This window comes from Callithrix jacchus, chromosome 1 (assembly GCF_049354715.1).
Source record: "Callithrix jacchus isolate 240 chromosome 1, calJac240_pri, whole genome shotgun sequence".
In the NCBI taxonomy this organism is placed as follows: Eukaryota; Metazoa; Chordata; class Mammalia; order Primates; family Cebidae; genus Callithrix; species Callithrix jacchus.
In genome coordinates this window covers 190,704,260-191,280,975 of record NC_133502.1, presented here as the reverse complement: position 1 = coordinate 191,280,975, position 576,716 = coordinate 190,704,260, and the positions used below count along the sequence as shown (strand labels likewise).

Sequence of the window (576,716 nt, the reverse complement as noted above, 5' to 3'; positions counted from 1 at the left end):
TTAACTTCTCAGGGCCTCAGTTTCCTCAACTGTAAAAAATTGTGAATAATATTGATAAATATACATCTTAGTGTTGTGAAGATTGAATGCATACACATACAGTGCCTCATTTATAATAAGCATTGGCTATTCAAGTCTCACTCAGATACCACCTCCTCAGTGAGATCTTTTTTGGCCATTTAATCTAAATTAGCCATCTGACCCCCAGGCACATAATGCTTATAGTTATCTGAAAACTTTTTATTGTATATTTATTATGTCTCTTACTATAATTTAGGCCCATGAAAGCAGGGATATTTTCTGTCTGTTGTACCCCTAGTGCCTATAACAGTACCTGATCACTATGCATTTGTTAAGTGAATTAATGAAAGTCAGGTCTACCCGAGAAGGTCTTTTTATTTTTTGGGGTTGGGGGATGGAGTCTTACCCAGGCTGGAGTGCAGTGGCGCCATCTTGGCTCACTGCAACCTCTGCCTCCTGGGCTCAAGTGATCTTCCCACCTCAGCCTCCCAAGTAACTGAAAGTTTTGGTGCACGCCACCACGCCCGGTTAAATTTTGTATTTTTAGTAGAGACGGTGTTTCGCTATGTTGGCCAGGCTGGTCTCAAACTCCTGACCTCAAGTGATTTGCCTGCCTTGGCCTCCCAAAGTGCTGGGATTACAGGCATGAGCCACTACACTTGGCCTATCCCAGGAGCTCTTCTTGAGTTGCATAATACTGAAAGGCAATTTATATTATTTAGTTAAGGGAAGATGTTCACATGTGTACCTAACACACATAATAGGGGCTTGTTGGGAATGATATAGACAAGTAGTCAATAAAAAGGGGTTGAGCCATGGTATAAAATACATATTTTACTTTTTTTTCTTTTTTTAAATTTCTTTTTCTTCTGGCTGGTGAGTTTATGTCCCTTTACATAAGCCCTTAAGCTTACTTGCGTCTTTAAATTTGAGGACAGCTGATTGCCCCTCAGCATTGTAAAGTTACAGCTTTGGCCGGGCAAGCTGGCTCATGCCTGCCGGTAATCCTAGCACTGTGGGAGGCCGAGGCGGGTGACTTGCCTGAGCTCAGGAGTTCGAGACCAGCCTGGTTTTAGTAGAGACTTTAAAACCCTGTTTCTACTAAAATACAAAAACTTAGCTAGGTGTGGCAGTGTGGACGTGTCTGTAGTCCCAGCTACTCGGGAGGCTGAGGTGGAGAATTGCTTGAACCCGGGAGGCAGAGGTTGCAGTGAGCCAAGATCATGCTACTGCACTCCAACCTGGGTGACACAGTGAGACTCTGTCTCCAAAATAATAATAATAATAACAATAATAAAATTAAGTTACAGCTTTATTGAGCTTCTTCTAAAATAGTGTAAGTAGAAAGTGCTGATATGTAATTAGATAGTCAGCGGTATTTGACAATTTTAGGAGTCAGAGGGATGGTCCGAGATCCAGAGTAGGTGATCTGAGTCTAGGAATTTCTGAATTATTAACTGAGTCAGGTTTGATAGCAATATTATTATTTCCTTATATATGTAACTGCCTCTTTCTCAAACTCTCCCTCCTTTTTTTCTGTCATTCTCTTATTCTTGTAATCTTTGTCGTTTCTCATTCTGTCTTCATTCCCATGTTTGCCTTTTTGTGTACCTAATGGGAACCCAAATGACATTTCCATTATTATTCTTTCACATGTCCCTGGACCCAACATGCAAAATCAAGTTTACTATCTCCACAGATAAAATTTGTCCTCTTTCCCCTATTTCTATTAGCAGAATACTGTTGTAATGACCGCCCTGATTTAAAACCTTCAATAATTTTTGACATCTTGTCTCTTCTCCATCCCCAACAAAGAGGAACACATTCTGTCTCATATAAATCCTGTCTTCATTCATTCAACATTAATTCAACAAAGATTTGGGTTCCTGTCTGTGCCACATACATTGTGTGGCAGTTCTCTTCTTTCTATTTTCACTACCCCAATTCAGGATGTCAACGCATTACACTTTTCCTAATGAAGTAGCTTAGTGGCCGGGTGCTGTGGCTAACACCTATAATCCCAGCACTTTGGGAGGCCAAGGCGTGTGGATCACCTGAGGTCAGGAGTTCAAGAACAGCCTGACCAACATGGAGAAACCTTGTCTTTATTAAAAAATGCAAAATTAGCCAGCTGTGGTGGCACATGCCTGTGACCCCAGCTATTCGGAAGGCTGAGGAGGTGGTTGCAGTGAGCAGAGATCACGCCACTGCACTACAGCCTGGGCAACAAGAGTGAGACTCTGTTTCAAAAAAAAAAGAAAGAAAGAAAGAAAAAAAAGAAATAGCTTTGTAACCTCTGCCCCGCCCCACCTCGTATTTTTTTTTTTCCAATCTTGAGCCATGTGATTGGCCATACTGGATTGCCCTTTTAGAACATACTTCATATTTTCTCACGGCTATGACTTTGTTCATACAGTTATGTCTCCTGGAAGAATATAAGCTCCCTAAGGGCAAGTACTTCCATTCACTGTAATCCTCAATACCCAGACAGCACCTGGCATGTAGTGGGTACTCAATATTTGTTGACCAGGTTGGTCTTGAACTCCTGGGCTCAAGGTATCCTCTCTGCTTGGTTCCCAAAGTGCTGGGATTACAGGTGTGAGCTACCATGCCTGGCCCTCTCTGGAAGCTTTTTCTGATCTTCTGTGTATTTATACCTGTGACAGAACCCTCTTTTTTTTTTTTTTTGGGTCTATATCTGTGCTGACTTTGTATATATTATGTGTTTACTGTGAGGTTAATATACATAGTAAATTAACAAATATTTATTGAATTCTTTTTTTATTTCAAGTATCGTATCTAGGTACTAGAGGCAAAAACCACTAGAATGAAGTTCCTTTCCTCAGTGAATGGGAGATGATAATTGTAAAAGTAAGCACAGATAAAAACAATCTTGTAATGTATGGAAGCCTAGCCCATTGGAAGGGGATGGATGAGGGGATGGATGACAGAGAGAAGGCAGTAGGATGGAGAAGAGGAGGCAATTCTAGGCAGTCACAGTAAAGAGCTGCATAACGGTACCTGTGATTAGAGTGTGCATAAAGGGGAGTGGTGAGAAATGGTGCAAATAGTGAAGGGCCCTGTACTGTTGTAATTGAAGAGGTGGTGTTATATTGTTACTGTTATCCTTTTTGTTGGGGGAAGAGGAAATATTTGGATGACTGATTTGGATGACTGATTCCCTGTAGAACTACCAAGAGGAGCTGAAGTGACCAAAGGCCAAATAATTTATGGACTGGCCATAAATTATTTTTCACCATTGGCTGTTACCAAAGGATATGTATCACCATTGGCTACCTAATTCGTTGAGAATTCTGTAGATACCTAGAATTCTACCCTGCATCTTACTACTTTGAGACGGCCACCTAAGATTCTTGTTTTTTAGTTTTTTCTATCATTCACCCCATCTATCTACCTCCCTCCCTGCCTCCCTCCTTCCCTTCCCTCCCCTCCTTCCCTTCCCTCCCCTCCCCTCCCCTCCCCTCCCCTCCCCTCCCCTTCCCTTCCCTTCCCTTCCCTTCCCTTCCCTTCCCTTCCCTTCCCTTCCCTTCCCTTCCCTTCCCTTCCCTTCCCTTCCCTTCCCTTCCCTTCCCTTCCCTTCCCTCCCCTCCCCTCCCCTCCCCTCCCCTCCCCTCCCCTCCCCTCCCCTCCCCTCCCCTCCCCTCCCCTCCCCCTTCCCTTCCCTCCCCCTTCCCTTCCCTTCCCTCCCCCTTCCCTTCCCTCCCCCTTCCCTTCCCTCCCCCTCCCCCCCTCCCCCCTCCCCCCTCTCCCTCCCTCCCTCCCTCCCTCCCTCCCTTCCTTCCTTCCTTCCTTCCTTCCTTCCTTCCTTCCTTCCTTCCTTCCTTCCTTCCTTCCTTCCTTCGTCTCTCTTTCAGACAGGGGCTGGCTCATGCACTGCAACACTGCCTGCAGTGCAGTGATGAGATCTCAGCTCACTGCAGCCTCTGCCTTGTGGGCTCAAGCAGTCCTCCTGCCTCAGCCTCCTGAGTAGGTGGGACTACAGGTATGTGCCACCATGCCCAGCTAATTTTTGTTTGTTTGTTTTTTAAGAGACTTGGTTTAGCCATGTTTCCGAGGCTGGTCTCAAATTTCTGGGGTCAAGCAGTCAGTCTGTCTTGGCCTCCCAAAGTGCTGGAATTACTGGTGCAAGCCACCATATGCCCAGACCACCTTCATGTTTCTAAGTATGCTTCTAAGAATACTTAGAAGTTTCTAGATTGAACAATTTTAGATCTTATCTACTGACTACCTATTATAGTAGGAGAAAATTTAGTTGTCTCATAGCTACTTCTGTTCTGCCATCTTCCCAATGAGGTTATGTTATAATTTTGGGTTAAATCTGTGTTCATTATTGATATTATTATAAATGTGTAAATATTCACCATTTAGTCAAATACTTATTTTTAGGGACAAAGTCTCACTATGTTGCCCAGGCTGGATTTGAACTCCAGGACTCAAGCAACCCTCCTGCCTCAGACTCTTGAGTAGCTTGGACTATAGATATGTACCAAACGTACTCAGCTGTATTGTGATTTAATTACTTTTCCTTTTCTTTTGTAATGTTTTCTTTTTCTGGAGGTGATGATTGCCTGTAATAAATTTTTTGCTTACTTTTCTTTTTCTGTTTTTTTTTTTTTTTGTGTGTTTGTTGTTTTGTTTTTTTGAGACAGAGTCTTGTTCTGTCACCCAAGCTGGAGTTCAGTGGCACAGTCTTGGCCCACTGCAACCTCTGCCTCCTGAATTCAAGCGATTCTCCTGCCTCAGTCTCCTGAGTAGCTGGGACTAAAGGCATGCTCCACCGTGCCTGGCTAATTTTTTTTGTATTTTGTATTATTATTTTTTTTTTTCTCGAGATGGGAGTTTTGCTCTCATTGCCCAGGCTGGAGTACAATGGCACAATCTTGGTTCACCGCAGTGTCTGCCTCCTGGGTTCAGTTGATTCTTCTGCCTCAGCCTCCTGAGTAGCTGGAATTATAGGCATGCACCACCATGCCTGGCTATTTATTTTTTATTTTTATTTTTTTTGTGTGTGTTTTTAGTAGAGATGGGGTTTCACCATATTGGTCATGCTGGTCTTGAACTCCTGACCTCAAATGATTGGCCATCCTCAACCTCCTAAAGTTCTGGGATTACAGGCATGAGCCATCATGCCTGGCCTTAAATTTCTTCATAAGTATGACTAATTCTTCCCATTTCCTTTTACAGTCTCAAAGTGAATTTTCTACATGATTAAGCCTAGTAGATAATTGATACAATTTTTTTCCTCCTTGAGATTTTCCTAGTTTCTTGTCCTTCGGCTCTAATCTGGACTCCTGGCTTTCTTAGACTGCTGTTGAGTTGTTGCTCTGATAATGTCTTCACCTTCATCCTGGGAATCGTGTTTCTTTCTCTCCTGTGTTGGAGCTGTTACCTGGATCCCACTTCTTTTTATTTGTTTGTTCCCTAAGTTGTGGTGAAACATATCATGGATTTAGTTCCTGGAAGGTTATTTGGTAGGTAAAATTTTTTATTACTTGGAATGCCCTCCTACTTGACTGATAGTTGTTAAGCTGTGTAAGCAATTCTAGTTTGAAAATACTTTTTTTCTCAGAATTTGAAGGCAGTACTCCACTGTCATTTAGTTTCCACTGTTGCTGTTGAGAAGTCTGATGCCATTTATTTTATATCACAATTTTGTGGGTGAGGATTTTGGATGTGGCTTAGCTTAGGGATTCTTCTGCTCCCTATGGTGTTAACCTGTCCCTACAGTGTTAAGTGGCATCTCTTTGTGGCATTCAGCAGGTAACTAGGCTTATCTGGGGTGTCCAGGATGGCTTTGCTCACATGCCTGGCACCTTGTTGGGGATGTCTAGAAAACTGGACTCAGCTGGATCCCACTGCCTTTTTGTATAGGCCTCAGACCTCTTTTAAAGATCGATCCATCAGGGTATTTGGATTTCTTACATGGGGCACAGGGATCAAAGAGACCAAGGTAGAAGCTGCCAGTCCTCTTAAAGTCTAGATCCTGAACTGGCATGCCATCACTTTCACTGTTCTCGATTTGTCAAGGCAGAGGCCAGCTCAGATTCAAGGTGAAGGGAAATAAACCCCACCCATCAATGGGAGGGAAGTGTCAGATAATTTGCAGCATCTTTAATCTGTCACATTATTCTTCCAATTGCTTTCCATTGTTTTGTTAAGTTTTTCTGATTCTTGTACTCCTCCTTTTTAGATGATTTCCAAGATGAAGAGGTAATAGGAAGGCCTGTTATTTGCCGTCTCTAAAGCCTGGTAGTTTTTAAGGTATCTGAAGATAATGGGGGTGGTAAAGACAGATGTGAGGACAGTTAATTAGCCAAGACTTGATGTTTCCCTTATCTTCTTTACAGTAACTTTTTTTTTTTTTTTGGAGACAGTTTCACTCTATCACTTGGGCTGTAGTGCAGTGATACAGTCTTGGCTCACTGCATCCTCTACCTACCAGGTTCAAGGAATTCTCCAGCCTCATCCTCCCAAGTAACTGGGACTGCAGGCATACCTGGCTGTTTTCCTCATCTTCTACTGTAGGACATAGGGCAGTACCTAGGATGTATATAGTAAGCTCTCAGGAAACCCTTGTTCAGTTGATTTGAATTCCTTTATACCAGATTTTAACACACGCGCGTGCACACACACACAGATACCCATACCTGCCCACACCCACCTTACCCTTACCCATACATACCTGCTTAGACAGTAAGAGTTTTCGAGATTTACTATATTTAAAATATATAAAGGAGAATTAAAGTAAAAATACGTCCAGCTAAAAGAAAGTTGATTAGTTAATTAAAAACAATTTTTATACCAATCGTTTAAAAACATTTTTCAGAAGAACCATACCATTTGGTTGCATAGAACCACTTTTCTGTAATGGGTCATAATAAAGAACTGTGCTAGTGCTTATGTTTTAGAGTTGTCAGCTGTCTACGCTCTTCCATTTTTCTAACACATTTCATGCTGCTGCTTCTAGGTACATATGTTGTTCTGTACAGGCAGAAGGCATAAAGCCCCAAAGTGAGTAGGGCGGAGAAAAGATGAGGTGTAATTAGGCCAGCAAAAGAGGGAAACAGATGGGTTGTGGGAGATGACCCTGCCCCCATGTTGTTTTTGTTCTGGCTGCTACTGATCATGTGTGAATCAGCAGCCCAGAAACTGGAGTTAGTGATCTTTTGATAAAAAAGAAAGTTTGATCTTAGACTCAGTAGGGTTATAAATTGCAACTCTAAAAAGTGATGCAAGTTTTACAGTAAATAAAATTAGAGTATTCAGGAATTGGTAAAGGGGACTTAACTATGATGGCCATACCTCAACATTTTTGGTCTCGTTTCTAGAATATCATAGTTTACAAGATTTTATCTTGTGGGCTCTTTCAAAATAAATAGAGAGTGGTGTTTTTGTTAGAGAAATAAATCTTTCCAAAGTGTATTTTTTATGCCAAATTAGTCTTTCTTTTGTCAGTGCTTACATTTGACTTCTGGTCTATTTCCTGATGTCAAGGTTAAGGAAACCTTGCTGTGTTTTACTAAATCTTCCCATCGTTCTATGGAAGAATCTTATTTTTTAAAAAACATTATGAGCATGTTATCAAACATAGATACATGGAGAGATAATAGCATAATGAATTTCTAAGTAATTAATATTATCAACATCCTGCCCCTCTTGTTTTATGTATTCTTCCTCCCACCCCCTACCTCATGACCTTGATGGAAGGATTTTATTGTTATAGTATAGTTTAATATTGGTGTTTTAAAGAATATATCCTGAAACTTTTGAAATCCCTAAATTAACAAACAACACCAACACTATATAATTTACACAATAAAAATATTTGGTAAAGTGTGTGAGTTTGTATGCATACATGTTTATATATGTGTGTGTGTGTGTGTGTGTGTGTGTGTAAATTTTAAGTAATCTCTTTAAGCCCTTAATCTGTAAATATGTAACTTAATTAAAAAACTGTTAAATTCTGAAGCAGTTTTTCAAATTGCTTATTTCTTTTATTCTGGGCAGTGGTAGGCATAATCATGGTTCAGTTCTATAATTTGATATTCCTATTTTCTTTCTTTTCTTTTTGCATCATAATATAGTATCAAAGTGTCCTTTCTTTTCTCTTTTCTTTTCTTTTTTCTTTTTCTCTTTCTTTCTTGACAGAGTCTTATACTGTTGTTCCGGCTGGAGTGCGGTGGCTCAATCTTGGCTCACTGCAATTTCTGCCTCCCAGTTTGAAGTGATTATCCTGCCTCAGCCTCCTGAGTAGCTGGGATTACAGGTGTCCACCACCACACCTGGCTAATGTTTTGTGTTTTTAGTAGAGACGCGGTTTCACTATGTTGACCAGGCTGGTCTTGAACTCCTGACCTTGTGATTCACCCACCTCGGCCTCCCAAAGTGCTGGGATTACAGGCGTGAGCCACCACCGTGCCCAACCCAGTCCTTTCTTTAAACTGTTGAAAATGTATGTGTTGTTGGGCAGAGTGGCTCAGCGTTGTAATCCTAGCGTTTTGAGAGGCCAACGTAGGGCAATTGCTTGATGCCAGGAGTTTGAGACCAGCCTGGGCAACATAGTGAGATCCCATCTCTACAAAAAGGTGAAAAATAGTCAGATGTGATGGCACACGTCTATAGTTTTAGCTACTTGGGAGAATCACTTGAGCCCAGGAATTTAAGGCTGCAGTGAGCTATGATCATTCCATTGCACTCTAGCTTGAATGGCTGAGTAACTCCCTGTCTTTAAAAAAAAAAACAAAGTATGTGTTCTAAGAAACATCTTTCCCACCCTCCCCCACCCCGCCCCAAGATGGGTCTCACTCTGTTGCCCAGGCTGGAGTGGAGTGGCACAGTCACAGCTCACTGCAGCCTCAACCTCCCTAGGGTCGAGGTGATCCTCTTACCTTAGCCTCCCGAGTAGCTGAGACTGCAGGCACATGCTACCATGCCCCACTAATTTTTATATGTTTTGTAGAGACAGGGTTTGGCTATGTTGCCCAGGATGGTCTTGAGTTTCTAGGCTCTAGCTATCTGCCCACCTTAGCCTCCCAAACGGCTGGGATTACAGGTGTGAACCATCGCACCTGGCTGAAACATTATTATTATTATTTCTTTTATTGCATTTTAGGTTTTGGGGTACATATGAAGAACATGCAAGATAGTTGCATAGGTACACACATGGCAGTGTGATTTGCTGGCTTCCTCCCCTGCACCTATATCTGGCATTTCTCCCTGTGCTATTTCTCCCCAACTCCCCACCCCTTGCTGTCCCTCCCCTGTTCCCCCCAACAGACCCCAGTGTGTAGTGCTTCCCTCCCTGTGTCCATGTGTTCTCATTGTTTACCACCCGCCTATGAGTGAGAACATGTGGTATTTCATTTTCTGTTCTTGTGTCAGTTTGCTGAGAATGACGTTCTCCATCCAGGTTCATCCATGTCCCTACAAAGGACACCAACTTGTCGTTTTTGACTGCTGCATAATATTTCACGGTGTGTATGTGCCACATTTTCCCTGTCCAATCTATCATCGATGGGCATTTGGGTTGATTCCAGGTCTTTGCTATTGTAAACAGTGCTGCAATGAACATTTGTGTGCATCTGTCCTTACAGTAGAATGATTTATAATCCTTTGGATATATACCCAGTAATGAGATTGCTGGGTCAAATGGAATTTCTATTTCTAGGTCCTTGAGGAATCCCCACACTGTCTTCCTCAATGGTTGAACTGATTTACACTCCCACCAGCAGTATTTCACCACATCCTCTCCAGCATCTGTTGTCTCCAGATTTTTTAATGATCGCCATTCTAATTGGCATGAGGTAGTATCTCAATGTAGTTTTGATTTGCATTTCTCTAATGACCAATGATGATGAGCATTTTTTCCTATGTTTGTTGGCCTCATGTATGTCTTCTTTTGTAAAGTGTCTGTTCATATCCTTTGCCCACTTTTTAATGGGCTTGTTTGTTTTTTTCTTGTAAATCTGTTTGAGTTCTTTGTAAATTCTGGATATCAGCCCTTTGTCAGATGGGTAAACTGCAAAAATTTTTTCCCATTCTGTTGGTTGCCGATTCACTCTAATGACTGTTTCTTTTGCCGTGCAGAAGCTGTGGAGTTTGATTAGGTCCCATTTGTCTATTTTGGCTTTTGTTGCCAATGCTTTTGGTGTTTTGGTCATGAAGTCCTTGCCTACTCCTATGTCTTGAATGGTTTTGCCTAGATTTTCTTCTAGGGTTTTTATGGTGTTAGGGCTTATGTTTAAGTCTTTAATCCATCTGGAGTTAATTTTAGTGTAAGGTGTCAGGAAGGGGTCCAGTTTCTGCTTTCTGCACATAGCTAGCCAGTTTTCCCAACACCATTTATTAAACAGGGAATCCTTTCCCCATTGCTTGTTTTTGTCAGGTTTATCAAAGATTGTATGGTTGTAGATATGTTGTGTTGCCTCCGATGCCTCTGTTCTGTTCCATTGGTCTATATCTCTGTTTTGGTACCAGTACTATGCTGTTTTGATTACTGTAGCCTTGTAGTATAATTTGAAGTCCGGTAGTGTGATGCCTCCTGCTGTGTTCTTTTTACTTAGAATTGACTTGGCTATACAGGCTCTCTTTTGGTTCCATATGAAGTTTAAGGTAGTTTTTTCCAGTTCTGTGAAGAAGGTCATTGGTAGCTTGATGGGGATAGCATTGAATCTGTAAATTACTTTGGGCAGTATGGCCATTTTCACGATATTGATTCTTCCTAACCATGAACATGGAATGTTTCTCCATCTGTTTGTGTCCTCTCTTATTTTGTTGAGCAGTGGTTTGTAGTTCTACTTGAAGAGGTCCTTTATATTCCTTGTTAGTTGTATTCCTAGGTATTTTATTCTCTTTGTAGCAGTTGTGAATGGCAATTCGTTCTTGATTTGGCTCTCTTTAAGTCTGTTATTGGTGTATAGGAATGCTTGAACATTATTTTTTTAAAAACTTTCTCCACCAGATGCAGTGGCTCATGCCTATATAGCACTTTGGGAGGCCATGGCGGGTGGATCACCTGAGGTCAGGAGTTTGAGACCAACCTGGCCAACATGGTGAAACTCCGTGTCTACTGAAAACACAAAAATTAGGTGTGGTGGTACATGCCTGCAATCGCAGCTACTCTGGAGGCTGAGACATGAGAATCACTTGAACCTGGGAGGTGGAGGTTGCAGTGAGCCAAAATCGCACCACAGCACTCCAGCCTGGGTGATGGAGCAAGACTGCATCTCAAAAAAAAAACAAAACTTTATCTTCTCTTCATGCCTGGCGTTGGACTTACACTTAGATTGACTTTCTTTTGGGGGCCATTTTTTATGAAGTTTCTTTAAATCATTTTCTAGAAATAACTGTTTGTGTTCACTAAGTGCATACCAGATGCTTCATGAGCATCACCAGCTCATGAAGTTTAACTTCATGCTTCGTTAGAAAAATATTGATACCATGTGATGGATCGTTATTATCTGTTGGGAACAGTAATACATGTAAATGTTAAGTCTCTGAATCCCAGCAATAATTATTATCTGATTCAAAATAATAGGAAGAAGTTTGTTCTGAATTAGTGAAAAGTAAATTAAATAATTTACTTCATTTTAAAGAATATATGGCTTTGGCAAAGCTCAGGGGCTCATTCTTGTAATCCCAGCACTTTGGGAGATTTAGGTAGGAGGATCACTTGAGGCCAGGAGTTTGAGATCAGCCTGGGCAACATAACAAAACCTCCTGTCTCCTCGACCTCCCCCCCCCGCCCCCCCACACAAAAAAAGTAGGGGTTGGTGGTATGCCTGTATTCCTAGCTACTTGTGGGGCTGATGTGGGAAGATCACTTGAGCCCAGGAATTCAAGTGAGCTATGATCATGCCACTGCACCCTAGCCTGGGCAACAGAGTGAGACCCTGTCTCTCCACCCCTCCACTCCCCACTCACCCCTCCCCCGGCCAAAAAAAAGGCTGGATACAGAGAGCTCATGCCTGTAAATCTAGCACTTTGGAAGACCAAGGCAGGTGGATCACTTGAGACCGGGAGTTCAAGACCGGCCTAGGGCAACAGGACAAAACCCCAAGGTATGAACTCTTAACTATCCATAACGATTTAACAGCTGTTTATTGAAAACCTGTTATTCTATGTGAAATTATTCTTTCTAAGGCTGAAGTTTGAATACCATTTTTTTCCTATTTTCTTTTAGAATAAGGAGGTTAGTTCTCAAGGGGTCCTTGAATGTCATAAAATTGAAGTCTTTTTTTAGTCTGAAAGACTGCTTGCTGTTAAAAGAAGCAAACCTGCTCTTTCAGAGTCAATGACAGAGAATACAGAGCCAGATAGATTAATCCTGTATAACAGTTGTTTTTACTCAGTGTACACAGAGATGTGGTTTAAAACCATAAAAAATCATAGATGAGATGGAAAAGAATTATTTGAAGTTTAGATTCTGAATTTTCTTTTCTTTTTTTTTTTTTTTTTTTTTTTTGAGATGGAGTTTCGCTGTTGTTACCCAGACTGGAGTGCAATGGCACGATCTCGGCTCACTGCAACCTCCGCCTCCTGGGTTCACACAATTCTCCTGCCTCAGCCTCCTGAGTAGCTGGAACTACAGGCGCGCACCACCATGCCCGGCTAATTTTTGTATTTTTAGTAGAGACGGGGTTTCACCTTGTTGACCAGGATGGTCTCTATCTCTTGACCTCGTGATCCACCTGCCTCGGCCTCCCAAAGTGCTGGGATTATAGGCGTGAGCCACTGCGCCCAGCCCCTAGATTCTGAATTTTCTTAGTAGACATTTGTTGTTTTGTAATTTCTAAAATTGTTCAAACCCCAAAAGAAACCCTTTCCCATTGTTTACCCATAGTACCCCTGAGAATGTTGAGTTCCAAATATTTTTGTTGAACTCATCTCCCTTAAGTCTTCTTCCAGTCTTTTTTGGAGTAGAGAGTCCTTAATATCCTTTTTCTTCAGAATATCATATCCCTCATTATAATTCCTCTTATCTAGATCTTTTCCAATCCAGTTTATATTCTATGAGATGTATCAACCAGAACTACAGTCACGTTTGGGCACACTATTGGTTTACTTGAAGGTAGATTATAATAGTCTTTCTAGTTTTTAGTGCCTTTCTTCACGGCTGTTAATATTTTGTTGGTTTCTTCAGCTAAAGCAAATTAAAGTCCTCAGCAATGTTTGCAAGGAATGCCCAGGGAATCTCACTTTATAGATCAGAAACTATAGTCTTTTCATTATAAAAACCATGTAAGTATTTTAGAGAAAATTCGGAACCTTAAAGAAAAATTTTTCATTTTCCAATCAAACAGAACCCCTCTTTTGTGTCTTGGTATACTTCTTAAAATACTTCTTCTTTGTGTAATATTTTAATATATGAGTATGCAGTTTTATATCTTTTCTTAAATGTGGCTTTACAATAAGCATTTCCCACATTAGAAATGCTTTATAAAAATTATTCTTATTAACCGCATAGGATTCAGTAGGGGTGTGTGTGTGTATTTTTTTAAATTTATGAAGTTTAATTGGTTCATGGTTTTGCAAGGCTGTACAAGGATGATGCCATCAAGGGAGCTTTTACTCACGGTGGAAGGTGAAGCAGGTGCAGGCATGTCACAGGGCAAGAGCAGGAGCAAGAGGAAGAAGGGTGGCAGTGCCACACACTTTTAAACAACTAGATTTTGCAAGAACTCACTCACTATCACAAGGACAGCACCAATCCATGAGGGATCTGCCCCCATGACCCAAATATCTCCCATCAGACCCTACCGCCAACACTGGGGACTGCATTTCAATATGAGATTTGGGTGGGACAAATATCAGAATCATATCATTCTGCCTCTAGTACCCCAAGTCTCATGTCCTCCTTACATTTCAAAATACAATTATTTCTTCTCAGTAGTTCCCCAAAGTCTTAACTCATTGCAGCATTAACTCAGAAGTCCAAAGTCTTATCTGGAGATAAGTTCCTTCCACCTATGAGCCTGTAAAATCAAAGACAAGTTACTTACTTCAAAGATAAAATGGGGATACAGGCATTGAGTAAACATTTCCATTCCAAAAGGGAGAAATTGGCCAAAAGAAAGGGGCTACAGGCCCCATGCAAGTCTGAAACCCAGCAGGGCAGTCATTAAATCTTAAAGCTCCAAAAGGACTCCATGTCCCACATTCTGGGTACACTGATATAAAGTGGGGGTTCCCAAAGTCTTGGGCAGCTCTGCCTCTGTGGTTTTTCCACACTGAGGTTGCATGCTGCAGGTGGCTCTACCATTTGGGGGTCTGGAAAGCAGTGGCTGCTAGCTTACTTTACAAAAAGCTTTTAAGAATAATGGTAGTGTATCAGTGATGTAATTTATAATATTAGTATCAGTATATACTCCAGTAGCATAGTTTCTTTATGTATATTAATCCGTTCTCAGGCTGCTGTAAAGAACTGCCAGAGATTGGGTAGTTTTTAAAGGAGAGAGGTTTAATTGACTCACATTTCCGCAGGGTTTGGGAGACCTCAGGAAATTTACAGTCATGGTAGAAGGGGAAGCGAAAACATCCTTCTTCACAAGGCAGCAGGAAGAAGTGCCAAGCAAAAGGGGAAAACACTTTATAAAACCATTAGATCTTGTGATAACTCACTCACTATCATGAGAACAGCATGGAGGTAATCACCCCCATGATTTACTTATCTCCCACCAGGTCCCTCCCACAATACATGAGGATTATGGGAACTACAGTTCAAGGTGAGATTTGGGTGGGGACACAGTCAAACCATATAATTCTGGCCTTGGCCCCTCCCAAATCACAGATCTTCACATTTCAAAACACATCATGTATTTCCAGGAGTCCCCCAAAGTCTTAGCTCATTCCATATTAACCCAGAAGTCCAAGTCCAAAGTCTCATCTGAGACGAGACAAGTCTCTTCCACCTATGAGCCTGTAAAATCAAAAGCAAGTTAGTTGCTTCCTGGATACAGTGGGGGTACAGGCATTCGGTATATTTGCACCCATTCTGAAGGGGAGAAATTGGCCAAAACAAAGGGGCTACATGCCCCACACCAGTCCACAATCCAGCGGGAAAGTCAAATCTTAAAGCTCTGAAATGATCTTCTTTGACTCCATGTCTCACATCCAGGTCATGCTGATGTAAGAGGTGGGTTTGTATGGCCTTGGGCAGCTCTGCCCCTGTGGCTTTGCAGAGTACAGCTTTACTCCTGGCTGCTTTCATGGGCTGATGTTGAGTGTCTACAACTTTTCCTGGTATTGGTGGACATACCATTCTGGGGTCTGGAGGATGGTGACCTCACAGCTCTGCTAGGCAGTGCCCCAGTGAGGACTCTGTGTGGGGACTCTGTCCCCACATTTCCCTTCCGTACTGCCCTAGCAGAAGTTCTCCATGGGGGCTGCACCTCTGCAGCAAACTTCCTGGACAACCAAGTGTTTCCGTACAACCTCTGAAATCTAGGTGGAGGTTCCCAAACCTCAGTTCTAGACTTCTGTGCACCCGCAGGCTCAACACCCCATGGAAGCTGCTGAGGCTTTGGGCTTACACCCCCTGAAGCCACAGCCTGAGCTGTACCTTGACTCCTTTTAGTCGTGGCTGCAGCTCAAGCAGCTGGGACTCAGGGGCACCATGTTCTCAGGTTGCACAGAGCAGGAGGGCCCTGGGCCCAGCCTATGAAACCATTTTTCCCACCTAGGCTTTTGAGCTGCTGGTGTGAAGGTCTCTGACATGTCTTGGAGACATTTTCCCCACCCATTGTCTTGGTGATTAACATTCAGCTCCCTCTTACTTACGCAAATTTCTGCAGCTGGCTTGAATTTCTTCCCAGAAAATGGGTTTTTCTTTTCTATTGCCTTGTCATGCTGTAAATTTTCTAAATTTTTATGCTCTCCTTCCTCTTGAATGCCTCACTGCTTAGAAATATCCTCTGCCAGATACCCTAAATCATTTCACTCAAGTTCAAAGTTCCAAAGATCTTTAGAGCAGGGGCAAAATGTCACCAGTTTCTTTGCTAAAGGATGATAAGAATCACCTTTATTTCAGTTCCCAACAAGTTGCTTATCTCCATCTGAGACCATCTCATACTGTACTTCATTGTCTATATCACTGTCAGCATTTTGGTCAAAGCCATTCAACAAGTCTCTAGGAAGTTTCAGACTTTTTCACGTTTTCCTGTCTTCTTCTGAGCCCTCCAAACTGTTCCAAACACTGCCTGTTACCCAGTTTCAAAGTTGCTTCCACGTTTTCAGGTATCCCTACAGCAGCATCCCACTCTGTCAGTATCAGTTTACCATATTAGTCTGTTCTCACATTGCTGTAAAGAACTGCCTGAGACTGGGTAGTTTATAAAGGAAAGAGGTTTAACTGACTCACAGTTCCACAGGGCTGGGGAGGCCTTAGGAAACTTACAATCATGGTGGAAGGGGAAGCAACATGTCCTTCTTCACGTGGTGTCAGGAAGGAGAAGTGCTGAGCAAAAGGAGAAAAGCCCCTTATAAAACCATCAGATCTTGTGAGAACTCATGAGAATAGCAAAGAGGTAGCTACCCCTATGATTCAGTTACCGCCCACCGAGTCCCTCCCATGACCTGTGGGAATTATGGGAACTATAATTCAAGATGAGATTTGGATGGGGACACTGCCAAACCATATTGTCATGGTCCCATCTAAACTTTTCATTTATTCTTCCATTTCCAGGTAGCCATCACGAAAGCCAAAGTGGATTTCTCCAGTGTGGTGTGCCTGCCCCCTTCCGTCATTGCTGTGAATGGGCTGGACGGAGGAGGGGCCGGCGAAAATGATGATGAACCAGTGCTTGTTTCCCTATCTGCGGCACCCAGTCCCCAGAGTGAAGCTGTTGCCAATGAACTGCAGGAGCTCTCCTTGCAGCCCGAGCTGACCCTAGGCCTCCACCCTGGCAGGAATCCCAATTTGCCTCCACTTAGTGAGCGGAAGAATGGTGAGTAGATACAGAATTATTCCTTTCCCTAATTTGAACCAGGATCTTCATGTTTATGTTATAGATCCTTAGTTTCAGGTTCCTTGAAAGTTTCTTATAATCTTAATATTTCTCATAAAATAGAGAGATAGCTGTAAGTTAATGTGATCATTGTAAATATAACATTTCCTGCCTGGATTATTATAATTTCTTTCTAATTTCTCTGCTTTCCTCATCCCATTTCTTCCATAAATTTATTAATTCAGCATATATATTCACTAATAGCAGTGTATTATAAACTATTAAATGGTAAACAAACCTCTGTCATTAGGAAACATACTCTATCATATAGCCTTGTCAGAGTAATCTTTTAAACTTCCTAGCTTAAAACTTTGCGGTGATTGCCTTGTGGGATGAAACAAAAGGAAAATAAATTTCTTACCGGGTGCAGTGACTCATGCCTGTAATCCCAGCACTTTGGGAGGCCAAGGTGCACAGATCACCTGAGATCAGGAGTTTGAGACCAGCCTGGTTAACATGGTGAAACCCTGTCTCTGCTAAAAATACAAAAATTAACCGGGTGTGTTGGCACATGCCTGTAGTCCCAGCTACTAGCGGGGGCTGAGGTGGGAGGATTGCTTGAACCCAGGAGACAGAGGTTACGGTGAGCCGAGATTGTGCCACTGCACTATAGTCTGGGTAACAGAACGAGACTCTCTCAAATAAATAAGTAAATAAATGAATAAATTTCTTGGCATGTTTTATAAGGCTTTGCAGAATCTAGTCTTTTTCTCTTTGTTTTAACATCTTCTGTTATTTCCCTATTTCTAGTATTTTTTCCAGCCCATTAAACTGTGTTAAGTACTGTTTAAAAACCACGTACTTATACCTCAAACTTTTTTTAATTCAAAAAATTATAATTTGTTATAAAATACTTAAGATTGGAAAAAAGGTATAAAGAACAGTATGGAAAATACTTGTGTGTTCAAGTACCACCCAACTTACGTACTTTGCATAAATCTTCATTACCCCTGAAGGTAACTACTGACTTGAATTTGGTATTTCATTGCCAAATATGTCTGTATTCTTTTCCCATGTGAATATATTCTTAAGCAATATATAATGTTGTTTCTCATGTTTTAGACCCATATATAAATGAGAGAAAAATATATTATGTGTTCTTCAGGAACTTGTGTTTATTGATCGGTATTGATTTTCCCTCTAAGTTAAAGATATTCTCTATTTTCGTCTAATTCAAGCTGTTATTACTGAATGGTTCTACTTTTTCCTACTGATCTTTAATGCCTGCTGTAATCTATGTGTGCCTGAGTTAGTTTCTAGGCTCTCTATTCTTTGGTCTTTCTGTCCATCTCTGTGTTAGTCCTATCTTCTTTTAGTTATTGCCTAATAATTAGTCTTTCTGTCTGTTAGGACACGTCTCTCTCTCCTTACCTTGTTTTTCAAAGTTGTCTTGGCTATTACCATTTTAATTTTTCATTATTTTAGAATTGGCTTATCAAGTTGTGCAAAAAAAAAAAAAAAAAAACCCAAAACGGAAAAACCCTTTGGGATTTTTACCTCCAACATTTTATCATGAAAAATTTTAAACATAAAATAGAAAAAAAAGACAGAAGTAGGAAGAATTTTACAATGAATACCTGCACACTCATCTCTTAGATTCTACCATTAACATTTTATAAAACTTGCTTTATAACATGGATATCCAACTATCCATCTATCAATCTAATTTTTAAATTTAAATTTAATTTTTTTTTGCAACAGAGTCTCACTCTGTTGCCCAGGCTGGAATGCAGTGGTGTGATCTTGGCTCACTGCAGCGCCCATCTCCTGGGTTCAAATGATTTTCCTGCCTTAGCCACCCGAGTAGCAGGGATTACAGGCATGTGCCATCATTAATGGCTAATTTTTGTATTTTTAGTGACAAGGTTTTACCATGTTGCCCAGGCTGGTCTGTGGCCTTTGTTTGGGATACCCTTTCTCTCCCTCACTCTTCTTGAAGTCTTTCCTAACATATTTAGTGTTAGATGCCCCTCTTTTGGTTTTCCCAGTTGCCCTTGCTTTTTTTTTGAGACGATGTCTCCTTCAGTCGCCCAGGCTGGAGTTCAGTGGCGTGATCTTGGCTCTTGACAACCTCTGCCTCCCAGGTTCAAGTGATTCTTGTGCCTCAGCCTCCTGAATAGCTGGAATTACAGACATGTGCCACCATGCCCGGATGATTTTTGTTTTTTTAGTAGAGACAGATTTCACCATGTTGGCCAGGCTGGTCTGAAACTTCTGACCTTAGGTGATCCCATCTCCCCACCCTAACCCCTGCCTCAGCTTCCCACAGAGCTGGGATTACAGGCGTGAGCCACTGTGCCCCAGTTGCCCTTTATGAACCTATTTTATCACCCTGTATTGTAATTGGAATTCTTCGAGCAGCAATGCGTGAGCCTTTGAAAACGGAAATCAGACACTGCTTCACTACTCTCAAAACTCTTCAATGCCTTTCTGTGAGGCTTATGATGAAATCATAGTACTTATGATGTGGCCTTCATATTCTCTCTGATATTATTTCTCTTTTTTTTTGGTGGGGAGAGGAGACAGTCTTGCCCTGTCACCCAGGCTGGAATGCAGTGGTGTGATTTCAGCTCACTACAACTTCTGCCTCTCAGGTTCAAGTGATTCTTGTTACTCATCCACCGAGTAGCTGGGATTATAGGCATATACCACCATGCCCAGATTTTAAAAATTATTTTGAGTAGAGACGAGGTTTCACCATATTGGCCAGGCTGGTCTTGAACTCCTAACCTCAAGTTATTTGCCTGCCTTGTCCTACAAGTGCTGAGATTACAGATGTGAGCCACTATACCCGGATACCCGGCCTCTCTCTAATGTAGTTTCTTACCCTTGTCCCCTAGCTCCCAGGCACACTGACTTCTTGCTATTTTTTGAACACATCAGACATGTTCCTGTCCCAGGGCCTTGTACTTGCTGTGCCTTTGTTGCAGTTCTTGTGCAAATGTCATTTCCTCAGTAAGGCCTTCCTGTCTTCTCTAAAGTAGCACTTCCTGTTACTCTCTATCCTGATTTTTCTTCAAAGCACTTACTATCTTTGTGTGTGTGTGTGCGTGTGTGTGTGTGTGTGTGTGTGTGTGTGTGTTTTGTCTATTTTTTCCCTCTTAAATAGTATATTTCCTGAGGGCAGAAACTTTATTTTATTCCCGGCATATACCCAGTGAATGGTTTACTTGTTTGTTCTACTACAGGTAAGAACTCTGTTTTCTTAGTAGAGTAGAAGGCAGCTGTTGCTGTTGGGCCCAAGGTATTTGTGCATCTTCAGCCTTTTTCTCTGAAGTTTTTCCACGTAGCATTTAAACTAACTGAAATCTTTCCCAACAACTCTAACCTTTCCTTAGTCTTTAAGCTCCTGAAAGAATAGTTTACAGTTATTCTCTCTACTTTCTCATATTCCAGAAACTGCTTTATGGCTTCTGTCACCACCTGTCTTCAGAAACTGCCATTGCCAAATTTGTGTTCTTTTTGTTGTAGATCAAATAAGCCCTCTGTAGTCTTTATGCTACTTGACCTCTTTGCATCATTTGACATAGTTGTCAACTTGAAACTCTTCCTCCAGGGATATCTGTGACTTACCCTTTCCTGGCTTTTTAAACTCTACATTTCCAACCACTCGCTTTGCCATTCCGACCTTTTGCTATCTTTCTCTACCTACCTCTTAAATTTTGTTACTCTCCAGCATTCAGCTCTGGAAGAAAGAGGCTGGTACGAAGATTGTTATATTTTACAGGAGATTTTTTGCATGGTCATATGTTGGGAGGTAATGATAGGGGCCGAAATGGAAAATATTTGAGAAGATTGTGAAATTGGAAAGTGTGGAGTTCTAGAACAGAATAAATTCTAGTGTCAGAGGAGGTACTTTTTCAAGTGGATTCCCATTTATTGAATGGGTATACCATGTGTTGAGAGAGTGGAGTGAGAAATGTACTTCTTTGATCTGTTTCACATAGAAGCGTGTATTATATAGAAATTCAGTGGTGGCCTGGTGCGGCGGCTCACGCCTGTAATCCCAGCACTTTGGGAGGCCAAGGTGGGCAGATCATTTGAGGTCAGGAGTTCAGGATCAGCCTGGCCAACATGGTGAAACCTCTTTTCTACTAAAAATACAAAAAATTAACTGGGTGTGATGGTAGGTGCCTGTAATTCCAGTTACTTAGGAGGCTGAGAAAGGAGAATCACTTGAACTGGGGAGGCGGAGGTTGCAGTGAGCCAAGATCACACCATTGCACTCCAGCCTGGATGACAAGAGGGAGACTCTGTTTCAAAAAAGAAAAAAAAAATCAGTAGGTTAGCAGAGGTCTCTATGGGGCACTAGGCAATCAAGGTCCTGACACCTTCATTACCTAAACAGAGGAACTTGGAGCCTTAAAGAGGGGAGGTGCCTTTGGTTAACCCAAACTTTACTGGCCATTGTGAAATGTTGATAAAAACTTTTAAGGTATATTTTAGCCTGGAAACATCTGTCTAATGAACTAAGTCCTTAGGCTTCAGCTCAGGGAGTTCTGGCATCCATTCAATCAGTATATCATAATGGAAAGTGATTTCTTTTACCAGTTATTATAATTATTATTATTTGAGACAACGTCTTGCTGTGTTGCCTAGGCTGGAATACAGTGCTCACTGCAGCCTCGATCTCTTGGGCTAAAATGATCCCCCCGCCTCAGCCTCCTGAGTAGTTGGGACTACAGGAGTGTGCCACCATGCCTGGATCTTTTTTTTATATTTTGTATAGACAGTCTTGCTGTATTGCCGATGCTGGCCCTGGCCTGTATTTCCTTTTTTGTGAAGTGGCAAGTAAGTCTTTTGCCTATTCTTTCTATTGTACTTGTTTTTTTCTTGAATAAGAGTTCTTTAAATATTCGGAATAGTAATTTGTTGTTGCTTAAATGTATTGCAGACATCTTCTCCCACTTTGTGATTTGCCTTTTTCTTTCTCTTTATCCTGTCTTTTGATTAAGAATCTCTAAATTTAGCTGGCTATAGTATCTCCTGCCTGTAATCCCAATGCTTTGGGAGGTCAAGGCTGGAGGAAGGCTTGAGGCCAGGAGTTCAAGACCAGTCTGGGCAACATAGCAAGACCCCATTGCCTAAAAAAATGAGCTGGGCATGGTGGTACATGCCTATAGTTCCACCTATTCGGGAGACTAAGGCAGAAGGATTGCTTGAGCCCAGGAGTTCAAGGTTAGGAGCTGTAATCACTCCATTGTATTGTAGCCTGGGAGACAGAGCAAAACCCTATCTCAAAACAAACAAAACACAAAAGGAATTTCTAAATTTAACATATTTTTATGGTTTGTGAGTTTTGTGTCTTACGTTTCTGGAAATAATTTTTCATATGGGAATAAGCTAAGACAATTTTTCCCAAGTGGATTCCCATTTATTGAAAATATTCTTCTTTCCCCACTAATCAACAGAGCTACCTCTTTTGTATATCAGGGACTTATGTATGTGGGTATGTTTGTGAGCTCGTTATTTGGTTTCATTGGGCTATTTGTGTATGCCTGCCCTCACAGTTTTAATTATGATAACTGTAATAAGCCCTGTTGTATGGGAGAAGTAAGTCTTCCCACCTTGTTCTTTTTCAAGAGTTTCATTCTTGTCTATTCTTGGTCTTTGCATTTCCATCTAAATTTTAAAATCACTGTGGGATTTTGATTGGAATTGCATTATATCTATGAACTAATTTAGGAAGAACTGACCTTTTTAGAGTATTACACTGTAAATATGTATTTTTTTCACTTAAATCTTTTGTAAGGTCTCTCAATGGGTTTTTAAAATTTTTCTCTGATGATCTTACATGTCTTTTGTTAGATTTATTTTTAGATGGTTCATATATTTTATTGCTATTATAAATGTTACCTTTTACAAAAATTTTATTTTCTAACTGTTGTTGCTGATCTCAGATATTGTTGTGAGAGATACGAAGATGGAGTTCTATGTGTGTCTGTAATCTCAGGTGCTGGATAGGATTGGAAGAGCTATGTAAAGAAAAGTAAGCAGGAGAATGGGAGTGAAAAGGGACTTAGTAGTTCCTCTTTCACAGTGCGTTTTCTCCTCCTTTATGAAAGATTTAAGAAGTACCCATTTGTTTTTCACATGTGCAGCCTGTGGAATAAAGGGCAGATCATGTATTTTTTTCAGTAAGGGTACGAACTGTATCCTTTCATGCATTGCAAAAGAGGTTCTAATTAATTGCTGGGAGAAGTGAAAATTTTGAGTGGGCAGTTTCTGATCCAAATTACAATATTTCTTGGGGAAAGGAAAGAGGTTTGTTAATTACATTTCTCAGAAAGCCTGGTTTTCAAGGATTTTCTAGATTAGGTCCCCCAGTTGAAAATTCTCCAATCTTAGGCATGTCAGTTGATTAAATGATTCTGTTTATAATATGGCTTAGAGAATTTCATAACCTACTTCATTACAGTACTTAGAGATAATCAGTTTCTCATTCTTACTTATTCATCACACGTTATGCTAGGCCCCTGGAGAATAGATACCAGATAGAATTCCTGCTCCAGCATCAAAACAAAACAAAAACAAAAACCCAACTTCTAATGGATCCCATTTCCCAGAGAAAATCTCTGTTAGCATATGGTTTATATCTCTCTAGTATTCTTGCAAATGCATGTTTTCTAAATAACCGAGCTAATACTACAGACCCAATTCTGTGTCCTGTTTTTTTTCATGTTACTGAAATAACATTTAATGAAGTACATAACATTCTGTTCTTTGCCATCATTTATTTACTTTCTCCTTAAAAAAGGAGACATTTGAATTGGAATCATTTTCTGTTTTTCACCCTTACATTAATATTTGGATAAATACTCCTTTTTTTTTTTTTAGATGGAGTCTCCTGTTGCCAGGCTGGAGTGCAGTGGCGCTATCTTGGCTCACTGAAACCTCTGCCTCCTGGGTTCAAGTGAACCTCTGCCTCAGCCTCCCAAGTAGCTGGGACTACAGGCACCCGCCACTGCACCTGGCTAATTTTCGTATTTTTAGTAGAAACGGGATTTCACTATGTTGGCAAGGACGGTCTCGATTTCCTGACTTCGTGATCCACCTGCGTTGGCCTCCCAAAGTGCTGGGATTATAAGCATGAGCCACTGCATCTGACCAGATAAATATCTTTTAAAACATTTTTTGCATTTCAGATTTTTCCTTAGAAGCGGAAATACTGACTTAAAGAATTTGACCATTTTAATGTTGGAAAAATTATTCTGTGATTATTAAGATCTTATCACTTAGCACACAGTGCTAGGTGTTGGAGAGAGAGTAATGAACAAGGCAGATAAAGTCCTCATTATCATGAAACTTCTGTAGTTCTGTGAAAGAAAAAGACTCGACAAAGAGCTAGACAAGCTAATTTGTAGTTACAAACTTTGGTAATTGCCTTTTTTTTTTTTTTTGAGATGGAGTCTTGTTCTGTCACCCAGGTTGGAGTGCAATGGCGTGATCTTGGCTCACTGCAACCTCTGCTACCCGGGTTCAGGCGATTCTCTTGCCTCAGCCTCCCGAGTAGCTGGAATTATAGGTGCCCACCACTGTGCCTGGCTAATTTTTGTATTTTTAAAGAGACAGAGTTTCGCCATGTTGGCCAGGCTGGGTTTGAACTCTTGACCTTAGGTGATCCGCCTGCCTCGATCTCCCAGAGTGCTGGGATTACAGGCGTGAGCCACAGTGCCCAGCCAGTAATTGCTTTTTTTGAAAAACAAAAACATAAGATGTTAGAATAACAGAGAACTAATAGTGAGGGTTCTAATGTAGGTGAAGGTATTGGTCAGGAAAGGCTTCTTTGAGGAAGAGATGTTTAAGCAGAGATCCAAAGCATAAGTAGTGGTTTGACAAACGAAAGAAGTAATAGTATGTATTTAGATGGGAGGAGAAGAAGAAATCAGGAGGAGGGACAGACAGAGGTTATTGGGGAAAATTGGCACAAAGGAAACTAGAAGAGTACCAGTGGAGGGAGTTTGGGAGGAAGTGATGTAAAATGAGTACTTCAGTATTTCAGACATAAAGGATGAATGAGTTATGAGTTGGCTGTTCATATTTATGGTTGTTGTATCCCTGAACATATACTGTACTTTGGAAAGTGAGCTGAGGCTGGGAGCTGTGGTTCATACCTGTAATTCTAGCACCTTGGGAGGCTGAGGTAGGAGGATCACTTGAGGCCAGGAGTTTGAGACCACCCTGGGTAACATAGTGAGACCCCCTGCTCTACAAAAAATTTAAAAATGGTCCTGACGGGAGACTGAGGTGGGAGGATTGCTTGAACCTGGGAGGTCAAGACTACATAGATGCATGATCGTGCCACTGCACTGCAGCCTGGGCAACAGAGCAAGACCCTGTCTCAAAATAAATAAATAAAAATGTTTAAAAAGTGAGTTTAAAATATAGCCATCATCTAGGCTGGGCGCGGTGGCTCACACCTGTAATCCCAGTGCTTTGGGAGGCTGAGGTGGGTGGATCACGAGGTCAGGAGTTGGAGACCAGCATAGCCAACACAGTGTAACCCCATCTCTACTGAAAACACAAAAAATTAGCTGGGCATGGTGGCAAGCGCCTGTGATCCCACCTACTTGGGGTGCTGAGATAGGAGAATGGCTTGAAACCAGGAGGCGAAGGTTGCAGTGAACTGAGATGGCACCACTGCACTCCAGCCTGGGCAACAGAGTGAGACTCTTGTCTCAAAAAAAAAATAAAATTGTTAATAACTGCTAAAACTGTTAAACAATTTAAAACTAGGCTGGGTGTGGTAACTCATGCCTTGATTCCCAACACATTGGGAGGGCGAGGCTGGTGGCTCACTTGTGGCCAGGAGTTCAAGACCAGCCTGGGCCAACATGGCAAAATTCCATCTCAACTAAAAATGTGTGTGTGTGTGTGTGTGTGTGTGTGTGTGTATGTAAATTAGCTGGGTGTGGTGGTGGGCGCCTGTATTCCCAGCTACTTGGGAGGCTAAGGCATGAGAATCATTTGAACCCAGGAGGTGGAGGTTGCAGTGAGCTGAGATCTCGCCACTGCACTCCAGCCTGAATGGTAGAGTGAGACTTTGTCTCAAAAAAAAAGCTATATTAGTATCCTGCAGTATGGTGTCCCTTTAGAGTGAATTAATACAGACTGTAGATGATATCAAATTTGTGTTAATTAGCTAGTTATGATTCAAAGCAAAGCTTTTGTTCTATTGGAAATTAAGATAATCATCTCTCATTCCCTTGGTGCTGTTAACTTGAAGTCATCTTCATTTGTGTAGAGCCCTTGTTAAAAGTTTACTTTAGTTCTTTTTCTATGAAGTTTTACTAATTTGCACAGAAAAAGAGTAGAACTGAAGCTTTCATAGGGGTTCAGGCTTTTAGAATTATGAAATTTATTTTAAAGTCTGTCTTCACAATGAATGTTGCTGTGCTAATAGTTTTGAGAGTAAATGCAAAATCTTAGCAATAGGGAACAATTACATTGCTTCTTGTTTTTATTTTTATTTTTAAAGATTTTTGTTAAAATTATTATTATTTTTTAGCTCTTTTTACCTCAAAGTGCCAGTGAGATAATGGGTGTGGAATTGCTAAGAAAAAGTGAAATCAACTGAGATGTTACGTTTTATTGTTACTCCTATTGCATGACTCTCAGCATCTACTGTGGTGCTGGAGTATTGACAACTGTGGCATTACACGTACTCTTCTACAACAAATAGAGTTTTGGCAGGTGGGAGACAGCCCTTTGCCCTTCCTACCATCTTCTGTGCAGGAATCTTGAAATATATATTTATTTTCCTATAAATACCAAACTCTGAGAACTTGTTTCATTTGCAAACCCTCATTACTAGAAAGACAAAGTAAATTTAACAAAGGTCAGGTGTGGTGGCTCAAGCCTGTAATCCCAACACTTTGGGTAGTTGAGGCAGGCAGATGGCTTGAGCTTAGGAGTTCGAGACCAGCCTGGGCAACATGGTGAAACCCCATCTTTACTAAAAATACAAGAGTTAGCCAGGGTGTGGTGGCATGTGCCTGAAGTCCCAGCTCTTTGGGAGGCTGAGGTGGGAGGATTGCTTGAGCCTGGGAGGTTGAGGCTTCAGTGAGCCGAGATCATGCCATTGTACTCAGCCTGGCTGACAAAGTGAGACCCTGTCTCAAAAGAATAGGAAGAAGAAGAAAAAACTCACACAGCAAATTATAGAGCCCGCATAAGGACCAAGGAATGACTCAACCTTCTCAACCTTTTAGGGATGCTTTTCCCTTAGTTGCTAACCTTTGACCAGACTGTCTTGTAGTCTCAAAGTTGGAATTTACCCGGTTTTCATAAGTCATTTTGAGAATTTGGTTGCCAGAAGGGGCCAGTGAGATGCTTTTGCCTTCCCAAAGCTGCATTTAGCCCACACTGGCTGCTACACGTTGCCTGTTGAGTCATTCCCACAGTTCTATATAGAGCTTTTCTGGCTTTTCTTTTAAACATGATGTTCTTGGAGTGAGAAAGGAAGGAAGTTTTTCTCTCTTGTGCAGTGTCTCCTTCACCCCAAATCTGCATTCCTTCTCTTTTCTAATAATAAAATATTGCCTTCAATCATTCTGAGAGTATGTTCTCTATTAAGGTCTGCTAGTGTTTGTTTATCGTTTGTTTGCTATGTAAGCATTAAGGTATTCGCTGGGCTGTTTTGCAGCAACGAGTTTTCACATACAGGCTGATAGTTAACCAGAAAAATTGAGGTATTCTAGATAAACATACCAAACATGGATTCTTAGTTTCCAGCTTTTTAAAAAGTCAATCAGATATTCTGAAAGTAATCTTAATATCATTATTATTAATATCAGTTAATTAAAGGTACTGTGGGGAATAGTGTGGCTCATGCCTGTAATCCCAGCACTTTGGGAGGCTAAGGTGAGCGGATCGTTTGAGCCTCAGAGTTTGAGACCAGCTACTCGGGAGGCTGAGGTAGGAGGAGCGCTTGAGACCCTGGAGGTTGAGGTTGCAGTAAGTCATGTTTGCACCACTGCACCAGCCTGGGCGACAGAGTGAGACCCTGTCTCAAACATACAAAAGAAAGTAAATAAAATCAATTAACATCAGTATGCTGTCTATTCACAGACTGTATATCTAATATAGGCACAAGTAAGAGGCTCTTTTAGGGGACTGACAGATCTGAAAGACAGATTACAGCTCCAGAATGTATTCAGATGACTTTTTGAAACAGATATTTTAATTGGAGTGGGGGTGGAGAAATAGTTTCTGTAGTTAAATATTCAACTTTCTTAGCCTGTTATCTATAAATACCACAGATAAAAAAGCCGTTGGAATGTTTTTTCAGAAAATTTATGTGGCTTACATTTTGTATATCTGTTTATATGTGTTTAATCCTCTTCCCCACCTCTCATCAATGGGTCAGTAATTGGACTGCTTCTTTCATGAGCTTGAGTTGTTTGGATGGTGTTTAATGTGTTGCACTAAACTGCATTAACAGCAGTCTCTTATAGTAGGATTTTGAACAAAATCTCATCTTCTCTTCTTATAAAGAGAGGAAAAAGGCAGTTGATCTGTTTTCTGAAAGTCTCTTTATATATGTCTCTCCCCTCCCCCAGAAACGAATAGCAAGGGGAGGTGCTCACTCACTGTTCTAACCACACTTAGTATGTCTTAACTGGAGAGCTTTTTGGTTTCCTGTCGGCAGTAATTCAATTCTGTGTCATCTTGACTTGCCTAAAGGGTGGATAAATTGGTAACTGCACTGAGAAGGGGAGTGAGTTCTCACAGTCTGGTTTGAGCATAAGGCATCAGATTGAATTTGTGAAAGCTTTCCGTAGCTTCTCAATACAGCTTTTTTCCTGTGACTTTGACTATTCTTCATTATATTTGTGGACTTTTGTTTCTGGAAAGAATCCGTCATGACTCTACTAGAGCCTGAGATGTTAATGATGGCAGTACAGTCAGGTAATTCCCATAAAGCCTAATTTCCTAATTTGCAGGTAATTTCCTACAAACCTTATTTGCCATAGGCTTCTTTTTAAAAAGTTGGTCACATTTCTACTAGGAGTGGATGGAAATGGGGAGGAAGAAATGTACTGCATTTTCAGTTTTTTATTAATTTTTCTCTCATTGCAAATTGTTGTTATTCTGACAGCTTTGAATTAGATGCTTACTGGTCTTAAGACTATTCAGCTGAGAAGACCTATTTGAGAAACAAACTATTTGTCTTCTTTAATCAAGTGTTTTATTATTGTCTGTGGCACTGTTTTTAATGAAGGACAGTTAAATTGCTTTGCTATTTTATGCATTGTTATCCTTAATCACTAGTCTACACTCTATGTTTTTATAAAAGCATCTTTAATTTTTTTTTCTTAGCTGTTCTTTCTCATTTGTGGTATAACCTTTCTGTATCATCTTTTGGTTCTGTGGAAATGCTTTTAATAACACAGAGGATTAGGACTAAATTTTGGAGATGGTTAAGTTTGAGCAAAGAGTGAGTCAACAGAATGCAGGATTTTTGAAATTTTATCTCAAAAACAATTTTCCAGTTCAAAGTTTTTTAATTTAAAAATATAGTTAATTTTTAATGGTTTCTTTTACTTTTAGTGTTTTAAGGCTTGGAAGTCAGATATCTAAAAATAGGGAATGTTCTTTTGCTATTTTTAGATCTCTACTAAAATGTAATCTGTAGTGTTTTCTTGTTTCAGAGCATATCTTAAAAGATTCAGACAAGTGGCATTTGGGGACCTCTTCCCCATCTGCTGGCTTTCACTCAAAGGCGAATAAGACTCCTTGGTTCTGGCAGATACTGTCTCTAGCAGAATTGGTCTCTGTTCTCCTTGGAGAGTGCTTAGGTAGTGTGTTGAAAGACATAGATATACATCAGTTGAAGACAGGATCAGATGCTATCTGGTTAATATACCTTATGAACAGGGAAGAGGCAAAGAAGACAGATGCCACTACCATTTTGTTCTTTCTGGTTTTACTAATATGACCATAATGAGTCATTTGTCATGCATATAGGCTATGTGTTTCAGGTTGCCTTTCCTTTTCCTCCCACAGATCTATTGAGCTTTGTGTTCTAAACAAGATAGTGTGCTTATCTGAATGTTTCCCATCTGTCTTTGATGAAAAAGCTCTCAGTTAAACTAACTTGAATTTATTTTACCACATCTCTGCTATGTGTGGGCAAGTGCCTATTTTATCTTGAGGAGTAGATTTTAGCATTTGAACTCTCTCCCTTTTTAAAATCACCTTGTTACTTATAGATCATCTCAGTCCAGTAACTTTTCTTTATAAAGGTTAAAAGATTGTTTGCTTTCTTCTCAGGTAGTCTCAGTGTTCTTAGCCTTAAAAGGGAAAGGGACATACTTAATATTTTCTTGTCTTGCCTACTAAGAGTTGTTTTTCCTTCGGCATGTGTTGACAGGGCTAGCCACCCATCTGTTGGACTAGCTACTTCATAAAACTTTCAAAGGATAATAGTATGCGAAATGAAATTGACAAGAGTGTTGAATGCAGGTAGAATGAAGGGTCTGCCAAAAATAGCATGTGTGTGAACTTCTTTCTTTTGTTTATGTTCCTAAAAGTCGAGAGACTCTGGGTGTAGAAATGAGTAATAGCAAACTGATACCTCCAGAACCTGTCTTTCCTAAATGATCAAAAACATTAACAATGTTGATTTTATAAAACTGATGTTTTGTTCTGAAGTGCTGTAGCCATTAGCTGGATTGTAATAGTAACATGACAGGCATATAGTAAAATATTGTCTTTATTTATGATAGGAAATGAAAAAGCATCTGTTACAAAACCTCAGTGAACTAAAAGCCATACTCTGAAAAGTCGAGACTTTTGGACTTTATCAACAGATAAACACGTGAGCCATAGATTTTCTGGGAATAGAATATTTTAACCCATATGAATATATGCTTTATAGGTGAGACTGCTATTTAATGAGAGTTTTAAAGTAAATGTTGTTGACAGAATTCAGGAAGGAAAGTTTTACCCTAAATAAAACTTTTGGATACTGAATATGATAGCGAAGTTCCAGGGTACATTATATATTTATGAAGAGTTTTCACTTGAATATTTGGAGCTTGGGGGTTTTGGTGAGACCTGTTCATGTATGTTATATACAAACTTTCAGTCTGGGCACGGTGACTCACACCTGTAATCCCAACACTTGGGGAGGCTGAGGCAGGAGGATCGCTTGAGCCCCAGAGTTCAAGACCCAGCTGTACAAAAATTTTTTTTAAAAATTAGCTAGGCATGGTTGGTGCCCACCAGTAGTCAGAGCTACTTGGGAGGCTGAGGTGGGAGAATCGATTGAGCCCAGGAGGTGGAGGCTGCAACAAGCTGTGATTATGCCACTCTACTCCAACCTGTGTGACAGAGCAAGATTCTGTCTCAAAAAATAAAACTTTTATCCTCCTCACTGCTGGTGTTTTCTTACTGGTCCTTTGGAACCAGTCAGATGTGGCTTCTGGTATTGGCACATGGTAGACAGTGAGTAATTTTGAATGAATGAGAAGATGAAGGCATACTTTCCTTAGTAAAACAAGCATAAGCTTTTACATCAAGATTTTATCGAAGTATTTTGAGATTTGTTCTTACATTAATAAATAAATCCTCTACCCACTATCCTGTATTTTAGCCAATCCTTGCCCAAAGCAGATGTTGTTGAAAAATAGCTTTCAAAATTGAAATTCTTCTGCATCTCAGAATGTTCAGTATGCCATGTCTGCCTGTGTTGTTTATTGCTGAATGTAAGTGTTCTAGTCAAACCATAGTTAGAGGTTTCCTCATTACTGCGGAAACATATCTTGATCATTTTGATTAGAAAATGAATTATCTAAGATGGACATTTCAGGGCCAGGCTCGGTGGCTCACGCCTGTAATCCCAGCACTTTAGGAAGAGGCAGTTAGATCATTTGAGGTCAGGAGTTCAAGACCAGCCTGGCCAACATGGTGAAACCCTGTCTCTACTAAAAATAGAAAAATTAGCCAGGTATGGTGGTGGGCACCTGTAGTCCCAGCACACACCTGTAGTCTCTGGGAGGCTGTGTGCCACTGCACTCCAGCCTGGACGACAGAGTGAGACCCTGCCTCAAAAAAAAAAAGAAAACAAAAATAACCAACAACAGCAACAAAAAATAAGATGGACATTATGGGATTTCTGAAGCTAAGTCTTAGGGAATATTGGGGCATGGTATTGACTCTGGTGTGTTCTAGAATGGAGGAATATGGCTTGGCTCATGACAGCTAATATGTAAGGTTTTGACTAGGCAGGCCCTGAGCTGTATCCAGCCAGTGCAGTCCTCTTAGTTATAACGTTACAACAGCGGGACAGAGTTCACTTGTAGAGAAAAGGATTGAGACAGTTCCTTAGGTGTGCTTTGGTCCCATGACCTAAACCTGATCTTAATGAGGCATAGTTAGGGCGTCACGTTTTTTTTTTTTTTTAACCCTTGCTGTCTTATGTATGTATGTATGCACACCCATACCCACACATTTGTTCATGCAAATGTCACTGGGTGTCACTGGAAGGATCACAGAAACTGGTAACAGTGACTGCCTCAGTAAAGGGGAATAGAGGACTGGAGGGTTGGGTTGCAAGAGAGTTTTTGTTGTTCTTATGAGAGTACTCTCTAAATGCAAAAGAATATATAAAATATCATAAGATTTGATTAATGCACACCTACTATCCAGCCTAAGAAATATAATACAACCTATTCACTGAAGTCTTCTAAGTGTTTGCTTTGATTTATCCCTCAGAAAATGCTTTTGTTTTAACTGTATGTTTTAAAGTCTTTTTGGTTTTATACCACATACATCTTATCTATTTGAAAATATTTATTAATTATTTTTAAAAATATTTCTTCAGCACTTTGGGAGGCTGAAGCGGGTGAATCATTTTATGTTAGGAGTTCAAGACCAGCCTTGCCAACATGGTGAAACCCCATTTCTACTAAAAATAAAAAAGTTAGCCAGGCACGGTGGTGGGTGTCTGTAGTTCCAGCTACTTGGGAGGCTGAGGCAGGGGAATCTCTTGAACCCTGGAGGTGGAGGTTGCAGTGAGCCAAGACTATACCACTGCACTCCAGCCTGACGATAGAGTGAGACTCCGTCTCAAAAAAATAAAAATAAAAAATTTCTCTAGTCCATTTAGTCTCTCCTTCCTTGATATCTGTATACTTAAAATTCCTGCATATGTCTTTAACTTCGAGTTCCCTAATCATTACAGTTTGTCTCTGCACTGTTTTAGAATTGTATGGGTCAGGAGGGGAGTGGCAATTAGTAAAAATGAGGTTGAAAGGAAGCATCATAGGGCAGATTGTGGACAAATAAGTTTTGCCCTTTTTGATAGTATGTTAAGTCTTTAAGGAAGTGCCCCATTTGGGTTCACAGCACTCAGAGGTCTATAGAACTGATGAAAAACTTGAGATTGGACCAGCAATCCCTACTTTTTAGATCTTGTAATGTTCTAAATCTTTTGGCAAGGGCTACAATGGAAGAGGAAGAATTGTCTTGGAATACATTAACACAAACAATAGCCGATGAGCTTTTTAAAAAATTGCAAAAAAAAAAAATCTGATAATGTTTTAAGAAAGTTTATGAATTTGTGTTGGGGCACATTCAAAGCCATCCTGGGCCGCAGGATGGACAAGCTTGCTCTAAATATTAATGTGACCTTTAAAAAAAACATACTTTTTTTTTTATATTTAAGGGATTTTAAAGTTTGAGGGAAACCTTAGGTAGGGGAAGCCTTAGGTAGAAAATCCTTGCCCTCCACTTTAAGATGAGGAAATTGGCCCATTTCAAAGAAACCATTCACGGCCTCTAATATATGAGATTGTTTATAATTTTTCCCAAAGATCTTGGTTTTCCTTGGGTTTTTCCATTGCAGGATTCTATCACTACTCAGACTGACTCACATCTTAGGAGATAGAGATAAAAACCAGGGCCTGTCTTCTGCCTGCTAGGAAGTGGAGTCAGAAGGCAACAGGCCTCATAATTCCCCAGTGGATCTCCATCTTATCTTACTCTGTTTTCTCTGGCCATGGTGATCTCATACTTTAATGATGATCTCAGAAGACAGGTAGGTAGACAGACAGCTGTTGTCAACAGTATTCTGGCTTACATCTTACTGCCCCTTCTCTGACTCGTTAATTTATCTGAAGTCCCCTTAGAGTTAGGATGCAGATCAAAGAAATCTGAATTCATCTGTCAGTCTGCATCTTTTTTTTTCTGCCTTTTTATTTCTTTTTAGATGAGGCAAGCTGTCAAGACCAAGAACTAACAGTTTTAGCTTTATTAAAACAGTGCCAAATTAAATAAAGATGAGACTCATGAAATCTTTTATTTTTTGGAACTTTACTTTTATGGTTACCAGTGAATGCATCATTCTTAAAAAGACTTTCTTGGCCTGGTGCGGTGGTGGATGCCTATAATCCTAGCACTTTGGGAGGCTGAGGCGGGTGGATCACAAGGTCAAGAGATCGAGACCATCCTTGCCAACATGGTGAAACCCCATCTCTACTAAAAATACAAAAATTAGCTGGATGTGCTGGCACATGCCTGTAGTCTCAGCTATTCCGAAGGCTGAGGCAGGAGAATTGCTTGAACCCGGGAGGCAGAGGTTGCAGTGAGCTGAGAGGTGCACCACTGCACTCCAGCCTGGTGACTCCCTCTAAAAAAAAAGAAGTGTTTTTTTATAATGACAAGGAAAATAATGCTAAAAAACCACTCTGCCATCAGTGACCAAAAATAAAAACAAAAAAAAAAACAGCTTTTTTGTCTTGTACTCCTCAAGCTAAAGGGCAGTATCAGGCTGAGTTCATGGCGTCAGAGTTCTGTAGCATTAGTCTCATGGCAAAGTCGCATAAATGGATGATGGTGGCAGTAGGTTGAGTATAGAGGGCCTAGAAAAGCAGAATATATAACAGGTACATAGTGCAAACAAACTCAGTAGTGAAATTTTTATAGTTTGTCATAGTTTAAAAGTATTTTAGAGAGAGAGAGAGAGAGAGAGAGAGAGAGAGAGTGTGTGTGTGTGTGTGTGTGTGTGTGTGTGTGTATACATATGTATATACTTCTGAGACAAGGTCTTGCTCTGTCACCCAGGCTAGAGTGTAGTAGTGTGATCATGGCTCACTGCAGACTCAACTTTTCTGGCTCAAGCAGTCCTCCCTTCTCAGCCTCCTGTGTAGCTGGATCACCGGCGTGCACCATTACACCCCAATATTTTTTTTTCTCTTCTCTACCCCCTCCCCACAAGTTTTTTATTTTCTGTGGAAATGAGGTCTTATTGTGTTGCCCAAGCTGGTGTCATACTCGTAAACTCCAGCAGTCCTCCCACCTTTGCCTCCCAAAGCGTTGGGATTACAGGCATGAGCCAGTGCTCATAAGCCACTAGGCCTTTTGTATATTGTTTGATCTTCACAACAACTTTTTGCAGTGTCTGTATCTTTACAATTTACAGAGGAAACTGAGGCTCAAAAGTTTAAGGACACCCAGTAAAAGATGGAACAGGTGTTTAAATTCAGGTTTTTTAGTTTAAACACTATTTCATGATCCATTTAAAATTAGGCCATATCCCTCCTCACTCAGAACCTGCCAGTGATTCTTATTCACAGAAAAAGCCCCAGTCCTTATACTGCTCTGCAAGGTCCCACATGATCTGCTTCATCTGATTTCATCTCCTCCTCTTCTCTCCCTTGCTTGTTTTACTTCAACCATTTTTTGCTGTCCTTGAGCACCTTAGCTCCCATATCAGGGCTTTTGAACTTGGTAGTCCTTCTATTTAGAGCACTTTTCCCTGAGTAGGAAAAAGTTTCCTCATGGCTTGCTCCTTTATCACCTTGAGATCTTTGTTCAAATGTTACTTTTGGGCCTGTTATGGTGACTCACACCTATAATCCCAGTGCTTTGGGAGGCCAAGTGGGGAGGATCACTTGAAGCCAGGAGTTCAAGGCTCACTGCAACCTCCGCCTCCCAGGTTCAAGCAATTCTCCTGCCTCAGCCTCCTGAGTAGCTGGGACTACAGGTGCATGCCACCACGCCCAGCTAATTTTGTATTTGTTAGTAGAGAGGGAGTTTCACCATGTTGGCCAGGATGATTTTGATCTCTTGACCTTGTGATCCTTGGCCTCCCAAGGTGCTGGGATTGTAGGCGTGAGCCACCATGCCCAGCCACAAAAATGTTTTTAAAATAATTTTTTAAATGTCGAATAATGTTTACCACTTATCTATATAATTATAGAAAAATGACTTTGAGGCTATGCACTAGAATTTGATTAACTGTCTCTGAGTAGTGAGATTTCATAAGGAACATTATATTTTTTCCATCCTTTGGGTTTTCCTCTATCTTTCTGATTCCCTATGATGAGTATACATTTCTTTTGTATTCCAATAAAGCTTATATTGGCTGGGCATGGTGACTCACCCCTGTAATTCCAGCACTTTGGGAGGCCGAGGCAGGCAGTTCACTTGAGGTCAGGTGTTCAAGACCAGCCTGGCCAACATGGCGAAACCCTGTCTCTACTAAAGATGTAAAAAATTAGCCAGGTGTGGTGGCTCATGCTTGTAATCCCAGCTATTTGGGAGGCTGAGATAGGAAAATCGCTTGAACCTAGGCGGCAGAGGTTGCAGTGAGCCGAAATGGCAACATTGCACTCCAGCCTTGGTGAGAAGGGCAAACTCTATCTCAAAACACATGTGCATGCGTGCAGGCGCGCGCGCGCACACACACACACACAACTTTTATTATAATGAAACTTTTATTAAATTGTGTGTTTGTACATACACAGGTAGGTACAGTTAAAAGAGGGAGAAAATAGGTGGAAGCATAATGATTAGGAGATAGAACTGTCGATTTGGGACCTCTGCAGTCAAAGGGCTCCACTGACCGAATAATGCATGATAAGGAGGCACTCTATCCCATTAAACTGTTCCCTCTGACCAAGCGAGTTTGTATAAATCTCTTTTACATATTCCCTTTGTTTTCATTTTATAAGATTTATTGAAATTTATCTTTGCAATGTTTGTGTTAGGCCATGTTCTTGGCAGAGCTGTAGCTCCTTCCTGTGTATACTCATTTACTCTCAATGTGCTGAACCTCTCAGAAGTTTTCTATCAAAAAAACAACACACTAAATTTTTTGTTTGTTTTTGTTGGGTGAGAATAATCTGATTTCTCTTAGGCATAAAATGTTGGTGTTGGTATAAAATGTTTTAACTTTTTTCGTGTGTAGATTTTTTTTTTTTTTTTCTTTCGAGCTGGTGTCTCACTCTGCTGCCCAGGCTGAAGTGCAGTGGCACAATCACAGCTCACTACAGCCTTGACCTCAGGTGATCCTCCCACCACAGATTCCTGAGTAGCTGGAACTACAAGTGCGTACCACTAGGCCCAGCTAAAATTTTTGTTGGCTTTTTTTTTGTAGAGACAGGGTTTCACTATGCTGCCCAGCCTGTTTTAATTATTTGAAAGCACATTTCTATAATTTGTTTGTTGACTGTAGGGTGTGAAATTGTTTTTAACAATTCATGTACACTGTATCCTTCTGATTTTTTATTTTTCTATTTTTCCTTGCAAATAGGATCTTCAGGAATTAAAACATTAAACTTGATCTTCTGAACTGTTATCTTAGTATATTCTCTTGGGAATCAGTAAGATTATATTTTTCAAATCAGTGATATAATTCCAATTTATTTAGTTATGTAAGGTACCGAAAACTTAGGCAACAATATTAATTAGAGTTACCCAAACGGATACTATGTCCATATTCTTCTAACACCTTGCTACTCAAAGTATATTCCAAGGTAAGGCAGCCTTTATATTACTGGAAGCCTATTAGTAATGCAGGATCTCAGACTCCACCTCAGACCTGCAGAATCACAATCTGTGTTTTAAAAAAATTTTAGCCAGGTGTGGTGGCTCACGCCTGTAATCCCAGCACTTTGGGTGGCCAAGGCAGGCGGATCACCACGTCAAGAGATCGAGACCATCCTGGCCAACATGGTGAAACCCCATCTCTCCTAAAATACAAAAATTAGCTAGGCATGGTGGCGTGTCGTCCCAGCTACTCAGGAGGCTGAGGCAGGAGAATAGCTTGAACCTGGGAGGTGGAGGTTGCAGTGAGCTGAGATCACACCACTGCATTCCGGCCTGGCACCTGGCGGCAGAGCAAGACTCTGTCTCAAAAAAAAAAATCACCAGGCAGGTGTACTGACTCATGCCTGTAATCTCAACACTTTTGGAGGCCAAGGTGGGCAGACTGCTTGATGTCAGAAGTTCAAGACCAGCCTGGGCAACATGGTGAAATTAGCCAGGCTTGGTGATGCACACCTGTAATCCCAGCTACTTGGGGGGCCAAAGTGGGAGGATCACTTGAGCGTGGGAGGTCAAGGCTGCAGTGAACCGTGTTTGCACCACTGTATTCCAGCCTGGACCACAAAGTGAGACCCTTTAAAAATAAAAGATTATCACATGCATATTAAAGATGAGAAGTTCAGTTCCAAAATATATTTTATTTTTATTTCCCGTGATGCTACTAGATGTGTTGGATTTATATGATGTCTAATTAGTGTGGAAGAATAGGGTAAAACAGGAAACAACAAAGAAAACCTGCTCCTAATATAGTGCTCTTTGTTAGATAAATGTTCACAATTTGACAACTTTTTTTTTTTTTCATTTTTCTTGATTTTTCTAAGAAAGAACAAATAGGCCTATTTTTGGCATTGTAGAATGTTTAAGTGGATAGGGATCTTAGACATGACCTGATAACAAACCTTGGCTTTACAGGTGAACAAACGGGGCTAAGAACGTTAAGTGACTTACCCAAGATCATATAGTGTGGACTTCCCGTGACCTGATTTTCAAACTACTGATCTCTGGAACTCCTATGCTACCCCTCTGTGTTGCTCAAGGCCATTGTTAGTCTGTTCTATTGAAGTTGGTTGAAACCATTCTGAAAACCGGTGGCTCATGTCTGTAATCCCAGCACTTTGAGAGGGTGAGGAGGGGATCACTTGAGGTCAGGAGTTGGCGTCCAGCCTGGCCAACATGGTGAAACCCCGTCTGTACTAAAAATAAAAATATTAGCCCAGCATGGTGGTGTGTACCTGTGATTCTAGCTACTCGGGAGGCTGAGGCAGGAGAATTGCTTGAATCCGGGAGACAGAGGTTACAGTGAACTGAGACCATGCCACTGCACTCCAGCCTGGGTGACAGAGTGAGACCCTGCCTCAAAACAAAACTATTCTGAATGAAAACAACCATCCTGCACAGTTATGAGTGAGAGTAAATCCAACACATCTCACAGCATCTTGGGAAAAAGGCTCACTCTCTTGTTTCCCTTCATTGTGAAGTGGTACAGTAACTTCAGAGAAAGACAGTTTCCGTTGAACTCCTCCTGTTAGTTGGTTCTCCTCCTGGAATTTGAACCCTCCTGCAGACTGATGGAGTTTGCTGCTCAGTCCTGCACCCTCTGACCTGAGGGGAAGGTGTGGGGTTTTCTTTTCTACAGAAATGGCAGGATTGTGTCTTGGTAGTGGTTTTGAGTGTTTAGAGGTAGAGTTATTTTAATTATTTTCTAGCTCTGGTTTAAATAAAAAGTTAACAAACCAGGAAAGAACTGGCTATAAAAACTTAACAAACCAGGAAAGAACTGACTATCTGTATGTTAAAAAAAATTAAAAGAGAAGGGGAAATAGAGAGAACATGGACTTTTACCTTGTACCTTACATAAAAATTCATTTGAGGCTGGGAATCCCAGCCCTTTGTGAGGTCAAGGTGGGTGAATCACTTGCAGTCAGGAGTTGGAGAACAGCCTGGCCAACATGGTAAAACCCCATCACTACTATAAATACAAAAATAGGCCGGGCATCATGGTGGGTGCTCATAGTCCCAGGTACTTGGGAGGCTGAAGCAGGAGAATTGCTTGAACCCAGGAGGTAGAGATTGCAGTGAGCCAAGATTGCACCACTGCACTCAGCCATAGCCTGGGTGACAGAGTCAAACTCCGTCTCAAATAAGGGGCAAACTTTTGAGAAATACAGTACCCTGAATGACTCTGGAGAATAATTCTGAATGAAAAAAGCAAATCTTAAAATATTACATATTGTATGATTCTGTTTATGTAACATTCTTGAAATGATGAAATTTAAGATACGAAGCACAAATTGATTATTCATATTGTCAGGGCCTGTTAATGGCGTGGGGCTAGAAGTGGATGTGTCCATAAAACATCAGCATGAGGGATCCTTAGGGTGATGGAAATGTGTATGTTGACTATCAGTGCCAGTATTTTGGTTGTAATATTGTAATGTAGTTTTGTAAGATGTTACCATTGGAGGAAACTAAGTAAAGGATACATGAGCTCTTTGTATTATTTCTTATAGCTACATGTGAATCTATAATTATCTCAAAATGAAAAGTTTAAAAACTGCAGACAATTTGGCAGCTTTTCAAAAAGTTAAACATAGATCCTGTGACCTAGCAATTCCACTTCTAGATATATACCCTAGAAAATTGAAAACATTTGTCCTTGTAAAAATGCACACATAAATATTCATAGCAGCATATTCAAAATAGCTAAAAAGTGGAAACAACCCAAATGTCCTTCAGTTGATGAATAAACAAAATATGGTATAGCTATACAATAGAATATTATTCACTCATAAAAAGAAATAACTGTTGATATATGTTATAAAATGAATGAACCTTGGCTGTGAGCAGTGGCTCAGGCCTGTAATCCCAGCACTTAGGGAGGCCTAGGCAGGTGGATGGCTTGAGCCCAGTAATTTGACACCAGCCTGGGCAACATGGTGAAACCCTATGTCTACTAAAAACACAAAATTATCCAGGCATGGTGGGGTATGCCTGTACTACTCGAGAGGCTGAGGCATAACAATCGCTTGAACCCGGGAGATGGAGCTTGCAGTGAACAGAGATCAAGCCGCTGTACTCTAGCCTGGGTGACAGAATGAGACTCAGTCCTAAAAAGAATAAATGAATGAACCTTAAAAACATTTCCCAAGGGCCGGGCATATGGTGGCTCATGACTGTAATTCCAGCACTTTGGGAGGCCCAGGTGGGTGGATCACCTGAGGTTGGGAGTTCGAGACCATCCTGACCAACATGGAGAAATCCCATCTCTACTAAAAATACAAAATTAGCCGGGTGTGGTCACTCATGCCTGTAATCCCAGCTGCTCGGGAGGCTGAGGCCGGAGAATTACTTGAACCTGGGAGACCGAGGTTGTGGTGAGCCAGGATCATGCCACTGCACTCCATTGTGGACAACAAGAGTGAAACTCTGTCTCAAAAAAAAAAAAATTTCCAAGTGAAAGAAGATAGAGACAGAAAGCCATACATTGTATGATTCCATTTAAGTGAAATGTCCAGAATAAGAAATGGAGAGTGACTACTGATGGATACAGGGTTTATTTGGGGGGCAATGAAAATGCTCTGGAATTAGATAGTGGTGATAAACTATGGAATTATGCACTTTGAATGATTGAATTTTATAGTATGTGAATTGTATCTCAATTTTTTAAATTGAAGAAAAAACTCAGGTTTCTCTGGAGTAATAGCAGATCAGTGATTGTGTGGGGCTGGAAGTGAAAGGAGAAATTGAGTACAGAGGGGCGCAAGAATACTCTAGGGATGAAAATATATCTCTTGATTGTCATAGTTAAACAGGCATATGCAACTGTCAGAATGCATTGAATTGTGTACACTGGGTGAAGTTTATTGTGTCTGAATTGAAGTTCAATAATGTTAGTTTTTAAAACTTATAAAATTATCTCTAGTTGTTGTAAGCTTAAAATGACCTTTAGGTTAAAATTCTCTTATCTCTTATTATAAGGTCAACGACTATTATAAAATTTACCTTATGGACTCTGACGTTGATGTGTGGGGTTATTTTCCCTCACCACCAACCAATTCTCCAACCATCTGGACACCAACTGGGTGTCCTACAGTTTAACCCAGTTTTGACATTAATTCCTTGGAGTTAGTGCAAACCCCATGGGTTAAGGGCTCAGGCTCACAAGACTTCTCCCAACTTCAGAAGCTGTTAGTTACTATCTCCACTTTTCTGTCCTGTTTCCAAAGTGAAACTAGATTGATCACTTTGACTCAGGCTCTTCTCTTAGGCCTTTGTACCAGCCTGTTACTGTACTTTTCAGAACCCATGAGTGGATGTGATTATTCTAAAGTTTTTTTTGAGTTAATGGAACATTCTGTTGCTTTTTTGCTTTTGTGTACAACAGAAAAATGTCTCAAATTGGGTATAACAGATCAGGGTGATTGCCTTTCACCTCCACTTTGGAGTGCTTTGAGCTAGTTTGGGCACAAGGAAGTTGGAGTTAAAATGACTCCTGAAGGAAGTAAGCAAGCATGAGAAGAGTGGGCAGCATTGCTAGGTATTAAAGAAAACCAAGTGTATGAGCTTCTTTTCTACCTACATCACCTTTGTCTCTCAGCCCTGGTCTCTTGCCAAGAAGTGAGCTATCTAAATAAAATATTACACAAAACCTTCCAAGGTTTCAGAAAAATTCTAGAGGATAATCTCTAAGTGAGAAGGACCATCTTGATAGGTTGCCCTGAGTTTTATCCCCCAGGTTTCCTTCTACCCCCATGTACCCATTCTCACTCATTTCTCGGGTCCCACCAAGTCTAAATTCAGGTAGTTTTCCATTTAAAGTTCTGCCCCACATGTGGACACATTTTTTTTTTTTTATTGTTTCCCTTAAGCATAGACTAGACTAACTTTATTAAAAAGAGACCAAGCAGGAGCATCTCTTGAGACCGAAAGGTGGAGGTTGCAGTGAGCTGAGATCCTGCCACTGTACTCCGGCTTGGGCCACCAAGTGAGTGACCTTGCTTAAAAAACAAAAACAAAACCACCACCACCACCACCAAAAGCCTCCAAAACAAAAATCACAAAGACATAAAAGAGGTATATTTCTGGAATATGGAATTCTAAGTGGATTTTGTAAGAATGCCAGCAAAAATAAATATATTTAAAATAATAGCTAACCCTTAGAGTTTACAGTGCATGAGGAGGAAAAATAGACACTTTTTTGTTTTGTTTTTTTGTTGTGTTGTTTTGAGACAGAGTTTTGCTCTTGTTGCCCAGGATGGAGTGTAATGGCGTGATCTTGGCTCACCACCACCTCTACCTCCCGGATTCAAGCGATTCTCCTGCCTCAGCCTCCTGAGTAGCTGGGATTACAGACATTCACCCCCACGCCTGGCTAATTTTGTATTTTTAGTATTGACAGGGTTTCTCCATGTTGGTCAGGCTGGTCTTGAACTCCCGACCTCAGGTGATCTGCCTGCCTCGGCCTCCCAAAGTGTTGGGATTACAGGCGTGAGCCACTGTACCCGGCCAGCGTTTTTTTTTTTTTTTTACTCTACTTCTCCTTTCAACATTCCACCGCTGATGATATCAGATGTGTGGCGTTTTTTTTTCTCACCAACAACCAGTTCTTTAATCATCTGGACACCAACTGGGTGTTCTACAATTTAACTCAGTTTTGACATTAATTCCCTGGTGTTCGTGCAGACCCCACAGGTTAAGGGCTCAGGCTCATAAGACTTCCCCCAACTTCAGATGCCAATCCATAGTGGCAGGTCCTCAGGTTATTCACAGTTTCTGTCTGGCTTGGCTACAAATCAGAGGTTTCCACAACCCCCTCCTCTAGAATTTGCTAGAATGACTTGCAGAACTTTAAAAAGCCCTTTACTTAAATTTATCAATTGATTTTAAAGGATATAAGGAACAGACAAATGGGAGAGAAGCATAGGGTGAGCTGTGAGGGGGGTTGTGTGGAGCTCCCATGCCTTCTCTGGATATACCATCCTCCCAACACTGCCTGGGTCTATCAGTCTGGAAGCTCTCTGAACCCTGTACTTTTCGGTCTCTATGGAGTCTTCATTATGTAGGCATGATTAATGACATCATTGGCCATTGGTGAGTAGGTCAATCTCAAGCCCCTCTTGCCTCCCCAGAAGTCAGAGTACAGTAGGGCTGCAGTTTTAATCCTCTGATCACATGATTGTTTTCCCTGGCAATCAGCCCTCACCTTAAGGGCTTTCCAAAGTCAGCTTATTAACATAAATTCAGGTATGGTTGAAAGGGACCTGTTACTAATAACGAAAGAGGCTCCTTTCACCTTTATTATTATCATTAGGAAATTTCAAGGTCCAATTTTAGGACCTCAGTGCCAGACCAAACACATATTTATTATAAATCACAACATTGCAGTGTGCCAGACGGTATACCAAGCTCCTTATGTATATTAACTCTTACTCTTTGCAACAACTATGTGAGGTGGATAATCTTACCCCATTTTACAGATAAGGAAATTGAGGGACAAAGTGGATCTGAAACCTGTTCAATGCTATACACTTAGTAAGTGGTACAGCTAGGATTGTACCCAGCTGGCTTGGCTTAAGAATCTCTGCTGATTATACCACTATACTATATTCCTTTCATGTGAACTTTAAGCCCTTTTTCAGACCCTGTATGTTAGCTCTTGATAGGCTCTTCTAACTCATCTAGGTTCCTTTGCTCCATTCTCCCAGTACTTAGCTTACTTGACTTTTTCGTCCTCCTTCCCTTCCTGTTTTGTCTTTCCCTGTGAGAACACTACAACGTAAATGTAACAAGCAAACAAAAAAATCCTCCAACTTTTTCTTCTCTTAGAATATGTATTTTAAGGGGGCGGGCATAGTGGCTCATACCTGTAATCCCAGCACTTTGGGATGCCAAGGCAAGAGGATTGCTTGAGGAGCAATAGGAGCTCAAGACCAGCCTGGGCAACTTAGTGAGACCCCCATCTCCATAAATAATCAAAAAAATTAGCCAGGTGTGGTAGTGTACACCCTATAGTCACATCTACTCGGAAGGCTGAGGCAGGAGAATTGCTTGAGACCAGGAAGTCGAGGCTGCAGTGAGCTGTGATTGTGCCACTGCACTCCAGCCTGGGTGACAGAGTGAGAGCCTGTCGCCAAAAAAAAAAATCCTGTTGTTTTAGACCTTGTTTCTGCATAGGAATGGCCTTATTTTTTAAAAATTAAGTTTGATATTTAAAAAAAAAAACTTATAAGACGAGCCCTTACTTTTGCAGAGAAGCTTCCTTGTTTTTAACTGTGACTCTTGTACCTGTTCACAAGGATTAGAAGGGATGCTATTTGGAATTACGTGTAGTAGTATTTCTGACACCTGTGTCCAAAACCAGTGTCATGTGTTTGAAACTAAGCAAAACTTCTAGCGTGTCTTGCCATAAACATACATTAGACATTTTTTCCGTTGTAGCTAATAGTTTCTGTGGGTTGGAATTAAAATTAAACCTGTATATCTTTAGAGCAGGAACATTTGCTGTGTGAAGGTCCTTGTTGGCTCTGGTAAGAAAAAAAAGTTCCCTTGCTTATTCCCTTCCTTCTCTTTTGAGAAGGCTTTCTGAAACTGAAAAAAAAATTTTTTTTAATTAATTTATTTTTTCAGATGGAGTCTTGCTCTGTCACCCAGGCTGAAGTGCAGTGGTGTGATCTTGGCTCACAGTGGCCTCCACCTCCCAGGTTCAGGCAATTCTCTGCCTTAACATTCTGAGTAGCTGGGATTACAGGTGCCAGCCATCATGCTCAGGTAATTTCTGTATTTTTACTAGAGACTGGGTTTCACCATTTTGGCCACGCTGGTCTCAAACTCCTGACCTCAAATGATCCACTCACCTCGGCCTCCCAAAGTGTTGGGATTATAGGCATGAGCCACCGTGCCCAGCCCAGAAACTTCTTTTTGTTTGTTTGGTTTTTTTCCTTTTTTTCTTTTTTCTTTCTTTCTTTTTTTTTGGTTTGTTTTTTGTACCAGAAACTTCTTAACAGTTAAGTTTTATATCGGCTAAGTCAGTCCTTGAGATGTTTGCAAAAATCTTCCCTTGCTTTATCCTTAAGATCCTCTTGCATGTAGGCTTTTGGTCAACTGACTTCAATGTTACTAAACATATGTTTAATCCCAACTAAGGTAGGTAGTTTGGATGTTTCTAGACAAGTGTGAGTTTGAGGAAATAGTATTATATATTGTGTATGTGCAGAATTTGTCACGTGTTAGATGTTGCATGAAAGGTGTTTGAGAATCTACCAAAAATGTAGTCGCCATCTGCACAGGGATTATATTCTGGTTTAGGTAGTTCGGAATAAGAGGTTAAATGATACGTAGTCCTGCAGTCAATATTTGTTCTCATGTAGTGGTAGGCGAGTTTTCTGATATGCATGGCTCTGTTTTCTCTGTTCTGCCTACCTGTTGAACTTTACCTGCTGCTGTTTTCTCTTTGCTTTCTAGGTTCCATTCACTCTCTTGGCTTTCTAGGTTCTTCCACCTCCTGGGTTCAAACGATTCTCGCGCTCCAGCCACCTGGTAGCTGGGATTACTGGCGCATGCCACCACATCCAGCTAATTTTTCTATGTTTAATAGAGATAGGGTTTTGCCGTGTTGCCAGGCTGGTCTGCAACTCCTGGCCTCAAGAGATCTGCTTGACTCAGCCTCCCAAAGTGCTGGGATTACAGGCATGACGCACCACACCCAGCCTCATATGTGATTATTTTATGAGATTTTTGGGGGTTGTTTAATGTGTATTTCTCTTACTAGACTGAAAATGCTACAAAGGCAGGTATCTTATTATGGTTTTAGCATTTTATATCCAGGATCTTATTGGGGGCTTAATACATAGTAAATGCTAAATAAGTGTATGTTAATGAATGAAAGAAATGAATATAAAATATTGAAGAGATTGAGAAGAAAGCCATTTCATTCTGTGTCTAGGTCTTTCAACCTGGTTATTTCTCCAAAGAAATGTTTCCCTGAAGAGCAAGCACAAACCATTCCTTTATAAGAGGTAGGAGGGGCTGGGCGTGGTGGCTCATGTCTATAATCCCAGCACTTTGGGAAGCTGAGGCAGGTGGATCACTTGAGGGTCAGGAGTTTGAGACCAGTCTGGCCAACATGGTGAAACCCCATCTCCACTAAAAAAAAAAAAACAACAAATTATCTGGGTATGGTGGCTCGCGCCTATAATCCCAGCTCCTTTGGAGGCTGAGACAGAGAATTGCTTGAACTTGGGTGGTGGAGCTTGCAGTGCGCCGAGTTCACGCCATTGCACTCCAGCCTGGGCAACAGAGTGAGACTCTAGCTCAATTTAAAAAAAATGTACAATGAAAACTGTAAACATTGATGCCTGGTGACAACCCATATTAGGGAAAATAAAAAGAAATAAAACAACATTGATGTAAGAAATTGAAGAGGACACACACACAAAAAGCAAAGATATTCTATGTTCATCGATTGGAAGAATCAATATTTTAACATTGTGAAAATGTTCGTCTACCCAAAGCAATCTATAGATTCAATGCAATCCCCATCAAAATACCAATGACATTCTTCACAGAAATAGAAAAAAAATCCTAAAATTTATATGGAATCACAAAACACCCTGAAAAGCCAAAACTGTCTTAAGCAAAAAGAACAAAACTAGAGGAATCAGATTACCTGACCTAAAATTATACTGCAGAGATGTAGAAACCAAAAAGGCACGGCACTGGCATAAAAACACACACACACAGACCAGTGAAACAGAATAGAGAACACAGAAATAAATCCATACATATACAGTAAACTCATTTTTGACAAAAGTGTCAAGGACATACATTGGGGAAAGAACAGTCTCTTCAATAAATGGTGATGGGAAAACTGGATATCCATATGCAGAGGAATGAAACCAGATTCCTATCTCTTGCCATATGCAAAAATCAAATCAAAATGAATTAAACACTTAAATCTAAGACTTCAAACTATGAAACTACCAAAAGAAAATTTTGGGGAAACTTTCCAGGACATTGGACAGGGCAAAGATTTATTGAGTAACACCCTACAGGCATAGGCAACCAAAGCAAAAATGGACAAATGGGATCACATAGAATTAAAAAGCTTCAGCAAAACAAAGACAGCATCAACAAAGTGAGCAGACAACCCACAAAATAGGAGAAAATATTTGCAAACTACCTGTCTGACAAGGGGTTAGTAACCAGAATACATAAGGAGTTCAAATACCTCTGTGGGAAAAAAATCTAATGTGATTAAAAGGTGGGCAAAGATCTAAATAAATATTTCTCAAAAGAAGATGTACAAATGGCAGTCAAGTATAGAAAAGGTGCTCAACATCATTGATCATTAGAAAAATGCAAATCACAACTACAGTAAGATATCTTACTCCAGCTAAAGTGGCTTGTATCCAAAAGACAGGCAATAACAAATGCTGGTGAGGATGTGGAGAGAAGGGAACTCTTGTACACTGTTGGTGGGAATGTAATTTAGTACAACCACTATGGAGAACTGTTTGGAGGTTCCTCAAGAAGCTAAAAATAGATCTACTGTATGATCCAGCAGTTCCACTGCTAGGTATATACCCCCAAAAGAGAAAATTTGTTTATCAAAGAGATATCTGCACTGACACATTTATTGCAGCACCTATTTACAGTAACCTAGATTTGGAAGCAACCTAAGTGTCCATCAACAGCTGAATGGATAAAGAAAATGTGGTATATGGATGCATGGAATGTTATTCAGCCCCAAAATGAATGAGATCTCATCATTTGCAACAACATGGATAGAACTGGAGGTCATTATGTTAAGGGAAATAAACCAGGCACAGAAAGACAAATATGGCATGTTCTTACTTATTTGTGGGAGCTGAAAATTAAAACAATTGAACTCATGGAGAGTAAAAGGATGGTTGCCAGAGGCTGGGAAGTTTAATGAAAGGTAGGGGAAGTGGGAATGTGTTTAATGGGTACCAAAAATGTTAAAAAAGAATGAGACCTAGTATTTGTTAGCACAACAGGGTGACTATAGCAAAAAAAAAAAAAAAAAAAATTAACTGTACATTTTTAAAATGACTAAAAGTTAAAAATAAAATTTAAAAATGTAGGTAGGACTTTTTTTTTTTGTCATCTCTGGCTTTCCCCACCCCACCATTCATTTTGAGAAACATGATTCTCAATTCTTTGGAAATTGTAGAGATATATAAACCACAGAGTTTTCATATCCATATTCCTGAATGGATACACTTCTACCCAAAGTTGATCAGAAGTTGTCTCTTTTTAACTTCTATTTTTTATTTTTATTTTTTTTTATAGAGATGGAATCTCACTCTGTTGCCCAGGCTGGAGTGCAGTGGCATGATCTCAGCTCACTGCCAACCCTTACCACCTGCATTCAAGTGATTCTCTTGCCTCAGTCTCCTGAGTAGCAGGGACTACAAGTGTGCACCCCCACGTCCAGCTAATTTTTTTGTATTTTTAGTAGAAACGGGGTTTCGCCATGTTGGCCAGGCTGTTCTCAATCTCCTGACCTCAGGTGATCCACCTGCCTTGGCCTCCCAATGGGGCTGGACTTAGAGGCATGAGCCACCATGCCTGGCCTCTTTAATTTAAAACAATTACCTTAACTAGAGACAGGATTTTGTTATGTTGCCCAGGCTGGTCTCAAACTCCTGGCTTAAGCAATTCTCCTGCCTACGCCTCCCGAAAATGCTAGGATTACAAGTGTGAGCCATCATGCCCAGCCCAAAGTTTTCTCTTATTAAGGAGCTAGCACATATTTAAAAGTACTATATATTTTGGCTTACTGATTAGGGATTTGACTTTTTTATTAATGCACTTAATTTTGTTCAGGCTTTGGAGATCATTGCAGCGTATTTAAGTCAAAGGACTCAACTTAAAAAAAAAAATGGCAAGCATTTATTTTCTTTTTTTAATTAATTTATTTTGTTTGAGACAGAATCTTTGCTCTTATTGCCCAGGCTGGAGAGCAATGGTACAATCTCGGTTTGCTGCAACCTCTGCCTCCCGGGTTCAAGTGATTTTCCTGCCTCAGCCTCCCTAATAGCTGGGATTACAGGCACACACCACTATGCCAGCTAATTTTTGTATTTTTAGTAGAGAAGGGGTTTTGCCATGTTGGCCAGGGTGGTCTCAAACTCCTGACCTCAGGAGTTTCACCTGCCTTGGCCTCCTAAAGTCCTGGGATTATAGGCGCAAGCCACCAGGCCTGGCTTGCAAGCATTGTTTTTGAAGTTTAACAGTCCAAACTCAAATCAAGAGTGTTAATATTTTAATATTTCTGCTCCTTGTTCATTAATTCTTACCTCCTGCATCTCAGAATACTGCTAAGGTTTCTAAGATTGACAATTTTTGTGAGAGATTTGGTACTTCTGAAAACTTTTGGCTTAGAGTACTCAGTTTCAAAAGTTGTTTTTTGTTTTGTTTTGTTTTTTTGAGATGGAATCTCGCTCTGTCACCCAGGCTGGAGTGCCGTGGCGCTATCTCAGCTCACTGCAACCTTTACCTTCCGGGTTCAAGAGTTCTCTTGCCTCAGCCTCCCGAGTAGCTGGAACTACACGCGTCTGCCACCACATCTGGCTAATTTTTGTATTTTTAGGAGAGACAAAGTTCCACCGTGTTGGCCAGGATGGTCTCCATCTTTTGACCTCATGAACCACCTCACCCAGCTCAAAATTTATTTTCATAAGCTCATCAGATGGCTTTAAACTTGGTGTGCTGGTAGTGGGATTAAAGTGCAGACTTTACTCCTTGGAAAACTTCCCTTTCTTCTAATTATTTTATTACTTTAAGCTTTCTAAATTGTCTCCATTACTTAGAAATTTCTTCTCATAGCAAAATAGTTATATAAAATTTTAGAAAATTTATAGTTTAACAAACACTCTTAACTAATGATAAAGATGGATCAGTTAAAGTTTACAAATTACTTTTAAGGCACACATTGCTAAGTGGTGGAGTTATGGGTATGAATTCCTTTTAGCCCTGTAGCTAAATATCAAGAGACTACATGTTCAGCCGTAAAACATTAGCCTCTGCCAACATTACATCAGCTCCACAAAACCTCACTGGCTAATTATCCCTTGGGACTAGGACATGGATTTGGCAGCTTGTGAAAGCTGCTTTTTCCAATTTCTCCCTTCCTGGCTGTGACATATCCCAAAGGAATGAAGTTGAGAAATCATCTTTTGAAAGCTTTCAACCTCTCATTCCCACAGTGGTTCTCATGGTTAGGGATAGAAGATCCCTTCTTCCACTTGAGGAATCCCTTCAGCTTATGATGCATTCTTTAAGCAGTAACGAAGGTACACTGAGTGAGCCGTGGAAGGTGATGGCAAAGATCCTCATCTTCTTTATGTTACCAAAATTGTAGAAGCTGGAAGACGGGCACTGGAACCCATGTGTGGTTTTCATCTGTGTCCATTGACATTAGCTGTTAGAATTAGTATTGTCATTTAAGATATCCTTTAATGAGTGAGCACTTGTAAAACAACTTTTTTGAGGACACCCTTGGCTAGCAAAAAGAACTGTATGATCTTAATCTCTTTTACCCTCAGCTTACTTATCCTAAAATAAAGATATGATTCTTGCCTTATTTTCCTCACAAGGGATTATAAGGATGGAAGGAGATAACACATATGAATTTAATTTCACTGGTGGCCTCTAGCCACCCTATACATATAATGGGCCAGTTCTAGGCTTCATCTTACCTGTTCGGTGTTTTCTTCTCATTCTATACTACTCAGAGTTCTTCACATAATCTTGGTTAACCTAAGCATACAATAAATTTATTAGAAAAGTATTAGTGCACAGCCTTAAAAGGAAGGCTGGATAACACAGTTTAGAAAATGAGCAGAAATTGAGTGAGGCAAGACTTGGTGAAGACCGTATAATGGGACCAGTCAGCTGAGGACTCTGTCTCTAGCACTGCTCACTGGACCTTCTCTGCCACTGCTGCTGGCCTGGTCTTCCATGAACATCTGCTGCTGTTGGCACTGCCACCAGTAGGCACTTGCCACAGTGCCATGAATAATTTGTTTATATTTTCCACATTTGTTTTATTCTTTCAATATTTGAAGATCTACATAGGAGGATCTTATTGACTTGGGTTATATATTTGTGAACTAGATGCCAGGGAACAGAGAGAGGGAATTTCTGTTAACTGTCAGTTCCTCTAATGGGAAAAGGTGACTGCGTTCCCCCATCTTAGAATTTCCTCCAAATAGGAAAGTATTCAAATGTGATGTGTGTATTTATATCTATATCCCTGACCTATTTCCTGAGTTCTAGATTCAATTAATTCACTAATTTCTTCCTGCATGCATTTAAACTGATACCACCATTCCCGGTGACTATCCCCAAGCCTGCATTCCCTAATTTATAGTGCCAGTTGCCCTGGCCAGGAAAATTAGGAGTCAGTTTCGATTCTTCCTTTCTGGTTGTACTCGTCACATCTATTTGACTTCTTAGTTCTCTAGATTTTACTTCTACCTTGACCTCTTATATTTTGTCTCTCCGCTCTATATCATATTCTCAGGATTTTTCCTTGTGGTTTCAGGGGCCTTGTTATTGGGCTCCCTGGCTATAGTTCAACTTTCCTCTGATCTGTTCATTCAGCTGCTAGGATACTTTTGCTGACTACCAATTCTAATCCTTTTCTTCTCCCGCTCACAATTCCTCCATTTCTTGTGAGGTAAAACTTAAACTATTTTATTTGTCTGGTCTCTGACTAAGTGGTTATCTCATATCACTTCCAAACTCACAGTCTCCAGCAGTACTGACCAGTTTTTGGTTCCCGGAACACTTTGTGCTTTTAACTCTCTGTTCCTTTGCATATTACTGTTCCTCTTTCTGCTTGCCAGCCTTCTCATCCTTCAGGTCTCAGTTTAAGGGTTACCTCTTCTGAGACTTGTGCTATCTTGGATTCCCGCAGAAACTGAGGTGCGCCTTCTGCTGTGCTCTCCCTAGGTTCACTGGGAGACCAGAAAGCGATTGTTTGCTGCATTTTCATTCCTAGCAGGTCTCATTGTCAGAAGAATGCCCCATGCAAGCAGGGGTGGTATCTAATTTCTGTATTCCCAGTTCCTAACACATAGCAGGTACATAATACTTTTTATTTAATGATTCAATGAAAGCACTTTGAGAATTAAAGCACCGTACACATGGCATATTCATCACCGGCATTTTCTTGTAAGCATTTAGGCCCTTTTTAACTCTAAAATTCTGTATATATTAATCAGTTTCTGGGGAGCAGTTTGGGTTTTATTTCATTCAATTATTTATCTGCTAATGACCAGAGGTCCAAGAACCCTACCTACCCCTCACAGGAGTTTGCCTTCTTTGTGATCAGCCTTATATATTCTTATACTAAGAAGTTGATTAAATGTACTTGCCTTTAGTTTCCCCAACCTCTCACTTAATATACATTTTAATCCTGAATCGTGATTTGCTTCATGTGTGAACCATTCCTTACCCCCAACCACTAATTCAGTCACTTTGCTTTAGTTGTCCTAGTTATCGTAAATTATACAGTGACTGGAGCCTTACACTGTACTGGTATTCTAGAGATTATGTAGAGAATCTAGAGAAATATCTTGTCAGTTTGACTGGATTGCTAGTTCTACAGTTCTTTTTCTCATCCCACAGTTCTCATTTGGGTTCTGTACTCCCACTGGGGGCCTTGGCAGAGCAAACAGTATATAGTTTAACTTCACTTTTCTTTTTTTTAAGTACTAGGCTGCTGTTTCTTGATTTACTGCACTGGGAGGAATACGTTTTGATTTTTTTCTTTTTCTTGTTCCTCCCTCAGAGGGAGCCTGCGTCATTGAGAAATGTTTAACCTCATGGCCTCAGACTGAGGCTGGAAATTTGCCTAAGGGAACTTGAAGCTGGCAGTATTTTTACTCAAATTCCTCCTCATGAGGAGGGGGATTTCAGCAGGACCTGCCCAAACAAGAAGATTTTGGGAAATTTTTAGTAGCAAAGCTGTTGCCATCAGATTACTGAAAAAGTTTTCTGGAGATAAGCTTTCTCCACTAGGAGAAAGCAGTAACTTCTATCAGGTAAACAAAAATTCAGACCCCGAAACTTAGCTTTTCAGTTGTGTGGTATGTTGTTACAAGAAAACTTTGACCAGCTCGATGAGAAAGAGAAGCTTCCGAGAAAGTTTAGAAACTCACTTAGGGAAAATAGCCTTAGGCTGAGGCAAATCTCTGTCGGCTATGGGGAGAATTTGGCTTTTTATCAACCCTGGATTATCCTAAGAGTAGGTCACAACAGGGTTATTTTTGGCAGATCTTTCTTTCAAGCACTTAATGATATTGGCATTATTTTCTATTTACAAAAGTACTTTGTTGACACAAACAACATATTTGCCCAGTAAGAGTTAGAATGGATGATCTTTTGTGCCCAAACACTGATTTCCCTAATACAGGAAGGTGTGAACCAGAAAATGTTTAGAATGTGACTACCTCTGCTTATTTTAATCTTTGTGTCACAGATGAGGAAAACTTGTATAGTTATTTGCCAATATGAAATGACAAACTGAGCAGGCACTGGACTCTGACAAAGGAAGAATTGTATAAACAATTTGTGACAGCTTTGTGACTTCCTAGAAAATTGGAAACAATTGCTCAGTACTAAATACAAGTACAAGCATTGCTGCCTACTCTGAAAGATAGTTGGACTTGTCTACCATCTTTTCTTTCTGTGTAGTGTATTTTCTACTGTTAGCTGGATGTTTGAGGGTTGAGCTATTGATACCAGCACCTTGTTAAAAGCTACTATGAACATGAAGAGAAACGTGGTAATCTTAAAAACCAAGATCTTTATTTATTTTTGGTAGAGACAAGGTCTCCCTATGTTGCCCAGACTGGTCTCAAACTCCTGAGCTCAAGTTATCCTCCAGCTTTGGTCTCCAGAAGTGTTGGGATTACAGGTGTGAGCCACCAAGCCCATCCGGAAGCCAAACTCATACTTTGCAGAAAAGTGTCCTTAAACCACAGTTAATATTATAAGAACATATTACTAATGTTCTTCCACCTTAAAGAAACTTCCAGTTGAGAGACAGCCTCAGTTGTGAGGCCAGAGATTCCAATATGAACTGAATATATTATATCCATAGAAAGTGGTAATGAGTGTAAATAAATCTTTTTTTTTTTTTATTTTTAAACACAGAATCTTAATTCGTTGCCCAGGCTGGGATGCATTGGCGTGATCTCAGCTCACTGCAACCTCTGCTTCTCAAGTTCAAGCAATTCTCCTGCCTCAGCCTCCTGAGTAGTTGAGATTACAGGCGTGCACGACCACACCTTGCTAGTTTTTTTGGTACTTTCAGTAGAAATGGGAGATGGGATTTCACCATGTTGGTCAGGCTGGTCTTGAACTCCTGATCTCAAATGATCCACCCGCCTCAGCCTCCCAGAGTGCTGATTACAGGCATGAGCCACTGTGCCCAGTGTGTAAATAAATCTTACTGGGAATAGACAAACCCATTTTTTTCACATCCTATCAGCATCTGTGATTTATTTTAATTTTTTGTTACTTAATCAAATTGGGGACGAATCAGATTGTCTTTAGTTGCTATTAGGATAAACTTATTTTGCCTAGAAGCCACTATGCTAATCTTAATAATAGCACCTGTGCCCAGGTACTGTTCTACATGCTTTATATATAAATCAACTCTTTTTTTTTTTTTTCCCGATACAGAATCTTTCTCTGTCATCCAATCTGGAGTGCAGTGGCTCAATATTGGCTCATTACAACCTCTGCCTCCCAGGTTCAAGTGATTCTCTTGCTTCAGCCTCCTGAGTAGCTGGCATTATAGGCACCTGCCATTATGCCCCCCCCCTTTTTTTTTTTTTTTTGAGACAGTCTCACTCTGTTGCCCAGGCTGGAGTGCAGTGGTGCAATCTCAGCTCACTGCAACCTCCCTCCACCTCCCAGGATCAAGCAATGCTCCTGCCTCAGCCTCCTGAGTAGCTGAGGTTACAAGCGTGTACACCATGTCCAGCTAATTTTTGTATTTTTAGTAGAGATGGTTTTTCACCATGTTGACCAGGCTGGTCTTGAACTCTTGACCTCATGATCCACCTGTCTCAGCCTCCCAAAGTGCTGGGATTATAGGGGTGAGCCACTGTGCCGAGCCTAAATCAACTCTTTTAATCCTTGAAATAACCCAGTGGTTCTTGACAGACTCGAGTGATCCACCCACCACAGCCTCCCTAGTAGCTAGGACTACAGGCACCCTTCTAATTTTTTTTTTTTAGACAGAGTCTCACTCTTTTGCCCAGACTGGAGTGCAGTGGTGCAATCTCGGCTCACTGCAACCTCCACCTCCCAGGTGCAACAAATTCTCCCTCCTCAGGGTCCTGAGTAGCTGGGATTACAGGTGCCCACCACTGTGCCCAGCTAATGTTTTTGTATTTTTAGTGGAGAGAGGGTTTTATCACGTTGGCCAGGCTGGTCAGTCTTGAACTCCTGACTTCGTTATCCGCCCTCCTCAGCCTCCCAAAGTGCTGGGATTTTGCTATGTTGCCCACCCGGGCAGTCTTGAGCTTCTGGGCTCAAGTGCACCCAGCTGGGAAGTTTGTTTTTCTTTCTTTGTCTTGCCTTTCTTTCTTGTCTGTCTTTCTCTGTCCCTCCCTCCCTTTTTTCTCTCTCTCTTTCCTTTCCTCCCACCCTTCCTTTTCTTTCTTCTTGAGATAGGGTCTCACTCTGTCACCCAGGCTGGAGTGCAGTGGTGCAGTCACTGCTCACTGCAGCCTCTAACTCTCAGACTCAAATAATTATCCCACCTCAGCCTCTGGAGTAGCCGGGACTACAGATGCATGCCACCATGCCTGGCTAATTTTTTGTAGAGATGGGTTTTTCCTTGTTGTCCAGGTTGGTCTTGAATTCCTGTGCTTAAGTGATCCATTTGCATTGGTCTCCCAAAGTGCTGGTTTTACAGGTTATGAACCACCATGCCTGGCCAAAAGATATGTTTCTAAGATTGTAATATGCGTCTCTTGGGCACACAGTAGCTTTCCACAAGGTGCCAATGGAGACCATAATGAATCCTAGTCAGAACTCACCAGCCATAATAAGCAGAATCAGCATTAATTATATATGGTCATTGAAAAAACAATGGTGTATTCAGCAATACTTCATTGATATATTTTATAGAGTACTTTTTGTATGTGTCACATATGCTTGCTGATAGCTAGTACATTGGGTTAGGTGTTTGCTAATAGTATTTATGCTACTGTATTTTAAAACTGCTTAAACGATGAAAATGGTGATAAATGGGGGAGTCATTAATTTTAGAGACATGTTATGTAGAAAAACAGTAGATGACAAATGCAGCATTTAGAATGAGCTAGTTGAATAAAGTCATGTTTCATCTCCCCCCATTTAGAAAACTGTTGTTGTTGTTGTTATTATTATTTTCTGAGACTGAGTCTTGCTCTGTCACCCAGGCTGGGGAGTGCAGTGGCATGATCTCGACTCACTGCAACTTCTGCCTCCAAGGTGCAAGCAATTCTCCTGCCCCAGGCTCCCAAGTAGCTGGGATTACAGGTGCCCACCGCCATGAAACAGCTAATTTTTTTTATTTTTTATTTTTAGTGGAGACAGGGTTTTACCATGTTGGCCAGGCTGGTCTTGAACTCTGGTCTTGAACTCCTGACCTCGTCATCTGTTCACCTCAGCCTCCCAAAGTGCTGTGATTACAGGCATGAGCCACTGTGCCCAGCTGAGAATTGTTATTATTTTTATATTTGCTTAAGATTCCTAACAAGTAGGTAGGAATAAACCCCTGAACATCCAAACTCGTTGGCACTGAAGAAGCCACATCTCCTTCAAATGCTAGTGAGACGTAGATTGTAAGATACTGGGGACAAATACTGCAGTTTCTTAATAGTGAAGAGTTGGGGGTGTTCAGTTCCTATTAATGTGTGAATATTGCATAAAACTGAGTTCTGTTGGGAAGTATAAATGTGCATCTGTGCAAAATCTTATTTTCTAGACTCCTTGGCAAATTACCTTACTGCAGAGATCATTTTTGTGGGGCAGTTCACTACAGTGGGAAGCAGATCATGTTCAAGAAGGGATTATATTTTATGTACTATATTTTATCAAAGAATTGGTGTCATAATGCAGTTTAATGTGATAACATAATCTATGTTGTATCGACTTTTTCTTTATAATTGTCTTTGTTCATTTTGTGCTGTTGCAACAGAATACCTGAGTCTGGGTTATTGATTACAAACAAATTTATTTATCATAGTTCTGGAGGCTGAGAAGTCCTGAGATCAAGGAGCCAGTAGGTTTGGTTGTCTTGTGAGGACTGCATCCTCTGCAAGGAAGGAAGAACACTGTGTCCTCATATGGCATAAGTCAGAAGGGCAAGCCACCCAAAAGCTGTGTGAAGCCTCTTTAGTAAGGGCTTTCAATCCCATTCATGAGGGAGGTTCTTCCATGGCCTAATCATCTTTTAAAGGCCTCACCTCCTAATACTATCACATTGACCACACCTGAATTTTGGAGGTGACACATTCAAACCATGGAATTACTTGTTAAATTGAACAGTAAGAATGGCTACCATGTATTGACTACCTCTCTTGTATTGGGCATGTTAAGTACTTACCTCATTTTAGTCCAATAGCAGTCCTTAGAAATGAGTAAAATTTTACTTTGTGAGAAAGTGGAACCTAGCTGATAAATGCTGAAGTTAGAGTTTAAACCTTTGACCTCAAAACACCTGACCATTAAACCATGTAGTCTCTTGATTAGATACAGTATGAGAGAGGATGATTAAGACTCATAGATAATTTTGAAACTCCATTTTGACGTAAATGTTGAGATCCCCACAGTCTAGATGTTATCATTACCAGGGGCTAATTTTGAGTTTGAGATCTTTCCAGTTCCCTTTGTCTGAAAGCTGGTAAGTTACTAAGAGTTCAATAATTTGTGAGCATCTGTTGAAAGACATTGGACTAGATGCTGTGGGTATCTGACAATAGTTATCGAGTGTCCATTGGATAGAGCTCTGTTTTATTTCACGACAAAAGAAGTAAGAAACAAGAAGTAAGAAACAACGTTTTCCCCAAAGAGCATAGAGTTAGGTTGGGGATGGAGAGAGTCATTATGCTACAGAATAAGAGGAAACTTTATGCTGAAGGTACAACAGGTAAAGGGATCTGGTTTTTGAGGTTAAACAGAGAAGCTTTCTTAGAATAGGTAAGTTTTAAGCCACGTTTGTAAGATGAAGGACATAAAGAGGTGGCAGGACTGAGTTTCCTAAAAGATACTGTATCCAGAGAATCCATTCTAATTTGGAATGTTTCATAATTTAAAAAAGAGCGGCATGGCCTTTTCACACATCTTAACTTGAGATTCATTCTAAGTTGAGGATTCTGTTTGATCAAACCCTTTTTAGTGCTCTCACTTACATAAGTAATTGCTTTCCTCTTTGTTTCCTTGTCATTTCGATTGTGTACATTTGTGTGTGGGAAGTTTAGGACTGGTCTCAGGAAATAATTTTCAGTTTCTTGTCATAAAAATATTAGAAGTAATGTTAAATTGGCCAGGCGCGGTGGCTCACACCTGTAATCCCAGCACTTTGGGAGGCCGAGGCGGGTGGATCACGAGGTCAAGAGATCGAGACCATCCTGGTCAACATGGTGAAACCCCGTCTCTACTAAAGATACAAAAAATTAGCTGGGCATGGTGGCGCGTGCCTGTAATCCCAGCTACTCAGGAGGCTGAGGCAGGAGAATTGCCTGAACCCAGGAGGTGGAGGTTGCAGTGAGCCGAGATCGTGCCATTGCACTCCAGCCTGGGTAACAAGAGCGAAACTCCGCCTCAAAAAAAAAAAAAAAGAAGTAATGTTAAATTGTTTCTCACCATTCACCTGGTTTTTTATTAATCAGAAAAGATACTGTTTCCTAACAGAAAGGCTGATATGATGTACTGACATGTTTGGAACCAGCCATGGCCTAATTTCTGATCAGATACAGCATTTATCTTGAGATTATTAGCTTAGTACAGCTGAAAAGCTGTGAAGCAATTTAAGTGGTTTGAATTTTTATATCTAATTTTCAATTATAAAATATTTGTGTTCTTAAAATAACTTATGCAGGGGCTCATCATTCAGCTTTGAACTTTCTTAACTTTACCATTTACATTTAAACCTGTGAAATTAATAATTTTTAAAATAAATTTAACTGAATCTTTTGAATGATCCTACAAAGTTTTAGGTAGTTTATTATTTTTTAAGTATCCTCTGGCTTTTTTTTTTTTTTTTTTTAACTTGAGACAAAGTGTTGCTCTTGCCCAGACTGGAGTGCAGTGGTGTGACCTCAGCTCACTGCAACCTCTGCCCTCCCTGGTTCAAGGAATTCTCCTGCCTCAGTCTCCCAAGTAGCTGGGATTACAGGCTTGCACCACCATGCCTGGCTCATTTTTCTATTTTTAGTAGAGACAAGGTTTCGCCTTGTTGGCCAGGCTGGTCTCCCAACTGCTGAGCTCAAGTGATCCACCCACCTTAGCCTCCCAAAGTGCTGGGATTACAGGCGTGAGCCACTGCATGCGGCCAGTATCCTGGGAAATACTGATACCTTCTTTGCAGTACAGTCTTGATAAAGACTGTTATTCATCAATGATGTCAAGCTAAGTGTATGTGATAAAGGACACTCCCCTCTAAAAAAAATTATGGGCTGGACATGGTGGCTAACACTTATAATCCCAACACTTTGAGAGGCTGAGGCGGGCATATCACTTGAGGCCAGGAACTCATACCATCCTGGCCAAGTTGGTGAAACCTTCGTCTTTACTAAAAGATGAAAATACAAAAATAAGTTGGGCGCAGTGGCACATGCTTGTAATTGTGCCTGGCCCCCAGACTGCATTTCTGATTTTGTTGACGGTTCCGGATGTCAGGAAATTAAATGGCTGGTGACATCTAAACCACTAAAAAGGCGTAAATGGTGGTACATTATGGGGCAATCACACAGTTGTGGTGAAGCACAAATGAACAGATTTCTAGCCTTGTTAGCTCAGTTCTCCTGCACCTAAAGTGAAGAACCTGCCTTGGTGGTTTCTTTAGACTCTTCTTGCTGATGCACAGTACAGCCTGGAGGCCTTTAAGCACAATAGAGCAGAGCAGGGAGGCAAAGATTATTCAGAAGTTTCACTAGCTGCTGGTTTGCATGGATGAGGGTGTGTGGGTGTGTTGGGGAAACGGAGGATGGGAAAAGTGGAGAAAGGTAACCAGTAGGTGTCCTCTGTGACACTAGGAAGGGAAAAAGATCCTAGGGTTTCCAGGAATCATGACAGTTAATCTACAGAGGACTGTCTTCTTAAAGGAGATTGTAAACCACCAATAAAAGAAAGCAATATTAAAAGTATGTTATTCTTTCTCTTTGTAGGCGTAGACTTCTACTTTAATGGAGCATAAAAAAAGATCATAGACTACTTGAAAATCTTGTCCAGGTTTCCTCTGCTTCTTAAATTCTTGTGTTTGGGCTGAAGTGTCACACCTGGTTTTAATACAAAGGGAAATTTATGGGGAAAGTGTAAGTAAAATCACTTTGGCCCTTAAGGTGTCAGGTAACAGAGAAGACATTTTCTTTTTGTGTTTTATGTATGCCTTCAAAATCTTTAAATGACCAGTGTTGCTTTCAGAGTTATTTGTAAGAAATAAACATTTTAAGAGACAGTTAAAACATTTTTGAGGATGTCATTATAGGGAGGCAGCAGTTTTAAAATTTGGTTTAAAAAATTTTTTTTTTCACAGATAAAACAAGAAGGTATTAAAAATTTTTTAAATTTTCTTTTGGCTTGAGAAATGTGTTAATTTCTGTGCTTATTTTCTGTTGGGAGGCATGATTACTCAAAGGCACAGCCAGTTAGGAAACTCTCTTTTCATCTTGGTTTTTCTGTTTCAGAAAGTTCTGCTCATAGTCTATGGTCAGTCCGCAGTGTGCTCTGCCGCCTCTGCTCCTCAGTTTTGTGTTCAGACTACTTATCAGTGCTCTGTGTTGCCTCTGTTCTTTCAGTGACTCAGTATTAGTCAGAGAATCAGAACAAGGAATCCTGGGAGAGATTGTGACGGGTTCCCTATTTTGGGTGATGGATTTTATTTAATTTACTAGGTCATGTAATGTAGGCAAGATGTTAACTGTTTGAGAAATCCTAAAGAAATGTAAGTTCCAAACATGACATCTTTACAAGAAAAACGGTTGTGAATCTACTAAAATGTGAATTTAGAAATGTGAAACAGATCCTTTTAATACCTTTTGTTCCCTTTTTTCCTACCTTGTATTTTTGTCTATGTTGTGGGACATCATAGGCTGTCCTAAAAGTGGAAAATTAAAACTTAATAATAAAAGAGTTGATTGGCTGAACATTCTGTATACCTGCCACACTGATTATTGATTGATTAAATTCACCCTAAAACCATATGAATTTGGTAATATTATCTTCATTTTCAGGTACAGAAATGAAAGCTCAGAGAGGCTAAGTAATTTATCCCAAACCAGACTGGCAGTAGGTGGTAAGAGCCAAAATTTGAACAAAGGTCTGTCTGATTTCAAGTGCAAATTCCCAGCTGCTATATCATCCTGCCTGTGGTCTGCTCCTGAGAGGTGGAGATCTGCACAGGTCGTAGGCTGACAAAAAGACATCTGATTGTCTTGGTTGCTTTGGTGGTTCATTTGTTTACTGCCCTGTATCTCTCTGCTCCCTCAGCACCTACCATATGTATGACACATACTCAATAAATATTTATTGAATGAGGCTGGAGATAGTGGCTCATGCTTATAATCCTAGGACTTTGGGAGGCTGAGGTAAGTGGATCTCTTGAGCCCAGGAGTTCAAGACCAGCCTGGGCAACATGGTGAAACCTCATCTCTACAAAAAAAATACAAAAATCAGCTGGGCATAGTAGCTTGTACCTTAGTCCCAGCTACTTGGGAGGGTGAGATGAGAGGATCATCCAAGTCCAGGAGACCAGGACTGCAGTGAGCTGTGATCGTGCCACTGCACTCTATCCTGAGCTACCGAGTAAGACCCTGCCTTTAAAAAAAATTATAAATATACATATATATATGGTGTGTATAATTAACTGTGGAAAGTAGAAGTGTGCTGACATTTTGTTTGTAAACATTTTCTAAGTATATGCTATATTTGTAAATTTAGTAAAGTGCATTCTTTTTTTGAGACAGGTCTTAGTCTGTCACCCAGGTGCTGGAGTGCAGTGGCACTATCTCAGCTCACTGCAGCCTTCACCTCTCAGGCTCAAGCAATCTTCTCACCTCAGCCTCCCAAGTAGCTGAGACTACGGGCATGCACCACCACACCTGTCTGATTTTTAAAAATATTTTATTTGTGGAGACTGAGTTTTGCCGTATTGCCCAGGCTGGTCTCCTTCTGAGCTCAAGCAGTCTGCCAGTCTTGGCCTCCCAAAGTGCTGGGATTACAGGTGTGAGCTACCAGGCAAAGTACATCTTAAACTAATATTTATCACATTTATATATGGCATATGTAGCCTTTTAGATAAGAATAAATAGATACTGCCCCATATAATTTCTGAAGATTACTTCCCTCTTCCTCTCCAGCCTCTCTCCTGCTGACTTTGTCTCTCTAGGTTTCCACACTGCTGTCAAAATGACCTTTCTCTATTTCTCTTTCTCTCTATTCTCCGTTCCTCAAGTAATTGTTATTTTCATAACTTTTGCTTTTGTGCATTCCTCTCCCTTTGGTTGGAATGCCCTTCCCATCTTTTTGGTTTGACTTTAAAAAAATGATTTTGGATTTCAGTTCAAGTGTCGTCTCTCCTCCTAGAGGCCTTCTCTTACTCTCCAGCCCCAGCAAGTTCCCCTCTTCTGTGTCCTCATCAGAGTGTTTATCCTGCTGAGGGATTGTATAAGTGGACACAAGGCTGTCTCCGTTTATTGAACAGCCTGTATTGTCAACTCCATTTGGGCAGGGACTTAAGGTGTTTCATCGTTTTGTGTCCACAATGCCTGGTATGTACTAAGCAGACAGTAAGTATTGATGAAAAATGAAACAAAACAAAGCATGTACCTTTGCCAAATCCCACCATAAATCTTAGAGAACACCTGTTTCATTTTAGAGATAGAGGACACCTGTTTTAGAGATGGAGGACACCCAGCCTACTCCAGCCACTCCTTTGCAGAGATTAGCAATATTGCTGGAAACTGGGACTCCTGACTCAGCCTAGTGCCCTTTCTTGAGGAAAAAAAATTTTTGGCTCGTTGTAATAGTAGTTATTTAATGTAGAAGATACAGATAAACAAAAGGAAGAAAGAGAAAATAAAATTGTTGTATTCCAACCACCCAGATGGTGACACTCTCCTGTGCATATATAGAAACATCTATATGTTTGGGTTACAAAATTGTGTGATGACAAGAAGCTCAAATTTACCTAGTGCTCATAGAATGGGCAGTGTTTTAAGTCCTTTATTTAAAATTCATTTATTATAAATCCGAGGTGAAACTGTTATTTTCATTTGACAGATGAGGAAATGGAGGCATAGAGATGTTAAGTATCTCAAGGTAAGTGGTAGAGCCAAAATTTGAACCCAGGCATTCTAGCTCTAGAGCCTTATTATTATTATTATTATTATTATTATTATTATTATTTTCTGAGGTAGAATCTCACTCTGTGGCCCAGGCTGAAGTGCAGTGGCTCAGTCTTGGCTCACTGCAACTTCCGCCTCCCAGGTTCAAGTGAATCTCCTACCTCAGCCTCTGAGTAGCTGGGATTATAGGTATTCACTACCACACCTGGCTAATTTTTGAATTTTTAGTAGAGACGGGGTTTCTCCATGTTGGCCAGGCTGGTCTTGAACTGGCTTCATGTGATCTGCCCACCTTGGCTTCCTGAAATGTTGGCATTACAGGTGTGAGCCATTGAGCCTGGCTTAGAGCCTGTACTTTTTTTCTTTTTTGAGTTACAGTTTCACTCTGTCATCAAGGCTGGCATGCTTCGAAGCATGATCTCCTCTCACTGCAGCCTCCACCTCCCGGGTTCAGGTGATTCTCTTGCCTCAGCCTCCCAGTTGCTATGACTCCAGGTGTGCACCATCATGCCTGGCTAATTTTTTTTTTTTTTAATTTTTAGTAGAGACAGGGTGCTTGTTAAAGCATTTATTTAATTTTTATTTTTGGTAGAGTTGGGGTCTCACTGTGTTGCTCAGGCTGGTCTTGAACTTGGCTCAAACAGTCCTCTCACCTCAGCCTCCTAAAGTGCTGGGATTACAGGCATCAGCTACTGTGCTTTGCCAAGCCTGTACTCTTAACCATGCATAATGTCTTGCAACTTGCTTTTTTTTTTTTTTTTTTAAGTTGAGATCAGTTTATATGCAATCATAGTCACTCTTTTTTAGGGGTACAGTTCAGTGGGTTTTGCTAAAAAGTAAACCACCACCTTTTATGAAGATGTATAGAATATTTTCATCACCCCCAAAAATTCCATCATGCCTCTTTGTAGAGTCTCCTTCCCTGTTTCCCAACCCCTGGGAATCACTGATCTGATTTCTGCCTGTTGTTTTGCCTTGAAGCCTTATGGCTTCTTTTAGCAAATAATGCTTTTGAGGTGAATCAGTGTTGTTTCCTGTAACAGTACTTTATTGGGTTTTTTAAATTGCTGAAGAAGTATTCTGCTATATGGGTGTACCATAATTTTTTTTTTAATGAGACAGAATCTGGCTCTGTTACCCAGGCTGGAGTGTAGTGGCGTGATCTTGGCTCACTGTGGCTTTCGCCCCTGGGTTTGAGTGTTGCTCCTACCTTAGTCTCCTGAGTAGCTAAGATTACAGGTGCAAACTACTATGCCTGGCTCATTTTTTAAGGTGTTTGTAAAGAAGAGGTCTTACTATTTTGCCTTGGTTGGTCTTGATCTCCTGGGCTCAAGTGATCTTCCTGACTTGGCCTCCCAAAGTTTTGGGATTACAGGCATTGAGAAATATGTTAATTTCTGTGCTTATAATGTGTCCCACATTTGGCCTGTATATAATTTTTTATTCCAGTCACAAGTTGAAGAACACTTTGGGAATTACAAAAAAAGCTACTATGAATATTCATGTGTAGTTTTTTAAACTTAGTTGTTTCAATGACATGTTAATTACAATTAATATAATAACTCCCTTTATTACTAAAGTCGCATGAACTAAAAGGCATTCGAGTTTATTTTTATTTTAGAAAAAATAGAAAAGTGCTTACTTTTCTCAAAGCCAGTAGATAAGAGCTCTTTAATATAACTGATAGTGAAATATCACACACACACGACACATACAAACCATATAGGTAGAAGAGACACACAGAAATCTAAGATCTTTCATTTGCCAGTTTTCAAACAGTTTCTTTCTCCCACTTTTAGACTGTCAATTTAGATTACCAGCTTCATTCCCCTGGAGAGTTGTTAGCTAGGCAACTCGAAATTCACATTTCCAAAGACATGTTTCTTAGGTGAAACAAAGTAGACAGTTTACATCAGTCACAGAACTAAGACCTAAACATGATTATCTGAAGACAGTGTACAGCTCTTAATGTGGATGTGTGTGTTTTCACTTCTCTTAGGTAAATTCTCAAGAATAGGATTACTGGGTTTTATGGTAAGTGTAAATTTAACTTTGTAACAAACTCCTGGCCAGGCATGGTGGCTCATGCCTGTAATCTCAGCACTTTGGATGGCTGAGGCAGTTGGATCACAAGGTCCGGAGTTTGAGACCAGCCTGGCCAACATGGTGAAACCCCGTCTCTACTAAAAATACAAAAAAAATAGCTGGCATGGTGTGGGTGCCTGTAATCTCAGCTACTGAGAAGGCTGAGGTAGAAGAATCACTTGAACCCGGGAGGCAGAGGTTGAAGTGGGCAGAGATTGTGCCACTGCAATCCAGCATGGGCGGCAGTGCAAGACTTCGTCTCAAAAAAGGAAAAAAGAATCCCCCAAACTGTTTTTCTACGCAGCATTATTGTTTTCCATACCCCTCAGTAATGTCTGGGAATTCCAGTTGCTCCTCATCCTTGACAGCAGATCATTTATTGGTAGTATTTGTATTCTGACAGTAGCTAAATTATGATCTCCACATGCTCTTGTTGGAAAAGGTGTTGCTTAAATTAAGGATTTCTCATGTAAATTTTCTCTTTTTCATTTTCCTTTTTCTTTCCTTTCCACTTTATAAATTTTATTGAGCAGTTTGCAGTGCATTAGATGGACGAGCATGAGTGATTCTACTCTCAAAGTGCCCCAGTTGTCCCTGTGAGTAGGGGTCATGGCAGATGATGGTGACACTTTTGATTCTTATAGTTTAGTTTCCTAGTGCATAGAGGTTTTCATTTTCGTGTCTCTACACATGGCCTCGCTGAGCTTTCAAGTGTGAGGAACTTTGTAGGGAGAAGAATGTGGTGGCACATCTGGCCCCAGCTGTGCTTTCATCCTTAATATCTTCCTCCTGCTATTTAGGTGGAAATGCCAGTGAGTGTCATGGTAGCCTTTGTTTTCATAGTCAGCTGGGTAGATTTTTCAGTTGTCTGTTAGTGTATCTGTCCTGATTTTCTTCCTAATGATTTGAATGATGGGATCGTGACATACAGGGATAAAAATCAAATGGTGGGGTCAACTGAGGTCAACAACATAAGGGTTTGAATCCCAAATTTTGGTGGGCTGCCACTATTGTGCCAATATATTATCTCTGACACTAGCCAGCATCTTAAGATCCTATATTGTCTTTCTAAAGGAAAGGTCAAATATGTATTGAACTGTATCTTCTTTTAAATATTTTGTCAGTAAAGTGTTTACAAATTGCTAAGAAGCATCTATCCATTTGTTTTTTCATTCATTGAGTACACTTGCCAGTTTACTACTACATTTATGGTTCCCACACCAGTGCTGTGATAGGACTTTTTTCAAAGTAAATCCTTCCTGAGTTTTTCCTTTGGTACCTCCCCCCTCTGCTTTTTGATATATTTTATCTTATAAACATTTTAAAAACAAATGTGCCAAGTAAAACAGTGTTGTGTTACAGCTCCTTGTTCTACTTTGGGTGCAGGCTTTGCACAAGAAGGGAGGGAGGGCAAGAGAGAGAAGAGGGAACCTAGTCATGTGATACTACTTGTCTGGCAAAAGCCTTTTGGTTTTGAGCAGAGAAACCAACTGTTTACTATTTTGGGTGAATGAGGTTGCTTGGTTGCTATGAGCATTTTCTCTGAGGGAACCCTCTCCTCTTCCAGCTCTACACAAAATCATCTCAGTCGTGCTTTTTGGCATTTGGGTAGAAGAGGGAGGTGTCTGTGTCTAGGCCCAGTGCTGACAGAAAGAAATGTTTTGCCAGTGGAGTTACTGATTCTGACCTTCTGCTGTCACTGCTTTTAATGCCCAGCTCCCTAAGTAAACTTGGGATCTAGCTGTTCTTGCAGCCCTTTGCACTGCAGAATGAAGTTCCCACTTTAACTTAAAGAGCAGGGCTCATCAGATCTTCGGCAAATAATAAATGGCCTCTTTAAGGAGAGAGGGAAGGAAGACTGGTTTATTGCAGCATTGGCCTTTGGAGACTCACATCTCCTCCAGCATGCTGGAGGAGAACACCAAGATTTATCAGCCCACCTGCAGGATTCTGCCACTCTCATGGATTGTCTTGAAGCCGAAAAACGACAGCTATTACTCAGCACTGTGCCTGACCCATTATCAAAGTTTGCGGGAAGGTTTGAATATTTATCCCTTTGGGATATGCATGCTTTTGTTTCCTCTCAAACTTACCCGGTATCCCAGTCCTATTTCTCTGTAGCCATCCACGTTTTGAATTTGGATAGTTTATTCTCCTATGATTTATATTAAAAGTTTGTTGAGCACCGAACAAATAGATACCTGAACATAGTACTGTAGGATGCATTTCATGACCTGATGGAACACTGATTAGGATGTTTCACTTTCTTACTCCTTTTTGCCCCGTGCAGAGCTCATATAGCCAAGCCTAGATTGTGGAATAAGGGAAGAAAAAATTTTTCTTTAATAAGGTGGAATTTTTCTTCTTTATGTAGGTCAGATTCAACGTTTTATCAATAAAATGTGCTCTGGCTTTAGGTACAACACAAATAAATAGGGAGCTATTGATGATCATCTCAGTTGCTTCTGTCTGTTAAATACTTGAAAGTAGGTAGATAACCCTCTGAGGTCTATAACACTAAGACATCATAATTTAAAATAAAATAACACTTGGAAGGCTTTTTACTTGTATTGCATCTTAGTTTTGCTTTGAGTGAACAATTCAAAGTGGTCTTATCAATATTAAAAGAGGATGCCTTTGTGAACAGCCTTCTTTCATAGTTTTGTTTTTGTTTTAAAACAGGGTTTCACTCCTGACACCCAGGCAGGAGTGCAGTGGTGTGATCTTGGCTCTCTGCAACCTCCGCCTCCTGGACTCAAGCGATTCTCCGGCCTCAGTCTCCTCGGTTGCTGGGACTACAGGCGCACACCACTACACCTGGCTAATTTTTATATTTTTTGTAGAGACAAGGTTTCGCCATGTTGGCCATGCTGGTCTCGAGCTCCTGACTTTAAGTGATCCTCCCGCCTCAGCCTCCCAAAATGCCGGGATTACAGGCGTGAGCCACCATGCCCGGCCTCTTTCATAGTCTTAAACTACTGGAAAAATAACCTTTGGGAGTAGAATGGACACATTTAAGTTCTTCAGGAAAGTTCACTTTTAAATTTGAGGAAAATTATTTCAGAAGAGCTCTAGGTTACGGAAAAAAATAATAGGAGCTCTATCCAAATTCTGTCAAATATAAATAAAAGAGAATTGTCAATATTTTCTTCTTCTGTCTTGGAAACTCTAATTACTATCAGGATTTATATACAGTCTGTAATAATTACATAAATGCCACTTTTCTAAAATTGTAGACATTTCTTTTGAATTTTCCAGATTTCTTTGGGACTTATATTAACTTTAACAGGATGATTTGAGCAATGAATGGACACATTGAAGAGAAGATGGAGTGATTATCAGTGCCCAGTTTGCAGAGAGAATAGTTTCAAGAAGTAGTTGAGAGGCAGTTGGTTTTTCTTTTAATATTATGGCAACATTAAAGGGAAGATTATTTGAGAGGCAGAGGGATAGTATGGCTTAGGACTTGGGCTGCTACCTTTGACTTTGTAATCCAGAAGATTGTAATGTTGTAAATTTTCAGTCTGATCATTAAAAATGTCTGTGTTACATGCAAAAAAAAAAAAACCCTATAGGCGATAGAGATTCAGACTTCCGTTAAGTAGGATGATAGGATCACAATGGTAATTTTAGGTAACTACCCTGAGCAATTAACTGTACACTTTTCTGTTTTTTGTTTTTGTTTTGTTTTTTTTTTTTTGAGACAGAGTCTTGCTCTGTCACCCAGGCTGGAGTGCAGTGGTGTGATCTCTGCCCACTGCAACCTCTGCCTCCTGGGTTCAAGTGATCCTCTCGAGTAGCTGGGATTACAGGTGCCCACCACCATGCCTGGCTAATTTGTGTGTGTGTGTGTGTGTGTGCGTGTTTTAAACACTTTATGTATGTTTAATCCATTAATTATAAAAAAAATTGTAAAGGATGCAGATTAACAGCCAGATGGAAGAGATGCATAGGGCAAGGTATGGGGGAAGGGCACAGAGCTTCCATGCCTTCTCTGGGTACACCAACCTCTAGGACCCTTTACATGTTCAATAATCCAAAAGCCCTCCAAATTCATTAGTTTAGTTTAATACCAGCTATTTGGAAGGCTGAGGCAGGAGAATCGCTTGAACTTGGGAGGTGGAGGTAGCAGTGAGTCAAGATCGTACCACTGCACTTCAGCTTGGGCAACAAAGCGAGACTCTGCTTTGTTTGCTCTGGTCTTCAGGTCTCCTCACTGCTGGGGGATCCAGGTACAGCTCTGTTCAATCTCTATAGTGATTCATTCAAAATCTGGACCTTCAAATGTATCCAAAACAGAAGAATAGGAGAAGAAGCTCCCAATTCCTTTAATCACGAGACCCTAGGGATTAGAGGTATGGAAACTACCTTAGCCCAAGTGCAGGCCCCCACAAGTCTGGTGGGCAGACGAGAAAGGGCCCAGATGGAGGCTGAGTCCCAGTTCCCTCCATGGCGATGGCCAGTTTCTCAGTCACGGGTGCTGAAGACGAGGACTCTACACCGCTGACCCCCCAGCATCCCCTGTGCAGGGGGCGGTTGGCCGGACAGCCCAAGACCTCGGAATTATGATTCCCACTGTGAACCTAGACGCCATCTAATTTTTGTATTTTTAGTAGAGACGGGGGTTTCACCATGTTGGCCAGGCTGGTCTCAAACTCCTGACCTCAAGTGATCCACCTGCCTTGGCTTCCCACAGTGCTGAGATTACAGGAGTGAGCTACCATGCCCTGCTGCTTTGCTGATTTTATAGTGTGCTTAGAACCTAGCAATTAGAATTCTGTATGTTGACTGAATCTTGAAAGGACTCAAATTACAGGCTGGGTGCAGTGGCTCATGCCTGTAATACCAACACTTTGGGAGGTTGAGTCTGGGAGGGTCACTTTAGCCTAGGGTTTTAAGACCAGTCTGGGCTTCAAAGTGAGACCCTGTCTCTTAAAAAAAAAAAAAAAATCAAAAAATTAGCTGGGCATGGTGGTGCACACCTGTGGTCCCAGCTACATAGGAGGCTGAGGCTGGAAGATGGCTTGAACTCAGGAGGTGGAAGCTGGAGTGAACCATGTTCATAGCAGAGTACTCTAGCCTGAACCACAGAGTGAGACTCTGTCTTTAAAAAAAAAAAAAAAAATTCAAATTACATCTTCTATAATAAACACACTTTTAAAAAAATCACTGTCATTTTGTAAACTGTACAAGAGAAACAGATTTCACGTCAAATGGCAAAAGTATGATGGATATCTGATGTCCTGCTTTTGGGCTGAAGCAGGTGTTCAAGGGACAAAGATAGTTCTTCCTTGTAATACCCAAAGATACCCAGTGAAAATGATTCTTCTTAGTCTTGTGTTTTATTATTATACATTCTTAATAATATTTTCTTTTTTTAGCTTTATTTTCCTTATTAATAGACTTTGCCATAGATCACACTGCATGATTTTCTTTTGAGGACTAAACTGTCATGAAACATTGGTGTTTTGTGGTTTTATACAACCTCTGATACAATATGAATGATGTTAGCTATAAAAGATTTATAAAAGATCTAACATCATTCAGTTTTGATACTGATATGACCCAGTATGTTAGCCACAAGTCAAATGTACGTATTGAGATTTGAAATATGGCTAAATACAACCTCTGACACAATGTGAATGCTGTTAGATCTTTTGTGGATCTAACATCATTCAGTATTGGTAGTGATATAACCCAGTATGTTAGCCACAAGCCAAATGTACCTATTGAGATTTGAAATGTGGCTCAAGTGGTGAGGAGCTGAATTATTTTTATTTTTTTATTTTTTTTGAAACGGAGTTTTGCTCTTGTTGCCCAGGCTGGAGTGCAGTGGCATGATCTTGGCTCACTGCAGCCTCTGTCTCCCGGGTTTAAGCAGTTCTCCTGTTCCAGCCTTCCAAGTAGCTGGGATTATAGATGCCCATCACCATGCCCAGCTAGTTTTTTGCATTTTTAGTAGAAACGGAGTTTCACCACGTTGGCCAGGCTGGTCTCGAACTCCTGACCTCAGGTGATCCGCTCCCCTCTGCCTTCCAAAGTGCTGTGATTACAGCCATGAGCCACTGCACCTGGCTGCATTTTTAATTTAATTAAAAAAAAAAAAAAAAAAAAAAAGATGGGGTCTCACCATGTTGTTGAGGCTGGGGACTCAAACTCCTGGGCTCAATTCTGACTCAGCCTCCCAAGTAGCTGGAACATGTGCTGCTAATTTTATTTGATTTTAATTAAATTTAAATGGCATATGTGGCTACTGGCTGGCATATCTGATAGCACAGTTCTAGACCCTTCACAGACTGACCCTAGCTAATCTTCCATTACACTCTTTCACAAACTTAATGCTCCAAGTTAATTGGAGAGCTGTGTTCATAACCTTATAGATTTCCTACCTCCAAGTCTTAGCTCATGTTGTTCGTCTCTAGTTTATGAAGTCCTTCAAAGTGCTTATATGTTCTTGCCCTGTGAAGCTTACCTAATCCTTTTTGTACTCTAGTAATTTATTATCCACAAACTCTTAAAGCACTTATAACACTATCTCTGATTATAGTGATTTGTTTTACATTTCTTATATTTTCTGTTACATTTGTAGATTCCTTGAGGGGCTTATGTGGTTTTGATGATTGTATGTGTGTGATAGGTTTAACTTTTTCTCTCTTCTTTTTTTTCCACGGTGCCTAGCAAAGCATTTTTATACATGGTAGGTGGTTCCTGTGCATTAGGTGAGTCAATCCGCTGAGACTGCTGGTTGTTACTGTGCCTCCTGGCACTAGAGGGCAGTACCATGTCCATAAGCAAAATGAGGTGTTTATCCCAAAGTGACAGATAAGTTTTCAGCACTCTGTCCTAATTCAGTTTTTTCAGTCTCATATTAACAATTCTAGCCTTCAGAAGGAACTCACATCTCTTGTCAGTGATATTAATAAATAACCTTTTTATATAAATATCTTGATTAGATTCATTGTATGTTGGACCAGTAGATGGTGAGATTCTTTCTGAGAAGGAACTTGGTACATCTGAGAAACACCAGTCAAGGCATTAGGTGTCAGAGATTAATTCCTTAAGGGCAGAAGCCTTTCTGTGGTAGGAGCCAACATCCCAGTAGTGATCTGGTAGTCAAGAACCTGAAGTTCTTGGTTTGATCTTGCCAAGGGTGAACTTGGCTAAGTTGCTCTGAGCTTGGCAAACTAGCGCCTCTCACTGTGTAGTAGTGGGTATAATGCCTGCAGTTCTCGCTCTTAGGGTCAAATGAGATATGTATGAAAGTAGCTTTGTAAAGTATTATATAACTGTATAGTGGTTTTCCCTTCTCAGTTCCTATGTCATACATAGTACCAAGGGATGCACAAAATAAGTGATTACTTAAAAATATTTATGGCATTAATTTTTAAATTTTAGGAAGGGATGAATGGTGGTAAAGCCTACACTCACCAAGGCTCCATACACTGAGAAGTGATTATAGTCACAATAGTGGTTAACATATATCCTGTCCTTAGATGTTATTTAGCCTCACAGTGAACTGTGTGATAAACACACAGACACACACACACACACACACACACACACACACACACACACACACGTTTACTCTCTTTTGTTAGTCTCTTGTCTAGTAAATTTGTTTTTATACCCGCTATCCTTCTTTTTTGTTTGTTTTTGTTTCTTGAGACAGGGTCTCACTTTGTCACCCAGGCTGGATTGGAGTGGTGCAATCTTGGCTCACTGCAGCCTTGACCTCCTGGGCTCAAGTGATCCTCACCACTCAGTCATCCTAATAGCTGGGGCCACATGCACATACACTATGCCCAGCTAATTTTTTGTGTTTTTTGTAGAGATGTGTTTTTGCCATGTTACCCAGGCTGGTCCTGAACTCCTGAGCTCAAGTGATTTGCCAGCCTCAGCATCCCAAAATGCTAGGATTATAGGCGTGAGCCACACTGCACCTGGCTCCCTCTGCTGTTTTTAATACAAACTTAGTGTTAAGAATGAGCCAACCGTTGTAAGGTTTTTGGACTTCCTATAGAAAACCAGATTCAAATCCAGTTATTTAGACAAAAATGGTGTAGTGTGGAAATACACATGAGCATATTTTCCTGCTAGATTTGTGGTTAGAAAAGAATCAAGTTTTCCTCCTAGAGTGGAAGGAAGGAAAAAAAAAACAATAAAAGAAGCAAGCTATTCAAGAAGGTAGTATAGTGGTAGCTTTTAGTTGAGACCAGTCACCAGCCTGAAACTTTCTTTAGTAAATCATTGAATTTATCAAATAAAATGTTCAACCAAACTTGATGCAATCTCATAGTTACAAAACATTCTTGCCAAAGAAAGTTGCAGTCTTAATATCTGTAATCGAATCATTTCCTGTTCAGGCTCGAAGGTGGGGAACTATCTGAAACTGCAGTCCTGTAAGATTAGTTATAAAGAAAATGTCTTGGTGGGAGAAGCCTTGATGATAATATTGAATAGACAACCTAACAAGTGTGGGGGAAAAAGAAGGTACCCCAGATCCTGGGACTAACCAGATTTAGAGGCATAAGTCAGGATGTGCAAGCCCACTCCCTTGGGGTGATCTGAATAAAGCTACTCTAGGGCATTCAGGTATTTGCTGAACACACTCCGGCAGTGGGCCAGACAGATGGCTCATTCCTGCACCAACCTTCGCAGGCCTGCCAGGTTGAAAAGCTACCACTGGGGAGGCATGGCTGTGCTCTGGCAAGAACAAGAACCTGCATTTCATGAAGCATTTGGTCCTTCCCAGTTGAGGGGATGCTTTGGGCCTGGGTTAATCTCTGAGTCCACTTAGGGCTTGGCATGTATTCTCACAGCCCTTGCTCCTGCTCCATCTTGGAGTTGCTTTTACCATCATTGCAGCCCCAGAACTTACCTCCTCTGAGTGATTATTCCAGACACATAGTTAGCCTTTGAGATTCCACAGTTCTCTTTTCTACTGTTCCCCACCTTGTCTTCATTCAGACCCACATTTTTAGGTTTGACTAAACCTTCCATCTAGGAATAATAGGTAGGAGGCTCAGCAAATTAGGCCGCATTCATGTGTCCTGTCATTTGCTTCTCTGAATCTCCTTGGCTGTGGTAAAGGAAATTTAGGTATGATACACTCCTTAGGCTTCACTGCCCTGCTCCCCTTTCCTGTTGCCCTTTTGATTTTTTTTAAATCTGATACTCAGGCTCTCCTCCCCCTTACACACACCATTGGAGTCTCCTAAGCTATTTCTGTCGTTTAATGATCCCCAGCTGTTGCTGCAGTTCTGGCTGTTTTCATGCCAGGGAGAAGCATCAAAGAGCCAGAGGAAAAGGGGTCTTGTTTGTTGTCTGTCACATTGTGTTAAACAAATCGAATTCATTTTTCTGAAACCACCAGTGAGACTTCTTGGGACGGATATTAATACTGGGATGATTTGAAAATCAGGAGGAAAAGTACATGCTAGTATCAGGGACATTTTTAAGATAAGCATTCTGCTGATTGGTGTGGCACTCTGCATCACTCAGAATTATGCGAGAAAATTGTGGTATGGAAGAATTATTTGATCACTTTGCTTTCTACTTTTATATTTTGAGCTGGAATGTCCTCTCATGTGTTGAAGGATTATCTAATTTTAAAAGGAGGATTCTGTGATAGGAAATATATGGAAATTATTTCTGAAGTATCCAGAAAAGGCATTAATTTTAGTTCTGCTTTAACTTAATGCAGGTTTGTTTCGTAAAATTTTGTGCAAAACCTGCAGTAATGAAATGTTCCACTTGCAAATTCAACCACACAGACTTCAGGAAATACAGAGTTGCAGTACTTATAACAACACGAACTCTCTTAAAGTTACACATACCTTTGCCTTTGAAAAGTCTTTACTAAACCTGGGGGATGCAGAGTGGGAAAATCCTATAGCAGTTAAGTATTTGATGAGAATTTTAACCCATTCCAATGAGTTTAGCTAATTTGTAGCTTTTCATCTCAGGCACTACATGAAGTTTGATTTTTTTTTTTGGGGGGGGGGAGGAAGGCAGGAAGGAAGGGAAGAAGGACGGTAGGGAGGAAGGAAGGGATGAAGGAAGGAAGGAAGCGAGGAAGCGGGGAGGGAGGGAGGGAAGGGAAGAAAGGAAATCAAGCAATGAAAGAGACATGATCTAGAGGTTTACAAGTTGATTTCTTTTTCTTTGAGAGAAGGAAAGAAAAAAAAATAATAAGTAAAGAAGAGGAAGAAAGAGGAAGAGAAAGAGGGAGAGTAAATGGAAATATTGCTTTATTTTGAAAAAAAAATTGGGTATTAATAATGGCCAATCAATGTTTCATTTAAACTAATGGGTAGGTATGATGTGGTATTGACAAGAATGTATATTTTGTGTATTTGAAGTGGAGAGCTCTATAAATATTTATTAAGTTTACTTGTTCTGGATCTGAGTTCGAGTCCTTGATATCCTTATTAATTTTCTGTCTCATTGAATCTAAGTCTCCTATCTGGGTGTTAGGATCGTTAGCTCTTGTTGTTGCATTGATCCTTTTACCACTATATCTTCGTTGCTTTAAAATCTATTTTATCCGATACAAGAATTGCAACTCCTGTTTTTTATTTATTTATTATTTATTTTTGCTCTCCATTTGGTTGGTAAATCTTTCTCCATCCCTTTGTTTTGAGTCTTTGTGTATCCTTGCATGTGAAACAGGTCTGGATGTATCATGCCGTTGGGTTTTGGCTGTGTCTTTTGATTGGGAATTCAGTCAATTTAAATTTAGGGTTACTGCCATTTGATGTTGACTGGCTGTTTTATCCATTTGTTGGTGTAAATTCTTCTTTATGTTGGTGCTCTTTACTTTTTGGTGTATTTTTAGAAAGGCTAATACTGGTTGTTTCTTTCTGTGTGTAATGCTTCTTTCAGAAGCTCTTGTAAAGCAGGCCTGGTGGTAATAAAATCTCTGAGTTCTTGCTTGTTCATAAAAGATTTTATTTTTCCTTCAGTTGTGAAGCTTAGTTTGGCTGGATATGAAATTCTGGGCTGAAGGTTCTGTTCTTTGAGGATGTTGAATATTGGCCCCCACTCTCTTCTGGCCTATAGAGTTTCTGCCGAGAGATCTGCTGTAAGTCTGATAGGCTTGCCTTTGTGGGTTATCTGACCTTTCTCTCTGGCTGACCTTAGTATCCTCTCCTTCGTTTCAACCCTGGTGAATCTAACGATTATGTGCCTTGGGGTTGTTCTTCTTGAAGAATATCTTTGTGGTGTTCTCTGTATTACCTGGGGTTGAATGTTGACCTGCTTTGCTAGTTTAGGAAAATTTTCTTGAATAATATCCTGAAGGGTATTTTCCAGCTTGGATTCATTCTCTCCGTCGCATTCAGGTACACCTATCAGACGTAAATTTGGTCTTTTCACATAGTCCCACATTTCTTGGAGACTTTGCTCATTCCTTTTTATCCTTTTTTCTCTAATCTTTTCTTCACGTTTTATTTCAAGTTGGACTTTGACCTCTGATATCCCTTCTTCTGCTTGAACAATTCGAGTGTTTAAACCTGTGCATACTTCTCGGAGTTCCTGTATTGTATTCTTCAGTTCCATTAATTCACTCATACTCCTCTCTAAGTTGTCTATTCTCAATAGGATTTCATCAAACCTTTTTTCAAAGTTCCTAGTTTCTTTACGTTGGGCTACAACATGTTCTTTTAACTCACAGAAGTTTCTTATTATCCATTCCTTGAAGAGTGATTCTGTCATTGGGATGCGCTCGTTCTCCATCAAGCCTTGTTCCATTGTTGATGTGGAACTGTGATCATCTTTAGAGGGAGAGGCGTTCTGACTTTGAGTATTCTCAGCTTTTTTACGCTGGTTTCTTCCCGTCATTGTAAATTTATCCTCCTGTCGTCTTTGAAGTTACCAACTTCCAATTAGGTCTCTTGAGTGGACGTCCAGGTTGTTAGTTCCCAGGGTCAGAGCAGCGGCGTTAAAACTGATGGTGCTTTTCTGCCCAGGATTCTCCTGTCTGGCTTCCTTCTTGTTTCCGTAGTAGGCACTCTGCCTTCCCGGGGCTCCAAACCTCGGTCAGAAGGGGAACCCGTCCCATTTACTCTGCGCGGAGCTGCCACGCCGAGGTGCCGGCGGAACCGCTGCGCCGACCATGAGAGTCGCGCTGGCGACTCGTGTGTTTCCACCACTGGGGGATCTTCTGCTCCGTGAGCGACCAGACTTTGTCTGAAAGTGTGGCGTCCTCTAGTTCTCCGCGCCTTCCCTGAGAGCTGCAATCCCGGGATGTTAGTGATTGGCCATCTTCGAAGTTTGATTTTTGTGGATTTCATTCTTCCACAGAGAAGACAAATTTTGCTTCAGCCTTTACCAAATTTTATTTTTAAATCTGTATTTTTGAGTCAAATAGCTACAATTTTATATCATTTAGGACTTAAGGGTGAGAAGTTGTTTTTTTTTCTTTACCCATAGAAAACTTAATACATAAACATTGGAATAAGCTTCAGATTGTTTATCTGTCTGTCTTTCTATCTAATTATCTATCTATATGTAACCCATACAGTCTAATTTCTAATCATCTCTCTATTCCCTAATCCTTCCCATAGAAAAGGGCCAGGTGCAGTGGCTTATGGTCAATCCCAGCAAAGCCTATGATCCCAACATTTTGGGTGGCCAAGGTGAGTGGATCACTTGAGTCCAGATTTGAGACCAGCCTGGGCATTGTGGTGAAACGCCATCTCTATATAAACAAAAACCCTAAAAAAGCAAAAAATGGCCAAGCATGCTAGTGCCCACCTGTAGTCCCAGTTACTCAGGAAGCTGAGGGTGGGAGGACAAATTGAGGCCAGGAGATCAAGGCTGCAGTGAGCCATGATTACACCACTGCACTCCATCCTGGCAACAAAATGAGACCCTATCTCAAAAAAAAAAAAAAATTACTTTAGGCCTGTCATAGTAGCTCATACCTGTAATCCCAGCACTTTGGGATTAAGTACTTCTCCCAGCAGGAGGATTGCTTGAGACCAGGAATTTGAAACTAACCTGGGCAATATAGTGAGCCCCATCTCTACAAAGACATTTTATTTTATTTTATTTTATTTTTTTTTTGAGATGGAGTTTCGTCGCTCTTGTTACCCAGGCTGGAGTGCAATGGCACGATCTTGGCTCACCACAACCTCCGCCTCCTGAGTTCAAACAATTCTCCTGCCTCAGCCTCCCGAGTAGCTGGGACTACAGGCACGCGCCACCATGCCCAGCTAATTTTTTTTTGTTTGTATTTTTAGTAGAGATGGGGTTTCACCATGTTGACCAGGATGGTCTCGATCTCTTGACCTCGTGATCCACCCGCCTCAGCCTCCCAAAGTGCTGGGATTACAGGCGTGAGCCACCGCGCCTGGCCTACAAAGACATTTTAAAAAAATTAGACAGACATGATGGCAAGTGCCTGTAGTACTAGCTATTTGGGAGGCTGAGGTGGAAGAATCCCTTGAGCCCAGAAGTCTGAGATTACAGTGAGCTATGGTCCTGCTACTACTCCAGCCTCGGCAAGAGAGTGAGATCTTGTCTGTGTGTTTTAGTTTGTTTTTATGAGACAGGCTCACCCTTGTTTAGGCTGGGGTGCAGTGGTACAGTGATGGCTCACTGTAGTCTGGGTCAGCAGGCACACATAACCAGATGTTATCTCCCTGTGTTGCCCAGGTTGGTCTCCAACTCCTGGTCTCAGGCAATCCTCCCACCTTGACCCCCCCATAAGTGCTGGGATTGTAGGAACAACCCACTGTGCCTGGCCTGATTTAATTTTAAGGAAAACATTTTTCTGTCTCTTTCGGTTTGCTCTAGAATGACTACCCTATTCAAAGTTTTGAATCTGTTCAACAAAATTTGATGCAGAATGTCAGCATCAGCAATGCCAGCAGGGATTAGTAAATGAGATTCAAGGCTGCCCACATTTTCTCAGTGAATGGGCAGAAGTAGTGCAATAAGGAAAATGCTGTTCTTGGTGCCTTCAACTTTGGAAGGGAGTGTTCAGATGGCCCTGCCTAAAAGTGCTAAAGGAAGCACATTCCCAATTTATCTCCACCCCTTTCAGGAATCTGGTGCAAGTGGATGCCATGCCCAGATTTTACATGATGGAGTTGGTTGTGCATTGCTTTATTTGTTTTATTTATTTTTATTATTATTTTTTTTTGAGACAGAGTGGCTGGAGTGCAATGGCGTGATTTCAATTCACCGCAACCTCCGCCTCCCGTGTTGAAGCAATTCTCCTGCCTCAGGCCTCCCGAGTAGCTGGGATTACAGGTATCCGCCACCATGCCCGGCTAATTTTTTTTGTCTTTTTAGTAGAGACGGGGTTTCACCATGTTGGCCAGGTTGGTCTTGAACTCCTGACCTCAGGTGATCCACCTGCCTCGGCCTCCCAAAATGCTGGGATTACAGGCATGACCCACTGCGCCTGGCGGATGTACATTGCTTTGTAGATCCTCAGGAAAGACACTGATGACATTGAAGTAATTGGCATCTGTCTGCCACAATTAGAGAAGGAGGTCACATCAAAGGGGAGATGAGCAACTACCCAAAATGAAATGGTGAGCCCCAGGTTTTTGAGGATGTGGGGAAGAATTTTTACTTATTTATAGTTATTTATAGTTACACATTAGATTCCTCATTTCTTATATTAGTTTTCCTTTCAAGGCAAGCCTTTTCTCAGTGCCTTTGAACTTGGAATTTCTGATGTCTGGAACACTCTCCAGATCACTTTTATGGTTTGTCATATTATTTGTGTTTTTGTCCAAGAGTCATCTGTGCCTTCGAAAGGGCCTTATCTGTGTACCCTATCTAAAATTACCACCACCCCATCTTGTTCTACTATATTTTTCTTCACATAATGTACTACCTGAAATTATAATGCGTACAACTTATTTATTATGTTTTTTACTAGAGCGTATGTTCTGTGAAGGCAGGGACCTCATCTGTTCGTGTTATCACACCTATAAATATTGACCTTATTTGTCCATGTTGTTTTTATCACCTTTAAATATCACCTATACATATTGGTTCAATAAATGAATGAATGAACCAACTGACAATCTTCCTAGTGCCAGAAAAGAACCTGTGGCAGAATGCAGGAAGGAAGTTGTACCAGGAAGCAAATGCTTTTTGCTTTTGTGGAATGAATGTTCCCAGATTGAGAGCCAGGTAGGAAGTAATTCTGTGACATCCTCTTACATCCTTTTAGACTTCTTCCTGTCTCTCTCTGGGAAGAGCTCCTTTATATGACTTTGATTTAATTGTTGTTGTTATTGTTTGAGACAGGGTCTCTTGCCCAGGGTAGACTGCAGTGGCATAATCATGGCTCATTGCAGCCTTGATCTCCCCGCTTAGCTTCCTGAGCAGCTAGGACTACAGGCAAAAGCCACTATTCCCAGCTAACTTTTTTTAAAAAAATTATCTTTTATAGAGACAGGGGTTTCCCTATGTTGCCCAGAGAAGTCTCGAACTCCTGGACATGATCCTCCTGCTTTGGCCTCCCAAAGTGCTGGGATTACAGGTGTGAATCATCATGCCTGGCCTGAATAACGTTTAGATGTGACCACCATTATCCTGAAAAAAATCTTGGTTCCTTTTGGAATTAGAATATAAGCAGTCTTTTCTCCAGAGGACTCCAGAGTTCTACTATGTGATATAACCTACATGTTCTGTACTATTCACTGAAATCACCTGGATTTTCCCTTAGTTAGGGGTGTAGATTTTCTTTTTATTCATATCATACTGATAACACTATCAATATTTAAACAGAGGGATGGGGTGCAGTGGCTCATTATGACAGTAATCCCAGGAATTTTGGAGGCTGACGCAGGAGGATAACTTGAGGCCAGGACTTCAAGGCCAGCCTGGGCAACAGTGGAGGACCCCATCTCGACAAAACATAAAATAAATAAATAAACATACAGAGAACTGGTGTGTTTTGTGAGAGAATAGAGGTAGTTAAAGATGCAGGCTGTACATTCAGACAGAGCTATGTTCCAATTTCTGCTCTGCCTTTTACTTTATGATCTTAAGCAAGTTGCTTAATCTCTCTAAACCTCAATTTCCTCATCTACAAAATAGTGTAACAGTTACATTGTCCTCATAGCTTTGTTGTGAGAATTATTATAAATAAGATGATGTATGCATATTTTCACCATTTTGTGTTACTACACAATATAGAGACCTTTCACTTGCATATTTTAATACCTTAAGTTAGATTCTCATAAGCTTATTCCTTGAAAGTTACCTGTTTAGATGTATAAGTTGCCCAGGTTTACCAGCCCAGGAACATATTTCATCCAGAGCTTTCATCCCTGACAGTATTCAGATTAAATAGAGGATACCTATTACATTTTGGTATTATAGGTTGAGAATATGTCCTTATCAGAAATATTTGGGACTATAAGTGCTTCGAGTTTTGGATTTCTTTCAGATTTTGGGATATCTGCATTATATATTTGCTGGTGAACATCCCAAATCTGAAAATCTAGCATGTTCCATTGAGCATTTCATTTGAACATCATGTTGATTTACGGGAATCATTTATAGGAATTGGCAGTTTCTTTCTGTCCAAGAGAAGAGGTGGCAGCATTTCAGTTTGAAAAACCAGACCTTTGCTGTGTTTCATAATTGATTCATCAGTTTTTCTAAAGGAAGAGGCAAATCCATGTTTTTTAAAAAATATTTTCCTCTCTCTCTCTCTCTCTGTCTCTCTCTCCCTCCCTGCCTCTGTCCCTCCCTCTCTCTCCCTCTCTCTCTCTCTCTCCCCCTCTTTCCCTCCCTCCCTCACTCCCACCCTCCTGAATCCCCAGCAACAGAGTATCGGGCATACAGTAGGCCCTCATATTTCTTGAATGAATACTTAAGGAAAGAGATCCTGTCACTGCACTCCATCCAGCTAGGTAACAGAGCAAGACTCAGTCTCAAAAAAAAAAAAAAAAAAAAAAACCTTCCCAGATGATTTTATTGTGAAGTGTAAGGGTTGAAAATCACTGGAATTAGAGAAGGATACAGAATATTTGGGTTAAGTCCTGGCTTCATTTCCTAGTATTTTGTTGAGAATTTTTGTGTCTATATTAATAAGGTATATTCATCTGTAGTTTTGTTTGGATGTCTTTGGCCTTGGAATCAGAATACCACCAGCTTCATAAAATGAGGTGGGGAAGTGTTTTCTCCTCTGTTTCCTGGACAAGTTTGTGAATGATTGGTATTAATTCCCTTTACTTTTTAATTTACTTTTTTGACACAGGGTCTTGCTCTGGCACCCAGGCTGGAGTGCAGTGGTGAGGTCTCAGCTCACTATAGCCTCAACCTCCCAGGTTCAAGCAATATTCCCGCCTCAGCCTCCTGAGTAGTTGAGACAACAGGCACTTGCCACCACGCCTGGCTCATTTTTTTATTTTCTTGTAGAGACAGTTTCACCAGGTTGCCCAGGCTTCTCTTGAACTCCAGAGCTCAATCAGTTCACCTATCTGGGCCTCCCAAAGTGCTGGGATTACAAGGATGAGCCACCATGTCCAGCCAGTATTAATTCCTGTTTGGAGAACTATATCAGCGAAGAATTCTGGACCTGGGCTTTTCTTTGTGGGAAGATTACTGTTTCAGTCTCTTTACTTGTTATACATCTATTCAGATGTTCTATTTCTTTCTTGAGTCAGTTTCAGTAATTTATGTCTTCTTAGGAATCTGCCCACTGCATTTCTTTTTTTTGTTTCTTTTTTTTTTTTTTTTTTTGCGACGGAGTCTTGGTCTGGCACTCATGCTGGAGTGCAGTGGCACGGTCTTGGCTCACTGCAAACCTCTGCCTCCCAGGTTCAAGCGATTCTCCTGCCTCAGCCTCCCAGGTAGTTGGGATTACAGGCGCGTGCCACCACATCCAGCTAAGTCTTGTATTTTTTAACAGACAGGGTTTTGCCATGTTGGCCAGGCTGGTCTTGAAATCCTGACCTCAGGTGATCCACCTGCCTCGGCCTCCCAAACTGCTGGGATCACAGGCATGAGCCACTGTGCCTCTCTTCCTTTTGCATTTCTGATTTTTGTTTGTATTTTCTTTTTTTTTTTTTTTGGCAGTCTAGGTAAAGATTTATCAATTTTTTGTTGTTTTTTTCAAACAACAGACTTCTGTGACTATTGATTTTCTCTATTGTTTTTCTGTTTTCTTTTCTTTTCTTTTTTTTGGAGACAGAGTCTCGCTTTGTCACCCAGGCTGGAGTGCAGTGGTGCAATCTCAGCTCACTGCAACCTCTGCCTCCCAAGTTCGAGCGATTCTCCTCTCTCAGACCCCCAAGCAGCTAGGACTACAGGTATGTGCCATCATGTCAGGCTAATTTTTGTAATTTTGGTAGAGATGGGATTTAACCATATTGGCCATGCTGGTCTTGAACTCCTGACCTTGTGATTCACCCACCTCAGCCTCCCAAAGTGCTGGGATTACAGGTGTGAGCCATCTCGCCCAGCCATGGTTTTGTTTTGTATATCATTGCTTACCACTTTAATTTCCTTTCTTCTTACTATGGGTTTAGTTTGCTCTTTTTCTGGTTTCTCTCTCTCTCTTTTTTTTTTAATTAGTTGAATTTCATATTCATCTAGTTTCTTAAGATAAAGGCTTACAACATGTATTTTAGATCTTTCTTCTTTTCCATCGTAGGCTGTGAATTTTCTAATATAAACTTAGAAATTTCCCTCTAAGCAATGTTTTAGTTATATTCCAGAAATTTTGATAAATTATTTAGTTCAAAGTACTTTCTTAATTTCTTTCATTTTCTTTTGACCCATTGGCTGTTTAAGGGTATGCTCTTTAATTTCTGCATACTTATGAATTTCCCGCATTTTCTTCTGCTGTTTTCTTTCTTTCTTTCTATATTCTTTTTTTTTTTTTTGAGACAAAGTCATGCTGTGTCACCCAGGCTAGACTGAAATGGCACAGTCTCGGTTCATTGCAACCTCCACCTCCTGGGTTTGAGTGATTCTCCTGCCTAACCTCCCAAATAGCTGGAATTATAGGCACCTGTCACCATGTTCAGCTAATTTGTGTATTTTTATTGGAGATATGGTTTCACCATGTTGGTCAGGCTGGTCTTGAACTCCTGACCTCAGGTGATCCACCTGCCTCAGCCTCCCAAAGTGCTGGTATTACAGTCATGAGCCACCACACCCAGCCATATATTCTTTATATACATAATATTTATAGAGATTAGGGGTCTTGCTGTCTTGCCCAGGTTGGTCTCTGACTCCTGGCCTCAAGTAGTTTTCCTGCTTCACCTTCCCAGAGTGCTGGGCTTATAGGTGTGAACCACCATGCCTGGCCTATTGTTGATTTGTAATTTAATTCCACTGTAGTCAGAGAATGATTTTAATCCTTTTATTTTATTTTATTTATTTATTTTTGAGACGGAGTTTTGCTCTTGTTACCCAGGCTGGAGTGCAATGGCATGATCTCGGCTCACCGCAACCTCCGTCTCCTGGGTTCAGGCAATTCTCCTGTCTCAGCCTCCTGAGTAGCTGGGATTACAGGCACACGCGACCATGCCCAGCTAATTTTTTGTATTTTTAGTAGAGACGGGATTTCACTATGTTGACCAGGATGGTCTCAATCTCTTGACCTCGTGATCCACCCGCCTCGGCCTCCCAAAGTGCTGGGATTACAGGCTTGAGCCACCGCGCCTGGCCCCGATTCTAATCCTTTTAAATGTACTGAAACTTGTTTTACTGCCTGGTGTATGTTCTGACCCTATGGAATATTCCATGAATGCTTGAAAAGAAGGTATATTCTGCCATTATTGGGTGGAGTGTTCTATATGTTTGTTAATTCTATTTGGTTGATGGTGTAGTTCACCTATATATATGTATTAGTCTGTTTTGGGTTGCTGCAAAGGAGTACTTGAGGTTGGTTAATTCATAAAGAAGTGTATTTGGCTCAAGGTTTTGCAGGGTGTACAAGCATGGCACCAACATCTGCTCAGCTTCTGAGAGGCCCCAGGAATCTTTTACTCATGACAGAAGGCAAAGCGGGAGTAGAGTGTCACATGGTGAGAGAGGGAGCAAGAGAGATGCCATGTTTTAAACAACCAGCATGCTGTGAACTAAAAGAGTTAGAACTCATTACTTGCAGGGACAGCACCAAGCCACTCGCAGGGGATCTGCTCCCATGAACAAAACACCTCCCACTAGGCCCTGCCTCCAGCATCGGGGATCATAGTTCAGAATGAGGTTTAGAGGGGGCACACATTTGAACTGTATCAATATCCTTACTAATTTCTGCCTAGTTGTTCTGTCCGTTGTTGAGAGTGAGATAGATTGTGATTTTTAGAGGAGATAAACTCAAATATTCCTTATTCAAAATTAGTTAAATAAGCACCATGCAGTTTATTAAAATAAAATATAAAAATGCTCTAGTATTGGCCGGGCACGGTGGCTCACCCCTGTAATCCCAGCACTTTGGGAGGCCGAGGTGGGCAGATCATGAGGTCAAGAGGTCGAGACCATCCTGGTCAACGTGGTGAAACCCCGTCTCTATTAAAAATACAAAAAAAAAAAAAAATTAGCTGGGCATGGTGGCGCGTGCCTGTAATCCCAGCTACTCAGGAGGCTGAGGCAGGAGAATTGCCTGAACCCAGGAGGCAGAGGTTGCAGTGAGCCAAGATCGCGCCATTGCACTCCAGCCTGGGTAACAAGAGCGAAACTCTGTCTCAAAAAAAAAAAAAAAATTAGCTGGGCATGGTGGCACACGCCTGTAGTACCAGCTACTCAGGAGGCTGAGGCAGGAGAATTGCTTGAACCCAGGAGGCGAAGATTGCAGTGAGCTGAGATCACACCACTGCACTCCAGCCTGGCGCCTGGCGACAGAGCAAGACTCTGTCTCAAAAATGAAGAAAGAAAAAAAGAAAAAAGAAATGCTCTAGTATTAGTTACACCTTTGGAATGCCAGAAATAACATCTATTAATTTACTTTCTAGTATATTGGAGCTGTTTTAATATTTTTAGTGGGAAGGTCACTGTTAATTCTCATGAAAACTGATGCTTTCAAACTTGGCTCCAACCAGACCAGCCTTTCAGTTGATTGTTTCTGGGTAGCAATTTCCTCCTCCGAAGTATGACAGCCTCCAGAGCTGGAAGCCAAATATCTGAGTGGGGGAAGATAAAAGATTTTGAGGAGGCTTGTCTGCTTTTTGGTCTCCTCAAGCATATAAACCTCATTAATTTTTGAATGCAGCACTCTTTTGGCTGACATATTATTTCTAGTCCAGGAGCATTTTCCTTACTCATCAACAAGTTTGTTTTGGAGCCTTTTCTAACAAATATTCTGCAAAGCGGTGGCCAAGTTTATTGTCCTTTGACTAGAAGTTTCATTAGAAAAGACTTGTCAGTACTTTTCGGTTAGGGCCCAGTTAGTCAAATGTCTCTACAGTCTGAGAATCTTCCTTGAGAGGACTTAACTGAGCAAAGGATGATGTGGAGGAGAGGGGTCTTGTTTTTTTGCTGTCCTGTTCTTCCTGTACTAACCCCCCTTCCTATTCTTTTCTACTTCCTCATTATTTATACTTTATCTTCTGCTTGTAGAATCCTTGGTGGAATTAATAAATGTATGAAGTAGGAGCAGCTACGAAGCTGCATGTTTCCTTTCTGGTGAAATCCAGGACTAATGACCAGTGGAAGAGCTGAGCTTGAGAACCTCACTTCTTAATCCTTTTTGTTGACCCAACTGTTTGATATTTTTGTTTCTGGGGTATTACCCCTTGAATCCTATCAACATGCTTCCAAGATCTTACAGGGCAGAGATATATTAAGGTCACTCCTTGGCTTTCCCTCCACCCCCAGAGTAGCTGGTTATTCACATAGCAGTTGATGCCTTTATTTGAGGCAGGTAAAAAACTTGATTATTTCCATGGAGAATGGAGAACCTAGGGTTTTTCACTTTATGGTTGGATTTCTTTTCTTTTTATTCCATTCTTTTCTGGCAGGCAACTCAGTTGATTCACCATCCATCAGCTCTAAAGACATCTGTTCATCTATATACAGGTTGCTCACACAGACCCATTTAGAAACAAGAATGTTAAATTTGTAGCAATCAGTAACAGTAAAGGTTTAAAGACTCATGCTTGTATATAAATAAGAGTTTTTGTTTAGTTTGTATTGACTTGGGGAATGATGAGCAAATCTAAATAGTGATACACAATGACATAGAGGGATGTTAAAATTCCTACTTTCCTGAATTTCCATAGGCTTGTACTGTCTGTGAAAATTATCATTTGTTTCAGATATTTCATGGTGAGAGTAGATGTGCATTAAATTTATGGCCTCTGAAATTTATTCCTGATTTGGGCAACTTTGGCAGTGAACACAGAACATATGGCTCTGTGGTATTTACTGAAAGTGGGTTATTAAATAATTGCTTCTAAAATGAATAATCCTAAGGTCTGGAAATGTAAAGTCATTTTATTTAGAATGCTTAGAATTAAGAGGATTAAGATAGACCAAGGAAGCAGAAACTTCACATAAACAGCTATTTCTTTGTAGTTGAAAGTCTTAGAGGACGGATCATTGTAAATCTACACAGATAAACATAAAGCAGATAAATTATAAAATGTATAGGTTGACTGCCATAATTCTGAGTTTACTGCTTCATTCTTTTTTCCCCTCCTTATAAACCTTGAGGGTTATGCAGTACATAAAACAACACATACCTGGCCAGGCTCAGTGGCTCACACCTGTAATCCCAGCACTTTGGGAGGCCGAGACGGGTGGATCACAAAGTCAAGAGATCGAGACCATCCTGGTCAACATGGTGAAACCCCATCTCTACTAAAAATACAAAAATTAGCTGGGCATGGTGGTGCACGCCTGTAATCCCAGCTACTCGGGAGGCTGAGGCAGGAGAATTGCTTGAACCCAGGAAGTGGAGGTTGCAGTGAGCCAAGATTGCGCCATTGCACTCCAGCAACTGGATAAAAAGAGGGAAACTCTGTCTCGGGGGTGGGGGGAAAAACCCCACATACCTAAATCAAGCTATTGCAGTACCCAAGATAATACTGATACAAGGTAATTTTGTTACTTGAGTGGGAAACTTTGTCAGATGTCAGATAACCACTGAGTTCAAAGTTAACTCCTGGGAGGGACAAGATGGAATTTTCAGGTAACTGAACTTTAATTTCATTTAGTTTTAGAGATGGAAAAGGTTTATTAGATAAGCCTTTCTCTGTGTTCTAGAGCTGTATATGTATATGTATATGTATATGTATATGTATATGTATATGTATATGTATATGTATAAATATATACATGCATAATATACACATATACATGTGTGTGTATATATAGGTGTATGTGTGTATATAAGCTGAATATGCCTTTACTGTATTCTCCATAAAACACTTGAATCAGAAATTTACTAAATAATATGTTAGCTTTTATAGATTTAAATTTTTGCATTCATGATCAAGAAGGTTTTCAATCAAGAAGTTTATATAATATCCCTATGGCCCTATCTGTATATGGTTTACTTAAGAGGGCTAGTGGTTAATATTTCAAAATTATTCTTGGATAATAACCATTGCTTATGTTAGTTATTGTTTCTTTGAAGTATTCAGACCTATTGAATTGCATCGTTCCCTTATTCTCTGAAATAAAATTAATTTGTTACATTTAATCATTTTCTAATAGCTCAGTTTACACTGGGCTTTAGAAACACTCTAAAAGATGACAAATATTTCCCCTTTTATCCCTCTTAGATTTTAGCCTGCTTGGCTCTCCTTTTTCTTTGTGACACAGAGGCATATTGCAGATGATCAGGTGCCTACCCTTCAGAGTCACAGAAATGCGGGTATGAATCCTAGTTCTAGCACCTTTGAGCTGTGTGACAGAAAGCAAACTTTTTTTTTTTTGGGGATGGAATCTCACCGTCACCCAGGCTAGAGTGCAGTGGTGTGATCTCGGCTCACTGCAACCTCCACCTCCTGGGTTCAAGTGATTATCCTGCCTCAGCCTCCTGAGTAGCTGGGATTACAGGCGTGCACCACCACGCCCAGCTAATTTTTGTATTTTTAATAGAGACAGGGTTTAACCAGGTTGGTCAGGCTGGTCTCAAACTCCTGACCTGGTGATCAACCCACCTCAGCCTCCCAAAGTGCTGGGATTACAGGCATGAGCCACCGTGCTAGGCCAGAAGGCAAACTGTTTTTATATATATATATTTATTTATTTGAGACAGAGTTTTGCTCTTGTTACCCAGGCTGGAGTGCAATGACGTGATCTCAGTTCACCACAACCTCCGCCTCCTGGGTTCAGGCAGTTCTCCTGCCTCAGCCTCCTGAGTAGCTGGGACTACAGGCACGCACCACCATGCCCAGCTAAGTTTTTGTATTTTTAGTAGAGATGGGGTTTCACCATGTTGACCAGGATGGTTTCGATCTCTCGACCTCGTAATCCACCTGCCTCCCAAAGTGCTGGAATTACAGGCATGAGCGACCGCGCCCGGCCCAGAAGGCAAACTTTTAAAGGTCTGATTCTTAGTTTTCTCATCTGTAAAATGGGGATAACTGTAGCATCCTCACAGGGCTTTTTGTTTTAAGGATTAAATAAAAGCATGACAGTCACTTAACACAGGGTCTGACACATAGTAGCACACTCATTATTTGTATTTTATTAATGCAGTTGTTGCTGACCTATGGTTACAATTTTTTCTGAAATCAACTTCCTAGAGTAAATTTGTTTTACTGAAGTTGATTACCTGAATTCCTTTGACCCTGGTCTGAACCATCCATTTTAGTTAGCCCTTTTGTCTGTTTCACCAGAGAATGAACCCAGGTGATCACCCTACACTTCTGTTATCTCAGCAGAGCAGGGTTTCGGAAGATCCTAGAGAGGCAAAGTAAGGAGCCCACCTTCTGGAATCAGAATGCTTGCCTCCAAATCCTGTTGTACTTCTTATTAGCAGGATAACCTTAGGTGTATTATTCCTGCTGAGCCTCATTTTTCTTTTCTGTAAAATGGGATTAGTAATACCTATCTTGGCCGGGCACAGTGGCTCACACCTGTAATCTCAGCACTTTGGGAGGCTGAGGCAGGCAGGTCACTTGAACCCAGGAGTATGAAACCAGCTTGGGTAACATGGTGAAAACCCATATATACAAAAAATAATAATAATAAATACAGAAATTAGTGGTGGCATGCATCTATAGTTCCAGCTACTCCAGAGGCTGAGGTGGGAGGATCACTTGAGCCGGAGATGTCAAGGTTTCAGTCAACAGATTGCACCACTGCACTCCAGCCTGGGTGACATAGTGAGACCTTGTCTTGAAACAACAGAACACCAAAACCTGTCTTCATATGGCTGTTACAAAGATTAAATAAGTTAAAATATAAAATAATGTAAAACAGTGTCTGGCACAGAGTGCATGTTTTGTAAATGTCAGCTATTAGTGTAGCTCCTCCTTTTTTTATTTATTTAGTTCTCCAAGGCTTTGTTTTTAACAATGTTAATTTGTAAAATAATAAAAGCCTCTTGGTTCAATGTCTCAGACTGTTTGTAACATCCTTTTGAATCCAGTTCAGCTCAAGAAACAATTGATGAATGCCTACTATGTATTAAGTGCTATGGTGGACATATATATATAAGGCATATTCTCTTCTCTCTAGGAATTTATAAACTGCTAGGAGAGGTAAGATATGTTCAAAGGCTACTATTACACAAGGCAAAATATTATTATAATTTTTCACAACACATAAAAGGTAGTTCACAGGAGGCCTAGAGTAATTGAATGCTGTGGAGTCAGGAAGTTCAGATGAAGAGGGTAGGCATTTCCAGGTGAAGTGAATAAAAGAGGTAGGAAAAAATTTATGGTACTTAAGAGTAACTGGCCAGCCTTGATTAAGATGACTTACAATGGGAGAGAGACAGTACAGGTAAGGAGACAGCCAGGGAGCTACCACTGCAGAATGGGAAAACATGATGAGGTAAAACTGATGGAGAAGAGTGTGAGTGTGAGGAGGTAGAGTTGAAGTTGGCTCAGCCATTTAAAAATTACTGGGAAAGAGAGTGATATAATTGAAGTAAGAAGGATGGGAAGTAAAGATTAGGTTTTTGGGAGGAAAACAAGTTTGGCTTTGGATCTACTGAATTTGAGGTGTAGTGAGGAACATGGTTATGGTTCTGCCATTCTTGGAAGCCTCCCTAAAAACTTCTCTGTGGATGGAAAAGGCAGATATGAAGATGATTTCCAGTAGATTCTGGTTCCTCTTAGATGTGACTTAGAGGGCCCCTGCACTGTTTTTTTCCTTTGGAGACGGAGTCTCACTCTGTTGCCCAGGCTAATTGGAGTACAGTGATGAGATCTCGGCTCACTGCAACCTCCATGTCCCAGGTTGAAGCGATTCTCCTGCCTCAGCCTGCTGAATAGCTGGGATTACAGGCACGCACCACCATGCCGAGCTAGTTTTTGTATTTTAAGTAAAGATAGGGTTTCACCCTGTTGGTCAGCCTGGTCTCGAACTGCTGACCTTGCTATGTGCCCTTCTCGGCCTCCCAAAGTGCTGGAATTACAGGCGTGAGCCACTGCGCCCAGCCAAATACTTAGTTATGTAAGGAGACTTTCTCTGGCTCCTGGTATCCTCCCAGTCCTCCTCCTTTGAACATCTTTTCATTCAGTCTCTGAATGACAGCTGTGCCATCATCATTCTGCATAGTTTGTAGTTTTAATACTGTTTAGGTTTAACTGATTTGTGTGTGTGTGTGTGTGTGTGTGTGTGTGTGTGTGAGAGAGAGAGAGAGAGGTAATTGATTTTTAACTTAAAAAAAAAAATCCCTATTAAGTTGTTTCATTAAGCAGTATTGCCAGAATGAAAATAAGAGAAAACACCCATCAGTCTCCCCTAGCCCGGATGTGCTTTGCGTCATCTAGCTTGATTGTTTCACCTCAACAGAAAAGGCTCTAAGTGAACAGAAAGAAGAAAAACAGACATATTAATGATAAAATATTTTCTAGGCTAGAAAAAGGCATCGCTTGGTGAAATTGCTATAGTTTTTAGATATGAAAGGAAAGAGTTTACAAATAGTACTTCCTGATCTATGTGAGTAGTTCTTTCACTATACTTATGGTGGTAAACGTTTGTTAAGAAAGCATAGAGCATCTGCAAAACTTTCTGCTGGGTGATGATCCTTGTTATATTTTGAGTTTGGAATTCATGTTTTTTAATTTTAGGAGGAGGACTCAGTGTTTTGGAGGTTTTGATCAAAAGGCAAGACTCTAGTGCTTTGTGGATTGTTATCGCCCTGCAAGACCCTTCGCAACTTCCTCTCACCGCCCACAGCAGAATACGGAAACTCTGCTGTATCAGGCCACTTCTGCAATTACAGACAGTTGCACTTCAAGGGGCTCCTTCTTTCACACTACATCCTTCTGTTTTTAGACTTTGCATTTGAAAATGTGTCTTTTGAAATGGAATAACCAACTGACCCTTCATCTCTCCTCTCTCTCTGCTGCCCTGCAGTGCTGCAGTTGAAGCTCCAGCAGCGCCGGACCCGGGAAGAGCTGGTGAGCCAAGGGATCATGCCGCGTAAGTGCCTCTCTCTCTCTCAGCATTTGGTAGAGTTGCTTTTAGGACATGGTCATATGTGCCAACTATGCCATAGGAAGCATCTAAAATAAAACAAGTATAATGGGTTTTATGTTCCACTCTTTTCTTTCTCATGACTTTCCAAGTTTGGAGGCTTAGTCACTAAGGAGTTAAGATAACTAATTGTTTAAGTTCAGTGAAACAAACTGGGTTTAAAGGGTCAAACCTGGTTTAAATGAGGTGTAAATGGTGCCGTTGAATTTTCCTTAACTTTGGAATTGCACCTTTAAAAGAATTTTCACTCTATTAAACTTCCCTTTACAGGAGGGGCAGATGTTGAGCCTGGGGTATTGTGAGGAAGAACTACTTCTTGCATATGCTTTGCCTTCATGTTCTGGTTCTTAGGAAGAGAAACCTCTTTTCTGGTATTTTTGAATCAACCACAGTTTTATGTAGAATGAGATCCTCAGATACTCTAAGGCTGGCCTGGGTGTGAGCATAACTGAGTAGAGTCGATTATGGCTCTGTCACAACACTGGGCTCAGTGGGTGCAGAAGTGCATCCCTTAGGAAAAATGAAACCAATCCTTGGAATCTATTAGAAGTAAGGAAATTTGCTTTTAATACCAACAGCATTATAAACAGAGTGGAAACTGGAGCTAGCGAGGTTTTGATCCTTCTGATATTTCTTTTTTAAATCAGCAGAGAACATAGGCTCTCCCTCTTTTCTATTTGTATGTTATCACTACTTGGATACAGCATAAGTAAAAAAAAAAAAAAAGTCATACAACTTCTGGCTTCATAGTGGGAGAACTGATGTTTTTCATTTTAACTTATTATCTGCTGACTGACTGATCCTGTATTTTCCTAGCTCTTATTCATTCATTCAAAATGTGAGAACCTAATATGTGCTAGTTGATACAGCAAGATAAATCGGGTTCATGCTCTCAGGTGATTTATATTTAGAAAGGCAAGACTGGTAATAAAGAGACAAATTTCAGAGCATGAACTTTCAGAGCAGGAATTGCCATGAAGTGCAACATGGTAAGTACTATCAAGTAAATTCACTGATTGGTGTGTTAATAAGTAATAGGAATAAGATGGGGTCACTTTGAATAAGATGTTCAAGAAAGGCCTCACTGAAGAGGAAAGATTTGAGCTGAGATCTAAAGGATCAGATGTAGCTGGCCATTCAGAAAGCAGGAAGAGGGCTCAGAAGAAAAAGCAAGTGTTTGGGTCTGGTGCAGGCAAGAGGTTGGTGTGTTTGGATATCATCAAGGAAGCCATTGTGGCTGGGGTATGGTGGAGAGGGAGAAGGTGGCACGTGTGAAGATGGGTAAGGTGGGCAGGGCCAGAGCCAGGGTCTTATCACCCACACAGAGGAGGTGGATTTGACTTCTCATTTTAATTTTTAAGAGGTGAAATCTTGCTTTGTTTCCCAGGCTGGACTCGACCTCCTGTTCTCAAGCAATCCTTCTGCCTCAGGCTCCTTAGTGGCAGGGACTACAGGTGTACATCACCATGCTCAGCTGGATTTGGTTTTAAGTGCAATGGGAAGTCATCGAAGGCTTTTAAGCAAGTCAGGATGAACCTACCACAATAATGGTAGGGTCCTTTTTTTTTTTTTTTTTTTTTTTTTGAAACAGAGTTTCGATGTTGTTACCCAGACCTGAGTGCAATGGCGCGATCTCGGCTCACCGCAACCTCCACCTTCTGAGTTCAAGCAATTCTCCTGCCTCAGCCTCCCGAGTAGCTGGGACTACAGGCGTGCACAACCATGCCCAGCTAATTTTTGAATTTTTAGTAGAGACGGGGTTTCACCTTGTTGACCAGAATGGTCTCAATCTCTTAACCTCGTGATCCACCCACCTTGGCCTCCCAAGGGTCCATTTTTAAGAGTTAGAACCTTATAACAAGTATAAAGAGTCTGGGGTCTATTTCTTTAAAAAAAAAAAAAAAAATTTTTTTTTTTTTTTTGAGACAAGTTCTTTCTCTGTCATCCAGGCTGAAGTGCAGTGACATCATCATGGCTCACTGCAGTTTCCACCTTTCTGGCTTTCAAGCAGATTTTCCCACCTCAGCCTCCCAAGTAGTCCTGGGACTACAGGTGCCTTTCCTGTAGGAATAGAAATGACCTGCTTTTATAAGAATATTGCATTTTCTAATATATGAAGATCCACCTTCAGCCATGGACATAGTCTTGTTATTAGTGTTCCTAGTGAAGAATTTGTAGGTAACAAATTCTTAGATTATGAGAGAAAATGTTAGTTTCAGGTGTGAATTTCCTCCTCATCTGTGTACCTGTTGGTACATGGATAGGGTCTTGTGTTCCCAAAATTAAGGCTTTTTTTTTTTTAAACTAGACCACCCACCTAGTGAGTAACCCTCCCTCATCACTACCCTGTATCCCCCAACTCCTGTTGTAATCTTCAACATCCTCTGCCACCTTGACACTCAGTCATCCTCCTGTCTCCCACTAACCCCACTCCCTACCCTCCACACCATATCTTTGTTTTTTTTTGATACGGAGTCTTACTCTGTCGACAGGCTGGAGTGCAGTGGCACAATGTTGGCTCACTGCAACCTCTGCCTGGGTTCAAGCGATTCTTCTGCCTCAGCCTCCCGAGTAGCTGGGACCACAGGCGCATGCCACCATGCCGGGCTAATTTTTGTATTTTTAGTAGAGACAGGGTTTCACCATGGCCAGGATGGTCTCGATCTCTTGACCTCGTGATCCCCCCGCCTCGGCCTCCCAAAGTGCTGGGATTACAGGCGTGAGCCACCGCGCCTGGCCCACACCATATCTTTTAAAGAAAATATGAACACTGCTAGGAGCACATTGCAAATGGTCAGCAAGTTGTCATTGATATTTGGAGATCTGAAAAAAGTCACATCTTGTTTGATGTGCTTACCTCCATTCCCGTTTTCTTGGCCTGAGGTGTTTCTTTTTCCTTTTTTTTGAGATGGGAGTCTTACTCTGTAGCCCAGGCTGGAGTGCAATGGTGGGATCTCGGCTGACTGCAGCCTCCGCCTCCCAGGTTCAAACAGTTCTCTCCCCAGCCTCCTGAGAAGCTGATATTACAGGCATGCACCACTATGCCCAGCTATTTTTTTTTTTTTTGGTAGAGATGGGGTTTCACCATGTTGGCCATGCTGGTCTTGAACTCCTGACCTCAAGTGATCTGCCCGCCTTGGCCTCCGAAAGTGCTGGGATTATAGGCATGAGCTACCATGCCTGGCTAGCCAGAGGGGTTTCTGAAAAGAGCTCTCAGATTTAAGTTTGTTGTACAACTCAGGAGGTAGGTATGGCCCTCAAGTTGAGGGAAGGGGCAAGGAATCATAGCTATATTTTGTCTCATCATTTCTGGTTGATACCTAATATAAAATTTTTCTCCTTTCAATATTTCTACCTCTGGAAAGGAAAAAAACCCATCTACGTCATCTTCCAGAACACTTGCACATAGTTATCATGTAGAACTGGCTGGCTGTCCTGACGTTGTCGTATCTGTAGGACACAGTGTGCTTCAGTGGCTCCCTTCCTTTCAAGGTTGTTCATGTTTCTCTATGTCATTCAATGTTGGGGTGTGACCTTTCCATAAAGTTTAAGGGATTAAAGAATCCCTCAGTTCCTATATACCTCTCTCTACTGCTTGATATGCTCTGTTCATAGCATCTCAACTGTGAGATATAGAAGTTGGTTTCTGATGTGCTGTTAAACAGAATCATTTCCCAGGATTCTTTATTAGTCTCATTATGTAAACATGTTTCAAACTTAACATCACTTAAACTCTACCAAATACAGAGTGCCAGATAGCAGAGGCTTATATAGTCTAGGCCCTAAATTTTCACTAATGATGTCTAAAGTTCCACATATCTTGAGGAAGAGGAAGGATGGCAGAGATAGGGAGCTGGTCTTGAAATCCAAAGATTAAGACCAGGAATGCCACCATATCCAGGATGAAGACTCACAGAAGAAATTGGTCACATTTGGCACACTTTATTCTCAAAGCTTCCCATACAGCCTTTCTCTGTGACATTTAAAGGTGTATAGGGTCATAAGGTTAAAGCGAAAATTAAGAAAACCGTTCAGGCATGAGAGCTGTTACAGAGGATAACCTTTCAAAGGAAAACGTGGAAGTTCTGACCTAGACAAATCAGAAAAAAGTCTCCTGTAATCTTTCTGGATGTGAGAAGCAGCTTGTCAGTCTTTTATAATTGAGAATCCTTGAGAAATAGCATAGAGTAGCATGTTTCTAATCCTACAGTTAACCCTCAATTTATTATTTTCCCATGTGCAAATAGTAGAAAAACCTCGGCAAACATGTGAGGAAATAATAATTTTTGTACTATAGATCCTCCGCCCTGTCTTCTTGACCGAGCTTGTTTTTTCATTTTTAATGGTGTTTCTGTGCACCCACAGCAGAGTTAAAATTTCTTCTTAAAAGTGCCAGGATTGATTACTATGATCTCTCCCTGTCTGAAGCTGCATTTCTTCCCCTTTTTTTGGAGATGAATTCTCGCTCGCTCTCCCAGGCCGGAGTGCAGCAGCGGCATCTCAGCTCACAGCAACCTCCACCTCCTGGGTAGCTCAGATTACAGGCACCTGCCACCACACCCAGCTCATTTTTGTATTAGTGGAGACGTGGTTTCACCATGTTGGCCAGACTGGTCTTGAACTCCTGACCTTGGGTTATCCACCCACCTTAGCCTCCCAAAGTGCTGGGATTATAGACATGAGCCACTATGCCTGGCCCTGCATTTCTTCTTAATAATGTTTTTGTACTTGTAACTTGGGAATCGTTACATTATATGCAGCCTAAGTTTCAACATTCTTTTTCTTGAGTACATTTGAATCAAATCCATTTTGGTAAAGCTCTTTTAAAACTAATTCTTTTTAAAAAAATGGATTAGCTTGTGATTTATTAATGAGATATTCAGGATTTAGTAATGAGTGGACAGAATCTAGGACCTTAAGCTAGCCCAGTTTGTGCAGAGATGATAAAAGAAATCAAAGAATACAGAGACTACAACTTATTTTACGGTAGGCTGAGCCGATACGGTAACAGTAATGGTGATAGTAAAGATAAAATGAGCCAAAAGAAAACCATATATCTTTTTATTTTTTAAATTTATTTGTTGGCTGGGTGCAGTGGCTCACGCCTGTAATCCCAGCACTTTGGGAGGCCGAGGTGGGTGGATCACACGGTCAAGAGATCGAGACCATCCTGGTCAACATGGTGAAACTCCGTCTCTACTAAAAATACAAAAAATTAGCTGGGCATGGTGGCACGTGCCTGTAATCCCAGCTACTCAGGAGGCTGAGGCAGGAGAATTGCCTGAACCCAGGAGGTGGAGGTTGCGGTGAGCCGAGATCACACCATTGCACTCCAGCCTGGGTAACGAGCGAAACTCCGTCTCAAAAAAAAAAAAAATTTTTATTTATTTATATTTTGAGACAGGATCTGGTTCTGTCACCCAGGCTGGAGTGCAGTGGTGAGAGCTCAGCTCTGTAACTTCCGCCTCCTGGGCTCAAACCATCCTTCCAACTCAGCCTTCTGAATAGCCGAGACTACGGATGCATGCTGCCACATCCAGCTAGTTTTTGTATTATTAGTAGAAATGGGGTTTTGCCATGTTTCCCGGACTGGTCTCAAACTCCCGGACTCAAGACGATCTGCCTGCTTTGGTCTCCCAAAGTGCTGAGATTACAGGCATGAGCCACTGCACCTAGCCTAAATTTAATTTTATTTATTGAACAAACCCTGAACCAGAATAGGTGCAAAGAGGTTCCCCTGAATCTTTTAAAATAAGTTTTATTTTTTGCAGAAGTTTCAGTTCCCCAGAAAAATTGAGAAGATACAGATTTTTAATATACCCCTCTGCTAAAAAATTATAAGTAATGTTTAGTTTTTGTAACCCCTGGAAAGATCTTCCTAAATCTTCATTGTTTCTTGTTATAGTACAGGAAAGGGTTATGATTTAACATTGTCACTATCAAGCCATCTTTATTAAATACTTGGATGGGTTGGGCATGGTGGCTTACACCTGTAATCCCAGCACTTTGGGACGCCAAGGCAGGCAGATCACTTTGAGCCCGGGAGTTCGAGGCCAGCCTGGGTAACATGGCAAAACCCTGTCTCTATTGAAAATACACACACCCAAAAAATTAGCCGGACGTGGTGTTGCATTTCTGTAGTCCCAGCTACTCGGGAGGCTGAGGCAGGGGGAATCACTTGAACCTCGGAGGTAGAGGTTATGGTAAGCCGAGATTGTGCTACTGCTCTCCAGTCTGGGCGACAGAGTGAGGTTCCATCTCAGAAATACATACATACATACATACATACATACTGGGATGCCATGGGATTTTTTTCTCCAAGTTATGAATTCAGAAGATCTGGCATCTAGACCAGCCCTGTCCAATAGTATGTTGAATGAAGATAGAACTATTTCTGTATCACTAACCGCTAGCCACATGTACTGTTGAACACATTAGAGTTGAAAACTGAATTTTTAATTTTATTTAATTTTAATTTAGATTTAAATAGGCCCATGTGGCTATTCTAAAATAGTCAAATTTGGCTAGTTGCTTTTGTATTAGAAAGTGGAGTTTTAGGCCAGGCACAGTGACTTAGGTCTGCAGTCTTAGCACTTGGGAACGCCAAGGGAGGAAGATCTCTTGAGCCCAGGAATTTGGGACCAGCTGGGGAAAGAAAATGAGACCCCCATCTGTACAAAAAATAAAAAAACATTAGCCAAGCGTGGTATGACATACCTGTGGTCCTAGCAAGGAGGCTGAGACAGGAGGATCACTTGAGCCTCAACCTCCAGAAGGTTGAGGTTGCAGTGAGCTGTGTTCATGCCATTGCACTCCAGCCTGGATGACAGAGTAAGACCCTGCGTAATTGTAGTGGAATCCCTAGTTTAAGTTGCATTTGATAAACACCGTAGTGAAACATATTTTCCAGGAGTGAGACTGACCTGATCCCTAGAGTTGAAGCTGGGAGAAAATTGTGTTAGGTATGTGGCTTCAGGAGTCTTCCATTGTATCCCTGGAGAAGACCAACAAGGCACATCACTCCCAGGCATTTTATGTCGCATTTGTGTCAGGGTCCTCCTCTCTCTTGTGCTCTTGTAGGATGTGTTTCTGCCTCAGTGATCATTGACTAGCATAGAACCTCCTTCTTGGCCAGTTGCTAACATGTCCTAAAATAATACTCTGCAGTGAGTGGTATGTTCATGTTCTGCGTGTATTCATTGTTCAGTGTGAAGAAGAATCCAACCATGAGCTATATTGAATAGGCTATAGAAAGCAGTCTTCTCTTTTTTTTTGGACAGAGGCTTGCTCTGTTGCCCAGGCTGGAGTGCAGTGAGGTGATCTCGGCTCACCGTAACCTTCGCCTCCTGACTTCAAAAGATTCTCCTGCTTCGGCCTCCAAGTTGCAGGGATTACAGGCACCTGCCACCACACATGCCTAATTTTTGTATTTTTTAATAGAGATAAAGTGTCACCATGTTGACCAGGCTGGTCTCAAACTCCTGACCTCAGGTGATCTGCCTGCCTTGGCCTTCCAAAGTGCTGGGATTACAGTCGTGAGCCACTGTGCCTGGCTAAAAGTAGACTTCTTGATATGGGTTCTTGTTACAGATTAATATCTTAAAAAGTACAGCAGGTGTTATGTTTCATTAGTAGTTGGTTATTGAAGAATCTGAGATATCCAAGGCTAACTTCTTATCAAGAATAAAAGAGGGTTATAAAGTCACTTATAGATAGTACTCACTGTTTTACCGAACAATACGCATCTTTTTATTTTATTTGATTGAGACAGAGTCGTTCCATCACCAGGAGCCAGGCTGGAGTGCAGTGGCACAATCTTGGCTCCCTGCAACCTCTGCCTCCCGGGTTCAAGCAATTCTCCTGCCTCCGCCTCCTGAGTAGCTGGGACTACAGGCGCACACCACCACGCCCAGCTAATTTTTGTATTTTTAGTAGAGACAGGGTTTCACCATCTTGGCCAGGATGGTCTCAATCTCTTGACCTCATGATCCTCCCACCTCGGCCTCCCAAAGTGCGAGGATTACAGGCATGAGCCACCATGCCTGGCCACAATACACATCTTAAAGAATCACATGCCCAAGGGGAGACCTGATAAATAACTGATGATGGTGGTGATTTAAAAGTCTTCAGCCAAGTAGGATGTTACTTGCAGGAGGGCATAGGTGATTTAGAGCTTGTATTCTAAACTGATCACTTAGGCATACTGATTACGGGGACTTCAGAAAGAGGCAATAGCTTCTTTAAAAAATTGGTTTGCACTTTACCAAGGAGTATACTGGAGTGAAAATAGACTGATCCAGAGCCTTACACTGGGCTATGGTGTGAAAGCCACATATAAACATGGCTGGCACATATGTCAAAGAGAAGCCTAGAAGGTCAGAATCAAAATATTTAACCAATAGTACATTAACCTTTTGGAATTCACTGTGTCTGTTGAGACTTGTGCTGAATTAGATTGTGTGCTCACCTTTCCCAGTCTTGAGCCTCTTTCACCATCATTGGGTCAAGAGGAGGAGACACTGGAACAGCTTCCATTGTTGGGAAGGAAAAGATTTAGCATCCTGAGTCGTCACTTCTTACATTCATTCTTGGTAGTTGGTTTTCCTGCTGGCTTGGGTGGGGGTGATAGCTGGTGCCAAAACAGGGGTGGTGGCAAGTGTGCATACCAAAACAGGATGTGTATGAAGAACCTTTTATGACTGTTAGTTTGGATCCTTGCTTGTGCCAGAATATGCAGTCCCTTCTCCACACCCCACCACCCAGATTCTTTCTTTGATTCGCATGAACTTAGTTTTGGTGTTCATTGTCATGGTCAGTCTCTGGAACTGTTGACAGAACTCTGGTTGATGGTCTTTGTTAAAGGATTTTTATAGGCATTTTAGTGTGTCAGCTAAAAACAGAAAGACAAAAAATGGAAATCAAGCCCAGTCCAGTTAGCTCTCACCATTTGACTCCATATTCCTGCTGCTTTCAGAATGGTGATAAAGAATAAAAAAGTTGTATCAGTAACAGCCCTTAAGCTTAACATAGCCCCTAGCAGGTGGCAAAGCACTTTTACTTTAATGCTAATAATTACCCAGTGCAGCAGTTAGTGTCATTGCCATTTTGCAGGTGAGACTACTTAGCCTCAGAGGGATCATGGGACTTGCTGTAGGTTACACGGCCACTGAAAAATAGGCAGACCCAATCCAGGTTTTCTCGCTACACACTCTGTGCTAATTCCTGAAAATCACAGTTTATAATGGTTCTTGTCCAGATGGGAATTTTTGATGATAGGCTGCTATGCTTTCGCCCAAATTTCAACTTTTAAAAATCTTTGAAAATTGAAGAGGCCAGGTGTGATAGCTCATGTTTGTAATCCCGGCACTTTGGGAGGTTGAGGTGGGTGTATCACTTGAGGTCAGGCGTTTGAGATGAGCCTGGCCAGCATGGGGAAACCCTGTCTGTACTAAAAAATAAAAATAAAAAAATTAGCCAGCTGTGGTGGCAGGTGCCTTTAATCCCAGCTACTTGGAAGGCCAAGGTAGGAGAACTGTTTGAACCTGGGAGATCGAGGCTGCAGTGAGCCAAGATTGTACCACTGCACTCCAGCCTGGGGGACGGAGTGACACGCTATCTCAAAAACAAACAAATAAATAAATAAATAAATAATACAACTATTTTTTAAAAAGAAAATTGAAAACAGCATCAGAGCAGGACCCATAGTCAGTGAGATCAGGTAGTGGAAGTGAGAGAGTAACCCTGTCATTTGTAAGTCCTTCAGTATAAGTGCTTTCAGGTTGCTGTTTATGTCTGCTAGTTGTGAAATTTGAAGGCCATGGGCGTCTTTCTACATTTGCATAATAACCCTTGGGTATGTCAGAGGTTCTTGATTTATTTTGTGCCATGTATTCTTCATAGTCTTCCACATCCTCTCACAGTTGTCTAAGCAAGCACCTAAAAGTCACACAGTTTCAGGGAGCTATAGCTGCTCTAAAGTGGGTACCGTGTACCCCAGATTAAGAGATTCTGATCTACCTGGATATGGAATCCTAAGAAAAATTCTATCTAGTGCTAGTGTCAACCCTTACACACCAGTGACATGGCCAACCTCTTCTGTCACTCAGTGTGTGAGGGACTCTCTCCATTCCCTGCATTACCAGTGAACCTCTGTGCTCCTCACCTTTTGGATGCTAAGACCAAGGACTATATTTCTGTAGCTGCCTTCCATTGGGTGATTACCACGCCCGGGTAAAAACGTCAGAGGGTGGAATCCATTCCATCTGAACTAGGCCCTAGCTAGGGTGTGAGGAAAATGGCAAAAAGCCCAGATTCTCTGATTCCCAGAAAAATAATGCATTGCAGTGATCCTGAAAGGAGTCCAGGAAATTCAAACTCTTTACCCACACAGCCAACAGATTTGACATTTTGAATCAAGCTATTGGAAATATTCATTAAGTCCTTCTTTACCAAGTGTACTTTTAATCAGCACCTGGTGTTAGAGAATAAGCAAATAAAATTCTTACTTTCTCACCTCTTCCTGGCCTTTGTTAAATTAGGGAAGCAGTGTTTTTCAAATTTAGTGGCTCTAGCATTACCCAGAGAACTTACTAAAGATTTTAACTCTTGCCAGGTGCAGTGGCTCACGCCTGTAATCCTAGCACTGTAGGAGGCTGAGGCGGGCAGATTACCTGAGGTCTAGAGTTTGAGATAAGCCTGGCCAACATGGAGAAACCCGATCACCACTAAAAATTGGCTGGGGCCGGGTGTGTGTGTGCGGTGGATCACACGAGGTCAAGAGATCAAGATGATCCTGGTCAACATGGTGAAACCCCATCTCTACTAAAGATACAAAAATTAGCCAGGCATGATGGTGCACGCCTGTAATCCCACTGCTAGGGAGGCTGAGGCAGGAGAATCACTTGAACCCAGGAGGCAGAGGTTGCAACAAGCTGAGATCATGCCAATGTACTCCAGCCTGGGCAGCAGAACAAGGCTCTGTTTCAAAATAAAAAAAAAGCTCTCTTACCACCATCTTGGCTCCTCTGGAGGCCTGCTGGGAACAGGACTTTTAAAAGGAACTGTCTGGAAGGCTGTGGTCCAAGGCTATTTTTGCTGGCTATAAGCAGGGTCTCCAGAACCAAAGGGAGCACACAGCTCTTCTTAAAATTGAAGGTGTTTATGCCTGAGATGAAACAGAATTCTATTTGGGCGAGAGATGTGCCGTATACAAAGCAAAGAATAACACAGTGACTCCAGGCAGCAAACCAAACAAAACTAGAGTGATCTGGGGAAAGGTAACTCGGGCCCACGGAAACAGTGACATGGTTTGTGCCAAATTCCGAAGCAACCTTCTTGCTAAGTCTGTTGGACACAGAATCTGAGTGATGCTGTACCCCTCAAGGATTTAAACTAATGAAAAGTCAATAAAGAAATTTGGATTTGTGCTCTTGTTTGAAAAAAAAAAAAAGAGGCGCATGCCTGTAATCATAGCTACTCAGGAGGCTGAGTCAGGAGAATCACTTGAATCCGGGAGGCAGAGGTTGCGGTGGGCCGAGATCGTGCCATTGCACGCCAGCCTGGGCAACAAGAGCAAAACTTTGTGTCAAAAAGAAAAAACAATAACTCTTAAGGCCTAGGGATTTGCATGTCAAGAGATTCTTGCACACCACAGACATTTTCGTGCAAATTGTTCTTGAACTACACTTGGAGAAACACTGGGCCATGGATTGCTGATCCCCTTTTTATTTTGAGTATGGTATAGAATATTTTTACTTTCTTCTTTCCAAGAGTTCTGAAGTAGAGGATTGACCTGTCCACATGATTCAATAGTTAATGGCAAATTTCTAAGATGAGGCTACTGCATATAAGATGACTGGGTACAGAAAAATTCTGAGCGTTCATCTCCAGTGCTGTTTGGAAAAGCCTGGCTCGCCTGCTTCTCTTATAGCTTTATTCCATATCGCAGGTCAGTTTTGGCAAGTCAATTAACTGCCTAAAGTTGCACGACAAACTCTAATGCTCGGGCCAAAGGATGTGGCAAAAGACTCAGTTAACTTTGGATGGAGTTTGATTATACAGATACTCCCATTTCTGCTGCGCTGAAGGGAAAAGGAATAGGATAATTTGTGCCCCTTTGACACATTTTCTGAGGTTAAATCTGAAGCCTTCCCTGCTATCCCATTGCCAGTATTAGAGGAAATGACAAGGCAGCATTTATTTCCAAAGGAATAGCTAGGAAAAGATGGCCAAATGTAAAAAACTAGATTAAAATCACTGTTGTTTGTTATTTGTTTGGTAACCCGTCCACATTTTGTTTCATCTTTGTTTTTGTTTTTTGTTTTTTTTTTTTGGAGATGGAGTTTCACTCTTGTTACCCAGGCTAGAGTGCAATGGCGCGATCTCAGCTCACCGCAACCTCCGCCTCCTGGGTTCAGGCAATTCTCCTGCCCCAGCCTCCTGAGTAGCTGGGATTAGGCACGCACCACCATGCCCAGCTAATTTTTTATATTTTTAGTAGAGACGGGGTTTCACCATGTTGACCAGGATGGTCTTGATCTCTTGACCTCATGATCCACCTGCCTCGGCCTCCCAAAGTGCTGGGATTACAGGCTGGAGCCACCATGCCCGGCCTCTCATCTTTGTTTGTTTGTTTTTTGAGACAGGTTTAGCTCTGTTGCCCTGGCTAGAATGCGGTGGTGTGATCTTGGCTCACAGCAGCCTTTGCTTTCTGGGCTCAAGTGATCCTCCCACCTCAGCGTCCTGAGTAGCTGGGATCACAGGGATGTCCCACCACACCCAGCTAATATATATATATATATTTTTTTTTTTTTTTTTTTGAGACAGTGTCTTACTCTGTTGCCCAGGCTGAAGTGCAGTGGTATGATCTTGGCTTGTTGCAACCTCCTGGGTCCAAGTGATTCTCCTGCCTCAGCCTTCCTAGCAGCTGGGATTACAGGCGTGAGCCACCGCACTCACCCAGCCCCAGCTAATTTTTTTGTAGAGATGGGCGTCTTGCTATATTGCCTAAGCTGGTCTTGAACTCCTGTGCTCAAGCAGTATTTCCTCCTTGGCCTCCCAAAGTATTGGGTTTATAGCCCAGTAGGGCAGCTCACGCCTATAATCCCAGCACTTTGGGAAGCTGAGTCTGATAGACCATTTGAGACCAGCCTAACCCAGATAGAGAAACCCTGTCTCTACTAAAAATACAAAATTAGCCAGGCGTGGTGACCGATGCATGTAATCCCAGCTACTCCGGAGGTTGAGGCAGGTGAATGGCCAGGAGGCAGATGTTGTGGTGAGCTGAGATTGCGCCATTGCACTCCAGCCTTGGCGACAAGAATGAAACTCTGTCTCCAAAAAAAGAAGGAAAAAAAAAGTATTGGGTTTACAACCACACTGCACCTGGCATATCACGCACTTTGCTGGGGAGAATAGATACTTGATCATGAAAATGTCTTTTCTATACTCCTTTCCCCTCTGCCGCCTCTTGCTGAAATATATGCAAATAAAGATTTGGAATCAGAAGAACCAGAGTCTAGTCTTCAGTCTGTAGTTGATTAGGATGTGATCTCAGGCAAGTCATTTCCCAACTGCAAAATGTGGAAAATAGTAAGTACTAAGAAGCACAAGTGAGGTAGTTTCTAACACATCATGGAGTTTATCGGAGGAAAAACAAGGAGATCATTTTCAGCAAATCTGTTTATTTATGTTACCCTCAGAAGCCTTTTTGTCAGCGTCGAGGTTCACAGGCACCATTCTACTTTATTTCTTCTCCTTAAAGTTCAGAGCTTTAGAGGATCCTGTGTGGCTTTGTCTCACTGTGTTTCCACCCACTCTTCTCCTTGTTTCCTGCCACCCCAGCCTCCCTGATGCCACACAGGCAGGATCCCACCGAGAGCTTTTGCATTTGCTGTTCTCTGCTTGGAGGGCTCTCCGCCAGAGGAGTACAGAGTGCACTCCCTCTTTTTACATCTCTGCTCAAATGTTACCTTTTTTTTTTTTTTTAATTCTTGGAGACAAAGTCTCACCTTGTTACTTAGGCTGAAGTGGAGTGGCTCAATCTTAGCTCATCACAGCCTCAACTTCCCAGTGTCAAGCAATCCTCCCACCTCAGCCCCGCAAATAGCTTGGACTACAGGTGCGTGCCACCATGCCTGTCTAATTTTTGTATTTTTCAAAGAGACAGTTTCACCATATTGCCCAGTCTGGTCTTGAACTCCTGAGATCAAGTGATCTGCCTGCTTGGCCTCCCAAAGTGCTAGGATTACAGGCATGAGCTGCCATGCCCAGCCAAATGTCACCTCAGAGTCTTTCCCTGACCCCTCCATAAAAAATGACCTCACCCCATCACTCTCTGTCAGTCATACCCTGCTTTATAGTTCTTCATAGCATACACCACCTCCTACTGTGTATTTGTTTTATGCACATGTTTCTTCAGTTGAGTGTTAAGCTCCACGAAAACGTGAATAACCCAACACTGAAACAGGGGTCCAACATATGTAGGCTCGCAGATATTTATTGGAAGAGTGATTGAGTAAGGAATCATTAGCACATCTGTAAATAACCTCTTAGGGGACACATACCTCTGACTCCACTTTCTTACTTCTTATTCACTCCTTAATCTGTTGCAGTAAGTATCTACTTCCTCCATCCCACTGGCATACTTCTGACACCACTGGCCATGTCGTAAGCATAAGTGATCCTCTGGAAACTTTATAAGTCTTATTTTGCCTGACTTTTCCACTTTTAGCATCTCTCTGTCTTTCTGTTTACAGGCTTTTTCTTGAAGCTTACTCTGGGTAATAGCTGTGCCTCATCTCTTCCCTGCCTCTGTGACCCTCCTCAGATTCCTGTGCCGGGCTCTCCTCCATGCCTATCCTTGAGGTCTGGGGTTCTGAAAGACTGAGCACAGTCTCTCCCCCACTGCCCTAAACTTATTCCCCTTATCACCTGTCTGAGAGTGTTAATGTCACAACCATTCATCCAGTCACTCCATTTTGTTTTTTTAAGTGGCCTCTTGATCATTACTAGAGTGATCATAAAAATGCAGTCCTTGATATTTTACAATTTTATTTGAAGAATTAGTTTTGTAAAAATGATTTCAGACAGGGATCATCAATAGATGGTGATACCATTATGTACTTGTGGGGAAACAGGATTTTCACATGGCTTCAAAATGATACCACATAGATTATGTATTAATTACAAAGACAGAAATATCTGCTGTCACCTTTCAAGCTTTTAGCACCATCAGTGGTTATACAGCCTGATAACATGTGCCTCTTGATGTTAAGAAGTATATATAAACCTATGTATTCTTGCCAAAATGTTTAACCTAAATCTAATCATGAGGAAGCAAATTTAGAATATAGAACATTGTGTAAGACGAGCAGCTTAGATACTTAAAACAAGTCAGTATTTTGAAAATGAAAATGGCAGGGATACTGTTCTAGATTATGACTAAATTGACAGCAACCAAATGCTGTGCATGATTATTAATTAAATCTTGCATTAGGGGAAAAATCTAAACAGTTTTTAGACATTTGGGGGGGATTGAGGAAATTCAAATATGGACGTTGGTTATTGCATTGTTAATTTTGTCAGGTGTGATAAAAGTATCTTAGTTATGACTGGGCGCGGTGGCTTACTCCTGTAATCCCAGCACTTTGGGAGGCCGAGGCGGGCAGATCACCTGAGGTTGGGAGTTCAAGACTCAGTCTGACCAACATAGAGAAACCTCATCTTTACTAAAAATACAAAATTAGCCCGGCATGGTGGCATGCCTGTAATCCCAGCTACTAGGGAGGCTGAGGCAGGAGAATCGCTTGAACTCAGGAGGCGGAGGTTACAATGAGCAGAGATCGTGCCATTGCACTCTAGCCTGGGCAACAAGAGTGAAACTCTGTCTCAAAAAAAAAAAGTATCTTAATTATGTAAGAGAAATCCTTATGTTAAGGAAATGCACACTGAAGAATTTAAGGGTAAAATGTCATAACTGATATCTGCAACTTTGAAGTGATTCCATAAATGAAAAGAAATAAATACGGTGTATGAGAAAGAGAAAGAGAACAAATATGGTTCAAAGATAACTGGTCAGTCTAGGTCAGAGTTATAAAGGTATTCATTATTTGTTCTTTCAGTGTTTCTGTAGGTTTGAAAAATGCAAAATTAAAAGGTGGGAAGGGAGTTGTGAGAGCGTGTATTTTAGGGGTAATGAATATATGGCAGTTACCAGGTGTATTCCTGCTCATTTTATTTTATGTATTTGAGACAGGCTCTTTCTCTGTTGCCTAGGCAGGAATGCCGTGGTGTGATCACAGCTCACTATAGCCAGGACCTCCCTGACTCAGACAATTCTCCTACCTTAGCCTCCCAAATAGCTAGGATTACAGGTGTCTGCCACCATGCCTGGCTAATTTTTTAAATATTTTTTGTAGAGTGGTTGTCACCCCATTGCCCAGGCTGTTGCCATCCTCCTGGCTTCAAGTGATCCACCTGCCTTGGCTTTCCAGAGTGCTGGGGTTACAGGTGTGAGCCACTGCTCTGGGCCTTCATCTTTTTTTAAACATGAAACATCAAGTCAGAAACAACTCCCCCACCCCCATCCATGCAGTTCTGATTATATCTTTTCCTTGTCATGTATCCCTCCCCTGACTAATGTGGTGGCTACACTTCTATCTCAGGATACAATCCTTAATGGCACTTGAAAAATACTGTGCCACTTCCTTCTGGGCTCCATGGTTTTCTGATGAGAAATACACTTGTCATTCAAATGGTTTTTCTCTGGCTGCTTTTAAGTTTCTTTTAGTTTTCAAAAGCTTAATTATGGCGTATGTTACTATAAATTTTTTTCCAGTTTATCTTATTTGGGATTTAACTTGGCTTGTTGAATCTGTAGACTTATGTATCTTGCCAAATTTGGAAAGTTTTCAGCAGTTATTTAAGAACTATTTCAGCCCCGCCCTCTTTTTCTCCTCTTTCAGCACTTCTGTGACACAACGTTAGATTTTTTTGTTAAACTCTTATGGGTTCCTGAGGCTCTTTTCTTTTATTTCCCTTCCCCAGTCTCTTTTCTTTCTGTATTCTAGTTCACTCAGTCATTATCCACTTTATTCTTCTTTATATTGTTTAGTTCTTTTTTTCTTTTTTATTGTCCTCAGTTGTTGTTCATATATTTTTCAGTTGTAAAATTTCATTTTTTGTTCTATATATCTTAGTTTCTTTACAGGGATTTCTAATTTGTATTTAATTATGAGACAGGGTCTCTGTTGCCCAGGCTGGAGTACAGTAGCCTGAGCTCGACCTTTTGGGCTGAAGTGATCCTTCCACTCTGAGTAGCTGAGACTACAGGCACATGCCACCACACCCGGCTAATTTCTTAATTTTTTGTAGAGATGGGATTTAACCATGTTGCCCAGGCTGGTCTCAAACTCCTGGACTCAAGTGTTCTGCCTGCTTCAACCTCCCAAAGTGCTCGGATTATAGGCATAAGCCACTGTGCTTGGTCTGCTGAGATTTTTTTATTTCTTTGCTGAGGTTTTCTGTATTTTCACTTGTTTCAAGAATATTCATAATTTTTTTTTTTCTGAGGCAGAGTCTCACTCTGTAACTCAGGCTGGAGTACAGTGGCATGATCTCGGCTCAATGCAACCTCCACCTCCTGGGTTCAAGTGATTCTCTTTCTTCAACCTCCCAAGTAGCTGAGATTACAAGCGCCTGCCACCACACCTAATTTTTGAATTTTTTGTAGAAATGGGGTTTTACCATGTTGTCCAGACTGGTCTTGAACTCCTGGCGTCAAGTGATTCACCTGCCTTGGCCTCCCAAAGTGCTGGGATTACAGCTGTGAGCTACTATGGTCAGCCTCAAGAATATTCATAATTATTCATTGAAGCATTTTTAAAAATTATGGCTGCTTTACAGTCTTTGTCAGATAATTCTATCATCTGTCATCTTGGTATTAGCATCTCTTGATTTTCTCTTTTTTAGTGTGAGCTATTCCCGGTTCTTAGTGTACTGAGTGATTTTTAAATTTAAACCGGGACATTTTGTAGTATGTTATGATTCTCTGCATTTTCTTTCCTGTTTCAGCTGACCTTTTTGACACTGGTTCAGTAGGGAAGGTGGGGATGGTGCCATCTCGTTATGACCAGGTGGAGGTAGAAGTTTAGGTTCTCCATTTGGCAGCCATTGACATTTGAGTTGGTGGTAGGAGAGGGGCTTCTCATTGAGGATGAGAGTTCCAGCTCCCATTATAGTCTTCACCATGGTGTGCATGCCCTCATTACCACTGGGCAGTGGTGAAAGTTATGGCTCTCCACCAGCCCTCCTCTGACATCATCCAGCTGGGCGGCAGAGGCCTTATCAATGCTAGGTGGGGAGGGGTGTTTGTTACTGGCTGGTAGGAATGAAAGTAGCTTCCTACTTGACCCTTTCTGCCACCACCCCAGCAAGGGGTGGTGTATCTCATTACACCCTTGCAAGGATGGAAGTCTAGATTCCTAACTTGGCCTTAGGGAAAGGTGGGAATGAGACCACCATTTTTTTCTGTGGTATTTGGAGTAGAACGAGTATCTGAAAGTTTCCTGTCATGCTGGGCTGTCCTTTCCTAATCCTTTGGCTAGAGAGGATATGTTTTGTTGGGGCTTTTTTTTTTTTGGCTGTACTCATTGGCATTTTGGGGTTGCCATCATCTTCAACTTTAAGCCTTTAATGAAGCAGAAAAAAGAAAGTGGTGGGAAACTTACCATCATGTCTTTTTTTGGGGTCCCAAGATCCCTAGCCAGTTTTCTCCACCTTTTACAATCTACTTTTGATTGCTTTATATAGAATGTTAAGAGTTTTAACTACTTAGTGGCAGAAATACAGAAAAATACATCTACCCCATCTTCCCTGAAGCAGAAGTCCCTACAGTAGTACATTAAAGTTTCGTGGGATTTTTTCTATTTTCTTTTTTTTGAGATGGAGTCTTGCTCTGCCGCCCAGGCTAGAGTATAGTGGCGTGATCTTGGCTCACTGCAACTTCCACCTTCTGGATTCAAGCCATTCTCCTGCCTCAGCCTTCCAAGTAGCTGGGATTACAGTTGTGCACCACCACATATGGCTTATTTTTGTGCTTTTAGTGAAGGCAGTGTTTGCCATGTTGGCCATGCTGGTTTCAAACTCCTGACCTCAAGTGATCCCCCCCTCCCAATTGGCCTCCCAAAGTGCTGGGATTACAGGTGTGAGCCATCGTGCCCAGCCTATTAAAGTTCTTAATGGGGGCCCGGCACAGTGGCTCAAGCCTGTAACTTTGGTAGGCCGAGGCGGGTGGATCACGAGGTCAAGAGATCGAGACCATCCTGATCAACATGGTGAAACCCCGTCTCTACTAAAAATACAAAAAATTAGCTGGGCATGGTGGCGCATGCCTGTAATCCCAGCTACTCAGGAGGCTGAAGCAGGAGAATTCCCCGAACCCAGGAGGCAGAGGTTGCGGTGAGCCAAGATTGTGCCATTGCACTCCAGCCTGGGTAACAAGAGCGAAACTCCATCTCAAGGGAAAAAAAAAAAAAAGTTGTTAATGGACTGGGCTTAGCCTATTCTTCCAGCCACAGCATCCTCACATGAACTCCTTGGTTCAACCATATAAAACTGCTTGTAGTTCTTTAAATTTGCTTTGTTCTTTTATACCTTCATGTTTGTGCTCTGGCTCTTCCTCAGCCTCAGTTATCTCCCCACTCTTCCTTGTCTGTGTTTGGTGTTCCTATTCAATTCATTTACACACTCTTCACTCAGGTCAAATTTTGCCTTTTTTGTTTTTTATAGCACCTTAAATTACCACTACTATTTTACTTCCATCTTAGGTTGTAACTGTCTCTTTCCCCCACTAGACCATGAACTCTCTTTGAGGGCTGGGACCCCATCTGTATATTCTTATCCTCAGTGACTACTTAAGGGTTGTGCTTACTTAAGGGTTGCTTATTGGATACATGGAAGGTTGGGTGGATGGGTGGGTAGGCGGATGGAGGGAGGGAGGGATGGATGGATGGATATATTTCTAGTTTCCTACCTGGTTCGTTAAATGGGTTCATTCCCATATACACATGTAGCCCCCATGGATGTTCTGTGTATATGCTCCCTGCATCCACAGTGGAAAAAGAAACCCCACTGGCTTGCATGAAAGAAGGGCTACTTGGACTGTGGCACTCCAGTGACCTCTGTTAAGTGTAATTTATGTTCATAGCCTTTGAGTTCCTCTGGATACAGAATTGTTGGTGAGCTTCTGGCATATGATCTTATCAGAAATGGGAACCATTGTTTTTATTACGATAACACCTAATAAAGCAACATTCAGACCTAGGCACTCAGTATATATTCCTTCATGATAGTGATGAGGAAATGAGGTTTGATAATGAATTGCTGTTACTCCTTGCTCAGATGCATTTCTAGAACTGCTTGTGAATACTAGAAGACTCATTTACCTACTTATTTAAATAAATCTGGAGCTGGGGAGGGAAAAGTATTGGCTTGATAACCTAAATTACTGCAGTAGGTTGGTTTTTAAGAGTCTTCAGCCGGGCGCGGTGGCTCAAGCCTGTAATCCCAGCACTTTGGGAGGCCGAGGCGGGTGGATCACGAGGTCAAGAGATCGAGACCATCCTGGTCAACATGGTGAAACCCCGTCTCTACTAAAAATACAAAAAATTAGCTGGGCATGGTGGCACGTGCCTGTAATCCCAGCTACTCAGGAGGCTGAGGCAGAATTGGCTGAACCCAGGAGGCAGAGCTTGAGGTGAGCTGAGATCGCGCCATTGCACTCCAGCCTGGGTAACAAGAGCGAAACTCTGTCTCAAAAAAAAAAGTCTTCATGCTTACTCTTTGATGCCAGATTAAATCAAGACCATTCTGGCCGTGGGGCTCCTGTACTGTCATCACACATCTTTGTCATGCACTGAGCTCCCCCTTTGCTGTATATTGGTTGCCTGTGTGCGTGCGTGCGTGTGTGTGTGTGTGTGTGTGTGTGTGTGTGTGTTTCCCCCCCCCACCGCCCCCCCCCCCCCCAGACGGAGTCTTGCTCTGTCACCCAGGCTGGAGTGCAGTGGCACCATCTCGGTTCACTGCAACCTCTGCCTCCCAGGTTTAAACAATTTCCCTGCCCCAGCCTTCGTAGTAGATGGGATTACAAGCGTGCACCGCCATGCCCAGCTAATTTTTGTATTTTTAGTAGACATGGGGTCACCATGTTGGCCAGGCAGGTCTCTAACTCCTGACTTCATGATCCACCTGCCTCGACCTCTGAAAGTGCTGGGATTATAGGTGTGAGCCACTGCGCCTGGCCTGGATGCCAGTATATATTGTAAAATAAAGTGGAAACAGTTTTTCTCTTTTTATTTCATTAATTCACAAATGACTCATTTAATTTAGGCAGTAAACATGTTAGAGGAGCAGGAAAATGGGTGTTGGAAAGAGGGAACTGAATATTAATTAGTAGTTGTAACCAGCCAACCAGTTCACATCTAGAACTAAAACTGTTATTAAGAATGCCACACCTCTTGGCCACTTCTGTTCATTTTATTTCTCTCGGGAGGCTGGTTATTTTTCCATTCAGGAGGTACTCCATACTTCCCTTTGTTCACGTGAAGCCACACAAGAGCTCCAATGGAACCAGCTCTCAGGGCAGCAGGAAAGGATTGATAAATGCCCTCTGATACTGAATATGTATATTCTTATAAACACCCATGGCTCTTGTCTCTGCACTGGTCTTTGAGGGCTTCTCTTTCTAGAAACTGCGTTCTAGGAGTGTCTGGAAAAATGCAGTTTTGAGTAAGATGCTGGCTTCTCCTGGCAAAGCCATTAAGGTAGCAGGGAGAAGGGAGACAGAGTCCAAGATGAATGCAGCCTTCGTAGTTGGACGCACATTTATGGGTTAACTTTAAGTCCTTTTTTTCTACAACTGGCAGAGGCCTAAACTTGGAAACCTATTTTCTGCTTCCTCATGTCTTACCTCTTTGGCATGGAGCTTGAGGTGATTCTGACTCCCCATTGTCATTTGCTCCTTTATCAAGAAAGTCGAGGGCTTACTTATATCACTGTTACATCTCCTTCGCTAGGCTATCCTCCACACGGTGGCTTTTAACAAAGCTGGTTGGACACACAGAGGAGTTGCCCTTTCCACCTTAAACTCCAGTGCACCAAGAGCACTTGCTGTTGCTACTTCAGTCTCTTCCCCAGATGAACTGAGAAACACCTGACACAAACCTGAAGCAGGGCCATTGCTCCCTCCTCTCACCTGGCAGAAGTGGCTGTTGAAATTTCTGAATCTGCTATCGGAGAGAAGAATTAAAAATGGGGAAAGAGGAGCACAGACTAAACTGGTGTACTCAGGGACTGAGAGAAACCGACACACTTGTCAGAAGGTTTAGACAGGGAAGAAAGGGAAGGCAGAACTAGGCTTGGGTTGGGGACCACCACTCAATGAATGAAGGATCTGGCAGGTTATTGCATCTCAGCCAGTGTCAGCTTCATCACACATAAATCACAGTCCCTGCCTCATGGACTGTGAAGAGGATCCAGTGAGATTGTAATGTTGCTACCATAAAATGAAAACAGTCTTTTGGGATTGATCGTTAACTATCTTGATTTTTTATTTTTTTTTCAAGACAGAGTCTCAGTCTGTCACCCAGGTTGGAGTGCAGTGGCACGATCTCGGCTAACTATAACCTCTGCCTCCCAGTTTCAAACAATTCTCATGCCTCAGCCTCCCCATTAGCTGGGATTACAGGTGCCCACCACCGTGCCCAGCTAATTTTTGTATTTTTAGTAGAGACAGGGTTTTGTCATATTGGCCAGGTTGATCCTGAACTCCTGACCTCAGGTGATCCGCCTGCCTCAGCCTCCCAAAGTGCTGGGATTGCAGGTTTGAGCCACTGTGGTTATATCTTCCAATTCAGGACCCTTAAAAGATTAGGTTATAATCTTATCCCTGCTATTTGCTTGCCTTTCCTTTTTGGACCTGTCCATATCTATAAAATGGAATATTACCTACCACATAGAATTAGGAATATTAAATTAGCAAACAGGTTTAAAATACCTAGAACAGTGCTCACCATATAAGTAAGCACCCAATAGATATTAATCCGTTTCTTGCTATTACATGAAAGTGTCCTTAATGGGACCAGATAGCAATTCATTCACAGTAGTCCTCCCTTATTCCCGAGGAACACATGCCAAGACCCCTCAGTGGATACCTGAAAAATCCTATATATATTGTGTTTTTTTCCTATATGTATGACCTATTACAAAATTTTATTTATAAATCTGACATAGTAAGAAATTAAAACAGAGCAATTTTAACAATACACTGTAATAAAAGTTTTGTGAATATGGGCCCACTCAAAATAGTGTAGCATTTTTATACTTTGGTTGGACTGGAATATCTGAAACCATGGAAAGCAAAACTGTAGATGAGGGGACTGCTGTGTTCTGTAGCCATGTCACCTATCACCCGTCCTGCACTAGTGGTTCACCACCTTGTACATGAAGATGATGTCCTCAAGAAGTTCTTATGAGTTGAGTTGTTTTCCTACAAGTTGGGTTTGTACCTTACCCATTGGGGATAGCCAGCCAGTGTGGGTTGTTGGGGCAGCAAGTTAGCCAGGATTTCAGGCAGAGAATCTGTGGCTGTGTTTTAGAAACTAGCTGGCCTGTGAGTGAATCAAGCCAGTGATTCAACGGAATTACAGTGTTTGGTGACAACACCACCTGAATATATTGGCACATGTACCATTTGGTTCAGGGCAGTCTCGCTGGTATTTCTTTCTTAAGAGTTCTGAGAGGTGGGTAGATTCTCAGTCTGAAAGAAAATTAGACCCTGAAAGCAGTCACAACCCACGTCACCCAGCAGTAATTGGTAGCAGGCAGTACTGGAATGCACAACCCTTGACTGTCTATCCAGAACTTTTGTGAAGTTTTGAACCCAGTTGAGAACCAGAATTCTGGCAGTTCAGATGAAAGTTTAGAGCTCTGCTGCAGAATCCTCCTGTTACTAGTCACTTTGTGTCTGCTTCTTACAGAATATTCATTGAGTGAATAATTACTGTGTGCCTGGTATTCTAGGTACTTAGAGATACCATAACTGAAGAAATAGACAAAACCCTTGCTGTGCTCTGATGGGGGTGGGGGAGCATACTGTAAATGTAAGAGACTGAGAGTAAACAAACAAGAAAAATATATCATATTTCTTTTTTCTTTCTTTCTTTTTTTTTTTGAGATGGAGTCTCACTCTGTCGTTTAGGCTGGAATGCAGTGGTGCAATCTCAGCTCCCAGTTTCAAGTGATTCTCCTGCCTCAGCCTACTGAGTTGCTGGGATTACAGGTGCCTGCCACCATGCCCGGCTAATTTTTGTATTTTTAGTAGAAGTGGGGTTTCACCATGTTGTCCAGGCTGGTCTCGAACTCCTGACCTCATTATCCACCCACCTTGGCCTCCCAAAGTGCTGTGATTACAGGCATGGGCTACCATGCCCAGCCAAATATGTAGTATTTGTATTAAGAATGTCAAGACAGTGATGAGTGTTGTAGAAAAACAATGAGGCAGGAAAGGAAGCTGGGTGGGATGGGGTGGGGTGGGGTGGACAGTGTTTGTTTTCTCTTGATTCTTTGTACTTACTGTCTCATGCATATGCTAAGCTTTCCAAGAGCTGAGGTTTGAAGGTTGCTTTCCAACACCCAGGTTCCTGCAGAGCAGGGCCTTTGGAGTTGAGGCAGCTTTACACAGTAGAAGCAGGTGCAGGGGGTGTATGTTCATCCACTGAAATGCCCACGACCTGACCATATAAGAAGTAGGGAGGCCTGGATAGTGCCCAGGTGGGTTGAGGAGGTAACTTGTGCTGGTTTTTCTTTGATGTTATTTGTTAAATCTAGAGCTCCCCCTTCTGTTAGAAGGTGGGATCTCAGTAGTGCTTTTAAGACTGGTTTCTTTTTTATCCTTAGATTCACAGAATTTTTAAAAAAACAAATACTGCTGGACCTTTGAAGCTTTCTGCTGGGACTGCTATTGCTGAGGCCCAGCCCCCCGCTGGGGGGAGGGAGGAGGAAGAAGCACAAAGGCCCAGGCAGGATAGGGTCCTATCTATGCTCTAGTGCTACTTTTAGCAGCTCCTTAACCCTGCACTCCTGCCACAGCCAGCAGCCTCACAAAAGTTATCTCTGCTCACAGTTTCACAGCTCTTGGGAAATTGTAAGGGCAGCAGAAGTGAAACTGACCACAGTCTTATAAATTTCTCTCTTATTGCCACTGTTCCCTACTTGAAGTGAGTCAGGCCTTTTCCTCAGCCTCAAAGTGTCTTAAGTTGTTATTTGTCCTAACAGCCAAATTTTTGACAAAAGGAGTCAGACCCTCCATTCATGGTGTAGCCTTTCTGGAGGCCCTTGGTTTGGTCTTGCCACCTGAGCATTGTTTGCAGAAGTCAAGACTTGTGGTCTTTGTGTGGTATCCCCAGAATAGAGCTGAGCCCTACTTGTCAGCTGTCGGTTGTGTGTGTTCCTTCACGTACAATTGCTGTGGAGCTCTTTTAGTCCTTAGAGATGAAATTCAAGTTAATTTTAGCAGCACTGTAAATATCAGGTGCAGTGTAAAAGGAAATAGCACCGAGTGGACATACATGTATCCTTTTGGTTTTAACTGTCCCATTGAAAGAGTTTGGCCACTTTATGATTCCTCATGAGGTTGAAAAAGTAAGGTTGACCTGGCATGCATCTCTGCCCCTTCCTGTGTGCTGGTCTCCTGAGAATAACGTGAGGCCTTCAGGCATCCTTGGAGGCCTGGCTGATGGGGGCTTTGTGGCTGAAGGTCCAGCCATGGGTTAGGGTATTTGTTACAGTTGCATACCATGAGTGTACTTTATACAGCCTGAGCTTAGGCAGTGATAGTTCCCATTAGGAATCATATATTGGTTTCTACCAAAACTGTTTGAATGGGGTAGCTAAACCATAAAGATACGTGCTTACCCAGGTGTCATGGCCTTCACTTCAGCGATATTTATAGTACGTCTACTAACAGTAACTATGCCTTCTCCACTCAATATTGTAGCACTAGATGTGATGCTTTGCTTGCAGGTAATTCTTTACTGTTCTCTCAACAGCTTTGAAAAGTCCAGCTGCATTTCATGAGCAGAGAAGGAGCTTGGAGCGGGCCAGGGTAAGGTACCTTTTTTTCCCCTCATAACCCCCAGAGAGCATTTTTCAGAGCTCATTGCATTGCTGGTTATATTTCTATTTAGAGCTTTTCATAGAACTGTGAGGCCAGAGCCTACTAGACTCTAGGACCAGCCTTAGCCTCATAGTTCTAAATGGAAAGCTCTGCTTCTCCTACTTCATCCCTTCCCCCATCCACCTCCCATGGTGATTATATGGAATATGATTGAGATGAGGTTTCTCCTTAGTACATTTAAGGATATGGAGTGATCACCCAGTTTTCCTTCCCTGAACGTTGGAGTGATTTGGAGACCACTAGTATTTCCCCATTTTTAATTCCACTTAACATTTCGTAGATGTTGGGACACAAACATTAGCCAATGGAAAAGCTTTCCAGGTTTACACTGCCCACACCTCACAAGGTGGGCATTCCAAGGGGCAGGAAACCTCCCTGGTCTCCATCTGCCCAGAATAGGTGGTGTCCACTTGACCGTTGCAGAAAGCAGAAACTGGCCGACACTCCAAGCACAAGTTTTCTGCTGCAGCACCTTACTTGCATCCCCATCCCGACTCTCAGTTTCAGTTCCCTGGGGCGCCTGGGGAATATTCCGCTGCCCAATGTGGGTAGAGATGGGGAAGTTGCCACAACTTACTTCCCCCTCCCACTCCCTTTACTTTTTCCTTTCACATAAAATCATGGGAAGATAATCTCCCTAAGTAGATCATAGACTGCAGCTCCTTAAAGACCCACAGCTATTTCATTTTACTTTATTTTTTGAGACGGAGTCTTGCTCTGTCACCCAGGTTGGAGTGCAATGGCGTGATCTCAGCTAACTGCAGCCTCCACCTCCCAGGTTCAAGCGATTCTCCTACCTCAGCCTCCCAAGTAGCTGGGACAGTAGGCATGCACCACCACCCCGGCTGATTTTTTGTATTTTTAGTAGAGACAGGGTTTTGCCATGTTGGCCAGGCTGGCCTCGAACTCTTGGCCTCAAGAGATCCACCTGCCTTGGCCTCCCAAAGTGCTGGGATTATAGGTATGAGCCACTGTGCCCAGCCTCACAGCTATTCTAGAGTCTAAGAAATATTTACCTCTAAGACTTTTTTTTTAAAACTTTCATTTCTTTCCCCCTTGAAAATCATGATTAGGCAGGGTGCAGTGGCTCATGCCTGTAATCCCAGTACTTTGGGAGGCTGAGGCGGGTGGATCACCTGAGGTTAGGAGTTCAATACCAGCCTGGCCAATATGGTGAAACCCCGTCTCTACTAAGAATACAAAAAAAAAAAATTAGGTGGACATGGTGGTGGACACCTGTAATCTCAGCTACTTGGGAGACTGAGACAGGAGAGGGACTTGAGCCTGGGAGGTGGAGGTTGCAATGAGCCAAGATTGTGCCACTGCACTCCAGCCTGGGCGACTGAGCAGGATTCTGTCTCAAGAAAAAAAAAAACAAAACAACAAAAATCATGATTAATTCTTAAGTGGGAAGAATGAGGTCATGGGTACTGGGAGCGAAAGCAGTAACAAGCAGCAGTGGTTTAGTTTGCTGAGAGCAGTGGAGAGTAGTGTGGAGCAGGAATGAATGGCATTGCCAGTGCCCCTATTCGGACAGAAGACTGGGCATCATTTCCTTGACTGCTTCTCAAATAGGCAGGGATGGATAGAGCTGATTAGAAGCGTCTGTTTTATTCAGCACCTTTATGTGAGAGATTGGATCTGTTTCTTGTTTATCCTCACATCAACTTTTACGAATTAGGTGGTATTATCCTCATTTTATAGACGCAGCTGGACTCATTTGTCCAGCCAGTAAGTGGCAAAACTGGGGCTCAAACTTTTGTCTGTGGATCCCGGATTTTTTTTTAAGCAAAATGATTTTATATTTCCTAACACATGGTAACCGTAACATTCAATTTGCTTACCATGCACATTTATTCACAAATGACTTTCATGTTACAATAACCGCTTCCATATTTATGCATGTACTAAAAATTATCTTAGTTGAGATATGAAAAATGAATATATTGGATTGGTTATAATAGAATTTGCTTCATTCTGAAAGCTTAAAGCTTTGAAAAGCTGCTACTTTTGCGTGTCATACTTTCAGATGAATAAGATTTCTCATATTCAAGAGAAATTTCATTTCTTTTTCTGGTGTTGGAACTGACTACCCACATCTGTGCGTGCTGAGTAGGCAGCTCCACGTGGTGGGAAAGCATCCACCATGGCTTTGGCTATGTCAGGATCACACCTGAGGGGTTCTCAGATGCTATTGTATTTGCACAACTGAATGCTTTGCTTTGCTTTTTTTGTAGTTTTAGAGATGGGATCTTGTTATGTTTCCCAGGCTGACTTCCAACTCCTGGGCTCAAGCAATCCTTCTGCCTTGACCTCTTGCAGCTGGATTGTATAGGCATGCACCACTGTACCTGGCCAAACTGATTTTTTTTTCCCTCAGTTTTCTTAGACACAAATATGTTTCAGTGGTCATGAATGCCTCTAATGATACCAGTTGCAAAATCCATATATTTAAATTCTTCACCAAAAGTTCTCTGGTTTTCCATCGGAGACCTTGTACCTTCTGAATCAGTCCAGAGTAGCTTCTAGGTATCAAGTTTCAACCATTTGACATCATTAATATGTTTAGTATTTGTTATAAAGGATTCAGCTCAGGAACAGCCAGGTGGAAGAGATGCATAGGTGTGTGGGAAGAGGCAAGGAGCTTCTGTGCCTGCTCCAGGTGGGTGTGCCACCCTCCTAGCATCTCCATGTGTTTCCCAAACCAGAATGCAGTGGTACTGTATTCTCCCTCAGTAGTTCAGAGCTTCAGATGGCTTGGAGAATATGCCTCCCACTGTTGTCCATGAAGACTTGTGGCACCTGCCACCTGCTCTGCCACTCTCTGCTGCAGCTGAGGCAGTACTTCTGCTCACTGCACATGGGGTAATAGACCCAGAGCCTACAGCCACTTTAAACCATCTCCTGGAGAGCTCAGCCAGCCCTGGGCTAGCATAGAGCTTCCCAGCCAGATCTCCAAGGCAGCAGATGGCTACGGTGAGGACAAGTCTTTTTTTTTTTTTTTCCCCAGTCTTGACCTTTACTATATATAATATTCTCTGAGACTTCATTTCCTAGTGTTCTCTGGCCTGTGCTGGTCTTGATCCACGAACGTTCTGTGGTTTGAAAATGTTGATGCAGAGGTTAAGAGCATAGATTCTAGAGTCAGATCTGGGATAACATATATATTATAATTAGCCTCATTCGGTGGGTGGCTCTGTGATTGTTGAGGGACTGGTTTAGTTTCTACAGAGTCTCATAAATGCAGAAATTAGGGCACTGGACTTTGAGGAACTAGAGCTTTAATACCATGTATCAAAATTAGTATTCCGTTTGGCAGACGTTCAAAATGAATGGAAGATGCTCTTGAAACCATGCAATGTTACATTTATTTTTATTTTTATTTTTTTGTGATGGAGTTTGGTTCTTGTTGCCTAGACTAGAGTGCGATGGTGCAATCTCAGCTCACTGTAACCTCCGCATCTTGGGTTCAAGTGATTCTCCTGCCTCAGCCTCTAGAGTAGCTGGGATTACAGGCACCTGCCACCATGCTCAGCTAATTTTTGTATTTTTAGTAGAGATGGAGTTTTACCACATTGGCCAGGCTGATCTTGAACTCCTGACCTCGGGTGTTCACCCACCTTGGCCTCCCAAAGTTCTGGGATTACAGGCGTGAGCCACCACACCCAGCCTAGTGTTACATTTTTTGAAACACAATATGAAATCATATTCAGTATGATTACAGCTCTGCAAAGTTAAGCGTGTTTTCTGCATGGAAGAATAACTAGGAACATATATCCCAGAATACTAACACTGACTGGTTAAAGTTTTTTTTATTGTTATTTTTCTTTTTGGTTTTCTAAATTTTCTTTGATGGACATATATTATTACTTTTATGGTAGTAAGAGTAATAGTTTTTGGGGTTTTTGTTTGTTTGAAGATGGAGTGTCACTCTGTCACCCAGGCTGGAATATAATGATACAGTCTTTGCTCACCGCACCTCCACCTCCCAGGTTCAAGCGATTCTCCTGCCTCTACCTTCTGAGTAGCTGAGACTTCAGGCGCGTGCCACCACACCCTGCTAATTTTTTGTATTTTTGGTAGAGACAAGGTTTCACCATGTGAGCCAGGATGGTCTTGATCTCCTGACGTCATGATCCACCCGCCTTGCCCTCTCAAAGTGCTGGGATTACAGGCATGAGCCACCGAGCCCGGCGCATAGTTTTTTAATAGCTATGTTGTCAGTCCCACCTCAGAGAGACAAATGGTCTTGAAGGTGGTGCCTTGGGCAGGTGCACTTGGATTTTGATGTGCTCTCTCTGGGCCTCTTGCCTCTGCAGTCACCAAGTTAGGTTGTGGGGACTGCAGGGGTACTCATCAGCCGCCACAGCCCAGGCTGCTCTTGTGGTCCTGTCCTTGCCCTAAGCCTGTGACCTAGATTTGAGAGTTTTTTGCTGTGTTTTTTCTGTAGACAGAGGACTATCTCAAACGGAAAATTCGTTCCCGGCCGGAGAGATCGGAGCTGGTCAGGATGCACATTTTGGAAGGTGTGGAGATTGGAATTGCCTTTTCATCTAAACCCAGTTCTCACTGTGTGTTCTGACCACTGCACCACCCACTTCCTTCCTCCCTCTTTCTTCTCCCATTTCTGTTGGCAGTGGGTAAGCCAGAGCCTTAACACAGTACAGAAGCTATGCCATGGTAGCCACCACTGGTCCAAGGGAATCTTGAGAAGCACAGTCACATGATCTTGGTTTGGCTTGGCCTGTTCTCCAGGGTCTCACTGTCCCTTGGTGTGAGATCGCTTCTCTCTGCCGGTATCTGTTCTGTTTTGAGACAGAGTCTCACTCTGTCATTGCGATGATAGGCGCAAGCCACCATGCCTGACCTAAAATCTGTTTTTAAAATACACTTACTTACTTTTTTGTATTCATTCAGTCAGTCATTTACTTGGCATTCACTTGAGTGTGTGTGATATACCATGCTCCAGCTAAGATCATTCTAAATGTACCCACCTGGCCCCAGCTGGACACGTCTTTCCACATTTGTAATGAAGGAAAGTTTTTGGCTCCTGGAATCAGCATAAATATATTTACTTATTTGTCTAGTTTTTTTGTTTTTTGAAACGGAGTCTTGATCTGTTGCCCAGGCTGGAGTGCAGTGGCACGATCTTGGCTCACTGCAGCCTCTGCCTCCCAGGTTCAAGCAATTCTCCTGTCTCAGCTTCTCAGTAGCTGGGACTACAGGCACACGCCACCAAGCCTGGCTACTTTTTGCATTTTTAGTAGAGATGGGGTTTTACCATATTGATCAAGCTGGTCTTAAACTCCTGATCTCTGGTGATCCACCTACCTTGGCCTCCCACAGTGCTAGGATTATAAGCATGAGCCACCATGCCCAGCCGTTTGTCTAGTTTTAATCTGTTTTTAGACTGGAAGAAAACTTTTCTAGTCTGAATCCCACATTTTGCAGATGAAGGCACTGAAACCTAGAGTAGACTGGTGAATTGCCCCAGAACACAGCAAGTTTAAGGGAGAGTGGAGACCATTCTGTCATTTGGTGCTTCTTCATTCTATAGCTCCACCTCAGAACGTCTTCTGGGTGGAGCTTCTTGCCTAAGCCTGGTTATAATCATGTGTGACTGTGCACTGCCTGGTCACAGTGTGAACCCCTTCTCTTTGTAAAACTTCAAGCCAGGCCACTCTTCTCTGCTTGGGATATGCTTTCTATTCTCACAGTCTCTACTCTTGCCCAGGGGGAAGGAGAGCTGCTCTGGAGTTCCCAGGGCAGAACCACGTCCACTCATAGATTTTCCTGCACCCCTTTCTCTCCCACGGGCAGAGACCTCGGCTGAGCCGTCCCTCCAGGCCAAGCAGCTAAAGCTGAAGAGAGCCAGACTAGCTGATGACCTCAACGAGAAGATTGCACAGAGGCCTGGCCCCATGGAGCTGGTAGAGAAGAACATCCTTCCTGTGGAGTCCAGCCTGAAAGAAGCCATCATTGGTGAGGAGGACCCAGCCACCCTGTGTGAGAGGCAGCCAAGATGCAGAAGGGGAGGGAGTGCCAGGCTGAAGCAGAATTGGGCTGAGGCTCTTGGCTTCTTAATATTTGACTCCCTGCTTAGCCTTGGGAGAACCAAGGCGTAGAGTTTTAGAGCCTCATACAAGCTTGGAATAGTGCCCATTGCATTAGAAAACAGGGACATACAACAATCAATAAGTAAATAACAGAGAGGCCTTGCTCTGTTCACTTTCTGTCTCTGTCAACTCAGGGGCTGCTTACTTTTTCATAGAGTAGATAGATGTCAGGATCAGTGTGTGTGAACATGTGGAGATGCCAGGAATTAGAAATCTATGCCATACTGCTTATTTTTATTAGTGAAATCTCTTCTTGGAGACGGGCCCTTTCCATATTTCACTCAACAGATATCGATGGACCCAAGCAGTGTGCTAGGTGCTAAGACCACAGCCCCACAGGGCAGACCAAGTTCTCTGTCCTTATGGAGTTCACTCCTAGGAGCAGATAACAGGCAGGTAAATAGACAAGACAGAGAAGCTGTGTTGGAGGGAGCACAGGGTACTCAGGAAATACAGAGTAGAGTCACCCAGCCTGGTGGCATCGGGAGGGTGCAGCTGTCAGAGGAGGTTACAGCCAAGCCTGGGGCTGAAGGCTGAGCAGGAATTCATGAAAGCATGTGGGGAGGGGTTGGGACAAGGGAGGAGAGGACAGTGCTGCAGGCTGGGGAACAACCCTAGCACCTGATAAGAAGGCCCTGGAAGGGAGTGTCAAGGTGAGAGGTGGAGGCCCGGTCCTTGGTGATTTGGTAGTCTGAGGCGTGAGGATGACTTGACCCCAGGAGTTTAAGACCAGTCTGGGCAATATTGGGAGATGCATCTCTACAAAAAAATCAAAAAATTAGCTGGGTGTAGTGGCACACACCTGTAGTCCCAGCTGCTCAGGAGGCTGAGGTGGGAAGATCGCTTGAGTCCAACAGTTCAAGGCCATAGTGAGCTATGATTGTGCCACTGCACTCTAGCTTGGGCAACAGAGTAAGACACTTTCTCAAAAAAAAAAAAAAAAAAGAGGTTGGGAGCAGTGAGTGCAGGGCCTCTTGGCATACTCGTGGGTTTAAACTTGATTCCTTTAGTGTAAAGGGGAAATGCCTCTGTTCTCTCTGTTCACGCTCAGTAGAGCGTACTTCTGGTGTTGGTATTCTGGCATGGTGTTTCCCCGCATACCAAGCAGCTCTCCTTTGGACACCAGCTCGGTGTCCTCCAATTCATTTCAGATGCCATTTACCTGGAGATAGCATCAGATTCCACAGGTTGAGATCTCAGTCACAAGACTTAGCCCCACTTCCCATGCTGATCCCAAGCCCCAGGTTATTTTACATTTGCTTTTAACCAACTAGCTATAAATTGGGGTTCCCATACCCTCAATTGCTTGATAATTTGCTAGGATGGCTCATAGAACTCGGGGAAACACTTCACTTACATTTGCTGATTTAATATAAAGGATGCAGAGGAACAGCCAGAGGGAGGGACCGGTAGCAGTGTAGCAGCATGCCATGGGGAGCAGTGGCACTGGAACCTCCCTGTCCACCCCGAGCCTCCACTCTTCCAGTAGCTAGAGAAACTCATCAAATCCTGTTATCCAAGAGTTCTTAAAGAGCTTGATCTCAAAGCCCCACCGTACATGTCCCATATACCCACCCCCACTTTCCTGGAGGTTGGTGAGTTGGTGGATGGTGCTGAAATTTACAGTCCTCTAATCCTCTAATCACTTGGTCTTTCTAGTGACTGGCCCAATCCTTAGTCTCTCCCAGATCATCGCATTAGCATTAGCTCAGGTGTTGTGGAAAGGGGCTTGTTACACATAATAGAAGACAGTCGTGACCTTAAGGAAATTCCAAGGGTTTTAGCTGCTCTGTGATGAGAATTGGGGACAAAAAACAAATATATTTATTATCCTACACGTAGATTTTTGGTGATAGTTGGTACAGACATGTCTCCTTCACTGCAGTGGGCCCAAGATCTGATCCCTGACAAGACAGCACATGCCTGCCCCACCTGAGGCAGCTGTGCCTTCAGAGAAAGAGGCTCAGGGTTTCCTCTAACAATGAGTTTTAGTTTTGACCAGAGGGGAAGCACTGCACCAGATCCCCAAGACATGCTGAGTTAGGCCTTGGGCCCTGATTAGAGGTGCCTGGCAGTTTTGAGGGCATCCTCTGCATTGCAGCCATCCTCCTGGAGGCTGGCACACCCTGGGCCCTGAGGAGCCCTCTTCCCATGTTGGCACAGTAGCCCTTAGAATTTACAGATTGTCCCTGGCATCCATCCTGCCTCATCTCCATGCTTTCCTCTGTGTGTTTCTCAGCAGCCCCAGTTATAGGCCAGTGTATGGGCTAAGCCAGTTCCTGGATTCTGCAGCCAGCCACAGTCTGATAAATGTGTGCCGAGAGTCAGCAGCGTGCCAGGCCCTGTGTCAAGTCCTGATGTCACAGGGATGAATAAAATATGACTTGTGCCCTCAAAGAATTCACATGGGTCTGATGTAAGAAGACTGATGTATAAACAACTCATTTCTGAATCTGGTTCCCAGTGAGATGCCAGTGCTGCATAGTAGGAATGGCATGGCCCTGTGATACTGTCTCAGAGTCACCTGCCTTGTGGAATTGCTTGCAGGATCACACATACTGATAGATATAAAGGGCCCAGCATGGTCCTTGGCGCCTAGAGAGACTCACACAATGGTTGTTGTTGTCAGCAATAACACCCATTGCAGACCAGCTGGCAACTGCTCTAATGTACAGTGTGTAACAATGGATATGTGTGTGTCAGTGCAGTGGTGCTCAGCAGAGGGACTTCTCTCAGGGATGGGGGCAGGTGTTGGTGGCCACACACAATGTAGCATTTTTGGGGACAGTCTGGAGGCTGGATCAGAGTTTGCCGAGTGGAAAAGGTGCAGAGGGACATCCCAGTCAAGGAATAGCATGGGCAGTGGCCTAGAGGCCTGGCCGAACACAACTTGTTTGTTTGAGGAGTTTTGCAATGGGGTGATTGTTGGGGACTTTAAAGAGCACGGAACATTTGCCAGCAAAAACCAGATTTTATGGTTGAGTAGGACGTAAGGAGGTGGTGATGGCAAATGTTCATTTGCCCAGTAGTTCTGTGGAGAAGGAAAACAGAGGCAGGTGCTGGGTTAAGGAGGGGCTTTCAGGCCAGGTGCAATGGAGTAGGTTTTTGGGCTGAGAGGAAAGAGTCAGGGAGAAGGGAGGATGGGCAGCTTCAGAGGAAGAGGAGGAGGAAATAGAACCCCACTAAGGTGAGGTTTGGCTCAGATAGGAGGAGGCAAAGCTGGGAAGGAAGTTTGACTCAGATGAAAGGGAAGGAAGTGGGCAGTGGGAGTAGGGGGAGTGAACCGTCCTGAGGCCTGAGAAAAGGGGTGACGGGGGTTGGGGTCTTTCCCACACATGTAAGCTCCCACCCCACCCTTCCTCCAGGCCCCTCAGTTATCTTAAAGGTTCACTTTAAGCCCTCCCCTCCAGGAAGTCTTCCCTGAGTCTCTCCTCAGTGTGCCCTTAGCTTCTGTGTTTTCTCTGTAGCAGAGCGTTCACTGAGCTCCAAGGGAGCTGGACTATAACCACCTGGAGGGCAGGGACCCCATGTTTCTACCAGCATGTGACTGTGAGTGAAGAGAGAGTCTGTAGTGACCCTGGCCTGTACCAGCCCTAGGTCTTCCACAGTACGACCAGCAGCTTCCTTGGATTGGACTAATCTGGTGGAAGCTATAGTTCCTCCACCCTGGCTCGCCATTGCCAATAGTGGCCACCATGGGGCTGCTATCCCAAAGCAGGTGCCCTGGCTGGGAGTAGGAAATTGTAGGGAAATCTAGCTGTATGTCTGGCATGAGGTACACATGGTCAGCAAGCCTTGTTCTGTGTTGTGTAGTTGCCTTTGCTGGGACAGATAAGGGGAGAGAGGAGCAGACACCGCCACAGTTGCCAGTAGGAAAGATGCTCAGATGTGTCCTTCCCAGGTCCCGAGGGAGGAGAGAGCCTCAGGTCCTGGCCCTGGCCCTGGCCCTAGAGGGGAAGAGCTGCTAGGAGAGTTACTGTGTGGACAAACCCAGCCTCAGCTGTTGTGCCTTGTTCCTCTTATCTGGTGTCTTCCCACACAGCACACTTCCCCAGGCTTGGGTGGCAGCTCACCTCTGCCTTCACCACTGCCTCAGTGCTTTCTGCATGGACAGATCAGCTCAGAACCTGCCACCCCCACCTCTTCCCATGGCAGTGCTTAGCTGGTGGCTGTGACAGTCCTGAAATAACCTCCTTGCCTCTGTTCCCATCTTTCCTGCCCACTGGGACCCCGTGGAACAGCAGCTCTGTGCTGCGCCTTCTTCCCCTGCCTCTGCTTCCCACTTGGCCTCAGGAGGACATGCACTCACAGCCATCCAGAGCTTGGCTGTGAGTCAGGCCAGGGCAGTTACAGCCAGCATTATGTTTTCTTCTGGTGACCCTGCTGCCCAGGCTTTGGGTCTCTGGGAGCCACTGGCCTCTAGAGGAGGTTCCTACACCTCCTCTATTTCACCTGTGCAGGCAGGCATACCCTTTCTGGGATACTCTCCATTCAAAGCCCAGAGCCAGGCTCCTTAGTCTGTTCCTGACCTCTGGGAAATTCAGCTACACTCACAGGGCTGTTGTCTAAGCTCTTTGGGTCCCTCATTCAGAGCCCTCACTGTACCATCTGTAAGCATCATGGGGGAAGAAGGTAGTTTTATGCAGCATGGGATAAAGATACATTGTACCTTTAGCAACAGGGAGATGGTTGAGGTGGAAAGGTAGCCCGGGTTTCCCAGGGAGGAGCAAGGGAGGGAGGGAAAATTTGGCTTTGAAGACTAAACACAGTATAGAGTTACAAGCAAGAGGCTACAGGAGGCATTTGCTCAGCCCACAGGTCACTCTGATGGCCTAGGAGGCCTTTCTGTCCTCTCTTGCAGGGTCATGATGATGACCAGAGCTTTTTCAGACCAGGAAAGCAGGTTGGCTGCTAGTCTCCCTTGGCTTTCCTGCTTCACAGGGCATGTGGGCTCTGGGCCAGACACTCTGCCTGTGGCTGGTGAGCAAGGCCTGTCCCTGCTCACCTGTGCACTGGGCTGGAGGTGGAGTCTCATGGCAGCTTTGGGTTTCAGTGGGCCAGGTGAACTATCCCAAAGTAGCAGACAGCTCTTCCTTCGATGAGGACAGCAGCGATGCCTTATCCCCCGAGCAGCCTGCCAGTCATGAGTCCCAGGGCTCTGTGCCGTCACCCCTGGAGGCCCGAGTCAGCGAACCACTGCCCAGTGCCACCTCTGCATCCCCCACCCAGGTGAGTGTTGCTTCCAGATCCTTCCCCAGCTCCACAGTGCTGGGGCTGCCCTGAGTAAGGTCTCTCTTCTGGGCCGGGGGTGCCTCCTGCTCTGCACAGGGAAGCCAGGGTGTGGGGAAGGGGGCGCTACCCTAGTGGCTCAGATGCTGGCTGCTTGAGCTCCTGCTTGTGGGAGATGTGGGCAATGGCTCGTCTCCAGCAGCCAGAGGTCAGGTGGAGGACAACATTGGCCACAGCTGCCTTGCAGTGGGATTGCAAACCTCACGGGCCCATTCTGTGTTCATTTCTTCAGAGCAGCCTGCTTTTCTTGAGTATATTCAGTTCTGTGAACTTTTTACTGCCTTCTCTCTGGGGTTGCTCTTCCCTGGTCTCTGCCCACCATTTCCCCTCTGATAGTGATGGCAACTGAGGACCCTGTGCAGGTTTGGGCAGGCTAGGCACACCCTACCTGGAGGTGGCCATGTCCTCACTTCCCTTTTTCTGTCTCAGGTTGTGTCTCAACTTCCGATGGGCCCAGATTCCGGAGAAATGCTTTTCCTGGCAGAGCAACCTCCTCTGCCTCCCCCGCCTCTGCTGCCTCCCAGCCTCACCAATGGAACCACTCTCCCCACCGCCAAGCCCACCCCCACACTCATTAAGGTACATTTCTGCCACTAATCAGTACCCTCCCCTTCCCTGTGCTCTTCGGAGTCCTGCTGTGACTTCATTTCCAGCTGTGGGGATAACTGCAAGGGGTGTGGTTCATGTCTAGGCTCTCCCAGTGGTCAGAGAGTTTCTTCCCGTTCTCCTTGCTATCCATCATGACACTGGCTATTGCGATCATAGCCACATATTGGTGGCTATCGGCTGGCATTCCAGGTACTCATTCCTGCTCTCATCCATGAAATCATACCCATACATTCTGTCTTGTTCATTCAACAACTCCGTGAGGCAGTAATAGAGCTATGTACTACAAGTGAGGGGCTGAGAGGTGAAGCAATGTGCCCGGAGTCATGTGGGAGGGGCCTGACCGGAAATGCCTGCAGGAGGCAGGAGTTATACTGCCATTGGTGTGGGGGACCCTGTGCTGGGCACTGCTGCCTCACTTACACAGAGGTGTCTGCTGTTAAATTCAGCTGCACCAAGAGCTGATGCCAGATCTTCCCTGCTCCACAGAGCCACCTGGCCACCAGGATCTCAGTGACCCCAGCCCCACACCTCTGCCTGGCCCATGCCTCCCTGACCTGCTCCACCTGCACCCTTTCTGCTCTGTCCATCCTTATTCTCTAGGTTTTCTTCTCACATAAACCCTGTGCCTGGCTTGGCAGCCCCTGGCCATCTGAGCCTCAGGAGAGGCCGACAGTCTGCAGCCCGGGCTGTCTGACGGTTGTGCTTTGGCCTTAGTGGGCCCCACTAGCTCTGGGGCTGCCTGCCTGTCCTGTGGCGCTGCCTGACTCTGTCCCATGGTGACAACCCCAGTCCCGCCTCTGCACATGACTTGTCATCTCTGCTGCCTCCTTCCTTCATGTCAGAAGGTCACTGTGGCTTCCTGAACGTCACTGTCTCCTCCCTCAGTCCTGGGGAGCAGTGAGTGGTGTCTCCCGCAGCTCAGTTAGCGCCTGTCCTGCACCTGTATTCTCTTCCTTACTGTCCGCATGTGTTCCTGCTTTTCCCCCAGAGTTCCTGCCTCCGGTGTGCTTCTTGTCACACTCCTGTCGCCTTCCTTCGCCCATGACATTTGGAAGAAAAGTCTGTATTTTGTCTACACATCTCTTTAGTCACCCCACCAGTGGCCTGAAACATTATCTTTAAGAGCCTCAATCCAAATCCACCCCCACCCCCACCTGCTGTGCTCCTGGCCCAGTTATTGGGGTTCCCTCTCCTTGGTTGTTGTGCTTTCCCTGCCTCCCTTCCTCTTCCCTTTAAGTGGGGGTGCTCCCTAGGCTCTGCCTTTGGCCTCCTCTCTTCCTTTTCTTGCACTTCTGCCTGCTCCCCAGCCTGTGCTCAGAGGCCCCTCTGCAGGCTCTGTTCCCTACTTCTGGGGCATTGCTGGCCCCACAGCCCCAGCAGCCCTGCCCTTTCTCCACCCTTTCCACCCTCCCAGCAAAGCCAGAACCTCTCCTATGGTCACTCCTCACCTGCCGCCTATTCACTTTGTCTGTTCTACTAGTGGGTCACCTGCCCAACTTTCTTTTTGGTCCTCATTGCCAGGATGTCTAGAAGCCACCTGTTCCTACATCCAGCCTTGTACATTTCTGCCTGCTGTTCTCTGCTCAGAACTTCTCAGCTATCCACAATCTCTCTCCAGCACTCCCTGGCCAACTCACCTTGTCCAACTGTGCCCTTCCTTGCTCCAAGAACAGGTCTCCCACACACCTACTGGCCATTCTTGGTCAGTTTGGGTCTTCTGACTCTCCTGGCCCAGCAGCTGTGCCAGCTGGAGGTCTTTGGGGCATAAATAGAAGGTTTTGGAGTCCTGGGTTAGAACAAGAGCAAGATCACATTGTGACTTTGGACAAGTAACTTCTCTGATCCTGTTCACCATTTTCAAGTAGACCCAACAGATCCTACCTGGCAAGATTTCCCCCAGCCCCAAAAGCAGCAAGAGAAGAGCAGGCAGCATTCTTGAGAGGCTGGTGTGACTCAGTCTTTGTGAAGTGCCTGGTCTGGTGCAGTCCGAGTGCCATCCACCAACTGGGTTTTACCTCTTTGTGTATCCTCTGCTTGTGGTCATGGTGATGTCTGTGCTTGAACATCTGGTTGATTTACCCTCCAAGCTAGAAGCTCTTTTAAGTCAGGAGCCAGGCACAGCTTCTCTCCTCTCAGTTCAGCCCCTTTCCTGGCACCTTTCTGGGCATGTTTCTGTTTTTGGAGGCATATATGGTCCCACAGGGAAGAGTGGAAATGGGCAAAGTGTGGATGGATGGGAGTGTCTTCTTGGAAGCCACATAGGCATGGGGAGAGCTGCCAGCCTCACCCTGAGAAACCTGAGGCGGCCCCTGATGGCACCCTGTCTCCTGTGCCCTCAGCAAAGCCAACCCAAGTCTGCTAGTGAGAAGTCACAGCGCAGCAAGAAGGCCAAGGAGCTGAAGCCAAAGGTGAAGAAGCTCAAGTACCACCAGTACATCCCCCCAGACCAGAAGCAGGACAGGGGAGCACCCCCCATGGACTCTTCCTACGCCAAGATCCTGCAGCAGCAGCAGCTCTTCCTCCAGCTGCAGATCCTCAACCAGCAGCAGCAGCAGCAGCACAACTACCAGGCCATCCTGCCTGCCCCACCAAAGTAGGCACCCGCTGGTCACTGTCTGCCCCCATCCCCAAGCCACCCTGAGCCAGGCAGGTACCGGGTCTGGTGGGGATGAACCCCACGTCTATAAGGACCCTCTGGTCTGGATGCTACAGAGTGGTCTGCAGGCAGGACCACCCATCTGTACCCAATGCTGCAGCCCAGGCTTGGGCTGCCACCTGCAGAGGCCAAGGTGATGCTGGATGAGTGCTCATTTCTGCTCTTTCTTCTCAGGTCAGCAGGGGAGGCACTGGGAAGCAGTGGGCCTCCCCCAGTGCGCAGCCTCTCCACTGCCAACGGCAGCTCCAGCTCAGGCACCTCTGGGCCCTGTGGGCTGGCACGTCAGAACAGCACCTCGCTGACTGGCAAGCCGGGAGCCCTGCCAGCCAACCTGGATGACATGAAGGTACATGGCTGCCTCACTCACACTGGAAAACTTGAGCCACTGCTGGTCTGGCCCTTCCCAACAGGGGCTGTCTGGGTGCTGGGTTTTAGGCAGGGAAAGCAGCCAGCCCAGGACCCACCATCAGAGAAGGTGTTTTACCTCTTTGTGTAAAGAGCAGGGCTCCAGGCTCTGGTCTCCACCAGACAGGGGCACCTTGGACACAGCTCCGAGGCTGCCTGGTGGTGGTCCTGATGACACCAGATTCCTCGTGGTGGTTCCTGTTGTTGGCAGCACAGCCAGCATCTTTCCAGGCCGTTGTGTGTCTCTTAGCTTCCTCAACTTGTGTGGTACATACAGTATGAGAAGTGGGGATTGGTGCCCCTTTGAGGATGGTTAGGCTGAGGCACCAATGAGAGGAAGATCTTGTCCACAGTCGCAGACCTGGTCAGTGTAGACAGGGCTGTCCCACAGCAACCCCGCCAACATTTTCCCCTTTGCTGGTTAATGCAGAGCTTACTCAGCCATTCAGGTGTAGTATCTGCCTGGGAGGAGAGTGACCCATGATCAGGGTCACAGACGTAGCTTCGTCCTAGGGCCTTGGAGAGGAGTGGGTCACACCCAGTGCCCTGCCTGTTTTCTCTGCCCCATCAGAGGATGGATTGGACCAAGCTTCCTTGAGCACTTGTCCTCTGAACAACTCTACTTTCATCAGCTGTTTTCTCTTCTGCAAAATTTAGTCTGTTCTATTCAGTATTTGTTGAGCCCAGGCACCATGCTGGGGGCTGGGGACAGCTGTGGGCACTACATGCCAGCCCCCGATGCCTGCATAGGTGGGGAGCATTTTAACCAGGCCCCTGCTAAGAGTGAGAGCAATGAAAGGGAGGACGCTATTGGCTCGGGTGGGGACATCGCACCCTCCAGGCTATTGGAGGATTAGGGTGGTTGATGCATCTGAAGTGGTCCATGGGACCCGGACTGCCCTTCTGCCTGGACCCCATGCCCTCTGTCCAGCTGCCCCGGCCTCCCTGACTCTGGACTCCTTTGTAGGTGGCAGAGCTAAAGCAGGAGCTGAAGTTGCGATCGCTGCCCGTTTCAGGCACGAAAACTGAGCTGATTGAGCGCCTTCGAGCTTACCAAGACCAAATCAGCCCTGTACCAGGAGCCCCCAAGGCCCCTGCCACCACCTCCATCTTGCCCAAGGCTGGTGAGGTGGTGGTAGCCTTCCCGGCAGCCCGGCTGAGCACGGGACCAGCCCTGGTGGCAGCAGGCCTGGCCCCAACTGAGGTGGTGGTGGCCACTGTGAGCAGCAATGGAGTGGTGAAATTTGGTAGCACGGGTTCCACACCCCCCGTTTCTCCCACCCCCTCGGAACGCTCACTGCTCAGCACAGGCGATGAGAACTCCACCCCGGGGGACACCTTTGGCGAGATGGTGACGTCACCCCTGACGCAGCTGACCCTGCAGGCCTCACCACTGCAGATCCTCGTGAAGGAGGAGGGTCCCCGGGCTGCATCCTGTTGCTTGAGCCCTGGGGGGCGGGCAGAGCTGGAGGGGCGAGACAAGGACCAGATGCTACAGGAGAAGGACAAGCAGATTGAGGAGCTGACACGCATGCTCCGGCAGAAGCAAAGGCTGGTGGAGCGGCTCAGGCTGCAGCTGGAGCAGGAGAAGCGAGCCCAGCAGCCTGCCCTAACCCCTGCCCCCACCCCCACCCCTACCCCAGCCCCTGCCTCTCTCGGCACCCCAGTGAAGCAGGAGAATAGCTTCTCCAGCTGCCAGCTGAGCCAACAGCCCCTGGGCCTAGCTCAGCCATTCAGCCCCAGCCTGGCTGCCCCAACCACCAACCACATAGACCCCTGTGCTGTGGCCCCAGGACCCCTGTCCGTGGTGGTGAAGCAGGAAGCCGTGCAGCCTGAGCCCGAGCAGGTCCCTGCCCCCCAGCTGCTTCTGGGCCCTCAGGGCCCCAGCCTCATCAAGGGAGTTGCACCTCCCACCCTCATCACTGACTCCACAGGGACCCACCTTGTTCTCACCGTGACCAATAAGAATGCAGACAGCCCTGGCCTGTCCAGTGGGATCCCCCAGCAGGTACCTGGGTATGGGAGGAACTGGGCAGGGGCCAGAGGAGGGTGGGAAGAGCCTCTCACTGCAGCCCTCTTGGGCCAGGCGCCCTCTCGTGCTGGACATTTTGTGTTTGCTTTATTTAATCTTCCTTTCGACCCTCTGAAATGAGGGGTTGTCATCCCCATCTCACGGCGTGGTGGGGAGGGGGGGCACTGAGACTTAGGGAAGTTAAGGAACCTGCCTCAGATCCCCTCACCATCAGGCAGAGCCACTGTGGGGAACTCCCCACCTCTCTGGCAGTTGAGACTAGAACATTTCTATACCTCAGCAGCAGGACTCCTGAGCAGCCCACACCCAGGCTGGTCCTGCCCTAGCGCTGCTCTGTGGGGAGTGGCCACTCCCAAGGTCAGAGGTGGCTTGCCCTGGGGAGAGGCTGTGGGGCCCTCTGTCTGGCCAGGATCCAGCTCAGGGTCCTCCCTTCAGGCCAGCTGTCACCACCAAGGCCTTGGCAGTGGAAAGCTCCCCTAGCAGACCCTCTCCCAGCCCAGGCCACAGGTAGGGCTGCCTTGAGGCTTTATGTAGCCTCATGGTCCTGCAGAACCTGGGGTTAGAGGAGACAGTGACAGGAACAGGTACCTCGGGAGAAGAGACAGGTCCCTGAGCAGCCCCAAGCAGAGAAAGAAGCAGAAATCTCAGGGGCTAACTGGCCCAGAGACTTCTCCCAAACCTCAAGGAGCCAGGCATCCCTGCAAGGTTGAGGGCCCCTCAGACTGTATTCCTTTTTCCCCAGTGTCTTTTAACAAAAGCTCCCTAAAAGCCAGTGCCTCCCATCTGCCCTCCTGGAGTGTGAGAGGCCCTGTCCCTGCCCACCACCCCCTACAAGGCAGGTCTGCACCCTGAGCCCTCTGGCCACTAGTCCTCTCCCTGCTCTCCTGTCCAGCCCTCATCCCAGCCTGACTCTCCAGCGCTTGCCCCCTCCGCCCAGATGGACCTGGAGCACCCACTGCAGCCCCTCTTTGGGACCCCCACTTCTCTGCTAAAGAAGGAACCACCTGGCTATGAGGAAGCCATGAGCCAGCAGCCCAAGCAGCAGGTAAGAGAGGTAGGCTGGGCCTGGCCCGTGTGGGCAGCTGCCCTAGGCTGCTGGGCTGAGGCTCCTACAGCCCCACCTGAAGGAACAGGGGCCAGGCAAAGTCTGGCTTCAGGGTCAGAGAGGCCTTGGGGAGTGAGCCATTAGGGGACAGGCGGCAGGAGTCTGGGCATGCCCGTGGGTGCTATGGATTTGGCTGTCCATTCTGGGGCAGGGGGAGGGCCTCATTCCTAGGCCAGGCTGGGAGCTCCCATTCAAGATTTTTATCTTTTTTTTTCCCTTGGTCCCACAGGAAAATGGTTCTTCAAGCCAGCAGATGGATGACCTGTTTGACATTCTCATTCAGAGCGGAGGTAACCCCGGGCCCCTGCTGCCTCCCTGACAGCCTCCTTTCTTCATAGGTGTCTCTAGCCCTGGGTTGGTTGGGTTTTATCGAATGCTTCATGCGTGACCAGTCTTGGGCAGGCACTGTGGATGCGGCAGTGGCTACAAGCCCTCCTGTCTCCAAGGCCTGGGTGAAAGGACCAGGGAAAGTGCTGTTCTTCAGCTGGGAGCACTGCCCCAGGGCCCTCGCCTGCCCGTGAACGGAAGAGACATTTGCCCTTGTGGGGCTGACAGTGCAGCCCCAGGAGGAGGACAACAAATATATGAAATGAGCAGATCATATGGAAGATCCAAAAGGAGCCTTAGGAGAAATGGAGGGGAGGGAAAGAGGTCTGGGAAGCCTGGCGGGGAAGGTCCAGGATGCCTCCTGCAAGCAGGGGCAGCTCTGTGCATCTGTGTGGCCTCGGGATCGCCTGTTGAGTTGGAGTTGAGTTGAGGGAAGAGGAAGAAGGACTTTGTGGCCAGATCACGAGGGCCTCCTGGGCACCAGGACAGGGTGGCTTTGGCTGGACTGTGGGAAGCCATCGCACAGCCTTGAGCAGAGTGGCCTGGTCTGATGGAGGACCCAGGAACCTTCCAGCTGCTGTAGCCCTGGGTTGGGGGCCGCTGGAGAGCAGGGCTGTAGCCCAGCAGGCAGCAGTGGTGGGCGGAGGAGTGGCTGGAGTCAGCCCCATTTGGAAAGAGCCAGGTTGGTGTCCTTATGGATGAGATGAGGGGAGAGGGAAGGACCAGCCAAGGATGACCCCAAGGGCTGTGGCCTGAAGGGCCAGGGTGAAGCAGCCATTGGCAGAGTGAGTGGCACATGTGAGACCACATTGGACCACATTGTGCAGCCTGATGGGATATGTCATGAGCCCGAGTGGAGGGTTCACGGGGACAGTTGACATCAAGTGGCATTTGTGAGAGAGGTCAGGGCCGGAAGTAGGAGTTGGAGTGTAGTCGCAGTTAGATTGGCATTCGGAGCCAGGAGGCAGTCCAGAGCATGAAGTGGGGGAGCAGAGGTTGGGGCTGAGCCCAGCCTTGGGCGTTGGGAGGACAAGCAGTGGCAGGGCACGGTGTCCTGGAAGCCAGCTACAGCCAGGGGACCTGAGGGTTGAAGCCTGGTCACGGAAGCAGGCATCATGGGTACAACAGGAAGTTGTGAGAGGTCTGAGAGCAGGGTTGGGGTGGCCATGGAGAGCTCTCTGGGAGGTTCCCCTGCAGAGGGGAGGAAGGAGGTAGGGCAGGTGCTGGCAGGAGACGGTGCACATCTGTGTGAGGGGACCCAGCTGTAGTGGGACATCCCAGAGGACCTGGAGATGGCCCTCGGGAGGAGCTCGGGGACCTTACTGGCGGCAGAAGGCAAGAAGGTTGGGCACGTGGTACTGATGCTGGGCACCAAGCGTGGACTTCTCTCCTAGTGCCAGTGGCTCCAGGAGGAGGAGCGACTGAGGGGTGCAGGCAAAGCAGGAGCTCAGCCTGGAACCGCAGCTCTACCAGGGTAGACTTGATGTTGTATGAATTTTATTTCAATGTCAGACAAGCTCAGTCACTGGTGTTCCTGTGAGGTCAGCAATTCTAAAGCCATAGGGAGAATTTCCGGGTCCTGGGGGCACTAGTGCAGGTGGTACTGCTGTGAGGACACTGGGCTGGGCACTCAGGAGAGAGGCTTCGGGAGGTTGCAAGAGAATGAGGCGGCTACCCCAGAGAAGAGATTGTTCAAGAAGGAAAAGGGAAGAGGCCTTGAACTCTAGCTTTTAAGCAATGGCAGAGAAAGGGAGATGGTGGGTGTGGGTGCTGCCTGCCCCTAAAGAGACACTGAGAAGTGGACCAAGAGGTGGCAGTGATGCCAGAAGCAGGTGTTTGAGGAGAGAGGTCTGGGCAGGTGGGGCAGCTGGGCAAGCAGTGACCTCCTTGCCTGTTGAGAGCAGCCACAGGACAGAGAATGCATTCTGCTGGGACAGGAGGGGCCAGAACCTACAGGGTTGGGAAGCAGGCCTGGTTTCTGCATAATTCTTTTTTTAGTTGTGGTGAAATTACAAAATTTGCCATTCTAACCATTTTGTAAGTGTCCATTCACAGTGTTGTGCAGCTATCACCCCGATCCACTCTAGAATTTCTACCTCACCCCATAGGGAAACTATTCAGACAGTAACTTCCCACTCCACTCTAGCCCCTGGCATTCCCCATCCCACTTTCTACAAACTTGCCTGTTGCAGGGACCTCACAGAAGTGGAATTACAGTTTACCCTGTGTCTGGCTTACTTCACTCAGTTAATGTCCTCAAGGTCCATCTGTGGTGCAGCATGTCAGAGCTTCACTTTGTTTTAAAGGCTGAGTCATATGTGTGGTGTGGATAGACCACTTTTTCTTTATCCATTCATCTGTGGCTGGACACCTGGGTTGTTCCCACCCTCTAAGTGTTGTGAATGGCGCTGCTGTGAATGTGGGTGTGCAGGTGTCTGAGTCCCTGCTTTTAGTTCTTCTGGGCATAAACCTAGGGCTGAATTGCTGGGTCGTTTGGTAATTTCTATGTTTAACTTTTTGAAATCTCTGAACTGTTTCCACTGCAGCTGTAACATTTTTTACATTCAGACCAGCAAGGCACAAGGGTTCCACCTCCTTACTAGCACTTCTTATTTTCAATTTTTTGATACAAGTCACCCTAATGGGCATGAAGTGATATCTTACAGTTCACATTTCTGTCATTAGTGATGTGGGGCATCTTTTCATGTACTGCCTAACCATTTGCTTATTTTCTATTGGAGAATGGCTGAGTCCTTTGAACATTTTTTTTACTTTTTAAAAATTTGGCAAAATACACCTAAAATTTACCTTTTTTTTTTTGCCGGGGGGTGGGTAAAGATGGTTACCCAGGCTGGTCTCAAACTCCTGGCTTGAAGTCAGTATGCCTGTCCCGGCCTCCCAAAGTGCTGGCATGACAGGTGTGAGCCACTGCGCCCTGCCCATTGTAACCATTTTGTTGTTTTGAGCCACAGTTTTGCTCTGTCCCCCAGGCTGGAGTGCAGTGGCGTGATCTCGGCTCACTGTAACCTCTGCCTCCCTGGGTCAAGCGATTCTCCTGCCTCAGCCTCCCAAGTAGCTGGGATGTCAGGCACGCCACTACACCTGGCTAAGACAGGGTTTCACCATGTTGGCCAGGCTGGTCTTGAATTCCTGACCTCGTGATCCACCCACCTTGGTTTCCCAAAGTGCTGGGATTACAGGCGTGACCACCACACCCAGCCAAGTTACTTGTCCTTTGTGACAGGTTATTTCACTAAGTATAGTGTTCTCAATTCCTTCATCCATTGATGGACGTGGGTTTCTTCCACATTGTTACCACTGTGAACAATGCTGTTGTCAGCACCTGTGTACAAATATCCGAGACGCTGCTTTCAATTCTTTTGGGTATATGTGCAGCAGTGGAATTGCTAGATCTTATGGTAATCCTATTAAGTTTTTGAGGAACCTCAAAATACTGCTTTTCATAGCAGCTGTGCCATTTTGCATTTCTGTCACAGGGTACAAGGGCTCCAGTTTCTCCATATCCTCACCGACACGCTCTTAAAAATTTAATTTTGCCGGGCACAGTGGCTCACGCCTCTAATCCCAGCCCTTTGGGAGGCTGAGGCGGGCAGATCATGAGGTCAAGAGATCGAGACCATCCTTGCTAACATGGTGAAACCCCCGTCTCTACTAAAATACATAAATTAGCTGGGCGTGATGGCATGCGCCTGTAGTCCCAGTTACTCTGGAGGCTGAGGCAGGAGAATTGCTTGAACCTGGGAGGCGGAGGTTGCAGTGAGCCTAGATCATGCCACTGCACTCCAGCCTGGCTCCTGGTGACAGAGGGAGACACACACACACACACAAATTTATGGTAGCTGCTCCAATGGGTTTGAGGTGTATCTCACTATTCTCCCTCATGACAAGCGATACTGAGCTCTTTGAACCGTTTGTTTTTTTGTTGTTGAGTTTTAGAAGTTCTCTGTGTATTCTGGATATCACTTCTTTAAAAGCTTTATAGTCTTGGCTCTTAAAGTCTTTGATCTGTTTTATTTTTATAAATGATGTGAAGTTGGGGTCCACCTTCATTCTTTTGCACGTAGATATACAGGCTTGATTTCTGATATCCATTTACTGTGTCTTGATTGGCAGAAATTTCAGCAGATTTCAAGGAGCCACCATCCCTGCCAGGGAAGGAGAAGCCATCCCCAACCACAGTTTGTGGGTCCCCGCTGGCAGCACAACCATCACCCTCTGCTGAGCTCCCCCAGGCTGCCCCACCCCCACCGGCCTCACCCTCTCTCCCTGGGCGTCTGGAGGACTTCTTGGAGAGCAGCACAGGGCTGCCCCTGCTGACCGGTGGGCATGAGGGGCCAGAGCCCCTTTCCCTCATTGATGACCTCCATAGCCAGATGCTGAGCAGCTCTGCCATCCTGGACCACCCCCCGTCACCCATGGACACCTCAGAATTGCACTTTGCCCCTGAGCCCAGCAGCAGCATGGGCCTGGACCTGGCTGATGGCCACCTGGACAGCATGGACTGGCTGGAGCTGTCGTCAGGTGGTCCCGTACTGAGCCTGGCCCCCCTCAGCACCACTGCCCCCAGCCTCTTCTCCACAGACTTCCTCGATGGCCATGATTTACAGCTGCACTGGGATTCCTGCTTGTAGCTCTCTGGCTTGAGACTGGGGGTGGGGACGGGGCTGGGGAGTCAGGGTACTCCAGTGCGTGGCTCTCCTGCGTGATTGGGCCTCTCCACGTGGTTGTGAGTCTTGACAATCACAGCCCCTGCTTTTTCCCTTCCCTGGGAGACTGGAACAGAGAAGCCCCTACTCCTGGTTCAGGCCTACCTAGGGCAGAGGAAAGCAGCTGTCAAGAAGCAGCCCTGGCTCTCACGCTGGGGTTTTGGATGCCTGGTCAGGGCCAGGGCCATTTCAGCTTGACCTCCTTTTTTGAGGTCAGGGGGCACTTACTGGCTACAATTTGGCTAAGGTAGGTAAAGCCCAGCCAGGATGCTTCTCTTCTGGCCCAGGGCTGAGACAGGTCAAGGGGTGAATCTTCTTCCTTTCTCTCCCTGCTTCGCTCTGAAGGGAGAAATTAGCCTGGGCCGATACCCCCTCCCCCCCGCATTCCGGGTGTCTGCCAACCCCAGGGCTCCCAGCCATTTTAGTGTCTTGGTGTAGTGTAACCATTTAGTGGTTGGTGGCAAAAGTTTTCTGTACAGGTGTATATACCTCTATATTATATATCGACATACATATAGACATATATTTTTGGGGGGAAGGAGATGGATGCAACTCCCTCCCATCCTCCTTTCACAGAAGGGCCTGGAAGGCCATAGCTCCTGGGGGCCGGATGCAGGGTTACCTTTCAGCTGTGTGCCAGTCTGGTGCCCAGCCTGGCACGCAACTACCCAAGCCTACCCATCACGTGTGATTGACATGTAGACACCCTGCCACAGTCTGTGCCCCACCTGCCCTGTTTCCTGGCTCCTTATCAGTGCCACAAGGGCAGAGGTGCTTCCTGGCCTTCCTGCCAGGAGCTCTCCACCCACTCACATTCCGTCCCCACCACCTCACTGCAGCCAACGTGGCCCTGGGACGGGGGCTTTGGGCCCGGCTTCACCCTGCTGTGGGGCTGAGAGGTGGCCTTGAGGTTGTGGCTACCTCCTGTCCTGGGGCCACTGGCTTCGCATTCTGGCCTGACTCATAGGGGAGTAGGGATGGAGCCACCAAAACCAGTGCTGGAACAAACAAACACGGGGAAGGTGTGTGAACTTTTTAAAATAAAAACAAAAACACAGGCCTGACAGTCCAACTTATTCAATCCATGGAAGGGGTGGGTGGCACAGCTGGGTCCTGGCCTGTTGTGTCCCAGCATCAGAGGGGCCAGGCAGTGCCAAACCTTGGACATGAATCCAGCCCTGGCTGCACAGAAGACAGGAGGTACTTTCTCAAAGACAGTTTATTTGTAAACCAAGGAGTCCAGGAGCCTATTAGCCACCCCCACCCCCTTCCCTCTTCCTGAGCAAAGATGTGGCTCCCCACCTCCTCAAAGGTTTTTGGTACAAACTGTGGTTTGGGCCCAGAGCATCCCTAAGGACCCTGGTGGGGCAGAGCACCCTCTGCTCCCACCACCTGGGATGTGCTGGGAAAACTGGAGTGGGGCAGCCTGAAATCCCGGGGTCCTAGGCAGGGCTCTGGAGCAGCTCTTCCCCAGACCCTGCAGCCTGGGGGGCCTGGGCCACCTCAAACCCAGTCCTGGAGCAGGCCCGAGGCTGGCCAGGGTGGGAGGAAGGGGTCACCCATCCACATCCCAGCTGAAGAGGTGGTGCTTCACCAGCATGTCCCGGACGCCCTCCTTCAGGGGCTGCTGTGCCTGCAAACAGGGCAGCCCCTCACCTCACAGGCCTTGGGCATGGCCGGGGCCAGGGTAGTTTCTAATCACTGGCACCAGCACTCTGGGTCCCCACCTTGGCCACCCCAGGACCTGTTTGGGCAGCTCCATCAGTGCAGGCCCTACGAGGCCCACACCACCCACCTCTCTCTTCGCAGGGAGCTCCCAGTCCTGGGAGAGGCTGAAGGCAAAGCAGCAGAGGACTCTAGAGGTGAGGAGTGGGGCGGTGAGGCTCTTGTCACCCCAGCCAGCCCTTCCTACCCCACCTCTATCCCCAACGCCAGGCCTGGCCCAGAAGCCCAGCAAGGTCCTCACCGGAGCTCACACTTGATCTGGACCCAGCCCGGGCTACGCAGGAAGGACCAGGGCTGGTACCACTTCTCCACGGTGGGCAGGCTGGAGCAAAGCACCTCCAGCCACAGGTGCAGCACCTGCTCACTAGGGACACGGCCAGGAGTGGGGAGCAGGGGCAGCTCCAGGCCCTTCTGGCTATAGCCATGGTAGGGGCCTCTGACCTGTCCCCTCAGCAGCTCCCAGACCACCCTCTTCAGGGAAGGACCTGGGCCCCCTACTCCAGGGCTCTCCAACCCCTTTTCCACACTCACTTGAGCCCCACACAGATCAGTGAGCGGAGCTTCACGTCCATTTGTGCATGCACTGCATCGTGGGTCACATTCACAGACTGCACAGCCTGGGGACAGCACAGGCAGCTGTCACTCAAACCAACCCCAGAGAGGTCTCTAGAGTCTGGCAGAGGAGGCTCCCCTTACCCGGTAGAGCAGCTCCTCCGGGGTCAGGACCTTGCCATCTTCATCCAACCTGAGGGGGCACCAAAGCTCCTGGGGTGCTGGGGCTGGGTCAGGCTCCACCCTCCCACCACAGGCGACCCTGCCAGGAGAACCCAGGCCGGTTTACCTGAAGGTCTTACAGAGAACCAGGCGGGAATATACAGAGGCGAAGTCTCTCTCCACCTCCCGGCCTGCAGCCTGTGAGGACAACACACGGTGTGAGTGCAGGGACAGGAAGATGCTGGTTCAAATCCTTTGGGGCCAACTAGGTATCTCACCACCCTGCCAGCTCTTCCCATCCTCTTGGTGGGGCTCAGGGGCAGGAAGAGCCTAAAATGGGTGCTAGGGGGCACAGCAGGGGTGGTGCAGGGTTGGAGACATGGGCCAAGCCACTGACTTACCTCCTCGATAAACAGCCAGGGGTGGCAGGCACCCCCAAGCAGAGATGGCTTCTTCAATCCATGTTCAAACAGGGCCTTAAGGGCCGGGCAAAGGGTCCCTCGCACGAGGTCTGTGACTCCCTCAGTCACTGAGTCGTCCCCCGCGATGGAGTACTGATAGGAGTGATGGGTCTGAGAAAGCCATGCCTGATGCCTGCAGCCAGGCACTTTCCCGTCCTGTCTGCCATGCTATAAGCCGGGACACAGGCCCTGACTAGGAGGGTACCAGCCGTGCCCAGCCTTCCCTTACCTCTTTGCTGCGCTCATCCAGGACTTCCACAAACTTGGCTGGAAACCAGCCTGCGGGAAAAACAAGCCCTGTGAGGGGCAGCCACCTCACGATGGCTCAGGACAGAACAGACACAGCCCACAGGCCAGGGCAGCAGGAAGCCAGCCCAGCTGCCTCTGGGACCTCAAGCCAGGCAGGGGTATGGAAGAGAAAGGCTACCCCAAGTCTTTAAGTCTTCTGTGCCCACCCCTTCCTCCCTCTCCCAGCTCAAGAGCAGACCAAGGCCCCCACCTCGCAGGCCATTCAGCTCCCCTACCCAGCAGTGCTCGTCCTTCTGAGACACGATCTGCACAGGAGGAAAAACAGCAGGAACCAAAGCTGGGTGCCAGGGGCCAGCACCTCCTGCACTCTCGATACGACTCCTCAGCTACTGGGCCAGGCCAAGACCCCCCACGTGTTCATAAGAGAAGCTCTTGGCAGGGTAGGGAGGTAGGGAGGGGCTTGGTGGAGGGAGGCTGGGGAAGCAGCCCTAGCCTGAGGACCTGGCAGTCCCTCGCCCCCACGCACTGTGATGATGTCATTCTTTCGGAAGCCCAGCTCATCATCATCATGCCGCTCAAAGTCCAGCAGGGCCTTCGCTCGGCGCCGGTGGCTGCGTGAACACGCCACGTAGTTCTCATGGTCCCGCTGGTGGCTCTCCATGCTGTAGTCTGGGGTCAGCTCCTGCCATGGTGAACACAGGCCCACCAAGCGGGAGAAGCCTCAGCACCACCAAGGGGGTTGGAGGAGTTAGGACTGCGTTTGGTACCGGCCCAGGGTACTGGTGACTCACCACGTTGCAATTTTTGGGGTCTGTGCACTGGAAGTGATGGGCCACACGCAGGATGGCTTCCCGGAGATCGGCCACCAGTTCCGTCTGCTTGATGTTCTTGGCCTTGAGCGCCTCCAGGTCATCCTCCCCTAGGAGGCCCAGACAGCAACGGTGACCATGGCCCACCCCAGGTGTGTGAGGACAGATGCCTGCATGCTCACACTGCTGGCACCCGCAGGGCTCTCACCGAAGAGCAGGGCAGTGATGGTGGACTTTCTCCGCTGGGTCCTGCGGCGAACAACCTGCACCACGGGGAGCAAGTCAGTGCGGCCCTGGCCCCTGGGAGGAAGAGAACCCACCACCCTCCGCTTATGCTCGCTCATCTGAAATGGGCTGAGGCCAGCTCCGACAGTTGAGAAAGGAATGCCCTCCTCCCAAACCATGCCAGGGGCAGAGCCCGAGACACGTAAAGCCCAAGGAGGGCTGGGTCACCCCACAGCTGTGCTCTGACTGGGCCCCCGGTACCAGGCTGGGGGGGGCAAAGCAGGAAGGGCTGGTCCATTTCCTGCAGCCCTCATACTCTGAGCTTCCTCAAGGTGACCCCTCCTCCCCACATGCCGTGGGCCAGGTGGGACTCCCCATCCTGGGCCACCTGAGAGAGGTTGGTGAGGGCACCAGCCCCCAGCAGCTGGCCCTGGTCTGCAATGAGATAGGCCAGGTGCTTGCGGCGCTGAGTCTCCACGGCCACATCAGTGAGGGAGCCAGCCAGCCGCATGGCCACCCCCAGAAGCAGCTCCACATCCTCCATCTGCGACGGGATATCCGAGAGTGTGTTGAAGATGGAAGCCGAGTTCTCTGACTGTATCAGCTCTTCCTCCTGGGCCATGCCAGAGCGGGATGGGGGAGGAGGTTGTCACTGCAGGGACCTGGCACTAAGCTAACTTCAACCCCCATCTTCAGGGACGGGGGGGAGGGGGGCTGGTCTTGCCTGACCTAGGGAGGTCTCTCCCTCCCTCCCCCACCGTGGGCTCCTACTCTTCAGCCTGAAGTGGGGCTCTGGGGACAGTGGGGTTCTGGAGCACCTTGAGGTGCAGCATGCCCAGCGTGAGCTGGAACAGCACCCGGGAGCCCTCGTAGAAAAACAGGTCCCAGATTCGCAGTAGCAGCTTGATATCCACCACACTGGCGAAGGCCGTGAGGAACCAGTGCAGCGTGATCAGGGACAGCTCTGTAAACACAGGTGCCGAAGCCCCAGGGAGGAGGTGGAGGAAACTGCCTCCCTGCTCAAGAGGAAGGCAAGGGCAGGGAACACCAGAGAACAAAAGAGCACCAAACACCATGGGAGTGTTGGGGGGGTGCTGTGTCCCATCTCCAAGCTGCAGCATGGGAGCCGGTGGCTCAGGAGCCCCTTACCGATGTCATGCTCTTGGAGCAGCTTATCCAGACGAGGCAGGTACTGGACGATGAGGTGGCGCAGGACCCGCTGGTCAGTCTGGACACCTAGCAGGGTCGTGCTGAAGTAGGAGGCGGGGAGCAGGTCCTCAACGATGGCGCACATCATCCAGAAGGCATCCTCCTCCTCCAGGAACAGCAGGAGGCAGGCGGCTACCTGGCCAGGGCACAGGGACAAGGGCCCTCTACCCAGGTCTTTGTACAGAGTAGAAAAGGCACCCCCACCCTAGGGAGAACAATTAGCAGAAACCTTTTGGGGTCACACAGGCCTTCCTCGGCCTGCATCAGTTTCATGTTCCTTGTTGGGGGGGCCCTCTGCTTAAATAATGTGCAGCTCCCCTGATCTCCTTGGACTCCCCTGTCCCCCTTCCTGCCGCCCTTTCCGGGGTTGTGCTCACCATGCCCGTGCCCTGGCAGTAGCCAATCTCTGGGTAGAGCCAGGCTAGGGCCCGGAGCACCCTGCGCAGACGGGGCACCCCGATGCTGCCCATGCTGGCGAAGCAGGCGTTGCTAGGCATGGTGCGGAGCAGGTCCTTCTCGATCTGTCAGGCAGCCACCGGCACCCACAACAAGACCTTGTGACACCCTGGGAGGGAGGCAGACCCCAGGCAGGCTTCTCCCCCAGGAATGGGAGTTCCTTGTGCTCCTGGACAAGGTCAGACTCCTCCCTTCAGGGTCAGCTCCCAACTAATGAGGAGCCGGGACATCAAATCCACCTGGGAGCTTCATGCCAGACCGACTGACTGAACATGGGGCCTGAAGCCTGGAGTCTATATATTTAGAGTCCCCATCTGTTCCTAAAATGGACCTGGGCTTGGGAACCCCATCTCTAAGCCCTTTCATGGCACTGATGGCCTGTGGGACAATTCTATGGCCTAGAGAGGACCCAGGAGGGAACAAGTGTCCTCCAGGCACTGTGGGTGAAAGGGTAGTCTCCCCCAGAAACAAGGGCACACTCCCAGAAGCCAAGGCAGACCCCCTCCCTCCTGTGAGAGATGGCCTGCAGCTCTTCCTGCACAGCACCACCAGCCTCACCTGCTTGGCAGCAATGGTCTCATCATTGGAGCTGTTCTTCACAATCTCTCGATAGGACAGCTCAGAGTTCTTCTTCTTCTGCAGGGCTCCAGAGAGCCGCATCCATAGCTGAGGGAAGGGAGCCGAAAGGGCACTCAGTCTTTCTCGTGACACCTGATCACGGGGCCAAGACCCTCTCAACCCCCTATGGCCACCTTACCTGTGGCCTCATGCCATGTGGGATGCCAGCCAGCACCAGGGAGCGGAGCTTCTCAGAGCGGGGTAGGGAGACTGCAATCTTGTCCCAGGTGAGATCCCCCACATCGTGGTTATGGGTAAACTCCAGGTGAGCCTGCCACCGCAGCCTCTGCGGAGCATCTTCCATCAGAGGGGAGCTCGCCAGCAGACTGGAGCCAGGCTCACCACCTTCTGCCAGGAGAGAGCCACGGAATGTGGCAGTGAGCAGAGGAGGAAGGAAGCAGCATGCTCCATTGCTGTTCTCCAAGCAGCCAAGCCCGTCTTCAAGAGGGTCTGAGCTTCACAGCTCTAGGCCAGATAGCTCCCCCTAGATCCAGATTCCCACAGCTAATGGCTTTTTGACATGCACCTTACAACGAGCAAAACTCTTCACTTTCTCCTCAAAGCCACTCCTACCATAGTCCTACCCGGATCCAGAAATGACACATTCTCCTGCTGCTCAGCCTAAATCCTGGAGTCACCTCTGGCTCCTCCCTCACCCAGACCCCCCACTCAGTCCATCAGCAGACACACAGGATTCCTTTACATCTCACCACCCCTGACCACAGCCCTTGTCCTTCATCTGGATCGCTGCAGTAGCCCTTACCTCCCAAAGGCCGTTCTTCCCACAGCCACAGTGACCCTTCCAAAATGCAAGTCAGATCATGTCATTCTGATTGCTCCCTCCACTCCAATGAAACAGTCCTCCTTGCTTTTCCTCAAAAAAGGTCACTACAGGGCCTTTGCACCTCTCATTCCACTTTCCCAGCTGTGCCCACTCCCTGGCTTCCTGCTGGGCTCTCTTCCAGTAGCATCTCCAAGAAGCCCTCTGTGGCTTCCTTATACATGACTGACTACCCCTCTTCCCTGTCCCTGGAAGTATTTTCTTTCTTTCTTTCTTTCTTTCTCTCTTTCTTTCTCTCTTTCTCTCTCTCTCTCTCTCTCTCTCTCTCTCTCTCTCTCTCTTTCTCTCTCTCTCTCTCTCTCTCTCTCTCTCTCTCTCTCTCTCTCTCTCTCTCTCTCTCTCTCTCTCTCTCTCTCTCTCTCTCTCTCTCTCTCTCTCTCTCTCTCTTTCTCTCTTTCTCTCTTTCTCTCTTTCTTTCTTTCTTGAGACAGAGTCTTGCTCTTGTTGCCTGGGCTGGAGTACAATGGTGTGATCTTGGCTCACTGCAACCTCCGCCTCCCGTGTTCAAGAGATTCTTCTGCCTCAGCCTCCCAAGTGGCTTGGATTACAGGTGTGCACCACCACGCCCAGCTAATTTTTGTATTTTTAGAAGAGATGGGGTTTTTTACCATGTTGGCTAGGCTGATCTCAAAACTCCTGACCTTGTGATCTTTCCACCCTGGCCTCCCAAAGTGCTAGGATTACAGGAGTAAGCCACTGCGCCTGGCATCCCGGGAAGTATTTTCACTGCTTTTCTCGCCCCAGCACATACTACATGCTGGTTTGCTGCCTGCCTCCCTCACTAGAATCAGAACTCCATGCAGTCGAGACCACCTTCAGTTTTGTTCAAGGTTGTGGGGATGCAGCTATGGAGAGTGCACCACCCACAGTTGGGTTCATGAGCTATTTGTTGAATGAATGAGGACAAGCTCTCCTGTGGCAACCCAGCAATCCCCATGTGAGCTCCACAGGCAGCCTTGTCCTTATTCACCTGAAAGCCAGTCCGTCAACCCAGCTTTCAAAGATACCAAATTTGATGACTTTACAGTAAAATGCACAAATGTTAGGTGTACATTTTGTTGTATAAACAAATGTCTAAACATTTTCCCCATCAAGCAATCTCAGTTCCATGTATAACAGTGACCCCAGTGACCCAGCCAAACAGACATTTCCATCACACAGCAAGCTCCCTGTGTCTCAACCCAAACCTTTCACCTGCAATATCTGCCTAGGAATCAGAACAAGAAAAACTTTTGTTGGAACTGGAAACATGAGTGACCCGAAGGTGATTAGCTGAGGTCAATTAAAATGTCCCAGCCACAGTTCTGGCCTGGCAGGTGGCCTTCCCAATAGACCACTCAAGACCAAAAGGTCCACTTACAGTAGAAAACAGAAGTGGGCTAGAGACTCAGTTATAGAAAAGTGGTTATCCAATTACTGTAAGTTCATTGTAACAGGATAGTATGCAGCCATTAAAATATGCTTTTCTTTTTTGAGACAGTCATGCTCTGTTGCCCAGGCTGGAGTGCAGTGGCGCAATCTCGGCTCACTGCCTCCTGGGTTCAACTGATTCTCTTGCCTCAGCCTTCTGAGTAGCTGGGATTACAGGCATCTGCCACCATACCTGATTAATTTTTGTATTTTTAGTAGAGACAGGGTTTCACCATGTTGGCCAGGATGGTCTTGAACTATTGACCTCAAGTGATCCACCCACCTCGGCCTCCCAAAGTGCTGGGATTACAGGCATGAGCCACTGCATCCCGCCTGAATTTTTCAACTTCTCTGCAATGAACACTATTGCTTTTATTATCAGGTAAAGATCAGTAAAATTTATCTCAAAAAAGACAGAGGTCTCCCAGACTTATAACAGTATGACCCTCAAATATACTCTTTCCTTAAATCTGGAACAGTGACACATCAGAGCTTAGCCATCATGTGCCGTGTAATTCCACTCACGGGAGTGGCGTCCTCCCCAAAGAACATCAGCAAGATGCCATGGAAGGGCTCCATTTTACCTTCCTTGTCCACCCGGAAACCAAACTCATCATAGTAGAACTCTGGTTGCTCTGCTGACTCTTCCTTCTAGAATAAGGATGAGGAATGGGTCAGTTTGTTCCCCTTGCTGGGGCCCTCAGGTCTGAAAGATGCCACCCACAGAGTTGCCTGCTAAAATCCCACCCAGCCTTCAAGCTCAGATCAAAGGCTACAGAATCCTTCTCGGATTACCACTCAACCTCAACTTTCTACAATTTTCCTTGTTCTTCTCAGAGGTGGGTGCCCTTTATAACACAGCATGGGAGTGCAGCAAGCTGGTGCCTGGCTAACTGCTATACCTGCATGTACTTGGCCAAGATCTCCTGGGGCCATATGCTCGGAGTCAGGGCTGAGAAAGGGCCACAGGCAGAAGGTGTATGGCTTCCTAAAACCAAACAGGACCAGGAGAACAATCAAGAAAATGCAGAGGCAGCCTGGAGTACATTTTCTCCACCTCTCTTGTCTGGATGGTGTTTGATGGAAAACAAAACAAGCCAACTTCCATCCCTCTGGCTCCTCTGTGAGAGCTTCACACCCCCTTTTCAAGTCCAGCCCCTGCTTCTACCTGACATTGTGCTGAGGGCTAGCAACTCTTCTGCAGCTCCAGTCTTTGAAGTCTCCTATCCTGCTATCTTAGAGTTGGAAGGCTCCTCAGGCTTCATCTGGTCCAGAATCATCTGTCCTGTTAGGAGAGCAAAGAGGAAAGTTTTTTTTTTTTTTTTTTTTTAAGATGGAGTCTTGCTCTGTCGCCCAGGCTGCAGTGCAGTGGCGTGATCTCAGCTCACAGCAACCTCCACCTCCCAGGTTCAGGAGATTTTTCTGCCTCAGCCTTCCAAGTAGCTGGGAATATAAGTATACACCACCATGCCTGGTTAATGTTTGTATTTTTAGTAGAGATGTAGTTTCATCATATCAGCCAGGCTGGTCTTGAACTCCTGACCTCATGATCCACCCACTGCAGCCTCCCAAAGTGCTGGGATTACAGGTGTAAGCCCCGGTGCCCGGCCTGAGGAAAGTCATTCTAAAGCAGCTTCTCTCCTGCAAAGAGGAGTCCTTTCCACCCACACTCTGATTTTGCTATCCTGGAGGCAGTGGGAACTGAAGCCCTAACCATTGTTTAGCAACGGAAGGGAAAAGTCACACTTTTCCCAATTTTTTTTTTTTTTTTATTATTACTATTTTTTGAGTCAGGGTCTCTCTCTGTCACCCAGGCAAGAGTGCAGTGGTTCAATCTTGGCTCACTGCAGCCTCCACCTTCGGGGTTCAAATGATCCTTCCACCTTAACCTCCCAAGTAGATGGGACTACAAGCACATGCCACCATGCCTGGCTAATTTTTATATTTTTTTGTAGAGACAGGTTTTCGCCACGTTGCCCAAGTCTCGAACTCCTGGGTTCAAGCAATCTGCCTGCCTTGCCCTCCCAAAGTGCTGGGATTACAGGCTGTACCAGGCCTTTGCCCATTTGTCCATTTGTAAATCAGGCTTTTTTTTTTTTTTTTTAAGAGACAGGTTCTCATTCTGTCACTCAGGCTGGAATGCAGTACCAAAATCAGCTCACCGTGTTCTTGAACTCCCGGGCTCAAGTGATCCTCTTGCCTCAGCCCCAGAAGCAGCTGGGATTAAAGGTGTGAGCCACCATACCCAGCAGCTATTTGTCTTCTTACTGTTAACTTTTTTTTCTTTTTAAATACAGGGTTTCATCCGGGCTGGAGTACAGGGGTACAATCACAGCTTACCGCAGCCTCGACCTCCTAGGCTCACGGGATCCTCCCACCTCAGCCTCCCGAGTATCTGGGAATGTAGGTACACGCCACCATGCCTGGCTAATTTTTGTATGTCTTCTAGAGATAAGAGTTTTACCATGTAGCCCAGGCTTGTCTCAAACTCCCAAGCTCAACAAATCCGCCTGCTTCGCCCTCCCAAAGTGCTGGGATTACAAGCATGAGCCACTGTGCCTAGCCAAGCCTTTTACTTCTTCTTTTTTTTTTGCCAATCAGTTTGAGCCTATGAGGTTGCTTGGGTTAGCCTTGAACTGATGACCTCGCCTTCGCGAGCGCCATGACCTCCGGCGGGAGCCACTTTGGACCCCGGAAGCCTTTTACTTCTAACCACGCAATGAAAGGCTCTCCGTGAAAGGAAACGGAGGTAACAATGAGATGTGGTTGAAAGACTTCAAGACAAGTTGTATCCGTTTTTGAAATTATATTTACCTAAACCTGGCAGTGAAGAAAAATTTACTTTTGCCATTTTTCAGACCATGAGAGTTCAGAAATGACAGCTGTTATCCTGGTCCATAGCAGCCCCTATTCTCCATGCTATCTGCCATGCGGTTCTGGTATTGAGAATTCCAGATAAATCGGGAAGAATTAGGTAAGTGAGAAAGCAGCAAAAAAGAGGAAAATCAAACCACCACTTCAAGGGAGCTGTGAAAAAATCTCAGTTCTCTTTAAAGACATACAAGTGTGAGGACAAAAGTAGCTCCCATGGGCATCTCAGCTTCTGCTCCTGCCTCAGAGACACGCTGACTAAGCCAAGTTTAGGATAAAGGCCAAAGCAGAACATTCCTGACCATTAAAGAGGCTCTGGTACCCAAGTGGGAGAGGTGCTCCCTCCTGCTTCCAGACACGCCCGCTGAGAACCAGGTGGCAGAATCTGCTTCCCCACAGGTCAGCCATCCTAGTTGGTTTGTTCTGTGTGAAGAGAACGGAACTTTAATGTCTTCTTTCAGTGTAAAATGTAGGTGATACAGGGGTTTGACTCAGAATTATAAGTTGGATAAAAGATTACATATTTTTAAATTAAAGAGACTGAGTCAGGAGTTTTAAAAAACAGGTTGTGTCATCATTCAATCCTTGCAACTCAGTCGGAAGTACATCATCTTTATTCTTTACACAAGAGAAAATAAGCCTAGAAGAGACTAACAGTTTCCAAATGAACTCCCAAAACTGTGCCCTGCCACACCATGCAACCCCACCCTGGGAAATGACGGACACATGGCCACCAGCTAGATGGCCCTGGGAATGGAACCCAGTGTAATATTACGCGTCCTGCAGGCTTGGAGCCCTGAGATGGCATATGGCTGTGGCAGAACAACCACATGTCAGCCTTAGGAGGGAGTGAGGTTAGCACTCATCCTCTGCACCATGATTAACAGTAAAGACATCTCAGCTGGGCGTGGTGACTCACATCTGTAATCCCAGCACTTTGGGAGGCCAAGGCAGGCGGATCACGAATGTCAAGAGATGGAGACCATCCTGACCAACATGGTGAAACCCCGTCTTTACTAAAAAAAAAGTACAAAAATTAGCTGGGTGTGGTGGTGTGCGCCTGTAATCCCAGCTACTCAGGAAGCTGAGACAGGAGAATCGCTTGAACCCAGGAGGCGGAGGTTGCAGTGAGCCAAGATCGCACCACTGCACTCCAGCTTGGATGACAGAGCGAGATTCCATCTCAAAAACAAAAAGACATCTCGAAGGCTGGGCACGGTCACTCATGCCTGTAATCCCAGCACTTTAGGAGGCCAAGGCTGGCAGATCATTTGAGGCCAGGAGTCTGAGACCAGCCTTGCCAAGATGGTGAAACCCTGTCTCTGCTAAAAATACAAAAAAATTAGTCGGGCATGGTGGTGTGCACCTGTAATCCCAGCTACTCGGGAGGCTGAGACACAAGAATTGTTTGAACCCAGGAGGTTGAGGTTGCAGTGAACCAAGATTGCGTCCAGTGTGGGCGACAGAGCGAGACGCTGTCTCAAAAAAAAAAAAAAGTAAAGACCTCTCCAGTCCAATCCTAGCTCTGCTACTCCCCGACTTGCTATAACGTTGAGCAAGTTTACCTCACTTCTTTATCAGTTTTCTTTTCCATAGAATGTAATAATAATACCTATGCCTTACTGTGGTTATGAGGATTACGTGAGATGATGCAAATAAGGCCTTTCACACACTCCCTGACACACATGAATACTAAGTATCAGGCAATTAGTAGTACTAAAAATTTCTAGAAAGTTATTGTCAATACCTGGGCCCTCTCCATTAAGGTATACTAAAAACTACTATGCTGAACCATATGAAATTGCTGATATTCATCATTCATGTTCAACATAACATGTCCCAGCTGAGATCATGAGAAAGACTCATCACCATCAGCCCCAGATGCAGGAGTTTGGTTGGTTGGTCTGAAAGGGCAGAGTAAAAGTGTGGAGAACCCACAGGCTGCTGTAGGAGAGAAATGAGCTACATCTGGCTGTGGAGGCCTGAAAAGGCTGGGAAGACCCATTCAGGAGTCACTCCCCTTTCCGGATCTTGGCTCTTCTCCCACTCATTCATTCAGCTCATGGGGCTGAGCACCACTAAGAGCCAGGCAGCTTCTAAGGGCTGGGATGCAACAGTGGGGGGAAAAGTCCCTACCCTTACATTAGAGAATCAGATGATAAACACAGAAATAGATCCTGATAACTCTACAGTGCCGTGAGAAAGCAAAGTCAGGTGTGGAGAGTATCAGAAGAGAGAGGATTTACATCAAGTGGTCAGGAGAATCTCTTCAAGAAAAAGGGTTAGCGACATGTGAGCAAAGACCAAAAGGAAGTGAGGGCTCCTGGCTACCTAAGGGAAGGGCGATCCAGGGAGCAGCAGCACCAAGCTGGGAGCACACTGGGCCACTAAAACAGCAGCAAGGCAGCGGGCTGGGGGAGTGATGAGGAAAGAGTGGGAGGAGATGCAGCAGGGGGCTGCGAGACCTCACAGTGTGGCTGAGATGCTAGGCTTCATTCTCACTGAGCTGAGAAAGCAGGGGAGGGCTTTGAGCTCACTCTGGCTGCCTTGTAGAGGAGGTGGTGAACATAGAGGAAGCTGTTGGATTAGTCAGGGTGAAAGGTATGTTAACTTGGCTATGGTGGGAATGCTGAAAAATGGTCAGATTCTGGATATATTTTATCTTACTTATTTTTTTAGAGACAAGGTCTCTCTATGTTGCCCAGGTTGGTCTTGAACTCCTAAGTGATCCTCCTGCATTTGCCTCCCAAAGTGCTGTGATTACAGCTGTGAACCACACCAGCCAGATTCCAGATCTACTTTAAACAGTCTGCAAGATTTAGCTCTATTTTCTTTTTTTTTTTGAGACGGAGTTTCCCTCTTGTTACCCAGGCTGGAGTGCAATGGCGCAATCTCAGCTCACCGCAACCTCCGCCTCCTGGGTTCAGGCAATTCTCCTGCCTCAGCCTCCTGAGTAGCTGGGATTACAGGCACACGCCACTGTGCCCAGCTAATTTTTTGTATTTTTAGTAGAGACGGGGTTTCACCATATTGACCAGGATGGTCTCGATCTCTTGACCTCGTGATCCACCCGCCTCGGCCTCCCAAAGTGCTGGGATTACAGGTGTGAGCCACCGCGCCCGGCGGTTTAGCTCTTTAATGCTACACACACATATCCATGTATATAAGTATATAAAAACACACCACTTCTCGCACTGGCTACAGAGCCCAACCGGATGTGAATTGTTAAGCTGGGTGGGCAGGTTTTTCCTGCCTCTGGTCGCTATGGAAACCTTCCTGAAAGCAGCCATCTGGGAGTTGGCAGACCCAGAGAGTTAGCCACGTCAGGGTGGCTGTCCTGTTGTCATAGGAATATTGAGAGGCAGAGACTTTTGAAAAACAGGATTCATTTAGGCACCTTTGCAGAGCTCTAGAAAGAATGTTTCAAAATTAAATGTACATACTATTTGCTAATCCTACAATTTCCTGTAAGGCAAGTTTTGTTTAAAAAGCCGAGGTGGGTGAATCACGAGGTCAAGAGATCGAGACCATCCTGGTCAACATGGTGAAACCCCGTCTCTACTAAAAATACAAAAAATTAGCTGGGCATGGTGGCGCGTGCCTGTAATCCCAGCTACTCGGGAGGCTGAGGCAGGAGAATTGCCTGAACCCAGGAGGCAGAGGTTTCGGTGAGCCAAGATCGTGCCATTGCACTCCAGCCTGGGTAACAAGAGCGAAACTCTGTCTCAAAAAAAAAAAACAAAAAAACAAACAAACAAAAAAATAAATAAAAAGCACAGAAGGCCAGGTAACACTATGAATCCCTGTTTTCCCACATCTGTGGGGAGGAACAGAAAAGGTTCTGTCCATTTCCTGTGGTCTCTTCATGTAGATCAGAGGGATCTGGCCCCCCTGTTCACTCTTGTCCTACTATCATGTCTTGTCTCCTGTTTTCTTAACAACACAGCGTGGTTGCTACTATGACACAGATGGTTTTCTACAGACATTTACCAGGGAACACGAAAGCTGTAAGCAGTAGAAGCAAAAATACTTCTAAGAGGCCTCTGAGATGCTGAAGACTGCATTTCCTCTGTGAGGAGGGAAGACGAGACTGGAAGCTATGGAGAAAAACTCGCCTAGGTAGAGAAGCACAAAGCTGGCAAAGTCCAAGAAAGGCTGCAGTAAAAACAGATGAATATGCCTACTATTTTTTTTCGAACTTGAAAGTGTTTGTAGAAAGTGGTTTATTTAGAGAGAGAGAAACAGGATAAGGAGTGAGAAACAGCTAACTCTCACACTGTGTGAGAGAAAGAAGATGGAATCCAGGAGAGGAAAGCAAGCTTCCACACTCAGTGGAAGGGAATAGAGAGAGATGGAGTTTAGGAGTGGAAGACAGGCTTCCATGAAGGGAGTGTTCATGGAAGGGGACCCAAACATGGAGTCCCAATTTTTAGTAGAGACGGGTTTTACCATGTTGGCCAGGCTGGCCTCAAACTTTTGACCTGGTGTATCTACCTGCCTGAGCCTCCCAAAGTGCTAAGATTACAGGCGTGAGCCACCACCCCCGGCCAAATTTTAAAAGAGTAACTTTTATGGTATATGAATTACATCTCAATTTTAAAAATAATTACGGGTTTTAGTAAAACATTAAAGTAAGAATGTATCTTCCTTGAATTTTTTTCTGAGGATCAGCAATGAAGCTGAGTACTGACAACAGTGTATTAACTTCTCTCCATCGTGCCTTTCTCTGCCTCTGCAGAGCTGCTACTACTCACCACCTAAAATACCTACCTCTGCAGAGATTTAATGCCTATACAAAACCAAGGAAAGAAAAAAAAAGTGTAAACAATCAGAAATAGCTTATCCGAAACTGTGAAAAAGGATCTCCTTCTCCCTCATTTGTAACTAACAATTTACTAATATAGCACTGCATGAATTTGACATCTTAGCAACCTGTGAAATCAGGAATTTCCTAAACTGCTTAAAAAAAAAAAAAGCCTGTAACTTTTCAAGTTACTATAACAAGCCCCTCCCCACCACCCCCACCCCCAGCCCCAACGCAATAGTCTAAGTAATTACTGGAATAATCACTGGGAAGAAAAACAATACTTTGAAGCTCAGGTTTCCAAGCCAGTGGTTTTGTTTGATTGTTTTTAAGGCTAAATAAAATCCCCAGCTGTCTCTCTTCACATAGGGCTGCAGTTGCTTCCTATGATAACGAAGTATTAATAAAATATTTTTCCAAAAGCAAAAGCCACTAAAAGCAGTTTAAAGGAAAAGATACTTCCAAACAAGGATACCAGAAAATTGCAGCAATTCGCAAAACAGGCTCTAAGCGGGGGAAATGGTATTTACAAATCTATTTACAGATATGCCTCCGTGTCTCCTGAGTTTTTGCCACAGCCCAGGTATTTGTTTCCCAGGCCTGGCCTGAGCTGGGTTTCGGTGAGACTGGCTGTCAGAACCCAAGGCTCAGAAGCACTTCTGGACACTTTGCACCACTGCTCACAGGACCATTCTTTTTCATGGAGAGAGAATACAGTAAGATGCAAACACAAATGATAAACTTAAGTCCTAGCAGGATAAATTTCAGGGCAAAGGAAATCTCTGGGTTATAAACACAGTCAATAGGCTAATCATGGGAAAGGAAGCTCTGGACTCTTCTTTGAGTCTTGTAATTACACAAACACAACTTTTTGTGGTATGTTTTGAGAAGGGTTTCACTCTGTTGCCCAGGCTGGAGTGCAGTGGCATGATCAGAGCTCATTGCAGCCTTGAACTCCCAGGCTTAAGCAATCCTCCCATCTCAGTCTCCTGAGTAGCTGGGACAACAGGTGTTCACCACCACACCAGGCTGCAGTGTAGTTTTTTTTTTAATTTTTTTGTAGAGATGAGGTCTCGTTATGTTGCCCAGGCTGGTATCAAATGCCTGTAATCCCAGCACTTTGGGAGGACCTGGCTCAAAGTGTTCCCAAAGTGCTGGGATTATAGGCATGAGCCAACACACCCAGCTGATCAGTGGTTCTCAAACTATAGAGTGTTTCAGAATCACCTGGAGGGCTTTCTAAAATTCAGACAGCTGAGGGTGCCAGCCCCCGAATTTCTGACTCCACAGGTCTGAGTAGGACCTGAGACCCTGCCTTTCCCAGGTGATGTGGATGCTTTTGGTCCAGGGAACACACTTTGCGAACCACTGACCTGAATTCCTCCTTGACCATTATTATTATTATTTTTTAAGATGCTCTGTCGCCTAGTCTGGGGTGCAGTGGCGTGATCCCGGCTCACTGCAACCTCCGCCTAACAGGTTCAAACAATTCTCCTGCCTCAGCCTCTCAAGTAGCTAGGATTACAAGCATATACCACCATGCCTGGCTAATTTTTGTATTTTTAGTAGAGATGGGGGTTTCACCATGTTGGTCAGAACTCCTGACCTCAAATGATCCACCCACCTAAGCCTCCCAAAGTGCTGGGATTACAGGCCTGAGCCACCACAGCCGGCCAACCAATATTCTTCAAATTGGAGCTCAGATGTGGCTTCCTCTAACAAGCGTTCCTTTCCAATTTCCATATCCCCTACCTCCTTCCCTGACAGAATTCATCATTGTACATGCTGCTGTTTACTTCATGTGATACTGTAATTTACATACATGTGTATCCGTCCTATGTCCAGTACCTAGCCCAGTGCCTGACATATGGCAGAGACCGTTTGACAAATGGAAGCACACCAAACTCCTAGAAGATCCCCATGTACAAAACGTTCTTTTTCTCGGCCTTTGCTCTCCACTGCTCCCCTGCTCATAATGCACACCACTTTACCTGACTTACACTTCAAGGCACAGCTCAAGCATTGCCTCCTTGAAGCAACCTTCATTGATACTCCCCCTGCCTTTAATTAATGTTAGGTGCCCCTATTCCTCTGGGCCCCCAACCAACCTGTCTACACATATCTTACTAATAGCTACCATCAATACATGCTAAGTGCCAGGGACTCTAATAAGCAGAAGTGAATTAAAACCTTTAGAGGCTCTTTGGCCCAGCAATTCCCGCTTCTAGAAATTTATCCTACATGCCAGCAAAATGACCCACATACAATGTAACTGCCTATAGCACTGGTTGTGAAAACAAAATATTCGATGGCAAAATATTAGGAAACCTCAATACCCGCTGATACATGACTGTTTAGAGTATATCTATATAATAGAATAGTGTGCAGCCGCCAACTGATAGGAGCTAAGGAAAACAGTGAGAAGACTGAAAATACTTGTTAAAAAGGGGAGAAATTTTCATATAAAATAAAGCTGGATGGCAGGGAGACTTTTACTTCATACTCTCTCTGTACCTTTTGCATTTTGAACTGTGTTAATCTGTTACCTATGCAAACAAAGATGAAAACAATTTTAGAGCAAGAGAGATTAGGGTGCCCCCCATTTAATTCAACATAAAAGTGAAATGAATATGAGGAAGTTCTATAAAGTTTAGATGTTTTTTCCTAGATGTCTTACTCTGTATCTATGAAATGGCCAATAATGAGTTCTTTCTATTTTCTCTTCATTTCATGTACCTGCTTTATTAGTGTCCTCAGCATGTGCTGGGTCTAGCTAAGGAGTCAATCCAGCACAGCTGAAGTTCATTAAATCCAGTGACTAAACTGCAGTTCTTACCATATCTGACCACTCAGTAGCATCTAGCTCTGTATCCACTTCCTCCTTAAAACACAGACTCTCCGGGTTGGGTGCGGTGGCTCATGCCTGTAATCCCAGCACTTTGGGAGGCCAATGTGAGTGAATCACAAGGTCAAATCGAGACCATCCTGGCCAACATGGTGAAACCTCGTCTCTACTAAAAATAAAAAAAATTAGCTGGGTGTGGTGGCATGGGCCTATCAGCTACTCAGGAGGCTGAGGCAGGAGAATCGCTTGAAGTCAGGAGGCGGAGGTTGCGGTGAGCCGAAATCGCGCCATTGCACTCCAGCCTGGTGACAGAGCGAAACTCCATCTCAAAACAACAAGTCTCTCTGGGTGTCTATGTGTCATGATCCTTTGGTTTTCTTCCTCGCTTTTTGACTCCTTCTTAGACTCCTTTTCCTCCTCCTATGCCCGTTCTTAAGATGCCTTAATGTTCTGCCTTTGACTCTCCTTTAGCTCTGCATTCTCCTGGAGCTTCTGGTTGACTCTCACAACTTCAATTAACATCAACCAGCAGATAATTGATTTCTAGCTCCAAGATGCATTTCTCTCTGAGCCTCAGACCAGCACATCCAGCTGGTGGGCAGCTCCTCCATATTCTTCAAATTTGCCACCATCTTTCCTCATGAACCTGGTCCTCCTTCAGTGGTCCCATTGCCATTATGACCTACCTACCCACTTTCTCCAGGCAGGACTTGGACATCATGTTTAATGGATTCTTCATCTTTCCATCTTCACCCTTCAACCATTTGCTCTTTATGTTTTTGAAGCCCCCCTTTTCTCTTATAGCTTGTTGCTACTTTTGAGTTGGGGCTGTTATCATTTTTCACCATGATGATGATTACACATCTCTCAACTGAATCTCTGCCTCCACTCTCGGCCCCTCACCTCCATCTACTCTTTACCCTGCAGCTACAGAAATTTTTTTTTTTTTTTTTTTTGAAACGGAGTTTCCCTCTTGTTACCCAGGCTGGAGTGCAATGGCACAATCTCGGCTCACCACAACCTCCACCTCCTGGGTTCAGGCAATTCTCCTGCCTCAGCCTCCTGAGTAGCTGGGATTACAGGCACGCACCACCATGCCCAGCTAATTTTTTGTATTTTTAGTAGAGACAGGGTTTCACCATGTTGAGCAGGATGGTCTTGATCTCTTGACCTCGTGATCCACCCGCCTTGGCCTCCCAAAGAGCTGGGATTACAGACTTGAGCCACCGCGCCGGGCCCAGAAATTCTTTTAAAATGCAACAGATCATTTCCTCCCCTTGCTTTTAGGAAAAATTCCAAATTTGTTAACTTGGTTTGTAAGACCCTGCATGACCTAGCAGTCCCTGCTACTCCCTGCAGCCTCATCTGTGTACACCTGCCTCGCTTGCATCCAACGCACTTTATGCTTTGGCAGCATTATCTTGGAACCCCCCTGAGTTCTCTCAGAGAATACCGCTAAATACAGCAATTACTCGGAAGTATGTAAAGACAGCCCTGAAACTTGGACCCCACCAAACTCCATGATGAAACAGCTAGTGGCACTGAAATTCTAGAACTGGCTCCCCCTCCGGCTACCCTAGTAATTTTTGTTGATCATTTATATACCCTCATGTCAAGGATGTCTGAGGTGAACATCCATAGTGTTACACAAATTTCTCAGTTGCCTCTCCCAAAACTGGCATCAGCAGAAGAGCAAAATAACTCTGAGAATCACACTGTACCTTGTACTCCTGCTCCTACAAGGTTTACAGCTGGGGCTGCTTACCCTTCCCTGAGTCAATATTTTCTTTGTGACAGAGATAGTGTGTTCCTTTAGGCAAGACTTAGGTGTGACTGTGTAAGGGAGAGCACAGACTGGAAACGTGGGTCAGGGAAACAGGAGCCTCACCCTAGAATTCAGCACACAAAGTATGCATGTCCCCTCCCTGCATAGGGGTACCAGTTACACTCAGCTGCCCTACGCAGACTTGCTCACACTCATAACCATGCCCAGCTCCTCTAGTTGAAGTCATCAATCATCCACGGTAATCTGATGACTTACCTGAGTCCCTCCCTGAATCATTCCTCTAATATTTATGGCCTAGCAGTTTCTAGAAAGGATAAGGAAAGCAAAAGCAAGGTAACTGCATAAACCTTCTGTCATTTCCACTACCACGGGTGGGGGATAACCAACCCCTCAGAAGTTGAAGTAAAATAAATACCAGTTAGCTAACTGCAACTCAGCATTTGGATAGTTCTGAAAAATAGCACACATGAGTTTTTGAGGAATATAAAGCTCCTTCAGGGCTGACCGGCAAAGAAGGTCACTGAGAAACTTATATTGAAAGTTTTATATTAACATATGAGCTTAGGGCACTTAAGAGGAGATCATAAACATAGTTAACAAAGTTGCTATTTTTCATATAATTAAACTACAGAGGTCAAGAAACTATCTCATCTTTATGTCATTTATTTGAATTACCATCCATATAATTACTGGAAATGTTTCATTTGCAGGTATGAGCATACCTGCATAGTAACCCTAAAAAATGGTAATTGTATTATACTAGAGTGTATATGGTATTAAAGACTACATATAGGCCGGGCGCGGTGGCTCAAGCCTGTAATCCCAGCACTTTGGGAGGCCGAGGCGGGTGGATCACGAGGTCAAGAGATCGAGACCATCCTGGTCAACATGGTGAAAACCCATCTCTACTGAAAATACAAAAAATTAGCTGGGCATGGTGGCGCATGCCTGTAATCCCACCTACTCTGAAGCAGGAGAATTGCCTGAACCCAGGAGGCGGAGGTTGCGGTGAGCCGAGATCGTGCCATTGCACTCCAGCCTGGGTAACAAGAACAAAAACTCCGTCTCAAAAAAAAAAAAAAAGAGTACAGATACCATTAGATACAGAGTATATGTACTATTATACTCTGTGGCAGTGAGATGGCGGTATTAGAAGGAAGGTACCTATAAAAGAAGGAAAAATAGTATGTATTAAGCATTCAACACACTGCTAAGCACACTCACAGGCATTATCCCCATTTTACACCTGAGAAAACCAGGGATCAAAGAGCGTAAGCATCTTGCCCATATCAAACAGAAGGACTGACTCCTAAGCAGTCTCACTATACCATACCGACTAGCACAACTCTAGTTATCAACTCTGCAGGGAAATTTCCAGAAAAGATCCTGAAGCTATCTGTGCATGTACAGGAACAAAATATCCTGACTTGGGATGAGAAAGCTAGTGGGAGCCAGCCAGATTTAAGACACAAAACAACTGTATTTAAAAAAAAAAAAAATTCTTGTGAAAATCCAAAATTAAACAGAGAAATTAGGAGAAAATTCTCATAAGAGCAAACGAACTTCTCTAACAGATCTGCACCTGCATTTAGAGACCATCAACTTCTTTAGTACTGGGGTGCAGGACAAAGGGACCCACACAGAGGCATGAATTATAGTTGGAAGGATCCTTTGGGTTCATGTCTCATATTTTTTGAAAAAAGAAACTAGGGGCCAGGCACAGTGGCTCACATATGTAATCCCAACACTTTGGGAGGCTGAGACAGGAGGATTGCTTTAGGCCAGGAGTTCAAGACCAGCCTGGACAACATGGCAAAACCCCTTCTCTACTAAAAATGAAAAATAAAATAAAATAAAAATTAGTCCGGCATGGTGGTGTGAGCTTGTAATCCCAGCTACCTGGGATGCTGAGGTGGGACAATTACCTGGGCCCAGGAGGTCAAGGCTACAGTGGGCTGAGATTGCACCACTGCACTCCAGCCTGAGCAACCTGAGTGAGACCCAGTCTTGAAAAAAAAAAAAAAAAAGAGAAGTTCCTCTTATTGCTTTTTCTGCTCATGTTCCTTCTGGACAAAGGGAACAAGACACATGCTATTTATCTTCACTGTTGCTCACCAACCTTCATTCATCTCTGACTTTATGTCATATTTCCTTCAGTGATACTTTCAAATCGTTTTCATAATTATTTGATACCCAACTACTCCTGCGGCTACTCCCCTTCCAGCTGAGGGACTGTACTCCAGCTTTAACGAAGCTCAGATTATGAGACTTAAGCTTCCTCAACTTCTTTATTCTCCATGTTGAAACTTGCTTTTCACCTGTTTTCTCTTTCTGCCCTCCTCAGAAGACAAAGCGGTCTTTTTCCTCCCTAGATTAACTTCTCCACCCACAAGAACCTTTCAACACATTTCCTTTATACCCTTTCCTTTTGTGTATCTTCAGCCTTTTCTTCACTGGCTCCATGTCCAGGGAAAATACTCAGATCTCCTGTACCCTGAATTAAGTGAAACAAACAACTATCCCTGTACCCATTCAAGCATTTACCTTTGTAGCTCTCATTCCTCTGCCTCCCTGCCATGCTTGTATCGATGTTTCAGCAATCCACTCACTCCTTAAGTTTTTCAACCTAGCTTCTGTCACCACCTAAACTGCTAAGGTCTCCAGTGACTTCCTAGTTATATTTGGAATCCTGTTCCTGTGGCCACATTTCCTGATATTCCCTGAATCATCGGACTCTGCTGACTTACTATGGTTTCTTGAACCGTTCTATGACTGAGACTCTGAGGGCACAGACCATGTTGGTTTTTCTTTTGTATTTAACTGCTTCTTTACTGCCTCTTCTTTCTTCAGACACCCCAAAAAGACACTCCCCACATCAGTCTTCTTTTAATCCTTTCCTAATGGATTCCAACTGGGGAGTCCCTTCCTATTCTGAATGTGGATTTAGCTATTACTGTCATAAACCACAAATCTCTATCCTAGTCATGATGACACACAGATTATTTCCAACTTAATGTTGGATAGCTTCATTTGACTATATACCACAACACATTAAAATATGTATTTCTTTTTAATTTTTAAAAATTTTTTTGTTTATTTATTGAAAATGGGGTCTCCCTGTGTTATCCAGGCTGGATTGTGACTCACTGCAGCTTTGACTTCCCAGGCTCAAGTGATCATCTCTCCTCAGCCTCCTGAGTAGCTGGAACTACGGGCGCATGCCATCATGCCTGGCTAATTTTTGTATTTTTATTTTTAGAGACAAGGTTCCACTATCTTGATGGGACCAGGATGGTCTTGAACTCCTGGTCTCAAGCGATCCTCCCACTTTGGCCTCCCAAAGTTCTGGGATTACAGGCATGAGCCACTGCGCCTGGCCTTGGCTCCTGCTTTTACTCCCACATTGAATCAGTTGCAAGTCTATTGATTTTACCTCTAAAATGCCTCTAGCATCTCCATCTCCACTGCCTTAATCCAGACCCTCCCTGCCACTTTTCTGGGCCACTGTCAAAATCTCCTAAAGGTTTCTGTTCCTCAGATTATCATTCCGTTTATGTTAAAGACTAGGTTAATATCTCCTGAAGCACAGCTCTGATTCCATAGACCCCAATCTACTTTCTGAGTCAGCTTATTTTCCTTTCATGTACCCTAAGTTTCAGCCAACTGGGCCACTCACTACTGTCTCGACATGCCTGTGTGCCTTTATTTATACTGTGTCCTCTGCTAAGAAAAGGCCAGCTTCCATTTCCAAATATCCAGATTCCATCCCTCTTTCGGTGCTTGCCTCTGAAACACCACTTCTGTGAAGCTTTCCTTAGTACTTCCTCTCAACATTTACTAGTTCCTACTGACTTTTTTTTTCTTTTTGATCTTTTTTTCTATTGTGACTTCTGTCTCATTTTACTAGTTGTGGATGTCTTATCTATAAACTGAAAGCTCTTCAAGGGCTGAATCCTCATTAGCACCTAGTAGAGTACTTAGGGATTTAATTAATGTTTGCTGAAGTAGTAATCACCCATTTCATGAGATATTTAATTATTTGTTTTATGTGGTACCTAATAAATATACCTTCCATAGTATTTCAGGACTTTGTGACAAAATCTCCATTCACCTTTATACAGCGCTACAGTTGGAACAAGACAGCCTGGGCCTGACAACTTGCTCTGCCACTTAGCTGTGTGGCCAATTAATCTTCCATAACCTCAGTTTCCCTGTCAGTAAAATTAGGATAATAGGTACCTGCAGAGTAAGTGAAAAGTTCTTAAAACCCCTAGCATATGCTTGGCACGGACACCCTATTTTCCAGAGATGGGCCAACACAATATAACGTATCTCACATGCTCTTCTTAAAATGTGACAATGACACTTTTCCCACCAACTGGTGGGGTCTGTGTCCCATCCACTTCCCGTGAACGCAGGCAAACCTCTGTGACTCCCTCAACCAAGAGAATACAGTGATATTGTGTAGCTTCCGAGGTCATGTCATAAAAATATCACACATTTTCACCTTGTTCCCTTGGGAGGTTAGCTCTTAGAACACACCCACCATGCTGTGACACAGGTAAGATAACATGGAGAGGACATATATTGGTGTTCCGGCCAACAATCTCAGGTGGCACCCACAACAATCTCAGGTGGCTGTCAGATGGTTGACAGCCACCATCAACCCCAAGACATGTAAGGAAACTTTAGAGACAACTCCAGCCCCATCAAGCTGCAACTGCTTGAGAAACCCAAGGAAAAACTGTCTAGCTGACCCCAACCAACCCCCAAGCAAGAGATAATAAAATGATTATTGTCACTTTAAGCTGCTAAATTCTAGAGTGATCAGTATATAGCAATAGCTAAATGAAAGAAATGGTGCTCAATATTTGTAGTTGTTAATATAATGCCACTTTAAATTTCAGTCAGTCTCGTCTCAAGGCTTACTTTTCCGGAATGATGAGTCCTAAACTTACCCTGACCTCACATGGCAGGCACCACTCATATTCTTTCATTTAACATCGTGAGTGCTGGGCCGGGTGCAGTGGCTCAAGCCTGTAATCCCAGCACTTTGGGAGGCCGAGGCAGGTGGATCACGAGGTCGAGATCGAGACCATCCTGGTCAACATGGTGAAACCCCATCTCTACTAAAAATACAAAAAATTAGCTGGGCATGGTGGCGCATGCCTGTAATCCCAGCTACTCAGGAGGCTGAGGCAGGAGAATTGCCTGAACCCAGGAGGTGGAGCTTGCGGTGAGCCGACATCACGCCATTGCACTCCAGCCTGCATAATGAGCGAAACTCCGTCTCAAAAAAAAAAAAAAAAAAACCATCATGAGTGCTTACTCTGTGTCAGGATCTAGGCTAGATCCATGCAAGACAGGACAATGAACAAAAAAAAAATCCTGTTTTTGTGGAGCTTTTATTCTAGTCTAATAGACAAATATATCTACAATATAAAATAAGAATTATTATTTTTTTGAGACAGGGTCTGGCTCTGTCTGCCAGGCTGGAGTGCAGTAACCTTGGCTCACTGCAACCTCAACCTCCTAGCCTCAAAGCGTCCTCCCACCTCGCCCTCCCGAGTAACTGGGACTAAGGCACATATCACCATGCCCGGACAATTTTTGTATATATTTTTGGTAAAGACAGGGTTTTGCCATGTTGCCCAGGCCAGTCTTGAACTCTTAGCCTCAAGCAATCCTCCCACTGTGGCTTCCCAAAGTGCTGGGATTACTAGTGTGAGACACTATGCCTGGCTCTGAGAATTATTAACTTATAACAAATTGCACAATAATTTACATACATGTTGGGTAGTAATAAAGGGCTCTCATGCTTATTTATCATTTGTTCTTTTCCAGAAACTAAAGGACTCCAGTTATTTAACTTCTAGATTTACCTTTTAAATTTAGAGTAATAATATAATACTCCAGTTTGTATTTCCAGTTCCTAAATGCAGTGTCTTGTATTGTTAAAATGCCTTGTAGCTGGGCATGGAGGCTCATACCTTATTATCCCAGCACTTTGGAAGGAGTTCGAGACCAGCCTGGGCAATATAGTGAGACTTCATCTCTACAAAATATTTTATTAAATTAGCTGAGTGTGTGTGGTAGCACACACATGTAGTCTCAGCTACTTGGGAGGCTCAGGTGGGAGGACCATCACCTGAGCCCTGGAGGTGGAGGCTGCAATGAGCCAAGATCATACCATTTCACTCCAACCTGGGCAACAGAGCAAGACCCTGTCTCAAAAAAGAAGAAGGAGGAGAAAAAAAAAAGCTTGTGCCTTTCTTCTGATGGCGTATATAGACTAGTAAATAGTAAACTCTTTCTATAACCTTTCCTGATTACTTGGTTCTTCCCAATATGGATGACTATCATGCTAAAACATTGCTTACATTATGTGAATCAATGGGGGGAAATGAAATTTGCAAAAATAGAAGCTACAGCAATTTGTATTTTTATTATTTTTGAGCAAGGTTTTGCTCTGTTGTCCAGGTTGTAGTGAAGTGGTGTGATCACAGCTCACTGCAAGCTCGACCTCCCAGCCTCAAGCAGTCCTCCCACCTCAGCTTCCTGAGAAGTTAGGACTGCAGGCACACATGACCACATCCTGCTAATTTTTTGTTATTTATGTAGACAGGGTCTCAGTATGTTGCCCAGGCTGGTCTCAAACTCCTGGGCTCAAGCAATCATCCTACCTTGGCCTCCCAAAATGCTTTAATTACAGGTGTGAGCCCAGCCTATTGTTATGACAAAAGTTACAGGCTGGGCAAGGTGACTCACTCTGGTAATCCCAGCACTTTGGGAGGCTGAGGCAGGTGGATCACGAGGTCAGGAGTTCATGACCACACTGATCAAGATGGTGAAATCCCATTTCTACTAAAAATACAAAAATTAGCCGGGCATGGTTGCAGGTGTCCGTAATCCCAGATACTTGGGAGGCTAAAGCAGGAGAATCACTTGAACCTGGGCAGCAGAGGTGCAGTGAGCCGAGATCATGCCACTGCAGTCCAGCCAGGGTGACAGAGTGAGACTCCATCTCAAAAAAAAAAAAAAAGTTGGTCAGGCATGGTGGCTCACACCTGTAATCCAAGCACTTTGGAGGCCAAGGCGGGCGGATCACCTGAGGTCGGGCGTTCAAGACCAGCCTGACCAACACGGGGAAACCCCGTCTTTAAAAAAAAAAAAGAATAAAAATAAAATAAAAAAGTTATAGGCTGGGTTTGGTGGCTCACGCCTGTAATCTAAGCACTTTGGAGGCCAAGGCGGGCGGATCACCTGAGGTCGGGAGTTCAAGACCAGCCTGACCAACATGGTGAAACCCCGTCTTTAAAAAAAAGAATAAAAAAAAAGTTATAGGCTGGGTTTGGTGGCTCACACCTGTAATCCCAGCACTTTGGGAGGCAGAGGCAGGCAGATCACTTGAGGTAAGGAGTTTGAGACCAGCCTGGCAAACATGGTGAAAGCCCATCTCTATTAAAAATATAAGAATTAGCCAAGTGTGGTGGCACGTGCCTGTAATCCCAGCTGTTATGAAGGCAGGAAAACTGTTTGAACCTGGAAGGCAGAGGTTACAGTAAGCTGAGATCGTACAACTACACTCCAGCTTGTGAGACCCTTTCTCAAAAAAAAAAAAAATTATAGCAACTCATGGTTTAAAAAAAAAAAGGTGCTGGATTGTTTATCTGTTTATCTCTGTTAAACTTGGTTCCCCGTAAGTCCTGCTCAGTTCAGGCCCTTGCACTGTCTGCTGCAGATATGCATATCCCTTACTGAGTTATTAAGTAAATCTCTCTCATATGTCAGATGACTAATAAGAGAGACCAGGCCAGACACAATGGCACAAACCTATAATCCCAGCACTTTGGGAGGCCGAGGCTCATGGATCACTTGAGCCCAGGAGTTCGAGACCAGCCTGGGTAACATGACAAAACTCCATCTCTACAAAAAATACAAAAATTAGGCCGGGCGCCGTGGCTCACACCTGTAATCCCAATACTTTAGGAGGCCAAGGCAGGCAGATCACGAGGTCAGGAATTTGAGACCAGCCTGGCCAATGTGGTGAAACCCTTTCTCTACTAAAAATACAAAAATTAGCCAGGTGTGGTGGCATGCACCTATAGTCCCAGCTACTCAGGAGGCTAAGGCAGAAGAATCACTTGAACCCGGAAGCGGAGGTTGTGGTCAGCTGAGATTGTGCCACTGAATTCCAGCTTGGACAACAGAGCGAGACTCCGTCTCAAAAATAAAATACAAAAATTAGCTGGGCATGGTGGTTCATGTCTGTAGTCCCAGATACTCGGAACGCTGAGGTTCCGAGAATTGCTTAGGCCTGGAAGGTGGAGGTTGCAGGGAGTGGAAATCGTGCTGCTGCACTCTAGCCTGGGTGACAAAGTGAGACCCTGCCTTAATAATAATAACAGAGACCACAAATATTATCGAAGTTCAAAGAGATAAAGAGATAACTACAGGTTAATATGGAAAAGGCTTCATGAAAAAGAGAGATTTACTTAATAACTCAGTAAGGGATATGCGTATCTATAGCAGGCAATGCAAGGGCCTGAACTGAGCAAGATTTAGGGGGACCACAGTTTAACAGAGATAAACAATCTCTGTTATCTCAGTCAGTCACCCTCCACTCCACATCTTTCATTCATTAGCTGTGTTACATAGGGACCTCTGATCCTTATGAAGGGGAGGATCTCAGACTTCTGGTCTTGAAATGTTGTGATCCAAAGAGAAGAAGAAAAGAGAAAGTCACCAGTGAGTAAGGGAAGCAATAGAGAAAAGGTACAAAGTGGACAGCACGAGCTGGATATTCTCCTAGACCACAAAGCAGACCCAATGGTGACTCTGTGTTGAGGAAATACTCATTCAATCAACATGTTTATTGAGTGCCTATTATGTACCAGGCACTGTTTTAAGTGCTGGGAACACAGTATTCAAAATAGAAATCCCGTCTTTCAAAGCCCCAGCATCCTAGAGGAGAAAGAAGTGACTTAAAAAATTAATAACAAACTGTGTTGTATGTCAGATGATGAACAGTGCTATAGAGTAAAATGAGGCAGGAAGAGCCACAGGCACTTTCAGGAAGCTGCTATTCTAAATTAGGTGGTCAGGGAAGGCTCAGTAAGAATGTGAAATCCGAGCAGAGCAAACACCTGAAGAAGGTGAGGAGCTGATGGAAGCAGAAGTCGAAAGCAAAGAGCGGCATGTAGGTGGGGAAGCAGGCGTATAAGAGACTAGGTCGGAAAAGTGAGGAAAAGGAGGTAAATCTTCTAGAGAGAACTCCAGGTCTTAGAGTCTGCAGATTTAGATTTCAATTAGAGAATCATTATCTTAACATTGGAGAGAACTTTACAGTTCATTCAGTACAAAAGTCCATTAGATTATTATTATTATTATTATTATTGGGTTTTGTTTTGTTTTTTGAGATAGTCTCACTCTGTCGCCCAGGCTGGAGTGCAGTGTGTGATCTCAGCTCACTGCAACCTCCGCCTCTCACGTTCCTCTCCTGCCTCAGCTTTCTGAGTAGCTGGGATTATAGGCATGTGCCACCACACCAGGCTAATTTTTTGTATTTCTGGTAGGGACAGGGTCTTTCTTTTTTTTTTTTTAAAGACGGGGTTTCACCATGTTGGTCAGGCTGGTCTTGAACTCCCGACCTCAGGTGATCCGCCCACCTTGGCCTCCAAAGTGCTTGGATTACAGGCGTGAGCCACTATGCCCGGCCGAGACAGGGTCTTGCCATGTTGGCCAGGTTGGTCTCAAACTCCCAGCCTCAAGTGATCTGCCTCCCTTGGCCTCCCAAAATTCTAGAATGACAGGTATCAGCCACTGCGCCCGGCCATATTATTATTTTTAATACACACAGGGTCTTGCTCTGTCACCCAGACTGGAATGAGTGGCACCATCACAGCTCACTATAACCTCAAACTGCTGGGCTCAATCCTCCCATCCCAGTCTCCCAAGCAGCTAGGACTTGGGAGGTGGTACAGGACCACCTAGGACTAGCTAGGTGGTGCAGCTAGGCACACACCATCATGTTTGGCTAATTTTCTTATTTTTTTTGTAGAGGATATTGGTCTCGCTATGTTGCCCAGGGTAGTTTTGAACTCTTAGACTCAAGCGATCATCCTGCCTCAGCCTCCCAAAGCAGAATTACACACATGAGCCACCACATCCAGTCCCCATTAGATTACTAAGCCCATATTACTCCTCCCAGGTGACCATCTTGTCTCGGCCTGAACAATCTGGTGGATGTATCTATCTCCATGTACCAAGACAATCTGTCCATCCATGGATAGCCCTGCCTTAGGCTTTAACTTGGGCAGAAATATGTTTGCTAATAATATCTACTCTGGTCTTTTTAGGGGTACTTTGTATGTGATGTATTTCAGACATTTGAAGATACCCAGGTCTCTAAGATTCCTCTCCTCTTCAGGTTAAAGTTAGCTGATTATTTTAACTTTTTTTTTTTTTTTTTTTTTTTGAGACAGAGTCTTGCTCTGTCACCTAGCCTGGAGTACAGTAGCACTGTCACAACTCACTACAGCCTTGAACTCTCAAGATCAAATGGTCCTCCCACCTCAGCCTCCCAAGTAGCTGGGACTACGGGCACATGCCACCATGCCCAGCTATTAATAATTTTTAAATTTTTTTTGCAGAGATAGGTTTCCACTATGTTGCCCAGGCTGGTCTCAAACTCCTTAGCCCAATGGATCCGCCTGCCCTGGCCTCGCAGAGTGCTGAGATTACAGGCATGAGCTACCACGCCAGGCCTATTTTAAGTGACATGGTCTCATGCCTATAACAGTAAGGGAGTCTCAGCTGCAAGCCACCAAAACTGACTTGGACAACTTAAGTTATGAAAGACAGGAATGTATTGAAAGGGTATGTAGTAGGGCATAGAAATAAGGATAAACTGGCCAGGCGCGGTGGCTCAAGCCTGTAATCCCAGCACTTTGGGAGGCCGAGGCAGGTGGATCACGAGGCCAAGAGATCGAGACCATCCAGGTCAACATTGTGAAACCCTGTCTCTACTAAAAATACAAAAAAGTAGCTGGGCATGGTGGTGCGTGCCTGTAATCCCAGCTACTCAGAAGGCTGAGGCAGGAGAATTGCCTGAACCCAGGAGGCGGAGGTTGCAGTGAGCCGAGATCGCGCCATTGCACTCCAGTCTGGGTAACAAGAGCGAAACTCCGTCTCAAAAAAAAAAAAAAAAAAGAAAAGAAAAAAAGAAATGAGGATAAGCTGAAGAATCAGATGGTAGAAAACAGCAGCTCTAGTATCCAGATATTAGGAATTAGCTGTGGTTGTGATGAAGGAGCTGCAACTGTTTATTGAATTTTATTGTTATTGTATCATTCAACCAAAGCTTCCAATTAAAGGAGGAAAGCATCTATTTGCCTAACATCTGTTGGCCTGACCTGAGCCATGTGTGCCTACCACCTAGTTGGTCAGAGATGAACTGTTCTCCAAAGCAAAGCTGAGCTGTTATTCCCAGAAGAACCTGGACTGGATGCTGGACAAGCCAAAATAACCTACGTCTACTAAATTATCTCAAAATATGATGCTTCAAATTCCACATAATCAAGATATGGAGGAGCAAAACCAGGGTACTTTCTCTACACATGCTGTATGCCTGGGAAAGTGACCACATTTGTGCCTGTTTCCTGTCAGACAGTCATGGTCACAAACATATTTGGTAGTTCCTATGATAATCAAAGAAAATGTGTGCAAAATGCTTTATAAACTCGAAGCTAACTGCAGTACTTAATACAGTAAATGCTTGTCACAGCCATTTTATATAGATTATATTTAATCTTCAAAACTACTCTATTTATTGATATGCTAAAAAAAACAAAAAAATATGAAGGTGGAGATTATGAGCAAAAACTCTAGAGTCAGACTAAGTTCAAATCCTGACTCTACCCTGCCTTATGCAACCTTCAGCAAGTTACTGTTTCTGTGACTGGTGCCTCACCTGTATATGGACATAATACTAACCATCCATAGGGCTGATGTGAGGACTGTGAGTTAACACAGGTAAAATTCTTAGAACTGTGAGGGGTATATATAGCAAATGCATAATACGTATTAGCTATTACTATGAGTAGCACTAATTATTCCATTTTTGCAGGTGAGAGAAATGAGGCATCAGACAGATAACTTATAAGTTCTCAAAGTTTAAAGTGGTAAAGCCAGGCCGGGTGCAGTGGCATGTGCCTGTAATCGCAGCAGCTCATGAGAGCAAGGCAGGGGGATCTCTCAAGTCCAGCAGTTGGAGGTGTCAGTGAGCTATGATCATGCCGATGCACTCCAACCTGGGCAACACGGCAAGACCCTGTCAATCAAGCAAGCAGTACAGCCAGAAGTTGAACTTCATTGTTGGTGCTCCTGACTACCATACTGTTTTCAAAAGTTAAAAAAAAAAAGTGGTATTTGGACTTTAACCCTATCCCCAAGTAACACAATTAAGGATATTTACAAATGAACTCAAACACAGGAGAGGAAAAAAGGAAATGATCTGGTTTTTTTTTTTTTTTTTTTTTTTTAGTTTTCTGAGACAGGGTCTCCCTTTATCACCCAGGGTGGGATGTGTGGTGTGATCATGGCTCACTACAGCCTCAATATCCTGAGCTCAAGTGATCCTCTTGCCTCAGCCTCCAGAGTAGCTGGGACCACAAGTACATGCCACCACATGTGGTTAATTTTTATTAATTTTTTTGTAGAGGCAGGGTCTCACCATGTTGCCCAGGCTGGTCTTGACCTTCTGGGCTCCAGTAAGAAGCCTTCCACCCCAGCCTCCCAAAGCTCTAGGATTACAGGCATAAGCCACCATGCCCAGCTTGTTTCATGTCTTTAGAATGTTAGCTTGCAGGATAACTAGATATCTAGAGAAGGCTGGGAAAAGTCACATCATTATGTTGTAGTGGAAAACAAAATTATCTTTGTCTTAATTTGAAATTATACCTTTCGAAGAATAAGATTTTTAAAAACTGAATTGATGCTGTCAATCTCATTTCTTTCTCTTTTTGAGATCGAGATCGCTCTTGTCACCCAGGCTGGAGTGCAATGGCACAGTCACGGCTCACAGCAACCTCTGCCTCACAGACGGGTTCAAGCGATTCTCCTGCCTCAGCTTCCTGCTGCAGCCTCCTGAGTAGCTGGAATTACAGGTGCCTGCCACCATACCTGGCTAATTTTTTTATTTTTAGCAGAGACAGGATTTTACCATGTTGCTCAGGCTAGTCTCAAACTCCTGACCTTAGGTGATCCACCCACCTTGGCCTCCCAAAGTGCTGGGATTACAGGCATCAGCCACCACTCTTGGCCTGTCAATGTCATTTCTGATGTCAATCTCACTTCTGACTTGATGGAAAACAAATACAAAACATGTATCACACTTAGAAAAGCAGAAATATGTTTATAACTGCAGAAGAGGCATATGTTAGAAGAGAGAGTTAACAGTTCACTGAACCTACTGAAAATAGGTGAATGTATCTCTCCTCATTTATAAATGGTGAGCATACATTAGTAAGCCTAAATTTTAAAAAGGGGAGGTGATTATGTATGTAGCATTCAAACAACGGTGCTGTCCAAATCAGTTCATAAGCCACACTGAAAACTTTCTCAATGAGAAAGACTTGAACACAGTTGTTGATAAGGTAGTACAGCCTATTATTTCAGTCATATGCTACTAGTGATAGTACTAGTACCATGTTTTTGAGACACAGTCTTATTCTCTTCCTCAGGCTAGAGTAGGTGGAAACATGGCTCACTGCAGCTTCAACCTCCTGAGCCCAAGCAATCCTCCTGCCTCAGCCTTCCGAGTAGCTGGGACCACAGGCACACATCACCATGACTGGTCATTTTACTTTTTGGTAGAGATAGGGTCTTGCCATGTTACCCAGGCTGGTCTTGAACTCCTGGGCTCAAATGATCCTCCCTCCTTGGCCTCCCAAAGTCCTGGGATTACAGACGTGAGCCACATGCTGGGCCTCATTCAACAGATACTTACTGCTCACCTACCACTGTTCTGGGAGATGGGGGTGAGGTGGTGAACAACACAAAGCCCTGCTTTTTTTTTTTGAGACGGAGTTTCGCTCTTGTTACCCAGGCTGAAGTGCAATGGTGCGATCTCAGCTCACCGCAACCTCCGCCTCCTGGGTTCAGGCAATTCTCCTGCCTCAGCCTCCTGAGTAGCTGGGACTATAGGCGCGCACCACCATGCCCAGCTAATTTTTGTATTTTTAGTAGAGATGGTGTTTCACCTTGTTGACCAGAATGGTCTCGATCTCTTGACCTCGTGATCCACCCACCTTGGTCTCCCAAAGTGCTGGGATTACAGGCGTGAGCCACTGCGCCCAGCCACAAAGCCCTACTTTCATAGAGCTTACACTGCAGGGAAGCATTACAAAGAAGAAACCGCGGCTCAGTCACCGGGTCTGTCAGACTCTAAAGCCTATACCGTATCTTTGAACCATGTCATCTCTCAGTGGATAGAGCTTTGCCCTAAAAGTATATGCCTGAACATGCACTCTTGACACTACAGTCCAGAACAATTTAAGCTTTCTCTGTGTTGTCAGTCTAGTGACATCTTCTCAAGCGTTCCTCCCCCAACTCTCTAACTATAAAAACTGCCCTATCAGCAGTTTATACTGACATGTATAAACTACCCTCTCTCTCTCATTAATCCCTAAACCACCTGAGGGCAAGAACTGTGTCTTAGCCATCTTTGTAAGTCTGGAAGATGATATACACAGTAGATATTCAGTAAATCGTTGAGAGGAATTCATGAGTAGTTTCAACAGAGTTGAGGATAGAAGCCAGTGAGTAAATGGAGGAGAAGCATGTAGAGTCTGCTTCTTAAGGATAAGTCTAGAAAGGAAAAGTAGGATAAATGTAGTAATTTGAAGGAAAATTATGATCACAGGGAAGTTTCATATTTTTTTTTATGAATGAGAAAGACTTGAACACAGGTGTTGACTAGGTAGTACAGCAGAGTCAGAGCAGAATTTAGAGTCTGTTAGACTCTATTCAAGAAACGGTTTCAATGATTATCACTATAGGTAGGAGCCTGGACATTGGTGTTCTGACCCCTCCTACGTATCTTGCGCTCTAGTCTAGATTCTCTAAATCTGCGTGTGTGATGGCAAAGAAACAGGATCTTTTTTCCTTTTGTAACACCCATTGTGCTATTCCCATTTCCTTTTGAGTCTGGATGAGCTTATGAATGGCTGCTGTGGAAAATTACTGACGTCACCAGCTTAATAAAGACTATCTGGAGGAGAGTAAGCAGATGAAACAGATGTTAAATTATCAAATGTACAAGATTTTGGGTTTCTGCCAAAACCTTCATTGAGAACTAAGAAGAGAAAAACTGAAAACACACAGAACTTTTTTTTAAGCTTCTGAACCAGCAAGGCATTCTCACATTCACTCCAGGCACAGAAACATGGCAGTAAAATGAAAGAGATGATTATCTCCTCAGTTCCCGTCTCAATATCTCACCCTAATGTGGGGTTCATTTCTGTGATGTTCTACCCCAGTTCACTTTTCTATTAACCTGACACTTCCCAGATTCAGGACGTATGCATTTTTATATTGAAACAATTATTTGTCCACAGTCTTCTGATGTTCTGGTCATGAGTTATGTTCAACTATTACCCATGATCAACACCTCACCCTCTCCCCTCCCTCCCAGGCCACACACCTCCACACTTAAAAAGGGACAGGGAGAAGAACTAAAACTCAGGCCAATGTGATAATTAGGGATGAAAACGCCACATTCACTTAGAATTAACAAAAGCCAAGAATTAACAAAAGCCAGGAAAGATATCGATCTACAGAATTACAAATTAATCGGGCCGGACACGGTGGCTCAGGCCTGTAATCCCAGCACTTTGGGAGGCCGAGGCAGGTGGATCACCTGTAGTCAGGTGTTGAGACCAATCTGGCCAACATAGCAAAAACCCATCTCTACTAAAAATACAAAAATTAGCTGGGTATGGTGGCAGGCGCCTGTAATTCCAGCTACTGGGGAGGCTGAGGCGGGAGAATCACTTGAACCCGGGAGGCAAAGGTTGCAGTGAGCTGAGGCGAGATCAGGGCATTACACTCCAGCCTAGGTGACAAGAGCGAAACTGTCAATAAATAAATAAATACAAATTAATCACCAAGAACAGAAATAGTGTAAAGCAAATATGTAATTCAACTGTTTGGAGTGCAGAGAGAATTGGAACTAAAAGAGATGAGCAGAAAAAGTGGGAAATTTATGCGCCTACAAACCTAATCACAAACCTTTCAGTGTGGAATATTCCAAGACATCTCCATGCCACCACAAAACACACAGAAAGGAGCCATCAACCCGCCACAAACGTACAGCGCGAGACTGGAAGATACCCTAGTCACCCAGTCACTGAAAACAACCTTTCAAACATCTTTTTCTCTCCAAATAAAAAAGAGCCTAGATCAGTAAACTAAGTATGAGGATAATTTCCAAAATTCCAGTCCTATGCACACCGGGTGATTCAGGCTAACGCATGCCTCAGTTTCCCCGGTGCTAAGATGCAGACACACCGCTGTTCCGAGTCTCAGCCTGATTGGAGCTCGGGTTCTGCACCTGGATCTGAATCCTCAAGGGAAAGCCGCAAGTTAACCTGAGGAGGAGTCAGCAGCTGTCCCGGTGCCCGAGCCAGCCGGACTTTTTCTAACCCCCCCCCCGCATCAGGCGCAGTTTCAAGAAAACCGCTCCCGACTGCCAGCGCGGTGGATTCCGGCTCACGCCCCGGACCCCTGAGATGGCCTCAGCCGTCTAGGGGCAGCCGGCCCGGGGGACGCAGCCGACCTCCACGACCCGCAGCGCCCCCGGGCCCCCATTCCACCCGCGGCGCAAGCGAGGTCGGCCCGCCGGCTCTCCGGCCCGAAGCGGTGCTTCTCTCTCGCGGGCGCCTTCGGCCGGTGAATCCCTCGGTCGGACAGTCAGACCACAGCTGCCCCGCAGCCCCCGCCTAAGGGGAACTGTCCCCGCCGACTCCCGCCCTGCACTCACCTGCCCCGCGGGCCACCTCAGCGCCAATCCGGGTTGGGTTAGCAGCTTCCAGGCTCACACCGTCAGGGCTCAACGGCGCCTACGCGCACGCGCAGCGCGGCGGGGCACGGGCGACCGCGAGGCACGCTGGGGGCTGTAGTTGTTCCCGCCCACTTGGCGGGACGCGGCCAGGAGCTCTGCGCCCCATTCCCAAGGCTGGCAGGCATAGCGGTTTTCCTCTCGTCTGCACCGCAGCCTGAGCAGCTTAGGACAGTAGGGTGTGGACCAGCAGTCAAGGTGGGAGATAGACGCTGCAAATCACTTGCTCATTTTCTAATATTTTTTACCTAGGCCAGGCACGGGGACTGATGCCTGTAATCCCAACACTTTGAGAGGCCTAGGCGGGCGGATCGCTTGAGCCCGGGAGTTTGAGACCCATCTGTACTAAATATACAAGAATTAACTGGGCATGGTGGTGCGCAGCTATTCGAGAGGCTGAGGTGGGAGAATTGTCTGAGCCTAGGAGGTAGAAGTTGCAGTCGGCCCAGATTGCGACACTGCACTTAAGCCTGGGCCAGACAGGAGGCGGAGGTTGCGGTGAGCCCAGATCGCGCCATTGCACTCCAGCCTATGTAACAAGAGCAAAACTCCGTCTCAAAAAAAAAAAGCCTTGGCCAGAGTGAGAACTCCCTCTTAAAAAAAAAAAAAAAGAGAGAGAGAGAGACCAAGACACAAAACTATTTACAAAGCTGTTTATTTAAATAAAAATTGTTAAAAACTTGAACTCATTATCCATTCTCTGGTTCAAGAGAAGCTGAGGTGGCCTCGGCCGTCTAGGGGCAGTCGGCCCGGGGGATTCAGCAGACGCAGAAGCAGAGTTCACTTGAACCAGAGAATGAAGATTGAGGTCAAGGCGTACTCTCCTCTGTGGCAGGCGAACCTAACAGCAGCATTCTCAAGTCAGTTTGCTCCCTCACTGACCACACGGAATGGAAAGGTTGGGAGTCCTCCTGCGCTCAGGAAGGAAAACGAATTTTTTTTTTTGAGACTGAGTCTCTCGCTCTGTCACCCAGGCTGGAGTATAGTGGCGCGATCTCGGCTCACTGCAACCTCTGCCTCCTGGGTTCAAGCTATTCTCCTGCCTCAGCCTCCCTAGTAGCTGGGACTACAGGCACGTGCCACCATGCCCAGCGGGAAAACAAAATTTTCTGAGTACCTTCTGTGTCAGATCCTATGCTGTGCAATTCCTGTCTCAAGTCTAACGTCTCACCCTCACGTCCACTCAGGGTTCATATTTCACCATTCAAGGCTCCTAACCCTTGTGCTTCCACTAAAGCTATGTTTACAAATATCAGGCTCTCCTCTCCTGGGTTTTTTTGTTTTTGTTTTTTAGGGAGTCTAGCTCTGTCACCCAGGCTGGAGTGCAATGGCATGATGTGGGCTCACTGCAACCTCTGCCTCTCTGGTTCAAGCAATTCTCCTGCCTCAGCCTCCTGAGTAGCTGGGATTACAGGCACCCGCCACCACACCCAGCTAATTTTGGTATTTTTAGTAGAGATGGGGTTTCACTGTGTTGGCCAAGCTGGTCTTAACTCCTGACCTCATGATCTGCTCACCTCGGCCTCCAAAAGTGCTGGGATTACAAATGTGAGCCACTGCGCCTGGCCCTCTCCTGGTTCTTCAATGAAACTGGGCATCAGCCAGGGAGAGGGCACTAAGTGCCCGGGTGTCTGACTGCAGCTGAACAGACATTTCAACAGTTGTCCCATGTTCTGCCCAGAATCTGCCATCTGGGTAGTTCTGATGCTAGAGTTTGCATGAATTTAAACCAATCTTAAAGAAAATACAACAGCATGAGTTAACATAGTGTGACCCTGTCTCTACAAAAAAGACCAAAAAATTAGCCAGGTGTGGTTGTGTGTGCCATAGTCCCAGCTACTCAAGAGGCTGAGGTGAGAGGATTGCTTGAGCTCAGGAAATCCAGGGTGCAGTGACCTGTGATCACACCACTGCACTCCAGCCTGGGCAACAGAGCAAGATCCTGTCACTCATATATACAAAAAATAAGTTTTCCAGTGAACATGTAGACCACCCAATACAACTAATTAAAATGCTACCTAGGAAAATCACATTACAAAGTTGTATACAAGTGTATAAATACAAAAACAAAGGAGAAAGGAAAAGGAAAGACAGAGATACACCAATGAATCCACCCATCTAAATAGTCCAGGAAGAAACCAGGCCAAACTGCCAATCACTAGAGATCATGTGACTAACAGAACTGTTAGAACAAGACTGTTAACTTATTTCCTTATTCTCTATGAGGAAATGTATTAACTAAAATCCATGGTATCCTATATCCCCAGCATGTCTGGTATGTAAGATAAATTCTCAGATTACAGATAAACTGATAGTAGCTGCTGTCTCTAAGTTGCCCATACCAGAGAAGGAAGCAGAGTATCTGGTCAGAGTCCAATGGCTTAATTTCCTTGTTCTTTTCAAGATTTTTAAGAGAGATGAATAGAGTAACTTGTTCTGGAAGCTGAACAAATGGCTCTATGCTACCCCTGCTTGCTTGCTATATTAGCCTATATTCAGAATTTGGCTTTCAGAATTGCCTTCTATGGTTTTTCCCAATAGGTTGAGCTCTTCTCTTCTGGCTTTTTAAAGTGACAAAGTCTCACTGTCACCCAGCCTGGACTGAGCCCCCAAGGGGCTCAAGTGGCCCTAGTGCCTCAGCTTCCCAAGTAGCTGGGACTGCAGGTGCGCATCATTGCAACTTGCTTTTCTAGCTACTTTTAGATAAAATTGGAACCGATTCGGCCTCCCCTCCCTCACAACATTCCTAACAACTAGGCCATCTTCCAGCTTCTGCCTGACCTGGGAGATTTGAGGGTAGGTCGCTAAACTCAGTGGTTCCAATGTCTGGGCTCAGACCAGTCTCAGAGCCTTAATAACAGGTATTGATTTTGGTGTGTCTCTTGGGGCAACACAGTCAAGTCACTCTTCCTCACACGGCAATGTTTGAAGTGCCGACAGGTTTTCTCCTGTAGAGGATAAAAGGCCCTAGCAATCCTCCACCACCTCTTTGGAGGTTGCCTTCCAGTTCATCTCTGTTCCTCAGACTGGTTATCCAAAATTGAACCTAATACCAAGAGTGGGGAGCCGTAAGCCTCTGGTGGCTTTTGGGCACTGGACAACGTTGACACGTCCTAAAACAGTCTTCTCTCAGTTCTGATGCATACTGAGTTTAAGGTGAACTTATTTACATTTATCTTTATTAACTTTTTCCTCTTAGTTTAGGACACATCATTTCAGCCTACTTAGGTTAGAGATGAAAACTTATTTTGCCAAATAAATGTACTTGTTAATTCTCCCAGGTTTTTTTTTTTTTTTTTTGAGACGGAGTTTCGCTCTTGTTACCCAGGCTGGAGTGCAATGGCAGGATCTCGGCTCACCGCAACCTCCGCCTCCTGGGTTCAGGCAATTCTCCTGCCTCAGCCTTCTGAGTAGCTGGGACTACAGGCACGCGCCACCATGCCCAGTTAATTTTTCTTATATATTTAGTAGAGACGGGGTTTCACCATGTTGACCTGGATGGTGTTGATCTCTTGACCTTGTGATCTACCGGCCTCGGCCTCCCAAAGTGCTGGGATTACAGACTTGAGCCACCGCGCCCGCCCTATTCTCCCAGTTTTGTGGCATCTGCAAATCTGATAAAGCTTTCATCTTCATCTAAGCTGAAAAATACACAGGATGAGAATGGGCTAACACTAGTGCTCTCCTTGCAGGTAGGTAATTAACTCAATCTTTGGCTACAGTTGCTTCAGTCAGCTCTAAATCCATGCAACAAGGAAGTCAGGTGCCGTGGCTCATGCCTGTAATCCAAGCACTTTGGGGGTCTGAGGTGGGCGGATCACTTGAGGAATTCAAGACCAGCCTGGCCAATATGGCAAAACCCCATCCCTATTAAAAATACAAAAATTAAGCCGGGCGCAGTGGCTCACGCCTATAATCCCAGCACTTTGGGAGGCTGAGGCAGGTGGATCACAAGGTCAACAGATCAAGACCATCCTGGTCAACAAGGTGAAATCCCGTCTCTACTAAAAATACAAAAATTAGCTGGGCATGGTGGCACGCACCTGTAGTCCCAGCTACTCAGGAGGCTGAGGCAGGAGAATTGCTTGAACCCAGGAGGCGGAGGTTGCGGTGAACCGAGATCGTGCCATTGCACTCCAGTCTGGGTAACAACAGCGAAACTCAATCTCAAAAAAAAAAAAAAAAAAAATTAGCCAGGCGTGCTGGCAGGTGCCTGTCATCCCAGCTACTTGGGAGGCAGAGGCTGCCAGACTGTGCTACGGCAGTCTAGACTGGATGACAGCAAGACTCAACAGCAAAGTCCGCGCAACAAGGAATAGACTGTCAGGTGCCCTGATGAAATCAATAGACTCAATTAGCATTTCCCTGATACCTAAGCCTCATCAAAAGATGAAATGAGGCTGGGCTCAACTTTAGCTGAGTAACCCTTATGAATCATCAGGTTTTTTTTTTTTTTTTTGAGACGGAGTTTTGCTCTTGTTACCCAGGCTGGAGTGCAATGGCGCGATCTCGGCTCACCGCAACCTCCGCCTCCTGGGTTCAAGCAATTCTCCTGCCTCAGCCTCCTGAGTAGCTGGGATTATAGGCACGCGCCACCATGCCCAGCTAATTTTTTGTATTTTTAGTAGAGACAGGGTTTCACCATGTTGACCAGGATCTCTTGACCTTGTGATCCACCTGCCTTGGCCTCCCAAAGTGCTGGGATTACAGGCTTGAGCTACCACGCCCGGCCTCAGGGTTTGGTTTTTGTTGTTGTTTTTATTTTTTAAAGTATTTCTTATAGTTCCAAACTTCATTACTTATTCTAGCCAAAAATAATGTAAATACAAGGTTGACTCAATCACCGAATCCAGGTTATTTTGCTAGACCTAGATAAAATTCACTTGTAGAAGACAGGACCAGAAATTTCATGCTACTTTACAAGCAAATGAACATATGAAAAGGACTAAACAAGGCAGTTGGAAAATATGCCTTGAAAGAACAGAGATCAAATATGAACCACATTTATTATGCAAGTTTGTGTTGTTGTAAACAACAGAGTAAAGTTCAATGCACGTTGTTTCTGCATTGTTGAGAAATGTGAGACCTTGAGAAATGGGAAGGCACCATGGGAAGAAGAAAATGCTGTATTAATTTAAGGTAACAATTCTCGAGGTAAAATAAGGCATTACAGTAACAATTTTCATGCCTCAGGAATTAACAATGATTTTTCGCTTAATTCTCTTCCAACTCTACAGACATAATTCTGCTTTCACCCTCATCACACTTTCATATGGTTTTAACAGGGGATACACCTCCTCTTCTAAGAATCTCTGCACCTGCCAGAGGAAAGCAATTACAAAAGAAAACGTTAAGATATTAACGGATAATACCTTTCCACTGTCAGGTGATACCACTGAAACCTAATTTGATAAAGCTTTTACTCCACCACTGAGCTTGTTTTCCTCAACTGCCTATCAGGAATTTCTGCCTAGACACATGTGATTCAACCCACCGTGCCCACGTGCCCACCAACCTCTCCCACAAACTAGCCCCGCCTGTGTTCCCTCAGGTGGTTTCACCATTTCCATCCAATCTAAAAATCATCATGGCTTCTTTCCTCCTGCTTCCCAGCCCTCTTCAAGTAGCCACCAGGAGTTCATCCTCCTCTCCCTCCCCGGTCTGCATCTCTCACCACCACGTTCACACAAAGCTTTCACCATCGGCACCATCTACTGCTCAGCCCCTTACAGTAGCCTCCTTCTCAGTCTCCTACCTCCAGTTTTAAGCCTTTCAGCCCTCGGTGCTTGCACGTACTGCCTGGTACTACAATGACCTATTTACAAGTCTTCACCACTAAGTTTTGACTTTTCTGAAGATGAGGATTATCTGTTCATCTTTATTTTTTTGACACAGGATCTCACTTTGTCACCCAGGCCAGAGGGCAGGGGTATGAACACAGCTCACTGCATCCTTGACATCCTAGGCTCAAGCTATCCTCCCGCCTCAGCCCCGAGTAGCTGAGACTACAAGTGCATGCCACCAAGCCTGGATAATTTTTGTATCTTGTGTAGAGACAAGGTTTCACTGTGTTGCTCAGGATGGTCTTGAACTCCTGAGCTCAAGCAACCTCCTGCCTCAGCCTCCCAAAGTGCTGCGATTACTGGTGTAAGCCTGGCCTATCCATTTTTAAATCCCTAGAATTAAATACAATACCTGAGCATCTGGTATACACTCAGGCATTTCAATCTTTACAACACTGGGGTATCCACCTGACAATAAAATCTAATTCTTTGTCCATTACACCACATTCTCAAAACCAAAAGAGAATACAAAGAAATACTTAAGGCAGCTCAAAACACATCTTGGTCAGGTGGGATGCCTCACGCCTGTAACCCCAGCACCACTGCACTCCAGCCTGGGTGACAAAGACCCTGTCTCAAAAAAACAAAACAAAACAAAAAAAACAAGAAACAAAACCGAAATCTCTAAATTTGAGCCAACAACCTGCTCTGATTTCCTTCTAACTAGCTCCAATCCCACCTACCTCCTATAAATTAAAAACATCAAAGAGAGTAGCCAGCAGAAAACGAGGGCTTCTAGGGATGACTCCTCAGATGCATTCTGATGTTTGCTTACCTGCTGGGAGGCACGGCCAGTGAAAGAAGAAGGATCCAGTAAACGATCCAACTGGGAGTGAATGGGACTAAAATAGGCATCAGCCTGGATACGCTCTATGAGGTCATTGTCACCCCCTTCCTGCTTAACCACAGCAGCTGCCTGCTGAGAAAGCACTCTGATTTTCTCATGGCAATCCTGGGAAAACAGTGAAATATTGTCAGTTCTCCACTAACACGGCGTTTGAACACTCTTTAAAAAACTCATCAGATAGGTCACCTCTATGCTCTCTGCACAGCTCTTCTTCACAAAACCCCTCTAGACTGAGGTGGTTCCCCTGTCTGTCTCCAATAGGGCCTTCACTACTGTGACTACATTTTAGGACAAGCCTGAAGTGGATGCCCTTGCTCTGGCCCTCTTCTGTAAACCCTCATCATCGTTTGCTCTTGTTTCCTGTTCACTTGCTATGGAATGTCAGACCTTATTCCTTCACTAGGCATGGACTTTTCCTACAAGTGATTAAGTGATTCTTTTTTTTTTTGAGACAGAATCTACCTCTGTCATCCAGTCTGGAGTGCAGTGGTGTGATCTCGGCTCACTGCAACCTCCGCCTCCTGGGTTCAAGCAATTCTTGCCTCAGCCTCTCAGGTAGCTGGGACTACAGGCGTGTGCCACCACACCCGGCTAATTTTTTGTATTTTCGGTGGAGACAGGGTTTCACCGTGTTAGCCAGGATGGTCTCAATCTTCTGACCTCGTGATCCGCCCGCCTCAGCCTTCCAAAGTTCTGGGATTACAAGCGTGAGCCACCGCGCCCGGTGATTCCCTTTAACAAACTGAGTTCACCACAATCATCCTCCATAGATGGCAGAATATGACCACTGCTCTGTACCATTACTGTGACTGAGGTAATGACATAAACACCTTCCTTTATCTGCTCTCCTTCATGGAGGAGAAAGCAGGACCAAACATGCACACTTAACTTATCCAGGACCATGAGGGGTTACAAACCTGGCGGCTACCTCCAGCTTTGACCATGGCCATGATGATATTCTCTGTGGCCATGAAAGGCAGCTCTTGCCGAATGCGCCGTTCAATTACCTATAGGAAAAGATAAAGTGAATGGCCAAGAAAGGTGCCTCAAGGCTAAAGTCATAAACACAGCAGGACATCAAACAAAACGCACAGCACAGACACTACCACGTTATGGAGAGAGGAATGGGTTGTTTCATTCTATATGATGTTTTTTCAGTTTTCTTATGAACTCAGACTTTTGATTTTTTAAAAAGGGAATATTAATTTAAAAAGTTGTCACATACGAAGAATTCTTAAAACCCCTATTTGTTACATTTCAGTGCCCAGCCTCAAGAGCTAAGTATAGGAGACAAATGAACCCATGTGCCTCAGGTACTTAAACACAGGCAAATGGAGCCATCTACTCTGCCTAGTCACGCCAGTCGATGATTCATGCTGCTAGATAGTTTAAGGCAATTTAAAATACTTTTTTCCTTTTCTATAACTGTGTCTATGAATCCCACAGAGCTAGTTTCCTAGAGCCTGTGAACTGAAGGATGAGCTTGGCTGGGAAAAAGGCCTACAGGATCTGCATACAGCTCCCTCGACATACCCCAGAGCACCCTCCCTCCCACATTCCAACCCCTCTCTTACTTTACTTTTTAATTGAGGCGTCTTACTTTGGGGTACACCACCAATCCTTCAGACACATTCTGCAGCGTATTCAGTACAGCATCCGCAGTAAGAAATGCCTCAGCCAAACAGATCCGTCTAGAAAACCAACAGCCGTTCAGTATCTCTTTAGACAAATAATTTCAGTGAAATGCAGTGTGTGTCCCAAGAAGTTGCCCTACTGACTACTCTTTGGGTAATTTCCTTCAATCTCATGACAACCCCAATGGCCTCATGACTCTCAACTCTATCACCTCCAGGACAGACCACTTGCCCAAGTGCCAGAACTTATACCTACTGAGACGTCCACCTGGTTGACCCATAGGTACCTGAATCCCCAAACTGAACTCAGCCACTTTCTCACTCCTCCTACTCACCATCACGAACCTGCCCTTCCTCCCTTGTAGGTCCTGCATCAATAAATGGCAGGAGCACCCCAGTCACCAAGTCACTTGGGTCAACCACCAGGGCTAGCCAGTCTGCCTTCACCTCTGGATGTGCGTCCTTTCTCTCCGTTTACATGGCCACTGCATCAGTGTGGCCCTGGACTTTCAAAGCAGCCCCTAACTTGTCCCGACATCATCCATGTCTCCTGACAGCCAGCTCTCCAACTGGTGCTAGAGTGTTTCAGCAGGCAAATCAGCAGGCCTACAGGGTCACACCTTGCTAAAAAGTATTCAATGACTAACTTCCGAATGAATTCGCATGACTTATTTCCAGAGGTAAATCCTGGATTATTCAGAGATCCCAGAAAGCTAGGTTTAACTATACATCCACATCCACTCAGAAAACCCCAGGACAATGCAAGTAGATGAGAGTAATGTCAATCTGCTTTAAATGAGCATATTCATAAACAAAAAACCATGCGCATGTTGACACCTCATCAGTAGTTACAAATTATTTCTGACTCATCTCATAGGTAATCAAGATGTCACTGTGCCTAAATACCACAACTGACATCTATCTGCCTTCAGAAAAGGCACAGAACTGGCTACTATCTGTGACCATGTCCTGCACCACCCCCTGGCACATGTTGACTTCATTCCCCAAGGCTACTCAAGTAGTAGTAACTCCCTCAAGTGTGTTTTCTCCTGCTTTGTGCCTTTATAATGCTCCTGATCTTGTCTTTTCTCTTTCCTTTTTTTTTTCTGAGATGGGCAAGGCACTGCATGCCCAGGCTGGACTGCAGTGGTGCAATCTTGGCTCACTGCAACCTCCACCTTCCAGGTTCAAGCCATTCTTCTGCCTCAGCCTCCCGAGTAGCTGGGATTACATGCATCCACCACCACACCCAACTAATTTTTTTTTTGTATTTTTAGTAGAGACAGGGTTTCACCATGTTGGCCAGACTGGTCTCGAACCCCTGACCTTGTGATCCATCCGCCTTGCCTCTGAAAGTGCTGGGATTACAGGCGTGAGCCATTGTGCCTGGCCCCGATCTTATCTTTAAAAGATGCATCTATTTCTTAATTCTTAAGGCATCCCCTCTACTGTGAAGCTTTCTGATTCCTCAAACACTACTCCTTCCTCTTTGCTCCCACAGTACCCAGTACACACTTCAATTCTAACACACATTACACTATCCTTTTTATGTTTTGCCTCCCTCCTAGACTCTGGGCTCCTTGGGGATAAGGAGATTGTAGAGATGCTCAAATATGTCCTTTTACTTCTAGGTCCATCCTTCAGACCTCCTCCTTGGTGTATGTGATGTCCCCATGTCACTGACCGGTTGGCACTATCATCCAGTGTGCGTTCAAACCACTGGACAGATGCTGTTTGTAGCGGGTCCATGACAAGGGTCATCAGGTGGCGGGCAAGACTGCAGCAACGTTCTGAACGCATGGGATTCCGCTTATACGGCATCGCACTTGAGCCTGCCCATGTGAAAAAAGACAAGATGCAAAGGCAGAGAGACTTCAGAGGACAGCAAGTAGGCAACTATGCTGCTGAATGAGCTCTCAGCCCCTATCCACAGCCCTCCAGAAGCTCTGTGCACTCACAGGTCTCTACACAGCACTCACCAATCTGCTGTTTTTCAAAAGGTTCCTCCATCTCCTTGAGGTTTGCCAGGAGGCGTATGTCAGTGCAAATCTGGGGGAGGCAGGGGAACAAGCATCATCTCACACTGTCAGTGTGCAGGAAAGTCTGGGAGCAATGACTAGGCTGACGAAGGAGATGAGTTCCTAGGTTTGTTGTGGCTGAGCTGAAGACCAGCGTGTCAAGAGCTCCTAGAGAATATCTTACTCATACTCCTCTCTGTTCCTGAAGGGCTGGATTGACAAATTCGAGGAGCATGAAAATGCTTTTGTGAAACACTGCTTAAGGCATCATGGAAAGACAATCACACGATTAATTTAGGCTGGGCGTGGTGGCTCAAGCCTGTAATCCCAGCCCTTTGGGAAGATGAGGTGGGTGGATCACCTAAGGTCAGGAGTTTGAGACCAGCCAAACCAATGTGGTAAAACCCCACCTCTACCAAAATTACAAACATAGCCAGGCATGGTGGTGCATGCCTGTAATCCCAGCTACTTGGGAGGCTGAGGCAAGAGAGTCGCTTGAACCCGGGAGGCGGATGTTACAGTGAGCCAAGATCACGCCACTACACTCCAGCCTGGGCGACAAGAGCAAAACTCCATCTCAAAAAAAAAAAAAGAAAAAAAAGATTAATCCGACACTGTAACAAGATGGATGGAGGTTTCTGCAGTGTTTGGGATAACTTTAAATACCAAAACTAGTCTTCCCCTTAAGGTTTTCATTTATAGACCACAAATTACTAAAACTAATGTATGATATCACTTGAGAGACGGTTAAGTAAAAGTCTGAGGCTGATTCAGTCTGTCTGTGGTGCCCAGAGCTCCTGTCCCCGCCCCACAAGCTGCCACCACTCACCTTGTGCACTGATGCCCCCAAGCTAGCCAGCACAGACAGTACTTCAATATCCACTTTTCGTGTATATGTCTGCCCTGTGATGATGAAAGCTCTAGAAATAAATAGAAGAGAGACTTATGTTAAAATATTTTAAAGCCATTGCAGTGGTGCATGACTGTTGTCCCAGCTACTTAGGAAACTAAGGGAGGAGGACTGCTTAAACTCAGGAGGTTGAGTCCAGCCTAAGCATCACTGGGAAGACTCTTGTAAAATAATAAGAATAATTCAAAATGTGACTTTGTCAAATAAGGAAAAACACATCCTAAAGAGAAGCTTGGTCTTATTGGTATGCTAAGTTATACTGAGTTAGTAGACCTGACTGGTAACTTGCTCCTGGAATAAACTATTCTTCCACACTTTTCACTACTATTCAGGACTGGCCTGACTCCAGAAGGATACATGGTGCAATGTGCCCATGTCCAGCCAAAGCTCAATACAAATGCCTGGGAGATAGAGCCATTGGGGAACCTGGCAGACCTCAATGGAAATGGTCAGATTTAGCCTACCCTATTGGAGACCCTAAGTAAAGAAACAAAAACGGCAACGACGTGGATAAAGGTATTCTAAAGAAATCAGAAGTAAATTGTTTTCTTTTTTCCTACCAGATTATATGAAAAAAGATTGTAGGCCAGGCATGGTGGCTCATGCCTAAATCCTAGCACTTTGGGAGGCTGAGGCAGGTAGATCGCTTAATCTCAGGAATTTGAGACCAGTCTGGGCAACATGGTGAAACAGTATCTCTAAAAAAACAATATGAAAATCAGCCAGGCATGCCTGTAGGCATAGCTACTTAGGGGGCTTAGGCGGAAGCACTGCTTAAAACTGGGAGACGGAGGCAGCAATGAGTCAAGATCACACCACTGCACTCTAGCCTGGATGATGAGTAAGACCCGATCTCAAAAACATTAATCAAATCAAATCAAATCCAGAAAATATGTCAAGATGACGATTAGGAAAAAGAAAAAAAAGAATCCAGATAATAAGAAAATAAAAACCAGGCTAGAGACCAAAAAAAAAGGCAGGGGGCAGGGTAGAAGAACAAAGAAAGAAAAAGCCAAAAATTTTAAGGTCAAATCTAGAGATATACTGAACACAGATTTTTTTTTCAGACGGAGTTTTACTCGTTACCCAGGCTGGAGTGCAATGGCACAATCTCGACTCACTGCAACCTCCGCCTCCTGGGTTCAGGCAATTCTCCTGCCTCAGCCTCCTGAGTAGCTGGGATTACAGGCACACGCCACCGTGCCCAGCTAATTTTTTGTATTTTTAGTAGAGACGGGGTTTCACCATGTTGACCAGGATGGTCTCGATCTCTTGACCTCGTGATCCACTAGCTCAGCCTCCCAAAGTGCAGGGATTACAGGCGTGAGCCACCGCGCCTGGCCTGAACACAGGACTTTTATCAACTTAACAGGGAGGTCAACACGTTCCCACTTACCTACCTCTTAAATCCTGCCTTTTCTGTCACCATCTTGTCAAGCTGCTCTACCTTGGAAAGAAAAGACATATCCCTATAATAATCCAGGTGTCCAGTATGAGAATGTCTCAACCTGTCATCCTACCAGGTCTTATGTCCCCAGCCCCCACAATCTCTTTCCAGTCCAAAGATCCCACCCATCCCACAATCAATCTCTCCTATCATCCTCAAAGGCAGCCTTGTCTCTTAGGCTCCTCCACTGAGTTTCTGTGTCCTGCAGTCACTTTCAGAATACCTTATGGTCATCTCCCTCGAAGAGCTGCAGGAAACTGGCCTGAGTGCCAGTGGTGCCCTTTACTCCCCGGAAGCGCAGGTCATCTCGGACACGCTTGACGTTCTGGAGATCCATGCAAAGATCCTGAATCCAAAGACAGCAACGTTTCCCAACTGTGGTCAGCTGTGCAGGCCTGAAAACCCAAACAGAACACACAGAAGTCTCAGACCAAGACCTCACATCATCAAGGTTTCATTGCTTCTTTTAATAACCACCACTGCTCCTTGGAAGGAGAACAATTAAAGGAAGAGACTGAGTAACTAGTAAAGACAAAACAGGAGCTAAATTTTTTTTTTTTTTTTTTTTTTGAGATGCAGTTTCGCTGTTGTTACCCAGACTAGAATGCAATGGCACAATCTTGGTTCACCACAACTTCTGTGTCCTGGGTTCAAGCAATTCTCCTGCCTCAGCCTCCCGAGTAGCTGGAACTACAGGCGTGCAGCACCACCAGGCCCAGCTAATTTTTGTATTTTTTTTTAGTAGAGACGGGGTTTCACCATGTTGACCAGGATGGTCTCGATCTCTTGACCTCGTGATCCACCTGTCTCGGCCTCCCAAAGTGCTGGGATTATAGGCGTGAGCCACCACGCCCAGCCAAGCTAAAATGTTTAACTAAATAATAGTTACGGACATTCAATGTCATTTATAAATATTCAAGGAGTATGAAACTAAAGGGCTATTAGCATAGTTTTTTCTTCATCAAGAGGCAATTTGTAGACTGGGTCTTGCTCTGTTGCCCAAGCTGGAATACAGAGGCATGAACACAGAGCTGACTGCAGCCTCAACATCCTGGGCTCAAGTGATCCTCCTGCCTCAGCCTCCCATGTAGCTGGGACCACAGGCACACACCATCATGCCTGACTAATTTTTAAATTTTTTGTAGTGATGGGGTCTCACTTCATTGCTCTGGCTGGTCTCAAACTCTATGTCTCAATCCACCCACCTCAGCCTCCCAGAGTGCTGGGATTATAGGCATGAGTTACCGTGATGCATGGCAAGAAGCAATTTATTATAAGGGCAGGGACAATGTCCCTTTTGTCCATGGCTATATTCACAGACATCGGTAAGAAATACATTAGGTACTCATGTGATATTTGCCAAGTATCTGATGTGCTCTTGCTATTGGAAATACAACCAGGAGTAACACAGACGAAGTCCTTGTCCAATGGCACTTGCTTACATTGAAACAAGTAAAGAAGAAAACAAAACAAGATTAGGCCAAGTGCAGTGGCTCGCACCTGTAATCCCAGCATTTTGGGAGGCTGAGGAGCATGGATCACTTGAGGTCAGGAGTTCAAGACCAGCTTTGCCAACATGGTGAAACCCTGCCTCTACTAAAAATACAGAAAATTAGCTGAATGTGGTGGGGGGCGGGGGTGCCTCTAATTCCATCTACTTAGGAGGCTGAAGTAGGAGAACCACTTGAACCTGAGAGGCAGAGGTTGCAGTGAGTCGAGATTGTGCCATTGCACTCTAGCCTGGGTGACAGAGCCAGACTCCTGTCTCAAAAAAACAAATAAAGAAACAAGATTAATTATTAATAATTTAAGTGCTAAAAGAATAAAAGAAGGATGAAGATAACGGTGACGGCTGCTCTAGACTGGCAGTAGAGGAAAGCCTTTGTGAGGAATCAAGATCCAGTGAGGAGGAGTCATGCTATGGACAATAACCCTACAACATACACAGGCAGAGGACTCACAAACATAGCAGCTAAGCCTAAATCAAGCCACTGAAGGTCTGTTTCTGAACAAAAAACATAATTAGGAGGCTGGGTGCAGTGGCTCATGCCTGTAATCCCAATACTTTGGAAGGCCGCCAGGAGATCAGCCTGCCCAACATAGTGAAACCCTGTCTCTGAAATTGGCTGAGCATGGTGGTGCACACCTATAATCACAACTACTTGGGAGGCTAAGGTGGGAGAATCGCTTGAACCCAGGAAGTGGAGGGTGCCGTGAGCCAAGATCACACCACTGCACTCCAACCTAGGCAACAGAATAAGACTCTGTCTCAAAACAGAACAAAACAAACAAACAAAATACATACTATGAATAACTTGCACTAATGTCCAATTTCTTTCTTTTTTGAAACAGGGTCTCACTCTGTCACCCCAGGCTAATCACAGCTCATTGTAGCCTCAGTCTCCTGGGCTCAAGCCGTCCTCCCGCCTCAGTCTCCTGAGTAGTTGGAACTCCAAGCAGAAGCCACCACACCCGGCTAATATATTTTTTTTAAGAGCCATGGTCTCCCTGTGTTGCCCAGGCTGGTCTCAAACTCCACGCCTCAAGCTATCCTCCTGCCTTGGCCGCCCAAAGTGCTGAGGTTACAGGTATAAGCCACTATGCCCAGCCTAGTTTTTCTTTTCTCTCTCTTTTTTTTTTAAGACGGAGTTTCGCTCTTGTTACCCAGGCTGGAGTGCAATGGCGTGATCTCGGCTCACTGCAACCTCCGCCTCCTGGGTTCAGGCAATTCTCCTGCCTCAGCCTCCTGAGTAGCTGGGATTACAGGCTTGAGCCACTGTGCCCAGCCCTTTATTTATTTATTTATTTTGTCACCAGGCTGGGGTGCAGCATTGCTGTCTTGGCTCACTCCAGCCTCCGCCTCCTGGGTTCAAGAGATTCTCCTGCCTCAGCCTCCTGGGTAGCTGGGAGTAAAGGCACCAGCTACCACACCCAGCTAATTTTTGTATTTTCAGTAGAGACAGTGTTTCACCATGTTGACCAGGATGGTCTCAATCTCTGACTTCGTGATCCACCCACCTCGGCCTCCCAAAGTGCTGGGATTACAGGCGTGAGCCACTGCATCCGGCCATTTGTTTTTTGTTGTTGTTGGTTTTTTTGAGACAGAGTTTCACTCTTGTTGCCCAGGTTGGAGTGCAATGGCATGATCCCAGCTTACTACAACCTCTACCTCCCAGGTTCAAGCAATTCTCCTGCCCAGCCTCCCAAGTAGCTGGGATTACAGGCATGCGCCACCACGCCCAGTCAATTTTGTATTTTTGGTAGATACACGGTTTCTCCATGTTTGTCAGGCTGGTCTCAAACTCCTGACCTCAGGTGATCCACCCACCTTGGCCTCCCAAAGTGCAAGGATTACAGGCATGAGCCATTGTGCCCAGCGGCCCATTTGTTTTAACTGCATGAACTGATACACTGAGTGGAGGATGCCTGCACACCAACACCATTTTCTGAGTTCCTAATGACTACGATCCTTGGCAGCCAATCTCCTCCATTATGCTATCTCCAGAGGAATATTAGAGTGCTTCTGTATTTGCTGAGCACTCTCCCACAGAGGCAGGAGAGGAAGAGTAGCTGCAACACAGAGGAAGGTAGGTGTGGAGGGAAGCCACGTGTACCAAGCACCAAGCACTGACTCATGTGAACAAGTGTTTCAGGCTCCTGCTACTAGTAAGTTTGGTCCCTGCCTTTAAGAAAGATTAAGCTGGGCTGGGCACGGTGGCTCACGCCTATAATCCCAGCACTTTGGGAGGCCGAGGCAGGTGGATCACGAGGTCAAGACCATCCTGGTCAACAAGGTGAAACCCCATCTCTATTAAAAATACAAAAAATTAGCTGGGCATGGTGGTGTGCGCCTGTAGTTCCAGCTACTCAGCAGGCTGAGGCAGAAGAATTGCTTGAACCCAGGAGGCGGAGGTTGCGGTGAGCCGAGATCGTGCCATTGCACTCCAGTCTGGGTAACACCAGCAAAACTCCGTCTCAAAAAAAAAAAAGAAAAAAGAAAGATTAAGCTCAACAGGCTTTCATAAATTATCGTATCTTTGTTGCCACAGCAATACACCATCAAAACAGCAATACACCATCAAAACAGAAGGCAGATGCTGATAGACCATTACTCAAAACCTGTCACTAGCATTCCAAAATTACACCATTTTGGCCTTTTAAAAGGGCCGAAATTTTGTGATTCAGTAATCACAAAAATACTTGCATATTTTAAAAGTCAAAAATACAAAAAGTATGTCTGGGGTCAGTGGCTCACGCCTATAATCTCAGCATTCTGGTAGGCAGGGGTGGGCAGATCACTTGAGGTCAGAAGTTCGAGACTAGCCTGGCCAACATGGCGAAACCCCATCTCGCCAAACAATACAAAAATTAGCTGGGTGTGGTGGCAGGTGCCTGAAGGCCCAGCTACTAGTAAGGCTGAGGCAGGAGAATCATTTGAACCCAGGAAGCAGAGGCTGTAGTGACGGTGAGCCAAAATCATACCACTGCACTCCAGCCTGGGCAACAGAGCAAGATTCTCTCTCCAAAAGCAAAACAAAACTCAAAAAGAAGAAATTTAACTTTCCTATTATCTCATAAACCAAAGTAATCAACACTTATATCATGGCATACTTTAAACCAATTTTTGTGCAATTTATAAGCTGTCTTTTTTTTTTTTTTTGAGACGGAGTTTCGCTCTTGTTACCCAGGCTGGAGTCCAATGGCGTGATCTCGGCTCACCGCAACCTCCGCCTCCTGGGTTCAGGCAATTCTCCTGCTTCAGCCTCCTGAATAGCTGGGTTACAGGCACGCGCCACAGTGCCCAGCTAATTTTTTGTATTTTTAGTAGAGACGGGGTTTCACCATGCTGACCAGTATGGTCTCAATCTCTTGACCTCGTGATCCACCCGCCTCGGCCTCCCAAAGTGCTGGGATTACAGGCGTGAGCCACTGCGCCCGGCCGTCTTTTTTTTTTTTTAACCCTAACATTAACCTAAGTACATCTGCATGTTAGGGCTTACAAGCATCATTTAAATGGTTGCACATTATTCCAACCTATGAATACTATGCCTTACTTATTCTCTTACTGTTGAACATTTAGATTTTTCTCCTTCTTTCTTTTTTTTTTTTTTTGAGATGGAGACTTGCTCTGTTGCCTAGGCTGGAGTGCAGTGGTGCGATCTCGGCTAACTGAAACCTCTGCCTCCCAGGTTCAAATGATTCTCCTGTCCCAGTGAGGATTATAGACACATGCTACCACACCCAGCTAATTTTTGTATTTTTAGCAGAGATGAAGTTTCACCATGTTGGCCAGGCTGGTGTTGAACTCCTAACCTCAAGTGATCTGCCCTCCTTGACCTCCCAAAGTGCTGGGTTTACAGGCATGGGCCACCACGCCCGGCCCATTGAGATTGTTTTTTTTTGAGATGGAGTTTTGCTTTTGTTGCCCAGGCTGGAGTACAATGGCGTGATCTCAGCTCACCACAACCTCCGCCTCCTGGGTTCAAGCAATTCTCCTGCGTCAGCCTCCTGAGTAGCTGGGATTACAGGCACGCGCCACCACGCCCAGCTAATTTTTTGTATTTTTAGTAGAGACGGGGTTTCACCATGTTGACCAGGATGGTCTCAATCTGTTGACCTCGTGACCCACCCGCCTTGGCCTCCCAAAGTGCTGAGATTACAGGCATGAGCCACTGCGCCTGGCCGAGATTGTTTTTAATGCTTGCAATCATAAAGAATATTTTTCAAGGCTTTTGATATGTATTTCCCCATGTTTCCCAAATGAACTGTTAGATTTACTCTCTCACCAGTATGTTTTAAGGTGGATATCAGGCTCATTCCTTATAAGCATCCCAATTACTTATACTTAAATCAGTTTTCAGATTCTTCGCCTCAAGGTTATTGTGGAAAAGAGAAAACTCAAGAAGTAGCTGAAAGCCATATGCACATAAACAAGAAGTAATCTTGTCACTTACTGGAAATGTGTGAAACCTAACGTGGGTAGATTGGCTCGTTCCTTAGCAAAGTCGGCAAGCCGAGAGATCACTCTGGCAAGCTACAAGAAAGATCATGTGACAGAAAGAGGGTGAATTCAGGTTGTGTTCATTACATAATTAGAAACAACACTTTTAGATAATTTTGTATAAAATTAGACCACTCATGAAAGGCAGCAGCCATGTCTTTTCATCTTTGTATCCTAAAGTGCCTGGAAGAGTTCATAGCAACCAAAATTTGAAAACCAACTTGACTACCTAAAATGTCGTGAACTATTTTAAGACCAGTGCAGGAAAACAACAAAATCATAATCGTGACCCACATATTCCAGCAACATCCCTTTGGTTGCACTCTCTTCATTTAAAAGGCTATGCTATAAAAACCATTCACTTGGCCAGGCGCAGTGGCTCAAGCCTGTAATCCCAGCACTTTGGGAGGCCAAGGCGGGCGGATCACGAGGTCAGGAGTTCAAGACCAGCCTGACCAACATGGTGAAACTCTGTCTCTACTAAAAATGCAAAAATTAGCTAGGCATGGTGCTGCCCACCTCTAATTCCAGCTATTAGGGAGGCCGAGGCAGGAGAATTGCTTGAACACAGGAGGCAGAGGTGGCAGTGAGCCAAGAGCGTGCCATTGCACTCCAGCCTGGGCGACAGAGTGTGACTCCAGCTCAAAAAAAAAAAAAAAAATCATTCAGAGTCTTTTAAAGAAGAGACAGCTGGGCGCAGTGGCTCACACCTATAATCCCAACACTTTGGGAGGTCAAGACGGGTGGATCCCTTGCGCTCAGGAGTTTTGAGACCAGTCTGGGCAACACGAAAAAAAACCCATTTCTACAAAAAATTAGCCAGGTGAGGTGGCATGCACCTGTACCCCCAGCTACTTGGGAGACTGAGACAGGAGAACTATCTGTGATGGGGAAGGGGATACTGCAATGAGCTGTGATAAAGCCACTTGACAGAATGAGACCCTGTCTCAAGAAGAAAGGAGGAGGAAGAAAAGAAGGAGAAGGAGGAGGAGGAGGAGGAGAGAGAGGGAGGAGGAAGAGGAGGAAAGGGAGGAGGAGAAGGAGGAAGAGGAGGAGAAGGAGGAAGAGGAGGAGGAGGAGGAGAAAGAGGAGGAGGAGGAGAAAGAGGAGGAGGAGGAGGAGAAAGGGGGGAGGAGGAGGAAAAGGAGGAGGAGGAGGAGGAAAAGGAGAAGGAGGGGGAGGGGGAGGAAAAGGAGAAGGAGGGGGAGGAGGAGAAGGAGGGGGAGGAGGAGAAAGAGGAGAAAGAGGAAGAGGAAAAGGAGGAGGAGGAAGAGGAGGAGAAAAAGGAAGAGGAAAAGCAGGAGGAGAAGGAGAAACAATTAGTCCTACAGATTAAACATGGGGTTTTCATTCACCTGAAAAGATGACAATCTATGTAGATTTACCCTCTATGGATTTAGTTGTAACTGGTGCCTACCTCCTATCATAGGGAATCTAGGGTTGGTAGGAAACATCTGCAGCTCCTTACCTTTGGCAAAAGCAGGTCAAGGGCATTTCTAAGAATAATCAAGTCCTACAAAAGAAAATGCAATGATCTTATATGAAGCAGCTTTGCTCAAACAGTAGTATTATGAAACAGTTTTTTGGCCAAAAGGCTGAGTTGCTCAGCTACCAGCCTGTATCACCATTACCAACCCACCAAGCATGTCAGAAAACACTAACACAAGTTGTTCTTTCCTGGTTACTGTTTGAGAAGCACCCCGGCTTAACAGTACTACTGGGATCTAGAAGGAACAAAACCTTTATACTTATAAAGCCCAAGGTACATGGTATCTAAGATGACTGAAGGCTAGGCATGGCAGCGCATGCCTGTATTTCCAGGACTCTGGGATGCTGAAGCAGGTGGATTGCCTGGGGCCAGGAGTTCAAGATCAGTCTATGCAACACAGCAAGACTGTCTCTCCAATATTAAAAAACAAAAATTTTAATTCAAAAAGATAAAAATAAATACAATGACTGGAAACTGTGCAGGTCAACAAGGTTTATATTTTCCTAGAGATGTGTGTTTGAGTTTCTGAGAAGCTTCCATAAGGCACATTCCATTACTTTCCTCCCCTGGTTTTTCTTGCCTACAGTTGTTAACAAGTAAAGGAATGAGCCAGAATCTCAAGGTTTAGGAAACATAAAACTGCTATGGAGGAAGGTGATCTTGAGATATGCATATTTCAGGTACCTTCAACACATGCCTATATGAAACGGTAACTGTTGAGCCCATCCACAGTGGGTACTTTTTTAAAGGATTTTCTGAGTAAGAAGACTATTATCCCATTATCTGACTCACCAATCACACAAAAAGATACCTTTCGTTTAAGACTAAAGAAAGTATTTGGGGCAACTTAAAAATTACTGGCTTATTCTCAAATTGGACGTTTATCTGGAAATCTAACTTCAACCCCCATGGGTATACTCTGATTAAGAGCACAAGCTGCTCTGGGCAAAAGAAAAAAAAAAGAGCACAAGCTAGGCTAGGCGCGGTGGCTCACATCTGTAATCCCAGGACTTCTGGAAGGCTGAGGCAGGAGGATGGTTTGAATCCAGGAGGTCAAGACCATTCTGGGCAACATGGTGAGACATTGTCTCCGTAAAATATTTTAAAAGTTAGCTAGGTGCAGTGGCACATGCATGTGGTCCCAGCTACTCAGAAGCCTGAGGTGGGAGAATCACTTGAGCCCAGAAGGTCAAGGCTACAATGAGCCACGTTTGTGTCACTGCACTCCAGCTTGGGCAACAGAGCGAGACCCTGCCTCAAAAAAACAGTATTTTAGCCAGCCATGGTGGCTAATGCCTGTAATCTCAGGACTCTGAGAGGCTGGGGCAGGAGGACCATTTGAACCCAGGAGTTCAAGACCATTCTTGGCAACGTGGTGAGACACTGCCTCTATAAAATATTTTTTAAATTAGGCTGGTGCTCTGGCACATGCCTGGTCCCAGCAACTCAGGAGCCTGAGGTGGGAGAATCGCTTGAGCCCAGAAGGTTGAGGCTGCAGTAAGCCATGTTTGTGTCACTGCACTTCAGCCTAGGTGACAGAAGTGAAACCCGGTTTCAAAATATTTTTTTTGAGACGGGGTCTTTGAAGGACTTCAAAATCCTTCAAAGGTCTTCAAAGGACTTGATAAGTCCTTTGAAGTCTGAGTGCGACGGCTCACACCTGTAAACCCAGCACTACGAAAGGCCAAGGTGGGTGGATCATCTGAGGTTAGGAGTTTGAGACCAGCCTGACCAACTCGGCAAAACCCCTCTCTACTAAAAATACAAAAATTAGCTGGGCGTGCTGGCAGGCACCTGTAATCCCAGCTACCAGGGAGACTGAGGCACAAGAATCGCTTGAACCTGGGAGGCAGAGGTTGCAGTGAGCTGAAATGGCACCACTCAACTCCAGCCTGGGTGACAGAGTGAGACTCTGTGTCCCCCCCTCCAAAAAAAAAGTTCTTTGAAAATTACCTTAGCCATTAAAATGCTAAGGCCTCGGCTTATGCCAGCCAACCAATGCATAAGCAGGATCTCTAGGTCTTATTTTATAGAGGTCACTTGGTGCTTACAGCTTTAATTGGAAGGACACTAAAAGCCAAAAAAGTTTCTCAGAGTTTTCAACCAAGATACCCCTAAAAATAAAGATCTATAGTGTTACTTCCTAAACTGGACAACCTCAAATAAAATTGACAAATGCATTCTAGAGATTAAGTCCCAAGTAGAAACAACACGGGCTCCTACTGTATTGTCTCCAACGAAGCAGGAGGTGGCACCGAGGTGAATAATGCCTGCGGCTTGTGGGCAGCAGTGGCCAAACGTGTGCACATGAGCCATCACATCATGTCGTAACCGTTTCTCTTCCTCAGCTGCCATCTTGAAGTCGATGTTGTCCAGGTTGGATTTCATCTCCTGGATTTGTTCATCTGTGATAGGCAAACCCAATGTCTGCAGAATAGGCAAAATAAAATCAAATAGGCTTAGTGTCACAGTTATTTGAAATGAAGTGACACCAAGAAAAAATCTGATTCATGTTAGTAGCAATATCCTATCCCCCAATCCGTAAGTTAAAATTTGAGGCAACCACATTAAAAGTACACTGTCCAGTGGCAGTGGGAGAGACTTTCTCAATGAATCATGGTAAAGTATACTCTAAGAAAGCTCTGCCAGGTGCGGTGGCTCCCACCTGTAATCCCAGCACTTTGGAAGGACAAGGAAGGTGGATCGTGAGGTCAGAAGAGCTAGACTATCCTGGTTAACAGTGAAATCCTGTCTCTACTAAAAATACATAAAAAATTAGCTGGGTGTGGTGGCACACGCCTGTAATTCCAGCTACTCAGGAGGCTGAGGCAGGAGAATCCCTTGAAGCTGAGAGGCAGAGGTTGCAGTGAACTGAGATGGCGCCATTGCACTCCAGCCTGGGCAACAGAATGAGACTCTGTCTCAAAAAAAAAAAAAAAGAAAGCTCCAATAAATAACAACATAATCTTGCTCTTGACTGTTCCTTCTGCCCCGAGACCTCTGCTTGGTTCACTCCCCCACACATTCTGGTCTCTGGAAACAAATGTCACCTTCTCAGAGGGGTCCTCCCTGACTTCAGTGTAAAACACCCTTCTGTGTCACTCTCTATCCCTTTAGTCTGATTTTATTTACAGCCCTTATCACCACCTGACATTTTAACATATTTGTCAACCTGTCATTTCTCTCTAGAATGAATACTTCTTGAGGAGCTTTGTTTATTGCTTAATCCTTAGTGCCTGAAACGATGGTGGCCATTTTACTTAGAGAAACCAAATTTAAGAATTCCGAGGGCTGGGCGTGGTAGCTTACGCCTGTAATCCCAGCACTGTGGGAAGCCAAAGAGGGTGGCTCACAAGGTCAGAAGTTCGAGATCAGCCTGGTCAACACTGTGAAACCCCATCTCTACTAAAAATACAAAAATTAGCTGGGCATGGTGGCATGTGCCTGTAATCCCAGCTACTTGGGAGGCTGAGGCAAGAGAATAACTTGAACCCGGGAGGTGGAGGTTGAGGTGAGCCAAGATCATGCCACTTGCATTCCAGCCTGGTGACAGAGCGAGACTGTGTCTCGACAAAATGAAAAAGAAAAAAGAATAAAGAAAAAGAATAAGAATTCTGTAAGTAGTCTGCCAGGAAATTTTGTACAGGAAATGAGTATAACTGAAAGCAATTCCAGGAGATACTGATAAGTGAATAAACACATTGATGTCTTACATTCATCCATCACTGGACAAATTAGGCTGCAAAAAATAGCTGGCAGCCCACAGGCAGCTCAGAACTTAGATCCAAGGGCCAAATATAAACTGGTGAAACTGATTTAAACCTCACCTGAAATTTGCAAAGTGTAACTCCAAAGAAGGATCTTGCATCTTAGATCTTTTTTATCCTACAGAGGAGCTACTAGCCAGATATGGCTATTTAAATTTAAATTGATTAATTAAAGTAAAAAAGTACTGGAAAATATTTAAAAGTAAAAAGTCAGGCCAGGCACAGTGGCTCACATCTTTGGGAGGCCAAGGCAGGTGGATTGCTTGAGTCCAGAAGTTCAAGACCACGCTGGAAAACATAGTGAGACCCCCCACCCATCTCTACAAAAAGATACAAAATTTTGCAGGGTGTGGTGGTGTGCACCTGTAGTTCCAGCTTGGTAAGCTGAGGTGGGAGGACAGCTTGAGTCCAGGAGGCAGAGGTTGTACAATGAGCCAAGATTGTGCCACTGAACTCCAGCCTGGGCAACCAGAGCCAAACCCAGTCTCAAAACGAAATAAAAATAAATAAATGTAAAAAGTCAATTTCTCAGTCATGCCAGCTGCGTTTTAAGTACTCAGCAGCCACATGTGGCAGAACTCCCTGAAACCTTTACAGTCACAGGAGACATGACACCTTGGGGCTCCTTCCAAAGCAAAGCAGCAGGGGGCAGCATGGCCATACTGCTTCCTCCCCCCAAGCAATTTACCTTTTCAAAATTCATACATTCCTTACTACTAATTTTCTGCGTTCCTCCTACTCTTTTTTATTTTCATTTTTGGAGACGAAGTCTTGCTCTGTCACCCAGGCTAGAGTGCAGTGTGCGACCTCAGCTTACTGCAACCTCCGCCTCCCCCGTTCAAGCAATTCTCCTGCCTCAGTCTCCCAAGTAGCTGGGGCTACAAGCACCTGCCATCACGCCAACTAATTTTTTTGTATTTTAGTAGAGACGGGGTTTCACTGTGCTGCCCAGGCTGGTCTTGAACTCCTGAGATCAGGCAATCCACTCACCTTGGCCTCCCAAAGTGCTAGGATTACAGGTGTGAGCCACCGTGCCCAGCCTAATCTCTTAGTCTCCAAGTTTTTTCTTAGCTACTAAGTTACTATGCAATTTACGGTAATTTTGATACCCTAATAGGTAATCCAAACCCAAGATTATATGCATTTCAGGCAAACAGAGGAAAGAACACATACTCAGACTCTACATTCTAATTCCAGCTTGAAACCATTTACTAGCTTTGGCAACCCTGGTAAAGCCCTGAGTACCACTACCTCTCATGTAGAGAATGTAGTATCAAATGAAATAGACAAGAGCACACACTATTACATCACAAACCACAACACATGATTAACGTCTACTACTATCGCTATCTAAGAGTTTCTTAATGCCTCCATTCTTTCATCTGTAAAATAGAGTAAAAGTATTTAATACCTGCTCTTTAGGATTGTTTGGAGGATTAATGAGCAACCATGTGAAAGGTTTAAGACAGTATCTGGGTTTACCTGGGCGCGGTGGCTCAAGCCTGTAATCCCAGCACTTTGGGAGGCCCAGGCGGGTGGATCACGAGGTCAAGAGTATGGAGACCATCCTGGTCAACATGGTGAAACCCTGTCTCTACTAAAAATACAAAAAAGTGGCTGGGCATGGTGGCACGTGCCTGTAATCCCAGCTACTCAGGAGGTTGAGGCAGGAGAATTGCCTGAACCCAGGAGGCGGAGGTTGTGGTGAGCAGAGATTGCGTCATTGCACTCCAGCCTGGATAACACGAGCGAAACTCTGTCTCAAAAAAAAAAAAAAAAGAAAAGAAAAAAAGACAGTTACTGGGTCTCAGAAGGCTCTATATGAATGTCTGCTGTTATTGTAGGGTATCGTTTAATATTTTCGAGGGCAGTGATAACGGGAGAGCAGGGAATCTAGAATGAAAGTTGACTCAGAGTTTCCTGTTTGGAGAGTTCCATGGTACAGGTCCTAGGCACGAACTCGAATTGTTTGTGTTTACTGCGCCGTTTGAGACGGCATTGCCAACTTGCTCGTTGTGGCACTTTCCACTGAAACTTGAGGAGAAACATTATACCTTTCTGGATAACCTTCAGTTTGCTTCAACTCTTCTGGAGCTATTTCTGAAACCGGTTAAGGAGTTCTATATGCAGCCCTTAGAAAAGAAACTATAAACCCCGTTTAATAAACCCCTACCCAGGCCGGGCGCAGTGGCTCACGCCTGTAATCCCAGCACTTTGGGAGGCCAAGGCGGGTGGATCACGAGGTCAAGAGATCGAGACCATCCTGGTCAACATGGTGAAACCCCGTCTCTACTAAAAATACAAAAAAATTAGCTGGGCATGGTGGCACATGCCTGTAGTCCCAGCTACTCAGGAGGCTGAGACAGGAGAATTGCCTGAACCCAGGAGGCGGAGGTTGCGGTGAGCCGAGATCGCGCCATTGCACGCCAGCCTGGGTAACAAGAGCAAAACTCCGTCTCAAAAAATAAAATAAAATAAAATAAAATAAACCCCTACCCGAAGTCTCCTCCTCAGAGGCAAAGCGCAGGCCAGTGAGGTGGAAACAGTGGCCTAGAAAACACGCATTCCAGTCCTGTCACTCGCTACACAGGCATTGTGAAGAACAAGGGGCTACGCACTCAGCTCAATCTCTGGACTGCACAGGTTCAAATCCCAGTTCCGCTCTTAATAGCTCGAATGGGCTAGGGCAAACAACAAGCTGTCCCGGCTTGGCGTTCTCCCCTGCAATGTGGGAAAAACACCATCAAGCCTGCAAGATATTCGTGAATTAAACGAGAAAAGATGTGTGAAATCATCAGACCAACGGCATAAAACAATCGCTCGGTGTCTGTGCTTGGCAGCCTACTTCTGCGGGAATGGCCAAGGTGAATTCCCTGACAGGCTGCATTTCTCCCAGCCTCCTCCGCGTCTCGAACTCTCCCAGACTAAGAACACGTGAAGCAACAGGTGGCGGCTCCCGGGCCTCCTGCCCTTGCCTTCCTGGGGCCGCAGCTCCTCAGGACAGGGAAGACCCAGCCAAAAATAGCTGGACCGCAGCTCCGGGGTGGCTAAGCCCTGCCCGGGACAGATCCCGGCACGTGCTGGGGCGGGCCTGTCCCTCCCGTCCCAGCCCCTCAGCCCGGGGCCCGTTACCTGCTCGGCCTCCGCCAGCCACAGCCACAGCTGCCGCCATGTCCGGAATTTATACCTGTCGCTAAACACGAAGCACATCTCCGGGCTAGCATAGCGGGAGGCAAGAGGTGAGCGGTAGGCGTCAGGCAAACCACGATCGCCACCAGCCGCCATCCCCACCCCGCGACCCCGGCAGGGTGAAGAAGACTGGGAAGAGCGGAAGCGGAAACTGGAGGCCGGGGCGGGGCGGGACTTCCTCACGCGGTCCCTCTCCCTGGGTTCCGGGCGCCCTGGGTGCTGCAGGCTGCGAAGACGCTTGGCTGCTTCTGTCTGAGAGTTGACGTGGTTCACTTCTTAGATTAGAAACATGATTGGTGCTTCCTACGTTACTTAGCCCCGCTGCACTTTAGTTTTTCCATCGGAAAAGAGGTACAGTAAGACCTGCCCTGGCCGGGCGCGGTGGCTCACGCCTGTAATCCCAGCACTGTGAGGGAGCTCAGACGGGAGGATCGCTTAAGGCCAGTAGATCGAGACCAGCCTGGGCAACACAGGGAGACCCTCCCGTCTCTAAAAGACAAAAAGCAAAAAAAGGCCTGCCTTTCGGGTTATGCGGATTCAGTGTGAGAGCAGTGTCTGGCACGCTTGGAAGGCCGTATGTGTGCTTGCTGCTGTTACTCTTATTACCGTCGCCCCTCCCACACCTCGCCACGCACGGAGCTCGGCTCTAAGGAAAAATGAAGATGCCCACGGGAAATCGGCATTTACTGCGCCCCCAAGTGAGCTCCTTGCGCCGAACTGCGGAACAGCGGACTTGCAACGCGTACAGATGGGGGAACTCAGAGACATAGACGATGAGGGCCACTTAGCCAGTAAACTGAGCCAAGCTTAACACCAGATCTACCCCGCTTCGGAATCTGCCACTCACACACCATGTGCAGGTCACACCAAGGATTGGAGAAGGCATTTCCCCGACCCCCATCCTGCCCGGAACACCTCTTTCCTCACTACCTCCTACTTAACGACCCAGTCTGGAAAATGATCCTTGATGGTCCCATTCTCTCCTCTTTTTGGCCAATAATAATGAAAACCATAATGTGTATGAAAGCCTTACTAGGTATTAGGCACTGTCCTCAGTGCTGTATTTACAGGTGATCTTATTAACCCTTGTAACAATCCTGAGTAGTTCAATCAACGCTCGTGCTCAGTAAACGCTAACCATTATCATGGTCCCCATTTTACAGATGACAAAGCAAAGCCATGTGCAGGGCTCAGTGGCTCACACCTGTAATCCCAGCATTTAGGAAGGCTGAGGTTGGAGGATCACTTTAGGCCAGTTGGGGACCCGTGTGGGTAACATATCCAGACGCTGACTCTACAAAAACATTTAAAAATTAGCTGGGTGTGGTGGCAGGTGCCTGTAGTCCCAACTATTCAGGAGGCTGAGGAAGCAGGATTGCTTGAGCCTGGGAGGTCAAGGCTACAGTGAGCTACCACTGGACTCCAGTGTGGGTGACACAGTGAGACCGTTTCTCAAAATAAGTAAGTAAGTAAATAAATAAATAGAGATGCTCAAACTGCCTGTGCTTTTTTTTTTTTTTTTTTTTTTTTTGGTATGTTGTTTTGAGATGGAATCTCACTCCGTCACCCAGGCTAGGCCCACGAGCTGGGCTCACTGCAATCTCCACCTCCCAGGTTCCAGCGATTCTCCTGCCTCAGCCTTCTGAGTAGCTAAGATTACAGGTGCACGCCACCACATCCAGCTAATTTTTGTATTTTTAGTAGAGACAGGGTTTCACCATGTTGGCCAGGCTGATCTCGAACTCCTGATCTCGTGATCCACCTGCCTTGGCCTCCCAAAGTGCTGGGATTACAGGCATGAGCCATGCCTGGCTTTTTTTTTTTTTTTTTTTTTTTTTAAAAAAAACAGAGTCTTGCTATGTTGCTCAGGCTGGAGTGCCAATGGGCTGATCACACAGGAAGGGGTACACACAGGTGTCTCAGTTGGGCACAGTGACACATGCCTGTAATCCCAGCACTTTGGAGGCTTAGCTGGGCAGATCGCTTGAGTCCAGGAGTTGGAGACCCGCTTGAGCAACAGGATGAAACACTGTCTCTACAAAAAATACAAAAATTAGCTGGGAGCGGTGGTGTGCGTCTGTAGTTCCAGCTACTTGGGGGGCTGAGGTGGGAGAATCACTTGAGCCCAGGATGTTGAGGCTGCAGTAAGCCATGATCATGCGACTACAGCTTAGGCAGGCAGCAGAGTGAGACCCTGTCTCAAAACTAAAACAGAGCCGGGTGTCTGCATCCTCTCCATCTGCACTTAACCCATAGCTCTCTGCCTTTTATGCGAGGAATCTAAAGACACTCAAGCCAGGTGCGGCGGCTCAGGCCTATAATCCCAGCATTTGGAAGGTCAAGCCGGGGAAGATTGCTTAAGCCCAGTACTAAGCTGCTTTGAAATTACCTGTTTCTGAGTGCCTTAGTAAAATGAGACTTGTGGGGGAATTCCAATTTTAACTCCCAGTTTATTTGCAGAGAGTTGACTTCCTTTTTCCAATAACCATAATATTTCTAGAATATTAAAAGTACATGATTAAGGGCCAGGTGTGGTGGCTCACACCTGTAATCCCAACACTTTGGGAGGCTGAGGCAGGTGGATCACTTGAGGTCCGGAGTTCCAGACCGGTCTGGCCAACATGGTGAAACCCTGTCTCTGCTCAAAATACAAAAATTAGCCAGGTGTGGTGGCAGGTGCCTATACTCCCAGCTACTCAGGAAGCTGAGACAGGAGAATCACTTGAACCCAGGAGGTAGAGGTTGCACACCACACTCCAGCCTAGACAACAGAGTGTGACTCCATCTCAAACAAAAAACAAGTACATGATTCGATCTCAAGGCTTCAAGATCTTTGAGAGTAACTTATTTTCCAGTCACCTTCCCATCCCTTCGTTCATTTATTCACAGATTCACTCAAAAACCTGTGGAGCACCCATGATAGTGTTCTCCCTCCCCACCTCTGGGCTTTCTTAGATGCCGAGTGACCTCCCGGCTTCTCTTTCAAAACTCTTACTGGAATTCAGTGTTGCTTGCCTTGCTCATTGATGGCAAACTCGATGGGGGCAGAGATAATGTCTGTGTTCCTGGCACTGAGCCCCAGATCTGGCATAGCATAGGTGCTCGGTAAATGTTTGCTGGATCAATAAATGCTGCCCCAAAGGAGCCCAGCCCAGTAAGAGAAATAATGCCCACAATAGCCAAGTTAGATTCCGACACTGTACTTCCTCTTCCACACCTCCTTAGTGTCCCATTCCCTGGCCTGTTCATGTCTCCACCTGAACTCCAGAGTTAGCTGTCAGAATTGACTACAGTGCCAATTTCAGAATATTCAGGCCATCAGAGAAGCCTATCAGTCACTTGGGGTCATCACCGAAGTCTTCTTCCACATCCTTTCTTGAACTGCAGAGGAGTGGTTTTGGGGGTGAGGGCAGTCAACAGTCTGGAAAGATGAATTTGCTCCATGAAACGCCCCACTCTTTGTTTGCAAAGTGCTTCCCAGCCTGTCATTGCTGTGCTTGCTTTTCTCATTTTCCACCCATGTCCCTTGTAAAAGGTGAAAGATTTATCCAATCTGAGGAGAAACCAGAGCATGCAAACCCATGCCCATTGTAAACTCAATTATCTCCTCAGTCTTCTAGCCCTCTGTTCTCCCTCTGCTTCACCTTGCTGTTACTTTTCCTCCTCAAAACAAGTTTCTACCCAAGTCTTCTTCCTCATTCATTCAGGAAAAGATCTTGCTCAATAATTTTGTCTTGTATCTTTAATCACTCCAGTTCTGTCTCCTCCTCTGATTTTTTTATTTTTCAAGACCTTATCTCAGGTTGTTTTTGCAATTTTTTTAGAAACAGGCTGGATGTAATGGCTCACGCCTGTAATCCCAGTCCTTTGGGAGGCCTAGGCGGGTGGATCATGAGGCCAGGCATTCAAGACCAACCTGGCCAACATGGTAAAATCCATCTCTACTAATACAAAAAATTAGCCAAGGGTGGTGACAGGAGCTTGTAATCCCAGCTATTCGGGAGGCTGAGGCAGGAGAATCGCTGGAATCTGGGAGGTAGAGGTTGCAGTGAGCCAAGATTGCACCACTGCACTCCAGCCCAGGCGACAGTGCAAGGCTTGGTTTCAAAGAAAAAAGAAAAGAAAAAGAAACAGGGTCTCATTCTGTCACCCAGGCTAGAACACAGTGGCATGATCATAGTTCGGTGCTGCCTTGAACTCCAGTGCACAAGCGATCCTCCCACTTCAGCTTCCCCAGTAGCTAGAACTACAGGCTCATGCCAACGCCTTTGCCTACTTTATTTATTAACATAGAGGCAGGGTCTTGCTATGTTGCCCAGTTGGTGTCAAAGTTCTGGCCACAAGTGATCCTCCCACCTCGGCCTCCTGAGTAGATGGGATTACAGACATGAGTTACTGCACTCATTTTTTTTTTTTAATGAGTAGGTCCCTTTCACTATAGAAACATCTTCACTTGCCCTGGTGACTCCTTAACATGGAGTCCTCATTTTCTGCCTGCCTCTTCATCAATGGTTCCTGGCACTACCACTTATTAGCTGTGTTACTTGTGGAAGTTACTTATCTTTCAGCACACAAGTCTTCTCAACTGTAAAATGCGACTGATAATCCCAGGTGGAATGTAAGGTGCAATGAAGAGACGCTGGCTCCTTAGCTCACTGTCTGGGACTCCTGTGCTCAAGAAATCATTTCTCTCCCCACTTTATTCTTTAGCACTGAGGTGCAACTTCTGCTCTCTCCCTTGTTCCAAATCACATGATTATTAATCACCAATAACCTCTAACAGACAAATCAAAATGGCTTTATTCCATAATACGTATTTGTTTGTCTCATTAAAGGTGTGGGGGAGCATGCAGGGAATGGAATAGACAAGAACAGTACTGGGAGCAGGACTGCCCTATGTACATCTTTATGTCATTTTGACTTTTGAACCAAATAGTTCTTTTTTTCTTTTTCCTATACTCATTCGTCCCTCCTGGCTGATTGAAGTATTTAGTATTTTTGACAATTTCTCTCCTGTCTGCTTTGAAAACTAAACTGTACTGATTTCCCCCCCACCCGACTGTTCTTAATGGACATTTTTGTTTTTGAGACAGGATTTTGCTGTGTTACTCAGGCTGGAATGCAGCGGCATGGCATGATCATGGCTCACAGTAGCCTCAACCTCCCGGGCTCAAGCAATCCTCAGCAGCCTCCCAGGTACCTGGGACGATAGCCATGAACCACTATGCCCAGCTATTTTTTTTGGGGGGGGGGGGTGAGCAGAGACAGGGTCTTGCTGTGTTGCCCAGGCTGGTGTTGAACTCCTGAGCTGAAGTGATCAGCTCACCTTGGCCTCCCAAAGTGATAGGATTACAGGTGTGAGCCAACACGCCCAGCCCCTTAGTTACCTTTTGCTGACCCATCTCCCCTCACTCCTGGAAAAGAGTGGTAGAGGTTTCTTCAAGATTTAATCCATTTGGGAGGCTGAGGTGGGTGGATCAGTTGAGGTCAAGAGTTTGAAAACAGCCTGGTCAACATGGTAAAACCCTGTCCCTACTAAAAAAAGGAGAAGAAGAAAAAATTAGCAGGCAGGGTGGCAGGCGCCAGTAATCTCAGCTACTCAGGAGCTGAGGCAGGAGAATCACCTGAACCTGGGAGGTGGAGGCTGCTGTGAGCCGGATCGCACCACTGCACTCCAGCCTGGGTGACAGAGTGAGACTCCATCTCAAAAAAAAAAAAAAAAAAAAAAAAAGTTGATTCACTTTTCCTCTTCTTGGACACCCCTTGCACATCTGCAGGATTTACCTTCTGAGTCCACAGGCTCTCCAAAGTTTTCTTTTCTTTTTCTTTAGTAGAGACAGGGTTTCACCATGTTGGCCAGGCTAGTCGCAATCTCCAGGCTTCATCAAATTTATACTTTGAAGTGTATCCTCCCTGCTATTACATATAGAATGTATTGGAGGCAGGGGTCCTGGAGTGAACATCAAGTGAGAAACCAGCCAGGCTAATGCAGTGAACTAGATAAAACCTAATGGTGTAGGTAATCTAGCTTGGACAACGGAAGTGGCCAAAGAAAGTCGGAAAAGAGGGCCAGTCGCGATGGCTCATGCCTGTAATCCAGCATTTTGGGATGCCCAGGCAGGTGGATCATGAGGTCTGGAGTAAAGACCAGCCTGGCCAAGATAGCGAAATCCCGTCTCTACTAAAAATATAAAAATAGCTGGGTGTGGTGTCGGGCGCCTGTAATCTCAGCTACTCAGGAGGCTGAAGTGGGAGAATCACTTGAACCTGGGCAGCAGAGATTGCAGTGAGTGGAGATTGTGTCACTGTACTCCAGACTGGGTGACAGAGTGAGACTGTCTCAAAAAAAAGGGGGGGGGCAGGCACGGTGGCTCACGCCTGTAATCCCAGCACTTTGGGAGGCCAAGTGGGCAGACCACAAGAGATTGAGACCATCCTGGCCAACATGGTGAAACCCTGTCTCTACTAAAATACAGAATTAGCTGGGCATGGTGGTGCGTGCCTGTAATCCCAGCTACTAGGGAGGCTGAGGCAGGAGAATCACTTGAACCAGGGAGGAGGTTGCCGTGAGCTGAGATCACACCACTGCACTCCAGCCTGGCAACAGAGCTAGACTCAGTCTCAAAAAAAAAAAAAGGAAAGGAGGAAAAGAGATGAAGAAGTACGATCAACCCAGCTTGGTGAAGGATTAGTTAAGGAAGGAAAGGCAGCAGAAGAGTCCAAGAATCCTGCTAGGTTTTTAGGCTTTATTGCTGGCTGGGTGGTGATGTCAGTTACCACAGGGTTGGAGGTGGGGCATGCAGGAAGGTCAAATTCTGTTTGGATTTATTGAGTTTGTAGTATCATTAAGATAGCTAAGTTATGGCCGAACGCTCTGTCTCACACCTGTAATCCCAGCACTTCGTGAGGCTGAGGTGGGCAGATCATGAGGTCAAGAGATTGAGACCATCCTGGCCAACACCCCATCTCTACTAAAAATACAAAAATTAGGTTGAGGCAGGAGAATCGCTTGAACTTGGGAGGCGGAATGGCAGTGAGCCAAGATTGCGCCACTGCACTCCAGCCTGGCAACAGAGCAAGACTGCATCTCAAAAAAAAAAAAAAAAAGACAGCTAAGTACTTGGAAATATAGGTCTGGAGCTCAATGGTAAGGGTTGGATATGAATTTAGGAGTCATTTACTCAGTTAACAGACTTCATGAGGATGAAAAGAAAATGAGAACAGGCCGGCGCAGTGGCTCAAGCCTGTCATCCCAGCACTTTGGGAGGCCGAGCCGGGTGGATCACGAGGTCAAGAGATCGAGACCATCCTGGTCAACATGGTGAAACCCCGTCTCTACTAAAAATACAAAAAAATTAGCTGGGCATGGTGGCGCGTGCCTGTAATCCCAGCTACTCGGGAGTCTGAGGCAGGAGAATTGCCTGAACCCAGGAAGCGGAGGTTGCGGTGAGCCGAGATTGCGCCATTGTACTCCAACCTGGGTAACAAGAGCGAAACTCCGTCTCAAAAAAAAAAAAAAATGAGAACAAGAGGAAATGACTTTAGGAGTCATTCACATATAGATGGTTAATTAAAGCCACAGAGGCTTTAGGCCCTAGAGCAGGTGTACACTACAGAATTCTGCCCTTTTTGGTGCTTACATTTCAGTGAGGGAGATGGAAAATGAAGAAATAAGACAATTTTACGGAGTGGTTAAATTTTATGATGAAAATATAGCAAGACAAGCATAGAGAGAAACAGGATGGGTTTGGGAGTTGTGACAGCTGTTTTTGGATAGGATAATCGGGTAAGGCCTCACATTTGGTCAGAGACTAGGCAAAGATGCAGGGGAAAGAGCATGCCAGGCACAGGAAATAAGTGTTAACAGCCTCGAGCGGGGCATGAGCTTGGTGTAACTAAGAAAAAGGAATGGCCTGGCAATGGTGGCTCATGACTGTTGTAATCTAGCAGTTAGTGGGAGGCCAAAATAGGAGGATCGCTGGAGGCCAGGAGTTTGAGACCAGCCTGGGCAAAACTGCAAGACCCTGTCTCTAAAAAAAACTTTTTTTTAATTAGCTGGTCATGGTGGTGCACACCTGCAGTCCCAGCTACTGGGGAAGCTGGGACAGGAGGATCACTTGAGCCCAGGACTTGGGGGCTGCTATGAGCTATGACTGTGCTACTGCACTCCAGCCTGGACCACAGAGTGAGACCCTAATATAAACAAAGGAGGGCCTGGGTTTGAGCACTGATGCAACATTTCCTGGCCAGGTAAGAAAATGAAAGTGTGAGAGATACAGGAGACAGAGGAACACATCAGAACACAGAAGGAAGTCTAGGATTTGTGGTCTCAATAGGAAAATATTCATGACCACTAAACTTAGAGAGGTTGTTAGTGACCTTCAAGAAGGCTTTTAGTGAAATGATAGGAGCAGAAACCAGATTGGAAGACTATAAGGGGAAGTGAGAACATTTCTGGAGAGTAAAAATGTTGGCAAGGCAGCGGTTGGAATGTGAGCTTCATCATGGGATGGACATGAGCATGTGAAGGGCATGAAGACCCCAGTGAACACATGGAGAGAGAATGGGTCATGGGGTAAAAGCTATGAGAGGGCAGGAAAGGAAGGATCCTGAGCACCAGAGAAGGAACCAGAGTAAGAAGGGAGACAGATCTCTCTCATAGTTTGGAAGCAGCAATTTGAGGGCATTTTCCTGTATCTCTGATTTTCTTTTTCTACTAGTAGGCAAAGTCCTCAGTTGAGTAAGAAAGGGGGTTAAGATTTGAAATCAGAAAAGCTCTTAAATATTTGGGAAAGGTAGCGGCACATGACAGCTCACTTTTGTAATCCCAGCACTTTGGGAGGCTGAGGCAGGAGGATAAGGCCAGCACGGACAACACAGTGAGACCTCATCTATACAAAAAATTAGGCACTGTGGTGGCACACGCGTGTAATCCTAGCTACTCCAGGGGCTGAGGCGGGGGCTCACTTGAACTCAGAAGGCTGAGAGTACAGTGAGCTATGATCGCACCACTACACTCTAGCCTGGGCAACACTGTGAGACCTTGCCTCTAAAATAATAATTCAGAAAGAAGTGGTGGAGTTGATCAGAGGAACACAGGAAGCCTGCTGGGCAGTGTCACGGTCTCACTGGGGGGTAGGTTTGCATGAGTCCCTGTAGTGACTTTTTTCCCAGCAACGCTCAGCTGCTTCTGGGTGCTGTGGGAAAACAGAAAATAAGTTCTTCCAAACTGGGAATGTGGTCAGATAGGTAAGAAAACAGAGCAGCAAGGTAAAGTATGGGTGTTGGCAACCACGTGACTGATATTACAGGCTACAGAATCTAAACTGGATCCAGAGGTTGATGATTGATGATGTCAAAACATAGCCAGAGGAGTGGGAGCCAGTTGGGACAGGTGGTCATGGACCAGGGTGCTGAAATTAGTGACTGTGCAGGGGAGCAATTTTGGGTGGGCTGGAGGAAGGAGTTGAGAAGCCCAGGTTATATAGGTGGATTTTCCATGTGGACACTGAAGTCACCCAAGATGATGGCAGGACACATCTGCGGTGAGGAAAACTAGGTCAGATGCTAACATCTTCACCACCACCTTTAATTCTACTTAACCATTTATAAAGTTTTTAAAATAATTCAAATTTAGGCCGGGTGCAGTGGCTCACGCTTATAATCCCAGCACTTTGGGAGGCCGAGACAGGTGGATCATGAGGTCAAGAGACCGAGACCATCCTGGTCAACAAGGTGAAACCCTGTCTCTACTAAAAATACAAAAATTAGCTGGGCATGATGGTGCACGCCTGTAGTCCCAGCTACTCGGGAGGCTGAGGCAGGAGAATTGCTTGAACCCAGAGGCAGAGGTTGTGGTGAGCCGAGATCGTGCCATGTCCCCAGCCTGGGTAACAACAGCAAAACTCCGTCTCAACAAAAAAAAAAATTAAAACAAACAAACAAATAATTCAAATTTAAAACAAAGCTTTTGAAAACAAAGATCTTTATAATCTCTGCAGTATCTCTATTCCTCAGTAAGAGCACCTACCTGTGACAGGTAGGCCCTCCGTGTTTCTGAACATCTGCTGCCTCTTTTCTCCCTGTTGTTCAAGGTTTACTTCTTTTGTGATCAAAGAATGGGATGGCATATGGCCTACCACTTTATACAACAGGACTTTTTAAAGACATTTTCTCAGAAATCCAGGTATTTTTCAGCAGAGTCATTTGGGCATAATTTTTTTGTTTCTTTGAAATGGAGTCTCACTCTGTAGCCCAGGCTGAAGTCCAATGGTGCGATCTCGGCTCACTGCAACCTCCGCCTCCTGGGTTGAAACGATTCTCCTGCTTCAGCCTCCTGAGTAGCTGGGGTTGCAGGCGTGCACCACTGCACCCAGCAAATTTTTGTATTTTTAGTAGAGATGAAGTTTTTCACCATGTTGGCTTGGCTGGTCTTGAACTCCTGACCTCCAGTGATCTGCCCACCTTGGCATCCTAAAATACTGGAATTACAGGCATGAGCACTGTGCCCGGCCTTGGTATAACTTTTGAATCCAATCTGGTTTCCTAGTTTGGTTTCACCTTTGACAATGAGTTTCAGTTAACAGAATGCATATACATCACATGCTTGGGAATAGTGCTCAGCTTATAATAAGAAACCTCTATTGGCTAATTATTCTGAGTCAGTTGGGAGCAGTGGCTCATGCCTGTAATCCCAGCACTTTGGGAGGCTGAGGCAGGCAGATCACCTGAGATCAAGAGTTTGAAACCAGCTTGGCCAACATGGTGAAATTCTCTACTAAAAACGCAAAAACTAGCCAGATATGGTGGCATGTGCCTGTAGTTCCAGCTACTCAGGAGGCTGAGGCAAGAAAATTGCTTGAACCCGGGAGACAGACGTTGTAGTGAGCCAAGACTGCACCACTGCACTCTAGTCTGGGTGAGAGAGTGAGACTCTCTCTCAAAAAAAAAAAAAAATAATAATAATAATTCTGAGCCTCAGCTTCCTAATGATCTTTCTCACAGCATTGTGAGAATAAAATCAGATACAAAAGTACCTGGAAATGAGCAAATATTAGTTCCTGTCCATTCTTCCTCTTTGCCATTCTAGAGTTGCTTCACAATCGCTTATCTAACAGTCTCTGTTTGAACAGCTAACCACAAATAAATCAGAGCTGGGGAAAACCTAGCCCAATGGTTATGGTTATCATGCTCCTCCACAGTGTTGCGGCACCCGAAGCAGGGCAGAGGGGCACTCCGTGTGGCATTTGCTGGACAAAGCTAATCCGTGGGTTATCATCCCTGGGCACTGCAGCAGTGGGGTGCAGCAGAACTCTAGGCAGCTGTCTTCTCTCTTCTCCTGCTCTCATTCCAAATGCAAATTAGGATTAAACAAGACAACAGCCAAAGGTAGAAGGAGAACATCAGCTTCTTTTAAAGAATTTGAAGGTGCACTGTGGCAGAACCACGTTCAGCACTGGGGCAGGTGGCGAGCAGCACAAACCAACCTGAGAACCCTAACAACAAAACATGACAAGACAGACACATTTGCGGCCCAAATTCAAATGTTGAATTTCTGACAGCGTTTACATGTGGAGCAGGGAGAGAAGAATTGGAAAACAATATATAAACAGTCAACAAATGAGCAAATTAAACTGGCAGAACAAAACAGGAAACCACAATAGTAAATGCTTAGCAGCCAAACACATTTATTAGTCTTTTTTCTTTTTTTTTTTTCCAGGAACCCAAAAATATTTTGTAGTTATAATGTAAGCAACTGAGTTGCACATAATACAATCATATCTTTCCAAAATAAAATAAAATAAAAAAACTAAACAAAAACGAAAATAAGCTGTTTAAAAGCCCAAAAAAACCCTTCAGAAAACTCTTATATATGCATTACATCATCTCTCAGTTTTAATGAAATGACGACGACTTAATTCCTTATTACTCAACCTGTCACAATCCAATAAAACACCACCCTTTAGTTTTTTTTTGTTTTTGATAATTTTTTTTTTTTTGAAATCCAGCATGAGAAATACAGTACCTGCTATGGCAAAAAATACACATAAAATGCAACTTTTCAGCTTATTTGTACATTAGTAGAGTTTAACATTTTATTGTTTGTTTAAGTGAACCAGTGATTTTAAGTACCACTATACTAAAAAGGAAAATAAAATATAGAAAAGGGGGGCCCAGCCTGCCATGCAAGTGCACCTCTAAAGTGCCTAGTTTCTGTGTCCATGTAAAACCAGTAATATGAGGAACAATTTCAATGTATGGGAGTTCGATTCAACCTCTATGTTAAAAAAAAAAAAAAGGACAATGCCACATTCTCCCTTTTCTCCCCCCATGCATCCTTAAATCCCATCATCTACCTTCTCGATTGCCCATCAGAGAAAAGAAAGCCACCAAAATAATATCGTAAAAGCGATTTCAAGTATAAGAAAAAAACAAAACACTTATAGGTAACTTGCAGAGAGCATCAATATGTGCAGCTGATTAGTCATTTTTACAGGTTTTGTTTCTGCGGACAGTGTTTCAGATGAGAGGATTTTTGCTGTACCTTCCTGTTACCTGTTTGTGTGCAAAGTTGGAAAGCTGCCTTTTAAAAAAATCCAGCCTCTTTTTGATGCCCTTTTCTGCACCTTCTGTCTAAAGGGGGCAAAGAGAGACATGAAGGGAGGAGGGGAGGAGGAAGGGAACCACAAATCACAAATAATTAAAATGGTACTTCTCTACCTGTCCTCCTCTGCTACGCCCCTCAGGTCCTCTTGCGTCTCTGTGAAGTGACTCCCAATATTCACTGTTTCCTGATTTGGTAGGATGTATTTTACTATGTAAACATAGCCCCCTAGGATTATGGAACCCAAAGCAGCATTTATATCTCCATCTAAATGGAGACAGATAAAATAGTCCAGAAACTTCTCCTCAGGTTGCTTTTGTTGTCTGTTTTTTGGTTACGCAAAACAGGGATGAGGTGGGAGGGGCGTGGGCACAGAATGTGAAGTTATAAGCACATAGTGGAGAGTTAGGAGTGGGCACAGTTGAGCTGTTTTATCTGCTTTTTATTTTTTTCCTCCCAGAAGGATTTTTTTTTTTTTTTAAAACCTGTTAAAAATGTTCCTGCACCTTAAGTCACACTGAGATTAAGGCCAAGGGTGCAGAATCTTGTGCACGTGTCTCAGCACATTCATGGTGCATGCACCATTTTTGATGTCTTCTGTGAGATCACTGCATACACTTTGGTCACTGGTGTGTGCAAACGGTGGTGGTGGGGGGAGTGTCCCAGGAAAGAAGTGCAGAGATCAGCAAAGCCCTTTAGGAGCATTGTATAAGAGATGTAAGGGCAGGCAGAACCCATGAGGGATCAGAGGGAGACTGATAGAAAAAGGGCCTCCAGATAAACAAAATAAATAAAAGTCCAAGGTCGGCAGTGCCCAAATCAGAAGGAGGCGGATAATATGCATGCACTTATAATCAAGCTTCTTCCTTCAAAGGAAGTCGTCAGTCACTATACAAGGTCAGTGAGATCCAACTGAAAAGGGCTTCTTGACTAGTAAAGGGTTTATCTTAAAGATGGGGGCGAAGGGGGTGTCTGCAAAGAAGCAGTTCAAAATGATCCATTCCAACCCTGCCTCACAGATGCCCAGATCTAGGCAAGCACTAGCTGACAGATCCACACGAGCAGCATTTGTTAAAAGCATTTCCCTCCACTTAACGTCAGCTTTGAGCCTCACGGAGGGGGAAGCGCTGAGGATGCACATGGCTTTCAAGGTGGTTTGCACATCTCCTTACACAAGTTTCCTCCTAAGTAAGAAATCAGTACATTTCCAGATCATCACAAAGTGACAAGGCTATGGATTCTAAAGCACAAACCAAAATTCCAGGGACTAAATCCCTCTGTGAACTACAAAATGATACTGAGTTACTCAAGGGATGTTTATGTGTGTGTCTGAACCAAGAAAGGTTAAGACCTCCAGGTCTTGTGTGGAGAACATTCTGGAGTCTCTGGAGGGGATGGATCTTCTGGAAGAGAGAAATGACACTCCTTGCCCTGGCACTAGATTGCTGGAAGAGATGGCAGCTATTTAAGACAGGGTTTTTTTTTTAACTTTATTTTTTTGAGTCGAAGTCTCGCTCTGTCACCCATGCTGGAGTGCAGTGGTGTGATCTCAGCTCACCGCAGCCTCCGTCTCCCAGGTTCAAGCAATTTTCCTGCCTCAGCCTCCAGAGCAGCTGGGACCACAGGCACACGCCACTGTGTCTGGCTAATTTTTGTATTTTTAGTAGAGACGGCGTTTTACCATGTTGGTCAGGCTGGTCTTGAATTCCTGACCTCAGGTGATCCACCCGCCTTGGCCTCGACAGGGTTTAGATACTGGTCTGCTGTCACTATGTGGGAGGCAATCGAGAGAACACCCTCTACCACAAGTGCAAACCCACTCCCCCGACCAGCTTTGCTCTTTCTTCTTCAACATGAAAGAGAAAGATCTGAAACTTCTGATGGCTTAAAAACAAAATAACAACAACAACAACAAAAAGAAAACGTATTTTACGGTTACTTTCACAGCAAAGAAAAAGTTTTTTAAAGTTATCCTGCTATTTACATGTTCATATTTTAAAAAGGATAATCCGCTGATGTCAGAAGGGAGAGAGGAGTTAAGGGTTTACATTGCAGGGGGAAATGTACCTCGAGGTATTATTTTGTGTGAGACAGTTGAAAAGTCAGGATTTTATTTTATTTTTTTGTCTTTTGTTTAAAGGCAATCTAACAGATTGGAACCCTGATAAGATCATGCCTGGGCAGCCACGCACAGGCACGAGGAGACTGTGATCAAGTCTGTTACTCGTTACAGTACTGTGAACGTCAACAACAAGAACTGCTGCATGGAAAACACTGAATATAGGCAGAACAATCTCTCACTTACGATACTGTGTTGCAAATAATGCCTAGACCAGAGCAATGCAGGTGCCTTATTTATCACAGGCAAGGTCAACAAAGGAATTGTTAGGATGAAGAAGAGACTGCATGCAGGCCTCCCCTGTCGAACACTCACAGCTCACTGGCTTCATACAGCCTGCCAGATGCAAGGGAAGCAGAGAGAGCGATGGTGGGTAGGGAAGAGGAAACTTTCTTGCCTGCCAAGCAACAGCCCTCTTCTCCACAGAGCAGGGCAGTTTCTTGTAACTAATAAAAATGATTACAACGGAAGAAAGAAATATTTAAAAAAAGAGAGAGGAGGAGGAGTTTTTCAAAATTGACCTAAAGATGAACTTTCAGGTCAGCACAAGTGAGGCTTGGTTTCCTGAGTGCGAAGGGTTCTGAGTTCAGGACAGAATGAGTACTTTTTCCAGAGAACACTGGAGCCTGTGGACTTCCACTGCTGCCCTGGATTAACACTGCACGGCTAGGATCAAGAATCCTGAGCCACAATGGTGGACAGGAACTGCAGGTCCCCTGGAATTTAACCTGGCCATCAGACCTGCCCGCAACACTGGCAAGAGGACTCGGAGGTCTCTCTCTACCTCGCTGTGCTGACCTTACCACATAGTCTCTTGCTCCCCTTCCCCTCCAGGACACGGGGACACCATGGACACAGAAACTGGAGAACAGGATACAAAGCCACTCCCTTCCCCTTTCTGCCCTCTCCTCCCCCCCACTTTTGAAGAATGCATAGTTACAAATTCACCTTACAACATAAAGAAGCGACGATGACCGCATGTGGGACTTGTTTTTTTTTTTTTGAAAACAGAAAATCCAACCTCTTCTTAAATTCAGTATCAAAATTCACATTTGCATAATAATACAATTCAAGGCCATGAGAGAGGAATTAGAGCAAAGCACAGAAGCAGCATCTCTCCTCCCTGTGTCTTCCTGAATGAAGCTGAAGGAATCGAGTGGGAGGGACTGGTCTTCCTCTTTGGGGGAGTTCTGAGGAATCATGGAAATGGCCCTTAGCATTTGCTTGGTATTTCTTTAGAAGATAGGAGTCGGGAGAAGAGGTGATATTGTTTAAAACATAAAAACAAATGAAGAAACACTGCAGACTTCTGCGTTAAACTATCATAGCTCTGAAGAAATAAAACATGATTGCAGATTTTTCTCATTTCTCAAGTGCTTCAATCTTAACTCTTCAAAACCCTTTTCCTTGTGTGTTATACCCTGTTTGCATCAACAGCAACATGACATGACATGACGCCCATATGGGAACAGAATGGCCGCCTCAGGATACAGACTCAAAGGGTAAAAGTGTGCTGCCCGCTCTGCACACGGCAGAAGCTGGAAAATGCCTCATGAATGTGTCACAAGTATCACCATATTCCAATTCTCCAGTGCTTACAGAAAAACAAATAATAAAACAGCCACAGCCACATGAGCACAAACATACACACAGAGAAAACTAGGGAATGCAGATGTTGTATAAACCTGCGCTCTTGGACTAACATGGGTCTGCAGCACCTGTGTACCGTCCCCTAACTGTCTCCTCCCCCCAGTCCCAGAATCTCTTCCACACAATGTACACTGTGTTATATTGATGCTAATGAAATCTCAACAGCTGCCCCTGGGACTTTCCAGGAGAAACTGTGACTTCCCTAAAGACTTAAGCTGACCATCTTTACGTTTGTATCCAATGGATAGCCTCTTCTGAAAACAGTCAGTCTCTGTACTCACAAAGGCACATTCAGAAATACTATACTTAAGTAATTCCTTAGACAAAACTAAAAAAGGGGGGTGGATGGTGTTTTAAACACATGTGTTCTATCTTATCCCCAAATTTCTGGCAAGAGGTGTCACACTAAAATGCATCACTTGGTGAGAGATTATACTACCTTTAAAAGGTAGGTCACTTCTGAAAGGGTTCCAAAGGTTTTTATTTTGTTTTGCATAAATACCCACCTTTTCCACTTTTGGCGAACACACATAGGATATACTGTCCTCCTCTCTGTAAAGCTCTGCTGTGGGGCTAGTCCTGGCAGTAAGGCCGCTCCACCTCGCCTCTAGTCAACTTTTACACCCACCCCTCTGGGAGCTGTGCACACCTTTCAGTAGCCAAAGGAGAAGGAATGCCAGATTCTGGAGGGCAGGAGGGAAAGAAAAGCACTTCCTTTCACAGCTCTGCTACAACAGCATCATAAGCCACCTCGACAACTTTCTTTTGCTGCTCACTGTGAGCGGTAAAGAGAAATTTCCCTTTCTGAAAACAACAACAACTACAAAAAAAACCCATCCCAACTTATACACATATATATATTTTAATCATTCTTGCCTTTGAAACTTACTGATATTGGCTAGACATGGGTCAAGTACAATTGGGAATTTATTTCCAAAGCAATGATTTATAGTTTGAAAACGAAGCTGAGGCCCCAAGTGCTTTAAATGGACACTATTTCTTTTTTTATTTAACACAGAATTCTCTTTACCTGTTTATCTGGTCATTCCCCTCCCATGAACAAAACAAGCATTGGTCACAGTGAAGAACTGGTGACTGAGCTTTGCAAAGACCCCTTGGCCAAGGTACTATCTATCCTGGCCATGTACAGTTTCTCGTTAAAAACAAATTCAGGTATATAGCTAATTAAAGAGGGAACGATTTAAATTGTGTGAGGCAAACACTGGCAGATTCTGCAACTTTCGTTACTTTTTTGGGTGGTGGCAGGAGGTTGCTACAAGAGACTGACAGCTTAAAAAGTACTCATGTTAGGGGTATGCCACAATCACTAGGAATCTGGTCCCAGTGGCCACATGCATGAGGGCAGTGTGGGTGCTGAGCTGCTGGAGGAGTAGCTCTCCACTCCCTGCCCAGTGTTCCCCCTTTACCACCCCATAGATGCCCCTTTCTTCAGAGGCATGGGGTAGGGAGGGATGGTGAGCAGGTGAGGGAGGGTCGATGTTGAATTTTATTAAGTTATTACTATGTTCGCAGATTCTTGGAGCTGTATTATTTCAAGTCTAAAGAATGTAATATTACCACCCTCTTTGTCAAATTTAAGATCAAGAAAAAAAAAACCAGTATCATTGACACGTAGGGACCATTTCTGAAAATACACACACCCTTGGCCCTGGCCATAGACCATATCACAGGGTGTGCACCAACTCTGGAAATCTAGATAATATTCTGTTTTCTTACAGAATGACGATGTCCTCAACAGCATTATGTATATTTATGTGCTTCTTGACTCCCTGGCAGGACTCCCTGTAGTTGCAGACAAAGAAGGGGTAGGATGTGGTGTGCGGAAGGGGTTGTGGGTCCCTATTTTCTCAATGACCATGAGGTCTGAAGACTAACAATTCATTGTGTACACAGAGGCTAGAATATTTTCATCTGCATTATCACATGGCCGTAGTTGTACACACACAGGAGGAAAAACACAACTAAAGAACAAGGATTTTTTTTTTTGCAGTAACACTAAGAGGTGTAGTTAATGCATACACATGAAGTGTGATAAAACTTGGCAAAAACACTGGAGAGAAAAATTTGATTTTTTTTAACCAGCTAAAAACTTATCTAACTTCTGAAGACCTTATAGATACTTAAAAACAAAACCAAAAATCTCAAATCTAAAACAATTACCTATAAAGCTTTAAATGTTGAATTTTAACTCTGAAGATGGGGAAAAAAGGGATCTTTTCTATGTAAAGACTCAATTGTTCCCTAATCTTACAGATGGCTATTACAGCCAAGTTCGCTGAATACATCCTGTTTACTCTGCAGGGAAAAACAGGCTTGGCATAAGCATTTTGCTCAGCATGCAGACATTTTCTTTGTTTTAGAGACGAGGCAAGATGGCAGAATATAAAACATGAAATTAAAAAGTACACAGCATTTGAGGTCAAATGGAATCTGGCTGTTTACCCTACAAAAATCACAACCCCCTCCAAAATAAGTAGTAAAAATGAGCGAATATTTGCAAAAAGTTAACAGCTCATGAACTTTAAGTTTCTGCGAGATATATGTATTAATAAAGGTGCTTCCAAATGCTCAGGCAGGAGTTTTATCTTCTCCTTTCTTTTTCCTCTTGTGTATCTTAAATGCCATAATCAACCCACAGAAGTTTGGAAGAACCAATTGCTAACTTATGCTACATTCATGTCAGAGGGGTGGGAAAATTCTTAGAACAGGAGCCATACTACTAGAAAATCAAATTGCTATAAATAAAACTAACTGGCAATAGATGGATAATGGTTTATTGCGGGGACACTGATTAAGTAATTTGGTTTGGAACCTTAATTTGCAACATTGCTTAGTTAACTCCTGTGAATGTTGCAAATGAAACATGTCCAGGGATAGGGACTGAGGGACCAGAGATGTTCCATGAGCCATCCATTTCTTCACACTGTCTCAGAGAGCTGAACTTTTTTCAACCCCTAAAGTTAGGTCGCGGCACTGGATCTAACTGACAGTAGGGGTCCTCTATCTGATGTGAGACACCCCTTTCACTATCAGTGCTTCTTTTCTTTTGGTTACTCATGTGATAGGTAGAAAGGAAGTTTATGATGTTCAAGGGTTGTACCCATCTCTAGCCACTAGTCATCAAGTGTTTTAAAAAGAACTAGTGAAAAAAACAAAAAAAAGAGAAAGCTCAAATTAACATAATCAAAATGTTTTAAAAATAAATCTGTGTAATGAGAGGTGACCAGCAAGCCTGTATCTATGCCAGAGTGTGGTGGAAGAGAAGGCACTCTCACTGAATTTTCTAAGTGTACTGAAGTCACCTAACCTCTTAGTAGACATGGCTCTTGCCAAAGAATACCAGGGAAAGAGCTTCTCTCTCTCATGATATCCTCACCATATCCTGTTCTTAGGTCACTGCCAACCAACAAAGCAAAGCTCCCAGCAAGCTGACAAAAAGAAGGGGGAGGTCTGGGGGGAAAGGGGAGGAGGCAAAGGACAAGAGCAGAACAACAGGAACCCCTTTCTATTGGCCCAACATGAAGAGACTTTCCAAATCACTGCGGTTGTCACAATTACACACCCGGAGAAGTCAATGCACGGTAATGGAGGGCGCACGACACAAGGAAGGAACTTGGCATTCTACATTATTGAGACATAAAAGCCTATTTAGCTTACTTGACATTTGTTTGTTTATTTTAAATTTAGCCCACTGCCTTTGGGGCCTGTCCAGAACCACTCCAATTTCCTTTCCTTACATTTGTGGAGTGACTGGACCACACGAACACATGCATGCGTCCCCCGCTGCTCAGGGTGTCTGGGTGTATGTACGAAGGCACTAAAGCGGTTTTAGAGAAATTGCAGGCAGCAACCCCACCCACTCCCTTTACCTGTCGAGCTGGAGTTTCTTTCCCACTGGGAAGCTTAATGTTTAAAAGAAGCTGTGGTCATGCTTGGGAATTCTGACCCCTGGCCCCAGGAGGGAATACAAAAGAATTCAACATCACCAAAAACTGAAAGGAAACACTCCACATCTCCGGCTAAGGGATGGGGATAATTAAGCAGCAGATCTTCAAAACAGCAATTAAAACGAGCACAACAGTAGCTGGGAGCTAAAAAAGTAAAATCGCTTGTTCCTTATTAGATTCTTCTATATTTTCTCCTCCTCCCATAACAAACGGAGGTAAGACAGACATTCTTCATTAATAGAATAGTCCATAGATAATTTTCCTCTAGTAATGCCTATATTTAAAATTTGTTCCAAAAATTATTAACCTATATTTCCTAACTCTTTACATAGATTCTCAGCAATCCAACTGTACTATTTTACAGATTAGAGTTACTTTTTTATTTTTAAGCTGTTTTTTCTTCCTTCCTTCCTTTCATTCTTTAGTTGCTGGGGTTGTGGGGACAGGGAGAAGGGTTCCTTTAAAAAAATAAAAATTACTAGTGGGTATTTCAGTTCAGTCTTAAATGGAAAGGAACAAAGTGATGGCATTCTCATCTATGTACACCAAACACTCTCCCATTAACTACACACAATTTCAAACGAATCCATGATTGAGCTCTTAAAAAGCTTAATCCTTCTCCCATATTTTTAAGATAATGAATTAACCTGTTGCTGCTAAATTGATAATTTTTAAAAAATATTTCTTTCTATGTGTTTTAAAATGTGTGACTCCCCAGTATGACAATAATGTTTGGAGACTTTTCTTTTTACATTTTTTTTAAGTAAAAATCGTTTAAACTTTGTGAAGTTTCAGGAACTTGTAAAAGTTTATTGACAGGAAAGAAACAGCCATCTATCTAGGATAAGATACGGTTAAATAAACCATCTTCAAAAAACTGGCTTCCTACCCTAGAATTCCTGAGAATGCTTGCAAATTTTAAAGCAGGAAAATAAATGTTAAAAACAGAAACAAAAAACACTGTTAAATGCTCCCAGAGTTAGTCTTCATCTAAAATATATATTTATATGTATATATATATGTGTATATATATATATATACGCACTTTTTGGTCTTTTTTTTTTTTAAAGTTTTTAGTTTTTTCCCTTTAAGCTTATGATGGAAGAACATTTTAGCTTCTCATGTTTATTTTTACATATTTCAAATCCCTCATTATGTCTTGTAAACAAGAGGGGCTCTAGCACCCGGCTTTCACCGTAGTATCGTAAGGAACTCAACTAACCCATAGTGCAGGTCAAGGAACCAACAGGCAGGAGGAGAGGAGGGCAGGGCAGGACACAGCAGTGAACCAAGGGCGGCAGTGGACAGGGTCACCACTGGCTCTCGGGAGCCTGGGGACATGCTCCTGGCCCAGGGACACTATGATTTAGCCTTCTCTAGGTGTCTGACTACAAGCTGCTCTTCACCTGGTAGTCACTGCAGGACAGCACTATGCTCCACACAGAGAGCAGTCAGTGGGGGCTGCTGGAAGATCTTTTGTATGGGGAACAGTGGTGGAAGGGGCACGGTGGTGATTCAAATTGGAAAGCAGGAAGAGGGCATGCTCAAGGCACCCAGTGGGGCCGAGTCAACGCTGCAGATGCCAAGTGTGACCACCTACCCACAGAGGGCTCATGTAGGCTCATACACGTGAACGCTCACTTGAGTCATGCCTGTCAATCTCTTTTGAGGCTAGGTTTATAATTAACAGGGTAACCCAGAAGGGCTACAGAATTTCCCATTCTTTGTCTCACAAAACCACTGAAATGCAAATAACTTGTTTTAGGCTTTTCCTATACACACCCACTCACCCACCTACACACAGACACAAGCTAAGTCAAATACATTAGGCATTGTTATATCCTTCACTGAAGATGCTAAAGAAAGAAAAACTCCCTTGTCCTCAATAGCAGCAAGTTACAGAGGACAGTGGAGGTCTGCTCCCACCAAGGATTGGAATGGGCAGGTATTTGCTGGTACAAAATGTCGGCACTTTATGTTAAACAGTATAATGCAGACTGGGATGTCCACACAAGTGCTAGCAAATCGCCGGCATACATCCCCCAACCCCATCTGCTTTGTACCCCGCTTCGGGTCTGCTGTAATTCTCTTCACAATAAGCAGTTTGATACATTTTGATTCCAACATAAGTACATACATGTTGGTGGTAACTATGGATTCAACGCTGCCCCCTGTTCAGCCCAGAGTACTACTACATTGATGCTTAAAAAAAACACAAAAAACAGTTTTTAAATACCAAAATAAAAAAAGCAAAATTACAAGAGGGCCGGGGGGAAAGAGGTCAAAACCAAAAAAAAAGGTGCAATACTTAAAAGTCTTTGCTAAGTTATACCTGCCTAAGCAAAATCACATACACAGGAAATACACAACACAGAGAAACGAAAGGAAACGCTTGAAGTACACACTGGTTTAAGAACATTCGTTAAGTAAACGTTTCTGTCAGTGATGGCCTGGTGCTGTAACGCGCCGCGGCCTGGCACAGGTAACGCTCGGCGAGAGAGGAGCAGAGGGAGTAGCTGCAGATGCTTTCAGGAGGCTGCTCACCACTTATTCTTTTCTGTTTTCATAAAATGAAAAAGAGAAGCAACCAACAGAAATACTTAACTCAACTTCACTTAGTTTTTTGATGAATTTCTCAAACCTCTTCATAAGGAAAGAGGGAACATGGTTTTTCTGCTTTTGAGACATCGTATAACCAAAAACTATCTTCTGTTCCCATTCAAACTAACGAAAAGGCCTGCATGAAACTTAACAAATACTCAGATGTGCCTGGTGGCCATTCACTTTAAAAAAAACAGAAATAAACACACAGCTGCTCCACGAGGTACCACCTCCCGCTCTAGTTTTTTTGGACTTGGCAGTGCTCCACTCTACTGCTAGGTCAAAAGAACAGCCAGAGAAACCCCGCATTCAGGCTAAGTTGCAAATGGAAAGGAGCACCCTGCTTTCATCATTAAAAAGCGCTCTGTTCATCTTAGTGCAGCCCAATGGAGTTGTTTTAGGAGCAGTGGCTCTCTGGGCCTGTGTGTTCTCATAGTTAAAAAAAAAAAAGAAAGAAAAAGCAGATGGCCGGCCAGCCAGCCTGTGGACTGTCAGCGATGCAGCTTTCTGAGAAGTCAGGGTAGGGCGGTGGGAGAAGGGAGAAACACAGGCACACACACAGAGACAGAGAAGGATGCACGCGAATGCACATGAACACACGTGCACACACACCAGAACGAGCATGCCTGGGCAGTTACATGTGCCAGAACACACTGGTATTTATCAACCAGCCAATCACAAATTTTTTCCTTTTTTTTTTTTTTTTTTTTTTAGGTTTTTTGTGTTTTTGTTTTTAAAGTGAGGCTCCGTCAAGTCTTCCCTCCCCCCTCCCCCAACAATTCTTTTGAATTTCCCTCCCTCCCAAAACATGGTAGACCTAAGGACGGAAACACACCCAGTGCAAACAAAGTTAAAAAGCTATTTTTTTTTCAGTATATATGTTTCTTAGCAACAACTTCCATATAACATGAAAAAAGTGAAAAACTAGAAACTAATTTTTTTAATTTTTTTGTGTTTAAATTTAAATGGTATGTGTACTTGCTTCACATTGTCTTTCTAGGTTGGCGTTCATGATTCAAGTATTTCAAGAGTGATATGTTCTCTTTTTGGATTCATATTCCAAACGAAAAAACTGAAGTTATAAGGGAGGCAACTATGTGCTCAGACAGTCTGTCAATGACCCACCTTTTTTTCTCTCCGTTTTCTTTTTTCCTTTTAAAAATGTATTTATTGCAAGTTGAAAAAAAAAACGAAAAGGTCAAGTTAGTGCTGCTGCTGTTCCAAAAAAGGTCACGAGGTCAGAGTTGAAAGTTCTAAGTTCAGATTGAATCCGACCCTCCTCCCAGAAGGTCACCAGGTAGTAAAGGAGCAGGGCTGCCCATCCTATGGGGATCTTCCACCGTTGGGACTCCCCATAAGCTAGAAGAATAGTTTGGGGGCCCCCACAATGAAGCGCCAGCAAGATCGGCCCCGCTGCTGCCACCAGCGCTGCTGCTCCACTGCCCGAGCCCAGTGGACCCACCGAAAAGATTCAGAGCAGGTCCCACGGGATCCGACTGGTTCTGGCCAGTCTCCAGCGACTGCCACCCTGCGGCTGGCGCACTCGGGGTTGCTGCAGGTGTAGGGGGCTGAGCTTGTGCCAGAAAACGGCTGACTTCATCATCAGTGGCAAACTCAGCAAGGATGGTAGTGTTTCCCAACACACACCTGGAAGAAGGGAGGGAAAGAGAGCTATGGATCTGAGGAAAATCCTAAAGCACACGGAGGGAGTGCTCAGTCCTTGCCATTCAATGTGCGGTCCTTTGATTAGATACTGCCATATCCATAATGCTTTTTAGAATGCAGAGTTTGGGCTCCACCCAAGGCCTCTGGGTCCAGAACCCTGTATTCCAACCAGACTGCCAGGTAATTGAGAAGCAACAAGGCATCACCAAAGCTCAGGATAACCAAGGACTACTAGGGTATACCATATTCAGATATTTCTTGGTGTATGGGATTTATATAATCTAGACAACTTATCTATCCAGAAAAACATGTGTGTCTGTGGAGGGGTCAAGAGGGATGAACTGGAAGAGCACTCTGATACTGTAATGGTAGATACCTGCCATCATACATTTGTCTAAAACCATACACCGTACAAGGGCAAAGGTGAACTCTAATGTAAACTGCAGACTTTAGGTAGGAATAATGTGTTCAGCAATCGTGACAAGCACACCACTTTGGTGGAGGATGCTGACAGTGGTTGAGGCTATTCATGTGCGGCAGCAGGAGACATATGAGAAATCTTTGTATCTTCTTCTCCGTTTTGCTGCAGATCCTAAAACTGCTCAAAAACAAAATAAAGCCTTACATAAAAAGGAAAGAAAAATAGTCTCTTTTTCCCCCCATGTGAATTGTGAGGCGAAACTCATATCCAAAGCATCAAAGCAACCTGGCTTTGGCCCCAGGAAGTGCTGCTCTTTCTTGGGTGCTCCTCGTTGCCTGAGCCTCCCCATTCCTGGCTTGCAGTGAATCCGGCTTTCTGTCAGGGCATCTGCAGCCAAGTGCAGCCAGCTCTTCTCTGTCCACCAGTTTGACAGTGGCAGGGAAGGGGATGGCCAAGATCTGATCTAGTCCCACCTAATTTAAGCAAAGACCCTGCTACCCACCAAGACCGCAATATTTCATCATCTACAAAGAGGCTAGAGTAAGCAGCTAGATTCTATTATGAAAAACAATGGCGCTGATGTGAGCTTTGTTTTATGTTATGTAGAATTTACTCACTACTTCACAAATTATTTACATTTGGAATTCTGATGACTGGCCTCTGATATACACAGGACAATCCAAGCTTCGGTAGAAAGATCTGGCACCTGAGCACTCGAGACCTGCAGAGGCACGTGTGAGGTGCCATTCTCTATGTCTGTGCTTGTGCATCTTTAGTTCAGCAGCTGCCAGAATCCTCACGGGTGCATCTTCATGCATGTTTGTCTATGTGGGTGCAGGATGGAATACTCACATGTGCAGTGCAGTTTGGGCTTTGGCTGCCTCCTGTTTGGTGCTGTATCGGATCAGGGCAGTGCCCTGGGTTAGATTCAGATGGAATGTCAGCAGTGGGCCATGCTGCATGCAGATCGTTCTCAAGGTTGACCCATCAATCTAAGAAATAATGACATTCATGAGATAAGGACTGGAGGAGGGGTGAGAAAGGTAAATTTTAAGATATTCAAAGCACTGGCTGAGACCTAGTGTGCCCATTTTGCAAACAGTTTGCATAAATGCAGCTTAAAACTAAAGCATATTATTCAGCCTGTGGTCTGTTTCCTGTAGGACATAAACAGGTGGGAGTGTGTTAATTGTGGAGCCAAAAAAGGGCAGAAATGAGATGGCATCCACATAAGAATATCTGTCAACACTCGTAGCATCACTGCTCATCTTGAACATCTGATCATTTAAAATGCTGATGGCTGACCTAGTTCATTCACAGCCTATCCAACACTGTCTTACCCCTACTTTGCCCATCTCAAGGTGAGACTATTTCTGCCTACTTCTCTGACTAAGTCCTCTGCGGACATCAGGCATTTGGATCGAAGGCTGTACTCCTCACCCTAGTTAGACTTTCACCACTTAAGATCTTCAGTGATTAGGGACAATTTCCCTACCCTGCGAAGTTGAATGAATAAACTTATTCACTCTATTTGATTAATTTATTTTGCATTAAGATCTTAAATAGCTATTTAACATCAGTTCATCATTTCAGTTCATTTCTTTGGAAGATAAACAGATTACTATTGGATTGCTTAAAAAGCTGTGCTACTGGTGGCAGTGGCAGACACCCTGCAGGATGGAAACTGGCAGTTTCTTGGTCTTACTGACTCTTCTGTCACCCAGGCCGGAGAGGTGACTTGCTCTAATAACCTTTTAAGCTATGATAGAGATTAGTCTGCTCTTAGGAAGATTTGATTTTTAAAATTAATTCTAACACAAACACAGCCACCTCCATATTCATTTTATATGAATATATGTGTATACTTAACATTTTTCTTTTTTTTTTGAGACCAAGTTTTGTTGTTGTTATCCAGACTGGAGTGCAATGGCACGATCTCGGCTCACTGCAACCTCCCCCTCCTGGGTTCAAGCAATTCTCCTGCCTCAGCCTCCCGAGTAGCTGGGACTACAGGTGCGCACCACCATGCCCAGCTAATTTTTGTATTTTTAGTAGAGACGGGGTTTCACCTTGTTGACCAGGATGGTCTCGATCTCTTGACCTTGTGATCCACCCGCCTCGGCCTCCCAAAGTGCTGGGATTACAGGCGTGAGCCACTGTGCCCGGCCCCTTTTTTTCTTTTCTTTTTTTTTTTTTTGAGACAGAGTCTCGCTTTGCCACCCAGGCTGGAGGGCAGTGGCATGATCTCAGCTCACTGCAGCCTCTATCTCCCGGGTTGAAGCGTTTCTCCTGCCTTAGTCTCCTGAGTAGCTGGAACTACAGGTGCCCGCCACCATACCCAGATAATTTTTGTATTTTTAGTAGAGATGGGGTTTTACCATGTTGGCCAGGTTGGTCTGTAACTCCTGACCTCAGGTGATCCACCTGCCTCGGCCTCCCAAAAGTGCTGGGGTTACAGGCATGAGCCACCAAATCCAGTTGGCACTTTTATAAGAAAGAACAAGTGAACAGCTGAATAGCTTTCCCAGGCTCCTTTCAAAACAGTGTATCCCTTATTGCTTCTCTCATTCTAATCATACCATAATCACCACATTGTGCGACAACTCGTAGGAAACAAAAGGCATACATAGTTTTAAGGATGATCATATAAAATTCTTTATACTTCGGTATTAGCTAAAGAAATAACTTGGAACTTTGAGCTGAGTTGATGAGATACAGAGATTAAGTGGTAAGCCACATCCTCCCACATGTTAACTGTGTGTAGGAAACTGTTTATCTCAATGTACACCTTGAAATAGGAGTCCTGTGATTTACTCCCTATGAATGGGCAAATGTATTTAAGACATGTATCTTCCTACAGAGAATCATAATATGTGTTAGCATATTAAAAGGTCTAAGAAGTCTCAAAGTGAAGAAATCTGCTTAATTTTGTTTAAGCAAGTATACATGTCAAACGTATTAGACCAGAGACTGAATATCTCATGGAACACTCTGGAAAATGTTGGCTTAATAAAATGTGCATGAATGAATTAAATGCCAGACAATGCATTTTACGTGTCAAAAACAGGACGCATGACTGACTCCTTTTAACAAGGTGTTGTGAGGGTGTTGTAAAGGTTTCGATGGGCCCATTTAACCTCATTCAAGTACTGAACACAATGCTTCTGCAAATACCTCAGTTATCTAGCAAAAAGGGTGAAAGTCAGGGTGGCTTGGTGCAAATTAAGCCCCTTTGCTGGAAAACCACCCGGAAGGTATGGTCTGATGAGGGAAAATTATAGTAACGCCAACTACACGTGAAGAGGTTGATAGACGGAGAAGTTAAACATGCCCATGTAGCATTTATTAGCTATGAAGTCGAATGATCTCTTCCACTGGACAGATGGATGGTTAATTATTTACAAAGCGCAAAAACAGTGAATATGTTTTAAGAGGGAGAAAATACTGAGGTTTTCTAACTAAATGATGCATGAGATTATTATTAAGAAACATAAAGAACTTAGTTGAGAAGGAAAGACACTTTTAGGGATGGGGAAGCATAGGTTCAGGTCTTGCTGGAGAATTAACACAGAACAGGTAGCTTCTGGGTGTCCTTAAAACACTCCCTTCTCCACTAGGTTCTGGATTCCAACATGCACATCTGTATAGCAAATCGTGTCTACTATATAGAAATCACCAGAAAATACTGCCCTACTGTTTTTTCTCTTTCTCTGCCCCATAAGATCAGCAGGAACCCACTCTAGTGGGTTTCACCTAGTTTTATAAACTAGTTTTCAGTTTTATAAACTGTATGTGTCATCATTATCTTGAAGGCAGGCATGAAGCCTCGTGGCCAGCATCCACCCCTCTCCAGAAGTAGGCTCTGAAGTTTGGGTAGGGAGGGGACAGCCGCCGCCTACAGTAAAGACCTTACAGTGATCGGGAAACAAGTTTTCACATAACCTCCCACATCTCTGTATTTCCCTCTCTCTGTTTCGAGACAGGGTCTCGCACTGTTGCCCAACCTGGAGTGCAGTGCAATGCAATCACAGCTCACTGCAGCCTCCTTTGACCTTTTGGGCTCAAGTGATCCTCCTACCTCAGCCTGCTGAGTAGCTGGGACTACAAGTGTGTGCCACCAGGCCTGGCTAATTTTTCATTTTTTGTAGAAGCAGGGTCTCATTATATTGGACTGATTTTAGACACCTGGCTTTAAGCAATCCTCTCGCCTTGGCCTCCCAAAGTGCTGGGATTACAGGTGTGAAACATCACCCCTGGTCTTTTCCTCTCTCTTAATATAATCAAGTCCTATCTAGAAAACCACAAGAAAGCATAATTACCTGTGGAGTGAGATTGTGAAGAACCAGCCAGTAACTAGGACGAACTGAACCACCATCACTCCAGGTAGAGGCTATGAGCAACCAGAAAAATGGTTAGGAAGAGAGATTAAAAAAAATTCAAGAAAGCCATGAGGGAAAAACATTTTCATGTAGCCCACATTTCTTCTCTGCTGTTATAAATTGTCTCTCTTTTCCTCTGGACTCTGATCCCTTTTCTCTTCTACTGGTCCCTGACTCCTATGCACTATTATGCCTCATTTGCAAGACAGTATTTTCCTCCCAGTGTTCTCACTCTGCCATTTTTACTCACTCATTTCACTCCATCTGTCCCTTGGGAATTCTTGGGTCCCTTTGTCTTATACTGACTACGACTTTCACTCAAGAGATAGCTTCTTCTCTATCAGTAGAAAAACCAGACAACCATGACTTCCTCTCTTGGGAAGACCTCTCAGTGTCTTCACCATCTGTGTTAACATAAGCCCCTTGCGGATGGACAATGGTGCTCCTTTAGGCAGATCCTCCTCACCCGAGGCGAGCCGCGAGTCCTGTGTCCCCCACCCCCTGACTGATCGGGGTGCTGTGCTGCTCCAGGGAGATGATGGTTTGGGGTTGGTCAGACCAGGAGGTGGGCGGGGCAGCGGTGTAGTGTTCCTGGAGGAAATATGGTTTTTCCACATCTTGTTGGAGAGATGAGTGGGGTTGTGTCCTATGGGATCCGGGGACCATGTTGATTTGTAATCAGGGAACTTTGCTGTAAGAAGAGAACATTAAGGAAGGAAAAAGGTTAGATGCTTCACTTCTGTTGACAAATACACATGAGTTTTAACTACATTCACATAAATACATACACATTCATATTCTAAGGAGTAACAGTACACATTTTAAGCATAGCAATACAAAATAACTCTGTTCTTTGAGCATAATGAACAGAAAATTTTCAGTGACTACTACTCTGAATTGATAGAATTATCATATGAATTAAAGATTTAATAAGATAGCTAATTCTCTACTGCTTTCTTAGCTAAAAATGACTGGAAAAGGAGGATGCATTCAAGGAGAAAGTCTTCCTAAAGACACCAGATTCTGGGTAACAGTGAGATGTGAATCCTAGCAGAACTAAAGTATTCTATAAATACTCATTGACTGAATGGAAAGTAATTAGAAAATTACACTTGTGCCTTGATCCACCATATTAGATATTGATGTTCAAACAGATTCTTTAAAAATAATCAAGAAATATTCACTAAGGGCTTACTATGCATATAGCATTAAATCAGTGCTGTGAGTAATATAAATAATTATCCCCAAGAACCTCAAGCTCAGATGGGAAGGCAGAACAGATGAGCAACAGAACTGGTGACCCCAACATCATCACATATGTTCAATACGCAGAGGCGATCAAGAATGCTGGGCTTGCAGCAAAGGCTTTACAAGGACAGCTCTTGAAGGAGTTACATAAATGGATGGGCATAAAGAAACAGGAAAGCATAAGCCAAGGTTCAACATAAATTCTCTCTATATGGAATATGATCCCCCTCAATTTTGGTTGAACAGTTCACAGAGGCAGAGAGGTAAAGGAGGTTATAAAGGTAGGCTGGGGACTCCTTAAGATACTATCAGTTTTTTGCAACTGATTCAGCATGGAGTGTTTAAACTACTGAGATAGCAAACAGAATGGAACAGAGGAATGGATATATGAAATATGATTGCAGAATAAGCCACTAAAGAGAAGTCATCACTGCCTGGGTCCAGGAATTGAGGGAGAGAGGAAAAAGGAAGAAAATACTGAGAGTACCTAAATAATGCATGAGATCATTATTAAGAAACATAGGCCAGGCACGGTGGCTCACACTGCTCTCGAGGCTAAGGCAGGCGGATCACTTGACTTCAGGAGTTCAAGACCAGCCTGGCCAAAATGGTAAAACCCCATCTCTACTAAAAATATAAAAATTAGCCATGTGTGGTGGTGGGCACCTGTAATCCCAGCTACTCAGGAGGCTGAGGCAGAAGAATCACTTGAACCTGGGAGGTGGAGGTTGCAGTGAGCCAAGATTGCTCCATTGCACTCCAGCCTGGGCAACAACAGCAAAACTCCTTCTCAAAAATAAAATAAAATAAAAGAAAGAAAGAAAAAAACATAAAGGCCGGGCATGGTCACTCATGCCTGTAATCCCAGCACTTTGGGAGGCTGAGGAGGGCGGATCACCTGAGGTCAGGAGTTCAAGACCAGTCTGGCCAACATGGTGAAACCCTATCTCTGAAAAAAAAAAAAAAAAAAAAAAAAAAAGAATGAACAAACAAACGAACGAACGAATGAACTTAGTTGAGAAAGAAAGATACTTTTGGGGGTGGGGACTATAGGTTCAGTTTTAGACAAGTGGGAGGTGATTCTTGGGCCATTTCTCAGGTGAATTTCCAATTGTTGGAAAAAGATACATAATTCAATCTGTGATGTGGGCATTTACAGGAGTAAAAGAGTTGGGTAACCAGACTAAGTTTTTTATATGTAAAAGAAATCCTACAAAAGTAAAATGTATTCAAAACATGGGATATTGAGATGTTTTCTTTACTTGCTAGGAACCGAGGCAAGTTATATCAGCTCTTAGAACCTCACTCAGTTTCTTTATCCACAAAATAGGGGTAATATGGCCGGGTGCGGTGGCTCATGCCTGTAATCTCAGCACTTTGGGAGGCCGAGGCGGGTGGATCACGAGGTCAAGAGATCGAGACCATCCTGGTTAACAGGGTGAAACCCCGTCTACTAAAAATACAAAAAACTAGCTGGGCACGGTGGTGCGTGCCTGTAATCCCAGCAACTCAGGAGGCTGAGGTGGGAGAATTGCCTGAACCCAGGAGGCGGAGGTTGCAGTCAGCTGAGATCGCGCCATTGCACTCCAGCCTGGGTAACAAGAGTAAAACTCTGTCTCAAAAAAAAAAAAATAGGGGTAACAACAGGACTTACTCATAGCCTTTGGTGAAGGTAAAATAAAAATTTGTGTGGAAGGTTTAGCATGATGTCTGGCCTGCGGGATCATTCAGTGAGTGGTAGATTACGGCTGCGCTACTGATATGACACCAAGGGGGTTAGAAAAATAAGACAGTCAGCAGCCCACCAGTCTGTAGCACCTTTATAGGTGGCTAAAGGTCTTTATTTGCTTATGTGCTGGGTAAAGCACATAATGCTTTAACAGCCTAAGGTCCAACTTTTGCTGAAGCTGGCAATACTGAAGGTGCCAATACTAATATGTCTACCTATCAGAAAGGCACTGTGCTGAGTGAGTGACTTCAATCCCTTTTTTTTGAGACGGAGTTTCACTCTTGTTACCCAGGCTGGAGTGCAATGGCGCGATCTCGGCTCACCGCAACCTCCGCCTCCTGGGTTCAGGCAATTCTCCTGCCTCAGCCTCCTGAGTAGCTGGGATTACAGGCACGCGCCACCATGCCCAGCTAATTTTTTATTTTTAGTAGAGACGGGGTTTCACCATGTTGACCAGGATGGTCTCAATCTCTAGACCTCGTGATCCACCCGCCTCGGCCTCCCAAAGTGCTGGGATTACAGGCGTGAGCCACCGCGCCCGGCTTCAATCCCTTTATTATATCCACTAACTTTTCCATTTTCTATTGTCTTTCAAAAAACATGAACCTACCAAATGATGGTAAAATTAATCAAGGTCCTCTTTCTATTTTTTCCCCTTTGGCCATCTGCCCCTAGCCTTTGTCTTTAAGTGGGAGGATTTTTAGAGAAAAGCCAACGATAATTGGCTACTTTAGGAATAACTGGTTCTTCTCATGACCCACGATTTCTTGGCAGCCTTGTTAAAAGAGAAGCATGTGTGTCATTAGGACATGACTCCAGCCCTCTAAATATGCCAGCTCCCTGCAGTTATATCACTATTGGCTTCATCCCAAAGTTGTATCTGCCTCATCCTCCCTGAGAGTAGAAGTTCCTCAAAGACATAGAAAATATAAAAGGTGTGCTTCCCTCGATCTGACCTATGCTACTGAACTGTCACAGTATACCTTAGGAAATACATGCCAATTTCCTTTATAAAAGGGAACCTGACAAAAAAGTGCTAACCAAAGGGACACAAAAAATTTACGCTCATACCTGAAGTGCTATGAACGTTGGTAAAGGAATTGTCAGAGGCACTGTAGGGCCAGGCACCAGGTGAAGGCAGCGAGGTGTTGAGGGAAGAATTAGACCCTTGGGTAACAAAGAAGAAGAAAATACTGAAGATAAATGTTGGTATAACCAGTAAAACCTTGAGAGTATTTTATTTAAACTTCAACAGGCTAGAGGACAAAATATGTCTGACAAATAAAGGTGAAAAGCAATATTCTGACTTTTTTTTGGTTAAACTTTTAGGTACCAGCAAGTACAAATGAAGTCACAGACTGACAACTAGGAAAATGCTGGGTGTTGAATATACAAGAGATGCTTTGCTCAATTACCTGTGGTGTTATCCCGCAGCAGTTGGTGGTCAGTATCTACAATGGGAGATGTGGCTGTACCCCCCAGCACACTTCCTGGGGTGACATAGGGGTCAGACTCAGGGTCAATGTTTTGGATACCTTTCCATGGCACTCCTGGTTGGAATTCTGAGACAAGGAAAACAAATATTAGAGCAGGAAGGTTGTTAAAAAAATGATACAGTATTTTCTTAATATAAGAAATGGGTCTGTGAGTCTGGGCACGATGGCTCATTTCTGTAATCGCAGCACTTCAGGAGGCCAAGGTGGGAGGATCACAAGGTCAGGAGTTTGAGACCAGCCTGGCCAATATGGTGAAACTCTGTCTCTACTAAAAGATACAAAAAGTAGCTGGGCATGGTGGGACATGCCTGGAGTCCCAGCTACTCAGGAGTTTGAGGCAGAAGAATCACTTGAACCTGGGAGGTAGAAGTTGCAGTGAGCCGAGATCATGCCACTGCATTCCAGCCTGGGTGACAGAGCAAGACTCCAACTCAAAAAAAAAGAAAAAAGAAAAGAAATGGGTCTGCAAAAAATATAAATATTGAATTTATATACTGATTTTCATCACAAAATTAAGGAAAAAAAAAATCAGCATGAACATATACTCCTGCCAACAGCACATTTGTGTTATTAACTGTCTGTGGGGTGAACTTGAAGCCACAGCTCATGCCTGGCCCTGGTAACCTGATCCTCCTGCTCCCAGGAGACTTCAGGCCTGAAGGCAGGAAAAGCAGGAGTAAGAACTCTGGTGTTCCTAAGAATTATCCAAGCATCTAGGCCAAGAACCGGGTGAAAATATGGACTAGAGATCAGTGTCCTTTCTCATTTTCCTTACCAGATGTTGGCCAAAATGCAGAAAGTGTAATACAAATGCAAGATGGAACGTCCAGGGATAATTTAGGTTAGCAAAAGAAAGCCTGGAATATACACAAAAGCTCAGAATTTTTTTATTGGTCAATTTAAATCATTTAAAAATTTTAAAGCTATGTGACAGAATAAACTTTCATTTTCCCAATTGTTAGGAGAAAGAGCAACGTGTACCATATATGAATGATTTACATTATACAATTTTACTCTAATAAAATGAAACTATACATATTTGTGTCACAAATATGTATGCACAGAAAGAGGTCTAAGAGGACATATATTTATGGAATTACTGATTTTAATTTTTGCTTTATTAAATGTTCCAATTTTTCTATCATGAGAATAGATTACTATGTCCAATAAAAGAGAGGGAGAGAGAAAAAAATTAACAAATAATTTCACTGCAATCACTACTGCATTCTTAGAACCTAACTGATAATAAATACTTGCCTAAGAACTAACAAATCAATTCAACAGATGCTTCAAAAGAACCCATGTTACAAGGCATCCTATGCATGGGACAAATGCCAAGGCCCAGCTACAATGTCACTTATCTCCAGATTCCCCATCTAACGAAAATCTTCTATCTTCCCATAGCACATGCCTTGCTTCTAAGAGATAATTTTTTTTTTTGAGACGATGTCTTGCTCTGTCACCCAGGCTGGAATGCAGTGGTACAATCTCGACTCACTGCAACCTCTACCTCCCAGGTTCAAGTGCTTCTCCTGCCTTAGCCTCCTAAGTAGCTGGGACTACAAGTGCGTGCCACCATGCCCAGCTAATTTTTGTATTTTTAGTAGAGACGGGGTTTCACCATGTTGACCAGATGGCCTCGATCTATTGACCTCGTGATCCACCCGACTCGGCCTCCCAAAGTGCTGGGATTACAGGCGTGAGCCACGGCACCTGGCCTAACAATTATTAAATGAAAAAATGAAAGCAAGTGCCTTAGTAACATGAGTCACAAAAGCAATGTATTCTGAAACTGAAACTGATAATTACAAAACAAATGCTATCCTAGAAAAGCATTTCCTGGACAATACCTGGAGGCCAACTGGCATTGCTGGATTTACTTCCGATTTTATTTGTTGGTGGAGATTTGGCAGGTAACCAGCTATCACCAGCAGGACCCGTATGGCCACCCAGTGTGTCACCAGGGATGATATCAAACTGGTTGTACGGTGACCCTCCCCGGGTCTTACCAGGGGCCACTATAGCGCCTGAGAAAAGAGAGGAAATTAATTCATCCAGAATAACTCCTATGAATGGAACTTGTCTATTTTTTATTCATTGGAACTCAGTCTTCTGAAGCTGATGGAGTACATACAAACAGCACTGGAGTAAGAGGTTGCATTAGAGACTCAGCTCATAATTACTAAGCAGCAAGACCATGAAGAGGTCGTTTCACCTCTCTGAGCCTCTCAGTTCCTTATTTAGGCACACAGAATTGTTCTCATGCTTGAATGTTCCTTTCAGTTTTAAAATTCCATGGTCTTATGAAATTAATGAAATGTTCACAAACTAGCAATCTTATCATTATCCCTAGTTTCTATGCTAATGACCCGAGTGAGAAATGGGGAAAATTCTAACAATCTGTAGCACATAAGAAGGTTTAACTAAATTTCTACTGATGCCACCCACCCAGGTTCTTAAGGGCTGGCTGATCAGGCTTAGATTAGCTGGAAGCAGCAGTATAAACAGAGAGTCCATTGGAGAGAAAAGCATCTGCAATTGCTTTAAATTCCAAGGCAATGAGATGGAATTCCCGCCTAGGGTCTTTGCCAGCATAAGACCAGCAATGAACTCTGCAGCTCTGGGATCCATGGCCTCACACATAAAGAACAGCAAATCCTTTGTAACTGCTTTCCTGAGAGCATTTCAGTGGTTTTGCCAGTGCCCCCAACACGCATTTTATATGCTACAGGGCAGGAAAATAATTAAAAGCTTAAAATTGCCTTGAACTAACAAAACATGCATTTTAAATAAAATGTTAGGCGTCAGTGAGATACCAGTCTATGTATTTCTCAAATGAATTTTACATACTGTATCGGGTCACTTGACCTATTCTTAGAATGCTGCTTGTGAAGGGATAAAATTATTTCCAGGGTGATGCAGCCTAATAGGATTATTACCAAAACTATCTCCATGTGTAGCTAAGAGGACATTTGCTTTTCTGGAGCTTCTGACAAATCTGGCTCAGAGGCACATTATGGTGAAGCAGTGGAAAATGAACAGTTCAATTACATTGGGGATTGCTAAGGAAATGTGAAAACATGATCTATAAGCTCTAAAAAGGCAAGTAGAGATTTTGTCTTCGAGATATCCTCTCACGTGCCATTTCCTACTTATTATCATACACCTTTCATGTCTTTGAGGACAAGCGGACCAGGTGAATCATCAGCCTAAGGAAGCACTGAAAGTGCCCAAAGCTATAGCTGACAGTGGGCTTGGATTATTTCATCCACAAACAGATTTTACAATGTCAATAAATCATTTTTGTCTTCATGTCATGAAACCAAATGATAATATGCTGAGGGATGGCAGGCAGGGAACTTCATGTGGCTATTTCACCAGCCTCCTGGATGGGCTTATTAAAGAGTGGTTTATAAAGGAAACCTGAAAGTCTTCAGACTGAATGACTTGGCTGGGGCTGAGGCCTGCCAGAACGCTGCAGCAGGAACAGCCAGACATCTCTTTATACTTGGTTCTCATGGATACAGTTAAGTCCAAGTGAATTACTGTCAAGTGAAACAAACACTGAAACAAAGGCTGAAGGAAGGTTCTGAGACATTTTATCTGTTTTACAGGGAAACAGAGAAGCCCTTACAGAGAATAATCAAGAGGAAAAGCCGACCCACATCACAACCAAAGCCTGCAATGCCCTTAAATGCTGTCTTGCAGACACTCTAATTCACACAGAATAAGAAAGCTTTGTGAAAAGTTCAAATCTCATGTATTATGATCTATCAGTCATCCTTTGAAGATTAAAAGGCAGGACACTTTTTTTTAAAGCTGATGAACTTAATTTGGTTCAAATAACCAACAAGATCAGTATTTGTTATGATCCCTTGCTCTGTAAAACAAAGCAAAACAAACTCAACTCAACAAGCTGACTCTGCTCCCTCAGCCAACTTATTAGGGTTTCACCTTGGTGGGTGCCCAAGTTCACTGCTACCACCCTCAATCGTGGTAGCTGAAAAATTCTGCTCTCCTTAATTAGAACTAGCACTTTGTATTTCTTATGATTTAACATACATATGACTCTGTCCTTCCTCCATAGGCGATCACAGGATTCAGGAAGAAAACAATACCAAGAGACTCATTAAGAAAAAAAGCTAAAGTTCTGTACTTCAAAACAGTATTATAGGACGTTTCATCAAGACCTGCTGAGGGTTGGGGCTCTAGCTCTCAGTGCTTCTCTTACCATTTTTGTGCATATTGGCTTCCTGTGTGGCTACAGAGGGCAGCCCCTCCATCATGGAGGTCCACTGTTTAAAGCGAGACTCAGTTCCAGTCTCCTTCCCACCAACCATGCCATAGTCCATGCCGCCAGAGCTGAAGCCTAAAAAGGAGAAGACCACATTTTATAAGTCTCTAGCATCAGTAACAAGAGTTCTGAAGCAGGCCCCACGAATGCCTTCAGGTGTCATTCAAAGACGAATTCACCAAGTTTCTCCATTCAGAAACAGGTATTTTTGATTCCAAGTTTAGATCTTGGCTCTTGCTTCCTAAAAAAGTGATGTCTCTCTGTGAAGGTATTAAGACGTGTATGACTGCCATGGATTAGCTCCGTCTCAGTACATTCCTGCACGCCCTTTTTCTTTTTCATTCAGCTGATGTATGTCCCAAGCAGGATGCTGGGGCTAGCCACTCTCCAACTGAGATAGGGAAGACTACATCCAACCAGTGTAGCCCAACAGCAGTGACAGAGCTGTCATTAGGGAATCTTGGGGAAAGAGAGGCTTTGCAGAAGGGACATGTGAGCTAGGGCCTAAGGTAGGTATTTGGGGAAGTCAAGGAAACCAGTTACATATAGGGAATGGTGAGAGATTCAAATGACTCCAATGTTTAGCTAACTCTGGGATGAAGGGAGGTGGAGAGTGGTCGGGGTGTGGAGAAATGAAGAGTCATGTCATGTAAGGTCTTTATATATTAGACCAAGGAATAGGAATTTTTTTTTTCTCTAAGACAAGAGATAATAGACATTTTAAGCATGTGAGAGGATAACTAATAATGTATTTTAGGAAGAGAATTGGCAACCTTGTGATGAGTGGAGGTCAGGGCAGAATCTGAAAGATAAATTTGAAAGTAGTCTTTAAGCAATAGGGAAGACCCCAAAGCTTGAATAGGTGAGTAGTTAAGAGTTCTCAGTTCACTTTGCCATGAGCCCCAGGTAAGCTTCAGGGGAAGAGTCTTGGGTAACCTTCTCCCACTACACTGAGCTGGAGAGCTGGAAGCCACACAGCTGGATAATGGAGTATAAAAGGATCCATCATCCATTTGGGTCAGAATATATGCGACACTTGCTCATACAAACTCTCAAAAAAAGTAAAATAAAGGACTAAAACAGATGAAACAGGGAGGGGAAAAACAATAAATGACCACAGAAAAATGAGAATGAGCCACAGGAAGTGCAGAGCAGCAGCATTAACACAGGCACCCCAGGGAGGTGAGCAAGGCTCCCACCACGGCAGAGCCAACCTACCCTGCCCCAAGACGTGTAACTCCAGCCAGGCCAGACTCCAAAATGTACCCACGGCGGGTCCTTAGTTTCCATCTATCCAAATCCCACTGAGGGCCCAGGTTGTGTTTTTCTTCCCCTGTGCTTATTTTGGTCGTCTGGGATAGTTTTATAAACGCATAATAAATCATGTAAAAAATCTAACACCTTCCTGACCCATGTTAAAAATGTTGCTATTTATAAAAAGAACAGAGTTCTTTCATACTTTGTAACTGAATTTACTAGTTCAAAATGCTTGGTGGGTGGGGGTGGGGAGCAGAAATCTTTAGAATGAGATGAAAATATTTCAAATGAAATTATTATTATTTTTTGGAGATGGAGTCTCACTCTGTTACCAGGCTGGAGTGCAGTGGTGTGATCTCGGCTCATTGCAACCTTGGCCTCCTGGGTTCAAGCAATTCTCCTGCCTCAGTCTCCCAAGTAGCTGAGACTACACGCACATGCTGCCACACCTAGCTAAGTTTTTGTATTTTTAGTAGAGTCAGGGTTTCACCATATTGTCCAGGATGGTCTCGAATTCCTGAGCTCAGGCAATCCACCCGCCTCAGCCTCTCAAAGGCTGGGATTACAGGTGTAAGCCACTGCGCCTGGTCTTATTTTTTAAAGAAGAGTTTGGGGCATTTTTTTCTTTCTTTCATCCCAGGTAGCAGAAACAGATTGGAGGGCACGGAAGTTGTAAGGAACAAAGGTTTTCTCTGACATAAGCCTTAATGACCTGAACAGGTTGCTCCTTGAGTAAATTACACTTCTGCCTTTGAGAAAACCAGGCCAAGGTGCTTGGATTCCAGGCCACCTGAAAGCTCAGTTCTAATCACTGAGAAAGAGCTTTTGGAAATAACCTAGGATCTGGCAAAGATTAAAAAGAATGCTAACATTAATAAGAAGAGGAGGAACCATTCCTTACACATTAATTTTCTTTGAAGTTATTCTAAAATTTTCTGTAAAACCCATAGTAAATTAAATTTCTTTAATTTTAGCTACTTAAGAGTTTTTTTCTGGTGACAAATGAAATGCAGAAAATTAAAGAGTTATAGGAAAAGGGCAAAAAGGCCAGGTGCAATGGCTAACCAGCACTTTGGGAGTCCAAGGCGGGCAGATCACGAGGTCAAGAGATCGAGATCATCCTGGCCAACATGGTGAAACCCCATCTCTACTAACAATAGAAAAATTAGCTGGGTGTGGTGGTACGCACCTGTAATCCCAGCTACTAGGGAGGCTGAGGCAGGAGAATTGCTTGAACCTGGGAGGCGGAGGTTGCAATGAGTCGAGATCTTACCACTGCACTCCAGCCTGGGTGACAGAGCAAGATTTGTCTCAACAAAGAGAAAAAGGGGAAAAAAAGAAAAAAAAAGAAAAAAAAAAAAGAGAAAAAGAAAGAAGAGGAAAGAAGGAAAGGAAAAAAAATGAAACAAAGAAAAAGAGAGAAAGAAAAAGTAAGCAAGCAAGGAAAGAGCTCAGCAGCTCCATGAATCTTTGGGAAAGTGGGCACCTGATTCATTAGAGACTTGGGGATCAAATGCCACCACAGTAGGCCAGTCCCAGCACTGGTTCACAAGGTCTGGTCAGGAAAAATTATTCAAGGGGTCAGAGAACAAATAGGTGAGGAAATTGTCTTGAAAGGTTCAAACTATAAGCCTGAAAGTATGAGAAGAAAAATCAGGTGAAGACGTATATAATTTTCTTTGATGTCACGTGGTAACTGGCATGACACTAAGATATGGCATGTGTCGGACGGATTTTGATGGAAGGAATTTTGGGGCACTGTGCTCTAGTGGCTGCATTAACAAAGAATAGACGGTGCTTTGCTAGTGACCTTTAGTTATTTACAAACTATCGTACCTCTAAACCCTAGAAAATACTGACTTCATTGTACTTTCTATGATAGTAAAACTAAATTTCCTCAGTACAACCAAGTGGTTTCCCTGAAATTTCCAGTTCACAAACAGTGATTTAGCTCAAATTAAGCCATCTGGTTCAGTTCAATGAATATTTATGGACAGTCTAATCTCTGCCAGGCCCTGTTAGGAGATGAGGTACAAACAAAGATAAGACATGCCCCTTGCTTATCACCTGCTTTTATCATTCTTGCAAGGACAACCCTTCGCCAGAATTACCTTCTCTCATCTCCACACACCCTAATTCATGGTCTATGCACGAAAAACATTTGGTTCCATTCTTACATCCTTGAGGAAACACTCTTAAATTAACTTGTCCTTACACTGATCTTGCCTTCACTCTCTTTGTTTACAGTTCTGTTTTCTCCTCCTCTTTTTCCTATATATTAAAAAACAAACTACTGTTTTTATAACTATACTAATTATTTTTTAAAAATCACCCATAATTGGCCATCCTAACACAACTGCTCTAAATCCATGTCCACCCATACACCTGGTATTGATACAATCATAATTGCAGCATGGATACAATTACTCCTCTTCTGTCATTTTTTACAATCTCCAATAGTTACACAGCTTTAATTTTCACAGGGTATACCACACAGATAAATATTATAAATTTTGATAAATTTTAAACATCAAAAGTGAAATTTTATTAGAAATGCATTTTCTAAGAAGATGAATTACTTTGTTTCTAAATGAGTTCAGATATCCATGGTAACCAAGACTCCTTATTAACTAGAATGAGAGAGAGTTTTCTCTACTGTCTTACTTTCAATTTTTTTGTTGACATAAAGCACTAAGAAATCTTACTCATATAAATAAGCAGATGGGAACAGAAGGAGTCTTGTTATAACATGAATTACTTCTCTGAATTTCTTTTAAAGTATACGTTCTTTGCCCTAGCCCAGTAACACAGATACTAAAATATAATTTTTAGATAGGTCATTATCACCTAACAATTTAATTCAATGAGGTATCTTTTCTTTTTTTGAGACAGGGAGTCTTGCTGTGTCACCCAGGCTGGAGTGCAATTGTGAGGTCTCGGCTCACTGCAAACTCTGCCTCCCAGAGTCAAGTGATTCTCCTTTCCTTATCCTTCCAAGTAGCTGGGATTACAGGTGCCCACCACTATGCCCAGCTAATTTTTGTATTTTTAGTAGTAACAGGGTTTACCATGTTGGCCAGGCTAGTCTTCAACTCCTGACCTCATGATCTGCCCGTCTTGGCCTCCGAAAGTGCCGGGATTGCAGGCATGAGCCGCTGTGCCTGGCCTCAATCAGGTATATTTTCTTTCTTTTTTTTTTTTTTTTTTCCTGAAAAGGAGTCTCCCTCTGTCATCCAAGTTGGAGTGCAATGGCATTATCTCAGCTCACTGCAACCTCTGCCTCCCAGGATAAAGTGATTCTCTTGCCTCAGTCTCCCAAATAGCTGGGACTATAGGCAGGCGCCAGCTCAGCTTGCTAATTTTCGTATTTTTAGTAGAGATGGGTTTCTCCGAGGTGGTCAGGCTGGTCTTGAATTCCTGACCTCAGGTGATCCACCCGCCTTGGCATCCCGAAGTGCTGGGATTACCTGGTATGAGCCATGGCACCCAGCCTTAATTAGGTATATTTTCAATCCGCTAAAGGCAGAGAATTAGAAACCATCTATTTTACAAAAGAATCATTAAGGATTACTTAAACAGTCATTAGTCATTTAACTTCTTAATTTTGAGATAATGTAACAAAGGTTTTATCAAGACATATTAAGAAACTTTCGGGCTGGGGGCCGTGGCTCATGCCTATAATCCCAGCACTTTGGGAGGCCGAGGTGGGTGGACCATGAGGTCAAGAGATCGAGACCATCCTGGTCAACAAGGTGAAACCCCATCTCTACTAAAAATACAAAAATTAGCTGGGCATGGTGGTGCGCGACCGTAGTCTCAGCTACTCGGGAGGCTGAGGCAGGAGAATTGCTTGAACCCAGGAGGCAGAGGTTGCAGTGAGCCGAGATCTTGCCATTGTACTCCAGTCTGGGTAACAACAGCGAAACTTCGTCTCAAAAAAAAAAAAAAAAAAAGGAGGTATCCTTTTTAGTTCAACATACTTAGCATGAGGAAAACTGAAATACTGTTCATTTTATTACATCTTTGGCATTTAATTTTTTAGAAAAAATACTTTAATTTCAATATATGCTTTAAATATATTTTCATCAAGTAACTTATTCAAAACAGTCAAACTGAACTTTCGGTCCTAAAATGTATTTTTTTTTTAATTAAAAAAATAATAATAATAGTGGCTGAGGCTGGTGAGTTTTTTTTTCTTTTTGAGACAGAGTTTCGCTCGTTACCCAGGCTGGAGTGCAGTGGCACGATCTCGGCTCACCACAACCTCCATCTCCTGGGTTCAAGCAATTCTCCTGCCTCAGCCTCCCGAGTAGCTGGGACTACAGGCGCGCACCACCATGCCCAGCTAATTTTTGTATTTTCAGTAGAGACGGGCTTTCACTGTGTTGACCAGGATGGTCTCTATCTCTTGACCTCGTGATCCACCGCACCCAGCTGTATTTTTTTTTTTAATTTTATTTTTTCATCTCAGTTGACCTGTGTGAAGGAGACCTAAAATGTATTCTTTAATTCAAATAAATGTGATAATGCTAAATAAGGAAAAAAATATACATTTTTTTGAGACGGAGTCTTGCTCTGTCACCAGGCTGGAGTTCAGTGGCATGATCTCAGCTCACTGCAACCTCTGCCTCCTGGGTTCAAGCTATTCTCCTGCCTCAGCCACCCAGAACTGAGAATACGGGTGCACACCACCATGGACGTTTAGGAGAGACAGGGTTTCACAATATCAGCCAGGCTGGTCTTGAACTCCTGACCTCGTGATCTGCCTGCCTCAGCCTCCCAAAGTGCTGGGATTATAGGCAGGAGCCACAGCAACCGGACTATGATTTTAGTTTCTTAACAACTAACTGAGGAAATGATGTAGATGTTTTTCCCTGGGCTTTATCTGATCCATTCTGAAAATGTGTATTAAAAAAAGAAAATCAGTGTCACTAATAGATACTGTTCAAGCTGTTAGAGTACAAAGAATTGAAAAGAACTGTGTGCATTTAAATATGTGAAAGGCTGCTTCTGACTTTTAGAAACTCTTTGCACTGACTAGACTCTACCTTCAGAACTATGTACTCTTTGATAAAGAGGGATGAAAGAGGTAAGTCATCCTGCTTTATTGTCACGTTGTGTCTGAATTCAGGATAGCTCAACACATGCCAAGACATCCAGCCAACTTGATTAAGAAGGAAATCTGGCTGGGCAAGGTGGCTCACATCTGTAATCCCAGCAGTTTGGGAGGCTGAGGGGGGCGGATCATGAGGTCAGGAGTTTGAGAGCAGCCTGACCAACATGCTAAAACTTTGGCTTTACTAAAAATACAAAAATTAGCCAGGTGTGGTGGCGCATGCCTCAGCTACTCAGCAGGCTGAGGCAGGAGATTTGCTTGAACCAAGGAGGCAGAGGTTGCAGTGAGCCAAGATCGTGCCACTGCACTCCAGTCTGGACAACAAAACAAGACTGTCTCAAAAAAATAAAATAAATAAAATAAGGCCGGGTGTGGTGGCTCAAGCCTGTAATCCCAGCACTTTGGGAGGCCGAGGCGGGTGGATCACAAGGTCAAGAGATCGAGACCATCCTGGTCAAAATGGTGAAACCCCATCTCTACTAAAGATACAAAAAATTAGCTGGGCATGGTGGAGCGTGCCTGTAATCCCAGCTACTCAGGAAGCTGAGGCAGGAGAATTGCCTGAACCCAGGAGGCGGAGGTTGTGGTGAGCCGAGATTGCGCCATTGCACTCCAGCCTGGGTAACAAGAGCGAAACTCTGTCTCAAACAAACAAAAAATTAATAAAGAAATAAAATAAATCAAAAGGCCTGGGTGCCATGGCTCACGCCTGTAATCCCAGCACTTTGGGAGCCCAAGGCAGGTGAATCACGAGGTCAAGAGATTGAGATCATCCTGGCCAACATGGTGAAACCCCGTCTCTACTAAAAATACAAAAATTAGTTGGGTGTGGTGGCACACGCCTATAGTCCCAGCTTCTCAGGAGGCTGAGACAGGAGAATCACTTGAACCCAGAAGGCAGAGGTTGCAGTGAGCTGAGGTCTCGCCACTGCACTCCAGCCTGGGCAACAGAGTGAGCCTCCATCTCAAAAAAAGGAAATCTGGCATAGGACACCTTTGTTAGTAATCAACGGAGGCTCCCCGATGCTTGGTACCCTGGTGTTCTGCAGCCCAGATGAGCACACAGTAAAAAGACGTGGGATGACAGGAGAGCTGCCCTTCTTCTATGTCAAGTACAAGAAAGGTTATTTCAAATTTAAGTCAATTCGCAGGCAGATCACCTTTAAGAAAACAGGCCGGGTGTGGTGGCTTACGTCTATAATCCTAGCACTTTGGGAGGCCAAGGCAGGCAGATCACCTGAGGTCAGGAGTTCGAGACCAGCCTCGCCTACATGGCAAAACCCCACCTCTACTAAAAATACAAAAATTAGCTGGGCATGGTGGTGCATGCCTGTAATCCCAGCTACTCAGGAGCCGGATGTGGGAGAACTGCTTGAACTCGGGAGGTGGAGGTTGCAGTGAGCTGAGATCAAGCATTGCATTCCAGCCAAGGCAACAGAAAAGACTCCATCTCAGAAAAAAAAAAAAAAACTGTTGGTGGAAGCTGAGGATCTACAAAGTAAATCCATTAAAATATCAAGCTCAAGAACACCTTGAAGTTTTGGCTCAACCTGTGTACGTGCAGTAGGAGAATCACAGAGTTGGCACAGTCAGCCGGTGCCATTTGTCCAGGGTCACACTGTCAGCTAGAACCAGCAATTTCATGTCTTCCCAACTCTTGTTTTTTTGTTTTGTTTTGAGACAGGCTAGACAGAGTACAGTGACACAATCTAGGCTCACTGCAACCTCCACCTACTGGGTTCCAGTGATTCTCCTCTCTCAGCCTCCCCAGGAGCTGGGATTACAGGCACGTGCTACCATGCCTGGCTGATTTTTGTATTCTTAGTAGAGATGAGGTTTCACCAAGTTAGTCAGGCTAGTCTCAAACCCCTGACCTTGTGATCGGCCTGCCTTGGCCTCCCAAAGTGCTGGGGTTACAGACTTGAGCCAGCGTGCCCAGCTCAACTCTTGTTCTTTGAGTGTGCATAGAATAGTCTATTTTCTACCAGATAAATTCTGAAGAATTTATCTTCTTTATCAAGATAAATTCTAAATGTTGTCAGTTTGAGGTGAAACTGTGGTGGTGTGTGGTATCTTTCCCATTTTAAAACTTTATTTTGAAATCACTGTTTCCTCCCTGATTAGATTCTGCTTGTAGCATGTTTTCCAGTTCTGAAAGAACTAGGATTTGCCTGCCAAAAAATTCTTGAAGAATGTTAAAGGCATAATCTTACTTGTTCTAATTCTATTTAAGTCAAATGAAATACTAATATCAGAGGAATTTTTATCAATCTGCATTACAATTTTAGTTCCTCATTTTTTTTCAGTAGAAGGCAACTTTATTTGAGTAGAGTAAAACACTTCAAACTAGTACATATTTTAACAGATCATAACCTCAGCCATGTGTGCCACTCATACAGCATGCACAAACATTTAAAGAGGCTTTTAAAAATTCCTGGTTGTAGGAGAGCAGTTTGCCATTCATACACGTGTATTAAAAGACTGCTCTGGAGCCAAAGAAATTAGAGGCCTGTCTCTGCTGTTTAGTAATCATGTGGTGAGCTTTGGAAACCCACTGAAACTCGAGAAGCCTCAGATGTCTCCTCTGTACACCAGGGGTAAGAATATTTACCTACCTTGTACGGCCTCCATAAAAACGGAGGGTAATGCAGGCGCAGCTCCTACCACAGGCCTAGACAGGCAGATTGCTAAGAAGGTAATTTTCTCTACTAACAACTTACCAGAACCATATCCAGGTATTGGCCCTTTGGTTTGAAGGTCTGGGAGCCCCACATTCAATGCGTTGGGTACCATGTTGTCCAGATGCGGCTTGGGCCCGACAGGATGAGAGGGTGAGTGCTTCATGCCTGGCTGCCTCTGCTGCTGCTGCTGCTGCTGCTGCTGCAGTGCACTCACCATTCGAGCCAGCTGGTGGCCAAGAGAGACGGACACGTGATAAGCACGGACCAGAATTTCCCAGGAGGAGACTGCGCCCGGTTCCTCTTTGTCATCAGAGGCTAAGCCGGGACATACTCCTCAAAGACAGCACTGGAGGGACCCTGCCCACCCATGTACCTGCTGCTCTTGCTGTTGGCGTACAGCTTGAGAAATCTTTCTCTGGTTCTGTAACAACTGCTGCTGTTGCTGCTGTTGCAAGAGAAGCTGACATGCCTATGAAACAAGGGGCAAAGACAGAGAACCAAAGTTTCCTGAGACTGATTTACTGAGAACACCTGGAGGGTCTGTGCACTGAAGTACAGGTCACACAGTCAAAAGCATCCAAGAGCGAAGTAACACCAAATTCCTGGTCTCTTGGTTACGTTTTCCTCCAGTTGAGCTGACAACCCTTAAGCACACTCCATAGCTGGCATAAAAGTGTAGACTAGCACCCTTTGAACACAGAAGGAGGCAAAGATGCAGGAAGCAAATCAAAGCTAAAGAAAGAAAAAAAGAATGACCCTTTTAACTACAGGAAGAAAATCTGCTACTTACCAACTGAAACTGGGGAATTTGTGGAAGCTGGCTCAGCATGGCGATTTGTTGAGGAGATAACTGGGGCCCCACATTGAAAAGACCTGGACTCAGGCCACTGCTGGGAAACTGCTTGAGCATTGAGGCAGAAACCTAGCCGAAAAAATTAAAAAGAAAGAAAGAAAAGGAATCTTTAGAATTTATCAAAATAAAACTTTTTTTCTGTGAAAAGAATCTTGATGAATCTAAAGCAAGCGCTGTCAAACTTTTTTGTGAAAAATATGTAACAGGAAAAATACACTGAAGTGTTAACAATGATTATCCTGGAGGAGTGCAATGACAAGAGTTGTTTTAAAATTTTCTTCTCAGACTTTCCAGTTTTCTACAATAAAAAGTATAAATTGGATATTCAGGAAAACATTTTCAAGGAAAAAAAAATTGATGACAATATGGCTTTTATCCAATTGAGAAATTATTACTGGAAGTGTGCCATAAAACAAAACATACTAAATTGCATAAAGCTAATAAATAATACTACGTGAAAGTATTTCTGTGATACAAATAAGACAAATATACTAACTTGTAAATAGGAGACTTAAGTTTCAACTCATGGCTTCTCACAGCAAACACCCACAGAGTGCCAGTGTAAAAAGAGAGCCAGCATAAAAGAGCCTGGAAGGGCCAGGTGAGATGGCTCACACCTGTAATTCCAGCGTTTTGGGAGGCTGAGGTGGGTGGACCACAAGGTCAGGAGATTGAGACTGACCTGGCCAACATGGTGAAAACCTGTCTTTACTAAAAATACAAAATTAGCTGGGCATGGTAGCGCATGCCTGTAATCCCAGCTACTCGGGAGGCTGAGCCAGGAGAATCGCTTAAACCTGGGAGGGTAGGTTGCAGTGAGCCGAGATCGCGCCATTACTCTCCAGCTTGGGCAAGAAGAGCGAAACTCCATCTCAGAAAAAAAAAAAAGACTTTTGTTCTAGAGGAAGACTGCCTGAGATTTTAATCCCAGCTCTGCCCGCCTCTCCATTTTTTTTTTTTTTATAGACTGGGTCTCACTCTGTCACCCAGTCTGGAATGTGGTGGTGTGATCACGGCTCACGGCAGCCTTGACTGCCCGGCTGGTCTCAAACTCACGGGCTCAAGCCATCATCTCAAATTGCTGGGATTACACGTACGAGCCACCACTCCCAGCCCAGCTCTGCCATTTCTAAGCTGACTCAGAGCAAGTTACTTATTCAGCCTTTCTGACCCTTACTTTCCTGATCTCCAACTGGAATGATGACAATATTAACTTTAGTCATTATTAGATTTTATGAATTAATCCACATCAAATGCTTAAGAGATGTTTTCCATAAATGTTCACATTGTTCCACAGGCTGGTTCTTCAAATGTCTTCAGATGATGAATACATTTCCCTTGCGTCTCATCTTTAGGCTCAATATGATCAGTTCTTTCACTTGTATCTCCTTCCATTTCTCAGTGAAGAGCCAAGAACAGAAAGGCATTTTCTAGAGCAGTCTAACACCAAGCAAACCTGGCCATACCTAACCATTCTGTTAAAAGTCATGCTTTCACTAACAATGCCTAAGATGTCACTTTCTCTGGTGATCACAGCTGTCGATTCACAAACTAAGCTTAATGTCAGTTAAAATCTATGATATTTAAAAATATGCTTTTGTTCCCTTAAGTAATATTTAACCTATGTAGTGGGGTTTTAAGTTTTTATTAATTTATTTTTTATTTGAGCTTCATATCTTACACATATCTTTATAAGCATTGCATATAGTAGATGCTCCATAAATATCTATTAAATGAATGAACCTCTATCATATTTAACTTAAGACACTCCACCGAGTTCTTGTTGATCCTATGCTACCTATTTCCAGTTTGCGTTCCCCAGTCCCATCACGGATGGGAATGCTGAACTTGACAGAGCTGAGGATAATCTAGTCATATGCTACTAAAGCTTCCTTCCAATATGAAATGATCAGCTTGGGAATTGTCAATCATTTACTAATCCACCCAACTGCTTTCATGTTTAGCCAATATATTTCCATCTCGTCCAAAACAGACAGCTTGTCAAACGGCCTGTTAGAGATACAACAACTATATCATTCTTCTATGCCAGTATTTTTACCAGTCAATGAAAGGAGTGAATGAAAACTTGTTAGCAAACTATGATAATTAATTACTGTCATGTACTTTTGATAATCTAGATTATCAAAAGCAATCTTACTGATAATCTAGATTCTTTCCTGGAATTAGGACCAAGTTCATCAGTCTTTTAGCTACTTTTTCCTTATTTATCCTTTCAGAAATCATTTTAAAAATTTCCCCAGGCTGGGCATGGTGGCAAGTGCCTGTAATTCCAGCCACTCAGAAAGCTGAGGCACAAGAATCACCTGAACCCAGGTGGTGGAGGTTACAGCAAGCAGAGATCGTGCCACTGCACTCCAGCCTGGAAGCCACAGTGAAACACCATTAAAAAAAAAAAAAATTCCCCTTTCTTCTTGCTTGCTTATAGCTTCTTTCCCATTTCTGATCTGAGGCTCCACACAGAGGACATCCACGTTTATTTTAACACAGCACTCAAGGCCTCTTTCCCCTTCTTGGAAGCAAGCCTGGAGAGAGGACTGCCCCATTCCAGTGACTCCTGGTTAAGGCTAGAATTCAATATTAGGAAGTGCACATGTTCTCCAGTATCTGCTTTATTGGTAGTAAATGGGATATGGTGACCCCAATATGTTTTCCTCTTTTGCCTTAAACATTCAGAATGCAGGCAGGAAAGATGCGTGTCATTATTAAACTCCCCTTGAATACTCCCATAATTTCTCAAAAACTGTGGACAGGGCTCTGCAATTCTTTTCACGAATTCTTTCTCTGCTCTAGGATCTGTCTTAGCCCTTTGGTTTGAACATCCTTCTTCTTAACAGAAAAGACAAAAGGTAAAACAAAAATTTTACCTCCACTCTGTAATCCCTGGGCATTATACAACTAGTCCAAGGCAATGATTCCTTTCTAGTCACCAAACTGCACCAAATCAAACTCTAAAGGTTCTTTTAATCTACCTACTTTTTGTAAGTCTCAGCTTACTCTGTGTTTTATTCATCCTTGCTTTTATACCCTTACTATCCATTTTCTGAAAATGTCCCATTATAAACTAAGTTTATCAGAAAGCTTCCCCATCCCCATTGGATCTTCTCATTTTATCATTCTTTGGCAGCATGGTCAGAATGAAATTCCTCAGTTTCCTAATACTTTTGAGCCACCATCTCTGCTACATTGTCAAGAATACATGCCTATCTTTTCTTTTTTTTTGGGAAATGAAGTCTTGCTCTGTTGCCCAGACTGGAGTGCAGTGGCGTAGTCTTGGCTGACTCTAACCCCCACCACCTGGGCTCAAGTGATTCTCCTGCTTCAGCCTCCTGAGTAACTGGTATTACAGGTGCCTGCCACCTCCCCGGCTAATTTTTTTTTTGTATTTTTAGTAGAGATGGGGTTTGACTATGTTGGTCAGGCTGGTCTTGAACTCCTGACTGGTGATCTGCTGACCTCCGCCTCCCAAAGTGTCGGATTACAGGCGTGAACCACCACACCTGGCCTATCTTTTCTTTGACACTCTTGTAGTCTATAAACATTTGACCAAGTTCAGGTTTCCTGTATTTGGCTTACCAATATCTGTCACTTTCACTCTACCCATCAATTCTATCATTTTGGAAAGTACTCTAATTTCAAGTAATAGTTCCCCCAGCTGCTTCCTCTCTATCCTCTAAGAGATGCTGAGCATTACCAACGAATTTAAAAATCTGTTTAACTTTCTACTTTAACAGACGTACTCAAGGCAGACGTGAACACCAAGTAAGCACACCACTACAGGGCATGCTGCCTCTCCACCAGTTTTAGGGCAAGCATAAGGAACACATCCTCAACCATTTCCCCCAAATAACAACTCCTCTTCATCCTCTGCTTTGAATTCACACAAAATGTCACCAGTGTGACTGAACTTCCTATCTCTGATATAATAATTTTGAACTCACTATAAATTGAGTCTGGGGGCAAGGAGGGTGAGTACAATACATGCTGTGCTATCAAAACCATGTTCCAACAGGAATCTTACCCTATTACGCCTCAATGACCCATAAAATCCTATGTACCATCTTCGGTGTGATTCCTAAATTCATTTGAGTTAGCAACTGTATTTGGCTACATAGTGTTCTCCATAAATTCATGCCCACTGGGAACCTCAGAATGTGGTCTCATTGGGAATAGGGTCTTTGCAGGTGCACTCAAGTTTAAGACAAAGTCACATTGCATTAGGGTGGGCCCTAGTCCATTCACTGGTGTCCTCATATGAAGACAGAGAAGAAAATGCCATGTGAAGATACAGACACACAGGGGAGAACACTGGATGATGACAGAAGCAGACTGTGGTGACTTCAGACTGAAACCCTCCAGAACTGAGCTACAGTTGTTTTACTTATTTATTTATTTTATTTTTTAAGACAGGGTCTTACTCTGTTGTCTAGACTGGAGTGCAGTGGCGCAATCACAGCTCACTGCAGTCTTGACTTCCTGGGTTTAGGTGATTTTCCCACCTCAGCCTCCTGAATAACTGGAACTACAGGCATGCACCACCATGCCTGGCTTGTGTGTGTGTGTGTGTGTGTGTGTGTGTGTGTGTGTGTTTTGTAGAGATGGGGTTTTACCACAGGCATGCACTACCATGCGTGCGCATGTTTGTGTGTATTTTGTAGAGCTCGGGTTTTGCCATTTTGCCCAGGCTTGTCTCAAACTCCTGGGCTCCAGTGCCTGTCTCAGCCTCCCAAAGTGCTGGGAGTACAACTGTGAGCCACTGTGCCCAGCTTTTTTTTTTTCCTTCAGGTAGAGCAGACACTTTGGTCATAAAGAGACTTGCAGCACGCAAGTCTCTCACATAAAGTTAACTGCATTCTCCCAAAAATTCCACTTTTGAAATCATTCTGATATGCATCTTTCCATGACTCAATATATATTCACTGAGCTCAAATTCATGCCCTTCACAGCTATTGATGCTCAGGCTCCAGCAGTGAACAGAGCAGGCCCAGACCCTGCTGCTGTGAAGCTTATTATACTCCTAGGGGCAGAGCAGACAAGGATCAAGTGTGGGAGAGACAGTAACAGGACAAGAGCCCATTATTTTCCCCGCTTCAACTTTAGACATTCCTACTACTCAAAATTAGCTAAGGAAACCACCAAAGTAGGCTGGATACGGTGGCTCACGCCTATAATCCCAGCACTTTGGGAGGCTGAGGTGGGCGGATCACTAGGTCAGGAGTTTGAGAGCGGCCTGACCAACGTGGCAAAACCTCATCTCTTTTTTCTTTTTTAGACGAAGTTTTGCTCTTGTTACAGAGGCTGGAGTGCAATGGCAGGGTCTCGGCTCACCGCAACCTCCGCCTCCTGGGTTCAGGCAATTCTCCTGCCTCAGCCTCCTGAGTAGCTGGGATTACAGGCATGCGCCACTGTGCCCAGCTAATTTTTTGTATTTTTAGTAGAGGCGGGGTTTCATCATGTTGACCAGGATGGTCTCGATCTCTTGACCGCGTGATCCACCCACCTCGGCCTCCCAAAATGCTGGGATTACAGGTGTGAACCACCGTGCCTGGCCCAAAACCCTGTCTCTTAATTTAAAAGTAAAAAATTAGCCAGGCGTGGTGTTGCGCACCTGTAATCCCAGCTACTCAGGAGGCTGAGACAGGAGAAATGCTTGAACCCGGGAGGCGGAGTTGCAGTGAGCCTAGATTGTGCCACTGCACTCCAGCCTGGGCAACGGAGTGAGACTGCCTCTCAAAAAAAAAAAAAACAAAAAAGAAAGAAACCACCAAAATAAAACCTGCCCATGACCCAGCAGTACCATTGAGAAACTCACCCTGGGAGACAAACATAAGAATATTATAGCAGGCTAGGTGCAGTGGCTCAAGCCTGTAACCCCAGCATTCTGGGAGGCCAAGGCAGGCAGATCACGTGAGGCCAGGAGTTCAAGACCAGCCTGGCCAACGTGGTGAAACCCTGTCTCCACTAAAAATATGAAAATTAGCCAGGCATGGTGGCAGGCGCCTGTAGTCCCAGCTACTCTGAGGCTGAGGCAGGAGAACTGCTTGAACCTGGGAGTGAGGGTGGGGGGCAGAGGTTGCAGTGAGCCGAGATTACGCCACTACATTCCAGCCTGGGCAACAGAGTGAGACTCTGTCTCAAAAAAAAAAAAAATTACAGCAAAAATCTAGAAGCAACCCAAATGTCTACGAACAGTAGAACTGGTAGTAGAATAGGTAAATAAATTATGGTATAGTCATATAATGGAATACCATATGAACCATAACTACCAAAATCCACATGGGAATATATTTGAAATAATACATGTAATTTGTAATAAAACAACAAAAGGAGGCTCTATTCTATATGGTTTCATTAAAGTGCAAAAAAGACACAATGAAAACAACATATTGTTTAAAGACAGAGAGACACATACAGAAAGAATATAAAGAAAAGCACAGGAAAGTGATCTTATATTCAGAAGCCACTAGCTTGTATATTCCATAAACTGACAATTTTAGAGACAATAAAAGTTTAATTTTTGAGAAATTTCTATCCCAGCCTTGCTCCATTTCTTTCTTTGCAAATGTACTGTCCCTCTCCAAAGAATACAGAAGGACCAGGGAGAAAGCACCACTAGGCTCCAGGCAAAGGGCTGTTGACACGTGGGCTGCAGAGGAATCACGGTGGTGCAGGTCTGCATATTCTCCATTGCAAGGTGTTAATTATTCTGGCTTCAAAGCCCTTCAATCTCCAGCTGGGCTGGAGAAGGTGAAGCTCTTGTTGCAATCAATCTGGCATGTAACAAAGCATTGCAGGTGCAACATGACAGCAATTTAAAGTCAGGACAAAGCTTGCTGGAATACGTTATTTTCTCAATACTGTATTTGAGTAACTAGAGGAAAAAGGCATGGCAGAAACCCAAGGCCTAGGACATTTGTAAAAAAGCTTAGAGATAAGTTTCAGTGTCTTCTCTCTCTCTCTTTTTTTCTTTTGAGATGGAGTCTCACTCTGTTGCCTAGGCTGGAGTGCAGTGGCGCCATCTAGGCTCACTGCAACCTTCACCACCCAGGCTCAAGCAATTCTCCTGCCTCAGCCTCTGGAGTAGCTGGGACTACAGGCATGTGTCACCATGCCTGGCTAATTTTTGTATTTCTAGTAGTGACAGTGTTTCACCATGTTGGCCAGGCTGATACCGAACTCCTGACCTCAGGTGATCCACCTGCCTTGGCCTCCCAAAGTGCTGGGATTACAGGCGTGAGCCTCAGTGCCTTCTTTCTATGTTTACATTAACTGTTGATTGTCCCTATACTGTGGTCAAAATGAATATAAAAGCTGACATTTAATCAAAACCCTTTAAAATATTCATGTGCTTTGACCCAGAAATTTCATTCTGGGCAACTAAATTTAGAAAAAATGTGGGCAAAGATTTATGTATAAGGATTTCTCTGCAGCACTATTTTCTTTTAACAGGGAAAGATTAGAAACAATACTCAACAATGGGGGAGGGAATCATAAGTAAATCAAGGTAAATCTACCTGATGAAACATCATTATGATCACCATGAATGCTACATAGCAACAGGAGAAAGTTCAAGGACACAATGTCGACATCACTTTATAGTGACCCTGAGTGCAATAATGTGAGAAGCATGCCTGTATATGAACAGTGTCTGAATAGGGGATTATGTAAAAGTAATTTCTATCATTCTATCTGAGCTGGAGGTTTTTTAAAGAATCTGTTTATCCACTATCCAAACTTTGTGTGGTTATCTTTTTTTTTTTTTTTGGTCTTCGAGACAGGATATCACTATTGCCCAGGCTGGAGTGCAGTGATGTGATCATGGCTCACTGCAGCCTCAACCTTCTGGGCTCGGGTCATCCTCTCACCTCAGCCTCCCAAGTAGCTGGGACTACAGCCACATGCCACCACATCCAGCTAACTTTTAGTATTTTTGTTATAAATACTAAACAGTTTTTGCCGTGTTGCCCAGGCTGGTCTTGAACTCTGGGGCTCACACAATCTACCCACCTTGGTCTCCCAAAGTGCTGGGATTATAGAAGTAAACTGCCATACCTGGCCTTTTCTTTGAGTTACCTAACTGCTTAATTTTATAAAAATATAGAAGAAATGTCAAGAAAAGATGGAATAATCCATTATTTAACATTCTGTTCCCAGTATACATTACATAAATAAAACAAAATTAAAAATGGAGGGAACACAAGTACTTTTCTTTTTCGGGTGGAGCAGAAACTTTGGTCATAAAGTGATCTGCAGCACCCAAGCCTTTTACAGAAAGTTCACTACACTTTCAAACAATTCCACTTTTGAAATCATCCTGATATACATCCTCACATGACCTGGTATATATTCACTGAGCTCAAAATACATGCCCTGCACAGCTATTGATGCTCAGGCTCCAGCTGTGAACAAAGCAGGCCCAGACCCTGCCGCTGTGAAGCTTATTACACTCCTAGGGACAGGCTAGAGAGGGAGAAAGACAAGGAGCAAGCGTGGCAGGGCAGGCAGCACAGTGTAAGCAGCTGCCCTGAGAAAGCTTCTAGGGAAGGTGGCAGTGAAGCAGAGAGCTGAAGGAACTAAGATCGAGGCAGGCTGCCATCTGGGAAAAGAGCATTCTAAGAGTATGCTTGGTGTGTTGGGGCCAGTTGGCTGGGGCAGTATGCAGGCATGAGAGAGCGGCCTGTACTTGTGGGGAGGTGGGAATCACCAAGAACCTCAAAGCCTACAGTTCAAGACTTTGTCTCTGCTTTGCTTTCTCAGTGAGAGAACCAGCCACAAGGGGATTCCCGGTAAATCAGTAACACAATCTGCCTTTTGTTTTAGAACAGCGCTGGGCAGAACTTCCTGCAACACTGAATGTTCAAAATCTGTGCTGTCTACGCAGTGACTACGAACAAGATGTGGCTACTTAAATTAATTAAAATAAAATGTAAAATTCAGTTCTTGCAGCGCAGTAGCCACATCTCAGGGACTGATGTGGCTTTCACATTAGACAGTGCAGTGTCAGAGAATCAGTCTGACTCAGACTTCAGACAGGCAAGTGTTGAATGAAGCAGGGTGGGGAAAAGGCAGGAAGTCACTGCAATAACCTGGACAGAATCGGTGGTGGCTTGGCCAGGGCCTGTGCTGTGGGAGGTGGTGAAAAAGAGTCCGATTTTGAATAGCGGTTTGAAGGGAGGTTTTACTGATGGAATGAACGTGGTCAGTGAGAGGAGTCACGACTAGCTTTAAGGTCTTTGGCCTGAACTCCTATAGAATGAGAGTGCCATTTACTGGGAGTGTGGGGATGTTTTTGAGGGCAGTGTGGGGTGAGATCAGAAGCTGTGTTTTGAACATGTTAACCTGTAAGGCACCCTAGGAGAGATGTCCAGTAGTCTGTGGAGTTGAGGGAAAAAGATGTGGGTGGACGACATAATTTTGGAATTTAGTGCTTAAAGGCATTTCACTGGGTAAGATCACATGGCAGTGACTACAGATGGTGAGGAGAGGTTCAAAGATTAAGATCTGGGGCATTCTCCTGATTAAGTACTGGAAACGTGAGGAGGAGCTTGTAAAGGAGATGGAGAAGGAGAGGCAGATGAAGAACCAGTGTAGTATGTGTCCAAAAGCCAAATGCATGAAGTGTTTCAGAAAGGAGGGAAACTGTCATATGCTGCTGATACACGGAGTAAGAAGAGACTGGAGAACAGTTCATCGTATTATGCAACAAAAATATCAGAGGTGACTTCCACGAAAGGGTTAATTTTCACTGTCACCGCCTTACCTGGACTCTGTACTGGCTTTGCAGCTGCTCTCCTTTGCTCTAGTACTCCTGTCATTCAGACAGGTCTTCTATATTACTGCCAGTGTTTCTTTCTTTCTTTCTTTTTTGAGACAGGGTCTTGCTCTGTTGCCTAGGCTAGAGTGCAGTGGCTTGATCATGGTTCACTGCAGCCTTGCCTCCCAGACTCAGTCTATCCTCCCACCTCAGCCTTCTGAGTAGCTGGGACTTATGGTGCACACCACCATGCCTGAATAAATAAAAAAAATTTTTATAGGCCAGGTACAGTGGCTCATGCCTGTAATCCCAGCACTTTGGGAGGCTGAGGCAGACAGATCACTTAGGTCAGGAGTTCCAGACCATGCTGGCCAACATGGTGAAACTCCATCTCTACTAAAAATACATAAATCAGCTGGGTGTGGTGGTGTGCACCTTTAATCCCAGCTACTCGGGAGACTGAGGCACGAGAATTGCTTGAACCTGGGGAGGTGGAGGTTGCAGTGAGCTGAGATCGTGCCATTGCATTCCAGCCTGGAAGACACAGCAAGACTCTGCCTCGGAAAAAAAAAAAAAAATTAAACAAAATTTTGTAGAGATGGGGTCTTACTATTTGGTTCAGGCTAATCTCAAACTCCTGGGTTCAAGGGATCTGCATGTCTCAGCCTCCCAAAGGGCTATTGCAGGCATGAGCCACTCAGCTGAAAAATCTTTAACAGTATATTGTCTACAGCAGTGGCCAAACTTTAAGTGCACATAAAGATCACATGCAGGAGACTAAGCCCCAACGCTACCTGTCACAGGAGACTGGAGGAGACCTGGAGACTGTGTCTTTAAGTAGCAGCCCAAATAATGGTTGTAAACCATGTTGACAAGGATTGGCCTCTAGGGCAAAGTCCCAAATCCTAAACAAAACAAGCACCTTTTCCAAATTTGGTCCCAAACTTCTTGCTAGTTCCTTTCTTTTCTATTCTAAGACAGTGTATGTTTCAAAAAGCTCTAACTAATTATTCAAATCAGTTGCCTTTCCTCAAAATGCTATGTTCTTTTAGGTATTATTGCCCCTTGCACATGAGGCTCCTGCTGCTTAGAAGGCACTTTTAATCTGGTGTGCTCAGAAAATTCTGATTCATTCTTCAAGACTCAAACGTCACTGGTAGTGTGAAGGCTCAGCAGATTCCCCAAACTCTGTCAAACATTTCTATACATTTCTCACACTATCTGCTGGCTATTCTGCTATCACCTCCTCCCCACCTCAACCCACCCCCTGCCACCAACTCCAAGAGGCTGCAGAGAGAGAGAGATGGCATTTTCTCCATCTGTGCATGATGAAGACATTATCTGATATGCAACAGACATTTGATATCCATGGATGACTGTCAGCCTGATACCCAGCAATACTGTAAAGTGTGTGTATGCTCCAAAGCTTCAGAAGACACTGCCATTGTAGAGTGCTGGGGAAGTCAGAAATGGCTCTGTCGAAAGGACATACCACTACCTGAGGCTTGAAGGATGACTGGAACTTAAAAAGACAGAAAGAGGAGGAAGAAAGGTGCCAAGGGGACACAGTCCCAGACTCCCAGGCAAGACCTTGGCGAGGCAGTTGGTGGCAGTGATGGGGAGGTAAGGGAAGGGTATGGATGAACCTGACCTCCCCCACTAAGAAAGACATAGAATCAGAATATTAAAACTAGAATCTGAAATCTATAGATTATCATTTTAAATAAATAGTTTAAGCCCTGGTCTTAAAGGGCATTTCAAAAAAACAAAAGAGGCTGGGCCTGATGGTTCATGCCTGTCATCCCAGTGCTTTGGGAGGCTGAGGTAGGAGGACTGCTGGAGCCCAGGAGATTGAGGCCAGCCTGGGCAACAGAGCAAGACTCCACTTCTACTAAAAAACATTTAAAACTAGCTGAGATTGGTGGTGTGCATCTGTAGTCCCAGATACTTGGAGGCTGAGGTGGGAGAACTGCTTGACCCCAAGAGTTCGAGGTTGCCACAAGCTATGAATCACACCACCATACTCCAGCCTGGGTGATAGAGTATCTCCAAAAAATAAAAATACAAAAACAAGTAACAGAAACTGAACCTTTACAACCTGCTAGTTGGATCTAATCAGCATTCCCAACTTCTTCTTTTTTTTTTTTGAGACGGAGTTTCGCTCTTGTTACCCAGGCTGGAGTGCAATGGCGCGATCTCGGCTCACTGCAACCTCTGCCTCCTGGATTCAGGCAATTCTCCTGCCTCAGCCTCCTGAGTAGCTGGGATTACAGGCACGTGCCACCATGGCCAGCTAATTTTTTGTATTTTTAGTAGAGACAGGGTTTCACCATGTTGACCAGGATGGTCTCGATCTGTTGACCTTGTGATCCACCCACCTCGGCCTCCCAAAGTGCTGGGATTACAGGCTTGAGCCACCGCGCCCGGCCTCCCATCTTCTTTTACAAGTTGAAACAGACCCAGAGCTTTGTTTATTAAAATAACAGTCTAAGAAGGGACTAGGGCCATATAGCAAATCCTCACATGAGCTTACCAGCTATTACTCTAACCTCATGCCTGCTTTCTCACAAAGAGGAACGGGGAAAGTGTGTGGTAGACTAACACAAATCTCTCCCCTTTACCCCCAAAAGCAAAGACCATCTCTTTGCACATCTCCTACTACGGGACAGACCTAACTGGTTCCCATGGTACCCAGTGGACTCTATTTCACACAGAGCTGCTCTATGAATAAGAGTTTAGTCCAGGAGTCTCTGCTACTTCATTAGTTCTGGAACTCCCCCTAGAGCACCTACTTGCAATGCTGGCATATAGCTCCTCAAAATTTTTCAGAATAATGCAGAATCTGGCAATTCTCGATTTTTTTTGAAATGGAGTCTTGCTCAAACAACCAAAGGGAAGTAAAAGGAAGAAAAAAAAGTAAGTAAAAAATTTTTAAAAAGAAATGGAGTCTTGCTCTATAACCTAGGCTGGAGTGCAGTGCATCTTGGCTCACTGCAACCTCTGCCTCCCAGGTACATGATTCTACTGCTTCAGTCTTCCGAGTAGCTGGAATTACAGGCGTGGCCACCACGCCCAGCTCATTTTTGTTTTGTTCTTTATACCTGGCTAATTTTTGTTTTTTTGGCAGAAACGGGGTTTCATCATGTTGGCTATGCTGGTCTCGAACTCGTGGCCTCAAGTGATCTGCCTGCCTTGGCCTCCCAAAGTGTCAAGATTACAGGTATAAGCCACTGTGCCAGGCCAAATTCTCTTGTTTATCTGTGGGTGAATCCTTGAGGGCAACCAGCCTCTGAATGTTGACACATCAGAACTTATAGTTTTAATTATATTCAATTACAAAATAATTAATATAGTTAGAAAAATAGATCTAAAAGGAACAGACTCGTAAGTTTTTCACACAAAAATATCTACTTTGTTGGTATGCATGATACAATAAAAATGAGATTTGACATTTTCTTCTCAAAGTCTTGATCTTTGGCAGCTAGATATTTCATATTTTACTCTACTTGATCTTAGCCAAAAGGTCAAGAAAAGATGGCTTTTTCATATTTTATGCTAGTAATTATTATTCTTTTTACATCCACAAAAATCAGTTAACAACCAATAACTACCTGAAATGGTTTTTAATTCTGAATCACAGAAACATAAAATTGCTTACCTGGGGGGAAATAAACTGGGGAGGCACTTGCGCCCGGAGACTGGGAGAAGAATTTAGTGGCTGCACTGGTGTGTGCAGACCCCTCGATTGTGCTGTGCTGTTTCCAAACAAACCATGACTACCGCCCTGTAAACAGAAGAGTAGCAGTAAGGCTTTCTGTTAACCTAAGAAAATGCAAGTAAGAAACAGTTCTGGTCTTTTAGATCCCTCAGAAGAATCACAGGCTGTGTTCCACAGAATAACAGAATTTCATAACTGAGAAGTTCCTTATCTTAGAAGGCTTAGGGCAATTACTCAAATTGAATCATGGGCACCTGTAAGGTTTGACGAACTCTATGAACGGAAAGGCTTCAATTTAGTCAAATATTAGGAAGAGTCCTACATTCTTTTTTCTGAATGAAAGATATAGACAACATAGCATTTATTTCAAGTACTTGTCTTTGCAACTGTGTTTCCCAAATTTATTCTCAAGCTTTATAATCTGAGCTCCGTCTTGAAAGGCACCTGAGTAAAAATGCAGGCTTATGAATAGTTAACAGTTGTATTTATAAAACACTGTGATATGATTTCTCTGCCGTCCAAGAGTGAGCCTAGCACCCTTCCTTGTCCTGGATCTGCTCAATCCCTTCTTTGCTAGATGAGGAAATGTGACTCAATCACACATTGAGAGAAAAAAGAAAGGGAGAAAGTAAAAATCATTACAGGGACACCAAAATAAACATTACTCACCTGTAACTTCTCATTCAAACCCATGAATGTCAGTCTAGTTAAAAAATTAGCTGAACTCCCTCATTTCTGGAGACCCAACTCACTGGAGCACTTCTATACTATTCCAATGAAATAACTAAGAGATTTAGGTTATATGGTGGCCCTTCCTTTCTGACTCGTTTCTAGCTGAGAAAAGTCCTTCAGCAAAGAAACTGTATTTGATAACACAACACTGCGCTCTCTCTGCCTGAGGTTCTTTCTGATACCATCTTCACTTGACCTCTTCCAGGTCTAGCCTGGAGGTCATCCTCGTCAAGGAAGTCTTCCCCAAAACCATCTTCCTGATTTCACATTCAGATTAATTGAGCCCACCTCTCCAATTTCAAAATACTTTAAAACTCTTTGAGGGCACTCATCATCAAATCACATTACGGTTATTTTCCATTCTGTCTTTCCACTGTCAGCTTTAATCTTTTCCTCTTCGTATTCCCAGAATTCAATAAAGCCCTGGTGTGTAGGATGAATATATCATTTGTAAATATCCATGACCCACCAATTCCACACACTGGAAAATGTCCCACTGAACATCTTCAGCAAAGATAGCTGCATCACTATACTGAGTACGTATACCCTGAATCAAAATCACCACCATTAGCAAATCTCTGGAATCACAGGGATTAAGGTAATTTTAAAGAATTTTGTTATGGCATCATAAAGTCCTAGAACACAAAAAATACTGTGATGGCTTAATGATTAAAAAATAGATTAAGGGACTGCTACAGGGAAATTAGTGAAGTTAAAAGCTTTGAAAATAAAAATGATTCTAAACATAAAGTCGAAATGGCAATTAAAATGTTTATCTCGTAAATCAAATATCTGCCATGAATTTTACGTCTCCCAAAGGGTTGTTTAAACATGAGTAGGCCTTTAATTCTAGAAACTTTAACATCTCTACTGCTCCTGTCTTACCAATCAGACTGCCACTCGAAAGTGAAATGGCTCAGCCCTAACTTTCCTCAGACCGTGGTAGTCAGTAGCTTGGCTACCCTGATCATCTCTAAGAAAACATTTATTTTACCAAGGATATTGTGCTAAGATCTTTCTCACTTGATCATCAAAGTCACGACTTAGTTATTAGATGTCAACTATTCACGACTGGTCCTTGGATGGTCGGGTTACTGGTAGCTAACCCCTGCCAGAATCCATTTTTGGGGAAATACAAAATTGCTTCCTGGGGGTCATTTTAAATTCCAACCTCTCCTTTGATAAGAAGTATTGAAAAGAGTTTGCTTTTTAAGCTTCTGTAAAATCAATTCTTACTTTCCTCTTCCCAGCAGACAATTTTCACCCTCCTCTACCATAGGTTTTAGGTTTTTCATGATCAAGTGACCTCAACGCCACACAAAGCACTATGATATGTATCTGGAATGTGTAACAAAACAGCTAAGTCCACAATAGTCAATCATAAAATGCCTTGTCTGTATCTTAATATGGAACCTGGGCATCACAAGCTGCTCATTTTCTTGGCTCCAATAAAGCTATTTTTGCAGTGATGTACTCAGGGGCAATTATACAGATTTGGTCTTTAAAAATATTTAGAAATTACGAAAATGGTAATCAAAAACTTATATAGGCCAGGTACAGTGATTCATACCTGTAATCCTAGCATTTTGGGAGGCTGAGGCTAGGAGTTCAAGATTCAACCTGGGAAACATAAGGAAGACCCTGTCTCTAAAGAACAAATGGGAAAATAAGGCACTTGTATATGTTGTAATATCGGTTTATGTGGCTACTGCTGAAGCTTTACTGTTGTATGGGAGGCTTTTACACTTATCTGAGTCCAGTGATATTTGCTTCAACTATACTGTTTAACTCAGAAAAGCAATACAAATTCAAAACAAAATTATCAAGCTCACCAAAATCCTCTGTGATTTGGAAAGTTGAAATCTTAAGGTTTTTTTTTTTTTGAGATGGAACCTTGCTCTCTCACCCAGGCTGGAGTGGTCACAGAAGTATGGCTACCATTGCTGGGGTTATTGTTGCAAAGGAATTGTGACTCCAAAGTCCTGGTTCTCTCCACAAAAACTACAACAGAGCCACTGTGGGAAGGCACAGGGCCCTGCTGTGAGCCCTCAGGCCTGGAAAGGTAAGTGGCATGATCTCAGCTTACTGCAACTTCCTGCCTCCTGGGTTCAACCAATTCTCCTGTCTCAGCCTCCTGAGTAGTTGAGACTACAGGCACCTGCCACCATGCCCAGCTAATTTTTGTATTTTTAGTAGAGACAGGGTTTCACCGTATTGGTCAGGTTGGTCTCGAACTCCTGATTCTCAGGTGATCCGCCTGCCTCGGCCTCCCAAAGTGCTGGGATTACAGGCATGAACTACTATGCCTGGCCAAATAATCTTAAATTTTATTCATATGAAGTATATTAAAATAATTCTGTAGCCAGGCGCGGTGGCTCACGCCTGTAATCCCAGCACTTTGGGAGGCCAAGGCGGGTGGATCACGAGGTCAAGAGATTGAGACCATCCTGGTCAACATGGTGAAACCCCGTCTCTACTAAAAATACAAAAAATTAGCTGGCCATGGTGGCGCGTGCCTGTAATCCCAGCTACTCAGGAGGCTGAGGCAGGAGAATTGCCTGAACCCAGGAGGCGGAGGTTGCGGTGAGCCGAGATGGCGCCATTGCACTCCAGCCTGGGTAACATAAGCGAAACTCCGTCTCAAAAAAAAAAAAAAAGAAAAAAAAAATTCTGTATTAAAATAGTCTTTAAAAACCATGTCCATATTTAGATATCTGCACAAACTGTGTTAACAATGGAGTTTGTAGCAATCCACAGATAAAAAAAATGAAGAATGACCTTTGATTAGAGCCTAATGCTTGGCTAGTTTGGCTGGTTTTACTATACTAGTTTACGTACTAACAGCATTTGATAATCATGTGATCTAACCACATTTATAATCACCACTGTGAGTGTTATGCCTGTTTCATGTTTCTATACCTCAATTCAAAATAAAAGAACTCCCAAAACATCAATATAATCATTTCTTTCCTGTTTATATAAACAATATATATCCATGCCTTCTGTGGAAGCAGTAAGGAAAATGATGAAATATAAAGGAAGAAAATAAAAAATCAGCTGTAACTCCTAATCCAGAAATAATCAACCGAACACATGGATATAGTGTAATCCATTTTTTAAAATGTGCTCAGGCAACAATTAGAAAGCATATAAGAGACCTATGTGCAACGTGACTGGTGTCAGAGGTATTGCTTCACATCATCATGTAATGTGTACGTGGAAGTCACTATAAGAAGACAGAACATCATCAAGTATGCATCATGTGGATACAACTAATGATTACAAGTTGTATAATTAACGTCCTCCCACAACGTCCTGAAGTGAAGGTCACATCACAGAAGCATGGCTACCACTGCTGGGGTTATTGTTGCAAAGGAACTGTGACTCCAAATTCCTAGTTTTTTCCACAAAAACTAAAATGGAGCCACTGTGGGAAGGCAGACAGGGCCCTGCTGTGCGCCCTCAGGCCTGGGAAGATGAGGAGGCTTGATCATCCCAGCTCTGCCTGTCTGTTTCTACTGCACAGCCCCTTGCTGGAGGGTTGCCAGATCCAACCCCGGGTGCAATGAAACACTGCCGTGTCTGAGCAATACCCATTCTTTCCAAAGCTTCACCGTCTACTATTTAAAGTTACCCTTCTCTGGGTAATTATTATATTTTAAACTTAAAGACACTAGATTTCAAGATGCTGTAACCCACAAATACTTAATCATACTAGTTTTGCTATTTTTAAATTAGCAGGTCGATTAAATTGAAAAGATCTCTAAAGTATTATTTATCTAATCTAACGTTTAAAATGGCAAATGCATTGAGTTAGACTGTCTAAGGTACTTACGTAGCCTCTTTAACATCTTCCTTAGTTATTAGTTTACTTATTAAATATGAACTTATGATCAAAAATGAGAAGACAAAAAAAACAGGTTTAAAATAAAATCTATGTTGAGAAACATGAAGAGAGATGGGTTCTATGGGCTGAAAGATCTAGAACCTACACTTAATATCATTCTGTGCATTCAGTAATCAACAAATTTCCCAAGACAGACAAATGATGCAATAAACTGCAGACCAGGACCAAGGCGAGGCCACAGCCAAGCAGTTATAAATTTGAGAGGCCTCCTTACTTGTCTAGCAGCGAAGTTTTGGGGGTTGAGCCCTGTGCCGATTGCTCCAAGGCTGACGTTGGGTAGTGTGGAACCAGAGGGAGACAGCTTGTAGCTGGGAGAAGGGGAGAAGGGAGAGCAGGGAGCCTCATCCCCAAGGCACCCATCTTGATTGGAGAAAGGCAAAGTCAGCTGAAAAGTAGTAGGAGTTAGCCAATCACAACGAGTGTTGGTTAGTGAAGCAACAGAATGCAAGAAGGGAAAAGAGAGAAATACTAGCAATAAACAAAGTTAGAGTGTATTAGCAATAACCGAGGATGGAATTTGGATCTGATTATAATCTTTACACTTGGCCCAACAGACACCATCTGTCATCTTCTTTGATATAGATTTTTGTTTTCTTCTAAGTTAGTAACGTTCTATCCATTGCATTAAGATAAAAATTGCCAAACATTTTATTTTTATGCATCTAATATTGATTACTCTAGCGATGTGGCTGTTGCAACAGAAGCCAGGGCAATCTTGTGACTATGTTGCTGTCTGGACGAGCATTGACAGTGTCAAAGCGTGCCAGATTTAAAAATTTTGGTTTTAACTGCTTTCTGAAGACCAGGAAAACAGCGAATTGGTATTCTGAATCAAGATATTCTTCCCACCATTAGAAATATTAAACATCAAGACCAACAGGTAGAAACTACTTGGTTAAATTAGGTAGCTGAGAATTTGAAAAGTATACCATTATAACTAAACACAGATCACTAGGGAACTGGGGAAAGGTAACAACAGAGTTCTCTCAAAACTAGAAGGCAAGGCCTTAGGAGACACGGAATATTTGCACAAAATCCCGAAATTTATTTTGTAGCTATAGAGCAGCAGAAAAAAAGAATTCAGAGTAAGTTTATCTCTAAAATTTCCACACTTCATGAAATTTCTCAAAACTCAGATTTTCTTCCTAAGACAGGCTAAAGACAGATGGTTCTTGCTCTTGCCTAATCACCTGTTGACGTCGGTGGTTTTCAGGTCACCACTTTATTTTTGAGGCAGAATTTTGCTCGTTATCCAGGCTGGAGTGCAATGGCGCAATCTCGGCTCACTGCAACCTCCGCCTCCCGGGTTCAGGCAATTCTCTTGTCTCAGCCTCCTGAGTAGCTGGGATTACAGGCACGCGCCACCATGCCCAGCTAATTTTTTTGTATTTTTAGTAGAGATGGGGTTTCACCATGTTGACCAGGATGGTCTCGATCTCTTGACCTCATGATCCACCGGTCTCAGCCTCCCAAAGTGCTGGGATTACAGGCTTGAGCCACCGCGCCCGGCCTTCAGGTCACCACTTTAATGCAGGTGATGTCTGTGTTTTGATCTCTAGTTCAGTAAATTCTATGCTTCCTCCAGAATCAGTTTTCAAAAGACAAATGAGAACCAAAGCGGTTCTCATGAATTATTATCTTAAACAAAGGATTCAACTCACCTTCTCAAAATAAGGCCCACTATCTGTGGTTCCCATGTCTTTGGAATTAGGTGGACGGAACCCAGATCGATCCTTCCTCATGATATCGTTAAAATCCCCGAGATTCATCGCTCGCTTGTCCACATCAAACTTTTTATCTGAAAGGCTTCCTGAAAAGTAGCACAAACAGAGTGAAAATTTCCAGAATCAATGTTTCCCCCATGAACCAAGAGGGACCTGCCCCACTATCTTCATGGGGGTGCCAGGTATGAGCTATGAACATTTCTATTTCTGGGGATAAGACCAGATAAACTCTCACTGGTCCAAGTTACTGGTGTTTATCCCTGGAACACGCATGGGTCCTTTTAATTTATTTTTAATAAAAAATAAAACAAGACATGTATGTGTTATAGCTTGTTTTCTATTGAAGACTGAAAGAGTCTTAGGGCTAACCTGGAAAAAAATCTGGCTAAGAAAACATTTAGACTGGTTATTGATGTGTTTGATGAACACATCTTGCTCATAAATTCACATGTCCTCAGGGAGAGATGTCTGTTTTTGCAATTTTAGCATCAGCTACATAAATGGTCTGTGTGAAACATAGTTATTAGGAATAAAAAGGTCAAGGAGGCACAGTGGTGCCTAAAATTAGAACTTAAGAGTTGAACACAGAAGATGTGTCCACATTACCTACACGGTGCAATTTCCCAGGTGCCATGACTATACCACTTTTCTTTCACAGCTCTACAAATCCGCTGTTGTTTGCTGATATAACCAGTGGCTCCCGAGGAAACTTTATGTTTTCATTATTCTCGTATTTAGAAATATCATAGATCAAAGACTACCTACTGCCTTTATTACCCATAATCATTTTCATTTCTTCTTAGTTTCTTTTTAAGTTCCTCAGAGTGATCAAGAACATTACTACAAAAATCCCACAGACTAATGGCTAACACTGCATCCACTCCAGCTGCAATGTGAGAGTTTGTCAATAATACACATTTGGGTTCAGACAGGACTGGCAACTTGAGGGCCATATCTGGCACATTATTTTTTGGTCCCATAGAGCATTTTAAGAGATCTGAGTTAGTTCTAGTATTTAAAAATCAGGCTGGATGTAGTGGTTCACACCTGTACTCCCAGCACTTTGGGAGGCCAAGGCAGGCAGATCACTTGAGGTCAGGAGTTCAAGACCAGTTTGGCCAATATGGTGAAACCCCGTCTCTACTAAAAATACAAAAATTAGCTGGGCATGGTGGTGCCTGCCTGTGATCCCAGCTACCTGGGAGAATCACTTGAACCTGGGAGGTGGAGGTTGGAGTGAGCTGAGATCACGCCACTGCACTCCAGCCTGGGCGACAAAGTGAGACTCAGTCTCAAAGAACAAATAAATGTAAAAATAACAATCAGAATGCCAGGACACATCCGAATTTCTGGCCTCTCCTGAAAGACTTGTCATAGCTCAGCTGGATTCTTCCAGAGCAGCAACTGCCAGGAGCCATGCAAGGCTGATTCTTCCAGGTGGACTATCCACAGTTAACTTGTGGCCACCTCATCCCAGGTTCTTATACCTTGCACACATCACTCACTTTCATTCTTTCTTGACTTTTGCAGTCATCTGAGTTTTCAGTCCCTACTTAGTGTCTGGCACAGTACCTTACAAAGAGTAAGAGCTCAATAAATGTCTACTGAACTGCACCCATCCCAACTCAAACTGGACAGCAGATGCCAACAGGACATCATAACACTGATATACTTCATTCCTTTCAGCGGAGTGATACACACCTACAGACAAATCCATTTTGCTGCTTGGATTATCTTCAGTCTGACTCTGAAAAATCAAGAACAGATGAGAGAGAATTAAGGATGTACGTCTTTGAATCAGAGAAGCGGCATTATTCACCTGAGAGCCACATCTTACTACTGGCACTACAGAAGTTCCTCTGAAAGAAACTTAACAGTAATGAAGACATTAACATTTTTAATATGCTAGCTTGATTGCTGCTTGGGCCTATATTCTCACAATTCAGCTTTAATATGCAATTAGTCTCAATGCATTTACAAAGAAAGCCATAGATAAACAGGTGCCTGAAGAAATAAACCCCCTGTCCTTAAGTTCTAGTCAGCCCAGGATCAAATTCCCTGAGTGGCAGTCAAATGATGACAACTTCTTGTGACTTGTCAAGTCATCAAATCTTCAACTGTGCAGCCAAGTAAAGTTATTTGTCTTTTGGCAACCAGGGACAGGGTGTCCTCACATCATTCCCCAGAGATAAAGAAATCAGAAATTCTACAAGAATTCTCTATGTAATTAGTCCCAGTATAGTTTTTCTAGTTATTTGGTTATTGTTGCCTTTTAAAAAATTGTAATATGAAAACTAATACAGTAATATGGTCAGAAACAATTGTATACATTTTAAGTGCCTGACTCTTCTCTATCCTCCTAAGGAAAAGGGCACAATCACTACAAATTTAAAAGCTGTAACTTTTAAATGTTGGAGTATGTCATTAAGAATAAAATCTGGCCGGCGCAGTGGCTCAAGCCTCTAATTGGGCCTATATTAGGCTAGCACTTTGGGAGGCCGAGGTGGGTGGATCACGAGGTCAAGAGATTGAGATCATTCTGGTCAACATGATGAAACCCCATCTCTGCTAAAAATACAAAAAATTAGCTGGGCATGGTGGTGCATGCTTGTAATCCCAGCTACTCAGGAGACTGAGGCAGGAGAATTGCCTGAACCCAGGAGGTGGAGGTTGCAGTGAGCCGAGATCGCGCCATGGCACTCCAGCCTGGGTAACAAGAGCGAAACTGTCTTAAAAAAAAAAAAAAAAAAAAAAAAAGAATAAAATCACAGAAAAGAAATACTGCTTAATTCAAAAGATCAAAAACATTGCTTAACTAGTTTTTAAATCTGTAATTTTGTACTTACTATATGTAGCAGTGGTCTTAAAATCTGCATTAAACCTAAAAGTTGGGATACATTATACATTTGAAAAAAATAACTTACCAGCAATCCCATATTTGAAAACTGTTTGGCAAGAGGATTCATCCATGAATCACTGTTTCCTCCTTTAAGTGAGCACTACAGAAATGAAACACATAACCTCAGAACCAAATAATTTATTTCAACCTTCTGAGTTTTATTAACACAGACTGAAAATGCAGACTAGAATTTACCTTTTTAAATCCTATTTCTCTTTAACTAAAATTATTTTGATATTCTGTTAAATAAGTCCTAGTTATATCTATGTTTGCATTTTTATAAAATTCATCTCGCTGAAATATAATTGGAAAAACACATGGTCAGCTGGTACTTTTACTTTTTAAACAGAAAGAAGTCTGATGTGATTTTCTGAAATCTAAGTTTTGCACATGACTACTTTCACTTTTATTAGGCTGCTCTCCTTATAACCCAAACTGGTTTATGTTAGGAGAAAGGAGTTTGATGTCAGTGCATGCCATCTGGAAAGGAGCCTATTTAAACTGGACATTATGAGGAACTCATGGTGCTTCATCTGCTTGTTTCACAGCATGAAGGACATTGGTCTTGGTGGTAAAGAGACCCAGTGAGAAACCATCACCAATCTCCTGGACACAGTAGGGCAGAGGTAGGTTTTAATTTTTTAACGGGACAAACTAGTTTCTTCCCTGAACAAGGCACTGACCATGAGCTCCACTTTTACTTCTGTGAGGGAGGCAGTTGGAACTATGAGGAAGATTTGGTGGGGTGGGGCTTTGTGCACCTGTGTATTTCACATGTAAAAATTATCTATGTTATGATGATAGCTATCAAATCAATTTTATTATCCTTGAAAGTGATGAAGTACTTTAGTACAGTTTTTTTTTTTTTTTGAGATGAAATCTCACTCTGTCACCCAGGCTGTGCAATCTTGGCTCACTGCAACCTCTGCCTCCCGGGTTCAAGCAATTCTTCTACCTCAGCCTCCCGAGTAACTGGGACTGCAGGTGCATGCCACCATGCCCAGCTAATTTTTGTCTTTTTAGTAGAGATGGGGTTTCACTATATTGGACAGACTGGCCTCGAACTCCTGACCTTGTGATCTGCCTGCCTCGGCTTCCCAAAGTGCTGGGATTACAGGTGTGAGCCACTGTGCTGGCCTTTGTTTTGAGACTGAGTTTTGCTCTTGTTGCCCAGGCTGGAGTGCAATGGTATGATCTCGGCTCACTGCAACCTCCGCCTCCTGGGTTTAAGCAATTCTCCTGCCTCAGCCTCCCCAGTAGCTGGGATAACAGGGGTCCACCACCACGCCTGGCTAATTTTTCTATTTTTACTAGCGACGAGGTTTTGCCATGTTGGCCAGGCTGGTCTCGAACTCTTGACCTCAGATAATCTACAGGCCTCGGCCTCCCAAAGTCCTGGGATTACAGGCATGAGCCACTGTGCCTAGCTAGTACAGGTTTTGAGGTCAAAAAAGCCCTCACTAGAGTGAGGGGGGAATGGGAAGTTACTGTTTAATAGGTACAGAGTTTCAGTTTTTTAAGATGGAAAGAGTTCTGTGGATTGACGGTGGTAAATGGCAGCCTAAGTATGTTTATATACTTCACGCCACTGAACTGTACATTTAAAAATGTACACTATGAGGCCAGGTGCGGTGGCTTACGTCTGTAATCCCAGCACTTAAGAGGGCAGATCACCTGAGTTCGGTAGTTCAAGACCAGCCTGACCAAAATGGAGAAACTCCACCTCCACTAAAAATACAAAATTAGCCAGGTGTGGTGGTGCATTCCTGTAATCCCAGCTACTCGGGAGGCTGAGGCAGGAGAATCGCTTGAACCCAGGAGGTGGAGGTTGTGGTGAGCTGATCATTCCATTGCACTCCAGCCTGGGCAGCAAGAGCTAAACTGTCTCAAAAAAAAAAAAAAAAGAAAAGAAAAGAAAAGAAAGTACGCTACAGTAAATTGCATGTTATATGTATTTTATCACAATTAAAACAAACAAAAACAAAAAAAAACCACCTTCAATATGAGAAGTCAGAATCACTGATACTGGGGCTGAAAGATTCAATTCCCAGTTAACTTAATTAAATCTTGGTTGTCACTGGAGTGGGGTATTTATTAGTTGCTTTCAATCAGTTAATTTAGTCTCATTGTTAATTTGTAAATAATCAAAAGAAAGCCAAAATCACACTAGACAACCTAAGAGTGCAAAGAATGCTGAAAAGTTTGCTGAATAAATCTTTCTGTTGACTAAAGAAATAAAAGCTTTAATAGAAGAAAAACTATAAGTGACTGCTTAAGGAAAACGTCTCTAAATAGAAACAAACTATATTCTTATGCTATAAAAGAAAGAGTCGCCTATAAAATTTAAGGGCAAAGGGGATGAAGGCCCAATCCTCAGACATGGGAAGGCCTCTAAGACAGCATCTGGCATTTGAAACACGGGAGAATATTAGCTGTGAAACATTTCATAGGGTGCCAAGGCTCTCATGTTGAAATAAAGTAATGGATGCCCACTTCTTATTTCCACTATATTATTTGTCGAATGAAAATCTGGAATTGAAAAAAGAGAGTCTCTGCCAAGACACTAGTTCAGGTTCAAAGACTACTGTTCTAGATTAAAAACTAAAGTCTTCATCAAACTGAGCAAACTGAAGGAGAAAGTGAGTTGCTATGAGACACAGAAGGTGGAGAGTTTAGCACTCCACCTGGTATAGAATGTAGATAGCTGCTATATAGCACACGAGCACACACTGGTACTTCATTTGTTGGGAGAAGGGTTCTGGGCCTTGGAATTTCCCAAATCAGATAAAATCAAGACATGCTGATCGCCATGGGAGAAGCCAGCATTATCTTCCTTTGGATTCCCTCCTACGTACCTACAGGGATTTACTGGAAGGACTTCTTTGGCTTTAGATTGCAAAAGCATTCATAGAGTATACCTTGAGAGCCTACAACAGATTATTAAAATGTGGAAACCAAAAATGAAAAATATCTCATATCTTTGAAAATTTCATTTTACCCACAGCAACAGTTTTGTAGTTCAAGGTCATGGGAAAGGAAAATGAAGGGTAAAAGGGAAGTTGTTATTTGTTTGCAAGAAAATATTTTTCCCCTTACTTAGGACGCTCAAGGACCCCAGCTGCCTCATACCTTTCATTTAAAAATCCTGTTTCGGCTAGGCGTAGTGGCTCATGCCTGTAATCCCAGAACTTTGGGAGGCTGAGGCAGCAGGATTGAACCCAGGAGTTTGAGATCACCCTGGGCAACATGATAAAACCCTGTCTCTATTTAAAAAATACAAAAATTAGCCAGGTGTGGTCATAGTTCTGGCTACTGGGGAGGCTGAGGTAGGAGGATTACTTGAGCCCAGGAGGTCGACGCTGCCATGAGTTGTGATTGTGCCACTGCAGTCTAGCCTGAGTGACACACTGAGAACTTGTCTCAAAATGAAAACAAACGAGAACAAAACCTCAGTTCTGCCTTCCCAGAGCGAATGAGCAAGCGTGAACATTTCTAAGGCAGGCTACCTTCATTTGTTTCTTTCCTCCTTGTCCCCAGCTTGCCGAGTTGTGGGAGGAAGCACTGCCCTGAGAGCCAGCGGTGTTCCAGACTCCTCCATCTTCCTCCTCTTCCCAGCTGGGATGGCGAGTTCCTGCGACTGGCCCGTCACTCTCCCCCCAGCCATCTTGCATAGATTTGGAATCTTAAAGGAAAGAATAAATTAACTCTTTGCAACAGCTATATAAAACGATCATCAGAATAATAATTCCTTGCAGATACAGCATTTTAGTGTCTTTGTAATTTTATCTAGTCCATCCACATGGCAAGGCAAATACTATTACTCATTTTTTAGAGGTCAGAAAACCAAAACCCATAAAGCCTCAATGATACACAGAAAGCTAACAAACCATAGAATCAAGGCCTCCTAACATCCGGATCAATGCTTTTTCCCTTGCACCAAGCGGGCAGGAATTTCAAAACTGAAAATAACTTATCACAACATTCCGGTCAAGAAATTTCACATCTCAATTAAGAGAAATCTGTCCCTCTTAATGAGCTGTAGCCCTGGTTTTATCCTCCTATTCAGTATGTGATTTATATGCAATGGACACTACAAATATGAGGTATGATAAAGGACAACTGTCTAGTTTGTTTGCAGTGAAGCAGAGAAAAACAGAACATAAAAAGGGGGAAGTTGATAAGATTTTGAATATCAAAATTATGGTGAAAGAAGAAAAAGTCACATATAGCCACAGAAATATGAATGGTATTAGAACTATACACTTGAAATGTATTAGATACTAAAGAGGCAAAAAATATATACATAGTGGTTTTGAAAAGACAGGAGGAGAAAATGTGGAGGACAGGGAGAGGAAGGGAGGAAGGAAAGCAGAGAGAAATCAAAGAGGTTTTAATGTTTGAGAAAGTGGGACATCAGTATCCCATTGTAAACAATTTTTAATTTGAAGACTGGATTAAGTCCTTAATTCCGTCTGAAAATACTGTACAGAATCAAAACATACTTTGCATTAATGATACTGTATAAAATGATGAAAGAAAAGGAACTACATTTTCTTGCCTGGAAACTTCCATCTACACCTCTACTTTCCCACATGACAGGACATTTATGAAAGTTTCTGATTTGTACATAATTTTATATGAAGAGATTAAGGGCAGAAAATCGGCTCTTCCAGGCGTTTCCTTGAATGACAGTTACCACCCTGTAGAACCAGGCCTATGATAGTCAAGTAGGTTCGCACCAAGTACATAAGGCACAGTGCAATAAATTTCTTCTAACTGTGGCCTCTCATCCCCCAGCAAGGGCCAGGTGAATCTTGATAGTCTCCCAGTGGGGTTCACTGTAGCTGCAGGAAGGGGCTTTCTGTCTGTGTACAAGGGGCAGGGTTGGGATGCTCTTCTTCCTGCTGCTGGAAGTGCTGCTGATAATCACGACTGCTGCCTCTGTATAGGATTATAGATTTATATAATACCATATTTATGATTTGTATTATATAAGCGTAGGCTTTATACCATCCACCGACAAGCAACAGGAGTTGCTTATTAAAACCCAATATAAATAACACACCTACCTCTTTAGAAAAATGAAGACATGCAAGTGAACCTTTCTTTTAGAGAAAGAAGCTAAACTTCTAACAAATGTTTCTTATAGAAAAGATAAGAGAGGTCTAATTTTTAATGATAGGATTCATAACATCAAATTTAAGACACTTGCAGGCTAGAGAAGATCACAGGGTAACTGCATCAACTGGTAGACTATGATGGTTTGGCCCCTTCTTCTGCACATTACACATTCAACTTATCCAGAGAAAAAATGTTTCCTGTAACTACTATGACCCTCAAAAGTAGAAGACATTTCTAGAATCTGAGGAAAAGTGAGGGTTTTGTGATAGAAGAGAGGTGATCCTGAGGTTGGGAAACAGACATAAAAATCCTGAATATACTGCTAAAGATCTCTTTGTGCCCAGGGTCTGATTTATGTCTTCCAACAGCTTTTTGGATCTATTTCAAGTATGCTAGATTACATTTCCCATGATGATACAACTGATTTCACAATGGAAATAATGATAAAAACAAAATCTTCATAAAGATAACTATTTTAATGAAGTTTAGGAGATTCACAGTTTTTAAAATTAGTCAAGTTACTATGTGTGAATTTCCAGAATAGAGCTAATATCATATTCCCTTATGTGGCACTGTAAAAGTCCTGAATATTATATGATAAACTTAAAAATTTATTTTCTTGTTCAAAGTTTGGTTATTCCAGAAATTTTCATTATTTAGTCAAAAGATAATCCCTTAAATCTGCTATATGGAAAAAAAAAAGAGAAGTTGGAACATTTTTAAGAAAGTTACAAAAATAAGTGGAAACAGGCACTTGAAAATTGAATTTTTCAATTTAGGAACATCCAATGAGATGTTCCACAGCCTCAGTCTAGAGTTCTGCTAATTGCTGTGACCACACATCGCCAGCTGGATCATGTACAGCTTAGATTTTCAATGATTCTGAATAAGTGTGATGTTCTTCATTTAAAAAACTTGAAGTGAAATTTATGCCATGTTCAAAAAACCTCTAATGATCTTATGTGGAAGAAGAGAGGCCAAAGGCAAGAAAAAGTACAGAAGGATGAAGTCACTGGGCAGCAGAAACCGTGTTCCACATTAAAAGCCAGAGAACTCGTTTTAAATTATACTAACAAACGAGTAGAAATGCAAGATAGACATGGTGAACACAGTCACTGGGTGAAAAGAGCATCATATCAAATTACAATTCTGTCCAGATACTCAATTTAAAACAAAATCAACAAAATTAACTTACGATTTTTAGTTCATCTTAAACATTTTAAGAAACACCAAACAAGCAACAACCATTTGCTATTAACTAATTATTTAACCCTAAAGGTCCTGAATCTCATTGAATCAATAGTTTAAAACTAAAGAGCCCTCACCAAAATGTCAGATGCTCAAATTCACAAAGAATCCCAGCCCGGCCCAGTGGCTCACGCCTGTAATCCCAGCACTTTGGGAGGCCGAGGCAGGTGGATCATCTGAGGTCAGGAGTTGGAGACCAGCCTGACCAACAGGGTGAAACCCTGTCTCTAATAAATATACAAAAATTAGGTGGGCGTGGTGGTGGGCACCTATAATCCCAGCTACTTGGGAGGCTGAGGCAGGAGAATCGCTTGAAGCTGGGAAGGGGAGGTTGCAGTGAGCAGATGTTGCACCACTGCACTCCAGCCTAGGTGACAAGAGTGAAAAACTCAGTCTCAATTAAAAAAAAAGAAGAATCTCTCAAAAATGAAAAGCTTCACACTTACTAGGCTTCATGGCATTGGGAGCGTTGGCGGGCATGTTCCCCCAGCCTGTGGTCGATGCTCCTGTATCATCCATCTCGCCCCACCCAGGACTGCTTTCATTTGGCTCACCCCAAGCGGAAGTACCATTATCTGGAGCAGGTGGTGTGCTTTTGCTCCAGACTATAAAGAAAGGAAATGTCTCTAAGAATCATTTGTTAAATGAAATGCCAGAATATCCTATGGGGTGAAGGTGGAGGGAATAGGCAGGCCTACATTCTGTCGGCAGAACTGTAAACAGATTCAACTTTCATGAGGGGCATTTGACAATGTCACTTTTTGTTTGTTTTTTGTTTTTGAGACAGAGTTTTGCTCTTGTTACCCAGACTGGAGTGCAATGGCGCAATCTCGGCTCACCGCAACCTCTGCCTCCTGGGTTCAGGCAATTCTCCTGCCTCAGTCTCCTGAGAAGCTGGGATTACAGGCATGCACCACCATGCCCAGCTAATTTTTTGTATTTTTAGTTGAGACGGAGTTTCACCATGTTGACCAGGATGGTCTCGATCTCTTGACCTCGTGATCCACCCGCCTCGGCCTCCCAAAGTGCTGGGATTACAGGCGTGAGCCACTGCGCCCGGCCCTGACAATGTCACTTTTTAAAAAATCCGATGCACATTAAACTTTTGACCCAGTAACTCCACTGACAGGAGAGGTTTTTTTTTTTTTGAAACAGAGTCTCACTCTGTCACCCAGGCTGGAGTACAGTGGCGTGGTCTTGGCTCACTGCAACCTCCACCTCCTGGCTTCAAGCGATTCTCCTGCCTCAGCCTCCCAAGTAGCTGGAATTACAGGCGTGCACCACCATAACCAGCTAATTTTTGTACTTTTTTTTTTTTTTAGTAGAGACGTGGTTTCACCATGTTGGTCAGTCTGGCCTCAAACTCCTGACCTCAAGTCAGGATCCACCTGCCTCAGCCTCCCAAAGTGCTGGGATTACAGACATGAGCCACCACACCCAGACTGCCAGGAAATTATATTGCATGTACACTTGTAAACATAGATGAAATTACATGTATAACAATACTCACTGCATTACTGATAGGAGAAATTTGGAAGCAACCTAAATATACACCACAAGGGGACTGGTTAGACAAACTGTGGGTCACTCATTAAAGAAATACCGTATATGGGCTGGGTGTGGTGGCTCACGCCTGTAATCCCAGCACTTTGGGAGGCCAAGACAGGTGGATCTCCTGAGGTCAGTTCAAGACCAGCCTGACCAACATGCCAAAACCCCGTCTCTACCAAAATACAAAAATAAGCTGGGCATGGTGGCTCATGCCTGTAATCCCAGCTATTTGGGAGGCTGAGAAGGAGACTCACTTGAATCCAGGAGGCAAAGGTTGCAGTGAGCCGAGACTGTGCCACTGCACTCCAGCCTTGGCAACAGAGTGAGACTCCGTCTCAAAAAAAAAAAAAAAAAAAAAAGAGAGAGAGAGAGAAAGAAAAAAGAAATACCGTATATGAAGCAATTAAGCCGCACACTATATGCTAAAATGGAAAGCTTGTAAGTATAATGAGAAAAGCGAGATGAAGAACAGTATGTAAAGTACAATCCCTTCTCTGTAAAACTTTTGAATGGGACACAAACTTCTAAGAGATTACCTATGCGAAGAGACCCAAAGGATTACGATTCCTTTATTGATGATCTTTTGCTTTTACAGTTTGAAGGTTTTTGCTATGTGGATATAGTTTTTAAAAAATTTTAGCAGGTTTTATTCTGGATGAGGAATTACTGAGCAATGTTCATTTCCTTCCTCATTGTTTTCAATACTTGAAAAAATAATGAGTTAAAAGTAATTTTTTTTTTTTTTTTGAGAGGGAGTCTCACTCTATCTGTCACCCAGCTGGAGTGCAGTGGCCTGATCTCAGCTCACTGCAACCTTCGCCTCCAGGGTTCAAGCAATTCTCCTGCTTCAGCCTCCTGAGTAGCTGGGATTATAGGCACGTACTACCATGCCAGGCTAATTTTTGTGTTTTTAGTAGAGATGGGGTTTCATCATGTTTGTTAATCTGGTCTCAAACCCCTGACCTTGTGATCCGCCCATCTTGGCCTCCCAAAGTGCTGGGATTACAGGCATGAGCTACCACGCCCGGCCAAAAGTAATCATTTTTCTAAGTGGCCACAAATGGATTAGCTGAACACTAGAGGTGTACTCTGACAAAACCGATTCTTGGCAGGGCACAGTGGCTCACGCCTGTAATCCCAGCACTTTGGAAGGCCAAGGCAGGTGGATCACCTGAGGTGATCCATTTTCACTCTGGCCAACATGGTGAAACCCAGTCTCCACTAAAAATACAAAAATTAGCTGGGCGTGGTGGCAGGCACCTGTAATCGCAGCTACTCGGGAGGCTGAGGCAAGAGAATCACTTGAACTTGGGAGGCAGAGGTTGCAGTGAGCTGAGATCGAGCCACTACACTCCAGCCTGGGCGACAGAGTGAAATTCTGTCTTAAAAAAAAAACAAAAAACGACAAGCAAACAAAACGCTGATTCTTAAAATTATCATTAATTTTAACTAAAAAAAGACTGAAAGGTGCATTCCCCCTTAATTTGTTGAACTATATGCTTTACAGGGACATTCAAGTTGACAATGACAAACTAAGAATGGCATTACCATTGCTACTTTTACCAGGTATGATGTTTCCTATTAAAATAGTGAGGGAAGAAAGTTTCATTCTGGGCAACTGATTATCCTAACAATCTCGTGGTTTTTTTTCTTTTTTTTTTTTTTGCAACAGGGTCTTACTCTGTCGCCCAAGCTGGAGTTGCAGTGGTGCGATCGTAATTCCCCAAAGCCTCTATCTCCAGGACTCAGACGATACTCTCATCTCAGCCTCTGGAGTAGGTGGGACTATAGTGGCATATGCAGCACATACAACCATTTAAAACATATATTTTTGTAGAGACTGAAGTCTCTCTAGGTTGCCCAGGTGGTCTCAAACTCCTGGGCTCAAGGGATCCTCCTGGCCTGGTCTCCCACAGTGCTGGGATTACAGGTGTGAGGCACCTCACTAGGCCTGAGATAACAATCTCTTATAGAAAGTACTCCCATTCCAGAAGTAATCATTACAAATCATCTGGAAAGAGACTGAAAACTTCCAGATACCAGCTTTGCTTCAGCATCATGATGGCCTCTGGAAAAACACAGAATACTTCCCTTTGCTGGGGAAACAGAAGCAGAGATATGTCCACAGGGAGAACCAGAATGGAAAGCAGGTCTATTTCTGTTACTACTTTAATTCTTTATTTTAAAATCTAGAACATGGTTTAGCAAGATATGTCTTTTAGATTCTGCAGACCAATACAATTACAGAAAAATAATTTTGGGGACTAACACAGGGTTGTCATCTTTTCCTTTTGCCAAGAAGGAACATTAAAATGTACTACCAGCATCTGCCATCACTAGCATTTTATAAAAAGAGGTTCTGTTAGCAACAGAGTAGGATCTGTAGGAAAGCTTCTCAGAACAGAACTGAATTGAGTAAATGCACCTAATAAAAGTGCCCCAGATTTCTTTTCTTCATCAAAAGCTGCCAGAAAAAGCCACAGCTTACCTGATGCTGATTTACTCGTCATTGGGGTGGGCAGGTTTGGTTCTCGAGGTGCTGGGCCCCCTTGGGAATTCTTATCCCACAGATTCACATTCTTATAGTTATAACTGTTGGGGTCTCCCCATGCTGAAGTGCCATCATCAATGTCCATTTTCCGACTAATTGACTGTGGGGATGGCTCTTCCCAACCACTGGGTTCCTCATCCTTAGGGGTTGTAGGCTGCGGCCCGCTGCTCCAGCTGGAACTGGAAGGTCGAACGCTGCCTGGAGGTGGTGGGGGTGGGCCTCCCCACGAACCAGAAGCCTCTGGTTGTGGCGGTGGTGGCTGCTGTGGCGGCTGCTGCTGTTGGTGTTGTTTATTCCAGGAATTGGGCTGTCGGCTTGTCTCATTCCATGCTGGGGATCTTTTGCAATCCTCCCACCCACCTTTTGAAGCTAGGTTTGCATTCCCACCGTTACCCCAAGTTCCGATTTCATTCTGCCCTCCTTCACCCCACCCAGACACAGGTTTACTTGCAGAACTTTCCCAATTGCTGTTTTTCGCTTGATCTACTTCCTCCCCCCAACCATTCTTTCCAGAGGTCCATCCTTGATTGGGCTGGCGTCCACCCCCCCACCCCTGATCCTTGCTGGGATTCTCATTCCAAGAGGAAGATGTCTTTTCATCAGGTCGTCCTCCTCCCCAGTTGGAAGAGTTGTTGTTCTTGTAGTCATTCCAGCCTCCGGTGTTCTTGGGGTCTTTCCACTCTGTAGAGGCTGAGAGCTCCCCCCATCCAGACTTCATTTGATTGCTTTGGCTGGGTGCGTCTCCCCAGCCCCCTGAGTTCTTGGTCTGTGTGGCAGCGCTCTCCCACCCCTCAGTTCCTTTGTCAGATTTCCCCTCGGGCCTTGGCACCTCTTCAATGTCCCACACTGTGTCCTGCTTAATTTGAGTTTGGCCCCAGCCGGTGTTTGAGAGCACCCTGGGGTCCAAATCAGTTCGGCTCAAAAGAGTCTGCAAGACAGCCTGACAATCAGGATGTGTGGGCCTGTATGACCGACGGCCAGAGTTATGACTGTCACTACTTCCTGCTTTGTGGTTGCTTCCAGTGCTTTGACCTCCAACTTCACTTCCTGTGGAGCTGGAAGATCTTCCCCAACAGGGAGCCTGGGCATTGCCTTGGTTTTCAGGGAGGGGGTGGCCCTTTTGATTGTCCCATGCTCCAGTGCTAGAATTTGGTTGGTTTGGACCACTCCATTCTCCAATTTTCAACTCATCAGACCCAGTCGGCTGTTTCCATTCTCCCTGAGAGACCCCAGATGTCATTTTGTTCCCTTCACCCCATTTGTTGTCATTAGAGTCCTGGGGGCCAAAGTTCCAGGACCCACCCGTAGACCTGTTATTGTTGTCCCAAGAGTCACTTTTTGACCCAGTTGATTTCTGAACAGAAGCTCCTTTCCAGGAGTCCTCTCTCTCTTTTCCATTGTTCCCACTGTTTCCAGAATTGCTTTGTCCAGAGACTGTGTCAGTTCCAGAAGGCCCCCTAGCTGCACCCCAAGATCCAACACTCCCAGTCTTTCGATCTCCAGTGCTTTGTGAAGGGGCATCAGTGCTCCTGGAGGTGTTCCCCAAGCCCATTCCAAAGGGCATTCCCTTATTCTCCATGGGGTTTGGTGAACTTAAGTTCAAGGAGTTAGTGTTTCCATTTTTTGGTCCATCAGTGTTATGAATTTGAGCCTGTTCTCTGCCAGAGACAACAAAATTAACACCCGCATTTTCCATCTTTGACTGCTGTTCCCTGGATGTCTGACCTACTGTGCTAACCTGTGCACTGGAATTACTATTATCTGTTTCCAATGCCCCTTTCCTAGAAGTTCCTTCTTGGACCAGTGCTGGCCAGGCAGATGGGTTGCTATTTGGGTTAAAGTTGCTGAAGCCAGAGCCAGGTCCAATTCTATCCTGACTACTCACATTCCTCCAATTTCCTAGTCCATTGTTGTTCTCTGTAGTAGAGTTGGAAGATTGAACAGATTTAGCCTTAGGGTCAGATTTCCAGACCCCAAGATTACATTCGTTCCCAGAACTTGCAGACTGGCACTGGCTCCCTTTTCCTTTGTTACTAGTGGTGCTTCCTGGCAGAGTGCTCTTCTCAGAGCCAGGGTTCGAGGCACTGTTGTTATCGGCGGTGTTTTCGGAAGAAGATTCAGTGTCTTTGCTGGCAATACAAGGCCACTCTTCCATGTCAGACCCGTCTACAATCACCTTGTCCCAGTTGTGAATTGGGTTGGGGGAGGTGCCGTTGTTGGAGGAGGCTCCCGAGCCCCAAGTGGAATTTGCATAATTTGAAGCAGCAGCACCTCCAAGGGTTGACTCTGGGGAAGAGATCATCTTATTAATCACAGCTTCACATGCATTAATTACCCATTAATACCTCAAAGGGGCTCTCCTTTGAGCTCTGCCCTTAGGAGAGCTAATCACATGCTAGTTTCTTTCAACTCAGTTGCCTATATCACAACTGTCTTAGTCACCTCTTCTTTTTCATTTGCCTTGTGTTATACTGGCTAAGTCTAACTTCATCTCTCTCAAAGCTACCTCCTTTGCCATTCCTACTGACAGAGAAGGGCCTTCTTGTGTCTTGGGACAAGGTAACAGCAATAGCACTGTATCTCCAATCTACTCTAAACACCCCTGGCTGGAGCAATTTTTCTAAAGTACACCTTTGATTCTATCACTGCTGTATGGAGAACCTTCAACAGTTCTCTTAGTGCACAAGGATAAAGCTAAACTGCTTGGCCTGGAATCTCATCAACATGCTCCATGACCTGGGACCAACCAACTTTTCTAGTCTTATCTTCCACTACTTCCTTTGTAGATGTCAATATCCGTACTACTTGACATTCCACAACTCGTGGCTTCTCACTCTGGCACTGTTCCATGTTGGCACCCACTGTGTTTTCCTCCTGAATTCACACAGTGAAATTTACTCATCCTTCTGGGCCCAATTCAAGTGTCACTTCAGCTATGAAGCTGTTTCCAAGCTTATCACCTGAAAATAATCTTTCTCTGTGTAGAGCCTTCTTGCTCAGTGCTGTGGTACATGTTCACAACTTTCCTTCCCCATGTGAGCATCTTTTAGGTGGAGACCCTAACTTGCTAACGTTAGAATTCCACACAGCAGCCAGCACAATGCTGCTTAGTAAGCATCTGCTGAATGATGAATACCCACTGAGCTAGGTGACTGGGGTCGTGGCAGGGGGTGTCACACGAGTACAAATTAGAGTTCACAACCCCAAGGAACTTAATCTGATAAATGAGTCTGGCTCACCATATTATTTTGGTGGAATTTACCATATTTGGTGGGAAAAATATGTTTTTAATGAGATCATTTCTTCTAAATTTATTTTAGCTTCTTTAACCAGGCAGTTTTAAATTAATTTGAAGTTCAAAAAAGAACTATACAGAGGCATAGAAAAATGAAAAAGCATACAATCCCAAACTCTTGAGATTTAGAGGTCTCCTTGGTTTTAATAATGTGGACTCTGACTCACACGGAACCCCTGTTTCCACCTAGGCGTGGCTACACTTGGCTGCAGAAACTCTACCTGACAGGACCGCCCCTTCACATGCTTCCTTTTGCAGCTGGTTAGGAGAGGCCAGGAAGGAAAGGGCTTATCTCTGCAGGAAGTCTGTGTCACCACAAGGTTTCTTTCCATCCTTACTCTGCACACAACAAGGTGGTGACTGAATTTTCTAGCAATTCTTTGTTCAAACTCAGAAGTCAAATAAAGCATCCTACTGGTGACAACCATCAATCAATTCATTGTCTTTGCCAATGCTTAATGGTATTCAAGCTCTGAATTATCGCCTCAAAAGACATTTTAAGTTGCAATCTGTTAGTAAACTTTAAAAGATATTTAGAATTGGTTAGCTGTTAGTTGACTTAGTATTCATCTATTAAAAACACTCAAAACTTCTAGTAGAACCCTTTAGCTAAAGATCCCTTATTTCTATATACAGCTTTTAACAAAGCTCAAAATCCAGGGCCCTCAAAAGAAATACTGATTTTAAAAATCTAATGTAAAAACTATAGAATAATATTATTTTAGAATCCTCCCAAGATTCTACTGCAATGTAACAAATCATTTTCTCTATCCTCCTAGAATTCTGGAAACATAACACAGACATCTAAAGATTCGCCTCCACACAAGCCCCAGGTCCAATTATAACCTGCACACATATGACAGTGGAACTATGGAGGCTCAAATTTATAACACTCTTGTCTGAGAAGGAAAAAAAGGCCCCCAAAATAATGAGCAACAGCAGCTACATTAGCCTCTCATGACAAGAGCACACACTTATGGAACATTCAACCCCAGTTCCAAGAATCACCAACACACATTGAATCCTAGGATCCCCTCTCATCTTCTGGCCAATCCCAGTGGTTTATATAATTAATGGTTTTCCCAGACGTTACATCAGGCAATGCAAACCAAGCGTGCGCTCGCTCGCGCGCGCGCTCTCTCTCTCTCTCTGTAAAGCTGCCATGCATTCGATCCACAGGGTGTCTTACCTGGCGCAGTCCCACTCTCACTCTGCAGCAGCGCTCCTGTCACTTGTGCGTTGTTTGGGTTTGCTCCAGGTGCTGTGCAGGGAGGAGGCCCTGCCCCACCCCCGAGGAGCATGCAGGACGGTGGAGGGGGCTGCCCACGTTTTAGTAACACTTTGTGGTCCTGCTGGCAACGGAATCGCGGTGGCACCTCCCGAGGCATGTAGCGGGCGGCGCTTGGCGGTTGTCCGTTCGGCACTGCCACCCTTTTGGCATTGTTGCCACCATTGACTGGTGGCGATGGAGAGCTGCCAATTGGGCTGGCGGCCGTTGGTTGGCTTAAACTTGGTTTCGTCACTTCGGGCACTAAAAGAGAGAGGTTGGGAAACAGTCTTTGAAATACATCAAATACATTTTTCTAAAGATTTTAAAAATAATGTTATTATTTTGTTTAGATATGGGTCTTGCCATGTTGACCACTCGGGTCTTGAACTCTTGGGCCCAAGAAATTCTCCCATCTCAGCTTTCCAAAGTGCTAGGATTACAGGAGTGAGCCACTGCACCTGGCCAAGATTATTATTATTTTTTATTCATTATATATATTTTTTAGATGGATTCTTGCACTGTTGCTGAGGCTGGAGTGCGGTGGTGCGATCCCCGCTCACTGCAACCTCCACCTCTACCTTCAAGCAATTCTCCTGCCTTAGACTCCAAAGTAGCTGGGATGACAGGCGCCTGCCACCACACCCAGCTAATTTTTTGTATTTTTAGTAGAGATGGGGTTTCACTATGTTGGCCAGGCTGGTCTTGAACTCCTGACCTTGTGACCTGCCTGCCGTGGCCTCCCAAAGTGCTGGGATTATAGGTGTGAGCCACTGCGCCCAGCCTATTTTTTATTTTTTTGAGATAGGGTCTTGCTGTATAACCCAGGCTGGAGTGCAATGATCTTGGCTCACTGTAACTTCCACCTCCAGAGCTCAAGGGATCCTCCCACCTCAGCATCCTGAGTAGCTGGGGCTACAGGCATGTACCACCATGCCCAACTTATTTTTCTCCCCCTGTAGAGACAGGGTTTCGCCATATTTCGTACCTAGGCTGGTCTCGAATTCCTTGATTCAAGAAATCTACCCACCTAGGCCTCACAAAATGTTGGGATTACAGGCATGAGCCACTATGCCTGGAACCTGGCCAAGATTGTTTTTAAGAAAGCTTACAAGATACCAATTCTAACGAAGTAACTTCTCCTTTTACTCTACTCTCAAGGGACACAGTTTTTCCAAATTCTCCACAATCTCTTCAGTTTATTGAAGGCAGGATGAAGGTGGCAGCTGATGGTGACAAGAAGTTAAACACAGCAAGATCATGGAATACATTCCATTAATCAAGGGGGAGAGGGAAGTGATCATCATTCACTCGCCTAAATCAACATTAGAATTAATTCCCTGAAGTGCTGCCTAGAAGAGTTACACGTCCATGGTAAAGTCCTTGGTAAAAGGTTCAAGCCTCAGTCCAAGGATCCCTTCCCTTCATCCACATTCTTAAGAGATCTACCTCTGAGTAACCTTTCTTGAAATCCCTGGCCTAGGTGGGCTAAAGTTCTTCCTAAGTGCTCCTGGAACACATCATCCATCTCTCTCTACCACGGAAATTCTCCATTTACACCAGGCCATGACTTCCTCAGGGCAAGGACCCATTTTTCATCTTTTCATCTTTTCTTTTTTCTTTAGGGCATGGTACAAAGTATACTCATACAAGAAACTCCAGGCCTGGAAAATCACAAACTCAGCTTGGTTTTGGTTTCTACAGCTACCTGGACTCAAAGACTTGCACAGCTCTCTGTGTAAATACTAGAAATGATATAAATATGCTTTTATTAAAAATTTTTTTCCAATTCCTTAAGATAGAAATTACAAAATGTAGATACTTTTTCTATTTACTTTAAATAATTTGATTTTGTTAACCTTAATTTTTAAAATGGCCCATATACAGCATAGGAATGTGCAGGACAACTGTGAAACCACACCCTGCTGGACCCTCTGGCTCTCCCCCTCCAACCTACAGAGAAGGCTCTCTTAGATTTGCACCTCCCTTGCTGCATGCGGCCAAAAGATCACTACCCTCTCCATAAAAATCTACCTGGCAGGCCAGGTGCGGTGGTTCATGCCTGTAATCCCAGCACTTTGGGAGACTGAGGCAGGCAGATCATTTGAGGTCAGGAGTTTGAGACCAGCCTGACCAATATGGTGAAACCCCGTCTCTACTAAAAATACAAAAAAATTAGCCAGGGTGGTGGTGCATGCCTGTAATCCTAGCTACTTGGGAGGCTGAGGCAGGAGAATCGCTTGAACCCGGGAGGTGGAAGCTGCAGTGAGCCGAGGTCACGCCACTGCATGACAGAGTGAGACTCCATCTCAAAAAAACCCCCCCAAAAACCAAAACTACGTGGAAAATAAAGGCTGGAAGTCGTACAGAAATAATCAAGCCTGATAGTTCAGATGATTCTGTGGCCTAAATCCCTGCCTCCCTGGGTAACATCAGGGCCAGCTCTGGGGGCAGTACTGCTTTGACTGCTAAAATGATGCTGGGCCAGCATGTCGTTTGTTGAACTGGCTCCTTTATGAGACAGATACATCATCAGAAATCAGGCGGTCCAATCTATGCCACTGCTGGACATTAACATACTGTGGTTGACAGGAGAAAAGAGCAGATGCCTGCAGCAACTTCTAGGCAACCCCATGTCTAACCTCAGCCAATCAATGGCAGCACCAGGTCTCCCAGTAAAGGGAGGGGGAGTGGAGATCAGAGGATCCAAAATCTGATGAGCAGAATAAATGTGTGACTTCAGAAAATAAAATTAGTCATTATTTAATATTCATGACATATAACAACAGATGGATACATAAATAGTAAATGAATGAATGAAGATTATTTAATATTCCTTTACTATCTGTTTCTAGAGGATTCTACAGCATAGGGCATTTGCAATCCCCCCTTTTCTTATGAGTACAAATAAGAAGCTGGCAGGGAGGGACTGGAGAAATTCATCCCAACTGGTTTTTAGGATGGAAAGAGCTATGTTTCTGTAAGCCTGCCCTTCTATAAAAGGTCTAGCATCTTCACTACAAGTTAACCAGGTCTACTACATACTTTAACTCAATCCAGAAAACAACAGCAAGACAAGACAGAGAGACCTGCAGGACTGAGGGCTGAATACCAGTTTGACTCACTTTAAAACACAACACTGTTTCAACTGAAGAAATTTGGTAGTTATCACATATCGTGCAAGATCCTCAGGGCACTTTCCCACAATCACATCAGAGATAGAATGGATTGTAAGTGATAAAGTCGTTATAAAATAGGAACACACCTCAACCACTTTCCTCCCAAGACAGTGTGCTCTGGCCTAGGAGATTAGTCATTCAAACTCCAGGACATCATGCACAAATAGGTCAAAGTATAAAAAGAAAAAAATTAAAACCTCCAGGACACAGTCAGAAAACACCCAAGACACCACCTTAGTCACAGCAAACTGTGTTTCAGCACCTGAATGAATTCTTATTCTATTTTTTAAATCACACCTTTCTGAATCTAAGAACGTTAAGCATTTAAATGCCAACCAGAATTGCAGGCACTAATTGGAAAGGAATGCAGCTTTTTAGGCAGGAGGCCTGATCCAAACTGACTCCCAAAGTCTTAAGAAATCAGAATCAGTGTGCATCAATCCATCATCATGGTCCAGAATGTAAGACGATAAAGGGGAAGAGAAGCTATTGTTAAGTCTGAGTATGTTACTTTTCAGGCTGTCTCTTTTCTGAATCTTAATGATTTGCAGGTTGTGCAAGTTTTTCTAAAGATGAGCTGTTCAAAGTAAAGGCATAGTATACTATTTTACAGAGGAAAGGTTTGTGGCTTAAACATGATCTCTGTACTATAAGGAAATAAAAACATTGTGAAAAAAAAGCTATTTTCTAACTTTCATTTACTTTTTTTTTTTTTTTTTTTTTTTTAAGAGATGGAGCTTCGCTCTTGTTACCCAGGCTGGAGTGCAATGGCGCAATCTTGGCTCACTGCAGCCTCCGTCTCCTGGGTTCAGGCAATTCTCCTGCCTCAGCCTACCGAGTAGCTGGGATTATAGGCACGCGCCACCATGCTCAGCTAATTTTTTTTGTATCTTTAGTAGAGACGGGGTTTCACCATTTTGACCAGGATGGTCTCGATCTCACGACCTCGTGATCCACCCGCCTCAGCCTCCCAAAGTGCTGGGATTACAGGCTTGAGACACCGTGCCCGGCCCTCATTTACTTTTTCCTTTTCTTTTTTTTGAGATGGAGTCTTGCTCTGTTGCCCAAGCTAGAGTGCAGTGATGGGATCTCAACTCGCTGCAACCTCTGCCCCCAGGTTCAAGTGATTCTCTTGCCTTAGCCTTCAGAGTAGCTGGGATCACAGGTGTGCACAACCACGCCTGGCTAATTTTTGTATTTTTAGTAGAGACTGGGTTTCACCATGTTGGCCAGGCTGGTCTCGAACTCCTGACCTCAGGTGATCTGCCCACCTCCGCCTCCCAAAGTGCTGAAATATGAGGTGTGGGCCACCGTGCCCAGCCTCCATTCATTTACTTTTAAGAAACATTTATGTACTCTAATAATTGAATCTCCTCCCCTTCCTTATCCCATTTATCTTTTTCCATTTTTGTATCTCACAGTTTAAACTTCTAATTGCCCTTATTTCTGAAACCTTCAATTAGATGCTCCTTTTTCAGATAAAAGGACTATTTAAGAAACTTCCGAACCAGGTAGGGTTCTGAACCCAGCAGCTACACAGAACTAGTACAAACTATTATTTCCTTTAACTATCTCAACGGTATCAAACATAAAAAGAATGACCTATAAATGTTTTTAAAGTAGTAGGTAAAATACAAACAAGGCCTAGAAAAGATATTCTAGGCTGAGCATTTTAAATCTGATGACTCGCAGCGAGTGGTCAATATGTACTGAACAATTTTCAGTAACCTCTTAGCACTGTCTCTGTTTCTTTACCTTCTACTCCCTCTACCCAAAATACACTGGCTTTTGCCCTAAACATCTCCCTGGAAGCTTCCTTCCTCCTAAGTCCCTAGTGATCTTTGTTGCCAGTCTAACCAGTCTGCACTGGACCTTTTCTTCGACTTTTCTGCAGCTTCTGACACCACTCATCATTCCCTCCCTCCTGTTTCTGTGAGATGTGCTCCAGCTAGCTCTTCAGCTCTTTCTTTACTCTTCCTGTGTGGACTTCTACTCTTGATCGGGGGGATCAACAAACTTTCTGTAAAGGGCCGGATAGTAAATATTTTAGGGCTTACTGGCCATATGGTCTTCATCACAACAACTTGATTCTGCACTTGTAGGGTCAAAGCAGCCAAAGACAATGTGTAAACAAATGAGTGTGTGGCTGTGCTCCCATAAACTTTATTTATGGACAGTGAAGTATGAATTTCCTGTCATTTTCACATGTCATAAAATACTCTCATTTCTTCTCCAATAATTACAAAATGTAAAAAATATTTTTAGCTCATGGCCAGTACAAAAACAGTGAGGCAAATTGTCCATGGCCATAATGGCAACCTGGGCTTCTGACTGGGGAATGGCAAATGAATGTGGCCATAAATAGTGGCTTAAAAACAACAACAACAAAAATCAATGGGAAGATAGGGCCTGCACCCTTTCCACATTTCAGTTCCTTGAGTGCCAACTCTTCTAGGCTCAGGCTTTAACTGCCACTTACCATCTTTCCCTTCCTCCAAACTTGTTTCCTAGCTCCCTATCCCATGTCTTCACTCTCAAAGAATGAACTTATCACCCAACCACCTGCTCAAGTCAGAAACCTGGTTGTATCTTGGACTTCTCAATGCTCCCCCACCCGTTTAACATATCTAATCAACATTAAGTTAAACTAAAGCCTCTCTCAATTCATTCCTTCCCCTTTACCACCACTGCCCCGCAGCAGGTTCAAGTCCTCATTACCTCCTATTTGGACTATTTTCGTGCCAATTAATTGGTGCCGCATATATCCTAATACCTCACATTCATTCATTCTCTTAGAGGCAGCCAGTTCCATCTCTGAACAAGTGGCTTCCCACAGCTGTGTTAGAACACACACGTGTTTCTACAAGGTGTGAGGGGTGCTGCAAGTAGTTTATCAATCATTTAATGGGGGGAACCCCTCCAATATTAATAAATGAGAGTTGACTCACTGCACTATGCCTTCTGAAATAGGCTCAAAACAAAGAGTGGTAGCCAATGTCCTGCGATGGCCCGTAACCCCAGGTATGCTGATGGATTAGGTGCTGCTCTCAACTGTCTTCCAGTGACAACACCCAAAAACTTTAACTTTTACTGAGCTAGAAGCTTTTCCCTGTTGGCTTTGACTCCCCATTGGTGCTATTTCAAGAACAAATTTCACTGAACAAAATACATGACAGATAATTACCAAGGAACTGTTAAGTGACAGGCACTAGAGCCCTTCAAATTTTTGAAGACAGTTAGTTTCCTGAGGTTCCCAAGCAGGAAGCCTTTCCCTGGGAGCTCAAAGACCCCAGGTGTTTAAAACTTCCTGAGTTAACAAATTCCTTGCCCAATCTGGCCCAAACTCCACATGGTACATGCCGGTTGCTCCTGCTTCCTTTCCGTAGTGTGGTGCAGGAAGTGTAAATTCCTTCCTGGATACTATATGTCTATTAACACAGTGTAAGGTCATCTTAGGCTGATAAACTCTCATTAGAGCCAGCCATCACTCTAACATCATTTTTTGTTTTTAATTGAGACAAGGTCTTGCTCTGCTGTTCAGGCTGGAGTACGGTGGCACTTCTGGCTCATTTCAGCCTTGAATTACTGGGCTCAAGCAATCCTCCCGTCTCAGCCTTCCGAGTAGCTGGGATTACAGGCCTGAACTATGGTGCCTGGTGCCTAACATCTTTTTAACAAGGATAAATTTCTATGTCCAACCTCTTCCATTATATAGTTTTTGCAATTGGGCTTTTAAATCCTAAACTTAATCCTAAACTTCATCCCTGTTAAAGCTGAATGATTACATCAATCCCTCAAACTCTTTCAATTCTATTCTAAAATCTAACGAAGGTGGATATTAGCTTCTACCTTAAGTGCTTTCTATTATTTGATACCTGGGTAGCAAGCCAGCTCTAGCTATGTCTTCTCATAACCTCCACTTGAGATCTGTCCTATTCTTCTGAGAATTCTCACTTTCTTTTTTTTTTTTTTTGAGATGGTGTCCCGCTCTGTTTCCCAGGCTGGGATCTTGGCTCACTGCAAACTCCGCCTCAAGGGTTCAAGTGAGTCTCCTGCTTCAGCTTCCTGAGTAGCTGGGATTACAGGTGCGTGCCACCACACCCAGCTATTTTTTTTTTTTTTTTTTTTTGTATTTTTAGTAGAGACGGGGTTTCACCTTGTTGGTCAGTCTGGTCTCGAACACCTGACCTCATGATTCGCCCGCCTTGGCCTCCCAAAGTACTAGGGTTACAGGTGTGAACCACCGTCTGGCTCTCACAATTTTTTTTTAAATGGTGGAGAATACAGGAAGAATATACAATTAATATACTACTTCTCTAAAATACAGAAAAATCTCACTTCAGTCCTCTACACAACCAGGGACTTGGTACCAACGGTCTTGTCTTTGTGCTTCTAGCATCTATCTACTGCAGAAAGATGGGTAGATTCAGAGTGAAGGAGAGGTTGCCCGAGGAAGACACCATCTTTGGGAAGAGGAACATGTCCCCCAGTTATGTTCAGCTGAGGTAAGAGAAGAAGAAGATTTAGAGTACCAAGGTTGGGTCTCGGGAATAAAGATGAAGATGCGGCTGTAAACCTAGACCCAACACTAGAAAGGTGGGCCTCCCTCTGTTTACAGTCTAATATACCACAGGGACAACTGGTATTTTTTACTTGCTATCTAATTATTAAATCCCTTAGGAGACTGAGATGGCCTCTCATCTCCCCTTGGTATTATTTTACATTATTTTTTAACTGGAGGGACGGGAGGCAGGGAGAGTAGGGAGACTGTGAAGTTGTATTCCATTACACAGTAGGTACGAGAAAGTTCTCAATTGGAAAAAAAATTTTTGGTGGTGAATAGAAAGTTTGATTTTTAAGACTGGTAGAAGAAAGAAGAACGTGTTTGAGAATAGGTTTCGTATCCCTCCCAAATTTTTTTTCTGCAAGAAAAGATGCGTAACAGGTTTTCTGTTCCCCAACATCACTTATCATACAGAGCAGCTCAGTTCTACAGCACAACTAACACTTGACTCAGTAAGCATCAGTCTTGTGGCCAGGCCTAGAAACCCAATCACCACATTCCAGAAACCAGAGTCTGGACTGTCCAGAAAAATGCCAATTTTCTCATCTGTTGTCCCCATAAATCATCAAAAAGTCCTAAAAATATCAATACTTAAGTGCCCAAATTCTCTTCTAGACAGTATGCTGTACCATTATGGATAACACTATTTCTATGGTAAAGTATCATTTATATTTCAAGCAAGTAATTTACAAAAATCCTTCCACAATAAAGCCTACTTCTGGGCTGAAACTGAGGAAATGTACAAGGGCAGAATGCTATTCTTTGTAACCAATTAATTATAACTAATAATTATGGTTTTTTTTAACACATCACTACAAACTCCCAGACTACATTCTCCTTTGAAATGTCTTTTGGTTAGAAATTTATTATAGAAACGCCTAATTATCTGAGAATTTATTTTCCATAACTAAATTTCCTAACAGATTAGCACTCTCTTACTACTCTTTCATCGCTGTGTGACAGGCTTTGGCCTGGTAGTCCAATAAAACAAAACAATACAAAACAATGAAGAAACGAATCATTACAGGGCCTCCCATCAAGCCTTGACCTCTCTATCACCCTTATCCTTCTCTAAGTCATCATAGTCATCTCTAATTCCTTTCATCCAAGGCAATGATTCTCACTCAGGGACATGTACTGGGGTCACCTGCAGAGCTTTTCAAAATACATCTGCTAGGGCCATGGCCGGGGACTGTGTATTTTGACAATTTTATGCAAATGATCCTTATGCATATCTAACTGAGAAACACATATTTAGGTAGGCGAAGAGAGGAGCTATTTCGAAGAATTAACTCTCTCATTCTGAAAGGGAAATGAGCAAAAGTGTGACAATCACCAGACAAAACTACATGATCAAAATTAATAGGAGAGCAAGAAGCCAGAAAAACATGGACTACTAGGTTAAGAACGACCCGAGGGGCACCTGCTTCAGTTTACAAGTCACTATTTTATAACAGTTAAGCGACTCAAAATGTATTATCATTTAAAAAAGCATATTCCAAGTTCTAGCTCAGAAGGCAGAGTAAACATCCTAGGTGCAATATTCCATTATCAGACTCAATGCATATCACAGGTCAAGGTGGTTGACAGACTGTTGCAATTCCCATCTATAAATTAAAAGCTGGTGTTTGTTTTTTGCTATTATTCTAAAAAAAAAAAAGTTTTGAAAAGGTTCAATTCAAAATCATGACCCACATACTTTTTTTTTTTTTTTGAGACGGAGTCTCACTCTGTCACCTAGGCTGGAGTGCAGTGGCATGATCTCTGCTCACTGCAACCTCCGCCTCCTGGGTTCAAGCAATTCGTATGCCTCAGCCTCCCAAGGAACTGGGATTACAGGTGCCTGCCAAAATGCCCAGCTAATTATTTATTTTTAGTAGAGATGAGGGCTCATCAGTTTGGCCAGGTTGGTCTAGAACTCCTAACCTCAAGTGATACAGCCTCCCAAAGTGCTGGGATTAAAGGTGCAAACCACTGTGCCCAGCCATGATCCATATACTTTTTAAAACAAGGTATTTACTCTTTTGCCTCCTAGAAAATTTAAGGCCAACTAGAAACACTAATACAAGTATTTTCAATTTGTCATGACTGTTCTTCAGCGACTGCAAACAACTCACAGTAATTACTCTACGCTCACTCTCTATTCAGTGGATTGGAGGCTGAGTCAGCAACAGTGTAAAAGCTAAACACAAAAGGTTCTAAATAATTTAAAAAGAAAAAAAAAAGTCTTACCTTTGGTTTTTTGTTCCGTGACCTGCAAAATAAATAAACAAAAGTAAATGAGATTTGCTTTTTAATTCAGTACTATATTTTCAGACTACTTTAATTCTGATAACTCAAGCAATTCAAGCTGTCAGACAGATACACAGGCAAAGCTGAAATCCAGAAAAAGGAGCTAGGAGTCAGTTCAGACATGCTTCCAACGACTGTAGCCTTATGTCCAGTTATAATTTACATGACCACCATTCAGAAAAATAGTAAAACTTAAAAAAAAAAAAAAAAAAGGATTCCACTCATTATATGATGAGGTCCCTGTACTGAGAACGCTACTTGCATTTTGATTGCTATGACTAGAGAAAAATCACATGAATGTGTGTGGCCCAGAAGCTAAATTAGCCATAGACACAAAAAGATTCCCCTAAGAATATAGGCACAAACACTCAGTCTCAAATCTAAAAAGCAAAACCTCAGGGACTCATCATTAGAGGTATCAGACATCATGGTCGGAAAGCAGGATTCAAAACCAAGCCTTGTCACTTTCTGGCTATGTGACCCCCAGTTTTCTGTTATCTACTGAATGGAGGTAATAATAGTATATCCCTGCAAAGGACTACTGTAAGGAGTAAATCAGATATTCTATGCAGTGCTCAATAAATGTTTGCTGTTAGTATCAAGGCTTATATAAAATACCATGAAGTATATCAGTAACACTGAAATATGTAAATTTTGGACAAATCAAGGGGGCTCTGTTAAAAAAAAAACAACGTATTTCTTTGTATAGTAACTAATACATCTATGGAAATGATTAACCTAGAAGGCCGGACAGGCTGACTATAGTAATAGACTTTAGAGAGTTTGGACATGGTAATTAGGAGCCTTATGGAAAACAGCTTCTGATATTTTTAAGAGGGGAAAATAAAAAAGGGCATCTAATTTATAACAACAAAGCCACAAAGGTAATGCCCAAGCAAAACATCCAAAAGAAACTATGCCATCTTTCCAATAGTGGTTACATTAAATTATTGAGATCATGGGTGATTCTGATCCATTTCCCAACTGTTAATCTTCTAAAGCATTTTTATATTGATTATCTGACTTTTGTAATAAAAATATTCATATAGCAAAGAAGTTTGTTAATTTGTAGCTGGTAATCATACTGGATTACATCCATGGGGGTTCACGAAAACACGACCATCTTTTGAAGGAAGGTCCTATAGCTGACCAGCCTACTTCCCATGGATACCAGCACACTGAAAGATTCTAAATATGAGTTCAAAGACCTGCCTGTAGAACTTCCTGGTGTGTTTCCTACATTCCTGTGTTAAACGACAAGCTAATTCTATCATAGTGAATTTGTGGAACCCAGTGTCTGAAAATGAGTAACTGTTACAGAGCTCAATTCTACTGAAAATACTCTTGTATAATTTTTCTGTATCTCCACTTATCCAAGAATGAATGATGTATGGCCACATACCAATTCCTGAAGGCAATTTAGGTTTAATGCCATTGTAAATATTGCTTAGAATGCCATGCTGAAGATCAGTTATACATGAAGTCAGTGCCTTCCCATTGTAAGCAACAAACCCAAATAATGTCAGATATGTTTTATAATGTGGGTTCTGTTAAGAGCTGTCCCCCCAGATGGTGAAAAGCTGGATGATCAAAGCATGTGTTCTGCCAACTCGAAACAATGCTCCTTTAGCAGCATCAGCCTAAATGAATGTGAACAAAATCCTCTGACACCTCTCTCATGAATGGATATCTAACAGTTTACTCAGCAATGGCTCTTGGAAGAGCCAACTGCCACAACCATTGAACACAGGAAAAAGTTCATGCTTAATTTCTGTGTGGAAGTAATTTAGTTTCAGCTTTAAATACATGTCAGTTCTTCAAGAAAATTACGTTTCCACCTTCATTCTTGACCATTCACTTATTAAACTACTTCTGAGTGATTATTCTGCACCAGGCACTGCCCTAGTTACTGCCAATACAAATACAAATAAAACCAAGAAACTTACAGTCGGTCTAACAGTGAAGATGGACACAAAGAGATGATTCTAAAGCCCTGGGAAAGCAGCATGAAAGATGTGGAAGCCCTTAGAAGAGGCACCACAAATGTTCGTGGACTGAATGAACGAACGACTGACCACATGACAGACCTCTGGCATGTTCTCTACAATTCTTTGCATCATAGCACATTTTATGGCTCCTGGTTGAGGCGTTGTCTCTACAGTAAGGTTGGAAACCATGAAGATAATCACATGGTAAGCTTTGTGCTCTCCTTAAAACTGCTAAATCAGAATTTAATTCTGAAATTATGCAATGTTTCAATATAATAAAACAAGATCAAAGGCCATGCATCAGCCTGTATCAGCCTACATCCTGTGTCAAGCTGATCTAGAATATATTTGAGCAAAAATGGTAGAATTTTTGCTGTTCATAATTTATCACTTCAAGATTTTATATACGGTGATTTTCCCCTTTGCCATCACTTCTTAATGCAGATGCAAGCACAGAGGAGAGAGACTGTCCAGCTACATAAAACTATATTCTCTGCATAAACAGTCTCATTCACTCTCAAGTACATTCACACTATCTTTATTTTAAATCATTTTCCTCTGCGGAATCCAGTTAAAGTTTACAGATGCACATTTTATTAATCATTTTAGATATTGATATTCGTAGTTTAAGTAAACACTGCTATGTATGTTAAAAATGAAGAAGGAATATATACTCTCTAGATCACTGTCTGGCATCCTCTTCACAGGCTTTGCTCAAGTTCCTTGGTGCCCAGCCTATTAGCCGCCCATTTCCGCAGATTGCAAAATCTGATTTTTGTACCAATTTAGTAAATGAAATGTGTGAGTGTCCCAAGGAAAGAAAATTTTCACTCAGGTTTAATCTCACAGCACTCCAGTTGGAGGTGGAAGGCGCAATATGTGTGAGGCACAGGGACAAGAGCCCAGAAGCCACAGGGGCAATGATACGAACACCCCATGGCTGGTGGACCTGTATATTGCAACCTCAGTGACAAGGCATGTGGCCATGGACCCATAGGCAAGTACAAAAAAACCTCTGGGCTGTTATCTGACTTCTATGTTTATTTTGGTGGGGTAAGAGGTAACACAAGATATCACTCTCTCATTGCAACCTCCACCTCCTGGGCTCAAGTGATCCTCCCACCTCAATTTCCCAAGTAGCTGGGACCACAGATGTGCACCACCAAACCCGGCTAATTTTTTTGTATTTTTTTGGTAGAGATGGGGTTTTCATGCTGGCAAAGCTGGTGTCGAACTCCTGGACTCAAGTGATCTGCCTGCCTTGGCCTCCCAAAGTGTTGGGATTACAGGCATGAGCCGAGGCACCAAGCAATCTGGCTTCTTTATTCACACTTTTCACTCCAGAATTTTAGGCAATTCTAACAAACTCAGATGAGAAGCAACATATTTGAAGCAGGTACCCTGACAGCATGAAGATGTGATGGAGAATCTACCATTATTAATAGAAACAAACACAATTAAAAGCAGACAAAATCTTAAAGAGCACAGCAGTCTATTATAGGATCAAATAATAATAAATGTTCCTTTTAAATAAGTTATGAAGAAAAGATAAAATTACATTTCATATATTGAACACGGCAGGGACATATGCTTTTCAGTTCAGAAAATATTTTCAGGATTTTTCTTATGCTGATACTAACACTTGATTATTTCAGTAATTCAAAAAACTGAATTATGAGAAATGCTATATCCAATAATGCTGGAAAAACGTGCAGTGGCTTATGTTTGATTGCTTTGACTTGTTCTAAATCTAGAGTTTCCTCTGAACCTTGTCACAGTTGCTTCCTCCCTAAACTTAGCTTCAATAGCTAGCACCATGGCAGGGACCCTCAAACCTATCCCACACTAGGTCCTGCTTCCCAAATGCTTCACGCAGCGGTGACAATAACAGGCAGAAAATCACCATGCCTCCAAAAAAAGCACCAAAGCTACCCCTGCTGAGCCAGAGATCAAGTTAAGAGATGCAAAAAGAATGGTAAGGTGCGGGAAGCAGGTAAGATCAGACAATGGCCAGGGCAGAGGGGCATGCTCTGAAGCAAACGGGGAGGGCAGGCGCATTCTAGCCACTCTGCCTTGGACAACTCTGCCGGACAAACCGCTCACCTGAGACCTTACAGGAGACAGCCATCAGCCCTCTGCCTTATACTTTTAGCATCTCTTCTGTTTTCTCTAAGCAATTCCTCAAAACCATGCAATGCCTTATCCTCCAAAGCACTACATGGGCTCACTAGATCCTTTCCAAGGGGGTTTCTACATGGAATTCTCCAAAGGTAGACTCATCCTCATCTAGACAACAGCACGATGGATAAACTGAAAAAACACTGGAGCAACCTCCAGCCAGTTTTTAAAAGTTATTCTGTAGACTTGCTTAAGAAAATGTAGACTAAATTAATATACAAATAAGGAAATACAACAAGAGTTGAGAGTCTGAAAACTCTCCTGCTTTTCTCAATACTGTTTACTGTTGTTTTCAACAAATCAGCTACAGTATTATTTAACCTCTACTTTATGGTAACAAATGCAGACCTTGAACTTTCTCCTGCCTCTAAATATGAAAACTTTTAAGTAAACTAACGTCTCAAGTACCATTATTGAGATATTGGGTATTCAAGCCAAGACAGTTTCTTATTCTGGATGCCTAGCAGATAGAAAGACAGACTTAATTAATGAAACTCACCTTCTGAGTGGCTTCTTTTTTCTTTTTATCCTCTTTCTTCCTTTTCTTGTCTTCCATTAACTGTTCTTCCCTTTCTTGCTCCTTCTCTCTGTTAAAGTAACATCATAGCAGAAGGTCATACATCTACAGTCACAACCCATTTCTGTAGCAAAGTAAATGCTTGTAAACAGTGTGCAACACGGCACGTTGCCTCTGAGTAGAACATAGTATTTCATTTAAACCAAAAAGATGCATAAAACTCACATTTAATTATTCCCACATCTTGGTTTGTCACCCCTTTTGCAAAACGTGACATTAAGTTTAGTTTCAAAGACGCCTATTAAGGTGAGCTTTTATACTACCTACCTAAAAGAATACACACACACACACACACACACTTAATGAATTTCCATTCAGCAAAGGACCTGATTTGAATATGACAACATCCAGATGGCTTTTGAGCAGTATTCCTCCACAGATAATGTAGAATATATTAACTCAATTATGGGACATACATATTTATCCTAAGTTAGATGTTTTCCCATGACATATTCAGAGTGGTGAACATAAAGCTCTATATTCTGTATTCTAAACTTTTTCTCTGTATTTATTAATACTATATGTTTTATATATTTTCTACTTGTGTTTTTAAGGCAGGCACTGAGAGTCCTATAAATCAGTGTATTCCAGGCCTGGCGTGGTAGCTTATGCCTGTAATCCCAGCACTCTGGGAGGCCAAGGCAGACAGATCATCTGAGGTCAGGAGTTTGAGACCAACCTGGTCAACATAGTGAAACCCCACCTCTACTAAATATATGAAAATTAGCCAGGTGCAGTGGCATACTCCTTTAGTCCTAGCTACTTCGAGGGCTGAGGCAGGAGAATCACTAGAACCCAGGAGACAGAGATTGCAGTGAGCTGAGATAGCGACACTGCACTCCAGCCCAGGCAACAGGGCCAGACTCAGCCTCAAAAATAAACAAACAAACAAACATATTCCCTATTGGGTGAATTCACTATTACATTTTCCTGTACAGATGAACTAATCAGGTTAATGATATACAATTATAAACATTCTAGTTAGAGAAATATTCTGAATCTTAAGAAATTAAGAGGGCCGGGCGCGGTGGCTCACGCCTATAATCCCAGCACTTTGGGAGGCCAAGGCAGGTGGATCACGAGGTCAAGAGATCGAGACCATCCTAGTCAACAAGGTGAAACCCCGTCTCTACTAAAAATACAAAACTTAGTTGGGCATGGTGGTGCACGCCTGTAGTCCCAGCTACTCGGGAGGCTGAGGCAGGAGAATTGCTTGAACCCAGGAGGCGGAGGTTGCGGTGAGCCGAGATTGTGCCACTGCACTCCAGCCTGGGTAACAACAGCGAAACTCGGTCTCAAAAAAAAAAAAAAAAAAAAGAAATTAAGAGAATATAATTTACAGCACACACTTGAAAACTAACATTTATTGGAATGCTGTCAATTTTCACTCTATGTATCACTTGGGAAAAACCATACACTCAACCAACCACCTTAACTTCAAAGCTCACAGTGGGAAACCCCAGACTCTATGCTTACGTAATTTCATTGCTAGGAGAGTTAAAAGATCTAGTTCCCAGGTCCTCACAAATACCGAACAGATAACAAACCCATGGTTTCACAGATACCACCTAGAATAAGGCCAAGTTACAAGTGAGTCAAATTAAAGGTTAAGTGAATAACAGGTTAAGATGGTTCCTGAAGGACTCAAGTTTGGGAAGCAGAGATCTAGTTTAACATACTGAAACTGTACAAAAGGAACCATGGATGAAAACTGAGGGGGGTTCCTGTGAATACATAATAATGTTTTATTTATAGAAAAAAGACTTAAAAAATTATTTTACCTACATGTTGTCACTTTGTCCACATTCAGATATTAGCCTTTCTCCTGCACCTCTGGGTTTAAAGATATAAAAGCCTAACATGCAAAATCCACACAACCAAGGACAAAATTTTACTGAAATTTCCTTAAGGCTGGATTTCTTTGGAGTCAGATTGTGTGCCTCTGTCTAGGTGTGAAACACGTGGAGAATATCCACCTGCAGCAGCAGGGTCCTCCTTTAAGAAAATGGATTTACAAAAACTGTTAAGATGGATGTTGACCATCTCAGGTAGACTGGCCACAGATTCTGTTCTATTTGGCTCTAAAAGCCTTTTGCTTCCTTGGGCTGCAAGTGGAAGGAATGGATGGGGTTCCTTGTGCCCAAATTGCTGTAATCTGGCTTCCACATTTTACAGTGAAACCAACTACAGAAAAGGAGCAACAATAGCCTGAATTTTCCTGTTTAAAGATTTGGCATTTACAAATAAAAAAGTTTTAGGTTGTCATTTTTTTTTTCTAAATCTAAAATTAAAAGTTTATTTTTAAAAATGCAATGTTGGCTGGGTGCAGTGACTCACACCTGTAATCCCAGCACTTTGGGAGGCCAAGGGGGGTTGGATCACCTGAGGTCAGGAGTTTGAGACCAGCCTCACCAACATGGTGAAACCCCATCTCTATTAAAAACACAAAAATTAGCTGGGTGTGGTGGCAGGTGCCTGTAATCGCAGTTATTCAGGAGGCTGAGGTAAAAGAATTGCTTGAACCTGGGAGGCAGAGGTTGCAGAGAACCGAGATGACGCCACTGCACTCCAGCCTGGACAACAAGAGCAATACTCTGTCTCAAAATAACATAAAACAAAATGGAATAAGTTTCAGTGAACCACATTCTTCAAAAACAAACGAACCCTTTCAAATATTTTCCCTATAAAAAGGCTATTCAGGGAAACAGACTGAAATTCATGCTCAACAGAAGTAAATTCATTTCTAAAACAAATATATTTCAAAGCTTTCCAGGAGATAGGCCATACTTGCACCCCGTTTTTTGTTTTGTTTTTTATCATTCATCTTGGTAGGATTGAGTCTTCTCTTTAAATTTCACTTCCTTAGGAAGAATCTACTTTGCCAATCCGGCTTAAAAACCTGCCATTTACTTTATAATAAATCAAATAGTGTGGGTTTCACCTTTCTTCTAATTCAGTTGTGTTCTCTATCTAGGCTGCATATTAGCACCATTTGAGGAGTTTTAAAAAAATCCCTGTTCTGGGTCAGAGCCCAAGCAGAGAGCAATGGGCATCTACACAGAGAAGGCATCCATGGGGGTGGTGATGGAGATGGGTTACATACAGGAGACTGATGGACTATTTAAGTATATTAAGAATAATGACACCCAGGTTCCTCACTGTTGAGAAAGTAAGTTACACAAATGGAAGAAAAGGGAGAAAACTCAAATGAACTCTGTGGGGTTGGATCTAAATTACTGGCATGAACTCATAGTTTTCAATATATATAGACATAATAAGTATTAGCTGTAACTTTGTGTACATATTTGAGTATATATTCCTACACACACTCACATACACTTGCATACACTCTTATTCCCTTAGCTCTGTAACTCTGAGGGCTAGAGAACAAGCAACATCCAAATAATGAACGCACTTAGCACCCTCTTCTGTGGCTTCTAAATACCATTCTTCACTAAATAAACCAGAGTTCTCTGGAAAAAGAGCTAATTCTCGGGGTAGGATAAGAAAAGTACAAGATGAACTTGGAATGTACGTTTGCCAAGAAGCAAAGGAGTGCTCCAAGTATGATGGGATCCATCTAATGACCACAAAAGACAGTGTGAAGTGCTCCTACAAGCTAAATTTGGAACAACATCAGCATCAAAATAAATAATTATAGTAAGAGACTATAAGCCATTGTAGAAAATAGGAAAACACAAGTTCATACAGAGATAAATAAGCAAATGAATAAATTGAAATGATGAGGAATGGAATAGTAACATAGTTTCAAAGCATCTCCCCATAAAATACTTGTAATAAAGGGTTGAAAAGGTAATTATGTAAAGGAGAAGCCTGTCAAGATACCACCTTAATCAAGTAATCCATGTGAACATCGTCAGCAATGGCACAAATTTAAACTGTGAGTTACATGATAGATAAGAACACAGCATCAATTCTGCGATACCCCTTTTAAATGTGTATAACCTGAGTACCATCAAAGGAACCACCGGACAACTCCGCATTCAGAGACTGTCTACAAAATAACTGGCCTACAATCTTCAAAAGTTTTAAGGCCATGATAGTCAAGGAAAGACTGAGAAACGGTTCCAAATGAAAGGAGAATGAAAAGAAGTAACCCAAATGCAGTGTGTGGCAAATGTCATACCTTGAATGCAGCTGAAGTGGTAGCAATTATCACTGTGCTGATTTTTTCCTTTGATGATTATATTCTGGTTCTACACCAGAAGGTTCTTTTTGTTAGAAATATACTATACTATTGGTGAAAAGGCTACAGGTGACTGAGCATTGGATCAGCAGTTAATTCTCAAATGACTGGGGGGGCGGGGAGGCTTTTTAAAATCATACGGATTCAAACTCTGTAAGTTCAAGACTGTTTCCAAAAACAAAAGATAATATAAACAACAAACACAAAACTATTGCCCAGGCAGCACCCCAGATCAATGACATAGAAATCTCCAGGAATTTTCAGAGGTCTCTCCAAGTGGCTTTAACATGTGGCTAAGAAACTGCTCGAAATTCTTGTTTAAACCTATACTTGAAAACATTATTACCTGATTTATACCTCAAAAATCAAACCTTTGAGCCAAGGAAGTTGAGGCTGCAGTGAGTCATAACTGTGCCACTGCACTCCAGTGTCAGCAACAGAGTGAGACCCTATCTCTGCCTCCCCCTCTGCCCATGCAAATACCAGGTGATTAAGTGGGTCCTACTTGATCATCAGTTGCTTCTTCTTCATTTTTTTTTAGACAGTGTTTCGCTCTTGTTGCCCAGTCTGGCATGCAATGGCACTATCTCAGCTCACTGCAACCTCTGTCTCTTGGGTTCAAGCAATTCTCCTGCCTCAGCCTCCCCAGGAGCTGGAATTTACAGGTGTCCGCCAACACACCCAGCTGATTTTTGTATTTTTAGTAGAGATGGGGTTTCAACACATTGGCCAGCCTGGTCTTGAACTCGTGACCTCAGGTGAGCCACCCGCCTTGGCCTCCCAAAGTGCTGGGATTACAGGCATGAGCCACCACGTCCAGCCGATCATCAATTGCTTCTAAGTACGAAGGGCAAAAGAAATCATTTGTATTCTCTCTCATCTCTAAATACACAGCCAGCTGTAAAACACATCACTTTCAAATTGTTATTTAATTCATTCAACAAATTCAGTTATTAAGTACTTACTGAGTCTCTACTATAGCTTCCCAGGCAATACTATGAGCACTTCCAATTCCCTACTTTGTGCCAAGAATGGCTTATAGGTGCACCCAGCTTCCAGGAACATATAGAATACAAAGCCCCTCAAACTCCTTACAGCCCAGCCTGGGACCCCTGCTGGTCCAGTCCAACCTCATTCATTTACCCCAGTGTGCTGTACAAATCTTTTCTGTGTGTCTTGACCTGAAAAGGTTAGGAAGCATTGTCTAGGAAAGTTGGGACTTTAACATTGTCTCTGCAGGGGACAAATGTGTGGGAGGTACTATGTGGGTAAGCAAAAGATAAATCAAATGCAAACACCATAATCTAGAATAAATAGGTAAAAAGCCAAACTACTCTTGAGAACCTCACAGGTGAAGAGAGACTAAAACAGTGTTTTCTTCTTAATTTTTTACAGTAACAGTAGAGAAAAGTAGAAGTGACTTGTACCTGCATAGAAAATACCCAACATTCGACCAGGCACAGTGGCTCACACCTGTAATCCCAGCACTTTGGGAGGCTGAGGTGGGCAGATCATGAGGTCAGGAGTTTGAGACCAGCCTGGCCAACATGGTGAAGCCCCATCTCTACTAAAAATACAAACAAATTAGCCAAGCATAGTGGTGGGTGCCTGTAATCCCAGCTACTAGGGAGACTTAGGCAGGAGAACTGCTTGAACCCAATAGGTGGAGGTTGCAGTGTGCTGAAATCATGCCACTGCACTCCAGCCTGGGCAATAGAGCAAGACTCTGTATCAACAAAAAGAAAAAAGAAAAAGAAAATACCCAATATTCCCATAAGCTGAGGCATAGCAAGACAGCCCTGCGCGCAAGTTCAGAATGCCAAAGAGCAACGATGACATTCCTAGGAACCTGCTGCAACCCAGAATCGAACCCTCCAATGGTCCGAGATCATGCAAAGGAAAAGCTAAGAGCTTGGAGCATCTGTACTGGCATTTAAAGCCATTCACGGTACAATTCTAGCTTTTACATTTTCCTCATCCATTCTGCATGCCTGACATAACAACCATCCTCTTTTTTTTTTGAGACGGAGTTTCGCTCTTGTTACCCAGACTGGAGTGTGATGGTGCGATCTCAGCTCACCGCAACCTCCGCCTCCTGGGTTCAGGCAATTCTCCTGCCTCAGCCTCCCGAGTAGCTGGGATTACAGGCATGCGCCACCATGCCCAATTATTTTTTGTATATTTAGTAGAGACTGGGTTTCATCATGTTGACCAGGATGGTCTCAATCTCTTGACCTCGTGATCCACCTGCCTCGGCCTCCCAAAGTGCTGGGATTACAGGCTTGAGCCACCGCACCCGGCCAACAACTATCCTCTCTACTGCCCATCACACCACTAGTGGCAAGTCCTAGCTCAATATCCACTTGCATCAACAGCACCATCCCTAGTAACTCCAACTCTAGAGAAACTCGCCTTCTTATGTAGACCCCACAACTATTGCCCGCCTCTTGTATGGCCCTTAAGGTGTCTCAAGGCAGATGACAACAGTCATTGGTAGCATGAGAGCACCCGAAATGATTTTCTGCAGCATGGCTGCTTTTACCAGGGGTGGTAACAGGCACAGACCGGTAGGCACAAACTGACTTGGTTCCCTTCTACCAGGATGCCCAGGAACTGACTCAATTCCTTTAACAAACATTTATTGTCTAATATGAGCAAGGCACTTTCTTTTTCTTTTTCTTTCTTCTTTTGAGTCACTCTGTTACCCAGGCTGCAGTGCAGTGGCATGATCTGAGCTCACTGCTACCTCTGCCTCCTAGGGTCAAGCAATTCTCAAGCCTCAGCTTCTCGAGTAGCAGGGATTACTACTACCATGCAGGGATTACTATTACCACCACCATGCCCAGCTAATTCATGTATGTTTAGTAGAGGTGAGGTCTCATCATGTTGGCTGGGCTGGTCTCAAACTCCTGACCGCAAGTGATCGCCCGCTTTGGCCTCCCAAAGTGCTGGGAATACAGGCATGAGCCACCACACCTGGCAGAGCCAGGCAATTTTTCTAAGCACTGGAGATATGGCAGAAACAAAACCGAGCTTTGGCTCTCAGGCAATTTACATTCCAGTGAGGGAAACAGGCAACAAATGAGTGAAATATACAACAAGGTATACTTATAAAATACACAGTTGAGGAGACGCCCAGGAGAGGACGTCACCTGACAAGAGAAGGACAGAGGTGGGGGAAGGGCAGCACCTTCTACATAATGTTTAGAAAAGGCTTCTGATACAGTGGTATAAGAATGGAAACTCGGCTGGGCATGGTGGCTCACGCCTGTAATCCCAGCACTTTGGAAGGCTGAGGCAGGTGGATCACGAGGTCAGGAGATTAAAACCATCCTGGCCAACATGGTGAAAACCCGTCTCTACTAAAAATACAAAAATTAGTTGGGTGTGGTGGCATGCACCTGTAATCCCAGATACTCATGAAGCTAAGGCAGGAGAAATCACCTGAACCCAGGAGGCAGAAGTTGCAGTAAGCTGAGATCACGCCACTGCACTCCAGCCTGGGCCACAGAGCGAGACTCCATCTCAAAAATTAAAAAAAAAGAGAGAGACTCATTGAGGTGAGAGAGGGTGAGAGAGAGAGAGAGAGAGAGAGAGAGAGAGAGAGAGAGAGAGAGAAAGAGAGAGCGAGAGCACGCATGTGCCACGGCTGAAGCCACTGAACACATGGGAAGGGGCACGAACCTTCCTCTTCCTCTTCTCCCTGCCCTACATACCTGGCACACACACACCGGAAACAGTAAGGCCTTCAAGTAAATGCATAATTAAAGAGCGAGCAACACTTTCTACCCTCCCTGGGGAGATGCATTTAAAGAACAGCCTCAAAACAATGAACTAAATCATCTAGTAAACGTATGCTGAGTGACTATGATATGCCAGGCACTGACTTGTGATGCACTGAGGATTTAAGACTGGGCAAAAGGATGGCTCCTGCCCTCAGGGAGCTGACATTCTAGATAGGAGACAGACAAAACACACACCCAATGCCAGGAAATGCCACGAAGACAAAAATGCTGGAAAAGGGCTGGAGTGTCCAAAAGGGAAGAAACAGGAAGAGGAGGTTGCTTTCCAAGAGGTGTCCACAGTGGGCATCTGTGAGGCGAGTACATCCAGACCCCTCCGTGAAGAAAGCCATCTAGGAGATGAGTGACCAGGCCAAGGGAAGAGTAAGTCCCAGGGCCTGAGATGGGAAAGGTCTGGGTTTGAGTTTGCAGGCAGGGAGATGGCTACCCCTACTTCTGCCCTCTCTCTGCAGCAAGCCTCCACAGGCACACACTCACACCTTCCCTGGTTTTCTGGGCTTCCTTGGTAGTTGCCCTCATCTACGCCAGAAGAACTGGGCATCCTGGCTGGAAGTTTCCCTTCCAATGCATCAGTTCCCTCAGTATTTCAGTGCTCACTTGATGCCAGGCACCAGGCTGAGGCTGAGAATTCAGCAGCAAACAAGACACAGTGCTGCTTGCCTTCCTGGGGCTCTCGGTTCCACTTTTCAAATAATTCTACCTCACCTTACAACCCAGACAGCACCTTCAGGGCAGGAACCTGTGCTCTTCTTGCTCTGTTTCCAGTCTCTACCATGCTCTGGGATACTCTGAGGAGAGCCTGCAGTGTCTTTGCTGTTTTGAAAGTACCAGAATCTTGGATGGGTCAACTCAAGCTTGTGATAATCCAGGTAAGAGATCAACTTTTTTTTTTTCTTGAGACAGAGTCTCTTGCCATCATTCAAGTGCAGCAGTGTGATCTCAGCTCACTGCAGCCTCCGCTTCCCAGGTTCAAGTGACTCTCTTACCTCAGTCTCCCGAGTAGCTGGGATTACAGGCATTTGCCACCACACCCAGCTAATTTTTGTATTTGTAGTAGAGACAGGGTTTCACCATGTTGGTCAGGCTGGTCTCAAAATCCTGACCTCAGATAATCCACCCAGCCTGGACTCCCAAAGTGTTGGGATTACAGGTGCAAGTCATTGCGCCTGGCCAAGAGATCAACTTCTTTCCACAAACAAGAGTTGTGACCAATGGTTCCTGTATGCATGACTCTGAGCCCATCATGCCTCAAACATGCAGGAAAGGCAGGGCTGATAATTTCACACTTGAACACTTGTATGCTGATGGGAGTGAAAGGATGATAAGAACCTTAACTCAGAAAAACAGCCAGGGCTCATCTTGACAGGAAATGGTTCTACATTCCCATGAGCATGTTCGTTTCCGTTAAGGTCTGGAAGACTGGCTGTAACAGCATCAAAACCTATTCCTGACACCCTGTGAACAGTAAGGATGGCAGCACCTTTGGTCCTAGTTCCAACTCCACAAAATTGAGGCAGACAGACATAAACAGGAACAGAGTCACCCAACAAAGGAACTATGCCAGAAGTAAACCAATACTGAAGAACTCCACAATAAAATGGAACAAACCATTAATACACCAACTTGGACAAATCTCCAGGGAATTATGCTGAATGAGAAAAGCCACTCCCAAAGGTTACACACTACAGATTCCATTTAGATAACATTTCTGGGATGACAAGTGGTTGGGTGCCAGAGGACACAAAGTGGGGCAGGGTGAGGCAGGAGTGGTTATAAAAAAGGGTGACTCGAGTGGCTCACGCCTGTAATCCCAACACTTTGGGAGGCCAAGGCAGGCAGATCACCTGAGGTCAGGAGTTTGAGACCAGCGTGACTAACAGGGAGAAACCCCATCTCTACTGAAAGAAAAATACAAACATTAGCTGGGCGTGGGTGGCACATGCCTGTAATCCCAGCTACTCGGGAGGCTGAGGCAGGAGAATCGCTTGAACCCAAGAGGCGGAGATTGTGACGAGCTGAGACAGCGCCACTGCACTACAGCCTGGGCAAAAGAGTGAAACTCCATCTCAAAAAAAAGGGGGGTGACACTAGTGACCCTTGTGGTGACAGAATGTTCTGTATTTGATAGTGGTGGTAGATACATGAAACCACATGATAAAATTGTACAGAGCTAAACACAAGCAATTAAATACAAGTAAAACTGGGGAAATCAAAATAAGATTGGCAGATTGTATCAAATCTGGGCTGTGACACTGTGCTCTAGTTCCGCAAGAGGTTACCATTGGTGGAATGGCATACGGAATCTTTCTGCATTGCTTCTGGCACATGAACCTACAATTATCTCAAAAATTTCAATTAAAAAAGAAGCTTCAAACATTGACTCGTCTTTTGTTCTCCTGTTTAAAAATTTTTCAAGGATTCCTACTTTAAACTGTTTTCTTTATGAAAGTCACTTAAGAGTCAAAAGGAATTTGATAAATTATTTAGTCCCCACATTACAGAATTAGATTTCCAAAAATATTCTAGAATCTGTTCTTCATCCTAACATGCTCAAATTGTTAGTTTAATTGATCAAGTATTCCTTGTCTTAAGTACATCAGGAATATGACTGATAACCACAAGGGTGTTTAAAATGCTCTTTCACAGAATTTTCAATACAATTATTTCCCAGGAACCTTAGCAGTGTACTAATCACTGAGCTATTATTTCACTTTGTGGTGGTATCTTCACAAGCTCAGTCAACACTAATTCCAAGCCCCTCTGGCCTATTTCCCAGACTCCTTCACAATTAAGAAATGGGGATGTGATTTATGCTGTGCCAGTAAGGTGCATGTGTGACTTTACCAGAGGATACACGGGGCACTCATCTTCTCAGGGAACATTACAGGGATGACATGGTCCTGGAGCCTACTCCTGTAACAGCAATTTCCTGAATGTGCAGGAAAAGAAAAATGCTCCCATGGGACCCTCAGTTCCATGGTGTGGTGCTAGGCAGCACCTGAGCCTCAGCCTCTCAAGTATCTGTGAGACAGCCTCACCACTTAATAAACCCAGGCACCAGTGAGAATGAATTCTACTATCTACTTACTAAGAACTCTGCCCAACACAGATTTAAATAGGAGTTTTCAAAATGCACCTAAGACATGTGAGTTGTATGAACATTATTTCCTTAGAAAACAAAAGGTAATCCCAGCAACTTATAAAACAGTAAGAAAATAACTAGCCTCAAAACCATTACCAATCACGACTAATTAAGGATTAATGACACCACATGCATATTCGGGGTAAGAAAAATTAACAAAGGAGTACAATGAAAAGAGTTAAGCAAAGTGCTCAAAGTAACCACTTAAAATGTTTTTAATTAAAATTACACACACACAGAAAGTATGTTGGAACATATCCATTCAGGCAGAGGAAATTACATAGTAGGGTACTCCAAATATCTATATTGGATTTGTTCTTAACATTTTTTCATCTGCTGGATCTGAGGGAATTTAATGGGATGCTAACGTAATTTGCACATATTAAATTAGCAGACAAGGCTAAATAGCACTAGGGCATAAAAATCATTCTGAGACCAAGTGGCTTATAAAAAGAAAACAATAAACATTAAACCTAAAAAGACTAAGGTAAATGTATTTTTTATTCATTTTAAGGGATAAAGAAATTTCTTCTGCCTTCAGTTTTATTAGGTGACATGTGATAGGTTAACACTTTTATAAGTTGCTAACAAAATGTAACACAGTTTCTTCTACATCGTGTTACCTTCCTTTCTGAGGTTGTATAGAGCAGTGCTTCTCAAACTTTAATAAGAATCTTGTTAAATGCAGAATCTTATTTAGTAGGTTATGGGACAGGGCCTACAAGTCACCACTTCTAACAAGCTGCTGGTCTCCAGATCTTACTTTGGGCAACACACAAATACGCACTTGGTTGTTTCTTTTCAAGAAAATATAGAATTGTAGTCATTTCTTAGTTAAAAATCTCATTCATATCAAGTATATGCCTCATTATTTTTATCTGTGTTTCGATGCCAAATTACAGCATGACCTTCATGAAGTTTTTGTTTGTTCTGAGACAGGGTCTTGCTTCTATCACACAGGCTGGAGTGCAGTGATGGGACATGGTTCAGTGTAGCCTCAAACTCCTGGCTCAAGCGATCCTCCTGCCTCAGCCTCTCAAGTAGCTGGAATTACAGACATATGCCATCATGAGCGGTTAATTTTTAAATTTTTTGCAGAGACAGGGTCTTGCTATGTGGCCTAGGCTAGTCTTGGAATGTCAATACTCCTGCATCAGCCCTCCAAGTACTGGGATTACAGCTGTGAGCACCACATCGGCCTGTGAAGGTATTTTAGATTAAACAACTCATGTAGTGCTGACTTCATGAAATTCTACTGAAACAATGACATTAGGAATAGCTAGGATCAATCTGTGCATGTGCCGGCAAGAATAACTGCCAGCTGGATGACAGCAAATGAAAGGCACCAGCCATCCAAGGGTGCCATCAACTGTAGGGTGAATGCAGATTTCAGAGATGTCAAATGAGTAAAAGAATGTGTGGCTCAGAATCAATGAAATATAGCAATAGACTTTTCCAGACATAGCCTCTGACTATTTTAAGGCATATGCAAGGAATTGGCTTGTCTAGAATTACTCAAACCAAATAAAGTAAGGTTTTTTTTTTCTTTGAGACTGAGTCTTGCTCCATCACCTAGGCTGGAGTGCACCAGCGCAATCTCTGCTCACTGCAACCTCCACTTCCCAGGTTCCAGTGATTCTCCTGCCTCAGCCTCCAGCGTAGCTGGGGCTATAGGAGTGTGACACCACACCCAACTAATTTTTTATTTTAAGTAGCGACAGGGTTTTGTCATGTTGGCTAGGCTGGTCTCGAACTCCTGACATCAAGCCATCTGCCTGCCTTGGCCTCCTAACATGCTGAGATTAGAGGCCTGAGCCACTACTCTCAGCAAGATACTTTAAAAAACTTGTTTTTACTTTCCAAAATTCTATATGGCAAAAACTGTAACCAACAATTTCAAGGATTTTTTCCCTGAAGAGAATTTCAGGGTTAGAATGGTGCCTGAAGAACATTAATCTCATGCTTTACATACTCTGGGGCTGGGCAGCTCAGCCAACTCTAACAAAGAGAGATGTGGCTTCCTACTCAAACTTAGTGCAGCTGGGTAGGAAGTTCTTCATGTTGCCTTGAGAAATACCTCCTGAGAGCTTCGACTCCCTGGTCCTAAAACTTCTTTTTCAGATCACATGGAACAGATATCTAAGTATGTCCAGTTATCCATGATGCATCCCTGAGACATTCTTGGTTCCTTCACACATTCCACTCATGACCTGATTTTCCATCCCCTTACCACTGGGATCACTGTCCCTTAAACATGTTTCAGTTTGTCGACCCTCATCCATTCCCTGGGCAAGGCAACACCAAACAGAGTAGGCCTGCCACTTAGTTGTCCCATGTGATACACCTCTGCTAATACTGTTAAATAAGTCACTTGCTTTCTTGGAAATCACATCTTACTGAGTTAAACCACCTAATACACCTATTTTTTCACAGTATATTGCCAAGTCACTTTTCCGTGACTGAATAATAATACATCTCTATTAATGCCCTCAGTGCCAGACTATCAAACTTCCAAAATCACCTCTCCCAATCTTCTCTGCACTGCAAGGAAAGGCCTGGAACTTTGTTTTCCAGAATCCCATTCCCCGTAGGGTTCCAGGTTAGCTGCCACCAAGGAGAGGTACCCTCCTTAGATCTGGAAAGCAGAAAAGAAGTCAATATTCTCTAGAAACAGTTGCAAAAAGACACATAGGTAATAATAGAGAGGCAGGACTTTCTGATTCTGCAGCAGCTTCTGGATGATCTAAAGCCATAGCTGCATGCAGCTGACATCACTGCTCCTCTAGCAAGATGCACTCTAATTTTATCAACAACAGGAGCCTTCCTGAATTTCTTTCATCAGACTTCCAATGGTTGTGTGAACCTTCGACTCCCTATATTAAAATCTTTCCTATTTGGAAAGTCAAATGGAGCCTACCAAATGGAGTTACCAAAATTAATAAGTGAGTTTAACGAGGCTGAAAAATACAAGATCAATACAAAAAGACCAGTATTAAAAAACAAATTATATTTCTATACACTAGGAACAATCAATCAGAAATGGAAATTAGAAAAGAAGATTCCACATGTAATAGCATCAAAAACTGTGAACACATAAGAGTAAATCTGACAAAAATATGAAAGCCTTGAAGAATAAAAACTATAAAACATTGTGGGTAGAAATTTTTAAAAATCTAAATAAGAGTTATACCATGCTCATGAATGAAAAGACTAAATATTGTTAAGCTGTCAATCACCCTCCAATTAATTTACATTCAAAAAAATCTCTATATTAAAATCCCAGCACAATTTTTTTGTAGAAATTGACAAGTATCGTCTAAAATTCATATGGAAAAGCAAAGGACTCAGAATAGTTGACAACTATAAAAACAAAAGTTGGAGGGCTTGCACAACATGAAGAGAGTTATTATAAAGTTATAATAATTAACACAATATGGTACTGTCTTTTTGTTTTAACAGACAGATAGTTTAATGGGATAAAACAGAATCCAGAAATATACTTATATATATATATGCATATATATATATATGATTCCACTTGCATAAAATTCTAGAAAATGTCAACTAATTTATGGTGACAGAAAGCAGATCAATGGTTACCTGGGGTGGAGGAAGAGGAGGAAAGAGTGGGAGAGAGGGGTGATAATGGGGAAGAGGGGATGCAGTGTGATGAAGGGCATATTAACTATCTTTTGCATACATCATTTGAACCTTAGCGCGCGCGCGCACACACACACACACATATATATATAAACCAATATTTAAAAAAGGTGCAAAGGTAATTTAATCGAGGAAAGACAGTGTTTTCAACAAATGGTGTTAGAACAACTGGTAGTAATATCTTTAAAAATGAACTTCAATTTGTACCTAGGCAATATATAACTCAATGAATCACAGACCTAAATGTAAAACCTAAAAAACTTCCAGAAGAAAACATAAGAGAAAAATCTTTGTGACCCTAAGTACAACACCAAAAAGCATAATCCATAAAAGAAAAAAAACTGATAACTTGGACTCAAAGTTAAAACTTCTGCTCTTCAAAAGACAAGAGAATGAAAAGATTAAGTCACACACTGAGAAAAAGTTACCTGCAAATCACTCATCTAATAAGGAATTTATATACAGAGTATATAAAGAACCCCATCTTAAAACTGGGCAAGGGCCGGGCATGGTGGCTCATGCCTGTAATCCCAGCACTTTGGAAGGCCGAGGAGGGCAGATCACAAGGTCAAGAGATCAAGACCTCCTGGCCAACATGGTGAAATGCTGTCTCTACTAAAAATAGAAAAACTAGCTGGGCATGATGGTGTGCACCTGTAGTCCCAGGTACCTGGGAGGCTGAGGCAGAAGAATCGCTTGAACCCAGGAGATGGAGGTTGTAGTGAGCCAAGAGTGTGCCACTGCACTGCAGCCTGGCGACGAAGCGAGACTCTGTCTCAAAAAAAAAAAAAATTGGGCAAAAGAGGCCGGGCTCAGTGGCTCACACCTGTAATCCCAGCACTTTGGGAGGCTGAGGTGGGTGAATCACTTGAGGTCAGGAGTTCAACACCAGTCTGGCAACATAGTGAAACCCCATCGCTACTAAATAAATATAGAAAAATTAGCCAAGTGGTAATGGTGCATGCCTGTAAACCCAGCTACTCTGGAGGCTGAGGCAGGAGAAATCACTTGAGCCTGGGAGGCGGAGGTTGCAATGAGCCAAGATTGTGCCACTGTACTCCAGTCTGGGTAACAGAGTGAGACCCTATCACAAAAAAAAAAAAAAAAAAAAAGGCCAGGGGGGAAGCAAAAATTTGAACAGACACTTCAATAGAGAAGGCATACATATGGCAAATAAACACATAAAAAAGATACTCAACATCATTAGTGATTATGAAAAAAAAAAATCAAAGCCACAGTGAGATGTCAACACACATGGACTTCTAGGACGTCCAAAATTAAAAAGACTCACCATTCCAAGAATTAGCAAAGGGAACTCTCTCATGGTGGGAATGTAAAATGGTACAATCACTTTGGAAAACACTTCAGCAGTTTCGTAAAAGGCTAAACATACATGCACTATGTGACCCAACCACTCCATGCCTAGGTTACTCACTCTAGAGAAAGGAAATTGTATGTCCAACAAGGACTTCCGGATGAATACTCATAGTAGCTTTATGACTAATAGCTGAAAACCAGCAACTGACCAAATTCACATCAATAGGTGAATGGATAAACAAATTAAGGTAGAACATACAACAGAATGCTACTTCCTCAGCAATAAAAATAATGGACTACAGCTACAGACAACATGGATGAACCCAAAAATAACTAGGTTGAGTAAAAGAACATAGACAAAAAAAGAGTACCTACTGAACATAAAATTCTAGAAAATGTCAACTAATCTATGGTGACAGAAAGCATATCAATGGTTACCTGGGGTGGAGGAGGGGGAGGGAAGGGTGGGAGAGGGGGTGATAATGGGCAAGAGGGGACACAGTGTGGTAAAGAACATATTAACTATCTTTTGCATACATCGTTTGAAACTTAGCACATTGTACATGTCAGTTATACTTCAATAAGGAGGTAAAAGGAAAAATAAAGAAGAGGGAAAATAAGGCTTTCCTACACGGAGTACCTGGAATGGCCCATTTCCCTGGCAGAACCCTGAATGACACGGCCCTACAAGTGAGATCTCTTTATCAGTTGAAATTTCACCCTGGGTGTGCACATTGTTCCCTAAGATCACAAATCTGTAAATCGGAGCTTCTGCACAGATAATGCTCCTAGGATAAGCGCCAGGTTTCATTTTTCAATGCAATGAAGCCTCTTATAGAGAAAGCTTAGTAAGGCAAATGCCGGAATTTTCAGAGCTGTACCTTTATATCTCATTGCTTTCATTCTCTGGAGTGCTGCAAACTAGCAGCATCTTCACTGAACTTCCATTAGTAATACCCATATTGTGCGTTTATAAGGTAATTCAACCAAAGCTGTTAGTTTTTTTTTCTTTTAAAGCTGTTAATTTTTAAACCATTCTTATGGTTTTGCTGGTCTTCAAATAAGGTTCTTTGAGTTCAAAGGACACCTTAGGTTTTAATATAAGATTTGGTGGATAAATCTTTGTTAACATCACCTCACATTTTACTCCTGAAATTACTTTCTTATACACTACAATTAATACACACTGCTATATTTCCTTTACACATTGCTTCTAATGACAGCCTGAAATTAGTAGTAGTTTTACAAATATCCAAACAGGCTAAGAAACAGTCACCCAATGAGGGGCACATACTCTGATATTTATTTATCTTATTTTTTATTTTTTTTTGAGACAGGGTGTTCCTCTTATTGCCCAGGCTAGAGTGCAATGGCTCATCATACCCTCTGCCTCCCAGATTCAAGCCATTCTCCTGCCTCAGCCTCCCAAGTAGCTGGGATTACAGGTGCCCACCACCATGCACAGCTATTTTTTTGTATTTTTAGTAGATACAGGGTTTCACTATGTTGGCCGGGCTGGTCTTGAACGCCTGATCTCAGATGATCAAGACCAGCCTGGCCAACAGAGTGAAATGGGGTCCAGAATATGGCAACCCCCAAAGTGCTGAGATTACAGGCATAAGCGGGGGCGGGTGGCCCTCCTGATCATGCTGCACCACTGCCGCTTTATTAAGTTTAAGTCTGTTATTCTAATTCTGGAAATCCTCTGAGAAAGGGTGCTATTTGTGACACTTATCTTGGTATTGAAAAAAATTAGCAGACAAGGAAATCAACGCTGAATTCAAGACTCCACAGGTGACAGTCGTACCCTACTTCTCAGTGCTCTTAATTTGTGCTCTATTTTCAGAACAGTAAAAATGGAAAGTCATGTTCTTGTGTGCCAGCAGTTGTCATTTAAATTTATCAAGCTGAATGATAATAAATTGAATTACCTTGAGGAAAATGTGTATTTCTGAAAGATAAGCATGTTTAACAGTAATCACAAACTACAGAGTAAAGCTGACTTGTGAACTTACATGACCCAATTCTTCAACTAAAATTATACACCAGTGAGAAAATGACTTCAAATCTAACTAATGATTTACATACAGCAATCTGATAACAACTAAGCCAAGACTTACCTGTGTTTAACTCTTCAGGATCAGTTACAGGATGCCCAGCTCTCTTTAAAATGATAACCAAGTCTCTGTACACAGTCTAGCACCTAATTTCTACTGAGGTAACCTGGGGGAAATGTTTGGTGAATGATCTACCATTGTAATACTTAGCAAACAATCACAGTAACAGCTATGTCAACTATGTTCTTATTTTTCTTTTGAGATGAAGTCTCACTCTGTCACTCAGGCTACAGTCACTCAGGGTACAGTGGCATGATCTTGGCTCACTGCAACCTCTGCCTCCTGAGTTCAAGCGATTCTCCTGTCTTGGCCTCCCATGTAGCTCCAATTACAGATGCCCGTCACCACACCTGGTTAATTTTTTTTTTTAAGTAGAGATGGGGGTTTCACCATGTTGGCTAGGCTGGTCATGAACTCCTTCAGCCTCCTGAAGGGCTTGATGCACCCGGCCTCAAATATGTTTTTCTGAGAGGACACTTCGGGTTCTCTTAAGCTATCAGAAGGAATTTTTCCCCTTTCAGTTGAGTATTATTGCTTTCTATACATCATTTGATCTAGGGATTGTATTAGTGAATAGATGCGGTATTTCTGTATTTCTTTGTGTTTCCCAACCCCCACTTCCAACACCTTCTTCATCGTTCTTTTGAATCCATCTCTCAAAATCCTACACTCAAGCATGGTCAACTGCAACAAGCAGATGCCTCTCCCAAGGTGCTCTCATGCTACTCATAGCCAGGTAAAGAGAAAAAGCACAGGCTTCGGACTCACAGTTTAAAATCAAATGTTATGTATCTTGGACATTATGATGGTAGAAGATTGGGCAAATTATCTGGCGTCTAAGTTTCTGCATCTGTAAAATGGGGGTATATACTACTTATCTTGAAGAAGGCTGTGCTGATTAGAAATAATAGACAGAAAGCATCTAACAATACAAAGCACATGAGCTGCTACTGCTTCTGGCTGCAGGAACTACCTCTTCCTCCACATCAAGCACCTACTATGCATCAGCAGAGAAGGCTCTGAGTAACAAAGGGATGAGACACACAGCACCCTTTGAGAAGGAATAACAGAGCACCCGGAGAAGGCACTCAAGAACCACACGTGACCTCATAAAATCAGACCTATATCTCATACCTTTCATGAAAATAAACTGCATGTGGATGAAACATTTAAATAGGAGCAAGATAGGAAGGAAGGAAAAGGAGAGAAAGAAGAAAGGTAGGAAGGCAACCATTAAAGCATTTGAAAAAATTATGGCTAATTTTCCTCTTCTTTTTTCTTTTTTGAGAGAGAGTCTCGCTCTGTCACCCAGGCTAGAGTGCAGTGGCGTGATCTTGGATCCCCACAACCTCCGCCTCCTGGGTTCAAGCCATTCTCCAGCCTCGGCCTCCCAAGTAGCTGAGACTATAGGTGCCCACCACCATGCCTGGGTCATTTTTGTATTTTTCGTAGAGATGAGCTTTCACCATATTGGGCAGACTGGTCTCGAACTCCTGATCTCGTTATCTGCCTGCCTCAGTCTCCCAAAGTGCTAGGATTACAGGCATGAGCCACCACACCTAGCCTAATTTTCCTTTGTATAATGCAGAATGAACAAAGACTTTCTAACTATGATACAAACTCAGAAGCCATAAACAAATGAGAACTACATCTGATTATAGAAATGCTTTAAAACAAGTATTATGATAGAACCCACCAACGTCATTATTGCTGGGGGAAAAAATCAGCATTTATATCTCAAAAAGCTAGGTTCCATAATACATGAAGAACTACTACAAATCAACAAGGAAAAGACCAACAATACAAAGGAAAAGTGAGTGAAGAAAATGGACAGTTCACAGAAAAGGAAATATAGCCTTCTAAGACATAGGAGAAGATCAATTGCATTCTCTATAAGGGAATAGAGTACACCAAGAGAGGCTGGGTGTGGTGGCTCACGCATGTAATCCCAGCCCTTTGGGAGGCTGAGGTAGGCGGATCACCTGAGCTCAGGAGTTTGATACCAGCCTGGTCAACATGGTGAAACTCCACCTCTACTAAAAATACAAAAATTAGCCAGGCATGGTGGCTGATGCCTGCAGTCCCAGCTACTTGGGAGGCTGAGGCACGGGAATCACTTAAAACCAGGAAGTGGAGGTTGCAGTGAGCTGAGATTACACCACCGGACTCCAGCCTGGGCAACAGAATGAGACTCAGTCTCAAAAACAAAAACAAACCCATACCCCAAAAGTATACCAAGATACTGTTTTTCACTGACCAAACTGGCAAAGACAAAATTTGGTAATAACACAGTGCTGTCCAAGGTAACAGAGAAAAAGGCATTCACATATATCATTGCTGATGAGAAAATAAACTGGTACAATCTCTGTATAGGACATCTTGGCAGTTACCTATCAGAATGAAAGTGTACACACAGTGTTTGACCCACCTATCCTATTTCTAAGTGTTTAGCACAGGAAAAGAATCACACATGTGGGAAATTACATATGCAAAGGATAGTCACTGCAAAAATATTTGTAAGGGGCAAAAGATCAGAAACAGTCCATCAATTAAGGGTCTGGTTAAATAAATTGCACCTATCCGCAAAAGAGAATTCTATGCAATTATAACAAGCAGTTCTTCATGTACTACTGAAGATAGGTCTTCAAGATATGGTGTCAAATTTTAAAAGCAAGATGCAAAAAAGTGTACTTGATATCATGTACATAAGAAAAGGGGGGGGTGATGTAATTCTTTACATATGAACAGAGACTCCCTTGAAAGCAAACAAAAAACTAGCACTACTACTGGGTCAGAGAAGGAAATGCTAGTGGCTGTAAGACAACTGCATACCATTTTAAACTAGATAAATTCAATTTTTAAAAACATAATATAGGCTGGGTGTGGTGGGTCATGAGTATAATCCAAGCACTTTGGGAGGCCAAGGCGAGTGGACCTCTCAAGTCCCGAAGTTTGAGACCAGCCTGGGTGACATGGTGAAACCCCAGTCTCTAGAAGAAAATACAGATATTAGCTGTGCGTGGTAGGGCATGCCTCCGTAGTCCTAGCTATTCGCAAGGCTGAGGCAGGAGGATTACCCGACCCTGGGAGGCCAAGGTAAGGTTGCAGCGAGCCAATACTGTGTCACTGCATTCCAGTATGGGCAATAGAGCAAGACCCCCGTCTCAAGAGAAAGAGAGAGAGACAGAGAGAGAGAGAGAATACAGCAAGATGTTACCAATGGGGAAACTGCATAAAAGGGTAAAGAGATTATTTCTACAGAGATATAGACCAATGGAACAAAACAGAGGCCTCAGAGGCAATGCCACACATCTAAAACCATCTGATCGTTGACAAACCTGACAAAAACAAGCAATGGGGAAAGGATTCCCTGTTTAATAAATGGTGTTGGGGAAACTGGCTAGCCATGTGCAGAAAGCAGAAACTGAACCCCTTCGTGACCCCTTACACTAAAATTAACTCCAGATGGATTAAACACTTAAACATAAGATCAAACACCTACAAGAAAACCCTACAAGAAAACCTAGGCAAAACCATTCAGGACATAGGCATAGGCAAGGACTTCATGACTAAAACACCAAAAGCACTGGCAACAAAAGCCAAAATAGACAAATGGGATCTAATTAAACTCCAGAGCTTCTGTACAGCAAAAGAAACAATCATTAGAGTGAACCAGCAACCAATAGAATGGGAAAAAATTTTTGCAATCTACCCATCTGACAAAGGGCTGATATCCAGAATCTACAAAGTACTAAAACAGATTTACAAGAAAAAACAAACAAACTCATTCAAAAGGGGGTGAAGGATATGAAAAGACACTTTTCAAAAGAAGACATCTATGAGGCCAACAAACATATGAAAAAATGCTCATCATCACTGGTCATCAGAGAAATGCAAATCAAAACCACATTGAGATACCGTCTCACGCCAGTTAGAAAGACGATCATCAAAAAAATCTGGAGACAACAGATGCTGGAGAGGATGTGGAGAAATAGGAACACTTTTACAATGCTGGTGGGAGTGTAAATTAGTTCAACCATTGTGGAAGACAGTGTGGCGATTCCTCAAGGACCTAGAAAGAGAAATTCTATTTGACCCAGCAATCCCATTGCTGGGTATACACCCAAAGGATTATAAATCATTCTATTATAAAGACACATGCACACGGATGTTCACTGAGGCACTGTTTACAATAGCAAAGACCTGGAACCAACCCAAATGCCCATCAATGATAGACTGGACAAGGAAACTGTGGCACATATACACCATGGTATACTAAGCAGCCATAAAAAACGATGAGTTCGTGTCCTATGTAGAAATATGGATGAATCTGGAAACCATCATTCTCAGCAAACTGACACAAGAACAAAAAATCAAACACCACATGTTCTCATTCATAGGCGTGTGCTTACCAATGAGAACATGTGAACACAGGGAGGGGAGCATCACACACTGGGGTCTGTTGTGGGGAGCTAGGGGAGGGACAGTGGGGGGTGGGGAGGGATAACATGGGGAGAAATGCCAGACATAGGTGACAGGGGGATGGAGGCAGCAAACCACCTTGCCATATAAATACCTATGCAACAACCCTGCATCATCTGCACGTGTACCCCAGAACCTAAGGTAAATTTAAAAAAGGGGGAGATTATTTCATATAAGGCATGTGAATATATAATTATCTCAAATTTAAATAAAATCTTTAAGTAGGCCTGGCGTGGTGGCTCACCTGAGGTCAGGAGTTTGAGACCAGCCTGGCCAACATATGAAACCCCGTCTCTATTAAAAATACAAAAATTAGCCAGGTGTGGTGGTGGGTGCCTGTAATCCCAGCTACTCAGGAGGCTAAGGCAGAAGAATCGCTTGAACCTGGGAGGCAGAGGTTGCAGTGAGCCGAGATCATGCCACTGCACTCTAGCCTGGGCAACAGGAGCGAAAGTCTGTCTCAAAAGAAAAAGAAACAAAAAACAACAAAAGACTTTAAGTTAAAAAAAAGATAATCCACTGTATTTGAGTAACATGGATCTGAAAGTCAAACAAGTGGTCAAGACTGGAATGCCGTCCTGAGTTCAGAAGGCCGCCTCAGGCTTTGCCACAGGAACCCTGGGATTCCTCCTTGAGAACACACCCCCACCCGTTTCCTCAAACAAGCCGCACTCCTGTTGGGCCCTCTGGCTCCTGTACTTCCCTGCCTGGACTGCATTTCTCCTTTCTTCTGGTCCTAGTAAGGCCTGTGAATAGCCACAAAACTTCCCCTTCATCTATGCATCCCTCTTTTTTTTTCTTTTGAGATGGAGTTTCCCTCTTGTCACTCAGGCTTCACAGTGGTGCTGCAATCTCAGCTCACTGCAACCTCTGCCTCCCAGGTTCAAGAGATTCTCCTGCCTCAGCCTCCTGAGTAGCTGGGATTACAGGCATGAGCAACTACGTCCAGCTAATGTTCTTTTTTTTGAGAGTTTCACACTGTCGCCTAGGCTGGAGTACAATGGCACGATCTCAGCTCACTGCAACCTCTGCCTCCCGGGTTCAAGCGACTTTCCTGCCTCAGCCTCCCAAGTAGCTGGGATTATAGGTGCCTGCCACCACCCCTGCCTAATTTTTTTGCATTTTTAATAGAGACGGGGTTTCACTATGTTCGTCAGGCTGGTATCAAACTCCTGACCTCATGATTTGCCCACCTCAGACTCCCAAAGTGCTGGGATTACAGGCATGAGCCACCACCACTGGCCAGATTTTTAATTTTTAGTAGAGAAAGGATTTCTCCATGTCGGTCAGGCTGGTCTTGAGCTCTTGACCTCAGGTGATCCGCCTGCCTCGGCCTCCCAAAGCACTGAAATTTGGCATGAGCCACTGAGCCTGGCCCTACGCATCCCCTTTAAGCCTCTTTTATTCCTGACACCTCAGCAGTCTGTAGAGTGGTACACAGAGGCAACCTAAGGTTCACCAAACACATAGATGCAGGCTGCCTAGCGTAGCTATCAACCAATAGACTGCAAATGGGTAAATAAGAGGTTCCAGGGACTCCCTATTTTTACTTTTAGGAAGGGACTATGAGACAGTGTGAAGATAACAATACTGCACACCAGAGATGGTCAAAGAGGTTTCCAGAGAGCAAGACTTAGTTGGTGTCCACTTTTCCCGAAGCCGAAAGTGAGTTAGAGGTGAGTTATCCCACCTCCTGGTACACCTTAAAGTAAAAAAAGAGATGGGAGGGCCAGGACAACATCACTACAGGACATGAAACATTGAGACCCTTCCCTTCAAGCCTCCCATCTACGGACTCCTTGCTCACCAAGCAACCATCTCATTCTCCTACACAGAACACCTGGATAAGGACAGGTATTTGGGCAGACTGTCCAGTGGGAGCCTTGGAGAAAGGGGCAGCAGGATAGTAGACAGGAGTCAAAAAAAAAAAGGTAGATAAGAAGTTCGGCCAAGTGTGGTGGCTCACACCTGTAATTCCAGCACTTTGGGAGGCCAAGGCAGGAGGATCGCTTGAGCCCAGGAATTCAAGACCAGCCTGGCCAACATACTGGGACCCCATCTCTATAAAAAATCTTAAAATTAGCTGGTCATGGTGGCACACACCTGTGGTACCAGCTGCTCAGGAAGCTGAGGTGGGAGGACCATTTGAGCCAGGGAAGTTGAGGCTGCAGTGAGCAGTGATTGTGCCACTACGCTCCAGCCTGGGCAACCAAGCAAGACCTTGACTCGAAAAGATAAAAAAAAATAAACAAAAAACAAAGATAGCCAATAATCTGCAGCTAGATGAAATATCTCAGAGAGAAAATTAACAACTAAATGTATTTGCACTTACCTAGTTCCTGAGCACTCAACTGCTATAGGAACATTGTTCCTGAAATAGCTGGACACTCAGGCTAGATAGTCGAGATCTATCTTAGGAACCCAAGTATGTACTACAAAACTTTCATACGCCTAAAAGAAGAAAACAGTTGCCCTGACAAAAAAGAAACTACCCGCCATGCAGTGTCACAGGGAATGGTGAAAGAACTGGAATCTGCCACATGTTAGTCTGATCTGAGTGCCCAGACCCAAGAAGGAATGCTACAGGGATGAAGAGAGCTGGGAGGGAGGGGCAGAGAACATCTCAGACACCAGCGGGGATGCCACCATAAGCAGGAAACCGAAAGCTTCCCAGAAATAAAAAGCCAAGCCTTCTGGCTAAAGGCATGTGAGGTGGGGCTTTGGGTGAAAATGTCCTGTTGTTAGTTCTACCCCACACGCCTGCTTCAGCTTCACATTTTTCCCTTACTTCATGGGACGTGATCGGAGCCCTTACCAAATTAGACCAACGAGTCCAGTCTTGAAAAGCTAACAACTGCTCTCCAAACACACCAATTTCCTCTTTCCTAAAACAAAGGCTTTAAAAGGGAAGGGAAGGTGAAGAAAGCAAGCGCATTCACAGCCCCTGCCAATTCTCCGGCCAACTCAGGGTTTCTATGGTTAAGCTTTCCACTGTTCTACTACATGCATCTTTTGCTTTTTTTTTTTTTTTTTTTAAAAAAAGGTGAAAGGAAATGGGAATTAAATACCAAGCATCAAAAACTAAAATGCAACAGCACTAACCTAAAGGTTAAAAAACTTTCTAAGATAAAATGATTTAAGCAAACACTTGAACAATAGAGTGTACACACACTTATAAAACTATTCACTGCCTCCAGCGGGGTAGATTTAAACAGTGTCCCCCCATCCACCAATCTCTCTTCTAAGTCACTCTAAAGCTGACAGAGTGACAAAGGCACTCTCTGTCCCAGCCCAACGGGATGTGGAGGGCGCTCAAACCTCCACACCTCCCTCAGAGGGAATGCAAACCGCACCTGAGCAGACCTGCTGCCTTGACTTAAACTCTAGCTCCTGGTCTCACTGGGAATTCTGGCTCTGACTCCAGGAACACTGTGGGCTGTCCATGGCCATCAAGGGTTTGGGGATCCTTCAACAAGGATTCCCTGATACACATTCCGTAACTCTGGAGTAGGCAGTATAGGTTTAGAGCTCGGGTGGTCGGAGCATCCAAGCTAGGACACGCTGAAATGCTGCCTATAAAAGCTCCACTCCCCATCTACTACCGTAGTGATTCTTAAGGAGACCAGCTGTAAGTTCTCTCATAACTGGTTGCTAACAAAATCTCTACATTTACAAATGATCTGTATAAAAAAAAGGGTCTTCCTCTGCAATAAAATCAGTTTTTCCCCCAAGCATTCATTTCGTGTCCTCTATAGGCCACTCTTTGTTCTAGGTAATTAGGATACGGGAGGAAAAGACCAAAATCATGCTTACATTCCAGTAAAGGGAACAAGCATTAAACTGGCAGACTGATGAATAAGATGATTCCAGTAGGGATCAATACTAGGAAGAAAATAAACCAGACAGGGTAACAGGACAGAACGTGGCAAGGGCGGGGAATGGGTCCTTCGGATAAGGTGAGGAAAGGCTTCTGAGGAGGGGCATTTGAGAACTCAATGCTGAGAACAGGCCACTGTGGAAGAGCGATCCAGGTGACGGCCCAGGCACAGGGAACAGCCTTGTTTGAGTGTGAAGCACAGGAAGGAGGTCTGGGTAGTCACCATGGACACCAGCGTCCTCAGCCAAAGGCAGCAGGGCAGATAGAACAGATGTGGCGGGGGCGGGAACAGTGAATGCCTGAACCATATGACCGGGAGGGACAATCTCTGCTATCCTTTCCAGGACTCTGAAGGGGCTGCAAATAAAAGAATGTCCACCCTCCTGCTGGCCTCCTGTCCTCATTCCCAAGCCTGAAACTTTGTTTAGGTCATTCCCCTCCAGAAATGACTTTCTTGCTCCTTCAAATACCTTCCTACTCAAAGCTCTCCTGTCTACAAGGTAGTCCTGAAAGACTGGGGCATTTAATTTTTTTTTTTTTTTTTTTTTTTTGAGACAGAGTCTCACTCTGTTGCCCAGGCTGGAGAGCAGTGGCGCAGCTCACTGCAACCTCTACCTCCCGGTTCAAGCAATTCTCCTGCTGCAGCCTCCTGAGTAGCTGGGATTACAGGTGCATGTTACCATACTTGGCTAAATATATATATATTGTATTTTTAGTAGAGATGAGGTTTCACCATGTTGGTCAGGCTGGTCTTGAACTCCAGACCTCATGATCTGCCAGCCTCAGCCTCCCAAAGTGCTGGGATTACAGGTGTGAGTCACCATGCCCAGCCCATCACTTACTCATTTTTTAAAGCAAGAATTTACTGCCACCTACTAAGTGCTACTGGTCCTGGGTATAGATACAGAGGTGAACCAGACACTGCTGGTCTTCAAAGGGCTCAGCTCAGTCTCCCAGGGAGAGGAACTGGTAGGCAAACAAATCATATACAATGGGGTGACTGTAACAATAAAGTTCATTTGACTTTTCATCAGATAACGGCCTTTGACAGCAACTTTGTGCCTGTGTGTGTGATGTCATCTGCCTAGCTCAGCCTGAAAACAGAAGGGGACAGGTGAACCTGCTTCCCAGAATGCCCAGGAAGTTCTAATTTATGCCTACTGCTTCTCAAAAGTGTCCCACTGTTGACAACGACTCCATCCTTTCCATCAGGATCAAGCCAACCCTCTTGGCTGGCTCTTAAACACTCGACATTCACGTGGCCCCATCTTTTATCCCTATCTCCTCTCCTATGTCTCCCTGAAGAGACTTGTACTGGCTGTCACCAGAACCCACCTATAATCTGTCACCTTCTGCCTTTCTTTTTATTTTTTTTATTTTGAGACAGAGTCTTGCTCTGTCGCCAGGCTGAGCAATGTGCAGTAGTGCAATCTTGGCTCACTGCAACCTCTGCCTCCCGGGTTCAAGCAATTCTCCTGCCTCAGCCTCCCAAGTAGCTGGGACTACAGGCTCGTGCCACCCCATCCAGCTAACTTTTGTATTTTTTAGTATAGATGGGGTTTCACTATGTTGGCCAGGATGGTCTTGATCTCTTGACCTTGTGATCTGCCCACCTTGGCCTCCCAAAGTACTGGGATTACAGGCGTGAGCTACTGTGCCTGGCCCACCTTCTGCTTTTCTTTGGTCACCTTGTACCACCCATGCTTGGTCCAAGAAAGGCACTTACATAAATGCTTGTTAAAGAAATAAAGAGAATGTCTGTCAGTCTTTACCAGCAACTAACTGGAGTCTTTTGGCTTGGCCAGGTGCAGTAGCTCACATTTATAATTCCAGCACTTTGGGAGGCCGAGGCAGGCGGATCATGAGGTCAAGAGAACGAGACCATCCTGGCCATGGTGAAACCCTGTCTCTACTAAAAATACAAAAATTAGCCGAGCATGGTGGCATGCGCCTGTGGTCCCAGCTACTTGGGAGGCTGAGGTGGAAGAATCGCTTGAACCCAGGCGGAGGTTGCAGTGAGCCAAGATTGCGCCACTGCACTCCAGCCTGGCGACAGAGTAAGACTCCGTCTCAAAAACAAAACAAAACAAAACAAAACACAAATATTAGCCAGGCATAGGGGTGTAGGTCTTTAGTCCCAGCTACTTGAGAGGCTGAGATAGGAGGATTGCCTGAGCCCAGGAGGTCAAGGCTGAGAGAGCCATGATCATGCCACTACACTCCAGCCTGAGTGAGACAGTAAGCCTTGGTCTTTAAAAAAAAAGAAAAAAGAAATCTCTTGCCCACAAAAGCTCTCCAAGCAGCACTCACTTCCTTTTCCTGTGCAGAATGCCCAAGTCTTGCTATCACTTGGTAATCAATGAGGTTACTGTGTAAAAGGATTTTCAAAATTATTCCTAATATTATCAAATTAGGTCATTGCCTCTAAGATTATAAGCACCTTGACATTAGTAGCCACAGTCTGTAAGGGACAGTATAAAGAAATGTCTGCCACTGTAATAATCACACCAGAATTTCCTGAGACAAATACGTTTTGTCCCCTTTAAAGCAGTTACATTGGAGGGTTCTATGCTTATTTCAGTAATATTTTCTTGGTTCAAACTGTTTCTAAACTATCTGACAGAATGAATCAGTGCTAGGGCATCTTTTTCAACATCTGCACAGTCTGCTTTTAAAAAGCAACATGGATTTTGATGTGTAAATTCTAGAAGACTAGTTTAAAAAGAAAGTAATTTACATAGTCACATCGTTGTCCTTTCCCAACACTGCCTTACACATAGTGGGTTTGTGGTCCTTATTGTGACCAAAATCATGAGCAGGGTGCTAGGAGCCCAGGCTCTGCCTCTGACACCCCGTGAGACCTGGGCAGGCCACTGACTTGCTTGGGGTCATATTTATGAGAAAAAAAAGTGGGCTATACATGATGTCAGGTTCCTTTCCGCACTACATTTTATGGTGCTTTTAGAGAATTAGTAAAAATCCAACTTCAACAAAAGAATAACTTGGGAACTGTTATGTAGGAGTAGAAGTAGTCTCAGGCTGGGCATATCACAGGTCAGGAGATTGAGATCATCATGGCCAACATGGTGAAACCCCATCTCTCCTAAAAATACAAAAAAAAAATTAGCTAGGTGTGGTGTCGCACACCTGTAGTCCCAGCTTCTTGGGAGGCTGAGGCAGGCAGGAGAATCATTGGAACCCAGGAGGCAGAGGATTACAGTGAGTTGAGAATGCTGATGCCGATGATGTAGTGATTGAGGACAATAAGGGAAATGCTTCCAAGGCTGGGAGGAATTTTCACAGTATGGAAATGGGCCCCTGGAAGGATACATGGTACACCAGCCAGAGCAGAAGACTCGGAGGAAAGAAGAACAAAGGTACAGCTGTGTCAGTCTAACAGAAGGCACTGAACTGGAATACAGCAAGTTTCAGGAGGGCAAAGACTGGTATACTGGGTTCACGGTGTGGCAAAACCTCCAATTTGGGACTAATGGCAACTCCAGGAAAGGAGTAGGATAATTCATGCTTGTCTTTTAAGGAGGGGTGAGAGTACAGACACCACTATGGAGAATTAGGTTTCAACCGAGTACATATGATTTCACATTATCTTTTCCAACGGATATTAGAGAAGGCAGCAACCTAATATATAGTACTTCCAGTTTAATAAGTAGATTTTTTTTCTCCTGGTTTTGCTCCTTGTCAGTAGTTTTATTGAAGTAATTAAATGCACAGCAAGAGAAACTTTCTAAAAGATCAGAAAGAACTACTTATTATAGAGGTGTTGTGGTTTTTTTTTGGAGACAGTTTCACTCTGTCACCCAGGCTGGAGTACAGTGACGCAGTCTAGACTCACTACAACCTCTGCACTCCAGGTTCAAGCAATTCATGCTTATGGATCACCAAACGGTCTCTTCCTACTTTTAGTTCAACAAGTCGAGCATATATAATGTGCCAAGCACTGGGAAACAGCAGTAAGAAACAAATACTGACTTAGTTCCTACACTCATGAAACTAAATAGTGCAGGTGTGGAGAGAGGCATGCTGTAGAGAGTAGCAAATATAAATGCTCACTGAGACTGTGAGGGCCATAAGGGAAAGAGAATGTATGTAGCTGGGGGGTAGACCTCACCAGGGAGGCCAGAAGGGTGTTCCCCAGGAAGTTATGATTAAACTGAGGCCGAAGAAAGAAAAAGCAAACCAGGAAAGAAGCAGAAGGGGGGTCTATCTAGGGGGAATGGCATAGGCCAAGGCTATGCAGCAGGAAGCAACCTGGCTGTTGCAGCGCTAAGATAAGACCCGTGTGGCCAGATCACAAAGATGAAGGGAAGCGAAGTGTGAGATGAGACAGGGCTGGTAAATGAGCCAGACCACACAGCCCTGCAGGCCCTACAAGAATTTTCTTCTTTTACCTGACAGCATAGGAATCCACTGATGGATTTTAAGGGGAGGAATATCAGGTTTACATTTCTGTTCTCTGGCTACAGAGAACAGAGCCTGTGTGAAGGAAAAGCTGAGATGCAGCCCATGCTGAGCTGGTGGCTTGGTTCACCAGGTATATTAGTCGAGATCCACATAGGAGACAGAAATCACACATATCATCTTAACATACAGATTGTAATTGAAAGAATATAAAAAATTGTAAACTAGCCATAAAGTTATTAACTACTCATTGAAAAGGGGAGAGAGAGAGCACTAAGATACTACAGAGGTGGGAGCTGCCCCGGGACTAGGGAAACAAAGGAAAGAGGCTTCCATGGAGCTTTGGTCCATTGTCAACACTTCTGGGGATGCAACCAAGATGATCCTCCAAGTATTGGGGAAACTGCAAAATGGATTCAGGTGCATCTACAGGAAGGAACTGCTGCTGCTGCTGCTGCTGTGGGGCAACAAAGTGTTGCTCAAGTGCCCTCATGGCAACAGGAAGCACCAAGTTCCTTCTTCCTTCGCCGGCCATGCAGTCACCCTCTCCTGCCCCACTGCCACTGCCTAAGGAAGAGCCAGGTGGCAATGAGAAATGTGGCTGACAGGATGCCAGCTTTAAAGGCACACACAGAGAAGGGGGGCTTGGGGCTGAGGAACACATAGTTAACTGATAAATCACACATGAAAAATGTAGCTAGCAAAACTGTCACCAGCTACTGTGCTTTTCCAACATGGCCGAATGACTCACTACTAATCATATGTATTCAATTGAAGACACGAGTGATTGCAAGACACATCAATATTTCACGTGCCACTAAGAAAAAGTGACGCCAATTAAAGTGACTCAATGCTAAGTCTCCATCAATTGTAAGATACATCTTTATTTGAAAGATGTTAAAAGGTTAAAAAAAAGAAAGCTAAATATTCTTTAGTAAAGTGTCAAACATAATCAAAACAAATCATTGACATAGGAAATTATTATAGAAGAAACATCTGGGAAAGTAGAAAATATTGAAAACTATGAGCATGAAGGGAGCCTTGCTTTCTTCAATTTTTTTGGTTTACTCTTAATTTTTTGAGATAATTATAGATACACATGCAGTTTTAAGAAGTACTACACAAAGCTGGGTGCGGTGGTTCATGCCCGTAATCTCAGCATTTTGGAGGCTTAGGTGGGAGGATTACTTGTGGCTAAGAGTTTGAAACTGGTCTGGGCAATATAGCAAGACCCTATCTCTATAAAAATTAAAAATTAGCTGGGTATGGTGGTGTATGCCTTTAATTCTAGCTACTTAAGAGGTTGAGACAGGAGAATCATTTGAACCCAGTTCAAGGCTGCAGTGAGCTATGATTGTGCCACAGTACTCTAGCCTGGGCAACAGAGCAAAACTCTGTCCAAAAAAAAAAGGAAGGAAGGAAACGAATACCACACAGAGCTTCTGTGTGCCTTTTACCCAGTTTCCCCTAATGGTAACATCTTATATAACTATAATATCCCAATGAAGAAACTGACATTGATAATGTCTACCAACCTTATTCAGATTTCACCAGTTTTACATGCTCTTGTTTATGTGTGTCTATCTGTGTGTATTTAGTGATGCAACTTATAACCAACACCTCAGTCAAGAGAGAGAACAGTTCCATCACAAGGATCCCTCATGCTACCCCCTTTTTTAATAGCCACAGACATCTTTCTCCTCAGTGCCCATCTAGGTTATTTTTTTATGGATGGGTTTACATATTATTCTCTCATTATTTGTCATATGAACCCGAGTTCTTTTACCGTATTTGAAGAGTGATTAAATATTTCGGTTGACTTTGGATTAGTTATTCCTATACAGTAGTGCACTGCAAAATGGGTAAAGACTTCCCCAAATGAGGAAATCTTAGCATCTTTCCAAGCCCCATCATTTACTAGCTGTGCAATCACTGCACTCTACACAGCCTCCCAGGCGCTCATCTCCTCCTGAACCCTGCACTGCTGAATGTTAGCTGCTGTTATTATCACTGTGATTGTTATTAGCCTGCATAGGTCTCCCTTGATCCAGTTCTGCCACCCACTGATCCATTTTCTACAGAGAAGCCAGAATGATGATCTTTCTAGAAATGGAATCCAAACTTGTCATTTGCTTGCTTAAAATCCTTCAATGGCTTCCTGTGGCTGGACAGGCCATGTCTCATCTGCTTAGTCTGCCACACCAGGACCTGCCCCTACTTGCTCTCCAGCCCCTTCAAGTCCAAGTCAGGAAGCCACTTGTCATCTCTTTTCCCTGGGTCACTGCTTATATTAAAAATCCTCAGACTCAGGGCACTGACTCCTCAGCAAAAGCTTCCCTGATGGCCTCTACCTGCAGGCTTTGTGTCCCTTCACCACATGCTCTTTGGTTTTTCATTATGGTAAAAAATATATAACATAACATTTACTATTTTAACCGTTTTAAACTGTACAGTTCAGTGGCATTAGCACTTTATTCCATTTTCCTACAGGTTTATTACTCCAGGTGCAGCAGGCATTGAAGTCTTAATACAGAACAGTTTTCTGTAAAAGAGAGGAAGGAGAATATCAGAGGTTATACATTAGAGAAGACATAAGGTCTCATTTAATAGGAAGGTGAAGCTATCACTAACAGTTAAGATCTGAGCTGTTTAATACTGTAGCTACCAGCCACATGTGGCAACGTAAATTCAATTTAAAAATCAGGGCCGGGGGCGGTGGCTCATGCCTGTGATCCCAGCACTTTGGGAGGCCGAGGCAGGCAGATCACTTGAGGTCAGGAGTTCGAGACCAGCCTGGCCAACATGGCAAAACTGAGTCTCTCCTAAAAATACTAAAATTAGCTGGGTATGGTGGCACGTGCCTATAATCCCAGCTACTAGGGAGGCTGAGGCACAAGAATTGCTTGAACCCAGGGGATTGCACCACTGCACTCCAGCCTGGGCAACAGAATGAGACTGTATCTCAAAAGATTAAAAAATAAAAGTAATTTTTTTTTAAAAAAAGAAAAGAAATGTCTAGCTGTTGAAGGGCAAGGCATACAGGCAGAAGCAAAGCTGCCCAGTCACAGAGAAAACTATACATGCCGGAAGTGTGCAGAAACTCAGTACACAGAGATCAGAACCTTGGACTGCGTCCATACCCAAAGGCCACAAAAATTCCAAACTATTCTGCTCCCAAAGGTACGCATTTAAAAAATAATAAATACTAACAACTAAGGAGAGTGCTAACGGCGCTATGTACAAAGGCCAAGAATGAAATGGTTAAGAGGGCAGGCTTTCCAGTGAGGGCCATGTTGCATCCTGAACAGGCGTCAGCTAGGGGGACACAGTGGGCAGGGCACGTCTGGCAGGGTCCAAGGTCACAGAGCTGGTGGGTGGTAGAGCCAAGTCTGTTTCCTAGGGCCTGTGATCTTGACCACTCCCCAGTACTGAGGAAACTGCAGAAGTAAAAGCATTAAGTTTTAAAGCAGTGGATAGCTGGAGTACGACTAGGTAAATGACAGGAGTTAAATCTCTAACTCCAAGATAAGCAAAGTCAAATATAAAGGGCTTTGTCTTTCAGGCTAAATTTGAAGTTCATCTTGGTGAGAAACCACAGAAGGAACCTACTAAGCAAAGTAATTACACAACCACATTTGTAACTGTGAAAGTGAACATTTGAAATAAGAAAGTATCCAGCAGAAGAGACAGACGACAGGAAAGAGGAGTTAGGAAGCAGCATGCAGAAATGTGAAGAGTCCAGGCTTTGCAGTCAGAGTATGCCAGCACTAGCCACAGTGTAGCCTGGGGCACAGGGTTCCCCTCCCAGAGCCTCAATTTCCTGACATGTAAAATGGGGATATCTCCCTAACAGTTTTGTTGAAAGAGAACTTGCCCCTCCAAGGACTGCTGCCAGAGTTCTCCTGGAGACAAACTCTAGGCTGGAGGTTGTCTCCAGGAGATGGGATGGAGAACTCTAAGAACAAGGTAGGCTTAGAATGAAGCACATACAAGCACATCTTCAAAATACAGAGAAGGGAGGAAGGTCCAAAGCTTCCTAGTAACTCAGGCCTCTAAGATCCTCTTTGGGTTTAAAAGTGTGAGCTGGGTTTAGGTTGCTTACAACCCAGAGAGCCACAATAATTTTGTGGCAAGGAGTACAGATGATGTAAGTAAAGCACCAGGTATCAGTTACTCAATAGAGGTGGTGTTCCTGGTAACTAATAGAATAGTCCAGGCGTGGGAAAAGCACTCAAACTAACACATAAACAATGAGAATAAAGAAAAAAAGAGGCTGGGCATGATGGCTCAAGCCCATAATCCCAACACTCTGGAAGGCCAAGGTAGAGAATTGGTTGAGTCCAGGAGTTTGAGACCAGCCTGGCCAACATAGCAAGACCTCATCTCTCTGAAAAATAAAAAAATGAGCTGGTGTGGTGGCAGTAGTCCCAGCTACGTAGGAGGCTGAGGATGCAGTGAACCATGATCATGCCACTGCACTTCAGCCTGGATGACAAAGCAAGACTCTGTCTCAAAAAAGAAGATGAAGAAGAAATCTCACTAGGATATTCAGGAAGCAGTATTAAAAAGGCTGGTAACTGAGTAAATGTGGGAGGGAAGCGAAAAAGAAGAGGTTAAGACAGTGGTTTTCAGCAGGGATGATTCCGCCCTTCTGGAGACATCTGACAATAGAGAGACATTTGACTGTCATGACTGAGGTAGCAGAGTGCTAATGGCATCTAGTGGGTAGAAGGCTAAGGAGGCCGCTAAACGCCTTACAATGCATTGGATGGCCCCTCAATAAAGAACTGCCCAGCCCCAAATGACATTTCCAATGTTTGGAGACTCTGAACTAGCATATTTCCAGGTTCCTAGAATAAGGTGACAGGTAAAGAAGGCTTCCCGACAATTTAATTAAGTTCTAGGAAAGATTGGAATCAATGAATGTTTGCTACCAACAATATGTTAATAGTTTCCAATGGCAGTCTTTATTTAAGCCCTCATGCTGTTGACACTGCAGTCAAAGGGGCAAACTTAAATAGTGTAAATGAGTTTAGATTCTACACCTGTTTTAACTACTAAAATCAGTGCATATTAAATGGTGAAGAAAATAATTTTTACCAAAGTGGTAATAGTTTTCAGTGAATAGGGAAGCAGAAATTGATATACAAACTCCCTTACCAATTTTAAGAAAAAGACTGTCCAAGCCGTGTTACTTTTTTTTTTTTTTTTTTTTTGAGACGGAGTCTTGCACTGTCACCCAGGCTAGAGAGCAATGGCACGATCCAATCTCGGCTCACTGCAACCTCTTTCTCCCGGCCGGGTTCAAGTGATTCTCCTGCCACAGCCTCCCAAGTAGCTGGGATTACAGGTGCATATCACCACATCCAGCTAATTTTTGCATTTTTAGTAGAGACGGGTCTCACTATGTTGGCCAGACCGGTCTCAAACTCCTGACCTCATGATCCATCTGCCTCGGACTCTTCAAGTGCTGGGATTACAGGCATGAGCTGCTGCACCCGGCCAGTCATGTTACTTTCACAGCTATTTTTTAAAGATCAAACTTTGCATGTTGAACACATAATGTTATCAGGTTGGCTCAGGGAGGGGGGCAATGCCTGGTGTTGTTAGCATGAGCAGCATCTGTGCCTGTATTCCCACAGAATCTGAGCGATGACAGCTTTTTCATACTCACTGTCATCTCACTTGACTACTTGATCTGTGTAGTGAACATGTTCCACAGATACTGCCATCTCTGTTTCATAGTTAAGTCCTTTCAGATGGGGCAAGGAAGTGAGGTCTCTAGCAGACTGGGGGTTAGGGGGAAGGCACAGGGTGGGCATGCCACAGGCAAGGGTACAGGGTCTCCAACAATGGGGATGTGGGGCCTGCAGTCTGCAGGTCACCAAGTATGCCTGTGCTCAGATCTACATTCTCTTTATCCCTGAGAGGTAGAAGTCTTACCACTTTGCATATGAGGAAACTGAGGCCCAGAGAGTTCAAGTGAATCTCCTGAGATCACACAACTGGTGACTGAAGCAAGGGCTTCTCTCACTGGGGGTATGCTACCTATGCATGCCATGGCAGGTTAGCGTAAGAACACCACCATTCTGGGACGACAATGGCAGAACTACCACCATGCCCTGAACTGCAGTTCAGAGACTTTAAGTAAATTACAGAGTTTTTACTCACAGTAGGTGGCAAAGCTGAGACCTGAATCTAGGTTTGTTTGTCTGATTTCCAAGCCCATGTTCTTAGGGTGAGATAAAGGTTTGGGCCTTTTCAATTGCTAACCAACCAGATGATTGCATGTTCAAACAGGCCAGGAAGAAATAAAGGCTGGTTTTATTATTTTGTTCTTACTATCTATTAACTAAATGGATATTGGTAGAAAGGGGTAGGTATGAGCTATCTCTAAAAGTTTCTGTTCTAGAAACATAAATTGGACTCTCTTAGCCAATTATTCACATTTTGAAGTCCTATCATTAGGAGATTGGGAACAGTAAAATTAAATGGCTGACATGCTGAAGGGGAACCTAATGTGGGAAACATTTTCCATCTGGCTAAATTACTTAGTTGCCAAGAAAAAAAAAAAGACAAAATGAACAGGAGACAGGCATAGTGTTGCTCTGATAGAAATGTGCGTATGCTTTCACATGCCACTAAAACCTCCTTCAGCCTGCTCTTGAGATACACTGTCATGTCTACAGCAGCAGAAGCCTCTCAATGCCAGTCATGGACAAACAAGGATCAACTAGGTCTTTCCTTTTCATGTTTCAGGCATCTCTCGTTGACAAAGAATTCAAAACGCATTTAAAAGTAAGTACTCAGTGCCTGAATTACTTTTTGGATGGAGATGACATTTCTGTTATTTTTCCACTCTTAAAAAAAAAAATACAACTTCTGGAAAAAAACTTTTATTAAATCTTTAATATGTCCCAAATAACTTTTATATGTGCCCCCACTCAGCTTAAGGAACAGAACCCAGTACTCAGAAGCCCCCTGTATAATCCCATCTTTTCCTACTCCACAAGTGTTAACTATCCCCTTAACGAAAGCTTAGCACTCTGTTAACTGACCACACCACGCTTGGTCACCTAAACAACACTTTGGTTTTAAGTATTTCTGAATTTGGTAAATAGAAGTTTATTATTCTTCTGCAACTTGTTTTTCTCACACAATGCTTTGTTCCTAAAATTTATGTACATGTTGTAAGGAGTACCACACTCTATTTATACATTTGCCTACTGATGGGCATTAAGGTTTCCAGGTTTTACCACCAGAAGCCACACTGCTGCAAAAACCCTCGGGCATGCCTCCTGTGCATGCATACATAAAACAGTTCCTCTGCAGGGTAGGTTACCAGCCCACAACTGAAACTGCTGGCTAAGAGTATCCCTGTTTTCCAACTTTACTAGACATTGCTACACTGTTTTCCAAAGTGGTTACAACAATTTACCTTCCCACCTGAGGAGCAAAGCCTCCTACTGTTCCATATCCACACCAAAACTTGGTATTTTCTTAATTCTCTTCATTTTTGCCAATTTGATGCATATAAAATGGGACCTCATTGTGGTTTAACTAGCAATTCCTTGATTACTAATCAAGTTGTATTTCCCCCCACCACATTTATTGGCCATTTGGATTTTCTCTACTGTGAAATTTCTGTTTCTTTTGTGCATTTTTTTCCCTACTGGGTCTTTTTCTTACTGACTAGCAGGAGTTCTTCATTGTACTCCATATATGAATCTTCTGTTGATCACATGTGCTGAAAACATTTTCTCCTAGCTTGTCTCTTATTTGGCCATAGTGTCATTTGGTGATTGCAAGTTCTTATAATGATATAATGAACATGTACGTATCAACTTTTTCATTCATGTTATGTTTATTTTATTTTGTATATATATTTTTGAGACAGGGTCCCACTCCGTCGTCCAGGCTGGAGTGCAGTGGTGTGAGGACAGTAGAGGCAAGGTCTCACAACACTGTCCACAAACTTCTGAGCTCAGGCAGTCCTCCTGCCTCAGCCTCCCAGAGTGCTAGGACTACAGGCGTTGAGCCACAGCAACCAGTCATGTTATCCTGTTTAATCATCCCTGCTCCAAGGTCATAAATATTCTTCTATATTTGTTTCTATAAATAATAATTTTTAATATTTATCTGAATCAATTTGGTGTTTATTTTTGTATGTGGTGTATGACTTGCTCCTTACAAGGGAAAACATTCACGTGAAGACAGAGGCAGAAGCTGAAGTGATGCAGCTCCAAGGCACGAACATGAAGCATTGCCAGCAACCAAAAGCTAGGAAGAGATGGGGAGCAATTCTTACAAGAGCCTTCGGAGGCAGAGTCACTTTGGACCTCTAGCCTCAGAAGTGTGAGAGAATAAACTTCCGATGTTTAAAGCCACTCAGTTTGTGGTATTTTGTTATCGCTGCTCTAAGAGACGAATGCAATCCATATGAAGTATCCCAGATCACCTGTTGCAAATCCATTTTTCCCCCACTAAACTGCAATGTCAACTGTTGCCTCTCCTACTGTCAGGCCAGTTCTACTACAGAGCAAGATTCCATGTTCACAGGGCAGTCTTGGTCTAGGTTTCTGATGCGCTGACCCACCTCTGCCCGGCCTCTGCCCCTGCATCTACACACCACGCTGCCCTTCATCACTACAGTTCGACGGTAAGAGATCTAGCAGGTTAAATCCTGCTATTTGTTGTTGCTGTTATTTCTCTCTTCCATATAAAATTTAAATCAGCTTATCAAGTTTCAGAAAAAAAGCATGAGATTTTTATGGGAATTACTTTGAATTTATATACCAATTCAAGAAGAACTTTTTTTTTTTTTTTTGAGATGGATTCTTGCTCTGTCATCCAGGCCAGAGTGCAGTGTGTGACCTCGGCTCACTGTAACCTCTGCCTGCCTCCTGGGTTCAAGCAGTTCTGCCTCAGCCTCCTGAGTAGCTGGGATTACAGGCGCTTGCCACCATGCCCTGCTAATTTCTGTAATTTTAGTAAAGACGGGTTTTCACTATCTTGGCCACGCTGGTCCTGAACACCTGACCTCATGATCCACCTGCCTCGGCCTCCCAATGTGCTGGGATTACAGGCGTGAGCCACTGCCCCCGGACTAAGAAATGACATTTAAAAAAACAATAGAGTCACAAAAAAAATTGGCCACGTGCCTATAATCCCAGCTACTCAGGAGGCTGAGGCAGGAGAACTGCTTCAACCCGGGAGGTGGAGGTTGCAGTGAGCTGAGATTGCGCCACTGCACTCCAGCCTGGGTGACAGAGTGAGACTCCATCTCAAAAAAAAAAAACAAAAAACAACAAAACAAAACAAAAAAAGGCTACTGACTCTGAAAATACTAGAACCTTCTTAACCATGAACATGATAGAGCTCCGTCTATTTAGGTCTTACTTTAACGTCTTCTGATATAATTTTACATTTTCTCCCATGAAGGTCTTGTTAGGTCTAGTCTCACACTTCTAGTATTTCTCTTGCTACTATAATGGTATAATTTTAAAAATTATATTCTTAAACAGGGAATCATTTAAATAAAAAAGATCAAACTTTGCTAATCTTTAGAAACAATGCCTTATCATATGCTTACACCAGTAAGTTCTTGAATGAGCAACCCATACAGAAATCAGATGTTTTAATAGCTATATTAATATCTAGTATTTCCATACTTAAAAAAAAACCCAAAATAAATGATTTTAAAAACCTATTTCTTTGCTCATTACATGTTGGACATTGCCCCTAAATGTGTAAACCTCACTTTCCTGAGGTAAATTCTATGAGGATCACTGTCCAGTGGCGAAAACTCAGGCTTAAAAAAGTAAGGACCCAGGAGGCAGCTCTGGAAACGGAAGCCAGTGTGTGGCTTCACTGCATAATTTCTTAAGTACTATTGCGTGTATCACCACTTCATCGTCACCGATGAGAAGAATAAAATCCACCTTAACCTCAGAACCCCAAAATACTTTCCCAATAATCGAAATCCCTTCTGGCAGCCTAAATTCAGTTGGTGGCTTCTGCAAATCAAAATATCATTAAAACTAACTAATTGTGGATTCAAAACTACTTTTCTGATAAACTTAGAATAAAACGCTCTCTAGCATTCAATACTTTCAATCACCTTTTTTTTTTTTGAGATGGAGCACAATGGCGCAATCTCGGCTCACTGCAACTTCTGCCTCCTGGGTTCAAGCAATTCTGTCTCAGCCTCCCAAGTAGCTAGGATTACAGGCGCATGTCACCACATCCAGCTAATTTTTGTATTTTTAGTAGAGATGGGGTTTCATCACATTGGTCAGGCTGGTCTCAAACTCCTGAACTCAGTGATCTGCCCGCCTCTGCCTCCCAAAGTGCTGGGATTGTAGGTGTGAACCACTGCTCCCAGCCTTCGATTACATTTTAAAGTAATTAAATACAGTGAACCAGGAATGTAACAAAACTAGTATCACTGTTAGGCAGTGGTAGTTTCCAGATAGTTTTTCAATTACTTTCTTAAAAATGCTCAATGCTTAAGTGTCAATTTTCAAATTAATGATTCATTTTAAAGATTCAGTAATGGACTTCACCTAGATCCCAAAGCTTCTAGGTTGATAATGATTAGCGTTTCTGTGAGCAAACCAACAGTTGACTATTCTAGTAATTTTCAGTAATTACACTAATATATCTAAATTCTTTTTTAATCTATAAGCTACAGAATCAGCATATCTAGAATACCAGTAATCTTCTGACCTTAGCCAATACCAAGTAATCCCTTTTCAATATTGGTGAATAAAATTTTGGCCTCACCTTATATTAATGGATAATCTGTAAACACCAACTACTTAATTACATTTGTTTGCTTACTATAATGCTACAAATATTTACTAAACTTTTACTAAGTGCTTGAGGTATATCAGTAAACAAAACAGACAAAAGATCCTGACAATTTCCACTACAAGGTGGGAACTCAGCACACTCCAGTGTGGCCCAGTAGTGGTCAGGAACAGCTGATCAATTTATTAGATCACATCTGTGGAACACATCTGAGATTATCATTGTGAAAATTAGCATATGAACTGGGTGTGGCGGCTCACAAAGTAATCCCAGCACTTTGGAAGGTTGAGGCGGGCAGATCAGGAGATCAGGAAATTGAGACCATCCTGGCCAATTTCCAGGTGAAACATGGTGAAACCCCATCTCTACTAAAATACAAAAAGTTAGCCGGACGTGGTGGTATGCGCCGATAGTCCCAGCTATTTGGGAGGCTAAGGCAGGGGAATCACTTGAACCTGGGAGGTGGAGATTCCTGTAAGCCAAGATTGCGCCACTGTACTCCAGCCTGGAGACAGAGCGAAATTAGGTCTCAAAAAAAAAAAAAGAAAAAGAAAAGAAAAGAAAAAGGAAATTAATATACGTTGGCCAAACTACAAGCTCCACAGTTGTATACTGTTTTCAAAATGAAAAAACTAAACAATGGTATTTAATAAGATAAAAATGCACTTGTACTTTCAAAATAATAACTGATAAAAGTTTTTAAAGTCATTAATTTCACTAGAAAAGTGAAGGTCAGAAACCAACTACATTTTTCCTATGCCCATTTCAGTGAACTGTTAGTAACCCTATAAAAACCAAGTAATTGGCAACTTATTAAAAATAGAAAAAGCAGCAGCAGCAGCAGAGAGAGAACAAAAGCAGGTGGCATTAAGTACAGCAGAGCTTCTTAATAGCCGCAGGCAGCTCTGTCTCTACCAGAGTCAATTATTCTCACAGAAGAGCATCAAGGAGGCCAGGCAGCCCCCTGGGTCGGTTACACATGTATCATTTAGAGATAACATCCTGCTTACAAATAGTGGTGCAAACACTGAAACCCAAGTTCCACAACTGCTTTGCAACACATACAATTTATGCTGGCTAGTCACTTGTTAGCATTTTTGGAATGCAGTGGGACACCGAAAGCAGAAGGGCAGGTCCATAGCCAGAAAAATATACACTGTCTGGACTCTGCTACTCCCTGCAGACCAGTGTCAGGATGAATTTGGAATGACTGGCCCTAGCTACTGGCCACAGCACCCCAACAACAGCAAAAAAAATTGAACCTGTTTATCCTAATGGTCCGTGAATAAATGCCAGACACTTACACTTCACAAGATTAACCAAAATTCTCAAGTATGTAAAAAGTTCCTGCCCTATACTTCCTTCTTTTATAATTAAACAACAAAGACCGCACAGTCTGAACACAGTGAAGATGACTTATGAAATACAAAATATTCAGATCCTCTAAAAATTAAAGAGATGTGGCAGCATATAAAGACACAAAAGTATTTTGCTCAAAACTGCATTATAAAATGTTTCTTCTTTCTCTTTGCTGTCTTTTTCTTTTTGATTCTCTTTCATTTATTAAGAGGCGAATAGGGATGAAAAGTAGAGGGCTGAGGAAGGTGATGTTATTTGGGTAGGGAAATGGGGAGAGGGAAAACTGAAGAAGCAAAGACAAAGGGAAATACGCTCACCATAAAGGGCAATAAAAGAAAAACCAGAGCCCCACGCAGTGACTAACAGCCCAACTGCATTCTAGATCACCAAAACCTTAGAAAGATGGGGCTAGAGTTTTCAGTGGTTCCTGAAGGTACTTCTCAGCAGCACCTGCCATGTGGCAGGAAATGAAAACAAAACAAAACAAAATTGGCAGAAGCAGAAGGCCTCACCACACGAGTCTGTCCTGATGACTGAACCTAAGGCTATATAAGGAAAGAAAACACTGGGTCTCAAAATTTCATCTTAAATATAGCACTTATTATAACCGAAGAATTACCATAAGTGGTATCTATCAAAGTGATCAATGAGTTTCTCATGCTGTCTTCCCAATTCTGTTTACCACACACTTGTACATTTTTGCATTTTTATGACATACCTGGAAGAGATTAAAGCAAATGCAAGGAGTACTCTCATGAAGGTGACTTCTGTTCCAGGGGGGCAAGTGGCGGGACATGAACTTATAGAAAGAGGAAAGTGGGTCATAGGGCCAGAAGCAACCCTGGTGGGAATCCATTAAGGGGGTGGGCCAGACCCTGGACCACTAAGCGGGGAATCCATTAAGCGGGGGTGGGGAGGTGGGGAAGCCTGGCATGCTGTGATATATTAGGTCTTTGTGATGCATTAGAGTGTCCTGACACCTGGTTGGGAAGCACCCATAGCTTAGGACCAAAAATATGTTTTGTTTTGAGCTATCAGTTAAGTTTGTTCACCAACATGTGATCACCAATAACTACACTTCTCTCTACTATGATCAACAAGACAAGCTGATGATCAGCGGCCAACATTTTTTGAAACCTGCTAGCGAGCCGCATGCAACCTGCAACTAAGCTATTGGCCTTAGCTTAGTCTAAGACAATAGGCCTGAAGTCCTCCTCACTAAATTCAAGTGTGTCAGGTAAAACATTAGCGAAAACCTGGGCAAGAAGGAAAGGGCCAGCAAAAAAAAGACAAAATGTGTGGAGGTAAGATGGATGGAAGCAATGCTGATAAGCTGTAACTTTGGAGATACCCAACAGTGCAGACTCTCAGGTGGACGGTCTGAAGAGCAGAGCTCCTTCCCACCTGCAGTTATCCCCGCCATGCAGTCCACTCCTGGCCCTTTCCAGCACGCACTCGACACATGGACTCCTTTGACACACCTTCAAGGACTAGGGATCCCTATGGCCAGTGACACAGAGGAAATATTTTGGTCTTCATGAAGCTATGAAGGTATTTATCCAACACTGTGGGCTATGTATTTCAAAACTGAGAAACAAGTTGTTTGTTATCTTGAGCAACACATAAATCAGATTCATCTTAAAGATATGGGTTGTCTCTTTTTGAAAGATGGACTCCTTTTTGCTTCACAGTTTTCAAGCACATCTCCTGTCCTACATGAGTTTATATATAGTTACAGCAGCGATGGTTTATTTACATTCCTCCACTGACTGCAGAAAACCACAATCTATTTGCAATTATAATAACCTAAAAATAAGTTATTTGATTCTTTTAAATGTAAAGAGTAACAAGTGGCAACATTCCTGTTAAAAGCTCATAATAGAAAGTTGGTCATTTGCAAAATAGGTCTGCCAAAGGCAAAAAAAAAAAAAAAAAAAAACACAAAGAAAACAAAAAAACAACACCCAACCATTTAGAGGTTTTAAAAGCCTATTCTGGTTTTTCAAGCAAAGTATACAGAAACAAAACATCAAATTAAATGACTTTAACTCAACTAGAACAACCAGGAATTAATATTATTCTTTTCTCTGACATTCAAAACTCATCAGGCAAAGTTCTCAAAACAATATTTTCTTGGCTTACACTACTTGAGATGAAAGTATTTCTTAGTGATTAACATTACATGATCCTTTCAAACGAAAGCAAAGCTCATCTAACTATTCTAAAATGGCATTACAAGTTGAGTATTCTTTATTGAAATGCTTAGGAACAGAAGTGTTTCAGATTTTGTCAGGTTTTGAAATGTATGCACGGAACTTACTGGTTGAGTATTCTAAATCTGAAAATCTGAAACCCAAAATACTCCAGTGAGCATTTCCTTTCAGTATCGTGCTGCTGCTCAAAAAGTTTCAGATTTTGGAGCATTTAGGATTTTCAGATTTGGGATTCTCAACCTGTATTTGAAAATGCAAGCTGGGTGTGGTGGCTCACGCCTCTAATCCCAGCTACTCAGGAGGCTGAGGTGAGAGGATCGCCTGAGTCCAAGAGTTGGAGACCAGCCTGGGCAACACAGTGAGACCCCATCTCTACAAAAAAAATTTAAGAATTAGCCAGGCTTGGTAGTGTATGCCTGTAGTCCTAGCTACTCAGGAGGCTGAAGCCGGAAGACCACTTGAGCCTAGGAGGTAATGGCTGCAGTGAGCTGTGATCATGCCACTGCATTCCAGCCTAGGTGACAGAGTGAGACTCTGTCTCAAATAAATAAGAAAAAGAAAATGTGCAACTCACCATAAAAAACAGCAGTGTTAGTAGGCCAACCCTTGAGTAGAGAAAAATCTGAAAGCAAGCCAGTATTTCATATCTCATACTGCTCAAGTTCCAGCCCTATATGGCACAAACTTCCAGACACATGTTCCCTATTCTCCATCTAGTTTTTCACAGCACTCTAAAAAACTAACAAAGCCACTAAAAGCAAAACTTCACAACAGAAAGGTAGCCAAATGTTTTTTTTAAAGATTCTCAAGTGTAAGTGTGCAAAAATGTCTACAAGGCAATTTTTAGAATTATAAAAGTACGAAATGGTAATCTAAACATCCCTCGGTGGGAGCTACCATTTACCAAGTGCTTGCCATGTACCACCCACGAGTGTAGCACCCTCTATGTATCACGACCACGTGTCATGCTCACAACAGCTCTGTTAAATGGGGATGAGACTCATCTCCAACCTGCAGATGAGGAAGCGGAGGCACAGTGAAGTTGAGTAAGATTTCAGCATAGCTGCTGGCGGGGCTGGGATACGAATATAGAGCGTGAGCTCCTGCAACCACCACATTCCACTGCCTCTCAAGAGAGAGAACTTAAAGCAATGATGGCTTCTCCAAATGACACAAGGCCATGCAGCTCTAGTGGCATGGGTAGGGGGACTGCTCTTTTTGACTGATGACCAACGTAATTTCCAGGAATACAGGGTGCCTCTGCCTAAGCATATCATAAATACTCAATATGACCTACCATATATATTACATATACATTCATACATACATAAATAAAATGCTTAAAAGAGGAGGCTAAAATAAGGAATGTTTAATTTTATGTACTTCTCATGGTTTAAATTTTAGGCAATAATATTACTTTTTGGCCAGGCATGGTGCCTCAACCCTGTAATCCCAGCTCTTTGGGAGGCCAAGGTGGGCAGATAACTTGAGGTCAGTTCGAGACCAGCCTGGCCGACATGGTGAAACCCTGTTTCTACTACAAACACAAAAAATTAGCCAGGCATGGTGGTGCATGCCTGTATTCCCAGCTACTCGGGAGGCTGAGGCAGGAGAATCACTTGAACCTGGGCGGCGGAGGTTGCACTGAGCCAAGATCATGCCACTGTACTCCAGCTTGGGCAACAAGGGCAAAACTCCATCTCAAAAAAAAAAAAAGTATGTTACTTTTTAAATTGTTTTAAAATTTTGAAACAATCTCAAACTTAAGGTAATTTGCAAGAATAGTACAAAGAACTGCCTCTCCCCAGAACCACTCAGGGGAAGTTGTCAACTTGAGGCCCTGCCAACCTGAATATTTCAGTATGTGTTTTCCCAAAAATAAAACAAAATCACTGGGTCAGGCACTGTGGCTCATACCTGTAATCCTAGCACTTTGGGAGGCTGAGTCAGGCAGATCACTTGAAGTCAGGAGTTCAAGACCAGCCTGGCCAACATGGTGAAACCCAATCTCCACTAAGAATACAAAAAGTAGCAGGGTATGGTGGTACACGCCTGTAATCCCAGCTAGTCCAGAGGCTGGGGCATCATGAGAATTACTTGAACCTCAAAGGCAGAGGTTGCAATGAACCGAGATCATGCCACTGCACCACTCCAGCCTGGGTGACAGAGCCAGACTCTGTCTCAAAACAACAAGAACAAAAACCAAACCACTGTCCTACATAACCATAATACAACCATCAAAATCAGAACATTAACGCTGACACATTTCTGTCTTAAATCCTCAAGCTCCATGCAAGCTTCATCACTTGTCCCAGCAAAGGCCTTTACAGTCAAAAGATCCAGGTCAGAATCACATGTTGCATTTAGTTGACAAGTCTCTCTGGTCTCCTTTAGTTTGGAATCATTCTTTGGCCTTGCTTTGAATTTCATGACCCATGAAATTTTTGAGGAACACAGGCCAGTTATTTTGCAGAATGTTGCTCAAACCAGGTTTGTCTATCATTTCCTCATGATTAGATTGAGGTCATGTGCCTTGGCAGGAATTGTACAGAGGAAATGGTGTGTTCTCTTTACATCCTAGCAGGTGGCATGACTTCAATTTGTCTCACTGCTGGGGACAGTCACTGGGATTACCTGGTTGAGGTGGCGTCTGCCAGGCCTCTCCATTGGAAAGTTGCTCTTTTTCTCCTTTGTAATCAATAAGTATTTTTAATGCGGTACTCTGAAATTTAAAGAATCCATTCTTCAAATGCTGGATTTATTTATGAGTCTGTATATAGGTTTTCTTATGAAGTAAGTGAAGCTGTGTGAGAGTGCTTAATTTTCTTTTTTATTCAACAGGTTCTAATCCATGACTATCACTTCTTTTTTTTTTTTTTTTTGAGATGGACTCTTACTCTGCTGCCCAGGCTGGAGTGCCGCGGCCTGATCTTGGCTCACTGCAACCTCCGCCTCCCAGGTTCAAGTGATTCTCCTGCCTCAGTCTCCAAGTAGCTAGGACTACAGGCACATGCCACCACGCCCGGCTAATTTTTTTTATATTTTTAGTAAAGACGGGGTTTCACTGTATTGACCAGGCTGGTCTTGAACTCCTAGCCTTGTGATCCGCCTGCCTTGGCCTCCCAAAGTGCTGGGATTACAGGCATGAGCCACCACACCCCGCCGACTATCACTTCTTAAATTTTGAAACTGATTCAGATTTGGCCAGTGGGAACTCTCTTCAAACTGATTCTGGGTCCTTTTGTCATGTTTTCATCTCTCTTTGAAGACTTCTTTGCTTTCTAACCCAAGATGTTCCAGGTTCATGTTAAACTTTCCTGTTCCAATCCCATAATCAGTCATTCTCCAAGCAGCTGGGGTTCCTTCTAGTGGAAAATGGTGTATAGATGCCAGGATCTGGAAACCTGATACACTCATTGCTATTGGAGTATTGCTGCTCCCAGGCGCCCTCCCTCTATACTATGAACAGAACTAGGTAACAGATGTGTGTATGTATGTGCACACAGATATGTATATAAATACACATGCATGTACACCTTTTGCAATGATTTTACTGCTATTTTTATTGGTCCTTATGAAAATCCATGCATTCACACCAGTATTTCTGATTTCAGTCTTGCCTCACAGGGTTAATTCTAGCTATCTCCTTTCCAATATCTGTAAGATTCTTCAACAGTGAGAGCTGCTGGGGACCATTATCCTGAACATACTTATTTCATCAACCCTCCTATATTCAACCAATCAATGCAGGAAGGGCATCCCAGAAGCAATGGATGCCCTTCTTACCTCTCCCGGACTCTGACACAATACACCAGACCCTCCGTCCTAGGCAAAGACCTCCTCATCCTACTCAGGCTCTGATACCCCTGGACAGGCCAACACCTTGCTTTGCCTGCTTAATAGCCTGTAGGACTGAATTGTTCAGGAAGAAAAAGAGAGAGAGAAAAAGAATGCTTTTAAAATTAAAAAGAATTAATGTAAAAATATATTTTTTAAGGATATCAGTTAAATTAGAACTTGTAATAATTCAGAGAGCTAAGCTAGAGTTCTCCTTTGCATCATCTATGAAGAACAGGTTTGCTAAGTAAATTAATAGTGTAAACAAGCTTGTAACCCAGATATTTAACCCACTTAGGAAAACTAATTGTTTTCAAGCACTTTAAAATCACTGAGCATGTACTTGCCTTTAATTATTGTCTAATTAAAAATGACTTCTATTTTCTTTGTTATAGCTTTGATAAGCCTTCTGATTACACGTTGAAGAATTACAAGTTAAACTCAATACAGTGAAGATCCTTGAAAAATGTCTTTACTAATCAATTTGATTTTTCAATAAATCACCTGAAATAAATTTTTTAACCATTTCACTGATTTTTCTTTTTTAGTTAATCTGTCATGTTGCTCAAAAAGAAAAAAAATTGGCCAGCCACGGTGGCTCATGCCTATAATCCTAGTGCTTTGGGAGGCTGAGGTGGGAGAATCACTTGAGCCCAGGAGTTCAAGACCAGCCTGTGCAACATATTGACCCTGTCTCTGTTTAAAGTTTTTTTTTTTTTTTTTTAATTAGCCCAGTGTTGTGGCTCATGCCTGTAGTCCCAATTACTTGGGAGCCTGAGACAGGAGGATTGCTTGTGCCCAGAAGATCAAGGCTACAGTGAGCTATGAATTGCACCACTGCACTCCAACTTGGGCAACAGAGCAAGACCTTGTCTCAAAAAAAGAAAAAGAAAAACGCCTTTTAGTAGACAGCCAGGGCTGCTTCCAAAGACCTCCTATTCTGCACACCATCAACATGGTCTCATTCTCCTGTTGTTTATCATGAATGCAGCTGAGGATACCATAAAGCCATCAGTTCCCATCATCTGCTTCCATATTTTAAGATACTCCACTTTATAAAACAGGGGTTCAACCAATCAATTAGTAAATCATTCTGCACTGTGTTTAAGGCAGTTTGGGAAGAGAAGAAAATTTTGGTGGAGTTATAGCACCCTGTTCCTCCACCTCCTCGTGTACAAGGATGCAGCCTGGTCACTGAGCTGTCAGCACTTCCTTTTTCTTATGAAGATAAAACTATCCTCCACATCAGGTTGTCGGGAGGACTAAATGAGGTAATGGAAGTGTGTGCTACATAATAAGCACTTAATGAATCAGTTCATGTCCCTTCCCCCTCCCAGAGTCTCATGGAAAAACTCAGCATGACTCAGAGCGACGTTTTAAAATTTGGTTACACAGAACCTCAGAGAGAAGCTACTGCAGAACACAGGTCATAACTGCCAGCCTGACCTGTGTCTGCCCTATCACTGCCCCAACCCAAACAAAGGGAAGCCAGAAAAAAAAACACCGGCAAGAGTTCCATAACCTGAAAATGAGCAACCACCTCACCCCTGCCTCAGGAGAACAGAAATATTCTAGGGGAAAAGAAGTAAAGAATAAATAGGCTATTTTTTCTACCCTGACTTCCAAATAAAGGCGCCAACAAATTCTAGAGACTGCAAAAAGGCCCAGTTTGAGGGTCCTGGACCACTGAAGCACTCGTTTATTGAGTGGTGGGTTACCTCTAGCTCTGTTAAGTACCAGTAACCGTTAGGATTTAACATGTGACAGAAGACTATCACATTATTAAACATCCATTAGAAAGCCCTACCTCTACAAAAAAAAATTAGCCAGGCATGGTGGTAGTGCCTGTAGCTGCAGCTATTCCAGTGGCTGAAATGGCTTGAGCCTGGTAAGTTGAGGCTGCAGTGAGCTGAGATTGAGACACTGCACTCCAGCTGAGATTGTGACAGACACTCAGTGTCTGCCTGGGTGACAGACTAAAACCCTGTCTCAAAAAAAAAAGAAGAAGAAGAAAAAGAATCCATGGTCAGGCATGGTGGCTCACGCCTGTAATCCCAACACTTTGGGAGGCCAAGGCAGGCAGATCACAAGGTCAGGAGCCTGATCAACATGGTGAAACCCCATCTCTACCACAAGCACAAAATTTAGCTGGGGCGTGGTGGTATGTGCCTGTAGTCTCAGCTACTCAGGAAGCTAAGGCAAGAGAACTGCTTGAACCCGGGAGGCAGAGGTTGCAGTGAACTGAGACCAAGCCATTGCACTCCAGCCTGGAAAACAGAGTGAGACTCCATCTCAAAAAAAAAAAAAAAAAAAAAAAAGAAAAGAAAAGAAAAAGAAAAAAATCCACTACAAGTAAGCAGTTTTAAAAATTAAAGGTGTTAATAATATGATGCACTATAGGCCAACCCAGCAGTGTATTAAAAAGAAAAAACATATCATTCAATGGCTCTGTTAAAAAAAAAAACGGCTAAGGATGGTGGCTCATGTCTGTAATCCTAGCACCTTGGGAGACAAAGGCAGGAGGATCGCCTGGCCAGCACATCAAGACCCTGTCTCTACAAAAAAATTTAGGCAGGTGTGGCGGTGCACACCTGTAGTCCTAACTTCTTGGGAGGCTAACCCACGAGGATCCTTTGAGTCCAGGAGTCTGAGGCTGCAATGAGCTAAGATTGTGCCACTGCACTCCAGCCTGGGTGACAGAAAAAAACCCTGTCTCTAATAAATAAACTAAAAAAAAAAAAAAAAAAAAAAAAAAGAAGACAAAGGCAAAAAAAGCTAGTCCCTGATAGGGAATCAAAGAGAACTGGAAAGGTCCCAGCAGGTTAGACTTTTCAAACACGTGGTCTCAAAAGAAAACACTAGGATCAGGAATGATCTATTTGCACTGTGCGCACTCTTACACACGCTCTCTCTCTCTCCATATGTGTGTGTCTGTGTGTGTGCGTGTATTTATAATTTTTTTTTTTAGATGGAGTCTTGCTCTGTCTCACTGCAACATCTGCCTCCCAGGTTCAAGCGATTCTCCTGCTTCAGCTTCCTGAGTAGCTGGGATTACAGACATGTGCTTTCATGTCCAGCTCAGGCCGAAGTGCAGTGAAGTGATCTTGTGGTTCACTGAAACCTCCACCTCTCGGGTTCATGCGATTCTCCTGCCTCAGCCTCCTGAGTAGCTGGGACTATAGGTGCACACCACCATACCCAGCTAATTTTTGTATTTTTAGTAGAGATGGGGTTTCACCATGTTGGCCAGGCTGGTCTCCATCTCTTGACCTCATGAGCCGCCTGCCTTGGCCTCCCAAAGTGCTGGGATTGCACGGATGAGAGCCACCGCGCCTGGCCAATTTGCTCTATATTTTCAATATTTGAATATCTAAACTTCCTTAGTGCATAAGCTGATGTGGTTTCCGTGTGTTGTTTCTTTTAAAACCATAATTTGTTTACATCCAAAAAAACATAGTGGCATTCCTTCCAAACTGCCTCAAGAGCAAAGCCAGACATTTTTAAAATGCAAACAGAAAAGGTACCATGAATATACATTGTTGTCTCTGCAAATAATTCTTTCTTCATACAGAACGATAAAGCTGTCTGCATGTTTCATTTGCAAAGCCTCTGTGCTTCCAAAAGCCCTCCAAGCAAAGTTTAAAGGAGGTCTCCGCTGGGTTTACAAAGGGCCTAGACCCTGAGTGATACATCACAGGACTCAAGAGGTCCTCCACAAACCACAGCAGACACTGCCAGCGTTCTACAGCAGAAAACACCAGTTCCCCTCCTTTGAAGCCCTCCTTCAGGCCATCATAGTGCCTAAAAGTCTCCCCATCCCCAGGCTGCAGGATGCGGCAGCCACTCTGGCTTTTCTTTTCTATTGGTGTGGGGGAGGACAAGTAAACAAACAAGTTGGTATAGCTCAGAGAATTCATAGGCTGACTGCATTTAAAGCCCTCCCCAATTGTGAGATGTTAGGCATTCTTAGTTTCCTAATGAAGGACATCCAGGCACATGCAAAGCAGGTAGGGAAAATTAAGAGTTCTATATCAAGCACACTGCTACCTAAAATACAGATATTTATTCTAAAAGGGGGGGACAGTTCATGGCCCCCTTCCACACCACTCCAAGTATTTCTTCTGGAAGGAAAGCTGGCCCAGCAACTTCAGGAAGCTACCGCAAAGCTACCTGGCCCGGGAGAAGTATTTTGTCTGGTTTCTTCCGAAGGCAGAATACCATCATGCCCAAGCACACAAGCTCAGCCACCGAGGCCATTAGGGTCACTTCCTACCTGTGCAGCCTCGGGCAACACAGTCTCTCCACACCAGCTTACAGGGTCTTCACGAAGATGAAATGAGTCGGCACAGGTAAAGCACACAGGGCACCGGGCCTGGAGTTCACCACAGGAAATACATAGGAGTACTGACTTTTCCTTCCAAGACGGCAATTCCCACCTCCTCCAACACAGACTCTTTCTTCTTTTCCTTTTCTTCAGACCATTTGCCGGCCCCTGGTTCTTTTATTCCCAACCTAACCCACACTGTCATGCATATTCAGCAGCATTCTCCAAAGACCTCACCCCCTGGTTATCCCACACTACCTTTCTAAGCCTATCCTCACACAACCTCAGAAAAGGCCCAACCCCAACTAACTGTGTTCTTCACCTTTACTTGTGCAGGGAAAAAAACCTGCACAGCCACAGATCACTGCAATTACATATAAAGCATCTCTTCTCTCAGTGGAGCCCTTATATAGAGCTGGCAGCCGGTTCTCTTTGCATGCTTTCTTTTTTGGGGGGTGGGGGTGGCGCTGTTCTACATGTTTTATCTTACTTCAGGTTCCCTTTCCCACTCAGACTTCACCTCCTATTTCTACTTGACAGAAACAGTGGATGCTTCCCAGAACTCCCTCAAACACCCTTCCCTCCATTTCCATATCTACTTTTCCTTCTCTGAGGCTAACCTGTCATCTATGCAGCAACTCTGTCCTCACCCCTCAGGTCTCTTCTCTAAGGGGAGGTTTTTCTCCCCAGGACATCCCCTCTTCCAGGTACAAGTCAACTAACTGTATCGAATGCTTATGCAGCGCTGGGCTGCAGTCCACAGATGGATGACAAGAGGTAGAGCTCGTCCTCACGCTCTCAATGGTCACCTCTCTGCTCCTTCCTATTTGTGCTTCAGAATGGAAGCCCAACAAGGGCAGCATTTTTCCATCTACTGTTGCTGCTTTATCCTCAGAGACAGTATAGCTCCTGCAGCTCATGAGGCATTCCATAATTATTTGCTGAGTTGTTTCGTCTTTGATTCACTTATTCATTCACAAACCCTCACTGAGCATGCTCTGTCAGGAACTGTGCAGGTGCTGGATGAAAGAGGTGAGCACCATGAGTTCCTGCCCAAGAGCTGCTCAATGTATTGCCAGGAAGAGACCTGAAAACCCCATGAGCAGACTTTGCCATGCGAGAGCAACAAGCAGAACGAACAATGTGCTGGGCTGCCGGGCCTCACTGGAGCCTGACTCCAGTGCTCCTCAAGGCCATATCTTAACTGCCCTCATTCGGGGCTTCCCAAGCAGACCGCTGGGGTGCCGGCCCTAAAATCCTTCCTCTTTGGGTTTCTCTTGCGCCACCCTTTTTCCTGTTCTTACCCTGCTCCTCCGAGCAACTCCTATGGGAACACTTCCACTCCCACGGCCTATAGGACCACCTCTTTAAGTAAGTAAATGGTTCCCAAGCTCTGCCTTGAACTCCAGACCCTTATTTCTGCCGCCAAGTTATTCTAAAAGTCTGGCAAATCTAAGCATGTCCAAAGCCAAACACACTGCTTTCTACCCATGCTGTTCACCCCACCACACAGCCCAAACCCCTGCTCTACCCACTGACCCAATTCATAGCATCATCCCTTCACCTAGACTGGGGCTGATCTAGGACCCCTCCCTCTTTCTTGGAAGGAGCTCTAACATCTGGTCTTTCCTTTTTTTTTTTTGGAGACAAAGCCTCGCTGGGTCGCCCAGGCTGGAGTGCAGTGGCGCAATCTCAGCTCACTGCAGCCTCTGCCTCCCAGGTTTAAGTGATTCTCATGCTGAGCTCAGCCTCTGGAATAGCTGGGACTATAGGTGTTCACCACCACACTTGGCTAATTTTTATATTTTTAGTAGAGATGGGGTTTCACCATGTTGGTCAGGCTGTCTCGAACTCCCAACCTCAGGTGATCCTCCCACCTCGGCCTCCCAAAGTGCTGGGATTACCGGTGTGAGCCACTGCGCCCGGCCTGGTTTTCCACCTCTGTGGTCACCGCTATAATTTACGTTCTCCACTCGCCCCTCTTGCTTTGACTGCCTTTCCCTTCCACTGGATCCTTAACGTGAAGTCAGCGGAGTCAAGTTTAGTTTTTAAAACTGCTTTCTACAAGATAAAATCCAAATCTCTGGGCTGGGCACAGTGGTTCACACCTGTAATCCCAGCACTTTGGGAGGCCGAGGTGGGATAATCACTTGAGGCCAGAAGTTTGAGACCAGCCTAGGCAATAAAGCAAGATCCTATCTCTAAAAAAAAGTAGGCCAGGCATGGTGGCTCACGTTTGTAATCCCAGCACTTTGGGAGGCCAAGGCAGGGTGGATCACCTGAGTTCAGGAGTTTGAGACCAGTCTGGCCAACATGGCAAAACCTGTCTCTACTAAAAAAACATAAAAATTAGCCAGGCTTGGTGGTGCATGCCTGTAATCCCAGCTACTGGGGAGGCTGAGGCAAAAGAATCACTTGAACTTGTGAGGTGGAGGTTGTGGTGGGCTGATGTCATGTCACTGCACTCCAACCTGGGCAACATAGTGAGACTCTGTCTCAAAAAATAAATAAAAATAAACAAATTAGCTGGCCATAATGGCACACATTTGCAGTCTCAGCTACTCAGGAGGCTGAGGCAGGAGGATCACTTAAGCCCAGGAGTTTGAGGTCACAGTGAGCTAATGGTCACACTCCTACACTCCAGCCTGGATGACAGAGTGAGAACCTATCTTGTTTTAAAAAATGAAAATAAAACAAATTTCTTAGACTACAAAACCCATCAAATGATAACTCCAAACTAGCCTTCCACTCTCCTCCAAAGAGTTAACACTTGTGCTCCACTAATATCTCACCATTTCCCACTCTCCCACTCACTCCCTACCTAACACTTTGTCTTTGTTTATTCTATTTCTTCTGCCTGAAATAGAGCAGGGAAGAGACCTGAGAAATACCCAATTTCAATAGTAACAATAATGAAAACAGTAGCTAACACTGACCCAAACAACCTGCTAAACACTTGAAACAAGTTCTCACTAAATCCTCACAATCCCTCTTTGAGGTGGGTACTATTACTATCCCCTCATTTTGCCAATGAGAAAGCTGAGGCCCACAGATGGCAGAACTGCTCAACACCAGGCTGATCCGACCACACGGCTGTCCTGACTTAAGAACCTCAGTTCTGTCCGGGCGCAGTGGCTCAAGCCTGTAATCCCAGCACTTTGGGAGGCCAAGGCGGGTGGATCACGAGGTCAAGATATCGAGACCATCCTGGTCAACATGGTGAAACCCCGTCTCTACTAAAGATACAAAAAATTAGCTTGGCATGGTGGCGCGTGGCTGTAATCCCAGCTACTCAGGAGGCTGAGGCAGGAGAATTGCCTGAACCCAGGAGGCGGAGGTTGCGGTGAGCCAAGATCGCGCCATTGCACTCCAGCCTGGGTAACAAGAGCAAAACTCCATCTCAAAAAAAAAAAAAAGAACCTCAGTTCTTCACCACTATACCACACCAAGCAACTCTCACTCCCCAATTAAGACCCAATTCAGTGCTTCTTCCTCTTTGGGGGAAACTTTCCCATTCCCTTCCCTTTCTCTCTCTATCCTCTAGGATCCCAAAGCACCATCTTTATTATGGACAACCTCACTATGTGTCTTGTCTGTTTACATTACTGGTTGAGTTCCAAAGATAAAAACTAGGTCCTTTTTTTTTTTTTTTGAGAAGTTGCTTTGCTCTGTCACCAGGCTGGAGTGCAGTGGTACAATCTCGGCTCACTGCAACCTCCCCCTCCGGGGTTCAAGTGATTCTCCTGCCTCAGGCTCCCGAATAGCTGGGACTACAGGCACGCACCACCATGCCCAACTAATTTCTGTATTTTTAGTAGACATGGCGGGGTGGGGGGGAGTTTCACCATGTTGGCCAGGATGGTCCCGATCTCTTGACCTCGTGATCTAGCTGCCTTGGCCTCCCAAAATGCTGGGATTACAGGCGTGAGCCACTGCACCCAGCCAAACACTAGGCCTTTTTGCTGTTGTATTCCCAGCACTATACAGTGCTCAATACATTATATACGTTCAATAAATAGTGATGTAGTAAACACATCCTTCCAATCACACAGGACCTAGATTATACCAGGCTCCAATTCAAGTCTACCCAGCAAGTCCTACACAGCTAACCATAACCTCTCCTCTTCCAAACACCGTATACAGCTAACAATAACCTCTCCTCTTCCAAATGCCCTACACAGCTAACCATAACCTCTCCTCTTCTCCCTTCTCTGCCCCAGTACTCTTGGGGGGGTGGGGGAGAAGGAGCAGGCCTTGCCGGGGCGGCCACTCCCACAGCAGCTGACAGCATTATCACACCAGGGCAGGCCAGGGAGCTGCTGGCCACAGCCCTCCTGATTACAGGAATAAAGTGCATCCAAGAAGCACTTTCTCTCCCTGAGACAGGGACTGAGGGGACATTTGATGTGGGGTTGCCAGATTTAAGGTCTTTGTCATTTAAAATGCAACAGTAGATGATGGACATGAAAATTAAAATGTACATAATATAATAGAAAATCTGCCATAGCCATTTTCATAACTCATGAAGAGTCAACAGGCTGGCTAAAACGTATACAAGTAATACAGACATGTAAGTTTTATAACCTACTTGTCGTTTTACAGAACCACCATGACTGAATTGGATAAATTTTGCTGTAAGTTTTGAGTACTATTCTAGATGACAACTGCTCAGCAACTAATGGAATGGGCTTGGTTTTTCTTTTTTTCAGACACTGATGTAGAATGGTTATCTGCTCACAATATATTCAGATGGAACAAGTAATTTTTTTTTTTGAGACCGAGTCTTACTCTGTCGCCAGGCTGGGGTGCAGTGATGTGATCTCGGCTTACTGCAACCACTGCCTCCCGGGTTCAAGCAATTTCCCTGCCTCAGCCTCCTAAGTAGCTGGGACTATAGGCTAATTTTTTTGTATTTTAGTGGACGGGGTTTCACCATGCTAGCCAGGATGGTCTCAATCCCCTGACCTTGTGATCCGCCCTCCTTGCCCTCCCAAAGTGTTGCGATCGCAGGTGTGAGCCAATGCACCTGGCTGGAACAAAGTACTTTTTTAAAAGTATGACTCATGAAATCATCATCATGGCAGTCAATAAATAATGAAGGAAGGTAGTCCCCAAACTTGAAATAAGGTTTATTCCTATGAGTGAGGCTAATAAAACTGGCAAGCACATAGTTAATTGTAATACATGCTAAGGGATGGTCTATAATTAGGATGTGGTTCCCAAATGCCAAACTTTAGCACCTGTGATGATCTATGGGAAAAAGGAAACAATGTAATCATTTTCATAAAGCTTTATTCAATTTAATGAGAAGGCTCTTATTCTGAGGCTGTTCATTCTACTTTTTTGTTATTTTTTTTTTCTTTGAAATGATGGTAACAAATGGGAAATTTCAAGCCTTTACTTGGCAAATTTCAAACCAGTAACTCGTGATGGATCCCAATGTGACTTTTTTCAATGTTACCATTCCCTGAAACCAAAGTCTGGGAGCCACCATATTAAAGAGTTTGAAGAGACAGGGAAACACCCAATTCCAGCTTGCTTGACTAAGACACTGTTTTAGAAAGGGATAATTGAAATAGAAAGCTAATCAAGCATTTTCCCAAATGGATATTAAAGAACAAAAAGCTGGCACTTAAAGATTTTATATACACATCACTAACATTTCCGAGACACAATCCCATCTTAAAGACTCTAAGAAATCCTGTAGTGAGGAAAGGCCAGCTTAATTCACTTTAATCAGGAAAGAAACATCTTTTTTTTTTTTTTTTTGGCAGATAAATCTGTTAGTACCCCAACAAACAGTGAGAAATGTTGAACTAATCAAATGTATTAAAGTGTGTCTGGAAACAGAACATATTACTAGTTGAGAGATTTGCCTTCATGAAACCTGGAAGCTGGAAGACAGCACAGCAGTGTTTTCCATCATACTTTTCCAAAAGAGAATACATAATCTGGTAGCTAAAAAGGTGCTTGCCACTTATGTTTCTCTAATATCTGCGGGAGAAAGTGTTCACAAATATTCATTTCTCAATATATCAATAGCCACTTCTCAATATGAATGGCCAATCTGGTTTGATCAGAATGAGATCCCCTGGATGGGAAGACAACACTCTGGATATCAAAAATATACATCTTCTACATGCTAAAATAACAAATTAACTTTTTTTTTTTCAAGACAGTCTTGCTCTGTCGCCTAGGCTGGAGTACAGTGGGGTGACCTCAGCTCACTATAACTTCCCGAGTAGCTGAAGTTACAAGCAAGCGCCACCACGCCCAGCTAATTCTTGTATTTTTGGTAGAGATGGGGTTTCACCCTGTTAGCCAGGCTGGTCTTGAACTCTTGACCTCTCAGTCCACAGCCTCAGCCTCCCAAAACACTGGGATTACAGGCATGAGCCACCGTGCCCAGCAACAAATTAACATTTTTTAAAGTCACTAATGAATCTGGTGGATATGATAACTGAGTGGGACTGATAAATGATTCACAGACCAGCAGAAGTGGGGATCATATGCTGAAATGGGGCAACACATGAGTAGTTCCTTCTACAAGTTTTGAAACCGTGGCAAGACAACCTTCAGTGACAATTAAATCAATTTAGTTGGAATTGGCTTGTTAGGGTTTTATTCTGTACCATACAAACTGGACTTAAAAGACTCTGGTTGACTATACACACTTAGCAGAAAGTAAATACTTCTGCTTCAGTGTGTATGTTCATATGTCTAAGGGTCTCTCAATGCAAACTGATTTTTTTAATAGTAGAGCCAATCAAAAAGTTTAAAAGCCACTGTTCTAAGCTACCTAATTATCTAAATTCGGTTTATAAATAGGAACTTCTTGGCATTAAAAGAACAGCAATTATTTTCTGTAAGCAGAGAGGTAAAGGAAACAACGGCACCAAGAGGCAACAACTGATCCCAGCTTTGCTGGCCCGGGATTCCGGGTAGGGGCACGCCGTCACCTGCTAGGTCTCTGGCCTTACTGAGGCATGAAGGGGCGTTATTTATGCTCGCCACCACACACTGTGCTTTTCATAAAGGCATAAGTGAATAACCAAAATGCACTTTTAAAGAAAAACAAAAATGTAGTAAGTCATACTGATTAAACAAACAAAAAAGATTATAGCTGATACCCCAAGCTCTTCCAGGGCACTTCACATGAAAATATGCTCCTCTACATCAGCCATCAGCTGAAATGAAATTATGCAGTAACCAAAAACCAGCACTTACTCTCCAGTGTGAACAAGGTTTGGTTCCAAGCAGGATTCAAGATCATTTCTATCTTTACTGGTTATCACTTAGAAGGTCTAGTTGACAGCTGCAAAGCAGTCTCAGTCAATGAGATAATTAAATGAAAGTCTGTGAACCTGTTTTTTATAAACTAAAAAGATCCACTCATATTCAGTAAATATTTGTTCTATTGGCCCAGGTCAGCAAAAAGTACACAGTGAGTGTGACAATCTATCACTAAATGGCCAGGATATCACTCGAGAAAAGTGAGACAAGGAAAGTGAGAGACAAGCACAAGATAATTAGCCTGGTGGCACCCTCTCCCACCTCACACCACCACCACCACACAGGGAGGCTGGGACACTGATTTAAAGCAATCCTAATTTTATCCGCCCCACCTGGAGCCACCACCTCACTGCACTTCTCTTTTGCACCACCTCTTTTGCACTCCAGGGAGTGCAAAAGAAACTCACAAACGGGGACAGAGGCACTCCTACCCTTTCTGCTGTATCTGTTTTTAAGTGTAAGCCTCTGCACCAAGCACTTCAGAAATATGGCACAAACTGGCAAGTTTAGGAACTTCTACCAATGTGACATTCTGTTGACTGCAGCTCAAACACTACTTCAAATTTTGGAATCTGTGTACTTTCATAAAAAGTTTGTCTCCTCACATACAAAATTAGAGATTTGACCCTTCTCTTTCTAAAAATTCCACTAGGATAAGCCAACATGTATTCTAAGAAACACTAATCCTGTGAAATGCTTTGTGATGGTGTTAAGCCATTTTGGATATTTTCAGAGTGCACATCCACAGTAAAGTAGCCTATTTTAATTTGCATATCCCTCCCTGTGCTGTCCAAACAGAGCAGCCACGCATGGCTAGTGTGCACTTACAATGACACTAGTGCCACTTGAACTGAATTTTTAAGGGTATTTTAATTAAACCTAAAAACTGACACTTATTTCCATTGCTGGAAAACTTTCGTATGTTTGGAAAAACTTGGGTATGTGAATCTACTTTTCCATGAAAAAGTAGTAAATTTTATGAAATCTAAATGCAAATCAGTATTGCCAATGAAAATTTTATGTCTGAACTGAAATGTGTTGTAAGAGTTAAGACACACACCAGGTTTCAAAGTCTTGCTATGAAGAAAATGTAAAACATTGCATTACTATTTTAAAATAGATTATATGCTGAATTGACAGTATTTTACATATATTTGGTTAAATAAAATCGATATTATTGAAATTAATTTCACATTTCTTTTTTGCTTTTTAAATGTGACTCCTGGAAAATTTAAAATAACAAACATTGCTTACATTCTGTTTCTATTGGATGATGCTGGCGTCACTGAATGACTCCCAAACCTTTCCCACTGGAACACCTCCCAACACCAGGCTTGGGAATATTGCCACAACCAAATACGTTTCTTCCTGTGCAGCATTTAAACTGCTGACCACACCTGTGATTGAAGTCCTTCCCTCATCTTCAGTGACGATGAATGACTGTCCTACAGGGCCACCGTTCTTTTTATACCTTCCCAGGTCCTCTTTCTCTTCCTGTCCCCAAGGTCTCATTCTGAGTTCTCTTTTCTATTCTTTACACTCCCAGGGTGACCTCATCCACTCCCTTAGCTTCAGCTATCACTTCCATGTGGAAGCCTTCCAATTCTTTACCTCCACTTCTGACCTCTTTCTTGAGCTGCAGACCCACATTGCCAGCTGCCTGCTAACCAGTTCCACCGCCAAGTCCCACCAAATTCTCTAATTCAGTAAGTGTGACCTGGTATGCATCATCTTCCTTTCTGTTGAAGATTCCCATTATTCACCTTAAAAACCTGGAGTCTCCCTGGATGACGATAAGCAAATACTGACTGAACATTAAGGTCTTAATTAGCTCTAACTAACTAAAAAACAAAACCAAACCCAGGCATGGTGGCTCACGCCTGTAATCCCAGGACTTTGGGAGGCCGAGGCAGGTGGATCACGAGGTCAAGAGATTGGGACCATCCTGGTCAACATGGTGAAACCCCGTCTCTACTAAAAATACAAAAAATTAGCCGGGCATGGTGGTGCGCGCCTGTAATTCCAGCTACTCAGGAAGCTGAGGCAGGAGAATTGCCTGATCCCAGGAGGCGGAGGTTGCGGTGAGCCGAGATCACGCCATTGCACTCCAGCCTGGGTAGTAAGAGCGAAACTCCGTCTCAAAATAAAAAAAAAAAACAAAACCCCAAAACGAACACATAAAAAAACATGGAGTCTCTGATTCCTTTTCTAGTCCCATGGCCACAGCTTTATAGCAGGCCCTTTCATAACAGTCCTTTTATCCCCAGACTCCTAACTGGCCTGCCTGACTCTCAATTCTTCCTTTAATCAGTGGCCCCCCACCAACTCCTCCTCTGCACCACTGCCATGTCAATATTCTCACTGCATTGCCATCAAATTTTCAACAGGTCCCCACTGTCTACCATAGCAATCCAAATTACTGAGCAGGAGCTCAGCTCCTCTACACATGTGCAACCTGCCCTCAATCCTCCCTGGACACACCTAGTCCTCCCCTCCACCTTCCTCTAGCTCATACAGTCTGCCCTGAGTCTACTCAACACCATTCTGCCCAATCCGCAGGGTTTCACTCAAATACAGGTCCTTAAGAAAGCTTTCTCTGATCAACACAGTTAAAATCAGCATCTCTCCTCCCTCAAACTCCTTTGGTACTTCTAACAACCACCATAGTAATGAGAGTATACGGCCTTAACAAAATAGAATCCCCTTAACAGCACTGAACAGCGCCTTGTACTGCATAGTACAGGTATGCCATCTTTGGACATTTTACCAAAGAAATCAACTTAAAAAGGAAAATCTTGGTAAATTTGGAACTACTGATGACTCACAAGTCTTTATCTCCAGACTGGATCTGTAATTACTCCAGACTTTCACTTGAATGTCTCAAGATTCAATGATTCCAAAACTGAACTCACAATCTCAACCCTACATCTGTCCCTCATCTAAATGGACCCTAACTCAATGAATGGTGGCATCATCCCCTCAAGAAATTCAGCTAGAGACACAGGTGTTACTTTACATTTCCCCAATCCTGCCTTCTCAGTACCAACTCCTGGGAAATTTTCCTAAATGTCTCTAGAATTCATTCACTTGTCCCCAGCTCTGTTGTCGGTTCAGGCCACCGTTACCTGAGATTACTGCAATATCATCTGGTCTTACGTGCTATGCCCTGGCCAGTTTCCACAACACACCGGAATCACCTTTCAAAAATCCAATCTGAACAAGGGACTTTCCCGCTTAATACCCTTCACTTGTTCTGAGGAAAAAGACTTCAAATGTGGCTTACACACTCTTCTGCATCTGGTCAAGGCTTAGTTCTTCAGCTTACCTCTCATTTCTTAGATTATTTCTTTTCTCAAGTACATTGCACTCCAACCATGTCACAATACTCTCTACGCTGTTCCCCAAACATGCATAACAAGAGTCATCCACTCTCGCTCTGTGGTCTTTGCACAAGCTGCTATCTCTCTTTGGGCTAGGTGTCCTTCCTCTGTAATCCCCCAACACCCTGAGCGCCAGCCAGCCTCCTTGGATCTATTTTCTAACTTCAGCAGCGGTGTCTGGAGAAGATCTTCACACTACCGTTATGCTTGTACTTGTACTTATCAACACCTGGCATATAAAAGGCACTCAGTAATTATTTGCTGAATGAATGAGTAAACAGATCATCATTTTCTATTAAAAAAAAAAACAAATTCTAAGGTCAATGAATGAAAGCCATTTTTCTGTCACCTATATTAATTCAATAGCAATGTATAAAGTGGGCAACGGACCAAAATTTTTATTTTATCTGTGAGTCAAAACTAGTAATAATTTGGTTAAATAAACAGAATTTACATGTGTGGGCTCAGAATAAAGTGAGGGAGAAAATGCTGTATTCAATGTTCTCCTTTGCCTTGTAAACTCTAAGACCAATTCATTCCAAATTGCTGAGAACCTTCTGATGCAAAGCACAGAATGTATGAAAAACAGCCAAGCAAATGTGGATACATCACAGAGGCAGAGCCTGAAGGAAACTGGAGAGTACGAAGAGACGACATCAGACCACAGGAATGTAGAGACTTTAATAAAAAGAAAAGGCTCCGCGCTTCTCCCGTCCCTTGTACAGGCTGAAGCTCTGTGCAATCACTGTGCATGCTTCATGATCATGGTAGCAATGAGAAAGAACAGAGGCATTCTGTGGGGCCATAAAAGTCTTTCTGGTTCATTCAACAAAGGGAAATACAGCAAGGGGAAGGAAGCACTTACTAAACGACAAGACTAGGTGCCCAGCCCTCACACATAGCATTTCCTTTATGCTTCGCAACAATATATTATCCCCACTATGCTGATGAGGAAATGAGCCTGCCGTTGTCACACGAGTCCTGGTGACCTTATATACTCACACATTTTCCCTCAACATCTTCTCCTGCCAAGCCCTGTTCTAGATACTGCAGATACAACAGTAAGAAAACAGATAAGGGCTCTGCTCTCAGGAAAGCGCTAGTATTGTGGAAACAGTCGCACCACCATACATACACAAACAATTTCAGACGGCGATACAATTAAAGAGTGTTAGAAAAGTAAAACTGAAGGATGTGATAAAATAACTAGGAAGGCAATTCTAGGTTGCAAAGTTCTCAGAGATAATTCAAATGATAATTTTGAAGAGAGTGTACAGAGCTAAAGACAATGTTTAATAAAGTGACTCTCAAGTCAAACCTTCAATGGAATTCTCTAGAACTACCAGAAGCAAAAAGTTACCACTCATTCCCTGAATATCAGAAAAGATAACTATGGAGTTATCCCAGTTATAACCTAAAGCAGTAAGTTATATAGTCAGTCACCAGATGGCAAATACTTCCTCATGAACCAAGCTACTGAGGGCAACAGGCCAACCAAATTAATTCTTAGATACCCCAGCACCTACATCAGTGCATAATACATTATTCTTGAATAAATATATGATGGAAAGAAGAAAAGAAAACAATGTTAAGATGTCACTGCCATGAGTTAAATAAATCCCTTTACTGGCCAAGTGGCTTCAATTTACTCCACCCTACCCCCGACACCAGTCTTAATCACAAGAAGCAAATCCACGAACAATACTGTACTGAGAAACAATCAGCATATACGATCCCTCTCCCCAGCCACCAGACAGAAACCCCATCTTGAAATCACAAGTTCCACTTAAAGAAGTCTAATATCCAAATAACTAAAAATTATTAAAGGGGATAATTATTTGGCTTTTTTTTTTTTGAGATAGGGTCTTGCTTCTTTCCAGGTTGGAATACAGTGGCGAGATCTTGGCATACAGTGGCGAGATCTTGGCTCCCCGCAGCGACGACCTGACGGGCTCAAGCTATCCTTTCACCTCTCAGCCTCCTGAGTAGCTGGGACGATAGCCGTGCACCACCGTGCCCAGCTATTTTTTTTTTTTTTCATTTCTTGTAGGGGCAGGATTTCACCATGGTGGCCCAGGCTGGTGTCAAACTTCTGAGCTCAAGCAATCAACCTGCCTCGGATTCCCAGAGTGCTGGAATTACCGGTGTGAGCCACCACAACTGGCCTATTTGGCTTCTTTAAGAAATTTTAAAATAAAAACTCATCTAATGCAGGTATCAGGATACCTGTAACCAGGAGCTTGCTCCGAATACATGTAAACTGCCAAGTTGTGACGATCTGTTTACCAATAATGCTGACCTGGTACTCCTTTAGGAAGGGGACAAAGTACATTCATCTCTGCATTGCTTCAGGGCCGTGTCCGGCTTAATGCAGATGATCAATGATTATATGATCTGAGTTATAAAAAACTAAAATCCCCCCAAACTTTTCAGTCATGGAGCAGCTGGATAGGGTGGGGACTACCCTTATTCTTCAAGGTGGTCCTCAAGAGACAGAGCTGCTCAGCCTGCTCTGCAGAACCTGAAGGTATCGTTATCACATAACACTTTTCAGTGTCTCTTATAGAGCTGAAGATCTGGAGAAGTCTTAGAAGTCTTGCTTCAATGTTCGGAAGTTTATTTTTAAAGGACCATCCTAGTGGCCATACAGAATAACAAATGGCCATTCACAGCTGAAGAGCAAAGCTGAGTTTGCACCATATATCAAAGATGCCAAATCTTCCTTTCTGGGAACCAGATGGAATGATCGAAAAACACTTTAAAATTGAGATACCACTTCTGATGAATGCTATCAATTTTTGTGATGTTTCAGTCATGAACCTGTGACATTTTTTTCTGAGACAGAGTAGTGTTATTATCATTAGTTGATCCAGCATTAGGAAACGTGGATTGGTGAGGGCGTGGTTAATAGGGATTATATTCACTCTCTCCAATAAGAAGCTTCCTCTGCATACGCCATCTCATTTTAAAAAAGTAAAACCACAGCATGCAAGTTCCAGTACTCCTGGATATTGCTCTTCATAACGTTAGCCACATCTTTCAAGTTTTTAAAGCTTCAATTCACACTACTCACAGAAAGAAAACTATCACAAATTAAATACTATCCATCTGCACACTTAATTGATTACTCGGTTTCATTTCCTTCTGGATGACCATCGTGTTGATGAGCCAGAAGGATTGGCTCTGCAAGATCTGAGATCCAAAATGGCAGCCGAGCTATCAACTCACCAGAACCATAATGCTTCCCACACATGAAGCCAGGTCTTATTTATCTCACCTTTTAATTATCTGGGGGAAAATAATATTTATAAAAACATTTCAAAGAATCAAGTGGCATTCATTATATCCTTCTCTGTTCTGCCTAAGAGAGCAGGCATCCTGCTCGGGTTCCTCCTCTCTGCAAACTGAATTAACCTGCCATTCATATGTTTACACAGTCCACAAAAACAAGCTAATGGCACAACATGGAAAACCTAGGTTTTTCTCTCCTCTTCAGTAAGACCAACTTTAGAAAATAGGTGTAAAATGAATCGTCTAGCAAGCAAAGCCCTAAAAAAAGTGCTTTCATTTTCAGAAAAAAAACAACAAAAATCAGAGCTGATTTTCCTGTAGGTCTACCGAAATGCAACACTCCCTATCACTAAGGTAAGTTCTGTATCTTTTTCCCCTTAAAATCAAGCCATAAAAACAATTTAGAGACAACTTTGTTCCAGTCCACCTCTTTAATGTAATGTTTCCAATCATTCTTTTCAAAAGCTGAATTTATACCATCAAAAAACTTCCAGTGAATCTAAACAGTCACTTCTCTACTTATTACCATTACTAATCTAACAACATTAATTTTTTAAAATAATAAAATCCTTGCTTGTTAGAGACAGAAGACTTTAATTATCTTATGCATTCAAATGGAAAGTCTTTTTGTTAAATTAGCGTGAAAGTCCCTTCATCTACACACAATTGGCCCAAAGAAACAGGCCATTTTCAGCACAAGAGGCCAATCCATTTTAACAGTGAATAAAGCTTTTGAAAGCACCACACACCCTCTTCCAGACTGTCAAATTTTCAAAATGGTCCAGCATTTTTTCCACTTTATCTTTTTTAACACTTTCAGGCCCAGTAAGCATCTCATAATTAGATTAATTAAAAAGGAAGCAACAAAAAACACCGCTCCCTTCTGATCAAAATTATTCCATTTATGCTTAATTAGCTTTAATCCACGTCTACATATTTAATGATGGGGATATGACAATTCAACCCATTTGCATATTTTAAATGCCTTTTCTAAACTATACTTTGTAACAGATTTAGAAGACCAGTCTCTTTCTCATGCCAATATGCCACAGCATAAATCAGGAGGATACAAATTAGGAAAAAAAAGAGAAAAGAAAACAAGGCCTCTCAGAGCCAGGGATGTGCTCAGGGGGGTGGAGTAATTTACCCAGGGGTGGGGGCAATTTACCCGCCACATCACAAACTACAATCCTTTCAGCCCACCAGACCGAGAAGCATTACATCACACTCTCACAATGATAGGGGGAGGAGGCTCTGAGAAAGCAAGTTTTCAGCTTTCTTTCCTCCCTGCTCTCAGGCTTCTAGAATCCTGCATTAGGAGTAATGGAATTTAACTTCAGGCACTGCACAGCTTCAGGGTTTACTAACAATCACACAGACAGCTACTTATACATGTGACCCTAAATGACCACTTCGCTGTGGATACATGGCTGAAACAGGCAGCCACACACCCACACGATGAATTTGTGCTGAAAAGCCCAGTTATGCATCTGTGTAAAATTAAACACAAATTTTATTTTGTGAGGAATGAAGAAGGCTAATACACAGGGAGAACTGATAAAGAAATAATTTCTAATCGTGGTGAAGAGCTGTTCATATCTTTAAAACATCATGTTTACAAGACAGTCCTACCCTTTGGATGAATCCACGATCAAAATAAAAGCGCATCTGGCTGCACATTTGAGAACACACAGAGAGACCCAGTGCAAATGAGCGCGCGCAGAAAGGAGAGGGGTGAGCCACATATTGCTTGGGAGGTTTTCAAGCAGGGGAATCTACAAACCCCAAACCTCCTGGTGTTCACCCGCCCCCAACCTGATGTTTAAAATGTATCAGGTCTTACTTTAGCTTTTACATCTCTCTAGGAAGGAAGGCCCAGTTTAAAAAACAAAAAGATAGAAAAAGGCTTTCCCGTTCGAGGACTTGCCCTCCCAGATCCTTTGTCGGCCTTAGCAGCCGAAAGAATGCAAACCCATTTATATTTATGCAAATTTTTGCTGCAGATTTAAGGGGGGAGGGGGAGGTCTGTGTTTTTTAAAAACCTCTTTCTAAATAGCAAATTTCCAATTACTCTCAGCTTCATTTATTGCAAGATAGAAACACTGATGAAAATCTGCATATACATTAAAAGTGCAATTAAATAACTTCAAAATCTAAATATTTTACCAAGTCTTTTCCATTTCTAAAATGCCGAACCAAAAGTACATCACGGGTCTGATTTACACAGATCCACGAAATGTCTGAAGCCAGTCTCCATGCTAGACAAATGTCGATTTGCAACACCACCAGCGAAAACGGTTAGACAAGATCCATATAAATCAATTGGTTTAAAAAAATTGAAAATATTTACCAACCTCATAAAGTGCAGCAGTGCTTAAATCCAGCAAATTGAGGCATACAAGGTAGAAATGGAAATGAAAAAAGGTCCAAAAAATGAATTCTTTTTGTCTATCTGTTTTTTTGTATTTTAAATATTCAGAAACCAGCAGAGACTCTGTCGGCCATTTTGGCTTGAACTAACTCACTCTCACACACTCTCCCTCTTGCTCTCTCTCTCCCCCTCTGTCTCTAAAGGAAGCAGCTTTTTGTGACCTTCAAATAGAGGCAGGTCATGTGACTTCGGGTAGGTTTGTCAATCAGGAAAGGGGAGGGAGCTGGAGCTGAAACTGCCTTAAAGGGGAAGCAGCCCTTTTCTACTCTCATTTGTGAAATGCTGTTATCTCATACTCTCCGCCTACAGACACTGCATGTGAAAGTGGCAACAGCATAAGGGTAACAGATGAACAAAATAGAAAAACCTTTATTGGTTTATAGAAATATGCTCAGTTGCTAACGATTCTTACAGCTCCTGGATCTTATCCTGGCTCGCTTGCTAGTTATTCTCTAGATGTTTGGGCAAGCACAGGCTGGCAAACTGCTCTGTAAAAGGGGCTGAAACACCGCTCTACCAAACAAGAGGCTTTAGTTTTGGGAAAGACCGAGGTGAAATATAGGGCAAAACTGATCTCTAAGAAGCTCCTAAAATGCATAGAAAAAGACTGAAAGAAACGCACAAAAGTATAAACTGAACTGCAATTCAGAAAGGTTAAGTGACTTTTCCCAAATCACACAGCTAAACAGCTGCGGAAGAGGGAATGGTTTCCCAATTCTGAACTCTGCACTTACTGTTTTGCCTGTATGTGTGTTCAGTACCTCTTCCCCCAAACTCAAATAAAAACTATGCTACAGCATTGCATACGGAGTTTCTCTGGGCTAGGGCAGGTCTGAGTCATCTTTAATCCCCTCCCCCACCGCAGGAAGTAGCTCTGCAGCTGAGGGAGAGGAGGCACTAAATTAAAACCTACCTGGTTTCCACCCCTCCTAATCCCGTCTCCTTTCCTCATGCATCTCCATTACTAACTACCGAAGAAACCCAAGCTGGGTTTACATCTCCAGCCCTGCAGCTCACAGGCTGTCTAACTTTAGTGCTAAAAGCGAGTAAGTCCCTAACCTACCCTGCCTGGCCTCAGTTTTCTCATTTGTAGGAGATTGGGCTTCACTAGAGGGTATGTTTGGTTTCTTTCACCTCTGAAACACTGCACTTGGCTTCTTTTTTCTTATTTTTATTTTTTGAGATGAAGCCTTACTCTGTCACCCAGGCTGGAGTGCAGTGGCCCCATCTCGGCTCAGGGCAACTCCCACCTCCCGCGTTCAAGCAATTCTGCCTCAACCTCCTGAGTAGCTAGGATTACAGGTGTGCACCACCATGCCCGGCTAATTTTTGTATTTTTAGTAGAGACGGGGTTTCACCATGTTGGCCAGGCTGGTCTCGAACTCTTGACCTTGTGATCCACCCGCCTCAGCCTCCCAAAGTGCTGCGTTTACCAGAGTGAGCCACCGTGCCCAGCCCCACTTGGCTTCCTTCTTTGAGCAGTTCCGTTCATTTTTTCCTGGCTATCTCAAAAGTTCGCCTCCGCCCTGCGAAGCCTTCTTGACCCTCACAGTCCAGACCAGGCCTTCCTGTTAACTCCCATAACATCCTTTACTACTTCTTCAGAATGCAATGGTGATAACTGCAATTTAGTATCTGCGAAAGAATGTGCTTAACATTAGTCTTCCCAGGAGACTGTAAACTGTATTAAGGATAAACACCATGTCTTCATTGCTCTGTGAGGCTCCACACCAAACCCCACATAGGAGGTGAATAAATGAATGAATCAATGACTTGGACCCTATTCAGAAGGACTGGGCTGAGTAGGAGGAAATCTGCCACCTGAGTATAAAAACTAGGGGAATGAGGGTCACATTGTTCCCAGAAACTCGAATTCATCTACCTGTTTTAAGGACTGCTTCAGGAAATAAAGTAACTAAAATAGTAAAAAGCACATGAGAGTGCCCTATGACTATCGACTCCACCTATCTCTATAAGCCAGAAAAGGGATGATTCCCCAGTGTGCTTCTCTCATAAACCAGGCTGACATGCCAGGCAGCAGACGACTGACAGATTCTAGAAGCCGGGCTTTTCTTGAAAAGGAACCTATGAATGCTTGTAAAATCCCACATACTTGTCATCCTGGCTTCTGGGTCTTGATACAGTCTCCCGCCTTTGTTTTTTCCACTCAGATATGAGGACAGGAAGGAGCTGTTTCAGGGCAGGCAGAGGCCAATGCCTGGACGATCTGGCAGCCTGAATAGCTGTGGCTTAACAAGCTTCCACTGTCTTTGCCTAGCACTGAGTGAAATAGCCAGGCCCTGCGCTGACAATTGAGATGCAGGAAAAAGCAGGAAACTCCTAGAATGGAAATTCTGATTATTTAGTCTATTTATATCCTTCCAATACCTTCCAGATGAGTTACTGAAAGTCTACTTGCTTGTAGCGTGCTCGATTTGTTAAAATGTATGGAGACTGAACATCCACTTTCTTTTAATTTGCAATGGACACGCTTTCTTTATGAAACTGAACTTTGCTAAGTCTCCATTCCCCAATGCAGAATATTGAACACAAATGTTTCTGTGTTGCCTTGTGTTAAATAGCAAACTGTATGAAAAGTTTCAAAACAGAACAAACATATTTTAAATAAAATATTGGTTCTAAGGCCGGGCACAGTGGTTCATGCCTGTAATCTCAGCACTTTGGGAGGCCAAGGCAAGCAGATCACTTGAGGTCAGGAGTTGGAGACCAGCCTGGCTAATATGGCAAAACCCCATGTCCACTAAAATACAAAAAAATTAGCTGGGCATGGTGGAAGGTGACTGTAATCCCAGCTACTTGGGAGGCTGAGACAGGAGAACTGCTTGAACCCAGGAGGTAGAGGTTGCAGTGAGCTGAGATCAAGCCACTGCCCTCCAGCCTTGACAGCAGAACCAGACTCTGTCTCAAAAAACAAACAAACAAACAAAAAACCCATATATATAGGTTCTAATTTCAAATAATATGCTGAATATTTTTTCCTTAACCTCCAGATCATCTTTTCTATGCAATACCTCTAAATTTAATGCAATTAGTCCAATTGTTCATATAAAAGAAACAAGTACAATAAATACATTATTTTTCCCTTGTGCTTCCAGACAGATTCTGATAGATTTATTATACTTTTTTCATATTAACAATTAGACAATATTTTAAAATTATATTATTAAGAGGTAAGGATACAAAGTAATAAAAATTATTTTCTAAAACAAAAACAAGACCATTCAAATGAGTGTTATCTTTCAAAGCTGGCACCTTTGGAGGTTACATACCATTACTCAATATATTTTTATCAGAAAACAAGATTGGCCAGGTGTGGTGGCTTACACCTGTAATGCTGGCACTTTGGGAGGCCAAGTGGGTGGATCACTTGAGGCCAGGAATTTGAGACCCTGGCCAAAATCTCAAAACCCTGTCTCTACTAAAAATGCCAAAATTAGCCAGGCATGGTGGCACATGCCTGTAGTCCCAGCTACTCAGGAGGCTGAGGCTCAAGAATCACTTGAACCCAAGGAGGTGGAGGTTGCAGGTTGCAGTGAGCTGCACTGAGCTGAGGTCATAACACTACATGCCAGCTGGGGCGACAGAGCAAAATTCTGTCTCTTAAAAAAAGAGAAGAAGAAAACAAGATTGAAAAATAATGAACTGAACTGAACATTTAACTCAAAAATCTAGAAAAAGACTGGGCATGGTGGCTCACGCATGTAATCCCAGCAGTTTGGGAGACCAAGGTGGGCACAGATCACCTGAGGTTAGGAGTTCAAGACCAGCCTGGCCAACATGGTGAAACCTTGTCTTTACTAAAAATACAAAAATTAGTGGGGCATGGTGGCACATGCTGGTAATCCCAGCTACTTAGGAGGCTGAGGCAGGAGAATTATTTCAACCTGGGAGATGGAGGTTGCAGTGAGCTGAGATCATGCCACTGCACCTCAACCTGGGCAACACAGTGAGACTGTCTTAAATAAATAAATGTTCAAAAATCTAGGAAAAGAGTTAATAAACACCAAAAAAGAATAAATATAAAAGAAAGGCTGTCCATGGTGGTGGCTCATGCTTGTAATCCCAGCATTTTGGGAGGCCAAAGTGGGAGAATCGCTTAAGCCCAGTTGTTTGAGACTGGGCAAAAAAACATAGTGGGAGACCTCGCCCCTACAAAAAAATTAAAAAATTAGCTGGGCTTGGTGGGGCATGCCTGTGGCCCTAGCTATTCTGGAGACTGAGGTGGGAAGATCACTTGAGCCTGGGAAGTCGAGGCTAGAGAGAGCTGAGATCACGCCACTGTATTCTAGCCTCGGCGACGGATTATATATATGTGCCCGTATGTATACTTAGCACAGATATACAGATATAGTTATCGGTTTTTGTTTTGTTTTGTTTTGGGGCACAAATATAAAGTAACAGCCCCCCCTAAAAAAGGTGTAAACTGAATTAATAAAACCAAAAACTATTTTTAAAAATTAAATACATGTAGATAATACTTTCGAAAATCTGATCAATTAAAAGAGAGAAGGGCGGGACTTGGTGGCTCACGCCTGTAATCCCAGCACTTTGGGGGGGCCGAGGTGGGGGGATCACTTGAGGTCAGGAGTTTGAGAACAGCCTGGCCAACACGGTGAAATCCTGTCTCTATTTAAAAAAAAAAGAGAGAGAAAGAGAAGTCACAAACATTAGGGCTGAGAAAGAGGATAATGTAACTGCAGATTTAGAGAAAATCTTTTAAATCTTGCTAGAATTATATGTAACGTTACATAAATAAACTTGAAGATTAAATAAGATGGATGATAGTCAAAGAAAACAGAAGTTACCAAAATTGACTCAAGAAAAATTAGGGGAAACAACCCATAGCAGAAATCTCTAAGATCTTCAACGAATGAGCCACTAAAATGACAGCAAGCCCAATTTTCTAGGTAAATGCTATCTAACTCTCATTGAACAGATAATTTCCATATTATCCCTACTGTTCCAGGAGGTAAAGGATAAAAGGAAAAGCTTCCTGCTTTCTTCAATGAGGAAAACATATTCCTGATAGGCCTTTGGACTAAGATAGTACAAAAATAAAACTAAACTAATCTTCACTTGTGAAGACAGATGCAAAAATACTAAATAAAATATTATGAGATAGAATTGAGTAGTTTTAAGAGAATAATTCATTATGAGCATGTTGCATTTATACCAACAATACTATACCAATGATACAAGGATGGCTAAATTACAACCATAGAAAGACAGTTAAACTAGCTATTAACATTAATCTTCATTTGTTCAATAAATACATACTAAGTACTCTCCCCATCAGACGTTGTGCTGAATGGTAGGGATGCAACAGTGAAGCAGAAGGTTCTCATCTATATGGAGCTGACATCCCCACAGGAAAAGGAATTCACAGAGAAGGGAATAAGCAGTTTGATAGGATACAGAATAACTGAGAGAGGCTCACTTCAGATAAGGTGGTTAGGGAAGGCTTTTCTCAGGAGTGACATTTAAGCTGAGTTGAAAAGCAAATGTTTGAGCGGTCCATGAACAAGAGGGATGATCAGGAGGCTAGGACTTGTGAGCAGGGGATAGAGGCATGAAATGAATCTCAAGAGGTAGGAAGAGCTAGATCATACTGAGTCCTGCAGGCCACAGTAAGGATTTCACTTTAGGAATAGTGGAAAGTCACAGAAGAGTTTTCAGCGGGACGATGAACAGCGCCATTTTCAGAGACAGAAAAAAGCTTGGGATCTGAAACAAATGCAAGTTCAAAATACAAACAAAAAAATTGTAACCACAAAAATTAATACATGCTTAAATGTCCTTTAAATATAACCACTAAGCAGTCCCATTCATTGTTAAATCTACCATTTATGGCCGGGCATGGTGGCTCACGCCTGTAATCCCAGCACTTTGGGAGGCTAAGGCAGGTGAATCACGAGGTCAGGAGATCAAGACCATTCTGGCTAACACGATGAAACCCTGTCTCTACTAAAAATACCAAAAATTAGCTGGGCATTGTGAGACATATCTGTAGTCCCAGCTACTTGGGAGGCTGAGGCAGGAGAATCACTTGAACCCGGAAGGCAGAGGTTGCAGTGAATGGAGATCATGCCACTGCACTCCAGCCTGGGCAACAGAGAGAGACTCCATTAAAAAAAAAATAGCGTTTATAAAATGTTCACATTTGAAAACAATTCTCACTTTGCAAAACTTCTTAACCATACCTATATAAACATATATATATACACATACATACATACATATATATATGTTTTCCTTTTGAGATAGGGTCTTGCTCTGTTGCCCATGCTAGAATGCAGTGACACGAACATGGCTTACCACAGCCTCAACCTGTCAGGCTCAAGTGATTCTCCTGCCTCAGCATCCCACGTAGCTGAGACTAGAGGTGTGTGCCACCACACACAACTATTCTTTCAATTTTTTTGTAGACAGTGTTTCACCATGTTGCTCAGGCTGGTCTACAACTGCTGGGCTCAAGCAATCCTCCTGCCTCGGCCTCCCAAAGTGCTGGGAGGATTACAGGCATGAGCCACCATGCCCAGACCCTAAATATGTTAACTGTTAAGAAGTCTTAGATACTTAAACGATTTAAATTAGTTACTTGTAGCCAAAGAATTTCAGAAGCAGAATTATGAAAATTCTTTTAAAATGTGATGGCAAAAATAAATAAGATAAATCTACATATTTAATATGGGATGTGTCTACATATTTAATACAGGAGGTGGGTAACTTTTAATTTTTCCTATAAACATGAGATGAAGCCTTCAAAACCTCCTAAAGCAAGCATGCCAAGGACCCTTGGAGGTCTTAAAACCACTTTGGTAGAACACAATAAGATTTGTATTTCCAGAAGCTCATCCTGGCTTCTGTATGCAGATTATACTAACAAGGATCAAGAGAAGCAGGAAAACAAGTTGGAAAGCCTCTGTGGCCATTTAGGTGAGAGAGGGCGGCTACAGCCAGCTGGGTGGTAGAGGGGGAGAAAAGTATGTAAGTATGCAGTATATTTTGAAGGTAGAAGTGATTCTATTGTAAGATAACTGATACTTGTTAAGCATGTAATCTTGTGACCATGAAATATTGTAAGGCCAATCAATTTACTCAAAAATAAGACTCCAAACTCTGGACTCACCATTCATTCATGAAGTCAACAACCATTATTTGTTGTATGGCACCTACTGTGTAGCAGTTACTGTGCTAGGACCAGGTCCAGGGCATACAAAAAGGATTAATAACACCTCAAAGGACAGAGAAGCATGTAAATCCATAATTAAGACATAGCAAAGTATCCTAATGAAAGTATAAATATAGATATAACATGGCTATGCTATGAGAATAAAAAGGGTAACTGCTACTGAGAAAGACTAAGTCTATATGAGAATGAGAAATGAAAAGAAAAAAAAGAAAAAAAGAAAAAGGATAACTGCTGGGAGAATCAGAAGAGATTTCACAGGGGAGGAGGTGAAAGTTTGAACTGAGTCTCAAAGAATGAGTAGGAGTTTGCCATGTAGAGAACCTAGAAAAGGCAAAGACTTTTCCAAGTTTTACCAACTTTAGTACTACCAAACCATGCAAGGAGGAAGGCTGACAAGAAAAAATGTCAATGGGAGAGCTAAGCCTTTCTGCTATTCTTACTCCCAGCAAAGTCAGAAGATAGAAATAATAGCCAAAACTACGTGAGGATCTCCAACGTGACCTGAATCCAACAATCTCTGGATCTGGTTACAAATTCGAATGTTAACATTTATACTATTATTGTAAGTTAGAATGCCAGCAGGCCTTTTAAGGAACATTTTTGCTGAAATTCCTTAGCATTGAACCTCAAAAATAAATCTGCATTTGGAGGAAGGCTTTCTTGACACTCCAGGCTGAGTTGAGTACACCCATCTGTTCTCCAAGGCACCTCATATATATATCTAAAGCGGCGCGTTCATAGCCTGTTATTAACCACTTACTTGGTGTTTCTGTCTCTAAACAATGACCCCTTAAGAGGGCAGGCTATGTAGATTTTATTTCTGGGTCTAGTACAGAAGAGAAATTCAATTAATATCTGCTGAATGAATGAACAAATAAGCAAAGAAATGAATGGATGAATACTATGAACCTAGGTACTTTTAGGTTGTAAAAGAAGACAACACTTATCCTACAGTTGAGAGATAAGACATATGCATGAGGCAATCAACAAAAAGTGTAAGATAAATTATTAAATGTATGGTTGTGCTCTAAGAGAAGGGAGTTGAAAATGGAGACACTACAGCTTAGTTCAGTTGGGTTTCAACAGATAGACAGGAACAGAATGGCTGAAACAGATTTGCTCTGCTCTGAAGATAGTGAAGTTAAAGCTGCAGGCCCCCTCATTTTCATGGATCCCTCCTAAAGCTCTAGGAGGGATCCTAACAAAATGCCCAATGATTCCTTATTTTTTGGTTACTATATTTTTGCTGTCGTTTTTTGCAAGGTCTTGCTCTGTTGCCCTGGCTAGAGTGCAGTGGCACAATCATGGCTCACTGCAGCCTCAAACGGCCAGGTTCAAGCAATCCTCCTGTCTCAAACTCAGCCTCCCAAGTAGCTAGGATGACAGGCGTGTACCAACATGGTCACAACGCCTGGCCAGATAATTTTTATTGTGGTAAAAAACACATAAAATTGATTATCTTAACCATTTTTAAGTGCATAAGTTCAGTAGTGTTATGTATATTCACTCTGCTATGCAACAGATCTCCAGAACTTTTTCATCTTGCAAATCTGAAATTCTGTTCACATTAAACAACAACTTCCTTTTTTTCCCCTTCCCTATCTCCTGGCAACCACCAGTCTACTTTCTGTCTCTAAATTGACTGATCTAAGTACCTCAGATAAATGGATCCATATTAATAGTATTTGTCCTTCCATACCAACTTATTTCCCATTATGGTTCCCCTTGTGTCAGTGGACTTACGAGTGATTTCAGGCATTCTGTAGATTCTCCCCAAGGAGACCTTCAGTTGAGGATACCTTTGTTTTGGGTTTAATAGAATAAACTAAATTTATGTGGTTTTCATAAAACTGCGTATGGTTGAGATGTTAACCATCAATGTACAAATAGCTGTTACTGGGTCAACTCACTCTGTAACATGACAGAATTGTGCAGAGCCACATTATGTTTGATATACATGTCAATTCAAAGGCTATTTCAGATTAGTCAATGTACGAGAAAAGGTGAAGCTTTGCAATTTCATAGTGCATATATAAAAGACAGAGGTTTGGGCCAGGCGCGGTGGCTCACACCTATAATCCCAGCACTTTGGGAGGCCGAGGCGGGTGGATCATGAGGTCAAGAGATCGAGACCATCCTGGTCAACATGGTGAAACCCCGTCTCTACTAAAAATACAAAAATTAGCTGGGCATGGTGGCGCATGCCTGTAATCCCAGCTACTCAGGAGGCTGAGGCAGGAGAATTGCTTGAACCCAGGAGGTGGAGGTTGTGGTGAGCTGAGATCGCACCATTGCATTCCAACCTGGGTAACAAGAGTGAAACTCCGTCTCAAAAAAAAAAAAAAGATAGAGGTTTCCCCAAAATTGCTAACAACTTTTTTTTTTTTTTTTTTTTTGAGATGGAGTCTTGCTCTGTCACCAAGGCTGGAGTGCAGTGGGACAATCTCGGCTCAATGCAATCTAAGCCTCTTGGGTTCAAGCAATTCTCCCGCCTCAGCCTCCTGAGTAGCTGGGATTACAGGTGCATGCCATCCATCACGCCCGGCTAATTTTTTTATTTTTAGTAGAGACGGGGTTTCACCATGTTGGTCAGGCTGGTCTCTCCTGACCTTGTGATCTGCCTGCCTCAGCCTCCCAAAGTGTTGGGATTACAGGCATGAGCGACTGCACCCAGCCAACAATTTTACAAATTTATATGATGTCACCAATAACAAGTTGTGTGGCTGAATGGAACTTATCTAATTAATAACAAAAAACATATTTTGGTCAACTATGCTATAGAAAGCACTGATTATTCACCTATTCTCTTTTTAGAAAATATCACAGAATAGGGAGTATGACAAAAGAGTATAGCATGGCCAAAAAATGTAGGGAAAAATGTTTCACATCCATGTGTTAGGCAACCAATTAATACAAATATTACATTGTTTTTCTGAATTTTGTGGTATTTGTTGTCAACGTTTTAAAGTTTCCATTTTTGTGATTTATCTTCTCTTTGTAAATAAATATTCACTTTTGAACCTAATTTTGTCTTTGAAATTAATTTGCTTTTTCTTAAAAAGTATTCCCACAAAAGCCAGATTTGCAGCTGGTCAGAAAGAAGGATTTCTTTGTCTGACCACAGACATTTAAGACAGAAGGAAACCAGACTTGCATGGAAGATCTTCAGCAGAGCCCCTGGCAGGAGCAGAAGTTCCTTTGTGCAGTAGTGAAAATATGCATAGATAGGCTAACAGCACTTTAGGGAGGCCCTTAGAAGCAAAGAAAAGGCTCAGACTTGGCTAGAAAGGCATTTTCACCCAAATCTCATCTTGAATTGTAGTTCCCATAATCTCTATGTGTTGTGGGAGGGACCCAGTGGAAGGTAATTGAATCATGGGGGTGGTCACTTTCATGCTGTTCTCCTGATAGTGAGTGAGTTCTCACAAGATCTGATGGTTTTAGAAGGGGCTTTCCCCCCATTGCTCAGCACTTCTCCTTTCTGCTGCCAAGTGAAGAAAGATGTGTTTGCTTTCCTTTCCGCCATGATTGTAAGTTTCCTGAGGCCTCCACGGCCATGTGAAAGTGTGAGTCAATTAAACCTCTTTCTTTTATAAACTACCCAGACTCAGGTAGTTCTTTTTTAGCAACATGAGAATGGACTAATACACTAGCCTATAGGTAGGGATGCTTAAGAAGAAGAATGACGATCAAATCAGGTCTATTGGAACATAATCAAGAAAGGACTGAATCTAAAGTTGATGACGGCATAGTGGCTTATGGCTGTAATCCAAGTACTTTGGGAGACCAAGGCAGAAGGACTGCTTGAGCCCAGGAGTTCAAGACCAGCCTGGCAACACGGTCAGGCCTTGTCTCTACTACAACCAAAAAATTAGCCAGGCATGGTAGTGTGTGCCTATAGTACTAGCTACTCCGGAGGCTGGAGTGGGAGGATTGCTTGAGTCTAGGTGGTCAAGGCTGAAATAAGCCATCACCATGCCACTGCACTACAACCTGAGTGACACAGGGAGACTCTGTCTCAAAAAGATTTTTTTTGGTTGAGGCTGCAGTGAGCCCAGATTGCAAGACTGCACCATTGTACTGCGTGGGTGATAAAGTGACACCTTGTCTCAGAAAAAAGGTGGGTGGGGGGGGGTGTGGATGTCGCTCTTGAGTAGCTAGGATTACAGGAGCGTATGCCTGGTCACCATGCCCAGCTAATTTTTTTTTCTAGTAGAGACAGGGTTTCACGATGTTTGTCAGGCTGGTCTTGAACTCCTGACCTCAAGTGATCCTCCCGCCTCGGCCCCCTGAAGTACTTTAATGCACTTTTCTTCTGCCAATAACAGATAAAATATTCTGAAATTAGGCTTTTTAATAAGACCACCTCTGACTTTCAAACTGAGAGTGTAGATTAGGGATTCTTAACAGTCAGTGGGAACTTCCTGACATCTTTATTCATTCAACATGTATTTATAGATGCTTTTTGTGCTAGCACTTCTCTAGGCAGTGACCAAGACAACAGAAATCTATCTTCATGGAGCTGAAGATCTGGCATGAAGCTTTAACCTGATCTTTTCTGCCTTGAGCCTCCCCTCCCGCTTACCATACTCTTCCTCACTTCACACACAGATATTCCCTAAGGGAAGGCAAATGCCAGAATGCTCTGAGGGAACTTGGATCCATACCCTCAAGTGATCATAAAATGTGGAGAAAATGAACACTAGCTTCTCTTCATGACACCAATGGAGATTCTTGATTCTGAACATGTATTTCTTTACCTATTTTCATATAGTGCTGAGGATATGAAAACATTCTACAACTGCAGAACAACACCATCTCCAAAAAGATGCCTTAAGACACCACTTTCAAGTCACAGGACAAATATATCTTACCTTTCAATTAATGTTTTACCATAAAGGCCTTTTAGTTGTCCATATAAGTAAAATATAAACAAAATGAACATTCTGAGAGCTGCATGACCTACCCTATTTGTTATTATTTAAAGTTAACACCTTAGCCTGTAATGAAGAGCAACTCTTAAAGTTTATAGTCATTGTCAATTGTGAAACACATACCTGGCAAGCATGGTGGCTCACACTTGTGATCCCAGCACTTTGGGAGACCCTGGCAGGCGGATCACCTAAGGTCAAAAGTTCGAGACCAGCCTGGCCAACACGGGGAAACCCTGTATCTACTAAATATACAAAAATTAGCAGGGCGTGGTGGCGTGCACCTGTAATGACAGCTACTGGGAGGCCAAAGCAGTAGAATCACTTGAACCTGGAGGGAGGCGGAGGTTGCAGTGAGAATAGGAAACAAGGCTGTTATCGTAGCTAAGATAATAAGATAAAATTGTGAAACATATCTATTAAAGTTACCCTTTTCTTTTCAGATTGAGTTTTGCTCTCAAGTTTTGCCCAGGCTAGAGGGCAATGGTGCAATCTTGTTCACTGCAACCTCCGCCTCCCTGGTTCAAGCAGTTCTCCTGCCTCAGCCTTCCAAGTAGCTGGAATTATAGGCATATGCCACCATGCCTGGCTAATTTTGTATTTTTAGTAGAGACAGAGTTTCTCCATGTTGGCCAGGCTGGTCTCAAACTCCTGACCTCAGGTGATCTGCTCGCATCAGCCTCCCAAAGTGCTGGGATTATAAGCGTGAGCCATTGTGCTTAGCCTTTTTATTTTATTTTAGAGACAGGGTCTCATTCTGTCATCTATTAAAATTACATTGTTTTTTGTTTTTCGAGACAGGGTCTTGTTCTGTCACCCAGGCTGGAGGGCAGTGGTGAGATCTTGGCTCACTGCACCCTCCACCTCTCAGGCTCAAGTGATCTTGAGTAGTTAGGACTACAGGAGCACAACAACAGGCTCAGGTAATTTTTGCCTTTTTTTGTAGAGATAAGGATTGGCCATATTGCCCCAGGCTGTTCTCTAACTCCTGAGTTCCAGCAAGCCTCCCACCGCTCCCTCCCAAAGTGTTGACATTACAGGTATGAGCCACCAGGCCAGGCCTTGAAATTACTCTTATTGCAATTAATCCATGGTCCAGGGGTCCAAGAAAAATCTCACAAAATTCAGAATTTTTTTACAATTCTGAGACCTCTGGGGGGAAAAAAGATGTTAGAGAATTAATTTTTTAAAAAAGTAACTTCAATGCAAATTACAAAATTTATTAGCAACTGAAAGTTCCTCAAAGATCTAGTACAAAATGTTGATGGTTTTACAAAAGCTCCCAGCAGCAAAACTTCCATGACTATAAACTATCATCTACTGAACCTCTTTGTGCCATTTTCGAAATACCAATTAACTTGAAAAGAAAACTCATTTCCTCGTTCCCCCAAAAGCTGTCAAAGATAATATAGAAAAGCCAACTATTCTTCTGATGTCTAGCTTACTACTGTGTAATCATGATTGAGTTTACAGAGAGTTCAACTTGGTACTTCTTAATAAATTTATTTCAACATGTACATATTGTAACGGTTTGAAGGGGGAAAAAACTGGTGAAAACCTTATGTATAATACACAAAATAAAAACGTTAACAACAACAACTTTCCTATGGCAAAATATCAACGTTTATGTTCTGAAGGTGATTATCTATAAAATTCATGATTTGGAAATATTTTTACTTCTCCCTGTACTTAGGAAATGCTACAGAGTTGCCCAAGGTTTTTAAATAAACACTCAAAAGAATGGCTCCCAAAAAGCTTAGTGCCTAATTAGGTAGTCAAATATGAAACAAGGAATATATGAATAAAAGGAATCCTTACACAGTGGGGATTTATCTTGTGCTACAAGTGCAACTTTTAAAAGTTGAAAAGATGGAGTTGTAAGTTAGGGAGTTGGAGCGGCAGCAGAAACAGAGATTAGGTGAGGACACACTGTTAGGACTGAAGAAAGATCTATAATAAGTAAAATTCAGAAAAATTTAAAGGGCCTTTTATAACTAGATATTTAAAATGGGATGAATATAATTAGGAAGAAGAGAATATTATCAAGATGACAGACTTAAGAAACTTATAAAACAGCACCTGGGGCTGGGCGTGGTGGTGTACGCCTGTAATCCTAGCCCTTTGGGAGGCCCAGGTGGGTGGATCACAAGGTCAGGAGTTCAAGACCAGACTGGCCAATATGGTGAAACCCCGTCTCTATTAAAAAATACAAAAATTAGCTGGGCATGGTGGCCGGTGCCTGTAATCCCAGCTACTTGGGAGGCTGACGTAGGAGAATTGCTTGAACGGGGACCTGGGAGGCGGAGGCTACAGTGAGCTGAAATTGTGCCATTGTACTCCAGCCTGAGATACAGAGGGAGACTCCATCTCAAAACAAAACAAAAACCAGCACCTGGAGCACAAAGCCACACAGAACCACAACACACTGGAGTATGGAGAGCAGTGCTAACTCCATACATTACACTCTTTTTTCTGAACCATCAATATAAAACTGCCTTCAGGACCAGGTGTAGTGGCTCTTGCCTGTAATCCTAGCACTTTGGGAGGCCAAGTTGGGTGGATCACGAGGTCAGTAGCTCAAGACCAGCCTGGCCAGCATGGTGAAACCCCCATCTCTACTAAAAATACAAAAAGTAGCCAGGCATGGTGGTGCACGCCTGTAGTTCTAACTACTTGGGAGGCTGAGGCAGAAGAATCGCTTGAACCTGGGAGGTAAAAGCTGCAGTGACCCAAGATCATACCACTGCACTCCAGCCTGGGCAACAGAGTGAGACTCCATCTCAAACAAACAAACAAACAAAAACTATCTTCAATACTTCCATTTCCTTATAGGTCTCCCATGTAACCTCTGAAATGGTTCTCCTTAGAGAGCAAAATAAAAAAAGATGGCACCCTAAGGAAGCAGAAATATAAAATAGGTATTGATACAATTCCTGTCAATTCTAAAAAGTCTATCAATAATCCCTAAAAGGAGATGTTGTCTATAAAACAAATCATGAAATAAGATTTTTAAAAATTTCTAATAAAGTTTTATTTAGCACAACATATACAAAAGATAGTCATTTCAACATAAAGTCAATATAAAAGTTAATCTTTTGTATTAATTTTTGTGGTGAGGGGGAACTAAGTCTTTGAAATCCAGGCTTGAAATAAATTTATCTCAACATGTACATACTATAATGGTTTAAAGGGGTTAAAGAACCACTTTAGAGGTTACATGGGAGTTTAAAAGTACATTTAATGTAATTTTTAAAACTGTCATTTAAAAAACCCATAAAAATGTATCATCTTAACCATTTTTAAGCATCCAGTTCAGCAGTATTAAGTATAATCACACTGCTGTGCAACACATCTCCAGAAACTTCATCTTGCAAAACTGAAGCTCTATTCCCATTAAACATTAACTTCCTCCAACTCAGTCCTTAGCAATCACCTTTCTGCTTTCTGTTTCTATGATTTTGACTACTTTAGATACTTCATTTGAGTAAAATCATATAATATTTGTCCTTTTGTAATTGACTTATTTTGCTTATCATGATGTCTTTGAGGTTCATCTATATTGTAACATATGGTAGAATTTTCTTTTTGGGCTGTATAATATTCCCTTTTAAGTGTATGCCCTATTTTGTTTATCCATTCATCTGTTGATAGATATTTGGGTTGCTCCCACCTCTTGACTATTCTATGCAAATAACTCTTCAATATTCTACTATGAGAAATTTGTTTTTAATAATGGCATTTCATAGAATGAGACAAAAGAATGAAGAATATTTAACTGACAAAAATTTACTAGAAAAATTCAGTAATTTCAGTACATTAAAGATAAGTATCTTCTGAGAATTTGAGTCAACTTTAACATAAAGATTGAAAGCTTACATTTAAAGATTACAAGATATAGAGGGAAAAAATTAAAAGATTGAAAGAAGTCAAATTTACAACTACACCAAAATTGGCATTTAGCTTCAAAATTAGAACAAATGCTCTTCCCACAAACCTTTAGACCATCACAGATATAAATAAAACCAAATCAAAAGCCCATTTGCATTCTATCTATAAAAACCTCTTTTTTTTTTTTTTTTGAGTCGGAGTCTGGCTCTGTCGCCTAGGCTAGAGTGCAGTGGCTCGATCTCAGCTCACTGCAACCTCCACCTCCCAGGTTCAAGTGATTCTCCTGAGTAGCTGGGATTACAGACATCTACCACCACATCTGGCTAATTTTTGTGTATTTTTAGTAGGTATGGCATTTCATCATCTCAGCCAGGCTGGTCTCGATCTCCTGACCTCATAATCCACTTGCCTCAGCCTCCCAAAGTTCTGGGATTACAGGCGTGAGCCACTGCACCCGGCTTACAATGACCTCTCAATAAGCATGGTCAAACACAATCTATGAGCAAGTACCTGCTCAGCTGCTTTTTTAAAAGCTGTCATAATTTTAATATTTACTCCTGCATTAAACACGTCATGCAATTAAAGCTGTGTAATTTTAATGTAGTAATTATATGGCAATAAACTTTGCTTGTCTGATTTGCTAAAGTAACTCTCAAAGAGAATATCCTCAGAAAAATGATTAGCTATTCTAATAGTAAATAAACCCCAATAAAACAATACATATAAAGTTATTTACAGCTATATACATGATACATCTGATTCATATACATATACCAGAATTCAGTACAACTGGTCTAGAATATTAACAGTTTAGCATAGATACTTCTCAATATCAGAAGTCAATTATTTTTCAAGCACTTTCTACATATACAGCTACCTTACTCTACCTCTTAACAGAACTTAGTTCCATTGAAACAAACATCACAGAAAATAATGTTTTAAGGTTTTGGAAACCTATAGTCAAAGTGTTAAATGGGAATATAAGGAAAGTGGCACAGATCTGCTAATGACATAATTTTAGTCTTAGTCCTTATAAGAATATGCTCCATGACCTTGAGCAAGTTACATTAGCCATGTGTTCTCCTGGCCTCTGTAAGTGAAATGGGCTGTCCATACAGGCTAATACCAGTGAATGAGAACCATTTGGAAAAAAAATTAAGTTAGATCTCTGCCTCACACCATATACAAAACTGAGTACCAATTCAATTAAACATCTAAATGTAAAAAATAAAGTAGAAAACCTACAAATATTTTATCAGGTTAGGGTAGGGACGACTTCTCAAGGCAAGCACAAAACATAAAAGTCAGAAAGGCTGATTTTACTATATAAAAATTTTAAAGATTTGTTGGCATGAAAGATTTCTAATGTTAAATAATAAGGACTGAGAGAATATATCTCAACAGACAAAGGTTAATAGTATCTAAAATGTGAGGCCGGGAGCGGTGGCTCAAGCCTGTAATCCCAGCACTTTGGGAGGCCGATGCGGGTGGATCACGAGGTCAAGAGATCGAGACCATTCTGGTCAACATGGTGAAACCTCATCTCTACTAAAAATACAAAAAATTAGCTTGGCATGGTGGCGCATGCCTGTAATCCCAGCTACTCAGGAGGCTGAGGCAGGAGAATTGCCTGAACCCAGGAGGCGGAGGTTGTGGTGAGCCGAGATCGTGCCATTGTACTCCAGCCTGGGTAACAAGAGCGAAACTCCGTCTCAAAAAAAAAAGTATCTAAAATGTATAAAGGGCTCCTACAAAGCTATAAAAACAATCCAATAAAAACGGGAAATATATGTAAATAGGTGATACACAAAATAAAAATAAATGGCCAATAAACTAACAAAAGATATTCCATCTCATTAGAAAGCCGAACACAAATGAAAACAGCAAGAGACCAGGGGTGATGGCACATGCCTGTAATCCCAGCACTGTGGGAGGCTGAGGTTAGGAGGATTGCTTGAGCCCAAGAGTTTGAGATCAGCCTGGGCAACATAGTGAGGCTCTGTTTCTACTACAAGCAAAAAAAAAAAAAAAAAAAAGTATCTGGGCTTGGTAGTGTGTGCCTGTTGTAGTACTAGCTACTCAGGAGGCTAAGGCGGAAGATCACTTGTGCCCTGGAGTTCAAGGTTGCAGTGAGTTATAATCCCACCACTGTGTTGTCTAGCCTGGGCAACACAGTGAGACCCTCTCAATCAATCAATAAAAATAAAAATATAAGAATAAGGATTTTTAATAAAATATTATTTGTAATAATCAAGGAAGTGAGGGCCACCAAAATATCTATCAGGGAAGAATGACTATAGTACATCCATTCAACAGAATGTTCAACAGACATTTAAAAGAATGAAACAGGCCAGGCCAGATGGCTCATACCTGTAATCCCAACAGTTTGGGATGCTGAGGCAGGAAGATTGCCTGGGACCAGGAGTTGTAGAGCAGTCTGGGCAATAATATGGGACCTGATCTCTACAAAAAAATTTTTTTTAATTAGCTGGGTACAGTGGTATGCACCTGTAGCCTCAGCCACTTAGGAGGCTGAGGCAGGAAGATCCCATGAGCCCAGGAGTTCGAGGACGCAGTGAGCTATGATTGCAGCACTGCACCCTAGCCTAGGTAATAGAGTAAGACCTTGCCTCGAAGAAAAAAAAAAAGCAATCAAATAGACTGAAAATACGTCAAATTACAAAAGTAAGTCTCAGAAGAATGATATTTTAAAAAAATCAATTTAATTTTTTTTTACATGTACAGAAAATGTCTAGGAAGATTAGGAAGGGAAGAATCTCACCTTTATTTCTATAGTCGCATTTACTGTTTGAATGTTTTATGACAAGCTAATATTGATTTTACTAAAAAATTATGGCCAGGCATGGTGGCTCACGCCTGTAATCCCAGCACTTTGGGAGGCTAAGGCGGGTGGATCATCTGAGGTCAAGAATTCAAGACCAGCTTGGCCAACATGGTGAAACCCTGTTATCTACTAAAAATACAAAAAATTAGCTGGGCACTGTGGTGGTGGGCACCTCTAATCCCAGATACTTTAGGAGGCTAAGGCGACTAGATCACCTGAGGTCAGGAATTCAAGACCAGCCCGATCCACATGGAGAAACCCCCATTTCTACTAAAAACACAAAATTAGCCAGGCATGGTGGCACATGCCTGTAATTCCAGCTACCTGGGAAGTTGAGGCAGGAGAACCACTTGAACCTGGGAGGCGGAGGTTGCAGTGAGCCAAGATCACGCCACTGCACTCCAGCCTGGGCAACAAGAGTGAAACTCTGTCTCAAAAAAAAAAAAAAAAAAAAAAAAATTACTCAGTTCCTAGAATCTCTACCCAAACTGAATCATATTTATAAAGTATAGTAATAATCATTTGCCAACTGCAGTTCTGAAATTAAAAATATTTTTTGTAAATATTTTTATTGTTGTTGCCTCAAAAAAAGAACACAGAACCTTTGAGAAGACGGACTTCTGCTTTATCACTTCAGTATATAATAGCTGACCATGCCCAAAAATAGAATAGTATTTACCTGTGAAAAGGTTAGGCAGCATGAGACTTGTGAAAACAAAAGGGAGAAAGGCAAGAATACAACACATGACATTCCAACTTGCTGGGGCTGTCTGAAACTCTCTAAAAGAAGTACAGTTTGTATAACATAAAACTTGTGGGAGGATCTGACCAGTAATGTTTCCTGAATACCTAAATAAGCTGATTCAGGAGAGAGGTTACTAGAGAGGTTTTTAAAGATAAAGACGGGTTTGTTTGGGAAATGGATACCCTTTATAGTACAGAACTTTCATCTGTGTTTTAAAAATAGGCTTAATGCCATTTTCATTGTTTCCCCCAACTCCCTCTTATTCATGAGACTTTGATCTTGACAACTGCAGTTTTACTAACCACAGTATTTTTCAGGAACATAGCTTCCAAGGATGGCAAAGGATGTGAGAGCACCGGTGAGATCTGGGTTCAAATCTATATTGCATTTCAAGCTGCATTACCATGGGTGAGTTACCTACCCTGATATCTGAGTGAAATGGAGATGAAACAGTGTAATCAGTAGAAATGACAGAGTAAAAAACATTTAAGCAAATTACCTTGTGCATAGAAAACTGAGTCTTGCTCTGTCACCCAGGCTGGGGTGCAGTGGCATGATCTCAGCTCATTGCAACCTCTGCCTCCTGGGTTCAAGAAATTCTCCTGCTTCAGCATCCCGGGTAGCTGGGACGACATGCCACCACACCAGACTAATTTCTTTTGCATTTTAGTAGAGATGGGGTTTTACCATGTTGCCCAGGCTGGTCTTGAACTCCTGAACTCAGGCAATCCGTCCACCTCTGCCTCCCAAAGTAGCTAGGATTATAGGCGTGAGCCACTGTGCCCAGCCAAGGGGAGTATACTTTTTCTATGACAGATCTGTGACTAGACTGTGGGGGTGGACGCCTGTGCAGTGGACAGGGAGAAAAGCACCTAAAGTGTTTCTCTCGTCATTCCACTGGGACTAGATGTCTGGCATTCTAATTTGCTAAAGATGAATTGATTCCATCAGCCAATGCAGAATATAAGTGCTTTTGACAGAATACAGCAAAGTTAGGATTTATATTGTAAGCTATTTTTAAAATTGCCTGGTTAGCAAATTAAACCAGCTGTGAAAATATCCTGGTTTCCATTCACAACAAATACAAGAAGAGCCATTTTCCTTTAATGAATCTGGCCTCATGGCAGCATAGTCCATTCTGCATAATTTATTCCTAAGGGTTTCAAAGACAGACCAAAATTAAACTATTTTCTAGGAAAAAAAATATGAGCGAGAGGAGAGGAGTTTCTCTCTATAGATTTTTGGTAAGTTCCATGAATCACTGGGCCATTCAATTTAGGAGACTAATGTCTGAATAAAAAATAGTAGTTATGTCAGTACTTTAAGCAGTCTTAACTGTTTTTCCTTTAAAAGGGCATATGAAAAACCAGTCTACTCTGCAACACAATTTTTCACATTCTATGACAGAGAGAGGAAAAAAATCCACTCAGTGCTATCAAAAAGCTACCCCACAGACTCCCAACTTCAGGTTTAAAACCAATCACCCCTTAAGGAGTCAGGGGAGAGATCCTAAATTATTTAGAATGTTGGCTAAGTTATATTATTTATAATTCCTGTTCCTTTAGGGAAACAATTTGTTATTTAAACAAAGATCAGAAGTGTAAATAACCAAATGGAATAGAATTTCAGGAAGCACTATTCAAATAAATTCACACTTAGATTGCAAGGAAATGGTCTATTAATTTAGTCCACTTCATAAAGACATTGCTGAGAAAATGATGTACCATTTTATACTTTCTTTGGAAATCAACCAAACTCAATTAGTTCAATTTGGAACATACTAAGCCTTAAAGCCATTGCTAAAACATAACATAAATTTTGATTAGGTGAGTGTGAAAAACTATAAAGCTAACTTTCTTGTCTTTCCAGTTAGTTGGTCTATAAATAGAAGCAATGCATTCACAGCCACCAAAGCAACAGGTGAGTTCCCCAATGTCTCCAACATATACATCTCTGACAAACACACAGTCAGCATGCTGAACCAAAGCGTTTCCAAGGACCTGTAATAGGACTCTTTTTAAATAAACTGTGACTCACTGTTTGCTTTCTTCACCAGGAGGTGGAGTCTTGCCATGCCCTTCCATTACAAAATCCTCCTGTTCCACCTGCAAAGGCAAGCGCCACAAGTCAGCAGTAGTCAGTAACTACAATGAGACTCACTCCAAGAACCCAGACCTACCCTGTACAGAACCACAAAGCCATTTCACTGTGGTGCACAGAACAGAAGCCTAGGCCAATGGTTTTCAAACTTCTCCTTGAGTGATTAGATATGCAGAATAAAAAAGGAAATACGTTGGTCTGCAAAACCAATGCTCATCTGACAAAGGATGAGCATCCAGCATATAAAAGAACAGTGACGAATCAATGAGACAAAGACAATCTACTAGAAAAATCTGCAAAATAACCAACTAGGAATTTCACAGAAGAGAACACATAAACAATTCCTAAACGTATGAAAAGATGTCCAATCTCATGTTACTCAAGAAAATGCAAATTAAAACCATTTCACAACTACCAGCTTGGCTAAAATTAAAGTCAGGCAATACCTAGTGTTGACAAGGATACAGAGCAATAGCAATTCTTATCCACTCCTAGTGGGAGGGAAAACTGGTATGGCTACTTTGAAAAAGTTTGCCATTATTTAGTACATTTGAACATGCATTTACTGTACACCTTAGTAATTGCACTTCTACGTATATACCCTATAGAAACTTTTGCACATATACAAAAGTATTTGTAGTGGAATCATTTTTAGCAGAAAAAATGCATGAATAAATGTCTATCAACAGTAAAACAGATAAATAGGCTATGATGTTTTCAGAAAATGGAATACCGTATTGCATGAAAACGAATGAACTACAGTTACACACCTCAATCTGGATGAGTTACAAAAAGGTAATCAAGTGAAGGAAGCAATTCACAAAAGCATACATACATTATATGATTTTATAAATATCAAGTTCAAATATACATCTATTTTAGAGCAAACTGAAGCAGAAAATATATCTTTTTAACCGTGTGTGTGTGTGTGTGTGTGTGTGTGTGTGTATAGGCATACATAGGTATATACATGCTTTTATTTTTAAAGCTGTAAAGAAAAGGCTGAGAGCCATGGCATGACCCGGTAAGTCCCAGCTACTTCAGGGGGCTGAGGCAGGAGGATTGATTGAGCCAGGAGGATTGATTGAGCCTAGCAGTTACAGGCTGTAGCACTCTATGATGACACCTGTGAACAGCCACTGCACTCCAGCCTAGGGAACATAGCAAGACCCTAAGTCTTAAAAAAAACAACTATTAAAAAAAGGGAATAATTTCTTAATATAAATTATTAATATAATTTCATAAATGGAATTGTTCCCTTCTTTAATAATTTATTATAATTTAAATTACAAATTTGATTTTATAATTATTAAAATTTTTATTGAATACATGATTTAAAAAGTCAAATAATTAATATTACAGGCTGACAAACAAAAACAGCACTCTCCACCCCTCCCCACCCTCACAACGCAGGCCTCCATCCTCCCTTCCTCCCAGTGTAAGTTACTGTTTTTGTTCAACTCAATATTCAGTGCTAACTGTGCTATTATGTAGTAAATAATATATACAGCTGAATCATATGGAATGCTATAATTAAATTTCCTTTCTTGTATAATTTTGGTTTCCCTGGAACTAATAATTACCACTTCCTCTTCTTAGTCTTTTTTTTCTTTTCCAGCTTAGTATTTGTTATGTATTTTTCATTAATTCATCCTCAAACTCTCCAACAGAACTGTAAACCTCCTATTAATCAGTTCAAACACTTCAGGTTATCTGTCAGTTTCACCCCGCCCTAAAGACATCCTCAGGGGCTTCTCCTGCTCTGACCTGGATTGATTGCTCTCTAGGCCACTGAATCACTGACACCTCGCCAGGGATGTCTCCTCCTCTTCATCTCTAGAATTCCCTCCTTCTTTTCCTAGGCTGGATCATCTGTTTCCCAGATCCTCTGTCTCTTTTATGGTTTACTCACTGGTTCAGGTGGACTATATATTCCCATGATTTCTTGATAGAAGGTATATAGAAGGTGAATTTTTTCGAGGTCTTGAATGACTGAAATGTCCTCGTTTTATCCACACATATAACTGACATATAACATCTTTTTATTTATTTATTTTTTGAGACGGAGTCTTGTTGTGTTGCCCAGGCTAGAGTGCAGTAGCGTGATTTTGGTTCACTACAGCCTCCGCCTCCTGGGTTCAAGCAATTCTCCTGTCTTAGCCTCCTGAGTAGCTGGGACTATTGGCGTGTGCTACTACACCTGGTTAACTCTTTGTATTTTTAGTACAGATGGGGTTTTGCCATGTTGGCCATGCTGGTCTTGAACTCAGGTGATCTACCTGTCTCAGCCTTTCAAAGTGCTGGGATTACAAAGTGTGAGCCACCACTCCCGGCCATAAAAACATTTTTTACTCACATGCTTAAATATAAAAGTTGAAGTCAGTAAACTTTTCCATACAAAATTTTGAGGGTGATGATGCTCCATTCTAGCTCCCAGAGCTGCTACACAGAAGCTCAGTCTCATTCTAGGTCCCAATGTTTTAGATGTGACCTGTGTCTTTTCTAGATACATTTAGGTCCTTATTTGCATAGAGGTGAGTAAGAAAGAAAAAAACAAAAACAAAACGCTTTTAGGATCTTCCATTTATCCTTAGTATTTTTTTTTTTTTTTTTTTTTTTTTTGAGACAGAATCTTGCCTTGTGCTTGAACTGGAGTACAGTGGCATGATCTGGGCTCACTGCAACCTCCCCTTCTTAGGCTCAAGTGATTCTCCTGCCTCAGCCTCCAGAGTAGCTGGGATTACAAGCATCCATCACTATTCCTGGCTGATTTTTGTATTTTTAGTAGAGACGGGGTTTCATCATATTGGCCAGGCTGGTCTTGAATTCCTGCCTCAGGTGATCCAAGGTACCGGGATTACAGGCGTGATCCAACACACCCTGCCTATATTTTTTTTGTTTTTGAGATGGAGTTTCCCTCTTGTTGCCCAGGCTGGAGTGCAATGGCACGATCTCAGCTCACTGCAACCTCCACCTCTTGAGTTCAAGCAATTCTCCTGCCTCAGCCTCCCCAGTAGCTGGGATTACAGGCGCCTGCCACCATTCCTGGCTAATTTTTTGTATTTCTAGTAGAGACAGGGTTTCACTGTGTTAGCCAGGATGGTCTCAATCTCCTGACCTCAGGTCATCTGTCCGCCTTGGCCTCCCAAAGTGCTGGGATTACAGGCATGAAACATTGTTCCTGGTGTATCCTTAGTTTTTAAAAATGCAAACTACTAAGCATGGTTCTTTTTTTATTTATTGAACTAGTATTAGGTAAGTACTTTCAATCTAGAAACTCTGTTTTTCAGGTTTGGGACATTTTCTCTACTTATTTATTTGACAATTTCCACCACTCCAACTTCTGTTCTCTCCTTCTGAAATTCCTGTTATTCAGTATTGAATCTCTGAGATTAATTTTCTTCTTTCTCCCTTTTAATTTCTGGGAGGTTCTCTCAACTTTATTTTCTAAAACTTCTAATGAATGTACAATTTCTGCTATTTTAATTGCATTATTTTTTTTTGAGACAGAGTTTTGCTCTTGTTGCCCAGGCTGGAGTGCAATGGTGTGAGCTTGGCTCACGGTAACCTCCACCTACTGGGTTCAAGCAATTTCTCCTGCTTCAGCCTCCTGAGTAGCTGGGATTACAGGTGCCCGCCACCACGCCCAGCTAATTTTTTTGTATTTTTAGCAGAGACGGGGTTTCATCATGTTGGCCAAGCTAGTATCAAATTCCTGACCTCAGGTGATACAACCACCTAGGCCTACCAAAGTGCTGAGATTACAAGTGTGAGCCACCAAGCCCGGCTCTTATTTGGATTTTTAAGAGCTCTTCCTCATTCTTTGAACACTCCTTTTTCCATTCTCCCGTCATTGTTCCATTATAATATTTTCTCTCATCCCAGAGGATATTCTAGAGTGTTTTCGTTTTAGTTTTCTTTTTTTTTTTTTTTGAGATGGAGTCTCACTCTGTTGCTCAGGGTGGAGTGCAGTGGCATGATCTCAGCTCACTGCAACCTCTGCCTCCAGGGTTCAAGCGATTCTCCTGCTTCGCCCTCCTGAGTAGCTAGGATTTTTTGGAGAGATGGGGTTTCGCCATGTTGGCCAGGCTGCTCTCGAACTCCTGACCTCAAGGGATCTGCCTACCTTGGCCTTCCAAAGAGCTGGGATTACAGGCGTGAGCCACCACGCCTGGCCTATTTTAGTTTTCTTCTGCTCCCTGCATTGTCCCTGTTTCCTCCAAGTTCCTCTTTTGTCTTTGGTCACCATCTTTCATTCACAGATTTTCATCAAATGACTGATCATCTTTGTCTATCCATTGATATTTAAGAGCAAGACCCTAAAGAGCTTGATATGTGTATGTGTGTGGGGGGAGCGGGGGAAGGGAGAGGTTCCTTACACAGGGGTTAGCTTTCTGCAGGGTGATCAGGAAGGGACCTGCCCATTTCACTGGGACTTCAGATGTCTACAGCTATATATCCTCATCTATTTCCCCCTCCTTGGGCTATTTAATTACCCCAGAAATATACCCTTCAATCCTCAGCCTGACAGATAGAAGCAAGGCTTTCGGTGTTCTGGGACTGAATTTGGGAAGAGAGCTGGTAAAGTCTCATGTGCCAGCATGTAGCCTTTATTTAAATTCTGTTTTTAGTTAAGTATCTCATACCCACCCTCAGCTTTTCCTGAGGTTCAGCCTCTCCAGACTTCTGCAGGTGGGAGAGGGTAGTGGCCTGTGGATATGAAGAAAGCATGTTTGGGGCTTTGCTTCTCATCGCCTCTTCAACCAATCCTGCTGTTTTTAGTGTAACTCCAAAAGCTTCCTAGCTTCTACAACTTTATTGGGCATGTCTTATTCTCTTCGTCTCTTCAAATTCACTTTGTTTTCTGGTAGATTTATGCTTGCTGAAATCATTTTGTAAACATAATTTTTGTAGCACTTTACAAGGGAGCAGACATTAATAACCTGGCTTAATCTACCTTGTCAAGAATTATTCTTAAAACCTTTTCTGGCCAGGCGCAGTGGCTCATGCATGTAATCTCAGCACTTTGGGAGGCCAAGGCAGGTGGATCATGTGAGGTCAGGAGTTCGGGAACAGCCTGGCTAACATGGCAAAACCCTGTCTCTACTACAAATACAAAAAATTAGCCAGGAGTGCTGGCAGGCGCCTGTAATCCCAGCTACTAGGGAGGCTGAGGTAGGAGAACTGCTAGAACCCTTGGGGTGGAGGTTGCAGTGAGCTGAGATTGTGCCATTGCACTCCAGCCTGGGAAAAAGGAGAAACTATCTTAAAAAAAAGAAAGAAAGAAAGAAAGAAAGAGTTTTTCATATACTATTACATGAAAGCTTCCTTCACATCATTCAGACATCAGCTCCAGGGCCACCTCTTCAATCCAGGGTGACCTTCCCCTACCAGTCTAGCTGAAATACTTCTACACTCAGTCATTTCCCAGCACCACACACTACCTGAAAGGCTTATTTGTTCATATGTCTTATTGTCTGTCTCCCCAACCAAGAATGCAAACTTCTTGAGGCAGAGATTTGAATGTCTTATTTACCAGGAGCCTGGCACAACGAAGTTGTTTGAGCAGGGTGTGCTGACTGTCTGGTATCTCTTTATCCTACTCCTCCCTAAGCAGGTATTTCCCTAGGTTCTGTCCTTGGACCTCTTTCTTCTCATTCTGCTACAGCAATTCCATCTAATCTCACCATTTCCACTATTAAATCTGAGTGATCCAAATTCTCCGTTTCTATCCCTAACCTGTCACGTCTCCAGCCCCACAGTTTCATCTGGCTGGCTAACACTGCCACATAGATAATATGACAGCATTTCCAACGCTGTGCTCCATATAGAACACATCCTATTCATTCCCCCGACTTCTTTCGTTTCCTACTTCTGACAATGGCACTTCCATCCTCCTATTCACTCAGTTGGAAACCTTGATGTCACCCCTGATTTATCCTTTTCTCTTTCCTCAACATCAAATAAATTGCTAAGTCCTATCCATTTTATAAATGTTTCCAAACACTCCCTCTACTGCAGGTATTGCAGTTAGTTTTAAAAGAAAATATAAATATTTTTTGAAAGCTAAGAAGTCAGCTGATATAATGGATAAAAGAATCAATATTATGGCTGGGTACGGTGGCTCATGCCTGTAATCCCAGCACTTTGGGAAGCTGAGGTGGACAGATCACCTGAGGTCAGGGTTTAAGACCAGCCTGACCAACATGGAGAAATCCCATCTCTACTAAAAATACAAAATTAGCCAGGTGTGGTGGCACGTGCCTGTAATCCCAGCTACTCAGGATGCTGAAGCAGAAGAATTGCTTGAACACAGGAGGCAAAGGTTGCAGTGAGCGGAGATTGTGCCATTGCACTCCAGCCTGGGCAACAAGAGTGAAACTCTGTCTTTAAAAAAAAAGAATCAATATTTAACATGGTCTCAACAAACTAAGAAGATGGGTGGAAGCTCCTAAATTTTTTTTAACTGAAGTATAATTCACAAGCAGAAAAATACACACACTTTAGTGTAGAGCTCAGTAAATTTTATTCTCTCTCTTTCCTTTTGAGACAGGGTCTCACTCTGACACCCAGGCTGGGGTGCAATGACACAATTCAGAATCACTACAGCCTTGACATCCTGGACTCACGTGATTCTCCCACCTTGGCCTCCCGAATAGCTGGGACCACAGACCTGTGCTAGCACACCCAGCTAACTTAAAAAATTTTTTTTGTAGAGACAGATAGGGTCTCCCTGCCTAGGGCTAAAGTGATCCTTCAGTCTTGGCATCCCAAAGTGCTGGGATTACAGGCATGAGTTACCGAGCCTAGCCTCAATGATTAATTTTAGATATGGCTGTACCTTTAAGCAACATATAAATTGAGACAAAAAGTTTCCATCTCCCCAGAAAACTTCTACATGCCCCTTCCCTTGAAGATTCCCCTATTACCATAAATGGGCTTGACATGTTCATAAGCTTAACATCATTGGGATCTGACAGTATGTATCACTTTTATATTTATCTTTGTTCACTCAGTATAATGTTTCTGAGATTCATCCATGTTCTTATACTGATCAAGAGTTACCAATTTCTTTTTTTTTTTTAGACAGAGTCTTGTTTTGTCACCAGGCTGGAGTGCCATGGCACGATTTCAGCTTACTGCAACCTCCACCTCCTGGGCTCAAGTGATTCTCCTGCCTCAGTCTCCCAAGTAGGTGGGACTATAGGCACGTACCACCACGCCCAGCTGATTTGTTTGTATTTTTAGTAGATACAGGGTTTCACCATGTTGGCCAGGGTGGTCTTGATCTCTTGACCTTGTGATCCGCCCACCTTGGCCTCCTAAAGTGCTGGATTACAGGCGTGAGCCACCATGCTCGGCCCAAGAGTTCATTTTTTAAACTTATTCCCTTGCACAGACAAACTATAATTTGTTTATTAATTCACCTGTAGATAGAGAATGGGCTATTTCCAGTTTGGAGCTGCTATAAATAAAGCTGCCATGAACATTTTTATATAATGTGTTTTTGCAATCCTATGCAGTCATTTCAACGGAGTATATACCTAAGAGAATAAATGTCTGCCTTATAAGGTGGATGTATGTTTAACTTTATTTAGAAGCTTATGAAACGGTTTTCTAAGGGCCTGTACCATTTTATACTCCTTCCAACAATGTCTAAACGTTCCAGTTGCTCCACATTCTTGCCAACACCTGGTATTATTAGTCTTTTGAACTGTAGCCATTTTGGTGAGTGTGTAATGGCATTATAGTTTTAATTTGTATTTCCCTCATGAATAATGATGAACATCTGTGTTTTCATAATCATCTGGAAGTCTTATTCTGTGAAATACCTATTTTAATATTTTGCCCATTTTTGAGTTGTCTGGCCTTTTCTGATTTTTAGTAATGTATTTATTTATTTATTTTTGAGACAGAGTTTTTCTCTTTTTGCCCAGGCTGGAGTGCAATGGTGCAGTCTCGTCTCACTGCAGCCTCTGCCTCGCGGGGTCAAGCAATTCTCCTGCCTCAGTCTCCCAAGTAGCTGGGATTACAGGCATGTGCCACCACGCCCAGCTAATTTTGTGTTTTTAGTAGTGACAGGGTTTCTCCAGGTTGGTTGGGCTGGTCTTAAACTCCCAACCTCAGGTGATCCGCTCGCCTGAGGGCAGGATTACAGTGCTGGGATGAGCCACCGCGCCTAGCCATAATTCTTCACATACTCTGGATATGAGACTTTTATTAGAAAGATGTATTGTAAATGTTTCTTCCCAATCTATAGTTTTCTGTATTCTTATTTATTTATTTTTTTTAGAGTTAAGGTCTTGCTCTGTCACCTAGGCTGGAGTAGCGTGATCATAGCTCACTGGAAGCCTCAACCTCCAGGGCTTAAGTGATCCTTCCACCTTAGCCTCCTGGGTAGCTAGGACTACAGGAGTGCATCACCACAAACAACTAATTTAAAAAAAATGTTTGTAGAGATGGGGTCTTGCCATGTTGCCCAGGCTGGTTTCAAACCCCTGGCCTCAAGTGATCCTCCTGGGTTAGCCTCCCAAAATATTGAGATTACAGGCATGAGCCACTGTGCCTAGCCTTTTTCAACATTCTTAATGGTGCCAATTATTTAGCAGAAGTTTAAAATGTTTCAAGAAATTCAACTGAACAACTGTTATCTTTTACAGTTAGCAGTGCTTTGTGCATGTTACCAAGAAACGTTCATATCCTCCCCAAAGTCATGAATGTAGACATCTCTTATGCGGTCATCAAAAGGCTTTAACGTTTTAGCCTTCACAGTTAGGTCTGTGATCCACCTCAAATTAAATTTTGCATATGGTAGGGCTGGGTGGGGTGGCTCAAGACTTTGGGAGGTGGAAGCGGGCAAATTAATACAAGGTCAGAAGATTGAGAACATCCTAGCTAACACGGTGAACCCTCATCTCTACTAAAAATACAAAAAAATTAGCCAGGTGTGGTGGCGGGCACCTGTAGTCCCAGCTAGTTGGAAGGCTGAGGCAGGAGAATCGCTTAAATCCAGGAGGTGGAGGTTGCAGTGAGCCAAGACTGTGCCATTGTACTCCAGCCTGAGTAACAAGAGCAAAAATCTGTCTCAAAAAAAAAAAAGAAAAAAGAAAGGAAAAGTTTTGTATATGGTATGTGACATAAAAATCAGGGTTCATACATTTCCACATGGTTATCCACTTCCTCCAGCACCTTTTCCTCACTGAATTACATTAGTCTTCTGATCATTTTTTTCTAATTGTGAATTCTTCTGCTTTAGGTTCAAAAGAATCAATTATACAACTACAGGATGGGCAAGACCAGTGTAATAGCAGCGCATGGACAATGTGATTGACTTCTGAAACAAAGAAACACTTCTTGCTTAGCTATAGAACCACAAATGTTAACTGATATTTTGATATCTTTTAAAGCTTTTTGACCATGTGATTAAAATCTCATCAAAGAGATGTAAGCAGAGTGTAAAGTGCAGCTTCTACAAAGTCTGCCTAAGGAAGTGACAAGTTCTCTCCTTTCTGTTACATGGAACACAGTAAGAACTGTTAGGGTTGTTTTTTATTTTAGCCATTCTAGTGGATGTGAAATGCTATCTCACTCTGGTTCTGATTTGCGCCTTGCATGCTTTTTAAAACAAAGATGCCTAAGCCCTACCCTGGACTTAATGAAACAGAATCTCAAGAGCTAGAATCTGGTGGCTGTGCATGGCGGCTCATGCCTGTAATCCCAGTGCTGTGGGAGGCCATAGTAAGAAGATCACTTGAGGGCAGGAATTCTAGACCAGCCTGGGCAACAGAGTGGAGACCCATCTCTTTAAAAAAAAAAAAAAAGACCCGGGCATGGTGGCTCATGCCTGTAATTCCAGCACTTTGGGAGGCCGAGGTTGGTGGATCACAGGTCAGAAGTTCAAGAGCAGCCTGGCCAAGATGGTGAATCCCGTCACTAATAAAAATACAAAATTAGCCAGGCACGGTGGCAGATGCCTGTAATCCCAGCTACTCGGGAGGCTGAGGCAGGAGAATCGCTTGAACCCAGGCAGCAGAGGTTGCAGTGAGCTGAGATCACACCACTGTACTCCAACCTGGATGACAGACTGATCTCTACTAAAAATAGAAAAACTAGCTGGGCATGGTGGTGTGTGCCTGTAATCCCAGATATTTGGGAGTCTGAGGCAGGAGAATCGCCTTAGCCTGGGAGGCAGAGGTTGCAGTGAGCCGAGATCTTGCCACTGCATTCCCGCCTGAGCAAAAGAGCAAGACTCTGCCTCAAAAAAACAAAAACATAGTAACAGTAACAATAGCCACATCTAATAGCTTGCTCTATGTCCTATTTTATATGGTATTCATTCAACCCATTCTTTCCAGATTTGTCTCCGAGTGCTCTTGTCCCATTCCTCCTGTCAGTGCTTCTCCTGTCAGTCTGCTCCTCTGCAGATCACTGCTACTGCCTGATTTCAAGCCTTCCTCAGTCTTCCTGAGAAGACTCTGAACTGGTCTCCCTGTCTCCATTTTATACTCTCTTTATAATCATTTCTCTATACTCCTGCCAGCAGGTCAGGTTTTTTTTTTTTTTGAGATGGAGTCTAGCTCTGTTATTCAGGCTGGAGTGTAGTGGCACGATCTCGGCTCACTGAAACCTCTCCCTCCCAGTTCAAGCGATTCTCCTGCCTCAGCCTCCTGAGTTAACTGGGATTACAGGCACCTGCCATCATGCCCGGCTAATTTTTGTATTTTTAGTAGATTACAGCATCCCAAGTAGCTGGGATTACGAGTGTGGTGGAATTGCCACCATGCCTGGCTAATCTTTGTATTTTTAGTAGAAACAGTTTCACCATGTTGGCCAGGCTGGTCTCAAAATCCTGACTTCGAGTAACCCGCCTGCCTTGGCCTCCCAAAGTGCTGGGATTACAGGTGTGAGCCACCATGCCCGGCAGGTCAGTTCTTTATAAAACATGCATCAGATCAAGTTTCTTCCCTGCTTAACATCTTTCAATAGCTCCCTATTGCCTGCAGGGATTCTGCTTCTAACTCCATCCTCAGGGTCTCACACACATTTCTCAATGCTCTAACCACCTCTTCTCCAGAGAAATGTGTGGCTCTGAATATGCACAAAGCACCCTCTCCCTTCTTAGGGATTCTTCTATACCCAGGTGACTTTTCCAGTAAGTTTATCTGACATAAGGCAACAGTTGATTATTCTGCCATAAAGCTTGTCCCGGATGGAGTATTGAAATACTAAGGCCTCTGGAGTCAGACAGACCTGGACTCCAACCCAAATGATGTTGCTCACCAGCTATGTAAACAAATGGGGAAAGCACTTGGACTGCATGTTTGCTTTTCCAATCTGCTCTTAGGATACCAAAATCCATGAAATCTTGTTATAACTTGCTAAAGCAGATTCAGTCTAAAGTAGAGATATCCTAAGCTTTAGAAAGCAAAAGACTACTAAACTATGTGTAAATCGTTTTTCTCCGCATCCCCTACCAAAGCACAAACAAAATAAATTGCCACGTTCTTAAAATACTCCTGTGTAACACTTCTCGACTACTCGAGCACTTAATACTAAGAACAGATCTTGCAATTCTTTGTCAATGAAACCAATTAAAACAGATCAAATACTGCTGTGTATTTTATGTCTAAATTATCCTGTTATCTTTAATGTTAAGCAAATCGACAGATCACTTCATTCTCTGTAGACAAAGACTAAATTTACTTGTTTCCTTCGATAGTGATAAAGACCGTTGTATTAATAGCTAAAGTGTTAGCTTCCTGATTCAGTAAATATTTATTTGCAGTAATTAGTAGAGACACATGGCCATGTTAAATCTATAGCTATAAATGTGAAACCCTAGAGCTTACTTTTATTATTTCATTATAAATATTTAAATACACAGGCCAGGCATGGTGGCTCATGCCTATACTCTCAACACTTTCGGAGGCTGAGGTGGGAGGATCTCTTGATCCCAGGAGCTCAAGACCAGCTTAGGCAATATAGTGAGACCATGTCTGAACAACAAAAAAGTTTAAAAAAAAATTTAGCTGGGTGTAGTGGCACATGCCTATGGTCCCAGCTACACGGGAGGCTGAGGCAGGAGGATTCCTTAGAGCCCAGGAGGTTGAGGCTGCAATGAGCTATGTTCAGGCTACTATACTCCAGCCTGGGTGACAGAGCAAGACTCTGTCTCAAAAAAATAAAAAAACACATACATAAAAGTAAGCATACACAAAGGTACAGAGAATATGATCACAAACACCCAACTGCTCAGCTCTATGATAAGTTTTACTGTTATGTTTTAGATTTCACCTAAAACATAAACATTGCAAGGCTAGAGCTGCAGAATCTCTACAACTAGTAAGCTAACACCAACTCATTTAGAATATTGACCTAAGTTACATTACATTTAAAGTAAGAAATGGCTACAGAGTTTAAGCATTCTAATCCATCTTTGTTAAGAACCATAATGAACTGATTACATCCTGTCTGAAGACTGTCCCAGGAATGCTAGTCCTTGTCTCCCAATTCATTTGTCCTGGGGGATCTCCTTCCTCACCTATGGTTCTTGCTCTCCTAACTCCTGAGAACTCAAGACCCACTGGAAATCAGTCCACAGGCTGAAGTAGGCCTACTAAATCTTCTTTTTAAAGATAATCTGAGTATAAACATACAGATATTCTAGTCTACCCTCTACATCAACACCAGTCATCCTAACACAGCAAATCATAAAGTAAAATGTACATTTCATTTCCCTGCTTTAAAAATTGGCTGCTTTGGTTGGGTACAGTGGCTCATGCCTGCAATCTCAGCACTTTGGGAGGCCGAGGCAGGAAGATCACTTGAGTCAGAAGTTCGAGACCAGCCTGGTCAACATAGTGACACCCAGTCTCTACAAAAAAGTAAGAAAAATTAGCCAGGCATGGTGGCACACCTGTGATCTCAGCTATTCTGGAGGCTGACATGGGAGGATCACTTGAGTGCACAAGTTCAAGGTTTCGGTAAGCTATGATCACATTACTGCTTTCCAGCTGGGGCAACAGAGCAAGAATATTTTTCTATTAAACAAACAAACAAAAAATCTGCTATTTCTAGGTATCAATAAGGTTGCTAAAATAAAAATAAAATAATTTGTTTAATCTGCTGTCTGTTCTTGAAACTCTTCAGCCTAAGATAATCTGGGTTCTGTCATGCCCTCCTTTTCCCTGGCACTCTAATCACAGTGAAGTGGATTAAAGATGACCTCATATTTAAGGCCAGTCTTCTCATTGAAAGGTAGGATCCATTTCTCCTCCCTTTGAGTCTGAGATGGTTCTGTGATTTGCTTTAATTCAACATATTGGGAAAGAAGTAAAGCTGGGTGACTTGCAAGGCTGGGCTTAAAGGTACCTGCAGCTCTGCATGGTTGGAATGCCCCCTCCTGAATCACTACCACCATGCTGTGAGAAACCCAAGGCATGTAGAGGTCATATGGAGGAGAACCTTGGGTCAATAGCCTCAAGCTGGTCTCCTAGCTGACAGCCAATACCAACTGCCAGCCATGTGAGTCCTTTTCAGACATTTTTGGCCAACTGGGCATTCAGATGACAGTAAATCCAGCCAATACCACTTTGGAAGAGAATAACTGCCCTACTGAGCCCAGGACAACAAAAGAACTATGAGAAATAAAAAGTTGTCCTGGTAATGGAGTTGTTTTTTTTTTTTTAGAAACTTAATGCTTATTTTCCATCAATCTTATTTCCATACTGCTTAAGAGCCCATGCAAGAACACCTTAAGACCATTCAGTGGTTGCTCCTACCCTTCAGTGGCCTGAACAGTGGGAGCTGCAGACCAGTCTTCCGTGGCAGGTTGGGTGCTCCAGTCTTCAACAGGGAACTGCTGGATGGGCACAGAAGGCCCCTGCACGCCTTCAGACCAGTCTGCAATCTCAAGCTGAGTAGCAGTGAACTTAGGAGCTGGAGCAGTCCATTCACTCTGAAATTCCTCCTTGGTCACAGCCTTTTCAGCAGCAGCCTGCTCTTCTTTTTCAATCTCTTCAGGATCTCTATAGAAGGAGAGATCAGGCACGACCTCTCACAGGTGTTCACGGGAAATGGTGCCACGCATGCGCAAAACTTCCCGAGCCAGCATCTACCACATCGAACCCGCTGAGTGAGCTCCCTTGTTGTTTGTTGTATGGGATGACAATGTCCTCATAGCACAGAGGAGAATCTGTGTTACACAGAGCAATGGTAGGTAGGTTAACATAAGATGTCTCAGTAACAGGCTGGTGGTCAGCCCTGGGGTCAGTAACCACAAGAAGCCGGGGCTCCTGGAAGGCTGCCTGGATCCAGTTAGTGAGGGTTTCAGGAACGAAGTGGCCAGCAATTGGGCGGCTCCAGTGGCAGCAGAAAACTTCAGCACGGCCCTCTGGCCAGTATTCCTGGAGGATATGACACTGACATCAGCAGGGTTTTCAATGGCAACAATGGCATGAGCTGCCAGCAGAAGCTTCTCCCAGGTCCTCTTCAGATTCATGTTATAGATGCCATCACTTTTCCTTTTATAGACGTACTGTTCCATCTGGAAGTCAAGGTTGGTGCCACCTAAGTGAGTTCCTGCTGCAGGGAACTTAAGGACATCCTCCTCCTTCATTTGCAGGACATCAAGAGCTCCAGACATTGTGAAAGTTTCCCTTTCAGTTATGACGGGAATCCAGAACAATGCCACATGGACCCTTGAGTAGGTAGTGTGAAAAGCCGTAATGAAGTTTCAAAAAATATATGTAAACTTTATTTTTTAGAATGGGTTTAGATTTACAGAAAAATTATGAAGATAGTCTGTTTATCTGAACCCAGTTTCTGCTGTAACAGGTTATCCTAGTACATTTGTCACAATTCAGGAACCAATATTGATACATTAGTATTAACTAAAGTCCATACTTTATTGAATTTACTCAGTTTTTACCTAACGTTCCAGGATCCCATCCAGAATACCACATTACATTGTTATCGTGTCTCCTTAGCTGTCTCCTGGTTGTGACAGTTCCTCAGATTTTTCTCAGTTTTCCTTGAGTTTTCAGGAGTTCTGACCAGGTATTCCGTAGAACACCGGTCTACCGGAATTTGTCAGATGTTTTTCTCATGATTAGATTGGGATAATGGATTTTGGGGAAGAAAACTAGAAAACTGATTTCCTCACATCATACCAACAGTACAAACTATAAAAATGACTTAACACTGTTGATGCTGACTTTGATCACCTGGCTTTAGCATTCTCCACTGTGTGAATCCACACTCAAGGAGTGGAAAGTCAGACTCCACATCCTTGAGGATAGAGTATTTACTAAACTTTTTGGAATTATTCTGCTCAGGAGGTTGCGATGGTGTTTTTTTGTTTTTGTTTTTTGTAGTTGTTTTTTTCAAGATGGAGCCTTGCTCTGTTTCCCAGGCTGGAGTGCAGTGGCATGATCTCAGGTAACTGAAACCTCCACCTCCTGGGTTCAAGCAATTCTCCTGCCTCAGCCTCCTGAGTAGATGGGATTACAGGCATGTGCCACCATACCCAGCTAATTTTTGTATTTTTAGTAGAGACGGGGATTCACCATGTTGCCCAGGCTGGTCTCCTGACCTCAGGTGACCCACCTGCCTTTGCCTCCCAAAGTGCTAGGATTACAGGCATGAGACACTGCGCCCGGCTGCGATGGTGGTTTTAAACCACTAGGTTTTAAGGAGATATAACAGACACCAAGATATCTGAAATACACTCAAATTTTCCACCATCTCCCACCACACGTTACCACTTAAATGCTATATACAGTTCCCTCTGCTTATAATAGCCTTCTCCCCATCACCCATCCAACAACAAACCAACAAAAACCATGAAATCCTTCTTCCTACAATACCCAGTTGAAGTGTTCCCTCTCCTCTGTGGAGCTTCCTTCCAAAAATAATTCATTGCTTTGACCTAGGCAGATTATTAATACCAAGATCATAGCTTGTATAGCATGGTCACCTCCCTCAACCAGATTAAAAGTGCCCAAAATGCAGAGACCATGTCTTACATAAGTAACTTAGCATGCCTGTACCTATAACATCAGCAAATAGTAGGGCCCAATAAATGTTTGTTGAATTAGATAAACTGAATGGCTATAAAAGTATATCACTTTTGATAATATCTCAACAAAAAGAATAAAAGAGAAATGATACAAATAAACAGCTTAGTTCCAGCATGTGTCAGTAAAGCCACAATAGAACTGAAACCTCCCAGTAACGCACAGTTCTATTATGTAATAGAGAAACCAGGCAAAGAAAAATGAGCATTACATTTCACCAGTCAAAGCCACATGTGACAGAGAAAACAGTACCTGTTTTCAGATGAGTGTGATAATATAAGCACATAAATGCCAAAAAATTAGGTCAGGAGTATCTCTCTATGGGAATCAGGCCAATGAAGTACATACATATCCATGCCTCCAGATTTCCTATGCCATCAAAGACTTTTTACATAACATAATTTTCTTTTCTTTCTTTTCTTTTCTTTCTTTTTTTTTTTTTTTTGAGACAAAGTCTTGTTCTGTTATCCAGGCTGGAGTATAGGGGGCATGATCTGGGCTCACTGCAACCTCTGCCTCCCAGGTTCAAGTGATTCTCCTGCCTCAGCCTCCCAAGTAGCTGGGACTACAGGTGCATGACACCATGCCTGCCTAATTTTTGTATTTTTATTTTATTTTATTTTATTTGAGATGGAGTTTCACATTGTCACCCAGGCTGGAGTATAGTGGTGTGATCTCAGCTCACTGCAGCCTCTACCTCCTGGGGTCAAGTGATTCTCCTGCCTCAGCCTCCCAAGTAGCTGGGATTACAGACGCATGCTACCATACCCAGCTAATTTTTATAATTTTAGTAGAGACGAGGTTTCGCTATGTTGGCCTGGCTGGTCTCGAACTCCTGACCTCAAGTCATCTGCCTGCCTTGGCCTCCCAAAGTGCTGGGATTAGGCGTGAGCCACTGTGCTGAGCCGCAGAACATAATTTTCATACTTAACCTCTGAAAGTGTGGAACAATAAGACAGATCCATGAGTAATTCTGTTAATTTGATTCAATTTTATCTCTCACATACACAACAGGGAAATTAAATAAGCCCTGAAGTGGTCCTTGGGAAAAATGTAAGAAACAGTCACAGTTCCTCCAAAGGATATGTTCAGGGGTGTCTGAAGTTTTACATTAAAAATAACTCTGTCAGCTTGTCTTCCTTCAGCATTTACAATAGAAGCTTTCACTACAATAGCAGAACTCTTCTTTGAGAAATGTGTTAGGTCATACAAAATTGCATTCTGGTGACCATTCAGGAAACAAAAGCTAGTTCTAAACTGATGTGAAATTTAACATTCTTTCTTCCTGCCTCCATGTTAAGTGGTTGGAGCTCCAAGAATTAAAATAAATAAAGAATAAATAATAGTTTAAGGGGTCAATTCTATGTGTCTGTACCCAGCACAGTTCCGGGTACACAGTAGGTGCTCCATAAATATTTGCTGAATTAATCAGAATGAGAGAGGAAGGGAGGAAAGGAGGCAAAAATAAGGAAAAATAGAACACTTGTGCATAATTCAATAATTATCTAAAATCTATAATATATTTACCATAGAAACCATCACCTGTGCCGGGCGTGGTGGCTCACACCTGTAATCCAAGCACGTTGGAGGCCAAGGCGGGCGGATCACCTGAGGTCGGGAGTTCAAGATCAGCCTGACCAATATGGTAAAACCCCGTCTTTAAAAAAAAAAAAAAACCATCACCTGCTTTATATCATTCTGGCAGAGAGAAAAAAAAAAAATTCCCTAAACTCAAGAGGTCAAAGTCTATATTTCCCAACTCCCAAAGAATATATAATCTTAATCCATCTCTGAACTTCAATAAACATCTCTCTCCAAGAAATGTTATGGAAGATGTTGCACAGTTTCAGAGAACATCTCTTCAAGAGGAACAGCAAAATCCACCACTTCCTCGAGTAAGACTTGCATACCAATCCTGTCCATCTATAAGCTCTCCTGACTTATATTTGCACAACTTACCTGGATATTTTGTAAACTATATTGACCCTTCATTCATTTGTTAACTATTCTTAGCACTTTCTCTACAACTGCAGTTCCAAGCCTTTCCTCTTAATAGGACATCTAAACTTGTCATTTCAAGTCTTCAATTACAATGACTTCTCTTTGTTGAGACAGAGTCTTGCTCTGTCACTCAGGGTAGAGTGCAGTGGCACAATCTCGGCTCACTGCAACCTCTGCCTCCTGGGTTCAAGCCATTCTCCTGCCTTAGCCTCCCCAGTAGTTGGGATTACAGGCATGCACTGCTATGGCAAATTTTTGTACTTTTAAAGATGGGGTTTCACCATGTTTGCCAGGCTGGTCTCGAACTCCTGACCTCATGATCTGCCCGCCTCTGCATCCCAAAGTGCTGGGATTATAGGAGTGAGCCACCATGCCCAGCCAACAGCTCTCTTTTTTTTTTTTTTTTTTTTTTTTTGAGACAGAGTTTCACTCCTGTTGCCCAGGCTGGAGTGCAATGGCGCAATCTCAGCTCACTGCAACTTCCACCTTCCGGGTTCAAGCGATTCTCCTGCATCAGCCTCCTGAGTTGCTGGGATTACAGGCACATGTCACCACGCCTGGCTAATTTTGTATTTTTAGTAGAGATGAGGTTTCTCCATGTTGGTTAGACTGGTCTTGGGCTCCTGACCTCAGGTGATCTGCCTGCCTTGGCCTCCCAAAGTGCTGGGATTACAGGCATGAGCCATTGTGCCTGGCCCCCACCACTCATTTTTTAAAAATAATTTAATTTCTCTTTAACTCATAAAATTTGGTTTCTACACCTCCTACTCCAATTAAATGGCACTCTTGAACATCAATAAGTTATTTTTAGAAACTATCATAGACAATTTAAAACATGTACAAAGTAAATACAAATAAACCCCTATGTACCCATCTCAACACTTCAACAGCTGCCAACATTCTACCATTCCTGCTTCATCTACACTTCATGTATTCTCCACCCCATTTGATTACATGAGTTTCACCAGCTACGACGTACCTACACTGTAACTATTTTTTTTTTTTTTTTTTTGAGACGGAGTTTCGCTCTTGTTACCCAGGCTGGAGTGCAATGGTGCGATCTCAGCTCACCACAACCTCCGCCTCCTGGGTTCAGGCAATTCTCCTGCTTCAGCCTCCTGAGTAGCTGGGATTATAGGCACGTGCCACCATGCCCAGCTAATTTTTTGTATTTTTAGTTGAGATGGGGGTTTCACCATGTTGACCAGGATGGTCTCGATCTCTTGACCTCGTGATACACCCGCCTCGACCTCCCAAAGTGCTGGGATTACAGGCTTGAGCCACTGTGCCCGGCAACTATTTTTATTGTAAACTGTTGCACCCCTATCAGACACAGAACATCTCCATCTCCCAAGAAAGTTTTCTCATATCCTTTCTCTTTAGTTCTTGAACAAATCCAGGTGATTTTTCTCATTTGTCAACCTCCTTGATTCTTGATCTGAGGTTAGTGAATGAACCTTTTTCTTGAAATTCCCCTCTTAATTTCTATGACGCAAAAGGATCCCAATTCATCCTTAAGTCACATCAGTGTTAGTACCAAAATACACCTCAAGTCTGTCTTTCCTCCACTTCCAGCTCCACCCACAAATGTAATCCACCCCTTCTCTCTTACCCGAAGAACGGCTGCACATGCCTTCTCACGAGGCTCACCGCTTCCACTCTTACGTCTTTCCAATCCACTCTCCGGACAGCAGCCAGAGACATTTTTGTTTTTTATTGAGACGGAGTCTCACTCTGTTGCCAGACTGGAGTGGAGTGGTGCTATCTCAACTCACTGCAACCTCTGCCTCCTGGGTTCAAGTAATTCTCCTGCCTCAGCCTCTCAAGCAGCTGGGACTACAACGTGTGCCACCACGCCCAAGTAATTGTTTTATTTTTAGTAGAGATGGGGTTTCACCATGTTGACCAGGATGGTCTTGATCTTCTGACCTCAGGATCCACCTGCCTCTGCCCCCCCAAAGTGCTGGGATCACAGGTGTGAGCCACCCCACCTGGCTGACTTGAGTCATGTCTTAAAATGCAAATCCTGCCAGGTGTGGTGGCTCCCCCCTGTGATCCCAGCACTTTGGGTGGCGGAGACAGGCGCATCACCTGAGGTCAGGAGTTTGAGACTGGTTTTAGTAGAGAAACCCCGTCTCTACTAAAAATACAAAATAAGCTGGGCGTGGTGGCGCACACCTGTAATCCCAGCTACTTGGTAGACTGAAGTAGGAGAATCGCTTGAACTTGGGAGGCAGAGGTTGTGGTGAACCGAGATAGCGCTATTGCACTCCAACTGGGCAACAAGAGTGAAACTCCATCTCCAAAAAAAAACAAAGCCTACCACATCACTCCTCGAGTGAACAGCCTTCAATGGCTGCCCTGTGCATGGAGAATAGGTCTACTATGGTGCACACTGTGATCTCGGAGGCCTTGCAAGGTCTCTCTGCCTCTCTCTCACACTTGGCCCACAGGTTTCTGAGAGTTCTTGGAAGAGGCCACAGGCTTCTGCAGCTGTTTCCTGTGTCCAGAACACTGTTCCTCCAGCTCTCCACAGAGCTGGCTCCCTTGCCCATTAGCTTCAGCTGAAATGTCCCCTTCTCAGAGAGACCTTCCTTGACTAGCTATACTTTTCCTCCCAGCTGCCCTGCATGACATAACTTTATTTTCTTCATAGTACTTACTATCATCTATAATTATTATCTTTATTTATATTTATTCATGTCTCCCACTAAAATAAAACGACCTTGAGAGTAGAAACTTTGTCTTTTTGGTTCATTGTTGTATCCCACGATAACACGTGCTTAAGAATTACTTACTGAAGGCCAGGCTCGGTGGCTCACACCTTAATTCCAGCACTTTGGGAGGCTTAGGCAGGAGAATCACTTAAGCCCAGAAGTTCAAGACCAGCCTGGCCAACACAACAAGACTCCGTCTGTACCAAAACACAAATAAAAAACAAAAAAAACAAAGAGCCAGGTGTGGTGGCACACACCTGTGGTCCCAGCTACTAGGGAGGGCTGAGGTGGGAGCACTGCTTGAGGCCGAGTGGTTGAGGCTGCAGTGAGCCATGAGCTGTGATCACACTACCATACTCCAGATGGTGACAGAGCAAGATCCAGTCTCAAAACAAACAAACAAACAAACAAACAAACAAAAAAAAAAAAAACAACTATTGAACAAAAGAAAAATTAGCTCAAAATCACCATTTGATAGAAAATTCTTTACTTTTCCTCAAAACCTGCTACCTTTCCTGATGGCTTTCTGTTAACAGACACCCACGAAATATGCAACCATAGCACACTGGCAAATTCCAGCCATACATGAAATCATTTCAAATATAAGATTCTGTTGATTGATTGACTGATGACACTCTTGGAGGGAGAGAGTGGGCTGACCCCTGCGAGATGAGATCAGCCTTCAAATTTAAGATTTTAAACAAAAACAAACATCAGGAGGAAAAACATAGTATTTCACTGTAAATTAATAAATTAATAAGAACCTGAATTAAACTAAGACTGATGAAGTTGAAGTTATATCTAATTTATAACAGAAGCATCTACTTAGTGCAAGTATAAAAATAATGTTCTCTTATTCTTGAGTCTAATCCATACGGAACTGATAAACTATTCAGTAATTAAAAAAATCAAGAAAGCTAGTCTTTTATTTTTCCAAAAAGAAGTTGAAAACTGAGCTTATGGCACAGTAATATATTCTCTACTGGTCTAATTATATGTTCACCAAGCAATCTCCCAATTATAACTTATCTTTCCAGGGAGAAAATGTACTAGCCAGAAATCCAATCTTCCTTTTATTGAGACGGGGTCTTGCTTTGCTGCCCAGGCTGGAGTGCAGTGGTATGATTACAGTTCACTGCAGCCTCAACCTCCCTGGATACAAATGATCCTCCCACCTCAGCTTCCTGAATAGGTGGGATTATAGGCGTACACCACCATGCCCAGCTAACTTTTGTATTTTTTTGGAAACAGGGTTTTGTCATGTTGCCCAGGCTGGTCTCGAACTCTTGAGCTCAAGAAATCTGCCTGAAAGTGCTGGGATTGAAGGCACACCAGCCCCAATCTTCCTTAACATTATATTTCACTATAAATTAATAAATTAGGATCTTGGGGAAGGCTATGTGTGTACCTCAAAAATTCTGGGGTATGTGTATCTTGGGTGCCCTGGGTGTGTGTGTGTGTGTGTGTGTGTGTGTGTGTGTGATTCCTAGATTATGTGTGTACCTCACAGGCTCTGACTCACCCTACATGAGATTCAGGGTCGAGATGAGGTCTGATGAAAGCCTACAAGCTTCTGCTTACAAAAAGAAGAAAGAAATCTGGTGAGATGGGAAAGGAAAAGGATGGGATGGCACCTGTCCAAGCCATGGACTAGATCACAGCTCTGTAGATGGCATTTGGAAAGAAATGGAAGGAGTTGTTTTCACAGCTCCCAGGAAGAGCTAGAGACAACTCTTGAATGGACAAAGAGAGAAGTAAAAGTAATACTTAGGGTCTCATGTAACCATGTTAAGAAGCAGCCAAGGAAAATCAGGGTATGGAGCCAGATACAGACAGAAACATAAATATTTATATACAGGATTCATATATATTTATATTTTATTTATAAATTTATATGTAAGATTTGATGATGATAACATCCCTTAGGCTTTAGACTGAAAAACCAACCCAAACAAATTATCAGTTAAAAATTTATAATACACGGCCATAAAAAAGAAATAAATCACCCAGGCATGGTGGCTCATGCCTGTAATCCCAGTACTTTGGAAGGCCAAGGTAGGTGGATCGTTTGAGCTCAGGAGTTTGAGACCAGCCTGGGCAACAAAGTGAGAACCTGTCTCTACAAAAAATACAAAACTTAGCCAGGTTTGGTGGTGGGCACCTGTAGTCTCAGCTACTCAGGAGGGAGGATGGCTTGAGCCCGGGAGGGAGAGGCTACAATAAGTTAAGATAGTGTGGCTGCACTCTACCCTGGGCAACAGAGCCAGATCCTGTCTCAAAAAAAAAAAAAAAAAGAAAAAAGAAAGAAAGAAAGAAAATCATGTCCTTTGCAGCAACATGGATAGAGCTGAAGGTCATTATCTAAATGAATTAACACAGGAACAGAAAACCAAATGCTGCACGTTCTTACTTATAAGTGGGAGCTAAACAATGAGTACATGAGGACATAAAGATGGCAACAGTGGACACTGGGGACTGTGAAAGGGAGAGGAAGGGAGGGGAACAAGGGTTCAAAGACAAGCTCTTGGTACTATGCTCCTACCTGAGTGATGAAATCATTTGTACCCCAAGCCTCAGCATCACACAACATACCCATGTAACAAACCTGCACAGGTACCTCTGAATTTAAAATAAAGCAAATAAAATTTATAACAGAAGAGCATCTAAAAATGATCAGTGACTGCACAGGGCAGCAGGAACAGGGGACCAGCTTTGACTTTTGACTTTTTTTACTTCTGATGCTTTAATTTTTTATAAGCATATGGTAACTTTCATAATAAAATTTAAAAGACATCAGTATTCTAAAATTTAATTATTAAGTTCTCTGTAGTTAAGTAAAATTGTTTTAAATTAGCATATAGCATTAAAAAGTATACTGAAAAGAAAAAATATTTCTCAATCTTAGGTTAGGTTCTAATTTAAATCAATCTAATTTTCACAGTCACATAAAACAAAACACCCATTCTACTCATCCACAGCCTCTACTGTTCAATTTCTACCCAAACTGAACCTTTTGGTAATTTACTGACCTTGGAACTGCTTTCTTCCGATACTTCTCCCTCATTGGTTTGCATGGGAACAGATTTTGTGCAAAACTCTGCAGAAACACAAAAATACTGCCTAAAAGAAGAGAGAAGAGAAAAAGTATGTAAGGAATTCAGGACAAAAATTTGTTTCTTCAAAGGTTTAGACTGAAATTCTCTCAAGAAGACCATAGATACTGTGAAATAACCTTGAGTAGCTGTGTGTGTGTGTGTGTGTGTGTGTGTGTGTGTGTGTGTGTGTGTGTGTGTTTGTCTATGCACACTCATCTTAAAGGTAAGAAAGAGGGGGCTGGACGCGGAGGCTCACGATTATAATCCCAGCACTTTGGGAGGCCAAGGCGGGCAGATCACAAAATCAGGAGTTCAAGACCAGCCTGGCCAAGATGATGAAACCCCATCTCTACTAAAAGTACAAAATTAGCCAGGCAGGTGCCTGTAATCCCAGCTACTCAGGAGGCTGAGGCAGGAGAATCGCTTGAACCTGGACAGCAGAGGTTTCAGTGAGCTGAGATCATGCCACTGCACTCCAGCCTGAGTGACAGTGAGCCTCTGTCGCAAAAAAAAAAAAAAAAAAGAAGCAGGGAGGGAATTTTTCCCATCTTGGGAGAGAAGGGTAAGTAGCAAAGGTTTCCAGCATTGGGATATTAACAGCTCTAGATTTCTCTATTTTATTTGGCTCCTGGGGGAGGTGATGGTGAAATACAGCAGACACTGACCTGCAAGAAAGTATGCCAGTGAGCAAAGCACCACACCTGCTGTTACAGTGCTACACATCACACTGCCTGGGTATTAGGCTAAGGCTATTGGAATTGGCAGCGTTTCTTGGGTTTATAATTTATGAATAACGTTCTTGCTTTCTTTAAAACTGAAATTAAGGTACACTGTAATGGCTGGCCCCACTTTTTATTTTTAGGAAATGTGCTTAATAAATTAAACGTCAGTTAATTTATTTTTATATGAGACTATTTATAGGGCCACATTGTAAAAAGTAATTAATTTTTCCTCGAAGAATGAGTCAAGAAAAAGTTTGTTAAAATTTTATGAATAAAATGTGCCAAAAGGAAACTACTAAAAATTTATGCAACATTTTCATGAATTCATTTCATAGGTAATTATTGAAGAAAAAAAATTTTTTTTTTTTTTGAGACAGAGTCTTGCTGTGTCACCCAAGCTGGAGTGCAGTGGCATGATCTTAGGTCATTGCAATCTCTGCCTCCCAGGTTCAAGCAATTCTGCTGCCTCAGCCTCCCAAGTAGCTGGAACTACAGGCACCTGCCACCACATCCATGCTAATTTTTGTATTTTTAGTACAGATAGGGTTTGACTGTGTTGGCTAGCCCAGTCTTGAACTCCTGACCTCATGATCCACCTGCCTTGGCCTCCCAAAGTGCTGGGATTACAGGTGTGAGCTACAGAGCCAGCCCTATTGAGAAACAATTATTCAAATGACACAAATCTCCATTATAATACAGGTACAAATATTTACAAACATACCAGATACTTTAAAGCTCACAGCTACAAAACATAAAAGCTAAAAAGGGCCAGGTGCAGTGCCTGTAATCCTAGCAATCTGGGAGGCCGAAGCAGGTGGATCGCTTGAGCTAAGGAGTTTAAGACCAGCCTGGGCAACATGGCGAAACCCCACCTCTACCCAAAATACAAAAATTAGCCAGCTGTAATGACACACATATGTAAGCCCAGCTACTCAAGAGGCTAAGGTGGGAGGACTGCTTGAGTCCAGGAGGTCAAGGCTGCAGTGAGCTGTGATTATGCCACTGTACTCCAGCCTGAGCAACAGAGACCCTGTCTCAAAAAATAAAAAGCTAAAAAGAGAATGGTAGTGTATTTTTTTTTTTTTAACATGCAAGAAAAATCTATTAATGCGCCAATGCCTGATGATCTGTTTTGGTGCAGTCTTCTCTATAACCAGCCAAGACTTGAGGCTAAGAAGGCACTTCCAGGAAGCTGTTTCCTCACCTGCTAGGCGGGAAGGGGTTACCAAAATATCTACTTTGCTCACCTAGCAAGGTCTCTTGGGAACAAATGCATACTTATGTGATGTGAAATGTAAAATTAGTACAGTAGAAGCTCTCAACTGATATCCATTCACTCACTCCCAGATAAATCAACATTGCCCATTCCCTCTGTAAAACACATGACCGATGCTCACAGCAAGTGAAAACCGGCTTTTTCTAGTTGATTTTGTCCCTCACCTGTTTATGATAGTTGTACAAAAAATGTTCTCTATGAAAATTAGGTTGATAGCATTGGAAAAACTCAATAACATATCCAGAAAGATTTTATGTGTAATTTGCTTCACAGATGTCCTTAAGTTCTCCTACTTCAGGGAAACAAGAGATTGCATTTCACAGATGATGCATTATAGGCATAGCTGAACCAGAAAAACTCCTTGGAACTCCATTCGTGCTTGCAGGCCTACACTCAGGACACTCCTTGGTCTGGAGCTGTACCTTCTGCTGGCCCCTCCAGACTCACGACACTCCCATTCTCTGCCTGACTGTGTGCCCCAGGGGACACCATCATTGGGCTCCCGTATCTTCTGGCCGCTGGCTGGGCTAAGTCAGTGGGAGGCACTGACAAGATACAGGAGGCAAGAGAGGAAGAAGGGATGTCGCTCTGTCACCCAGGCTGGTGCACTGGCATGATCTCAACTCACTGCAACCCTTACCTCCTCATTTCAAGCGATTCTCCTACCTCAGCCTCCTGAGCAGCTGAGACTACAGGCACATGCCACCGTGCCCAGCTAATTTTTGTATTTTTAGTAGAGATGGGGTTTCACCATATTGGCCAGGCTGGTCTTGAACCCCTGACTTCGTGATTCACCCACCTTGGCCTCCCAAAGTGCTGGGATTACAGGTGTGAGCCACCGCGCCTGGCCTGGCTGTTCTATTTTTCTTAAGTCTCTTTCCAGCTTACTTGCCTGGCTAAATTAGTTCTTTCTCTGACAATCACTGCTATTTCCCCTCACTGACTCCTTCTCCCTACCCCCAACAGTAAACACTGTCATCTCTCCTTCCCTATCCTATCCTCTCCTCTCCCCAAGGCTTTAACCAAGACTTCTGCCCCTACACTCACTTCTTAAAATCCATCGTCTCAAAAAAAAAAAAAAAAAACCCATCATCTCCTAATAAGATCCTACCAAGGCCCAAGTCTATCAAGACCCAAGTCTCACCTTCCCTACTACTCCAGCCCTCAATTTTCCAACGTGTTAGAATAGAAATAGGGAAACCAACAAAGGCTACTCTACTGAACCATCCAGTGGCTGACAACCGTGAGGAACCTTACCACTGCTAGGCCTGAAGGGGAGGAGCAGTGACTGGAACCTGGAGGGGGAGCTGTGGTAGTTACTGAAGAGTCCGACAGACCTGAATTCTTACTGATGTGGGACCTTTAGGGAATGACTCAATTTTGTCTCTGCCTCAGTTTCCCTTTTAAAACTTGGGAATAATAGTTATTCTTGGGATTCACTGATAATATATTTGCACTTGATACATAACAGGTACTTAATAAGTATATAATGATGACCAACTCACAAAGCATTCTGTACTCTGAATTCTTACTATTTCAGGGTACAATCCCCAGTGAGCTCCATTTCCCTTTGGACATGCTGTGAGAGGGGAATGCTTCTTCTTCCTAGCTCCTGAGTTTCCACCCTTGGCTCCTCTCCCCCTTCATAAAATCCACTCTAGAGAAGGTAACAGGATCTTACTTTAATGGTGAGTTTGGAAGGAGAAACAAGGTATGTGGAGCTCAGCCCTTTCTCTTCCTTCCTTTTGGAAACCAGCTTCCCCGAGGAGCACGCATTCTCCTCTGGTCCTCCACCCATAAACGCAGGACCCTCACAACTACTCAAGAGTAGGTCAGTCTGTGGAATTATCAAGTTCAGTGTTAAGTTCACTGGCCTGTAGATGTGTCACATTCTCTAATATACAGTTTTTTTTTTAAGCCTGGCCCCTCTGCCCAGCCGCACACACAATGGCAGTGGCAGCAGAAGAGGCGGTCCAATACTGCTTTATTAGTCAGAGAAACAATATTTTGGTCTCCCAAATGCCCTCCTTTTAAAAAGGAGGGAAAAATTAAAAGTGTAACAATTATTCATGGCATTTAAGCTTTTAAAAGGAGGGCATTTCAGAGACCAAAATATAGAACCCAGTCAAGGGAGGGACAATGCTATTTATTGGGTCTCAGAGATCCTAACCTCTGGTGCATGGCACTACAATTTAAACAGACACGAAGTAAAATTCAAGGCGGTAATATACATGTGGCATTTCTGAGGCTTCCGTGAAGGCCAGGACTTTGGGTCTTGGACTTTAATGAGGCGGCACAGTACTGTCTTGCAGAAGCTTTTATTAGGCTTTTTACTGTTGTTTTTGTAGTTACACACTAGCTTTTAACTACTGAGGCTGAATTAGAAATTTATAAACCATAGGCACACAGTATTTTGACCTCAGCAGTGACTGTAGTTATGGCAACTTTGTCTTCACGTAAGTGGCTGTTTCTATAGAGACAAAGCTGCATGCACTAGGCACATAAGCCTTAGCCAAGGGTTGGGGGCTTTGTAGGCCTCATCAAGAAACAAGCCACAGGCAGTTGTGGTGGCGGTTGTGGTGATGCTGGTATTGAAAGCTCATTTAAACATCAGCTGTGCAGGGAGCCTCAGTATACACTGGCCACTCAGGCCTAGCAAATGCCAGCAGTGCTGGCCTCAGCAAAGGGAATAGAGCATTAGCGGGCTTGGGTGTCTTCAGTGTTCAGAAGGCCGCTGCTTGACCTTGAATTATGCCGGTACAGCTTTTCCTAAGCAGGCATGACTGAGGAAAGATTAGACTTCAGGAGAAACAGACTTTCTTCCTACAGGCCTTTCAGACGTCAGAAAGTGGAACAATTACTTGCTGCATATAAGCTGCAAAGCAGCTGAATTTCAAACAGCACACATGCATTACAAAACCAGTGAACTTCTACGTTTCAATTGCTTGTGCTAGGCTTACCTAGGTGATTCAAAAGGAAAATGAAAATTAAGAGGTTTCTGACTATAGATGGAAGGAAGGGAGGGAAGAAGAAAGGAAGGACAGATGGACAGATGGACGGATGGACAAACGAAGACTGGCATAACCTAGACTTACCAGTTAAAAACAATGCACTAAGAAACAAAAGCTGGGGAATGTGAGGGGAGGAAAACTTTTTTCCCCGCTCTTGATGCTTCCTTCCACATGGGACAGTACCCAATTTTTAATATTCCTGGACTTATCATATCCCTGACTCAGGCTGCCAGGGTGACAGGACTTCTCTGATTAGTGCTTGCAAAGTCCAGCCCTTTTCTCTCCCTTTTCCTCTGGGGGCACCTGTTCTGCCCTGCTCCTTTCCTCGGCTAGGAGGCAGGTCTATCCCAGACTGGTGTTGCTAGGTGAATAAACCTGCTAAGTCCTGCAGTTTAGTATTAAAAAGTCTATTTGCCCTTAGCCGTAAGCCAGTTCTCCTATGGCAACTTTATAAGTGATAAACGTGAAATTTTGATCTCCACCTACCTGCCTTGCTCCTTTGTCCGGTCTCTGTTGGTTCAGAACTTGAGCAGGGAAGAGAATATTATTTATGGGATACCCTTTGATCCCAACTTATATCTGAAATGTATTCTCCTCAGAATTAAGTTCAGTTTTCTATATCAGCCTATGTTTTCCTGCCTCAGCCTCCCAAGTGACTGGGATTACGGGCATGTGCTATCATGCCAGGCTAATTTTTGTATTTTTAGTAGAAACAGCGTTTCACCACATTGGCCAGGCTGGTCTCAAACTCCTGACCTCAAGTGATCCACCCACCTCAGCCTCCCAAACTGCTGGGATTATAGGTGTGAGCCACCATGCCCAGCCAACACAAGTGTTTAATTTCTGCTTCCATTTCACCTTGGAGTAGTCACCAGTTTGTGACCTATGGTAAGCGGTGAGTAGTCTCGAGCTGACACAGTCATGACAGGACTCAACAAATGGTAATGACTAAATACAAGTAATGTCCTACAGTACCTGTGCAAGTTCTTCCACGAAAACTGGCAAATACGTTAATATTTTTCAAAAGCCCTCCAGGCCACACCTGCCTCTCCAGCCTCATCTGCCTGGTCTCTGATCCTTTTGTTCCTGCCATAATAAACTTCTTACAGCTTTACCAATACGGCAGATTGTTTCAGGTTTCCATGTTTTTTGCTGCTATCACTCCCTTTGCCGCCAACAAGGGGATACACTAATTTTCAATCAAGGCTCAACTTTTATAAACTATTTCCTAATCCATCTCTAGGCAAAGGTAATGATCCCTTCCTCACTGCCCCCACTGGATCTTGTTTGAATTCTATTATGGGATCTGCAACACTTTATTGGATTTATTTACTCCTATAGATTCCTCTATGTGATAAGGATTAGACTTGTCGACCCCTTGATACCAGGCACTAAATCTTGTTAATCTCTGTATTCAGTCTACTTAAAACTTGTGCCTGGCATTTAATAGGTATTCAATAAATTTCTAGGTAAGAATGACTGAATTAATAAACTGAAATGCTTTTTATTTAAAACGCAATAGGTATCAATTCAATAAACATTTACTGTGCCTCTACCACATGCCAGATGGAGCTGGGATAGTGTGTTATGCTGGAATGAGCTGTGGCTTTAAAAATGTAGAATCATTCTTGTCAGTTATTGGCTGTGTGATCCTGGGCGAGTTATTTAACTTTCTAATCCTGAGTATTTTCATCCATAAAGCTGTGCAGGAAAAGGTGTTACAAAGATTAAACAATGTGTGTAGAACTCTTAGCAAGGTGTCTAAGAGCATTTTATCTTATTTCTCTACACTACTGAGGCTGAATTGGAGGTTCATTGTGACCTTAGCAGTGGCTATAGTTATGGCTACTGTCTTCTGGTAAGTGGCTGTCTCTATAGAGACAAGGTGCATACACTAGGCACATAAGCTGAGCAAAGGGTTGGGGAAAAATTCATCATGAATTTCTTATCCTATCCCTGGACCCCTCATATTAGCTCACTGGCAAGTCCTATCATTTTTGCTTTCAAAATTTGTTTCTCAGATCCACCCACAATTCTTCACTTTCAATGCTGTCATCCTTTCTTGCTTGTGGGGGCCTCTTTTAGGCATTAAAAATAGGCTACCTCCTTTCCAAGCAGTCTCAAAGGGTTTATATATTAGTAAAGGAGTCGGACACGAATAAATCACTTCAATATAAAATACTGAATAATTTATTACTGTAATAACAATAGGTGCTCTTACAACACAGATGAAAAAGAAAATCTGCCAAGGGAGTTTGGGAGAAGAAGACAACAGGTAAAACACAAAGAGAGTAGACAGTCACATCTTCCTCCCCGCTTCCAAACTCTAAAAAGAGAAAAGCATCAACCAAGGCACAACGCCACGAAAAAAAAACTATATATATCTAGAGAACAGAAAATGGTCCGTTAAGGCTTACAGATAAGGATTCACTAAAAAAGCAGCCAGAAATGTTGGCTGGAATTAGGTTTTGAAGGGATCTGAAGGACAACATCTGCAGCACCTGGATGTCATGAGAGCTCTTTAAGCAAAGGCGTGACCCAACTAAATCTACCATTCAGAAAGTGAACTGTGGCAGTAATGTGGACTACAGACCGCAGCAGGGAAAGGCTAGAGACAGAGAGGCTGGGAGTACACTCACATAAAGCATAAAAACTCACATAATCCTAATAACTAAGTTGTAGCTTTCTAGGATGAGGCACCAAATAAATGTCTACCCATCTAAAATACCAGTGCTTTTTTTTGTTTGTTTTTGGAGACAGAGTCTCACTCTGTCACCCAGGCTGGAGTGCAGTGGCACTATCTCGGCTCACTGCAACCTCCTCCTCCCAGGTTCAACTGATTCTTCTGCCTCTTGACACTACAGGCACGCACCACCATGCCTGGCTTTTTTTTTTTTTTTTTGTATTTTTAGTACAGATGGGGTTTCACCATATTGGCCAGGATGGTCTCAAACTCCTGACCTTATGATCTGCCTGCCTCGGCCTCTCAAAGTAGCTGGGATTACAGGTGCGAGCCACCGCGCCCAGCCTAAGAGCAACAATGTTCTTAAAAAGTACTTTCTTTTTAAGAAGACTATTGCCAATACATGGTAGATATATATTTTTAAAACTTACCTTTGACAGTACCTGGGGCAACACAAGCCCGTGAAGATGAGTCTACGTTACATTCAGTGCAAAAAAACCAAAACCCTGAAAAGAGAGAAAAATCACAGTAAGCTGTACACTCATAGAAAGATGCCATATAAGGCAGTGGTACAGGTAGCCTGGTGGAAATCTAGCTCCTCTATTCACCAGCTATTGTTTCAGGGCCTGCAGCCCAACCTCTCAGGGCTCAGCTTCCTCAACCAACACTGGGAACAATAACAACACTTTCTTCATAAGGTTTGTTTGATGTTTAAATGAAATATGTGTAAAACTATTAGTACAGGGCAAGATACTAAACACATGCTCAATAAACGGAGTGGTGATTAAGGCTTTTTACAATCAAGGGCATCACCCTCCACCCAGTTGTTTAGGTCAGACACTGACATCAGTTGTCAATTTCTCACCCGAGCCCTCATATCAGCCCATCAGCAAGTCCTATCATTTCCTCTTTCAAAATCAGATCTACCCAAAATTCTTCACTTTCACCGCTGTCATTCTTGCTTGTTGGGGCTGCTTAGCTGGTTCTCTGCTCCTACTCTTGCTCCTCACTCCTCCCCAGTTCATTCCCCAATAATGGCTGGAACAGTCTCTTCAAAATCAATTCATAGCAAGTTGCTAATAAATGCTGTGAATATTTTATTATTTCATGATGGAATCTCTCTATGAAATATATATTCACATATTTGAATATGGAGATACAGGAATATATATTAAATGGCCAGCACCTTCATTTTACAATGACACAAACAAATGCAGAAGAAATGCTCCTCAAGGTTGGAGCCACCTAAGCATGTGCAGGTGCTCAAAGCAATGGTGAGCCCAGCAGAGGCTCATCTGGGACCAGTATCTACACTGCTGTTGGAGGGTAGCACTATTTGGAAGTCGGCCCCTTAGTTTCACAATCAACCCAATATTTCTGTCCAAGACAGCGTGCCTCATTTCCCCCATCTAGAGATTGTAAGTCAGCCCCACGTTAGGGCACAGTGCTGAGATGGTGCCACAGAGAATCTGGAAGCACCTCACTGCCCTGTTATCTGTTGTCCCCTCTACCTGATTTACTTTATTTAATAGTGTTTGAATCAATAATTCTCAGATGGAATTGCAATGAGAATTAGAACTATTTTAACTCTTCTCCCTATCTCCCTCCTATACACTGTGTCCCAGCAGTCTTTCCTTCTAAAAAGCAAATTTGACCTTTGGGTATCCTGCCACCTAAATTCTGTCAATAACTACCTTCATAGTAAAATCCAACACCTCTCCAGAACCATTATCACTTCATGACTGCATACAGTTTCCTTACTCACAACACATACACTAATGTCTGAGAGCCCTCTGCCTAGTCCCTCCCCCTCTTCTTTTAGGTGTTATCTCCTGCAAATTTTCTGTATCCTCCTTGGTTGGACAAAGTGTTCCTCCTCTGAGATATATATTATATTGGTAATATCCATAGGTCCGTTTTCTTCACTCAACAGGAGCTCCTTGACAGCAAAGACTGTGTCTGACACACCTTTGAATCTGGTACTGGGCAGAGTCCAATAAACAGAAGCTGAACTGAATCCCAGTGGGATCCCAGCAATTCAGTACTTGAATGTGGATGTGTCCCCTAATTAAATGCATTGGTGAAAACAGAAGAAGTTGGCTGTAACTTCCAAGATGGGTCTGGTCCTACTCAAGGCTATGTGGTTATGTCCGACCCTCGGCACTTCGGAGGACAACTGGATTCATTAATTTTTTGTCAACTGCAGACTAGCAAGAGAATAACACTAATTTTTAGTCCCCTATTCTCATTAAAGTTTCTGCTCAGGCTAAAACACAGCTTTTTCTCTGGATCTGCCATTAGTCCAAATTCTCTGCCAACACCGTAAAGTTGCTCATAATTACATGTCTCCTTAGCAGACATGGCTAGAAAGAGCCACTCAGTCCCTGGCCTGCTGGGCAGTGAGTCTCAGACTCTTGCCTGTATTCAGGGATGGGAAAAAAGGAATTAAAGCAGAGGGTAGGCAGGCTAGGGAAACTGAGCGGTTTTCCACGTACTCTTGAATCCAAGTTTTAAGAAACAGCTTCATTACTTTCTCTGCAAGGCTGTGAACCTCTATATCAGGTACACACACATATTTAAATGAACATAAAAATTCTAAAATCAACATGTGAAATTATCTAGTTGAATATCTATAGCACTATTTTCCTTCTAAGGTATAAATAGTGGCAAAGTCCCCCAAAACAACTTTGCAATGCTCAGAACTACACTGCAATCCTATCGTCTGATCAGGTACAGCTGCAGCAGTAAAACTGTGAACCACTCCAGTTCTCCCTACTCTCTTTCAGAGCAGCCAAACTAGTCTTGGAATTCACAGAAGGGATGGGAATGCTCAGCGGATCTTGGGTTAAATCAGTCCCCAGGTCCTGCTAAACTGCAAGCGACTTCAAGAATTCCTCTAGGCCGAGTGTGGTGGCTCACTCCTGTAATCCTAGCACTTCATGTTGGGAGGCCGAGGCAGGAGGATCAGTTGAGCTCACGAGTTCAAGGTCAGCCTGAGCAACATAGGAAGACCCTGTCTCTACCAAAAAAAAAAAAAAAAGTAAAAAATTAACCGGGCATGGTGGCATGCACCTGTAGTCTCAGCTACGAAGGAGACTAAGGTAGGAGAATTGCTTGATTCTGGGAGGTCAAGGTTGCAGTGAACCGTGATTACACCACTGTACTCCAGCCTGGGTGACACCAGTTTCAAAAAAACAAAAATAAAAAATTATTCCAAAGCCAACTACCTAACTAAACTCACAGGATGTAATTAGAACTAAACCTTTCCTAGGGAATACGGTGGGTTGAAAGAAATACATATTCAACAAACTATATTTATTTTGCTGGTAACTTACCAGTATCACCTCTGATATGGTTTTAATTTTCAAACTTGACTATTCAGCACAATTATTTTAAATTTAATTTTAATTCTCATTTTAAAAATTGAAGCAGTATGGATGAGAGGCTCTTAACCAATGTCCCCTCTCCTCCAATCCAGTCTTCCCAGGACTCACCACTCTTATCAGTTTGATATCCAGCATAATTCTTGGGATACAGACTATTAAGAATATGCTACAAACTTTTAGTTGAGTCACAAATAACTCTGAAAACCCTGTCTGCCTACACTGTTGGCAAGTGGCCTAACTTCAAGCACGATGTCCAGAAAGAGATGTCTTAGTGAGGCAGCAGATGTGAGGGAGGAGCACAACACCAGTAAGGAGGCCTGGAAGGTCTTCCCAGGGGGCAAGAGGGGATGCCAGGAGACTTGGTGGCAGACAGGAGGGTACTACCCATCCAGATCTGTGAGTAGGCATCTGGTCCAATCAGGCAAGAAGGTACCTAGTTAACTAAGTAACACAAATAATATCAAAAGTCTAAGGAGGCCAGACATGGTGGCTCACACCTGTAATCCCAGCACTTTGGGAGGCTGAGGTGGGCAGATTTTGAGACCAGCCTGGGCAACCTGGCAAAACCCCATCTGTACAAAAAGTACAAAAAAAAAATTAGTCCAGCATTATGGTGTGCACCTGTAGTCCCAGCTACTCAGGAGGCTGAAGTGGGAGGATGGCTTGAGCCCAGGAGGCAGAGGATGCAGTAAGCCTAGAACATACCATTGCACTCCAGGCCAGACCTTGTCTCAAAAGAAGCACAGGTGGAGGTAGATCTGCTACAAGCAGAAGATGGTTATATTTAGCCCCCAATACACGAGATTTACTATCGTTCTAAGAAATCCTATCTTTGCACTTTTAGGCCACTCCCTACTTCTCTCTTCAACGCTTCAGAAATTCTGTAAAAATACTGTCTGTCCGTTCCTAAAAACATCCCCTTTAATCTTAAAATCTGTTCTAGCTATTGGGCTCCTCCCTCCCCTCTTCTCTTTCCTAGTCCAGCTTTTCTTGTTGTTGTTGAGACAGAGTCTCACTCTGTGGCCCAGGCTGGAGTGCAGTGGCACAATCTCAGCTCACTGCAACCTCTGCTTCCTGGGTTCAAGCGATTCTCCTGCCTCAGCCTCCCAAATACCTGGGATTACAGGTGCATGCCACCATGCCTGGGTAATTTTTGTATTTTTGATAGAGATGGGGTTTCACCATGTTGACCAGGCTCATCCTGAATTCCTGACCTCAAGTGATCAACCCTCTCTGGCCTCCCAAAGTGCTGGAATCACAGGCGTGAACCACTGCAGTGGGCCTAGTCAAGCTTCTTGAAAAAGCAGTTTATAACTGCGGTCTCGACATCCTAATTTCTCATTCACCTATTAATCATCCCAACTTAATTTCTGTCCCTATCAATCTCAGTGTCATTGCAATGGATACTATTCAACTGTTCCTCCTTTAACCTCTCTCTAGCATTTAAAAATCAGAACCACTGTCAAGAGCTCCTGAAGAGAATCCAACATAAAAACAAACACAAAATAAATAACAAATAAATCATTTAGCCATACCCTGCTCTGTACACACAGACACACACACACACACACACACACACACACACACACACACAGAAACAAAAAAAGAAAAAGGAACAAATAAATAAATACAAATCCGAACCAGAACCACCTGAACTTGGGAGCTCCTTTCCCACCTTAATAGTAAGGATACTGAAGATCCAGCCACTGGGCCAGGAGCATCCTGTTTTAGTTCCTGGTATCCTGGCTGTGTCAGGTCCTCCTGTTTCCCTGGGTTTGCAACAAGCCTTCTTATCATGGGCAAGGTTTGGGGTGGGTGGGGAGGTGAGAAGCTGCTGCTGCTGTACATGGCAGACTGGGGGACAGGGTCATGGAGAGGGAACCAAACTTAACTCCTGGCTTCACAGATTGAGCTCAGTTCTGATGCCCAATCTGACAAGAAGCAGGTTTTGGCCCTTCACCCACCCCCCTGGAAGGATCCAAGGCAGTACTTTTGCCACCTCTTGGTCTGTTTCTTTCTAGTCTGTTTCACAGGACAGTCTTTCTCTCCCTGTCCTTTCATTATTGGTGTATTCCTCCAGAGTCTACACTTCTCTTTCTTTTTTTATTACACACACATGGTCTTACGCTTTCTCTCTTTTTTTCTTTGTTTTTTGAGACGGAGTCTCACTCTGTCACCCAGGCTGGAACGCAGTGGTGTGATCACGGCTCACTGCAACCTCTGCCACCAGGGTTCGAGTGGTTCCCCTGCGTTGGCCTCTCAAGGAGCTGGGATTTCAGGTGCCTGCCACCACACCTAGCTAATTTTTGTATTTTTAGTAGAGATAGGGTTTCACCATGTTGGCCAGGCTGGTCTTAAACTTCCAACCTTGTGATCCACCCACGTCAGCCTCCCAAAGTGTTGGGACCACAGGCATGAGCCACTGCACTCGTTCTGCTCTTATGCTTTCTCATAGACACAGCTTCCACCTGGATCCTGATGACTCCCAAATCTCTCTCTAGGGCTGACCTTTCTTACAGTCTTCAGAACCATCTACATACTGCCTAATGCAGTTCCACCTCATGTGCCACAGGGCCCTAAAATAAAACAACCCTCCCCCAAAGCGTGTTTTTCTGCCTCACTTGGGAATACTGCCTTCCCACTCAAATGAGAAGTCTGTGAACATCAGCAGCTCCTTCAAACTGTCAATTCTAATCCCCAACTATTCTAGTACATACTTCCTTATTCCTAGTGGCACTGACTTCCCTGCTTCTTGCATAGCTTCTCACCATTTTATGTTAGTTATCTTTTTAATTGGTTTTCCTACCCTCAAGACCCACCCCTCCTCACCACCACTAGAATTACCTTTAAAAAGCAGAAATTCTTACTGCCTTTGCAATGTGTTTCATCCACCCCGTAGATAAAACCCAATTCCCACTGTGTCAGGTGAGGCCTGGTCCCTCCTTTCACCACTGCCTTCACCTCCAGAACCCAACTGTTTTCAGTTTCCCTTGAGTACCACATGGTTTTGCGTGCCTTTGAACATGCTGTTTGCACCTAGACTGCCCTCCAACTAAAGGGAACAAATTTCTTCTCAACTTTCAAGACATGGGCTTGGGGAAACCTGTTCGGTAAAGTCTTTCCCGCGAGGTGTAGTGGCTCATGCCTGTAATCCCAGCACTTTCGGAGGCTGAGGCAAGCGGATCATGGCCTGACCAACATGGTGAGACCCTGTCTCTACAAAAAAAATTAATTGGGTGGTGGCACGTGCCTGTAATCCCAGCTACTCGGGAGGCTGAGGCAGGAGAATTGCTTGAACCCTGGAAGCAGAGGTTGCAGTGAGACAAGATGGCACCACTGCACTCTAGCCTGGGCAACAGAGAGAGACTGTCTCAAAAAAAAAAAAAAAAAGTATTTCCTGACTCCCTCTTCTCACAGGGGATGTGGATGGATCCTTCACCTGAGTGAGCACCTGCACTCGGAACATACTTACTACACTAGTGTTGCTTATGTGTGTGTATACTTGTAGGTGATAAGCTTCCCGGGTCTAAGCCTTCTTACACTGTCATTTAATATAGTGTCAGCACAAAGGACATTCCCAATAAACACTTGTGGAATCAACACCCACATGTTTATGAAAAAACTAAAATCAACTCAATATAATACGACATTCTGAGCTTAGGAAAACAAAGCTGTGGCTTATCAGCCGTCACAGTCTATGAGAGCAGTGTGCTACTTGCATGGCATCCCTAGACTTCCTGGGAGAAGCAGTGAAGGAAACTTGGGGACTGATGGCAGGACCCTGGCACAAGAATGTTAACCTGATTTTTTTCTTGGAAGTTCGGAAAGGTTGCCTAAGAAAAACAAACTCAGTCCACAGTAGGAATGATCAGAAAGATTCATACCCAACCTTGGGCTATTAATCCAGCTTGCTCAACTAATTTATGCCCTCCAGCCTGGCCTCAGAATAATCTGTCAATTCTTTAACAGAAAAGGCTTCAGAAAGTAAGACTGACTTCTGAAAGCCTAAACACAACTGCAAATCACTTATAGGTAGAGGCAGGGATGGGAGGGAATTCGCCGAGGGTTACAAGAACAGCAGAGGCAGCTACTGAAACAGCAGATTCAACTCAACCAGCTTTACTGAATGCTTACTAAGCACATGACACCATGCTCAGCAAGTTTTCAGAGCAAGGGCCTATGTCCAGGTTTTATTGTAATTGTTGGTCACATAAGAATTAAATAGATTAGAGGTGATAAATATGTTAATTAGGTTGACTCAATTATTCCATATTATATTCATAAATCACAATATCACTTTGAAACCCATAAATATATGCAATTATAATTTGGCAATTTACATTAAAAGTTAAAAGAAATAAGTAGATTAACATGTTAACTTTTGTGACCAATTTATTAGTGATTAAAGAAAAACCTTTATTCTTTTTCTGTATTGAGTATTAATTTTATGAGGTAAGGTTGTTCACAAATTTTTAGATGCATATTGCTTCTCCAATAAACCAGTGAGTTGAACACTGATGATGATAGTAATGTAAATAATCATTAACAATTGTTTAAGCTGTGCCCAGCACTACATACCTTGGAAGTCTCAAAAAACTCTCATTTCAGATCTGATCCCCTTCTTCAGGGGCCTTATGCTATAAATAAGGAGAAAACAACTAAGCACTAAGCTGAGTGGCATGGAAGTTTAGAGAATGCAGAGAAAACGGTGAGCAAGACAACCTGTGCCACCTTCAGAGAGAAACTGGAATTCCAACTGGAACTGACAGGATTTAAAGCACTGATTCTCAAACTCTTATCTCAGGACCCGTTTACACTTAAGAAAATTATGGAGGGCCTCAGAGAGCTCTTGTTTATCTTAATTTTAGTTACTGATATTTGCCATACCAAAAATTGTAACTATGAAACATTAGAAGTATTAGTTCATTTATTTGGCCAACAAACATGAAAAAAAGCTCAACATCACTGGTATATAAAGAAATGTAAAGCCACAATGAGATACCATCTCACACCAGTCAGAATGACAATTATTAAAAAGTCAAGAAAACAACAGATGCTGGCAAGGCTGCAGAGAGGTAAGAACACTTTTCCACTGTTCGTGGGAATGTAAATGAGTTCAACCATTGTGGAAGACAGTGTGGCGATTCCTCAGTGACCTAGAACCAGAAATACCATTTGACCCAGCAATCCCATTACTAAGTATATACCCAAAGGAATATAAATCATTCTATTACAAAGATACATGCATGTGTATGTTCACTGCAGCACTATTCACAATAGCGAAGACATGGAATCAACCCAAAGGGCCATCAATGATAGACTGAATAAAGAAAATGTGGTACATATACATCATGGAATACTATGCAGCCATAAATAATGAGATCATGTCCTTTACAGGAACATGGATGCAGCTGGACGCCATTATCCTCAGCAAACTAACACAGGAACAGAAAATCAAACACGGCATGTTCTCACTTGTAAGTGGGAGCTGAACAATGAGAACACATGGACACAGGGAGGGGAACAATACACACTGGGGCCTGTTGGCTGGAGGTGGGCGGTGTGGGAGGGAGACATCAGGAAAAATAGCTAATGCATGCTGGGCTTAATACTTAGGTGATGTGTTCACAGGTGCAGCAAACCACCATGGCACATGTTTACCTATGTGACAAACCTGCACATTCTGCTCATGTATCCTGGAACTTATAATAAAAATAAAAAACAATTGCTTTAATTAAAAATGGTATTTCAAAGGATTAAAAGTTTGAGGAATGTGCCACTATTTTACATATTTGCAAATTTCTTTAAAGTCTAGCTTGAGCAACAACAGCTGTACCCAAATATATACTATTGCATTCAATCTTTTGCAGTATCACATGTCTGGAAAACTCCAATGTGCACTCATAAGAGAAAGAATTTAAAAGGCATACAGCATTCTTAGTATTATTAAAATAGCTGTGACCTCCTGAAAGAGTCTTGGATGGGAGGAGGGAGCAACCCTCAGACCACACTTTGAGAAGCATTCACTGAATAACGAAAATGGTCTAGGCAAGGTCTGGGCAAGAAGTGTGTGCCTCCTATGCCCTAACTTTGAAGAATACAAACCCCTACTCTTAACAGCTCAGCTACAACACAGCTAACCTCCGTGGTGAATCTCAGAGACAGGGAGGGCCAGGGCAAGGCAGGTTCTGCCGGGCTGTGCCGGTTGGTGCTGACAGCAGTGCCATCAGGGAGGTTCCACTGCTCTGGGCAACATTCTCTAGAGGCCACGTCAGGTTTTCCTCTCCAGAACCTCCACTGAGCTCTCCTGCTAGAGGAGAAGCTGTAAATGGCTTACCAGAACTGTCTTGCCATGGGTTCCCGGGGCTGTGTTTACTAACTGCAAAATCATCTCCCTACTGCAGTCTCAAAGTCTTCAGACATTTCTTGATCTGGCTGTCTTAAAAAGCAAATTTAACATCAGCCACGTAGCCAGGTTTTCCTTGCCAACTATCATGTGAGTTTGCTATTCTGTTCCTGTGCATCTTGCGCACTGTAAAAACAGTTCCTGGAGCATCATATGTCATGGATCTAGTTGCCATAAACTGAAAACATTTTCTTCATATTTTGTGGCACAAACTAAAAGCATTCTGGACGCGGTTTGCATACAGTCCATCTCTGGCCAAAAAAGAGGTTTAAATTTATGGATAAACAGAGAAAGGGGGGTAGCCTCTGCCTTAGTTAAGCTGTTTTATTATCAAAGTCCATGTCTGATAGTGTGTATTTTTTAATTCAAATTTTTCCTGTGATTAATGTTCTGAATTATCCTGCAATAAGTAAAACTGTGTTCATTTTATGTAGCAAGCTTAACACTGTCTAACCATATTTTATAGCTCATGGAAGCAGAGAGGAAACAGAAGCTTCTTTTTGGTCTATTAAAAAAATAAAAAATAGGGACAGTCATGAATTTATATAGTTTTTCAGTCCTTTTCTATTTTTTAGTAAACATATTCATTAAGGCCCCTTAATGAGATGGGACAGATCATTTTTAAGTCAAAGTGAAACTAAAACTTCAAAAGCGATTTCTGCTTCTGGGAAGGCTAAGCTAGGTAATGAAGACCAACCATTCTGCTGAGGACAGCCAGAAAGTCTGGACAGAATATTTAAAGAATTTTAAAGGCAGAGGAGCACTCATAAGTTAGTTAAAAATTACCACAATGGTAATTCTTAACTAACTTATGAGTGCTCCTCTGCCTTTAAAATTCACTATCATACAGGTGAACTGTATACTCAAACGTGAAAGATAAATAATAAAGCTGTTAGAAGATAATATGGGATATGCTTTGTATAGTAGGGGCAGGAAAGGATTTCTTAAATAGGATACAAAAAATACCGAGTATTAAAAGGTAGACAAATACGACTACATGAAAATTAAGAACATTTGTTCATCAAGACACCCTCAAGAAAATGAAAAATCAGGCAACATAAAACCAATAAAAGGCCCATATTCAAAACAATAAAGAGTTCTAACAATTTCTAAAAGAAAAAAACATAACCCAACAGGAAAAGGGACAAGAGGCTAGATGAAACATGTCATCAAACAAATGACAAAAAAACCCTAAATTAAACATATGAAAAGGCATCTTAGTCTCAATAGTAAGGGCGATGCAAAGGAAAATCATAATGATACATCATTACATACCACAATGGCCAAAACATCAAAGTCTGATACGAGTAAGTGTTGCTGGGGGTATGGAACAACAGACATCCTCACACACTACTTGTTACATCTGCTTTGGAGAATGGTTTGGCTTGATTCTCCTAAAGTTCAAGACAGGTACGCCCCATGACCCAGCAATCCCACTCCCAGGTACATACCCAGCAGAATGCACGCACGTGCACCCCAAAGGCACACAGAGCAGCACTATCCATAACAGTCTCCAGCTGGGAACAACCCAGATATTCTCAATAGCACAATGGTAAGTACACTGGTATAAAAATAGCATGTCATACAGCACAAAAACAAAGGGACAGACACATGTAACAACATGGATGTGAAACTCGCAAACATCATGATGAGACATGAAAGAAGATATATGATTCCATGTGTTCAAAACCAGGCAAAACTATTATGTTCTCACTCGTAAGTGGGAGCTGAACAATGAGAACACATGGACACAGGGAGGGGAACAACAGACACTGGGGCCTGTTGGCTGAAGGTGGGTGGTGGCGGGGGGAGACATCAGGAAAAATAGCTAATGCATGTTGGGCTTAATACTTAGGTGACGGGTTCACAGGACATGGGCAGTAAAAACAGAAAGGAAAATAAGGAAATCAAAAGAGTGGTTACCTGTAGGTAGGAGGGGAGGGACTGTGACTGGTGAAGGTCTGTAAGAAGAGGCTACTGGACCACTATAATATCCTATTTCCTAACCTCAGAGGTGGTCATTTTTAAATAATTTATTGTTTTACATTTGTATTTTATGCACTTTTCTGATTGCGTGATATATTCCACAATTAAAAACATTTAAATCAGCTGGGCATGATGGCTCATGCCTGTAATCCCAGCACTTTGGGAGGCCAAGGGGGGCGGATCACGAGGTGAAGAGATAGAGACTTTGGTGAAACCCCATCTCTACTAAAAAAATAGAAAAATAAGCTGGGCATGGTGGCGCACACCTGTAGTCCCAGCTACTCGGGAGCCTGAGGCAGGAGAATTGCTTGAACCTGGGAGGTGGAGGTTGCAGTGAGCCGAGATCGCACAGCTGCACTCCAGCCTGGCGACACAGGGAAACTCTGTCTTAAAAAAAAAAAAAAAAAAACATTTAAATCAAAACAAAAGTAAAATCAATACAAAAGGAAAAGTGGTATTTTTGGTATAACTTTAAAAATTAGATCACAGAACCCAAATTCCTCAGCGGGGATGCCAGGCCCTTTATCCTGCAGCCTTGTCTTTCTAGTCTCATTCCTTACCCTCCATCTTTTTTCACAAGTAGCCTGCCACGCTCGCTCTCAATCATGTGCTTTCTTTACCTTTACTTGTGATACTTCTCTGCCTAGATAACCATGTAGACATATCCCAATCACCCTTCTGCCAGACTAGCTACAAGCCATCATTCAAGACACAGCCTGGGATGCCTCTTCTCTAAGAAATCTTTTCAAGAGACACAGACTCCAGAGCCAGATTGGTTGGTCTAAATTCCAGGTCTACCATTCACTAGTAGTGTGCCCTAGTCAAGGTACCATCCTCAGTTCTGTGGCCTTGTCATCTATAAAACAGGAAAAGGGGTTGAAGTGAAGATTAAATGAGGAAACACATATAAAGTGTTTGCAATGTGCCTGGAACAGAGTATGCACCAGGTTAAGTGTGAGCTATTATTATCAATACACACTAACACCCTTCCTCTCTGCCCCCCGCTCCACCTTGTTAGATCCTCTGCTTCTGGGTTCCCATGGCCCAGTAGTCTATTTTCTTGTATTCAGCCTTTACGGAGAGTTAATTCCTTGAGAGCGGAGACTAAATCTTCCACATCTCAATCCTCCACCATCTAACACAGTGCCTGGTAGGTAGTAGGTATTCACTGAGTATTTGCAAAATGAATAAACTGACTCCAAATGTGGATCTACATCACATATAGAAGTAGTCCTTTGGTGCTGCTCTATCCTATGTGTACACCACAAAACAGAGGCATACTCTTGATGTGTTTCCTATGGCAATAACCTGAGAACACAGGTGTAGACTCCCTCTGGATAGCAACAAATGAGGGTAACACTACTTTGTCCTGTCTACGTCTTGTGAGGCTACTATAGGGCTCAAATGATAATGACTGTGAAAACAAATTTTTTTGTGTGCTACTCTATGAGGTTTTATTGCCTTAATAAAATAATAGGATTACTACTGAATTGCAAGTCCAGAAGGGGCTGCAAGAGGTAATAAAGAACTGGCCGGGTGCAGTAGCTCATGCCTGTAATTCAAGCAACTTGGGAGGCTGAGGCAGACGGATCATGAGGTCAAGACATCAACACTATCCTGGCAACATGGTGAAACCCTGTCTCTACTAAAAATACAAAAATTAGCTGAGCATGGTGGCACGTGCCTGTAGTCCCGGCTACTTGGGAGGCTGAGGCAGGAGAATCGTTTGAACCCAGGAGGCAGAAGTTGCAGTGAGCTGAGGTTGCACCACTGCACTCCAGCCTGGTGACAAAGCAAGACTGTCAGAAAAAAAAAAAGGGAATAAAGAATTAATATAATGTAAAATTGTAATCTGATATGGTCTAAGATACAATTTTTATTTTTTGGTTAAAAACATTTTACTTCGGCCGGTTGTGGTGGTTCCAGCCTGTAATCCCAGCACTTTGGGGGGACCGAGATGGGTGGATCACGAGGTCAAAGGATCGAGACCATCCTGGTCAACAAGGTGAAACCCCGTCTCTACTAAAAATAAAAAAATTAGCTGGGCATGGTGGTGCGTGCCTGTAATCCAAGCTACTCAGGAGGCTGAGGCAGGAGAACTGCCTGAACCCAGGAGGCGGAGGTTGTGGTGAGCCGAGATCGCGCCATTGCACTCCAGCCTGGGTAACAAGAGTGTAACTCTGTCTCAAACAAACAAACAAACAAACATTTTACTACAGAGGCAGTGTAATAGTTTCTAGAAAATAAATCATTTTACAATAAAATTTCCCAATTTTCATTTTTTATTTTATTAAGACAGAGTCTTGCTCTGTCACCCAGGCCAGAGTGCAGTGGCATGATTATAGCTCACTGTAGCCTCCAAGTCCTGGGCTCAAGTGTTCCTTCTGCCTTAGTCTCCAGGAAAGCTGGGACCACAACAGGTGCATGCCACAACTCCCAGCTAATTGAAAAATTTTTTTTGTAGAGATGGGGTCTCACTCTGTTGACCAGGCTGGTCTAGAACCCCTGGCCTCAGGCAATGCTCCTGCTTTGGCCTCTCAAAGTGCTGGGATTACAGGCATAGGCCGTGGTGCCTGGTCCCAATTTTCACTTTAAACATTTTCCATTTGGTTATCAATGATTTATGTTAATGTCAAGACAAATACTTCTGTATGTGAATAGTTACTATTCACATACACTACAGCAGCATTGCCAGGTACGGTGGCACATAACTAAAGTCCCTGCTACTTAGGAGGCTGAGGCAGGACAATCACTGCGCCACCACACCCAGCTAAGTTTTACATTTTCAGTAGAGACAGAGTTTCACCATGTTGACCAGGATAATCTTGATCTTCTGACCTTGTGATCCACCTGCCTCGGCCTCCCAAAGTGCTGGGATTACAGGCATGACCACCATGCCTGGCTGACCCTATCTTTTAAAAGAAAAAAAGAAGGCTGGGCACGGTGGTTCATCTGAGGTCAGGAGTTTCAGGTAGCCTGGCCAAAATGGCAAAAGCTGCCTCTACTAAATATACAAAAATTAGCCGAGTGTGGTGGCACATGCCTGTAATCCCAGCTACTCGAGAGGCTGAACAGGATAACTGCTTAAACCCAGGAGGCAGAGTTTGCAGTGAGCCAAGATTGCGCCACTGCACTCCTGCCTGGGCGACAAAGTGAGACTCCAACTCAAAAAGTAATAAATAAATAAATAAAAAAGAATCATTACTCATAATAGTCAAAAAGTGGAACCAACCCAAATGTCTTGTTTGTCCATCAAGTAATGAATAAACGAACTGTGGTAAAGCTACCCAGTTGAAAACTACTCAGCAAAAAAAAAGGAACAAGCTACTGATACTTACTACAACATAAATGAACCTCAAAAATATTATGCTCAATGAAAGCGGCCAGATTTGAAAGACTATGTACTGTATGATTCCATTTTTAGAGGCTGCCTGGGGCATGGAGTGAGAAAAGGGACTGACAGCACCTGGGCAAGTGGGATCTCTTTGGGCTGATGGAAACGTTCTAAAACTGGGTTGCAATGATGGTAGTACAACTGTATAGATTTACTTTTTTTTTTTTTTTTTGAGGAGTCTCACACTCTGTGACTCAGGCTGGAGTGCAGTGGCACAAGCAGAGCTCACTGCAGACTCAAAACTCCTGGGTTCAAGCCATTCTCCTACCTCGGCCTCCAGAGTAGCTGGGAATACAGGCACATGTCACTATGACCAGTTAATTTTTTTTTATTTTTGTAGAGATGGGGTCTCACTATGTTGCTCAGGCTGGTCTCTTAACTCCTGGCCTCAAGCAGTCTCCCCATCTCAGCCTCTCAAAGTGCTGAGATTATAGGTGTGAGCCACCAACTGGCCAATTTACTATGTTTTAATTGTACAGCTAAACTGGGTGAAATTCACAGTATATAAATTATATATCAATAAAGGTGTTTTGTTAAAATGCAAATATCTGGCATTCTTTTATAGCTAGCTACAATGTTCACATATTAAAATCTCATCCACACAGGTGAGACCAAATGTGAGACCAAATCATGTAAGACTAAGAGAGAAGTCAGCTTTAAAAAAAAAAAAAAAAAAGGGCTGGGCATGGTGGCTCACGCCTGTAATCCCAACACTTTGGGAGGTCTAGGCGGGTGGGGCACGAGGTCAGGAGTTCGAGACCAGTCTGGCCAACATGGTGAACCCCATCTCTACTAAAAATACAAAAATTAGCTGGGTGTGGTAGCAGCACCTGTAATCCCAGCTACTCAGGAAGCTGAGGCAGGAGAATCGCTTGAACCCGGGAGGCGGAGGTTGCCAGTGAGCACAGAGCACACCATTGCACTCTATCCAGGGTGACAGAGCGAGACTCTGTCTCAAATAAATACATAAATAAATTTTAATGTCACATATTAAATATCTTAAGAACCCAAACTGTTTCCTCTATACTTAATCTTCCAATCCAGGGACAACAAATAATGCCTGTGATAAGCAGGCTTTCACTGTTATTTGTTTATTTCATCCCACCTGTACAAACACACACTTTGGCCTAATCTGCATTTATAATTGCAAACATGAATATCTGGCATAATGCCCCTCGCCTTGTTTTTGTCCAACAGCAAGCATAAGAAAAAGGGAAATACTGAAAGCGTAGTACATAATGAATTTTTAAAAAATGATATTAATATAATAAACAGGATTTCTAAATAGGATTTAAACTAACCCTTAGAAATTAACAGTTATTTTATACAAATGTACTATAGTACTTCAGATTAAATTCTGCAAGTCCTAAAATGCTATCCAAACTAGTCTGCTGAACTGGAATTGTTAAATTGGATACTGCCTAAAGTAGGTCACTGGCTCGGCCATGGAAGTATTTGGTAATGCAGAGATCTACTTGCAAAGTCATCTGTCATAATGAGATTTGACTTAGACAAAACTGGAGAAGCGACACTGGTTGGATGTCAATTGTCAGCTGTATTTTATTCAAATAAATCTCATTTTAGATTTATCTCACTGCAGATTCTTGAACTGGGAAATAACAAGACGAAAACAGTGTTTTCCAAAGAGTGAATCTGGTGTCCAGGTTTAGAAAATGCCTCTCTTGCTTCCTGTCCTTTGTCCTGCACATCTACTCAGTCTCTAAAGCCCATTAATCCTTCTTTTGAAATGTCTTTCAGCTTCATTTTGTTCTCTCCACTTCTGTTCTCACCATTGCAGTCCTAATTTGAGTCAGGAGGCTTTAAATGACAGAAAAACTGGAAAAAGAAGCCCAAAAAGAGACCATTAGAGTAATCGAAAATGGGAGTGAAGAGGACTCAGTCTAGGGCAGTGGTTCTCAAAGTGTGGTCCCCAGACAGCAGCAACAGCACCTGGAATCCTGACAGAAATGTAAACATTCAGACCTTATCCCAGAACTAGTGGGCCAGAAACTCTGGAGGCGGTGCCAGCAATGTGCTATTAACAAGCCCTCTGGGTGATTCCGATATAGGTTAAAGTTTGAAAATTAGTGATTCAAAGAAGCAGAGGAGAAAGGAATGGGCCCAGATGATAGGAGAACTTGGGTACCTGCTGAGAATTTCTTCTGCAATGTCCAACCTCCAATCTCCAACCCACCCTATCAAAAGTCCATCTCTAGGTGTTACTGACTTTTGATATCACAACCCTCTACAGTGCTTAGGTTCAATCCTCCTTCCCCCCAGTCTCCATCCAATACAATACAGTCATCCCTCAGTATCTTTGGAGGATTTATTCTGGACCCTTGGTGTATACCAAAATCCATGGATGCTCAAGTCCCTGAAACAAAATGGTGTAGACCCTGGGCACAGTGGCTCAGGCCTAAAACCCCAGTGTTTAGGGAGGATAATGCAGGAGAATTGCCTGAGGCTAGGATTTTAAGACCAGCCTGGTGAGACACATAGTGAGATCCCATCTCTATGAAATTATTTTAAAAATTAGCCTGACATGATGGTGTGCACCTGTAGTCCTAGCTACTGAGGTGGCTGGGGCAGGGGTATCACTTGAGCCCAGGAGTTCAAGGCTGCAGTGAGCTATGACTGCATCACTACACTCCAACCTGGGCAACAGAGACTCTGTCTCTAAAAAACAGGCTAGGCGCAGTGCTCATGCCTGTAATCCCAGCACTTTGAGAGGCCAAGGCAGGGGGATCACTTCAGGCCAGAATTTTGAGACCAACCTAGGTAACATGGTAAGACCCTGCCTCTACTAAAAATACAAAAAAATTAACTGGGTGTGGTGGCACAGGCCTGTAATTGCTGCTACTGGGGAGGCTGAGGCCACAAAAATTATTGTGGATGATGAATTCCTTATTTATAACAAAATATTGTATATATACAAGGATCTGGAAGGTGGAGATAGCAGTGAGCTGAGATGGTACCATTGCACTCCAGCCTGGGCAACAGAATGAGACCCTGTCTCCAAAAATAAATAAATAAATAAATAAGAAGTATTTGCATGTAACTTATGCAAATAACTAATGTCCCCTCATTAGGTATACATTTTCCTGTATTCTTTAAATATAATCTCTAGGATACATGTAATATCTAATACAATGTAAATGGTATAAAAACAGTTATTACACTAGATTGTTTAGGGAATAATGTCAAGGAAACAAGTCCGTACATGTTCAATATACATGCAATTTTTTTTCCTATTTCTGAGCCATGATTGGTTGGATTCATGGAAGTAGCCTGTGTATATGGAGGGCCACTGTACTAATCTTGTTGATTCTGCTGTTGAGGCTCTAAGTAGTCCAGGTACCACAGTGTGGAAAATTATGATTAAAAGAGTGCTTCAAATCAGTGGAGAAAAGGTGAATTATTCAGCAAATGATTTTTTAATAATTGGCTAGTCACTGTGGGAATGCAGAGCAGGAAGCTATATATTCCTTACTTTATGTTTTCTTACTCCATATACCAAAATAAAATTCCATATAAACACATCAATTTAAAAACAAAAAGAGATGGGTATGGGTGGCACATGCCTTAAATCCTAGCACTTTGAGAGGCCAAGGCAGGAGGATCACTTTAGCCCAGGAGTTCGAGACTGCAGTGAGCTATGATCATACCATTGCACTCCAGTATGGGTGACAGAGTGAAACTGTCTCTAAAAAAAAAACACCTCATATTTATTTAAAGAAATATTACAGTAGCAGACGAAACCATGGGTAAAAATATTTTTATAATCTTGAATTGAGAAAGATCACCCTAAAAGTACGATAAACATACCCCAAAGGCATAAGAAATTAACACAGTTTACTACATAAAAATCTAAAAATTTTGTGATAGTTTGATCACTTAGTAAATTGGCAAAGATTAAAAAGTTTGATAATGCAAAGGTGTGTAGACAGAGGCACTATCATATACTGATGGTGGGCTGTAGACTGCCTTTCTGCAGCACAACATGACATCTGCCAAAACCTGAAATACGCATCTCTTTATATAGCAATTCCCTTTTTAATAATTCCCCTTTTAAGAGTGAATTTTACAAACACACATCCCTCTCAGAAGTATACAAATGTATTTATTTAAAGCTGTTCAGGCCCAGTGCAGTGGCTCACGCCTATAATCCTAGCACTTTGGGAGGCCAAAGTGGATGGATCACCTGAGGTCAGGAGTTTAAGAAGAGCCTGACTAACATGGTGAATCCCAGTCTCTACTAAAAATACAACAATTACCTGGACCTGGTGGCAGACGCCTGTAATCCCAGCTACTCAGGAGGTTTAGGCAAGAGAACTGTTTGGACCTGGGAGATGGAGGTTGCAGTGACCTGAGATTACGCCACTGCGCTCCATCCAGCCTAGGCAACAGTGCAAGACTGTGTTTCAAAAAAAAAAGAAAGAAAAAGAAAAGAAAAGACAGCAGTAAAAGAAATATGCAAGATGTTCACAACAACTTGTTAGATTAAAATAAAAGCCAGCCGATAGTGGTGGCATACCCTGTAGTCTCAGCTACTTGGGAAGCTGAGGTGGGAGGATCACTTGATCCCAGGATTTTGAGGCTAGTCTGGGCAACATAGTGAGGACCTCTTTTAAATAAATAAGCCATTACAAAACATTATGTATAGCTTAATCCCCTGTTGGCTAAATATATACAATATACAATATATATATATTATACATTATATACTGTCTGTGTGTATATATAGTGTATACAATGTATAATATAGTATATATATGATATATCTGAAAGTCTGGAAAAAAGTCTGGCATGACATCCAACAGCCTTTAAAAATAGGTAACTTTGGCTCACGCCTGTAAATTCAGCACTTTGGGAGACCTGGATCACTTGAGACCAAGAGTTCAAGACCAGCCTGGGCAATATAGCAAGACACAATCTCTACAAAAATATTTTTTAAAAACTGGCCGGGTGTGATGGCACCCACCTGTAGTTCTAGTTACTTGGGAGGCTTAGGCAAGAGGACTGGTTAAGCCCAGGAGTTAGAGACTGAAGTGAGCCATGATCACACCATTGTACACTAGCGTGGGAAACAAGAGAAAGACCCTGTCTTCCCGTCTTTGGGAAAAAAACAAAACAAAACAAAAAAAAAACAGTCCAGGTGCAGTGGCTCATGCATGTAATCCCAGCACTTTGGGAGGCTGAGTCCGGCAGATCACCTGAGGTCAGGAGTTTGAGACCAGCCTGACCAACATGATGAAACCCCGTCTCTACTAAAAATACAAAAATGAGCCAGGAGTGGTGGCAGGTGCCTGTAGTCCCAGCTACTGAAGCAAGAGAATTGCTTGAACCCGGGAAGTGGAGGTTGCAGTGAGCAACCTTGTTGCCACTGCACTCCAGCCTGGGTGACAGAGCGAGACTCAAAAAAAAAAAAAAAAAAAAAAGAAGATACACCTGAGGAATAGGATGCGAGATTTTCCATTTTCTACTTCATAAACATCAAGTTTTTTACAAAGACCATAAATTGCTCTTACAATAAAAAATAAAATAAATCTAATCATGCCACACCTTTGTTCAAAAAGTTCAAAAGCCTTCCCGCCCACATACAATAATCTAAACTCCCCAGTGAGATGTAAGGATGGTCCAGCTCTGCCATCTGGACCCCATCCATCACCAGGGTGAACTCCCCTGATGGGGCAGGTTAGGAAGTGGTCTCTGTTATCCCTCCTCCACTCTATCTTTTCTGAAGTCTGATGCCACATGGTCCTTAATGGTCAACTCTAATAACCTTCTGTGCCATTTGCAAAGCCTTGTCACAAAAGAGCACACTGCTACTACATTCCAACTTGTTCTTCTCAGAACAATGTTGACAAAGCTGTTCAAATAAATTAATAAATTTCTTCCCTGCTTTCATGGAAAAATAAGATCACATGCCAGTATACAGGTGGATCAATAAAACCTGTACTCTGGAAAATGAAAATTTAAGATTATGTTTTTTGGCTAATAAATATTAACACTTTTAATAGCCATTCGTTGGCAGATATCTGGCAGAGTATATAACACATTAATATAAAAATTCCAGTTGTTTAGGAGGAGAAGACCAGGGAGTTTTCTTATAAGTGATGAGAGGTGGAACCAGTTTTGTGATCTCTTCGGCTGGAGTATAATGGAGGGTGCACATTGAGTAGTTGGGCAACTTCTTGATGAAGCCTCACTATTCATCTCACAAGCCCAGACTGATGTTACTGTCAAGGTACAGAGATATCACACCACCTGTATCTAGTACAAGTTTGATCCAGGACTCAATAAATAAAAACATCGTATCTCTGCAGGAAATGTAGATGCTTCTAAAAGAGGTAATGCTATGTTGGAATAGCAGAGCATCTCTTCTGATTATCCATAACAACCATGGTTTCTCAGCATTCACTTGGTATTACCTGTGCTTTATTCTAAGCTGTTCCTTATGGCCAATAATTGCCCTCACAGACTTCCTAAGAATTGACCATTGAAGAGTCCCCTGTGGCTAAAGATCTGGAATCTGAAGTCTCAGAAGATTTTGGCCACGATCCTGACATTGAGTGGTTGACCATTTACCATAAGCACCAATGTCTTCAATACAACAAACTGGGTTTTCTGAAGTTGGTGTCATAGTCATGTTTATATGTTTCCAAGACAATCAACTCAGTAAGATACAAGGATTTGGGGTTGGGGATAGGAGGGAAGAAGACTAGCTACACTGTATGGGAGGCCTAGGCTAAAGTCACCAGCTTAGTTACCTGGTGATGACATGGATGGGCCACTATGTCAATCACATCTGCCTTGAGCGTGAGGGTTACAGGTTGTGGTATTTATAAAATTTTTTTTATATCCATCTCCCTTGTCAAATAGGGTACCTTACTCATTTTTGTACTCACAGTGCCTGGCACAGAAGAGGTACTCAGTGAACGTTGGCTATGTTAATGAAGCACAGGTATCAGGAAATACATATCATATAATAAAGGGGCAAGTGGGCAAAACTGATAGTTGCCTTCTAGATGGCATCAGGTGGCACACTCAGTTACTTAAAGGATAATGTTAAGCTGTGGGCTCAGTTGCAATGCAGGTCAGATAACTTAGGAGTGCTTCGTGGTCATAAATCATGGTTACACTGTAATCACAGCAACTGTGGTAGTATAGTTATTTGTTTTGCAAATGTCTGGAATCCAGATTTGGCTAGGGCTAAATTTAGGCTCAATCAGAAAGCTACATTTCCCAACTTTTCTTATGAAGAGATGTGGCTACATGTTACAGCTCTGGTGAATCCTTAGATGAGGCACACCTTCTGTACCTCACTTGGGAGAGTTGATGGTCTGAAAGGGAAGCAGAGAAATGACCTTGCCAACATCAAGGATGGATTAAAGGAATTTGAGACATTAACAACTCTGGGAGTGACTACTTATTTCCCAGTTTTCTGTTGTGTAGGAAAAATAAATACTTGGTTAAAGCAAAGTCGGATATTCCCTTACACAGAGCCTAACTTATTCCAATTGATGAAAGCCCACAGAGATAGAAAGAAGAGTTACGAGGCTGCTGTAATATCTAAAGAACAACAACAAAAAAATGTATCCTAATCACTGAATGAGTAGTCATCTTCTTTGTGGTGATACAATTGTAAAGATTTCTGAGTGTACGATACCATGAAACAACAGCACTCTAGCTAGCAGCTTCAACAATGATTTCAGATGATCTAACCAAATCAAAGTGTTTGAAAGAGTGTTGATGCTTACATGCTCCGAGACATACTGCAGTATCATCAGCAATAAGACCAACTAAAACAGAGCAACATCCAGGCTCATATGAAATTAGCAAAAAGATCTCTCAACTACATGCAAGTGGTAATCAAAACCAAGTGGAAAAGAAAAACGGAAAACATTTCAAAAAGCACCTGCAGAAGAACGCTACCATTCCAGCTGCATATTAAACTTCTGTTTATCAAACATGCTCAACATTCAGCATCTGGCCTTTCCACAAGCTAGTGCTTCCCAATGAAATGCTAAAGAACACTTTTTGTTAAAGTAACAGCCACTGGGAAATCTAAAGCCAACTCAAGAGCAGTCCAGTTGTAGCTTATATTCACTTCTGAAGAAATGAAAGTGAAACAGCTATTTTAACCTTTAATAATTTATATAAAAAACTCTCCAGCCATGGCTACTACACATTTAAAATCTTAGCTTCAGAATACTTTCATCAACTTCTTCAAATTGTTTTTGTTATTTTTTAAATATTTCATATACAGTATTTTTTCCTATAGTATCTGCTATCAAAATACTGTATTTCATCAATTTTGAGATTCATGCTTTTTTTTTCTTCACAGGTTAACATTTGTGAAATACAGACAAGTTTTACAATTAATGACATCTTACATCTTACAGTTAATTGGCAGCATTCTTTCTTTCTTAATGGAGCATAAAATATGTCTTCTGATTGATGGCATCTTAAATTCAACAATGTTAGCAATCCCTAACATTTACTCGATGCATACTGTGTACGAGTCACAATGCTTTACATATAAATCATCTGTTTATCTTTTTTTTTTTTTTTTAAGAGATGGGGTCTCGCAGTGTTGCCCAGGCTGGAGTGCAGTGGCTATTCACAGGTGCGATCACACTACTGATCAGTACGGGAGTTTTGACCTGCTCCCTTTCTGACCTGGGCTGGTTCACCCCTCCTTAAGCAACCTGGTGGTTCCCTGCTCCCAGGAGGTCACCATATTGACGCCAAACTTCATGTGGACACCTGATTGGCATAGTGCACTACAGACCAGAACTCCTGGACTCCAGCCTCAGCCTCCTGAGTAGCAGGGACTAGACACGTGCCACCGCACCCAGCAACTCATCTGCTTATCAAAGCATTCCATGAGGAAAGTACTACTGTCATCCCATTTAAAAGAAATTTTTTACTCAAGCATTTATCACTTCTTTGTGTTACAAATATTTGAATTCTATTCTTCCAGTTATTTTAAAATATACAACAGATTATCATTAACTATAGTCATTCTATTGTGCTACCAAATACTAGATCTCATTCATTTTATCTCACTGTATTTTTGTACCCATACCATTCCTACTTGTCATCCTACTTGATAGAGAAGGAAACAGAGAAGTTAAATAACAGTCACTAGCAGTACAGCTCACACTATTTGATTTCAAAGTTTAAGCTCGTAACTACTGTGTCCTAACCAAAAGCTCAAAAATACTCTTCTACTTTCCTCCATTCATAATAAAAAAATCTTCATTTCCTTAAACATATTAAATGTACTTATTTCATGTTCAGTTTCCAATAATCACAATATTGTAGATTTTTCAAATCTGATTTTTTTTTTTTCTTCAGAGACAGAGTCTTGCTCTGTCACCCAGGCTGGAGTGCAGTGGTGAATCTCAGCTCACAGCAACGTCTGCCACCCAGGTTCAAATGATCCTCCCACCTCAGCCTCCCAAGGAGCTGGGATTACAGGAACAGGCCACCATGCCCAGCTAATGTTTGTATTTTTAGTGGAGATGAGGTTTTGCCATGTTGGCCAGGCTGGTCTTGAACTCTTGACCTCAAGGAATCAACCTGCCTCGGCCTCCGAAAGTGTGGAAATTACAGGCATGAGCCACCATGCCTGGCCTCAAATCTGATTATTTTTGTTATTTCTACTGACTCACTCACTGTAGCTCAGTTGTTTGACTGTTTCGTAGCTTTTCATTTTGGGCTTCTGTTCTGGATAATTTTATTGTGAGACATATTTGAGTCCTAAGTAGGGTATTTTTTTTCCTGAGAAGATTTATGTTGCTCTGGCAGATTCCTGGAGGTATATTAGCCCATGAACAATTTAAATTTCATACTGCACAGACAGTATGAATTCAAGTTCCACACTCACACGTGGCCAGTTTGTGGTTATGAATTCTCGAGGAAAGTTTCTTTTTACGTTTCATTAAAAAAATGTGAGACACAGAAGAAGTCAATAATATAAAGAACCTTTATGTGGTCATTGTCAGCTTAAATAGTTAACTCCAGGCCAACACTGTTTCAACTGTATCCCTTATTTGTATCCCTGCCTCTGCTTTAGTTTTAAAGCAAGGACATTTCATTGATAAATACATTGGTAAATACCAATCGCTAATATATATATTTTTGAAACTCTTAAAAATTCATAATGCCATTATTACACTTAAAAACATTAGTAACAATCCCAATACCATCAAGTAATCAGCCAGTATCCAAATTTCCAACTGTCTCAATTTATTTGTTGAAGAGACCAGGTTGCTTGTTGAAGAAACCAGAGCTTCACATAGTCTGGATTTTTCTGACTGGACCCCAAGATGGTCCTAATATGCTGCTCTGTCCTCTGTAATTCTTTTTAATTAGTACATAGCTCTAGAAGCCAAATCTGTTTGTATAAGAAAGGGAAGGTATATATGGTTAATGTAGTGTTAGCAAATGGTATCCAATAGTTTAAGCATCATTATGAACTCATGACTTTTTGAGTTAATATTTTTACTGGTATTCAGATTGTCTCATCATTGGCTGAAGGGAGTCTTTTCATGCATGTTCTTTGGTTCTTTTGATGTGATCCTGGTCACAGTCTTTTATGACTTCCTTGTTATGTGGTGTAACCAGAAGTTCTAGGTTTACCTTGTACAGTTTCTGCTCTAGACCTCAATCAGTGATTTCTCTACATAACCCTGCTTCTTGATAGTGAGAATTGGTATTCCAAGACCACAATATGGGCATTAGGGTTACACACTGCTACTGGGTCAATGTTTATAGATTTTTCAATTGAATGGGTTAGGAGGCGTTTTGTCTTACTAAGATAAAATACATCAATAATTCATACTACAACTTGTAATTCAAAATTACGTTAATTAAGAGAATGAGAAGATAAGTCAAAAACTGGGAGAAAATACAAAGACATATCTGATAAAGGACTGTTATCCAAAATATACAAAGAATTCTTAAAACTCAACGATAAAAAATGAACAACTTAATTAAAAATGGTCAAAAGACCTGAACAGACACCTCACTGAAGAATATATACAGATGGCAAATAAGGATATGAAAAGATACTCAACATCATATGTCATTACAGAATTACAAATTAAAAAAACAATGTGATACCGCTATAAACCTATTAGGTGCCCAAAATGCAGAAGACTGACAACATCTAATGCTGGCAATGATGTGGAGCAACAGGAATGCTCATTCATTGCTGGTGAGAATGTAAAATGGTATGTCTCCCACTTTGGAAGACAAGTTTGGCAGTTTCTCACAAAACTAAACTTACTCTTACCATTCAATCCAGCAATTGTGCTCCTTGACATCTGGTCAAATGAAGAAAAAATTTACGTCCACACAAAAATCCACACATGGTGTTTGTAGCAGCTTTATTGGTAATTACCAAAACTTGGAAGCAAGTAAGATGGCCTTCAGCAGGTGAATGGATAAACTGGAGTACATCCAGGCAATAGAATATTATTCATGCTAAAATGAAATGAGCTGTCAAGCCATGAGAAGATGTGAAAAAAAACCTAAAATACAAACTACCAAGTGAAAGAAGCCAACATGAAAAGGCTGTGTGATTCCAACTACATGACATCTGGAAAAGAAAAATCTATAGAGACAGTAAAAAGATCAGTGGCTGCCAGAAGGCAGGAAGATGGAGGGATGAATAGGTGGAGCAGAGAAGAGGTAGAACACTGAAACTACTCTGCATGATTCTATGATGGATGTATGCCATCACACATTTGTCCAAACCTACAGAATGAACAACACCAAGAGTGAACCCTCATGCAAATGATGAACTTTGAGTAATAATGGTGTATCAACATAAATTCATCAATTAAACAGATCTTTCTGGTGTGGGATATGACACTGGGGGAGGCTGGCAGGGACAGAGAACAGGCAAATAGGAGAACTCAATACTTTCTGCTCTATTTTACTGTGACCTTAAAACTGCCATTAAAAAAAAAAGTCTTAGGCCAGGTGCAGTGGCTCAAGCCTGTAATCCCAACAATTTAGGAGGCCGAGGCAGCACAAAGACCACTGGGTCTCTAGTAGGAAGGCCTGGTGTCCAGCTACTGCCTCACCACTTAGTAGCTAGCCTTGAGGAACTATCTAATTTTTCAGAGCTTCAAGCCCCTTTTCTATATTATGTGAAAAATAATAATTATCCATCTTATAAGGTCATTGTCAGGATCAAATGAGAGATTAAAGTCTTTTAAAGGTACAACTGTTTATGAGTGCATCCTTGGAGTAAAGGTTTCCGAAGACTAGTCAAAAATAATTGTTTATCAAAAGTTTCTTTCACTCTTCGGTACAACGTAAGCAGGAACCATTTTTAAAAGATTTCTTTTTTTAGAAAAATTTATTTTTTATTTTTTTCTTTTTCCTACTTACTGATATTCAATAAAAGATTTATTAACAAAGGACTCTTGAGAAATAGGAGAGAAAAGCTGAACTCAGAGTTCCCAGCATCTCCCAGGAGGATCCAGAGGTCCTGGAAAGTATTGTCTGGTCCTTAGTCTGGGTCATCAACAGTTAAATGGCTGTATACCTGTGGCTCTAACGGAGTCAGAGGCCAACAGCAGCCTCTGTGATCAAGGTCCTGCCTACATCTCCAGCTCCTCTCTGAATTCCCTGCCTCTCTCTCAGTCTCCAGCCTCGCCAGAACTCTCAGGTCCTCCAAGGCTTCAAGCTCTTTTCTCCGTCAAGACCTCACACATAGCTAGCCCCTGTACCTGAAGGCTCTGGATCCAGTGATCACCTGGCCAACACCTACTTTTCCTTCAAATCTTTGCTTAAATGTTACTTCGTCTTTGAAAGGCCTTTCTGGCCTCCCAGACTAAGCCAGGCCCCACAGTTAATCACTCTTACAGCTCCCTGTATTTTTCCTAAAATGCACTTATCAGGGTTTGGAATTATATATGTAATTGTTTGTCTTTCTCCCACTATATAATGGTCAGTTTAGCATGTGTGTTTCTTATTTCCTTATTCTCGGTTCCTAGTACCAAGCCTGGTATTACTCTGGTGCTTAGTATTTGTTGAATGAATAACAGAATTAATGAAAAGCTTAACATCCCATGTTTAAAACTGCTGAATTAGATCCTGAACACTAGAAAAGGGGGAAGGATCAAGTTGTTACATATTGAAAAAAATTTCTACATTCCAGAGTCTTCCCATAAGGGGGCAACATTCCATTCCCCTCTAATGTGATTCATAATTTAAATACACAATCATTCTAATAATATATTTCCATCCATTATCTATAATGAGTTTTTATCATCAAAGTATCCAGAAACACATTACTTACACCAATCACAAAACTAAGCTTTTCACTAGTGATGCAGTATAAGCTGAGGATATATGATAAAGCAAAATTTTCCAAACAAAACACCAGGTCCTTGTAAAAATGCCAGGAAGAAGACTTGTGTCTGTGAGAAGGGAGCCTACAGGGATGGGGGACCTGGAGATAAAAAGACTTAAAAAATACACTGGTGGGCCGGGTGCAGTGGCTCATGCCTGTAATACCAGCACTTTGGGAGGCCGAGGCGGGTGGATCACGAGGTCAAGAGATCAAGACCATCCCGGTCAACATGGTGAAACACCGTCTCTACTAAAAATACAAAAAATTAGCTGGGCACGGTGGCGCGTGCCTGTAATCCCAGCTACTCAGGAGGCTGAGGCAGGAGAATTGCCTGAACCCAGGAGGCAGAGGTTGTAGTGAGCAAAGATCGCGCCATTGCACTCCAGCCTGGGTAACAAGAGCGAAACTCTGTCTCAAAAAAAAAAAAAGAAATACACTGGCTGTGCACCGTGGCTCATATGCCTGTTAACCCAGCACTTTGGGAGGCTAAGGCAGGCAGATCACACGGTCAGGAGATCGAAACCATCCTGGCTAACATGGTAAAACCCTCTCTCTACTAAAAATACAAAAAATAAGCCGGGTGTAGTGGCACATGCCTGTAGTCCCAGCTACTCGGGAAGGTGAGGCAACAGAAGAGTTTGAACACAGGAGTTGGAGGTTGCAGTAAGCCAAGATCATACCACTGCACTCCAGCCTGGGCAACAGAGTGAGACTCCATCTCCCAAAAAAAAAAAAAAAGGAAAGAAATATATCAAACAAATGCTATAATGATAACCTTTAAACACCGCCTGGTTTTTATGTAACTGGAAATATGAAAAGCTTATTAGCATCTCTCCTCACTGGACGTGATGAATAAAGTATGGCAGAGAGAGGACACACAATTTTAAAGGGGAGTTAAGGCTTCATTTTTTTCTCTCTAAAGCCTTTGTTTTCCTTCTTCTCTAACAACACATGAAAACACTCCATATTTCATAGGTTAATAAAAAATTGAATTTCTATCCATTCAAATTCAAGGTGAAAGACGACTTTTTTTTGAACTCTACAGATATTCTAATCAGCATCTATTAAAAAGTCTGTCATGCATGTTCAAGCATCCAAAACGTGTCTCTATATATCCCTTCCTACCAAAAAGGATGAGAGCTCCCTGAAGAAATGACTGAGGGCTGGGACAGAAGATGCACCACCTAAACATATCATCATACCAAAAAGCAAGGACACAATAAAAAGTCTTCAGAAATCAATTTGAAGGGGCTCCTCCCAGTAGTCAAAGATGGGATCATTTTAGCATCAATAAAAAAATCATCATTGCAATAGACTCAGATCTATGAAATATGATGAAATCTGTGAGTTCATAATGAAATATATATACTTTAAGACCTTACTGTGTCTCTTTTGGAGGCTACTAGGGAATCAATTTATTATTATGAAAACTGGTAAATAAGAGAGAGTCAAGCATTTAATCTGCCTTTCCTAAATGAAATATACCTCAGATTAACCACAGAGTTAAGGGACTATTTCTGGCCAAGCACGGTGGCTCATGCCTATAGTCCCAGCACACTGGGAGGCTGAGGAAGGAGAATTGCTTGAGCCCAGGAGCTCAAGACTAGCCTGGGCAACATGGCAAGACCCTGTCTCTACAAAAAAATTAAAAATTAACCAGTGTGGTGGTGTACACCTGTGGTACCAGCTACTAGAGGGTCTGAGGTGGGAGGATCACTTGAGCCCAGGAGGTTTAGTCTGCCATGAGCCATGTTTGTACCACTGCACTACAGACTAAACAACACAATGAGACCTTGTCTCAACAATAACAACAACAACAGTTTGTCTAGCTAATAAATGAAGACAAATGACAGAATTAGAATATCACCATTTTGTAAACCCTAATAAATTAACATATCTCTGTACTTCTTCAATAGCTGTTAACATCATAATAAGATAAAATGAAACAACTGGTTATTATGTGCCTCTTGATGGAAGTAACCACCACCTCCTATAAAATATTCTTGCCAAAAAAACCCAACCTGAATTATATGAAGCCTCCTCTGGATATAACTGCAAGTCTACATAAAATTCAAGGTAAAGGAACACTCTCCCTTGCACTCTGAACAGATACAATTAGCAAAATCCAGAATGTAAAAAACTATAGGACAAACAACCAAGTTTACTTTTAAGATAAATTGAAGGGAAGAAAAGTAAGTGAAGTCTACAGATAAAGCAGCTTAGGAAATATTAACCAGATACTATGTTGGTCCCTTTTTGTATCCTAATTCAAATAAGCCAAATTTAACAACTAATATTTTTAAAGACTCTGAATTTCTTATAATATTAAGGAATTATATTTTTAGATGTGATAATTATATAAGATTTTTTTTTAAATCCTTGCCTTTTAGAGACACACCAGGATATTTATGAATGAAATATGTATGTGTGAGAGGCTGCAATCATCTGAAGGTTCGTCTGAGGCTGGAAGATCTTCTTCCAAAACAAAGCACTCACATGGTACCTGTTGGCTGGAGTTCCTCTCCTTGTGAGCCTTTCCACAGCCTGCTTAAATGTCCTCACAACACAGCAGTCTGGCTTCCCTCAGAGCAAGTGCTCTAAGAGAGGAAGGCAGAAGTTACAATGACCTAACAAGAGAAATATTATTGCCACAGTATTCCAATGGTCAGCCCTATTCAGCAGGATAGAGGACTACACAAAGGCATGAATACCAGGAGGCAAGGACCACTGGGCCATCTTGGAGACTAGCTACCACACCATTGCACATAAAATTAACATACGTGCACCAAACTTCTGAGCTTCACTTTCAAAACCCTTCATCATCTGACTCCTACCACACTCTAACCTCATTTTAACCCACCCTTTCTCAGCCTAATAAGCTCCAGCCTTCCCAGCCTCCCTTCTTTTCCTGAGAGGTGAGGGATTTGTACCTACTTTAGAGCCTTTATGTTAGAGCTGCAATCATTAATCCCTCAGACTGGATTAATTCTCTCCACTGATCATTTTATCATCCAGATCTCAGCATAAATATTACCTCCTCAGAGAAGCCACCAAGTCTAAAAGGTCATCTATCCTCTTTCTGTCCCAAAACTCAGTTTTATTTCTTTGCAGAACACTAATCACCGTCTGACATTTGAGCACATCTGGCTCAGTGTTAAACTCTCTGGCACAATAGTCAGTATGCTTAACATACCTTTAACATTCAAATGCATAACCTAGCCCAACACCCTGGCTTTGCAATAGTGGAAACTGCTCAGCTCCAAGGACCTTTTCCTTCATTCTGCCTCACCCCACACTCTTCCAGAGTCACATCAAACTCAGCTCACCTTGTGTCATCAAATTCAATTCATGCTGTGATTATTTTAGCTCACTGGCTCAAGTGTCCCATGCAAACTTTTTTTTTGAGACGGAGTCTCGCTCAGTCACCAAGCTAGAGTGCACTGGCGAGATCTCGGCTCACTGAAAACTCTGCCTCCCAGGTTCAAGTAATTCTCCTGCCTCAGCCTCCAGAGTAGCCGGCACTGTAGGCGTGCACCACCACATACAGCTAATTTTTGTATTTTTAGTAGAGATGGGGTTTCACCATGTTGGCTAGGATGGTCTCTATCTCTTGACCTCGTGATCCGCCCACCTCAGCCTCCCAAAGTGCTGGGATTACAGGTGTGAGCCACCATGCCTGGCCCCCATGCGAACTTTTTAACTTCCATGAGTCCTTCTATCTCTTGACCCCATTTTCCCTCTCCTGACTTAATTTTTTTCTTTAGCTTAAATTACATAGTTAATCATTATAATCAATCACTTGCAAGAACTTTCAATTCACTTTCAAGGTCTCCTTCTCTCAAACTCCACAATCCCAGAACTCAAGCAATTGCCTTCTCCATGCCAAGAATGCTGATGAAAAAGCATTCAACTTGGCAGGTTTACCATAAATTAAAGGTTAGGCAAATGGGCACTAGATTTAAATTGGCAGTCTAACTAGATCTCTTTAGCAGGCTGGCTTTCCCATTCTCCTCTCTCCAAGAAGGCTATTTCTTATTTTCCCCTCCTCCCCACCTCTTCCCTGCCTTTTAAGCTAATGTCACTGATTCTTCATTGAGAATGAAAATTCCGTAATACAATGATCTGCTATCTCCATAACCAGTTGTATAAACTTACCTGAATATGCATCAATTTTCCCTTCTTTCCCCTATTTCAACAGAAGTAGCCCTTCTCCTTTATAAGAATACTTATGCTTGGCCAGGCGCGGTGGCTCACGCTTATAATCCCAGCACTTTGGGAGACCAAGGTGGGTGGATCACGAGGTCAAGAGATTACGACCATCCTGGTCAACAAGGTGAAACACCATCTCTACTAAAAATACAAAAAATTAGCTGGGCATGGTGGTGTGCGCCTGTAGTCCCAGCTTCTTGGGAGGCTGAGGCAGGAGAATTGCCTGAACCCAGGAGGCGAAGGTTGCAGTGAGCTGAGATCACACCATTGCATTCCAGCCTGGGTAACAAGAGCGAAACTCCATCTCAAAAAAAAACAAAAGAAAGAAAGAATACTTATGCTCTTGATCCCATTCTTTCTCTTACTCATGAACTCCAGTCTTGCAATTCTTCCCTCTTTTTCCTCCAACAACTCACTCACTGTTTCCTGGATCATCCCCATAGGCATACATGCTCTAGTATGTCCCCTCTTAAAAAGACAAACAAAAATTATTCTTTGACTCTGTATCACTCTTCAACTACTGCTCCATTTTTCTGCTCCCTTCACAGCCAGATTTCATCAGAGTTAAAAATTCACTATCTTTCTCACACTTTCGCACCTCCTATACAAGCTCTGTTAAAACCAGTCTGACATGACTTCTGCCTCTATCACCAGCAATATCCATGCTGCCAATCCAATGAATAGTTCATGCTCTCATCTGACCCTTTCAGCAGCACTAAATTTAGTCAATTATTCCCTCATTTTTGAAATGATCTCTTCTTTTGATTTCATTCAACCAATAATTACTGAACACTCTCCTGGCCAGGCACTGTTCTAGGGACTGGCTTGGGGTACAGTGGCTTCTGGGTTTCTTCACTCTCCTGGCTTTCCTATGTCTTTGACTCCTCTTCTCTCCTTCACCCTCCTCTGATTCTACCCTTAAATGCTAATAGTAATTTAGAACTTAACATCAAATCCCCTTTTCCTTTACTTTCTCCTTGAATGATACTCCCCATTCTCATGGTTTTTATTATTGTCCTTATAATGAAAACCTTCACATTTATATCTGCAGTTGGGAACTTTCCTTGGAACTCCAGTTCTCCTGTTGTATTCAATTACTTACTTGATATTCCCCACTTGGGTGCCTCAAAGCATTTCAGACTTACTATAATCAAACTCCTGACTTTCCCCCAAAACATTCCATCTACTTGAGTAAATCTCAGTAAATAACACAATATACAGCTTTCAAGCCAGAATTCTGGATTTCTATCCCTTCCTCCACTCCTACTTCTAATCCACCAGCAAGTCCCACAGTCTATCTCCAAAATACATCTCAAATGTTTTCACTGTTCATTTCTCTGACTATTATCATCTCTTCCTTAAACTACGGCAATAGCTTCCCAACTGGTCTCCCTGTTCCCACCCTTGTCTTCCTCCAATTTTTCTGACACATACCTTTAAAAATGCAAATTAGATTGGCTTTCTCCCGGCTTTAAGTTTTCAACAGCATCATACTGCAACAAAAATAAAACCTGAACCCATTCTTTTGGTCTTCAAGATCTTAAGCAACATGGACTCTGCTTACCTGCTGTGCAACATCATCTATCCATCCTTCCTTGCTCCAATACAGCCCAGTGACCTTTCTGTCTCTGGACTATGGTAAGACTTGCTCTCCTATGGCTTGGTACATGCTACTCTCTCCATCAGAAACACCCTCTACTCTGGCTGGCTCCTTCTCAATTTCTAGTCTCAACTTAAATGTGAACTCCCAGATCTTCCCTGAACACTATCTATAATGCTTCTCCAGGACAGTTTCTTACACAGGTTTTATTCATTTTCTTCCTAGCACATAACATTTTATAATTGCTAATTCATTTATTTACTTTAAAACTCACTTTGAAAATTTACAAACATACACAAAAGTAGAATAGTAGAATGAGTCCGAAGATTCTAGGATTTTTATTTTCAACTACTTCCCCTGCTCTACTGTAAGCTACAATGAATAGAGACTTCATGATTTTCTTTCATTATATACACCCAGGGCCTTGCACTGTGCCTAGCTTATGATAAAAACTCAGTATTTTTGTTGTTGTTTTGAATGAGAAGGAAAGTTAAAGATGACTCTAAAGAGAATGATGGCACCACTGAGAAAAGTGACACAGGAAGGAGAGTTCTGAGGACAGTTGTTAATTTATTCATCAGTCTACTGGCTGCCAGGCTCCTGGCTAAGTATTGGGTTTCAGAGATAAATAAGAGAAAGTCTTAAGCAAAGTCTTGTGGAGAAAGATACAATAATAGAAAGTACGTATTGAGGGCCACCTACGTGCTGGACAGAAAGCTAAGCATTTCAGAGGTACTGTCTCATTGAGTCCTCACAAGAACCCTGTAAAGGAGAAACTATTATTGTCCCCATTTTGTACCTAAGGAAACTGAGGCTTAGAAATATTATATAATTGGTTGCAGGTGACAAAGCTGGAACTGGTAAAGCCAGGTTGAGCACTTAGGTTATCTAATTCCAAAGCCAAGTCGCTAAACAACACTGAACTTCCAGATACATATTACGGGACAGGGCATTATGAAAAACATTTCAGCGGAGGCATGCACAAGGCAAATAGAAGTAAGCAGGGAACTCTGATGAGGAGAAAGGGCAGGAAGGCTCCTCCAGAAGTGACCCCTCAGCAGTCTGAAAGTTTAAGCAGGAAATTGCTAGGCAATAAAGTCCAAGAAAAAAAGTATGTACAAAAAAAGCACATAGGCACTTAAAGGAGCAACATGTACTGCGGATACACAGAAGAATTTTTTTTTTGAGACAGAGTTTCACTCTTGTTGCCCAGGCTGAAGGGCAACGCCGCAATCAAGTGATCTGCCCACCCTGGCCTCCCAAAGTACTGGGATTACAGGCAAGAGCCACCGTGCCCAGCCTACAGTTTTATTTTTTAAAACTGAGTGTAATGAATAATGCTGTGCTAGGGCTTAGGCTATGAGACAAAAGATGAAGTACTATGAGAAAAGTTATGCATAGACTGGGCATGGTGGCTCATGCCTGTAATCCCAGCACTTTGGGAGGCCCAGGCAGGTGGATCACCTGAGGTCAGAAGTTCAAGACCAGCCTGGCCAACATGGTGAAACCTCCTCTCTACTAAAAATACAAAAATTAGCCAGTGTGGTGGTGCATGCACGTAATCCCAGTTACTGGGGAGGCTGAGGCAGGAGAATTGCTTGAATGGGGGATGAAGAGGTTGCAGTGAGCTGAGATCACACCACTGCACTCCAGCATGGGTGACACGGCAAGACTCAAAAAAACAAACCAAAAAGAAAGAAAGTAAGTTATTCATGAAGCACTCTGAAGGCACAAAGGAGGAAGGTTCTTTGCAGCCTAGCAGGCATCTGAGAAGACTTCACAAAAGAGATGTGCCTGAGCTGAATCCTGAAGCGCAAATTAACTGCATTAGGATAAGAGGGCAGGCAAGGGAATGACTTGCACAAAGCCATGGTTATCTAATAAAGCAAGGAACAGTTGGGGAAGTGTGAGAATTTGAAGCTGCAGACAGACAGATTTGGGAAGAGTGGGTTACAGGTGAGTGGCGAGAGAAGAGACTGGCAGCTGAGGTGCAGATGTAATCTTCAATGTCACTGTACGTTATCATAAAAAATCTGGATTTAATATTGTGTTTAAATAGGAGAGTGACATAATAAGATTAGATAACTGCTTAACAAAAGTGCTTAAAAGCCACAGTTACTAAAACAACATGGTCCTCATACAGGAATCGATCATCAAACAGAATGCAAAAATAAACCTGTGTATACTGTACTTTGAAATCTGATGTATGATAAAGGTGGCATTTCCAATCAGTGGAGAATACATAAATCATCCAATAAATGCACTAGGGACAACTGGTTATCCATTTTCAAAAACTGGCTGGGCATGGTGGCTCATGCCTGTAATCCCAGTACTCTGGGAGGCTGCGGTGGGAGGATCACTTAAGGCCAGGAGTCAGGAATTCAAGATCAGCTTGAGCAACATAGTGAGACTTGAGTCTCTATGCAAAAAAAAAAAAAAAAAAAAAAAATTAGCCAGGTATGGTGCATGCCTGTAGTTCCAGCTACTTGGGAGGCTGAGGCAGGAGGATTGCTTGAGTCCAGGAGTTGGAGGTTTCAGTGAGCTATGATTGTGCCCTGTACTCCAGCCTGAGTGACAGAGCAAGATCCTGTCTCAAAAAAAGAAATAAATAAAATAAAGTTAGACCTGCTTCTTCATAACATTTAAAAAAAATCTACTTTGATTTGGGATTAAATAGATATAATAAAATCATAATTATATTTAAAACAAAAATAATAATCCATGAAGTAGAAAATAAATTTTATAGGAATTTCCCAGTTAAAACAGGAGACTTCAAGGAAATTTTATTCTGGTGGCAGACTAATGTGGGCTTGCTTACCAACATTCCGGTCATTACATTCGCCCTGCTGGAACAGACCAGAAGCACTGGTCTACAGAAGTGGTCCCCACACCTTGCTGCTTACCAAGGCCACCTGGAGAGCTTTGTAACACCCACCCACCCACTAGAAGGATCCTAGAGCTTCCACGCTGAGGGAGAGAACTTCCTTTAATGAAAGCTTTCATTTACAAAGTAGATACTGCCAGGGCACAGGGCAACATGGTGAAACTCCATTTCTTTTTCTTTTTTTGAGACTTTTGAGACAGAGTTTCACTCTTGTCGCCTAGGCTGGAGTAAAATGGTACAATCTTGGCTCAGTGCAACCTCTGCCTCCCGGGTTCAAGTGATTCTCCTGCCTCAGCCTCCTGAGTAGCTGGGGTTACAGGCACACACCACTACGCACAGCTGATTTTTGTATTTTTGGCAGAGACAAGGTTTCACCATGTTGAGCAGGCTGGTCTCGAACTCCTGACCTCAGGTGATCCACCCATCTAGGCCTCCCAAACTGCTGTGATGACAGGCATGAGCCACTGTGCCCAGCCGAGAAGCCTGTTTCTATTAAAAATACAGAAATTAGCCAGGCATGGTGGTGCACACCTGTAATCCCAACTATTCAGGAGGCTGAGGCACGGGAATCACTTGAACCTGGGAGGTATAAGTGAGCTGAGATCGTGCCACTGCATTCTGGCCTAGATGACAGAGTAAGACCCTGTCTCAAAAAAAAAACAAAAAACAAAAAAACCCAAATGAATAAATAATTAAAATGTAGATATTGCTTCTCAATAGTAATTAATCATAAATCATTTTTTTTGAGACAGGATCTCATTCTGTCACCTGGCTGGAGTGCAATGAAACAATTAGGGCTCACTGCAACCTTAACTTCCTGGCCTCAAGTGATCCTCCTGCCTCAGCCTCCCAAGCAGCTAGGACTACAGGCATGCACCACCACACTTGGGTAACCTTTTAATTTTTTGGAGAGAAAGGTTCTCTTGCTATGTTGCCCAGGCTGGTCTTGAACTCCTGGCCTCAAGAAATCTTCCCACCTAGGCCTCCTAAACTGCTGGTATTTGAGGTGTGAGCCACCACAACCAGCCAATCACAAATAATTTCTATTAAGAAACTGAAAAAGTGATTTAATGCAAAGTCTTCTAGGAGTACAGCAGTATGGATGCTGCATGAAAGACGTTTCCACCACTGTATCTAAGCTTTACCTTTAGCTTGACAATGTGTATCTTTAAAGCCTTAAAAAATATCCACATACCCTGTGGCCCAGCAACTCTTATGGAAATTTAGCTAATGAAATAACTATGGGTGTGTGCAAACACAGATGTACAAATATATTCATTACAATGTTGTTGACACTAACCAAAAACTGAAAATAAGCTACAACCAGTATGAGAAATTATTAGGTACCTATCTAATGAAAAACAGTGCAGCCATTAAAAATGAAGACTACTTACTGACATGGAAAGATAGTAACACAACACATACTGAGTGGATAAAGCTGATCTCAATGCAGTATGTACCCACTGTCATAAAACACTTTCTCCAAGTATGTATACACACACAAAAGATCACCACTAAAACATTAACAGTGGTTATCTCAGCATAGGAGGATTACAGTGATCATGGGCAATGTATATTTTCTGAATTTCTCTACAATAAATATTTATTACTTTCAAAATAAAGGTTTTTTTTTTTTTTTAAAGATATCTGCGTTCAAGTCCCATCAAACAAAGTCAACGCAATGAAAAACGACTTGTAGCCCAGGAAATGCAAAATACTGAATCACAGTACGTGTGATTCAGAAATAAACATTTTAATGATTACTATAAGAAAAGATACACAAAATAAAGGTCAGCAGTGAGAATTGAAGGAGATCTCAACTTCTGCTTCAGGTCACGATGAAGCAACTAGTACCCGACTTGCCCTCCCGTTATAAACAACGAAAAAACATGAAATGATGACTTCGGCACCGAAGAAGAGTTAGCACTGTGATCTCTGAGAGAAAGGACCCAAAGAGGTGAGTCCTTGAAGTTTCTGGCTTTATGCTCTTGGGCATTTTGCAGACCATGGCATGGCAGAGAGAAACTATGCAGACTACTGCGAACTAAATAATCAGAGGAGCCCGAGGTTCAGGATTTGTGGGGGTTGAGGAAGCTGGGATTTGCAAGGCAGGATAGCACATAGGAAGAAGCTATACACACATTTTTTCTCTTCTTTCTTTCTTTTTTTTTTTTTTTAAAGAGATAGGTCTTGCTACATTGCTCAGGCTAGTCTCAAATTCCTGGGCTGAAGCGAACCTCCTAACTCAGTCCTCAAAGTAGCTGGGACTAGAGGTAGACACCCCCACACCCAGCAAAAATTGCTGGGTCACAGGGTATGTGTACGTTTTTTAAGGCTTTAAAGATATACACTGTCAAAGGTAAAGCTTAGATACGGTAGTGAAAACTTCTTTCATGCAGCATCCATACTACAATACTACTGGAAGACTTTTTATTAAAGCATTTTTTCAGTCTCTTAATAAAAATTATTTGTGATTGGCTGGTTGTGGTGGCTCACACCTAAAATACCAGCACTTTGGGAGGCTTAGGTGGGAAGATTTCTTGAGGTTAAGAGTTCAAGACCAGCCTGGGCAAAGGGAGAGAACCTATCTCTACAAAAGAAAGAAACAATACAAGATAGATATCTTTAACAATACAACAGAAAAGCATCTTTAAAGTGCCAAAAGATAGAACCTGCCTATCTAAAATTTGATATCCAGCAAAATTAGCCTTCAAAAATGAAGGAGAAATAAAGAGATTTTTCAGTAACAAAAGCCGAGATGATTAATTGCCACCAGGTCTCCACCAGAAGAAATCTGTGGCCCACTGCACAACCATGGCTTGCTGCAGCCTCAGCCTCCCCAGGCCCAAGATGATCCTCCCATCTCAGCCTACTGAGTAGCTGGAACTACAGGTGTGTGCTGTCATGTCTGGCTAATTTTTGTTATTTTTTGTTAAGATGGGTTTTTGCCATGTTGCCCAAGCTGGTCTTGAACTTCTAGTCTCAAGCTATCCTCCTGCCTTGGCCTCTCCACATGCTTGCTGGGATTACAGGCATGAGCCGCCATGTACGGCCTAGAAGAAATCTTTAGTACAAGAAATGTTGAAGCTTTTCGGGCTAAATAAAATAATACAGAGGGAAACTCAGATCTAAACAAAAGAATGAAGGGCATTGGAAATGGCAAATATATAGATAAATGGAAAATACTTTTTCATATTTTAAAATGTCATTAAAAGCAAAATTAGTAACAATGAATCATGGGGCATTTAACATGTCAAAGTAAAATATATGGCAACAATAGTCCAAAGATACAAGGGGAAAATGAAAGTGCACTTTTTGAAGTTTTTACACTATAAATAAAATGACATATTATTTTAAGGCAGACTGCATAAGTTAAAGATGTATATTTTAAGCCATAGAGCAACTGTTATAAAAGTTAAAACCAAGGTTACAGCTAACAGAGGAGATGGAATAGTGAAAAAGTAATCAAAAAGAAGCCAGGAAAAGAGGAAAGAATAAACAGAAAACAGAAGGGATAAAGAGAAAACAAACAGCAAAGTGATAAACTTAAACCCAACCATATTGAAAATGACATAAATGTAAATGGTCTAAACACTTCAATTAAAAAGCAAAGATGGTAAGAGTGTATTTAAAAAATCCAATTATCTCCTATCTAAAAGAAATTCATGCCAGGAGCAGTGGCTCACTCACGCCTGTGATCCCGGCACTTTGGGAGACTGAGGCGGGCAGATCACGAGGTCAGGAGATTGAGACCATCCTGGCTAACACAGTGAAACCCGTCTCTACTAAAAATAAAAAAAAATTAGTCGGGCGTAGTGGTATGCACCTGTAGTCCCAGCTACTTGAGAGGCTGAGGCAGGAGAATCGCTTGAACCCAGGAGACAGAGATTGCAGTGAACCAAGATCAATCGTGCCATTGCACTCTAGCTTGGGCAAACAGAACAAGACTCTTGTCTCCAGGAAAAAAAAAAAGAAAGAAAGAATTTCAGCCGGGCGCGTTAGCTCATGCCTAATCCCAGCACTTCGGGAGTCTGAGGCAGGCAGACTGCCTGAAGTCAGGAGCTTGTGACCAGCCTGGCCAACATGGTGAAACTCCATGTGTACTACACATACAAAAATTAGCCAGGCATGGTGGTGCGTGCCTGTAGTCCCAGCTACTCAGAAGGCTAAGGCAGGAGAATTGGCTGAACCCCAGAGGCAGAGATTGCAGTGAGCCGAGATTGCGTCACTGAACTCCAGCCTTGGATGACAGAGCAAGACCCTGTCTCAAAAAAAAAAAGAAATTCATTAAAAAAATAAAGACACAGATAAGTTAAAACTAAAATGAACCAAAAAGATATACAAATACATAAATAAGCTGGACTGACCACACTAATATCACACAATATAAGCTTCAGGATAAGGAATACTACCAGAGATAAGGAGGTATTCTATAATTACAAAGGGCTCAATTCATCAAGCTATTAACAATCCTAAATGTATATATACACCTATTTACAGAGGCTCAAAATGCATTAAGCAAAAATGAACAGAACTGAAAAGGGAAACAGACAAATTTGTAATTACAGTTGAAAATTTCAACACCCCTCTCAAAAACTGATACAATATAAAAAAAAATCAGGAAGGATATATCTATATAACATAAATAGAACCAACAACCAACTTGGCTAAATTGACATTAATAACACTATACCCAAGAATAGCAGAATATACATTTTTTTAAGGTACACATAGAACTATTGACTAAAGAATATAAGTCATATAAGTCATGACAGACCTCAAAGAACTGAAATCATATGTGTTTTATGGTAACAGTATTTTCTTTGAGACAGGGTGTCGCTCTGTTGCCCATGTTGGAGTGCAGTGGTACAACCACGGCTCACTGCAGCCTTGACCCTCCAGGCTCAAGCCAGCCTCCCACCTAAGCCTCCTGAGTAGCTGGGACTACAGGCACACACCACCATGCCCAGCTAATTTTCTTTATTTTTTATAGAGAAAAAATCTCACTCTGTTTCCAAGGCTGGTCTTGAACTCCTGGGCTCATGCAATCCTCCCACCTTAGCTTCCCAAAAGTGCTGAGATTACAGTCATGAGCCACTATGCCTGGCCCACCATCTTGAAATGTACTAATTTCATACACTCTAAAGATAGTTTTTCCGTATCTATATCCTTTATTTACTCTTAAATTATTAGCTTGAACTAGTTATCATTTTCTTTTTTTTTGAGACAGGCTGGAGGCAGTGGTGTGATCTCAGCTCATTGCACTCTCTGTCTCCCAGGTTCAAGCAATTCTTGTGCCTCAACTTCTTGAGTAGCTGGGACTACAGGCATGGGCTACCACATCGGCTTTTTTTTTTGAGACTGAGTTCCACTCTTATTCTTAGGCTGCAGTGCAGTGGTGCAATCTCGGCTCATTGCAACCTCCACCTCCCAGGTTCAAGTGATTCTCCTGCCTCACCTTCTAGAGCATCTAGGACTACAGGCACACACCACTATGCCTGGCTACTTTTGTTGTTGTTATTTTTTTATTTTTAATTTTTTTAGTAGAGATGGGGTTTTGCTATGTTGGACAGGTTGGTCTGGAACTCCTAACTTCAGGTTATCTGCCTACCTCAGCCTCCCAAAGTGCTGCAATTACAGGCGTGAGCCACTGAGTCCAGCCCTGCCAGGTAATTTTTATATTTTTAGTAGAGACAAGGTTTCACCATGTTAGCCAGGCTGGTCTCAAACTCCTGGCCTCAAGTGATCCACCTGCCTCAGCCTCCTAACGTGCTTGGATTACAGTCATGAGCCACTGTGCCTGGTCACATTAGTACCACTTAATGGTTTATTTCTAAGTTGATTTTTATACTAAAGTTTCCCTTCATTGACCAGCATATTTTCCTTCAGTTAATGACAAGTGGCTCTTTGTAATGTCATAGTTCCCAGCATACCTAAAGCCCCAATAAAAGAGACCACTCGATTGTTGTACCCTACCAGCCAAAGCTGTGCCATAAGGTCCTTAAAACTCTCTAATCCAGGCCAGGCGCAGTGGCTCACCCCTGTAATCCCAGTACTTTGGAAGGCCGAAGCAGGCGGATCATGAGGTCAAGAGATCAACACCATCCTGGCCAACATGGTAAAACCTCGTCTCTACTAAAAATACAAAAATTAACTGGGAGTGGTGTTGTGCACCTGTAGTCCCAGCTACTCAGGAGGCTGAGGCAGAAGAATTGCTTGAACCCGGGAGGCGGAGGTTGCAGTGAGCCAAGATCGTGCCACAGCACTCCAGCCTGATGCCTGGTGACAGATCGAGACTCTGCCTCAAAAAAAAAAAGGACTAAAGTTTACACTTTCTCAAAAAGGACATCCATGTTTAAATGCATCGTGTTCTTCTTTACTACAGATTTTAAAACATAAACAATGTCAACAACATCCTTGGGAGTAATTAGTGGGATGACATCTGCATCCCACTGCCCATGTGCTTACCTTGAGAACCACTGACTTGGTGAATGAGCCAACACCCTGTTTCTTAAGATAGTGCTCCATTAGGGAAACCGCACTGTCAAATATATTATGTGCTGCTTTTGACTCCTAAAAATTATTTTTATTAAATAGATAAATAATTTATTATATTTCTGTCTCTGCATTTGAATAATACTCAGACACTCTCTATCTGTCACAATTAATGTTTTTAAAATGTATCTTGTAATCCCAGTGCTTTGAGAGGCAGAGGTCAGAAGTTGGCTTGAGTCCAGGCATTCAAGACCAGCCTGGGCAACACAGTGAGACCCTCCCTGTCTCAACAAAAAGATTTTTAAAGAATCAGTCAGGCATGGTGGTGTATGCCTGTAGTCTCGGCTTCCCAAAAGGCTGAGGTGGGAAGACTGAGCCTAGGTGTTTCAGGTTGAAACTACGATCAATGAGCTACGATCGCACCACTGTACTCCAGTATGGGGAACAGAGCAAGATCCTGTCTCTAAAAAAGCAAAGTATTTCATTAACAGTTCAAAACCATGCAATCTGAACAAATCACTCTAGAAATAAAAGCCATTAACTCCCAGCTATCATAGAAAAGGCCATCTCCATAATTTAATACAATGAACACAAAATCCATCCAAGTGGGGTTATAATGCCTAATCAGAATTCCCCAAACTGTCCCCTGGAATGTCTGAGCTAAAGAAAAAAATTATTTTAAAAGGGTCCAAACCCTGTGGTCAGAAGCTGGAGGGCACAGCCGGGCAGGAGAAAGCTTCTACTTTTCCTTTATACTTCTGTACCATTTGGACTTTGGTGTTATTTTAAGTATATATTCCTTTATGGTAACACAAAGTCCAAACGGTACACAGGTATACATTATTTTTTAAGCTTCCACATTCCCTGGTAATAGGAAAGGTCGGCCCAGAGAAAGCATGCTGCTACTTCTGAAACATTTCTACTTGAAACAGGATAGTTATTACATGAACTACTGTACATTTTAAATCTCTTCTCAGCATTTGTTAACATCAGGCACCTCTGAAACGAGAGTGGACAAGAGTGGAACTAAGAGATCCTTCCTATAAGCCAGTGAAGAGTAGGAAGTATCTAGTGGAGGCGTCACGGGACAGTGGCAGCTGCCTAAGGTATCGAGCTTTGTGAAGAGGTGTCCTAATTTCTATTAACTGGTCTTATAGAGAAAGAACAGATTTAATCTTACATCCTGTAGCAGAAAAAAAAAGGCAAGTAGGTTTCATTTTCTGAAATGCTAGCAAACATTAGAGCTAAGAAAGTACGTACAGTCTGCAATCCCTTATCCACAATTCCAAAATGCAAAAACTTCTGAAAACCAAAAATTTTCTGAAATTCATTGGTGGCAAAACCCGATATGAATTTAATTGGTGGCAAGGTCTGACCTGAACTGACATGAGACTATTTATAGTCTACCTACTTTAGACTTAGTCACAGCTTTGGCTGCTGAAATACAAATGTATTTGACTCTGATGGGCGCCCCTGACCCTGCAGGGGCATTGTATAACACATGGTAAATGCACCTTGTTATTTAAAAAAAAAAAAAAAAAAATCTGAATTCTAAAACACATCTGGTCCTTAAGAGTTTGTGATAAGGAACTGTGAACCTAAAATAGGGTTTGTATTAAAATGATCCTGTCAACTTCCTCTAAAATACGTCATTTTTTTTCTAAAAATACCTGTATATTAATTTGAACTATCTTTTCCTCAAACTTATCACCATTAAAATATTCTACTTTGAATATCTATACAGATATAACTATATTATTAGTTACAATATTTTATTCCACTTCAACATTAAGTCTTATTTTAACTTCTTTCTGAAGGCAACACTGAAATCAGCCTTTGGCAGAGGGTATCAGAATGGAGTGAAGACATAAAGCTAAAATAACAGACCTCTGCCAATGAGTTTCACCGTTCCTTTTTATGTTTAAAGAAAAGAGCATGAGATTTTCTCATGTATCAAAGAGGAACATTAATTTTAAAAGTTAACAAACCCCAATTTAAGTAATTACAAGAATCAAAATCAAAGTCACCAAAATCCAAGAAGTTATTAAATCACAAAATCAAAGTCAAGAACTAGAACACCTACTAAAAATGAAAGTTATGCATTTTAGCTCAGTAATTATATATTTTTTAGCCCCACATATCGATTTTATTATAAGAGTAAATGACAAAGGAACATGTAAAACTCAAATGTGTCTCTTAGAGAAAGAAAACTATAAAGCCAGATTAAAGCAAGAACTAAGACATAAAACTACTAAGAACCTGTAATTAATTACAGTGAAGGGGATTTTAGAAGATATAAAACGATAGGCGCAGAATAAACACTTTAATAAACATAAATACAACACTTGTACCTACAATACAACAAGATTAGTTAATATTTTTTTCTTTTTATATACCCCAATCCTCCCAGCTTCCCACCTCCTACAACACAACTAACATGCCAGAAACTCTTCAGCCAAACAGGAACCTCATTTCACAACTGGCAGCCATGAAAATTTCTTTTAATAAATGAGTGGTACAGAAAAGAATCCCTAATTATTTGTATAAAAGAAGCTCTTACAAAGTTATACTCAAATAAACTAAAGACTGAAAAATAACACAAAATATTCCTTAAAACAACTTTTAGGCCAGATCCAGTGGCTCACACCTGTAATTCCAGCACTTTGGGAGGCTGAAGTAGGAGGATCCCTTGAGCCTAGGAGTTTGAGATCAGCCTGGAAAACATAGGGAGATCCTGTCTCTAAAAAAACAAAAAAATTAAATCAGCCGGCATAGTAGTGTGCACCTGTGATCCCAGCTACTCAGGAGGCTGAGGTGCAAGGACTGCTTGAGTCCAGCAATTTGAGGCTGCATGCAGTGAGGCATGATTGTACCTGCACTACAGCCTGGGTGAGAGAGCGAGATTCTGTCTCAAAAACAAAAAACATATGTAGCAAATTTGTGGCTAGGTTCTAGAAACAAAGGATAATGCTACTTTTACACCACTGTTTACTAAAATGTGGCGTTTACTCTCTATGAAAAATATGTGGCCATAAAAGTAGTATATATGGAATTCTAAATCAGTTTAAAATAAAAATTAAAAATTTTAGTGCAAATTTCAGAATAAAAAGTCCACCTCATATATGTGGATTTAAAAGGAAAAAAGGCCAGGTGCAGTCATTCATTCCTCTAATCCCAGCACTTCTGGAGGCTAAATGGGGAGAACTGCTTGAAGCTAGGAGTTTGAGACCAGCCTGGGCAACAGAGAGACCTCATCTCTACAAATAAAAAAATAAAAGAAAATTTTTCTGTTGTAACCTTCTTTTTAAACAAAACACAGTATTGAAAGAAAACAAGACAACAAAAAGTTACTAAGATATATCCCAATAAAGAACACCCAGATAAAGAACAAAGCAAGAGGCCAGGCACAGTGGCTCACGCCTGTAATCCCAGCACTTTAGGCGGCTATGGGGGGGGAAATCACTTGAGGTCAGGAGTTTGAGACCAGCCTGGCCAACATGGTGAGACCCCATCCCTACCAAAAACACAAAAATTAGCTAGGCGTGGTGGCTTACACCTATAGTCCCAGCTACTCAGGAGGCTGAAGCAGGAGAATCACCTGAACCTGGGAGGCAGAGGTTGCAGTGACCCAAGATCGCACCACTGCATTCCAGCCTGGGCAACAGAATGAGAGTCTGTCTCAAAAAAAAAAGAACAAACCACAAGTAAAAGAGTATCTATCCTATCTGCTCCTACCTACTGTAAGTTTCAATATTCACTATAAAGGAACTGTGAAGCTATACATTCAATTAACCAAAAAGATGAAACTAAAGAAAATAAAACCTGAAAGCTAAAAATCTAAGAATTCAATTCATAAGAATACTTTTTTAAAGTATTTATCTTTCTGAATTGGGGGTGGGATGAGATTAATAGGATCTCAGCATGCTGGAAAACAAAGACTATGGAAAAAGAATTTTAACCCCTTTTCCCCCAAATGGAATTTTACCCAGTGGTTAAAGGTGGCATATGATAATAGTGTATATTTCAACCTACTGGGTTCTAAGGACATTATTTGGTTAATTACATAACATATCCACTGTGATGATTAATTTTAGATGTCAACTTGACTGGGCTGAGAGATGCCTAGATGGTTGGTGAAGCATTGCTTCTGGCTGTGCCTGTGAGGGTGTTTCCAGAGGAGACTGACATGTAATTTTGGGGAGTGAGAGAGACTATTGCCCTCGATGTCAGCAGGCACTACCCCATTGGCTGGGGGCCTGAATGAACAACCCAGTAGAAGAAGGGTACATTCTCTCTCTCTTCCAAAATGGGATTCCCTCCTCCTCCTGCCCTCCATGTTCTTCAGCCTTTGGACTCCGAAATTTGCACCAGTAGCCTCTTCGGGCTCTCAGGCCTTCAGCCTTGGACTGGAAGTTACACCGCTGGCTTCCTTGGATCTTCAGCCTCTCAACTTGAGCTGAGCCACGCCACCAGCTTCTCTGGTTCTCCGACCTGCAGATGGTCTACGGTGGGACTTCTCAGCCTCCATAATCACATGAACCAATTCTCCTACTAAATTCTCTCTCACATATCTATATATTCTGTTGGTTCTGTCTCTCTAGAGAACCCCGACTAATACATCCAGATTCAAGGCATCTCTTTAACTAGGGCATTCGCATAATACCCATAGTATAAGACAAACACAGATATGTGCTCTTGCTACTGAAATTCAACATCGCATATGAATAGCTTTTAATTAAACTTATGAAAGCATTATAAACTATACAGGTGTCAAAAACCAATTTTACATACTCTGCATCATGCAACGTATTTTTGACAGGGTGAACTTAGTTTCCTTACACATAAAAAGAAGCTTCCATATTCCAACCTGGGCAACATGGTGAAACCCCATCTCTACAAAATATACAAAAATTAGCTGGGCATGGTGGCATGCCCCTGTAGTCCCAGCTACTCAGGAAACTGAGGTAGGAGGATCACTTGAGCCTTGGAGGTTGAAGCTGTAGTGAGATGAAATCATGCCACTGTACTCCAGCTCAGTGACAGAGTGAAACGCTGACTCAAAAAATTTAAAAAGAAAAGAAGCTTCCACAGTTAAGTGTGCAATGTAGTAAGGAGAAATGTACAAAAGTATTCAAATATTGTTAAGTTTATAATCAAGTTGGAGAGAGATTACATAAAAACAAGCTTTTTAAAAAATACTTCAGTTCAAAATTTAAATATAAACAACAATATATTCTAGCAAACATTAAAGAAATTCAAACTGAAGTTATTTTTCAAGATGCACACCCCTAAGAAGTATTATCCTTATCTTAACCAGGTTGCCAGTGAAAATATTTCAACTCTGTTTCCAAACTAGTTTACGAATCACACAAGGAAATCTGCCTTATTACACTGAGCTCATTTTGGACCCCAAACAGTATTACCCAAATGAGAAATCACTTATCCAGAGCTGAAAACTTACTCCTGGTTGCTCCTCAAAATCAAATCCATCCTGAAAGAAGGAAGATTTTCCCCTTATGGAAATTCCAAAGTGTATCTCATACTCTGGAAGCAATCCCTAAAGAATTCCTCAGATATTTTAAGAAAAGGCAAGACTTCTGCTTCCAGAAAAGACGAAGTAATGAGAACAAGATTTATCCTAATACCTGAAACAACTAAGAAACCAGACAAAATATATAAAACAGTTTTTTTTTTTTTTTGAGACGGAGTTTCGCTCTTGTTACCCAGGCTGGAGTGCAATGGCGTAATCTCGGCTCACCGCAATCTCCACCTCCTGGGTTCAGGCAATTCTCCTGCCTCAGCCTCCTGAGCAGCTGGGATTACAGGCACGCACCACCATGCGCAGCTAATTTTTTGTATTTTTAGTAGAGATGGGGTTTCACCATGTTGACCAGGATGGTCTCGATCTCTTGACCTTGTGATCCACCCGCCTCGGCCTCCCAAAGTGCTAAGGCTTGAGCCACTGCGCCCAGCCTATAAAACAGTTTTTAAGCTACTGGCCTCCAGACAGCATAGGACAGTGATGTGATCCCTGAGACATGACAAGCAAAGGTGCCCCCTACAGTTGGCCTAGCTTGCTGCCTAGGAAAGTTTCTCAGTCACAGGACAGGGAGGGAAACCCAGGGAGAACTCAAGAGAACTACCTTTAGTTGAGGAGACAGAACTAGCTTCTGAATAGGCCAAGGAATCAGAATTTGCAGTGTACAGTGGTAGTAAGAGAGGAAAGAGCTGCACAGAGAAAGAACTCGAGAGATTCGCAGGAGGCCCTCTGAGTATTCAGCTAAGTTCGAGAACAGCACGTTTATGTGAGAAAACTGCCCTAAGCTGGGGAAATAACGACTCAAAATGATTAGAAGAAACAATCCTTGGTACTGACATGGGGCCAGGAACTGTGCCTAGTGTCAGCATACAGGGTAAAAACCATCATTCATGAGGCACTAAGTAGAAGACTCAGAAGATTCAGTTGCTTCAGGAGTGAAGAACATTAAAGTACTGCTCTGGTTCCATCTAACAGAACTTAAAAGCAACACCCAAATGGATCAAACAGTGTCAATCCAGAACAAAGCTCAGTAATATTTACAGAGATACAAAAAGATCCACCATCTAATAATATAAAACTTACAATGTTTAGCATCCAATAAAAATTACCAGACATGAACTGTATGCCAACAAATTAGAAAACCTAGATGAAATAGACAAATTATTAGAAAGACACAAACTACCAAAACTGACTTTATAAGAAACAGAAAATCTAAATAGGCCTATAATAAGCTGAATTAATAATAATAAAATCATATAAAGCAAAGCCCAGTACCAGGAGAGGTAGCTCATGGCTGCAGTTCTAATGATTTGGGAGGACAAGGTGGGAGGACTGCTTGAGGCCAGAAGTTCAAGACCAGCCTGGGCAAAATAGCAAAACTCCACTTCTACAAAAACAAAATAATTAGCTGGGTATGGTGGTACATGCCTATAGTCTTAGCTACTTGGAAGGCTGAGGCAGGAGGATCACTTGAGCCTAGGAGTTCGAGGTTACAGTACAGTGGGCTAAGATCCTGTCACTGCACTCCAGCCTAGGCAACAGAGCTCACTGCAGAATTCTACCAAGTATTTAAAGAAAAATTAATATCAATTCTTTACAAATTCTCCCTCTGCCCCACCCCCCAAAAAAGAAGGAAACACTTTTCCAATTAATCTACGAGACCAGTATTACCCTGATACCAAACTAGAAAAAGACACCACAAGAAAAACACACATGAATAAAAACAATACTATAGATCAAAATCTCTTATGAACATGCATGCGAAAATATTTACCAAAATATACTAGCAAGTCAAATATAGCAATCTATAAAAAGGATTATAGGTTGGGTGCAGTGGCTCATGCCTGTAATCCCAGCACTTTGGGAGGCCAAGGTGGGCAGATCACCTGAGGTAAAGAATTTGAGACCAGCCTGGCCAACATGGAGAAATCCCGTCTCTACTAAAAATACAAAAATTAGTTGGGTGTGGTGGCATGTGCCTGTAATCCCACCTACTCAGGAGGCTGAGGCAGGAGAACTGCTTGAACCCAGTAGGCAGAGGCTGCACTGAGCCGAGATTATGCCACTGTACTCCCGCCTGGCAACAGAGCAAGACTCTGTCTCAAAAAAAAAGGATTATACACCATGACCAAGTGGGATTTATCCCAGGTATGCAAAGTTAGTTTAATATCCAAAAATCAATGTAATATACCACATCAGTAGAATAAATGACAAAGACTACATGATCATCTCAATAGAAACAGCAAAAGCATTTAACAAAATTCAATATCCTTTCATGATAAAAATGCACAGAAAACTAGAAATAAAAAGGAACTTCCTTGACCGATATAAAGGCCATCTTAAAAAAAAAAAAAAAGGCCAGGCATGGTGGCTTATGCCTATAATCTCAGCACTGTGGGAGGCCAAGGTGGGCGGATCATCTGAGATAAAGAGTTTGAGACCAGCCTGGTGAACATGGTGAAATCCTGTCTCTACTAAAAGCACAAAAATTAGCCGGGCGTGGTGGTGTGTGCCTGTAATCCTGGATGCTCTGGAGGGTGAGGCAGGAGAATCACTTGAACCTGGGAGGTGGACGTTGTGGTGAGCCAAGATCGTGCACTGCATTCCAGCCTAGGTGACAGAGCAAGGCTCTATCTCAAAAAAAAAAAAAAAAAAAAAAAGAAAAAAATCACGCCTGTAATCCCAGCACTTTGGGAGGCCGAGGCGGGTGGATCACGAGGTCAAGAGATCAAGACCATCCTGGTCAACATGGTGAAACCCCATCTCTACTAAAAATACAAAAAATTAGCTGGGCATGGTGGCGCGTGCCTGTAATCCCAGCTACTCAGGAGGCTGAGGCAGGAGAATTGCCTGAACCCAGGAGGCGGAGGTTGCAGTGAGCCGAGATCGTGCCATTGCACTCCAGCCTGGGTAACAAGAGCTAAAACTCCGTCTCAAAAAAAAAAAAAAAAGAAAAAAGAAACAAAAAACCTAATCTCATACTAAGTGGGAAATGACTGAAAATCAAAGTGGTTTCCTGAGACCAAAAATAAGATAAATATCCAGGCTTGCCATGTAAAATGCCTAACAATAATACAAAGCTCGGGGGGCGGGGGGGGTGGTGAAATGGAGACTACAGTTGTAAAGTTCTTTTTTTATGAGACAGAGTCTCGCTATGCTGCCCAGGCTGGTGTGCAATGGCACAATCTTGGCTCACTGTACCCTCTGACTCCTGAATTCAAGAGATTCTCCTGCCTCAGCCTCCTGAGTAGTTGGGATTTTAAGCGCATTCCACCATGCTGGCTAATTTTTGTATTTTTAGCAGAGACAGGTTTCACCATGTTGGCCAGGCTAGTCTCAAACTCCTGACCTTGTGATCCACCCACCTCGGCCTCCCAAAGTGCTGAGATTACAGGTGTGAGCTACTGTGCCCGGTCTAGTTGTAAAGTTCTTATAAGGAAAGTGATACCCTACTATTTTAAGATAGACTATGGTAAGTATTAGATGCATATTTAAAATCACTAAAATAACACATAAAGAAATATAGCTAATTAACCACAAAAGAAGATAAAATGAAATTTTAAAATACTTAGGGAGGCAGAAAAAGAAGAAAGAAAATATGGAACTAATAGAAAACAAATAGCAAGATAATAAGTTTAAGTCACACCATATCAATATCAATATCACATTAAAATGGCAATGATCTGAACCAAGATTGTAAAATCACATTATTCTTTAAAAAGCAAGACCTAGGCTGGGCGTGGTAGCTCATGCCTGTAATCCCAGCATGTTGGGAGGCTGTGGTGGGCTGACTACCTGAGGGCAGGCATTTGAGACCAGTCTGGTCAACATGGTGAAACCCTGTCTCTACTAAAAACACAAAAATTAGTTGAGTGTGGCAGTTGGTGCCTGTAATCCCAGCTACTCAGGAGGCTTAGGCAGGAAAACTGCTTGAACCTAGGATGCAGAGGTTGCAGTGAGCCAAGATTGTGCCACTGCACTACATCCTGGCAAACAGAGTGGGACTCTGTCTCAAAAACAAAAAGAAGGCAAGACCTAACTGTATGCTGCCTACAAGACTACTTCAAAAACAAAGGAACGCATTTTAAAATGGGAAAAAAACATGCCAGGTTAACATTAATTAAAAGAAAGCAGGAGTGGCTATAGTCATATCAGAAAAAGTAAATTTCAATGCAAAAAATGTTACCAGTAATAAAGAGGTTCATTTCATATGGCCAGAGAGTTTAATTTATCAAGAGGTCATTATAGTTCTAAACATTCATGCAGCTAACAACAAAATACATGAAGTGAAAACACAGAACTGTAAGGAGAAATAGGTCCATAATTGTAGTCAGAAATTTCAACACCCTTTCTCAATCATTGATAGAGCAAGCAGACAGAAAATTAGTAAAGATATAGAAAACTTGAACAACACTACCAACCAACTTGACCTAATTGACATTTATAAAGTATTAAATCCAGGCTGGACACAGTGGCTCATGCCTGTAATCCCTGCAATTTGTGAGCCCGAAGTGGGTGGATCACCTGAAGTTAGGAGTTCGAGACCAGCCTGGCCAACATGGTAAAACCCCGTCTCTAGTAAAAATACAAAAAAAGAAGGGCCGGGCGCGGTGGCTCAAGCCTGTAATCCCAGCACTTTGGGAGGCCGAGGCGGGTGGATCACGAGGTCAAGAGATCGAGACCATCCTGGTCAACATGGTGAAACCCCGTCTCTACTAAAAATTACAAAAAATTAGCTTGGCATGGTGGCGCGTGCCTGTAATCCCAGCTACTCAGGAGGCTGAGGCAGGAGAATTGCCTGAACCCAGGGGGCGGAGGTTGCGGTGAGCCGAGATTGCGCCATTGCACTCCAGCCTGGGTAACAAGAGCGAAACTCCGTCTCAAAAAAAAAAAAAAAAAAAAAAAAATACAAAAAAAGAAAATAATTTGCTAGGTGTGGTGGTGGACACCTGTAATCCTAGCTAATTAGGAGGCTGAGGCAGGAGAATCTCTTGAAGCCGGGAGATGGAGGTTGCAGAGAGCTGAGATGGTGCCATTGCACTCCAGCCTGGGCAACAAGAATGTAACCCCTTCTCAAAAAAAAAAAAAAAAAAAATTAAATCCAACAACAGCAGACATATATTCCTTTCAAATGCGAAAATAGTATTTACCTGGATTTGGTTCAATTCATTCACTTCAGAGGACAAAAGAAAAAAGAAAAAAAATTTACCTAGATAGATCATATTCTGTACCATAAACAAATCTCAATATATTTTAAAGGATTCAGTTATAAAAAGTGTACCAAAAAGAATTCAAATAGCATAACCGGAGGCTACTACCCTTAGAAAAGCCTGTTTGCAAAGAATGGCTCTTGGGTGGTGTCTGGGAACTTAAATTTCAGGAATGTTTCCATCATTCTCTAATTGATGAGGGTAGTTTACTGTGCCTAACTCTACATACCATGAGGTTTTTATAGAACACCTGTTTTCCTACCGGGAGCCTGAAATTTTGGTACATGTGGAGGGTACCTACATAACTAACTCCTAATAAAAAGCCTGGATTCCTAGGCTCAGGCAAGCTTTCCTGGTAGACAACACTTCACACATACTGTTACCACTTGTTCCTGGAGGAATTGTGTGTCCTGTATGTTCTACCGGGGAAAAGACTCTTGGAAGCTTGCACATGGGCACCTAGTTATTAACAGCACCTTTTCCCTTTTAATTTTGCACTGTATTTTTCACTGAAATACATCTTATTCACGAGTATGACTATATGCTGGACCCTATGAGTTCTCCTAAACCTGGTCTTGGGGACCTCAGAAACACAAAGCATATTCTTTGGTACAATAAAATTAAAGTAGAAATCAGTAACAGTAAGATATGTAGAAGCCTCCAAGTATTTGGAAATCAAATAACACTTCTAAATAATCCATAGGTTGGCTGGGCATGGTGGCTCACACCTGTAATCCCAGCTCTTTGAAAGGCTAAGGTGGGCAAACATGGTGAAATCCCATCTCTAATAAATTAATTTATAAAAATTAGCCGTGCGTGGTGGTACACACCTGAACTCAGGGAATAGAGGCTGCAGTGAGTAGAGACTGTGCCACTGCACTTTAATCTGGGCAACAGAATGAGCCTTTGTATCTTTAAAAAAAAAAAAAAAAAAAGGGGGTCATGTGCAGTTTTGATAAACTTTTTTTGTTAAATCAAAAAAAAAAAAAAAACCCGTAGGGTGGTGGTGGTAAAAAAATAAATAAATAATTAAAAAAAAACAAAAAAACCAAAAGTGAATCTGGTTCTTTGAGAAGAACAATAAAATTAATACATCCCTAGCCAGCAAGATAGACAAAAACAGAGAAAAGCAAATTACTAATTATCGGAAATGAGAGGGGCAATATCACTACAGACTGTATTGGTGCTGAAAGGATAGTAAGGGAACATTAAAAACAATTTTATGCCAATGAATTTGACAACTTAGGTGAAATTAATGAATTCCTTGCCAGAGCCCACTGAAGATATAATGCCTAGTAGCATCACAACTACTAATAATTTGAATTCGTAGTTAAAAAGTTTCCAACAAAAAAAGCACCATGCCAAGATGGCTTCACTATAGAATGCTACCAAACACGTAAAGAAGAAATAATATCAATTCTTCATTAAAAAAAAAAAATCTTCCAGAAAACTGAAGAGAGTAATTCCTAACTCACTGTAGGATCAGGCCGGTATTATCCTGATACTAAAACTAGACAGACATTACAAGAAAACTACAGACCCAGCCGGGAGTGGTGGCTCACGCCTATAATCCCAGCACTTTGGGAGGCCGAGGTAGGCGGATCCCGGGGTCAAAAGATCAAGACCATCCTGGCCAACATGGTGAAACCCTGCTGCTACTAAAAATACAAAAATAAACTGGGTGTATAGTCCCAGCTACTAGGGAGGCTGAAGCAGGAGAATTGCTTGAATCAGGGAGTCCGAGATTGCAGTGAGCCGAGTTTGTGCCACTGCATTACAGCCCGGGAGACACAGTGAGACCCTGCCTCAAAAAAAAAAAAAAACAGGAAGAAAGAAAGAAAACTACAGATCAATATTCCTCATAAACAGTAAGGTAATTCAAAAAGTTTTTTTACACATTAAATTTAAGAATGTTTAAAAAAGATACTATATCTCTAAGTAACTGGCCACTAAATTAAAAAAAAAAAAAGATACTAGACCATGATCAGTGGGGCTTATTCTAGGAATGCAGGGTTGTTTAATGTTCAAAAGTCAGTCAAAATAATTCTCCATATTAACAGACTGAAAAAAATTTTTAGATTAAAAAAAACATATCCAATAAAACTTAATCTCCATTTCTGATTAAAAAAACTCTCAGTAAACTAGGATTAAAAGAGAAATTCTGGAACCTGATAAAGTGCAGCTATGAAAAAAACAGCTCATACCACACTTAGTGATACAAGACTAAATGCTTTCTCCCTAAGATGCAGGAGAAAAGCAAGAATGCCCACTCATACTACTTCTGTTCAGCATGGTACTCGAAGTACTAGCTAATTCACACATTAAGGTGTGAATTAGAACTAAGACTGAAAAGTAAAATCGACTTTCTTTTTTTTTTTTTTTTTTTTTGAGACGGAGGTTAGCTCTTGTTACCCAGGCTGGAGTGCAATGGCGCGATCTCGGCTCACCGCAACCTCTGCCTCCTGGGTTCAGCACCACCATGCCCAGCTAATTTTTTATATTTTTAGTAGAGACGGGGTTTCACCATGTTGACCAGGATGGTCTCGATCTCTTGACCTCGTGATCCACCCGCCTCGGCCTCCCAAAGTGCTGGGATTACAGGCTTGAGTCACCATGCCTGGCCCTCGACTTTCTTTATAAATGATATATTTGTTTAAAAACACACCAAAATCAGCAGGGCATGGTGGCTCAAGCCTGTAATCCCAGCACTTTGGGAGGCCGAGGCGGGTGGATCACGAGGTCAAGAGATCGAGACCATCCTGGTCAACATGGTGAAACCCCGTCTCTACTAAAAATACGAAAAATTGGCTGGGCACAGTGGCGCGTGCCTGAGGCCAAGGCAGGAGAATTGCCTGAACCCAGGAGGCGGAGGCTGCAGTGAGCCGAGATCGCGTCATTGCACTCCAGCCTGGGTAACAAGAGCGAAACTCCGTCTCAAAAAAAAAATACCATTAGAATTAATGAATGGAATTAGCAAAGTCTACTTAACTCATTATAGTCACAATCATATCAGTAAGAATAAACTATATCAAAATGAAGAGGGTGTTACTTAAGACAGGCTTTCAGGAAGACAAAGTTTCAAGAAGGCTTTTTGAGAGTAAGAGGGACAATGAATTGGCAGCCAGAAGCAGGAAGAATATTTTACTAAGTCAAGTCTTCATAGAGCATGGGGACAAAAAGAGAAAATAATATGAAAAATGGAGAAAAGATTGTACAGCAGGCAAAGATTCAAAAGAAATGACAGTTGATAAATGGAAGCAGTAAAAGAAGTTGGCTTGAACATAGGTATTTGCATTTCACAGAATAAGGACAGGTTGCTAAAGAAAGGAAAAGAAAATAGTACATGGGAAATGTTTTCTGAGGAGAAACTAGAAGCAGGATAACTGATAGCGAGCCATTTAAATAATCCAGAAATAGCCCAAGGATGATTCAGACTCAGGATGGTGGCATGAACATAAAAATGATAAGGTCAAAGTCCAAAGCCACAGATAAAAGCTAAAGGGTATGGCAATGTTTCCAGATTCAATGTGCCAGGATTTCAAGATTCAAGGGCTGGGCAGGTGGGTCATAAATGACAGGGGATCCAATAGCAACACATCTCTCCAGGGGGAGGTGAAACAGGGGCCCCTCTCAAGCCTCCATAGTCACCTTTCTGAAGAGCACCCTGAATGATAAGCCCAAGGTCTAAAAAATAGGAGGTTAAAGGAAAACACAAGAAAATGACATTAAATACACATTTTTCAGTACAGTTAGTCAGTCTAGAGACCCTCCGCTTCCAAAGCGAACGTGCTGCATCAGTTGAGTCCTGGCTCTGGCTAGTTCAGGAAGTGCAGGGTGGTGCCACAATGTGCTGAGGCCAACTCATGAGTTTTGGTGGGCAGGTAGAGGGTCTTTTTTTTTTTGAGATGAAGTCTCCTTCTCATCCCCCAGGCTGGAGTGCAGTGGTGCGATCTCGGCTCACTGTAACCTTCACCTCCCGGGTTCAAGTGATTCTGCTGCCTCGGCCTCCTGAGTAGCTAGGATTACAGGCACCTGTCACCACACCCAGCTAATTTTTGTATTTTTAGTAGAGACTGGATTTCACCATGTTGGCCAGGCTAGTCTCCAACTCCTGACCTCAGGTGATTCACTGCCTCAGCCTTCCAAAGTGCTGGGATTTACAGGTGTGAGCCACTTCACCTGGCAAGGGTCTCTTTTTTAAAGTTTTCAAACCATCACTTACTGGCTTGAAATGAGATTTTTTTTACATCTTCATTCATTCTTCTTGTGTTTGTGATTTCCACAAAAAGCCTTTCTACCATTTGTTTTGTTTTTGCTTTTTTGTGTTTTAAAAGTACTATTTTCCCCTCTGGGCCTTTCAGCTACATGCTGGAGTATGGGGCATAAAAAGATCTCCTCTCTTTAGAGCAGTCCACAGACCCACCTGCATGGTTTAAGCTGGAATCAGTAATTGCGGTCTTTTGTTTAAGGCAATTGAGCCAAACTGCTGGATAAAAACATTGTAAATTTTAAACATATTGGTATAAAAACATAAAACTTGTAGAGCAAAAAGCGGGTGACAAAATTGACAAAACGGTAGATGGTGAAAGATTAATTTAAAATCTGTTGCCCATGGTACATCTAACAGGAAAGAGTACTTAGAAGGTCCATAGAGCCACACATCTGAGTAAAACCTCTCCTCATGAAAAGGATATTACTGAGTATGAGACACCATCAGCAGGATTTTCACAGGAGGAAGACATTTAGTTTCTCAGAGAGCAGCCGTTTCATCTTTTGCTTTGGATTGCTTTCCTCCGCATCAGAATCTTGTACCCAGCAAGTTCTCAAGACATTTCTCTTGATATGCTTACCAGGGGGTCTCCAAGTTAGAAAGCCTGGTCCACTTCCAGTTTTTGAGGCTTGAGGATATATATGTTTTTTTAATAAAGACATGCCAAAACAGCATTATAAAAATTCTGGGCCAGGCTTGGTGGCTCACCCCTGTAATCCCAGCACTTTGGGAGGCGGAGGCGGGCAGATTGCCTGAGGTCAGGAGTTCGAGACCAGCTGCCCAACATGAAGAAACCCCATCTCTACTAAAAATACAAAATGAGCTGGGCGTGGTGGCATATGCCTGTAATCCCAGCTACTTGGGAGGCTGAGGCAGGAGAATCGGTTGAAACCAGGAGGTGGAGTTTGTGGTGAGTCAAGATCGCGCCACTGCACTCCAGCATGGGCAAAAAGGGCAAAACTCTATCTCAAAAAAAGAAAAAAAAAATCATGGCATATTTTTAATGTACACATTTAATAAATCACCTTTAGGGAAATAATGTAACTGTACTATTCACAAAATAAGAGGATTAATAAACATGTTCACTTGTCATAAACTACAGACAGTGTTACCTGACAACTAGAAGTTTAAAGTTATAATCAATATCTTTCAATCCTGTGAATTTATCGTGACTGTCTACACGTACTATGTGCAAAACACTCTAGTGGGTGCCATGACAAAACAAAGCAGTATAAACTCATTTTGAGCTCCAGGTATCCAAGATGAGAACCCATCACTACTTCTTATTCTGTTGAGATACTACAAGGAACTTTCAATAAGTATATTCTAGTTGTGCCCATAGGAGAAATCTGGTGGCCTTGTATCCGGTGGCCCTGCCCCATCAAATCTGCTACCATCTCCATTCAAGGAGCTTCAATATTTCTTTCTCCCTTGGGTCCTTCTTGTGTATCTTTTAATATAGTTTTCTATCTTCCTTTTTTTTTTTTGAGACAGTGTTACTCTGTCTCTCAGGCTGGAGTACACTGATGCAATTCTAGCTCACTGCAGTCTACAACTCCTGGGCTCATGTGATCCTCCTGTCTCAGCCTCTTGAGTAGCTAGGACTACAGGCATGTGCCATCATGCTGTTAATGTTTAAAATATTTTTTGTAGAGATGAGGCGGGGTGGGGGGGGGCGTCTCACTGTGTTGCTCAAGCTGGTCTCAAACTCCTAGCTTCAAGTGATCCTCATACTCTGGTTTCCCAAAGTGCTGGGATTACAGGCATGAGCCACTGCACCCAGCCTGATTTTCTATCTCACTTAAAGGTGTTGTTGCCCTCTCATCCTCGTCCAGCTTCCATTTTTCTCCCTCTTCTCTCTTCCAAACATCTTGAATTAAATTACACTCATTACTACCATTCTCCCAATCATCACTTAGCTCCTTAACCCTTTGTTATGCAGGTCAAATACACAGACAGAACTTGTAGAAATCAACATTACCAAAAGAAACAAAAAAATAAGAAGTTAGCATTACCATAAGTGAATTAACATCTTGTAATCAGCACTACCAGGGCATAATCACCGCTTCCCATTCTGAAAACTATCAAGCTCTGAATACGCAAAGCTGAGAGAGACATTAGTTAGCCAACAAGGTAGGGACATCCTACAATTGAAAGCAACTTAGTGGTAACGGAATGAAAGATGGCTAGAGGTGGGGTGGATGGGGAAAGGAGGCACTACTTAGGAGTAACAGGCAGAGAAAAATGGACAGAAGGAGACAGAAAAGGAAAGAGACATTGAAAACAAACAGGAGTAAATGAAGGAAAATGGGCTATATTTTCATCCAATTAATCTCCCTTTCTTCAATTCTGGTTGAGAATCAAATTAGACTAATGCTAGCTCAGTGAAGAAGACTTGAAGACTTAGAGACATAAAGACTGTCAAGCTGTAGGAATTGTCTTTCGCAAAACATACACCAGAGACCCTTCTGGGTAGTCCTCTTATCTGATTTCCTCCCTTTCACTGGTTCAGTGTCTGACCCATTTGAGACAGCATCACACTCACTTCGGGTGATCTAGAAGTCACTTCCTTTACTCTCTACTCCCTCCTACAGATAAGCTTAAATGAGTCACCACTTTCTTTTCCTTTCTTTTTTTTTTTTTGAGACAGAGTCTCGCTCTGTCACCATGCTGGAGTGCAATGGCACGATCTTGGCTCACTGCAACCTCCACCTCCCAGGTTCAAGTGATTCTCCTGCCTCAGTCCCCCCGAGTAGCTGGGACTACAGGCATGCGCCACCACACCCAGCTAATTTTTGTATTTTTAGTAAAGATGGAGTTTCACCATGTTGGCCACGATGGTCTCGATCTCCTGACCTCATGATCCGCCTGCCTCGGCCTCCCAAAGTGCTGGGATTACAGGCCTGAGCCACCACACCAGGCCATGAGCCACCACACCAGGCCATAAGTCACCACTTTCTAAATCTACCTAATATCTGCATGATTACAGGTCCATCCCTGAAGCAAGTATAATAACTAGAAGTTGACAAGAGCCATTGTGGTTTATGATTATCTTCTCTGAATGGTACTTTATGCCTTTATGAATGCAAACGTAGAGTCAGATCATTATTCTAAGGTCATTTCCCACCCTAAACTGCAGTGTAGTCTAAGAGGCTGAGTCTGACATGTCACAGTGAAACTGTAAGTCAGCTGCTGCCCTGTACCCTAATGTCAGCCTTGTAAAGCATACTGCTGAGCCGGTCATCTTCTCCACATACTAAAAATGCTCCCTCATGCCTCTGCACAGGCTGTTCTCTCTGCCTGAAATGCCCTTTTCCTCCACAACTTAGTGCAAGTGCCACCTTCCCTGAGAAGGCTTTCTCGACTTCCCCATCGTGTTGATGAACTTCCTTTTCACCCCCTCTGCACCCCTTGTACTATTCCAGCACTTATTACACTAAATGGCACTCATCTGTGTCCACGTCTGTCTCACCCACCTGGCTGTGCATTCCTTGGGAACAAAGATCTCTTCTCACCCTACCTTTCTAGTCCCAGCTTCTAGCACAGCATTCAGCATGTGCATGCATTCAAATGGTTAGTGAGAGTGTCATCATGTCAAGCCCAAGCATATTTCTTTTCTTTTTTTTCAGACAGAGTCTTGTTTTACTCCCTTGGTTGGAGCTCACTGGGGCAATCTCAGCTCACTGAAACTTCTGCCTCCCGGGCTCAAGCAATCCTCCTGTACCAGCCTCCCGAGTAGCTGGGACTCCTGGCACACAATACCATGCCCAGCCAATTTTTTGTTGTTGTTGTAGAGATGGGTTTCACCACGTCACCTAAGCTGGTCTTGAGCTCCTGGACTCAAGTGATCTGCCTGCCTTGGCCTCCCAAAGTGCTGGCATTACGTGCATGAGCCACCGAGCCTTGCCTAAAATGAGTATTCTTTTAAAAATAAATTATATCTTGAAATTCTTTTTTCTTTTTTTTAAGAGGGAGTTTCACTTTGTTGCCCATGTTGGAGGGCAGTGGTGTGATCCTGGCTCACTGCAACCTCTGCCTCCTGTTTCAAACCATTCTCCTACCTCAGCCTCCCGAGTAGCTGGGATTACAGCATGTGAAACAACGTCCAGCTATTTTTTTTGGTATTTTTAATAGAGACAGGGTTTCACCCTGTTGGCCAGGCTGGTCTCGAACGCCTGACCTCAGGAGATCTGCCCACCTCAGCTCCCAAAGTGCTAGGATTACAGGCATGAGACACAGTGCCTGGCCCTAAATTCTTTCTTTCTTAACTTAATTTGAAAAAATATTTATTGAGGAACTACTATGTGTAACTCACAGTGCCAGATGCTAGTGACACCAATGCGAATAAAACAGAGTATTTGTATTCATGCAGCTATTTTCCAGAAGGAGAAATATACAAATTAAATAATTATACAATTGATATCTTCTAATGAGGGTGGGAGTGATTAGGAAGTCATTAAAGAAGTGACACAGACGCTGAGCTCAGGATTGAAGAGGCATCAACTAAGTTTGGGCTGGGGACTCCCAGGCTGTGGGAATGGCATGCTCGAGGAAGGAACCTTGGGTAGGGAATAACACACATTTCAGGAACTTGAAGAAGGTCAATATGGTGAGAGTACAGACAGCAAGGGGGAAGACAGCAGGAAAAATGGCAGGGGACGCTGGCAGAATCTTCACTGGGCAGTCAGTGAAAAAGACAAGAACAAGAATTCAGGTTCTTATCAGGGTCTTTCGGTCTCACTGACAGTTTTGGTTTTGTTTTTGAGACAGGGTCTCACTCTGTCACCACACTGGAGTGTGGTGGCACAATCTCGGCTCACTGCAACTTCTGCTCCTGTGCTCAAGCCGTCCTCCCACCTCAGCCTCCTGAGTAGCTGGGACTACAGGCAGTCACCACTATGCCCAGCTAATTTTTGTATTTTTTGTAGAGACAGGGATTTGCCATGTTGCCCAGGTTGGTCTCAAACTCCTGAGCTCAAGCAATCTGCCCGTCTCAGCTTCCCAAAGTGCTGGGATTACAGCTGTGAGCCTATGTACCCAGCCTTATTAACAGTTCTAAGTAAGGGAGACATATGATCAGATTTATACTTCTTTTAAGTAAATGTTTTAAATTAAGATATACTCAGAACAGATAGGTAGTTTTAAACGATTATTCTTCACAGTTTCAAAAATTCTCTGAAAGAAGTTCCTACCTGCAAAAGAAAAAACTAAGGCTCTGCAAAAAGCTAAGTAACTTACTTCAGGTTATTTATTCAACAAACATTTGAGTGTCTACAATATGACAGGCACAGCACAGTGTGTGCCTAGGGATGCAGAGATGAGTACAATAGGCTCACTCTTAAGAAATTTGCACTCCAGCAGGAGAGACAGATTAAGAAACATGATATAGTGTAGTCTATGTTAGAAATGAGTGAAGTATAAGAGAACCGACAGAAATTAAATCTGCCAAGGAAGAATTAATCATTTCACCTTTGTGTTTAAGGGTTATTTCTTTCTCATACTTAGTTTTTGAATTCTCAGTCATTCCTGCGCTTGGTACCCAGTATGCACTCAAACAAATGGCAGCAAATAGAAATGAATCCAGGACTTTCGACTCCTAGTTCAGAGACTCTCCAACTCTGCCCCAATTCTGGAAGAACTGCATTGATTACAATAATTACGGAACTATTTTGGAGCTCTACTTTTGAAGCTGCTTTCAAAGCCAGTTTATAAACCACAAAAGAAAGTCAGTCGCATTAAAACTGTCAAACTTCATTAATGACCCCATCTGAAAATCCTTAACAATATCAAAACATAATTATTTTTTAAAAGAAAATCTACTCCAAACACATCCAGTGGTATACATGAAATACCTAAAGCTTTTAGTATGTCAATCATACCTCAATTAGGTGGTTTGGGGGAAAAAGAAAGCACAAACCTAGATTCAGAGGATGGTGAAATGCTCCTATAAAGACAACCAAGAAAATATGCCATATACTCCTTCATAATTCATGATCTCTGTCCTCAAAGGACTTATATTTCAGTTTCTAACTGGAAAGATAAAGAGTAGCACATAAAAAGAATAAAAGAATAGAGGTTACATTTGTTCATTTATTTATTTTTTGTTTTTACATTTGTTAATTTATTTAAAACATTTATACACTGCCTACTAAAGGCCTGGTCAGAAACTGTTGTAGGGATGCAAAGAGGGTAAGACAAAGGCCTGCCTTCAAGAAACTCAGTCTTACAGGGAAGCCAGTAACACACAGGCTGGGTGCGGTGGCTCACGCCTGTAATCCCAGCACTTCGGGAGACTAGGACAGGTAGATCACTTGAGCCAGGGAGATCGAGACCAGCCTGGGCTGAGACCTCTTCTCTATAAAACGAGCCAGGTTGGTGATGCATGTCTGTAGTCCCAGCTGTTCAGGAGGCTGAGGTGGGAGAACTGCTTAAGCCGAGGAGATTGAGGCTGCAATGAGCCATGTATATGCCACTGCACTCCAGCCTGGGTGACAGAGTGATGAGACCCTGGCCCAAAAACAAAACAAAACAATATACAGAGTTGCTATTAAGCAGGTACACACACATGAGAACACTGAGGTTGGGTACAGCTGGCATCATTCTAATTCATCAGACACCCATTCTTATTGGTCCATACTTTATCTGTTGTTAAATACTGTAATAACACCTTTGATTATAATGCAAATTGGTAAATATTGTAAGTAATCACCATATGCAAAAGCAATGATACCAAAAAAATTGTTAGACATTTTCAGAGAATACGATGAGAACTAAAATTTTGATCTTAAAGTTCCCCTGAGTTTCTTGGCAAGGAAGGTTAGTACACTTGGATAAGGAAGCTGGTTCTAGGTGAGGGAAATAGTAACTAAAAGGCCAGTGGCTGGAATTGCATAGGTATGGCCCTTCACCTATGTGGAGAGCATGGTTTAGAGCTGTGCTGTCCAACATGGTAGCCACGAGCCACATGTGGCTACTGAGCACTTAACATGTGGTTAGTCTGAACTGAGATGTATACGAGAAAAAAATACACTCCAGATTTCAAAGACTTAACTAGAAAAAAGAACGTAAAGTATCTCATTGATATGTAATTTTTTACGAATTGCCTACTTAAATAATATTTTGGATATACTGAATAAAATGCTATTAAAAATCAATTTCAATTTCACCCCTTCCCTTTTATTTTTCTTAATGTGGCTACTAGAAAATCTAAAATTACATATGTGGCTCATATTTGTGGCTTACATTCTATTTCTATTGGACGGTGTTAGTCCAAAGAATTTTAAATAACAAGCTAAAGCATTTAAACCCACTAGGCAATGAAACACCACTGAAGGTTTTCAAACTTCAGTGCCTGTGGTAGATTTGGGAGGGAGCAGGAAACATAAACAAAGCGCTGTTTCAGGGAGATCAGTGTGGGGGCAATCTGCAGGGGTGAGACACTAGAGGCAGTTGTCAATGTCAACAGGCTGCAAAATGTCAAAGGGTAAGCAGGCTCAGCTGGAAAGTATACAAGGTCTTTAGAAGCCCCATGCTGGGTGGAGGGAGGAGGAAGAAATCAAGAGCAGGCTGAAATAAGGGAAGAGTAACAGCTGCAAGTGCTGACCCCAGCCTGGACAACCAAGGTGCAATGCTAGTGGGACTTAGTGAGCTCAGTACAGTTTAGTTTAGATCTAGTCTGGCTTAGTGATAAGGGCTTCCAGGCAGAGGTACAATTCAGAACAGGACTGGTGTCTTCTTCAGCAATTTTGGAAGCTATCTCACCGTGGCCGTTCCTTCAACAGTGGGATCAAGTCCCAGAGGGTACTGGAAGGAGGCAGGCAAGGCTACCAGAAACTACAGGAATAAATAAAAACAAAAGCAAAAGCCCAGACTTACAACACAGCCTACAAATATTTACTGGAAGTCTGCTGTACGCCTGACACTTGGCCAGGCTCTGGAGATACAGCGAACAAAACAGACATGGTCTTGAATCATGAATTGTGGTGAAAACCATGAAAAAAGAACAGGAAGTGTGGGCGCCGTGGCTCACCCTTATAATCCCAGCACTTTGGGAGGCTGAGGCGGGTGGATCACAAGGTCAGGAGTTCGAAGACCAGCCTGTTCAACATGGTGAAACCCCTTTCTACTAAAAAGTACAAAAATTAGTCAGGCATGGTGGCACACGTCTGTAGTCCCAGCTACTCGGGAGGCTGAGGCAGAAGAACTGCTTGAACCTGGGAGGTGGAGGTTGCAGTGAGCCAAGACTGCGCCACTCCACTCCAGCCAGGGTGACAGAGTGAGACTCTGTCTCAAAAGAAACAAACAGGCTGGGCGTGGTAGCTCACGCCTGTAATCCCAGCACGTTGGGAGGCCGAGGCGGGTGGATCACGAGGTCAAGAGATCGAGACCATCCTGGTCAACATGGTGAAACCCCATCTCTACTAAAAATACAAAAAAATTAGCCGGGTGTGGTAGTGCATGCCTGTAATCCCAGCTACTCAGGAGGCTGGGGCAGAAGAACTGCCTGAACCCAGGAGGCGGAGGTTGCGGTGAGCTGAGATCATGCCATTGCACTCCAGCCTGGGTAACAAGAGTGAAACTCCGTCTCAACAAACAAACAAACAAAAAAACAACAGGAGCTCTACCAGACTTAACTGAGGATGGATGGGGGTAGTGGGACGAGGGGGGGCCTTTCTGAGGTGACAATTTAATCTGAACGAACCTGAAGTTAGGTGAGTGAAGGCTAGTGGGGAGCAGAGGAAGGAGAGCCCAAGCCAAGAGAGTGGTGCAGGTGTAGACAAAAACCTCAAGGCAGGAAAAGGCTTGGGTAATTTGAGGAACTGAAAGAAGGACCTTGCAGTTAAGATGGTCAGAGAGGAGGGTGGGGTGTAAGAGAAGTGAGAGAAGGCTGGAAAGGCCAGAACACACAGAGCCTCAGACGATATAAAGTAAAATCCCAAACTGGCCTGCATGCAATGGGAAGTCATGGAAGGGTTCTGCCCACAAGGAAGTGGTGCAATCCTAAAGGGGTTCTAAGTGCTCCAAATACCTATGCTTTCAGCTTGCTGAATCCCGGCTGGCTTGGCAGAAAAGGGGCAGCAGTCAGTATCGTAACTGAGTAACAGGATTCCAGGTCTGAAATAACAGTTTATTATATGGCCCTCCAAATGCTCCAGGGTTGCAAACTTGAGAGGATGATGGAACCACTGAAATATACTAATAATAACTAATAGAAACTAACAATAACTAACAGAAACTAATACTAACTAATGGGAGGCTTTACTTGACTTTCAACATACTGAGTACAAAGAAGTAGCAAAGAATGCCGGCCAGGTGTGGTGGCTCACACCTATAATCCCAGCACTTTGAAAGGTTGAGGCAGGCAGATTGCTTGAGGTCAGGAGTTTGAGACCAGCCTGGCCAACATGGTGAAACCCTATCTCTACTAATCATACAAAAATTAGCCAGATGTGGTGGTGTGCACCTGTAATCCCAGCTACTTGGGAGGCTGAGGCAGGAGAATTGCTTGAACACGGAACACTGTAGTGAGTCAAGATTGCATCACTGCATTCCAGCCTGGGCAAAAGAGCAAGACTCCATCTCAAAAACAAAATAAAAAGAATGCCAGCAGGTAAATATGGATTTTGTTTTGGAGTATGGAAGAGAGGTAAGGCAAGGATAGGTAGGCTAGCATATATAGAAGTGACAGTTAAGACTCATAGGTAAATAACACTTAGGAGGATTAGAAAAAGAGAAAAATAAATAAAAGGAGCCCTTAGTAATTGATCCTTAGTGCTTATCTCTGGGATAGAGTCAGGAAAGGAACGACACCCCAGAAGGTAAAAAGAACAGTATGATGTTAGAAAAACTTAAGAAAAGGCAGCGTTAAGAAAGTTAACTGGGCACTGTGGGAGTCCGAGGCAGAACTATCTAAGGTCAGGAGTTCAAGACCAGCCTGGCCAACATGGTGAAACCCTGCCTCTACTAAAAATACAAAAATTAGCTGGGCATGGTGGTGCGCATTATAATCCCAGTACTCGGGAGGCTGACGCAGGAGAATCACTTGAACTCGGGGGCAGGGGAGGTTGCGGTGAGCCAAGATTGTGCCACTTTACTCCAGTCTGGGTGAAAGAAAAGAAAAGAAAGCAAGCCATGATCCAAAGAGATGGGACAAGGGAGTTTTTTTGGAGTGATGGAACTGTTCTGATCCTGACTGTGGTATGTTCATGTGTGAACATTCAGAGCTGTAAATTCACACAAAAAGTCAATGTTACCGTATGTTATTTTAAAAATAAAAATTTTTTAAGAGGTAGGGGTTGTCAAAAGTACTGATTGCTGCAGGGAGACAGAAAAGGATGAAACCTGAAGAGACAGTGTGAAAATTTACCCACGAGGTAACTGGCAACTCTGGAACAATCTGGCTGCAAAAGTTTACAGAATGACTGAATAGTGAAGACATGAAGGAAGGGAAGCAGCCTGCTCTTTCAGAACTCTGGAAGTGAGAGGAAGAACAGAATGGCTTAGTAGCTCAAACATCATAGTAGAATAGAGAGATCTAGCAAACTGGCAGAGTTTTCCCCAAGGGTTGCTCCATTTATTCTTTCAAGACGTGCATTTTGCACATGAACTAGTCGTTTTCTTATTGTCCTGTAAAACTAAAACTACATAATTCAACTACTAAAACGAGTCCGAAGACTACATTTTAAATTCTGCTCCTTAGTCAACTAACATTTTTTGTGTTCTCACTATGTGCCAAGCACTGTGCTAGATAGAAAAATAAATAACAGTCCTTGGAAGAGCACCTATGTTATCACAATAGCAGGGTACTGGAGCAGAGATCTGCAGAGAGGGCTCTAAAAGCCTTGAAATCTGGACTAAAATGTATTTTTACAACCGTTATAAAAGTTAAGCGGGCAAGAAATAAGATGTACTTCTGCAAAAATGTTATTAATTTCTAAAAGCCAAGAATGAGCTTAATTTATTTTTTCGTACTTCTGCAAAAATGTTATTAATTTCTAAAAGCCAAGAATGCGCTTAATTTATTTTTTCCATTTCTTTTACCCAAATCTCATCTTGAACTTTTTTTTTTCTTGAGTTTTGCTCTTGTTGCCCAAGCTGGAGTGCACGATCTCTGCTCACTGCAACCTCTGCCTCCCGGGTTCAAGCGATTCTCCTGCCTTGGCCTCCTGAATAGCTGGGATTACAAGTGCCTGCCACCACATCTGCTAATTTTTTGTATTTTCAGTAGAGTCAGGGTTTCAACTTTGTTGGCCAGGCTGGTCTTGAACTCCTGACCTCAAGTGATCAACCTACCTCAGCCTCCCAAAGTGCGAGGATTACAGGTGACTCACGCCTGGTCTAATTTAAATTCTTAAGTTAGGTATGGACAACCTATTCATTAGTGGTATTCTCCTTTTCTATCCCGCTCTACTTTTCAGTACCCTTTCTTCCTTTGATAATTCAGGGAGGCAAAATGAAGCATGTGCAGGCTCTGAAACCGGACAGACATGAGACTAAACCTATGTCTTTGAACTGCGTAGCTATGTGCCTCCTGGAGACCCCTTTTCTCATTCATAGAATAGTAATGATACCTACCCCACAGGCTTGGTGTAAGAATTAGGGAAAAAATGTAAAAAGGCTGGCATACAGTAAGCATGCAATAAATGTTAGCTAATATCATTACTGCCATTTCAACAAGTGGTATTGCTCTGACTTTAAAACATTTTTAAGTACTTCCACTTGAATGAGGGAAATTATTTTTCAAGGGCATGACATTTATATGTTACCACAGAAAAGCAGCTTCGGAATTCCTATCAGAAACCACTCTGCTCAGATAATGGTGTTTGGGACAAGCACTTAAAAATGGTCAAGAACTGAGAAGATATAAAAGTATTATCATCATCATCACCACGTTCCACGTAGGAAACGCCAGTCTGATTCGTGTCCTGGATATTGGTGACTAGCCCTCACACTACCTGCCTACAGCAATGCTGCACGCGGTAGAGACAACATGCTACAAATTCCGCTCTATAAGAGGCATTTACACAACACTACCCAAAACACATCTGTAGTTTCAAAGCCAAGATCACTGGTGATTCTCCAAATTAAGAGAAATCTTACACTGCTGAAATCTCCCACAGTGAAGAGAGAAGTAACCTCTATTAGTAAACTTTCACAAAATGCTAATATGGAGGACTTCTACATATCTATATATAGTTAACTTTTGGGGCGGGGCCCACTAATGATATTTTATTCACTGACTCTCGGCTTGTTGAAGAAATATCTTTGGCCAATTTTGCATAATTTTGCTTAAATTATAATACAAATGACCAACTTGAAATTCACCTTCCTCTCCTTCTAGCTCTAGCACTGATACTAAAAAGTAATTAAACAGCCAAAAGACACCATGAGAAAGCACCACCTTAAAGTCCAGGCTGGTAACCTGAATTCCAAGAATTCAGGATAAGCTGGTTCTTAAGGCGCTTGACAAGAGGTGACCGTTACCAGGCGTCTTCAACCCTACAGCGTGTCTCGCTGGATCGGGTATTTAGCCTCTACAGCCAAATAAACCTGGGAGCCTGGCACTGAAGGGCACCGGACCCTTCAGTGTAAAACACTCCCCGTGCCCCTCGTTCCCTTGTCCAGAGTCTGAGCCGCCTCCCCAAGTGGCCACACACGCAGGGCCCTGGAGAGGGGTGTGGAATGCATTCACCCCGTCATGCAGGTCCTGCACACAGGCCGGGACGCCGCGCAGGGACCCGAGGCTCTGAGGCCTGATGCCTCCCTCTGCTACCGCCAGGCAGGGGCGGACGCGCCTTCGCGGCCCGGGAGAGTGTCCCCGCGCTGAGGCCCCTAGGGGACGGGAAGCGAACTCGACTCGGCCGGGCCACCCCACCCGGAAGCCCTCCCCCAGCTCACACCTGCCGGCGCGTGACGCCCGGAGCCGCGCGCGCGCCCGCCCATGCCTGCCCGGTCATCCGGGGCGCCCCGGCCCGCGCGCCGGACATTGCCCCAAGTCCCTCCCCTCCCCTCGACTCAAATCTCCACTGCGCCCGCTGCCACGGAACGCGCGCTCAGCGTCGCCAGCCGCACCGGCCCCGCGCGCGCGCTCACGCCCCCTCCCCGGCCCGCTCCCCGCCCCGCGCGCGCTCCCTCCCGAGGACACGCACACGCCGCGCCTCCGCGCGCCGCCCCGGGCCGCGCTGCGCGCCCCCGCGGGCGCCCTCGCCGACCCCCGGCCACCCCACTCTGACCCCGCGGGGCGCGGGGGAGGGGAAGGACGGCGCGGCCGCCGCACCTCACTCACCGCCGAGCCGTGCCGGCTCCGAGTGTGCGGCGTTCAGCTGCGAGGCGAGGCGCGCAGTCCCCGCTTCTCCTCAGGCTATGGAGGCGACGTCCTAGGGAAACTGAGGGGCGCGGGGGTCACTCCCTCCCGTTTCGCCTCGCAGAAGCACGGGGACCCCAGAAACTAAAAACAAAATAAACAAACTTTCCCCTCCGCATCCCTCCCCCGAAACCACAACACAAACACTCGGGGGCCCGCCCAGAGCCCCACTCCATTGGCCGCAAGGAGGATGCTTCCGGCGCTCACTGGCTGACTTTTGTGCCCGTCAAACTGTTGGTCCGCCCCTCCAATTCCTCGTTGCTGCTTTCGCCCCTCATTGGTTAAGTGCTTCCCGTTTAACGAGTTAGGATTGGCTGAGCTGCCTGCGCCAATCATGCGGGGACACACCCCCTCAGCATCCCAGAGGCCGCTTCCTCGGTCGAGGACCCGGAGAGACTCAGGGGAAACTAGAGCATGATGGCGGCCGAGCTCGCTTGGCGCAACCATCGTCTTTTTTCTTTTTCTTTTTAGCTCATTAGTGCCTCGCCTCGGCGCTGTTTCCCTAAGCTGCTCTCTCCATCCAGTACTGCCCTATAACGGAATCTATACGTGCCGGCTCCTTAATTTATCCCCTCCGAAGTGCCGAGTGTGGGCTGGTTGTGCGTCATTGGGCTGTCAGGGTGCCACTCCAAAGTCATATCTTCAAGCTATTGGTGGAACAGCAAGAAAGCCCGTCCAGCAACAAAGGCTAATACCATTGGTTTGACTCCACTGTATTATTTCCCGGCCCCTTATTGGGCAAATAGGTGCGTCAGATCCGGATTCGCTGTGCTACGGTTGTTTACTGGAGATTTGGGGTTAATTCTGGTTATTTGGACAGTAGTTGACGATAATAGTGACTCCCATTTATTGTATGCCTATTTTGTGCCAAGTACTGGGCTGCGTTCTTCACAGACATTATCTGGTTAAACCTGTGAGTAATGCAGTATTCAGTTTTTACAGATGGTAAATTAAGGCTGGCAAGAACTTAAAAAACTTGCCCAAGGTCATCCAGACACAAAGTAGTTGGTGGGCTTTGCATCTGGTCCTGGGTCAAACTCCAGAGACTTCACTTTTTATCATGCTTTAGTGCTTCCCCATACTCCTAGACAATGCACTTGTCGGCCAACTCAACATCTTAAAAAAGTTTCATTTGGGGCCGGGCGCGGTGGCTCAAGCCTGTAATCCCAGCACTTTGGGAGGCCGAGGCGGGTGGATCACGAGGTCAAGAGATCGAGACCATCCTGGTCAACATGGTGAAACCCGGTATCTACTAAAAATAGAAAAAATTAGCTGGGCATTGTGGCGCGTTCCTGTAATCCCAGCTACTCAGGAGGCTGAGGAAGGAGAATTGCCTGAACCCAGGAGGCGGAGGTTGCGGTGAGCCGAGATCGCGCCATTGCACTCCAGCCTGGGTAACAAGAGCGAAACTCCGTCTCAAAAAAAAAAAAAAAGTTTCATTGGGAACTCAACGTCTCCGTTTCTGGAAGTGACTTTTTGGGAACTATGGAGAGGTTGTCATTGCCTCCACCACATCCTCTTCCCCAGGACCCATTCTTCTCCCCTTTAAGTTAAGATGGCCATTTCTGCCATCTTTTTATGTGAATCCTACTCCCCAACTCGCAACCCCTGACCAACCATATCCAACTCATTCTTTGCAGACAGTCCTCAAGAGTTGGAAAACTAGGAGAAATCAAGTCTAAAGAGAGATACAGAATAAATCATCTTAGAAATGAATCATTTATTGCTTGCAAAGAGAACAGCCCTTCAACTCCTGGCAGTCTTCCAGGATAATTGATGCCGAGCAAGACGTGTGCTCTTGGCTGGTGGCCACTGGGTTCTTTTTCTGTAGCAGCTTTCATCGAAGTGAATCCAACATTACAGCCAGAGGAGGGCAGGAAGCTTAGGACCCACTGCCAGAGTGCTAGCCTTGAGCCTTTGGGACCACAATGATCTCAGGAGCACAACGCTGGACTTTAGCCCACATTCCATCTCGGGTAATTAACATTTTACCGTCCCAAATCCTCATCCCCTGTAGCTTCAGTGGGATCACCGCCCTGTTTCACTTCCTGATCCAAGCTGTTGTGTAACCTCCTTGGCACTGCTTTAATAATAAAACAACCACTGTAACACAGTAACAGTCCTCAACACTTAGAGCCTTTCAGCAAATGAAGCCAAGGCATTTCACAAACGTCAATTAAGAGTAAGTGGTACGTATTCTTAGGGCAACCGCAAGAAGGACAGAAGAAAGATCGTGCATAAGATTCTAATACAGGTTGTAACAACGTGAATCCTTACAATTCTGTGCACATATCCCATATTAGCCTTCTACGATGGGGATTCCGAACTCATGTTCACAATGAGAAACATTCAGAATCCAAAACCTTCTTAACCTTCAAAGTTGGTTGCTTAGACCCCTTTTCTAGCCCTTAAGTTGGTGCTTGGTTTTCTAGATAATTGTTGGATACATCCCAGTTGTAAGTTCCTTGAAGCAGATGGTTTCTTTTTCATCTTTGTGTCCTTCACATTGTTCTGATCGTAAAAGGCCCTCAAATAAAGAATTATTTAGTAAATGTTTAGCGAGCATGTCAGGCACCTTACTAAGTTACAAAGGCTACACGCATGAGTGATACACTGTCTCTTCCTTCAGGGACCTCAATCTAGTGGGGTTGTCCAGCAGATAACCATGGTGCATGCTGTGAGAATGTGCGCCGGTAGCACATGGGAGGGACAGAAATGGCTTCTTGGAAGACGTGACATCTACAAGCAGAACTAAAGGATGAGTTATGGTTAGCTAGACTGGTGATATGCCATGACCTACAACATTTGTTATCTGGTGGCAGGGAGGTGGCCAAAGCCTGTTCTTAGAATCTTTGTCCTTAAAGGCCTCAGCTGTATGTCCACTCCACCTCACTGTGCTTTCCCTCCCCTAGACAAAGCAAATGACTGAAACCATCTCGTGTTTGCCCACTTGAGAATAGGGAAATAATTTCCAAATTAAGATGGCTGTTTTTCTGATCATAAAAGTAACATTGAGGCCAGGCACATTGGTTCACGCTTGTAATCCTAGCACTTTGAGAGGCCAAGGCGGGAGGATTGCTTGAGGCCAGTAGTTTGAGACCAGCTTGGGCAATACAGGCAGAGTCCATCTCTACAAAAAGAAAGAAAGAAAAAGGGGCCACGCACAGTGGCTCACACCTGTAATCCCAGCACTTTTGGAGGCCAAGGCGGGCGGATCACCTGAGGTCAAGAGTTCAAGACCAGCCTGGCCAACATGGTAAAACCCTTTCTCTACTAAAAATATTTTTAAAAAATTAGCCAGGCATGGTGGTGGGTGCCTGTAATCTCAGCTACTTGGGAGGCTGAGGCAGGAGAAGTGCCTGAACCCAGGAGATGAAGGTTACAGAGAGCCGATATGGTGCCCCTGCACTCCAGCCTGGGTAGCAGAGTAAGACTCAGTCTCCGAAAAGAAAAGAAGAGATAAAAACAATAGTTGGAGACCCATATAGTCCAGCTACTTGGGAGGCTGAGGTGGGAGGACTGCTTGAGCCTGGTAGTTCAAGGCAGCAGTGAGCTATGACCATACCATTGCACTCTAGCTTGGCAACAAAGCAAGACCCTGTCCCCCAAAAAAGTAACATTGAGTAAATATAACATTAACTCAATATAATATTCTATATTTCAGGAAATACAGAAAGTTATAAAGTAAAAGCTTCCCATAGCCTATTATATCCAGACACCGTTAAGGAGACTACCTTCCCAGACTTTTATAGAGTAGACCCACAAATGCGTTTTTTCCAACAAACAGTGGGATGTGGTTTAAGGTCTTTTCTGGGCTCCGAGAGCTCTCATCACCCAGAGCTGCAGCTTTGGATGGAACCTCTCCTCGCTTTCTATACTTACAGGAAGGAAGCCAATATGTCAATCAAATATTTATTGCAGAGAAGGTGGATTTCAATTCCTGTCACAGCCAATGACAGGACTTTTGAGACTTGCTCAGCCTGGTGTGAACATTGAGCCAATGAATGGGGTGAGGGCATCTGCACCGGAGGGCTTACAGGCATGGTTTGGAGCCTGTGGAATCAACTCATACCCTGAAAAGGCAGCCCAGGTCAGAGAATGCTATGCCAGGGTGTTTGCTATGCTCTCTCTCATTTCCTCTCTGCATGCTACTTGGGGAAAATATTTTCCTGTTTGTTTGTTCCAACTTTCAGAGTAAAAAGGCTCGTTAAGCCCTGTACACTTGTATGCGGGCCGAGTGCTCTATGTTCTTGGAGCACTGTGCTATTCTTAGCGCTCTATATGTGGTGTTCTATACAGTTGGCTTTTGGCTGGAGGGGAAGGCACATTTCATGAGTGATAGCTGCCTTGGCTGGCTACCAAAAGTGCTCTGAGCCATCTCAAGCAACAGGCCTTCCTTTTTTTCCCTTGAGATTGTGTTGTGATCCCTGCTCTTGGCTTGGACAAATTCCAAGGCAATGGGAATTTTTTGTGAACAATTCTGCAATAAACCACAAGCTAGGGGGAAGGGGACAGCAAGCTGGATCTGCTCCAGCTCTTATTTCTGTGGCACAGGAGAACTCCTTCCACCCTTTGCACTGGCCTCTTATTGCTATGAAGAATTTGGAAGTGTTCGTTAAGCGTTCTCCAATTCTTGAAGCTTATAACAATGGGAAGATCCCTGTAAAGAAATCTGATCCAAAAGACAAGGGGACAGCTGAGAGCTGATACTGCTCGCTTGGGCAGTGGGTGTTGCCATTGCCAAAGATCAAGAGCAATGAGGGAGGGAAACTCTCTAGAGAGTGCTGATTACAGAGGACATGCTTATAAGCATTTATTGCATGTCTGGGAGCATTTACTGTGCCATACCCCCCTTGCGTCTGTCTCACCTTCTAAATCACCTCTCATTTTTTATGACCACACTTCCTAAGAAGCTACTTAAGCAGCAAACACTGGACCCCCTCCTGTGTGCTGCCCAATGCTAGACACACAGGAGGAGGCTCACAAGAGAACCAGGATTGTAGTTGTTAATGATAACTACCCGTTGGTGGACACTTGCTGTGTGTCAGACACTATACTGAGGGCTTTACAAGGATCATAGCTGTTAATCTTCACAACCACCATTGTTACCCACATTTCCTAGGTAGGAAAATGGAGGCACTGAAGGGCTAAGCCACCATTGAACCTAGGCAGTATGACTCCAATGAGTAAGCTCTTGCCCACACTGCTACATTGCCCCTGCGATGTCTAACTTAAGAATCCCACATGCAACTGGGGAGACAACCAGCCCTCAACCAACAGTTGCCCTTGTAGCCTTTAGTGTCTCAACCCCATCCTCTTTACCCCCTATAAACTCACAGAAAGAAGTACACCTCTTCCTGGCTAAATTACCGCCTCTGGTGGTCCTTCCTCCACGTCCCAGTTGAGATCTGGGTTTCCTCCCACTCCCTTCAAATAGCTTCCTTCCTTCTCTTTCTTTTCTATTATCTTAGCTTCTTCAATGACCTGTGGCCATCTCCACTTCCAGGAGCGCTCTCGTTCTTCTCTCTCCGAACCTGGCTTCTAGCCCTAAGTCTACTGAAATTCATTTCTCTAAGCTCATCTATAACCTTTTTGTGGTCAAGATCCAAGAGACTTTCTCAGTCCTTGTTTCCATGGCTTCACCCATACGTTTTACTCTGAGAAGCTTTTGCTTCCCCAAATAGCCAGCTTTCCTCCTACCTCTACAACTGTTCATGCTCTTTTCCCTACCATCTCTCTCTAAGCTCCTTCAAAGGAGTCTGTCTGTGCTTCTCTCCTTATGTTGTCTTCTGGGGGCGTGCGATGCTCGCCGGACTTAGTGAGCTCAGCTGGGTCATTATCCTACTTTCACCTCTAAGATTACAGATTTCGTCTCTCCATCTCCAGCCTTCGTTCTGCAGCTCGTTTGCTGCATGACTTTTTGCAAGTCACATAAACTAAGCTTCAGTTTCCCCATTTCTAAAACGAATATATTGAATCAGATTTGTTATTCTCCACCTAAGATAATGATAAAACCTAACATTTTAAACCACGTACCAGCCCAGACATAGTGGTTCACGCCTGTAATCCCAGCACTTTGGTAGGCAGAGGTGGGTGGACCACTTGAGGTCAGAGGTTCAAGACCAAGCAGGCCAACATGGTGAAACCTTGTCTCTACTAAAAACACAAAAATTAGCCACATGCAGCTGCTATCCTAGCTACTTGGGAGGCTGAGGCAGGAGAATTGCTTCAACTCGGGAGGTAGAGGTTACAGTGAGTGGAGACCACGTCCAGCCTAGGCAACAGAGGGAAACTCCGTCTCAAAGAAAAAACCACATACTATGCCAGGCAGGACTAAGTGCAAAAGGAAGGCATGGGGTTCTGTGTTCACAGGTTGCATGCCCATGAAACTGGCTCTAGTACCAGCCTCTGCTCCAAGCATTGTATATGTATGAGCTTATTCAATCCTCATAGTAACCTTCTGAGGTAGAAACAGATGGAGAAAGTAAGGCAGAGATAGGTTAAGCAGTTGCCCTAGGTCGGTTTTTAATTAGTAGAGCTGAGAAAAATAACACTTGCCTGTTGGGGCTGTTGTGAGACTCACAGGTTCAGGTGGCCAAGGAAGGCTGGTTCCCACCCGGGGCCCCCGACCCAGGCCATGTACATTCTCCTGCTAAGATTTAGTCCATGTGGCTTCTGCTGCCTATGATGACCCCTCTTCCTCTGCCTGTCCCCAAGCCTACAGCTTCTTCAAAGCTCAGTTCAAGCCCCTCCTCCTCCCCTGAGGGGCTTCTGCAGCCAAGGCAGGCCCACATCTCTCCTCCCCTGGCAGATTTCCTGAGCATCCTTGAGATGAATTCAGCGCTACCCCCGCCTAATGAGCACTAGGGAGTGCTACTTCCTTTGCCTACTCCAGGCTCAGAGGAGTAGGTCCTACAAGGCCAGAGGGAAAACATCTTTCTCCATATCCTTGGGGAAGCTTGCTGTAGACTGTCTCACCCACTAGACAAGAAGGCTTTGCGGGCAAAACTTTGAGTGTCTGAGTCTTCACTGTGTTCCTGATGGTTGTGATTCTCGTAATTCTCCTAAGATTCTGTCCAGGCTCTGGACCTTTCCCTGGAATGCCTTGCCTCATTCTCCCCTCCTTCATTCACTCTTCAGGTGTCAGCTCAGAGATTACTTCTTCCTCCAGGAAGCCTTCCCTGATCTTCACCCTCAGGTTAAGTGCCTCCTCTGGGCTTCTATACCCACTGTGCTTTCCCATCACAAGACTTACCTCCCGGTGTCCATCTTTCTAACCATGTTCTAAACATCTTGAAGGCAGAGGCCAGGTCTGTCTTATCACAGTGCCTGGAACATAGTAGTTCCTCAATAAATTTTTTTCAACAAATGAATGAAGGAACGAACGACTGAATGAAACAGATGCTGAGCAGGTGCGGTGGCTCACACGTATAAGCCCAGATACTTAGGAGGCTGAGGTGGGAGGATTGCTTGAGCCCAGGAGTCAGAGACCAGCCTGGACAAAATAGCAAGACCCTATCCTTAATTTTTTTCTTAAATTAGCTGGACAGGGTGGTGCGTGCCTATAGTCCCAGCTACTTGGGAAGCTGAGGTGGGAGGATCACTTCAGCCCAGGAATTTGAGGTTGCAGTGAGTTATGATTGCATCATTGCCCTACAACCTGGCAATAGAGTGAGACCCCATCTCTTAAAAAACAAGTTGGTGAAAACTCTGGGCTCTGTAGGCACCTCAGCATAGGGCTGGGTACATGATGGGTTCTTTTTTTTTTTTTTTTTTTTTTTTTTAGAAAAAGAAGGGAAAAAAAAGAAAAAGAGGGAAAAAGGAATATTACTTCATTCCTAAAATGGGTTTCAATAATGGCCAATCAATATTTTGAGTGTTTAAAGTGGTTAATGCATATTTTATGTGTTTAAAATGGAGACCTCTATTGTGTTTATTTGTTCTGGCTCTGAGTTCAAGTCCTGGATATCGTTATCAATTTGTTGTCTCGTTGAATCTAAATCTCATTATGTGTCTTATGTATATGGGTGTTAAGATCTCTTATTGTTGCATTAATCCTTTTACCCTTGCATCCTTGTAGCTTTGAAATCTATTTTATTAAGTGTGAGAATTGCAACTCCTGCTTGTTATTTATTTATTTTTGCTCTTCATTTGGTTGGTGAGTTTTTTTCCATCCCCTTGTTTTGAGTCTTTGTATATCTTTAGATATATCGTTAGATTTTGTGGATAATGTATATTTTGTGTGTTTAAAATGGAGAGCTCTATTGAGTTTATTTGTTCTGAATCTTAGTTCCAGTCCCGGATATCGTTATCAGTTTTCTGTCTCGTTGAATCTAAATCTCATTATGGGTCTTATGTATCTGGGTGTTAAGATCTCTTATTATTACATTAATCCTTTTACCCTTGTATCCTTGTAGCTTTGAAATCTATTTTGTCAAATGTGAAAATTGCAACTCCTGCTTTTTATTTATTTATTTTTGCTCTCCATTTGGTTGGTATGTTTTTTTTTTTTTTCCCAACCCTTTATTTTGAGTCTATGTATATCTTTGGATATACCGTTAGATTTTGTCTGTATCTTTTGATTGGGAGATTTGGTCGATTTAAATTTAGGGTTGCTGCCATTTGATATTAACTGGCTATTTTGTCCTTTCGTTGATAAAAATTCTTCTTTATGTTAATGCTCTTTACTTTTTGGTGTATTTTTAGAAAGGGTCATACTGGTTGTTCCTTTCTGTGTATAATGCTTCTTTTAGAAGTTCTTGTAAAGCAGGCCTGGTGGTAATAAAATCTCTGAGTACTTGCTTGTTCCTAAAAGATTTTATTTTTCCTTCAAATGTAAAGCTTAAATTGGCAGGATATAAAATTCTGGGCTGAAAGTTCTGTTGATTAAGTATATTGAATATTGGCCCCCACTCTCTTCTAGCTTGTAGGGTTTCCGTTGAGAGATCTGCTGTAAGCCTAATAGGCTTACCTTTATGGGTAACTTGATCTTTCTCTCTGGCTGCCCTTAATATTTTCTCCTTCGTTTTGATCTTGGTGAATCTAACGATTATGTGCCTTGGGGTTGGTCTTCTTGAGGAATATCTTTGTGGTGTTCTCTGTATTGCCTGGGGTTGAATAGTGTCCTGCTTTGCTAAATTAGGAAAATTTTCCTGGATAATATCCTGGAGAGTATTTTCCAGCTTGAATTCATTCTCTCCGTCACATTCAGGTACACCAATCAAGCATATATTAGGTCTTTTCACATAGTCCCATATTGCTTGGAGAGTTTGCTCATTCCTTTTTATCCTTTTTTCTCTATTCTTGTCTTGTTTTGTTTCATTAAGTTGATCTTCGACCTCTGATACCCTTTCTTCTGCTTGATCCATTCGGCTGTTTAAGCTGGTACATATTTCACTAAGTTCTCGTGTTGTATTTTTCAACTCCTTAAGTTCATTTGTATTCCTCTCTATATTGTCTATTCTTTTCAACATTTCATCGAACCTTTTTTCCAAGTTCTTAGTTTCTTTACATTGGGTTAGAACAAGTTCCTTTAACTCCCAGAAGTTTCTTATCATCCACCTTTTAAAGCCTACTTCAGATAATGGAACACAGTCCTTTTCCATCAGGGCTTGTTCCGTTACTGATGAGTCCTTTTCCATCAGGGCTTGTTCGGTTGCTGATGAGTCCTTTTCCATCAGGGCTTGTTCCGTTGCTGATGGGTTCTGATTTTGAGTATACTCGGCCTTCTTAGGCTGTTTTTTTCCCTTCATTGTAGATGAACTGCCTTTCTAATTAGGTTTCTGAGTCGACATCCAACTTATTGATTCCCAGTGCTGGGATCCGAGCAACCCACTGTGGCAGCCTAAATAGCAGCGATAAGACTGATGGTGCTCTTCTGCCCAGGAATCTCTGGTCTGGCTTCCCTCTTGAGTCCGCAACAAGCGGCTCTGACTTCCCGGAGCTCCAAACTCCAGTCAGTAGGGGAAGCAGTCCCGTTGGCTCTGCATGAAGGGCTGCTGCGCCGAGACGCCGGCAAAACCGCTGTGGCGGCCACAAGAGTCGCGCTGGCGACCCGTGGGGCTCCTCCACTGGGAATCAGCTGATCGGTGAGTGACGAAAATTCGTCTAAAAGTGTGGCGTCGTCGCGTTCTCTGGGCTTTCACTGGGAGCTACAATCCTGAGCTGTTAGTGGTCGGCCATCTTGGATCTGCCTGGCTCCATGATGGGTTCTTATGGAAATTTATGAAATGGGTAAGAACAGCTCCAGAAGTTCTGTTCAGAAGAAGCCTTAGTGGCAGCAGTCTGGTTGAAGGAGTGAGACTAGGGAACTCCTCTTTATAGAACAATGACAAAGTAAACATGAGAGCTGAGAGTCCTTGTTGGGAGTGGAGGCATAGAGAAGGGAGAGGTGTCCCAGGCCGGATGTCAGCAAGCCCAGGGTTGAGGACCAAATCCAGCCCACTGCCTCTTTTGGCACGGCCTGTGAACTTAGAGAAGTTTTTGCATTTTTTTTGAGATGGAGTTTCGCTCTGTTGCCCAGGCTGGAGTGAAATGGTGTGATCTCAGCTCACTGCAACCTCCACCTCCCAGGTTCAGGCAATTCTCCTGCCTCAGCCTCCTGAGGAGCTGGGATTACAGGCATGTGCCATCACACCCGGCTAATTTTTCTATTTTTAGTAGAGGCGGGGTTTCACCACATTGGCCAAGCTAGTCTCCAAGTCCTGACCTCAGGTGATCCGCCCACCTTGGCCTCCTGAATTGCTGGATCACAGGCATGAGCCACCATGCCTGGCCAGTTTTTGCATTTTAAAAGAATATTACTACTTTTTGATCATGGAAATTATGAGATTCATATTTCAGTATTGATAAGGTTTCACTGGGACATGGCCACACCCGCTTGTGTCTGTACTGTCTAAAGCTGCCTCAGTAGCTACCACAGACACTGAACGCCTGCAAAGCCTACGGTATTCACTTTTTGGTCCGCTACAGGAGCTTGCAGATTACTGCCTTGGCCATCTAGCTGACCCAGGGGAAGAAGGATGCATGGTGTCAGCCAGCCACAAGGTGTCAGCCTTTCACCATGGTGCTGCCAGCCACTTGGGCTTCTCTCCAAGTTCTCCAACACGTTCTCTCCAGGGCCACCTGCACAGGACCAGGACTGTGGCCCCCCAGGCCCCATCCCACCGGGCTGTAGTTACTAGTGTGAAGGCCAGAAGACAGCAGGGTGGGTGTGGAGTCTACACGAGGAGTACAGGACTGGCTTGGGAAACCCAGTGGCTTGGAGGATTGGCAGGCTACTCCGGACATGCTCTGTTTCTTTGGTTTAGGTTTTATTTGTATTTTGTATACAAAAGAGTCTTCAAACAAACTAAAATTGTTTATGTCACCACAAACTATCAATCCAGAAAGGTTGTGAGACTTTTGCACAATCACATAAGGCCACAGCCTTCTAAGGATGAGCCTGCATGAGGGGAACACAGGTCCCTGCCAAGCAGGGTGGCTCAGAAATGGCATCTCTGGCAGGTTTTCTCTCCCTTTCTGTCAAAACATGGGCCTTGGCTCAGTGCATGCCTGTAATGATAACACTTTGGGAGGCTGAGGCAGGAGGATCACTTGAAGCCAGGAGTTCAAGACTAGCTTGGGCAACATAGTGAGATCCCATCTTTACAAAAACTTTTTAAAACTAGAGGCCGGGCACAGTGGCTCATGCCTGTAATCCCAGCACATTGGGAGGCTGAGGAGGGAGGATCATGAGGTTGAGAGATCAAGACCATCCTGGCTAACATGGTGAAACCCCATCTCTACTAAAAACACAAAAAATAGCCAGGCATGGTGGTGCACACCTGTAATGCCAGCTGCTAGGGAGGCTGAAGCAGGAGAATTGCTTGAACCTGGGAGGTGGAGGTTGCAGTGAGCCGAGATTGTGCCCCTGCACTCCAGCCTGGTGATAGAGAGATTCTGTCTCAAAAAAAAAAAAAAAGAGGACAGGAGTGTTGGTGCAAGCCCGTAGTCTTAGCTACTCAGGAGGCTGAGGATGGAAGATCTCAAGGAACTCATTGAGCCCAGGAGTGTGAGACTGCAGGAAGCCATGATGCCACTGCATTCCAGCCTGGCTGACAGAGTGGACCGTCTTAAAAAAGCAAAAAACAAAAACAAAAAAAACAAAGAAACCTGAGCTCTATAGCTTCCTTCAGGTGAGCAAACAGCCCTGTGTGCAAATGATTCAATATGAAAGTGGTGAATTTCACAGGGAAGCAAGGGAGAGGATCTAGGAGAGAAGATCCTAAGAGGAAAATAAGCCACTGAATGTGACACCCCCGGAGGCTCCTTGGATGCCTCAGTATGTGCGTCAGCCCCTGCACGGGCAGGGTGCTTCATGTGGTTACTCTGGAAAGCTGTCCTGAGATCATCCCCATTTGACACATGAGGAAACAGAAGTTCGGGGATGTGAAATTGCTTGCCCGGGCCATTAGCTGTTCAGTGGCAGAGAGACAGGATTTTTGCCCTCGCCTGCTTGTTCTGAAGCCTGTCCTCTCTGCCATGTGCCCCCGCCAAGGTCACAGCAAGCGGTGTGCAGGCACACCACCTCAAAGCCATGAGCTCCACCCATGCCTTCCTCGCTCACCATGTATCCCCAGGCCTGGTGCCCAGTAAATATCCACCGGATGAATAAACGAATTCGGCCTTGCAAGCACTGCCATGAACCTTTCCCCATCAAATCGCCTAACTTCCAAGACACTTCCAGGAAGAGATGTGGCAGGGAGTCAAAGCTGCAAGCAGAAATAAGAATCGTGATGCATGGTTCTCTGCACACCATGGGCTCTTTTCCCCTTCCTTGTGCCCACAGCACCGTGGACTCACTGCCTGTCCTTGTCTTTTGCTCCTTTCCTCTCCCAGCTCCCACGCGCTTGCTGGCTTCCGTGGCAGGCCCTAGCCCATCTCCTTCTATTACGTGGACATCTGCTCCTAAAGCTGCTTTTCAATGGCTGCAGGCAATGCCCTAACTTCTAGCCATTTTTCTTCCTTCCTTCCTTCCTTCCTTCCTTCCTTCCTTCCTTCCTTCCTTCCTTCCTTCCCTCCCTCCTCTCTCTCTCTCTTTCTTTCTTTCTTTCTCCCCCCCTCTTTTCTTTCTTTCTTTCCTTCCTTCCTTCCTTCCTTCCTTCCTTCCTTCTTCTTTCTTTCTTTCTTTCTTTCTTTCTTTCTTTCTTTCTTTTTCTTTCTTTCTTTCTTTCTTTCTTTCTTTCTTTCGAGATGGAGTCTCACCCTGTTGCCCATGCTGAAGTGCAGTGGCACAATCTCGGCTCACTGCAACTTTCACCTCCTGGGTTCGGGCAATTCTCCTGCCTCAGCCTCCCGAGTGGCTGCATGCACCACCATGCCTGGCTAATTTTTTTTTTTCTTGTATTTTAGTAGAGACGGGGTTTTACCATGTTGGCTAGGTTGCTCTCGAACTCCTGACCTGTAACCTACCCGCCTCGGCCTCCCAAAGTGCTGGGAATACAGGCGTGAAGCACCATGCCTGGCTACTTTAGACATTTTTCTAGATGAAAACTTGTTTGCAGCCAGCTGTCACTGTGAAAGTGCTCTAGAATGGTCCAGATAACCAGATTCTAGCCCTTCCCATGACTCACTGGGTGACTTTGGACAAATTTCCTCATCTAGGGCCCTCCTTTCTGTGCTAGCTTTTGAAAGGGAACATGCAGAGAGGGCCACCTTTGAGCAGCCAGAGGCCTGGAGGCCCAGTGCCACCTAATCTGGACCGCCTGGGAGATAAAGGCCATGCACTCGGGACAGATGAGGAAAGGAGAAGCCTTCCTAGAGGACAGGATTAGGTCAGGAGGAACTTTGATAAACCTAGTCCTTAAGACATTAAATCACAGCAGAACCCCATTTGGTTTACATGGTATTGGAAGTCAGGAATGAGACATGATTGATTCTGGAACCTCTGTGACATCTCCTGTTTATTCACCTGGCTAATTCTCTGTGCTGAATGGCCATCAAGTCTTCAATCACTGAACAAATAGGTATTAAGCACATATTGTGGTTGCAAAGGTGAGCCAGGCAGGTGAGGCACCAGTGCTCACAGATCCCGCTCTCCAGGTTCAGGAACCCCAAGGACAGATGGGTACCTATCGTGCCAGGCCGTAGCACATGGCATCTAGGAGCAGGGCTTTCCTCAGTCCCTGGCTGGGAGGGCAGAAAACTGCAAGGGAAAGAGTGAGAAGTCCAGGCCTGCCTAACAGTGCGAGGCCTATGGGCTGATTGCACGGTTCTTAGCCCCAGAACATGTCCACGGCTGCGCCTGCCCTTCTTGCCCTTCTCCTCACTCAACCTTGGTTTGGCTCTGCTCACCGAGCTGGGGGCGCCCGTTCTGCAGCAAACCTCCTGCCCCTGGAACAGCAACGCAGATGATCAGTACCAGCCACTGGGTCATTTGGGCAGGGAGGCATGAGTGTGGCGTGCTGCCAGATGAGAAATTGCATCCCTAGAGCACGGCAGGGCTAATTAGCTGCTAAGGGGGCTTTGTCAGTGTTCACTGAGAATGTGGTCGTGACAGTCAGGTAGCGATTCCCGCTTGGCCTAACTTGAGTGTGGAAGGCTCTCTTCTGTCAGCACTGGCTGCTTTTGGAGGTGGGTCCACTGCTAGGCACATGCCGGCATGTGCAGTGGTGCTGTCTGTGCAGGTCGTAGCTGAGCCTGAAGGAAGGGGTGGGACTGACAGGGAGCTGAGTGGAGTGAGGCAGATGTGTGTTCATAAACACACCTGGCGTGGGGGTACCAAGTGCTGAGGAGCTAAGCGAGATAACCAGGACAGCCGGGCACAGCGGTTCACGCCTGCAATCCCAGCACTGTGCAAGGCTGAGATGGGCGGATCATGAGGTCAGGAGATCAAGACCATCCTAGCCAACATGGTAAAACCCCATTTCTGCTAAAATATAAAAAATTAGCCCAGCGTGGTGGTGTGCACCTGTAGTCCCAGCTACTTGGGAGGCTGAGGCAGGGAACTGCTTGAACCCAGGAGGTGGAGGTTGCAGTGAGCTGAGATCACATCACTGCACTCCAGCCTGGTGACAGACAGAGCAAGACTCTATCTCAAAAAAAAAAAAAAAAGGTAACCAGAACAGAGAGGGAAGATGCTACTGCATCTCCCAGGAAGCAGTGTCTCGGGCAAGTCAGCCAACTTCTCTGGGCCAGAGTGCTGTGTCCAAGGTGCCCAGGGCAGAGTGTGCCTGAAGCACTTCAGAGAAGCGGGTTGTGCAGGCCGTCAGGTCAGGGCTGGAGAGAAAAGAGCCAGTGCTCTCAATGGGGGCACTTTTATCCCCGAAAGGACATGTGGTAACCTCTAGAGACATTTTTGGTGGTCTCATCTGAAGGGGTGCTGGTGGCATTTAGTAGGTGGAAGCCAGGGATGTTGCTAAATATACTACAATGCCCAGGAGAGCCTGTCTCCAACAGAGGATTCTGCAGCTCCAAAGCATCACCAGTGCTGAGACCCTGAGCTCAAGGAGCAGGCTCAGACCTGCATTCTCTGTGATGTGGGATTTGCGGAGAGTTGTGTACCTCCTCATTTGAAAGATGGGGATAATGAACCTGTGCCATGCCGGGCGTGGTGGCTCATGCCTGTAATCCCAGCACTTTGGGAGGCCAAGGCTGGTGGATCACCTGAGGCTGGGAGATTGAGATCAGCCTGATCAATATAGTGAAACCCTGCCTCTACTAAAAATACAAAAATTAGCCGGGTGTGGTGGCATATACCTGTAATCCTAGCTACTTGGGAGGCTGAGGCCGGAGAATCACTTGAACCCAAGAGGCGGAGGTCGCAGTGAGCCAAGATAGCACCATTGCACTCCAGCCTGGTCAACAGCGTGAGACACTATCTCAAAAAACAAATGAACAATTACCTGTGCTGCTCATCCTATGGCTTTATGAGCCCCACTCCCCCAATACACAGTAAAACTTAATTTTGTAAAGGGCTCCTTCTTGAGCTTTTCTTAGTTTGAAACCTACATGTGACTAAAGCATCTAGCATGACGACTAGCACATAGTAGGTACTCAATAAATATGAAAAAGAGAAAGGCAACACAGTCATTAAGAAAAACTTTGGCCAGTTTCTTCCATATCTCTGGGTCTTATTTTTTGCCTAGCCTTTCTATAAAGTTCTACAGAGGCAGAGGGTAGTGATGTCAACCCACGCTATCTTGAAAGCCCTCGAGGGATCACGGATAGCATTAACCATACTCTAAGGGCAGGTAGCTAAGGAGATGGGAAGTTTTCCCAAATCTCAAGGGGCAGCCTCCCAACCCCATCCAGGAGTCCTGTGCTTCCCGCCCTTATGGGGCAGAAGCAATCGTGGCAGCCTCCCCAGGGGCTCAGCTCATTGGGAGGTTAGGCTTCCCAAAGAGCTGCACCAACTGTGAACACTTACCCTACAGAAGCTGATGCAGAAAGTGAGATAGCAGCTTGGTGGTGGTGTGGGGTGGAGGGCAGCAAAGCCAGACCCCAGCACTGAGACTGCTGCCGTATCTTGTTCCTCCTACAGCCCTTCCAGCGTAACCAGCCTTGTGGAAGCTGCTGTGCAGGAAGCCAGGGCATGATCCACCCTTGAACTTGCCATCCAACTGGGAGGGCCAGATGTACCCTTGAGATCTGATGAGTAAGAGACGACTTCACAAAGCATGTGCATGTGCTGGAACAGAGGGCAGGCATACTCAAAGCTGAGAAGCCAAGAGGCAGAACAGAGTGGGACGGCGCCTGGGCAGACAGGCAAACATGAAGAGCTGCATTTTGTGAGTTCAAGATCCTTGCAATCTCTGGACTACAGTTTTGGTCTCAAGCCTTTTGGAGTGGGTGGGGCCAGACACCATCTTGCCCACACTGCTATAAGGATGAGGACACAGGCCGGTGGGGAGAGGTGCCCTGCCTGGGCAGTCCTGCCCTGTGGCCGGCCCTCTTCCCACTAGGCTAACTTGCTTCCTCTCCAACATATGGTCTCCCATCATCTCTATCAAGGAAGTGTGAAAAAACTCCATCTTGGCACATAGAGAAACTGACGCAGAAAGGAAGGCCTGGCTCAAGGCTGTGGTGACATGGAGATTCCAATCAGGGATCCTTCCAGATTAGATGTCAGGGCAGGCGAGGGAACTGGGTGTGCTTTGGGTCTAGAGGGGGTAAAGGGTCAAAGCAGGGTCTGCTCTTCTGGTAGGGGAGGCACAAGATGCCCTTGGCTGATTTGCTTGGAGGCCAATCCCTTCCCCAGGCCGCCTCCCTCATCCTGAGGTGCCCGCCCTCCACACCAGAGGGTCATCTCCCTGCCCCATCGCAATTTACACATCTCGTGTCCTGTACCTTCAAGATTTCCACTTCGAGCTGAGGTGTAACAGCCCCATCCCCCACCTCCCCCCTCTCCCTTCCCTCCCCTCCAGAACGAACACGGGCCACACATCCTGGCCTTCGTGCCTAAGGAAGCACTTCCCAGAAGCGTTAAAGTTCAGGGAGTCCCTTCTCCACACACCCCAGAAGCCAGCCTAGGGATTGACAGAGGAGACCCTGGGGACAGGCTCACCCTTCCCTTCCCTTTTCCTCCCCACTGCCAGAGAGACTGTGTTTCCTCAATGGCCACCACACGTGGTCCCCACTTCGTGCTTCCTCAGCAATGCCTGGCTCCTGCAGCCCAGCCAGAGCGGCCCCTTTCCTTGCTCCCCCGTCAGCTGCCTTGCAGACATCTCTTCCCCTCCCCCGGGTGCTGGTAGTGTCCTAGCATGTTTTAGAAGGAAAGAAAGAGGATGAGAGTTTGGTTCAGAGGTCAGAGGACAAGAAAGGCTGCTGTCTGGCTTTTTCACAGGGCTCGGATCCCCCATCGCCCTGCCTGCAGGACCAGCTCACAGTCTGCAGTTTGGCAATTTCTCCCAGGTCTGTTCACAAACTCTCCTCTGCCCTCTCGTCACCCAACTGGGGAGGGCAGGGTGGAACTGCTTACTGGGTCTCTGGCCCAGCACCATGGCAATTAGGCCCACTTGCTCTGGTGAGGCACAGGCTCCTAAAAATAGCCTGACTCCCGCAGGAGGCGAAGGCCAATCTTTGGCTGAAGTGTAACCTGGGAGGCCATGGTTGGTGAAGGGGTCCGAGGACCCTGTTAGGGTTGGGAGAGAAAAGACAAATGCTCCTATCATCGGGGCCCAGCCTCCTATACCCCCAAACCCCGTCTTGGCCAAGCCCCCTCTCTGACATGGGCTGTAAACCAAACCTTACTGAGGGAAGGAGCAGTCCCAGATCAAGGCACTGTAAAGACCCCCATATAGGCCCACAGCAGGCAGCGGCAGAGGAGGTCTGGACCACTCACGCCGACACCGCCAGGACGGCACCAGGAGGGGAGAGAGACCTCAGCAGCATCAGATTCTGCCACTGACTGGGGTTGGCCGAGGCATCTTCCCCTCGTTCAATTCAGAGTCCCTGCAGTGCTGGCTGCACCTGACACCTGGAGTTCAGAGGCTAGAGCGAGACTGGAACTCGGATCCGGGGCTCAGAGCCCTGCCCTCTCCCTTTTATTCCACCAATCTCTTGGAGGGGGAAACCAGAAGTACCAGGAAGCCTGGGGAAGGAGAAGCCGCTGTGGCTGCCCCAGATACCCCGTCCCATTAAGGTTTAAAGAATGGCCCTCACCCCATCTGGCAAGCAACGGAGGGGATAGGACACAAAGGAGGTGGACATTGGTCAAGCTTATACTTCATGTAAACAAGGAGACTGTGACACCGACCCCCGCCCAGCCACCGACAGTCTGGTGTATGATTGAGATGCTTCAGACCCTCTCATGTGGGATCCAGGCTCCCTGAGGCCAGGACGGAGGCTGCAGGGCAGGAGGCCAGTTGGAGTCTGATGTGCAAACTGGTGCAGTGTGTGATCCGCGCTCTCCACAGCACAGGGCAGGGCAGGCGGGCATCCACACGTCCTGCCCACCCCCATCCCGCAGCTCAGGAAATCACGCACTTGTTGGGCTTGGCAGAACTGGGATTTGTTTTACCTGCGGAGACAAAGGACAGAGGTGGAGAAGGATGTGAGTCAAACGCATGGTGGATTCAGCTTCAGCCCCTACCCTGTGTGCTGTCCACGCCTGCCGTTGAGAGGCTGGGGTCGCTGTCTCCCTCCCAAGCTGCTAATTGGGAAACCAGGAAAGCAGGAGAGATCTTGCCTGTCCCAGCGGTGTGGCAGAAGCCCCACTGGGTGAGGCATCAAGGTGACCGCCATCTCCTGACCAGAGGGGCGGGGGAAGAATCCGGGCTCCAGAACTAACAACGAGAACCGTCAACTCCAAAGTCTTGGCTGCTCTGTCTACAGACTAGCCATTCGTTTGTTTTTTTACTTTTCTAATAAACTTGCTTTCTTACACACACACACACACACACCCATCTCACCTAGAGGCCACTCACTACCAGCTAATACATGCAGTTCCTCAGCCTGCAAAGCAAGACCACGGCCCTTCTATCTGGTTCCCTCCCATCCCAGGCCCTCCATTCTACCGCTGAGGTGCCCACAGCTCCCAGAACCAGCCAGTGGCAGTGGCGGAACCTGGTCTTCCCAGCTCAGTTCCAGCTCCTTCTGCCTCAGGCCACCTAGGCTGGAAGGAAAGCACGAGCCTCGGGAAGGGCTGGTGCTGGCCAAGAGCAGCCACTGTGGGGTGGATCACATTGCTCAGGGGGCAGCTTTGAGGGGAGGACGGAGTGGAACGCGCTGGTTGCAGGGAAGGAAGGGGAGAGAAAGCTGCCTCCCCCACCCCCGAAGCCAGAGAAGCTGATTTCTCCTCTTTCCCAGGCCTCTACCCATCTTTCCCACTTCCTTTACAGTCCCGAGAAAAGGCCTGCTGTTCCTTTGGCTGGATTCCTGCTCTCAGACCTCCAGAGGCAGTGCTGGGGAGCATGGAGGCAGGCCTGACACCTGCAGGCCTGTGAGGTATGGGTGCTACCTCTCACCAGGTGGAAGCCACTCATGTTATTTCCTGCCAGTTCCCCTCCACACAGCAAGGGCTGCTTCCCTGATGCTCACACAACCTTCCAGCATCACTTCAGCTATGAATTTTATTGAGGCCTCATCTGCCTCCTCTCCTGGGCCAGGAGCAGGACACACTGAACAGAACCCAACCTGGAGCTCCTGCCCCTGCTGCGCCCCATGGGCCACTGCTCCTGCTGACTGTGCTGTGACCCGCAGCCTTGGGCCTTGTCCATCCAGGCAGAGCTCTTCGGGACTGACCATAAATCCAGCTGTGCCCTCGTTACGGGTGTTCCCCCACCCTTGGGCAGGAGGCTGCGCCCCAGGGGCTCCATGGCCAAGGCGCTGGGGGTCACCTTCCACGGTGGGGCATGTCTGGGGCGGCTCTGCTGGGGGATGAAAGGTGGCCGTCCTAGGGTCACTCACTGCTGCAAGGACACATCTGTCCCCATGTCCCCTCCTCAGCTGGTCTGATGTGCATGGCCCACTAAGCAGATGTCACTTCCTCCCCAGAGGCAGCAGCATTTTGGAGTCAGGTAAGCAGATCAACCCCCGGATCATTAAATAGGGGAGGCGGTGTAGTTGGGGGTGCAGTGTGGGCTGGGGGTGAGGGGAGCTGCTTCCCAAGCCTGCACACTGCCCAGCTGGCTGTCTCCAGGAGAAGTCTGGGCAAGGCAGGGGCAGGGCCAGTCTTCACCAGCACCGTGCTCCCCACTTTTTTGTAAGGAGGGGCGGTGAAAACCTAGAGAGAGCAGGCTTTCAGAATTCATTTCCTTGTCCCAGACAGGACAGAGAAACTGGCTTGAGGACAAATTCTGTGTCCCCTCTCACTCCCACAGTGCTCAGGTATTGGGAGCTGACCACATGCAGGGAGTCGGCCCTGCTCAGGTGAACGGGGAAGGTGCATCAACAGCCAGCATAGTCCTTTTTACAAAGGATGTGTGGCCTGGGTGGGGTGGCTCGAAGAAGGCTAATGAGAGTCAAGCTTCAGAGGTGACCTCAAGGTGGAGCTGAAAACAGGGGTGCAGGGTGAGGAGGGGCCGCTTAGTGAAGTGGAGCTGTGTGATATAGCGTGGGGTGTGGGGGGACAACCTGGGGCACTCAGGACCTGAAGTCAGTCTGCTTTGCTGGCAGGTGAGGTGGTATGAGAGGGCAAGGCAGAGGTCACCCCCACGGAAGCCATGATAAGGACGATGGGCTCCATCTTCTCCAGGCTCCGGGGCTTCACATTCCTGTGTCTGGAAGAATCTTCCCTCTGATGTCCACAGGGCCCTTGCCTTCCATTCAAGTCTTGCTCAGATGCTCCTTGGTTAGAGAGGCCTTTCCTGGCACCTTTATAGACGGGTCATTCTTCCCGCATCCTGGTCTTTCCCCAGGTTAACATGCTCCATAAAAGCAGGGGCCATGTTCATTCTGTTCACGGCTGTGCCAGGAACTGAGAGCAGGGCCTGGCACAGAGCAGACTTCCTAGATACATATTTATTGAACGAAATGAATGAGACAGCCATGGCAAGCTACTTAGGGGTTTGGTGCTATCCTAGTAACAACAGTCATCACAGCAGCAGCAGCAGATGCAGCAAGAGCAGGAGCGAGATCAGAGACCTGTGGCCCTAGGGGATGACACAGGAGAACAAGTCCCCAGTCCAGAAGCCCAGCAGCCACAGTTCTACAGAGCCAGACCACACTGCTAGCCGGGGGTCAGCCACACATAAATCCAGGGACTCCAGGATAGTTCTGGAAAGGGACTGTCACTGCAGGTCACCTCAAAGAAACTGGGAAGCAAAGCACAGGCCCAGGGGCTTTGGGGCAGGAAAGGACCCCGAAGCACTCTGGGAAGCAAGCTGTCACTCTCATCTTCCTCCCAGCCCCCATGACACCAGGGGAAAGGGTCTGTCCTCTATTCAGGGCTCTGGCTCTTTCAAACAGTCTTTAAAGATGCAGGGAAACGGTGCCAACCCTAGCCTTCTGGAGACAGCCATGATATCTGCAGAAGGCTGGGAGGCAGGAGACCACACTGCCCTTTCCTCCCTAGGCAGCGTGGGCACAGGGCCTGGCTTCTCTGAACCTCAGGGGTCTCACTGTGAGATGCTGTCAGCAGGCAGGATGGCAGTGAGGAGGACGCCAGTTCCATGTGACAGCATATGGCACCGTGTCTCTCACCACTTTCTTTAAAAGCATTGGCCATTTCCCAGTCATCTCCCTGGGGGAACTGGGTGGGGTCTCAGGCACAGCACGGGGACTTCCTCCCCTAAGCTGGCAGCGCCCCAAGGGCAGGGCCTCATCTGTGTTTCCTCAATTGCTTGGAGTCTGCTGGTCTGAGGACCCTCTACAATGGGGAGCTACACTGGAAAAGGAGGGCCCTAGTTTAAAATGCAGATTCCTAAGCCCTGTCCAGCAGTACAGACTATTGCATTAAAAAAATTTATTATTATTATTTTGAGACAGTCTCTTGCTCTGTTGCCCAGGCTGGAGTGCAGTGGTGTATCTCAGCTCACTGCAACCTCCACCTCCTGGGTTCAAGCGATTCTTCTGCCTCAGCCTCCCAAGTAGCTGGGATTATGGGTACCTGCCACCATGCCCAGCTAATTTTTGTATTTTTAGTAGAGATGGGGTTTTCATGTTGGCCAGCCTAGTCTCGAACTCTGGACTTCCGGTGATCCATCCTCCTCGACCTCCCAAAGTGTATTTGTTGCATTTTAAAATTCATATTTACTCATTTTTTTGAGACAGGGTCTCTCTGTTGTCCAGACTGGAGTGCAGTGGCACAATCACAGCTAACTCCAGCCTCGACCTCCTGGGCTTGAGTGATGCTCCTGCCTCAGCCTCCCAAGTAGCAGTAGCTGGGACTACGGGCAAATGGCACTACCCCCAACTTTTTTGTTTTTTAAGAGACAGGGTCTTGCTATGTTGTTCAGGCTGGTCTAGAACTGGGCTCAAGTGATCTTCTCACCTCAGCCTCCCAAAGCACTGGGATTACAGGCATGAACCACCGCGACTGGCCTTGCTGCATTTTTAACAAGGCTCTCCACTGAGGCTGCCCTGTGAGGTTGGGGTTCCCTGCCCCAGGGAGTCTGTGCAGAGCTCCTGGAGGGCACAGAAGCTCCAGAATAAGGGCTGAGTGCTTCCAGCACAAGGCGAGGGCTGAGGGAAGCAGTACAAGAGGTGCCTAGCTTCCACCACTAGAGGGCGCCATGAGCCTTGCAACAGCCGGGCACCCCTGACTCCCAGCTGGATCCCCAGCCCCGGAGGAGGAAGCAACTTCTCTAAGGTTCTCCCAAGGGCCACACCTGGGTTTGCAAAAAATTTGCATGCTGTTTGACAACTATATACTTCTTATCAAGCAATTTTACAGGCTGTCAGCTCGGAGCTTTTTCTATTTTTTCTCTTATGACAGAAACTGTCATCCACCCAGGTTCTCCCTTGACAAGAGGGCAACAGAGATGGAGAGAACAGAGGCAGAATCTGAACTCCAGGGGACCTCGGAAACCCTCCCAGGTGTACCCCCTCCTCCTCTAGATGAGGACACAGCCCCAGGGAGGGGATGGATATGTCCTGGGTACAGGGAGCAGTGTGTCTGGAGCTGAGAGCCATGTGGAGGCTGCTCTGGGAGGTTCTGAACGTTCACCAGGGGAAGGAGACTTCTTCCCTGGGTGGGGGCCCGAAGGCAGGAGCTCAGGTTCTCAGTGATTCCCACTGTGGGAGCCCCACGCTGTCAAGGGCCCACCTTCTCACACATGCAGTCCTGGTGGCTTAGCTGCTGCCACCGGGGGGGGAGGCACTGAAGCAGCCTCACTTAGCCACGATATGGGAGGCTGGAGGCCATGAAAAAGGGCCTTTCAGGAGAGGAGCTCCCGGCTGGGCACACTGGCTTTTGCCTATAATCCCAGCCCTGTCCAGCAGTAATTCCTAAGCCCTGTCCAGCAGTACAGACTGTTTGTTGCATTAAAAAAATTTATTATTATTATTTTGAGACAGAGTCTTACTCTATCACCCAGGCTGGAGTGCAGTGATGCGATCTTGGCTCACTGCAACCTCTGCCTTTGGGGTTCAAGTAATTCTCTTGCCTCAGCCTCCTGAGTAGCTGGGACTACAGGCACACGCCCCCACACCTGGCTCATTTTTATAATTTTTTTGAGTAGAGACAGGGTTCCACTGTTTTGTCCAGGCTGGTTGCGAATTCCTGAGCTCAGTCAATCCACCTGCCTTGGCCTCCCAAAGTGCTGGGATTACAGGTGTGAGCCACCACAGCCAGCCTATACAAACAATTTTAAAAATTAGCCAGGCATGGTGGCACACATCTGTGGTCCCAGCTACTCAGGAGGCTGAGGTGGGAGAATCACTTGAACCCGGGAGGTTGAGGTGAGCTGTGATCGCACCACTGCAGTCCAGTGAGACGCTGTCTTGAAAACAAACAAAAACAACCAAAGGCAGAAGAGCTCCTGCGTCTCCCCCAGGCCTCTGGAGGGTGGAAAGGTCCTGTCGGGGAGCGTGAATTTCAGGGCAGCAGGTCCTAAGTGCCCCCACAAGTAGGTAGAGGCCTTGCCGGAGGAGGCCGCTCTGTGTTCATCTAAAGGACGGACGAGGAACAGGGTGATGGCTCTGGGCATCCCCGGACCTTCCTGGCTGTCCGTGCCCTCGCCCTTGCTCTTCCCTCTCTCTCTGTCCCAGCATCAGGTGTCCTGGAGCGGAGGTTTCTGAGGGCACCATCTGTGTCTGCAAGGCTGGCTCCTGAGCACCGTGGGCAGATACCAGAGAGTCACAGCAGGGGCAGGGAGACCAATGGGGAGGGAGGTGCAGAAGGCAGGTGGGAAGGGACAAGACAAAGGGCTTTGTGTTTCCATGGAAACTGTACCTCAGGGCGAGGGGCTGAAGGAGGAGGAAGCTTCCACTCCACTTCGGTCAGGACTTGGGAAACAGCGCTTGCGGCTGCTGGGCTCACCCCCTCCTCCTCCTCCCTTCCCTGCCAGGTGTTCACCATGGCAACCCTTCCTCCAAACCAGAGGTACAGAGCAGCAGCAGCTGCTGGTGTTAGGGGAGCCAGTGAGTCCAGGAGGAACAGGGTCGGGGCTGGCCACCCCTTCCCTGACAGAACCCGACCATGGCCAGGCCTGGTCTTGAATCCTGGCCCTACTACGACTCCCCATGGCCTGGGACCCCTTTAGTCACCTCTGAGCCACCTGCCACCTCTGTGCTTGAAGGGTGGCTGTGGGGGCAGGAGGGAAGAGACAGAGCCTGTGCAGGACCTGGCAGGCCAGCAGCTCAGTCAACGTCCCCAGGCCAAATGGAGGGAACGCCCTGGCGCTCCCACTGTGCCCACAGCCACAGAGGCGCCCAGGCCTGTTCAAACTCCAAGAAGCAAAGTTAGCCAACATTTCCTGAGCATGGACTGTGTGTGTCAAGGTTCTAAGGCAGTGCTGGCGAATCAGCAGAAGGGATGACACTTGTGCTCCCTGCTCTCATGCCACCACAATCTTGTCAAAGCTGGGGTGCAGGGACACGTGTATCCTGGACGTCCTTGGACTGTCCAGGACCAAATCCAGGCCCTGCCAAAGCCCACCTGGCCAGCCAGAGCCTGGTTCTCATCACTGGGCTCCACAGTGATGGAGGGAGAAATCCCATCACAGAAACTCCTCCAACTCGGGGACACAGAGATGAGAAAGGCACCACCACCAGCCGCCTGAAAGGCCACCCCAGAGACTGCCGCAGCGAGAGGCATAAAGTCCAGTGCCTCTTGGGGATCCCAGAGAGATGCCCAGAAAGACGCTGCCATGGAACAATCCCACCCAGGAACAAGCAGCCGGGCAGACAGCACTCAGCAGAGGGACACATGGAGAAACCAAGTCAGACTGCTCAGTACAGAGACAGGAAAGTGGGTCAGGTGGGGCACAGGGGAGGGTGGGGTGTGTCTGACTGGGTGAGATCCTGACAACAGGTGATGTGTCAAGGAAGAAGGATTGCTAGAAAGAGCCCTGAGCTCAGAGCCAGGGTTGAACTGCGGCCGTGCACCCCTGTGCGGCACCTCCGCTTCTTCATTTACAAAGGAGAAACTTGCTCAGCTGACTTATTTGTTGGGTTACCATGAGGGCCGATCTGAGGGCCTTCCAGCAGTAGTACCAGAAGCTCTCAGACCACTCCATGACAAGCCTGGAACCCTTCTCTTCTTTCAGAGAAGAGGAAAGTGGAACTCAGAGCTGTGGGACTTGCCCAAGGCCACCAGGCAGCCAAAGGCCGGAGCCAGAATGGGAACCGAGGGCCCTAGAAGCCCAGAGCTCCTGCCCTCTGCGTGCCCGCAGATACAATCTGCTCCTCTGCAGACACCAGGCACTGCTCCTGGCTAAGTGCCGATATGGGGCCAGGGCCAGAGGCCTGGGGAGGCACCGGGGCAGAGGGAAGAGGGCTCACCTGAGACCTCGGCACTGGAGTCCTCGTTGGGCTTCTTCCCCATCAGAAGCTCCACCTCGGAGAAGGTCTCGGTGGAGTGGGAGCTGGCCACGCCATTGGGCACGGTGGGCCTCTTGGACCAGCGGTCCAACAACTTGCTGCTGAGGTGCCTGCGCCCCCTGGCAGGGGCGGCCTCTACCCGGGCCGCTTCTCCTGTGCCATTTCGGCTGGGCGCCTCTCGGGATGTGGGCTTTAGGTCTATGTGCATGCAAGAGACCATCCTGCCATCCTTCCGGCTCAGCTCCCCTGAGGGGATGGGCTCCACAGGGGGCAGCACCTGCTCCACCGTAGCCAGGTCTCTCAGGAAGCTCTCCAGGCGCCGGGCTGACTCGCTGCCACTGCCCTCCTCCTGCCCCTCCGGGTTGCCACCGGCCTCCCGCTGTTGCCGGGTGGCCCAGCGCATCATCTCCCCCGGCGGGTGGCGGCTGCCTGCCACCAAGGCATACTTGGGGTTGATGAGCTTGCGAGCCACGGTGGAGGAGTAGTGGTGGCCTGCCAGGCCCAGCTGCCGGTGCAAGTCCACCTCATCAGAGATGGCGTACAGCTCCCGGAACTCTGTGTCAAAGGGCTCCACGTTCTGCCCCGTCAGGAAGAGGAGGAGGTTCCTGTCCACGTAGGAGGAACTCCAGGTGAACCTGGGAACGTGGGGACAGAAAAGCAAGTCCTGTGTGCACAGGCCTCTCTCTTGCCCTGCCCCCACCCCCACCTGCCCCTCTGCTGTGGCTGGATCCTTGTTGCAGGTGGAAAGCTCCTCGTAGCTCACGCGCTGGCCTGACCTCCCTCCACTCACCACGGCCTCCCTTTCCCCAGCTCTGGGCCTCAAATGATTCGAGCAGGCAGCTGGGTGCAGGGAAAGAGCACGGGAAGTCAGGCCTGGATTCAAACCGGGTTTATATGCTTGTGTGCCTTGTAAACTGGGGCTCCCAGCACATATGTTCACAGGGTTGTTGTGAGGCTCAAATGAAGCAACTCATATAAAACATTTAGCTCAGTCCCTGGCACAAACACACATTGGAAAATAGCAACTGCAGCTGCCACTATTATGAATATTATTCTACTCTGCATTGGTTCTTCTCTGAATTTTTCAGGCACTTAGCGTCTGCAGAAACCCACACTCTGACCATGTAACAGGACTTACACCGCTATTCGCTGTTTCATGTGCTCAGGTCTCTCTTCACCTCACCTTTATTTTAATTTACTTGGAGGGCAGAGATTACACACATACATTCTCTTGTGTTCTTGGCAAATTATTTTTAAATCAGAATTCTGAGGCTGGGTGCAGTGGCTCACACCTGTAATCCCAACACTTTGGGAGGCTGAGGCAGGTGGATCACTTGAGGTCTGAAGTTCGAGACCACCCTGACCAATGTGGTAAAACCTTGTCTCTATTAAAAATACAAAAACAATTAGCTGGGCATGATGGCACATGCCTGTAATCCCAGGTGCTCAGGAGGCTGAGACAGGAGAATCGCTTGAACCCGGGAAACTGAGGTTGCAGTGAGCTGAGATTGCGCCACTGCACTCCAGCCTGGACGACAGAGCGAGACTCTGTCTCAAAAAAAGAAAATATTCCTGAGGTTAGGAGATGGAGACCAGCCTGGCTAACATGGTGAAACCCCATCCCTACTAAAAATACAAAAATCAGCTGGGCATGGTGGCGGGCACCTGTAATCCTAGCTACTTAGGAGGCTGAGGCAGGAGAATCACTTGAACCCGGGAGGTGGAGGTTGCAGTAAGCTGAGATTATATGAGTGCACTCCAGCCTGGGCAACAGAGTGAGACTCCATCTCAAAAAAAAATCTGGCAACACTCCCTGCACACCACACCTTCCCATTTCTTTCCAGACCTGGTGCATCCTACACATCCTACTTCCTGCTTGTCCTACCTAACAACTAGCCTCAAAATGCAACTGGCTGCAAATGGACCATGAAAGCACGCAGTGCTTAATGCCTAGGAAGAGTTGACCCTTTTTCTAGAATAATCCATGAACCAGGAAGTTTGTGGGGAGGGACTGGGCAGAAAGCTGTCCTTTGCCATTGCGTCAGATGATACCTGCTACAACTCACGATAACGGAGGCTCCAGTCTGGCATCTTCCTGAACACCTACCTGGAATCAAGGCCTCCTGGGCCCTTCTCTGACTTGGCCCAACTCACCTGTAAGATCCAGTGGCCACTTTGTCACCATCCACCATCAGGAACCTTGAGGAAAGGGTCCCCTTGATCCTCCCCATGGGCATGTAGAAGCCGACGCCTGTCACAGAGCGGACACGGATGTTCTGTTGGGAAGAGCAGAAGGCCCTGTCACCGGCGTTGGGCTGGCCTCTGTGCCAGGTCCTTGCTTCTGCAGAGGAAGAGCCCCTTGTCTATGGACCCTGCCTGCAGGCTCCTGTCTTCCCAAGACGCTCTGCTTCCTACAGCCTAACAGAACCCTCTTCGGTGAACAGGAAGAAGTTCCCAAATCTTGCTTCAGGCATGGACAAGCCCAGGGTGGCTCCTGCCTGTTCTCAAAAATCCCCAGAAGAGAACCACAGCCCTCACTTTGAAGCCAGTAATTCCGCAGGCTGAGCACCCCAGGACCAGGCTAGAGCTGCCTCCCTCAGCTGCCTAGGGATAAAACTGAAGCTGGGCATATGATTCAGTAGCAAACAATAAAGCCAAGGTTAAAAGCTTCACTTTTGACAGAAGGAAACGGGTTGAGATCTTGAAGTTCACCTGAGACCTCAACCAGGGAAGAGGCAGGGGGAGCCATGGGAAGGGGCAGAGGGAGTCTCTGTCTCATCTCCTGCCCACTTCCCGCCCAACAGGTGGAACTCACCCGAATCCGGAAGTCGGTGAGCTGTAGGCCCTGACACATCTCCAGGAAATACTTCACTCCCTCCTCGTCCAGGATGACGTACACTGGGACCCGGCGCTTACAGGCAACATCCACAATGTCTTGGAAGATATCACCATCCGTGAAGAGGTCCATGACCACAGCAATGACCTGAGTGGAGAAGGGCACTGGTGAGGCACATGGTGATGACACGCCCATAGAGGCACACCCTGCACAGATGGGACCACCTCACCCTGGGGTCACTGGTGGCCGAGAGTCAAAAACTTCACCTGTATCATTCCTGGGGCTCCACGTCCACCTACCTTTGAGCACATCTGAGTCCTGGAGACGGGCCTGGGGGTGCAGGCCATGTGCTTGTACTTCATCCTGGACAAATCCCCACCTCCCCACCCTGGGGGTCTCCCAGCAGCTCTTAAGAAGCCATATCAGGGCTAGGCGAGGTGGCTCACGCTTGTAATCCCAGCACTTTGGGAAGCCGAGACAGGTGGATCACCTGAGGTCAGAAGTTTAAGACCAGCATGGCCAACATGGTGAAACTCTTTATTAAAAATACAAAAAATGGGCTGGGTGTGGTGGCGGGTGCCTGTAATCTCAGCTGCTCAGGAGGCTAAGATAGGAGGATTGCCCAAACCCAGGAGGTGGAGGCTGCAGTGAGCTGAGATCACGCCATTGCACTTCAGCCTGGGCAACAAGAGTGAAAAAAAAAAATTAGTTGGGCGTGGTGGTGGGCACCTGTAATCCCAGTTACTAGGGAGGCTGAGGCAGGAGAATCACTTGAACCTGAGAGGTGGAGTTTGCTGAGAGTTGAGATCATGCCACTGCACTCCAGCCTGGGTGATAGAGCAAGACTCTGTCTCAGGAAAAAAACAAAAAAAACCAAAAAAACAATTAAAAAATAAAGAAGTTATATCAAGAGAGATCTAGGGGGCTGAGGAAAGTTGCTCCTGACACCCTAGAGAAACAAGCAGGCACAAGGAGATGCCATCGCTGAGATGCCAGGGGTAGGCTCACCTCCGCCAGCCACAGCTCTGCTCAAACATCACTTTCTCAGCAGGCCTGGATGCTCCGATGGCCTTGCAGCTGTGCGAAGCTCTGCGCTTCCCCAGGCACAGATCTGGGCAGAACTCCAGCTGGCTTGAATTACCTTGGCCTTCAGGTATCCATCTCATCCCACCCCATCCTCAAATCTAGATCACTGCTCAGGACCCTGCATTTACAAAAGTCATTCCCGATCATCCACCCTGGAAGGCAAGGCTTATGCAGCCTGAGGCAGCTCCAGCTTTCTAACCGCAGCCACTTCCAGCTTCCTACACAAATCATGCTCCACACTCCAGCTGAAGGCTTTCTTTTCTCTTCTTTTTTTTTTTTGCGATGGAGTTTCCTTCTTGTTGCCCAGGTTGGAGTGCAATGGCGCGATCTCAGCTCACTGCAACCTCCGCCTCCCAGGTTCAAGCAATTCTCCTGCCTCAACCTCCGCAGCAGCTGGAATTACAGGCACGCACCACCATACCCAGCTAATTTTTGTATTTTTTAGTAGAGATGGTGTTTCTCCATGTTGGTCAGGCTGGTCTTGAATTCCCAACCTCAAGTAATCTGCCCGCCTCAGCCTCCCAAAGGCTTTCTTATGGTCTCGAACACTGTGCATGTGATGCCGAGGAAAGGGCCTTGGTTTTGGGGGCAAGTCACTTAACCTTAATGAGACTCTGTTTCCTCATCTGCCAAGTGAGGATACCCTGTAGTTTACACTTTTGCCCTGAGGATTAGGGATAACTTTGTAAAGCAGCAAACATCACGTCTGCTATTGTAGTAAGTCCTCAGTAAATGGTAACTGCTATACAGACCAGGAAGTCAGCTTGCCTTAGTAACTGAAAGCACAGACTCTAAAGTCAGGCAGACCAGGCTGGTATCCCCATGCCACAACCAGCCCAGGCTTCTCTGGCCGCAAAATGGAGCTAATAACTGTACCAATCTCAAAGGTTATTTTAGGACTTAGTGAGATGCTCCATGAAAGTGCTGAGTGCAGGGCTGGGCGCAGTGGCTCACGCCTGTAATCCCAGCACTTTGAGAGGCCGAGGCGGGTGGATCACCTGAGTTCAGGAGTTTGAGACTAGCTTGGCCAACATGGTGAAACCCTGTCTCTACTAAAAATATAAAACTTAGCTGGGAGTGGTGGTGGGCGCCTGTAATCCCAGCTACTCAGGAGGCTGAGGCAAGAGGATCGCTTTAACCTAGGAGGTAGAGGTTGCAGTGAGCCGAGATCATGCCATTGCACTCCAGCCTGGGAGATGAGCAAGACTCTGTCTCAAAAAAAAAAAAAAAAAAAAAAGTGCCAAGTGCAGTGCCTGGCACCAGGTACGCTCAATAAGCCTGTCACAGTCATGTCACCACCTTCACACATGTGCTCTGCCATCACCCCGACTATAAAGACTCCTGTGCCCTGTCCCACACAATACCATTTAAAGCTCTTTGTAGCTCTTACATTTTGAAAAGAAAAAAAACAACTTCTATCTGAGGAATGAGAGACCCTATAAATTATCAGGCCCAGAGAGGCATTTAAAATGTGATAGCAGCTGCAGTGGCTCACGCCTGTAATCCCAGCACTTGGAAGGCCAAGGCAGGTGGATCGCTTGAGGTCAGGAGTTTGAGACCAGCCTGGCCAACACGGTGAAACTCTGTCTTTACTAAAAATACAAAAATCATCCAGGCGTGGTGGTATGTGCCTGTAATTGCTTGAGCCAGGGAGGTGGAGTTTGCAGTGAGCCGAGATTGAGCCACTGCACTCCAGCCTGGGGACAAAGTGAGACTCCATCTCAAAAAAAAAAAATAAAATGTTATAGCAGTCATGTCTCACTCCCCCTCAAGCTAAATAATAATTGTTATTTAGTAAGTGGCTTGAAGCCACTTGCTGTATGAAGTATGTAGACTGACACCAAGCAGACATAAAATGCTACACACTTGATAGTTCAACGGGGTAGGCCAGGCACAGTGGCTCACGCCTGTAGTCCCTGCACTTTGGAGGCTGAGGCAGGAGGATTGCTTGAGCTCAGGAGTTTCAGACCTGTCCAGGGAACACAGCAAAACCCTGTTTCTACAATACAAAAATTAGCCGGGCGTGGTGGCCTGGGCCTGTAGTCCCAGCTATTTAGAGGCTGACGCTGGGGGATCGCTTGAGCCCATGAAGTCGAGGCTTCAGTGAGCCATGATAGCACCACTGTACTATAGCCTAGGAAACAGAGTGAGACCCTATCTCAAAAAAAAAAAAAAAAAAAAAAAAAAAAAAAAAAAGTATAGCCAATCACTGACCATGTTATTTCTGTAAACCAATGCAAATTCCTGACCAATGACTTTGTCATCTCCCCCTCTCCTGATTTCATGCTTTTATCTTTAAACACTTGAGCCTCCCCACGGAAACCTGGCAGTGTGTCCTGGGAGGCAGTCCTAAATCTAAATCTTGGCCCAAATAAACTCTCTATACTAATTTTGCCTCAGCGTCTTCCTTTGAGGCTGACATTGCGATAATCATTTACACAGGGAGAATGAATGCTTCCTGAGCCCCACAGGCAGAGTGAGGACCTAAAGACCTAAAGAGAAGCTACGATGCTGATTTCAAGGGGTTAATCCAAGTGGAATAAGACCTTTGCACAAAATAACTAAGACATGAAATAAATGAGATGAATGCCTTAAAGAGCGTGACATGTGATGTGGTTTGGGGTGGGTGGATGAGTGGAGAGAAGAGATTACTTCCAGCCAGGGGAGAACAAGAAAGACTTTACCAAGCAAGCTGAACTGTGAAGGATGGAAAGCCTTTGGCACCCCAAGAAAGGAGCGGAAAGAAAACCGAGCAGGGCGGTTTTCTGGGCTGCCTTGCAGGAGTGTGTCCTGCACACGGGCACTGGCTGAGGAGGGAGCTGTGCCTACCCTGGGAAGGGTCACCTTTTTCTCATCTATGCGCAGGTGCCACGTGGCCTAGCAGGGGCCTGTGAGGGGAGCGTTTCAGGGAAAGGACACAGCACAAAAGGTACTGTGCTGGTTAATGTTATATGTTTGTTTGGCTGGGCAAACATTATTCTGGATGATTCTATGAGAGTGTTTTTTTTGGATTAAATTAACATTTAAATCACTGGACTTCGAGTAAAGCAGATTACCCTCCACAATGTGGGTGTGTTTCATCCAAACCACTGAAGGCCTTCGTAGACCAAAGACTGACCTCCCCTGAGCAAGAAGGAATTCTGCCAGCAGACTGCCTGTGGACTGGAACTGCAGCTCTTCCCAGCGTCTCCAGCCCGACAGCCCACTCTGCAGATTTTGGCCTTGCATCTTTATTATCCCACCAGCCAATTTTTTTTTTTTTTTGAGGCAGAGTTTTGCTCTCATTGCCCAGGCTGGAGTGCAATGGCATGTTCTCAGCTCACTGCAACCTCCGCCCACCGAGTTCAAGCGACTCACCTGCCTCAGCCTCCCGAGTAGCTGCGATTACAGGCATGTGCCACCATACCTAGCTAATTTTTTGTATTTTTAGTAGAGATGGAGTTTCTACATGTTGGCTAGGCTAGTCTCGAACTCCCAACCTCAGGTGATATGCCTGCCTCAGTCTCTCAAAGTGCTGGGATTACAAGCATGAGCCATCAAGCCCAGCTGAGCCAATTCTTTAAAATCAATCAATCTCTGTCTCTCTGTGGATCTCTCTTACACACAAACATACCCATCCAGTTTGTTCTGTTTCTCTGGAGAACCCTGACTAATATGGGCACTGAGGATGGGAATGAACATGTACCAAACACCTAAAGCTATTTCCTGTGCTTTAGGTAAACTTTCTAATCTGATCCTCACAACTCTTCTGAGGAAGGGTTATTCCCACTTTGCAAGTGAGGAAGTAAACACACAGCGGGCCAAGTCGTATGTCCAAGGTTATAAAGCTACCATGTGGCAGAGCCAGGAACTCAGTCCTAGGTGGCTCCAGCGTCTTCATTTCACTGCTTCCTAGAGATGGGATTGCTGGGAGGTACTTCAGAAACACTGAATCAGAAACTGGCTGTTTAAAAAGACTGAACAAGATAGACAAGCTTCTGGCAAAACTGATGAAAAAAGAGGAGATGTAAAAAAAATACTGAATGAGAAAGAAGAAACCGCTACAGACTTAATAGAAATTTAAGAATATTAAGGCCAATTATATGCTAATGTAATTAAAAATGCCAATGACATGGATAACACACTTGAAAAAGTGAACTAAACAAAATACACTATAACCAAGTAAAGTTTATCCTAAGAATGTTAAGGGTGACTTAACATCAGAAATGGTATCATTTTAATGTAAAACGTTTATGGGGTCAAGAGAAGGAAATCACATTTATCTTAATAATTTTACAAAGTATTTAATAAAGCTAGATCCCTACTTGTGACTATAATTCCCAGAAAACAAAGAATAGGAGGGATCTTCCTTAACTTGGTAAGCTCTATCTACCAAAAACCCACATGAAACATTTTACTTCATGGAGAAACTTACAATGTATTTATTCCCTTTAAGTCTCCAGCAAGGGAAGGATACTCACTATCACCACTACAGTTCAACATGGTATTGGAGGTCCTCACCAATGCAGTAAGACAAAAAAAGAAGTAACAGGGATAAGGATTAGAGGAGACAAAACTACCAGTATTTAAGGATGATATAATTTTCTTTATTTTTTCGAGATAGAGTCTTGCTCTGTTGCCCAGGCTGAAGTACAGTGGTGCAAATCAGCTCACTGCAACCTCTGCCTCCAGTTTAAGCAATTCTCCTGCCTCAGCCTCTGGAGTAGCTGGGATTACAAGTGTGTGTCACCATGCCTGGCTAATAGGATGATATAATTTTCATAGAAAATCCAGTAGAATAAAGAGAAAAGCAATTAAAATTAATGAGAGAATTCGGCAAGATTGCCAGATTCCATAAAAACTTACAAAAAACCAATAGCTTTTTTCTACTCCAGCAATAATCAACCAAAAGAAAGAAACAAAACAAAAGAAGGAAAGAAAGAAAGAAAATAAGATCCATTCACAGTTAAAACCCAACCACAAGGTATTTGGAAATAAATACCTTCAGAAAGAAATATTGGAAACTCTATTAAAGGGCATTTTAAAATACGTGAATAAATGAAGCAATGAACCATGAAAAGACAACACGATTCAATATTTAAAAAGTCAAATACTCTCCATATTATCAAAATTCAACATAATTCCATAAAAAGTAAATGTTTTTGAGAAACTCAAATACTTCTAAGATATAAAGAAGAATAAAGATCCACAAATAGCTACATCCATTTTTAAAAAGAAAAGCTAAAAGGGAATACTTGTTCTACAGAGAGTAAGACATACTACAGAACCGTATCAGTAAGAATTGTACTACTGGCCAGGCGTGGTGGCTCACACTTGTAATCCCAGCACTTTGGGAGGCCGAGGTGGGTGGATCCCAAGGTCAAGAGATTGAGACCATCGTAGCCAACATGGTAAAATGCCATCTCTACTAAAACTACAAAAATTAGCTGGGGTTGGTGGTGTGCACCTGTAGTTCCAGCTACTTGGAAGGCTGAGGCAAGAGAATCACTGGAACCCGGGAGGTGGAGCTTGCAGTGAGAGAAGATTGCACCATTGCTCTCCAGCCTGGGCAACAACAGCGAAACTCCATCTCAAGAAAAAAAAGAAAAAAAGGAAAAGAAAAAAGAGATAAAAGGGAGAGATCACTTTACAACTATGAGATTAACAAAAAATCAGAAAGTTGGGTAATCCAAAATACTGGTAGGTGGAAGAAGGGGGACTTTTTGTCGCTGCTGCTGGGTGGGAACACTGGTGCAGCTACTCTGCAGAGTGACAGGCAGAACTCAGTGGATTTACGTATGTGCACAGCTACAGGCCAGCAAAGCCACTCTTGGCTGTGCACCCCTGGGAAACTCTTGGATCTTTGCACAGGTCTGTATGGGGTCCAGAACAAAGATGTTCGCTGCATCTTTCTTTGGGATAGCAAGGAGCTGGCAACAACATAGATGTCTATTTCTAGAAGACTGAGTGAGGAAAATGTGAGGAATGTGACAGAATGTTTTACAGCAGACAGAAGCGACGAAGTAGTTCCACGTACCCTAACTTGGATAATTCCCTTTAAAATAGATAGCTCAAATGAAAATGTTAAAGAGTGAAATCTATAGCCTAATACCATTTATGTAAATAAAAACATACTACAGGCTGGGCATGGTGGCTCACACCTGTAATCCCAGCACTTTGGGAGGCCGAGGAGAGTGGATCACAAGGTCAGGAGTTTGAGACCAGCTTGGCCAACATGATGAAGCCTGTCTCTACTAAAATTACAAAAATTAGCTGGGTGTGGTGGTGCACACTTGTAGTCCCAGCTACTAGGGAGGTTGAGGCAGGAGAATTGCTTGAACCCGGGAGGCAGAGGTTGTAGTGAGCTGAGATCACGCCACTGCACTCGAGCTTGAGTGACAGAGCAAGACTCCATCCCAAAATACAAAACAAAAACACACACTACATAAAATAATTCTGCACACTTTTCAAGGATACAAACATGTCTGAGGACATAAGCTGAATGCATGAGGGCGGCTGCCTCTGGAAGGAGAAAGGTAAAATGAGAGGGGCCTTCCAAGGCTTGCCAGAAGTGTGGTGTGAACGAACTAAGGTGCACAATCAGCTCTCTGCAGCTGAGGTCCAAAATAGCCAACCAACCAACCAAAAATCACATTTAAGTCCTCCAGCTGGGCTGGCACAGTTCAGGGTGGCATGGGGTAGGGATAAGGGTGAGGGGACATGGGCTGGATATGGAGGGTTTGAACACACCCTGCAGAGTTCTGGCTTCATTTCACCAGCAATGTGATTTGTGGGGCTCTGAAACTTGATCACCATCTCTTGGTGCTCCTGATAGTTTATCTCCCATGTATTGTCTAGGCCAGAGTTCACTGTCCTCTCATTTCTGAACACTCCATGGTGTCCAGCTCAGAGCAGACTCATGTTGCTGAGGGCAGCTTGACCGGTTCACAGAAGCTTGTCTCAGGCTCACACTCTTACTTGTGCTTTGTGATTGAAAAATTAAGCAGGGAAGCTGGCCTGTCCTAGCCCCACCCACCTAAGGATGTCGGGAGAGGCAGTGGTCCCCACAGCCCGGCTTTCAAGAGTCGGACTGTGATGCCCTGGTGAGAGCCAGACATCTGTGTCACTACCAATTAAACAATGAAATATCTGTAAGACAAAAAAAAAAAAAAATCAATTGCTGGCTGACTCCTGCAATCTAGTTGCGGAGAAGTGATAATTACCCTCCGCTTTGGTCTCTGAGGGCCCTGCTTTGACATTCAGCTCCGCAGCGTCAGGCTCAGGGGGACCAGCTCCCCATTCTCTCTGTTCGGGTCTTTCACTGTGCACGTGATTCTCCACACCGAGTGAACTTCAAAACTCCCAGTGTAGATGGAAAATCGGGTTTAAAAACAGGACATCATGGGCTCAGAACCCAGGGAAGCAGATTCTGCTGGGGGAGAACATCACGCCCCCTCCAGCTGGCTGCCCATCCCCAGTGTCCTTTACCTGGTTACCTACTGATATGCAATGCCTGGGGAGAGAGGTTAATTCCAGGTGGCAGCAGTTTCTATAGGCTGTCGCAGGCGCACTGTCAGAGAGCCTCTGATGTTGTAAGACTTCTCATCGGGTGTTTTGTAAGCTCAACAGCTCCTCGTCTGATATCCTGCCTGGGCGGTTGGGCAGGGAGTGAGGGTGGGCAGGGAGTCTCCGAATGCCCCTCTCCTGCCATTCAGCTTTAATTAAACTGCCAGCGTTTCCAATTCTCTTTACGGACTCCATGATTACTGGTAGATAACAAAACCGACTAGAGGGCTCCACCTGGCCCCTGCGCCCCGTGAGTGTTCGGACGACCCAGACTAGAGGAGGCATCACTCGGCCAGATGTCCACATCTGCAGAGTGGACTGCAGCTTGGACAAGTCCCTCAGCCACACACGCACTCCACAGGTCAACATCTTCCCAGTCACTCGAGCCAGAAGCCAGGCCGACCAGCCTCCTCCCCCTCCCCACCCACCAAATCCCATCAGTCACAGAATCCCAGCAGGTCCCACCCTGGATCTTCTGAGTCAATCCTTTCTGCCCCCACTGGTACCATCCCAGCTCGGACCCTCCTCCTTTCCTACCACACTTCTATGACTTTCTAACTGCTCTCTCCTGCTCACCTCTGCCCTCCAACTCATCCTCCACAGCAGTAATACTCCTAAAAAGACCAAATGACAAACAAGTGGATCCCATAGCCCTCAAGAGAGGGCCACACTCCTTGACTCGGCATTTGAAGGGCCTTATGATTGGCCTCTTCCTGTCTCCAGCTTCATCCCTGGCCACAGCTCATCTCTGCCTCTCTTCGCCATCACGAGGGATGACCTCCAGGTACCTAACACAGGGATTCTCACTGTATCGCTCTTGACCTTTTGGGGCTGGATATATCTGTTGTGTGGGACTGTCCTGTATATGGCAGGATGTTTAGCAGCATGCCTGGACCCTTCCCACTAGATGCTGGTAATATCACCCCTAGTCACAACAGCCAAAAAAGTCTCTAGACATCAACACATGTCCCTTGGGAGGCAAAACTGAGAACCATGTACATATCAGGCAGTTTCAAGTCCTTTTGCTTCTACCCCTTCCAGACCCCTGTGAAACATCTATACATCTTTCAAGACTCAGCCAAGAATTTCCTGAACTTCTCCCCACCCAATAATGTTAATCGCCCCCTGCTTCCTGCCCACATTGCATTCCAGGCAAATAACAGAGCTCCTTAACCCTTTGCTGTAATGTCTGCTACACAACCTCTCGGTCCTTGACTAGGCTTCGGGCTCCTGCAGGTCAGGGACCACCTGATTTCTTTCAGAATCTCCACCCTTAGCACAGAGCTCAGCACAAAGTCAGTTCTCCATGTTTTGGGCATGAACGTCTAAATGGAGTTTTGTGTCTATTGCTTTGTTTGTGGGTGTGGGTGCAGCTCTGCAGTTTTCTCCTTCATTTCATGAATGACGAGGCACTGAGGTGAAGGAGAACACAAAGAATGCTGAGCAAGATTCCTAGTTAGATTGTTTGGCTGGAAGGCAGAGTACACAGTCCTTCCTCAGGGCAGCAGAGAAGGGGAAAGAAGGAAGGCACCTGTTGGGACTGTTTCCTGAGCGACAGCTCGAAGGTCTGGTCTTTGCCTTCCCTCTACCCACCCAGGATCTCGGAGTCACAGCCAGCCCTGGTTGAGAACAGTATTTAACCAAGGGGTAGAAGTCCCATACCAAGGAAATGAAGCCAGGAGGCAGGGCTGCCATCAGCACAGATAGCAAGTGCCTCTGTGCAAATCACAAAAAGGTGCCCTCCTCCCTCTGACAGAGTGCAAGGGCAGAAAATGCAGCATGGCTGCATGCCAGGCCCCCACCAAAGCCCCTCAGCCATGCCCAAATGCCAAGCACAAGTTACACCATTCAAGTCAGCCCCTACACTTAAAGACATTCCAGGTGTGCAGAACGTTGGAGCTAGGAGGAAACATGGAAAGCATCTAGCCCAGCCCAGGGGTTAAAGTTCCCAGCTGGGTCTTGAGAGAGCTGAGACTGAAGCCTGGGCTTCCGACCCCAGTTCTGAGCTTTTCTACAACATTAAGGTGTCACCCCCAGACAGTGTAGACACAGCAGGCTCTGGGAAGAAATCTGTTCCGGCCAGGACCCCAGGCCACCTCTGGTTACACAAAACCACGATGCAAGCTGAGATGCATGGGTAGAGAGAGATAACCCTATGCGCCCCCTTGCCTTGCTGACGTGGAGCTCAGGACTCTGGGGTGAGTGTGGGTGCTGTTGCCTGCAAAGATCCCCTGCTTCACCCCTTCTGTGGGTGTGAAAAAGCAAAAGGCCACAGGCTTGCTGACTCAGGGGGCCTGTTGGTGATGTCACTTCTCCTGGGGAAGGAAGGGACACTTTCCCATTGATTATCAGGTGTGCCTGGGGCCTAGTCATCTCCCAAGCCTGCCCTGACTACCTCCCAGGGCTGATGGAAAGTTCGGATGAGATTATGCCCATGAAATCCCACAAAACACGCTGTGCAGTTGTGTTTAAATTCGTTTTCTACAAGGCAAATGTGGTGAACTCCCCACAAGCCCGAAGGTCCTTCAGGGTAGAGAGGACAGCAGCTGAGCAAACAGGTCCCAGAATGGCTGGCTGTCTGGCAGCCCAGGGGAGTTAGTCTGTCTGGGACCCGAGGGCTGACCTTCCCTTTCCCATGGAGGGTAGAGCTGGGTCTACCTGCAGCCTCTGACTCACACATCTCCAGCTGTGGAACCTCCTTTTCTGATCTCCCCCAAAAGAGGGATCAAGGTCTACAGGGGAGGGGTTGTCAAACTTGAGTGTGTAAAGAATCACCTGGGTGCAGGGATGTGGTATGCCTAGTGAAGATGCAGATTCCAGGGCCCCATCCTCAAAGACTCAAATTCAGCAAAGGCCCAGGAAAATGCATTTCAACAGCAGCCTCCATCCTCCACCCCCACTCAGGTGACTTGAATGCACAAGGGGGACGTGCCACACTTTGAGTGAAAGCTGCTGCTTGCAAGAGAACAGACGGTCTGGAAGCAGAAAGGCTTACTCGTTGTTTGGCTTTGAGTGAGTCATTTACTGGGCCTTGGTTTCCTCTTTTTAGAGTGCGGAGGTGATGCCTTTACAGGGCTGTGCTGAGCTTTAAGTGAGATTCTACAACAGTGCGGTACTTGCCCTGCTGTGAGCGTTGGGTAAGTGCAGGTGGCCTCTTTTCTCCGAAGTGATGGAGCCCAGAACAAAGGGGCCACCGTTCAGGGAGTGGGCAAGAAAGAAGGAGACAGCCAGTGGGGGGCCCACTGAGCTCCAGGGGCGCCAGACAGCCAGCGCCTCCCATGGCACAGACATGGAGGTGGGGATGCTATTCCTCTGCTCAATGCGACGCCCAGCAGGCCCAGCCCATGGAGGTGATTAAAGCTCAGGGAACACTACACTCCCAGAAAGGTCAAAACTTGAACTAATTGAGGGGAAGGGCAGCCCAATTAAGGAAGAACCTACGTGACGAACTGTTCATGCAGCCATACCCGTATGCTGAACGCCGCAATGCACTGCTAAGAAAACTGCTGCCAAAGTAAAGTATCTCAAGGCGGGCTGAACCAGAGCAAAACCTCTTTTTGTTTTTTGAGACAGAGTCTCACTCTCACTCCATCACCAGGCTGGAGTGCAGTGTCATGATCTTGGCTCACTGCAACCTCTGCCTCCCAGGTTCAAGCAATTCTCCTACCTCAGCTTCCTGAGTAGCTGGGACTACAGGTGCACGCCACCACCCCCAGCTAATTTTTGTATTTTTGGTAGAGATGAGGTTTCACCATGTTGGCCAGGCTGCTCTTGATCTCTTGACCTTGTGATCCACCTGCTTTGGCCTCCCAGAGTGTTGGGATTACAGGCATGAGCCACCGTGCCCAGCCTGCAACTTCTAACTAGCACAGCCATCGCTGGAACACAGAAAAGTGCTCTATGGAGATGAAGCATCGAGGAGGCGGTTTCTTAAGTACTCCGGGTACACTGCAGAGACTGTCACCAAGACTGCAACAGACCCCATCTGAATTATCACCAATTTTTACACCAGTAGAGTGGGAACCACTAAACAACAAACTTTCTCTAAAGTTCCCCCTGCACACACTCTGGGGAGAGAGGAGAGTAGAGGAGAGCTAAGGAGAAGAGGCTGCATGGCTGCCCGCAGGAGGGGTGCCTGCTGCACAGTCCCCACAGAACACCCCTTAACTTCCTTTCATCTCTGGACTCTAGATTTACATGGATAAATCCAACAGTCAGAAGTATGCTTTGGTGGGTGGAAAGTGCCAGAGATTCCACACTGGTTGTGAGACCTTGGACAAGTTACTTAACCCCTGTGAATTCCACCTGTAAAACAAGGCTACTTTATGGTTCTTATGAAATGCAAAGAAATGTAATCAAGCCTAGATAAAATCTTGCCTAGTGCCTGCCCCTGCTGGCTGAGCGCCACTCTTCCTCTGGGACAGGGCCTGGCACACAGGAGGTGCTCAGGTTTACCTTGCCACAGTGCTCATTCACGCTACCCTGACTGTTCCCCTCTCGACAGACAGGTCCCATAACATGACCCAAGCGCACAGTTTCCCTGCCCAGACGGACCCCATAACATGACCCAAGCGCACAGTTTCCCTGCCCAGACGGACCCCATAACATGACCCAAGCACACAGTTTCCCTGCCCAGACGGACCCCATAACGAGACCCAAGCGCACAGTTTCCCTGCCCAGACGGACCCCATAACGAGACCCAAGTGCACAGTTTCCCTGCCCAGACGGACCCCATAACGAGACCCAAGCGCACAGTTTCCCTGCCCAGACGGACCCCATAACATGACCCAAGCGCACAGTTTCCCTGCCCAGACGGACCCATAACGAGACCCAAGTGCACAGTTTCCCTGCCCAGACGGACCCCATAACGAGACCCAATTGCACAGTTTCCCTGCCCAGATGGACCCCATAACATGACCCAAGCGCACAGTTTCCCTGCCCAGACGGACCCCATAACGAGACCCAAGTGCACAGTTTCCCTGCCCAGACGGACCCCATAACGAGACCCAATTGCACAGTTTCCCTGCCCAGATGGACCCCATAACATGACCCAAGCGCACAGTTTCCCTGCCCAGACGGACCCCATAACGAGACCCAAGTGCACAGTTTCCCTGCCCAGATGGACCCCATAACATGACCCAAGTGCACAGTTTCCCTGCCCAGACGGACCCCATAACGAGACCCAAGTGCAGTTTCCCTGCCCAGATGGACCCCATAACGAGACCCAATTGCACAGTTTCCCTGCCTAGATGGACCCCATAACATGACCCAAGCGCACAGTTTCCCTGCCCAGACGGACCCCATAACAAGACCCAAACACACAGTTTCCCTGCCCAGACGGACCCCATAACATGACCCAAGCGCACAGTTTCCCTGCCCAGACGGACCCCATAACATGACCCAAGCGCACAGTTTCCCTGCCCAAACATTCTGTGGCCCCTGATTGCCCACAGTCAAGTCGAAGCCTCTCAGCCTGGCTGAAGACCCTTCATGTGCTTCCAAAAAGGCATTCATCCACTCTCTTCCCCGGCAATAAGCTCATACCCCACAAGATGATTCTATCTTCTCCAAACTCACCAGCAGGCTCCAGCTGGTGCCTAAACTCACACTGTCACCTCCTAAGCCTGTGGTGATGGGAATGCTCTTTGTTGAGGTCCTTGTTTCACTCTTCCCAGGGCTGTCCCAGGATCAACCCCCTATCCCCAGTCCCCAGTGCAATGTGTGCCTTCCCTACGATACACGTCTGCCTGCCCAGGGCTGTGTCTGTCTAAGCACATGGGGGTATCTCCCCATCTATCCATGAGGAATGGGGGACAGAGCCCTGCCATCACTCTAAACAGAATGTCTCCACATGGGCAGAGCCAAATCCAGAGCTGCAACAGGTTTTTTTTTTTTTTTTGATGGAGTAGTACTTTGTTACCCAGGCCAAAGTGCAGTGGCATGATCTCTACTCACTGAAACCTCTGCCTCCCGGGCTCAAGCAATTCTCCTGCCTCGGCCTCCGTCATAGCTGGGATTACAGGTGCATGCCACCACACCTGGGTAACTTGTATTTTTAGTAGAGATGGGGTTTCACTATGTTAGCCAGGCTGGTTTCGAACTCCTGACCTCAAATGATCTGCCCACCTCGACCTCCCAAAGTGCTGGGATTACAGGTGTGAGCCACTGTGCCTGGCTGCAACAGGGTCTTGTTCCCACTTTGAGGCGAGGCTGCCCCACCCCAGCAGCAGGGCATCTGTGCTTCGTCAGCTGGGGCTTCCCAGCTGTCTGTGGCTGCGTTCCATTGTCTTGGACTCACTAATTGACATCATGAAACACCGGGCTCCCTCCCTACGCTGGCAGCCTCAGAGCCCAGTTCCACCCAGCCGAGCTGTTCCCTCTCCCAGAGCCCTTGACTTCAATGTGGGGCTCTGATACCGACCCTGTGGGTCTCGTCTCCCTGCTGCGCCCCCTAGGGGTCACTTCCTGTCAGGCTGACCCTGTGAGGCCATCACTCTGGACAAGGTTGAATGAAGGAGGGTATATGTACAAAGGAGACCCAGGCTGGCTCTCCAGAGGAGGAAGACAGATGACACCCATGTGAGCAAGGCCAACTAATTCAGCCGTGAGCAACCATGTGTCGTGACCTGCCAGGGTGTAAGCAGAGCAATTCTTTGTAAGATCCTAGGCCAGCTTTTCCCTGCCCCACGGCAAGCTTCTGGGATGACTTTCTCGGCACTAAGTTGGTGTTAATTGGTGAAAATTATCTAATGCAAGCTCATTTTAACATTAGCTTAAAGCCAAACATAATTAGCAAGATAAATCAGTTGCTACAAAAAAAGTCCATTGAAGATACACAAACAATTTTTAGGATCATCTGCTGGTTTGTGTTACTAGCCTTGAGCTCTCGAGTACATGGACAGAGCGAGGCAGGCCTCAAGAAGTGTCTGCCAGGGTATTTCTTGATTGATCTATCAGGGTAAGACAAATGGAGTTGGCACTTTGCCTGGGAGGTGCGGAGAAGCAGCAAGGATAACTCTGGCTGTTGCCAGATGATGTTACCTGGGAGGCTTCCCTAGAGAGGCAAGTTGAGAGTGCAGGGAGGGATATGGTTGAAAGTGATCAGGAGGGCATGCAAGTGATGGGAATAGTGTGAGTCCATGTGTCCCAAGCCTTCAGTTTTGTACACAGCTGGCCCTGCCCTTCCACAACTGGCTGATTCAGCCATCAATTCCCAGGAAGCCTCTGTTCACCTGGGCTGAGTACAGGTGCACAAGCCTGAGAATCAGACACATCTCAGTTCCCATCTAGCTTTCTATTTACTGGCGGTGTGACCTTATCCTCTTTGAACCTCAGTTTCCTCATCTGTAAAATGAAAAGCTGTTGGTTTGTTGTAAAAAAAAAAAAATTAAATGAAATAGGCTGGGTGTGGCCACTCATGCCTGTAATCCCGGAACTTTGGGAGGTTGAAGAGGGGGTATCACTTGAGATCAGGAGTTTGAGACCAGTCTGGCCAAACCATAGAGATGGTGAAAACTCATCTCTACTAAAAATATGAAAACTGGGCATGGTGGCTCATGGCTGTAATCCCAGCACTTTGGGAGGCCAAGGCAGGTGGATCACCTGAGGTCAGGAGTTCAAGAACAGCCTGGGCAACATGGCAAAACTCTGTCTCTATTAAAAATACAAAAATTAGCCAGGCATAGTGGCACACGCCTGCAGTCCTAGCTACTTGGGAGGCTGAGGTGGGAGAATCACTTGAACCCGGGAGTTGGAGGTTGCAGTGAGCCGAGATGGAGCCACTGCACCCCAGCTTGGGTGACAGAGCGAGACTCCTTCTGAAAAATAAATAAATAAATAAATAAATAAATAAATAATTCTAAAAGGGCTGGCATTTGCCTAGCACTTAAATGATCAATGAGTAATAGGTATCAACACCCCTACCCCCAAGACTATGCTGTAATTTATTTTCCTTTTGTCTCCCCCATAAGACTTAAGGCAGTGTTCTCATTGTACTCTCTGTAAATTTCTGGTTCCTGGAACATAGTTGGGTTTCAGTAAAACATGGTGAGTGAATGATCGAATGCAGGGAATATCCAGGTGGTCTGGGAGCCCTCCGAGGTGGGTGAGTTAAGGAAACTCACAGTCTGTCCTTAATGGCCCACCGAAAGGTAGAGAGTTCTAGGTCCCACCTCCCCACCCTCATCTGACTCACTGCTGAAAAACAAAAAGAATGCTCATCAGGAGCCTCCCACATGCCTGGCCAGGACTGCGAGAAGCCCAGCAGAATGATGACCAGCGTGCAAGCTGTGCCGGGGATGTGTTTCCAGATTATTGGAAACCTGGGCCAGAGAGACTAATAATTAGAGAAGCCATAGGTTCTCTTCCAAAGCTAAGATTATGGGATCATTAGCAAGTCCACAGGCTCACAGATTTCAGAGAATGAAAAAACTGGGAAGGGCAGCAGCTCCAGCTGAGGTTGGCTGGTCATGGCACGTGGCATGGTGTGTGGGGAGTGGGCAGGGATGGCTAGAGTGAATCAGCTTGGGGGGCGGCTCAGGACAGCCCCAGAAGTGGGGGCAGGTGGTCAGCCAGGACACAACCCTGGGCTCATCTGTTCTCTGCCCTGCTCCCTGCCTCCCCCAACTCGGATTGGAAGCTTGTCCCCAAACAGGCTCTGCTTTGTATACTCTAAGAAAAGGGAGGCAGATCTGGCCACTAGCCAAGGTGAGGCAGCATCCCAGGGGTGAGAAGACGGAGGGACTGACAGTTGCTGGACTGGGACTCACTACAAGGTCTCAGCCTGTCAGGAAGGGGTGTAAGTCCCAAGGGGCCAGAGAGTGGCCATGAAGAGGACAATCTAGGTCTCTCTGGAGAAACTACCTGTACCCAGCTTCGCTGTGTTACCTGCCTCAATGTCACTGGGCAGAAGGAACCCTCTTCCCCAGCCTTGGCACAGAGTGGAGCAGCTGGCAGTTGTGTACTTGTCTGTGTCTAGAACCAAGAGCCTCCCAGGGCCTGGTGGGTGACACACAGGCTTTGAATGTTTCTGGAAGTTTTAGAGGGAAGAGATGGCCCCAGAGGGCAATTCCCAAGGGCAACTGTCATGGATGGACACTACCTTGAAATGAGACCTGGGTGGACTTGCCCCCAGCTACTTCCGAGTTCTGTGAACTGATGCTTTCCCTGAGCCTCAGGGAAGATACCCCTTCCTTTGCAAGGTGCTGAGGACTGGATTAATGAAAAGAAACAGCATGCAGAGCACCCATCCCGTCGCTCAACGTTAGCCCTTCTTCAGAGAAATCTCTTTTACTGCACACCTCACTCACCTTTCTCATAGTACTTTCCCATAGCCTTATGCTGGATTCTCAGAACAATTTCTGGAAATAAGCAAGAATTATCCCCATGTTAGAGATGCAGAAATGGAGACCCATCAAAGCCAGATAATGTACCAAACATCACCCAGTGAGTTAGGAAAGAGATGGGCAGGGCAAAAATGATGATTCCCAGGCCCCTGGCTCCCAGCGGTGGACTCTCTCCACCTGGCAGTGGCCTGGTCTTTCTGAGACCTCCACCCAACAGAACTGGCTTTGCTACCTTGAACCTTCAAGAGAAGGTCAGGAAGTTTACTGAGGCCCCACCTACTTTTGAACTTTCTGGGAAACACCCATCCTCAGAGGTTCAGGGACCCAAAGTACCATAGGTATTTCCAAGGAGCCAACTCTCCCCGCCCTCTTCTCCAAAGACGGAAACACAGGCCCAAGGCGATGATTACATCATAGTTAAACCTCAGCAGCCCCACCCTCTTGTTCCAATGAAAGCTTCAGTTCTCCCAAACTAAAAGAACTTGAGGTGCCTTCCCAGGCTGCCCTGGGGCTCTCTGGGCTGGGCACGTGCAGCAGTCTGGCCTTTCAGGATGACTGTGTATGGGGAGCCTCCTCAGGGGACCCCTGCTTTAGGAACAAGGGAGCCTCTGCACCTTCCTGTTTTATCCTTCTCTGCCCTTGGCAGATCCCAGCATAGATCCTGGGCTGAGGATTCCAAGCCACAGCCTCCTGAAGGCAGCTTGGAGGCCCAGCAGAAAGCTGCCCTTGCTGATCACTGCCCACCACCACCAAATCAAGGCCAGCAGATCCATGCATGAGTGGGTAGGAGGGCTGTGGGGAGCCAGTCCTGTTTGTCAAAGGTGCAAACAGGGCCTTTGGCCCTAGCAATGAGAAGAGACTCCCAATTTGCCTACATCTAATCTCCTGGGTGGGGACCCTAACTTCCTGGGAGGAAATCTGGCAACCCTTCCTTCCCCTGCTCTGCAAAGACAGAGAAGACAGCAGTTATTTTCTAAAGTAATGAACACTTGTATGATACTTTGCAGTATCCTCAGCTTTCTCACATGGTTTCTCCCTTGTTTTTCTTGCTTTCTTTTATTCTTTCTGAGATAGAGTTTTGCTCTGGCACTCAGCTGCAGTGCAGTGGTGTAATCTCTGCTCACTGCCACCAACTCCCAAGCTCAAGCAATCCACCCACCTACCTACCTCAGCCTCCTGAGTACTGGGACTACAGGTGCACGCTACCACATCTGGCTAATTTTTGTACTTTTTGTAAAGACGGGGATTTGCCATGTTGCCCAGGCTGGTCTCAAACTCATCAGCTCAAGCAATTCACCCACCTCAGCCTCCCAAAGTGCTGGGGGTGTGAGCCAACGTGCCCTGCCCCCCCTTGCTTTTCAAAGCCATCCTGGAACCTCAGTATTATTGTCTCCATTTTATCTGCCAGGAGTCTCAGAGAGGGAGGTGATTTGTTCAAGGAAACACAGTGAGTAACAGTGAATAAGTGGTCAGATGAGGGCAGAAATCAAGATCTTTCAACTTCAGAGCCTGTCTTCTGTTTTTGACATGAAGCTGGTCCATTGCTCAGAAATTCCGGTTCCTGGGATCACTGATCGAGCATAGAAGAGAGAGACTCAGAACCCAACAGCTGATTCGTCCAGGGCTTGCCAGGAATACCCGGACAGGCTGGGGCAAGATCACAGAAGGGCTGTGAAGTGCTCTTATTCTCTGGAGCTGCAGCTGTGCCATTATCCACCAGCCTTAATGCAGCGAGGACTCTGGCACCGCCCAGTGCCTCTGGCACGAAGCTCATGTGGCATGGCCGCTTGCAGAAGGGTAGAATGGTTAGGAGAGCATGGGGCCTGTGGGTCCCTGGGCTGCCTGAGAGGCCTCTTCTTGCTCTGTGAGTTTGAAGAGGCTTCTAAAAGGCAGCACAGGAGCTTCTAGATAAAGTCAACTGTTCCCCTTAGATGGAAGGGGAGGAGGATAATGGGGAAAAGAGGGAGGTAGGAAAGGTATTAGGAGCAAGTCAAGAATTGGGACCAGCTCTCAAACAAGGTGTTGAGGTGACTAATGAATGTACTGCCTGACTCTTGGAATTCAAAAACCAGTAACATTTTAAAAAATTATGTATTTTTTAAACTAGGGATTTTTTGGGCATCTGCTTCATTGCAGTATCTCAATGTCCAGCAAAGTGCCTGGTATGAAAAAGGCACTTGGTACCATTTGCCAGTGTAGCTGAATGAGGGAAGTGCCATTTGAGGTTAATGGGGAAAGACGGGGGGCTCTAGTCAGGGGCCAGGCCCACCATGTGCAAAGCTGAGTCTTGTGGGGAGCTGAGCTGATGACTCCAGGACTCTGCCATGCCTGGGGGCATCTATATGCCAGCTGTTACCATATCCTCCTCCCATAAGCTGCCCAGACCTCAAACCAAGGCTGCTAACCTCAGCCAGCCATGCCTCCAGCTCTGGAGCCTTTCTCTAAATCCCCTGAGGCACCTGCCTTCCTGTGCCCCATATCCCCAATTTAGAGCATTCTTCTCTCTGCTGCCAGCCGGCTTGTTACGATGCAGATTAAAGAAGTTCCCAGGAGAATGTGCAATTCAGCAGGGACAGCTCCAGACACCTGCTTCCCCCGAGGGATGGGCAGCCAAGAGAAGATGGTTTTCAATTCTATAAACAGATAATTGATCATCTGTGACAGTCAGGGCACTGTTGGGGTACCGGACAGGAAACTGAGGGGAGTAAGCCAGTCTTTCTCTTCCAAAGTTCCCAATCAAGGAGGAAAAAACGCCCTCTTCCAAAGCAAACTGTGTGGACCTTCTGGATTGAAAATCAAATTGATGAAATGCCAAGGCAGAGGTGGCCTCTTAGAGAGGCCTTGAAGGAAAAGGGACAGACCCATCAACAGGCAGAGGTAGGTTAGGGACCAGCCTGGCTGGTTACTCTTTCCTAAATCATCCGGACAGGCCTATTCCACTAACTACAACAGGAATGAAAATAGAAAGCAGCTCCTAGTTAGTCATGTTACCTACTCCAGCAGCCCCTCCCTCTCCTAGGTTGTTTATAATCTGCATGGGGTCACTGGGGTCACTGGGGTCACTGGGAATCTCAACCAGGGACCCGGGGGTGCTGTGTAACCTCCTTTTCCTTGGTCTGAAGGGGAGTCATTTCACCCTTTTGAAGCTCAGAAGGAGCCTCTGTGTAACAAAGACCAGACCCTGCCTTACGCAGCTTTTGAGGTGTCAAGGAGATTGGACAGTTTGTAATAAACCAAGACGAGCTGGTTAGCTGGGACACTGGCGCATTTGGGTACAAGGCAGGAATGCAGGGGTCAAGGGTCAATCTTTGAGAAGCAGGTGTGATCAATTTGCCTCTCTTCCCAAAGCACAAGGCAACGTTCTCTAAATTCGACCAGCAGCCTCAAAATGGGAGGCCGCTGGTCACAAGGGAGCCTGGGCACGAGATGGGCAGGCAGCTTGGTGCCATCTCACAGGTCCTTGGCATCAAAAGGCCTTCCCTGGGCTAGTGCCCCTCCCACCATGACCTTCATCCAGCACTCCTCAGACTGTATTAGATGATGGATCAGCAGAAGATTAGGCTATTTAAGAGCAAAGGTGGATTTCGGATGTCTGTTTTCCATTAAAGTATGCTTAGCACATGCAGTAAACCTCTCAGTATTTGTCCAATGGCCAAACGGGTGCACAATCCTTTCAAGTTGCCAGCCCATCCAGATTGTAGTTGTTTGCTCCCCTTACTCTGGCTTTGCAAATAAGAACCAAGAGTTTCCCAATCTACACACGGGTTTGCTGTAAGTCCACTCCCGGACAGTTAAAATGACCTGAATGGTCCAAGCACCATCAACTTCCCCCATCTTCTTTCTAGCATAGCACAGGCCAGGAGATCATTTTTGGGTCCCTAAAGGCGCCCTTTCTGCCTGTAACTTAAGTAGACAAAGTACATCATTCAGAGGCACCCAGGTAAGCAGATCACTCCAAAGGGGAAAAAAAAAACCCAGCAGGAAAAAGCCCTACCCCACAAGTAAACAGCTGAATGGCGGTTGGGAAGGGCTTTCTGACATTTGCAGAGGCCCAGGATATAGGTGGCTCAGCCGGACCTCTTCAAAGGCCCTCCCAGTCCACATGGCCCCTGCTGGGCTGTTTCCTCACTGGTGCCCATTCTCAGCCCCTCCTCCCTCAGCCCCAATCACGTTTCAAAGCATGTTGTCCCCTAATTAGGCGCCTTTCTCCATATCCCTGAAGACCAAGTACAGATTCCCCCGCTGGCCTGTGACTGACTGTAGACATGGCAGCCACAGGCAACTCCTTCTGAACCTTAGTATCCTCTCTGTGACTCGGGAACCAAAATGACAGCACCTCACAGGGTTATTCCGATGATTAAATGAAATAAAATGCAAACTCTGGCACACAGTTGGATGTGTGCGTGTCCTGCTGCCTCCCCTCCGTAGTTCCCCATGTCCCTGTAGGTAAACCATCTCAGTCTGCCCTACCTGGCCTCATAGCAGCCAGACTCTCACTGGAAACAAAGAAAACTCCCTCCCTCGGGGCGAAAGGGAAGGAGGAAGGATCTAAGTTAATGGCCAGGGAAAGCTGCCAGCCAGCTGGACAAGGTGGCATGGGGGTGGGGGACAGGCAGCAGTCGGAAGGAACAGCCTCCTAGAGCAGAAGCTGGGTCCTTCTAGAACCAGCCGCGTGACCTCTGGGCAAGCCTCTTTCCTACTCTGTGCCTGCTTCCTCACCTGTGAAACCCGGTCAACCTCTCTGTCCCGACTTCTTCACAGGGTCTTTGGGAAGAAGGGACTATGTAGACATTCAAGACAGTGATTAAGGGTGAGGGTCCAGAGGTCCTGATACTTGGGTGGGCACAGACAGTGTCCAATGCTGTTGCTTCCTGGGGGGTGACTGCCTGCCTTGGGCCCAGTTTTAGAGTCCCCACACCAGGCACCACACAGTGCTCACCTCCTCCCACAACAGCTCTTTTTCCTGCCAGTCAAACCTCCTTGGTTTTTCAAAGCCCAAATCTCTCTTACCGAGAGAGTATCATTTTCCAGTTTACTCTCTCCCTTTCCAATTCTGCAACTCACCTCCCTCAGGAAGACTTCCCAGATTAGGCACATCCAGCCTTAAAAACTCTTTTCTTTCCGGCAGAGCCTGAGCATTTGTTAAGCTCTTGGAGGGCAAACGACACCCCGTACATCTTCTTCATGGCCAGTTAGGGCCTGGCACACAGTCGGCCCTCAGGAAATTACTGGTTAAACCTGTACTTATCAGATGGGTTCACAATTGTTAGAAGTTTCTGTTGTTAAATATTTAGAGTTAAAAATACCTCACTATGCAGGAGAGAGTCCTGTCATCCCACATGGGACTAGAAGCCTCGGTGGCCAGGGCCCTGTCACCCCCTTCTTGTAACAGGAGTACACCACCTGTACTCCAGGCTGTGACCAGGCTACCTTCATTCAAACCCCTTGCTTAATCAGACTGCACCATTATTTTGGGCACTGGGGCAGAGTAGCACAGTGGGTAAGAGCAAGGGCTTTGGTGTTTGGGTCCTGGCTTAGCCACTTACTAGCCATGGGACCTCTGGCAAGAAACTTCTGAATCCTGATGTCTTTTCCTCCAAAAATAAGGAAAATACCTATTCACCCAGTTGCTGGGAAAAGCTAATGAGAAAATGCAGGTGAGTCATTAGCACAGTGGATGGCACGTATTAAATGCTAAAAAACAGAGGCTTTGTTAGTACAACATCATGAGACTTGACCCCTAACTCCAGCTGCAGCCTGTATGGCCGGCCGCCTACATCCTTTTTCCCTCTTCTGTGTCCAATCTTGCCTTTTTCTTCTGCAGAACACAATGTACAAAGAAACTCAGTCAGACAGGGAGGAATTGCAGAGAGGGAGGGTACAAGTGCACACAGGGGGATGTTAACCCTTCCTTCTGGTAGCCAATCTAGCCAACTACTTAGATCATCCCTTTCAGGAAGACGAACTCATCTTCCTGAATGGTCTTTCAAGCTCCATTTTCCTCCTCAGGCCTATTCAGCCTCGAGGGGAACCAGGACTCCAACCTCACTCATTGAGTGGAATCAGAATGATGAGCCCAAGCACTCCTGTTGTATATTCTGAACTGGGCACCAAAGGCTGCTGCTGTTTCTCAACAAATCTCAGTGTAGGGGAGCCAGAGTTAGCAAATGAAAGTACAAAATGTTCCCATTCTCTTTGAATTTCAGAAACACAACAAAGAACTTTTCAGTATCAGTACATCTCAAGTCATGTTTGGGATAAACTGATACTAAAAAGTTGTGTGTTGTTTATTGAAAGTTTAAATGTAGTGGGCATCTGATATTTGATCTGGAAGCTGCCCCAGGACTCCTACCTGAAGGCATAAAGATTAAAGTCCTCCCCCTGCTCCACAGCTGACTGGCCTTACCAGCCACACTGGAAACAGCCCTTCTTCCAACTCCTAAGCAGGGCAGATGTGCTAAGCAGGAGCCCTTTCCTGAGCTGCCGAGCCAGGTTGACCTGCTGTGCCAAGGCGCCCAGCACAGGGCCAGGCACACAGTAGGTGCTCAATATGTGTCCGCTCTCCCCATTCATTCCAGGCGGCTGGAGCCTAGTATCCCACCCAGGAGTGGCCATGACTGTGAGAGCGGTAGGCCAGCTTTGACTATGAGAGAGGGGTGGTCCAAAGAGCAGCATGGAAATGGGTGGGAGTGGGAGGTCACGACCACCCACTCCCTGAAGTTGCTTTGACTATCACATGAGAAAATGGCTTGGGCTATGTTCTATAAATCCCTGGGCTGCACGTAGGTTTTTATCAAGACCTTTGAGGGATGCATGTTAACCACAGGGCCTCGGTCTCCAGTCTTCCCTGAGGAGGGAGACTGGACAGGGAAGTTTCAGAAGTACAGAGCAGAGCTAGCGCCTCCCGATGCTGTTCTACCGACGGCTAACATCTGTCTGTCTAGCACCTTGTAATGTGCCAAACATGTTCCCAGCTATTCACTCTAGAGGCCTCACTACAGCCCCACGAGGTAGGGGCGTGTTGGGGCCCATTTTCTAGAGTGTGCTCAGGACGGCCTGTCCCGGCCCTACCTGGGAGGTGGGGCCTGGTCCAGGGGACTGGGACTGGGGTCCCAGCGATGTGGGGACAAAGAGGGGGACTTACCTTCTGGGCCTGTTGGATCATCTGCCTAACCACCTGCTTGAGGTGCGGCGCCTTCTCGTCCTTGGGGGGGTGGGTGAAGACAATGAGCCGGCTCACGCCGCGGTAGAAACCAGTGTCCGTCCAACCCAGGTCCAGCGGGGGCACCTCGGTGTCGGAACGGTCGGGCCAGTAGGCCAGGGACTCGCTGGGCTCGGCCGGTGCCGGCGCGGGGGTCTTGGCCTTGGCCTTGCTCTTGACCCGGGCGTTGGCGGCGGGGGCGGCGGGGGCCGCGTCTTCGTACGGGCTCCAGGCGGCGCACAGAGCCTGGCGCTCCGGGCTGGAGAGGAAGTCCCGCAGCTGTTCCTTCTTGACCCGCTCGCGGTAGGCCTGCTCGCCGCCGCCCAGCAGCGCCTCCAGCGCGGCCCGCCGCCGCTCGCAGTAGTAGAAGGCGGCCTGCGCCTCGGTCACCTTCTCGTTCACGTGCGCCTCGTCCAGGCAGCTCAGCTGGGACTCGGCCATGGCGCCTCAGCCCCGGCCCGGACCCCACCGCTGTCGAAGGTCCCACCGCCGCACCTGGAGCCGCCGAGGGGCGGGGCTCCTCACCTGGCCGCGAGCTCGGGCCCGGCCCGCCCCGCCCCGCCCGCCGTCGGGGAGCGGCCAATCCGCGCGGGAGTAGCCGTCGGGCGGGGAGGGGCCGCCGCCTCCACTGGGCTCGCCGAGACCTCGGGGCGGCTTCGGGGCCGCGGTCGGGCCCGGGCCTGCAGGGGTCACTAGCCGGGGCCCCGAGTCCCCGAGAGGACGCCCCCTGGAGGCGGGGCCGTCGCAGACCCACGTGCGGACTCCGCCCCGACTCCTCCGCGGGGTGAACGTTGGCTGTTGGCTGCCCGGCCCTCGCTGCCGCCCGCCCCCGCCGGCCGCGTCGCGGGTGCGCGTTCATTTTCCGCGCACGTGGAGCCCCGAGCACGTATTCTGGCCGGGTCGCCTCTGGGGCCGCCGAGCTGACCCCTCTCCCGCTTGGAGGGTCGGGTGTTGGGGGGTCCCTGCTGCAGGACGGGATTGTGACGGCTGAGGAGGGGCAGTGGGTGATCGAAAGCGAAATGCTAATGAGAGCTTGAGCTCCCCACCCTTGCGTCCCAGTTCTGAGATCAGAGGCCTCCGTGGCAGGCAGTCCAACACCTTCACTATAAAAATTTCTTAAGAAAAGAAAAACAGCCGTCCAAACAGAAATGATGTAAAGAGCCGCAGTGGAATTCCTCCTCGCTCCCACTTTAATTTGAAATAGGGTGTGTAGTGTGTGTGTGTTTGGGCAAGATAGGCTGCCAGAGACATGATTACTATATTAGTGATTCAAAATATATGTTTGAGCTCAAGAAAGGAAGCCGCACGTGCGTGCACACACACCACACAAACGCACACACACAGCAGCAGCAGCCCCAGCAGCCGAGGTAGCAGCTCTGCTGTTTCCCATCGGATTAAACACAATCGTTTTAGTCATTAACATATTATGTTGTTCATACACTGCTGAACAATTTGATTCTCCACATTCAAAATATTTTCAGATCATAACAACCAAAGGTTCATTCACATTTCTCTCATTTTATAGCACAGCATCTCAGAGCTGGAAGGAGCTTTTCCAGCTCCTCCAACCCCCTCATTTTACAGATGAGGAAATTGAGGCCTAGAAACGTGTGCGTTGCCCAGGTCTCCTGTGAAAGAGGCAGAGCATGGGGGCTGCCAGGTTTTCTGTGTCTTGGAGGTCTTTCCCTGACATCACAGCCGCCTTTCCCCTTTCGCCTTTTCTTGTGAAACAACAGGTTACTGGGGACCTGGTTTTCACCCCAGGGAATTTGAAAAGGTCACTTACCATTTCTAGGCCTTTCTTTCATGGTCCGGAAACATGGGACTCAGATTTTCAAATGTCTGCACTTTTTTTTTTTTTGACAATAATCAGTTCTGGCATCCTGTGTCAGCCCAAAGATTGGGGGTAGTGAGCAGCAAGGTGTCCATCACCTTACTTGTCCTTTACCCATCTTGGGAACTGGAAAGCTTCACTCCTGGTAATGCTCCACTCTTAAGTACATATAGACAGATTATGTCCTTAGATGGGAGAGCATCTAGTTTCTTGTCTAATGACTTGAGGCACTACAAGATGCCAGACTCAATAGTTTGGAGACACACAGGAGCTCAGGGCAGGGGGAGGGATAGACAGTAAAACACAGTGGAGGATAGGAGTGATGAGAGTGTTTTAATAAACACAGTCAAATGCTTTGAGAGTAAGTGGGCTCAACAAACATTTTTTACTCAATGCCTACTGTGTGCCGAGTACACAGTGTGTCCCCAATGTACATTTCTTTGTCTTTTTCCTTTTTTTTTCGAGACAGACTCTCACTCTGTAGCCTGGGCTGGAGTGCAGTGGCGGATCTTGGCTCACTGAAACCTCTGCCTCCTGGGTTCAAATGATTCTCCTGCCTCAGCTTCCTGAGTAGCTGGGATTACAGGCGCCCATCACTATGTCTAGCTAATTTTTTGTATTTTTAGTAGAGATGGGGTTTGACCACATTGGCCAGGCTGGTCTTGAATTCCTGACCTCATGATTCGCCCGCCTCCACCTCCCAAAGTGCTGGGATTACAGGTGCGAGCCCCACCACACATGGCCCCAACGTGCATTTCTTAAAGAAAAAATTGGAGCCAAGAGAAAGGTATGTGCAGGGAGCTTATGGGGATATGAAGGAAGAAGCAATCCACCCAGTGGGAAATGGGTAAGAAGGACTTTGCCCAGCAAGAAGGGATTTTGAGTGGAGCCTAAAAGGAGGAGAGGAATTCAAGGTGGAGAGATATAGTCAATTGCTATGTAGAGAATGAAGATGAATTTAGGCCAGGTGCAGTGGCTCATGCCTGTAACCCCAGCACTTTGGGAGGCCAAGGTGGGCAGATCACCTGAGGTCAGAAGTTCAAGACCAGCCTGGCCAACATGGTAAAACCCTGTCTCCACTAAAAATACAAGAAAATTAGCTGAGTGTGGTTGTGCACGCCTGTAGTCCCAGCTACTCGGGAGGCCGAGGCAGGAGAATTGCTTGAACCCAGGAGGTGGAGGTTGCGGTGAGCTGAGATCATGCCACTGTACTCCAGCCTGGGCAACAGTGCAAGACTCCATCTCACACACACACACACAAAAGTCCAGTCTCACTAGGTTGTTTGAGAAGGGAAACAGGTTAATGGATATAGACCACTTAGCAGAATGTCTGGTACAGGTAGCAGCCAGGAAAGGGTAGTTAGTGTTAAAATATGGGAAGATGGAACTGGAAAGGGGGATACTGGGGCCAAATTGTGGGTAACTTGACTTTAGGTCTATCCAATGGTTAAAGGGGAGCCAATGAAGGTTGTTGAGACTGATAGAATCATAAAAAAACATAGCGATTACTATGTGCTATTTTATGTACACTTTGTTTTTTTATTTCTTTTTTTGAGATGGAGTTTCACTCTGTCACTCAGGCCTGAGTGCCTGGCGTGATCTTGGCTCACTGCAACCTCTGCCTCCCAGGTTCAAGTGATTCGTAGCTGGGATTACAGGCATGCACCACTACGCCCGGCTAATTTTTGTATTTTTAGTAGAGACGGGTTTCGCCATGTTGATCAGGCTGGTCTTGAACTCCTGACCTCATGTTCCATCTGCCTTGGCCTCCCAAAGTGCTGGGATTACAGGCATGAGCCACCACCCCCAGCCTCTTATGTACACCTTAAATGAATCCTGTAATCTTATTAGAAAAACTGTTAGCTGAGCTGAGTGGCTCATATCTATAATCTCAGTTCTTAGGAGGGCCAAGGTAGGAGGATCGCTTGGGCCCAGGAGTTTGAGGCTGCAGTGAGCTATGATTGTACCATTGCACTCCAGTTTGGGCAACAGAAAAAAAAAAGGAGAAAAACTGTTGTTCTCATTTCACAAGTGAGAAACATGAAGCACAGAGAGGTTCAGAAGCTACCCTAGGTCACTCAGCTAATAAGTAGAATAGAATAATCAGAATGCAAACCCAGACCATCTGACTTTAGAGCCTGCCTACCTACCCATTCTGCTACACTGCCTCAGTCGGGAATGTTAGAAAGAGACATTAAAAAGAAAAAGTATCTCCCTTGTTTAATAATTAGTCCAACAAATATTTGCTGAAGGTGTAGCTATGTGTTAAGGGTTAGAAATCATTCATTTATTTACCAAATCCTCATGGAGTCTTACCAAGTTGTTCCAGGTGCTGGCTCTGAGCAAATCCAAGTCCTTGCCCACCAGAAGCTTATGTTAAACAGAATGATTAAGGCATGGTTTTTGCTCTAAAAGAGCCAAAATGTTACATGATGTGATTTGCAATTGGACAGAAGGTTAGAAGCAGAGCAGACCATTTTAGTAACAGTTGACATTGGGAGAAGGTCTTTCCTGGCTCTAACTAATACGAAATATTAGGTTGTTTTGTGATATTCACCTTTATGTACCAATGACTTACTTATTCAACCAACATTTGGGGGCCTTAATCGATAAGCAGAATTACATAACACGCTTGCCTTTGAGAATAACACAAAGGAATCAGACTTGATAGCTGGCTGCCCTCGTGACTCCCTTAGTTTATCTGGGAGTCAAATTCTCACAGCAATCTTTACAAGGCAGGTTGATAAGGGATACTGTGCTACTCACAGAGAGGTTGCAGACTATGGAGCCCTTTTAATGTACAATTATCTAATTTGACCTGTCCCCTTTTCCCCAAATCTGTTGAAGTACTCTGTGAAAGGGATTACTGTGAGGTGTTACAAATGAATAAACTGAGGCTTCGGGAGGGGAGATGTCCAGTTCAGGGTGATCAGCTGGTGACTGGAAATGCTGTGATGCATATTTACAAGCCTGATCCCCAGGCCTTCCACCCTCCGGCACAGTGAAGTACTCTGTGCAATGTGATTGAGGTGTTTTTTTTTGTTTTTTAGATGGGGTCTCGCTCTGTCGCCCAGGTTGGAGTACAGTGGTGCGATCTCAGCAATCTCTGCCTCAGCCTCTGGAGCAACTGGGATTATAGATGTCCACTGCCATGTCTGGCTAATTTTTTTTTGTATTTTTAGTAGAGACAGAGTTTCATCATCTTGGCCAGGCTGGTCTCGAACTCTTGACCTCAGGTGACCCAGCTGCCTCAGCCTCCCAAACTGGCCGGCTGTGATTGAAATTTTTTTTAAATCTCTTTTTAAAGAGGGGAAACTGATTTCTTTCAGGCAAAGGCCCTGTAGATGAAGCTAAGTAATTTCTTTTCCGGGTACACTCCATGAGGCCTTGACACTCTAGGAAAGCCCCTGGTCTTCTCCCAGCCTCTCTGGTCCTGAGTCTGGACTTTGCCTAGGTGGGGCCCAGTCGTGATTACATTTCCAGCTTCAGAGGCCACCTTGCTCAAGGTGACTGCAGCCTGCCTGAGAAATCGTGCCTCCTCCAGCAAATCCCCCAACCCCGCCCAGCTCCCTCCTCCTTCTTCCGGCAGACACCCTCTCTCAGCAACCACCCAACTCCTGCCTTGGTACGTGGCAGGAGGGATTCACCTTCCTTTCGGCTGGGTGTTCACAAGATAAAAACATGACACCTTATAGTTAACATTAATTGTAGCTGTGTTCATCCCTGCACACTTCCCAGGCCCTCCTGTGTAATGAGTCCCAGAATAGCCCACATCATGATATATTCTTAGATAAGTTTCCCAGGGGTGACTTCTTTCCTCTATAGCAATCTGTGTCATGAGCACCTCTACAAAACTTCAGGGGTTCTCTCACGCCCCTGTAAAATGCTTGCTTGCTGCCAGAGAGGGTAAGAGAATACGGGGAAGGGGTTCCCGAAGGCCCACAGAGAGGAGAGGCAGAAATCCTATGACTGAATGACTTGAACAGCCTTCCCCTCCGATCCACTCAGCTGCCCCACGGTATGCATACACTGATCTCTCTCACCTGTGTCAGAAATTTACCTATGGCTTCCATCTGTTCATTCAATGGCTGTTTATGGAGCACTAATTCTGTACTAGGCAAGTTCCTGCCCCCACAGACCTTCCAGACTCAGGGGCTTTGCTACTCCTCCAGCCTTGGAGGTACAGTGGTTCCCCACCCCAAAGGTCCTGCCACTGCACTGTTTTCTCTGATTTGGTGATTCCTGGCATTTTCACCTCCCTGCTGCTCCTTCTCAGTCTCCTTCGTCCGCCCGTGAAACCTGGGTGTTCCCCGGAGCTCTGCCCTGGCCTTCCTGCCTTTCCCATCTCACCCGTCCATGGGCAGTCTTGCTTCCCTGTGCTTGGATGACTCTAGCTCAACTCCAGAACCCTCTCCTCAATCCATGCCAGTTCATCAGGCTGCCTGCTGGTCATCACCATTCGAACATCCCCCAGCCATCTCCAAGACAACATGCCCCAAATGGCACCTGCCAGCCCCTTCTCCTATGCCCCCCATGCTCCTCCTCCTGTGTTTACCATGCCCAGAATGACCCAGCCCTCCACTTGCCAGCCTCCATCTCACCAACATGGGAAACTGGGGCTCATTTGGACTCTTTCCCTTCCCTCAGGCCACCAGGCCAGAAGGGGCTTCCTCTGGGCCAGGGTGTGATGTGATGTGGGATGACATGACATGGTTCCAGCTCTGCCCTTCCCTCCCTCCCTGATGCCACTCCCCACTCCTCCCTTCCCAGACATCCTTGCAAGAGCCTCCTGGCCGGGTTCCCTAACCAGATTCTCCCCTCAGATCTTTTCTCTTTCTTTCTTCTTTCTCTTTCTTTTCTTTCCTTCCTTCCTTCCTTCCTTCCTTCCTTCCTTCCTTCCTTCCTTCTTTCTTTCTTTCTTTTTCTTTCTTTCTTTCTTTCTTTCTTTCTTCTTTCTTTCTTTCTTTCGAGACGGAGTTTCGCTCTTATTGCCCAGGCTGGCGTGCAATGGCGATATCTCGGGTCACTGCAACCTCTGCCTCCTGGGTTCAAGTGATTCTCCTGTCTCCTGAGTAGTGGTGACTATAGGTGCCACCACCACGACTGGCTAATTTTTGTATTTTTAATAGAGACAGGGTTTCATCATATTGGTCAGGCTAGTCTCAAACTCCTGACCTCAGGCTATCCACTCACCTAGGCCTCCCAAAGTGCTGGGATTACAGGCATGAGCTACCGCCCCTGCCCCTCAGATCTTTCCTAAAAGCCAAACACCATTATGTCATTTCCCTGCACAAAACCCTTCCAAGGGTCCCCATCCTCATAAGCTACAGCCTAAGCGCCTCGAGGCCATTCATGATTCAGACCTGCTTTTCTTCCCCTCCCCCAGCTCCTGCTGCTACCATGTTTCTCCCCAGTCAGGGAGACTCTTCTGGCTCCTTTCATCTTTAGCCAGATGGTCACTCCCTCTGCAGAGTCTCTCCTGTGCCTGTAAGTCCGGGTGAGGGATTCTTCCTTGCTTTCCACCAGCCCTGTCTGAGCACCCAGGCTTTGCGTTCTCATATCTATCCTTCCCAACACTTGTGAGTTCCTTGAGGGTGGAACTGTCATATTCATTAGAGTGTTCCCAGATCTTAGGCCCTAATCCCTAGATTTTCACCCCAGGTCCCTTGCCCTCACCCTCTTTTTTTTTTTTTTTTTCTGAGATGGAGTCTCAGTCTGTCACCAGGCTGGAGTGCGGTGGTGTGATCTAGGCTCACTGCAACCTCCACCTCCCAGGTTCAAGCGATTCTCCAGCCTCAGCCTCCTGAGTAGCTGAGACTACAGGTGCACGCCATCACACCTAGCTAATTTTTGTATTTTTAGGAGAGACAGGGTTTCACTATGTTAACCAGAATGGTCTCAATCTCTTGACCTCATGATCTGCCTCCCTTGGCCTCCCAAAGTGCTGGGATTACAGACAAGTGTGAGCTACCATGCCTGGCCCCCGCACCCACTTTACCACAAACTGATCAGGAATTCTTTCATAAAGCTTAGTAGTGTTTCCTCTCTCCCCCTGCCGTAGATACAGTAGGAACATAACGAATAAGAACCCAAATGCCAAAGACAACTTAATTGAACATGAGTCTTTTCAGCCATTCTGTTGCACAGTGTGACTGTGTGTGTGTGGGGGGGGAATATGCATATGTGTGATATGTGTGGTAGGGTATACAACACAGAGGACATTTTTTTCTTTTTAGAGACAGGATCTCGCTCTGTTGCCCAAACTAGAGTGCAGTGAGCAGCCATAGGTCACCGCAACGTTGAACTCTTGGCCCGAAGTGATCCCACCTAAGCCCCCCGAGTAGCTGGGATTACAGGCTCTAGTCACTGCGCCTGGCTTTGGTGGACATTTTTGATTATCTTTAAAGATGAAGAAGGACTTCAGCATCCATGTCCTCCTGGGAGGCACAGTCCAAAGGAGGCCTTTTGTCCAGCCAATTGGGGTGGAGGACCAGCATCAGGAAGAGAGAGGGTTTAATCCAAGGCCTGCTTAGGAAGAGGCCCAAGGGTTTGGTGCTTCTCCCTGCCTGGAGACTCCTCACACTGGGGTTTTTCACCATATTGGTCAGGCTGGTATCGAACTTCTGACCTCTAATTAGGTGATCCACTGATATATTTTGGGAGGCGCTTTGGCCTCCCAAAGTGCTTGAAGGGACAGGGGAGGATATTCCAGGTAGTGGCTGATGGTAGGGAAACAGACCTGGTACTCAGAGAGTTAAGTGGATGAAGAGTCAGTGAGTGAGTGAGTGAGTAAATGTAGTGCTCAAGGCAAATGCAGACTAAACCAATTGATTAGGTCATAGTGTGTGTGTGTGTGTGTGTGTGTGTGTGTAAGTACATGCATGTGTATGAGCATACCTGTGTGTGAACAGGTACATGTATGTGTATTTCAGGGATAGGAAAACGTCAGGGAGCCAGAAATCTAGGTTGTCTCATAGATGCTCTTGAGTCCTTTAATTCCAGGCTAAGTTTGCACTTTGTTTCCACTTGGGAGCCATGGAAGGTGTGTGAGCTGGGGAATGGGAGGATAAAAACGATGCTTGAGATGGATGTGCCTGACTGAGAGCACGGGATGGACCAGAGGCCGGGAGAGCCTGCAGTGAGCTCCAATGATGTTTAGTGTTAGAGAAAGAGGGCTGTCAGGTTCTGAGACTGGGGAGGTTTCAGGAGGGAAGCTCAGGGAGGTGTGGGGTCTTTTCAAGGTCAGCAGTTCAAGATCAGCCTGGCCAACATGGTGAAACCCCATCTCTACTAAAAATACAAAAATTAGCCAGGCATGGTGGTGGGTGCCTGTAATCCCAGCTACTCGGGAGGCTGAGGCAGGAGAATTGCTTGAACCCGGGAGGCAGAGGTTGCAGTGAGCCGAGATCATGCCTTTGTACTCCAGCCTGGGCGACAGAGTGAGATTCCAACTCAAAAAAAAAAAATTATTCCTTTACTTGGCCAACAACCTCAGCACTCTGTCCCTTGCTGGTGGCCATTACAGGACAGGCGCATCCTGGAAGAGGGTGGGTGAGGTGAGGGAGGGGAGCTCTCCCATAGATGATGTACTACGTCAGCAAGTTATCAGTTTGATGGTGCAGAGAGATTACCCCGAGGAGGGCAGAACACAGGACAGGCAAGTTTCAAAGGAAAGGAGGCCTTTGCAGCAACAAGTCCTCACTGGGGCGGGGCAGGGTGGGGGGTAAAGAAGGCTGTTTCTGCCAGAAATGGAAGGTAGTTATGGGCGAGGTGGAGGTGGGTGTTATACGGTCAAGACTCCTGGGAGGGCCGGGAACCTTAGGAATGGACTGAGTTTCTTCTTTCTCATGCCCTGCTGCTTGGCCTGGGCTGTAGGAACACGAAGAACAAAGAAAGCAGTCGTGATGTCTCTACCACCTGCTGGGCCCTTGCCAAGTAGTTCCCGTAATTTTGTTTACTACTTGTGACAACTCAGTGCTGTGATCCCCAGTTCTCTAGATCAGCTCAGAGAGGTCAAGTAACTTGTCCAGGCTCAACAGAGTAAGCAGAAGAGTCTGGACCACAGCCCACGTGTGTCTGACTCAAAGCCTGTGACTTTTCCACCTTCCCACATGGCCTGGAGGAGAGAAGAGAGGAAGCTTAGAAGAAGAGGGAAGGTGGAAGGTTAGGAAGGAGGGGAGGGACAGGGTGTACAGGGTGGGGCTTTCTCTGCAGGGCCAGAAGGTTCTAGAATGCCCCAGAACAAAGCTGTCGGCTCTGACACCCTAGAGGGGCTTGCTCTCTATGTAAAAGTTATGAATTCCTCCTTCTGCCTCAGCCAGGAGAAAACTCAGCTGTCGAGTGGGGATGGAGAATGTCTCCTGATATGATGGCTTCATTGTCCTTAGCCACACTCAGACATTGCCCTGTTTGTCAGGTTTGTATGGTGGTGGGGAGGGATCAGGAGTAGCCAAGACTTAAAACTGGACCCTGGAGGCAGGGACCGAGAAGAAGTGGGAGCAAAGATCAGTTGGGGTCCAACCTGTCTTCGGGGATTACAGGGGCCTCCTGTGACCATGGGTATAGATGGTGGTGGGGGTGCCATGCAGCTGGCAGGAGCAGGGATTCTGGTACAAGGTCACTGGAGTGCTGAGTGGGTGCCGTGCATGGTAGGAAAGGGAGCGCTGCTGTGTCATGGAGATCTGGGTCTGCAGACAGGAGGATGGCAGCCAGTGCTCGGAAATGTCATCTGGATTCTGGGAAGGGGATTGGCCTGAAAGAGGCAGGGGAAGAGCGGGCTGGGTACTGCACTAGTCCCAACATCTGGACTGGGCAGCGATCTTATTGCAGAAGGAAGGGAAGAAGGTGGAGCTTAATCTCAGAATGAAAGAAGGAACAAATAGCAGACTCGAGTCTTACGCAGAGGCCCTGGAGAGGCTTGGGCCTGTGCGATGGCTCCATGGGGGGCAGAAGGACCAGCAGAACCCAAGAACTCCTGAGCTCAAGTGATCCTACTACTTCAGCCTCTGGAGTAGCTGGGGCTACAGGCACGTGACTGTATGTACCACACTTGGCTAATTAAAACAAAAAATTGGGGGCTGGGTGTGGTGCCTCATGCCCATAATCTCAGAACTTTGAGAGGCCGAGTTGGGCAGATTACTTGAGGTCAGGAGTTCGAGACCAGCTTGACCAACATGGTGAAACCCAGTATCTACTAAAAATACAAAAATCAGCTGGGTGTGGTGGCACATGCTTGTAATCCCAGCTACCAAGGAGGCTGAGGCACGAGAATTGCTTGAGCCTGGGAGCAGAGGTTGCAGCGAGTGGAGATTGCACCACTGCACTCCAGCCTGGGTGACAGAGCGAGACTCTGTCTCAAAAAAAGAAAAAAAAAATTGTAGAGACAGGGTCTTGCTTGTTGCCCAGACTGAGACATACATCACGTGTATTCCTTTTCTGCACCTATCTTGAGTTGCTCCTTGCCGAAGAGGGGCCTGAGGATCAGTGTTCACTTAGGGTATGCATCGCCATGCAACAGTGGTTTAGAGCAAGAAGACACCCAATGTCTCCTTCATTTTACTTGGAGGAAACTGAGGCACAGAGGGGCTGAGAAACTCCCCTTAGGTCCAGGGGCTCAGGAGAGAGTGGGGACAGAATCCAGGCTGCAGACCCCTGGCCAGCACTCCCTTCCTCTGCATCCCCCACCCATCTGGACTTGCCATGGTAACTAAGCCTCCTCCAGTGTGGGAAGCAGTTACCTAGCAACTTCCCCTAACCAGGTTATTGCCGAGGGAGTGAGATACCACATGCTGCCTGCCCTGGGGAATTTAGATGTGTAGAAATGGGATCGCCCACATCACAGTGTGGCCGCAAATGACCCTGCACAGAGCCATGCGTGGAAGCCCCTGTAGAGGAGAGTCTCACATCAGGATGAGTCTCGGGGAAAATGGCACAATCCCGGACTGGCTGAGGCGTCCACCCCTGCAGTGGATGCAGGACCTCACTGTGTTCCGTGCTGGTTTCTCTGAACAGCATGGAACCTGTCCCCATTGACTTGCTGGCTCAGTGTGGATGGGGATCCATACAGGAAGACTGATGGAAAGGCTGTGTCTGTGTCCTTGCAGACATCTCACTGTGGCGGTGGAAATGGCAGGGGAGCTGTGCTCCTTCATGCTCCTCTTGTTCCCTAATTATATCACAAATTACATTTATGAAATGACATGATTGTAAAGTGACTCTTCCTCTAATGTTCCCTGTATATTGGTTTTGACAGCCATTCCCCCAACCCTCACCTCCTTCTTCCTGTGGGCAGAGCCCTGCCTGCGTTCCCAGGGTCTGCTTCCGGAAGGGCCCTACCAATTGGCCTAAGCCGGTTACAGTGGCCTCTTTGAAATGGCTGGTTTAAGAACAGCATGGGATCCAGTCTTGCCAGTGGGATCTGTGTGAAGGACTTCCAGGAAGGAAAGGGTTTCCTCATTAATTAGAATTGGGAGAGAATGTGCCCCTTCTCCATTAGACATTGTCACGTTTGCATGTGATGTCTGGAACTGCAACAGCCACTGGGAAGAGACGCCACTGACACTCAGAGGCATCACTGATGCATTGTTGGGCTATTGTGTTAAGCCAGCCAATAGCTGCCTTGTCTCTGGACTTCTCATGATGGAAATCATAAGCCTCCTGTTCTAGAGTCTTTTGGACAGGACTCACCTTCCAGCTCACTTGCTTTGCACTAGCCTGAATGGGGCGCTGAATAGATGCCTTGACAAGTCTTGGTATTAAAGGTAAAGGACCCAAAGAAAACAAATGTCCCATATCTTGATAATTTACTGACTAAATCAAATATATGACTCCCTGATCCTTTATCTCCTCAGTTGGAACTGAAATCGGACTAGCAGCTGCATGCCCAGCTCTTGCAGGTCTGAATAGACTTCTCCCTAAAGAGCCTGACAGCATCCCTGGTATGCCCAGCATCTGGCATGTTTCATTCATTCATTCATTCATTCATTCATGTGGTGGTGTGCTGGGGCTGGCTCCTATCTGCCCGTGAAACACAATTGTGCACGTCTTCCCAACTCTGAGTTCAATGATGTCATGTTCGTAGCCTGAAATCTGCCATGGTGGGAGTTGTTCTTTTTTAAGTAGACTTTTTTTTTTCCCCAGCAGTTTTAGGATCACAGCAAAATGGAACAGAAGATACAGGGAGTTCCCATATACCCCTTGTCCCCACACACGCACAGCCTCCCCCACTGTCAACATCCTCCAGCAGAGTGATATATTTGTTACGATTGTTGAGCCTACATTGACACATCATAATCACCCGGAATGCATAGTTTACATTAGGGTTCACTCTTCCTGTTGTGCATACTATGGGTTTTGAAAAATGTGTCATGCCATGTGTCTATTGTTGTGGCATCACACAGAGGAGTTTCACTGCCCTAAAAATCCCCCGTGCTCTGCATATCCATCCCTCCCTCCCTCAACCCTTCCAACCACTGATCTTTTTACTGCCTCTCTAGCTTTTCCTTTTCCAGCATGCCGTGTAGTTGGAACCATACAGCGTGTAGCCTTTTCATATTGGCTTAGTTCACACAGTAATATACATTTAAGGGCTGGGTGTGGTGGCTCCCATCTGCAATCCCACCACTTTGGGAGGTTGAGGTGGGTGGACCACCTGAGGTCAGGAGTTTGAGACCACGCTGGCCAACATGGTGAAAACCCATCTCTACTAAAAAAAAATTTAAAAAAATCAGCCAGTCATGGTAGTGGGCACCTGTAATCCCAGCTACTCGGGAAGCTGAGACAGAAGAATTGCTTGAACCAGGGAGGCAGGGGTTGTAGTGAGTCGAGATCATGCCACTGAACTCCACCTTGGTGACAGAGTAAAACTTCATCTCAATAATAATAATAGTATAATAATAATAATAATATACATTTAAGGATTCTCATCTTTTCACAGCTTGGTAGCTCATTTCTTTCTGAATACCATTCTATTGTCCGGAGGTACCAGTTTATTTATTCATTCCCCTATTGTAGGTCATTTTGGTTTCTTCTAAGTTTTGGCAATTATGAATAAAGCCACTATAAACATCCACGTCCAGGTGTTCGTGTGGATATTTTCAACACCTTTCGGTAAATACCAAGGAGTATGAATGCTGGGTCCTACAGTAAGATTAAGTTTAGATTCGTAAGAAACTGCCAAATTCTCTTCTAAAGTGGCTGTGCCATTTTGCCTTCCCACTGTCAGTGAATGAGAATTCCTCTTGCTCCACATCATCACCAGAATTTGGTGTTGTATTTTATATAAGGGGCATTCTTACAGGTGTGTGGTGATATTCCACTGTTTTAATTTGCATTTTCCTAATGACATGATATTGAGCATCTTTTTAACTCTTCACTTGCCATCTGTATCTTCTTCCATGAGCTGTCTGTTCATGTCTTATTCCCATTTTTATTTTTTATTTTTATTTTTTGAGACGGAGTTTCGCTCTTGTTACCCAGGCTGGAGTGCAATGGTGCGATCTCAGCTCACCGCAACCTCCGCCTTCTGGGTTCAGGCAATTCTCCTGCCTCAGCCTCCTGAGTAGCTGGGATTACAGGCATGCGCCACCATGCCCAGCTAATTTTTTATATTTTTAGTAGAGATGGGGTTTCACCGTGTTGACCAGGATGGTCTCGATCTCTTGACCTCGTCGTCCACCCGCCTCGGCCTCCCAAAGTGCTGGGACTACCGGCTTGAGCCACCGCGCCCGGCCTTTTTCCCATTTTTAAATTGGGCTATTCATTTTCTTATTGTTGAGTTTTAAGAGTTCTTTGTGTAATTTGAATCACAGTCCTTTATCAGATATGTCTTCTATATATATTTTCTCCTGGTCTGTGATTTGTCTTCTCATTCTCTTGGCATATGGTGGGAGTGTTTTTACCACAGAATTGGCAAATACTACAAGTCAGGGCTTCCTTTCAGAGAGAGCCAATTATAAAACCTTTACCAGGACACCACCGCATCCAGGTGTCAACCATTTATTGAGTGCACTACTTGCCTTTGACCTCAAAAATATTCGGTCTAGTGGAGGAGGCAGATCAGTGAATCACTGATAATTGTGTTCCGAGTATTGGGACAGAGGGAGAACAAGGTTACTACAGGAACATAACTGGGGTTGGGTACTTATGTCAACCATAATGTAGGAATGGTTTCCCAGTGGAGCCTTGGAGCCCTGAGCTAATGATTTCAAAGTAAGTGACAGTTGTCTGGACACATGCTGCCCAATAGGCAGCCCCTTGCCACACGTGGCTATTTTAGTCATTCATATTAGCCACATTCCAAGTGTTCAGTAGCCACATGTGGCTAGTGGCTATCACATTGGATACAGCAGATACAGAGCTTTTCCCTCATCACAGGAAGTCCTAATAGCATTTGTCTAGACAAAACTTGGAGAAAGGATTCCAGGCAAAAAGAACACAATGTAGGAGACTCAGAGGTTTGAGAAAACATGACTCATTCTGGGAACCACAAATAGTTCCAAGGGACTGAAGTAAAGGGTCTTTGGGATTGGAAAGGTAGAAGATGTGGATGAACAAACAAGGCAGCAGGGAGATCACAAAAGGCCTTCAGTGTGAAGCTAAGGAGGTTAAACTCCAGCCTGAAAGCTATGGGGAACCCTGAAGGATTTGAGCAGGAGCTTGATGTCATCAGCCTGTTTGTGAATTAAGATCTCCCTGGCTGCCCTGGAGGCTGGATAACAGTGGGCCAGCCAGGAAGGCAGGGAGACCAGCACTGAGACTACTGCAGTCACCTGGGAAAGCAGTGCGAGAGGTCTGAAGTAAGGCAGTGGCTGGGGAATGAGTGCAGAGAAGGGACAGAGTTGAGAGATGTGAAGGACCCAATGGCTGATTGTGTCTGACCCTGAAGAGGTGCTTTGTAAGTATTTGTTCATTTAATGAATGAATTATAGCAAAACTCAAACAGGTGGGTACACACCTACTGGGCTTCTAGGGGGTATCTACTGCACAAATGGCATGGTACAGGGGACACCCTTGGCTTAGTATGGACAGGCTGAAGTGTTGACTTTAGACAAAGCAAACTGGATATTCTGACCATGCTAATCTGTCCCCAGTGTGGGCTGTTGTGTTTCAGGTTATCTGGGAGCTAATGATGGCATGTAGATACATTCCCCTCCTTTTGAGCTAAAGGTGAAAGAAGTAACAGGGAGAAAGAGAAAAAAGAGACAATGGAGGGAAGGGTTGGTATCCCGTTCTGTCCGATGGAGGGAGGGCTTGGCTGAGAAGCTCATGGAAGATGCTGAAGGAGGCAGGGTCTAAGCCGTGCCTCTCAGAATTGGGCACAGGCCATTCTCCACACTACTTCTTCCCCAGTCTCCTTGTCAGGTGGACTACAGGGCAGATTTGGTGTCCTGAAGAATCGGGCCGTTCACCAGCAGATACATGAAGTGGATAGGGATCCGCAGCATTTGGGTAGGCACTGTCAGCAGTGGATGTGTAGGGCAGCAGAACACAACCAGAGTAGGAAGCCTGAGTATACTGGTGCCTAAACACGTAAGACACCAGCTTTCTTCTCTCGGCCTCTCGGAAGTAACCGGAGGAGAATCTGAGGGCACTGGCTAAAGCTACTGGAACCTGGATATCATTGTAAATATGACCTCGTTTGCATCTACAGGTCTGTTAGGCCCAAGACATTGAGTTACAAAATGAGTGAATAGATGAGATGAGGCAGGTCCAATCATGCCTTCATTAGAGAAATGTTTATTGAGCCTCTGCATGCCATGCACAGTGCTAGATGCTGGGTGTACAATGGTTTACAAAACAGAGGTGACCCCTGCTCCACGGAGCTTACAGCCTAATAGCCATACAGCTCAGTCTGGTGCCATCATCTGTGTACATGCTATTCAGGAAAAGCACAGGATTCATGAGATCATCTTAGGGCAAGGATTATTTTAGATTAGGGGGCAGGGGAGGACTGTTTGGAAGTGACATTTAAACCCACACCTGGGCCAGGCATGGTGGCTCACACCTGTAATCCCCAGTACTTTGGGAGGCAAGGCAGTGGATCACCTGAGGTCAGGAGTTCAAGACCACCCTGGCCAACATGGTGAAACCCCATCTCTACTAAAAATGAAAAAATTAGCCAGGCATGGTGGCATGCCATTGTAATCCCAACTACTCAGGAGGCTGAGGTGGGAGAATCACTTGAATTCAGGAGGCAGAGGCTGCAATGAGCTGAAATCGTGTCGCTGCACTCCAGTCTGGGCAACAGAGCAAGACCCCATCTCAAAAACAAACAAACAAACAAACCCAGACCTGGAGATGAATAAGAGCAGGGTTAGCAAGTGAGGGGCAGGGGGTGTGCCTCCAGGCAGCAAGAATGGCAAGTGCGAAAGGTTTGGGGACAAATCCTTGGCCATTTGGAGGCTGAAAGGCCAGTCGGGCAGGAGCATAAAAGCAAGGAGCAGGAGAGGCGAAGAGGAGGCTGAGGAGGGAGGCAGAGGCCAGACTTCACAGGGCCA

At 44.0% G+C, this 576,716-nt stretch overlaps 4 protein-coding genes, 2 long non-coding RNA genes, 1 other non-coding gene and 2 pseudogenes across 64 annotated transcripts in view; 5 read left to right on the top strand and 4 right to left on the bottom strand.

Moving 5' to 3' along the window:
• Positions 1-16,841, top strand: part of LOC144577379 (large ribosomal subunit protein uL4 pseudogene) — a 34,058-nt pseudogene extending 17,217 nt beyond the window's left edge. Inside the window, exon 2 of the transcript XR_013521126.1 lies at positions 16,724-16,841. The product of XR_013521126.1 is annotated as a large ribosomal subunit protein uL4 pseudogene (transcript). The remainder of the gene's footprint in view (positions 1-16,723) is intronic.
• Positions 1-144,712, top strand: part of MRTFA (myocardin related transcription factor A) — a 208,093-nt gene extending 63,381 nt beyond the window's left edge. For 2 of the 9 annotated variants that reach the window (XM_008990884.5, XM_078334610.1), the window contains 13 exons: positions 16,724-16,985; positions 94,034-94,099; positions 120,259-120,314; positions 124,837-124,912; positions 126,207-126,368; positions 131,556-131,731; positions 132,221-132,370; positions 134,740-134,993; positions 135,231-135,402; positions 136,429-137,469; positions 138,386-138,538; positions 138,828-138,888; positions 143,060-144,712. In XM_008990884.5, the coding sequence (XP_008989132.3) occupies positions 16,724-16,985; positions 94,034-94,099; positions 120,259-120,314; positions 124,837-124,912; positions 126,207-126,368; positions 131,556-131,731; positions 132,221-132,370; positions 134,740-134,993; positions 135,231-135,402; positions 136,429-137,469; positions 138,386-138,538; positions 138,828-138,888; positions 143,060-143,577 (3,147 nt within the window). In that variant the 3' untranslated portion in view covers positions 143,578-144,712. Of the gene's footprint in view, positions 1-14,721; positions 14,766-16,723; positions 16,986-28,766; positions 28,956-45,506; positions 45,648-68,294; positions 68,601-94,033; positions 94,100-120,258; positions 120,315-124,836; positions 124,913-126,206; positions 126,369-131,555; positions 131,732-132,220; positions 132,371-134,739; positions 134,994-135,230; positions 135,403-136,428; positions 137,470-138,385; positions 138,539-138,827; positions 138,889-143,059 lie in introns of those variants that run through there. The other 7 variants (XM_078334601.1, XM_078334625.1, XM_078334623.1 and 4 more) reach the window with 6 other exon arrangements.
• Positions 102,935-105,681, top strand: LOC108590255 (large ribosomal subunit protein eL33 pseudogene; annotated as a pseudogene).
• SGSM3 (small G protein signaling modulator 3) lies at positions 144,673-181,809 on the bottom strand. 9 transcript variants are annotated; one of them, XM_035300231.3, is made up of 22 exons: positions 181,717-181,809; positions 153,538-153,654; positions 153,272-153,357; positions 152,954-153,020; positions 150,258-150,466; positions 150,059-150,166; positions 149,422-149,565; positions 148,985-149,180; positions 148,654-148,799; positions 148,224-148,448; positions 147,819-147,873; positions 147,593-147,720; positions 147,328-147,483; positions 147,052-147,106; positions 146,782-146,831; positions 146,493-146,645; positions 146,219-146,289; positions 146,074-146,122; positions 145,909-145,994; positions 145,619-145,741; positions 145,448-145,508; positions 144,673-144,834 (listed from the first exon to the last, which is right to left on the bottom strand). In XM_035300231.3, the coding sequence occupies exons 2-22, from the start codon at positions 153,542-153,544 to the stop codon at positions 144,787-144,789; spliced, it is 2,223 nt and encodes a 740-aa protein (XP_035156122.1). In that variant the 5' UTR covers positions 153,545-153,654; positions 181,717-181,809; the 3' UTR covers positions 144,673-144,786. The 9 variants fall into 9 exon arrangements, with proteins under 9 accessions (XP_035156122.1, XP_078190760.1, XP_078190766.1 ...); XM_078334640.1 differs by lacking the exon at positions 144,673-144,834 and adding an exon at positions 144,854-145,285 and having other exon boundaries at positions 149,422-149,609; XM_078334648.1 differs by lacking the exon at positions 144,673-144,834 and adding an exon at positions 144,854-145,285 and having other exon boundaries at positions 145,619-145,792.
• A 4,972-nt stretch (positions 181,810-186,781) lies between these two features.
• ADSL (adenylosuccinate lyase) lies at positions 186,782-209,069 on the bottom strand. 2 transcript variants are annotated; one of them, XM_002763911.7, is made up of 13 exons: positions 208,883-209,069; positions 204,207-204,410; positions 201,963-202,007; positions 200,448-200,527; positions 194,717-194,888; positions 194,447-194,493; positions 192,966-193,056; positions 192,098-192,167; positions 191,803-191,950; positions 190,085-190,175; positions 189,402-189,491; positions 188,413-188,589; positions 186,782-187,112 (listed from the first exon to the last, which is right to left on the bottom strand). In XM_002763911.7, exons 1-13 carry the CDS (start codon positions 209,033-209,035, stop codon positions 187,026-187,028), a joined length of 1,455 nt encoding a protein of 484 aa, XP_002763957.1. In that variant the 5' UTR covers positions 209,036-209,069; the 3' UTR covers positions 186,782-187,025. The 2 variants fall into 2 exon arrangements, with proteins under 2 accessions (XP_002763957.1, XP_078190783.1); XM_078334657.1 differs by lacking the exon at positions 188,413-188,589.
• Positions 209,070-229,700: 20,631 nt separating this feature from the next.
• On the bottom strand, positions 229,701-505,130 carry LOC103790844 (trinucleotide repeat containing adaptor 6B). 40 transcript variants are annotated; one of them, XR_013521069.1, is made up of 27 exons: positions 504,893-505,130; positions 433,282-433,356; positions 425,093-425,183; positions 403,626-403,788; positions 401,207-401,274; positions 309,506-309,593; positions 304,781-304,802; positions 294,728-295,069; positions 290,181-292,529; positions 286,588-286,746; positions 283,279-283,454; positions 279,798-279,872; positions 278,575-278,620; positions 276,811-276,959; positions 275,364-275,534; positions 270,451-270,576; positions 256,958-257,089; positions 256,541-256,636; positions 256,207-256,393; positions 247,051-247,188; positions 244,670-244,846; positions 242,739-242,885; positions 242,395-242,490; positions 238,813-239,037; positions 238,287-238,357; positions 234,820-234,959; positions 229,701-233,528 (listed from the first exon to the last, which is right to left on the bottom strand). It is a non-coding gene; the product is annotated as a trinucleotide repeat containing adaptor 6B (long non-coding RNA). The 40 variants fall into 40 exon arrangements; XR_008474080.2 differs by lacking the exon at positions 403,626-403,788 and having other exon boundaries at positions 504,884-505,130; XR_013521074.1 differs by lacking the exon at positions 247,051-247,188.
• On the top strand, positions 372,228-372,288 carry LOC118148397 (small nucleolar RNA SNORD44). The gene has a single exon (XR_004735208.2). It is a non-coding gene; the product is annotated as a small nucleolar RNA SNORD44 (small nucleolar RNA).
• A 16,539-nt stretch (positions 505,131-521,669) lies between the features above and the next one.
• Positions 521,670-528,460, top strand: LOC128928666 (uncharacterized). The gene is made up of 5 exons (XR_008474101.2): positions 521,670-521,739; positions 522,795-522,862; positions 524,791-524,896; positions 525,398-525,468; positions 528,327-528,460. It is a non-coding gene; the product is annotated as an uncharacterized LOC128928666 (long non-coding RNA).
• FAM83F (family with sequence similarity 83 member F) lies at positions 523,657-559,882 on the bottom strand. The gene is made up of 5 exons (XM_035266322.3): positions 559,329-559,882; positions 534,189-534,356; positions 533,528-533,649; positions 531,335-532,008; positions 523,657-523,970 (listed from the first exon to the last, which is right to left on the bottom strand). The coding sequence occupies exons 1-5, from the start codon at positions 559,824-559,826 to the stop codon at positions 523,921-523,923; spliced, it is 1,512 nt and encodes a 503-aa protein (XP_035122213.1). The 5' UTR covers positions 559,827-559,882; the 3' UTR covers positions 523,657-523,920.
• Positions 559,883-576,716: the final 16,834 nt, after the last annotated feature.

Excerpts from the sequence above, each read along its gene's own strand:
- SGSM3 (XM_078334648.1), bottom strand. Across the intron at positions 147,721-147,818 it reads CATCACTGCCCTGCTCTTCG|GGGAGGATGACCTGGAGGCG; the intron begins GTGAGAGCCCTG and ends TGGGCCTCCTAG. Across the intron at positions 146,832-147,051 it reads GGAGCTGAATGGCCTGCGAG|GCTGGTTTCCAGCCAAGTTT; the intron begins GTGGGGGCCTTG and ends TTTTTCCCGCAG.
- FAM83F (XM_035266322.3), bottom strand. The coding sequence starts at position 559,826 with ATGGCCGAGTCCCAGCTGAGCTGCCTGGACGAGGCGCACGTGAACGAG. Across the intron at positions 534,357-559,328 it reads TGATCCAACAGGCCCAGAAG|GTCATTGCTGTGGTCATGGA; the intron begins GTAAGTCCCCCT and ends TTCTCCACTCAG. Across the intron at positions 533,650-534,188 it reads TCACCGACTTCCGGATTCGG|AACATCCGTGTCCGCTCTGT; the intron begins GTGAGTTCCACC and ends TCTTCCCAACAG.
- ADSL (XM_002763911.7), bottom strand. The coding sequence starts at position 209,035 with ATGGCGGCTGGTGGCGATCGTGGTTTGCCTGACGCCTACCGCTCACCT. Across the intron at positions 194,494-194,716 it reads TCGAGGGAGATGACCATAAG|GTAGAGCAGCTTGACAAGAT; the intron begins GTATTCTGAAAG and ends TTTCTTTCCAAG. Across the intron at positions 189,492-190,084 it reads GATTGGTGGTGTACCCCAAA|GTAATTGAACGGCGCATTCG; the intron begins GTAAGACGCCTC and ends CTTTTCCTATAG.